Here is a 506,329-nt window from a genome sequence, read left to right as displayed (position 1 = left end):
GTCCCAGGCACTGTACAGGGTTTATTTCCTTAAGTTAAATGACGCTGATCACTTAATCCAGTAAACAAATATGAGAACTCACTGTGTGCCAGGAATTAGTCTAGACTCTGGGGATGTGGCAGAGAATAAGACAACATCCTGTCCTTAGGAAATTTATATCCTAGTGGAGAAGTAGGAAAACAGCACAGGTGAGGGGACTTTGGTGCCCCAAAGCAAGTCATATTTCAAACTAGAGGTTTAAAAGTTCTTTCCATTCCGTTAAAGGAACAAATCGTGAACAGCTTTATGGACATGTTAATCAAGAACATAACCTACAGGAAGAAACCTTTTCCCTTCCCCTTTTAAAAATTGCCAAATTTAACACAAATTTAAGTTAAATGAGATTCACAATCTATGAAAAGCTAACTAAAGGTTTTTGGTTTTTTTTTTAAATCGAAAACTATCCAAGCAAAAAAAAAAAAAGGACTCTTTCAGGAGATCATGCAATAAACAACTTATCAGACCAATGCTGGGAAAGCAACCCAGCCCTTCCACATGAATGCCTAGCCAAATGGCCAGATTCTGAGAGCCACGACCTTCTCCCTGTGTTGCAGCCTGGAAACTCTCTAGGAGGTAAGCTGGGGCAGTTGTTTCCCTTCTCTCAGCGATCAATGTCTTACACTGTCTGTTGACCAATATCTGAAATTCATTTTTTCGTGTGTTTTATCCAGTTTTTTAGCTGTTTGAGGTGTGTTTTCATTTCCTAGGGCTGTTGTAAAAAATTACAAACTGGGTGGCTGAAAACAACAGTAATTTACTTTCTCACAATTCTGGAGGCCAGAAATCTGAAATCAAGGTGTCAAAGGACACTCTTCCTAAGGTTCGAGGGGAGAATCCTCTTCCAGCTTCTGATGGCTGTCCTGGTGTTCCTAGAATGTGGCTGTATCACCTCCTGCTCTGCCTCTGTCTTCACATCACCTTTCCTCTGTGTGTCTGTGTTAACTCCCTTTGTTTCTCTTATAAGGACAGTTGTGACATTTAGGGCCCACCTAGATAATCCAGGTTAATCTCCTCATCTTAAAATCCTCAGTTTATACATCTGCAAATACCTTTTTCCAAGTGAGGTAACATTTACTAGTCTAGGAATTAGGACTTGATATCTTTGGGTGGACATTATTCAACCTATTACAAGATGTAAGAGTAAATTGGGCCCCTGTTATTCCATTTTGGCCAGAAGCAGAAGTCTAGTGGAGAAGTATAGAATGGGATAAGAAAAAGGAGTATAGAGTGAGGAAGAGAGAAATCCCAGGGATGTTGTTCTCTAAATAATTTGTTTGAACATTTTTTACTGAATGCTTAATATGTGATGGGGCATAGGATTAAGCAAAATGCCCTTGCCTTCATGGAGCTAAGAACAGAACAGAATTAAGGTCTAGGAAGTGCAATCGTTGGTGAGAAAGTGTCTGGAATTTAGCCTAAATTAGATTATCAAATCCTCACAAGATGAGTATTTTATGGATTGGGAAACTGACTTTCAAAGAGGTCAAGTGACTCGCCCAATGTCACCGAGTCAGTAAGTTGTAGAGCTGGGAATTGAAGCCCAATCTGGCTAACTCTGGAGCCCAGGTCCTTCCTATGACCCTATAACGCTTCCCCGTCAATTAGTTTAAAGGGTAAGAATCATCGTGTCTTCTGGGCTCAGGACTCACTTCTTTATTTATGAGGTCAAGCTTTCTGTCTCAGGGAAAGGTCTAGACTGGTTTCCACAAAATGGGCAAGGGAAGCCATAACTGGGACTATCGATTTCTTGATAACTATTTCCACTATTTGTCTGAAAACAAAGGATGTTGTATCTCACCACTAGGTTATATGAGATCATGAATGAGCAAAATATGATTAGGATTGATTAGGGAGAGAAACACAGAATGGGAACCCAGCCCATTAGTTAACATTACCACTACTGACATCAGGCCAGAAAACCTTTCAACTTAGGGGCAACACAGCCAATTTAAATAAAGTCTCTCAAACTCTCAGATACCTCCCTACCTCCTCCACCCCTCCACCTCTATCACTGTGCTCTGCCAGATTAGCAAGGCCATTTCTAAGGAAGGAAAAGAATCCTGGTGAATAGGCTGCCTCTTTGTCAACAATGAACCTGCTTATTCTCACTATCCTTTCTTCTTAGGTCCTCTGTAAAAGGTAAAGTTGTTTATCATCTATTGCAATACCTCGGAATCAAATGTCAGTGACATCGATATGGGAGGATAAGAGAGCTCGTTCAAGGTGAAATGGATGATACTGTTTGGTTTGTTTATCACACAGCATGAGGAGAGGAAGGAAGGGAAACAGGGAAGATGGAGCAATGTCCCTCACAAAGGGAGATGGGTGAGCCGTGCCAACAGCTGTCCCTTTCCAGAACACCAAAGAAGCCATTGTTACCAACTCTGTTTTAGCCTCTACAGGAGACACCTGATCTCAGTTTAGAGACTTATTTCCACTGCAGAACTAAGCAGTGCATCCTGACGCAGGGAGCCTGGAGATCACACACGCCCCGGCCAGCCCCTGCTGGGACGTGGGCTCTGGTGAATCCCCGTCACACATGGTAGGGGCTGCCCCTGTCAGGGTGGCCTTCACTGGTTCCTACAACTCTTGGTCTCTACTTCAAAACGGTGGAGTTTGTGATGTGGTAGCTCACTTAGTCTCTTCCTCTGGCTCCATTTTATTTTGTCATTTTTCCAGCATTAAGGCCCCCTCATCAAAATGACTGAAAGGTTGATGACAGGAAGAAGATTTTTTGCTTTGGGTCCTCTGGCAGGTGGGCAGTTGGAAAGGTTCTTGAGGCCGGGTTCCCTGGGGACTGAGCTCCAAACAGATCCTGGCCTTGAAGAAGATTTGTATTCTTTGACTTTCCGCTACTTAGTGTAGGAAATTCAGTTGCAGGAAGTTGGAAATTCAGTTGCAGTTGCAGGAAGGAAAGATAGCAAGCAAGACGAGGTTTGCATTACATGACCCAGTGGCACAAAGCCACAGGGGACAAAAAGTAGTGGGCATGGAGCCATTGACAGGAATTTTAGTGTGCTTGTCTCGTGGGTCTGATCTCTTGATGCCCTGGGGGAAGTGATACACTCACTAGGAACCAGTGCTGACTAATGCCTGGAGATTTCACTTCCAAGCTGATGGTGTCTGGGGTGAATTACTATAACACATGAACAGCACCCCCCACCCCCTTTCTGCCAAAGTTAATTTTCTAAAAAATACCTTCTGGAGAATGAAATGCCCAGATACTCAGTAACTTAAAAAGTAACAATATGAGTGCTAAGCTGACATCTTGGGAAGGAGGCAACTCCATAAGATGAGAAGACATTTAGTGTGGGCGCCAGTCACCCTGGGCCAAATAAACAGGCCTTGAACTTCCTGGCAGCCCCAGCCAAAGCCCTCACCAGTTCTTTTGTTCAATGAAACTGAAGGGTGCAATTAACAATTTCCATGACTTGGGTTTCATTGCCTTCAAGTTACAAGAGGGTAAACAAGTAGGAAAGAAAAGGGAGACGCTGTTTCAGAAATTATGATCTTCAAAAGAGGAGGAATAAGTCCAACCACAGGGAAAGTGGTCAGAAATGTGATATCCTTTTCGCGAGAGCCCAGGGAGACCCCAAATTGCCAAACCACTGTATCCGAGGAGGCACTGCTTGTTCTGAAGCTTCCAGCAACCTTTAAATGGCTCATTTATTTTACCAGGGCTGAAGCTGGTGGGGTAATTGTCAGGAAAAGCTGTGCATCTGATTGATGTTTGGGCAAGCAGGCGTTCATTGTCAGCCAGGAAGCCCTCAGTAATTACTCACCACAATGTGCCTTGCAGACCCATGTGTATGTGTGTGCACATGCTGGAGGTGGGGCATAGGGGTAAGACTGGCCCCTCTGTGCTTCTAAATCCAAGCCAAGAATTTTCTTGGTTTGGTGTTTATATCACAGCGTCATCAGAGAGAGGTGAAGGCATCAAAGTTTTCTATGTACTAAACCCTACACTAAAGATGAATTTCCATTCCTCCTGTAACTCAAGCTTCCCCAGGCCTCCCCACTCTAACAGGATTAGATTAATGGTTAAAAGCCTGAATATCACAAGATTTTCCCCCCAGCTTCATGGCCCAGAAACTGCAGCTCCATTAAAGTCCCATCCAGTTTCGGATACTCCCCAGTGGGGTCTCCCATGACCTCAGGAACAGCCCTTTTATGCTCTTCTGTTCAGGGTTCCCTGGCTGGGGACCGAGAAGCCACCTGAGGGTGGCTGTGCCTCTCCTTACCTCTTCACGGCTCCAGCGTTCTTCTTGACAGTCTAGATGCCCGGGCCAGGAAGGTTTCCCTTTCCTTTCCTCGTGGCCCAAATCAGCAGGATGCTGAAGAGCTGCTGCACTTTCTGGAGTTCTCAGTGGGCGAGGCCACCCATCTCCCCCGTTCTGTCACTTTTACCTCCTAGGTAGCGACGATCAAGCTACCAGGTCACGCATGACCTTGTGAGAACACATCTTTCAGCTTCTGCCTGCAGCCGTCTCTTTCCATGCGGTGCAGATAAGAATTCAGGAGGCTAGGTAGGAGGATCAGCCTTCTCAAATTTTAGCATTTATTAGAGTCACCTGAAGGCTTTGTTAAGCCCTTCTGGGTTTTAAGCCCAGACTTTCTGATTTAGTAAGTCTGGAGTGGGACCCAAGATGTTACATTTCTAATGAATTCTCCCATGATGCTGATGCTGCTGGTCTGATGAACACATTTTGAGAACCACTGTTCTAGATCAGCACTGGGCTGACCCAGGACCCCATCCCAACAACTACCTTGCTGGTAGCTCCTGCCCACCAACAGGACAGACATGCCGAGACATACGTGGATCTTAGCAGAGGGCCCAATTTAGGTTCGAGCTGGCGCCTCCCATACCATCATAGAAGATGAGAAAAAGCTGACCCTTCCATGTTTTGCTTTTAAAGCAGACATTACTTGCCTGCATCCTGGCAATTTAGGATTTGACTTAGGAACTTCAGACTTGCATGTGGCTTATGTATGAGTGGTTGACCAACACCATTCTGGGGGTGGGGTGTTGCTTAAATGTTGACAATGACCATTTGTGTGGCCTTCTCCCTCTGACTACAGAAAGCATTAATCTGGGGGATAGCAATTTTTTTCCCTTGGTGAATTGGTAAAGTTAGTGATGTGTGGTAAGTCTGAACGGTGAAATAAGAAGAGCTGTAAAGCCAGGGAGAGGAAATGGGGGAAAGAGGACTGAATGGATGCCTTCCATGTCCAGCCTTTGAGGAGTACTCTCAGAGCTATAGTTTCATCATGGATTAAATGGGCTTTGAGAAAAGGACTTTCCTGGGAGTCTAAACCATGTCAAATATTTCTGTGTTATGCGAAGACACACTAACTTACCTACCAGCTGGAACTCAACTTGCTGCAAACTAGAGATTCCAGTAAATGTGTTGAAGTTCTTTTGTCAGAGACGAACATTCTTTTGCTCTCATATATTTATCATCTGTCATGCTATGGGGGAAGCACAAATTAAATCTGGCATTTGCTAGGCTCTTGAATTATTGCTGTTATGATTGGGTTTTCCATGTCTTTCCCATGGAATTAAAGAGCTCATCACTATGGCATCTACTGGGCCTGTGATGGATCAAAGCAGAGGTTAGGATGGAGAAGCCAGGCTCCTGGAGACAGCTCATGTAGTGTGAGGTTTGATCTTTTGGTTTGTTCCAACTTTGCAGTTTGGCTTAAGGTGGCTCTTGGCAACAATGGGACAGGAACAGACCTCTGGGAAAGGAAGTGTGTGAAAGCTGAATCTCCCCAATTTCATGAACTCCAGGGATCTTCAAGTTAATCTCATTTAACTCCTTTATTCTACAGATGAGAAACTGAGGCCCAGAGAATCAATAACTACACAGCCTGAGTGTGGCCACCTGGGACTAGTTTGGGGCTCCAGCACTGGAGCTGCCTCAAGCCAGCCTCCTGCAGAGAGTTCAGTGGCCCACCGGTACTTGAGGAAGTTAGCACGTGCTAGGTGAGATCAGTTTAGGAAATGCTAGGTTAATCATTAAACGAATATCTTTTTGGTAGAGTCCTTTTAAGCTTTACTATGAGATATATATTATGAATCTCCAGGAGAGGTTATGGTAGACAGCCTCTTTTTTCTCTCAGAGCATTGTGTAGAAGTAATACTCCATGGAATTCCCTTTGGGAAATGCTGCTTCATGTACATAGTTCTTAAAGACTCACCACTGGATCTATGCCATTTAGAACAGATTTGCCGGACTTCCCTGGTGGCTCAGTGGTTAAGAATCTGCCTACACTAATATGTATAAAATGGATAACTAATAAGAACCTGCTGTATAAAAAAAATAAATAAAATTAAATTAAAAAATTCACACACACACACAAAAAAGAATCTGCCTGCCAATGCAGGGGACACGGGTTTGAGCCCTGGTCCGGGAAGGTCCCACATGCTGTGGAGCATCTAGTCCCGTGCACCACAACTACTGAGCCTGCACTCTGGAGCCTGTGAGCCACAACTGCTGAGCCCTCATGCCACAACTACTGAAGCCCGTGCACCTAGAGCCCATGCTCTGCAACAAGAGAAGCCACCGCAATGAGAAGCCCATGAACCACAAAGAAAAGTAGCCCCAGCTCGCCGCAACTAGAGAAAGCCTGCGCGCAGCAATGAACACCCAACGCAGCCAAAAATAAATAAAGAAAATAAATAAATGTATTAAAACAAATAAACAAACAAACCAAAAAAACAGATTTGCCCAAGATCCTGAGGGGAGCAAGGTGCACTGGGAGTAAGGTTGTTGGATAAAGTACAGGATACCCAGTTAAATTCTATTTTCAGGTGAACAACAAAAAAGTATTTAGTGTAAACATGTCTCATGCAATATTTGGTACATACTTATACTAAAAAAAATTCATCATTATTTGAAATTCAGATTTAACTGGGGAATCCTATATTTTTATTTGCTAATCTGGCATTCCTAACTGGGAGAGCCCTGAGTAGAGCTGCTCTGGAGATGAGAGGAAGGGAGGAGAGTAAGAGCCTTCAATGACAGGCAGGCCAGCTCTCTGCTTCAGGAAGGCAACGAGCATAGGGGAAGGTACTAGCCCCTGAGCTCTCTGTGCCGAGGAAAGAGCCCAGGTGCTCCTAACCTGCTTAGACCAAAGGCTTTCAAATATGAGTGAATACTGCCTCTATTTTGGAAATCTGTGGGGCAGTTTTGGTTGCGGCAATTGGAAGAAATGTCAGATGTCCTGTAATGTGTCAGACAGTCCATAGTTCTCCACGTCACATACTTTTTGAGTGTCCTACCTAATATTCATATGAGTAATTATTCTTACCTCCCTTAAATTCAAGCTTATTCATTATATGCAGGTGTCAGCACTGGACAAGCTTCTTTGTGTCTCCTAGGGTGGTCCTACTCTAGCATTTATGTAATGAAATATGTTATTATATTATGAGTTACTTTCCTTTTATTTATCCTTTTTCTACAGTTAAGGCAATATGTGTGTGTTTAATTATTGACGCCAGAAGGTAATACTCTCTATGCCATTACAGGTGAGTAAAGTAGGTGTTGCAAAATATTCATAATAAAGAGGGACAGTTTGATAGAAATAACTCAGCCACACTGCCTTTCTTGACTATAGTAAAGGTACGGGATCTGCTTGCTTCTTGTTCATTGGTTGTACTAGTTAGAATTAGGTTTGGCTGCCTGTAACAGAAAAATAAAACAAAGCAAAACAGTGGCTTAATGATATGGATCCTTATTTCTGTTTCACACAAAAGATGTTCAGAGGTACGCAGTTTGGGGTTGGGAGGCTTCATCCTTCCAGGTCTCTGCTCTGTCCTTCATGTGGTCCTTGTCTTCATCATCAAGATGGTTGCTGGGAGGCCTTTGACACTCGGACCGCTCCTTTTTGGAAGCCAGCCGCCGTTCTGAGGAGGCCAAGCAGCCATAGGAAGACGTCTACGCGGAGGGAACCAAGGACCCCAGCAAAGCGCCTCAGCGGAGCTGCCGGCCAGCAGCTTCATCTGGTGCCAGCCAGCAAGCGGGGCTATTTTCAGCCAGCACCTTCCAGCACCACAGCCATCACCACGTGAAGCTGAAGAACTGCCTGGTTGATTCACAGAACTGGGATAAATATTAATATGTTGTTGTTTTAAGCCACGAAGTTTTATTCCTTCCACTTGAGGGTAAAGAGAGGTTGTCGTGCAGCAGTTGATAACCTAAACAGCGTTCATCTATTTATTCAGCGGATTCATACGCTAAGCACTATTCTAGGTGCTGAGGTTCCAGGTGTAAAAAGACAGAAAAAGTCCCTGTCCTCACAAATCCTACCTTCTAGCTGCCTCCTTCCCCTAAGCACGTAATTCACATCTTCCTTATTTTCTCCAGGCCACCATCCCCTGTTCTCATTTTACAGAGAAATTGGAAACTACTAGGTATGAATTCTTCCAACCTCATTTTCCCGCAGCTATATATACTCACCCGGATTTACACCCTCTCCTCTGCTTTTCACGGCGCCCTCCTCCACTGCTGCCCACGAGGAACCATCCCATCTCTTGTCCCTGGCAGTCTGTCCACCCGCTCTGGATCCCCGCCTTCCTCTCACTGTGTCTCCAGCTGCTTCTACTGCGTGAGTTCCATTCTTTCATCCTATAAACAGATTCAAGTCTCTTCTATTCTAAAAGTTAATAAGAAATAAAAAGCTCCTCTTTAACCTTATGTTCTCCCTCTAGCTTCTGCCCTCTCTTTTTTTTCCTTCACAATCAAGTTTCTAGAAATTGCAGTTTTCTCACTCTTTCTCCATTTTCTCACTTTCAGTTTACCCCCCAGCTCCTGGAACCAGCTTCTGTGCCACTGAAATTACTCTCAGCCAAGTCACTGTACATTTATTGAGCCCCTACTGTGTGCCAGACACTGACCTAAGCACTGAAGATATAGAGTGAACAAGAGAGGCAGGGCCCTGCTCTCTTCAGCCTGCAGTCTAGTTGGGGGGACAGATTTTAGGCAAATTAACTTAGAAATAGAGATACAATTACAAATTCGGGTAAGTGTTCAAAAGAAAATGGGAGGGGGATATTCTTGAAGAGAATGGTTAAGGATGGTCTCTAGAGCAGGTGACACTTAAACTGATAAGGTAACCTTTTTAAAATTCCTTTCAAAGCATTTGACACTCCTAACTATTCTTTTCTTCTTCAACTAAACTGCACACACTTGTTATGCTGATCTCTTTCTCAATCCATCCAGTCCTTTCCCCTCTTTCTCTGCCCATCCTTTGTTAGGTATTGTTCCGGGTCCCACCCTCAGCCTTCTAGTCTCACTAACATCTTCCCCAGCCAGTTTCACCCACATCCATGTCTTCAACGACTGCCAATGTGCTGAAGCTCCCAAACCTGTCTGTCCAGCCCAGATTGCTGCCCCGAGCCCTTGGCTCATTTATCCAGCTTCCTTCCCAGCAACTCCAGTTGGGTTTTCACCAGGCAGTTCAAATCCAGAGTTGAACCCAGTCTTCTCCTCCTACCACGTCGTGTCTTGGTCAGCACTGCTTCTTGAAGAAGCCTAAAACCAGGCAACCAGCATGGATTTCTCTATCTTCCTTTCTAGTCCTTCACCCACACGCACAGACATTTAAAAAAATTACTAAGTCCTGTTGACTCCATATCCTTACTCTCTGCTGTCTCTATTCTTCCATTGCCGTGCCCATTGTTCCTCTTCTTCTTCAGACACCTGGTCCCCGCTAAATCCCCGTCCCCCCTCTCCCCCTGTCCCCACATGGACAGAAGCCTCACTGGACTCCCTGCCCCCAGGTCTTTCCTCCAATCAACCCTCTTCTCTGCTCTAAGAGAGACTGACATGTCTAACATTTACAATCGATCACATCGTGCTGCTGTTCAGAATTCATCAGTGGCCTCCGCTCTGGGTTCTGCTCCATGCTTTAGTCCAGGCCCATCCCCCCAAGTCCCCCTCCCCAAGGGATGTGCACAACTTGAGCTTGTGCCCTCACCCCACCTCCCACTCTGCCCCCAATCTAGAAATCCAGAACCCTGGGGTTCCTGCTGCACACAGCGCAGAAGGCCCTCGGTTTGTGTCCCTACACAGGCCCAGTAAGTATTCAGGGCAGGCAGTGTACCCCCTCATCCATTCCCCACTGCTCCCCTCATCTCCTAGAGCTGGGCATTCTTTTTCCTCTGCTGGCACTGCCCTCCTTGTCTGCCTGAGACAGTAAAACTCCTACTCCTCACCAGGTTTCAGCAACACGGTCTCGCCGCCGCCCCCAGCAGACCCAGGCTGCTTTCTGCATTCTTGCTCCACAATGACCCACCTCCCCGTGGCCGTCTTCTAACTCCTCTGAAGGCATTGCTGGCAGCTGCTCCTTTTCTTTGTATTTCTAGCCCCTCCTGGGTCTGTAGACACCATGAATAAAGGAAGCTACTTCTAGTAGCCAAGAAATGCATCTTGCTTGCCCAATTCCACCATTGCTTACATTCAATAGCACGAGAATTAGGAAAAAGCACACACCAGCATGGGCACATGGTGTCTTATATTATTAATAATATTAGCTGCCCCGTGTATTGAGTCTTTTCCTGTGTGCTAGGCACTTTGATAAGTGCTTTACATACATGATCATATTTATCTTCACTATAGCCCTGTGAAGCACATATGGTTATTAAACCTGCTTCACAGATACAGAAACAGAAGCTCAGCAACGTAAAATTAAATGTCCCAGGTCACACAGCCAGGAAGGGGAAAGTCAGGTTCCCATCTCTCATGACTCTCATGCACACATTCTGTTGCAGTGCCTCATGCTGTTCTGCACGCCGCGTTAGAGCACCCTGTCAGCGCAAAGTGTGCGGTCGCTCCTCCTCCAACCATTACAAATGCATTTAAACGTATCAAAGTATTCTTAGGGAATAAATTCCTAGATGATCTGCCAGTACTTTTCCTTGAGAAAAGATACAGAGGAACAATAAAAATAAACAATCAACCTGCTAACTTTTAGCTCCAATTTTATTTAGTAAGAGTGTTTGTAATAAGAGACACATTTAAGGTAGTTTTTAAACTTGAGTCCCAATAGAAAACTTGTTCCAAGGAATTATTGTGTGTGTATTTCTTTTTTTTTTTTTTAGATTAAGCAGTTAGACTGCTTCTAGAACAGAAACAGAAAGGGAGCAACAATGCTGTGAATTAAAATTACTTTCCTCTTACCTGAGCCCATGAATCCTCAGTCAAAATACGAATTCATTACTAATATCAATAATTAAGCAGCAGAGAGAAGATTTATCACGGCACTTACGTTGCTCAGTGGCGTCAGAATCATGCGCTAACCTGCGCATCAAGATAAAATTCCCCCGCTGAGGTGCCCGGGAAGGCATGCCATCACCACCTGCAGTAGAGTTAACTCGCTGTGCTTTTAGGAAATGCATGCGCGTTAAGGATAAAGGCAAGAGAACACGTTGGCAATAGGCAGGGGCTAACAGGGAATTTCAGCTTGCTGCTCCATACAACTGACTCAAAACAGCATCTCTGAAGTTAGGAAGTCAGAGCTAGTGGGAAAGCTTACCAAGGCAGAATTCACAGCTCCCCACACTTGCAGGTAGAGGTTCTGTAAAGGTTCTGTGCTGTAGCAGCAGCAGCTGGCTACTGCTGTGTCTTTCTTCCAGCAGGCAAGTGCCTGATGGCTCTCAGGATGCCTGACAAATAACCCCAGCAAACAGGTGCTATTTCCCCAAAGATCAGCAAGAATTGCACAGAATTCGACAGTGTCCAGCTCATGGCTGTTTAACACTCACGGCCTCCCAGTGGCCCTCGTTTTAGGGTAAGCTTTTAAAAGAAAGGGCCCCATTTCCTTCTTCTTCTCTGGCCTTCATCATGCCCATTGGAAGCCTTAACACCTCTTCTGTTTTGGCTAGTTAATTCCCACATAACGAGTAGAAAAAGACCTCAAGTATGGAGACATCATGAAATTGTGCTTTTAAGGGTGAACTAATGATGAGGTAAAAAGCTTTCCTCTGGTAGGTTAACAATAAAAGGTATAAAAATGGCTACATCTATATCTATGTGCTCTATGTGCTAAGTTCTGTATGCCTTACAATCATTTTCGTCTTTACTCCTCACACCAAGCTTGCAAAGCAGGCACTGATCAATCCTGTTTAACAGAGAAGGAAACCAAGGAAAACAATGCTTTTACTTATCTATGTAGAAATAGATGCCCACCCACACTCATTCACTTATGCCCTTTCTTAATCATAATCCTCAAAGCCCACTAAATTCAAATAACTTCTTAGGTGCCTATTAGAGAATGTGATAAACTATATAGTTAGTTTTATACCCCATAACTAAGTCCAGACAGTTTTTTTTTTTTTTTTAAATCTTGGTCATATTTAGTAACAGTCTAAATTTATACTCCTAACACCAGTACTCCATTCTTCTACTTATTCATGTTAATATATTCTAGTTTTGATGTGATCCTACCCATTTAAAATAGGTACCACTCTCTCCTTATAATGGTTTTCGGGCATGTATTCAATTTACTTCTTTCCTCTGTAAGGAAAAATGGCTGTGGATCTCACACAGATGCTACTGAGTAGAATGACCTTCAGCAAGCAGAGATAAACAAGAGCTGCTTTTCATCTCCCAACCATTGATTTTCTGCAAGGCAAACCACAAAGCTGCTTTGAAGTCCAGGAGAGAAGGGAGATAAAACTGAAGGGAAGAGTGGATTTGAAATAAACTTAATCTCTGTCATCTAGGTGTAGATGGCTATTGGCAAAGCTGAAACTGCCAGATTTTATCAAGAGAGAATTTAGATTATTCTTAAAAGAGGGTATTTTAAGTTGGTAAAACTGGGTTAGGGGAAGGGTAGTATAGAAAACAAAGAGAAATCTGAAAGGATCTTGGATAAAACTTAACTTAGCAGAAATGGTTGCTTTTAATCAAACAGTAGCAAGTGTGTAGTGTACAATCTGACCACTGTTCATAGTCTTCCCTTTTGTGTATATTGTATAATAGGACCACATATATGGATTGTAAGAGTAATTATTATTTGTGTCAAAATTTCTTATTTGAAAACAACATGGTAGATAAAAATTTTGGCTTGATAGTTTTACAGAACAGTTAGGACTTTTATAACACTTTTCCTTTTACAAAATGCTTTTCCATGAGCTTCAGCATAAGCCTGGGAGACAGGCTGGATCACTGCTATTATCCGTGTTTCATACATGAGGAACTAGAGCCTTAGAAAGCCTAAGTGAATTGCACAGGGACACACTGAGGGCCACCGGAGAGGCCAGAAGTTTCCAGGTTTTCTTACTCTTGGTCTCCTCTTCTTGTACGCTCCCTCTAATCTGTGGTTTCTTAAGGGAGAGGAAAACTCTCTCTCTTCTCTCTCTTTCTGAAACATACATTGTTTTTCTCTGGGTGGTCTTTTGACAATTTACTCTTCATGTGACAGTGTTGAGATCTTGAGACATATTTCTTATTCTCAAGGTGTCTGGAGGTTAAATTCTGACAGGGGAGATTGGGAGGCCCTGCTCTGAGGACGGCCACAGAGGTTGGAGGTTGAGCTTCCTAAATAGTGCTGCAGGAAGCGGGATTTACCATGATTCTGGTGGGCTTAAGGGTACTTAGTGTTGTGAAAGGAAAGATCCTTGAGAAAGTTCAACCCTTCTCTCAACCATGAGCACTAAACAATTGGCAGCCAACCTGAAAGCCCAGCCCACAGTTCTTCCTCATTCCAGCCTTCCAAGATCTGGTTTAAACAAAAATACACATGCCGCGTGAGGGGCAAGGCATCATAGAGGAGTTAAGGTTTCACCTGCCTTTCACCTCACTGAATCACTCATGTGCTCTCATGGGGCAACAAAAACATGACCCGGAGCCAAGATTTATCAGGTCAAGGGTCTATGTTGGGAATGACAACCTTTACAGCTGCCAGTGGGACCCTTTGGTAATTTTTATACAACTAATTTGTATAAAAATTTAATTTAGCATTTTGTTTAGATCCTAAAAATCATCTTTTTATTCCAGCTGGTAAGTAATAATACCCTAATAAAATTTCAATCAGGCTTTACAATAAATGCCTAGCACCTTTTTAAAAGGCTCAGTTAATGTCCTAGGCAGGACAAGGTAATTAAGAGGGCTAAATAATTGCAACAATTAATTTCCTCATTAATTTATTCTTTTTGATTTAATAGAATTAATTTAGCTGACAATAATGAACTTCAATATGAATTTTTATATTATTTCACTTAATCAAAATGGGCAGTTTTAAATTCACTTGAGTGTCATACAATTAATTATTTATAAGGCACTTAATATAGTCAGCTTCTGGTTGAGCTATTGTCATCTTACGGGATAGTTTCTGTACAAGTATATAAAATCTTGCTTTATGTAAGTTATATAAGTCACCACTGAAATTTTAAAATAGTTGTTATATTGCTGCATAAGATTCATGTTAAAATGACATTTCCAGAATTTATACTGAAATGAGTGGGTTAAGATGTAAATTATTTATTAAAATCATCTCCTGTAAATTATTTCATTCATTTACACATAAACACTTTAAAAAAATATGTGATTTACAAGTAAACATATTTTGGAATATGTGCTTAAATGCCTAATCAGCACATTTCATGCCCAATAAGTTTTGTAAAACATTAATTAACCAGCAGCCAGATAAATATTTATAGGTATATTTATTTCTGAACTAGTTCTTCTGAACCAGTCCTTCTCTATTACCTGGGATGCTATTAGACTTAATCCCGTTAGGATTCATATTAGTTCATTTAATATAAAGTGGGAGGGCTATTTTTAAAAATTACCTTGTTACCAGGGAAACACTCATCTCATGCCTCTTTTTAGGCATCAAATGTTGGCATAAATCAAGAGTACCTGACATCAACAATAAGGCATGTTGATATGAAAAAAATTCTTGTTACAAACTAAACATAGATAAACCACAATTTAGGGGGACTATACGGTCATTGTTGTAGTAGCCCCAAAGTAGGGTTGAAAAACTTTATTTTTTTTTTTTTAACATATTTATTTTTGGCTGCGTCGGGTCTTCGTTGCTGCGCGCGGGCTTTCTCTAGTTGTGGCGAGCAGGGGCTACTCTTCGTTGCAGTGTGCGGGCTTCTCATTGCGGTGGCTTCTCTTGTTGCAGAGCACGGGCTCTAGGCACGTGGGCTTCAGTAGTTGTGGCTCTCGGGCTCTAGAGCGCAGGCTCAGTAGTTGTGGCGCGCGGGCTTAGTTGCTCTGCGGCATGTGGGATCTTCCCGGACCAGGGCTCGAACCCGTGTCCTCTGCATTGGCAGGCGGATTCTTAACCACTGCGTCACCAGGGAAGCCCAAGGGTTGAAAAACTTTTTAACACTGATCAGCCTCTATCAGATTAATTCAAGAAAGTACATAACTCAAACTAACCTCCTAGCTCTGAATCAATATTTTATAACTCCTTTTTTCTACACCGAGGTAAATGGATAGATCAGTGGAAATGGATTCTTCCTGTTTCCACTAGTTGCTCAGGGTGGGCCTTCATGCCAAGGCAAATCTCAGGAAGTCCTCTGCAGAGCAGTTATGCTAGGGCAGATGGACAGGGGTGGATAACACTTCTGGGACAAGAACCTCCTTTGTAAACAGGAATCAGGCTCAGAATAAGGAGTTAAAATGGTCACACTGAGCACTGCATTAGATGCTTTATCCTGTAATCTTGTATACATAATTAATGATGATTTGTGAGTGCAGAGATTGTTTTTAATCCTCATTACCCATTAAAAAAAAGATTCTCTTTCTTGGTTGTGCATTAGTATGCAAATTACCCCCCATGTCATTTGGCCTCAGTCCAGTGGTCATATTCCTCACATGCCTTTCAGGTCCTTAATGACCCTATATGGAGTCCATGGTGATGAATGCAAGGTACATGGGATTATTAATGATCTTAAAGATAATTTTAGAAAAGATATGATATCTGACAAGTAATAAATTATCAGGATTGTTTATCTCAGGCATAAAAGTAATTTTTTTTTAAGTTAGCAAGTGACCTAACTGGCCTCTATTTCTTCTCTTGTATGATTAATAGACCTAGAAACTAGCTAACCACCTCGCCTCCTTGTTAGTCCCCCTCTTCGGCTTTCCACACTTGACTGGGAGGCTGATACAAGGACTTTTTTCCAATTCTTCGAGCCTGGTGCCTGGCAAAGACATAGAAGACAAAGGTTAAAGGCCAACTTTGACCCGGTATACCAAGGACTTGCCTGTAGACAGAAACAATGTGGTTCTCTACCAGAGATGTGTTTTCTGGATAATGCTGTCTTGGAGTTGGAGAGGTAACTTAATACATAGCAAGAGTTCCTGAGAACAGTGGTTCTTCCCTCAGATTGGGGGAATGCAGATACCTAACTGCATTTTTTTTTTTTTTGAAAATCTTTACTTTTGAGTGGGTGAATATGGAAGGGGCAGTAAGAGTGGCATCTGCTAGGAGCTGATACTAAGTGGCATATCTACGAATGTCACAGAGTCAACAGTGAGTTTAATCAACATTATTTTGTGCTTCATTTTTGTATCCTATGCCTAATATAACACAGCCCTGACCTAAATTTGACCTGTAATAGATGTGTAATGGGTTGAAATTGGTGTTCTTTCCCTTCTCTATCTGTATGTGTGGACAGAGAAATGTGTTAAGAATCAGGAAAGCAGAATTGTAATTTTGGATCTGTCTTTTACTAGCTATGTGATTTTTACAAAATCATTTCACTGTTCTTATTGTTTGGACAATGATGCTTGTATTGGATGATCTTTAAATTCCTTTTACCTTCATGATTTATAATCTATAGATAATATAATGACCATAGGATGGTTAAAATCAGTAGTTTTCTGGTAAATATTATTGACTGGCTTTCAAAAAATAAATAAATAAATAAAAAGAAAGCTGTGATTTATGATGTTTGTCTACTGCTAAATACTCCTGCTGTGGCCAATTTTAAGCCACCAAGGTGAGATCACTGAACGTGGAATTGGGAAGAAATGGGCACGTTCAGCTATTCCAAGCCAAGAGGAGCCAGTTCTAGTACACTATAAGCCCCAAAACAGTAAATTATTCTACCCTAAAAGACTGAAAAGTATGCTAATATAGTTGAGAAGAAATTAATGATGGTAAACAAAAAAAAGTTTCCAGCGTTAATGAGAAAATTAATGCATGGATTGTCTCAATTTTTAATACTTTGACTAGTGACCACACTGTAACAGTTTTAAAAAAGAATGGTAGGCCATGTAATGTTTTTCAAAAAGTCACAGATACAGGGTTTCCCTGGTGGCGCAGTGGCTAACAATCTGCCTGTAAATGCAGGGGTCAAGGGTTCGAGCCCTGGTTCGGGAAGATCCCACATGCTGAGGAGCAACTAAGCCCGTGCGCCACAACTACTGAGCCTGCGCTCTAGAGCCCATGAGCCACAACTACTGAGCTTGGGTGCCACAGCTACTGAAGCCCGCATGCCTAGAGCCCGTGCTCTGCAACAAGAAAAACCACTTCAATGAGAAGCCCGTGCACCGCAACGAAGAGAAGCCCCCACTCGCTGCAACTAGAGAAAGCCACGCGCAGCAATGAAGACCCAACGCAGCCAAAAACAAATAAATAAAATAAATTTATAATAAAAAATAAATTTATAAAAAAAAAGTCACAGATACATATAAAGACAGTATTAGTTTCAAAAGTTGAATCTTTTAGTATGGCAGGAAGCAATATTTAGAATCTGATCTAATGCTTTAAGTGCTCTTGCTATAGCTCCAAGATTAGTCTTAAGCCAAGACAGGACAGTGTTTACATCTCCACCACACAAAGGATTAATATATGGTATCAAGGAATGTTGGCAATACTGTACCTTGGTACCCATTCATGCATTGCTTATTGGTCACCATGAGCATTAGAACAGAATGGCATTATTGAAATGCTGCAAACAATGCAAACTAAAAATGAGTCCTCTGAAAGGGATGAGAAAGGATATCAAAGAATGTCTATTAGACCTATTTTTATTATTCTTTTTAAATTTAGCATTTCTATGTTTTGGGAAAGGGATGCAACTAGCTTAGCTTATTCTGTTGTTGGAAGTTATTTGCTCCAATTTCTAGGATTATAGAATTTTAGAGTTGGGTAGAATATTCGAGATCCTTTCTTCACTGCGTGAATTGAGACTTCCATTTATTTATATATCATCAGGTACCAGGTAAGTTTGGCACTTGAAAAATTACCTGGGTTTTTTCTATTCATATAAAATCTCTAAGCTAGAGATTCAATTCAGTTTTACGTTTATCAAGCATCTCCAGTGTACTGGGTTGCTGAAGATAACAAGAGGTATAAATTACGGACCCTGACTTTAAAGGGAGCTCGTATTTTAAAAATAGGGGTTCCAAATGTGAACAGATAATTGCAAAATGATGTAATAAGTCTGTTATTAGAAGTATGAATGGAATGTTTTGATAGACTTGAGGCTCTTAATGCAGTAGGGGGAAGTCAGAGAAGACTGGAGAATATGCTACTGGTGCTGGATTATGAAGCATTTATAAATGTGTGTGTGTGTGTGTGTCTATGGGGCTGGTGGTGGTAGTAAGGGCATTCCAGGCAGAGGGAAGAGACTGCTGATGCCAGAAACAAACAGTGTTGACAGTGACAGTGTAGGAGTCAATAATATATTAAAAAGGACCTCTACAAAGGTTTAATTCAACAAATAGGTGTTGAGGTCAACTTTGTTGAAATCATCTGCCATCGAATAACATGCCCTTCATGTAGACATGGCAGTGATTGTATGCTCTTTCTTATTTTACTGTTGAGAATATTACATATTATTCGTAATTTCAATGTTTAAAAAAACTTTCATTTTTTTCAAAATAAGCCTAAACGTATCAAGTTTTAAGAAAGACCAATTGCAAAATTGTGATGCAGGTTGGCTACTATTATCTGCTCCCACAGCTCTCCTCACAACACTCAGGTCTTCACCTCTCTCACTACCTACCACCCCATTCAGTTCAAATCTCTGCTGCTCCATCCTTCTCTGCTTTCTCAGGAAGGCAAAGTTAAGACTCAGAACCATTCCTTCCAAAAGATCATCAGTGCTGCACTATGATTATGAAGTCAAATAAGTCATCAAAGATTGAAGGAAAGGGCAGGAGGACTTATTTTCCTAACCAGGGTAGATAATGGCCCAAAAATGATGTTAGAGAAATCATGGTAAAATTTTCTTTTCTCATTAATTCTCACATTTTTTTCTTTGTATATTATGTAAAGATCACAGAATTATATAACCACTGATTATGTCAGTGTCTTGTAAGTAGTCGGTATTCAAAATGTATTTGGTGAATGACTGAATATAACTTAATTGAGCAAAACAAACAAAATAACACGGCTGCTGGGATAACTTGATAGCCACATGCAAGAACGAAGTTGGATACTTACCTCACTCCATATACAAAAATTAAATTAAAGACCTTGGGAGGGGTCAATGGGGAATGACTGCTAATAGGTACAGGATTTCTTTTTTGGGTTTTGAAAATGTTCTGAAATTAGATAGTAGTGATGATTGCACAGTTTTGTGAATCTACTAAAAAACATGAATTGTACATTTTAAAAGGGTGAATTTTAAGGTATGTGATTATATCTGAATGAAAGAAATAGATGCCCAAAACACCCAAAACAAACAGCAACAATAAAACCATAGTTAAGAAAGTTTCATTGAGGCTCTCATTGAAATGTTCTACCTAGGTAGTCCTAACATTGACGAAGAATATAAGTTAAAGATGAAAGAACATGTTTTAGTTAAAACAAAATTGAAAATAGTAAACAAGATGTACTGTATTTTAATAATTCTAAGATGCGTATTTTTTTCACATTTCTGAAATGGAAATGAATCTTATAATTGCTGGTGTGTCACAGTTTATTTGGCTGCTTTTTTTCTTTCTTCATGGTACATAAAATTGTGATATATCTTAGCTTCAGTGAAATGCTTAATTTTTTGAATAATGTGACAGAGGCTGCCAGTTGTCCCTCAATGTATTCTCCTCTTCTCACACAGTAATAAAATTTTTTAACTGGGTAAATGGCTGCCCAGCCAAAACTGTATTCCAGATTTTCTTGATAGCTAGTTGTGGCCACATGTGTAAGTTCTGGTGAGTGGTGTGTACGCAGAAGTAATACGTGCACCTTCTGGTTTGTGCCCTTAAAGAGAAGGAGCACGCCCTCCCTTCTCTCCTTCTCTCCTTTCTTTCCTCCCTCCCTACTTTTTCCTTCTCTCTTTTTTATTCCCTCCCTCCTCCTTCATTCCCTTCCTTCTAAATTGTAGATATGATGGTGGGAGCTAACGGCCATCTTGATCTATGAGATAGAAACTAAGTGTTGAGGGTGGTAAAGAATGAGAACAGACACCTGAGATCTTAATGCTAATGAAACCAATACACTAGCCCTAGATTGGCTATGCAGACTTTTATGTGAGAGACAAAGTTCTAGCTTGTCTAAGTCACTCTTATTTTGGGTGTCTCAGCTACAGGAGCTGAAAAATATTCTATATAATATGAATGGTTTCTGACTTTCATTTTTCTGGAAGTAAACTGTTATTACTTTCTCCAAAGGGTTAAATTCTGCGCCCTCTAAACACACACACACACACACACACACACACATATATATCTGGGCCCAAAATGAGTTACCAAATATAGCATTTACTTATAAGGAATGTATTGTGAATAGCTTTTCAGTTTTCATTATCATGGAAGGATGATTTCAGCTCACATTCAGTCTATATTTCTAAAGAATACCTTTGTTAGGACTGTCTGTTCAGTGCAATGGAAGACAGCCTTTTCAGTGTAACTGAGACTTCTTGATAATGCTAAATCTGCCTCATCAGTTGAATTCTTCTGGCTTTGCGTTGGTGTGGTAAAAATACATGATCGGATTTCATTGTTAAGAAAATTCTTTCAGCAATACATGTACAGTCAAGTTTGTTGCCTGGATGGCTGAACATTTCGGTCATGAGATTAAAAAAAAAAATGTCTCATGACAAAACTTGAAATGGAAATGTAACAATCTGGAAGTCTAGCTCTGCCTTAGAGTGGCAAGGCTGTGCTGCTGGGGGTGATGCCACTCTGTCCTTTTGACAGCCAGACTCCTGTTCTTCATATTTGAGGAGATGGGACAGTGAGGAGGCCTGTTGGCTTGAGCTTATTAATGCCACCGTCTAGAATACAGATTCTTGGATATTTCATCTTCACAAGATGAGCCGCAAACTGAAAAAAAAAAAAAGGACAAATTTATAAAGGATACACAAAATTGATATATCTCCAATCCCGTTTTTTTCTCAAGCTGTGATAGACAAATGATAATGATAATGTTATTACTGCTGTCACTGTTCTATCAATGAATCATTAATTTAGTTTTTAATATAAATTAAATCCCTCTTTTCAAACGTATTTATGCTATGGGATAAATGTCTCTCTTTATTTCTCTTGTAAACTTGTTTGAATAGGCAATAAATATACTTGGTAAACAATTCAAACAATATAAAAGGGTATACTGTGAGGCTATGCAGGTAAATTCCTCCTACCTCTGTTCTCAGTCTCCCTCTCCAGAGAACATTAATATTCCTATTTTTCATATATCCTTCCAGTGAGAGTCAAAACATTCTCAAATCTATATTTTGAACAATTTTTACAGTATTTTCAACATATTAGTTATTGCAATTACTTGCACAATATCCCAGAGAAGGCCCATGAACTGGTTCTAACATGTTTTTGGAGCAACTGCAATGAACAGTTTGAGACCATAAATTTGGAATAAATTTGAAGGACTGCTCCAAGAAGTCTTCTAGATGCCTAGCAAAGCAGGGCTTTGAAAAATTATCAAGACATACACATTCCTCTCTGACTTGCCCATGTCTGCCTATCCAGGATCATTGATTATCTTTCTCTACTCCTTGAACTTTACGACGAAGCAGTCCTGGACTGTAATCAATCCCCTGACAGATGGGATCACTTTAGGATTCAGAGTCTTTTTTGGTTGTGCACTGTCTGTTGGAAACATGCTCCATTTCCCACCAACTCCTGGTCCCCGTTTTAGTTTCTCCTCACAAGCAACCTCCCACCCCGACCTGTCTAAATTTCTACTTACTTCCTTACTCAGGCAATTCCTTGTTTAGGAGCTAAGTTTCCATTAGGGGCCCCTCTTTTCAGGCCCCCAGATTTTTTGTGCAAATCTCTACCTTTGGCTTACCACATTTATTTAAATTGCCCATTTAAGAGCCTGCTTCCTCTAGCAAACTGTAAACTCCTCTAGGACAGTGAGAGTGTTGATTCTTTTTTTTTTTTTTAACATCTTTATTGGTGTATAATTGCTTTACAATGTTGTGTTAGTTTCTGCTGTATAACGAAGTGAGTCAGCTATATGCATACGTATATCCCCATATCCTCTCCCTCTTGTGTCTCCCTCACACCCTCCCTATCCTACCCCTCTAGGTGGTCGCAAAGCACTGAGCTGATCGCATAGCACTGTGCTATGTGGCTGCTTCCCACTAGCTACCTATTTTACATTTGGTAGTGTATATATGTCCATGCCACTCTCTCACTTTGTCCCAGCTTACCCTTTCCTCCTCCCTGTGTCCTCAACTCCATTCTCTACGTCTGCATCTTTATTCCTGTCCTGCCCCTAGGTTCATCAGAATCATTTTTTTTCTTTTCTTTTTTTTTTAGGTTCCATATATATGTGTTAGCATACGGTATTTGCTTTTCTCTTTCTGACTTACTTCACTCTGTATGACAGACTCTAGGTCCATCCACCTCACTACAAATAACTCAATTTCATTTCTTTTTATGGCTGAGTAATATTCCATTGTATAAATGTGCCACATCTTCTTTATCCAGTCATCTATCAATGGACACTTAGGTTGCTTCCATGTCCTGGCTATTGTAAATAGTGCTGCAGTGAACATTGTGGTACATGACTCTTTTGAATTATGGTTTTCTCAGGGTATATGCCCAGTAGTGGGATTGCTGGGTCATATGGTAGTTCTATTTTTAGTTTTTTAAGGAACCTCCATAATGTTCTCCATAGTGGCTGTATCAATTTACATTCCCATCAACAGTGCAAGAGGGTTCCATTTTCTCCACACCCTCTCCAGCATTTATTGTTTGTAGATTTTTTGATGATGGCCATTCTGACTGGTGTGAGGTGATACCTCACTGTAGTTTTGATTTGCATTCCTCTAATGATTAGTGATGTTGAGCATCTTTTCATGTGTTTGTTGGCAATCTGTATAACTTCTTTGGAGAAATGTCTATTTAGGTCTTCTGCCCATTTTTGGACTGGGTTGTTTTGGTTTTTTGATATTGAGCTGCACGAGTTGCTTGTATATTTTGGAGATTAATCCTTCGTCAGTTGCTCCGTTTGCAAATATTTTCTCCCATTCTGAGGGTTGTCTTTTCGTCTTGTTCATGGTTTCTTTTGCTGTGCAAAAGCTTTTAAGTTTCATTAGGTCCCATTTGTTTATTTTTGTTTTTATTTCCATTTCTCTAGGAGGTGGATCAAAAAGGATCTTACTGTGATTTATGTCATAGAGTGTTGCGCCTATGTTTTCCTCTAAGAGTTTTATAGTGTCTGGCCTTACATTTAGGTCTTGAATCCATTTTGAGTTTATTTGTGTGTATGGTGTTAGGGAGTGTTCTAATTTCATTCTTTTACATGTAGCTGTCCAGTTTTCCCAGCACCACTTATTGAAGAGGCTGTCTTTTCTCCATTGTATATTCTTGCCTCCTTTATCAAAGATAAGGTGACCATATGTGCGTGGGTTTATCTCTGGGCTTTCTATCCTGTTCCATTGATCTATATTTCTGTTTTTGTGCCAGTACCATACTGTCTTGATTACTGTAGCTCTGTAGTATAGTCTGAAGTCAGGGAGCCTGATTCCTCCAGCTCCATTTTTCTTTCTCAAGATTGCTTTGGCTATTCGGGGTCTTTTGTGTTTCCATACAAATTGTGCAATTTTTTGTTCTAGTTCTGTGAAAAATGCCATTGGTAGTTTGATAGGGATTGCATAGAATCTGTAGATTGCTTTGGGTAGTATAGTCCCTAGTACCCGGCACAGGGCAGGGGCTCAATATATGCCTATTGGTCTCAACTAAACTATGGTAAAGGACAAATACCCAAGGGCAAAAGGGTAAAGAAGTAGAGGTTAAGTAAAGAAAGTTTTCTTTAGCTCTCTGTCTATAGGTGGTGTCCTATTCCTCCCCCTTGGGTGTTTCTGTCCTCACGTTTTTCTCAATTACTTTATCATAACCTGATCTCAGATCCTTCAAGAAAAATGGCTAATACCTGCTCACAGTGCTATTGCCTCTTGGGAGTATTTGAAGCTTAATATTGGTGAAGTCTCAAGCCAGCAGTCTAGACTTTATGGGTTCAAAAGAATCAGCTGAGTGGTTTGGTCAGGATTACTTCAAGGCCTCACTCAGAGATTCTGTTTATTGATCTGCGGCTCAGGAATATGTTTTTTGTTTTTGTTTTTATTTTTCAACAAATACCATTAGATGATTCTAAAGCAGGCCTGTGGACAATATTTTGAAAAATACTATCTTAAGCCCAAGGATAAAGACATCAGTAAGTAGGTGAAATATTGGGTTGGCCAAAAAGTTCATTCGGTCTTTTCCCATAAGATGGCTCTAGTAGCACTTAGTTGCTTTTAATTTCTCTTGAAACAATTTTGTTAGACTGTACTGTGACATCTGTCACTGAAGCGTGCATTTAAAAAATAATTTATCAAAACTGGTGAATTTTTGTGTAGCCATTTTAATATTGAAATGGAAGAAAAAAGCAACATTTTCGGCATATTATGCTTTATTATTTCAAGAAAGGTTAAAAACGCAACTGAAACGCAAAAAAAGATTTGTGCAGTATATGGAGAAGATGCTGTGACTGATTGAACGTGTCAAAAGTGGTTTGCAAAGTTTCGTGCTGGAGATTTCTCACTGGACGATGCTCCACGGTCGTGTAGACCGGTTGAAGTTGACAGCGATCAAATCGAGACATTAATTTAGAACACTGAGCATTATACCACGAGGGAGATAGCCGACATACTCAAAATATCCAAATCAAGAGTTGAAAATCATCTGCACCAGCTTGGTTATGTGAATCGCTTTGATGTTTAGGTTCTACATAAGTGAAAAAAACCTTCTTGACCATATTTCCACATTCGATTCTCTGCTGAAACGTAATGACAATGTTCTGTTTTTAAAACAAATTGTGATGGGTGATGAAAAGTGGATACTGTACAATAATGTGGAAAGGAAGAGATCGTGGGGCAAGCGAAATGAACCACCACCAACCACACCAAAGGTGGGTCTTCATCCAAAGAAGGTGATGTTGTGTATATGGTGGGATTGGAAGGGAGACCTCTATTATGAGCTCCTTCCGGAAAACCAAACGATTAATTCCAAGTACTGCTCCCAATTAGACCAACTGAAAGCAGCACTCACGAAAAGCATCCAGAACTAGTCAACAGAAAACGCATAATCTTCCATCAGGATAATGCAAGACTGCATGTTTCTTTGATGACCATGCAAAACCTGCTGCAGCTTGGATGAGAAGTTCTGATTCATCCACCGTATTCACCAGACATTGCACCTTCGGATTTCCCTTTATTTCGGTCTTCACAAAATTCTCTTAACGGAAAAAATTTTGATTCCCTGGAAGACTGTGAAAGGCACCTGGACCAGTTCTTTGCTCAAAAAGATAAAAAGTTTTGGGACGATGGAATTATAAAGTTGCCTTAAAAATGGCAGAAGGTAGTGGAACAAAACGGTGAATACATTGTTCAATAAAGTTCTTGGTGAAAATGAAAAATGTGTCTTTTATTTTTACTTAAAAACCGAAGGAACTTTTTGGCCAACCCATACATGTTGTTGGACTCAGATCTTAGCAATTTTCAAAACAACTAACAGAAAATGAACTCAGTACTGCTGACCCCACTTAACTTCTCCACCATTCTCTGCAATGCCTTAAGAGAGATTCAAATGCTGTTCATGTTTTAGAGCATAAGCTCTTTTAGAGCCACTGAGGATATCCTTAATAGTAATTAATGTTGAAGAGAAATAGTGTACTGTATTTCAAAAGGTATCAAGTGAGCTAGAGTGCAAAGTGAGCTGATCTTCCTCCTGTGCTTCTTGCTTACTTCTCTTTCAACCAGTCCTTAAGAACAGAGGCACCAGATTCACCTGTCCCAAGTCACATGTGCAGGCAGCACAGTCTCTGGTACTATATGATTACTGAAACATCTTGGCTTCATTCTCCCACATGCAGCAATACAATTACCATTTAGGTTGAAATTCTAAGATAAACATATCATTACTCAAAAGGGCTTGTGGATAAGCAGTCTTAGCGTTCAGTACTTTCAAAACACTACAGAAGTCAGAAAATGACTGTACATTTACCTAATCTCTCTTAAACTATGCTGTACAGCTGGAAAGAGCTCCCACTGTTATTGTAAGGGGGGACATAACAAGTAGGCTGCTACTGAGCTGGAAAATGGTGAAGGCAAAGCAGGCAGAACAGAGCATTTTAGAACCATCAGGCTGCTGCGATGTGGGAGGTCTAAGAAGAAAAGCAGAAATGGAGTACAAGGAGATGGCAAATGTTCAGGTGCCTTGAAATGAAGCAAGCCTGTGCCTAAGCAAAGAAAAAGAGCAAGTGTTGAGTTTTCAGGTTAAGATTACGAGTTCTGCTCCTCCAATCCTCTGCTTGTGGTTCCAATTATCCATGTTACATATTGGCCCCTAACAGTGAAGCCATGACAGCATCTTTCCACTCCTACCATGGAAAGAGCTCTTCTCCATCTATTCATTCATTTTTTCATTCACTTATCAATCAAACATTTCACTGAATTCCTACTAAGTACCAGGCACTGTGTCAGTTTTTGCAGTGCTTACAGTTCAGTGGAGGAGACAGTAGCAAACAATATTAAGCAGTATGGCTATTACAAAAACAAAAGTTCAAGGTACTCCTGAATTTAACAGGGGTTAGGGGGCTGTTGCCCTCTCCCCATTCCTCTTTCATTAGTAACACCTGGAGGGAATGCGAACCCAGAAGTGATGGTCACTGTCGTTACACTGATCAGGTAGCGCTCTCTGAGTCTATAGCTTGACAGGTTAGGGAGGAAAGAAAGGGCTATGAATCCACTGTGTGAAAAAAGCCATGTCACTTATGGAGAAGATGTATGGTGGAACAGAGGAGAACCAGGCACACAGAGTTCAGGGTTTCATCCATCTTTTACTTTCCATCTGGAATTGGCAGCTTTACTGAGTGAATAGACAGGGTACTGGACTCTGGTGATGAAGCGTCTGGTGTAGACTACAACTGCAGCTTTGGGAGAGGCCTGACTTCAAACAGAAATCATAAACCTAGACTTACTGAATGATATCCTTGGTGGAAGGGGCAAGATATCATACTGGACCAGTGTTATGAAGACATCAGAATCATCTAGGTGCTTTCAGTAAAACACTGATACCCAGGCCCACTCCATACCAGTAAGAAGTAGAGTTTCTTGGGATGAAGCTCCAGCAACATTTTTGGTCTTTTTCACCTATAATTCTAGGTGATTCTATTGTGTAGCCAGATTGAGGATTGCTTTATTACATAATGAGATTCATTTGCTGGTCAGGTTTGTCTGGGACTTCAAACTGTAATTTTTGTAAGTATAGTACTGTGTGGAGAGCAAGTCACTTTGCACTAAAAGAGGCTGCCATGTTGTGGGGCTGGAATTTGTAAGGCCAAGTCCTGCCTGGAGACAATGGGGCTCCTCAAACTGCACAACCAGTTGAGATCTAGCAGGCAACATCCTACATGGAGTTGGCAGAATCTGGTATTTGCTGGGATAGAATTTTGGGAATCACAGACTGCAGGGGCAGCTGCATTTCTTGTGGGAAGTACTCCCATTTGGAGAGGGCAAAGCTCTGGCATTTTTATCATTCCTCTGGTTAGTGGGATCTGGTGGTGGTACTCGTTTCTAGGGCTTGGGTAGGCACACCTCAAATCATCACTGTCTGAAAGTGGCAGGCTCTTGTGGGTGCCACTCCATCTTGTTTTCTCTCTTTATCTTGCATCTGAGCTTGGACTAAGAGGCTGGCATGTTTGTCTAGTGGAAGTCAAGTTCTACTGTAGCAGGAGAATGAGTGGAGGAAAGGGATTTTTGAACTGCCACAGAGTAGTGCATGTTAACTAAGGTCAAGAAATTAAAGCTGAGAACAAGTAAGATTTGTGAGGGGCACAGAACAGGATCATGTTGTTTCTCACTGGGTATCCTAGGACACATTTTTGGGTGGAACCTACAGTAGCAGCAGGAAGCTAAGAAAACTGGGCTCCTCAAGATTCTGCAAGGAGCACATTGCAGACAATTAAGCACATTGCAAACAATTAATTGGCCTTGTGAGTTTTAAGTTCATATTGGGGACTGGACAATGGGCATGAAATTGACCAACTCGCTGGTGAAGCTCAAGCTGAGAAGTCTCTCTCTTCCATTTATTTGTCCATTCCTTTCCCCAACAAATAATGCTAAATTTGGGCTAATATTTCAAAAGTGAAATATCACTTTTGGTTGGATATGAAACTGAATAAGGGAACTGGCAATTAACCTGTAATGAGCAACTGTAGCAATTTCATTTTCTTGGTTTTATGGATGTGAAGCTGATGCTGTGCTAGTTTTATGTGTCCTCTTGATCCTCTGGAATGCTGAAAATATGATGCACATTTAATATTTCTGGCACCGTGTGGCTGGAGCTAGGCTGATACTTTATGCATATTATGTACCTATTTCTAAGAGTTTGGCTGGACAACTCAGATAAACATATTTGAGATGAGAAGTAAGATATGGGGTGATTTCTCCATCAGGAGTATAGTGTGGCCTTAAATATAACTCAAGGACTGTCTTGTCCTGATTAGTTAAGAGATTTCTGGAGTCATTAATAAATGTCTTGATCATTTTAACTGCCCAACTCAGTGATCCCAATTAGAAACATAAGAGATGTGACAAGGATTAGCAGGAAAGAGGTAGAAATGATTTAACTAATACTCCACTGATCTCTTCCCTCAATTATACAATAACTTTAAAATGTCATTTTTTGTTTTGTTCCTTATTATGTTCCTCCCACAACTGAGAAAAGTATTCTGTCTCCTGCTAGTTTTCTGTACCCAGATATTTTATAATTAACACACTGACATTTATTTTCTTAAGAGTACTACATACTCTTAAGTACTACATACTCTACATAAACATGTAGTTTATTTTTATAAATAAACTACATAAGAAAACCCTTGAACTTTGTTGGTGGGAATGTAAATTGTTGCAGCCATTATGGAAAACAGTATGGACGTTCCTCCAAAAACTAAAAACAGAATTACCATATGACCCAGAAATCCCACTTCTGGGTATATATCCAAAGGAAATGAAATCTGGATCTTGAAGAGGTATCTGCGTTCCCATGTTCATTGCAGCACTATTTACAATAGCCAAGATATAGAAACAACCTACATGTACCCCTATGTTCATAGCAGCACTATTCACAATAGCCAAGACATGGAAACAACCTAAATGTCCATCAATGGATGAATCGATAAAGAAGATATGGTACATATATACAATGGAATACTACCCAGCCATAAAAAGGAACAAAATAATGCCATTTGAAGCAACATAGAAGCAACTAGAGATTATCATACTAAGTGAAGACAGAAAGAGAAAGAAAAATACCATATGATATCATTTATATGTGGAATCTAAAATATGACACAAATGAACCTATCTATGAAACAGAAACAGAATTATGAACATAGAGAACAGACTGGTGGTTGCCAAGGGGGAGGGGTTTGGGACAGGGATGGACTGGGAAGTTGGAGTTAGTCGATGTAAGCTTTTATATATAGGATGGATAAACAACAAGGTCCTACTGCATAGCATAGAGAACTATACTCAATATCCTATGATAAACCATAATGGAAAAGAATATTAAAAAAAAAGAATGTATATATATGTTTAACTGAATCACTTTGCTGTACAGCAGTAATTAACACAACATTATAAATTAACTATACTTCAATTAAAAAAAAAAGAAACAACCTAAATGTCCATTGACAGATAATGGATCAAGAAAATGTGGTGTATATATACAATGGATTATTAGTCAACCTTAAAAAAGGAAATCCTGCCATTTGTGATACATGGGTGAACCTGGAGGACATATGCTAAGTGAAATAAGCCAGAGACATAAAAACAAATATGTATGATTTCACTTACATGTGGAATCAAAAATAGTCAAGTTCATAGAAGCAGAGGTAGAATGGTGGTTGCCAGGGGTGAGGGGGTCAATGGGAGGACATGGGCAGATGTTGGTCAAAGGGTACAAAGTTTCAGTTGTGCAAGATGAATAAGTTCTGGAGATCTAATGTACAGCATGGTGACTAGTTACTATATATAGCAAGTATAACAATACCTCATTGTATACTTGAAATTTGCTATGAAAAAAAAAGAAAAATAATGGTGAAGTGATGGATATATTAATTAGCTTGATTTTGGTGATCATTTCATAATGTATACATATATCAAAACATCAAGATGTATACTTTTAATATATACAGTTCTTCTGTGTCAATTATACCTCATTAACAGTGAAAAAAAAAGGAATGCTATATAAGGTGTGAAATCAGTTTTCACAGTATTAACATCTAATAACAATTAGGCAGTGGCTACCTTATTTTCTTATTTCACTCACAGAAGTAAAATCAGCTGGAAGGCAAAACCAAGAAGGTGAACACAAGGCCAGTAATCATCTTACACCTTACCAAAGGCACTCGTGACAAGTAAGGAGCAAAACAGGTAATTCCAGGGTATTACTCTAGCATGTTATATACTGGAATATGTTTAATTATGCAGTAAGAAAAAAAATGGGAGAGTTTACAAAAACAGACATTATATGGTCTAAGCGTTCTGGTCCATGTTTATTTGAGAGATAACTATCCTAATGGTGTCTGGGATATTCAGAATCCATGCTATGGTGTATATTAGTTTTCTATTCTTGGAACTAATCTTTGGGGATTAGGAAATGGTATAGTGTAAAGATTTCATCTTAAAAAACATTTTTTATAGTTTGTGTTATATAAGGGGACATACACATAATTGTAGCGCACTAACTCAAAGTGTTTAAAATTTAAAAGACACTTTAAAAAAGTCTTTGAAAGTTATCAATATAAAAAACATTTATACAAAAAAGTAATGATGAAGTTTATAAATATAGAAATAATAAACTTTGTGTGATAATTTTAATATAGAAGGCCACAGAGTAGTCAGATCAGAGACAATGTCCTCAGTCCATTTCCACAGTTAAGGAACTGAAGTAGATGAAGAATATGAAGATAATGCAGTGAAAGTTTCACTTTCTATTCTTGGCCTCCATGCTTATTTTTTAGTAAGTTGCAGTGCTATTCTCTCAATGAGTTCAGTAATTTTTAGTGGTATGTGGGCCACTCAAGGGGTATATGAGAAAAAGAGAAGTTAATATTTTCATGTGCAATTATAAAGTCCTCTTCTTTGTCTCTTCTATTTTACTATCTTATATATAATTCTAACAAAATCCCATGAGGAGTAAAGGAAAGGAAAATAATTTTAATGTTTTAAAGTATACATTTTAAATAGAAACGGCAAGGAAAATAAATATTTCCCAAAGTCACATGATGTCAGCATAAGTCAATGCAACTTTCTGCTCCATTGTTTGCTTTGTTTACATCTCAATAACAGGTATTTTTTTCCTCACATGTCCAAATGATATTTTCCTTTCCTTTCTCTTCCATTTTCCTTTGATCTCTTGTTTTCTTTGTTGATCTCCTCTACCAATCACTGGCACTAAATCAAATTTTTCTTATTTATAAGCTATTTTGTAATGGAGACAATGGATTTTTACAATTTTTTGAAACAAATGTAAGTTGTATCTTTTTTTAATGGTCTTTCGACAATCTCTTGTTCAGGTTATCACCTGGAATTTGTTTCCTTTCCTAAAATAATATATTTATAAGTTTTTAAATTTAGTTATGGTAAAGAAAAACCCTACATCTTTTTTTTAAATTAATTTTTACTGGAGTATAGTTGTTTTACAATGTTGTGTTAGTTTCTGCTGTACAGCAAAGTGAATCAGCGATACGTATAAATATATCCCCTCTTTTTTGGATTTCAAACCCATTTAGGTCCCCACAGAGCACTGAGTAGAGTACCCTGTGCTATGCAGTAGGTTTTCATTAGTTATCTATTTTATACATAGTAGTGTATATATGCCAATTCATATCTCCCAATTCATCCCACCCCCTCCTTCCTCCCTTGGTATCCATACGTTTAAGAAAAACCCTACATCTTTTTGTTCTGTACTGTAGAACATTAACTGTTTATAAGTGGAAGGATTCTATATATACCCATCTAGTTTTAACTCCCCTTTGAATTCCAGTCTGAACCTCTAAATGCTTGACTGACATTTTTTATACTGATGTCCCATTAGCACCTCAAACACAGTATGTCCAAAATTCATTACATTCTCTCCAAATTTACTTTATTTTTCTCTTTCTTATTTCTGTTAAAGGTATCAGCAACCTCCCCCCAAAACCAAAGCTGGAAACTTTAAGGTGATCTTTGAGTTAAAAAAATAAATGTCCTTTGGCTCTATATTATTCAGTTAGGCACAAAGCTGTGTTAGTTCTGTGATTTGTCTTGGATCCACTCCCTCTTTTTCCATTCCTCTGCTCCTACTCCATTTTAGACCCCAATTACTCTTGAATTAGTTCCTAAGTGGTTCTTGCATTTTTAGTTTTTCCCTTTTCCTTTTACCTAGCACTCTGCGGCCTACATGATAACATTATGGAAGACCCTTAGGAAATCCTGAGACTCCAGTAACTGCTGTGTAGAGATATTTTCCTTCCTAGGGCTATTGCTCTTAAGCAAGATGAGTCAAGATCTGTGGATCCCTTACAAGGAGTAGCTTGTTTATCCATAGTCAGTAAGAACAATTTGTAGTACGTACCTAAAAGCTCTTATTCAAAGTTTCATTTTGATAATATTAAGTCTAAAGTTTCTTTGAATTTTGAGAACGACAAAAGAAATTCTTCAATTTAGACTTACACTTGCTTATTCTTTATATAAATACATACATTTATTTATATTTAAGTTAAAGGTTAATGAGAAAGAAGGTTGTCCTTTAGTATCCCAAATAAAGGTAAGAGAAGATAGTGACAGGATGTTACCAGATGCCTTGAATCATATAATAAAAGCAGTGAGGCCATTTCTTGAGTCTCCTTTTGAAAGTTGCAGAGCTTGGCTATCAGTCTCAGATAAACCCCTCGGTGTCGTCTTCTCCCAACAGCCGCATGAGCTTTGCTGACACTGGGGGCTTAGAAACTAGACAGTGGGAGATTGCAAGCTTGAGACAGAAGGTCAACTAAAGGTAAAATCTGGAAAGAATCTGGCACTGAAATAGATTGGGAATATAGGGAGAGTGAAATTCTTTAACTGGTCTCTGGTTCTTGGTGTTTTGAAATTTCGATTTCATTGGGATCAAGGGCAAAAGAGATGGGAGACACTTTAAAAGTAATTTTCCAAATGACTTTCTAAAATACAGCTGATAGTGTCACTTTCCTTCTTTAAAACCTTTAATAGCTCCCCACTCCTAAAATGTAAACTCCCTAGCATAGCATTTAAGGCTCTCTATAACCAAAAGCTCCCCCTATTTTTCCAGCCTTATCTGTAGCTAAAATGCTCTTCAGAGAAGCCCTGTGCTTTCCAATCAGCCTGTGTTACTTCCTTTGCCTGGAATGCTGCCTCCTGACTATGGCCCTCCTCCCAACACTTTTTCTTACTGAAATCCTACCAATAATACAAGGTCTAGGTCCACTATCACCTTCTCCATGAAGCTTTAGGAATCCTTCTGTTAACTGGAAGAAACTTCTTCCTTCTCATTGATTTTCTAGAACTTTAACTATAAATCTCATAGCACATGACACATTCCACTTTGAATTTTAATTGGTTGTATCAATCTTATATTCTTAACTAGATTGCAAGTTTTATAAGGGCAAGGGACCGTCTTTCTCATTTCTGTTTCCTCATAATAGTTTCCATCATGTAGGCACTCAATGTTTGTTGTCTTAAACTAGTAGTTGATATTAGCATTTTTTCTTTTATTTTCTTCTTCTTTTTACCAATTTCTATAAGTGCATTGTCTACTGCAAACTATTATTTTTCAGGTGTTCATTCTTAACTTAGTCATTAATTCAACCATCAAATATTTATTGAATGCTTGTTACTTGAAAGGCACTATGCTAGGGGCTGTGGGTACAATGAATACAATATAATCCCTGTCCTCAGTGAGCTTGGAGTTTAGTAGGAGATGCAGGTAAGTGGATAGGCGATTACAATGCCATTTGATAAATGCTACACAGAGCCATCATTTAAGGTTGTACAAATTGTGCCTTATATGAGCGAACCCAGAAAAGAGGTAAGTGGAGCAAGAAATGTAGCCCCATCCTCTTCTTTCCAAGCTTTGTGCCCTTACATGGTGCCGTGTATCCCTAAACGAAGGATGGGTTTTTCTCTAATGCACACAGAGACTCTGTATATGACAGTGGTCCCAATGCCACTATAAGAGTAAGTAAAAGATTTTCTATGAGCACTTGGGAAGGGTACTTAGTCCCAAACTTGAGGAGTTAAGAATGAGTTCCATGAAGAAATGCTATATAAACAGCTTTTCAAGACAAATGGGAGTTACCCAGGTGAACAGAAATGAGAAGAATGCTTCAAATAGAGACAAATACAAAGAGACAGCATATAAGGAACTACAAGTAGTTAATTATGGCTGGAATCTAAGAGCAGTGAGGGTGAGCTTGGAAAACAAAGCAAAGTCCAGATCATGAAGGGCCTCAAAAACCATGGTGAAGGTTTGAATTTTATTTTGAAGGCAATGGGAAGTCATAGAGGCATTCTGACAATGACCAGATTGACATTTCAAAAACCTCACTGGTTGTAGGGTAGAACTGGGGGAAGGAGGCTGTAGGCAAGGACAGTGGGAAGTTGCAGGAGGTCAGGCACGAGATATTGGTGATCTGAGTGAAGACAGTTGGGAAGTGGAGATGAGAGAATTTCAGACCTACTTAACAGCAAAGACAAATAATAATTTTCCATAAAGTTTGTTCCACCAGTCAAGAAGGTGAGAAAATCCACTATTTCAATCAAACAGGCTGGGTGGTATGGACGAAAGTGTGGGAACTTCGTAGTTAGACAATACAGAGTTTGAATCAGGGTTCTACCACTGGTTAGCCGTGGGATCTTGGGTAAGTCACTTAGCCTCTTTGGCATTAGTTTCTTCACCTGTTAAATCTGTAACAATACACTTGAATAGTACACTTAAAGTATTGTTGGGAGTTTTAAATTAGATATTATATCTGTAAGTGCTTGATTCATAGTAAATACTTACTGTAAAGCTAGTTTCCTCCTTTTCTCCTCTTTCCTTTCCCCAATTGATCCTTTAATAGGAGAGCCATTTACAACACCCTGAAATTGTATAGATGCAAACTTAAAAAAGCAGAGTTGTCCCCAAATGGAATGTAAGGTAGGGCTTTTCAGTGTTAATGGTGAACTCTTTATGGTGAACTCTTTAATGCTTTACAGTGTTAATGGTGAACTCTTTATGTTGGAGCAGTAATTTATACTAGTGACTCTTACAGTCTACTGGGTCATATATACTTTTGGCAATCAGAAGAAAGCTTATGAACCTGTTCTCTAAAAAAATATATATAGCACATATGTACAACACTTTACATATAATTTTAATTAGTTCAAAGACCTTCTAAAACTCGTGATGAACTCGATTAAACATTTTCCTTTATGCTACTTCATTTAATTTTAAAATTTATGATAGTTGATAGTGACCTAGCATTTATGCATATGGCAAATTGGGATATTTCTGTAGATTTACAGTTTAGTGTTTAACAATAGCTTATACTTTCAAATAAGTTCTCTTAAGAATGGCTATGTGGATGCTTTCTGAAAAGTTGACGTTAAAGAAATAGGAGAAAACATTTTAGCTAGGACATAAAAGTTTGTTTTTATGACATAAAAACATACTGGCTCATATTGAGGCAGGAGGTAGATGGGCCCTTAGGGCAAACGGTTTGAGTTCGTTCCCTGTAGACGGATGCTCCGAGATGGGAATAACAGGACAATTGAGAGAGGAGGCTGGGCCCTGCCCAGATAGCAAATAACGAGACCATATTCCTCATTCTCGAAGTCAGGAGGCCTCCCCAACTATACATGTGCAGAAAGCCTCCTTGGAGGTCAAAAGGGGAGTGATGTCAAGTGGCCAAATCTACCCATAGGCCTCTTCGGTAGAATCCATCTTAGCTAAGAGATGTGCACGCACACATGGGAAAATCCTGAGATATACCAAATATGGACTTTGAACCAGGCAAATCAAAATGATTGGCCAAAGGAAACCCGCATAAAAGTGATTCAAACTCCCACGAGGGCGTGACTCTCTCTCTGAGCCCGCCCGTGTGTCTATCCACATGTACTGTACTTCTTTTTTTCCTAATAAATATTTTACTTGTTTCACTACTTTCCATCTTTGTGGGAATTCTTTTTCTGCAAAGCCGTAGGGCCAGGGCCCTGTCACTGACCACTGGTCTAGTGGCTAGGATTCGGTGCGCTCACTGCCGTGACCTGACCTCAATCACTGGCTGGGAACCGAAACCCTGCTTCAAGCCGCTGCAGGCCGAGGCCACCCAAGATCAATATTAGAGGATAAGCCTCTTCTGATAAAATGCCATCATCTAATAGTATCATGTATCAGGAGCTCTAATGAGCCTTGTGGTACATTTTCCTATGATCTGCGATATTTGCGACCAGAATTTCAGCAACAATCATTTATCCACTTCTGTTTACACTAGACAATTGAGAACTGTGTCCAAGCCACTGGTCAAATTACACACAGTATACTGTGCTCTAAAAAGGATGTATACAATAAAAATTCAGATTCAAAACAGGGTTGTGATGGATCACAGCCAAGTCCCAAACTTTGTTAAGTCAAGAGGGAGAGTTACTATGGTTAGTTTCTTATTCAGTCACAAACATTCCTGTGGTAAGGAGTAATGAATTAAATGGTGGGCTGTGGAGGGCAGGATAGGTATACAGAATAACACGTATTAAGACAAATAACTTTTATCCTGTGACAGTTCATGAAAATAGGTGCCAGAGCTCACAAGATTCAGATGATGACTTGGCAGTTTTTCCTGAAAATTGGAAATGAGCTCCCTCTGTCTTTTTAAAAATTGCTTATACACATAATACATCCAGTAAACCTGTTAAAAAACCAAAGCCTGGATTAGGTGTTTTAAGGTTCCCTTTACTACAACTCCTACATTGCTTTTTAATTCACACAACTTTTGAAAGGTTACGAGAATAGGGAATCTACAGGACAGGTTTTAGTTCATGGACCTTTTAAAGTAAGTTATCCTCCATCACTTAACAAATGTAGAGCTACATAGGAGAGTTTTCACTGTTACTTTTAAGCCTCATATGATGTCTACTGTGTTCAAGTTGCATTAATATCTAAAATGTTTCCTTATAATCTGATATAAAACCACAGACCAAAACATTTGCTGACAAGAAGGCAAGGAAAAAGTCAGGAAAAAAGCCAAGTTTAACCATACCCAGTACTTACAGGTCTAACAAGACCAGGAAAGAATTCTTTGCATATTTGGAACTTATAAAGGAGATTCACTTCCTATTCTTTATCAAAATGCTTAAGATACAACTATAAAGAGGCCTAATGTTTTCTGACAGGTAGACGATCTCATACAAAGTAGTTAAAAGTATTATATTAATCTGACAAACTAGGCAGATACTATCTGGAGCTAGAGAAATTTACTATAGGGATAACACATGTGCTGAATTGGTTTAAAGTGTTTTCAGAGTCATTTGGTCCCCTTTGAGCACACACTTGGCGTAGGATAACCTCAGATGCCTGAGGCCAAAAGCTAGGGGAAAAGCTTGAGCAAAAAGAGGAAGAAGACAGCTAGAGAGAGAAAAAGGGACTGGCAAAAGGTAAGGGCTATGAGTGATCATCATAGTATCACAAAACTTGGTTTAGCTTGGTTAAGGGATCCAGGAAATAATGAGGTGGGACTAGAGGGTGGAAGCCTTCTATTACCGCAGTACAAATTAACTTCCAACCTAACATCCGAAAGCCAAATAACCTTGGCCTCCAGGGAAATGTAAATGAACACAAATGGAGTATTATCTTATTTTAAAAAATAGCTGCAATGTTGTGCCTTGCTTATTATAAATCTGATTATTTTCATTTGAAAACAGATGTCATATTTTAAATTTAATCCTTACCTGCCAAGGGTAGAAAGCATCAGCTACTCACAATGTTTAGTCATAGAATTGCCACAAATATCATCTCTTGTGTAGGCTTCTGACTCAAATGTTATTCAGAAGTATTTATGTTTTGCTCTTTTGTTTTGTTTTTTTCAGTTTTGCTTTGTTTTGTTTTAAAGAAAAGAATAATAACACACATGGCTTGTTACTGCCACTGGCTCTTATGTTCTCTGATTTCTTCCGATGACAAAAGAAAAGCACTGATTTCATGACAAGAATATAACATTTTAAGAGTAAGATGTGCTGTTCCTAATATTTTCCAAAGGGTTGTTGACAAGTCAAAGTGAAATGCAAAGATTCCTTCAATTGCTTTCTTAGATCATCTTTTGATGTGATACACTATCAGTGATGAAATCCTTGTGGTCTCATAACCACTAAATATAATCTAGATAGAGAGTAATTATTTTTAAAGTCTCATGTGTTTCAGTGACTAACATAGCATTATGATGTACTGCTGAAAGGACTCACTGAAAGTAAACACCAGTTGGAGTTTCATTTTGCTCTGGTCAATGTTGTTGGCCATTTTCCTGTCTGAGACCCATCACTAGCTCAAGAGTTGGATCCTACTACATTATTTTCCTACAGCGGAGAAAATAGTATAACCCAATAACACTTTAAAGCATGCTGTTGTGCTAAGTCATCATTCTCGCTAAACATAATTTACTTCTAGGAAAGAGGTGGATTCACCATCATGTTTTGTCAAGCCGAGATATATGAAACTTTGATCTTAGGTTGGTAGTAGGGCAGTGTGAGTAATGGTTGCTACGAGTATCAAAACAAATCATACGTTTGCCCATAAATAATATTTGATTAATGCTAAAGATCAAAATTTCCTTTAAATCTGAGTAATCTGCTCAAGGATATAACAATGAACTCTCCTCTGGGTTCATTTAATCCATGATATGGATGGTAGACTACCTCTGCCTCTCCCTATTGATCTGAATAGTTATAACCTTAATTCTTAGATTTATACACTTGCTCTCTGAGATTAATTCAGCATGTTTCCCTTGTATGCCCAGGGAATCTAATTCTAGTTTAGCAATTGAAGATGCAGTTTCTCATGTGAGTTTCAAAAAAAAAAAAAAAAAAAAGATGATTATCTCTGCAAGAAGACAAGAGTGAGACCTTGCCATGTTTTTCATTTAAATGTGACACAAAGCCTGAATTGACTTTATCCTTGTTTTGATGCAGAGGTCTTCCTACTCCCATAAACCCTAGCAACAGATGCAGTCTGTATTTGTTTGGCTTGTCAAACTAAACTTGACTATACAGCAGCAAGGATCAGCACAAAATCTGATCCACCCTTGGAACAACAGTATACATTTCAGAGACTAGGGACTCCACTCACTTGAGACTATCTAAATTTCCTTGATGCTGACATAACTTTGTTCACAAAATATCTGGATATGCTTGATTATATAATGCCTCACTGCTTTATTTAACCTGAAGGGTAAGGTGAATTAAAGATTAACTGACAAGTGAGATTTAGTAGGACTTAAGTCTGGCATGAAGAAGCCTCTACATGGAATCCTAATTAAACTAAAATCTTTGTAGTCCTCCTTTTTCTGCCCTATTCTGGGGGGGGAGCAATGTTTTATCCAGATAAGAAATGGCAGATTCTAAAAGTTTCTGATGTATTTAATGTGGGAGCTAGGCCCAAAACAAAAGCCTTATGAAGTGGTAATTGTAAAGAAGGCATCTCATAGCAAAAAGTTGCTAATCAGTTGTAATTACAGGAAAAATAGTTAATGAATACATAATTAAAAGAGTATCATATATCTTCTGATTATATACAGTTTTTCAGGTACATGAATAAGCAGTATTTCTCAGATTTGTTCTGTCTTCTATGTGATTTTAGATAATACATTCAATACATATGGTCATTGTAGAGTACTTCCTTCATATTTGTATTACAAAAATACTCTAGACCTAATTTGTATCTCAAATGAGTGATTTTAATACTATCATATTCTAGACAAGTGGTTCATTTATTCTCTCGAGCTGTTCAATATTTTGCTACTTGTAAATCCAATATTGAGAGCTTTTCCTTTTATTGAACTATACTTGATTTCATTTAATATTTTCATTTGTTGAATTTTCAGTCTAACTTTATTACTAGGTTTTAACAGACGATGTAAAACTAGAAAAATTACAATCAGTGCCTACCATTTTGCAAACAGAAAATTCCCAAGTCCAAATATGGGTTTGACATAAAAATCATAAAAATTTGTAAAGATGATCTGTAACCATACTGACTAGAATTGGCACCTCTGCTTTCTTCTCACAGTATTCAACTATGGCTTTCTTAATCTTTTCAAAACAGGACTGTGCCAGTTGCCGTGCACTGATTTCAGCTTAGAAGAAAAGCTGCTACTTGCTTGGAAATCACTGTTTTGTTTTTGTTTTTGTTTTTAATACCCACAGAGGAAAAAGATGAGACCTGATCAGAACAGCTCTCATGAAAGATCCTCCACTATTGTTTGACCAAAAATTGTAGGGCTCAGATGAATTAGGGACAGTGGGGTATCCTGAGGACATCAAACCCTAGAACTTAAAAAAAAATCGATATAAAAATTTTTAACATGAAATTTTCCATTTAAACCATTTTTAGGTGTACAATTCAGTGGCATTAAGTATATTCACAATGTTATATAACCATTACCACTGGTCATTTCCAAGTTTCTTTATCATTCCAAACAGAAACTCTGTACCCATTGAGCAAAAACTCCCATTCTCCCATCCCACAGCCAGCCCCTAATAGCACTAATTTACTTTCTGTCTCCATGAATTTGCCTATTTTAGATATTTTATACAAGGGGAATCATAGAATATTTGTCCTTTTGTGTCTGGCTTATTTAAACTGTTTTCAAGGTTCATCCATGTTGTAGCTTGTATCAGAACTTCACTCCTTTTTTACGGCTGAAAAATATTACATTATATGAATATACCACATTTTGTTCATTCATCTGTTGAGGGACACTTGGGTTGTTTCCACCTTTGGCCATTGTAAATAATGCTGCTATGAACACTGGCATACAAGTCTCTGTTTGAGCCCATGTTTTCAATTCTTTTGGGTATTTACCTAGGAGTGGAATTGCTGGTAATATGGTAATTCTATGTTTACATTTTGAAGGAATTGCTAAACTATTAAACTGTTTCCTACATAAGTTGCATCACTTTACATTCCCCCCAGCCATGCACCAGGGTTCCAATTTCTCCACATTCTTGCCAACACTTGGGTGTGAAGTGGTACCTCACTGTGGCTTTGATCTGTGTTTCCCTAATGACTAATGATGTCAGGTATTTTTCATGTGCTTATTGGCCATTTGTATACCTTCTTCAGAGAATGTCTAAAATGTCTAAAAATTTGCCCACTTAAAAATTTGGTTGTCTTTTTGTTGTTGAGTTATAGGAGTTGTTAGTGAATAGAAATATAACCAATGTTTGTGTGTTGATTTTGTATTCTGATAATAATACTTATTAGATATATAATTTACAAATATTTTCTACCATTTTGTGGGTGGTAAGGATTGCTGGCCACCACCAGAAGCTGGAAAAGGCAAAGAAAGATTCCACCCAGAGCCTCAGAAGGAGCATGGCTGACACCTTGATTTCAGACTTCTAGCGTCTAGAACTATGTTGCATTAAGCCACCCAGTTTGTGTTATTTTTAATGGCAGCCCTAGGAAACTAATACATGTTCAATTTTGATACCTTTTATTTCTTTTTCTTGCCTAATTGCTCTGGCTAGAATTAACACCAATCCTTCTCAAACCCTTCCAACAAACTGAAGAGGAGAGAACACTTCTTAAGTCATGCTACAAATCAGCATTATTCTTCTACCAAAGCCAGACCAAGACACTGCAAGAAAAGAAAACTACAAATACCACTGATGAATATTGATGTAAAAACTTCAACAAAATACTAGCAAACTGAATTCAGGAGCCTATTGAAAGGATTATACACCATGACTAAATGGAATTTACACTAGGAATGCAAGGATAGTTAAACATATGAGAAAATCAATCAACATAATATACCACATTCATAGAAGGGAGGGAAAATCATAATTATAATCATCTCCATTGATGCAGAAAAAACATTTAATAAAATTCAACACCATTCCATGATAAAAACACTCAATGAACTAGAAGTAGAAGAGAATTTCCTTAATGTGGCAAAAGCTATATATGAAAAAAATCCAACTAACATCATATTCAACGGTGAAAGATTGAAAGCTTTTCCCCTAAGGTCAGGAAGAAGACAAGGATGCCTGCTTTTGCCACTTCTATTCAACAAAGTACAGATTCTACTTGTTTTCAATGTTTCTGTGGAGGAATGGGAGATCAGAGCTGCCCACTCTGCCATTTTGCTGATGTTACTCCCAAACTCTAGAACTTTTATACTATCATCATACATAAAGCAGTACTTATTAAATTCACATATATGCAAATTATAGTATTGGAAAATAAAATTAATAGGTGAAATCAACTGAGTGCCTATAACTATCAGGCTTTGTTCTGAACCTTATTGCCTAATCTGAAATCTTCACAACAATGCCATGAGGTAAGTATTATTTTCCCCATCTTATAAAGGAATCAGTGGTGACTTGGAGAAGTTAAACAATTTGCACAAATTAACAGCTAGTAAGAAACAGAACACAGCAGTTAATGTAGTCTGACTAAAAAATCATACATTTAAATAGTATCCTTGTAACAGTCAGGGTTCCAACAAGCCCTGAGGATAAATTGAGGGGGTTTTACTTACAACGAGATTAATTACAAGGGTATGGGTGGGATGTAAGAGAACCATAAGGGATGGTGTAGTAAACCTGCAGTACCAAAAGGCAGAGCTGTTGCCACACCTAGAGTTAAAGGGACCGGGGGCTGGAAAGAGAGTGGTGTAGAGAAGGCTTACTGGAGAGCAGTGTTAACCTTTAGTAGAGGAACACAGCAAAACCGAGAAAAATTTGAGGGAAGAATCCAGGGGGATAAATATCCTGACCTCCCTCCTTCCCATAACTTGTCAGAGCTCCCCATTAGCTCAACAGCTGGAAGCCAGAAGACATGGAGGTCAGCCACCTGGGGCAGAGAGCAGGGTGAAGAAGTGGGGAGAATGGATCCATGATGGGAGGTAGGGCAAGTGGAATATATCCAGTACAACCATGGATACACAGTAGAATTCAGTAAATATGCTGTAAGTTGAGATGCTTCCAACTTAGAGGGAGGGTGAGGAGGGGAAGAAGCATTAGTAAAGTCATACAGATCTGTACAGCAGACAAAAAGATGATGGAACAATATAAGCAAATGAATGTCTAAAGTTCTCTTTAGCCCCATGATGAGAAAAATTATTAAAAGTACATCTGTGGGATTTTCCTGGTGGTGCAGTGGTTAAGAATCTGCCTGCCAATGCAGGGGACACGGGTTCAATCCCTGGTCCGGGAAGATCCCACATGCTGTGGAGCAACTAAGCCCGTGCACCACAACTACTGAGCCTGTGCTCTAGAACCCACAAGCCACAACTACTGAGCCACCGTGCCACAACTACTGAAGCCAGAGCGCCTAGAGCCTGTGCTCTGCAACAAGAGAAGCCACTGCAGTGAGAAGCCCGCGCACCCTAACGAAGAGTAGCCCCCCCTTGCCGCAACTAGAGAAAGCCCACCCACAGCAAGGGAGACCCAACGCAGCCAAAAATAAATAAATAAAATTTATATAAAAAAAAATGTACATCTGTGGATAAAGAATGTCACCAGCCATTTCAGTAAACAAAGGATGTTGCAGCCATAAAGCCATTAGCCACTGCAGCAGCCCCTGATGATGCACCCTGAGGGGAATTCAGGATGGAGAAAAACAGGATAGTGGCCCAAGGCAGTTAAGATGCATATCAAAGGAATAATTTCAATAAGCCCAGACTTTTGCATCTTCCCATACACAGAAAAGCACTAAAATCATTAACTTGAGATGTCTGTTTTTGTGATTAGCAATAGTCTTTTGATGTTCAACTACATTTTTTTTTTTTTCTTAGCAAAAAGTCCTATATACCATGGCTCCTCCCTTACCTCTTTGGAACAGTCCCTTAGAGCTATCCGAGAGGCTATATCCCCAGCGTTAAGTCCTCAGTAAGTCCACTGAATAAAACATAATTCTCAAATTTTAGACTGCACATTTTTTTCAGTTGACACATCTCTATACAAATATTTAAAACTGTTTCTCAAAAATGACTTCCTGATGTTGGATTGAAGCATTAATAACTGAGCATACAATTTGTTCAGTCACTTGTCTACAAGCATGAATAATCATGGAGAGTTTGAGGAAGAAGGAACTGTTCAGGATAGCATCTGGTTTCTGACAAGCAACACATTGGCTAATTTATTCAGAATGTGATGGGTCTTTATTTATTACCATTATTTTCAAATACTGTTATTACTTCATCTAAATAGTCTTGCTTCCAGATTTCCTTCATATGTTGAACTTTTAAATTTATTCACACTGTGATAGACTAGCATTTCACAACATGACAAATGGTTTATAATTTATTATTTAATGAAAGAAATGAGTTATCCTTTTATTTGTATATGTGTTTTGACCTTTATGATAAAGTAAAATCAGAATAAACATAAATCTGGAGATTAATACAATGAGTGGGATGTTTGGAAACATTTGACATATTTAAGAAGATTCAGTTATACAGGTCCACTTATTAGATACATCTTCCAAATGGTGAATGCTTTATGAAAGTAGAGCCTTAAGCTTGTTAGCACTTAGAGCATAAACGTTTATTTCAGGTCTTGGGTTCATACCCTGGGAGGAACTATTGTGATCTGCGAAAAATCAGAACAAGTCTATTTTTAAAAAACAGGACAAATGGCAGCATTCAGACTCAAAAGCCTTACTTGCTCACTGAGTTAAGGGTATGGCTTAGAGTCATATAGACTCATGTTGCAATCCTGGCTCTGACATAAGCAAACTAGATAAACTCTGAGTCTCAGTTTTCCTCATACATAAAATATGAGTAAATAATGCCTCCCTCATAGAATTGTTATGAAGAATAAAAAGAGATTACATATGAAAGTACTTATCATGGTGCTTAGCACACAAACACCAGTCAATAATTGGGATTATTATCACTGTAAAGATTTCTTCCTAAGGCTACATATTACGGGGAATCCAGAAATATGTGATTCTCAACAGTATTTCTATGGGTTGAATGTATTGATATGCATTGTAATTGAAAATGGATATTTTTCAGTGGAATGATATGACAATACAGATTAATGTAGCAGCAGCAGTACTGTGGTGGTAGTAAAATAATAATAATGATAATAAACTTACATCAAAATAATTCAGATACCATGGCTTTAGTTCTAAAATGTCCTCATTTACTTATTAAAATTGCATATTACATTTACTATACTGACTTTCTCTGAAACAGGTATATTTAGATTATTCCCTGTAAGACACTAGATACAGTTATGTAAGAGAAGGGTGAGTGATTTAAGATTTATAGCTAATATCCACTCAGATATTCTTTAGTTTGGTCAATTAAGCTTCTTCATCAAGGATGGCTTTAATTTAGTGTCAAAAGCCAATACTACCATTAGCTCTGTACTTCTGAGACAAGGATTATTGGATGCTTAAAATGGTCTAGGACCAAAAGTCTTAAAGTTCTCACTTGACTATATTTCCATTGATCACCAATCTGGATTACTCAGTTTATTTGCATAAGCTATCTGCAGGGAGGAAACTATCTCTGTTATTTTGCCAGGGGCAGATTCTTCCATCCTTTTAGAAAAAGGGCCTGTCCTGGTTTATTAATGTTGCCTACATCTAGATACGTTTTTTTAAAACAGCTTTACTGAGCTATGATCGACATATAACAACATGCATATTCAAAGTGTACATTTTGATAAGTTTGACTGGGGGATTTGTAAACAAGCCCATTTGGCTCTCATACTCCCTATTCTCTAACTTGCCTTTTATAAAAAATAAAGGTGATGTTTTTGACCTCCAAAAGCTACTCTTTGTTTTATTTTTCAAAATGTTTAAGAACATAGCCAGAAGAGAGCGAGGTCATTTTATTGTTTCATACTCCTCATATTTGAAAGTTGATATCCTTCCTGAATTCTCTATCATCATAAAGCTTTGAGCCTATAGTAAACAAAACCCCCAAATACAACAAATTCCATCATGGTCAGCTTTCAGAACCTCTGATCAAGCCCCAGTGTTTTTCTACAATGGAAGGAATTGAAGCTACTTCTTATAATTTCAGGAAGTAGATAAAAACAAAAGCACCAAAACTAAAACAAAACACCTTAGGCTATCATTTGAAGTTTCCTAAGCTTAGTATTGACCCTGATGCTGCACAATGAGGAAAAAAGCTTGAATTCTTTTACTGGGAAAAGGTAGACAATCTCTTTTATGTAAGACTATAAACAGAACTTCAAAGCTCATTTGATATGCAACCAGCTTCTGAAGAAATACACTTTTAGACAATCTGTTGCAGTGGGCAGGTAAATAACTCATCATGATGTCATATGACATTTCTGTGTACACTTACCTCTGCTGTGTGCTTTGCCACATTCCCCACGATGACAACGACCTTCCCTTTGAAGCTCTGGAGCATGGCAGTGTAAGGTCCTTGGGTAAGCTCCCCTTCCGCAGTAAATGCAGTGCTGAATGGAATGTTGATGCTGCCTGAAATGTGACCCCGAATAAAACTGAGAAAAAAAGTTAAGGAAAACATTTATTTGTGTGCAGACTTGAATGTGTGAGAGATGCTCACAGAGGTAATTGATTCTCAGAAGAGAGTACCATTAAAATCAAACACAAATGGAGACCAGACTTGAAAATTCCAAGCAGACGAAACCAGTTTAATCATACAAGCGAAGATTTAGCTTATTTTGCAAGACAAGTGAGGCTAACTTGAGCTTGGTCACTTGTTTATGTCTCTGAAAATCATAAGTGAAACTTATATTGTTCCCCTAAATTGATATGAGATGATCTCTTACCAATTCCCTTTAAGAAAATTCTAATATTGTAACCAATTGCTGAAAAATAGTCACTGCTGCTTTTTAACAATATACCTCTGAGCCTCACTCCATGTTTTGGTTCCACCACTCCTGGTTTGCAAACTGTCTTTTGATGTGTGCACAATAAACTTTTACTAATTATTACTTCAGTTATTCATCAGTTTTACTTTTTTTTTTTTTCCTGAACATTTGACAGTTCTAAACATCTTCCATGCTCACATGAGTATTTTACTTAAACAAAGTAAGGCACCTCTGCAGAAAAAAAAGTTAAATGTGAAAATGCAATGAACAAGTGAAAGGAAGAAGACTAGCCAAACATATTAAGAAGACTTTCCTGATTAAATGAAGTATTGTGAAAGTGATCAGAATGCAACAAATAAATGGCAGTCACATAGCTTGTATAATATTCATGGTTCTCAGTTCATTACTATTATTATGATTATTTTAAAGATCTGAAATATAGCCAAATGGATATTCTCAGATCTAACTTGATAATGCAAAAGCTTATCTACTTTGGGCAAGCAACTGCTAAATGGGACTCTATTTAGAATTGTTAGAGGTCATTAGCACTGGCTGGAAACATTTCTGTTGCTGGTTTATTTCTCAAGTAAACTTAGCTATTTGCATTCTTTCCAATTTTATGTTCTCTAAAGGGGGTGATGTTTTACTATATTTGTACTTTAGAAGGGTTTTAATGATTTCATTGACCATTACTTGTAATTTTGGAATTAAAAGCTTGTGTTAAGCTTAAAATATTTAGAAATATCATAAGATCTTAAAGAAAAAAATATTCCTTCAAAAGTAATTAAAAAGTACAATTTTTAAAAGTGTAATTAAAAAGATGATTCTTCATATAGAGTCTGTAGAGGAAGATTCTGAAATATTATTATTAATCAAATAACTTCTCAAAAAAGCATAAAATAAGAACTGTGAAAACTGCTCTGAAAGAGATGTATATGATGCTTTGATAGGATATATCAATTTGGGGAGGACAGGGAAGGTTTCCACTATGGAACTAAGTGATGGCCAAGGTAAAATTTGAATAATTAATAAAAGTTAATTAGGCAACAGGATGGAATGGAGGTGGTACAGGGTGGTGGAAAGGACAAACATTTTCAGGCAGAAATGTCAGGCATATATTGGGGAGGAACATGACCAATCAGGAGAAAGGAAGGAAGGCCAGTACTGGTGTAGAGAACAAAGACAGCATGAGATAAGATGAGCCTGGAAGTGGATGCAGAGGCCAGATCATACAGGGCCTTGCAGATCATGTTGTTAATATTGGTCTTTATCCTAGAGCAATGAAAATCAGAAAGTATTTTAAGCAGAGAAGTAATGGATCACATTTGCACTTTGGCAACAATGTGGAGAAAGGCTAGAAGGGGAGTGAATGTAAAGATTAGTTTATAACGCGTGTAGGCAGTATCTCATCTCCTCCCTAACAATCACTGATAACGACCATGAAGAGATGTTTGTGCCCAATAGAAGCATTTCCCCCTAAACTTCCACTTTAGATGTGCTCTTTACAAAATGGAAAAGTCGTAGAGTTTTAAAAAGTTATGTCACAAGCAATGAATTTCCCCCCTCCCCCCAAAAAGACTCATGTGTCATTCCTGTAGAAGGGGGAAAATTATAATTATTTATTGACATGACAGTTTCTCAGTTGCCCCAGTTTGTAGGTTCATCTTTAGAATACTACTTCTCTTGTTTCTCTGTCTCTCTTTTTCCCTCATTAATGGAGAGAGGAGAAATTTGAGGCTCCTGCTCTCAAGAATGATGGTGGAGGTTGAACACGTATCTTAAATTTCTAGTCAGCTGTTGCTTCATCCTTTTTTCTTTAAAGAAGGCATCTGGCATTAATAATGAGGGAAAGGACATAAAAAGTTCTGAAAAATGAAATGAGAGGTAGAATAAATATTATCATCCCAGTGTATACTGTTTAATTAGAGTCTTCTAGAATGAACAGAGAATTTATGATCATAAGGAGATCACCCTTGAATTTCATCAGCACTAGTTTTTCAAACATTTATAATTACTCAATACTCAAAATATCAACTGCAGTTTTCATGAACAGAAATGACTTTGTCCTCAACATATAATTACTCCGATAGTACTTTAATCTTCAATAAGGACATACCTTAAAATAAAAATGATTGATTTTTCAGAAACTCTGAACCTAACAACTCAATTATTCTCAGCAAATGTATCTACATCTGCTAGTCTGAATCAACTGGCAGAGAGAGTTTCTGTGTTTATCAAACAGCCAGTATCAACCATGAACATTCTTCCTTTCTAGTGCTTTTTGAATAGCAAAAGCAATACAAATCTATCCTAGTCAAATGCTCTAGCAGACATGTCTGCACTGCCTGCCCACCTCCCACCTTCTTGTTTGAAAGGAGCTCAACTACTGACCCTGATGAAAGGGTGAGCCTAGGCTGTCATGTTTGTATCAGGTGATCCTGCCACGATCAGGAATGACAGGATAGGAGGGAGGCGAAGAGTGAAGGTGGGTATCTGACACAGGATATAAATATAATATATAAATATTTATATATAATAATTTATATTTATATATATTTATATATATTATATATATATATATATATATTTATATATATTTATATATATTTATATATATAATTTATATATAATATATAAATATTTGGTATAAAAAAAAGTACCCATCTGTATCCAAATACCCAATATCTAATACCTGTATCTAAAATCATAGATAAGCATCTAGATGATTTTGTGGGTTCAATATCACCAATTTATTATGTGCTTTTAAAGAAGACTTTAGTATGTCACACAAGTATGTCATAAACTTATCCTAGAATTTTCTTTTGTGCTTTATGGTTTGATGTTTTTTAAAAAACCACTAGATTAAATGTTAAAATGCTTGACAAAGTAAGATTGCAACAGAGTCTTTTGGGTAAGAGAAAAGTTATAATCCAAAATGCAAAACTATTTCAAACATTTTTCAGGCTATTTTAACACTTTGGAAGATAAGACACAAAAGAAAAAAAAGTCTTAAACCACACTTCCCCTATTCTTAGTTTAGTTCAATCAAAAAAATCCTGGAAGACATATAAAAGCACTCATCCAAGAACACTCTTGTCATAAAAATTCTAGTGCAAATAAGATTGGGTAAGCACAAATGCTTGTAGACAGGGTGGTCAAACCTGTAAATAGCTATCCTTAACTGCGAGACTGGCAAATAGCAGAGGAGAATGAGACTGGCCTAGTTATACATTAATATATTTACAATGAACATTTTCTTTTTAAGTAAGTTGGACAATGAAGACAATTTCGGTGATTTAAGGATCTTGTTTCCTTGGTAATTATTTATATTTCACTGCCTACATTAGAAATTCTCATGTGACACAAACATCATATGATGAAGTAGAACTTTTTAAGGCAATTTCTAAACACATGAGAGGCTGTCAGATTATACTGTAAAGGTAGGCAGTTGAATACTATTTTTAACCTTCTGAGTCTTTCATAATCATAATAAAATATTAGGTGTCTGAAAAATGAGCACAGAATAGATTCTGTATATTTTGTGTTAATTGGACAGAATACGTAAAGTAAAACAGAAGTTGATTTCTGACATATAGTGACTCTGATTAATCCTGGGCAAAACATGGCAAGAAGAGCAAAATGATACAGAATACACTGAGATAAGCACTTTCTCCATGTTTTAAGGACGTAAGTTTTACTTCCTTGTACTGCAGTGGAAGACAAGTATGTATAAGTTCTTAATAATAAGGTAGTATTAGAGACGAACATGCAACAATATATATTTTAGGATTACGACTGTTACTTCATTGTTTTCCTCATATTCTAGACAAAAATTTGGACTCTTTGCGTTTACCTTTTGCATTTAGAAAAGCCACTGCTTGTCAGCATAAACACAGGCATGGGGTAAACAATACCCACACTTAAAGAGGTTCTATAGTGAGTGTACTACCCAACAGACAGACACTATACTGTAAACTTAAAAAGCTTCAGCTTCAAAGTACCCAGTTTAGAGAGTATTAAGGCAATAGAAGCCCAAGTATTTATGTGGTAATTAGTCCCAATCATATATACATCTTGACAGTGTACTTATAACAATGTCCACCATAATTTTCAGATTGGTTTTGGCAAAAACCACAATAAAAAACAATGGCACACATAAACACTAGCTTTTTACCTTTCAATGTTTATAAGACATTTTTGCTATTAGGATTTTTGATGATGTCTTTGAAGGAATTAAAAGATACAAGACATGATTGAAGAAGTCAGCAGTAGGGCTTCCCTGGTGGCGCAGTGGTTAAAAATCTGCCTGCCAATGCAGGGGACACGGGTTCGAGCTCTGGTCTGGGAAGATCCCACATGCCGCGGAGCAACTAAGCCCGTGAGCCACAACTACTGAGCCTGCGCGTCTGGAGCCTGTGCTCCGCAATGGGAGAGGCCGCGACAGTGAGAGGCCCGCGCACCGCGATGAAGAGTGGCCCCCGCTCACCGCAACTGCAGAAAGTCCTCGCACAGAAACGAAGACCCAACACAGCCAAAAATAAATAAATAAATAAATAAATTTATAAAACAAAAAGAAGTCAGCAGTAATTACAATGAAATCTCTTCTATGGAATAATAGTAGCTATAAAAACAAAAAAGCATCTAGTTATTATAGCAGTCACCAGGTGAGGTGTTTGTACCTTAAATTTTTTTTGTGATAAAAAGAGTTGGTTTATTAGAACAATATTAACAGGTAAGGATGATATGCATTATCTTGTAGGTTTCTAAGATACGAAGACTTTCCTGCATTCATAAGTCAGTCTATATAAAAGTACTACAAGTAGATGCATCATACTTTAATCAAGCAGATAGAAAAAAATATCAGTTCTAAGAACAACATAGGTACATCATACAGGTAAATTACATAGGTAAATGTTCATATTCCAGAAAAATTCTTCACTTTACTAAAAGATTTTTAAATTCCTTTAAAATATTTAATGGCTCAAAACTCAACACAGAAATAATCTCATGTTTTCTAAATCCTAAAAGAGCACAGCATTTCTCACTTAGTGACATCATACCTCTATACAAAGCATACTAGTATCTTACCAGACCACTTCTGAAGGTATGTGTACTTTTATGTTGGCTTGTCTGTTTGCTATGTTAGCTAATTATAATTAGTGTTAAAGAGCTCAAAGTAAATGTTATACCTTTAATATTAATATATCAAAAGCCAAAAGTTTCCTATTATGTAACTAAATAGCATTAACTGATATAAAAATTATATCTTTAGATATCATTTTTTCTTGCTAAATCTATTGTTGCTTTCCTTGAACAGCACCACCGTCCCCAAGTCAGTCTAAAACCTCATTTTTGTCATCTCAGTAGTGGCAACATTCATCTGTAGTGTACTAATAAATAGCATCCTCCTATCTCTAGTCCCATTTTCACTTGCCTATTTCAGACACTCATTACCTTGAGCTTAGACTATCGCAGTAGCTTTCTGTTTTCTCCAACTCTCATCTTTTCCCTTGGAAATCCATTTTATTCACAATGTTACATTAAAAATTTTGAAACACAGTTCTGATTATCACATCCATGCTGAGAAACCTTCCATGGCTGCCTATAAGACAAAGCCCAAATTTCTCAGTTCAGCCCTTATGAATAGAACCAAACTATTTACTTCAATCCCAGCCAAACTGAATTACATACTGTTTCCAGTATATGTTCTGCCTAGTTCCTGTCTTTTTCTCTGCCTAAATAGCTTTTCTCCATATTTTTGAGTGTTCAAGTATTACCCATGCTTCGAGAGTTTCCTCCATGACAGTTTCCCTTCCCACAGTATCTGTATATCTCTCATGACAGCAATTTGATTTTAAATAAAACATACTAATGTACCTGACTTCCACCAAGACTTTAAATAATTTATAGGAAGGATCTGTATTTATCTCATCTATGAAACTCTTACAATGCTTAATACAGTATCTAGAATACATCTAACATATTTGCTGAGTAAATAGATTTCAGAATTGTGCCAAACCTAGAGTAACTAGTGGCAGCTGCAAATATGCTAAATGCCTCCTGGCCTTCCTAGCTAGTGGCACCACTACCTATCAATACTTGTAAGTGCCATGATATAGAATTCTCTTTTGTCAAAATACAGTATGAGAAAAAAAGAAAGAAACAGCAACAGAAGTCATTTTCCTGGATTTTCTCCAGCACAGATACCAACCCAAAGGGCGTACTGAAACTAGGTTATTTCAGGGTGAAGCTAGAGACCTCACTCTCTGTGACTGCAAAAATGAAGGAATATTTATGCACATCAAATCTTTGGGTGATTCCATCCTTCTAGTCTTGCCTGCACCATTACCTCCATTCTCATCCTTCTTCCCAATGCATTAATCTCTCTAAAACACAAATCTGAGCATGCCACCTACCCGATTAAAATTCTCTAATACTCTCACAGCCTATGGAATAAAACCCAAACTTCTTAGCATGTTATGCAACATTCTCTATAAGCTGCCTTTGACTACTTTAGTCTCACTTCCCACCATCATATATTCCAGCCATGCACATCCTGAGTACTGGTAATTCCCTGAATGTGTCTTCCTCACCTTCTGTGCACCCATACACTATGTTTTTTTTCAGTCTGAAATGTCCTCTTTCTCTTCATTGCTAGGGTGACTTCCACTTGTCTTTCAAGACCCATTTCAGGCATCACCTGGCTTAGGTGACCGACCTTATATCCCCATGGCTTTCTGAGTATGCCTCAGACATAGAACATTTCATACTGTATTGTAATTATCTATCTAACGTGTCTTAGCCACAAGATTGTGAGCTCCTGTTGGGCAGGGGCTCTGATTTAACCTAGCAAAGCAGGTTCTCATGCAGGAATGACTCAGATTTTTTTTTTAATTAATTAATTAATTTGTTTTTTAAATTTTTGGCTGTGTTGGGTCTTCGTTGGTTATGCGCGGGCTTTCTCCAGTTGCAGCGAGTGGGGGCTACTCTTTGTCGCGGTGCACGGGCTTCTCACTGTCGTGGCTTCTCTTGTTGCAGAGCATGGTCTCTAGGCGTGCGGGCTTCAGTAGTTGTGGCACGCGGGTTCTAGAGCACAGGCTCAGTAGTTGTGGCACACGGGCTTAGTTGCTCCACGGCATGTGGGATCTTCCCAGGCCAGGGATGGAACCCGTGTCCCCTGTATTGGCAGGCAGATTCTTAACCACTGTGCCACCAGGGAAGCCCTGACTGGCTGATGGAATGAGACTGATGGCACTCAGGAACTGGGGCAATGGATGGGTGTCATAGCAAATAGGATCTCTTCAACAATTAATGTACTTCTCACAACTAACTATTAATCCAGAGACTGGAGATATTTTTCAGTAGAGGCTATCATATATTCCCACATTATACAAGGGCCATTCAGATATGGGAATACAACTGGATAGAAATTATAATTCAAGTAGCTTAAACCTAGATCCAAATGGGATGAAAAAAAATATTACTAAGCCTCCACATTATCTATCTTGCTCTGAACACAAGTATCTCTATATTACTTTGAAGACTTTTTTAGAAGTTAATTCTTCAGGACACAGAGACAAGAGCAATACTAGCATTTACCAAGGAGGAATAATGTGGAGTAATAATGAAAACAATTGAGTTTATGTGTTTTTCAAATTAAAAAAATTAAGCCTGAGGTGGTCTTTCCTATAGCTTCTGATATTAAAAAAAAAAAAAAAAAAGTAAGCGTTTTACAAATAAAGCTGCAAAAAAAGCCTTGACTTCAAGGAAATGAGAATACATTCTTTCGAAGTATTTATGTTCATAGATAACAGTTGGACCCACATTTACATGGCTAACACCACACTTAATATGAACTCCAGGAAATTTGAAACTCTAAATATTTAGAAATATTAAAGAAAACAATAGTTTAACTTGTGTATTATCTTTAAAGCAATTAATATTAGTACTTATGAAATTTATGTCACTACATGAGAAACATTTTCTATTGCCTCTTTAAAATATTCAATTGATATTATTATTGATATTCAATTATTCAAATATTCAATTATTATTTGCTCTGAAATCTCCATTATGTATTGAAGAACAAACATAACTGACCTGAACCTTTACCTAGATTAACAATTCATGTTTCTTTCTTATAAAAACAAAAATAAAATAGGATTTCAAAAAAACTTAGTTGTTTAGCCTCCTTGATATAAGCTGTTTAGCTCTAATATTAAGAAGTAGACTTGATTATCTCTAGGGTTCCTTCTTATTGTAAAGTTGGGATTATGTCTTTATTGCCAAGTGTGTGAAGTTTATCTTCATGTCCTCCAGCTTTCCCTTTCTGTACTCCTCTTCCCTACTGGTCCCCACTGAGGTTAGGGGTAGTTCCCTCAGATTGTTGACATGCTTCTCCTCACCTACAACCATAAAAACTGATAAAAGATTAAAATATGACCTCTTGCAGGGTATTTTTATTTTAAGTGGGAATATTTATATCACAAGCTAAACGACTAAAGCTTTAACAGAACTTCAGGTGATGGGGTTCAGGACATGCTACCTTAAATTACGGCATCTTGGCATACTGAATATCTTAAGCTGAAGAAATTTGAGAAATGTCATGTGTAGGAAGGACTTTCTGACCTTCCCATGAATCAGGTCATAACACCTTCAACTGAGAGGTGCCCTCCTTATACCCAGAGGATAGGTACATCCTTATCTTCAAGACAGAGGAACACCATGAGGAATCTGAATGGACAGGCCTTGCTAAGTTTTCCTCAGTTTATTACAAAAGTCTACTACACTTAGCTCAAATCCCTTTTGCCCTATCACATTTTCCCGTGACTGTTCACTCTTCATCAGACCTAGCTTAAAAACACTCAGGTTTAACCACTTCTTTAGGTTTTCTTATGAAGGCTCCCATGTCACGTAAAACTTATATTAAATAAATTTGTATACTTTTCTCTTGTGAATTTGTCTTCTGTTACAGGGGCCCAAGCCGAGAACTTAGAAAAGTAGAGAAGAAAAGATATTTTTCTTCCCCTACATGCATAGGAGAGTTCTAGGGAGTGGTAAGGCTGTCCTTTGAATTCGTTGGTAGACAGTAACTTATCTTGCTGAAGGATAATGTTGCCTCCCTCCTTTTCATAAACAATCATTTCAATTATTTTACATAGGTAAAGAAAGATGACGTGAAAGTTAATTTTATACATTTACTCTACTGAAAACACATATGAGGAAAACAAGTTTTCACCCATATGAAGATGTATCACCTGTATGAAGAACTGTATTAGCCAAATTTTCCTGTTTCAATGATCCATAAAAGCAAAATAGAGGATAAAAATTATATAGGGAGACTATAAACAATTTGAAAAACATTGTAAACAACACTTCAAACGTAACTTTCTTTGCAGAAGAAAAAGGTGTTAACAGAGTTTCTTTTTTTTTTTTTTTTTCTCCTCTACTGTATAGAACTATAATTTGTTGGCATGGGAGAAATAAAATTATTTTTAAAATATAGTAGCATTAAATATTTATTCATTTCTTAAACAGATAGGAAAAGTCACATTAATCCCAGAGTTTAACTGCAAAATTAAGAGTTAGTCTACAAAAATGATTCCTTCAAAAAATATGAGGATTTCAACAGGCTTAATTTGTTAGTTTTAAAATATCAGCATCTTAGTGATAGTTTTGGGAAAATTTAATAAAAAATATTTTGAATATACTAAATCATAAATTAAGTTGCTACAGCAGGAAAGAATCTTTCTAACATGCTTCCTCTCTCAAAGCATTCCAAATTTGCTTTCCAATATTTAAAAGAGTTAATTTTTCCTTGAATCTGTGGCTGTGTTAGTATAAAGACAACTATTAGATTTATTTAGTTGGGATTAGGCCCCGTACATACAGAGGCACTGAAAGCAATAGCTGAGTTTGTGTGTAAGATTTGAAGGAATGTGTACTGTGTCTGAACACATAGTTTGGAATCAATACATGCCTCAGTCATTAATTTATATTAACTGATTTCTCTCAGTCTTGTTTATGCTTGCTTAACAGTCCTATGAAGAGACCAAACAGCCACCTGCATAAAGCTTGGAGAATAAAGCTTAGGAACATGAGGTTGGCTCTACCAATTGTCAGTTATATGGCCTTGGGCAAGTTGCTTAAGCCTTTTCAAGCCTCAGTTTCTTCATCAGAAAATAGAGATACTGTTTTATGCCATGCTTGGCACACTGTGAGAGCTTAATGATAGCTATTACTGGAAGTCAATTCACTTGAATCTGTTAAATCTTAATAAATCTATTCATTCTAAGTGCCTCTTGTTTTAAAGTAACAGGTAAAGCATAATACTGCCACCATGTACATTTGCATTTTCAACAGGATAGTGAAAAGTCTTTAACCAACAGCATAAGTCTCTAATGGTAGATTTTTAGGAATCAGTGATTACAGGTATCCAAGCAATTAAGAGCATGTTAGTAACTCTAAAATCACACTGTAGAGATTTCTGACTGTCCCATACCTTCTGGCTTCAGTGACTTTATCTCCTCTGACTTCCTCTCTTACTGTACTGGTATCCTTGCTGGTCCAAAATGGCCAAGCATGTTCATAGATCAGGGTCTTTGCCTTCGCTCTTCCTTCTGCCTAGAATGTTTCTCCCTGCATCATTTATAGCCTGCCTCTTTACATCATTCAGCTGTGCTGAAATATCACCTTTTCTCAGTCTTTTCTTCAGTACATTGTCAAACTCTATCACTCTCTATCCTTCTCCTTGCTTTATTTTTATGTATAGCACTTATTGCTATTTAAGACCATATGATAAATATATTTATCTATTTCTCCAATTAAAATGTAATTTCCATGACTGCAGGGGAATTTGCCATTTTGTTTACCAACAAATCCTCAAAATCTAGTACACTACTGACTAGCACACACTAAGACAACCAGTAAATATTTGTTGAATAAATGAATATGAGATTACATGAATATTTCTAGCTCTAAATTCTGATTCTACTGACTTTTTATGAGTACAGTCTTGCTTCTGGATTTAAAGGAAGAAAGGCCTCAGAAATCACTGGATCACTTACAGAATTCAAAAGGACTTACATATTGCCAACTGTCTCCTTATAACATTGAAGGGAAAATTCAATGGGTATAGGTAAGAGAGTGTGGGACACTGTGCCTGCCATCCTGACTTTTCCCTTTATATATTCTGGGGAATTTCTAGGTGCCAAACCTAGTGCTGGGGCTACAGAAATTAAAAGGACATGAGTCCTATCCATATCTTGCTTCTCTTATTCAGAGATTACTTTCCTGTTGATGCAGTTTTTGTCTGGACCACTCATTTAGTATTTAATACATACTGTCTTTACTGTTAATTTATTTTCCACATGAAATATTTTAATGTTTTATATTCTTCATACCAAAAGCAACCTAGTGAATAAGAACTATACTTTATACCGTCTTCTTAAAAAAATTATCCACAGCACTACAGAGAGTAATATTTATTGGTTGCTATTAATAATAATGACATCTAAAAAAATCAAACATCACATTCTACCATATTAATTGAAGCACTTAATTTATGAATCTCTTCATTACTATGCACACACTTCTTCCTTGCCTTTAATTCCTTGAGCACAGGATTTAAGATTAATAGAGTTAGATGGGACTTCCCTGGTGGTGCAGTGGTTAAGAATCCGCCTGCCAATGCAGGGGACACGGGTTCAAACCCTGGTCCGGGAAGATCCCACATGCCTTGGAGCAACTAAGCCCGTGCACCACAACTACTGAGTCAGCCCTCTAGAGCCTGCGAGCCACAACTACTGAGCCTGCGTGCTGCAACTACTGAAGCCCACGCTCCTAGAGCCTGTGCTCCTCAACAAGAGAAGCCACCACAATGAGAAGCCCACACACAGCAAGGAAGAGTAGCCCCTGCTCACTGCAACTAGAGAAAGCCCGTGAGTGGCAATGAAGAACCAACGCAGCCAAAAATTAAAAAAAAAAAAGATTAATAGAGTTAGAAATGTTACTTATTTCTTCATAATATAATCAAATGGGTATGCATCATAAGACATTTTAAAAGGTCCATGAGTTTTCCGGCCTTGGAAGGCCATATGTAGGTAGTTTGGATGCCTCAACCAAAGGGGATTTTAGAACCCACAGCTCTCCATTCTTCACTGTTTTCTTGATACTAGAAAAGACCTAGTGATAACCAATGACTTTTGGAAGTCATTTAGCTTGTGGTTTCTCTCAAAGCACTATGATGGATATACATGTGCCAACACTTGTTATTTAGAGGTGAGACAGAAGTAGATACATGGCAAAGTAAGAGCATCCTGCAAAAGTTAGGAATGTTGTGAGGATAAATGGCCCAACATTAAGACATCTTGGTTTTTAATCAGGCTTTCAAAAGGGGATTTAGAAATTTTCACATGTTGGGTCCTTTGGGAGGGTCATAAAAGATGAGTGACTTTATTTTCCTTTCTTCATTCCCTTGGACCCACCCTCAGTCTAAAGTGGCACAGAGAAATACTGATTATCTTCATTTGGCTTGTAATTGTAGATAGTACAACAACCAAGCCAGGTCTCTGACTAGTTCCAAACTTTAACCAAGTATTGTGGGATGACATAAAGGTACTCCTACTTTGGGCAACTCAGCTATACTTATCAGAGAACAATGTTCAGGTGAGCTGCTCTGCTTCCTACTGTTCTATTTATATTTATCCTGCAGAAAATAAAGGAGAATATCAATAAAAAATAAAGTCGGTCTACAAGGTTTGGAAAACTCGGATTGAATGTCACTTTCATATTGTGTATATTTTAAAATTTCAAGTAGTTAAGTAGTTTGAAAGGAAATACCAGGAGAGCAGTGTGTACATAAACTGCTTTAATTATTTTAGTAATAGTGCTTAACATTAGAATAGAGCACTATAATGTTATGCTTTTTTTGATGGTTTTATGAGGCTATAACTAAAGGTTCAACCGAAAGAAACAAACTAAAAAGTTAAAAAACTAAAAGTATGGGGCTTCCCTGGTGGCGCAGTGGTTGAGAATCTGCCTGCCAATGCAGGGGACACGGGTTTGAGCCCTGGTCTGGGAAGATCCCACATGCCGCGGAGCAACTGGGCCCGTGAGCCACAATTACTGAGCCTGCGCGTCTGGAGCCTGTGCTCCGCAACAAGAGAGGCCGCGATAGTGAGAGGCCCGTGCACCGCGATGAAGAGTGGCCCCCGCTTGCCACAACTAGAGAAAGCCCTCGCACAGAAACGAAGACCCAACACAGCCATAAATAAAATAAATAAATAAAAAAAAAAAAAAAAAGAAAAAACTAAAAGTATTTTAAACCCTTGAAGTAATAGATAAGAAGAACTTCTACATCAGGGGTCCCTGACCAGTCCACTGTATTGAATGCTTCTTTTGGGAGTCCACTCATCTACTCTGCTAAGGAACTTCTAGTATCCCTGAGGCCATAACATCAGGAACATGAACATTTATATTCTCTCCAAACTCAGGGGTCTCACAGTTTAGGGAAAGTAGAAACTTATCACAAAAAGATGGTGATGTACCATTTGAAATAGCAGGCTTTCAAACTGTATTTTCAGTAACCTAAGATTCTAGGGATTGCTTCAGCAGTTCTGTAAATGTATGGTTTGAATTTCATTTTAAAATTTCACTTCAACAATTATGATTGAAAATATGCACATGAAAACTTACATGCCAATTTTAGCATATAAGAAACCAACAACCTGCTAACCCTCATCTACATATAACCCTCATTTACAGTTAGTAAATGCTACAAATGTTAACTTATGAAGAAAATTAATTGTAAAAAATTTCTTCATTTATATTTTACATATTGAGTTTTTAAGAAAGATTTTATTTTAAAAGGGAGTTACCTGGTGCAAAAAAAAATTGAAAATCATTTACCTAGATTCTAGAGTATAGAGCATCAAGGCATGCTTTACAAAAATCTGACAGATGATGAAAATATAAGGAGAAAGACTGAACTATTACTATTTTGTAACTTTTCATACTTTAATGCCAAGCAAAACCACCAGAAGTTATGGTACATTTAATATTAAAATGTCAGTGGAAAATACTTTAACATGTTCTCTATAAGCCAATATTTTGAAAATTATAATAAATAAAAGTTCAGTGTTTAGATCTGGCTCACTTTCCTCTCTAGGCTATGAGGTAGACAAAGTAAATACTTACTCTTCATCTTTGCTAAAGTTTTATCTATACCAGGAAGGATTCAAATTCCCACAAGAACAGCAATATACAGCAGTGAAACACAAAAACCAAGAAAATAGCCCACTATTCTGGTGTTGTTTGGGAAATATTTTAAGGTTTCTGGTATGTAATGTTATCTTATGAAACATTATGCAAGTCTGTTCTGGCATCCAGTTTGAGAGTTATTTAGCTATCTGAATTCAGAGGAATCCCAGCTATGTTCATTGTTCCTACCACATGCCCTTTAAGTTAAAAGGAAGCAATGTGAATGAAGCAGTACCACCCTTTAAAACCTCATGTGTAAAGGATACTCTTCACTATTCCGGATGTCAACTACCAGGAGCTTTGGCTTACTGGACTTTGTCTTCTTGGTGGGTGTTTTGAAGTGGCCTGTCACTGTAAGCTCACACAAGTCAATCAGGTCCTCTGCTGAAATCCGGGGTGATACTTCTGACTTTAGGTCATTTAATGGAATGGATTCTCTTGACTGAAAAAAAAATGCACAAAGAACACAAACATTGAGAACATTATAGAGAGACAAACTATAGCCAGTACAGAATATCTTCAGGTTTTTTATATCAATCACTATAGCATATGGGAGAACAGGAAACTGTATCTCATTTTAGCAGTGTACTGTGTAACTGTATTCCCTACCACTGATGTTTACTTTTTTATTAGTCACACATATAGGAAAGCATTATTCTTTTGCTTCACTACAAGTTCCTGGCTCAAATGTGATAGAAAGAGATGAGGCAGAACTGACTGATTTAAGAAAGATTTGACCTTGGTGTTGGTTCCAATCAAATGCATCATATGTGAGGTGTTTTTTCAAAGGAAAGACCAATTGCCTTGTGAAATGGTAAGAACAGAAGGAGAGAGGAATCACTGACGAATTCATAACTTTCCGAATTTTTTTGTGTGTATCAGCAAAGAACTTTAATATGTTGCAAGCATGCTCCTCTGCAAATTAACTTTAGAAGATTAGTAAGTTATATTTTGGACAAATTATACTACTTTGCTTTTTAAAAAAAATAACTGTAATATAAAAATACAGAATCTAGCTTTCCTTTTATTACACAGTTTTATATGCAATTTTACTATTCATTATACAATATCCACTTAGGGGCATAAAAGTAGAACTTCCTCTATACAATTTACGTCTTATTTAGTATCACTGACATTGGTATTTTCCTGTGTGACTAGGGTTTCAAATTCATGGAACTTTGTTTATTGACAATGGACAAGAATTTAGAATAACTATAGAACAGCTCTGAAAATGTCTATTATCATTTCTGCCCAAGAACCTGTACATACAATTATATTAAACTTAGATATCCAAACATCAGAAACCAATTGGTATGAGAATGACTTTTTAAAAAAATTAATATTCTATTTTTAACCTAGAGTCAGAATTTATTTAGCAACGTTACTGATAAAAATTATCTTTCAGTAGAGTGGGCTTTCTGAAAGGGCTATCTGGATGTGTTAGTGATAATGCTAACCAAGCAAGCAAAAATCCAAACCTGGTAACAAGACAGGTATTTTACTGTGTTCATTAAACTACTGGAAGAATGACTTTGTTACGGTACCTGGAGTCTGAAATGGTAGACTTTTTTTTGGTATATGGTGTTAGAGAATGTTCTAATTTCATTTTTTTACATGTAGCTGTCCAGTTTTCCCAGCACCACTTATTGAAGAGACTTTTTTGTCCATAGTGTATTCTTGCCTCCTTTGTAGTAGATTTATTGACTATAGGTGTGCGGGTATATTTCTGGGCTCTCTATTCTGTTCCATTGATCTATGTGTCTGTTTTTGTGCAAGTACCAGTTTTGATTACTGTAGCTTTGCAGTATAATCTCAAGTTAGGGAGCATGATTCCTCCAGTTCTGTTTTTCTTTATCAAGATTGCTTTGGCTATTTGGGGTCTTTTGTGTTTTCATACAAATTTAAAAATTATTTATTCTAGCTCTGTGAAAAATGTCATTGGTATTTTGATAGGGATTGCATTGAATCTGTGTATTGCCTTGGGTAATATGATCGTTTAAACAACAGTAATTCTTCCAATCCAAGAACATGGTATATCTTTTCATCTGTTTGTGTCATCTTCAATTTCTTTCATCAGTGTCTTATAGTTTTCCAAGTACAGGTCTTTTACCTCCTTAGGTAGGTTTATTCCTAGGTATTTTATTCTTTTTGATTTGATGGTAAATGGGATTGTTTCCTTAACTTCTCTTTCTGATAGTTCACTGTTAGTATATAGAAATGCAATAATTTTTATATATTAATTTTGTACCCTGCAACTTTACCTAATTCATCATCAGCTCTAGTAGTTTTCTGGTGGTGTCTTTAGGATTTTCTATGTATAGCATCATGTCATCTGCAAACAGTGACAGCTTTACTTCTTCCTTTCTAACTTTGATTCCTTTCATTTCTTTTTGTCTGATTCTGTGACTAGGACTTCCAATACTATGTTGAATAAAAGTGGTGAGAGTGGGCATCCTTGTCTCGTTCCTGGTCTTAGAGGAAATGCTTTTAGCTTTTTACCATTGAGTATGATGTTAGTTGTGGGTTTGTCATATATGGCCTCTATTATGCTGAGGTATTTTCCCTCTATGCCTGCTTTCTGGAGAGTTTTTATCATAAATGGAAACTTTTTTATGCTTCAAAAGCTTTTTCTGCATCTACTGAGATAATTATATGGTTTTTATTCTTTAATTTGTTAATTTGGTATATCACACTGACTGATTTGCGGGTACTTAAAAATCCTTGCATCCCTGGCATGTTAACTATGAGAATACAGAGCCAGTATCTAGAACACTCTTCCCATATTTTCTGTCATGGGTCCTGGCACTAACTTCAATCTAGTTACCCAGGACAGAAATCTGAAAATCATCGTAGATTCTTCATTCTTCCTTATTCCTCTTTCCCATCTAACATATCCCCAAATTCCACCATAATAACTCTTGAATCTGTTGCCTGATTCACTGTTCTATCTCAGGGCTTCCATCATCCCTTACATGGACTGTAGAAGCTGTCTGCCCCTCTTGCTGCCTCCTTTTTTCTCTGCTTTGCTCTTCATTTAAAGTCATCCCTTCTAATCCATATGCCAAATGCCATGAGTTAAAATAAAAATCTCATCATGTAAATTTTATAATTAAATACACCTCCATGGCTTCTAGACATTGATGGAGTGAAATCCAAGTTCCTTGGTATAGAATATAAAGCCTTTTATAAATTGGTCTCTGTCTATAATAGGCAGGAAACCATAGGCTTTGGAGTCAGACTACCAGGACTCAAATCTTGGCCGCCCACTCATCAGTGTGTGACTTTGGACATGATATTTAACCGCTCTGCCCAATTTCTTCATCTATAAAGTGGGATAACAGCATTTATCTGAATCCTCCTAGGCTGCTGTAAGAATTAAATGTTAATCTATATAAAATATTTAGAATAGTGTCTGACACACTGTCAGAGTTCAATAAATGTTTGTTATCTTTCACCTTTTTTTCTCATCCCTCACCACCTTGTACCTTGTACTTTGGCATTAGCAGACTATTTGCCTTTTTATACCACTGTGTCACCTTTGCCCACATTGTTCCCTCTGCTTAGAATGCCACACTTTGTCCATCCCTGCTCACCTTACAAGTATCAGCTCAAATACTACCTTCTCTGTGAAGAAAGTCTTTTGACTCCTGGCAGTCTTACTTAGTTTTTCTTCTGTGTCCGCATAGGTATCAGGTACACATCTTTATTATAATAGGATTATTTACTTCCCACTAGACTGAGAACTCCTCAAGGATAAGGAAAATGACTTTTATGCCTATGTCTTCCCCAGGTCTCAGCAAATTATCTGGCACATAAAAGATATTAGAATATATTTGTTGAATATAAATGAATAAAATGGTTTTTCTAAGTCTTCTATTACTTTTCCTGAGTAACTTTGTGCTATGTATATGTTTCCCAAACAACATGTATATACCTCCATCATAGTAATTATTATACTTGTAATACATTATCTGTTTCTCCTTTTGACTTATAACATCCTTGAATGCAGGTTCTGTGTCTTTTCATATTTGTATCTCCAAAAGATAGCACAAGGTCTGGAACAAAAAAAACTTAATAGATATTTAATGAATGAATGAGTGAATAAAAATATGATTAAATAACATTATAGAGTCTATTGTTATGTCTGGATTACTAGACAGACTCTTCAGGGATGGCAAATCATCAGATTCTCTCTAGCCTCTGGGCACTGTAATGGTTAATCAAGAACACTGAAATCTGTATCTGCCTCAATAATTTCTCACAGCCATCTCTCCTTTCCTCAACTGAAAAATTGAAGATGACAGTTGCTACCATATAAGCTTACAAAATGTACTCTAATTAATTGAAAGAAGTTAGGTGTATCTAAAGAAGGCAAAAAAATAAACACACACAAAAAACTATCCCTAGGAAAGTAGGCAAAATAATTTAGTGATAATAAAAATATGAATGAAAGAAAAAATAGATTAAAAAAAAGAGTTGAAACTTCGGGGAATATCAATAAAACTAGAAAACCTGTATGTGAACTGTGTGCATGATAAGAAATGAGAAAAATATAAACAAACATATTTATATATTTTTTTCTCTACATATTTTCTTTATCTCTCTCTCCCTCCCTCCCTCCCTCCCCCCCCCTCTTTCTTCCTTCCTTCCTAATTATCTATAAATGAGAAAGAATATAAGTATATAAAAATATTTGAAAAAATAAAAAAATTGATTCCAAATATTCCCAAAAGAATATAAAATCTGAATAGACCTAAATATCCATAGGCTTAAGTAGAGCTGAAGAGAACTGATGAATGATATGTGTGTGTGTGTGTGTGTGTGTGTATTCAAAAGTCACAGAAAAACTGAATAGACTTTGTAAATACAGGTAAAATTTTAAAGTTTTTAAATGATTACTTTAAAGGAAGGGGCCAAACACATTTTTTTCCTGAAGCAATTCTATCTCATAACTGTTCCAAGACAAAGAAAACATTGAAAGGTTATTTTATGAAGTGACCATAACCTAATACTTAAATCTAACAAAGATAGCATTAAACACCCCCCCAATATTCCTTAAGAATATAGATTCTTAAAAAAATCTCAAAACTAGAAAACTGAATGCAGTAGCAATTTAAAAGAATGGCATACTATGACAAAGTAGGGCATATTCCAGGAATGAAGGACGGTTCAATATTAGGGCAATTTTAAAAATAATTCATCACCTTTAATTAGTCAAAGGATATGAAGTATGTAATCATCACTGTAGGTGACACAAAGCCATATGTGATAAAACTTCACATTTATTCCCAATTTTAGAAAAAGAAAGACTCATGGTAAACACATATCAGAAGGAAAGTTAATTAGAACGATGAAAGATTTCATTAAGGCAGATGTTCTTTTTCTCAAATATTTGACATGATAATTAATGATGAACCACAGAGGCAGACTTATTAAAATAAAAATGGAGAAATATAATGTAGCTATCAGCATTATTATTTTTATTGTTATGAAAGTTGCTGTGGAGATAATAAGAAAAATAAATACTGAGTGTAAATATTGGAAAAAAAATATATTTCTTAGACAATAGTCTTCTTAGAAAATCTAGAATAATCAGAGGAAAATCCAATAAAACTGGTAAGAATTTGGTACGGTTTTAGTTACAACATACATACAACAAAATCATTAGCTTTTCTCTACAGCAGCAGCAGTCAGTAAGAAAACACAAGGAGCAAAAGCTTTCAATCACAATATCAAAATATTCCTCCAAAGCAAAATACTTAGAAATAAGAGAATCACAGTTAAAGAAAATGAAAGAGTTTTGTGATGGGCATTTGAAAAACCTGAGAGACATCAAATGTTATCTGGAAAGAAAGATTCAATATTACAAGATCTTTATTTTTCCTCAGAACAATGTATTAATATATTACAATTTAATCAAAACTCTAAAAGGATCTTTCTTTTTGATTTTGAAACATAAATTCTAAAGTTCATTTGACTAAATAGGTGAGAATGTCAAGAAAATGTTGAAAAATAATAAAATACATTGTTATATGTTAAAACTGTATAAAATAACACCACATGATATTGCACCAGAATAGACTAGAAGACCAACAGGACATAATGGGATGCACAGAAACAGACTCCAATACATATAAGTATTTGGTAAAAGAATAGGATTCCATATCAAATCACTGGGGGAAAGGGTATATTATTTAGGATATAGTGTTGGCGCCATTTATTACCTAGAATAAAATAAAATCATGTTTCTATCTTATACTACAAAGCAAAATGATATATAAGTGGAACAAAAAATTATGTGTAAAAACTGGAATCACAAAAGAATAAGTATTGATGACTAAAATTATTTTTAAGCATACGGAAAAAGCTGAACTCTTAAAGAAGAGAAATATATGTGAAAAAAATTTAAGATGCCCTTATTATATAAAGAACTCTTTTAATCAATAACACAAACCAATAAGAAAAAAAATCTGCTTAGTTAAAATGAAGGGAGGGGAGATGTATACATATACTTGACAAAATAAATACAAATAGGTAAAGAAAATTTTTTTACCCCAATCATAGAAATATTAAAAAAACGTATATACAATCATAGAAATAGAAAAAGTATGTAAGTGTTCTGGGATATCTTTTGTTTGTCCCTCCAGATTCACTCTCCATTGGCTCCTGCCTCGTTCTCTGCTGGGTGGAAGACTCTATTTGCAACTACAAAAGGGACCCTCAGTCCTCTGGCTTTTAAGGTGGTACAGACAATAGGGAGAGTAAGGTCAGGATATATATTCCCCTGGTTCCCTACTTGAAAAGTCACCTTGGCCTGGCTATGTTTGTTGGCCAAAGGTCACTGTTCCTCTCAAGATGGCTTTCTCTACCTGCTTCTCCTTTTTCATGTTCTGATAACCTCTTCCTCCCTGATCCCTTTTGGCCTTTAGGTTGTAACAGGGCTGTCGCTAATGTTCATAACTTACTGCATTATCTCTTACATTTTCACCAACATTCCACAATTATCTTTGTAACTATTATACCTTTGTAATTATTATAACCATTCTTGAATTATCCTAATTTGAGTGTACAATCTTTTGCTGTTGGTTAAACTCTGACAGTAAGTGTGTAGGGAAGAACTCTAAAATACGCATTTTAAGGCACATGAAAAGATGCTCAACATTGTTAATTATTTGAGAAATGCAAATCAAAACTACGATAAGGCACCACCTCACGCTGGTCAGAATGGCCATCATTAAAAAGTCTACAAATAACAAATGCTGGAGAGGGTGTGGAGAAAAGGGAACCCTTCTACACTGTTGGTGGGAATGTAAGTTGGTACAGCCACTGTGGAAAACGGTATGGAGGTTCCTCAAAAAACTAAAAACAGAGCTACCATATGATCCAGCAATCCCACTCCTGGGCATATATCTGGATAAAACTATAATTCAAAAAGATACATGCACCCCTATGTTCATAGCAGCACTATTCACAATAGCCAAGACATGGAAACAACCTAAATGTCCATCAACAGATGAATGGATAAAGAAGATGTGGTATACATATACAATGGAATACTTCTCAGCCATAAAAAAGAACAAAATAATGCCATTTGCAGCAACATACAAGCAACTAGAGATTATCATACTAAGTGAAGTAAGTCAGAAGGAGAAAGACAAAGACCATATGATATCACTTATATGTGGAATCTAAAATATGACACAAATGAACCTATCGATGAAACAGAAACAGAATCACAGACATAGAGAACAGACTGGTGGTTGCCAAGGGGGAGAGGTTTGGGAGACAGATGGATTGGGAGGTTGGAGTTAGTAGATGTAAGCTTTTATATATAGAATGGATAAACAACAAGGTCCTACTGTATAGCACAGAGAACTATATTCAATATCTTACGATAAACCATAATGGAAAAGAATATTAAAAAAAAAAGAATGTATATATACGTATAACTGAATCAGTTTGCTGTACATAGTAATTAACACAACATTGTAAATCAACTATACTTCAATAAAAATCAATAAGTAAAATAAAATACACATGTTTTAGATGTGTGAATCAACATAAACTTTCTGGAGAAAAAATTGGTAATATGCATTAAAAACTTTCAAATATGCATGCAATAGAAATTTCTTTTTATAAATTTGTTCCATGGACATAATCACAGATTGTACAAAGTAGTATGGAAAAATATTTATCAACACATATTGTTTTTCTTAAATTATGAAAAACTGGAAATAATGTCAACACATGATAAAAGGTGATAGGATAAATAAGTAACAATGAATTCATATAAAGAAATACCATTCATGCATTAAAATCATATTTTAGAAAAATACTACTTAGTAGAGGAAATATTCAGGATATATTATCAAGGGGAAGAAGACCCTATAAAACAATAAATTCACCACGATACCAGTTTGGTGATGTATATCATAGTGACTATGTGAGTGTGTGTGTAAACACATGCATGTGTGTATAAATATATTTTCATATATATAAGAATGATGCATAGAAATGGTAAGAGTGGTAATCTGTGAGTCAGTGGAATTAACATGGTTTTTTTCTTAATGATTTTCTGTTTTTAAATTTTAATAATTAAGCATGACCTGTTTTTGAAAATTTAAACATTTATAAAAATATGAGATTGTTTTCAACCAGCACTATTATATACTTCTCTTAAATACTTCATAACTATGAATCTAATCTGTCTGAAGACAATTCTTTTCAAATATTTATAGAAATATAAAAAGGCTTCACAAATAAGAACTCATGGCCACATTCACCATTGTAGGTAATCAGATCTGGCACTAGAAAACATATAGAGATGTTAAAGAAAAACAATAAAATCACTATTATTCTTAAATTCTGATAAGTTTTAAAATGATAAAAAAAAAGGATCAGCAAGGAGGGCAGGCTTTCATTCATTCAAGTTCAGAAAGGAGACACACAAAAGTTAATATAGACAATTGAATAAAAAATGTTTGAAGTTCACTGGAATGTTTCATTGGTAAGGACTACTCTTTTTTGCATGAAGAAATATTTGAATAAACTGATGTTTATCCACCTCTTCATCAAATGTATGAAGAATTTAGAGAAAAGAGCCTGTTGGCTATGTGGAAGAATATTTAACATACTTTTCCAAACTTCTACCAACACAAATGTAAATTACATTATCATCACTAAATAATTATAAAGTTTTCCTTGTTTAACGTAAGATAGTAGAAATTACTTAGTAGATTACTGCCTAAATGGCTGATATTTTTCTTAGCAAGAATTGTATTTCCTTTAAGAGTAATATATTTAGATCCTGCACTCAGAAACAGCTCTGTATGTCATCATACTCATAATGTATATTAGAAGGTTAAAAACAAAACAACAAACACCCTTCATTATGGAAGGAAGCAACTGTCATATATTATGCTATTTTGTGTGTGTATGTTTGTGAGTGTGAGTGTGTGTGTGTGTTTAGGGGGAGGGTGAGAAGGAGGGATAAAATCTTAATATAAATAATTATCCTCTCTAAGGCCACTTGGAAATTAAGGATTCCAAAAGATATTTATAGTACCTGGGTATAAATGAGGCCAGGAGTGCTGCTTTCAGAAGATACATGATAGATTTGATAGTTTCTTAAAGCTTTTGAGGGATTTTCTCAGGGACAGGATGACCTCAAAATGTCTATAGTACTGGTTCTTTGAGTCTTTTTAAAATCTCTTCACTTTGGAAGCAAAGTAACATTTATTAAATATCTACTTTATAATTCTAGAACCTAAAATAAGGCAGCACAGGAAGTGACACACATTGCATACATTTCCTATAGAGATCTACCTTAATTTCGGGCAAAAACACTTAGAAAGACTATTAAATTTCACCGAATAATTGGAATTGGAACACCACCTGTAACACTAAAGATAATCTTCTAAAAGAAAGGTGGAAATATAAATCAGAAAGCATGAAAAGCAAAAGTAGGCACGTTTACAAGGCAGGAAACATCACAGGGCTAATCATGTATTAAATAATGTATGTTTCAACACGATGAAAATAAACTTTCTTTAGGACAACTTATAAAAGCAAAACTCTACTCAAGGATCTTTTCAAGTGACATATCATGTTTCTAGGAGAGAGACTGGATCAATATAAACATGCTGATGACAACAAAGAGCCAGGTATATCAATAGCTTAAATTTCTTAGATTTCTTTTGTATCTCTCATAGCAAGAGATGAGAGGGTCTGGCCCAGAGAAGGTGCTGAAATGTTTGATAAATAAATGCATGTATGTGTAACAGGATGCTGAATGATGTTGTTCCTAGGTTGAAACAAAGAGGTTCTAATTGCTACCAAATAATAGAAACTGCCAACAAAAGCCACCAATGTCTCCCCCAGGGCTGAGAAGGGACAGAAATTACTCTACTACTTCCAACTATCATCCCAGCATCCCCTTTGTTCAAGATAAAATGCCCTTCCGTTCTCATCCTACAGGGTAGAGAAGTGGGTGTTTCTGGACACTCAAATCACTCCCCCCTCCCTCACGAGGCAAGTGAGGGGGAGTGCCCAAGACAATCATTTGTAGAGATTCGGACATATCTGAAAGAAGGGGTGGTTGACATTCTATTTTGTAGTAGAATGCCTGTTTGCACAGAAGACTTAATAATCTGTCCTATACCTATCTGAGCAGGCAAGAAGTAAGGAGACGTGGCAGTGCTGAGAGAGAGGTTGGTAAGATGCTTACCTTCTCTGACCTTACATTTCTAAGCTGTATTGTGAGAAGGATGACACTTACCTCATGAATTTACTGTGAGGATCAATTGATATAATAAGTGTAAAAATGTTTGGTAGACTGTAGATCTTTATATAAAATAAGTTGTTATTAAAAATCACATCCCAAATGAAGCAGCTTGAATTTCATGGTAAAGTCTTATTACAGTCTAAATTTTTAATAAATCACCAATTAACAAATATTTAATCTACTAGCTTTGTGCTGGCCATCTTGAGAGAGATAAAATATCATTTCCACCTCAAAGAGTCCTTAATCTGGTTGGAAAAAAAAGACTAACATAAAAGCAATAATATATATACGTGTATGTGTGTATGTGGGCCTTTACTTTTCAAAGTATTAAAGTAATAAATGATATCAAATCAAAAAAAAAAGCAATAACAAACTATACAATAATAACAGAAAACATTTATATGGTGCTTACTATGTGCTGGTCACTATGATAAGCACTTGACATATATGAGCTTATTTCAGTGTTGCAACAATTCTATGAGGTAGGTTTTATTATTTTGATCATTTTATAGATGAGGAAATTGGGGCAGAGAAAGGTTAAATAACTTAACAAAGGTTACATAATCAGTAAGTAACAGAGCCAGGATTCAAATTTAGTCTGGCTCTGGAGTCTGAGCTCTTAACCACATCATTACACTGCTTCTCTTATAAGATTCCATGTATGGAATCACAGCTACATACTATAAGAATACAGAATAAACACAATATGGGGAGTAGTTACCAAAATATAGGTGGAGGAAGTAGTACTTCAGTCAGGAAATATCAGTAAGGTTTAGAAAAGTAGAAAGGAGGGGGACTTCCCTGGTGGCGCAGTGGTTAAGAATCCACCTGCCAGTGCAAGGGACACGGGTTCTATCCCTGGTCCAGAAGATCTCACATGCCGCGGAGCAACTAAGCCCATGTGCCACAACTACTGAGCCTGTGCTCTAGAGCCCGTGAGCCACAACTACTGAGCCCGCATGCCACAACTACTGACCCCGCATGCTGCAACTACTGAAGCCCGCGTTCCTAGAGCCTGTGCTCCGCCACAACAGAAGCCACTGCAATGAGAAGCCCGCACACCGCAATGAAGAGTAGCCCCTGCTCGCTGCAACTAGAGAAAGCCCGTGCGCAGCTGAAAACCCAAGACAGCCATAAATAAATAAATAAATTAATTAAAAAAAGAAAAGAGGAAGAAGAGTGTTGCACAAGTAGGTAACTGTAAGAGTTCTGAAGTGTGAATGAGCGTGGAAACAGTCCATAAATAATTACTGAGCACCTACTAGGTACCATGCAATGTGCTTGGGATACATTAATGAACAAAACAAAGATACTTGTTCGTATAGAACTTACAGTCAATGGCTATGAAAAAGACAATGAAGAGACTAGTCTTACTGAGCTGAGCATCATCCTGGGAATTAGAGGGAAACAGTATTGAATAAGTAGGTAGGGGACAGATCATGAGGGCTCTGAAAGACAGAGAAGCTCAAGGATATAAGATTTTTGGAGGAATGTGTCACATGTTAAGAGCAGTATCTTAGGAAGGTTAATTTGGCCATATTTTGAAGGATGAATTAGAGATGGGAAAAATGATAGGCAGAAAGACTTGTTAGAAAGTGAATTTTATGAAGATTTAGATTAAGTGATGACACTGGAAATCGAGAGCTTTGCTCTATTCATTACCTTCTTTTTTCCTTCAGTCATTCCCCTGGCCTACAAATACAGTTTTGTATTGGCCTACAGATTTTTCCGAGGCCTACAAATACATCCAATTCTCTCCCATTCATAGTGAAAGATAAACATAAAGAATGAATACTAAATAATAAAATTACTCTCCAAGGGGCAAGTACTTCCCTAGCTACTATCCCTCTACTTTCTCATCTCCACTTTCTTTTCATTCACTCCAGAACTTACTGCAACTTGGTTTCTGTCATGATACAGAAGGAGTGGTTCATTTGCCAGGAGAAAGTGTACAGTTTGGGAACACTTCTTTAAAAAGGTAACATTTGAGTTGAGATTAAAAGGATGAAGAGGAGTTTGCCAAGTAAAGAAGTGGGGCTTTACATGCATATTCTGTGTGAAGCAACTCTATCAAACACACGGGGAAGGTGTTTTGATTCTACTTCTAGGGCTTCGGTTCTACCTCTAGGAGGTATGCTGAATAAAGCCTTTCTCATTTAAAATCCTTTCCACATTTGTTTCAATTCATCCTGGCATGAACAAGGCAGAAATTTCAGTCAGGTTGCTATTTTCATTTTGAAAGAATTTTTAAAAGTTTAGTTTACAAGTATGTAACCAGAGTGTCTCAGGTTTACAACCCCTGTTCCATACTGATACTGGTCTCTTCCAATAAATATACCATGAGCTCCTTGAAAGCAGGGACTAGGACTTGTTTGTTTTTATACTTCTACTACCTAGCAGAGTGCCTGGAACTCAGTAGTTATTCAGTAAAATTGGGTGTATTGATAAAGGGGAAGAATATATGAGAGGCATTGTAAGAAAATATATGGAAGATAAAGGACAGGGATGAGTAAACGATGGCTTTTATGTTTTGGACATGGGTGATTAAGGGAGAAAAGAAGATAGTAACAGTGACAGACAGTAGATAAGGCGAAGACAAGTTCTGATGTAGATGTATAAAATTGAGGGTGCCTAGGGTCTACCAAGTTGAAGTGTTGAAATGCAGTTGGAGACATAAACTGGTGTTTGGGAGAAGTCATGGCTAGAGAATCATATTTTTGGAATTATCCACATAAAAACTGCAGTTTAAGTCATGAGAAATAATACACAGTTTTTGAAGAAAAAAGGAAAAAATGTTAATTTTGTTAGGCACAGATATACACTGCTGAGAAAATCTTAAACTATGTAAACTATTAACAAGGCTTAGAATACATAAAGTAGAGATTTTTTAGAGCAATATCCATCAATTCTTGTTTTCCCCCATGTCTACAATAGGCTCTGCTTTCTTAGTGCTAGATATTTCTAGCTCATGTATGAGGAGGGACAGGCTTTTGCAAATGGCACAGGCAGACATTAACTACCACTCTCAAAGGAATTTTAACAAAGAAAAACTATCGTCAAAAACTTTATCAATCTGCAAAGCTACTTTTATCCCTATATTTAAAACAATAAATTGTTTAAATGGCATTATAGTATTTTCATTTCTCCTTGTTTTTAGGGAAAATAGGAAAGGTTACTATTTCTAAGATATAGAAATATAGCATCTGAAATGGAGTCTGAAATAAAACTATCATGCTCTGGAAGCTGTGTAATACAGCTGTCATACTAGAGAGAATATTTTTCTCCCTCAAATAAAAGAGATACTGTACATGAATATGAAACACAAAGAAGAATGGAGATAGAATTTTTTCAGTGATTAGGGATTTTATGCTAAAATTTTCATAGACGTGCTCCTGAAAAATTGTGTGTAAGCTAAATTTCTGTAAAGAAAGTAATTTTCTCTTTGATATACAATATTGATACTTTGAGATATTTCACCTCTCTGGGCCTCAGTTTTCTCATGTATAAAATGAAGGGGCAGGATCAGACATCTTATGTTTGTTTTAGCTTTAGAATTCTATGACATATTTTTCTGATTGATTTTCAACTGTTAATAGGTCACAAAACTCTTGCTTACCTCTTAGGACAAAAGTTAGAAACCTACACATAATATTTAATGACACCAAAGGAGTTTCTACTTAAAGAGATTCAGGAATGATTCTAATTGTGAGGCTTAGTAAAGTATTATTCATAAAGCATGACATGCTTATATAAACTTGGATCAATAAGAACTTATGCCTTTCAAAGACAAGTAGCTGGGAAACATTTCATAGTTTAAAGTGGTTTGAAGTGAGGGTGGAAGAAATGGAGGAGGTAAGTGAAGAATTCTCATAGGGATTTAAGGATCAAAAACAGGGTCAACATGGCAATGAGTTGGGGGGAGTGGTGGTTCTGGTATTACTCTATACAATTTTCTAAAAGATTCTGGAAATAATTTTCCATATAAAACCAGAACCTGACAGATTTCCTGGGTTGAGGTAAACAAGATGGAAATGTTAAACATGAGAGTGGCTCCACTCAGCTGAGCTCCCAAAAGGTAGAACTTGTGAAACCTTCCTTCTGGAATGCGACAGAGCTGCTATTCCACATAGAACTTTACGGTCAGCTTTCAATGGCAGCAGAAATGCAGGAAGTAGAGCCAGCTGGTGACTAAGAGGTATTTTAGTCAAACTGATATTCTCATCTCAAACTCTACCTTTCCAAGGTACAGCCTTTACTTGAACTGGGTTACTGACTTCATCACCCTTCTCTCTCACTCTTACTCTTTTCCTTATACATAGAAGGAAATTTTTGTTCATGTGTTCCTTGTCACTTGGGAAATTCCCCCATCACTCCCCTCACTATATAACCAAAGTCAAGTAAACAACCAAAATACTCTCTGGCTGGAAGCTTCAGTAAATCCTCACGGGAGAAAGTCTAGAGATCTACCTCTCTCGTCCTTATTGCTGTACCAAGGACAAGGCTGGTGAGATCTCTAACGTGCTTGTGGTATTAACTGTTATTACCATGACTAATATCTGGTGGAATGATCAGCTAATATCATGTATCAGCCAACCAACTGTTATTTGATATACAATCGAGATACCTTAAGTGAAGGGAAATTCAAAATTCTAGTTGTGAAGAAAGAAGACTTTAAAATTGAAGGATACTTACTTGTCTCTAATCTCTAATCATTTATTTCAACACACAACAAACCATTCCAGACAATTCTTATAAGAATATAGATACAGAAGTTTCAATGTTCATAATGTACTCAGCTGTATTTCAAACTTCTCTCACATAAATCAAGAGATTCTGATTTTAATGAGATCAGAAGGGTTATGTATATGTAACAACCAGGCTAAAGCCAGAGATCATCAAGATGTACTTTAGGTTTATAACACACAATATTACAGAATATGAACTGCTTAATCTAATGGATAATTTCCATGATGTTCAATTGGTTAGTACCCATTTCTTAAAAAATATTTTCTTATTGAAAATGAAAGTATTTCAAGGGCAAACTAATTTTTGAATTCATTTCGGATCTGACTAGAGTTCTAGATTCCAAAACATAAATTGGGCATGAAAAAAATATATAATTTTTATAAGAAAATCTAATTATTTTATTTACAAAAAGTCTGTTTGGGGCTTCCCTGGTGGCGCAGTGGTTGAGAATCTGCCTGCCAATGCAGGGGACACGGGTTTGGGCCCTGGTCTGGGAAGATCCCACGTGCCACGGAGAAACTACGCCCGTGAGCCACAACTACTGAGTCTGTGCGTCTGGAGCCTGTGCTCCACAACAAGAGAGGCCGCGACAGTGAGAGGCCCGCGCACCGTGGTGAAGAGTGGCCCCCGCTTGCCGCAACTAGAGAAAGCCCTCGCACAGAAACGAAGACCCAAAACAGCCAAAAAAATAAATTAAAAAAAAAAAAAAAGTCTGTTAAATGTAACAGCAATTACAACTAACAAATTATCAGCTATAATGTAATGGAAAAATTTCTGCAAAATTTATTCTAGATATATTCTATTTTAAAGTTGTTAAAAAATGTCTTCATATCCTCCTTTTGGCTTAATACAACTTAATATGCAATAAAGAAGTAATCTAAGAAAAGGAAAAATATTTGATAAAAGAGTTACAGGCAATAGTTCTTGTGGTGAAGTAAACCTTTAAAATATTATAGTAACTATAAAATGTACAGATATATTTCAACAATTATATACTGTAATAAAATTTTAAAAATTTTCTTTGCCATTTCTGGCCACATTGACAGACATTTCAATGTATTCAAAAGTATTTTTTATAGAAAAAAATAAAATAGATATTCTGTTGTAAAACCAGATGATAAATTTATTGGTTAGAACACATGAAGCTACTTTAATTGAAATGATAATAATGCTATAAATGGTAAGAATACTATATATAATCAACAATTAACCAACAAATGACTAATAAATTAAAAAGTCAGAAGCTGGTACTAGCCTCTCAGATAAATGATGGTGATAATGATGACAACAGTGAAAACTTAGTGTTTACTATGTGCCGCAGTGTTCTGAATATATTAACTAATTTAATACTCACGATAATCCTATGAAGTATATAATATTATTATCTCTATTTTATGGACAAGGAAACAGGTCACGTAGCTGGTGTGGCAGAGCTGGCGTTCAAAAATTCTAGTCTGTGTTCTTTACCACTATATCAAACTGTTTGTAAAGCCAACAGTCTTTCTGTATATATAACCAGCTGGAAAATATAATGAAATAAAATATCCCAATAATAATGGCAACAGAAAGGTTAAAATAGTAATAATGCTAATAAGAAATACATGAGAAACCTTTAAAATGCCACAGAAGAACTAAAAGACATGGATAAATAGAAAAGCATACCCTGCTTTTGGAAAAAATAAACTCTCCATATTGTATACCAATTTTCTCTACTTATTTATAAATTTAATTTAATCACAATATAAATACCAAAATGGTTTTTTTTTTCAGGGGAGGAAGGAAAAAGACAAGCCAATTCTACAATTCACATAGAAACATAGTGCCAAATGTATGACATAATTATAATTTTAATAACCTCTTGGTACTGGAAAAGAAACTGAAACAGATGAATATAACCGAAAACAGGATTTGGAAATGGATGTAAGTACATGTGGGAATCTAGTTTTCCATAAGAGGGTATATGAATCAGTGGAAACCATTTAGTTTGTTCAAGAAAACATTTTATTAATCTTAAACTAATTCAAATATCTATTTGATAAGCATAAAAGTTTAAAATATATTAATTAAATCAAGCCTGTCAGGACTCTTATCTATTCTTTGCTAGTGTTTGTTTTACTTAACTTCTGTAGAATTTAATAATAATCTATAATTCAGATAGACGTATTTTGAAACAATTCCAGTTTAGTTGCTCATTTTGGCTTTCGCGGGAAATGAAGAAAGAAATAACCTTTAGCAATGATTCTCTAGGAGATGTGAGAATGCTGCAGATAAAAGCTGCCTTTTCTTTTGTCATTATGTACCTTTATTTGTTAAATTCTGTGTTAGCACCTGTACAAATTGGGTTAACAAACTGAATTTTTAGTAGTAGATTTATTTCTCATATAACAAGGCTTGTTTATTTATTTTGCATATTTTATAGGATATCCTGGGTGAATGGCTGACAAAAGCAGGACATTTATATCCTGGGATTGTGAAAATCATTAGACTCACTGAATCCTGTATATAACATCAGTGTCTGTTGTTGCTAGCCCTTCTGTAGAATTGTGCCAGAATCCATTTCTCTTTAAATGCCATGGAATGTCATTGATACCTGAAATGACATCCCTGGACTTTGAGGTTGCATAAGAAAGATCTCAGTGGAAGACCCCAGATATTCATTAGCAGGTTGGAATTGTGCTATCTGTGCCCATTACTCTTCATGATGAAAATATATTCTATAGACTTACCCGTGAAAAAACACTGCTACTGGAGCTGTCTCAAATCAATACTGAACTAAATCAGCCTGCAAAGGAATAAAAACTGTCACCAGCATAACCTTCCTATCGACTGCAATGCAGATATGCTAATGCTGTGTCAAAGCCTCTCCCTGATGTCTTTAGGGAAGTGTGCCGTGTCTCAGATCAGTCCAGCTGCTGGCTTGGGCCAATTCTAAGTAGGATTCTCTACCCTAAATCATGACAATTATTATTTTCACCAAAGATGACAAGAATTCTTATTTATTTTCTTTTTTGTTTTCCATCAAGAACTCCATCCCAATACCCTCCTACCCCAAACTTCTAAACATCTCTCTTTTCCTTCCCAAGATCCAGCCCCTACCTCCGCCCCCCAAAATTGTTCTCAATACAGTACACTCTAGAAATCTAGTGCTCATTCAGTCATTATTTGATTCTTGTCTGGCTCTGGGCATTTTTTCTGCCCTTGTTTCACTTGCTGTATTAAGAGGGCACTGCTCCATTCAGAACAGATGATGCACACTGAAGTATCTACATTCAGAAAAGTGGCATTTACTAATTTGATGATTTAGCATAAGAAGACCCAGGGATTTCTATAACTCAGAGGAAGACAGATCTTTAATATGCAACTGTGAATTTTGATTTCTCATACTTCACAAAAAAAGGATAGTAGTAAATGTTTAAAAATATAACGACAAGATATGTAATATGTAAATGTTTCAAGCTTCAGACTGCTGTAGTGAAACAATTTGATTTTTTAAATGAGAAAAAACATGAAGGGTCAATGAGAAAAAGCAATAAACGCACATCATTAATTTACATATTCTTGACCTGGAAATAAAGAATTACCCTTGACTTATTTTGTTACATTTATTTATTTATACTCTGTTTCATTTAGCAAAGGATTTGAGATTTTGGTTCAGCCTACCCTTCCAAACAATTTTAATACATGTTTTTATCCCTTCCTGATACATTATTTCCATCTGCCAAAACAGTTTTCTGGTGCATTGAATTAAAGTACACCCCCAACTTGGAAATGATAGACTGTAGGAAAGGAAGTTTATATGCTAACTCTGGACTTGAGGGGCTGTGTTTTAAACAACAGTTGAGAATGGAAAATGAACAGCATGGTTGTAATGGGGGCAAGGCTGGGGCACTGTTGATCATCTCTTTCATCTGAACTGAAGATACATTCCCAGCCACCTTGCCTCATGTACCCTCAGTTAGCAAGATACTTTGAAAAGATGCGGTCCATACTACTATGAAATAAGGACTGTAAAAACCTCTCTACAACTGTAAAGCCCTTAACAAATTAAATTATCAAGTGCTTGGCATTTAGTAGGTGCTCAAAACAAATGTTTGCTGAATGAATAAAACAGTCAAAATTCTCTTAAAATGATGAGGAAAAAAGGAAAAGTAAAATTAAATGTTTTTTTTTAAAAATCATTGTCTTCTCTTGATTTTTCCCTAATCCCTACCAATATTTCGCTTCTTTACATTTATTCTCTTGAAGCAAAACTGTTCATATTTTCAAGTTATCAGCAAGGAGAACAGTGTGTCACTTTCAATTTCTGATGCTTTCCATGTTATATGACAATTATGTTTATATCATACCTATTCATATATTAATACCCTGTAATTATTACCTGAATCACTACATAAATTCTGAGTTGATTCAATAGGGTTATTTTTACTGATTTCAAGAGAGAAAACATAAAGTATTAGTAGGAAACATAAGTTTTTTGAGTCCTAGATGAATTTCTCTACTTTATTTCTACATGAAAGGCCTTTGAAATTCCACTGCTGTATGTTAGTACCACTGATTAAAAACTGCTCTCACAAAGCGGAACAAGCAGGGGTGGGATAGCCAGGGAGAGAGAGATTTATAAGAGGGCTGGCCGTTGGCAGTAAAGACAAGAGTAGAGACTCAGAGACTGAGCAGGCTGAGATTGCTGAGTAGTGAAACAGGTGGCGATTTTGGTCCATGAAAGGGAAGTTAACTGGTCAAAAAGGTTAGACATAAATAACTATAAAACAAGTAATTAGTATAAAAAATACAAACAAAAAATAAACGCAGAAAATAAAATAACACTATAACCATAAATATGAAGGTCTTATCATTGTGGTTCCCACCCCTCCCCCATGAAGAAACATTTCTGTTTAGATTCAAAAATGAGTCATGAGAAAACTATATGCACATATCACATTAAGAATCACCCAAGGACTTGAGTAAAAACATAGATTCCAGGCGCCAACCCTTGGAGACTGATTTAGTAGATATGGGATGTCTGTGGAGCCTTTAATATGCATTTTCAACAAGTATTATAGAATACTTTGAAGACCATTTTTTAGATACATTGCCTCATAGGAAATAGAGTAAAACTCTGATTAACTGGAATTAACTTTTTGTTAATTCATTCAAAAATATTTATTGATTACTAGGTGTTATTTATTTATTGATAAGCCAGGCACAGTGATAGGTTTTGGGGATACAGTGGAGAACAAAAGATAAGTATAAAATATATAAGTATATAATTATCAATATAACGTATGCTATGAAGGAAAAGTAGGTAAAGCTAGCATGCCTGATGAATAAAGAGTTGTGGCTTAATGCTTTATTCAACTGAGAGTAAACTAGTAAAACCTTATTTGTGGTAATTACTTCAACTAAATATATATTGAGAGCACACTATTTCTCGGGCATTGAATTAGGCCCTGGGGGTCCTTAACGTACCCACAAACTATCAGAGAAGAATGTATGTTATTATTTTATTTATTAAGAGGCTGCGATGCATCAGGAATTATACTAAGCAACAAGAACACAAAAATCAGTAAGATGCAGTTCTTACTCTTCAGAAATTTAGTTTAATAAAGGAAATGTAGGCAGCTATAGAGATCTTATTATGGAATTATGTAAAGGGTATTCCTAAAACTGGGAGAAATCTAAAGCACAGAAGAATAAGAAGGAAAGATACACTGATAGAAGAAGTTGATAAGGTAGGCAATGGAAAGATTTGTGCAGGGCCTTGTAGACCATGTTTAGAATTTTAAATTTTATTGTAAGGATAATGGGAAGAATCTTGTCAAGATTTTTAGTTAAAAAAGATTATGCTGAGGGTGGGCCCAAATCCAATATGACTGGTGTCCTTATAAAAAGGGGAAATTTGGACATAGAGACAAACATGCACAGAGGGAAGATGATGTGAAGACATATAAAGGGAAGATGGCCATGTGACTGGAATGATGTATTTATAAGCCAAGGAACACTGGATTGTTGGCAAACACCAGAAATTAGAAGAGATAAAGGATTCTCTCCTTCAGCCAACAGAGAGAGCTTGGCCTTGCCAACACCTTGATTTTGGATTTTTAGCTTCTAGAAGTGTGAGACAATAAATTACTGTTGTTTTAAGTTAAAAAAAAAATTAAAAAGATTATGGTAGCTGAAGTCTGAAGAAAGAGGAAGAAGAATGGATGCAGGAAATTGCAGGAAAGCAGATAAGAGATGATGGTAAACTTGACTAAAATGATGGTATCAGAAATAGAAGTGAATAGATTTGTGAACAGGTTTTTCTGATTAACTGAATTCGGAAGGAGAGGCAGGAATCAAAGATGAATCTACATACTGACCTGAACAAGTCAGGGAAGGAAAATGGTGATTACTGATACAGGGAATGCTGGAGGAGGAGCAGCTTTAAGGGGAAAAGAAAATAAATTCAGTCTTAGACATGCTGAATTAGGTTACCTGTGAAACATCCAAGTGGAGTGTTGAGCAGGCATCGGATGTTGGTCGCCTAGAGCTAACAAGAGAAGCTTGAGCAGGAGCTAATACCTGGAAGCCATGGTCACTGTTTGATGGAAGTATACAAGACTGTCTAATATCCATCTTGTGAGGGAACAGAAGGAAGCCCACAAAGATCCCTGAGGAATGCTATATTTAATGACATGCAAGGGCAGGTGAAGACAGTGAAAGATACTGAGTGAAGGTAACAGAGAGGAAAGATGAAAACGAGAAGATTGGGGTGTACCAAAAATCCATGAAAGATTATGTTTGAAAAAAAAGAGAGATCAAGTGAGATCAGGGACTGAAAAGAGTAATTTGTGACTTTTGTCAGGGGAATGGAGAAAGTGGAATACAAAGTGAAGGGAGTGTAAGAAAAAGATAGGTGTCCTAAAGGGTACGTACATTCTGTGTGTGTGTGTGTGTGTGTGTGTGTGTGTGTATGTGTATGTATGTATACATAATAGAATAATACAGTCATGTAAAAACAAGCTATTGTAGATTGGTAATATTCTCTATCTTTAGATCTATATATAATTGAGACAACAATATGATATTGTTGAATTACTTATTCCTTTTCTAAGGATGTGGGGATATTTATCACCAAGAATTTAAGAATTTGTCTAGGAATTTTAATGCAGCTCTCAAGTGTAAATAGCTACCTGATAATAACTGAATAATCTGGCAACCTCATGATCATGCTAAATGGATTAAAATATAGTGACAGGCTATTATAAATGACTAGTAGAAGATAAATTATATATACAGGAAACAATCAGCTATACTATTAAACACAAAAGAATAACAAACAGTATAGATTTCAAAAATAGCAAGCCTTTATCTATTAAACTTCATTTTCCTTAATATGATGTTAATACATACAGCTTTTCCATATAATTTTAACCCAGCCAGTCCTAAGTGTCAGACTCTGACAGACTACTCAATGTGAAATGTTCACTTCCTTAACTTCAGAAACAAGTTCTCATTAGCTCTATCCAACCTGGAGGAGTTCTCTCTTTGACTAACAGAAGTAAAAACCTGACTTAGCTTAGAGACAGATCAAAGATATTCTCCCTCTGAGGATCAGTTCTGCTTAGGAATGACTGTTCATATCAAGATTCCTTTTTTAACATTAGATAGACTTCAGAAATCTTGCTGGAGTAGTTTTTGTCTTCTCAACCAACCACGGCATTTCTTGCCAAAGACTCAGATCTTCCCCTAGCTCCATTCTTCTCAGTATAAGGGCTCAGGATTAATTAAATCAACTTAAATTAGTAGAGTTTAAGGATATGCCTCCCTGGCTTTGCCACTTCTTTTGATGTTCTTTACCATATAATTTCACTCATATGTAGAATACAAACAAACCAAACCAAACCAAACCAAAACAAACATGCAGGTACAGAGAACAGAGTAGTAGTTACCAGAGGAAAGGGATAGGGGAGAGCAAAATGAGTAAAGGGGATCAACTGTATGGTGACAAATGGAAATTAAACTTTTGATGGTGAGCACACTGTAGTATATACAGAAGCTGAAATACAATGTTGTATACATGAAACTTACATAATGTTATAAACCAATGTTATTTTTTTTAAAAAAATGTCTTGGAAGGAATCACATGCACAAAAAATTTAAACCTGTGTTAAAATTTAAAAAAAAAAGTGTTTAAAAGCAAGCAACAAGCTGGAAAAGTATGTACCAAAGGTATCAAAATGTTAGTATTCTACCACTACACTACACATCAATAAAAATGCCTTCCAGTAGAAAAATGGACAAAGAATTATCTGAAGACAATTCACAGAAAAAGTATAACTGGTTAATAAACATAAGAAAAAATTTAAACTTGTTAGTAATAAAAGAAATGCATATGTAAATGAGATTTAAAAAACTTATCAAGTCAGCAAAAGAAGTTTAATTATAATGTCCAGTGTTGTGGAGGATAAAGGGAACTATGCATTTTCATTTACTGTTGTTGGAGGTTTAACTGGTTTAAAATTCTTTTTCTGGAAAACCACCAGCAACACATTAAATACCTTAAAAAAAAAAAGAGGTCACATAACTGCTTTTCCTTCTACCTTATTGTAAAAACATTTCAACTAATTTAAGAGCAGGTATATAGGTGATTGTATGAGTGTATATAAACGTGCACTAGGGAAAGAAAAGAAAATGACAAAAGTGCTCAATGACTATAGAGTAAGATATGTTGTATATTAATATATACATTTCAATGAATAAGAGAGAAAAACACAACACACTACTGATAAAGTTAACTTGCTTTAAGTAATCTTCTGAGTTTCCTCAACTCTAAAATAGGGATAAAAATACTTACTTCAGAGATTTGTTTAGGAACAAATAAAATACTGTACCTGAGTACCTGAAAACTATAAATCATTGTAGTGTTATTTTTAAATTGTTCAAACTATAAAAAACAGTGGTGTTATTATCAAGATGAAACTTTGTAGACTAGTATTTATAACAGACTTTCAGAAGCTACTCCAACTTAAAGAATACAAATGTATTTTTAAGTTTTCATGTACACTAAACTCATATTTAATCTATACTTAAAGCATACCTGTAAATTGAGGATAATTCAATGAATGTTTTGCTTACTTTACGACAATAGTAAATGTAAACAGTTAACATTACATAAACAAAACAAAATTTAATTTACTTAATAAAATCCCAGACTAGTATTTGTGTTTATAAACAAGAATAATAATTCCTGCTTAGTCACAGTGCACATGCAACTAACTTATACCAGTCATCAATAAATTAATATGGTGATTAAAATTTAACAAAGAAATAGGTTAAAAAAAATCCAGTGCTGGCCAGTCTTTCTCTAAAATATATTCAGTTGTCAAAAAACCCATTTTATTCTATTCATCAGTTACATACATTTATATATATATATATATATATATATATATATATATATATATATATATATATATTACCCAGCCCCCCAATTAGCTGTGGTTAGAATCGTCAAGCAGAGTCTTAGCTATTTAAGGAAAAGTAGATGTGAAAGACGATGGCACTAGATAAAATAATTCTTTTGGCAATTTGGGGATCAAAATAGTATTGAAACTAAGAGGTAAAGGTCAAAGTGAAATCTTAAACTGAAATTACTGAGGAAAAAATGCCTGAAAGATTCCTTCTGTGGCAAGCCAGCCTCCCTCTCCCTTACTCCCCTTACTGTTTGTAGTGACTTCTAAATGTAAAGTGATAGTAATAAAGCTAACATAGCTGAGGGGAAATAGTAGAATACCAGAACATCTCTTCTTTTGTACAAATTATTTAGATACAGAAGACTTTCAGAAAATTTTTGCATAGTTTCAAAGTTGAAACATTTAACCTTTAATTACTAAATGTGTGATAATGATTGTTATCATTTGTTTGACTGCTAATATTATTATGTACCAGATACTGAATTAGGTGCTTAACAACCCTGCAAAGTAGGAATTATTATAATTATGCTCACTTTTACAAACAGGAAACTAGAGAGGTTATGTGAATTATTCAAGATTATAAAACCAAAAAGGAACAGGGTTGAAATTTGAAACTAAGTTCATCTAATAGCAAAGCTCATGCTTTTTCTACTACAGTCATCTGCTTCTGGGAATAAATATGATAGGCACATGGATAAATTAAAGTTAAGTATAATTTTCTTCTCAGAGCTGTTTTCAAGCTTTGATTCTACAAGTCACAGAGTGCAGTTTATGTCTAAATTTACAAAAGCCATTTTTTAATCTGTTATAGAATCTAACATAGAATATATAGTATGTAAATCTGAATTGTGATTATCCTAAATTTAATGAATATGCTTTTGTAAGGCATACATACATAATTTTTTGTATCTACTTTCTATTATTCTAACATTTAAATCTGAACAAAGAAGACTTCAAATAAACAATACTAGGATGGAAAAGGGGGAAAAATTTGAGGTAAAATGTTAAAACAGGTAAAAATATTTTATATAAAGAATGGGTATAAAAACTTAGACAAAATAGATACTTTAAAAAGGATTGTAATAAAATCAGCGTAGATAATAGATAATTTTCAAATGTGAACTTATAAAAAGTGACTCAAGAAGAATGGATAATCAAATATCTCCCTGGTTAAAAGGCATCAGACTCAGGTGGTTTTATAGACAAGTTTAACTCAATCTATAAGAAACAGATAATTCCTCTTATACAAACTGATTAGACAGTCAAAAAAGGGAGAGAGAAATAAAATCTTAAGATCAAAGACTGACAAGGAGAGACAGGAAAAGAAAATTATAGATTTATCTCACCTATGAGCATAGATGCAGAAAGTCAATACTAGCAAATAATAGCAAATTGAATATAGTCAGTATTACTTTTTTGTAGAGACCTAGTAGACTTTATTTCAGAAATGCAAGGACCATGCAATATCAAAATTTTTAATAATGTAAACATTATCAGAATAAAGGAGGAAAAAAGATGATCCTAATCAATCCTTATTAATAGAATATGAATTTGATAAAATTCAACACTCACTCAAGGACTCTTAATAATATAGAAGAAGAAGGGAAATTCATTACTCAGAGTATTAATTTAAAAATAGTATCAAACTTAATGGTGAAATTAGAAGGATTTTCATTAAATTCAGGTACAAAGAAATCTACCCGCTCTCATCACTTTTATTTTACTTTACCAGAGGTCCTACGCAATGCAATAAGACACACATACACATAAAATCAGAGATATAATAATAAAAGTAGTAACTAGCAAGAGATAAATGTATTCATATCTATAGTTGATTGAATTAGCCATATAAACATCCAAGAGACTCTACAATCTACTAGATTTAAAAAGAGAATCAATTCCAAAACACTTGGTATTTACCCAAAGGAACTGAAAACTTATGTCCACACAAAAATGACACACAGATGTTAATAGCAGCATTATTTATAATAACTAAAACTTAGAAGCAACCAAGGTGTCCTTCAGTAGGTGAATGGTTAAATAAACTGTGGTACAACCAATGGACTATTATTCAGCACTAAAAAATGAGCTATCACGACATGGAGGAAACAACTATATGACATTCTGGAAAAGGCAAAACTATGGAGATAATAAAAAGATCAGTGTTTGTATCCTAGTGGTTGAGGGCAAAGGGGGATGAATAGGTAGAGCATAGTGGAATTTTAGGGCATTTATACTATAATGATGCATACATGTCATTTATATATTTGTTCAACCCCACAGAATGTACAATACCAAGAGTGAACCCTAATGTAAACCTTGGACTTTGGGTGATGATACTGTGTTAATGTAGGTTCATCAATTGTAACAAATGTTCCACTCTGTGGGGGATATAGATAATGGGGAGGCTATGCATGTGTGGGGCAGGGAGTATACGAGAAATCTCTGCACTTTCCACTCAATTTTGCTATAAACTTAAAACTGCTTTGAAAAATAAAGTCTATTTTAAAAAAATCAAATGAGTTTGCTAACTATAAAATGAATGTAAAATAAACTAAAATCAAGCAGGAATAATCAACCAGAAAACATAACAGCTTAGAAGATATTATTCATAAAACTAACAAAATAATGTATTTATTCTTATGCACATCTAGTAGAAATCTCTAAATCTACGTGTTCAAAACTGAGCACTTGATTTTTACCTTCCAACCTGCTCCTCCTATGGTCTTCCTTACATCAGCAAATGAGAACACCCAAAACACCATCCTTCTAGCCTCAGCCAAAAACTTTGGATTCATCCGCGATTACTCTCTCTTTCGTACCTCACATTCAATGAGTCAGCAAAATCTGTTGGTTCTGTTTTCAAAATATACTTACTACTGTAATAGGGAAGAACAAATCTGACTCCATATTGGATCTGTTTCTTTTACTTTAACCTTTGTATTCTATTGCTTTTGCTGCAAGTTAAGAATGTTGCCTACAGCCTGAAATAAACAGGATAGCCCATTTTCAAGGCTCTGATCTTTAAAGGTATAACACTTTTTCCATTCACATAGAGATAAAAAGTTGCAGAACAGAGAATAACATTTGTCTTGTTGGAGGTTTACAGGAACATCATGACCTGACCTATGTGGACAGCGGTAAGAACAAAGGATTCTGACATCAAGAAGTTTGCAACAACCAACCACATCACCTCCCTTTTTAATATAAAAGAAGCCTGAATTCTAACTTGGGTAAGACGGTTCTTTGGGACATTAGTCCACCATCTTCTTGGTCAGCTGGCTTTCTGCATAAAGTCACTATCCCTTGCTCCAACAACTTGTCTCTCGATTTATTGGCCTGTTGTACAGGAGCAGTATGAGCTTGGACTCGGTAACACTACTTCTCATCACCTCTACTGCTACCCCTTGGTTCTAAGCCATCATAGCTTCATCCTTGGTCTCCTGTTTTACCTTTGCCTCTCCTATTGTCTATTTTATGTATAGTAGCCAAAGTAATCCTTTTACATGTAAGTCTGATCCTGTCACCACTCTGCTTAAAATCTTCCAATGGCTTCTCATCTCATTTGGTATAAAGCCAAAGTATTAAGGTTACACAAGATCTGAACCACTGATCTCTGTAAATTTATGGCTTCCACACTCCTCTTCACTCATTCCATTCTATATATAGTATCCTTACTGTTCCCCTAACATACAAAGCATGTTACTACCTTGCACTTGCAAGATGGAATATTTTTTTCTCAAGAAATGTATATAACTCACTCTCTCACTTCCTTTAGATTCTCTTCTCAAATGTTTCCTTATCAGCTAGATTTTCTTTGAGTCCCCCACATAAAATAGCAACTCTTCTCTAATGCTCTCCAGAATCCTCCTCCTTGGCATTCTCTATTGCCCTTCTTCTTCATCTTCTCCTTTTAAAAACTGAAATATAGCTGGCATACAATATTATATTAGATTTATGTGTACTAGACAGTGATTTGACATTTGCAGACATTATGAAATGATCACCACCATAAGTCTACTAACCATCTATCCCTATACAAAGTGATAACAATATTATTGACCATATTACTTATGCTGTGTATTACATCTCATGGCTTACTTATTTTATAACTGGAGGTATCTTTTAATCTTCTTCACCTATTTCACACACACCCTTCTGCCATCTCCTTGTCCTCAGGCAACCACCTGTTTGTTCTCTGTATTTATGAGTCTGGTTTCATTTTGTTTTGTTATTTGTTTGTTTTGTCTTTTAGATTCAACATACAAGCGAGATCATGTGATATCTGTCTTTCTCTGTCTGGGAAAGACAAATTTCTTTCAAATAAGAAAAATTTCTTATTTCACTTACCAAAATAACCTCAAGCTTCATCCACGTTGCTGCAAATGGAAAGATTTCATTCTTTTTTATGGCTGAATAGTACTCTATGTGTGTGTGTAAGTATATACCACATCGTCTTTATTGATTTATCTATTGATGGACACTTAGGTTGCTTCCATATCTTGGCTATTGTAAATAGTGCTGCTATGAACACTGGTGTGTAGATATGTTTTCAAATGAATTTTGTTTTCTTCGGGTAAATATCCAGAAGTGAAACTGCTAGATCATATGGCAGTTATATTTTTAATTTTTTGAGGAACCTTTATATGGTTTTACATAGTGGCTGCACCAATTTACAATCCCACCAACAGTGTGTGCAGGTCCCCTTTTCTCCACATCCTTGCCAACAATTATCTGTTGTCTTTCTGATGACAGCAATTCTAACAGGTGTGAGTGGGTATTGAATTGTGGTTTTAATTTGCATTTCCCTGATGATTAGTCATGTTGATCATGTATCTGTTGGCCATCTGTATGTCTTCTTTGGAAAAATGTCTATTCAGGTCCCCTGCCCATTTCTTAACTGGGTTGTTTGTTCTTTTGATGTTGAGTTGTATGAGTTCTTTGTATATTTTGGATATTAACCTCTTACTGAATATATGGTTTGCAAATATCTTCTCCCATTCATTAGGTTGTCTTTTCGTCTTATTGATAGTTTTCTTTGCTGTACAAAAGCTTTTAAGTTTGATGTAGTCCCATTTGTTTATCCTTATTCTTCTTTACTTTTCTCCATGGCACCTAAATGCCACTAAATGTCCAACAATACATGAATGGATAAAGAAAGTGTGGTGTATATGTATACAACGGAATATTACTCAGCCATTAAGAAAAAAAGAAATCTTGCCATTTGTGACAACATGGTTGATCCAGAGGATATTATGCTAAGTGAAATAAGTAGGATAGAGAAAGACAAGTACCACATGATCTCACTTATATGTGGAATCTAAAAAACACACTAATTGTTTACCTTTTTTGCTTATTATCTGTATATCCTCCACTAAATGCAAATTCTATGAGGACAGGTACTCTTTTTTCACTGCTTTAGCCCCAGTAACTAGAATGGTATCTGTTTTATAGTATGTATTCAGACATATTGTTGAAAAATAATGCATTGGTTTTTATACTGTTCATTATATTTTTCTTTATGGTTGAAATATATCATAAAAAAATGAAATAAATTCTAAAGAAAAGTGAACTAAAACTTGAATATTATTCAGATAGTAACATTTCATGTAAATAATGTAGTATATTCTTCTCTTCCATTCTTAGTATTGTTGTTCATGGGGATAATATATCTGACTTATGAGTACACAGAAAAGTTAGTTGCTTTCTAAAAATTTTATTTATTTATTTATTTTTTATACAGCAGGTTCTTATTAGTTACCTATTTTATACTTATGAAAAGTTAGTTTTATATCACAAAGTTTTAGCAAATTGACCCAGAACTCTGAGACTTACCATAATTAGGAATATATAAAGCGACTTGGGGTTTAGTGACATTCAAACAAAAATTTAGTGACATTTTAAACAAAAATCTCATTTCAGACGAGGGTGTAAGGGAAAAGATTTAAAACCACTTAAATTTAAAATAAAGAGTGACTTTTCCTAGTAAAATTTTACTTTATCATAAAATGAAAGTCTCACATTACTTGAGTTGTCAATATTCCTTTTTTGAGCTTTTAAAATCAACTCTCTCTCAATCTTTTTGCTTCACTCAGGAGTTAAAATTTAGTGGACAAATAGCATAGAATATGAGTGACATCAGTGAGAATGGCAGAGTAGGGATCTCAGAAAAGCTGCTCCTCCAAAACATAATGAGAATACTGGCAAAGATGATCAAAATGAACTTTTTAGAATTCTGGAAATTAAACAAAGGTCTGCAGCAATCTATGGAGTACAGTCAAAAGAAATACCTCTATTTCAGTAAGAATGTGAGTTCTGTGGTGCTTTAGTTTGCCCTACTCTCATTTCCTTCTCCTCAGCTCCACCTTAAAAACCAACAGTCTCACAAACCAGAAGTCTAGCAACCACTGGACAGGACAGAGTGGTTTTAGAGCTCCCAAAAAGTATCATTTCAGGAAATTATGATTATTTGACCTGTCTTCCAGTTCCCTAGAAACCTCTCCTCACAGTGTTTGCCTTTATTTGACCTGACTCAGAACCCTCTCTGTTCAAAGAGACTTTTCTCTGGAGGTATCTGTCAAAAAGAGTCAGCAGCAATTGTTTAATATTGTAGCTGTCTGAGGTGGCCATAACAGTTGGAGCAAAGAAGAAGCTGACAATAAAAATTAAAAACTAAAATTAAAAGCTGGGGAACGCAATGTCCATAGGGGGATTTGAAAGTGCTAACAGGATCCTGGGAATCTAGAACTCTGTCCATGCCAACATAGGATGTTTGCATGCATAGGAAAGACCTGAGAAGGCCTTAAGCTCTCACCTTTGGTTGACCTCAAGACCTAAAATAGTTGTATGAATACAATCACATATAAGAAGATAGCTATGTTAAAAAGACATAAGTGATAATAGTATATGAACAATACTGATACTTAAGTATACTAATATAACATCCATCTTCTTTTAGAGTTTATGAATTAAATCAGCAATTACTTACCAGATCTGTTTTTGGAGGATCTGGACACTCAGTGGAGAAATAAGGTGTTGAACTTCTGACTCCACTGCTATCAGAAGTTGGCTTTGGAGGTTGAGCATGCTGTCTGTAAGTAGCACTTTTAGGAGTCCAACAAAACAGGTTGATTGATTCTCGCACACAACGTTCAATGTCAATTTCTAAATAGAATAATTAAAAAAAAAAAGCAAACATAGAATTCGGATTGCTCTATTTATGTAAAAACCACAATTTTTCCTAAATACATATATACAAATATGGCTAAGATGATAACTAATTAGAAAAGATGTCAGTAAAAAAGTAATCTAGATATTAATCAGCATATTTATGAGTGGAATGGTAGAGGGTATCTGGTATTATTATGTAGATACATATACACATGTATTTAATTTGTAAATATGTACATACATTTTTATGTGTGGTTTTTGGGTATTATTATCTATATATAGATACACATACATATAGTATATGTGTTTATATATTTCAGTGTATCATCATTTAAACATTTAAATATAACACATCTCCTTATTAGAGAGTCTTAACTTTGATAATATTTTCACTTTCTCAAATTAAAGGTTGGGTAGAAGGAAGGCTGGAATTTGGGAGTGGGCAAACAAAAGATTCAGAAGTTAATACACATACTTTAAGTAAAGTGTAATGAAAGTTTCATTTCCATATATTAAAGATGATATAAAATAATCAAGGCAAAATTAATTAAAATCTCAGTTCAGCATTTCTCCCCCTTTTAAAAAAGAATTTCTTGATTTAACTGCAAAAAAGTATAAGTGAGGTTTCATATAGACAGAAATTAAATGTACTCAATTAAAATAATAAAAAATACTTCCATAGAAGATTTCCCCTTCTTTCTCAGATTTGAAAGAAATTTAAACATCTTTGATACAGAGGTAATATACACAGGAAAGTTATTACAATGCCAAATTATTGTTTGTGTGTTTTGATAGCACTGTAACTCTTTAGGAGGTTAATATTCCTGATGGAGAGTAAGCTGTTACTCTACAGGGAAAGTGGAGCTATCATAGAAAAGCAGTAGAAATTCAAGAAGTTTACTAGGATGAAGGAGTTTATTAGCATGGACTAGCTTTTCCGTTTCTATGTTCGTAATATTAGTAAATGGCAGATATTATCATTTTCTCTGCAGAAGTCCAAGTGTGTCAGTTCAGATAAGCAATGGAGAAAAATATATTACATCCCTTACAAAGGGGTAAGGTCCCTATTTCTCTTTTTGAAATGAAGAGCTTATATATAAGGGGAAAAGGAAATAGACATTTAAGTTGATCCTGTGAATGGTGCATGAATCAGGCACTTATAGAATTATCTGCTTTTATAAGGTGGAAAACCCTTAGAGAAGGGCAGGGAAATGGACACTTAATGAGCATCTATTATGTGACAGGTGTTGTATACTTTCACTTAGCCCATTTAATTCTTACAGTGATTATTATAGACAGGTACTGCACTCCCCTCATTTCTGTTGAAGATGAAGAAACTAAGACATAAAGAAGCTAAGTGACTGAATGTGTTAAGTGTTTTTATTATGAGTAGAATATCTGAAGTTACTAAAGGGTTATAAGGCATCTTTCATTTCCCAATTTATTTAGATTTGGGAAACAATAGCCAGCAGGTCTAGAAAGACCAGTTACTCAATTAAACATTCCTTTATCTGCTATTAGTGATGTTTGCCAACTTCACAGTTGGTTACTTCCATGGCTGCACAAAGAGGTCAGATTTCATCACCCCCATATGTTATTTCTAACATAAAATCTATGAAACAGAGTTAAACATGTTTTGAGGAATGGACCTATTTATTTGAGAAATTGTCAATACAGTGAAATGCATTCTTTTAAAAAGTTCTGTAACATTATCAAATTGATATTCCACAAAGAGAAGAATACAGACACCAATGAGAAGAAAAATAAAAGTTCAAGATACGTTCCTCTACTCCACTTAAGATGGAAGAGATGTGCTCAATTCATTTTAGAACATTTCCAATTAATACGGTTAAGATAAAAATTTGCAGCTAAAGAGAGAAAACTTCGTCATCTTAAAAAAGTTTATCCACTTCACACTGTTTAATCTCCAAAGGAAAAGAATTTTGGAACGTAGATTTTGCATCTGCAGTGCTCAAATCAGTCTGACATATCTGTCACCCATTAAAAGCTTGAAGTCAAGTTAATGATGCAGATCAGAGGTTGTAGTTCAGTCCTTATATCACTGGCAATGGAAAAGTCATTTGTATCTGCTTCCAAAACACCCTACCAATACCATAAAAGGTTTACAGTGAATCTTGAGAATTTACTGGCATCCACCCCGATTTGAGCTTGATTATTACTACTGGCAGATATCCCATTCTCCACTCACTTGACCCATGTCACCTCTCCATCTCAAAATCCTTCCAAAGTATTTTATCATAACCAAAATATTATGAAAAGTACTTTATAAACTTTATAAATATTTACATTAAAATATGTAATTATTCTTTTAAAAATAATCTCTCATCCTAAAGCACTACTACTTTCTATCTTGCATTTTCATTTTGATACAATGTGTCTGTGAAAAAGTATGTACCCTGGATATGGTTTCTCAGGTTTGATTCCAAGCTCCATGAGGTACTTTGTGACTCAGAGAAATAATTTCTCTAAATCTCGTTTTCTTTATCCTCATCCATTACTATTGTTATCTCTCATAAATACTGAACTATTTTCAAAATGATAAAATGCAACTCATGATTCATTTGGGCAAGGGTAGGTAGAAAAGACAGCTCGCCTGAAGCCCTTCATTGTCTTGCTTTAATGACTATGAATTGCTTCCTAGATATAGTGAACAGCTGTTGACATGGCACTTCTCTTTACCATCATCTAATTCCCTTTGGTTCTCCCCTACATTTGATCCCTAATTTGGGGGCTAAGATATTATTTTCTCTCTCTAGATTTACTGCATCATTTTGGTGGAACACATTTTCTAGTAATTTCTAGGAAAGGATGCACAGAAGGCAAATTATTTTGGAACTGTCCATGTCTTTTAATATATTTATTCTGCCTTTGACTGATAGTTAGGCTAGGCATAACATTCTAGGATTGATTTATTTTTCTACAGAGTTATGTAAGGCAAGGGCTCCACTGTCTTTCTTCTGAGAAATTTGATGCAATCTTGATTTGAGATCACTTGTATGTGATTTTCCACCTATCTGTAAACTTTTAGGATCCCTGGTGTTCTGAAATTTCATAATGATACATGTAATTGTGTATCACTTAATTGATGGTTTTTTTGCAATCCTTCAGTTATAGAAAAAGTTTTGTTTGATGTCTGTAATAATTTCTTTCTCACTGTTTTTCCTCTTCTCTTTTCTTTCATTAGAAGAGTCCTGAACATCCTGTATAGATTTCCTAATAATTTTGCCTTTTCCTCTTACTTTCCATCTATATTTTGGTTCTACTCTCTGAGAGATTTCCTAAGCTTTATCGTACACCTCTTTCATATAAAGCTCATTGCATTTCCACATAATTTTTAATTTCCAGTAAATCTTCTTTGTTGTTACTTAAAAATTTCTGATTTTTCATAGTTATCATATCTTCTCATAATTGTTTTTCTGAGGATATTCCTTTATTCAGTTGATGCTGTTCTGTGTTTTTTAGCTGGAGGCTTTCCCTAGAGGTTTGGTGATCTATGACTGCATATTTAAAAGAATAGCACTAAAAATCAGATTGGAAGTTTTGTATATGTGGGTAGGGCTTCACTATAGGTAACTTGGGGACATGGTCATTTGTTAGAGGAGCCCTATAAGTAAGGTATTTCTCTTTTTGGGAACTTTCCATCTCTCCAGAGGATAATTCTTTAATCTGTCTAAACTAATCTTTGCCAGCATTCTGGGAGTTGACCATGGATGAGCCTGGGGATTGTAGCTATAAACATTTCCTCACTCAGGCTCTCTGCTATGCTACTGACTCTGTGTCTCAAGTCTCTATGATTCTACTACTCCAAAAATGTACCTCCAACCTTACTGTATCTATGGTCATGTTTCGTAAAATTTGCAAAGGTAAAAATATCTAAACCACAATCAGTGAAAACTGTTGTCTTTACACCAATTTCCCCTCCATTACACTTCCTCTTGTGTTAGGCAACATAGTGGCTGTGGATACTTTGATATAACTAAGCTAAATTTGAGATGTATTTATTATGGTTTAATGGGTATTCTATTGTTATTTGAAGTCACTTTGGGGTATTGACATAGATTTTTCTCCTTGACCAGAGTCTAGTCAGGCTCCTCTAAGCCTTTTCTTGACTATGCCTCAACCTTGGCCTATAAAGACTTGAACAAAACTCTTAACATAGTTTATAGCAATTCAAGGTCACATCCCTCGGATTACCCTAACGCCCTATAAACGCCTGCCTGAGAAAAAAAAAGGCTGCCAGAAGAATTTAGCATTTGTTCCAGTCAATACCTGAAGATAGGGTCCCTGTCTTCCAGCCTCTGTAGGAAGGTAGGAGCCTAACTTTGGTAAGTGTCAGTTAGCAAACGCAGATATATTTCACATGGACCAATGCCCCCCTTCACACTTTTTATAATTTTTCACTTCCCTGAATCTTCTAGTCTCCTCCCTCTCTATTCCCTCATTCTCCCTTTAAAATGCCCAGGCACCTCTGTACAAATTGAAGTTGAGCTCAATTCATGCTGGACTATTATTGCAACAGTGTATTACTGACTAAAACCTGTGCTTACTACTTTAATGAGTGTCTGGCTTGTTTTTCTTTGACAGTACAGTAAAATTACTGTTAGCTCTGGGAATGACTTCCTGGAATACTCCCACCACCCACTATACAGGAGTAGAGGTCGTAATGCAGTGTGAATGTGTTCTAGCAGTAGAAGTTTATGGGCAGGAGAAACATAGTTGACATGTACATAGCAAAAACCAGACTGAAAAATTCTTCCAAATATTAAACATGTGAAACTGTAAGCAGAGAATTAGGTTCTCATTGATGCCTGATTAAAAGAGAAATAATCTCCTTCTAGAAATATACTTCAATAATGCTATATATAAAATTATAAGTGTACCATTAACTTTTTTTTCTTTTTTTGATAGGAACCTCACAAAAAATAGCATTTCTGTATTTATAGAAAACAAACTTGTAGCACTAAAACAAATAGAAGCGACACCTGTGCTAAGTCATATGTTTTATGCATTACCACTATAAATAACAAAAAACAAATTTCAACCAACCCTACCAGTGAAAAGGCAGATTATCTATTTTTTCTATAGAAAATATTGCATAATTATTGTTATATGAAGAGGTGATCAATGAATATGAAGCAAAAGAGGAGGGAAAATATAGAGGTATGTCAGACATTTAATGAATAAAAATATTATGCTATTTTTCTGTTTTGTAATTTGTTGTGATCTCTTTGCTCATTCTAAATATTCTTTTAATAGCCTAATTTTGTATTGTAATTTATAACCTCTCCTTAAAGAGGGGCATCTCCCCACACTGCATAAGCTTCAGGCCACAAAATCTAGATCTGCCCCTATCTTCCAGTCTTCTGCTAGGTGGCAGAGGAATAGACTCTTGGCTAAGAGGGTGGGAGCAAAGACTTGTAGGGGTGAATGAAATGAAACTATTCCTTATGCATACATACATTCAACTGTTTCTTCTCTGGTTTTCTGCCTCATTTTTTCATTCACTTTCAATTTCTGAGACCTTTTGGTGCTCTGCATCAAGAACTGGCTTGCTTCTTTTTGGTATCCTCCTTTGCAGGAAGGTTTCAGTACTCTCTGATTTATTAAGTGAGTTACTACTGATGTAATTGCTTTCTATCTTCCAAATACTTGTTGACATTTCTTGTCTACTAGTGCTCTTTTTACACTCTCTTTGTTTTTAAAATTACTCTGTCTTCATTCCCTTACTGTCACTTTAGTGATGTTTCAGAAGGTAGCAGAGACAAACATGTATACAGTCTGTCATTCTTAACTGGAAAAGTTTCAAATTTTAAAGGCTCTGGTTCAAAAAGGGTGGGAATGAAGTTAGGAGATGGGCATGGTAAGCTTGATGTTTCACCCCCTTGGTCTAGCTCCAGGCCTGCAAAGTAGCAGTTAAGCTATTTGCTCAGAAAGCAGTATAATAACAATGCCACACTGCTAAGATTAACTCAGGAGGCAGCATGATCTGGGTTTGAATCAATTCAATTATTTACAAGTTGTACATCTTTGGTCAACTCATTTTTCTGCATCTCTTTTTTCAATCATAAAATAGGAATGATAATACTTAATTCCTGGACTGTTATGAGGTATAAATAAGATTATTCCAGCACACAGTAGGGACTTAAGTATTTTATAGACAAATTTTTAGATACATAAAAAACATGAAAAATTTTAGCACTTCAACTAAAATGAAAAAAAGTATAAGCCTTAGATCCCACTAAGTTTGCCTTCTTGTTTTAAACCCAGTTGAAAAATAAGGAAGGGACTTCCCTGGCGGTCCAGTGGTTAGGACTCTGTGCTTCCATTGCAGGGGGCACGGGTTCGATCCCTGGTCAGGGAACTAAGATCCTGTATGCCATGTGGCATGGCCAAAAAAAAAAAGGGAAAGAAAGAAAAATAGGCTAGTTTTCTACTTTGCAACTGGTAGATTTCTCTTTAGAAAGAGACTGCCTTTTAAAAAGTATTCTTTTCTACTTTTCAAAATCCAAAGACTTAGGATATCATTCAGTGTTAAAAAGAAATGAGCTACCAAGCCACAAGCAGACATGGAGGAAAAAGTCTGAATAGGCTGTATCCTCTATGATTCCAATCACATGACATTCTGGAAAAGGCAAAACTTTATAAGGACAGTAAAAAGATCACTGGTTGTCAAGGTTTCGGGGGGTGAGGGGAGCAGGAGAGGAGGAATGAATAGTTGAAGCACAGGGAATTTTTAGGGTGGTGAAACTGTTCTGTATAATACTGCAATGGTGAATACATGACATTATGCATTTATTGAAACCTACAGAACTCTACAACACAACCTTAATGTATACTATAGACTTCGGTTAACAATAATGTAAGATACTAAGGCAAGATGTTAAAAATAGGAGAAATAATGAGCAGGGAAGAGGAGAAATACAGGAACTCTGTACTACCTGCTCAATTTTTCTGTAAACTGCTCTAAAAAAAGTAAAGTCTATTAATCAAAAAAAACAAAAAGCAGGGACACAGGAGTGACATCAGTAAAAATGGCACAGTAGATGTCTCCAAGGGCACTACTTTTTAAATAAGTTTTTTTTTTTTTTAAAGAACTACTGAAAGAAGTTAAAAATCTGTAATCATGTCAACATCCTTGTATTATAGTTGATTTATCTCTTGACTAGGGTAACAAATTATGACTTTTCATTCAAATGCAAAATAAACTTCATTGACAAAAAAATACTATCACTTAAAAAAAAACCCTGTGCATTATACTGGACATTTACCAGACATTCTGGATTTGCAAGAATTAGAGTATTAATAACTTATCCTAATTCTGTAATCACATGACAAAAGGGGTCACTGAAGCCATTTTGGAATAACTTGGCTTACACAAGACATTTAACATATTGGGCAATTTGACAGAAACATTTCCTTCCCCACTCTAAAATTCTTATCTGTACTTAACAATAGTATGATTATTGCTCCATACCACACTTTGTTTGAGATAATAAGCCCATGGTTGTCTTTGTGAGGCAGGTAGGGAATAAGGAGATAGGAGAACTGCTAAGGATAGAAAATAAATGATTTTGTATATCCAAACAACAACCGTAAAACATGGCTTGCTTAAATGAAGGAAAATAAGTTGTAGAGATAATGTTTTACATTTAAAATGGGTTAAAATTTGTTAAAAGTCAAGTTTCTATATGCTGTTCACTGACAAACAACTAACACAGGTAGAAAGAAAAGAAATGGCTACGGAGACCTTCAAGATGGCGGAGGAGTAAGACGTGGAGATCACCTTGCTCCCCACAAATATATCAGAAATACATCTACATGTAGAACAACTCCTACAGAACACCTACTGAACACTGGCAGAAGACCTCAGACTTCCCAAAAGGCAAGAAAATCCCCACATACTGAGGTAGGGCCAAAAACAAAGAAAAAACAGAGACAAAAGAATAGGGACGGGACCTGCACCTCTGGGAGGGAGCTGTGAAGGAGGAAAAGTTTCCACACACTAAGAAGCCCCTTCACAGGCAGAGACATGCGGTGGCGGGGGGGCTTCGGAGCCATGGAGGAGAGCACAGCAACAGGGGCGCGGAGGGAAAAGCAGAGAGATTCCCGCACAGAGGATCAGTGCCGACCAGCACTCACCAGCCCGAGAGGCTTGTCTGCTCACCACAGGGGCAGGCGGGGGCTGGGAGCTGAGGCTCGGGCTTCGGAGGTCAGACCCCAAGGGAGAGGACTGGGGTTGGCTGCATGAACACAGCCTGAAGGGGGCAAGTGCGCCACAGCTAGCAGGGAGGGAGTCCGGGAAAAAGTCTGGACCTGCCTAAGAGGCAAGAGACCATTGTTTCAGGGTGCACGAGGAGAGGGGATTCAGAGTACCGCCTAAACAAGCTCCAGAGACAGGCATGAGCCATGGCTATCAGCACAGACACCAGAGGCCGACATGAAATGCTAAGGCTGCTGTTGCAGCCACCAAGAAGCCTGTGTGCAAGCACAGGTCACTATCCACACCTCCCCTCCTGGGAGCCTATGCAGCCCGCCAATGCCAGGGTCCCGTGATCCAGGGACAACCTCCCCGGGAGAACACATGCCATACCTCAGGCTGTTGAAATGTCATGTGGGCCTCTGCCGCTTCAGGCTCAACCCACATTCCATACCCCTCCCTCCCCCTGGTATGAATGAGCCAGAGACCCCCAATCAGCTGCTCCTTTAACCCTGTCCTGTCTGGGTGGGAACAGACGCCCTCAGGCGACCTACACGTAGAGGCGGGGCCAAATCCAAAGCTGAACCCCAGGAACTGTGCAAACACAGAAGAGAAAGGGAAATCTCTCCCAGCAGCCTCAGGAGCAGCGGATTAAATCTCCACAGTCAACTTGATGTACCCTGCATCTCTGGAATACCTGAGTAGACAACGAATCATCCCAAAATTGAGGTGGTGGACTTTGGGAGCAACTGTAGACTTGGGGTTTGTTGTCTGCAACTGACTTGTTTTTGATTTTTATGTTTATCTTAGTATAGTTTTTAGCGCTTGTTATCATTGTTGGATTTGTTTATTGGTTTCGTTGCTCTCTTCCTCCTTTTGTTTTTAAATATAGATATATCTCTATTTTTCCTTTTTCTCTTTTTGTGAGTGTGTATGTGTATGCTTCTTTGTATGAGTTTGTCTGTATAGCTTTGTTTTTACCATTTATCCTAGGGTTCTGTCTGTCCATTTTTTTTTTTTAAAGTATAGTTTTTAGCGCTCGTTATCATTGGTGGATTTCTATTTTGGTTTGGTCCTCTCTTCTTTCTTTCTTTTTTTTTTTAACTTAAAATTTTTTTTAAATTTTTAATAACTTTTACGTATTTTATATTTTAATTATTTTATTTTACATTATTTTATTTTATTATTTTTGTTCCTTCTTTCTTTTTTCCCCCTTTTTCTTCTAAGCCATGTGGCGGACAGGGTCTTGGTGCTCCAGCTGGGTGTCAGGCCTGTGCCTCTGAGGTAGGAGAACCAAGTATGGGACAGTGCTCCACTAGAGACCTCCTGGCTCCATGTAATATCAAACGGTGAAGGCTCTCGCAGAGATCTCTGTCTCAATGCTAAGACCCAGCTACACTCAAAGACCAGCAAGCTACACTGCTGGACACTCTATGCCAAACAACAGGAACACAACCCCACCCATTAGCAGAGAGGCTGCCTAAAATCATAATAAGGACATAGACACCCCAAAACACACCACCAGACATGGCCCTGCCCACCAGAAAGACAAGATAAAGCCTCATCCACCAGAATACAGGCACTAGTCGCCTCCACCAGGAAGCCTACATAACCCACTGAACCAACCTGAGCACTGGGGGCAGACACCAAAAACAACAGGAACTACGAACCTGCAGCCTGCACAAAGGAGACCCCAAACACAGTAAGTTAAGCAAAATGAGAAGACAGAAAAACACATAGCAGATGAAGGAGCAAGGTAAAAACCCACCAGACCAAACAAATGGAGAAGAAATAGGCAGTCCACCAGAAAAAGAATTCAGAGTAATGATAGTAAACATGATCCAAAATCTTGGAAATAGAAAGGAGAAAATACAAGAAAGAAACGTTTAACAAGGACCTAGAAGAACTAAAGAGCAAACAAACAATGATGAATAACACAATAAATGAAATTTAAAATTCTCTAGAAGGAATCAATAGCAGAATACCTGAGGCAGAAGAATGGAAAAGTGACCTGGAAGATAAAATAGCGGAAATAACTACTGCAGAGCAGAATAAAGAAAAAAGAATGAAAAGAATTGAGGACAGTCTCAGAGACCTCTGGGACAACATTAAACACACCAACATTTGAATTATAGGGGTGCCAGAAGAAGAAGAGAAAAAGAAAGGGACTGAGAAAATATTTGAAGAGATTATAGTAGAAAACTTCCCTAATATGGGAAAGGAAATAGTCAATCAAGTGCAGGAAGCGCAGAGAGTCCCATACAGGATAAATCCAAGGAGAAACACACCAAGACACATATTAATGAAACTATCAAAAATTAAATACAAAGAAAAAATATTAAAAGCAGCAAGGGAAAAACAAATAACATACAAGGGACTCCACGTAAGGTTAACAGCTGATCTTTCAGCAGAAACTCTGCAAGCCAGAAGGGAGTGGCAAGACATATTTAAAGTCATGAAGGGAAAAACCTACAACCAAGATTACTTTACCCAGCAAGGATCTCATTCAGATTTGACAGAGAAATTAAAACCTTTACAGACAAGCAAAAGCTAAGAGAATTCAGCACCACCAAACCAGCTTTACAACAAATGCTAAAAGAACTTCTTTAGGCAGGAAACACAAGAGAAGGAAAAGACCTACAATAACAAACCCAAAACAATTACGAAAATGGTAATAGGAACATACATATCGATAATTATCTTAAATGTAAAGGGATTAAATGCTCCCACCAAAAGACATAGACTGGCTGAATGGATACGAAAACAAGACCAGTACATATGCTGTCTACAACACACCCACTTCAGACCTAGGGACACATACAGACTGAAAGTGAGGGAATGGAAAAAGATATTCCATGCAAATGGAAATCAAAAGAGAGCTGGAGTAGCAAAACTCATATCAGAAAAAATTGACTTTAAAATAAAGACTATTACAAGAGACAAAGAAGGACACTACATAATGATCAAGGGATCAATCCAAGAAAAAGATATAACAATTGTAAATATTTATGCACCCAACATAGGAGCACCTCAATATATAAGGCAAATGCTAACAGCCATAAAAGGGGAATCGACAGTAACACAATCATAGTAGGGGACTTTAACACCCCACTTTCATAAATGGACAGATCATCCAAAACGAAAATAAATAAGGAAACAAAAGCTTTAAATGATACATTAAACAAGATGGACTTAATTGATATTTATAGGACATTCCATCCAAAAACAGCAGATTACACTTTCTTCTCAAGTGCGCATGGAATATTCTCCAGGACAGATCACATCTTGGGTCACAAATAAGTATCGGTAAATTTAAGAAAACTGAAATCATATCAAGCATCTTTTCCAACCACAATGCTATGAGACTAGATATCAATTACAGGAAAAAATCTGTAAAAAATACAAACACATGGAGGCTAAACAATACACTACTTAATAACCAAGAGATCACTGAGGAAATAAAAGAGGAAATTAAAAAAATACGTAGAAACAAACGACAATGAAAACACTACAACTGAAAACCTATGGGATGCAGCAAAAGCAGTTCTAACAGAGAAGTTTATAGCAATACACTCCTACCTCAAGAAACAAGAAACATCTCAAATAAACAACCTAACCTTACACCTAAAGCAATTAGAGAAAGAAGAACCAAAAAACCCCAAAGTTAGCAGAAGGAAATCATAAAGATCAGATCAGTAATAAATGAAAAAGAAATGAAGGAAACAATAGCAAAGATCAATAAAACTAAAGGCTGGTTCTTTGAGAAGATAAACAAAATTGATAAAGCACTAGCCAGACTCATCAAGAAAAAAAGGGAGAAGACTCAACTCAAAAGGATAAGAAATGAAAAAGGAGAAGTAACAACTAATACTGCAGAAATGCAAAGGATCATGAGAGATTACTACAAGCAAGTATATGCCAATAAAATGGACAACCTCGAAGAAATGGACACATTCTTAGAAATGTTCGGAACCTGAACCAGGAAGAAACAGAAAAAATAAACAGACCAATCACAAGCACTGAAATTGAGACTGTGATTAAAAATCTTCCAACAAATAAAACCCCAGGACCAGATGGTTTCACAGGCAAATTCTATCAAACATTTAGAGAAGAGCTAACACCTATCCTTCTCAAAGTCTTCCAAAATATAGCAGAGGCAGGAACACTCCCAAACCCATTCTAAGAGGCAACCATGATCCTGATACCAAAACCAGACAAAGATGTCACAAAGAAAGAAAACTACAGGCCAATATCACTGATGAACATAGATGCAAAAATCCTCAACAAAACACTAGCAAACAGAATCCAACAGCACATTAAAAGGATCATACACCATGATCAAGGGAGGTTTATCCCAGGAATGCAAGGATTCTTCAGTATACGCAAATCAATCAATGTGATAAACCATATTAACTAACTGAAGGAGAAAAACCATATGATCATCTCAATAGATGTAGAAAAAGCTTTCAACAAAATTCAACACCCATTTATGATAAAAAAAACCTCCAGAAAGTAGGCATAGAGGGAACTTACCTCAACATACTAAAGGTCATAAATGACAAACCCACAGCCAATATCGTTCTCTATGGTGAAAAACTGAAACCATTTCCTCTAAGATCAGGAAAAAGACAAGGTTGTCCACTCTCACCACTATTTTTCAACATAGTTTTGGAAGTTTTATCCACAGCAATCAGAGAAGAAAAAGAAATAAAAGGAATCCAAATCTGAAAAGAAGAAGTAATGCTGCCACTGTTTGCAGATGACATGATACTATACATAGAGAATCCTAAAGATGCTACCAGAAAACTACTAGAGCTAATCAATGAATTTGGTAAAGTAGCAAGATACAAAATTAATGCACAGAAATCCCTTGCATTTGTATACACTAATGATGAAAAATCTGAAAGAGAATTTAAGGAAACACTCCCATTTACCACTGCAACAAAAAAGAATAAAATACCTAGGAACAAACCTACCTAAGGAGGCAAAAGACCTGTATGCAGAAAACGATAAGAAAGAAATTAAAGATGATACAAACAGATGGAGAGATATACCATGTTCTTGGATTGGAAGAGTAAACACTGTGAAAATGACTATACAACCCAAAGCAATCTACAGATTCAATGCAACCCCTATCAAACTACCAATGGCATTTTTCACAGAACTAGAACAAAAAATTGCACAATTTGTATGGAAACACAAAAGACCCCGAATAGCCAAAGCAATCTTGAGAAAGAAAAAAGGAGCTGGAGGAATCAGGCTCCTGGACTTCAGAGCATAGTACAAAGCTACAGTAATCAAGACAGGATGGTACTGGCAAAAAAACAGAAATATAGATCAATGGAACAGGATAGAAAGCCCAGGGATAAACACACGCACATATGGTCACCTTATCTTTGACAAAGGAGGCAAGAGTATACAATGGAGATAAGACAGCCTCTTCAATAAGTGGTGCTGGGAAAACTGGACAGCTACATGTAAAAGAATGAAATTAGAACACTCCGTAACAACATACTCAAAATAAACTCAAAATGGATTAGAGACCTAAATGTAAGGCCAGACACTATAAAACTCTTAGAGGAAAACATAGGCAGAACATTCTATGACATAAATCACAGTAAGATCCTTTTTGACCCACCTCCTAGAGAAATGGAAATTAAAATAAAAATAAACAAATGGGACCTAATGAAACTTAAAAGCTTTTGCACAGCAAAGGAAACCATAAACAAGATGAAAAGACAACCCTCAGAATGGGAGAAAATATTTGCGAACGGAGCAACTGACAAAGGATTAATCTCAAAAATTTACAAGCAGCTCAATATCAGAAAAACAAACAACCCAATCGCAAAATGGGCCGAAGACCTAAATAGACATTTCTCCAAAGAAGATATACAGATTGCCAACAAACACATGAAAGGATGCTCAACATCACTAATCATGAGAGAAATGCAAATAAAAACTACAATGAGGTATCACCTCACACCGGTCAGAATGGCCTTCATCAAAAAATCTACAAACAATAAATGCTGGAGAGGGTGTGTAGAAAATGGAACCCTCTTGCACTGTTGCTGGTAATGTAAATTTATACAGTCACTATGGAGAACAGTATTGAGGTTCCTTAAAAAACTAAAAATAGAACTACCATATGACCCAGTCCCACTAATGGGCATATACCCTGAGAAAACCATAATTCAAAAAGAGTCACGTACCACAATGTTCATTGCAGCTCTATTTACAATAGCCAGGACATGTAGGCAACCTAAGTGTCCATTGACAGATGAATGGATAAAGAAGATGTAGCACATATATCCAATGGAATATTACTCAGTCATAAAAGGAAATGAAATTGAGTTATTTGTAGTGAGGTGGATGGACCTAGAGTCTGTCATACAGAGTGAAGTTAGTCAGAAAGAGAAAAACAAATACCGTATGCTAACACACATATATGGAATCTAAAAAAAAAACAAAAAAATAAAATGGTTCTGAAGAACCTAGGGGCAGGACAGGAATAAAGATGCAGACGTAGAGAATGGACTTTAGGACACAGGGAGGGGGAAGGGTAAGCTGGGATGAAGTGAGAGAGTGGCATGGATTTATATACACAACCAAATGTAAAATAGATAGCTAGTGGGAAGCAGCCGCATAGCACAGGGAGATCAGCTCGGTGCTTTGTGACCACCTAGAGGGGTGGGATAGGGAGGGTGGGAGGGAGCCGCAAGAGGGAGGAGATATGGGGATATATGTATACGTATAGCTGATTCACACTGTTATACAGCAGAAAGTAACATAGTATTGTAAAGCAATTATACTCCAATAAAGATGTTAAAAAAAAAATTAAATTGCTAGGGAATTCCCTGGCAGTCCAGTGGTTAGGACTCCATGCTTCCACTGCAGGGGACACGGTTCAATCCCTGGTCAGGGAACTAAGATAGAGCAAGCCACGTGGCCAACAAAAAAAAGCTAGTATTCTACCTGAAGGTTTTATCTAACAGTAAGTATTTTTATTATTGCAAATAAAATGAGCTTCCTAAGATGTCAGAATTGACTTTCTGAAGTTACTAGATTGGACCATTTGAAGCTGCTGATATGGAACAATTTTGACCTACAAAAACCTACTTTTGTAAGCAAATAACATGTTCTCCTGTATAGTAAAAAGTACTGGATTTGGACTCCAAATGCCAGTTGCTAACTTATATAATAATGAGTAATCTATAACCTCACTGTGTTTCAGTTAGTTCAAGAGAATAATGGAGATAAAAACTATTCAATACTGTTGTAATAATTATACAAGGTAAAAAAATTTAAACAGCTTTATAAACTCTAAAAGTGATTCAAAGTTCTTATAACTAGCGATTATCTACATTGCCCAAATTTTCTATTCACAATTTATCTTTTGAAATAAAGCTTACTATATGAGAATTAATGATGTACAAACTTAAGTTCAGGTATAAATATTTCTCCATCCCAATGTGTCCATAAAGGCTACCCTACTGTTTATTTAATTGAACTGAACTAAAATTGAATTCTTAGTGTATTCAAGGTATGGTATTAAGTCCTGAGGGATCATAAAGATGAGTAATTGCTGAGAGATGTTGGAGTTTGGTCCAGTCAGAGTGAGAGTTCCTATTGAGCACCTTGGGTGTTTAGTTAAGGACCTAGACATGGCATATTCTTAGACTAAATAAAACATTAAAAGAGATGTACTTTAAAACAAATACAACCAAATTAATATGAACAAAAGAGCCCACCAGTTATTTAACTGTCTAGCAGAACAAATCTCAGCATTCTTTTAAGGAAGATGATAAAATCCAGACTCCTTACAATGTACCTTTATCAATATCCACTATATAATAAATAACTAGATATGCAAAGCAGAAAAATGTCACCTATTATCAAGAGAAACAGAGTCCATAGAAACAGTCCTACAAGATAATCCAGAATTGGAATTAGCAGACAAGGACTTTAAAATAATTACTATAAATATGTTCAAGTTCTTAAAGGAAAATACAGTCAAAGGGAATGGACAGGGAAATGCAAACAACACAAAAGAGCCAAACTGAAATACTAGAACAGAAAAGTACATTATTTGAAATCTACTGATAGGTCTTAAAATCAAGATAAATACAGAGAGCCCTGCACTGGAGCACAACACAGTCAACCTGCTAAAAACCAAAACTAAAGAGGAAACACAAGTCTAAAGGAAGGAATGAAGAGCAATGATAATGGGAAGTATGGTGGTAAATATTGATATAAAAATCTATCTTTTTGCTTCTCTTAAGATGTTTAAAAGGCAATTAGCTATTTAAATCTCAAATAACAATATTACATTGTGGAGTTTATTACAAATGGAGATGTAAAATACCTAGCAAAAACAGTACAATATATGGCAGGTAAATGGAATAACACTGTTGCAAAGTTCTTACATTTTCCATAAAGTTGTACAATATGAACTCTATGTAAAGTATGATAAGTTAAGACACAGATCATAGACGGTAGAGCAATAACTAAAAGATAATTCAAAAGGCAAATCTAAAAGTCAATAAAGGTATTAAGATGAAATGTTAAAACTATTTAATCAACCCAAAGAAGTCAGAAAAGGAAGAAGAGAAACACAGAGCAGATGCAACAACTAGAAATAAACCCAACCATATGAATAAACATATCAAAAGAAAATGGACTGAATATTCTATTTAAAAGGAAATAAATATCAGACCGAGTAAACAGAGCAAGAAACATTATATGCCTAAATTATGTCTAACATATGTCTAGACAATTATAAGTCTGAACATGATAAATTTTAAATACACAATATTTAAATTTAAAGCCACAGTATATGTGTGTATGTATATATATATACATATATATATAAAGTATTAAAATTATAGGTTGGAAATATAGAAAAGATACCATATAAGGACTAAGCATAAGAAAGCTCATGTGATTATACTAATATCAGAAAAAGCAGAGTCCAAGATGAGGAGTATTACTGAGATAAAGAAGCACATTTCATAATGATAATAGACTCAATTCAAGATGACATAACAATGCTAAGTTTATAGGCATTCCTTAAGAGAGCTTCAAAATATAAAAGCAAAAGCTGATAGCATTAAGGTTGAAATAGACAAATCCACAGTCATAGTTGAGGAGCTTAATACCTCCCTCCTATAATTTACAGGACAAAGAGGGGAAAAGCCCAGTAAGGATAAAGAAGACTGAAACATTACTGTTGACCTATTTGACATTTATACAGCACTACACTTAAAAACTACATTATTTTAATGTGCATGTGGAACATTTAATAAGATAGACAATCAGCTTACATAAAGTAAGTTTCAACAAGTTTTTAAAATGAAAATTTTGACCATAAAAGTCACAAGGGAAATTAGTAAATATTTTTGAAACAATAATACTGAAAATACAGCATAACAAAATTTGTCAAATGTAGCTAAAGAAGTTCTCAGAGGCACTTATATTAGAAAAGATGAAAGTTATAATTCAATGATCTAAGTTTGGTTCTTAAGCAGCAAGAAAAAGAGAGTACACTAAATCCAAAGAGTAGATGAAAGGAAATAAAAGACAAAAAAAAAAAAAAGAAGAGAAAGAAAAACAGAAATATTGGTGAAATTGATAAACCCTAGCAAGAATATCAAGATGAGAAAAAAGCAAATTATCAATATCAGGAAACAAAGGAGATATCACTACAGATGCATCAAACATTAAAAGGATACCAAGCAATATTATGAACAACTCTATGCAAATAAATTTGAAAGTAGATAAAATATACAAACTCCTTGGAAAATGCAATTTACCAGAACCACAATCTGACACAAGAAGAAATAGGCAATCTGTGTAGTCACCTATCTTTGCAGAAATTAATTCTTAATTAAAACATTCCCACAAAGAAAACTCCAGGTCGATATGGTTTCATTGGTAAAATTTATCAAATATTTAAAGAAGAATTTCCAAAAATCTTACACAGATTTATTATGAAGAGAGAAGAAAAGTGAATACTCCCAACTTGTTTTAAGAGTATAACCTTAAATAACCCTCATACAACCCAGTAAAATCCTGATACCAAAATCTGACAAAGATATTATAAGGAAATTCAAAACCAGTATCTCATGCACACAGACATAAAATCCTTAATAAAGTATTAGTTAACTGTGGTAGGCTGAAAAATGCCCCCCCAAAAGACGTAAATATCTTAAGCCTCAAAACCTATGAATGTTACCTCATATGGCAAAAGAACCTTGAAAATGTGATTAAGTTAAGGATCTTGAGATGGGGAGATCATGCTGAATTATCCAGCTGGGCCTGATGTAATTATAAGTAATTGTATAAGAAGGAGCAGCAGTTCAGAGAGAGTAGAAAGAGATGTGACAATACTATGTAGCTGGCTTTAAAGATGGAGGAGGGGCACAGACAAAAGAATGCAGGTGGTCCCTAGAAGTTGGCAAAAAAGGAAATGGATTGTCCCCTCAGAGCCTCTAGAAGGAACCAGCCCTGCTGACACCTTGACTTTAGCCCAGTAAGGATGATTTTGGACTTCTGATCTCCAGAAGTATAAGATAATAATTATATGTCCTGTTTTAAGCCACTTTGTGGTGATTAGTTACAGCAGCAATAGAAAACTAATACACAAAGGTATATCCTAGGGATTAACCCAGAAAGGTAAAATGTTTTTCTATTCACAACACTTCTGACATCAAATGTGTAGGGTGTTTCCTCACACCAAACAACCAATTCTCCAATTCTCTGGATACCAGGTGAGCATCCTACAATTCAATTCAGTTCTGACACCAATTACTTGGAATTAGCACAGACCCTGCAGGTTAAGGGCTCAGTCTCACAAGACTGCCTCCATTTCAGATGCCAGTAACAACTCCAAGGATGTCATCTGTACTTCTGATCAACTGGCTATAAATTGAGAGTTGACAATTCCCTTCTCAGGTTTGATAATTTGCTATGACAACCCACAGAACTCAGGGAAACACTTTACTTAACTTTATGAGTTTATTATAAAGGATACAAATAAACAGCCAGATGAAGAGGTACAGAGGGCAATGTTCAGAAAGAGCCTGAGTGCAGGAGCTTCCAACCTCAGGGATGAGGCGAACCTCGCAGTATATGGATGTGTTCACCAAACCAGAAGCTCTCTAAACCTTTTAGCTTAGTTATTTTTATAGAGGCTTCATCACATACCCAGGAGTAATTATTAACTCAATCTCCAGCCTCTCTCCCCTCCCAGGAGGATAGGGGGTGGAATTGAAAGTTCCAAACTTTGATTTATTACCCATCCTCATACTGAAGCTCTCAGGGAGCCCATCAAGAGTCATCTCATTAGAACAAAAGGTGCTCCTATCACACAGGAAATTCTAAGGGATTTAGGAGATTTGTGTCAGAAACAAGGGCAGAAAACAGATATATAAAACCAGATATAGAAGCCTCTTAGATAGCCTCATCTACCAGAGGGCAGACAGCAGAAGCAAGAAGAACTACAATTCTGCAGCATGTGGAACGAAAACCATATTCACAGAAAGACAGACAAAATGAAAAGGCAGAGGACTATGCACAAGATGAAGGAACAAGATAAAACGCAAGAAAAACAACTAAATGAAGTGGAGATAGGCAACCTTCCAGAAAAAGAATTCAAAATAATGATAGTGAAGATGCTCCAGGACCTCAGAAAAAGAATGGAGGCAAAGATCGAAAAGATGCAAGAAATGTTTACCAAAGACCTAGAAGAATTAAAGAACAAACACCTAGAAGAATTAAAGAACAAAAAAACAGAGATGAACAATACAATAACTGAAATGAAAAATACACTAGAAGGAATCAATAGCAGAATAACTGAGGCAGAAGAACGAATAAGTGACCTGGAAGACAGAATGGTGGAATTCATTCTCACAGAACAGAATAAAGAAAAAAGAATGAAAAGAAATGAAGACAGCCAAAGAGACCTCTGAGACAACATTAAATGCACCAACATTCGCATTATAGGGGTCCCAGAAGGAGAAGAGAGAGAGAAAGAACCCAAGAAAATATTTGAAGACACTATAGTCGAAAACTTCCCTAACATGGGAAACAAAATAGCCACCCAAGTCCAGGAAGCGCAGAGAGTCCCAGGCAGGATAAACTCAAGGAGAAACACGCTGAGACACACGGTAATCAAATTGACAAAAATTAAAGACAAAGAAAAATTATTGAAAGCAACAAGGGAAAAACGACAAATAACATACAAGGGAACTCCCATAAGGTTAACAGCTGATTTCTCAGCAGAAACTCTACAAGCCAGAAGGGAGTGGCATGAGATACCTAAAGTGATTAAGGGAAGAACCTACAACTAAGATTACGTTACCCGGCAAGGATCTAATTCAGATTCGATGGAGAAATCAAAAGCTTTACAGACAAGCAAAAGCTAAGAAAATTCAGCACCAGCAAACCAGCTCTACAACAAATGCTAAAGGAACTTCTCTAAGTGGGAAACACAAGAGAAGAAAAGGACCTACAAAAACAAACCCAAAACAATTAAGAAAATGGTCATAGGAACATACATAGTGATAATTACCTTAAATGGGAATCGATTAAATGCTCCAACCAAAAGACACAGGCTCACTGAATGGATACAAAAACAAGACCCATTTATATGCTGTCTACAAGAGACCCACTTCAGACCTAGGGACACATACAGATGAAAGTGAAGGGATGGAAAAAGATATTCCATGCAAAAGGAAATCAAAAGAAAAGGGGAGTAGCAATACTCGTAACAGATAAAATAGACTTTAAAATGAAGACTGTTACAGAGATAAGGAAGGACACTACATAATGATCAAGGGATCAATCCAAGAGGCTATATCAATTATAAATATATATGCACCCAACATAGGAGCACCACAATACATAAGGCAACTGCTAACAGCTATAAAGGAGGAAATCAACAGTAACACAGTAATAGTGGGGGACTTTCACACCTCACTTACACCAATGGAAAGATCATCCAGACTGAAAAGTAATATGGAAACAGAAGCTTTAAATGACACAATAGACCAAACAGATTTAATTGATATTTATAGGACATTCCATCGAAAAACAGCAGATTACACTTTCTTCTCAAGTGTGCACGGAACATTCTCCAGGATAGATCACATCTTGGGTCACAAATCAAGCCTCGGTAAATTTAAGAAAATTGAAATCATATCAAGCATCTTTTCTGACCACAATGCTATTAGATTAGAAATCAATTTCCGGGAAAAAAACGTGAAAAACACAAACACATGCAGGCTAAACAATACGTTACTAAATAGTCAAGAGATCACTGAAGAAATCAAAGAGAAAATCAAAAAATACCTAGAGACAAATGACAATGAAAACACAATGGTCCAAAACCTATGGGATGCAGCAAAAGCAGTTCTAAGAGGGAAATTTGTAGCAATACAATCCTACCTCAAGAAAAAAAAAAATCAAATAAACAATATAAACTTACACCTAAAGGAACTAGAGAAAGAAGAACAAACAAAACCCAAAGTTAGTAGAAGGAAATAAATCATAGAGATCAGAGCAGAAATAAATGAAATAGAAACAAAGAAAACAACAGCAAAGATCAATAAAACTAAAAGATGGTTCTTTGAGAAGATAAAATTGATAAACCATTAGCCAGACTCATTAAGAAAAAGAGGGAGAGGACTCAAATCAATAAAATTATAAATGAGAAAGGAAAAGTTACAATGGACACTGCAGAAAGACAAAGCATCCTAAGAGACTACTACAAACAACTCTATGACAATAAAATGGACAACCTGGAAGAAATGGACAAATTCTTAGAAAGGTATAACCTTCCAAGACTGAACCAGGAAGAAATAGATAACATGAACAGACCGATCACAAGTAATGAAATTGAAAATGTGATTAAAAATCTTCCAACAAACAAAAGTCCAGGACCAGATGGCTTGACAGGTGAATTCTATCAAACATTTAGAGAAGAGCTAGCACCCATCCTTCTCAAACTCTTCCAAAAAATTGCAGAGTGAGGAACACCCCAAACTCACTCTATGAGGCCACCATCACCCTGATATCAAAACCAGAAAGAGATACAAAAAAGAAAATTACAGACCAATATCACTGATGAATATAGATGCAAAATTCCTCAACAAAATACTAACAAACAGAATCTAACAACACATTAAAAGGATCATACACCATGATCAAGTGGGATTTATCTCAGGGATGCAAGGATTCTTCAATGTACTCAAATCAACCAATGTGGTACACCATACTAACAAATTGAAGAATAAAAACCATATGAGCATCTCAACAGATGCAGAAAAAGTTTTGACAAAATTCAACACCCATTTTTGATGAAAACTCTCCAGAACGTGGGCACAGAGGGAACCTACCTCAACATAATAAAGGCCATATATGACAAACTCACAGCAAACATCATTCTCAATGGTGTAAAACTGAAAGCATTTCCTCTAAGATCAGGAACAAGACAAGGATGTCCACTCTCACCACTATTATTCAACATAGTTTTGGAAGTCCTAGCCATGGCAATCAGAGAAGAAAAAGAAAGAAAAGGAATACAAATTGGAAAAGAAGTAAAACTGTCACTTTTGCAGATGACATGATACTATACATAGACAATCCTAGAGATGCCACCAGAAAACTACTGGAGCTAAGCAATGAATTTGGTAAAGTTGCAGCATACAAAACTAACACACAGAAATCTCTTGCATTCCTATACACTAACAACAAAAGATCAGAAAGAGAAATTAAGCGAACAATCCCATTCACCACTGCAACAAAAAGAATAAAATACCTAGGAATAAACCTACCTAAGGAGGTAAAAAGACCTGTACTCAGAAAACTATAAGACACAGATGAAAGAAATCAAAGATGACACAAACAGATGGCGAGATATATCATGTTCTTGGATTGGAAGAATCAGTATTGTGAAAATGACTATACTACCTAAAGCAATCTACAGATTCAATGGAATCCTTATCAAATTACCAATGGCATTTTTTAGAGAAGTAGAACAAAAAAAATCTTAAAATTTGTATGGAGACACAAAAGACCCTGAATAGCCATAGCAATCTTGAGGGAAAAAATGGAGCTGGAGGAATAAGACTCCTGGACTTCAGACTATACTACAAAGCTATCATAATTCAAGACAATATGGTACTGGAATAAAAACAGAAATACACATCAATGGAACAGGATAGAAAGCCCAGAGGTAAACCCACACACCTATGGTCAACTAATCTATGACAAAGGAGGTAAGGATGTACAATGGAGAAAAGACAGTCTCTTCAATAAGTGGTGCTGGGAAAACTGGACAGCTACATGTACAAGAATGCAATTAGAACACTCCCTAACACCATACACAAAAGTAAACTCAAAATGGATTAAAGACTTAAATGTAAGACCGGACACTATAAAACTCTTATAGGAAAACATAGGAAGAATACTCTTTGACATAAATCACAGCAAGATCTTTTTTGACCCACCTCCTAGAGAAATGGAAATAAAAACAAAAATAAACAAATGGGACCTAATGAAACTTAAAAGCGTTTGCACAGCGAAGGAAACTATAAACAAGACGAAAAGACAACCCTCAGAATGGGAGAAAATATTTGCAAACGAATCAACGGACAAAGGATTGACCTCCAAAATACATAAACAGCTCATGCAGCTCAATATTAATAAAACAAACAACCGAATCAGAAAATGGGCAGAAGATCTAAATAAACATTTCTCCAAAGAAGACATACAGATGGCCAAGAGGCACATGAAAAGATGCTCAACATCACTAATTATTAGAGAAATGCAAATTAAAACTACAACAAGGGATCACCTCACACCGGTTAGAATGGGCATCATCAGAAAATCTACAAACAACAAATGCTGGAGAGGGTGTGGAGAAAATGGAACCCTCTTGCACTGTTGGTGGGAATGTAAATTGATACACCCACTATGGAGAACAGTATGGAGGTTCCTTAAAAAACTAAAAATAGAATTACCATATGATCCAGCAATCCCACTACTGGGCATATACCCAGAGAAAACCATAATTCAAAAAGACACATGCACCCCAATGTTTACTGCAGCACTATTTACAATAGCCAGGTCATGGGAGCAACCTAAATGCCCATCAACAGACGAATGGATAAAGAAGTTGTGGTACATATATACAATGGAATACTATTCAGCCATAAAAAGGAAGGAAATTGGGTCATTTGTAGAGACATGGATGGACCTAGAGACTGTCATACAGACTGAAGCAAGTCAGAAAGAGAAAAGCAAATATCATATATTAACGCATATATGTGGAATGTAGAAATATGGTAGAGGTGAACCGGTTTGCAAGGCAGAAATAGAGACACAGATGTAGAGAACAACGGTACAGACACCAAGGGGGTAAAGTGGGCAGGGGTGGTGGTGGGATGCACTGGGAGATTGGGATTTACATATATACACTAATATGTATAAAATAGATAACTAATAAGAACCTGCTGTATAAAAAAAAAATAAAATTCAAAAATAAAAAAAAAGAATAAAAAACACCCCCAGATATGTAGTTCTTATTATGTCACACCCAGGAATCCAAGGTTGGTTTAACAACTGAATATCAGTTAATGTAATTTTCCAACTTAACATAATTAAGGAGAAACACCATATGATTATCATAATAGATGCTGAAGAAACGTGACATAATTCAATACCCATTCATTATGAACACTCTTAGCAAACAAGGAAAAGAAGTGAACTTCCTCAATCTGATAAGGGTATTATGAAAAATCTACAGCTAACATCAAACTTATTAGTGAAATATCATTTTTTTTTCTCCTAAGAATGGGAGCAAGGTAAGAATGTCTGTTTCCACCAATGTTATTCAACATGTATTGAATGTCCTAGTCAGTGCAATAAAATAAGAAAAATAACAGAAAGGCATAAGAATTAGAAAGGAAGAAATAAAACTGTCTTTATTCTCAGACAATTGGTTGCTTATATTTAGAAAAAAAAAATCTAAGGAATCTACAGAACTATAAGAACTAGTAAGTGAATTTAGCAGATTGAAGGATACAGTGGTAGAAAAATCAATTGAATTTCTATGTACTATTGACAAATAATTGGAAAATAAATTTTAAAATTTGATGTAAAGTAGAATCAAAAGCACAAAATATCTAAGAATAAATTTAACAAAGAATAAGCAAAATATTACACTGAAAACTACAAACATTGCTGAGGGAAATTAAAGAAGACCTAAATAAATGGAGATATACCATGTTCATGGATTGGAAGATTAGATATTGATAAAACTGCAATTCTGCCTAAATCTGATCTATAGTTTGAAGCAATTCCAATCAAACTACCATAAGTTTTGTTGTAGATTTTTTGACAAAAATTAACAGCAGGGCACTTTAATAGGAAAAGGAGAGCCTTATCAACAAAAGGAGCTGAAATAATTGAATAAATAAATGGCACAAAAAATGGAATTCAACCTCAAACTCATACCATATAATGAAATCAATGGTATCATAGACCAAAACATAAAAATTATAATAATAAAGCTTCCAGAAGAGAACATAAGAGAGTATCTTAATGAAATTGAAGTAGGCAAACATATCTTAGAGAGGATACATTATCTGAGGAGTCTGGCTCCTAGACAAAAATCTATACATGATTTTTCAGGCTCAACCAAGGGCAATTTCAAAGCCTTTACCTAGCAGGCCTCATGAGGGAACACTGCCCTCCCCACACCAGACTTGGTACACAGCCAATGCACTGTAGTCTCTAAAAGCTGTTGCTTTTACAGTCAGAACAATGGCTGGTAATGGGGGAGTGGTCATTGACTAGGAGGGTGGTGAGATGAGAGAATTGTCTGGGGCAATGCAAATATTCTATATCTTGATTGAGAGTGTTGGTTACATGGATGTTTATAACTGTCAAAGATGTAGAATTGCTAATTAAGCCCTGTATGTTCATCTGTAAATCTTATTTTAATTAAAAACATGTTTAAATATTGAGAGAAACATACAAAAAAAGAAAGCACAAGGTCTGTGCATCTTCTTTTCCTATAAAGTTGTGTGTGTGTTTGTCTGTGTATGTGAAATTTTCAGTTGGATCAGAATGTAGAGGCTAGATTTGGGTTTATATATTAATTGTTCAATTACACAGAATCATTTATTATACTATTAAAAATTTTAGAACATTTGAATAATTTCTTTAACATCCAAGACAATAAGGGTGATCTGCAACCAGTTAATCTACCTGTCTCAACAATGACTTCTTTTTTTTGACACAAAGAGTTTATTTATAAAAAGAAGGTGAGAAGCATTCTAGGTATTGACGGTCTATGACATGAAAACATGCCAACAATAATACAATAGAATGTTCACTGTTGAAAAGACAGAAAACTATAAGAATGCTTATCTTACTAACAGAAAACAAGGTTAATGGAATAAACTATATACATTATGAAGCATTCTCCAAAAGGTAAATTGTAAGGAGAGTATCCCATGATATCCTCAGGTTGATAGCACCTCTATCACCATTTAACGTACTGAGATGAAGTATATTACAGCCTTCTAAAGAAACACCCAATAATCTTGAATAACTCACTGATCCACATTTTAAGATTATTTGCAATGAGTATCAAATGCAGTTCAAGGAACATACGGATAGAATGTTATTACTAGATAAAGAGGATTCTCAAACAGAAGAAATCTGCAGTGGGAGACCAACTTACTAAGCTTTTACAGGTGCTAAAGAGAGATAGCATCTGAAAGTTCTCTCGGGACTTTGTCATGTAAATTATTTTGGTAAAGATCTAAATTTCAATAGATAACTACTTTACCATATTCTTGAACTTATCCCTGGCCAGCTGCTCTCTTTCCGCTACTTAGAATTATAGCATTTTAGAAGTGTTCAATCCATTTTTCACACTACACCTAGAATCATTTTTTCTAAAATATAAATCTGATGTCATTTTTCTGTTTAACACTTTCTAATTGCATATAGAATAAAATCCAAATTCCTCAGCATGTCATGCAAGGTCCTCAAAATCAGGACTCTGTCTTTTCACCAATTACTATCATCACCATCAGCAGTATTTCCCCAGCCCATCCACTCTAGTTATCTCTCATCCTACCCTCTAGTCACTCTATTAGCATCCTACTTAAATTATGATGGTCATGCAGTCACACACATCTGTGTCATCCTTATGCTGTTTTCTAAGCCTCCAATGCCTTCTTCCCATCCTCCTACAGGGCTGGTACTATGTCTTATCTTTATGGCTCTGGTGCACAGTACTGTGTCTGTCATATAATTGTGTTTATTAAACAAGTGTTGAATGAATAAACTTACCTATCCTAAGGTCTCACAGAAAGTGGTCAAAATTTCCTGACAACCAATTCATCCACTTTAGGTGCTTCTCAGCTCAAAACTACTAAAGCAAAGTTGATGAGTCTCATTGATAAATATTATTGAATGTTTCCCAAAAGTAAGTCTACCCTTGCCTTGACTTTTGTTCTAAATGTGGTATTTTTCATAAGCCCACATATATTGGGGTTTAGCCTTACTGACGCTATTATTAATCTATATAATATTTTTGGATGATGTATCCTTGTTATGTGCTCCTTTTCAAATTCTTAGTTCAATTCATGCTTTAAACATCATGAAGATCACAAAAAATCTCCCTGTGCTTCTGGCAGGGAGCAGGGAAAAGCAGCCATGGAAAATATGCCCAGATAATTTTGTCCTCCTTAAAAGGCCTGCCCTCAGAGGAAACTATTTCACCAGAGCCTAAGTGACCTGGGGGAAGGAAAATACCTAACTCCAGCCCCTCCAGCCTTCCTGACTCACCTAAGGGTCCGTTTCCTCCCCTCTCCCCGGCAAGAGGAAGCACTTGTGAAGGTCACAGCCTGGGGCACAGGCTCAATGAAAGACTGAGACCTAATTAGAGGAATATAGAACACTTCTCCTTCCCTACACATCAATAGGGCCCCTGTATAATAAAAGGGGAACACAACCAAAAGAACTGCATGTCTCAGACCTTATTTAAGGAGTCTTTAGGAAAACCCAAAGATAACAGGGGAGACAAAAAAAAGGATACCAGAGGAAATTTTAGTCTCTGACTAATCTTAAATTATACTTGTCTTTTTGTCACTCAAAATCCCTATCAGTGCCTCAGTTTTTCATCTAGGTGTCCCATAAACATCTTAAGCATACAGCTAGAACGTTACTATCTTTCCTAGTACCAGGCCCACTCACTCATCCCTAACTTGCCCCCACTTCCTACCTCAGTTAAGATGTATGAATACATTCACACACCTAACATTCCACTGGATTCCAAATCCTATTGATTTTACAGAGCAATTCTGAGAGGGAAGTTGAATTTCCTCACTGAAAAATTGAAGAACTAATGCACAAGCTAGTCAGGTGACTTAATGGAACCAGGAGGTAATACTATATGTAATTAATATAATTCAAATTAGATGTGTTAGTCATAGTTACAGGGTACCATTGGATCACCTTTAAATAATTAGGCATGAATGTTCTGGGCCAGTACAGGAATGATAAACCAGTAGTAAGATTAATTATTAATTATACACATACATACGTATACATATTATATATACACACACTTAAATATTTGTTGAATGAATGACTAAATATATTTAAAAACACAATCTTGGTTATGCAGTCTAAGGGGAAAGGATGGTACAATGTTACTGGGCTACTACTTTAATTCACTCAGCCTTTCAAATCCATGATATGTGCATGCACTTACTGGCACATTTTACTAAGCATCTATCATCTCTGATGCTTAGTGCCTACAATGAAGTGACAAAAAGTTGGAAATGCAATCAGCATTACTGATATATGGATACTTAAACTGTTTTCTATTCTTAACATAATTGTCTTTATCATTTAGCAGTTGAATAGGTAGATACTATGATGCAAAACAGCTGGTGTTGATAATGGCACACAGCTCACTTCAGAAAAAAGAACAATGCAGCAGCTTGCAAGATTTAGCACCAGATCAGCAGTAAAAATCATTTTCTCTTTTTCTTTTACACTTAATACTGAATCCAAAACAAAACTGGAAATCTGATTTTTTTTGGCAACAGAACCTTGTGTTCAAGTTCAATAAGCATTTTTCTTATGACTGATACATGCTTGTACTGAAGGATTGAAATGGTTTACATTTTTCAAGGTAATCCAATGTAATTTCTTAAAATAAAAGAAAACTCTAGTTATTTCCTCTATGTTACATAACACTGACTAACTAGCCTATAAACACATTGGTATATTCTCTCTCTTCTTTTTCTCTAATCTAGTTTATTAGCTTGTTTTTTATTTTATTTGTTTTGACTCAGCACACTCACACTTGGAGGAGACATGTAGTAAGAAGTTATTTTCTATTCTGTTGAAGATCACCATTTAAGATAGGCAGCACGTCAGATTACAGCTGACCCCTGAACAACATGGGCTTTGAATTGCACAGGTCCACTTATACATGGATATTTTTCAATAGTAAATATCACAGTACTACACAATCCATGGTTGGTTGAATCTGTGAATGCAGAACCGCAGATACTGAAGCAACAGTGGGTATGGAGGAACCGCAAATACAGAGGAACTGGTATACAGAGGGCTGACTGTAAATTAGACCTGGATTTTCAAATGTGGGGAGGAAAGGCGCCCCTACCCCCACATCGTTCAAGGGTCAACTGTACTTTCACTTTTGTGCAGAGATATAAGGCTAGGTAGAGGAGGGAGAAGGGAAATGGGACCCATGAGTATTATTATATTATTAAAATAAAAATCACATACGGAACAATGCATGTTAAATGTCATTTTAGGTATGACATATATACACATTCTGGTCCTTACATTATTATTTGCATTATCCATCAGCAGTATATACAGGGAAATTTTAAACATAACTTCTAACTTTCCAAGATTTTGAGGTTGATTACTTTTAAGATACTTTGAAAGTGTAAAATGTTCTGTTTATTTTTTTGTCTTGCAAACCTAAGGCACATATAAACACTCAATAATAAAACAAATATAAACAAATTCCATCATTGATATCTTGAAACAAAGTATGTTTAATCACTGATTGAAACTATAAGATAATTTCTGTACTACTCAAAAAAATTCAGAAAGTAGAATCCCTGTCAATCATAAAACAAACCGCTTTCCTATGGAGAAGAGCCTTGAAACCTCCGGACCAGGTTTAAGATGTGTTAGTACTCTAATCTACTGTCAACTTTCAAGGTAAGTAGAAAATTCTGATCAACCCTGACCTTATTTTTCATTATAGTTCCCAACACATGACAGACCTTTAACTTTATAAACTATTTACATACTGCAAAATTAGTGGTATGCTTCAAGAGCAACAACTAGATCAGTGTTAAAAGAATTCGTCTGGCTTCTGAGATTCAGCTCACTATTTGAATCTTTACGACTCATTCTACTGGCTTTGTGTTTTTCATAAACATTTATTTTCGGCTTGGAAGTCATGTATTCTAACATCTGCTTTCAAATTTTCTCCTTTTCCCAAAAATAATGCAGTATTTCCCCCCCAACAAGGTGATAATAACCTAATGAGATTTTTAAAATAAATTTTCATGATTTTTATTTCGCTGATTATACGATCATGTTAATAAAAACACATTAACTACTCTTTCATCTATCCCTGACCAATTTTAAACTCAGAAGAATTTAATATTCCATCTAAATCTTAATGTTAACATGTAATTTGTATGGGTGTGGTGGGAAGAGGAGGACCATAGCTAAAATCTCCATATTTAATTTCCATTATGATTGTCCTTTTGTAATTCCACGAAGATGTGCTTAGAAATATACATGCATTAACATTACGTAGCTATAAGCAGAAAATGTGAATAATTATGATTCTCAGCTTCAAGTAAAATGGTATCAAATCTTAGAGGGCTGACAATACAAAACCTTCACCGAATAACTGGGTACTACCATTGCTCTACTTTTTCACCTCGTCAGCTCTCCACAAGCCAGAAAAAAGGAATTATGGATACCTACTGGGAGCACTTATGTTAAGAATCCTTTGCTTTTTGCTCATCATAGAGCTCCTTGAAAGGAATGTTCAGAGACCAGAATGCTCCACAAATATCAATATGGCATTCGATTTTGGGACCTGATGTTCTTTTCAGGGATACTTTTTCATTCTTTCAAAAACACTGAAAAGAAAGAAAATACTTCTACAAATTTATTTTTAAAATATCCCTAACGTGGCCTATAAGATCCTCCATGACCACTTTGTCCACCTCTCCATTCTCTTTTCTAACCACTTTCCATTTTGCACTAAGTATACCACTCCAATTCCTTTAGTTATTTGGGGGGGTTTCAAGCATTTTCTTCCCTCCATCTAGAAGATTCTCCCCTCTCTCCACTTCTCACTTTCCAATGTCAATTAATTTCAGATATTACTTTTAAGATCACTCTCTTAGAGAAGGTTCTTTACCTCCCTCAGACTTGGTAGTGTCCTGTTATAAATTCCTATTGCTTTCTGTAGCACTTATCACCATTACAACTATTTATTTAATAAAGGAGTCATTAGTAGCCTACTGGCTACAATCAGTTATACTTGGCTCAAGTGTTACAGTTTTTAAAAATCTGGGCCACTGTTTACAATTGGGAGATTACATTATATTATGAAAACCCTATTTAATTTATATTTATCCCTAAATGAAAGCAAGAAACTGTTCATTGAACCCCACCCCCATTCAAAAAAAAGAAAAAAAAGAAAAAGAATGGAAAACAGAAAACCCAGATCACTTCTCATTGACCTTCTTTCCCACTCTCCTACCACAGGGATTGTCAAAAGTACCTTAAAAATCTCTGATTTCATAAACTAAATTGAATTTCCTCCTCACTCTCTCATTCTCATCGATTTCCAGTTCCATCTTGGGGATAAACAGAAAACTAATAAGACATGGCTTTAAAGAGTTTGCATATTTTAGTACTATACTCTAGCTCTTAGTTTTTAATAACTTTAATAACTTTTCTCTCAGTCTCATATATTTGCCTGTTATTTGAAAAAAAATGATTTGTATTTCTTATTATAGATCTTAGGCAATCTGGTACATAACTGTGTGGCTCAAAAAATGTATGGTTTTCATGAAATATTCCATGCTATGCTAAATAATGATAAAGACTGCATTACAAAATTGTTTTAAGTCAGAATAGATAAGTACCCTTTCCTAGCTACTTAAGATATTAATACAATATTTTTGAGGAATTAGTGAAGTGCTACATAATAGATACTACTGGTATTTTTCATGTATGTGTTGAAAATGAATTCTATTGTAAAGTATGTAGGTAATATTGAGATAACACCTTAAAATTTTATTTAAAATGTTTTCTTTTAATTAAGCTTCTGTAATAAAACATACATCACACAACTAAGATGTTTCAGCCAACTGTGGATTTCTTCCTGCAAAATGGATTTACTTTTCATATGCTCAAGTCCCTTCAATATACTCAGTATTTCCTTCAAAAATAGTTTATATGTACGTATTTTTTTCTTTTAACAGTAAAGTAACTATTTTAATCTCTGAGAATAAATTAAGCGTTCTTCCATACAGATTTCCCAATTTCTTTGTATAGGTTCTCTAAAAAAACTTCTTTCCTACTTCGAAAAATTCCTATCTTTGAAGATGTTCAGAGGTATAAAGATATGCATTCTAAGAATTTATTTCAACCATAATAACATAAATATGTTGAATTAATTTTCAACTGTACAAAGAAAATACACCAACAAAACAAAAAAGCATTTAAACATCTCAGCCATTACAAATCCACTCTAAAATTATTACCATTTTGGTTTTATTCAGATTATCATACTCATCTTGAATACTGCTTGGATGTATCATCAAAAAAAATTTTTTTTTTAAGTCAGCCAGATGGGCACTATAGCAGAATAATATCAGAGAGCAGGCTGAAGGCTGACGGACCTCATCCTATAGTTGGGCTTACAGGGTGGTAACCTTGGAAACTGTGGCCAACATCCAGTATTGGATGGCGCTATGAAAAACCCAGTATTTCTTCCAAAATACCCTACCACTATTTTGAGATTGTATGAGAAATGCCAAATAGACTGCTCTCATGGTTATTTCCTTTAGTACTAAAATAACACACATACCAATACATGTCAAGAACTTTCAGCAAAATTTTCTAGCACCACTTGTACTTCCTTGGAATGTGACATCACACTATACCATTTACTAACGGGAACTGAAGTTGGAAGCAGTTTTTGGCAAAAATAATAATGCCTTTCTGCTGTGTTTTCTCTTCAAGAACTAAATGGTTAGTATGACGTTAAGAAAAGGAGGAAGAAAGAGGGAACTTACAAAGATTGAATGTTACACATTCTTTGCATGTTTAAAATATTACATGCTACATGTACTTTAAAAAATAGTTATGCATATTTGGTACCAGGTTTTGTGTCAGGTACATTATGTATATTATCTTTCATGCTCACCCTAACACTAAAGCAGATATTTTTATCTCCATTTTACTGAAACTTTCATAATGTATAGGATTCTCTTTCCAGTGAGGTTAACAACTTGTCCATGTTCACACAGCTACTATATGCCAGAGCTGGGAGGTAAACTCATATCTATTTCACTCTACAGATCACTCTTTTCAGTGGCAGAACCATACTGAAAGTTTCCCAATTCACACAGGTAGTGAGTGGTGCAATTAGGACTCAAACCCATATGTCCTGACTCCAAAGACTGTGCTCTCTATCTACTATACTATGTTGTCTCTGAGCAATGAAAAGAGATATTCTTCTTAGTCGTAATATACATACATATATATACATTGAAGGCTTACTTGACTTCTTAGGTAATTCTCCATTGCTTTTGCTAATAAGGAAATCTATATGATTGATATCTACCTCAGTAATATATAGAAAAAGCCAAATGGGGTGATTGCTTCATTTATTCTACCAATAGGAAAGCAGTCATGATAGAAAGGAAAAAGTGAGGAAAATCATAATAATGATGATGATGGTAATAACATTAATAATAATAATCACTTACATAGCACTTGCTCTTTGCCAGGCACTGCTCTAAGTTGTTTAGTTGTACTGATCTATTTAGCACAACAATCCTATTAGGTAGGTACAATTATCATTTTCATATAAGCAGGGTTAAGGAAACAGATACAAAGAGGTTAAGTCATGTCCCTAAGGTCACACAACTGTAAGGGGTAGAGCTAGGATCTAAAACCCAGGTGATCTGGCTCCACATTCCATGCTCTTAACCACTAGGCTATTGGGACCCTCTTTGTAGAAAGAAACAACTAGAAAGGGACAACTTAAAAAAAAAAAAGCGAGGTTATTTTGTTTACAAGGTTACCAACTGGATGGTGATTCCATCATATTACTGTCAACAGATGTTCTGAACAGTGAATTTGCTAATCTGCTTCAGCAAAGAATTTAGTTAAATTTGTTCTGATTGCTTACTTATGCTTTTAAACTCAGTTAAGTGGGGATTTCAGTAAAGCACAATATATTTAATAAATTCAAATTAATGTTTAATCCTAACCTATCTTTATCTACAAAGTCTATCTCAAGAATTAAGGTGAAATATAGAGTTAGCCTATCTCTTCTCATTTTGTAGACTTAAAAAATGGTTTTTTATTTCTTTCAAACATGTTCCAAGCTTATGTCACATAATATTTTGCTTAGAAAAGGTGCAATCAGTGTGTTTGTGTGTATATTAATCTGGATTCACTTTTTAGGACTTCCCATGACCACTTCCTAGTTCCTTCAAGCATCAAGTACAGTTAGTGGGCTCAACGTGATGAAAAAAGACATCTATTAGATCTAATTAGAAAAGACATCCCAAATAAGTGCACTGTGATTAAAAATAAAAGGAAACACAGGTGTACTTAAAGGCAAAGTTTACATTGAACCCCTCCACCCTTCTTTTTTTTTAAGTCACAATTTTCTTATAAACTTTTTTTCTTCCCCAACTGGAATCATATAGTGACCAAGTAAATGAAGAGCCAGAATAATGGCAGTGAGGATCAATGCAATTCACATCGATAGAAGGCATCCTACTTTCAAAAGTAAGTAGTGTTTACCTTTTCAATGAGTCAGTTCTAACAAACATATACTCTTACTTTCTGATTTCAGAAATAATGACTTTAATGTACAAGCAGAATTACCACTAATCTGCTTATACAATATGAAAACAGATTCCTTCACCAGTGTATAACTGGAATATTTATGCACAAAATTGGAAAGGTATTAAATTTACTTTACTTGAAAATGCACAATCATCATTCCTAACATATATTTTTTAGACCTGACCAGAAAAATTCTTTTAATTCTAATCAATCATCCTCTGCTTACTTTGGCAATTTAGAAACAACAGGAAAATATCTGCACGGTACAGACAGTATTTGTAGTTTGCGAAACTAGCTTTTTTGTAACTGTTCAACACCAATAGGAAAAAAAGAGAGAGAACTTGATTTTCATAAAGAATCTCCCAGAAAAAAAAACATAAGAACTAAACTACTATTTGTTGATACAAGAAATAATTAACTTTAATTAAAGTTTGATAAGTTAGAAAGCTGATGGTGAATACTTTTAATCTGTGGGGAAAGGGGAAGTAGAAGTTTTAAAATAAATCCAATAATTTTTGTTATTATTTTCCCAAAAAGGATGAAGATTTTCAACAACAGGAAGATCATCCACTAAAAATAAAAATTGGGGTAGGCAGCAGGTTTCTTTTCTTTTTTTTTCTTTTTTAGTTTTTCCTCCAGCGTTATTGAGATATAACTGACATAAAGAATTGTATATATTTAAAGTGTACAACAGGATGATTTGATATGCATATACTTTGTGGAATTATTATCACAATCACATTAACTAATACAGCTATCACCTCACATAGTTACTATTTTTGTTTTGTGGTGAGAATGCTTAAGATTTACTATCTTAGCAAATTTCAAGCATACAATACAGTATTATTAACTATTGTCACCATGTTGTCTTTTAGATCCTCAGAACTTATTCATCTTATAACTGAAAGCTTGTATCCCTTTGAAGGTTTATTGTAGTGTAAGTCCTCACAGTTGGCTTTTGTTTTTTTTTGAATTTTTGAATTTTATTTTATTTAGTTTCTATACAGCAGGTTCTTATTAGTTACCTATTTTATACATATCAGTGTATACATGTCAATCCCAATCTCCCAATTCATCCCACCACCACCACCACCTGCCCCGCCACTTTCCCCCCTTGGTGTCCATATGTTTGTTCTCTATATCTGTGTCTCTATTTCTAGGCAGCAGGTTTCTTATTTCTTTTGAGAGTACTTATTAAATATATAGTGTTAAGGTACCTTTCTTTTATTCTTTGATTTTTAGACAAATTTATCTCTTGGATAATTTTAAGTGTGTTTATTTTCAGCAATCACTTGTGGCTGCCTGAAAATATGGAGAACAGCAATAAACACATAGAAGGGTTGGAGCCAATGAAATGCTATTTGAAGAAAGCAGAATTTTTCTACTTGAAAAACATTTTGGTTTCCACAAAAATGTAGTTTAGTTTTTTCTTCCACAGATTGTTATATCCTATGTAACCATATTACTTTCATCTTTTCAGCGACAGCATCAAAGCTTAAACCATAGTTACATATTTCTACACTTAAGCATTCAACTCCCAAATTTACAAGCTCCTCACTTATGAATACAATATATAGCTTGACTTACTATCCTGCATTGTATAACATGGAATTTCCCTGGAGTGTGACTTGCTCTCCCAAGAGGACAGGGTTTCTCCTTTCCTCAAACTGTCAAACTGTTAGCAAGCAGCTATGGATAGGAGAGAGCAAAGTTCCATGTGAATTACATCTCTGTATAAACTTAGATTCTCAAACCCCTTCCCAAGTGGCCTTTATTTACTCTCTATCAGTTGGAGATAAATAGGCCTATCCTAAGCAAGGCAAATGTGTCATCCCGCCCGCCCCCACCGCCCCGTCCTTTACCTTTTTGACGGAATCACTGACATGAAAGTAAATAATAGTGAGCTATTATGACCCAGTTTTATATCTACAAAGCTGGGCCAGCAGAACAGGTACTATACAAGAGAGATAATTCAGAGACGGATGATGAGGCTCAAGCAGAAGAGATTCTGAAGGCTTGTATGATTATTTTTGCAAATTGTTATAAGAATGTCTCATTATCCTATAATTAAATTTCACTTAGTAATTCCATTTATATATATCTATACCTGGTAAATCAGAGAAGAGAAGAATGCACTCATTAAAGCCATTAGACAAAAGCCGGTCACGCAGCTGCTGAAGAATTGCTACTCCGATACAGAATGGGAAGGAGGAATTCCCAAGCAGTAAGGTATCCCACAAGTGGAAAATTTTGTGCAGTGGAAATACATCTGTAAAATGACAAATATAAATAAATTAATTGAAATTAAAAAAAATTAAAACAACAACAAGCTACTTTACTAGACATGGTAATTCCCTTATGGTCAAAACTATTAAAGAACAAATACTGGCAAACTGTTTTTTATAAATTGCGTATTTGGCTTTGTAGATTTATTGCTTCCTAAGGCATCTTAAAAAACTGATAATCAGATTGATCAAATAGATGACATTTTCTAGCCACCATTATCAATCTTGGTATAGCTGTTACATTCATTCTGTTTCTTCCTAGAATTTTCAGGTCATATTATTCTCACAAGTTTATATACTTAGAAGAATTTTAGTACTGTTATAGATTCAGTATCATATTTCTATTATGCACTCTAAAAACTGCTTTTTAAAATTCCCATAAAAATATCTGATTAGCAATTTTTTATTTTCTGAAACTTTCTTTTTTTCATTTATCAATACTCTGAACATCTTCCCAGGCCAGTGCATACCGATCTACTTCAAATATTGTATTCCATTAATCATATGTACATATTTAAGCAGAATAGCCACTGTATTAATATCTGTAACTGATTAAAGTATTACATATTCACATAAACTGTTTATTTCTAGAGGAATTCTAGGATAGGAAATAACAAAAGTATTAGTTATTAGACAATCTCTAAAAATTGAGCCTGATTTGGTTGTAACAGTTGCCTTCCAAAACTTTATGTAAATACTATAGTTAATATTAATTTATTTTTCAATAGAGGGCAGAGATTTTATGAATGTCATGATATGTCAGATAGGTTTTCATCCTATAGAACAACCTTTTTGATATTTAGTAGTCAGAACAATTGAAAAATATTTCTACCCAACTATATTACCTTAGAATTACATAAGGATGCTCATGTAATTAAATCTGCTTAGTATTACTGTAACTATAATATACTGGGGAAGAATGGAGCTGTTCTTTTGCTAATACAATATTGAAAGAAAAGGGAAAATGATACTTACGAGTAAACATGGTGAGAAACCAAGGGATGGCATAGAGCTATGAGTGGAAAAAGATAGGGATGCAGGGGATGGATAAAGAGGAAATAAAAGAGATAATTAGAATGACTTCCAGTAAACTGAATGGTAAAAATAGCTCTATGTTTTGGTCTACTCCATTGATTAAAAACATTCTTTAACACGACATGCAGAAATAAACTCAAAATGGATTAAAGACCTAAATGTAAGGTTGCATACTATAAAACTCCCAGAGGAAAACATAGGCAGAACACTCTTTGACATAAATCACAGAAATATTTTTTTGGATCCACCTCCTAGAGTAATGGAAATAAAAACAAAAATAAACAAATGGGACATAATTAAACTGAAAAGCTTTTGCACAGCAAAGGAAACTATAAACAAAATGAAAAGACAAACTATGGAATGGGAGAAAATATTTGAAAATGATGCGACTGACAAGCGATTAATTTCCAAAATATATAAACAGCTCACACAGCTCTATATAAAAAAAAATCAAAAAATGGGCAGAAGATCTAAATAGATGTTTCTCCAAAGAAGACATACAGATGGCCAAGAGGCACATAAAAAGATGCTCAACATCACTAATTATTAGAGAAATGCAAATCAAAACTACAATGAGGTATCACCCCACACCGGTCAGAATAGCCATTATCAAAAAGTCTACAAATAATAAATGCTGGAGGGGCTGTGGAGAAAAAGGAACCTTTCTACACTGTTGATGGGAATGTAAATTGGTACAGCCACTATGGAGAACAGTATGAAGGTTCCTTAAAAAACTAAAAACAGAGTTACCATATGATCCATCGATCTTACTCCTGGGCATATATCTGAAGAAAACTCTAATTCAAAAAGATACGTGCGCCCCAATGTTCATTGCAGCGCTATTTACAATAGCCAAGACACATGGAAGCAACCTAAGTGTACACTGACAGATGAATGGATGAAGAAGATGTGGTATATACATACAATGGAATATTACTCAGCCATAAAAAAGAAAGAAATAATGCCATTTGCAGCAACATGGATGGGCCTAGAGATGATCATTCTAAGTGAAGTAAGGCAGACAGTAGATGTGGAATCTAAAAAATTGATACAAATGAACTTATTTATAAAACAGAAATAGACTCACAGACATAAAAAACAAACTTACAGTTACCAAAGGGGAAAGGAGGGGGGATAAATTAGGAGTTTGGGATTAACATATACACAATACTGTATATAAAATAGGTAACCAACAAGGACCTACTGTATAGCACAGGGAACTATACTCAACATCTTGTAATAACCTATAATGGAAAAGAATCTAAAAAAGAATATATATATATATATATATATTTATATATGTGTGTATAACTGAATCACTTTGCTATACACTAGAAACTAACACAACATTGTAAATCAATTATACTTCAATAAAAATTTAAAAAAATAAAAGAGAATCTAGATAATTATAATTATTATCACAAATATTCTATTAAATAATGATATCTATTACAAATGCTGCAGATGATCCTTTGGCCAAGGCTTACTCCACGGAGTATTTTCATTTCATCAAAGACTACACTCAAGACAATGCCTAATGCAAACACAATACTAGCATGCTAATTTCAAAGGTCTACTTTTCAAAGGAGAACTTTTGTTCTTAGGAATAAAATATTCCTAAGATTTGAAGAGTCTTCATCAGTGTTGAGTTACCCTTACTGAGTATTTTTTGAGACATGATGAGATGATATTTGAAAAATGTCCAAAATGTCTCATTAAAAAATTTTTATGAAGCTTATGCCTTCTAATACCACTTTCTAAATTAACAGGAAGCTTCATAAGAGACTAAAAGTAATGAGATCTAGGAATGAAATAATTTGGTTCTTTAGATGAGTGACAAATTTATTTTCCTAAGTTTACTCTCTAGAAATGAAACACATACACACATACCAATTAATTTTGTGAGATTTTGAAAGTGAGAAATCATTCTTAATTTCTAAAAGTAGAGTAAAATCTCCTTTGTTAATAACAAGTATCAAAAACCAATAATAATTTATAGAAAAATCTGAAAAAGCTCTACTTTTATGTTTTATGTCAGTGCATGCTCCTATTAGACAAAGATTTTTGTACTACCTATAGGGTTTAAATAAATAGTTTTTCAGCACCTATCAATTGTGAATTTACAAGTAGAGTTGAATATTTCTTTGCATTATACACAATTGAGTATCTATGCTATTAAATGCCAGTCAAGAACCATAAGTACAGTTATAGACTACATTAAAATCTAAGTACTGTATATGAAATAAACCCATTGCTCCCCACAAGATCATCACTTATATACACTGACACAGCCATTACAAATGGGGAAACTGAGGAGTACAGAGGTATGTGACTTCACTATAGAGTACTGGTTGTAGAAAACAAAATATAATAAAATCTGAATCTTTCAGCCTAATTTAAATTTAAACATACAGTCTGTATATGTAAGTTCCATCATTATTATTTAACTTTTCTTTCTTTTAAGGATATAACATAAATTATATTATGCTCTACCCTTCTGATCAAAGCCAATTGTTTGTCATTAGGAATCTTACCTGAGTTACTTCAGCAACAAACTAACAATCTCTTTACCCACATATTGAAGAGAGCATGTGTATGAGGAAGAACACAATGTGGGGAGGAACCACCTGAAAGGATCGGGGGGAAACATGCCAGGCTCACACAAAGCCAGGCATGGTTCATCTTACCACTAGCCAGAATTTTTTTAAAAACCCTGAAATAAACAAGGCATAAGGTAGAGTACTGAAAAGGATATTGCCTTAGTAATGGGGCAAAATTATGCTCCCAAATTATGCTGCCCTGGTCTCACCTAACAAACATTAAAAGCAAGCCTTGAAAAGATCAAACTGTTTCAATGTTACCTAGCTGCATCTCAAAATAAAGCTCAAGAATATTTACAAGAACATAAAGATATCCAATAACCAACAAGGTAAAATTCACAATGACTGAAATTCAGTAAAAAAATCAGTAGTGCAAAGTAGCAGAAAAAAAATGATCATAATGAGGAGAAAAATCATTCAATCAAAATGGACAAAGAACTAACATAAATGTTTGTAATAGCAGGCAAGGATGTCAAAATGCTTTTTATATCTGTATACATATGTTCAAAAATCTAACAAATGATTGAACACGTTAAGTAGAGACATAGTAGATATAAAAAAGAACCAAAAAAACCTTTCTAGAGATGAAAAATACAATGTTTGAGTCAAAAAATACACTGAATAGGACTAAGAGCAGATCAGACATTGCAGAAGAAAAGATAAGTAAGCCTGAAAATACAGCAATAGAAACTACCCAAAATGAAACACGGACAGGGGGAATAAAGAAAAACAAAACATGTCCTATGCATCAGTGAGCAACTTCAACCAGCTGAATATATATGTTATTGGAGACTGCAAAAGACAGAGAGAAGATGAGAGGGGACAGAAAAAATATTTGAAGAAATAATAGCTGAACATTTTCCAAAAGTGATGAAAACTATAATCTGATAGAGTAAATAATCTCAAGAACCTGAAACACGTGAAACATGAAGAAAACTATACCAAGGTACATCATAATCAGATTTCCCAAAAAATCTTACACTATAGCCAGAGAAAAAAGGCACACTATGTAAAAGCATCAGTGAGAGGAATGTTTTCTTGTCAAAAACAGGGCACAAAAAATGACAGTGGAGCAACATTTTTCAAGTAATAAAAAAAAAAAAAACTATCAACTTAGAATTGTATGTCCAGCAAAAATATCTTTCAAAGAGAAAGGTAAAATAAAGACTCTCACACAAACAGAAACTGAAAGAATTCATCAGCAGCAATCCTGCACTATAAGAAATGCTGAAGTCTTCCTTCAGGAAGAAGGAAAATGATACCACATGGAAATCTGGACCTATACAGAAGAATGAAGAGACTCAGGATTATAAAAATGTAGTTAAATATAAAAAACTTTTATTTAAAAAAAAATCTTTAAAAATAAGTGACTCTCAGGAATTCCCTGGCGGTCCAGTGATTAGGACGCCACGCTTTCACTGCCAAGGGCCTGGGTTCAATCCCTGGCCAGGGTACGAAGATCCCACAAGCTGCGTGGCACAGCCAAAAAAAATAAAAGAAAAAAAAAAAAAGTGACTCTCTAAAGCAAAACTAATAATTTATGTGGAGCTTATAATATATGTAGAAATAAAAGGTAGGCCAACAATAATACAAATGCCAGGAGGGGGAAATGGAGGTATATGTTGTAAAGTATTTATACTATATGTGAAGTGGTATAATACTACTTAAAAGCAGATTATAATAAGCTAAAGAATTATAGTATAAACCAGAATTTCTTAACCTCAGAACTATTCACATTTTGCGTTGGACAACTCTTTCGAGGGGGAGGTGTAGTTTGCGTTTTAAGATTTTTGTAGCAACCCAGCCTCTTTACTAGATGCCAGTAGCACTTGCTCAGTTTTGTCAAAAATGTCTCAGACTTTGCCAAAAAATCCCGTGGGAGGCAAAGCTGCCCCTGGTTGAGGACCACTGTGTAAATCTTAAAGAAACCAATAAGAAAACAACAAAGAGTTATAGCTATTGTCTCAACAAAGGAGATAAAATAGAATCACAAAAAATATATCCAACAAATCCGAAGAAGGCAGATAAAAAGGAAAAAGAGAACAAAGAACTGATAGGACAAATAGAATAAAAATAACAAATTGGTAGGTTTAAAGGCAGCCATAGCAATAATCACAACAGAAGTCAATGGTTCTTGTGATGGTTAATTTTATGTGTAAACTTTACTGACACAGATGCCTAGACACTTAGTTAAACATTATTCCGGATGTGTCTTTAAGGGTGTTTCTGGATGAGATCAACATGAAAATCTGTAGACTTCGTAAGGCAGACTGCCCTCCCTAATGTGAGTGGGCCTCATGGAATTTGTTGGAGGTCTGAATAGAACAGAAGGTAGAGTAAGGGAGAATTCACTCTATGCCTGATAGGATAAGCAGTGAAGAAAGCATAGTTCTAGCTTGTAAGGAGCTTACAGTTCATTAAGAGCAGTAGCTATTCATTAGATATTCTCTCAGTCCATTCCAATTAGGTTCTAGCCTTCACCTCACCACCAGAACTGCTCTTCTCTTGGTCATCAAAGGTCTCCATGTTTCTAAATCTAATGGTCAATTCTCATTCTCAGTCTTTACCAATCAGCAGGCTTTGACATAATTTACTATTCTCACCTCCTCTAACCGCCTGCCCCCCACCTTAACTTGGCTTCCAAGAAACCACATTCATCTAGTTTTCTGACTGCTCCTTCTCCATCTCTTTTGTTGGTTCCTATTTATCTCCCTGACTTAAATATTGGCATGCCCTATATTCAGTGCTTAGAATTTTTTTCTCTTCTATTTTCTCCAAATGATGTGAGGACTTATATTTACAGCTCTATCCCAGACCACTCTCCTGAAATCCAAACCGGTATGTACAAATGCCTACTTGACATTTCCACTTGTATATCTGATAGATATGCATATCATGTCCCAAACTAAGCTCCTGACACTGTTTCCAAAATCTGTGCCTCCAAGTATAGTCTTCCAAATCTTCGTTAAGAGCAATCCTATTCTTCCAATTGCTCAGGTAAAAAAAACTGTGGAATCATTCTTTTCTCCTCTTTCTTCCACACTGTACATTTGTCACCAGCAGTCCTGCCAGCTCTACCTTCAAAATATATCCAGAATACGAAAACTTCTCACCACTTCTACTGCTAATTTCCTGATTCAAGCCACCATCATCTCTTGCCTAGATTATTACAATAGCCCATGACTAGTCCTCTAGATTCCATCCTTGCCCCTCCTTGGATTTTTCTTACCACAGCAGGCAGAATGATCTTGTTAAAATGTTTAGATAAGAACATGTAGCTTTCAGTGCCTTTCCACTACCAACAATAAAAGCTAAAGTCCTAACTATGCTCTATAACAGCAGTCCCCAACCCTCTTGGCACCAGGGACCGGTTTCATGGAAGACAATTTTTCCACGGATGGCGGCGGGAGGGGAGGAATGGTTCAGGCGGTAATGTGAGCCGCGATGGGGAGTGGCAGATGCAGCTTCGCTTGCTTGCTTGCCTGCCCCGCCGCTCACCTCCTGCTGTGCGGCCCGGTTCCCAACAGGCCGGGATCGGACAGGTCCGCGGCCAGGGGGTTGGGGACCCCTGATCTATAAGACTGTGTAATCTGGCCCTTCAATTACCTCTTTGACCTTCATCTCCTTGTTCCCTGTGCTCCAGTCACACTGATCTCTTGTCTCCTGGCAATTAGGTTCTAGCCTTCACCTCACCACCAGAACTGCTCTTCTCTTGGTCATCAAAGGTCTCCATGTTTCTATCTCCTCAATTCATTAAGGCATTTATTCAGAAGTCACCTTTTCTGTGAGGCTTTACCTTACTGAAATATTCAATCCCTCCTTCACCTGAGCACTTAACCTCCATGTCCCTGATTTAGCTGTTTTTTGTTTTTTCTTCAGTACTTATCACTACCTAACATACCACAAAGTATATTTATCTTTATCGTCTACCCCCCACTAAAATATAAGTTGAATGAGGGCAGAGATTTCTGTCTTTTTTTTTTTCCATTGATGTAACCAGGGCCTAGGAAAATGTCTGGTACCTAATAGGCACTCAAATATTTGTTGAAAGAATGAAATATATAATAAAGATATTTGAAAGGGACAGATTAAAAGATTAAATAGTCACAAGATTACACAATTTATTGAGAAGTTTTCAATACATATGAAATAAAGAGAAAATCAGTTAATCTTCCTTGGTGTGTGTGTGTGTGTGTGTGTGTGTGTGTGTGTGTATCCTTCATATTAAATAGTAGCAAGTATGGAAAAAACATTAAACTTGAAATGTTGAACTATATACCTATACTTTGACAACAATTATGAAAACAGTTATTAGAAATAAGCAAAATGAAGCATATTCTAATAAATATTTGAAAAGTAATAATTCAAGTTGAATAGATTTCTTTAATATAATATATAACAACTCCTAGGTGCTCACCAGCACCAGTCACTGCTTACCAACTAAAGTCAAGTAAATAAATATGTAATATACTCTGTGAGACTGTAATGCCTGTTATTTATTCCTTCTATTATTTCTCCCTATTAAAATTTTAACTGATATTTTCATCTTAAATAATTTCTTAGCATATTGATATATCTTCATAATACAGTCTGATACAAAAAAGACAGCAAAATAAGATAATTTTGAATACTAGGGTAGTTTAGGTTTTAAGTTAAAAAATAACAAATAATGAAATGTTTTCTTACAAATATGAAAAATATATAAAATTAGTCTTATTAAGTTAGAGATATTATTAGCTACTTCCCGATTTAAAGTTGGAAACAAACCCAGTGAAAAGAAATCATACATTCATACATTCTGTTTTCTCCAGATCATGAAATTATATGTTCTTGAATTAGCCTAGTGCTAGTCTGCTGAAAGAGTCAGCTGAGTAAATACTGCCCCCTAGCAATAATCAAGAAAGTATAGTGTTATTTACCATTTCATGAAGTCTTTCTATACGGTCTGGTAATGTCAAAGTTAGAAACATCAATAGGAAAAACAAAGGCAGGGGCTCATTAACTTGATTTTCAAGAGCAGAAAATTAAGGCTCAACAACTTACAAATGTATAAAAATGAAAAAGATTAAAAAAGGAAATATTTCTTATAATATAAACTCTAGGTGAATGTTTTGTCAAATGGATTTATTTACAAACATATTATGTGTTCTCTCTCTCTAATATACATAGTAATAATAAAACAATACAAAAGGGAGTCCCTTCTAATTGACTTTCTTAATCTATTTTTTTTATGAACATATTTTCTGTTTACCTCAAGTCAAAAGCATTTTTCTATTTAAGTTACTGTAAGCCACCTCTGTAAAATGCATGTTGACCATTAGATGGATGCCTTGCAATGATTCTCTGCCTTAGAAAAATGTACATCTAGCCATTCAAGTAAAGGATGCTTGAAAAACAGCAGGTTTTCAAAGCAGTAGACTATCATATATTTTCTTGAAATTTTGAAACTCTGGTTTTGTCATCTGGTAGCTACATATCTCTTTGAACCTTTAGGATTATTGTGAAGATTAGTTAATGGCTCTAAAACACCTGGCAGATGATGTGGCATATATCAGATATCAGCATAGGAAGTACAATTATCATTCTTAATAACAGCCCAGAAGCTTCTACAATAGGAAAGTATTTCAACAACCCAAAATTCTGAGTTAACCTCATGAAGCCATCTAACAAAAGCTACACACGTTTTGGAACCAGGAGATAGGAGTGGAAGGTAAAGAGAACAGAATCCTGAGCACTGGGAACTGTACATGATGTTTCACAGGTCGAGGTAGACTCAATTAATGCAAGGCACAGACGAAGAAGGCTAAAGTATTTCCAGTCCTGCTGGCTCTCAGAATCAATATTCCTCAATCCCATGTCAACTACTCTGAGTTCACAAAATTTCAAAAATTCTTACATAAAATCTTTTCCCTCAACTTTTCAAATTCTACAAGATCCTTTATTTTGTCTATATCTGACTCTCTATTGCCTTCTTAACCACATATAAAATAACATGACTTGATATGAAGGAAAATTCTTGAAAATCAAGAATATGTCCCATAAAACATTTGTATTGTTCCATTGTGTTACTCATTTTCAAAAGACTGTTAGCTTTTTCAACGATGAACAAAGATGATGGCTTACGTTAAACCAGGATAAATTCGGTGGAATGGGAAAGGGTTTCACATAAATAAAAAAACTACATAATACAGGCAAAAGCGGTAATAAACAGCTCTCCTTACTTAACAGTACTCCTGGTCTCCTATCTTCTTAGAATCTTGGGGAAACATTTGCAAGTACAAAACCTGCCTTCATAACCAGCAACAAGGGGACAAAAGTCAGGAGGTGAGAATTATAAATCTATATGATAACAGTGATTTACACAGCAACTCTTTAGAATATTTTAAATAGAAAAAAATGACATTCTGATATTTTTGTGAACCAGTAACCCAGAAACAAAAGACTATCTGTTTCTAATCTTTATCTTAATAAAGCAGCCAATAAATACTGCATTCTTGTAGATAAAACAAAGTAGTATGGAACACAGTGCCTGGCACATTAATGACTGTATTGAATCTATAAGACGTGCTATGTAACACCTTCTGGGAGATGGAAAAGTACCTTAAAAATCAAGCAATAAAAAAGGTTAAAATTTAAAATGAAGTAGCAATCTCACCAACTCAGACAAACAAGAAAGTCTTTATTGTTGTTAGTATCATATTTCCTCCAGCAAAGTGTTTTGTTAACTAATGCAGCAAAATAATATATCCATTATAGCTGGTAATATAATGCTTTTCTAAATGTAAATCATATTAACATAACCAAAGAAACAGTGCAACATGAACAGATTCTAATAAGTAAAACAAGAACACCGATAATGGTTAACCCCTTAATACTATGTACCTGGAACTGTGTTAAACGGTCTATATGTATTATCTCATTTAATCATCACAATAATCCTAAGAGGTAAGATTTATTATAATCAACATTAAGAGGACTGTGGATAAGAAAAACTAACTTAAGTGTTTAGCTAGTAAGTTGAAGAGTCCGGATGAGAACCCTGCCCCATTTGACACCAATGTCTGAGTGCTTACCCAAATTGTGGTCACAGACTTCTGGGGATCTTCAAGACTCTTCAGGGGCCCCAAACTTCAAAGTTATTTTTATAACAATACTGAGATGTTTTTGCTCTTTTTTACTATGTTAACATTTGTGCTAATGGTGCAAAAACCACTGGTGAATAAAACTGCTGGCACCTCATCACAAATCAAGGTAGTGGAACAAAAGTATAGAAGTCATATTCTTGTGAAGGAGTAAAAATTATTAATTTTGTTAAATATCTTTTAAAATGTTCCATGAGACAAAATGGGAAGCATGCATAAAGTACTTGCACTGTGCACTGAAGTAAAAGATTGTCTTGAGAGGGAGCTTCGAGATGGCGGAAGAGTAAGATGTGGAGATCACCTTCCTCCCCACAAATACATCAGAAATGTATCTACATGTGGAACAACTCCTACAGAACACCTACTGAACGCTGGCAGAAGACCTCAGACCTCCTAAAAGGCAAGAAACTCCCCACGTACCTGGGTAGGGCAAAAGAAAAAAGAAACAACAGAGACAAAAGAATAGGGACGGGACCTACACCTCTGGGAGGGAGCTGTGAAGGAGGAAAGGTTTCCACACACTAGGAAGCCCCTTCGGGGCGGAGACTGCGGGTGGCAGAGGGGGGGAGCTTCAGAGCCACGGAGGAAAGCGCAGCAACAGGGGTGCGGAGGGCAAAGCGGAGAGATTCCCGCACAGAGGATCGGTGCTGACCAGCACTCACCAGCCCGAGATGCTTGTCTGCTCACCCGCCGGGGCGGGCGGGGGCTGGGAGCTGAAGCTCGGGCTTCGGAGGTCGGATCCCAGGGAGAGGACTGGGGTTGGCTGCGTGAACACAGCCTGAAGGGACTGTTGTGCCACAGCTAGCCGGGAGGGAGTCCAGGAAAAAGTCTGCAGCTGCTGAAGAGGCAAGAGACTTTTTCTTCCCTCTTTGTTTCCTGGTGTGCGAGGAGAGGGGATTCAGAGCACCGCTTAAAGGAGCTCCAGAAATGGGCGTGAGCCGCGGCTATCAGCGCGTACCCCAGAGACGGGCATGAGATGCTAAGGCTGCTGCTGCCGCCACCAAGAAGCCTGTGTGCAAGCACAGGTCACTATCCACACTGCCCCTCCCGGGAGCCTGTGCAGCCCGCCACTGCCAGGGTCCTGTGATCCAGGGACAACTTCCCCGGGAAAACGCATGGTGCCTCAGGCTGGTGCAACGTCATGCCGGCCTCTGCCGCCGCAGGCTCACCCCGCACTCCGTACCCCTCCCTACCCGCGGCCTGAGTAAGCCAGAGCCTCCAAAGCAGCTGCTCCTCTAACCCCATCCTGTCTGGGTGGAAACAGATGCCCTCAGGCGACCTACATGCAGAGGCGGGGCCAAATCCAAAACTGAACCCCGGGAGCTGTGCGGACAAACAAGAGAAAGGGAAATCTTCCCCAGCAGCCTCAGGAGCAGCGGATTAAATCTCCACAATCAACTTGATGTACCTGCATCTGTGGAATACCTGAATAGACAATGAATCAATTGAGGAGGTGGACTTTGGGAGCAACAATATATAAATTTTTTTTCCTTTTTCTCTTTTTCTGAGTGTGTATGTGTATGCTTCTCTGTGTGATTTTGTCTGTATAGCTTTGCTTTTACCATTTGTCCTAGGGTTCAGTCTGTCCTTTTTTTATTACTTAAAAATTTTTTTTTAATAATTACTTTTTATTTTAATAACTTTATTTTATTTTATCTTCTTTCTTTCTTTCTTTCTTTTTTTTCTCCCTTTTATGCTGAGCCGTGTGGATGACAGGCTCTTGGTGCTCCAGCCAGGCGTCAGGGCTGTGCCTCTGAGGTGGGAGAGGCAAGTTCAGGACACTGGTCCACAAGAGGCCTCCCAGCTCAACGTAATATCAAACGGCGAAAATCTCCCAGAGATCTCCATCTCAACATCAAGACCCAGCTTCACTCAATGATGAGCAAGGTACAGGGCTGGACACCCTATGCCAAACAACTAGAAAGACAGGAACACAACCCCATCCATTAGCAGAGAGGCTGCCTAAAATCATAATAAGGCCACAGAACCCCAAAACATACCACCAGAAGTGGACCTGCCCACCAGAAAGACAAGATCCAGCCTCATCCACCAGAACACAGGCACTAGTTCCCTCCACCAGGAAGACTACACAACCCACTGAACCAACCTTAGCCACTGGGGACAGACACCAAAAAAAAACGGGAACTACGAACCTGCAGCCTGTGAAAAGGAGACCAAAAACACAGTAAGTTAAGCAAAATGAGAAGACAGAGAAACACACAGCAGATGAAGGAGCAAGGCAAGAAATACCAGACCTAACAAATGAAGAGGAAATAGGCAGTCTACCTGAAAAAGAATTCAGAATAATGATAGTAAAGATGATCCAAAATCTTGGAAATAGAATGGAAAAAATACAAGAAACGTTTAACAAGGACCTAGAAGAACTAAAGAGCAAAGAAACAGTGATGAACAACACAATAAATGAAATTAAAAATTCTCTAGAAGGGATCAATAGCAGAATAACTGAGGCAGAAGAGCGGATAAGTGACCTGGAAGATAAAATAGTGGAAATAACTACTGCAGAGCAGAATAAAGAAAAAAGAATGAAAAGAATTGAGGACAGTCTCAGAAACCACTGGGACAACATTAAACGCACCAACATTCGAATTATAGGGGTCCCAGAAGAAGAAGAGAAAAAGAAAGGGACTGAGAAAATATTTGAAGGGATTATAGTTGAAAACTTCCCTAATATGGGAAAGGAAATAGTTAATCAAGTCCAGGGAGCGCAGAGAATTCCATACAAGATAAATCCAAGGAGAAACACGCCAAGACACATATTAATCAAACTCAAAAATTAAACACAAAAAATATTAAAAGCAGCAAGGGAAAAACAACAAATAACACACAAGGGAATCCCCATAAGGTTAACAGCTTATCTTTCAGCAGAAACTCTGCAAGCCAGAAGGGAGTGGCAGGACATACTTAAAGAGATGAAGGAGAAAAACCTACAACCAAGACTACTCTACCCAGCAAGGATCTCATTCAGATTTGACGGAGAAATTAAAACCTTTACAGACAAGCAAAGGCTAAGAGAATTCAGCACCACCAAAGCAGCTTTACAACAAATGCTAAAGGAACTTCTCTAGGCAGGAAACACAAGAGAAGGAAAAGACCTACAGTAACAAACCCAAAACAATTGAGAAAATGGTAATAGGAACATACATATTGATAATTACCTGAAATGTAAATAGATTAAATGCTCCAACCAAAAGACATAGACTGGCTGAATGGATACATAAACAAGACCCGTGTATATGCTATCTACAAGAGACCACCTCTGACCTAGGGACACATACAGACTGAAAGTGAGGGGATGGAAAAAGATATTCCATGCAAATGGAAATCAAAAGAAACCTAGAGTAGCAATTCTCATATCAGACAAAATAGACTTTAAAACGAAGAGTATTACAAGAGACAAAGAAGGACACTACATAATGATCAAGGGATGAATCCAAGAAGAAGATATAAAAATTGTAAATATTTATGCACCCAACATAGGAGCACCTCAATACATAAGGCAAATACTAACAGTCATAACAGGGGAAATCGACAGTAACACAATCATAGTAGGGGACTTTAACACCCCACTTTCACCAGTGGGCAGATCATTCAAGATGAAAATAAATAAGGAAACACAAGCTTTAAATGATACATTAAACAAGATGGACTTAATTGATATTTGTAGGACATTCCATCCAAAAACAACAGAATACACATTCTTCTCAAGTGCTCATGGAACATTCTCCAGGATACATCATATCTTGGGTCACAAATCAAGCCCTGGTAAATTTAAGAAAATTGAAATTGTATCAAGCATCTTTTCTGACCACAATGCTATGAGACTAGATATCAATTACAGGAAAAAATCTGTAAAAAATACAAACACATGGAGGCTAAACAATACACTACTTAATAACTAAGAGATCACTGAAGAAATCAAAGAGGGAATCAAAAAATACCTAGAAACAAATGACAATGAAAACACGACGACCCAAAACCTATGGGATGCAGCAAAAGCAGTTCTAAGAGGGAAGTTTATAGCAATACAATCCTACCTTAAGAAACAAGAAACATCTCAAGTAAACAACCTAACCTTACACCTAAAGCAATTAGAGAAAGAAGAACAAAAAAACCCCAAAGTTAGCAGAAGGAAAGATATCATAAAGATCAGATCAGTAATAAATGAAAAAGAAAAGAAGGAAACGATAGCAAAGATTAATAAAACTAAAAGCTGGTTCTTTGAGAAGATAAACAAAAGTGATAAACCATTAGCCAGACTCATCAAGCAAAAAAGGGAGAAGACTCAAAGCAATAGAATTAGAATGAAAAAGGAGAAGTAACAACTGACACTGCAGAAATACAAAGGATCATGAGAGATTACTACAAGCAACTATATGCCAATAAAATGGACAACCTGCAAGAAATGGACAAATTCTTAGAAATGCACAACCTTCCAAGACTGAACCAGGAAGAAATAGAAAATATGAACAGACCAATCACAAGCACTGAAATTGAAACTGTGATTAAAAATCCTCCAACAAACAAAAGCCCAGGACAAGATGGCTTCGCAGGTGAATTCTATCAAACATTTAGAGCAGAGCTAACACCTATCCTTCTCAAACTCTTCCAAAATATAGCAGAGGGAGGAACACTCCCAAACACATTCTATGAGGCCACCATCACCCTGATACCAAAACTAGACAAAGATGCCACAAAGAAAGAAAACTACAGGCCAATATCACTGATGAACACAGATGCAAAAATCCTCAACAAAATACTAGCAAACAATTCAACAGCACATTAAAAGGATCATACACCATGATCAAGTGGGGTTTATCTCAGGAATGCAAGTATTCTTCAATATACGCAAATCAATCAATGTGATACACCATGTTAACAAATTGAAGGAGAAATACCATATGATCATCTCAATAGAGGCAGAGAAAGCTTTCGACAACATTCAACACCCATTTATGATAAAAACCCTCCAGAAAGTAGGCATAGAGGGAACTTTCCTCAACATAATAAAGGCCATATATGACACACCCACAGTCAACATCGTCCTCAATGGTGAAAAACTGAAACCATTTCCACTAAGATCAGGAACAAGACAAGGTTGCCCACTCTCACCACTATTATTCAACATAGTTTTGGAAGTTTGAGCCACAGCAATCAGAGAAGAAAAAGAAATAAAAGGAATCCAAATCGGAAAAGAAGAAGTAAAGCTGTCACTGTTTGCAGATGACATGATACTATACATAGAGAATCCTAAAGATGCTACCAGAAAACTACTAGAGCTAATCAATGAATTTGGTAAAGTGGCAGAATACAAAATTAATGCACAGAAATCACTTGCATTCCTATACACTAATGATGAAAAATCTGAAATTGAAATTAGGAAAACACTCCCATTTACCATTGCAACAAAAAGAATAAAATATCTAAGAATAAACCTACCTAAGGAGACAAAAGACCTGTATGCAGAAAATGATAAGACACTGATGAAAGAAATTAAAGATGATACAAATAGATGGAGAGGTATACCATGTTCTTGGATTGGAAGAATCAACATTGTGAAAATGACTATACTACCCAAAGCAATCTACAGATTCAATGCAATCCTTATCAAACTACCACTGGCATTTTTCACAGAACTAGAACAAGAAATTGCACAATTTGTATGGAAACACAAAAGACCCCGAATAGCCAAAGCAATCTTGAGAAAGAAAAACGGAGCTGGAGGAATCAGGCTCCCTGACTTCAGACTATACTACAAAGCTACAGTAATCAAGACAGTATGGTACTGGCACAAAAACAGAAATATAGATCAATGGAACAGGATAGAAAGCCTAGAGATAAACCGACGCACATATGGTCACCTTATCTTTGATAAAGGAGGCAAGAATATACAGTGGAGAAAAGACAGCCTCTTCAATAAGTGGTGCTGGGAAAACTGGACAGCAACATGTAAAAGATTAGAACACTCCCTAACACCATACACAAAAATAAACTCAAAATGGATTAAAGACCTAAATGTTAAGGCCAGACACTATCAAACTCTTAGAGGAAAACACAGGCAGAACACTCTATGACATAAATCACAGCAAGATCCTTTTTGACCCACCTCCTAGAGAAATGGAAAAAAAAACAAAAAAAACTCAAATGGGACCTAATGAAACTTAAAAGCTTTTGCACAGCAAAGGAAACCATAAACAAGACGAAAAGACATCCCTCGGAATGGGAGAAAATTTTTGCAAATGAAGCAACTGACAAAGGATTAATCTCCAAAATTTACAAGCAGCTCATGCAGCTCAATATCAATAAAAGAAACAACCCAATCCAAAAATGGGCAGAAGACCTAAATAGACATTACTCCAAAGAAGATATACAGATTGCCGACAAACACATGAAAGAATGCTCAACATCATTCATCCTTAGAGAAATGCAAATCAAAACTACAATGAGATATCATCTCACACCAGTCAGAATGGCCATCATCATAAAATCTACAAACAGTAAATGCTGGAGAGGGTGTGGAGAAAAGGGAACCCTCCTGCACTATTGGTGGGAATGTAAATTGATACAGCCACTATGGAGAACAGTATGGAGGTTCCTTAAAAAACTAAAAATAGAACCACCATACAATCCATCAATCCCACTACTGGGCATATACCCTGAAAAAACCATAATTCAAAAAGAGTCATGTAACACAATGTTCATTGCAGCTCTATTTACAATAGCCAGGACATGGAAGCAACATAAGTGTCCATCAACAGATGAATGGATAAAGAAGATGTGGCACATATATACAATGGAATATTACTCAGCCATAAAAAGAAACGAAATTGAGTTATTTGTAGTGAGGTGGATGGACCTAGAGTCTGTCATACAGAGTGAAGTTAGTCAAGAGAAAAACAAATGCCGTATGCTAACACATATATATGGAATCTTAAAAACAAACAAAAAAAAGGTCATGAAGAACCTAGGGGCAGGACGGGAATAAAGACACAGACCTACTAGAGAATGGACTTGAGGATACGGGGAGGGGGAAGCGTAAGCTGGGACAAAGTGAGAGAGTGGCAGGGACATACATACACTACTAAACGTAAAAGAGATAGCTAGTGGGAAGCAGCAGCATAGCACAGGGAGATCAGCTCGGTGCTTTGTGACCACCTAGAGGGGTGGGATAGGGAGGGTGCGAGGGAGACGCAAGAGGGAGGGGATATGGGGATATATGTATATGTATAGCTGATTCACTTTGTTATACAGCAGAAACTAACACACCATTGTAAAGCAATTATACTCCAATAAAGATGTTTAAAAAATAAATCTGTTGCTTAGTGTAAAAAAAAAAAAAAGATCGTCTTGAGAAAAAAGCACTTGGGCAATCATTTCAGCTATGAGTGAATGTAGGTGTTTTTTTCAAGAAATGCCATTTTTTACTTGTAAGAATAACATAAAAACAATAATTTTTTTCAGGTGTGGATATTTGGCAGATATTTCTCAAAAATGAAGTGAACCTGTCACTTCAAGAAACAATTCTAGCTGTCAGGTGAAGATTAGAATTTTGGAAAACTTGTATCTACCACTGTTAGCTTGGCAGCTTCTCAATACTTAAGGACTTTTTGGATGAGATCAGTGGTGATATTAACGAATGTGATTTTTTTGATATTGTATAATAAAATGTGTCATAGTTGAAAGATCTGCATAATTCAGCACACCAGTATTTTCTAAATGACCAATGCACAACATTACAAAATCATGTATGGGTAAAAGAGCCATTCAAAGTGCAAGATAGATTGATGAACTTGAATATAAAAGAATCTGAAAAGTTCATTGATATAGTTTTAGACTGTACATTGCAATGAAGCTTTAAGAAACTACCACTGTCTGAAAAGGCCCTTTGCCATAACATGCCCGTGTAGGGCCACCAGATTTTCTTCATGTACTTCAACTAAAACAAGGTATTGCAACCGGATTGAATTTAGAAGCAGGTATGAGAATCTAACTTTCCTCTATTAAGTAGAAATTGCAAAAATATAAAACAGTACCACTCCTCCATTATTTTTTGTTTGTTTTGGAAAACAATTATTTTTCAGAAAAATGTTATTTTGTTAACATGCAACGGTTTCATTATTGTCATTTTTAAATAAATAAATACATAATTTTTTAAATGTCTCAGTAAATACTAAGAGATATAAACCCACATAAAAACTCTTTGGGGGCTTCCCTGGTGGCGCAGTGGTTAAGAGTCTGCCTGCCAATGCAGGGGACACGGGTTCGAGCCCTGGTCTGGGAAGATCCCACGTGCCGCGGAGCAACTAGGCCCGTGAGCCACAACTACTGAGCCTGCGCATCTGGAGCCTGTCCTCCAAAACAAGAGAGGCCGCGATAGTGAGAGGCCCGCGCACCGCGATGAAGAGTGGCCCCCGCTCGCCGCAACTGGAGAAAGCCCTTGCACAGAAACGAAGACCCAACACAGACAAAAATAAATAAATAAATAAATAAATAAATAATTAAAAAAAAAAAAAAAAAAACTCTTTGGGATACTTGATAATTTTTAAAAACGTGAATGGGTCCTAAGACCGATCAAAAACTTTGAGAGCTGCTGCATCATACCATACATCCTTCTTTTTTTTAAAAAAAATTGAAGTATAGATGATTTACAACATTGTGTTAGTTTTAGATGTACAGGACAGTGATTCAGGTTTGTTTTCTTTTGTTTTCTGTAGAGTACATTCCATTATAGGTTATTACAAGATATTGGGTGTAATCCCCTGTTCTATGCAGTAAATTCTGTTGCTTACCTATTTTATGTATAGCAGTTTGTTTCCGTTAATCCCATACCCTTAATTTGTCCCTCCCCTGCTCCCTCTCCCCTTTGGTAACCATAAATCTGTTTTCTATGTCTGTGAGTCTATTTCTGTTCTGTATATAGATTCATTTATATTATTCTTTAGATTCCACATATAAGTGGTATCATATAGTATTTGTCTTTGTCTGACTTATTTCACTAAGCATATACTTCCTTTTACTTGTGTCTCAACCAGTATAAGGATACATTAGATTGAAAACAGAGTGAGGATTTACTAAAGAGGGAAACTTGATGGATACTTAACTTGTATGTATGTGTTCTTGGCAAGAAGATACCAAAATATTACTTTGTCATTGCCTACGGAATTAATAAGTCTTTGGCTTCTGAGATATGAGTCCTTTCTGAAAGGTAATTAAGCTCTATCGTAAGCAAGAGAGGTCAGTAAGCCTTTTGTATTCAAGGGCTTTAAAGAACCCAAGGTCAGTAGAATGGGGTTAGGACTAAAGTCAGGGAAAACAGCAATAGCCAGACAAAGGACACATCCTGGCACTCCACAGATGGATTAGAACAGGTTAGTGGGGACTCTTGTTATGGGAGACTCTAAACAGGGTGCAACTTCCTAATTTACCCTGTAACCACACTTGATAAAAATCTAAAAAGCTCTTTGTCACTAATCTCCTCTTTAGATTAAAACCTAAAATTTCTTTATGTAACAATAACAACATGAAGGCCAGGAATGAATGAAGGAACAAATGAACAAACAAAACAAACAAATAAATACATAAATATTTCTGAGAAATCCTTTCACATTTTTGGTAGTACAAACTCAGCTCAATATAAATTTTGAAAATGACAGTGATAAACTTTTAGGGAGGGAGAAAATCGGTAGTAGTATAAGCATCCATTAAGACTGTAGTTAAATGACAATGGTTTTGCCAGCATACTTGCTTATCACTGAATTTGTTAGCTTTATCTTTAGCAGACAGTAGGTTCAAGAGGCACATATAGTACTGAGATACAGCCCTTATCATTTCTCTTACTGGCCACCGGACAACTTTTCATAATTTGCAGGTTGAATGCTATTTATAGCATTTCAGAAAAATAGTTTCCTTAAGTATGAAGAAGCATACTTTCCTGTTCTCATTTCAAAGGCCTGGTATGTTTTCAGAAGCAGAACATACACCAAGACAGAAATGATAAAAATCACTCTGGCCCCAATTTTGCCAAATACACATTACTCACCCTATTTATATGTAAATCGCATAACTACCATGATATATATAATCTAAGCATCACATCAGTGCACAATATTCCTAACTATTCAAGCTTCAGCAGTACTCAGTATTCAGAGTTCTGTGACCCACGGCAAATGGAAAGGAGCCAGAAATCACAATCTTTCCTGCAATAGGAGTCTGCATTTTAATGATGGAAGATTAATGAGGGCTTACTTTGATAGGATTAGTTATTGAGCAGGAAACTCAGTTTGGGATCTCATTACCAAAGTGTCCACATTTGCCCTTGATGAATCCTAGCCTGTATTGTTGTTGGAGGTGCAGAAAGTCACTTAAGCAATCATCTTTTTTTTTTTTTTTTTTAACGTCTTTATTGGAGTATAATTGCTTTACAATGGTGTGTTAGTTTCTGCTGTATAACATAAGCAATCATCTTAAAGGTAGAACACTGAAGGCAATAATTCGGGAAAAAAAAAAAAAGAAAGCAAGACTGCACATACAAACTAATGACATGTAACTAAAAATATGTGATTATTAATAGAATAAGAAAAATGTTAGAAAAATTCTCCATTTCATCATACCTCTCCCACCACTATTCATTGTCAATAATCTCTACGTTAAAAACATCATATCTGTTTGCAAAATTAAATTTAAAAATAGTCTCAACATTTTAATGTTATCTCCAAACTTGAGAAACAGGCCAACAAAACACACACAAAAAATCAAGTTTTCAAAAAATAAAAAACAATCTTCCTATTAACATTTTAACTGTGTTAAATATCTTTCCTTTTGCCCTTTCTCTGTGACAAAAGAATAGTCATAGAAAAGGGAATTTCCTCCAGGTTAAGATATATTCTCTTTCCCCTAACTTCTCTTTTGTTAATTCTAGGACTCTCAATAGTGATAGAAGTGTTCCCTAGAGGATGTTTGGAAATACATGTAGAGTCATTTTTCAGAAATAACGTGTAGGCATTTTATTGTCACAATGATTAGGGGATTATTATAGACAATCAGTGGCTGGGGGCCAGAGATGCTCAGTACTTGCCACATACTGGACATTCTCAACCCACAAGGAATTGTCTCCCACCCCATGTGACTTATGAATGTCTCATAAAACTAATAACACTATATATATGAATCAATATTACTTTCGCATTACTAGTATTGAAGCTTTTACAAGAAGTTATACAAAAATACCCCAGTAATTATAGGAGAGGGTCATAATGGAGAGGGAAGCTAAATAGAATAAAGATATTGTATCAAAATTATTGAATTATTAAATAATTAACTCACCTTATATAGCAGCACATTTAACAAACACTAAAGTACCCTCCACTAAGATTTAACAAACATTAACTAACATTTTGTCACAAATGCTTTGAAAAATTTTTAAAGCAAAATAGTACATTATAGATTCCAATATAATGGAAAGCCCCTTTCTACCATTCCTCAATTCTAATTCTCTCTTCTTAAATATTATGTTTTGTACTTTCTACAACTTCTGTAAGAATTCCTTCCTAGATGGAAATTATAAATACGACATTCCATATGTATGTCTTCTAGGCAAGCTAGAACTTATTTTTATGTATGGTGTGAGGTTGGCTTTGATTCCCACCTCTCTCCATATAGTTACCCAATTGCATCAGGGCCATTTATTGAATAATCTTTTCAAATTGACTTATAGAGCCATTTGTGTCATATACCAAATTCCATATCTGGATGGGTTTATTTTGTGCTTTCTGTTTTACTAGTTTATATTAATATCACTGCATTAGTTTTCTTTTGGTTAATATTTGCCTCATATTTTTTTAATCTTTTTGACCAATATCCTTAAATTTTTACATTTGTCTCTTATAAATAGCATATAGATGGATTTTTTAAAATATCTAAAAGTTTCCTTTATTAGGTAATCTACTTAGCTTACCCTGTTTCTGTGTTTTCTCTATGTTTTTTAAAGGGGTGGATGACTTTCCTTTGTTCCATACTCCCCCATTCTATTTAAAAGTTATACATTTTCTTTCCATTCTTTTAGTGAGTACCATTAAAATTTTAATATGCATTCCTGTACTTCTACATTTCTTGTGAGCAGAGACACTAACTGTCCTTTGTTCTGCAGTATAGTTTCAACGATGTTTGTATAAAAATAGCCTTGGTAAATAGAGATAGTCTCTTTTTGCAGCGACTGGTTTTCTTATAGCCTCAGAAGAAAAAGATAGCCTCTCTCTCTCTCTCTCTTTCTTTCTTTCTCTCTCCAGAGTAAAGGGAAGATATGTTTACTATCCATTTAAAAAAAAAAAATCAAGTTCCCTAAACTCGGAGTCCCTCTCCTATAACGCAATCCACTGCATTATGCAGGTATCATCTGGACCCTCTGTGTCGTCTCTATGGGATTTGGAAGCAAGGGAAGTCAAGACAAATATGCTAATGCTCATGCTGCTTGCTGTGCTGTGAGTGAGAAAGTCCTTTGTCTCTGACACAGGAGTCTTGGATTTTCTGCCAATACCCATGAAACAGTACCAGGCTCATTTATTAGCTTTTGAGTAGGGTAAAATCAAATCCCAGATCTGAAAGGATACTTGACTTGATGTCTAAATATAAAGAGCATATTTACTTTCCCCTCAAATGATACAAAATCATTAGAACACTTTTAAGTTGAAATCCCACTGACTCTTACCTTTCATGTTATTGTTACCTAGAATTTTACTTCCATCATGCTATTAGCCTTTCCCAAATTGATTTTACATATAAATATTTAATAGTCATTGTTAAATTAGATTGCAAACTTGTGAGGATTAGAGGAGTGCTTAAAGCTTAGTGCACAGTAAGCACTTAATATATGTCCACGTTATTTTTTAACAATGTTTTTTGCTTGTCTCTTCTCATATACCATACACTTTCAGAGTTTAATTTTTCTGATTAAGCAAAGATAAGTTATTTTTCCATATGTGATTTTTTAATACTATCTATGTTCATGAATATGTCTAAAAGGATTTTATCAGACTATCTTTATAATCCCATACATATTTTTCTACATAAATGATTCTTCTCAATCTAAAACTGACTACCATCAGTGTAGTTTTCTGTTTAGTCACTGAGCACAATTAGGTGCTTTCAAGGGAATTTTTTAAAAAGAATTATCCTTTTTTTTTAAGTCTATATCATACTATTTTTTCGCTCAGAAACCTAAAACAATTACCAACTCGGCAATCAGTTCCTTTATAATTTCTTCAACTCTAGCCATAAGATTTAATCTAGTATTGTCTTATGTCATATCTCACATTTATAATGTGAAGCAGGAAAGGTAGGGTTATGTAAAAATGAATACTTAATATGATAATATATATACTGGTTAATTTTTTACAAATTTTTCTATCTCTATACATAATTATAGGGTTTGATCTTATTTTATTTGTTTTATAATATGTATATATATTTTTTGGAGCCCTCATTGAGCAAGCCATGTACTCAAATGAAAGGTATTTCTCCATAGGCCTAGAAGCAAATACCACTGTATATATGAAGGATGGCTACTTTAGGCCTGATGATGACATCACAGAATTACAGCGCAACACACAGAGCAATGAACTAGAATTAGTACACCTATGTTTTAGTCTCTGTTCTCCCACTGGAAGATGAACCAGACTAGGGGCAGACGGCTGTCAAATGACATAAGTTAAAGTTTTATGTTCTGAGACTATTTAGTTTTGTTACCTTCTCAAACACTAAATTTCTTATCTATTAACTGCTGAAATTACTTGCTTCATACACCTTACAGATTTGTCTTGAGAATCAAATGAAATGTTTGTGAAAGTATTTTTAAACTTCAAAGCACCCTGCAAGTATTTATACTGTAAGTGTTACTGTTAACACTTTAAATGCATTAGTATAGTGTCAATATAAACATTTTTCACCCCTAGTCTTACCATCAACATATGGGTTTCTGGATATAAGCCTTAAGAGGAAAGGTATGATCACGAAACAAAGAAGGTTAAGATGGAATAAGGAGATTGTTATCTCAAAAAGGTTCTTTTTTGTTTTGTTTTCTTTTACGAAGTCCTATGATACTGTACTCCAACTGTCTTTTAAAAGAGGTTTGAGTCCGTGTCACATACTACATGTGAGTAATAGGCTAAGCTACACCTTGGCTAACCTTTGACAGTCAACTCTGACTTTCGGTTTGATAAGGAACCCAAGAAGCTAATGAAGTAAGCCAAAATCTGGCAAAGTTTCCAAGGTAATGTATCAAGCAAAACACAGAAGCAGCTACTTAAGAAGTTACTAAGTTCAAATTTCCTACTTTTCAAAAACAGGCCTGAATATCAAAAGATCCAAGTGAAAACTGCTAACATCACAGTTTAATACAACACTCACCCTACCGGGTTTTTAAAAATAATTTGATTGTATCAAGAAAAATAAGATACTTCCCCTTTACTTAAAGTGAGAATATGGAAGGTAACCACACAAACTTTATAACAAAAGACTATAATTAGTAGCAGGAACTTGTTTAGCTACATGGACTTCTTAGGACAACAAAACTTTAAAAACAGTACTTTGTTGTGCTGCCAATTTCTGCTTTATTTTTTTACCTCATTTCTATTAATGCAACAAGTACTTACATCTGGAATAAATCCAATTTCATTGAGATGATTGCTTAGCTCTGGATCATGGAATGCAATCATCTGAGAGAATACAGTCAGATACTCTGAAATGACAATAAAGTTTAAGACAATCATTTTTTTTTTACATAGTACTTCAAATAAAAACATTAAATCCACATAAATTACAGTTTTATTTACATTTTGAATGAGATTTGGTTTCTCCATGAAGAGAACACACTTTATTTTGTTTTGTTACTACTTCAAATATGGCTAATTATTAAACAAACAAAGCTTTTCATTAAAAGCTATGTCACAGCTTATTTTCTACCTCCAGAGCTGTCACTTCATTTCCTGAATCACAAATTATTCACATGATGAATGATTTTTTCCTATTAAATTCAACAAAATCATTTTGTCTAGTGATATTCAGTCTGTCTTGCATTTATTAATTGTTCAGAAAGTGTAACAGATACTTAAATAAGGAACAACACAGTCACAAATAGAATAATTATACCTCAAATTTGTTTACATACACAGATATATGCATTTGTTCCAGTAAAGTGAAGACCCAGGACAGATCCTAAGGCCCAGGGAACTTCTGGGTTTAACTTTTCTTTAACTTCTTTTTTTCTCCTTCCAATTAGCAATGGTATGTTTATAGTCCTAATTTACCTAGAAGCCAGAGGTATGCAACATCAACAATCATAAGCATTCAACTTTATGTTGATGAAACCATATAGTTATTAACTTTAAAAAGCACACTTCATTTTAAACTAGAAAATCATGCCTCAGGCAATTGTCCACAGCTATGCTCCAGTTTATTAAATATCTTTCTTATCTGAGCCTAATAAAAGATAATTACTATGTAGGATTACATGGCTAATTAAGGATCTATTGAAGAAACCTAATCCATCATGAAAACATTTTCCTTGTATTCTGCCAAACACTTATGGTTGGATTTATATGTGTGTTATAACTGCATACATATATATACACACACACATACATATATAAATACACACAAATATATATGTGTATATATATATATAAAATACACACATAAATATGTGTATACACTTATTTTGCATATTATTGTATACCATATATGTAAATATAAATTACAAGGCTGGCAAAAGTTTTGGTTGCTCAGGATAAGCTCTGGAATAAGATACAGTATGGTTTGTTACATTCAGAAAAATTTCTTTAAGGGGGAGATATGACAGAACTGATGATATCAGCACTATGTCAAATTTCAAGTTATTTCAAAAATGAATTTAAAAGTTCCTTAGAGCAAATTAAAAAAAACTGAAATGCATATATCCTTTGATTTATAAACCAACCTGAGAGAATTTAAGAGGAGCTACAGAAAAACAGACTGGTAGTCAAAATAAAACAAAAGATCCCATGGATATTACTGCTGACTCTTTTAAAATATTCATAAAATACTCTAATTGTGATTTATAATAATGAAGATTTGCATCTAGAGCTATAATAACCCCCAAAACAGTATTTTCTAACTGATAGATGACCTATGTAAGGATAAACGCTATTCTTAAAAAAAACCCAAGGTATTTATGAAATTTCCTCTTAAACTTCAAGTGAGGTTTAATGTTGTACTTTTGCACACAATCATGTCTTATATAAATTTCTGTTTTACTGAAACTTTATACTTTTTAATTTTTTGCAATGAGATATAAAATGAAAATAGTCTTTTTCCCTTCTAATCCCACCATATTAAAAATTCTTATTCCTCTCCTATAGAATAGTTTTTTAAATTTATCATATACTTTTAAATGACAATTCTCAAAGAATTCAGTGTAAGGATTTTATACGACACTATCATATTTCTGTGCAGCTGTTTATAAATAAGCTATCTATTTGTTTTCAAAAAATTTTTCATAAAAGAGATACAAAGATGAAATTTTATTAAGTCCCACACATGGATAGCCTTATTTTTTCCTTTTCGACCAGTCTTTCTGCTTTCATTCTCTTAGCAGGGGTAAGGAGAAGATGAAGGATAATGGGCAACAGATTTAAAGCAAAAGGTGTCCTCTGCTCACAAACCAAAAATGGCATTCTCAATTCTGTAACTATTTGTAATTTTCCATCAGGCTGCTAGTTTATCCTGAAGATGGAACTATAGATAAATATGCAGAGAGTCATAAATCTCTTGTCAACTAAAATGTGCACAAACTAAATCATTTGGTGACATTAGACTCACGGCACCCAAAAGAAGTCAAAGTTATTTTACTGCAAATGAACCCAAATTAGATTATTTCCCATTATGAAGTTTGCCAGCTATAAAATTTGGCTTACTGTCTAAAGCCACAAGAATAAGCACCAACCTTTATGTCTAAATGGGAAGAGGGGGTTTCAAAAGAAGAGAAAGGAAAGAGAAAGGTAATTTTTAGGGTTATATTTGTGAATCATTTTATTTTTTGCTCAGATACCCCGCTCTAGTAAAAAAAAATCTACAAGCAGCTTACTTAATAGATCTTGGAATATTTCTAGTAATGGTAGAACATTTTCTGTCTCAGGAAATACCTCCTTAGTCACATGATGCAAGACATTCTTGAAAATGTTCAATGTATTTCCTAATGTCTTTCAATATCCTATCATTAAAGTCATCCATGACAAAGATGTGCATTAAACTGGAAATATGCAATGTACTGTTTTTCCAAATATATAACCTTTAGAGTGAAGTTGCATACTCTCCTTCTCTCTTTGCTAATGTTGGATGAGAAAGGAGATTTATATTATATTCCCATTTGACAACTGGACTTCAGACTTTGATGCCTGTCTTCCTTTCTCCCCCTAAAAGACTTATTGAATGTCTACGTGTAGTGGGACCATACATCCTAGTTTACCTGGGAGAGTCCCAGCTGCCAACGGTAGACTCAGTGTCTGGTGCATTTAGTGCCCCTTCAACCCTCAAAAATATCACTATTTAGTTATATATTCATCCTAGCTATGTGTGACACTACATTAAATGTTAGGGACATTACAGTGAAGAAGATACTTCCCTTGCCCTCAAAGGATTTATAAACATATACAAGTAAACAAAAAATTGGATAAAATTTCCCAGTTTTATTTCCCAAGTTTATATGGTACTTCCCTCTATCTTTCCCTTTCTGACTTCCACATCTTCTAATGGTTCAAGTGTGACTATGCCTTGGTTTTATAAACAGTGTAACAATATGCTGAATGTTGTGGTGAAATTCCAGTGGCCGTTTTGGTGAACACCACACATAGTACAGTGACTTCAAACAACAGTTTAAATGTTTTATAGGCCAGTTTTCTGGGTTGTTTCTTTCTGAAGTGCAAAATGACATTAAGGTATAGTTGGATTTTCCATGAAGGATTAGTTTCCACCCTTAATAACTAAGTGGCTGCTTCTCCTCACCGGCCTGAACCTGCCTTTTTTTCTCTTCAATACCTTAAAGTATGTCTGTCTTGCAAGTTATAACCCTGTTTTCCAATATCACTGAAACTCTAATCAATCTATCCCTTTCAAATCCCTCCATTTTCTTCAATCCAACTGGCACTCTAAGGTTCTAAGAGTAATTTTAATAATCATAGATAATCTTAGGGGGCCAACCTTGAGTTGTTTAATCAGTATATTATTTTTTAAAGTTCCTATGTGTTGGTACTTTATCAACTCGATGGTAAATTTGCTGGGGACAATTTGATAGTGCCAAAAATGATTATGAATATTAATTTCAGCAGAAGTAATTAAATGTATTATCTTCTTAAAAATGTCTGCAGGTAATAAGTTAATAGAACCATGGTTAAAAAACAAAACAGAACAGGACATCTTGACTAAATAGATAATTTTTCTCTCTTCTGTAAGAGGCAAAGCATTGAGTCTTAGAAGCATATAAATACTCTATTTTATGAAAAACTTTAAAATAAAGAAGTTTAAAGTTCTATTAGAGTATAATTATAAAAACACATTTTGGGACTTCCCTGGTGGCGCAGTGGTTAAGAATCCACCTGCCAATGCAGGGGACATGGGCTCGAGCCCTGGTCCGGGAAGATCCCACATGCCGCGGAGCAACTAAGCCCATGTACCACAACTGGTGAGCCTGCGCTCTAGAGACCGCAAGCCACAACTACTGAGCCTGCGTGTCACAACTACTGAAGCCCAAGCGCCTAGAGCCTGCGCTCTGCAACAAGAGAAGCCACCGCAATGAGAAGCCTGCACACCGCATCGAAGAGTAGCCCCTGCTTGCCTCAACTAGAGAAAGCCTGCGGGCAGCAACAAAGACCCAACAGCAAAAAACAAATAATAAATAAATTTATAAAAAATAAAAAATAAAAAAAAATAAAAACACATGTTTTCAAAGAAGATTTAATGTTGCTATTGAATATAGAAACTTTTCATCTCAGTAGAGACAATTAAATGACTAAATGAATATGCAGTATTACAATTAGCTGTTGAATTGATTGGTTTCATATGACACAGGAGTTTTCCAAAACTATGGGAAACAAAGTGTGTACGTGGTATTTATGCTAATCAAAATCAATGTTATTTTGAAGTTTAAAGCTTAAAACACCATAAAACACAGGGGGACAGGAGGACAATCAAAGAGGGAAACCAATAAAATGAGAACTGAGTATTTCTAATTCCAAGCCTAAAATACACATTTTGAAGAAGAATAAATCACTGCTCTTCCATAAACTTTGGCAACCAATAATCACTGTACTGTTTCAGCTCATTCTTTAGCTCTCCATCCCTCTTTCTCTGGCTCCATGGACCAGATTTGACTACTGGCTGTTTTATCAATCCATTTTGCACTTTTTTTTATCTCAGTTCTTTTCATTGTCCTCTGTCTTCAGAATGTCTTTCCCCCTTTCACCAAGCAAATTCCTACTCAAATTTCAAGTTCGTCAATAAGTATCCTGTCTCTTATGAAACCTTTCCAGACATGCCGTTTCTTTCCTTTGCCACCAAAAACAAAGTTAAAAAATCAAAATAACCTCACCTCACTTCTTCCTCTGGGCTAATATAGTAATATGTATACTTATTTCATTGACTTATAATTAGTTATTTTCACATTTATTTCCTATATTTGGCTATGAAATCCCTTGGAAAAAGACTGAATGTTAAAGTACATTACTGATTAATCAAACTAAATATGAGTCTTTCTGGCCTTTCTGACCAATCTCTCCAAATTTGTGCTGTGTACACTGTGGTTTCTCTTGTATTTCCATATATGAAACAAGATATGGTCTTGCTTATTTGTATAATAAGCCTTTTCAAAGTGTATTAAAGAAGTTCATAGTTAAAAAGTATGAAAACTCATCTTTTTCAACATATATCTATTTGAAATATGAAACAATTTGTGGAGAAATGAAACTTTTTAGAGGTTAAAAACAGGAATCTCTACAGAACCAATATAGAAGTTAATGTAATGGAAGCTATCTAATATGGCCCTGTAAGAGCTGGCCATCTAGTGAGGCACCATCCAGCCATCTCATAAATAACATAACCAACTCATTTTATAAGTCCTATTTTAATTGTTTTTCTGAGAATTCTCCAAATATCTTCATCTTTCTTAAAGCACAGGAATCTAGCTAAGCACTATGCTTGTAGAGGCCTGACAAATTTGGAAAAAGATTATTTCCAGGCTTTCATATATGAAAGTTCACTTAACACTATAGGTTCATGTTTGTTTTTCCAAAAAAAAAAAAAAAAAAAGCTAAGACCATTTTATTTATTGTGATCTATATTAAAGGCAATGATTCCATCAGACAAAAAGGGTGCATATATTTTTCCTTTTAAATGTATCTTTTATACATTAGAGCTGTGGCTATGTATCATATAGCATGCTATTACTCTTTATTTCAAAGTAACTTAAGGTGAGACATAGAAAGTGGATTCTGGTAAGATATGCTTAGGAGTGTTTTGCTCAAATGTTTTATTATAGTCAAAATTATTTGAAAAGCACATTGAATATATTACAGACATTTCACTGTAAACATGATCCTTGTAAAAGTTATTTGGAATATTTTATAATGTGGTATATATTATAAATAAACACTATAAACTGTATTATTAAGAAAAATACAAATAAGCCCTATGGCATTTTTTTTAAAAACCAAACTTGAGTTTAAAATTTTGACTGTTCTTTCTATAAAAATTGAAGAATACATTTAATAAAAAGATACAGTATTATTCTAATAATTGTCTTGCTAAAAATGTCTTTTTTATGTATTGTGAGTCTTAAAATTTCTAATGACATTTCATTGACTCCATACATTTAACCTACAAACTACAAATACTAACTCTGAATCACAGCAAATGGGAAGAGAATTTGATTTATTCAATGCTTACGGAGAAAACAGAAGTGCTGTTTAATCCTTTTTTTTTTTTAATTTTTGAATTTTATTTTATTTTTTTATGCAGCAGGTTCTTATTAGTCATCAATTTTACACACATCAGTGTATACATGTTAATCCCAATCGCCCAATTCAGCACACCACCATCCCCACCCCACCGCGGTTTTCCCCCCTTAGTGTCCATACGTTTGTTCCCTACATCTGTATCTCAACTTCTGCCCTGCAAACCGGTTCATCTGTACCATTTTTCTAGGTTCCACATACATGCGTTAATATACGATATTTGTTTTTCTCTTTCTGACTTACTTCACTCTGTATGACAGTTTCTAGATCCATCCATGTCTCAACAAATGACTCAATTTCGTTCCATTTTATGGCTGAGTAATATTCCATTGTATATATGTACCACCTCTTCTTTATCCATTCGTCTGTCGATGGGCATTTAGGTTGCTTCCATGACCTGGCTATTGTAAATAGTGCTGCAATGAACATTCGGGTGCATGTGTCTTTTTGAATTATGGTTTTCTCTGGGGATGTGCTCAGTAGTGGGATTGCTGGATTGTATGGTAATTCTATTTGTAGTTTTTTAAGGAACCTCCATACTGTTCTCCATAGTGGCTGTATCAATTTACATTCCCACCAACAGTGCAAGAGGGTTCCCTTTTCTCCACACCCTCTCCAGCATTTGTTGTTTGTAGATATTCTGATGATGCCCATTCTAACTGGTGTGAGGTGATACCTCATTGTAGTTTTGATTTGCATTTCTCTAATAATTAGTGATGTTGAGCAGCTTTTCATGTGCTTCTTGGCCCTCTGTATGTCTTCTTGGGAGAAATGCCTATTTAGTTCCTCTGTTCATTTTTGGATTGGGTTGTTTGTTTTTTTAATATTGAGCTGCATGAGCTGTTTATATATTTTCAAGATTAATCCTTTGTCTGTTGATTTGTTTGCAAATATTTTCTCCCATTCTGAGGGTTGTCTTTTCGTGTTGTTTATGGTTTCCTTTGCTGTGCAAAAGCTTTGAAGTTTCATTAGGTCCCATTTGTTTATTTTTGTTTTTATTTCCATTATTCTAGGAGGTGGATCAAAAAAGATCTTGCTGTGATTCATCTCAAAGAGTGTTCTTCCAATGTTTTCCTTTAAGAGTTTTATAGTGTCCGGTCTTACATTTAGGTCTCGAATCCATTTTGAGTTTATTTTTGTGTATGGTGTTAGGGAGTGTTCTAAGTTCATTCTTTTACATGTAGCTGTCCAGTTTTCCCAATAAATTACCACTTATTGAAGAGACTGTCTTTTCTCCATTGTATATCCTTGCCTCCTTTATCATAGATTAGTTGACCATAGGTTCGTGGCTTTATCTCTGGGCTTTCTATCTTGTTCCATTGATCTATGTTTCTGTTTTTGTGCCAGTACCATACTGTCTTGATTACTGTAGCTTTGTAGTATGGTCTGAAGTCAGGGAGTCTGATTCCGCCAGCTCCATTTTTTTCCCTTAAGATTGCTTTGGCTATTCGGGGTCTTTTGTGTCTCCATATAAATTTTAAGATTTTTTGTTCTAGTTCAGTAAAAAATGCCATTGGTAATTTGCTAGGGATTGCACTGAATATGTAGATTGCTTTGGGTAGTATAGTCATTTTCACAATATTGATTCTTCCAATCCAAGAACATGGTATATCTCTCCATCTGTTGGTATCATCTTTAATTTCTTTCATCAGTGTCTTATAGTTTCCTGCATACAGGTCTTTTGTCCCCCTAGGTAGGTTTATTCCTAGGTATTTTATTCTTTTTCTTGCAGTGGTAAATGGGAGTGTTTCCTTAATTTCTCTTTCAGATTTTTCATCATTAGTGTATAGGAATGCAAGACATTTCTGTGCATTAATTTTGTATCCTGCAACTTTACCAAATTCATTGATTAGCTCTAGTAGTTTTCTGGTGGCATTTTTAGGATTCTCTATGTATAGTATCATGTCATCTGCAAACAGTGACAGTTTTACTTCTTCTTTTCCAATTTGTATTCCTTTTATTTCTTTTTGTTCTCTGACTGTCGTGGCTAGGACTTCCAAAACTATGTTGAATAATAGTGGTGAGAGTGGACATCCTTGTCTTGTTCCTGATCTTAGAGGAAATGTTTTCAGTTTTTCACCATTGAGAATGATGTTTGCTGTGGGTTTGTCACATATGGCCTTTATTATGTTGAGGTAGGTTCCCTCTATGCCCACTTTCTGGAGAGTTTTTATCATAAATTGGTGTTGAATTCTGTCAAAAGCTTTTTCTGCATCTATTGAGATGATCATATGGTTTTTATTCTTCAATTTGTTAATATGGTGTATCACATTGATTGACTTGCGTATATTGAAGAATCCTTGCATCCCTGGGATAAATCCCACTTGATCATGGTGTATGATCCTTTTAATGTGCTGTTGGATTCTGTTTGCTAGTGTTTTGTTGAGGATTTTTGCATCTATATTCATCAGTGATATTGGCCTGTAATTTTCTTTTTTTGTAATATCTTTGTCTGGTTTTGGTATCAGGGTGATGGTGGCCTCATAGAATGAGTTTGGGAGTGTTCCTTCCTCTGCAATTTTTTGGAAGAGTTTGAGAAGGATGGGTTTTAGCTCTTCTCTAAATGTTTGATAGAATTCACCTATCAAGCCATCTGGTCCTGGACTTTTGTTGGAAGATTTTTAATCACAGTTTCAATTTCATTACTTGTGATTGGTCTGTTCATATTTTCTGTTTCTTCCTGGTTCAGTCTTGGAAGGTGATACCTTTCTAAGAATTTGTCGATTTCTTCTAGGTTGTCCAATTTATTGGCATAGAGTTGCTTGTAGTAGTCTCTTAGGATGCTTTGTATTTCTGCAGTGTCTGTTGTATCTTCTCCTTTTTCATTTCTAATTTTATTGATTTCAGTCCTCTCCCTCTTTTTCTTGATCAGTCTGGCTAATGGTTTATCAATTTTGTTCATCTTCTCAAAGAATTGGCTTTTACTTTTATTGATCTTTGCTATTGTTTTCTTTGTTTCTATTTCATTTATTTCTGCTCTGATCTTTATGATTTCTTTCCTTCTGCTAACTTTGGGTTTTGTTTGTTCTTCTTTCTCTAGTTCCTTTAGGTGTAACGTTAGATTGTTTATTTGAGATTTTTCTTGTTTCTTGAGGTAGGCTTGTATAGCTATAAACTTCCCTCTTAGAACTGCTTTTGCTGCATCCCATAGGTTTGGATCGTCGTGTTTTCATTGTCATTTGTCTCTAGGTATTTTTTGATTTTCTCTTTGATTTCTTCAGTGATCTCTTGGTTATTTAGTAACGTATTGTTTAGCCTCCATGTATTTGTGTTTTTTACATTTTTTTCCCTGTAATTCATTTCTAATCTCATAGCGTTGTGGTCAGAAAAGATGCTTGGCACGATTTCAATTTTCTTAAATTTACCAAGGCTTGATTTGTGACCCAAGATGTGATCTATCATGGAGAATGTTCCGTGTGCACTTGAGAAGAAAGTGTAATCTGCTGTTTTTCGATGGAATGTCCTATAAATATCAATTAAATCTATCTGGTCTATTGTGTCATTTAAACCTTGTGTTTCCTTATTACTTTTCTGTGTTGATGATCTGTCCATTGGTGTAAGTGAGGTGTTAAAGTCCCCCACTATTATTGTCTTACTGTTGATTTTCTCTTTTATAGCTGTTAGCAGTTGCCTTATGTATTGTCGTGCTCCTATGTTGGGTGCATATATATTTATAATTGTCATATCTTCTTCTTGGATTGCTCCCTTGATCATTATGTAGTGTCCTTCGTTATCTCTTGTAACAGTCTTCATTTTAAAGTTTATTTTATCTGTTACGAGTATTGCTACTCCCCCTTTCTTTTGATTTCCTTTTGCATGGAATATCTTTTCCCATCCCTTCACTTTCATCTGTATGTGTCCCTAGGTCTGAAGTGGGTCTCTTGTAGACAGCATATAAATGGGTCTTGTTTTTGTATCCATTCAGTGAGCCTGTGTCTTTTGGTTGGAGCATTTAATCCATTCCCATTTAAGGTAATTATCGCTATGTATGTTTCTATGACCATTTTCTTAATTGTTTTGGGTTTGTTTTTGTAGGTCCTTTTCTTCTCTTGTGTTTCCCACTTAGAGAAGTTCCTTTAGTATTTGTTATAGAGCTGGTTTGGTGGTGGTGAATTCTCTTAGCTTTTGCTAGTCTGTAAAGCTTTTGATTTCTCCATCGAATCTGAATGAGATCCTTGCCAGGTAGAGTAATCTTGGTTGTAGGTTCTTCCCTTTCATCACTTTAGGTATCTCATGCCACTCCCTTCTGGCTTGTAGAGTTTCTGCTGAGAAATCAGCTGTTAACCTTATGGGAGTTCCCTTGTATGTTATTTGTCATTTTTCCCTTGCTGCTTTCAATAATTTTTCTTTGTCTTTAATTTTTGCCAATTTGATTACTAGGTGTCTCGGTGTGTTTCTCCTTGGGGTTTATCCTGCATGGGACTCACTGCGCTTCCTGGACTTGGGTGGCTATTTCCTTTCCCATGTTAGGGAAGTTTTTGACTATAATCTCTTCAAATATTTTCTCGGGTCCTTTCACTCTCTCTTCTCCTTCTGGGACCCCTATAATGCGAATGTTGTTGTGTTAAATGTTGTCCTAGAGGTCTCTTAGGCTGTCTTCATTTCTTTTCATTCTTTTTTCTTTATTCTGTTCCACAGCAGTGAATTCTACCATTCTGTCTTCCAGGTCACTTATCCGTTCTTCTGCCTCAGTTATTCTGCTATTGATTCCTTCTAGTGTAGTTTTCATTTCAGTTATTGTATTGTTCATCTCTGTTTGTTTGATCTTTAATTCTTCTAGGTCTTTGTTAAACATTTCTTGCATCTTCTCGATCTTTGCTTCCATTCTTTTTCCGAGGTCCTGGATCATCCTCACTATCATTATTCTGAATTCTTTTTCTGGAAGGTTGCCTATCTCTGCTACATTTAGTTGTTTTTCTGGGGTTTTATCTTGTTCCTTCATCTGGTACATAGTTCTCTGCCTTTTCATCTTGTCTATCTTTCTGTCAATGTGGTTTTTGTTCCACAGGCTGCAGGATTGTAGTTCTTCTTGCTTCTGCTGTCTGCCCTCTGGTGGATGAGGCTATCTAAGAGGCTTGTGTAAGTTTCCTGATGGGAGGGACTGGCGGTGGGTAGAGCTGACTGTTGCTCTGGTGGGCAGAGCTCAGTAAAATTTTAATCTGCTTGACTGTTGATGGGTGGGGCTGGGTTCCCTCCCTGTTTGTTGTTTGGCCTGAGGCAACCCAACACTGGAGCCTACCTGGGCTCTTTGGTGGGGCTAATGACAGACTCTGGGAGGGCTCACGTCAAGAAGTACTTCCCAGAACTTCTGCTGCCAGTGTCCTTGTCCCCAAGGTGAGCCACAGTCACACCCTGCCTCTGCAGGAGACCCTCCAACACTAGCAGGTAGGTCCGGCTCTGTCTCCCCTTGGGTCACTGCTTGTTCCCCTGGGTCCCGATGCGCACACTACTTTGTGTGTGCCCTTCAAGAGTGGAGTTTCTGTTTCCCTCAGTCCTGTCGAAGTCCTGCAATCAAATCCCACTAGCCTTCAAAGTCTGATTCTCTAGGAATTCCTCCTCCCGTTGCTGGACCCCCAGGTTGGGCAGCCTGACGTGGGGCTCAGAACCTTCACTCCAGTGGGTGGACTTCTGTGGTATAAGTGTTCTCCAGTCTGTGAGTCACCCACCCAGCAGTTATGGGATTTGATTTTACTGTGATTGTGCCCCTCCTACCATCTCATTGTGGCTTCTCCTTTGTCCTTGGATGTGGGGTATCTTTTTTGGTGAGTTCCAGTGTCTTCCTGTCGATGACTGTCCAGCAGCTAGTTGTTATTCTGATGTTCTCACAAGAGGGAGTGAGAGCACGTCTTTCTACTGCACCATCTTGGTTCCTCTCCTCATGTTAGCTTTAAAAATAACAGCATTATACTGCTGACTTATGTTTAACTGAGGATTAAGGAATCACCTTTTGTGTTGCACAAACACTAACTTGACTATTTTCTACCTTTAATCTTGTCAGTTTGTCTTTGGTGACTGTTTGACATATTTTGCACTGAATAGCCCCTGAAATCTCCTGGTATCATCCAAGGTATTATTAAATCTGCTCATTTTGATATTATGGAATCTTAGAGTACACTGTCAACTCTATAATAAACATTACTGATAAAGGATAGTAAGAAAACTATGAATAAGTATGGAACATATCCTTATTAAGATACAAGGTATACACTTACAGAACATCAATTCATAAATTCTTGGAAGATGATATTACATGACTCTTGAAGTTGGATGGCTTTACTAAATTAATGTACAAGCAAAAGGTAAGTTCCTTCCTATAAAATATACTTGTTCTTAATTATAAAAAATCAAAACAAAAAGTTGTTGCCCTCTAAAAAATACATTCTTAAGTTAATCCCAACTATATATAAGTCCACATCCTAGGAATGTACAGGGACTTGGGTATATCCATTTTCGGCCAAATCATTTCAAAATACAAATACAAATCAATAGAAATTACATTTCAAAACTAACATAGAGACAATGGATCATTACTTCAATTTCTAGCACCCATCTATGTGGTAGACACAGAGAACCGTGAATGATCACATGCCTCGATGTGCTTGTAAACACAAACATTAAGTTTTTTAAAAGAATTTTAATATTTTTCTCTATATACCAATGTAAATGATGATGGAAAAATTGTATGTGTTGCGCTATTTATCCATATTCTTTTCCTCTTATTTTCAGTCTCTTCATCTTTTTAATTTACATTTCCCTTTCTGCTTCCTTTCTAATTATTTTTTCATTATATTGACCTCTGGTACTCTAGTTTTATACTCATTTCTAACTAAGTAAAAATGTTGCTAATTGAGACCCCACTTACTCAGAATTTTTGATAAATCAGACACAGCTTGTAGTTTTCCTGCTTTATCTATTCAAATTGAGTGAATTATATGAAACCATAATGACACAGGTATAAATAAACACAGCATCAGCTTTAAGTTGTTTAAAGTTTAACAGACTTAATAAGACATACATATAAGTAAAAAAGTCTAAATGAAGGGGGTATTGGATAAGTTTCATAAAAATTGTAAATGGGGAGGGCTTCCCTGGTGGCGCAGTGGTTGAGAATCTGCCTGCCAATGCAGGGGACACGGGTTCGAGCCCTGGTCTGGGAAGATCCCACATGCCGTGGAGCAACTGGGCCCGTGAGCCACAACTACTGAGCCTGCGCGTCTGGAGCCTGTGCTCCGCAGCAAGAGAGGCCCTGATAGTGAGAGGCCCGCGCACCGCAATGAAGAGTGGCCCCCGCTCGCCACAACTAGAGAAAGCCCTCGCACAGAAACGAAGACCCAACACAGCTAAAAATAAATTAATTAATTAATTAAAAAAAAAAAAAAAAAAGGGAAGGGAGAGAGTAAAAATTTAATTAAAAAAAAAAAATTGTAAATGGGGAGACTGCAACCAGCTTTGTAGTCTGTTCCAAAAGAAATACAAAACTGTAAGAAAATTCCCTGTCCTTAAAACATTAAAATCTTCCTGAAAATATAAGACATAAAATGATATATATTACCATGACAATAATTACATTATCAAAAAATTGTAATAATAAAAATAGTAATAATAGTAAAAATAACAATATAGTAATAATTATTGTTATTGAAATGAATGTTTTTATGTGCTAGATATTTATATATCTTATAATGCTTAACCTTTACAACAATCTTTATTTCAGATGTGAGGAACATTATACCTAGCAAACTTAAGTTATTTGTTTAAGACTCACAATAAGTAATGAAACTTAAATTTGAAACAGTTTGTCTGATTCACAAGTATTTATTATTAAACTTCTGTTACACTACTTTCAAAAATGAGCTCAAAAAATTATATAAAAGTTTGAATGTGGCTGAAGTTGTCCTGAAAGAATTCACAGATGGGTTATGCTACGTCTTGAACTCTGAAGGAGGAGGTATCTTTTAGGAAAGAAAAGAAAGTGGGAGGATATTTTGGGTGATCAAGCATGGTGAATAAGATGAATGAGAAGTGTTTTTAATATTCTATTTACTTACACAATTAAACACTATTTAAGCTTTTTACTAATTCATGATAGGCTTGCTCCATGGTGAAGCTTTTTGTGGGCAATGTTAATAGTGAGAGAAACAAACAGCTGGACTTTTATTTTCTTAAACTGCCTGAATTTGAACCAAACTGAGATTAGATATTAAACAGTCATTAGAAAAATACCATAATTCTTTGTGGACTTGGAGAAGAGACTAAACTTAATGATCTCTTCATGTGTTTTAGTGATAGACTGTCACCATATTTTATTGGGTCAAAATCATAAATTTAACTGAGTATTGGTCACTTTTGACATAAGTGCTTTCCCTATAAAAAGGCAAAGAAACACATTTGCTTACCTTGTATTACATGCGAGTTGTCTTTCAAGAAGAAGTTATACAGGTATTTGGGGATAAAAGCAGACATACAGGCATAAGCCAAGGCTAAGAAAGAGTAAGGCAAATACAACAAATTAGTTAATGAGGTAAAAGATGAGCAGTCATTCACTCACTTAGCACACATTCCTTGAATCTATTTTTAAACAAGAGTTATGTTAATAATTGATGGAAGCACAAAATTAAAGGGGAAAAACCCTGTACCATTTAAAACAGAAAATATTTTGGACAACAGAAGATAACCACCTTAGAAACTTTTCAGTTTCAAACTACTGCAGCAGGAAAAAAAAAAACCCCAAAAAACAAACAAAAAACCCAAAAAACAAAAATAAACAACAAACAAAAAAGCAAATTACCGCAGCAATCATTATCCTACAAGAATAAAAACCTTTATTATCAGAACTTTATGCATTTTTAAAATCTCTAAACATAATCATTATTAATGAGCTATATAAACCTCAAGATCCCTAATTTTTGTTGATGCAAAGAGCCTGAGAACTTTGGATTTAGAAACACTAGCAATAAATTGTTCTTTCAAACACAGATCCCTTACTATTTTTGGATCAGTATGTGTGATAATGAGCTATGCTTAACTAAACACAACAAAACCTAGTCTAAAGACTAATATCAGAGAACAGGCCTTTAAAAAAGTATTCAAATAGTGAAATTTTAGTTCTCTGGGATTATGCTATCGCAACTCAAATTCCAGAAATCTGTGCAAATTCTGATATGAAATAGAATTTGAAGAAATGGAGATTCTGAGATTGAGGCTTCTAAGGATTCACGCTATACATGGTAACACTCTCTATATGTGATATCATTAGGGATATTCACAATAAATATTCAAATATTTATTGAAAAACCTACTATAAAAGGCATTATATGAGGGAACAGAAAACAAAAAAAAAACCTTGTCATTTAAAAAAGCCGCTAACCAAAAACGGGTTACTATATTAGTATATAAATAACTATAATACGAAACATACAGAAGATAAATTTCTGGAAATACAAAGTGCTATATGGATTCAAGAGGGTAAGAAAAGTCTTCATTAAGGAGGTAGTGGGTTAAAAAAAAAGGAGGTAGTGGTTGAAATAAAAGACTCTGGAGGATACAGTATCACTATTGTTTTCTTTACAAATTGTTTAGAAAGTATATATAGACGAAAACTAATCTCTAAAAAAGTCAGAATTTTCTCCAGAGTTTCATAAAAATAGTCACCAAAGTAGATGAATGCATTTAGAATAATCCATCAGGTTTTCCCTAAATCTCTAGTCACAGCTGAAACTCTCCAGTAATAAATTAATCCTTCACATCCTCTAAAATGAGTCTAATAGATTATTTCACAGAAATTTACAATATCTACTAGGAAGAGAGCAAGAACCGTACAATGAAAATAAAAAACTTTCATGTTTGATTAAAATATTTTAAAATAATATGCACAATAATTATTTAAATGATAAATAGGCTTACCTTCATTATTGAAATTTAAATAGAGAAATGGAGCACAAAGTGAGTCAAGACCTGATGGAGAGAGGTTGGGGAAAGAATTCAAGTAAACTTAATCCAACAGAACTGTAGATATATACCTTATTCAGTTCTCTGCATTACTTCTATATAGATTAAGCATTGTACGTATTACCCATTCAGAAATATATTACGTCATGGGTTATTGTGAGGAGTAACTGATGGTGACTGGCACATAGTAAATGTCCAAAATAAACCAATCATTATTATTATCAAGGTTATTATGAGTTGAAGAGAGAAATATAGTAATAGAAAAATGTAAAAATGATAGAAGGCTTGCATATAGTCCCTGACTGTGTGATCTTGGCAATCACTTAACTCCAGACAGGTTTCCTTATCTAGGAGATGAAAATTTTTCTTTCATGTTTCTCTGGGATGATGAAAAAAAATTCTTTAAAAAATTGTGAAGTAAAATACAAATACATGACATATTTCTTTTATTGATAATAATGCTGTTCATACACTGTTATGTTAAAAGAATGTATATAAATTTATCTATAACTGTTAGAACTCTAAAATGAACAGAGCTAGGAAAAATAATAGCTTCATTTTCAGGTTTGGCCAGAAATAGACACAGAATTGAAATATAAGCACTACTACAGCAAATTCAAAAATGAGACTAGGTGGAATGGTTTTCTCATTCATGAATTTATCAATGACCACAAAAATAGTAATGAGGAAAGCTACAAATCAAGGATATGGAGCATTAAAGATATTTTTTAAAAAAGAGAGAAAAAAATGAGAAGTTCAGGGTGATATCCTATTCCCCAATTCCCAATAACCATGACAAGCATAAGTTGTAAATCATTAAATACCAAGAATATAAACTTGCCCCAAATTATTTGTAGTACAAAATTATTTTATTATTTGCATAAGTATTAAAAAAATGTAGTCACAAAGATTACAATAGCACAAAATATTCTTTATACTTTCCTAATCAACATGACAGCAAGTTGTCTCATTCAATGTCTTGCATTTAAATGATATTCATTAGACATTTAGACAAAGTTAAAAAAAAAAGTTCTCATATAAACCTCTCAAAAAATGGAGCATAGCTTTAGTATTGACTTTTCTCAAAGCCAAGGATATTTTGATATTCTGTTTTGATTTTAAAAATTGTCAGTCGTGCAACATGTTCCTAACACTTCAAAAAGTATCTTAGTAATAGGGAAAAAAAGTTACCTTGCCAATACACAAGATCAGGATGAGACACGACCCAGGCTTTTAATACACGCCTAAATTTTGCATGACCTTCTGGTGATGACAGCAGTTCATCATACTGATGACAACGAGGAATATCCACTTCAATCTGTAAAACAGCCAAACAATAAGGAAAACTATAATGGACTGATCGCCAATAGATCCCAAGATAAGGAAAAGGAGAGACTGTAGTACAAAATTCAGAATAGGCAACCTACATAATCCTGGTGTCTGAAGTTTTTGAATTTTATACTAATCCACTGGAAACACCAAAAAGTTGCAAGTATACTTAAACAAGGAAAGCAGACCATTTCTTTTGGAAAGGTATGTATTAATTTAGTTTTAAAAAAACCTTCCTTTACAATCTGGTCTAAATAAAGGACAAATTCTTCAGACAAAAAAGTACATTATTAGGAAAAGTTACTTGGCCTAAACTCCTAAAAGGAACAGTTCTAACTCACTAATGAGTTAGAGTAGATCTTAAAGAGGTAAGAGTTATTCTTCTCTAACACCATATGCATATGATGGCTGCTGAGTATTCATAATGAAAGGAAGAAAATTCCTCATGCCTTTTTAAAATTTAAAGATTGGGCAGACTTATCTTAGGTTGTTTAAGAAAATCTAAATCATACTTGTCTATCTGTAGGAATTGGAGTATCTTTATCAATTGCATCATACTTGGCATGAATAGCCCCCTGCAAAAAATAAGAGAAGATATATTACTTTATCATACCCTTAAAAATTATAAATTTAGGAAAAATCTACTTATAAATATCTATCTTTGAAAACATACCCAATTATAGATAGGCACACTCAAACCCAAAGTATACTCCTTAGAAAAATTTTCTACATCTTTGACAGTCTGTGATGAAAGTCTGAGACAATTTACCATTTTGCTAAGGCAGACATTTGAATTAGACACACTGGAAGACAAATGTGTTGAATGAGTCATGTGGCTAATGACCATGCTTAGCCAATCTCCCAGCCTCCACAGCAACACAAAACACAGCCTTGCTGTTCTCTATTCACTGTTATCTCACGCATAGTAAATTTCATGAAGAAATTTTTTAAAAATTCCGGGGAGGGGAGTAGGGTTCATCCACAAGAAACTTCCCTGTTAAAGTTGGTAATGAAAGCAAAAGTAAAGTGAAACTGTTTAAAGCAGTTGTAGCTGAGCACCAGGAAGCAGAAGTTTGGGATGAATTAAAGAGTGGAATATCATGTAGTTATAAAATCATTAAGGGACTGAAGGGATCATTTACATTTTTCAGTTATACCATTACAGAAATAAAAACTGAATAAACCACTTCAAATGTCTGGTCAGTATCCCAAGCATGGAACACTTCTTATTAGTCTGGTTAACCGTAATGGTAGAGAAACAGCCAGGAATTTGGGGTTCAAACTCTGTGCCGTGCCAACTTCTCTGGCACATCTATTTAATGAAAGATTTGGACAACCTGACCTTGGAAGTCCTCTTGAATTTTAAGCATGATATGGTTCTACAATTCTAACTATTAATGTATGATAGAACAGTAGACATTCTTGTAAAGCAACCAACCAAAGTCAAAGATATTTAGAGACTCTCATCAAGGGAATCAGGAATGAAGAAAGGAAATCTTTCAACAGAGAGTTAAAAGGATTAAAAATATTTGGGGAAATTCACACACACAAAAATAGGTGATGGACATCCATAAGATATCTATAAGAAAATACACGAAGGCAAAATGACAAAAAAATTACAGAAAATGAAATAATCTGGCAGGATTTGGCCCATTATCATGACTGCTGTTCTCTGATACCACTGCAAGTCACCCTACTAATTTTGTGACACCTCTCCTTTCCTCACTGCCACAGATAAGGTGTTGTAGAAGATGAAGTAGCTATTTCTCTTAGCAGCATGCTTCTGGTAAGACAGATGTGCCAAAAGGCACTAAATCATTATGTTAATGATTTCTGACAAGGTTCAGATTAGAGTGGAAGAGTTTTCCAAATTTAGACAGCATTAGTTACAAATAGGCAATCCTATTCCAAGATGAACATACTTTATAAGCAGGACTATAGACTTATAAATGATATACATATATTCTTAAAATATTTTGATTTTAAAATTAATAATCAAGATAATTTCTGTGAGTCCATTAAATACAACATTAAATAGAATAAATCTAACAAACCATCAATTATATTTTTCTATTCTATCTAGTCTATTCTTTTCCTCTATTCCTTTCACTTAAAATTGCCAAATATTCTTAATGTTCATATTTTACTACATAATTTTCTAGCAACTTGAAAAGTACACATTCAGAAAGCACTTTCATTCTTTTTTCCTACCACTATTAATCAGCTTCCAACCTTCTCTTTTCTTTTTTACCTCAACTCCCAGAAGAGCAGCCCAGGTGAAACCTCTCATAAGAGGAGGAATGTCGACTCTTGCTTCTTTCCAGATTTGATTTTTTTTATATGGATAAGCCTACAGATAAAAAAAGATATGAAAAATATCTCAAATTACCAGTGTCATCTTTTTAGTGTAGACAGATCTCAATATACCAGTGAAAAAGCTGAAGGTGAACTGTAATACATTTCTAAGTACCTGAAATTACTTTGATGTTATTAATACATATAAATTAGCAGTGCAATGGTTCCCTATCTTCTATAAATCTCCTATTACACAATCAAAGAGAGGAGCTGATTCTACTGCTTTTTAATCATTCCTCTCTATTTTGTGCTCTGGGAGAATTAAGAAAGACTCATAATGAGAATAATATTACCAGTCTCATATGGGTAAAATAATGTATGTAAGGCACTTTGTAAAATATCTGGTGATATAGAAAGTATTAAACAAATATGTTATTATTACGGTTTCTTCTATATATTTGCATATAAATTTGTCATTTTGTAAATTTGTATGTTAGGAGAGATTTCTATAAGAGAATTACTAGGACAAAGGGTATGGATGTTGTTAACGCTCTTGATACATACTTTCAATTGTTTTACAGAATGTTTCTAACACCTTACATTTACTCTAAAAGAATGAGAGTTCCAGTCTCAATATACCTTTATTCACTTTGCTAATTCAGTATGCAAGAAAAAGTTATTTAAATTTTTTTTCATTCCCAGTAAGGATACACATTTTGAATTGATTTACTGACTAGTTGTATTCCAGTTGTGTTCTTTTCCATTTCTCTGTTTCGATAATAGTGCTTTTTCTTTTCGTTTTTAGGTGTTCATTTACTTATTTGGCTGCATTGGGTCTTAGTTGCGGCACGCTGGATCTTCGTTGCGGCATGCAGGGATTTTTCGTTGTGGCACATGGGCTTCTCTCTAGTTGTGGTGCACGGGCTCTAGAGCACGCGGGCTCAGCAGTTGCAGTGCGTGGGCTCCACAGCGCACAGGCTCAGTAGTTGTGGCACGTGGGCTCTCTAGTTGTGGTGCGCGGGCTCTAGAGCGTGCAGGCTTAGTTGCCCTGCAGCATGTGGGATCTTAGCTCCTTGACCAGGAATTGAACCCATGTCCCCTGCATTGGAAGGCGGATTCTTACCCACTGGACCACCAGGGAACGCCCCTTAGGTGTTCTTTAAATAGTACGGATATTAATATTTTGTCTAATATGATTTTGCATAGATTTCTGCATCTTGTTTACTGTTTAATTTTATGTACTATGAACAGGTATCATTTTTATAATTAAAGTTAATCAGAAAAGATAGGTCACAAGAATTAGTGTTCTCATGACATCAAGATTCCCTAAGAATTACCAATGAAATAAAAAATAAGGATTGTATGTGGGCTCTTTACAACACTTTACACTTTAGAATCTCTACCTTTAGCAGCCTGTCAAAGAGAATGATTCTGTTTAGTTGGTACTCTGTGTCCCTCTCTCGGATGATTAAAGGGAGAGTGGCAGCTGCAGACAGCTCATTATTGCTGTTTGAATGAGGTAAATTAGACTGACTGTAAAAGAGAAACAAAAGCAGAAAAATTGACAAAAGGTATAAAAATTTTAAAAATTAAAAACACCATATTTTTGTGTTATTTTTAGGAAATACTTTTCAAAGAAAATGTACAAGCTTCTTACCAGTATAATATAAACTGAAAGGAAAAATAAGTGTAAAACGAGACGATATACTCACTCATCTTCAAGTAGTGGGTAAAATGCTTCTCCATCAACATCTTTTAGTCTCTGAATTTAGAGAGAAAGTATTTGTGATATTTAGGATCTGAAACAGAAACGCTGATCCATATTTAAAAGGAAAAATAACATTAAAATTATGAATTTATAAAGGTACCAAGAAAAGTATAAGATAGAATCTAAATTACATTCCTAACATAAATATGCAAATATACCATGGCTCCAGTGATTAAATCTGGCTGTGAAGAACCGTTTTTTTGGTTTTTGATTTTTTACCTCCAGGTATCTCTTGTAAAGGTTAGACACCTATAATAATTGTTATCCAAACACAATTCAGAAATACTAAAATTAGTATGAAATTTAATAAATGGATATTTTAAAATTATATGAAGATTATTTTAAAATGTACTTTTGCATACATATCCCTTAAAGTCAGATTTATTTTTGTTTTGACATTAATACAAACTAAGACAAAAGTAAGGTGCTAATAAAAAGGATTCAAAAGAATTCCTCACATCATACTTTGAACGTAGATGATTCAAACAGCGGATAAATCAACTGACAAAATTCAATTCTTTTATTTTTTTCACAAAGTCATTATAATAAATGTTACTCCAAATAATGACATTGCCAGAATTACAGATATTCTCCAAAAACATAAGAAGGTAGGCAGTAGTAAAGTAAAATCTTAGACAAACGCTAAGCAGTGTGATTAAAGTTAATGCCACCACCCTGCCTGCTGCTCTGCTGTTCAGTTCAACTTCCAACTAGAAGGCAGAGTGTCTGCTCTTCTGGGGACCGACACAGAAGATGGAAGTCGGTGTGTAGCAGCATCGACCTTCTGCTGATTAGAGCCACTGTGCGCTCATCCATGTGAGTTATCCCCAGAAGTTTTAAAAGCCAAAGAAAACCCAACACTGAGAATCTGGCAAACACTGGATTTATGCCTAACTTTTCTCTAAAATTTGACATGCATTTATCCCATTTTGCCCTTAAACCTCAAGGTTTTTCTTTCACGTATTAAAATTCTAAGTTGAAAAATAAGATTTTACCCAATCTTTACTGCATTATTAACGTACATATTTTTTTAAAGCTTAGGTTTTACTGCCCTGAAAGTCATAAATATTATTAGTAACTTGTCTGCTTTTTTTTCTAGTTAAAAATTTAGCATATTAAGGGTTTAAAAAAGGCAAAAATACTTATACAGAAAAGTATAAGGTAAAAATTATTATTTGTTTTCCACATTATTTTAAAAATCAACATTAATATTTTTTCTTAATAATTATAGAAAAAAAGTATTTTAAATTTCAAAAGTGGAAATGTAAGGGAACTGAGGAAGTAAATAAAATGGAAGCCTACATTCAACTTGTATTCATATAATTTGGATTATATTTAAATTAAAGAAACAAATTAAGAGTTAAATACAATCAGTTGAAACCATATGTTTTGGATATACTTTATTGTTTACCACCTTGTATTGCTACTTATTTTGTCCACTGTACACATTCTTCCTCTTCAAAGAGATGATAAGTTTAGGGTATCAGGTGTAATCATCATATATTTTAATTTTCTGTTCCTGGCATTATAGCAGATAAGAGATTCTAATATCCCCCTATTGTATAATGTGTAAAATATTAAATGACAGGAAAAGCCTAAAAGAGTAACAAAAATGCAATGACGTAAGACACAAAGCTGGGTTTAGAGAGAAAGGAGGTAAGCTAGCACTAAAGTATACTTACTGATAACTGTGGCCTAGGGTTTTAGAGTACAATGGGACATAGGCTCAGGCACCTGATTAAGGGGCAGCCAAATTGGAGGAGACCCTGCTACGCCCGAGTAAAGACAGAACTGTGTGTATGTGCTGGCGGTGGGGTGGGGAGAGGGCGCTGAACTGCTAGCCTAGAGACAGGCAACAAGGGAAATTATCTATTTTATCTTTGGCTATAGACGATTAACAATAAAAAGGCTAGGAGTTTTCGTTTCCAGTCCAACGCTCAAAAGCTTGGAAGTTATCCCTCCTGCCCTAACAGCAAGAAAAAAAACGGAAGAAACTGAAAATCAACAACTCTTTTCAGAGCCATCAGGATCAGGGCAAAAATGCTCCCTGGAAAACTGGAGAGACAGGCAAATACAGACAATCACAGCTAAGGCGGAGCGGAAGCTACTGCTGGAGCCTGGTAAGAACACTTGAAGGGTAACTGACTAATCGCTGCAGACTTAGCAAGGACTAACCTGAGAGATAAAAACTTCTGGAGGCCCAGCCCTAGGGGAAACTCCACACTTCCTTGAGTTTTACCTCCATAAGTCCCAACAGGTTCTCAGGGTGAAAGTCTAAGAAAAATCCCCTCTTGTCTCTTGCAGGAGGAGGGGCAAAGTAACCACTTTAAACTGCTCCCAGAGTACCCTGTTGTCCTAAGTAAAGGCCTGCCCTCAAGGGAAACTATTTTACCAGAGTCTAAATGACCTGGGTAAGGGAAATACGAGATTCTAGGCCCCTCTAGTCCTTGATGTGGGGAAAAGAAATACCCAATTCCAGCTCTCTCTAGCCTTCCCGTCTCACCTGAAGAAATGGGGAGGGAAGCTGAGAAGCTCAGGCCCAGAGACAAAGGCTCACTAAAATACTGAGACCTAATGATAGGATTATCCCTCCAACCTTATCTCCCTCCCCTATCTTATCTCCATATATAGAGTTCCTGTATAATACAGGGGATTCCAGCTGAAAGAACTGCAAGCCTCAGACCCTATTAAAAGAGTCTCCAGGGAAACCCAAAGGCAGTAAGGAAGATAAGAACAAGGACACTTGAGAAAATTTTACCCTCTGGCAAAAAAGCTACACAACAGCTAGATAAACATGAAATCTTGCACTAAAGGTCTATTTACGATTGTTTTTCTTACTAATATATCATTTTGGGTTTTCAAAAAAAAAATTGTAAGTCCTGCTAAAATGTAAAAGAAAGACATTCAGAACCAGATTCACATATGGTAGACATTTTGGAATTATCAGACCAGGAATTTTATATAAATAACTATGATTAAAAAGGATAAAAATTACATCAGACCAGTCTCCAGAAAGCATGTAAGCAAAAAAGAGAGCGGGGTGAAATGTTTAAAGTATTGAAAGATAAAAACAACCAAACTAGAATTCTGTATCCAGCAAAATTACCCCTCAAAGTAAAGAAGATGGTGGTGCAGGGGTTAAGAATCTGCCTGCCAATGCAGGGGACACAGGTTCGATCCCTGGTCCAGGAAGATCCCACATGCCATGGAGCAACTAAGCCCGTGTGCCACAACTACTGAGCCTGCACTCTAGAGCCTGCAAGCCACAACTACTGAGCCTGTGCACCACAACTACTGAAGCCTGTGTCCCTAGAGCCCATGCTCCGCAATAAGAGAAGCCACCGCAACGAGAAGCCTGCGTACCGCAACAAAGAGTAGCCCCTGCTTGCCGCAACTAGAGAAAGCTTGCGCGCAGCAATGAAGACCCAACGTAGCCAAAAATAAATAAATAAATAAATTTATTTAAAAAAAAAAAGTAAAGAAAGATCCAACTCTACGTTGTCTAAAAGAAACCCACTTTAAATATAAAGACATAGATACATTAAAAGTAAAGGGATAAAGATATACCATGAAAACACTAATTAAAAGAGAGCTGGAATACCTATATTAATTTCCAACAAAACAAACTTCAGAGCAAGAAATATCATATACACACATACACACATCCTATTTACAAGACCAACAATTTAATATCTTAGGAATAAATCTGATAACATATACAGACACTAAAAAGGAAATTTTGATATAAAATAGGACCTAAATAAATGATATACCTACACCATGTTCAAGAAATAGGACTCCATATGTTGAAGATATCAATTCTCTACAAATTCAATGCAATTCTAATCAAAATCCTATACTTTTAAAATGAAATGACAAGATGATTATAAAAATCAAATAGAAGAGCTCCATGTTAGAGAGTTCACGTTAGAGAACAAACTGGGGATCTCCCCTGCTAGGCATCAAGACTTCATATAAAACCATGTATTAATATAGTGTGTTACTGGCTAAGGTTATACCAATAGGTCAAAGATCAGAATAGAAAGCTCAGAAACATATCCACACATACATGAAAGAGCTGACATTACAGATCAAAAAACCAAAGAGTGAATTATTCAATATGTAGTGCTGAGACAAGGAATTATTTCTAATGAATGAGATGTGATTTTGGATACCTACCTCACATCTTACTAAAAAAAAAAAAATTACAGGTGAATTAATGGACAAAATGTGGAAAAAAAGGTCTAAATCTTTTAGAAGAAAATACAGAAGAACTTCATAAAAATATATTTGTAACCTTGGTAAATGTTAACATTAAATTTAAATGTTACAATAAGCAAAATATATCAAAACATATTTGACTATAAAGAAAAGCATTGATAAAATTAAGAACTCTATTCATTAAAAGACACCATCAAAAAGTTAAAGGAAAAGCCACAGATGAGAAGATACACGCACCACATACAGGCATACCTCAAAGATTTTGTGGCCTTGGTTCCAGACGACCATAATAAAGCAAATATCACAATAAAGCGAGTCACACAAATTATTTGGTTTTCCAGTACGTATGAAAGCTATGTTTATACTATACTGTAGTCTATTAGGTGTGCAATAGCATTATGTAGAAAAAAAAAAAAGACCATACACATACCTTAATTAAAAATACTTTATTGCTAAAATAACTGCTAACCGGCACCTGAGCTTTTAGCAAGTCATAACCTTTTTGCTGGGGGGAGTCTTGCCTCGATGCTGAGGGCTGCTGACTGACCAGGCTCGTGGTTGCAGAAGGCTGGGTGGCCCTGGCAACTCCTTAAAATAGGACAACAATGAAGACACCCCATCAATTGACACATCCTCTGATGAATGCTTTCTCTGTAGCAGGCAACGCTGTTTGATAGCATTTTACCCACAGCAGAATTTCTTTCAAAATTGGAGTCAATCCTCTCAAAACCTGCTGCTTGCTTTATCAACTAAGTTTAAGTAATATTCTAAATCCTCTGTTGTCATTTCAACAATCATCACGGCATCATCACCAGGAGTAGATTCCATCTGAAGAAACCACTCTCTTTGCTCATCCATAGCAAGCAAATCCTTACCCGTCATTTAAAGTTTGATCATGAGATTGCAGCAGTTCCATCACATCTTCAGGCTCCACTTCTAATTTCAGTTCTCTTGCAATTTCCAACACATCTGCAGTTCCTTCCTGCCCTGAATTTTTGAACCTCTCAAAATCTTCCATGAGGGTTGGGGAATCAACTTCTTCTAAATTCCTGTTAATGTTGATATTTTGACTTCTTCCCATGAATCATGAATGTTCTTAATGACATCTAGAATGGTGAATCCTTTCCAGAAGGTTTTCAATTGACTTTGCTCAGATCCATCAGGTAAATCGCTATCTATGGCAGCTATAGCCTTACTTATTTCTTAAAGGATAAAACTTGAAAGTCAAAATGACTTGATCTGAGGGCAGCAGAATGGATGTTAGCAGGCATGAAAACAACATTAGTCTTGTTGTACATCTCCATCAGAGCTCTTGGGTGACCTGGTGCATTGTCAGTGAGCAGTAACATTTTGAAAGGAATCATTTTTCTGAGCAGTGGGTCTCAATAGTGGGCTTAAAATATTCAATAAACCATGCTGTAAACAGATGTACTGTCATACAGGCTTTATTGTTCCATTGACAGAGCATAGGCAGAATAGACTGAGCATCATTCTTAAAGGCCTTAAAATTTTCAAAATGGTAAATGAGCACTGGCTTCAACTTAAAGTCACCAGCTGCAGCATTAGCCCCAAACAAGAGACTCGGTCTGTGCTTTGAAGCCAGGCATTGACTTCTCCTCTCTAGCTATGAAAGTCTAGATGGCATCTTCTTCCAACAGAAGGCTGTTTCATCTACATGGAAAATCTGTTGTTTGGTGTAGCCACATTCATTAATTATGTTAGTTACATCTTCTGGATAACTTCCTGCAGCTTCTACATCAGTACTTGCTGACTTCATCTTGCATTTTTATGTTCTAGATATGGCTTCTTTTCTTATAACTCATGAATCAAGTGCTGTTAGCTTCAAATTTTTCTTCTTCAGCTTCCTTACCTCTCTCAGTCTTCACAGAATTGAAGAGAGTCAGGGCCTTGCTCTGGATTAGGCTTTGGCTTAAGGGAATGTTGTGGCTGGTTTCATCTTCTATCAAGACCACTGTTCACTGGAGTAGCACTTTTAATTTCCTTCAAGTACTTTTTCTTTGCATTCACAACTTGGCTGTTTGGCACAAGAGGCCTAGCTTTTGGACTATCTCACATTTTGACACACCTTCATCAATAATAAGCTTAATCATTTCTAGCTTTTGATTTAAAGTGAGAGATGAGAAACTCTTCCTTTCACTTTAACACTTAGAGGCCACTGTAGGGTTATTAACTGGCCTAGTTTCAACATTGTTGTGTCTCAGGGAATAGGGAGGCCGGGGAAGAGGGAGAGAGATGGAACAGTCAGTTGGTGGAATGGTCAGAACATACATTTACAGATTAAGTTCACCATCTTATGTGGGCGTAGCTCGTGGTGCCCCAAAACGATTACAGCAGTAACAAAAAAATCACTAATCACAGATTACCGTAACAAATATAATAATGATGAAGAAGTTTGAAATACTGCAAGAATTACCAAAATGTGACACAGAGACACAAAGTGAGCAAATGCTGTTGGAAAAATGGTGCCAACAGACTTGCTTGATGCATGGGTGCCACAAACCTTCAATTTGCAAAAAATGTAATATCTCTGAAGTGCAATAAAGCTAAGTGTGATAATTGAGGTATGCCTGTATAGCTAACAAAGGTTGTGTAAATGGATACATTTTTTAAAGTCCTCAAATCAGTAAGAAATCACGCAAAAAAACTGGCAAGAAATATGAACTAGTAATGGACAGAGAGGTAAGCAAATGGCAAAAAATATGAAAAGGCTCATAACTGTACTATAATCAGGAAATTGAAAATTAGTATTATAGCAAAATACCATTCTACACCTTTCAGAACAATAATGTTTTTTAATTTGATAAGACCATGTGCTATCACATATGTGGACAAATGAGAACCCTTATCCAATGATGGTAAAAAGATAAAGTGATAAGGCCACTTCTATGAACAGACAATATAACAATATATACTAAGCTGATGATGTACAGATCCTATTTTCCAACAATGCCACTCCTGGGCACATACCTTAAAGAAACTCTCACATATTTTATAGTACCAGGCAGAAATTTAAGGATTCATGTGTATCTGTAAGGTTTTATTTAAAAAAAAAAAAAAAAGGAAGGAAGGAAGGGAGAAAGTTCTGAAGCAAATTTGCCAAAATACCATTCTTACATTTCTTAGCTGGCATAATGACAATGTCACAGTGGTGTCATCTAATAGTGAGCTTCTATCTCGACCCTGTCCAAAGCTTTCACCATCTTCAAAGAGAAAACTGAAAGGAGATTAAAAAAACAATAATTATTTTAATGAGCACAGAAATCTGATTTATTGTTTCTTCTAGAGAACAAAATTTATTCTAAATCATCAATCTCTTCAACAAAAGAAAAAAAGAAATTTTAGACTGAATGGGTTAATAAAAAAGTAACTGTTGGTTGAAATTTCTCCAAAAAATTTTCATTTTTAAATATGCGTTGAGTTGGTATAAATACAGTATATAAATATAAAGCATTTTAGGAATACAAGAGTATGATTTATACTCTTTGCTCATGAAGGTGCAATGATTAAATTACTCTCCTGACAGTATGTAAATGTGTTCCTGAGGAAGTTTATATGAGTAAAAAATGATAAAGGGAACAAGAAAGAAAGATGCTAATGATGATAACTCCTCAGGAGAAAGAATACTGAATAATAAATGCATTTAGAATTTTAGAGAATTACTTTTGAGAATTTTTATATCCTTCAAACCATTTATTCTTATAATTTCCATCATCTTATTTCCTAATTTTCTACTTAATTCATTGTGTGAACAGTATAATTGAAGTAATATTTAAAAATCAGCTTAAGAGGGGAAAAAAGCAGAGAGCTAGTGGTGTATTCAAATAATTAACCTAAAATTTACATGTGAAGAAAAAAATGATCAGCAGATGAATTCTACAGTTACCTACAAAGATCAAATCTAGTTCTAAAATCTAAAATTAAAACTTTAAGGCATTGGTGGAAAGAGATTCAGGTTCTCTTCTTTATGAATAAATATGAAAAGCAATGGAACAGTAACAATTTTGGCCCTTAGGGTTGTACTGTTATTTAACTTCTAGATAATTTACAGGATGGTGTCCAAGACCTTATGTAGTTCTGCAGATTTTTCTCAACAGTGATTTAGCACCATGATGATCTCTAGCACAAGCAATGAGGTCATTGAGTACATTTTAAAATATCATTAGAAATAAAAAAAAATAGTTCTTCATAATGGGCACACTAGCCTAGTTTATTAACTCTCTTAAACATCACTGTTCTTTCTGATTTGTACATTTTTTCTTTTATTGATCACCAACTATTGTGAGATGTTCCATAATAATAACTTTACTTCAAATAGATCATAAAACAAATTATTTATTAAAAAACCATACTTATTAAAATAATAAAAACACTGATGGGAACTCTGCAATTAGGAACTCGGCCAAGAAAACAAGGTATTGACTCCCGATTGCTTTCATAATCACTTAGTTGGAATGTCTACCAAAAGAAAAAAATATCAAATTAAAAAGAAGTTATTACTAGATTTTTCTCATTTCTAAGAGAAGTTTTCTTTCCTTACTTGGGGAGTGTGCAGATAGGTGGTTTGGATCGAATGATTTCCTTGTTCACAAGTTCTTTTTCCAAGTCACCTCCAGCTAAACACCAAAGGTAATACACTTCTTCAATAGATCTTTCTGCCAGGTAATCACTGCTTATATCTATTAATGGAAAATTAAAAAGCTATCACACCTTCTGTTTTTATTAAAAGGCAACAGGCAATAATAGCTGACATTATAAAAAAGTAAAAACTGAAGAACATAATAAGATTCCCTTTAGAATAGTCATACTACACAGAGAGGACTTTGATCAAAGGGGCCTTGCTAGGTTCCTCCCTGTTTACCACACTGAGTTCATATTTTCTGTAATTATCTGTGGGTGATAACTCTTTCCTGGAACAGGTCTTCTATCTTCAATTCTTTTAAACAGTTAGGGGAAAGTTCAAAAGTTCTTTATGAGTCTTTTGGGCCTTGCTTATTTTTAGCTCAAAATAATCTGTGCGCCAGAGTAGCACTTCTTGGGGAGGCCTTCCTGGAACCCCATCATTATGTATTCCTCCTATTGAAGGAGGTCATCAAAAAGACATGAAAGCCAGTTGATGTCAAGCTGGACCCTGGCAAATGGAGGCTCCCATCCCTTCCCCTGTCCTTGGAATGTGTGTTCAGCTTGCCTTCCCCACTCCCAGAAGCTGCTCCAAGAATACAGCCTTGAGATAGACATGTGGTGTTGAGATTGTCTGCACTGAATACACAACTGAACCCAACTAAGGCCTCTATATATAAATTTTTAAGATTCTGGAGGGGAGGTGAGGAAATCTGCTCATATGGTGGCAATTCAAGTCTAGCTTCATAAGCAAATTCTCTTGCTTATTAAAAAAAAAGAATAGTCATACTACAAAATGCAGAGGATTAAATGCAGATATGCATATTGGTTGTGTATTCAGTTTCTTTGAGAAAAAAAGTGTAATTTTTACCCTCTGTATCAGAGACATACGGGATATACGTATCAGATATATCAAGCTCTGCAGGAAAGAAAGAAGGGCAGAAAAAAGCACTTGGGTAGGCAACCAACACACACTGTCCCATCTTTATGTCTTGAGGCAATTTGTGCCTCTTTTGAGAAGTCCTCTCAGGGAGGCTCCGCTTCCACTATACTACGCGCGTACTAACCTACATTTATAACAGTAATTATGTGACTGAATGTCTGTTTGCCTCTCCATTTGGCACAAATGATACTTGCAGATACAGTGTATGGAACATAGTAGAAACTCAATAAATATTTGATTGAACCAATGTTCAGTAAGTATTTCCTGCCACAGCTTATGTCATGATAATTTTTCAGTATAAAGGTAACATACTGGTGTCCCTAAAACACACATTCTGTGAGTTGTAATCTTCAGAGAGGAATTAAAAGAGAAACGGTGATATTCTGTTACAAACATGGAATATAATGATATGGACTTCCTATCAATAATATGATTTTTTGAGATCATTTATAATAAATTTTATGAAATATGATATACAAATATTGTAGTAGTAGAAATTCCATTGGAAATCAGAAGATCTGATTTTAGCATTAAGATTTGAGATGAAAATAAGACCTTGGTTTACATAATAAAAAAATTTTTGTTTGGTGCTACTTCCTTTCCTTGATTCTTAAATTTCTTGCTCCAAAGAAATTAAATTTAAAGGACTAAAATGTTAGGTTATATTTTAATCACTTCCAGAATTACTTCTATCCTTTGTTGTATTTATCATTACCTTTACACAGCTGACTGATGTCCTCAGGCAGAGTTAAATCGGCACATCTCAGAGAAGAAGAAAACAGGCTGGTAGGTTTGGTAAAGGGAGTGTATAAAGGTGACACTTCACTGAACACATTGTCCTGCATTAATTCATCTGGGGTTGGCCTTAAGAAATATTTAAAATACAGAACATGAATGAAAGTCATTAAAATTTTTCTAGAATAATGGCACACTTCAAGGGATAGTTAAAAGTCAAAATTACCTCATTAGCATAGAAAATAATAAAGTTCTCCTTATTAGAGTCTAGATATATACCTTTAAAAAGAGAATCAAGTGACTGTAAATAAATGCTGACCTTTTTACCTTTGTTGTGCTTTTTGTACTTTATGATCTATCAAAAATTATTACGTATGAGCGTCTCCATTTTTTACTTTCAGCTTGACCAACATATACCTGCTTTACTGAATACCTTAATTAAATAATAAAATTGTAAACTGATAATATCTTCTGATTTTCTTCCTACTCTCTTAGTTAATGTGGTATATTTACCCAAAACTATGCTTTTCATACCATTCCTCTCTTTAGGAAATGTTTTCCTGAAGACAAGTTAGAATACATTATTTTCAAATATTATATACTTACTGAGTTTAGGGACAACTGGATGGCTAACAATGACATCATCAAATGAAAATAAATAATAAAACTTCTAAGAAATCCTTTTATATTATCAACAATTATTAACTTACCTCACCATTTATCTAAGTTCTTTTCTATAATACATATTTGCCAATAAACTTTGTTCTCATTTTTCTCATATCATTTGTATCTAGGCATACCTACATTCCACAGTTTAGCTGATTTTCTAATTGGAGGCTAGGAAATGAACTAGTAACTGCTTTTGGTATATGCCAGTTTTCTAACCACGGTTTAATTATTTTTTCTTCTTTTATTACCATACATTAAAGCCATAACTAACAATTATGATACCAATATCATGTATTACTATATATGTTAATATTCTTATTTAACCCATTAGTATTAAAAAATTAACTACTTATATGTTAAGATCTCAGTAATAATCCCAAACTCTTGATATCAACCTTTTAGAAGGGTGGAAGGTGAGGCACTTCTTCAAAAGATCTATCACATTTTCAGGAAGCTCCTGGTAAATAGAGAGAGAAAAGAATTATTTTAAACAATCCATTTAAAAATTTATATTACTTAAATGTTTGCTACTTTACAATGTTTTGACTTTTTTTGAAAGTCTTTATTTGGACTTTAAACAAATTCATACTAGTTTGTCACTCTGTGAAAAAGCAGATATCTAAACAGAAATCAACATAGCTTTAAAATAGTTTGCTATTGAATCCCAAGTATGCAGAATAAATAAATTTTCAATAACAGATTAATGACAAACCTTTATAATGTCCAGACAACCATGCTCTTCAGCCAGAACTATTATAGTGTCATCTATGCAGTCTATAAAACAGAAAAATTATATGAATTAAATCTGCTTTTCTAACTTAGACTAACTGGGAATTGAACTCTAATAAATTTTTTTAAATTGTGTAATGCAGTTTTAGAACTTGGAATATTAAAAAGCTTGAGACTTTTTCAACTTTCCTTACATGCTTTGATAAAAATAAAGACTTCAAACACTAAGTACTGATTGTATCATAGATACTGAAAGATAGCACCTTAAATAGTGAGTTAAAGCAGTAATTCAAGGAGGTAAAGATTCTCTCCTTCTCTCTTCCTCTCTCTCTCTCTCTATATGTATATACACATATTACTATTTAAAAAGGCTTTAGTATATTTTTACGATTATAAGACTAATTTATTTTTATTAAATACAATTTGGAGAATGTACACACGTTTCTCTGGGATTTAAAGTATAAGTTCTACAAACGTATGGACAGGAAGGGGGGAAAGCAGCAGAGGGTGGGGGTGGTGGTGTGATGAACTGGGAGATTGGGATTGACATGTATACACTGATGGGTATAAAATGGATGACTAAAAAGAACCTGCTGTATAAAAAAATAAATAAAATTCAAAAAAAAAAGTATAAGTTCTAGTCTGTAGACAACATTTATAGATCTCTAAGACTCCTTAATAGCTATATTATCAATCTTTGATATTAAAGTGGTAAATATTATATAAAATTTTATGCAATTTTATTTACAATTCATTATTATTTAATATTTACTAATATTATTCTATACAAATCCTTATTTGTAGACCTTATTAACCCGTACACCAATCTGTCACTCTTTTACACAAAGTGCTCTATCACTGTTTTTCTCTCCTTTTTTACCATACGTGCTTAAATTATTCCATTCTAAAGTGGATTACACAAATTTTTATAAATGTGAATGACAAATATTTGGATTATATACATGTAAAATATATGAGCTTGTAATAAGGAAAAATAAACATTCTTCCTCAGTCATTATTCACACACAATTCACCAAGTAGAAAGCTCAAAAGTTACAATACATTGCCTGAAGGTAACTGTGACAGAGAAGTACAATTTTATAATCTCATATTTTGATTTCACAAGTTAGTTTACTTGGCTAGATCATGCTAAGATTATATCCATGTACATTATAATTCCTTAGTGAATGAGGAAAGCTGTCCTATAATACTTCAAAGGCACTTCTTAAACTGTCCTGTTAATGCTTACCACTGATCATTAGAAAATTAAAGAAAGTGAGGATATTTCAGTGTATCCACTATTTTGAAGAACACATTCTCAATATGCATAATTACTGTCACTAAAGATTATATTTATAGTTGAAAGATAATCAATTGTGAGACACTTACCCAGTGTAAGCAAAAATTTTAGTCTTTCAGAAATATCCAAACTCTGAAATAGTTTTCTTCCCTAAATAAAATGAGAAAAGAAATTCTTGTTAACATTTACATCATTCTTCCCCGGGAGGTCTTTTTTTTTCAGCGCTGAAAATGATTTTATCAGTTACCTCTATTTCTCTTGAGAGGTTTTATTAGATTTTTTGAGTTGGCTCCACTAAAGAAAAATCATTGGTGATGTAACATTTTTTAAAATGTTGCATAATATTTAACACTTAAGCATTTCATATATCTAAGGATCATTACATTTTAGTTTGATCTCAAGCATTCTTCATTTTTGAGACTTACATATACCTGGTTGTCTAGAGGAACTCCAGGAGTCTTATTTGATTAAAAGACCAAGATGCCATATTACCCTTTCATCAACCCGATTAATTCTTACTTATATAGCATGATCCAGGTAGTCTGTTATCTCCATTAAGAAACATTCCATGACACTCCTTCCTCTTCCCAAAGTGACTTAAGACAACCATTTTTGTGTTCCCATAGCACCTGGTATATTTCTTTATTTTAAGACACATACATTGTATTTTAGTTGTTTCCTTATTAGTTGGCTTCAGGGGGCTCCTTGGAATGGAGTCTTGAATCAAACACTTACAACTTTAATGATCATGTGTTGAGCAACTACTGAGTGCCAAGTTGGACTTTCCACCACCAATTATATAACTTGGGCAAATTACTTAACCACCTTAAGCCTCACTTTTCTCATTTATAAACTGTAATATTAACTATACATGCCACACAGGGTGCAGTGAAGGTTATATGATGTATAAAAAAGTGCTTAGCATTTTCTGAATAAAGAAAATACTTCATAAATGTTGGCTATTATTATGTTTCTCTTATTATTAACAAATTAAACTTATATGATCATTTAAATAGACTTAGAAGGAAAAGGCTTAAGAAGATAGCTTGGTCTTTATGTAGAGAAAAAGAGGCTCTGATTTTCTGTTTTTTTTGTTTTTTTAATAGAGAGGAAAAAATCTCTTAAAGACTTATGAAATTAGAACTACAGGTGGAGAGATCATTGAAAACAATTTGCCATTCCTCTCTCTCTTCTCAATCCCTTACACTACTATCAACATTAATCTTCTAGACCTAAATGTAAGGCCAGATACTATAAAACTCGTAGAGGAAAACACAGGCAGAACACTCTCTGACATAAATCGAAGCAAGATCCTCTTTTGATCCACCTCCTAGAGTAAGGAAAATAAAAACAAAAATAAACAAATGGGACCTAACTAAACTTAAAAGCTTTTGCACAGCAAAGGAAACCATAAACAAAACAAAAAGACAACCCACAGAATGGGAGAAAATATTTGCAAATGAAGCAACTGACAAGGGATTAATCTCCAAAATATACAAACAGCTCATGCAGCTCAATAACCACAAAAAAAACAACCCAATCAAAATAATGGGCAGAAGATCTAAACAGACATTTCTCCAAAGAAGACATACAGATGGCCAAAAAGCGCATGAAAAGATGTTCAACATCACTAATTATTAGAGAAATACAAATCAAAACTACAATGAGGGAGCACCTCACACGAGTTAGAATGGTCACCATCAAAAAAATCTACAAACAATAAATGCTGGAGAGGGTGTGGAGAAAAAGGAACCCTTCTACACTGTTGGTGGGAATATAAATTGGTACAGCTTCTATGGAGAACAGTATGGGGGTTTCTTAAAAAACTAAACTTAGAGCTACCATATGATCCAGCAATCCTACTTCTGGGCATATACTCTGAGAAAACCATAATTCGAAAAGATACATGCACCCCAATGTTCATTTGCAGCACTATTTACAATAGCCAGGACATGGAAGCAACCTAAATATCCATTGACAGAGGAATGAATAAAGAAGATGTGGTACATATACACAATGGAATATCAGTCAGCCATAAAACAGAACGAAATAATGACATTTGCAGCAACATGGATGGACCTAGAGATTGTCCTACTGAGTGACGTAAGTCAGACAGAGAAGGACAAATATCATATGATATTGCTTATATGTGGAATTTCAACAAATGGTACAAATGAACTTATCTACAAAACAGAAATAGAGTCACAGATGTAGAAAACAATCTTAGGGTTACCAGGGGGAAAGGGATAAATTGGGAGATTGGGATTGACATACACACACTACTATATATAAAATAGATAACTAATAAGGACCTACTGTATAGCACAGGGAACTCTACACAATACTCTGTAATGACCTAAAAAGGGAAAAGAATCTAAAAAAGAGTTGATATATGTATAACTGATTCACTTTGCTGTACATCTGAAACTAACACAACATTGTAAATCAACTATACTCCAATAAAAATTTTTAAAAGAACCACCTTAAAAAATTAATTGATTTCAGTTTACTTAAAAACTTTAAATGGTCCTCCATACCTTACATAACTAAATATAAATCTCTCAATACAGCATTCAAAGTCTCCTAGGATATGGCTCCAATATAACTTTTCAGTTTAAATGCTTACTCTTTATCTATCCTGTGATGAAAACACATACACACACACACACACGAAGCAGTTAAATTTGATTACTTGCAATACAGTGAACACACTCTGCTATTTAGATTCATGTTATTTCTCTACTAGTAATTTTTTCTTCGTGTCTATCAAAATTCTGTATAGTCATCCCTCACTATCCAAGGGGGGCTGGTTCCAGGACCTACTTGGATACCAAAATCCACTGATGCTCAAGTCCTTTATTTGAAGTGGCACAGTATTTGCATATAACCTACACACATCCTCCCTTATACTTTAAATCATTTCTAGATTACTTATAATACCTAATACAATGCAAATGCTATGTAAATAGTTATAAATAAAATGTAAATGCTATGTAAACAGTGCTGTTGCACGGCAAATTTAAGTTTTGCTTTTTGGAACTTTCAGGAATTTTTTTTCAAATATTTTCAATCCATGGTTGGTTGAATCTGTAGATGCAGAATCCACAGATACAGAGGGCCAACTATATCCTTTGTTTAATTCTTACTCCCAAATGTTAGTTTTGTGACTTAAAGAATTCAAAATTCAAAATCCTTTCTCTCAGCACTTTGATGGCACTGTCCCACTGTTGTCTTGCATTCACACTGCTAAGAAGTTTAATGCCAATCTAATTGTTATTCTTTGTAGGTAATATGTCTTTTCTCTGGCACATTTTAAGATTTTCTCAACACTGATAAAGACATCAGAGCTTAGTAAAGGCAGCTTAGCATGTTGGTTAAGGGTACATAAAGCTTTGGACACAGATTGATGGACACAAATCTGCTGAATTAGTTACTACTATGTTGTAGTAACAGGTTGTTTAACCTCTCTGTACCTCAATTTCCTAATCTGTAAAGTAAAGGTAGTAATTAGATAAACTTTATAAGACTGGCAAGAGTACGGATTGAGATAATAGATGTAAATACATTAGAAAAGTACCTGGCTCTTACGAAGCGCTCAATAAATGTTATCCACTATTTCATCATTAGTCATCTCCTAAAAGTTTAGTATAAGATTTCTAGCTATTTGTTGTTGTTGTTGTTGTTTGTATGTTGTGATTTTTTTTCTTTTGCCTTGCAAGGTAATTAGTATGTTCTTTCAAATTGAGAACTTTACTCTCTACTTTTGATACTACTATAAGATATTAGAACATCTGAATCTATCTTCTAGGTCTTTTAAAATTTCATTTATACTTTCAATCTTTTTATCCCTTTTTGTCATATCCTGGGAGATTAACTCAGTGTTCAGTGTGTCCAGTTTCCTATGATCCAGTTTACGTTTTTTTTTTTCTTAAAACTCTTAGCTGGTTCTTGCTTTTTTTCAGTAAATGTTCTTGATTCCTAGTTTCTGTAATTGTTTCATAAATTGAATTGTTTCCTTTGTCTCGTAAAGAACAAGTACATTTATTATAAAGTCCTTTCTATTTGTAACAGAATGTAAACTCTATTCGTTGTTCCTTTTTAATAGTAGAGGCCAACTTTAGATGCTTGTTGTTTCTTAGATATGTACTCATTTTTTAATACAGAATTCTCCTATACACGTTTTGGACTATGGAAACTTCTGGGTGACAGAGCAGCTGTACTGACTTTCTGGTAATATGGCAAGATCTTCCTAGCAAAGTGCTAGAGCTTTTTGTCTATTTCCTTAAAATTTCTGACCTGCCAAAAGTTCCCTTTGTTAATTGTTGGTGTGTTATCAATTTATATCTTAATACTTTGTATCAAATCTAAAGGTTTGATGAGGTAGAAGAAGATTTAATCCATCTTAAAACTGGACGCTAAACTTTAAGCACCACTTAAAATGTCATGAAGCCCCTATCATGGAATTAATATTTCCTTTCTTGGAATTCACACAGCTCTCTGTGTTTATCTTCAAAGTTTATGAATTTGCATTAATTTATAAGCTCTTTGACAATGCACCTTAATCACAGTTTATCCCTACTGCATTGCTATACACACAGTAAAGACTCATCAACATTTGTTGAATCGAATTACTCATATGAGACATACCTAGATCATTAGTAAAGAGTTTAAATATAAATGATGGTAATAAAAAGGAAAAGCTACATACTTCACATTTACACTTATGTATACTTCACATTCCAATAAAATTCTTCATTAAGGCTATGATTTTAAACAAAAATGAGATTTACTATCACTTCATACCAATGAAAAGAAAGATGGTCTAGACAAAGGATAGCAAAGAATCAGAAAATCTGGCATTTTCCCTTAGAAAAAGCAGTGCCAATATGTAAGCTACCATGTTACTGTGAATATTTAAATATTAATAATAAAAGCTACCATTTATGGACTGTTTGCAAAGCAACACCCTATACTAAGTACTTTATATACGTTATTTCATTTAATTTTTCCAACAGCTTTACAATATAGATACTATTATTATTTATGGAAGTAGAACCAAAGCCTTAAGAAGTTAGGTTAGTTACCCTAAGTCATACAACTATATTTTGCTGCATTAGATTTCAAACCCAGTTCTCTCTGACTACAAAATGCTGTCTCTTAACTATTATGCTTTACTACCTCCACTGTTAAATTAGTTCTCAAAACACACAAAATGAAGAAAATAATGTCATCCTAATTCTTAGATATGGTAAAGATCAATGAGTTAATACTTCCAAAATACTTTAAAAATCTCTTGGAAGAGAGAGACCTTCAAGGTAGCAGAGGAGTAAGACGTGGAGATCACCTTCCTCTCCACAAATACATCAGAAATACATCTACATGTGGAACAACTCCTACAGAACATCTACTGAACGCTGGCAGAAGACCTCAGACTTCCCAAAAGGCAAGAAACTCCCCACGTACCTGGGTAGGGCAAAAGAAAAAAGAAAAAACATAGACAAAAGAATAGGGACAGGACCTCCACCTCTGGGAGGGAGCTGTGAAGGAGGAAAAGTTTCCACACACTAGGAAGCCCCTACACTGGCGGAGACAGGGGTGGCAGTGGGGGGAAACTTTGGAGCCACGGAGGAGAGTGCAGCAACAGGGGTGCAGAGGGCAAAGCAGAGAGATTCCCGCACAGAGGATCGGTGCCGACCAGCACTCAGCAGCCTGAGAGGCTTGTCCGCTCACCCGCCGGGACAGGTGGGGGCTGGGAGCTGAGGCTCAGGTTTCGGAGGTCAGACCCCCGGGAAAGGACTGGGGTTAGCTGCGTGAAAACAGCCTGAAGGGGGCTGGTGCGCCACAGCTAGCCGGGAGGGAGTCCAGGAAAAAGTCTGGACCTGCCTAAGAGGCAAGAGACATTGTTTCGGGGTGCGGGAGGAGAGGGGATTCAGAGCACCACCTAAACAAGCTCCAGAGACGGGTGCAAGCCGCAGCTATCAGTGCGAACACCAGAGACAGGCATGAAACGTTAAGCCTGTGTGCGAGCACAGGTCACTAGCCACACCTCCCCTCCCGGGATCCTGTGCAGCCGGCCACTGCCAGGGTCCAGTGATCCATGGACAACTTCCCCACGAGAAGACACAGCGCACCTCAGGCTGTTGCAACATCACGCCAGCCTCTGCCGCCTAAGGCTCGCCCCGCATTCCGTACCCCTCCCTCCCCTGGCCTGAGCGAGCCAGAGCCCCCTAATCAGCCGCTCCTTTAACCCTGTCCTGTCTGAGCGAAGAACAGACGCCCTCAGGCGACCTACACGCAGAGGCGGGGCCAAATCCAAAGCTGAAACCCAGGAGCTGTGAACAAAGAAGAGAAAGGGAAATCTCTCCCAGCAGCCTCAGGAGCAGCAGATTAAATCTCCACAATCAACTTGATGTACCCTGCATCTGTGGAATACCTGAACAGACAACGAATCAACCCAAAATTGAGGCGGTGGACTTTGGGAGCAATGATATAGATATTTTTTTCCTTTTTCTCTTTTTGTGAGTGTGTATGTGTATGCTTCTTTGTGTGATTTTGTCTGCATAGCTTTGCTTTTACCATTTGTCCTACCGTTCTGTCTGTCCGTTTTTGTTGTTGTTGTTGTTGTTGTTTTTAGTATAGTTTTTAACACTTCTTATCACTGGTGGATTTGTATTTTGGTTTGGTTGCTCTCTTCTTTCTTTTTTTTTTCCTTTTTAAAATTACTTATTAATTTTTTTACTTTTAAGAATTTTTTATTTTAATTATTGTATTTTATTTTATTCTTTCTTTCATTCTTTCTTGTTTTCTCCCTTTACTTCTGAGCCGTGTGGCTGACAGGGTCTTGGTGCTCCGGCCGGGTGTCAGGCCTGAGCCTCTGAGGTGGGAGAGCCAAGTGCAGGATACTGATCCACCAGAGACCTACTGGCTCCATGTAATATCAAACAGCAAAAGCTCTCCCAGAGACCTCCATCTCAACGCTAAGACCCAGCTCCACTCAAGGACCAGCAACTACAGTGCTGGACACCCTATGCCAAACAACTAGCAAGACAGAAAAACAACCCCACCCATTATCAGAGAGGCTGCCTAAAATCATAAGGTCATAGACACCCCAAAACACAACACCAGACGTGGTCCTGCCCACAAGAAAGACAAGATCCACCCTCATCCACCAGAACACAGGCACTAGTCCCCTCCACCAAGACGCCTACACAACCCAGTAAACCAACCTTAGCCACTGGGAGCAGACACCAAAAACAATGGGAACTACGAACCTGCAGCCTGCGAAAAGGAGACCAAAAACACAGTAAGTTAAGCAAAATGAGAAGACAGAGAAACACACAGCAGATGAAGGAGCAAGGTAAAAACCCACCACACCAAACAAATGAAGAGGAAATAGGCAGGCTACCTGAAAAAGAATTCAGAGTAATGATAGTAAAGTGGATGCAAATCTTGGAAATAGAATGGAGAAAATACAAGAAACGTTTAACAAGGACTTAGAAGAACTAAAGAGCAAACAAACAATGATGAAGGACACAATAAATGAAATTTAAAATTCTCTAGAAGGAATCAATAGCAGAATAACTGAGGCAGAAGAATGGATAAGTGACCTGGAAGATAAAAGAGTGCAAGTAACTACTGCAGAGGAGAATAAAGAAAAAAGAATGAAAAGAATTGAGGAGAGTCTCAGAGACCTCTGGGACAACATTAAACACACCAATATTAGAATTATAGGGGTCCCAGGAGAAGAAGAGAAAAAGAAAAGGACTGAGAAAATATTTGAAGAGATTATAGTTGAAAACTTCCCTAATATGGGAAAGGAAATAGTTAATCAAGTCCAGGAAGCGCAGAGAGTCCCATACAGGAAAAATCCAAGGAGAAACACGCCAATACACATATCAATCAAACTATCAAAAATTAAATACAAAGAAAAAATATTAAAAGCAGCAAGGGAAAAACAACAAATAACATACAAGGAAATCCCCATTAAGGTTAACAGCTGATCTTTCAGCAGAAACTCTGCAAGCCAGAAGGGAGTGGCCGGACATATTTAAAGTGATGAAAGGGAAAAACCTACAACCAAGATTACTCTACCCAGCAAGGATGTAATTCAGATTCAACGGAGAAATTAAAACCTTTGCAGACAAGCAAAAGCTAAGAGAATCCAGCACCACCAAACCAGCTCTACAACAAATGCTAAAGGAACTTCTCTGGGCAGGAAACACAAGAGAAGGAAAAGACCTACAGTAACAAACCCAAAACAATTAAGAAAATGGTAATAGGAACATACATATCGATAATTACCTCAAATGTAAATGGATTAAATGCTCCAACCAAAAGACACAGACTGGCTGAATGGATACAAAAACAAGACCCGTGCATATGCTGTCTACAAGACACCCACTTCAGACCTAGGGACACATACAGACTGAAAGTGAGGGGATGGAAAGAGATATTCCATGCAAATGGAAATGAAAAGAAAGCTGAAGTAGCAATTCTCGTATCAGACAAAATAGACTTTAAAACAAAGAATGTTACAAGAGACAAAGAAGGACACTACATAATGATCAAGGGATCAACCCAAGAAGAAGATATAACAATTGTAAATATTTATGCACCCAACATAGGAGCACCTCAATACATAAGGCAAATGCTAACAGCCATAAACGGGAAAATTCACAGTAACACAATCATAGTAGGGGACTTTAACACCCCACTTTCACCAGTGGGCAGATCATTCAAAATGAAAATAAATAAGGAAACACAAGCTTTAAATGATACATTAAACAAGATGGACTTAATTGATATTTATAGGACATTCCATCCAAAAACAACAGAATACACTTTCTTCTCAAGTGCTCATGGAACATTCTCCAGGATACATCATATCTTGGGTCACAAATCAAGCCTTGGTAAATTTAAGAAAATTGAAAGCGTCTTTTCTGACCACAACACTATGAGACTAGACATCAATTACAGGAAAAAATCTGTAAAAAATACAAACACATGGAGGCTAAACAATACACTACTAAATGACCAAGAGATCACTGAAGAAATCAAAGAGGAAATCAAAAAATACCTAGAAACAAATGACAATGAAAACACGACGACCCAAAACCTATGGCATGCAACAAAAGCAGTTCTAAGAGGGAAGTTTATAGCAATACAATCCTACCTCAAGAAACATATCATATAAACAACCTAACCTTATACCTAAAGCAATTAGAGAAAGAAGAACAAAAAAACCCCAAAGTTAGCAGAAGGAAAGAAATCATAAAGATCAGATCAGAAATAAATGAAAAAGAAATGAAGGAAATGATAGCAAAGATCAATAAAACTAAAAGCTGGTTCTTTGAGAAGATAAACAAAATTGATAAACCATTAGCCAGACTCATCAAGAAAAAGAGGGAGAAGACTCAAATCAATAGAATTAGAAATGAAAAAGGAGAAGTTACAACGGACACTGCAGAAATACAAAGGATCATGAGAGATTACTACAAGCAACTCTATGCCAATAAAATGGACAACCTCGAAGAAATGGACACATTCTTAGAAAAGCACAACCTTCCGAGACTGAACAAGGAAGAAATAGAAAATATAAACGGACCAATCAGAAGCACTGAAATTGAGAATGTGATTACAAATCTTCCAACGAACAAAAGCCCAGGACCAGATGGCTTCACAGGTGAATTCTATCAAACATTTAGAGAAGAGCTAACACCCATCCTTCTCAAACTCTTCCAAAAAATTGCAGAGGAACACTCCCACACTCATTCTACGAGGCCACCATCACCGTGATACCAAAACCAGACAAAAATGTCACAAAGAAAGAAAACTACAGGCCAATATCACTGATCAACACAGATGCAAAAATCCTCAACAAAATACTAGCAAACAGAATCCAGCAGCAAATTAAAAGGATCATACACCATGACCAAGTGGGGTTTTTCCCAGGAATGCAAGGATTCTTCAATATATGCAAATCAATCAATGTGATATACCATATTAACAAATTGAAGGAGAAAAACCATATGATCAACTCAATAGATGCAGAAAAAGCTTCTGACAAAATTCAACACCCATTTATGATAAAAACCCTCCAGAAAGTAGGCATAGAGGGAACTTTCCTCAACATAATAAAGGCCATATATGACAAACCCACAGCCAACATCATCCTCAATGGTGAAAAACTGAAACCATTTCCTCTAAGATCAGGAACAAGACAAGGTTGCCCACTCTCACCACTATTATTCAACATAGTTTTGGAAGTTTTATCCACAGCAATCAGAGAAGAAAAAGAAATAAAAAGAATCCAAATTGGAAAAGAAGAAGTAAAACTGTCACTGTTTGCAGGTGACATGATACTATACACAGAGAATCCTAAAGACTCTACCAGAAAACTGCTAGAGCTAATCAATGAATTTGGTAAAATTTGATCATTGGTTTTGACCTGTGATGCACAGAAATCTCTTGCATTCCTAGACACTAATGATGAAAAATCTGAAAGAGAAATTAAGGAAACACTCCCATTTACCATTGCAACAAAAGAACAAAATACCTAGGAATAAACCTACCTAAGGAGGCAAAAGACCTGTATGCAGAAAACTATAAGACACTGATGAAAGAAATTAAAGATGATACAAACAGATGGAGAGATATATCATGTTCTTGGATTGGAAGAATCAACATTGTGAAAATGACTGTACTACCCAAAGCAATCTACAGATTCAATGCAATCCCTATGAAACTACCACTGGCATTTTTCACAGAACTAGAACAAAAAATTGCACAATTTGTATGGAAACACAAAAGACCCCGAATAGCCAAAGCAATCTTGAGAAAGAAAAACGGAGCTGGAGGAATCAGGCTCCCTGACTTCAGACCTTACTACAAAGTTACAGTAATCAAGACAGTATGGTACTGGCACAAAAACAGAAATATAGATCAATGGAACAGGATAGAAAGCCCAGAGATAAACCCACGCACATATGGTCATGTTATTTTAGATAAAGCAGGCAAGAATATACAATGGAGAAAAGACAGCCTCTTCAATAAGTGGTGCTGGGAAAACTGGACAGCTACATGTCAAACAATGAAATTAGAACACTCCCTAACACCATACACAAAAATAAACTAAAAATAGATTAAAGACCTAAATGTAAGGCCAGACATTATAAAACTCTTAGAGGAAAACATAGGCGCAACACTCTATGACATAAATCACACACAGCAAGATCCTTTTTGATCCACCTCCTAGAGAAACGGAAATAAAAACAAAGAAAAACAAATGGGACCTAATGAAACTTAAAAGCTTTTGCACAGCAAAGGAAACCATAAACAAGACAAAAAGACAACCCTCAGAATGGGAGAAAATATTTGCAAATGAAGCAACTGACAAAGGATTAAACTCCAAAATTTACAAGCAGCTCATGCAACTCAATATCAAAAAAACAAACAACCCAATCCAAAAACGGGCAGAAGACCTAAATAGACATTTCTCCAAAGAAGATATACAGATTGCCAACAACACATGAAAGGATGCTCAACATCACTAATCATTAGAGAAATGCAAATCAACATTACAATGATGTATCACCTCACACCAGTCAGAATGGCCATCATCAAAAAATCTACAAACAATAAATGCTGGAGAGGGTGTGGAGAAAAGGGAACCCTCTTGTACTGTTGGTGGGAATGTAAATTGATATAGCCACTATGGAGAACAGTATGGAGGTTCGTTAAAAAACTAAAAATAGAACTACCATACAATCCAGCCATCCCACTACTGGGCATATTCCCTGAGAAAACCATAATTCAAAAAGTCATGTAACACAATGTTCACTGCAGCTCTATTTACAATAGCCAGGACATGGAAGCAACCTAAGTGTCCATCGACAGATGAATGGCTAAAGAAGATGTGGCACATATATACAATGGCATATTACTGAGCCATAAAACGAAACGAAATTGAGTTATTTGTAGTGAGGTGGATGGACCTAGAGTCTGTCATACAGAGTGAAGTAAGTCAGAAAGAGAAAAAGAAATACTGTATGCTAACACATACATATGGAATCTGAAAAGAAAAAAAAATGGTTATGAAGAACCTAGGGGCAGGACAGGAACAAAGACGCAGACGTAGAGAATGGACTTGAGGATATGGGGAGGGGGAAGGGTAAGCTGGGACGAAGTGAAGAGTGGACTTATATATACTACCAAATGTAAAACAGATAGCTAGTGGGAAGCAGCCACATAGCTCAGGGAGATCAGCTGGGTGCTTTGTGACCACCTAGAGGGGTGGGATAGGGAGGGTGGGAGGGAGCCACAAGAGGGAGGAGATATGGGGATGTACGTATATGTATAGCTGATTCACTTTGTTATAAAGCAGAAACTAACACACCATTGTAAAGCAATTATACTCCAATAAAGATGTTAAAAAAAAGTCTCTTGGAAGACAGAACAACAGATGAATAATAAAAATGTGTGCCTCTAAAGACCTTATTATCCATGTAGACAAACATGACAAATGCTAAAATAGAAAAGGAGAGAAGAGAGAAGACAGAAACTAACCCTGGCAGGTATTTGGAGGGAGGATCGACAAAATATTAGTTGTCTCTCCAAATCCATCCTGATCTTCTTTCTCAACATTTAGGCATTTCTATTCTGTTGAACCTACATGTGGCCACATGAGTAAAGTGCCACTAGTGAAAAGAACAGAGTTGATATCTGCAACTTTTACATCATCTTTTTAAAGACAGTTACCGTGAATTCACTCCTCTCCTTTCCTTATGGCTAAAAAAGAGGATAAAGAGAGCATCTTTGGAAATCAGGTGGTGAGAATGGTGGCGCCATTTCTGATAGCCTAAGTTTTTGCATGATGTCGTGGAACAGAGCCCACCCTAACTTTCTGTGGACTGTTACATGAGGGAGAAAAACATCTGTGTTCTTTAAGCTACTGCAGTTTTAATTCCTTTGTTTTTAATAGCTGTATAGTCTTTATTACCCTAATAAATATAGAGGATATTTCGGGAAGGCCTCATAAAAAGCCAACTCAGTTACAAAGTGAGTCTTATAGGAGACACAATAAGAGAGGAGAAGGGATTTAAGGAAGAAAGAATACCACAGAAGGGAGAGAGAGCATGAACATACCAAAGAGTGTAAGCAGTTTTAGTGTAAATGTTTCTAAATATGCTTAATTTTTTACACTTAGTACAGTGTAAATTTTTAATACTTCATAAAAGCACCAATATTTCTAGATATACCAAAATAATATACAAATAAATTGTCAAACAGGATTTTTTAAGAAGTCAAATTGAGATTTTTTCCCATTATCTAGTCAATTTGCAAAGCAAAAACATGCTACTGATATTACTAAATAGCCTTCCTATCCAAAAATACTTTTCTAAGAAACACACAATTTATTTTTATGAGTTTACTATTTCTTTATACATACCACACAAAGCTCAAATAAAATGATTCCAAGAGACCAGACATCTGATTTGGGGCCAGAAGGCAATGGTTTCTCACTTGGCACATGATCATTGGTTTTGAAAATTCCTTGTGCAATTACCTCAGGTGCCAAGTATGATGGATACCTAAAATGGTATATTTTAGAAATGAATAATTACTATGAGCTAGAAAGGGGGAAAGAAGTATGCAGTGGTACAATTTTACTATCAGTACAGTACGACCTATGTAAAAGCTCAATGCAATTAAACGAACAACTCTTTCTAGGAAGAATTCTAAACTAACCATAATACAGGCTTTTATGTCTAGGAATCAACAGCAAATACATGAGTCTCAAATAATTTAAAACCTATCATGTCTCTGCAATATTAGTTCCTTTCTTTGCTTTCCTCTGTGTTAACACATTGCCTTCTTGCAGCCTTCCAGGTTTCCAGGCGTTTTTCCTTCTTCCTTACTGCCTATCTTCTCTTTATACTTAACTCTTATTTAAAGCATATATTATCTTTGAAAATAGTATTTATTCTTTTGAATAGTAGCAATGTCAAAATCTGTAAAAATATATAAATTAAAAGGTAAGACTCTCTCCCATCTCTGTACTCCAGTCACCCACACATATGTATGTATAAATAAACTTGATCACCCATCATCATTGCCCCATAGGGAAGCATACTATATGCACTATTCTGTACCCTTTTTCACTCAAAATATATTTTAGAGATCATTCTAAAAAAAAAGTATAGATTTGCCTCATTCTTTTTGAAAACTGCCAATAATTTCATTGTATTGATGCATTTAATTTACTTGATGCAACTCTGAAGAAGGATATGTTGGAAGTTCCACTCTTTTGCTATTACAAACAATGCTGACATGGATATATTACAAATATTCCCTTTCCCATGAATGTGTATGTGTAGATGAAAGACAAATTCCTAGACATGGCACTACAAAGTCATAAGGTAGATGCATTTAAAATTCTGATACATGTTGCCAAGTTGCCCTTTCAGGTTATGGCAATTTATATTCTCATAAGCAATATATGAGTGCCTATTTCCCCTTACCTTCACCAACACAAGTTTTTTGAAAATTGCTTTAGTAAATACAAAAGACAGAATATTAAATGAATAAGGTATAAAGAATAAAGTTTAAAAGAACACCCATGTACCTATCAAGAAGTTTAAGTAAAGAATATGAAATTATCACTAAAGGTCCCTCTCTGCTTCTCCCTAATTATACCTCCCTGGTATCCCCCAAAAGGAACAGACAACTGGAATTTTTGTGTTTACAATCTTCTTCCATTTCTTTATAGCTTTACCATATGTTTGCAACCCTAAAAAGTATATTGTTTAGTCAAGCATATTTCTGAACTTTATAGTATTGGAATTATGCTGATGGTATTCCTTTGTGATTTGCTTTTTTAATCAATGTTATTTAAAAGAGCAATGCATATTGTTGCACGTAGATTTAAATCATTAATTTTTACTTCTATTTTATGAATATATCATAATTTATTCATTCTAATGTCAATGGGCATTTAAGTTATTTCCTGTCTTCTATATTATAAACAATGTTGCTAGAAATACTATGTGTACATCTGCAAAAGTTTCCCCAAGGGTATAAACCTAGGATTGAATTTCTAGGCCATAAGACATGTGCACTTTCAACTTTATAATATCATGCCAAATGTTTTTTGAAAGGGATTGTATCAATTTATACTCCCACGAGCAGTGTACAACAGATCCTATTGCTTACTTCTCCAACACTTGTTAGACAGCAGTGACAGCCTTTCTAACGTCTGGCCATCTGGTGGGTGGGACCTACACACCGTTGCAGTTTTAATTTGTATTTCCTTGATAACTAAAGAGGCTGAGGCACATTTTCATACACATAAATTTGTACTATGACATCATTTTACCCTAAGGTGATCATATTGATCTTCTAAATGAATGTGTGAAATCTCTGGAGACAAGTGAAGTCTAGTAGAAAAGCAATGAACTTAATATTATAATACCTGTATTCTAACTTCAGTCCTATCACATATTCTATATATGATTTGGGTTTCTTAATCTATAAAATAGGAATAATAATGCCTACCTCACAAAACTGTTATAAATATTAGTGAATACATAAAGAAATTTTATAAAAATGAAAAATCTGACACATATGCAATGTTTTAGTTTTGTCCTCATTAGCATGATACATTCAGAAGGTAAACTGTTCATTTTTAATCCTGATTTCCAGCACATCTAACCCCAAAATAACAGCATGGGTAGTGAAAAGTCAAGCAATACTACGGGTAAATTGTTATATCTAAAACTTCTGATTGGTGATCTCTGGAAGTATAGAGGTGACTTTTGCTCCCAAAATTCTAATTTCCTTTCTATCAAGGACTTGTTAATTAATAAAAATAATAAAACTTAAGATTTTTTAATGTAGATTATCTCCTTCAACAAGTGTCTCTTCTTTAGCATAGCATTTTAACACTCTTACTGGAACTCTGCCGTGAGTATGACTGGTGAGATAAATGTAAGTGGCTTTCACCATCTGTCTGATGCTTTAACAAGGTATTAAAGCTACTGGCCAAATAAAATGAATGTCCAATTTCTAACTCTTTACAATATTTTGAAACAGATGTTAACATTTTACTTTGCTGTTCTTTAATATTTGTCTTTTGAATCAACTGCAAGCTTCTTCTGGTGTAAATATTTTCTTTCATGACTTAGCTGTTTGATCACTTTATTTTTCCTGGCTAATGTTTCACATTTTGCTCTTTGATACTTTCTGGTCAGACCTTTTGGGTCAAAGACTTCAAAGTAAGCCAAACCAAATGGCACATGAGACCAATTCTATCCAAGCATTTTAAATTCAAACACAACTCTTCAAAATCCTTGATGTGCTTTAAGAAAAATCACTTCCTTTCTTCTATTCATCATTATAACCTAAAGAACCTTTAAGTAAAAGGCAAAAAATTAAAGTAATTTTTGTTTGTATTGTTTTTGGAGTTCTCTCTCATACAAATTTAGACAAAATGAAGAAGCACATTCACTACAGCTGCCTAAAAGCTATTTTAAAAGGCAATTATTACATATGATGAAGATACCAGAGCTTTATTATGAGCTTAATTTTATTATTTCAAAAGGTTTTTTTTAAAACAAATAGAGCGTAGGCTATTTTTACAAAATATTGTTTTTGTGCTTGTGAAAACAATTGTTTGTTGCCTACAACCACAAGTTTTGGTATGTAAAACTATAAGACTATGAAATTATGCACATTAATAAGTAGGCCATCAAACAGAAAATTTCCCATTAAATAATGAGCTTCTTGAAGAATGGGAACCTATCTTATCCATGTTTGTATATCCAGCAGCCATAAGAAAAGGTATTTGATAAATATTTTCTTAATAAATAAAGGAAGGAATGACTAAACAATTTATTTTAAGATTAATAGCTATGGCCAAGCTAATGAAAATTTTAAGTGACAAAACTATAAGCTAACTTACAAAGATAAAAGGTAATTTATAAATGAGATCTTTTTTAAAAAACATCTAATTAAGTTTTTAGGCAATGTTTTCCTGCAGAAACATACTCCATGACTCCAAACCATAATTCCCAATAATGGAGTGACAGAACTGACTTTAGGGAGCCCAAAGAGCAAAACACAAATGGATACTATTAAACAGAATCTCACAGCAATTAAGAAATATGCTTAAGGTCTCTAGAAAATTGTATTATATCATTTTAATTTGCTGGTTTTGATAATTATTTTGTGGTTATGTAAGAAAATTCCTTACTTTAGGAAATACAAACTGAAGTATTGAGGGGTAAAAGGCCATTATATACACTAATAATTCTTAAATAATTCAGAAAAAAAATTATATTATACACAAATACACATATATGTGTAAGATAAAAGAAAGAGAGAAAACAAATGTAGTGAAATGTTAACATCTGGGGAGTCTGAGTTAAGGCTATACAGGAAATCTTTGTACTATTTTGTAACTTCTATGTATCTAAAATAATGTCAAAATTAAACACTTATAAAAGAATTATATTATTAACATGTTTAAAAAGCAACCAAACAATAAATATAATACAAACATCTATATCAAAGCATTCAATTGAGTCCAGGATGAAATAAACTTTCATTCCTTTTTTGGAGGCTAACATAAATCTAGAATTCCATATCAGAACCTCTCCAAACTTAAACACAGACTTTCAGTTAGAGAATCCACCCCATTACCTCTGATAGCTACAGTGACCCGACTTGAAGCTTAATGTACAATTACATCTTAAAGAACAGGGAATTAAACTTAGAAATATTAGAAGATAATATGAGAGTGATTTTTCTGTCTTTTGAGGAACATACATTATCATTAAGTGAGAATCTTGTCAGCCTTCTTGCCTTAAATTTACCTAATTCTGAATGAAATAAAATTAATTTTAGGAAGCATTATAAGGTGAAGAAAGTCAATAATCTGCTAGCCTCACTACCAATTGAATGAAAGATCAACCTCAGGGACCTTTTGTATGCTGGGAAAAACTCATTGTCTACTCTTAGAAGTATATGCAAAATTAAGATATTTTTAATTTTAAAAAGGTAGTTTTATGTCAAAAATAATAAATTAACAAAATACACACTTCATTAAAGATTAGAAAGTTTAAGACGGAACTCAGAAAAAAAAATTCTTACCCAATTGGGAAATCAACATCATCACCATATGCTGTCATGTGATAAAGTCCAAATTTAGCCAATTTAACATGTCCCTACAATATTAAGGAAGAAAAAAAAATCATTATAAAATATTTTAATATCACTGACAGGGAAAATTATGATTATATATTTTATAAGTAAGGACACTATCATATAGTCAGATACATTAAGAAAATATATTTTAATTTGCCATAATTTTATTAAAAACTATTTGTCAGTGTTTGAAGTCTGCTTTATATTCATTACAAACACATATATACACACACACATATTTTTTATATATATATATCAAAATGACAAATAACATTTAAAAATTTTTGCTGCTTATATTTTCTGGGCTTCTCTAAATAGCAAAAATGTTCTTAGTTGTCTTGAATCCTCAGTTAGAATATATTGTGGTAATTTTCACAGAAGAAAATTTTTTCAGGGAGTTGCAAGTCCATTCACAATGTTATAATTTAAACTTGACATGGACGTTTTTAACTTGAAAAGGTCAGTTCACAAATCAAGATATTAGTGAATCTGCTTGATTCCCAACAATTTTTTATACTGTTTGAGAATAAGCATAATTATCACAAAAGCAAGATTCTTAAAAGGCAAAACAAATTTTATAAGTCCCTTAAGTTTTTCCCCCCTTTAGATGTTTAAGACTTAAAAACAACAGTCAATTTCAAAGTTGTTTTCTTTTTCTCAAGAACTCTATTTCCCAGAATTACAAAACATTTACATTTTAAAACAATTCAGACAGTTAGATACTCTACTACCGTAAGTATGAAATTAATGAGCACCATTTTATCTTTATTTTTAATATCATAGGGTATATACTGAAAGTCTGGAAGAAAGTCAGAGAAAAAGAATAATCCTACTAATACAAAAAATAATATCCCAGAGGGCTTCCCTGGTGGCGCAGTGGTTGAGAGTTTGCCTGCCGATGCAGGGGACACGGGTTCGAGCCCTGGTCTGGGAGGATCCCACATGCCGCGGAGCAACTGGGCCCGTGAGCCACAATTGCTGAGCCTGCGCGTCTGGAGGCTGTGCTCCGCAACAGGAAAGGCCGCGATAGTGAGAGGCCCGAGCTCACCGCGATGAAGAGTGGCCCCCGCTTGCCGCAACTAGAGAAAGCCCTCGCGCAGAAACGAAGACCCAACACAGCCAAAAATAAATAAATAAATAAATAAAAAGAAAGTCTTTCTTCTAAAAAAAAAAATAATACCCCAGAAAAAGTTGCCTCAAAACTATTTTATATGCTTATGAAAAAGAATGAAATTATAATTATTCCTGAAAAAATACCACCTTGCTACCCATAATTCTCTTAGAGGTTGACTAGCTTCTTAGAAATCCCCCATAAGATTTCCAAGTAGAGAATCAGCACTCCAATTAAAAAAAGAAGCTAGGTATGAACAGCTGGTAAACAAAGAAAATAAATGAGGAATAAAGTGAAAAAAGGAAGTAGGAAAGAAGAATACAGTGGAGAAAACACAATTCAGTTGTGCTATGAGAAAAATATTCTATGTAAATAGTCAGAGAATCTTTCTTAAGGTGAAAGCAAATTCAGAGAAGGAGTGGATTGGGAAGCCACAATGAGTATCTTTTAGAAAATGAATGGAAGGAAAAACAAAACATGAAGTTAGAAAATGGGTCTGGGGAAAAAAGAATAATGCATGTGAAAGACACACGGATTCATATAATTTAGAGATACTTTTTTTTTAAACAACCACAAGTATATTACATTCGTATAATCTTTTCATTATGAATACTCTTAAGACATATTCTAATTCTACAGTCCCTCTGATTAACTGAGTGGGCCTGATTTCAGTAGCTTCCAACATGAAATAAAAAGCAAATATTTAATATACTATTTGATGATTACCTTTCGATCCAAAAGGATATTATGAGGAGACAGTGCCCGGTGTACTATACCATGTTTGTTCATATACTGCAAGCCCTGAAGTATCTCAAACGCTATGCACAAAACCTTTGAATATCTACAAAGAAAACAAAAGAGTCACAGATCAATAGGTCAATTACAAAGCAGATATAGAACCTGTTTTAAGAAATAAAATGAGGTTCAGTGATAAAATTCAAAGATATATATATATATATATATATATATATATACTTTTTTTTTTTTTTTTTTTTTTTTTGGCCACGTGCCTTGTGAGATTTTAGTTCCCCGACCAGGGACTGAACCCAGACACTCAGCAGTGAAAGTGCAGAGTCCTAACCACTGGACCACCAGGGAATTCCCCAAAGAGCTACATTTTTATTGTACCTCCTCTATTCAGAGAAAATAAACTCTACACATTTTCTAAACTATCTACTTCGACATATTTTTGATTTTCCACTTACAACAGAATTGATCTGACAAAGAACGTACAGTTTTCTAAAGGCTACTCCAACTGAAGTATTAGTCTTCCACGAAGGTAGTTTAATATTGGTGGTATACAAATGACCTTGACCTTCAGCAGGTTGGGCTTTGCCAAATTATCAGGACACTTTCAGATATATGGCAGAACTAAGTCAATGAAAACCGCCTATCCTGCTCAAGACAAAACACCTATGTCCCTGAAAAATAGCTATATTTTATAGCAGATAGACATGAGCTTACTTTCCAGATCAATCCACAAAGCAACCTCCAGTAATTTATTAAACATTTCTTTCTTATCCTATTCTCTCTTAAGCCAACTTCCACAGGGATGCCCAGTTTCTTTGTCTTGCTCTCTCTTCCTCTCCCTCTCTCTCTCCTTTTTTTTTTTTTTTTTTTTTTAAATAAAACATCATTCATATAGGAAGTTAGGAAGAATATACAGAAAAGTAGGGGAGAATAATTCAAACCCAATCCCCAAACCACTAATATTAACATTTGGGTATAGATCTCTTTTCTTCCCTTTTTTTTTTTTACACTTTAAATCAGACTTTAAAAAACTAAATAAATATGAGGGTAACAACGAAATTAATTTTTTTAAAGGTATAAATAACAAGCTAATAATAGAGATACAATGAAATTATAAAAAAAAAGTCAACCTAAAAGCAGGGCAAATAAAAGGACAAAAGAACAAAGAACAAATGGAACAATTAGAAAACAATTAACAGATTTTAATTCAGATATATCAACCATTACATTAAATGTAACTGCTCCAAACTCACCAATTCAGACTTGATTATATTCAGGTTACAAGGAACCCACATTAAACAAAAAGTGTTAAGTTAAAAGATCACTGATTGTCATGGGCTTGGGTGGAGGGAATGGGTTGATACAAAGGAGTATGAGAAAATTTTACATGATGGAATTGTTCTATTTTTAATTTTGATGATGGTTATAGGACTGAGTTGGTCAAACTGATTTAACTGCACACTAAAAAGGGTAAATTTTAAGGTATGTAAATTAATCACAATAAACCTGACATAAAAAGTAGGCCGAATACAATTTTAAAAAAGAATAATTGCACTATGACTCCCTCCTCTAAATTAAAACCATAAGAAAGAACAAGAGATGAAAAGTTAAAATCTCTCTCTCTCCTCATCCTAGTCTGACTTTCCAGAAGTAACCATCTTTAGCAGTTTGTGTTTTCAACTCTTCTGGTGGTTAGACTTTTACATAATTATAATTAACTCTTCACTATGCAAGATGATATAATTAACATACTTCCCCATTTTCCTTTTCTAACTCCTGATTTTTTTTAATTAATTAGTTTATTTACTTATTTTTGGCTGTGTTGGGTCTTCGTTGCTGTGCGCGGGCTTTCTCTAGTTGTGGTGAGTGGGGGCTACTCTTCGTTGCGGTGCGCAGTCTTCTCATTGCGGTGCCTTCTCTTGTTGCAGAGCACAGGCTCTAGGCGCGTGGGCTTCAGTAGTTGTGGCATGCAGGCTCAGTAGTTGTGGCTCACGGGCTCTAGAGTGCAGGCTCAGTAGTTGTGGTGTATGGGCTTAGTTGCTCCACGGCATGTGGCATCTTCCTGGACCAGGGCTGGAACCCTTGTCCCCTGCATTGGCAGGTGGATTCTTAACCACTGTGCCACCAAGGAAGTCTCTTTTTTATTTTATTGTTTATATTATTTTACATTATCAAATTTTATAAGACAGATAAAAGATATCTTTGCTCCTTTCTCGAAGGCTAAACAAATAAACAAGTAAATATATAACATGATATATAGTGATTAAGTGCTAAGGAGAAAAAGTAGAGAAGAGAAGAGAGACTGTGGGTTGCTATTTTATATATACAGTGTGATCAAGGAAGGCTTCACTGAGGTGACATTTGTGCCGAAATCTAAAGGAAATGAAAAAGACATGCAGCTCCCTGGGAAATGTGTGATTCAGGCAGAGGGCACAGTAAGCAAGTCTTAACTGGAAGAATGCACAGCAGTTCAAAAAGAGAAAAACAAACAAAAAAAACCCGCCAAAAAATGCAATGAAGCTACTGTGTATGCAGCAGAATGAGCAAAGGGTGAGGCTGGGAGGAGATGAGGGCAGAGAGGTAGCAAGTCAGAGGGCTAGATCATGTGAGGCCATTTAGGCCTTGGCTTTTACTCTGAGACAGATGGGAAGTGTTTTGGTACACTGCTGTACTACGTATAGTAAAAATTTACCATGGAACTAAGCAGAGAAAGAAATAAAAACCTAAGCCACTTAACCCCTAGCTCTCCAGAGAAAATATCTCAGTTATCAGAATTTAATGGATACTATAATTTTATAATTATAACTCTATTCATGAAGGTTATCATCAGCTACTATCATTTTTTATACCTCATATGATTCTTTTTGTGTTTCTTTTGTATTTAGCTAGAATATAGTCATGAGAAAATTTTTCATAAGGGTGGCATGAGTAGATATTTTAAAGCATAGCATGTCTTAAAATGTCTTACTGTCTCTAAACTTAGAATTTCTCCATTGTCTTCGAGTGTTCTTTATTAATGGTGAGAAATCCAATATCAGTCTGATTCTAATTTTGTTGTAGATACCATGCTATTCCTCTGTGGAAGCTTTCAGGATTCTTTTATACTTTATTCTTAGACTTATAAAAAATTTAGCCCAATATGTCTAGTGTGTGGGCATTTGAGAATTTGTGCTTGTAAGCATTAGGTGTGCCATTTTAATCTGAAAACTCACATGTTCCATTAACACAAAACATTAACAAGGAAAAGTTGATCTGTTATATCTTTGATTATTTTCTCCCTCTACTGTATCTTTTAGTTGCAACTCTTAGGGGGCAGATGAATATTGGATTTATTCTCTATATCAACTTTATGATTTATTTCCTATGAGCATGGCCTATTATTTAATTTCCAAGATCTCTCTTCTGGTCTCCAGTTGTTCCTTTTCAATACATCCTGTTGTTTGGCTATGGATACATTATTCTTTTGAGTCTCTCTGAGGACAGTTATTAGAAGTCTTTTAATTTAGGGGGAAAAAAAGTATGTTATCTTCATTTCCTCTGGGGTAAGTTTTTTTAATTTTTTTTTCCTCCCTTGACTCTTTCTCTCAAACTATTTCTTCCCTCATATATCTGGTACTTCCTGGTTGTCAGCCATATTTTAAAATAAAGCAATAAGTTGATATTCCCCATGAAGTATATAAAAAAACAACAACAATAAAAGTTACTATTTATAAAGAATTCTTATTAAACTGATCTATAAACTATTCTACTTTATCAAATAGTTTCTCCCATATTAAAGTGCCACAACAGCCAGTATTAAGCAAATAAGATGAGATGAGAACAATTAAGAATTAACAGAGTTTTCATTAACATCTGCAAAAAAATAAACCAACTATGTAAAGGAAAAGATTCCAAACTTTAAAACAACTACAATTACATTGATAACTATGTGCACATGAAAGAATGCAAACCCCTCCCTTCTTAAAAACAAAGAAAAACTTTCCTTGAGATTGATTAACAAATAAAACATAAGAACCTAGTTTTCTGAGGTCATTTGCTGAGTCAACTTTAAGGTAGTAATCTCTCTTGTCCTTGTTCTTCTCTCTGTGTCTCTGTTTCTGTTTCTGTCTCTGTCTCTGTCTCTCTCACACACTCTCACACACACACACACACACTTCACAAAATCTTAAAAGTTGATGCCATATTCAGCTGCAACACTAGAGGACCTCAGCTGCACACTATTTCAATACAGATGTCTTTCTCGTGAAATTAAAACCAAATCTTTAAAGTGACTTTTTCATTAAACCAGTTCTGAAACAGCTGAAAACAGAAGACTGCATCTTCTACTTTCTCGACCTGCTTTTGTTAGCTGATTTTAAGACATAATTGGAAAACACTTGCATGTCAAAAAGCACATTCATGCTATTATTGAGCTGGTGAGCATTTACATTGAAAAAATTTTTTAAAATATGAACGTATAAAGCTGAGCTCATGACACATCTTTTCTTAGCTATTACTTGAGATTATATATGAATTACAGTTAATGAACTCAGTATTCTTCAGTTTAAATTAGACAGGAAATCAGATTTGCTTTTCTGCCCATTTGTGCTCTTGGGATTTAATTTTTAAATTTATTTTAAAATATAGGTATAAAGGAGAAGAAAAAGCTAATGCTATTTTCTATAATGGGAAAAAGAAATCAGTATTTGCGGAATTTTGTATACTTATTTGTTTTTAACTGCTTGGTACTATGTTTTTAGGCCTCTGCATTTTTAGGCTCCATGGAAGAAAAATTGATCTCCACAATCAAAAAGCCTACAGCATAGTTGAAAACACAGATTTATAAACCGACAATTTTAATACAGTTGAATTTAATAGAATTTTGATACAATTATAATTCAATAATTAAGTTAGGAGATGATAATCATGTTTTTTCTCTGTCTTGAGAGTAAAAGAAAACATGAAAATGTATTTATTACATTGGTGAGAACAAAGCAGACCTACAAAAATCATAAATCTTGGAAAGTAATACGATTAATAACTAAAAGAGAAAAAAACATGACTACCACCACCACCACCAAGAACAAATGTCGATAATTTCTAGGCATGACTCAACTTGGCTGTATTTGGATATTAAATATGGCTTAATGAATTTCAAATCTATTAATTTAGTACAATACCAAGTATGTTTTGTTTATCCCTTTCCAGATGTATTTCAAAGGAAATTTATACTGTGTGCTTCTGATTCAATCATCTGTAAATCATCTGCAGCTGTTTAGCTTAGTTGGTTAAAACATACTGAGGCCAAGATCATGGGTTTAATATCTATAAGGATTAGTTAGCTTCCCATGTTCATAGCCACAGATTTTCATCAAACTCCAGCCAATATCCTGAAATACAGATAGTCTGTCATGAGACATTGCTCAACTGCTACTTACTCAAAACATCTTGATTTTCAACTACAATCTCCTATACTTCTCTGTTCCCCATTCCTCAGGACCTGCTCTCTAATCTCATTAAGACCTTGAGACCCCGGTTATCTCAACCAGTCCTTTTTTTTTTTTTGACATCCCTCTTTATTCTAGATCTATTGTCATTTCTGTATATATATATATATATATATTTTTTTTTTTTTTTTTTTTTTTGGCCAGGATCCTTAATGGCTTCTCATCAAATGGCTCTACCCCTGGTAGAATTGTACGTCTCTATTTTCTGACAGTACATAGTTGCAGGGTTTATTAATTCTATGGTAATAATTTCTGTATAGGTTTGTCTCTCTCACTGTGCCTTGAGGCAGTGGTACCTTGAATACCTTGAAGCTTATTCAACTTGGAATCCCTATGCCTACCATAGTACCTATAAGGTAGGTGCTCAATAAATGGGTATCACATAATAGGTGTTCAATAAATGTATACAACCACATCCATGATGGTGCAAGAGGGTGGAGATAACAAGATTAAGTTCATCACTGCTAAGGAAATAACAGCTCAAAAAAAGTATATTAGACTAGACTATATTAGACTAGATCAATGGTGTTAACTTCATTTATAAGAGAGTGTATAATTCTTCAGTAAGTCAAGAAAACATAAATTGCTTAAGTTCACACAATGGCTATCCAAAAAAGAAAGTACTAGTTTGCTGAAAATACACCTCTCCTTCTAGTCTTTTATTTACTGAAAGAATAATGAGCCACTGTATGGTGGGTAATATGATAATCTTGTTAATATCTGGTTAAAACTGCGAATTAGACTAAGTTGTTAAGATAGATTCCTACAATTTTTCTAGCTCAAAAAAAAAAATACTTGTTAGTATTTGGTATCTGAGTTGAGTTCACATTAAATCTGCATATATTAGGGGAGGCTTAACATCTTTATGAATTTGAGTTATTCTATCCAAAAAAAAGGGTATGTTTCTATTTGTTCAAGTCTACTTTTATGCCTTTCAGAGTTTTTATTATTTTTTAAAAACAGGTTTATTGAGCTATAATTGATATACAAAAAACTGCACATATTTAACATATTTGATGGGTTTGGACATATGCATACACTCATGAAACCATCACCACAATCAAGGTAACAGACATATCCATCACCTTCAAAAGTTTCCTTGTGCCCCTTTTCGTGTGTGTATGGTAAGAATAATAAATATACAAAAATATATAAGAAAACACTGGGAAAAAAATCAATGAGGGGGACTAATTCTGTCAGATTTAAAACATACCATAAAGATTCTCTTATACAACCCAAATGTCCATCAATAGATGGTTAAAGAAAATGTGGTATATACATACAATAGAATATTATTCAGTCTTAAAAAAAGAAAGAAAATCCTGCCATTTGAGACAACAATATGGATGAACCTGGAGGACATTATGCTAAGTGAAATAAGCCAGACACAGAAGGACAAATACTGCATGATTCCACTTACATGAGGTATCTAAAATAGTCAAACTTATGGAAGCAGAGAAGAACAGCAGTTACCAGGAGCTAGGGAGACAAGAAAATGGGAGCTGTTCAATTGGTGTAAAGTTTCAGTTATGCAAGATCATTAAGTTCTAGAGACCTGTTGTACAACATTGTGCCTACAGTTAACAATACTGTATTGAACTCTTAAAAATTTGTTAAGCGGGTAGATCTCACGTTAAGTGAGATCACACACAAATAAATAGGACTCAAGGAAACTTTTGGAGGTGATGGATATGTCTATTATGTACCTTGATCGTGGTGATGGTTTCATGGGTACCTGCTTATGTCCAAACTCACCAAATGTATATATTAAATACTTGCAGTTTTCTTGTATATTAATTATACCCCAATAAAAATGTTGAAAAATAAATTAAAATGAGGAGAAATTCCTATCAGCCTCAAACCATCAGTTCTTTTCAGTATCTGCAAAGTTTCCAAGAAGAGATGTTATTCAGATTGCAAGAAATAGAGGCCAAGAAAGAGAATGAGAGGTCAGGATTGCGGAGATAGCTTTGGAAGTCATTCATAGATAGGTGGTAACTAAAGCCACACATGCTATTTCCTCAGACCCATAATCCCATGATATTTAAGGGCCATTCCATAAGCCAAAATACCCATACAGTCAGCAAACCAAAGGAGGAAACACATTTCTGGATTCTATGAGTTCAAGATGTTCTTTCACCTTATAAAACCTGATCATTCCCACAGAAATTTTCCTTTTGGTCTAAAACTTTCTTGACTTGGTATTAGCCTGAGGTAAAATGTTAAGAAAAGAGGAAACAAAGATGAAATATAGTTAGCTACTGTGTGATTTAAGAAATGGAAAGGAAAAATAAAATACTAGTGATTAATGTTCAGATAATAAAACAACTGTATAACCCTGTGTTATCTTTAACCTAAACTGTCCTATAATTTCAAGGCAAAAGAACTAAACTAGTGTAGAACTTTTAATGATTCACTGGTTTATAATTTCAGAATTTGGAAAGGGGTATTTTCAGTGATGAGTTAATGTCTTTGATGCTCTTAATTTGCCTCTTATCACTTACTAAATTTTGACACTTTTTAAAAAATATCACAATACTTAACAGAGCAATTTTCTTCTAAAGGAAAAAGAAAACAAGAAAGATTTTGGAATTGAAAAAGGAAATAACTCATTTTGCTACTGGCACACATGTTTGAGCCTAAAAGGATACCCACCCATACTAAATTTAAAAATTAATTTGCTTCAGGGACTTCCCTGGTGGCACAGTGGTTAAGAATCCGCCTGCCAATGCAGGGGACATGGGTTTGAGCCCTGGTCCAGGAAGACCCCACATGCCACGGAGCAATTAAGCCCATGTGCCACAACTACTGGGCCTGCGCTCTAGAGCCCGCAAGCCACAACTACTGAGGCCATGTGCCACAACTAATGAAGCCCGCGTGCCTAGAGCCTATGCTCTGCAACAAGAGAAGCCACCCCAATGAGAAGCCCAAGCACCGCAGCGAAGAGTAGCCCCTGCTCACCGCAACTAGAGAAAGCCCGTGCACAGCAACAAAGACCCAATGCAGCCAAAAATAAATAAATAAAAATAAATTTATTAAAAACAATTAATTTGCTTCAGATTCAGATGTTTTGAAAAGGAAGTTGCATTGATTAACTGCTTACCGAAAGATTATTTTGTAATAGGTCTAAAAAAAAAACACCAAACAGTCCATCTGTCCATAAGTTGTGAGACTGGGCATATTTTATAATTCAATTCTCACTCCAAAAAAACCAGTTGAAAGCTCTAAGTCTGGAATGTGACTAATTCTCAATGGGATACAATAAATTGGGAAATTAACTTTCCAACTTGAATACTAGATACCTTTCCTTTCTCAGAAGAAAATTAATTTGATAAGATCAAAATACATATGGAAAGCATAGTCTAGTGGTTTGAGGTTCAGACATAAAGCCAGGAGACTCTGTCACTGATTTGCTATGCTTGGAAAGTGTTCCAACTTTATCCTGCCTCAGTTTGCAGTTTTATAAAGTGGAAAATATAACACCAAACAGGGGCTAAACGGAGATCAATGAGCTATTATTGGCCCTACACAGAACGCTGATCATCGTAAAAGCAAAACAAAACAAAAAGTCCAAGTCCCCCTCAAAAAAAACTAGGGTCTTTATAATAAACAATATAATACCATTTTGTTACAACACATCTGTATATATATTTCCATAAATTAACAAAGATTGTAAACTGGGCTCTTTAATTATTTCCATGACACAACTAAATCTGAAGAATGATTTTCTAATTTCTCTGTGAGAATCAAATCACCACTTGATAAGCAGAATTGGAGGATCCCAAGGTGAGCTTGGTATATTTCTGCCTCATCAATGTTTTCTTCTCCCAAGCAGCTTTACTATCCTGGCACAGAAAACTCCAAAACCATTTTTTTTTTTTTTTTCCACCAGAGTTACTGACACTGGCGGTGCAAATGCACTGGGTAATAAGTTCCACCTGCCAAGCCCTGGCAGCATTTGGGATGACATAAAGCTATAACTTTTCTCTAAGACAGAACCTATGATGGTTCATATTTGGTTGAATCTGTACCCTAGTTCATTCCTAAGTTGTTTTTTTTTTAATTAAACTTAAATTTATTTACATATTACTGTGTGAACAAAGAATGAACATATTACTATTACTGCTCAGAATTTTTATTTGAGGCTAATTTACATTCTTTAAGTGGAACAGTTCACATTTTCTAGGCAATCCATCACAACAGTGAACAGGAGAGGGCCTGAATTTTATGCATTTGTTTAATAAAATGTCTGCTGCAAACAAAATTTATCAAACTGAAATGTTCAGTTCAATGCTGTGTTGGTCTGTGTCAAGCAAATTATAAGAAATATGACTGATGAAAATTTCCTATTCTATTTATCAGAAGTTGAGGTGATACAGTAATCATATCTTGATCAAAGAATCCAAAACTAAGGTTCCTATGATCCATAGAGAAGGTAGAACAAGGCAAGATAACAATTTAATAGCCAGGGCTTTGTTCTCAAACCTAATGTAGAACTCGAGGGAGCTTTGTTTACCTACATTTCTCCTTTTTCCTAAGTCAGATCACCTGAATGAATCCGTTTTGTCTATTTTTCCTAACCTTCAACTAGAGTCACAGGTCTTAACACTATGACGCAAGAAAGATCAGACTAATTTCAGCATGCTTTTAGAAGAGAGAGTGAGAAAAAGCTTTTACCCATAGAATCCCATAATGACCCCAGAATACTGTTTAAAAATTGGAGGACAGTTATTTTTTACCAAGTCACAGAAAAGTATTATGTTGATGAATAATAATGTTAGTTGATGTAGCCTAAATGGTGCCCCCTCCCCCAAAATGTGTCTACATCCTAATCACTGGAAACTGTGAATGCTACCTTATTTGGGAAACGGGTCTTTGCATATGAGGAGATCATCATGGACTATCCAGTTGGGAACAAAATCCAATGTCAAGTGCCCTTATAAGAGAGAGACACACAGAGGAGAAGGAGATGTAAAGACGGAGGCAGATACTGGAGTGGTGCGGCCACAAGCCAAAAGGAAGCAAAGGAATACTGACACCAGAAGCTAGAAGAGTCAAGGAAGGATTCTTCCCAGGAACCTCCAAAGGGAGTAGGCACTACCAACACCTTGATTTCTGACTTCTGACCTTCAGAGCTGTGAGATAATAAATTTCTGTTGTTTTAAGCCGCTCAATTTGTGGCAATTTGTAGCAGCAGCCATGGAAACAAGTATAGTTGGCTATAAAGATACACATGACATCAAGGTAACTAGTTTATCTCCATCATGACATGATTATAACAGAGTAATTCTTTCTTTAAATGATCTTTATTTAGATACAAATTATGTACAATGAAATATACTCATTTTAAGTATACCATCAGAAGAGTTTTGACAACTGTACTGCCTCAATCAAGAAACAGAACATTTCCATCATCTCAAAATAAGTTCCCTTATTCCCTTTCCCAGCCAATCCCATATCATACCCCTGGCTCCAAGCAAACACTGAACTGCTTTCTATCACTATAGATTAAATATGTCTTTTCAAGAGTTTCAAATAAATGGAATGATACAGCACTATTTTATGTCTAGCTTTTTTTTTTTCTCAGCATGACGTTCTTAAGATTTATCCATGTTGTTGCCTGTATTACCAGTTCATTTCTTTGTATTTCACTGAATGGATATGCCATAATGTTTATCTATTCATATGCTGAAGGACATTTTCTCTTTCAGACTTTTAACAGCTAAACACAGTATAGTATTTTACCAGAAAAGCTGTAGACACATTTAACATAAAATTTCACAAGAAAATAAAGAACAATACGGAGTCCCAGATTTTTGAGGAGTCTCACATTCTTAAAACTGTCATTATGGGAGAACAAATAAAAATTTGTGGGGAAAAACTAATAAGGAAGACTATCAAAACATGAAAATTACGATCTGGGGTTTGTCTTATACGTATGTGGTAGAACTGGGGATGTTCCATCATTATCATGATGATTTTGAAGTACTTATCTACCTTTGAAACTGAGGTAAATGGTGTAAAAAACAAATGATTTTTTATGGCCTATCACCAAGACAAACAACATTGACAGCTGACAAAATGTCTAGCTAGTGAATAAACTAACATATGAACAGAGAAAGTACAATTAGATACTAATAGCATGCACAGGTCAAATGCAATGACCAGATTGCCTGTAGCAGAGAGCTAACACTTTCATTTATTGAGATGACTAGAGCAGAGAAAAATCAGAATCTTTCTCCTAGGTAATGTGGGAGGAGCTCATAAGTAGGAAATCGCTCATTCTTCATATCACCACCACTTTTTCATCTTAAGTCACTGTCCAAAATAGCACATATTAAGACTCATCATCTTAAACAAGAGTGCCCTCTCCTACCCTCCAAAACTGTTCTAGAAAGGAAAATAGGGAGAGCACTTTAACTGCTTTCTGATGGATGTTTTTAGTACTTAGCTCTCCAAGTTCATTTCCTCCACCTCTCTTCCCACGGACCCTCTGCCTCTACTTTAGTCATATGCTTGCATACCAATGTCTTTTTGCACTTGCTATTTTCTCTGCCCTTCTAGTTGGCCCACTTAGATGATACTTATCCATCCTTTAAAATTCAATACAAGCATTATTTTCTTAGTAAAACTTTTCTGGATTCTCCTGGTTGTGAGGTACTCTGTCTACCAACATAACTTGCATATACCTCTTGTGAGTACATCCCCCCCCCCAAAAATGCAATTTTCTAATTGTTTGTTATAGCTCTGTCTACTCACTAGCTAGCAATTTCTTTAAAGGCTGGGACTTTATATTTTCATCTTCAGACACACTAGCACCTAGCCCAGTATCTGAAACATATATGTACTTGAAGAAGTATGGAATGATCCTTGAGTAGATTAATCATAATTTAAATCATAATTGGTCATCATAGAAAGGCTATAACTGTTGCACAGGCGATGCTTATTGATAATAATATCCAATAATTATTTAGTACACTATAGTAGCTATAATAACAACTCTATTTCCACTACTGCTACTAATAGGAAACAGATAACTTGTACTATATCAAGTGCTGTTATAAGTAATTCACATCTATTACTTCATTAATTCTCCCCACTATCCTAGAAGGTAAAAAAATTGAAGCACAGAGACACTCATGGAAATGAGCTGATTCAAACCCAGCAGGTTGGTCTTAGAGTCCATGTCCTTAACCACTACACTACACTGCTTTTCTGTGTTTAACAGCATGGATGGTGACATCAAAAGAGAAGAGTTTAAGCTCCAGGTAGTGATATAGTAACTGAGGCTTAGAGCAGTTACTTTGTCTTTAAAATGCAGTAGACATTTGTTGTTTCCCTTCCTGGTATCCATGCCCCTTTCTTCCAATGATAACTTACAATTTTCATTTCAGGTTCTACCTCTCTCCTATACTCCTCAGCTCACTTGTCCTGCCTTTAGGAGTGGAAACATGACTCAGGTCTTTGTCAATTGTTTTCTCCTGGCTATAATAATTGTTCTGATTGAAAATCTTAGGTCTTACACAGCATCCAATAAAAATGGCTTGCTCCTTTCTGGAAGACTGAGAGGATATGAAGTTAGAGTTATGACCATTTTGCCATCATTAGGGGAGAACATGGAACTCTTACAACTTATTAGTTGTATGATCAGGGAAAAATTACTTTACTTCTTGGATCCCTCATAAGAGCCTAACTTTCCTCACACATTAAATGGAAGTAATATTAGTAAACCACATCATAGAGCTCCTATAAGAAAAAAATAAGATAACCATTGTAGAGTGCTTAGGACAATGTCTAGAACAAAGTATTGCACAAAATTCTGCAATTATGCTGTTGCTACCATCATCATTATTTTTGTCTAGTCCTTCCCTTTTGAGGTCCTGAATAATTTAGCATAAATAAATCATTTCTAATTTAAACTTTGCATTTGCATAAATAATTGAAATAGGTGGCTGAGGAGGCCAAAATAAAATAAGAACTCATGAACCCCATGTATATTGTTTTGTAGTATATATAGTGTTCATTTCTCCACCCCAACTATCTTACAAGAGAAACCAGTTTGCCATGAGTATACCAATAATTTTTGTCATAAAAAAACAAGTTTTGCTTGCTTCTTTGTCTGACAGAGTGAAAGCACTGGGTTCTCTGGTTTCTAGTTTGATAAAAATGCCAGGAAACAAAGAAATCCCCACAGAGCCATCAAGATAGTCTGATAATTAATGGATAGGACTCATTGAACTTGCAAATTTAAAGCAGCTCATTCTCTCAAACGACTGTGCTGTTTGAACAGGACCTGTCATAAAGGCAGATTCTGGAGTACTGTTGCTCTAAGAAAGGCTACAGTGAGAACAGTCCTTTCAGAGGCACAGTTCACTATTTATGCTACACTGTGACTTTAGTAGATATTTGATATTCTGTAAACCTTAGATCACTCACTAACTAGGAGTAATAACCTTAAAGTTACCTATGAAAAGTATATAGCAAAGTAACTAGAATATAGTATGTGCTCAATAAAAATACTGTCCCTTCCTTTTCTCTATCCCTCTTGTTTATGAATGATGATTAAATGTTTTAAATTTAAAAGTGCTCCACTTAAAGAATGTCCCAAAGCTCTTAAAAGTGCTGCTAACATTAACTTATTTAAGTCCTTATATATATCATTCCCTCAGTATATACCAAGGGTTAGGGTGTAATGTGTAACACATCCTATTAAAAAATGTAGAGAAAGCTCATTTAGATAGCTCCTAAAAATTTTTGCCAATTAATTATTGACATAATTTTTCAAGACTAACATTTAAAAGAGGAAAGGAAAAGTTATAACTACCATTCCACTGACCATCATCTTAATTAGTATCTATTAAAGTCAGTCAGTTTCTGTTGGTAAATCTTTTGATTGATTTTTTCGATATGTCATCTGCTTTTGACACCACAGACAATATTTGCTTATGTGCCAAACTATACAACATAAATATTATCTCAAGGCTTTTTAACATTCCTCAAAAAGCCTATAAGGAAATACTACTAGATTAAGTAGATTAATACTACTAGATTAAGTAAGATTAGAATAAGCAAAAATGGCCCACTCTGTCAGAGCAAAAATCTGTTTTGAAAGAAAAATACAAAGAGCCAGGGATAGTCCTCCCCTCCTTAGCTTGAACAGCTTTTAGGTGAACTAGATGTCTGCCTGCTGACATTGTAGAGAGAGGTCCTTTTGCATAATGATGACGTGACCCTCCATCCAGAAATAGCTTCAAGAAATTTTGGCCAATTATTGCTTAAAAGAATTTCTAACCTTTAATTATGTCAAAACTGAAATCGTTTTGGAGAATATAGTGACATCCAGATGAATAATTTTAAAGAATGCCTTTGGACAAGTTAACTCTTCTAGGTATCTGGGGGTTAGTTTTGCTATATTTTGACAAGTTTACGCTTGCAGACTTGCTCAAATTTTAAAATCTTATGGGGGCTTATTCTATGACAGAAAAGGACATTTGACAACTTCCACTCTCAATTCTGCTTTCAAACAAAGACAATTTCTGCCATGTTTTATTCTGCTGTCCACTGGGGCTAAAATCAAGTATGTGTTCAAGAAATTGATCAGATCCAATCTTGCTCTCTGAGAAAAGTTCTGACCCTGCTAGCAACTATGACTGAAACCCATATCCACACAGAGACAGGATCACCCTCCATTCAGTCAAACACACCTTTTATTAAAAGATTAAAGAAGTATTTATTATCCTCAAAAACAATGGCTATCTCAGTTTTCCAACCATCTCATCTCAGATGATCACTAGACAGAAATTGTCAAGTCACCTTTGCTGTAGCACAAGCGCCCAGTTTGGAGATTTCTGGCACCCTGTCTACCTAAAATAGTTTCATATCTAAGTTCTAGGGACTATGGGCTAGTGAATTTGCTCTAGGCCTTAGTATTATTCAAAGACTACATTAAATAATCACTTTCTACCTCACTGGATTATTTGATCTTCCAAGAGGAAGATTTAATCTAATACACTTAAGAAAAAATTAGATGCTATGCAGTTTGGGCGATTTACTGCTAAGTAAGCAACATATTCTAACAACTTACTGCTGATATTTTTATATTGGCCTTGTCTCCTGTGACCTTACTAAACTCACTTATTAATTCAAAGAATACTTTTTCAGATTCCTTAGGATTTTCCACATAAACAACCATATCATCATTAAATAGAAATATGTTTCCAACTCTTCCTCCCCTTTTTATCCTTTCTCCTCTTCCTTCTTCTTACAATCTATAGGTCTTATGTTTATTTTTGTTGACCTAGTTCATGTTTGTATTTTTATATACTGCATGCCTATGCTGCTTGCATTTCTACATACGAGCCGACAAACAATTGGAAAATAAAACAAATTTATCTATAGTCATATCAAAACATAAGATACTTAGGAATGAATTTAACAAAAGAACAAGAACTCTACACTGTAAACTATCAAATATTGCTGAGATAAAGAAGACTTAAAAATCTGGAGAGAGGGCTTCCCTGGTGGCGCAGTGGTTAAGAATCCACCTGCCAATGCAGGGGACACAGGTTCGAGCCCTGGTCCAGGAAGATCCCAAATGCCATGGAGCAACCAAGCCCATACACCACAAGTACTGAGCCTGAGCTCTAGAGCCTGCGAGCCACAACTACTGAGCCCGCGTGCCACAACTACTGAAGCCCATGCCTAGAGACTGTGCTCCGCAACAAGAGAAGCCACCGCAGTGAGAAGCCCGCATACTGCAACAAAGAGTAGCCCCCACCTGCCAAAACTAGAGAAAGCCCACGCGCAAGAATGAAGACCCAACACAGCCAAAAATAAATTAAATAAATAAATTAAAAAAAAATTTGGAGAGAAACAACATGTTCATTTATTGGAAGACTCAATATTGTTAAGATGTCAGTTGTTCCCAAATTTGTCCATAGATGCAATGCAATCCCAATCAGAATACCAACAGACATTTTTAGAAATTGAGAAGGTTATTATAAAATTTATCTGGAAATGCAAACAACCAAGGATATTTAAAGCAATCTTGAAACAAAAGAACAAAGTTGGGAACCTTATATTTCCTGACTTCAAGATTTACTATAAAGTTAGAGTAATTAAGACAGGCATAAGGATAGAAAAAGAGATAAATGAAACAAAATAAAGGCCAGAAACAGACCTACAATTACATGGCCATTTAATTTTCAATAAAAACACTAAAGCAATCCTATGGGAAAAGAAATATCTTTTAAACAAATAGAGCTGAAACAACTGGATATCCATATGGCAAAAACTGAACTTGAACACCATATACAAATATTAAATTGAGAAAGATCAAAGATCCACCATAAAATCTAAAACTATAATGCTCTAGAAGAAAACATATGAGAATATCTTCATGACTTGGGAGAAGGCAAAGTTTCTCAAAAAGCAATAACCGGGCTTCCCTGGTGGCGCAGTGGTTAAGAATCCGCCTGCCAATGCAGGAGACACGGGTTCGAGCCCTGGTCTGGGAAGATCCCACATGCCATGGAGCAACTAAGCCCGTGTGCCACAACTATGGAGCCTGCCCACGAGTCACAACTACTGAGCCCGTGTGCCAAAACTACTGAAGCCCGTGAGCCTAGAGCCCGTGCTTGGCAAAAAGAGAAGCCACCGCAATGAGAAGCCCACGCACCACAATGAAGAGTAGCCCCCGTTCACCCGCACACAGCAACAAAGACCCAAAGCAGCCAAAAAATAAAATGTAAATAAAATAAATAAATTAAAAAAAAAAACAGCAATAACCAAAAAAGGAAAAATTGGTACACTAGACTTCATTATAAATAATAACTTCCGTTCATCAAGATACACCTTAAGAATAGACAAGCCATACTGGCAGAAAATACTTGCAAAAAATATCTAGCAAAGTCTATGTATGGAGAATATAGAGAATGTACAAAGAATGCCTATAAATCAATAATAAAAAGACAAATAACCCACTTAAAAATGGGATCCCCCAAATTGAACAGGTATGTATGTCATGATATGAATGTCCAATTAGTACACAAAAAGTGCCCAACATCTTTAGTCATCATGGAAATGGAAATTAAATCTACAGTGAGATACCACTTTATACTCACTATGACTAAAAGAATGAAAACATCAACTGCTGGCAAGGATATGGAGGAACTAGAGCTCTCATACATTGTTAGTAGGAATGTAAAAGGTACAACATTTTGGAAAAAGGTCTGGTGGTTTCTAATAGCATTAATCATATACTTATATACTTATAGGTATACATACACAGACACATATGCTTATACATATATAAGCCATCACTTCTACTGCTACATATATACGCAGAGATGTGAAAACATTTGCCCACAGAAAGACTTACGAGGGACTTCCCTGGTGGCACAGTGGTTAAGAATCCGCCTGTCAATGCAGGGGACACGGGTTCAATCCCTGGTCCGGGAAGATCCCACATGCTGCAGAGCAACTAAGCCTGTGCACCACAACTACTGAGCCTGTGCTCTGGAGCGTGCGAGCCACAACTACTGAGCCCGAGTGCCACAACTACTGAAGCCCGTGCGCCTAGAGGCCGTGCTCCGCAACAAGAGAAACCACCGCAATGAGAAGCATACGCACTGCAATGAAGAGTAGCCCCTGCTCTCCACAACTAGAGAAAGCCTGCACGCAGCAACGAAGACCCAACGCAGCCAAAAATAAATAAATAAGTAGATAAAGACTTACGAGAACACTCACAGCAACTTGTTATGACAGCCAAAAACCTGGAAATATCCCAGGAGTTCATAAACAGATAATTGCTAAATAAACCATGGCATATTCATAAAATGTAATACACCTCAACAATAAAGAGGAATGAGTTATAATACACGAAACCACATAGATGACTCTCAGAAACATGAGGGTGAAAGAATCCTTACAGAAAAGGCTATATACTGTATAATTCTAATTATATAAAGTACTAGAATTAGCAAAACTAATCTTAGGCAAAAAAATCAGAAAAGTGGTTGCCTCTAGGAGTTGGGGGTGGGGTGAATGGCAAAGATTTACTGGGAAAAGGCATTAGGAAAATTTCTAGGATGATGGTAGAGACCTAATCTTAATGTGTATTTGGGCTACAGAGATGTATATACATTTTTCAAAATCCATCAAATGATACACAGGCTTTTGTACTTCACTGAATATAAATTTTACCTAAAAAGAAATCATAAGCATACATATTGAATTATACTTAATGATATACATGCTGAAAGATTTAGGGATAAAGTGTACTCATATGTACAACTGACTTTGAAATGCATCAAAGTAATAGAATGAGTTAATGAGCAGGTAGTGGGATGGACAGATATATGATAAAGCAAAAGTTGGCAAAAATGTTAATTGTAGGATATAGGTATATTGTATAATTCCTTCAACTTTGCTATGTTTGAAATTTTTATAATTAAATACTAGCCAAGAAAAAAATAAGTTAGGTAATATAAAGACATTTTCAGATCACCAAAATCTGTAAGAATTTGTCAACATCAGACTTGCACTAAAAGAAATTTTAAAGAAAGTTTTTCAGGCTGAAGGAAAATGAGACCAGATGGAAACCTGGATCAAAACAAAGGAATAAAGAGCTCAGGAAATGGTAAATACGTAGTTAAATGCAAAATAATTTTTTTTCCTCATTTCTCAAGGTCGTTAAAGAAATTGTTTAAAGCAAAAAAATAACAATGTATGGTCAGATTTATAATATATATAAAGTAAATTAAATTGTAAAATGTATGACAACAATACCCAAAGGATGGGAGGACGGTAAATACTGACAGAAGTATATTGTTATAAGATTCCTACATTATATACGAATTGGCATAATATTAATTCATGGAAGACTGTGATAAATTAAGGATGTATATTGTAATCGCTACCACAAGCACTTAAAAAAGTATAGCTAAAAAAAAGACAAAAATAAAACAATAAAAAAACCCTCTGAGCCTCTTACAGACCGATTTCAAGTACTTATTTGTGTTCTTTTACATGTTGACACCTTATAATTTATCAACTCAGAAGTTTCTGCTTTTCAAACATTTCCCAATAGGAAATTGTACTGGTTAATTTCAATTTCATTACTATTTCCTCCTTCTTTTGCCTTTCATGGGTATAGAGAATACCACAGAATAAAATTCAAGGTGTTCCCTTAAAGTCAGTGCAACTCCTAACACAAACCTCCTTAGTTAGTTTACTCAAGTGTCCTCACTCACTGAAGGAATTAATTTGTTTAATAGGAGGCAAAACAATGAGTAAATGAAAAAAATGCTGTGATAGTTGACTACTGAGGCTACACACATGATTTTCTTAAAGTAGAAGTTATCATAGGTGAAAATAATTTCCAACACAGATGGGCCCTATCGTTCTCAGACCATTCTGCTGTTAAAACAAAAACAATCTTTTAATTCCCACCTCACTAGTAAAATTAGAAAATGCAGATATTTCACTTTTTCTCTCCAATGTGTTAAATAAGTGAATGATCCTTAAAAGTTAAAAAACCCAGTACTTTTCATTTCTTCTCCCAATGACCCCATCTGTTTAAATTAGACAAAGCATAGAGTATCTTCCTCTAGCAACAACTTAACTTCTTAAACCAGATATTGCCAATTGGCTGCCCATTGGCCAATTTCGGCCCATTATTTTCTTTTGTTTGGAGCATGGTCTTTTAAAACTTTTTAACTACTTGAAATGTTTAGAAATTCAGAGATTTCACGTAAGAATCCAGATTCTGAGCTCTCTTGAAAATCTGAAAGAGATGGTAACACCGGGACACATTCGTACAAGGCAACAAAGGAGCTGGTGCTGAATATTAGCTGCATCTTCTTGATGTGTTACCTGTTTTCCAGTTTAACCCAGTTTCAGTTCAGTACACTTCACTCAAATTACCTGCCTGCTCAAATGAGTTTATAATCTCTATTACAAATATTCCCCATCCCAAATTTAGTCTCCTTCCTCACTCTAGTCTTTACTCTTGTGCACTCACTCACGCTCTCTTTCTATCAAAATAACATGCATCTATTACTTCACTAAAAATTTCAATTGAGGATGTATTTGGCTTAAAAAAAAGTGTCTCTAATGGAAAATAACAGATAGGTCAGCATTCTATACCAACATATTTACATGGTTTCTGGCCATCCTTTTTGTACATGGACACTGAAGTAGTTCCCTCTCCACAATAAGAATTTTATATTAATAAACAAAGGGTTTACTTTACTCTTGACTATAATTCTGGAAAATAGCATATAATAAAGTTTGAATTTAAACTTTATTAAAGTTTGATATTTTTTTTTTTCTGAAGATAACTGGCAACTCGAGTGACTCAGAAAAATTTCTTTCATCAAAAATACAGAGGTTAAACATGCTTATAATTGTTGAAAGGATTATTGCTTAGTTAATTAATCATTTATCTTTTTTTTTGGCCATGCTGCACGGCTTGTGGGATCTTAGTTCCCCAACCAGGGATCAAAACTAGGCCCACAGCAGTGAAAGCACGGAGTCCTAACCACTGGACCACCAGGGAATTCCCTCATTTAGCTTTTTAGAAATTGAGGTATAATTAATAATATGAAACTTAGATATTAGCGAGGAGGGAAAACTTTGGTAATTATCTGTATAAAGAATGTGGTAGGCAGAATCCTCCCAAGATTCCTGTCACCTGGGTTTTAATTCAATCACTAGTCTAGGTACTACTGTACAGGGACTTTGCAGATGGAATTAGGTTGCTAATCAGCTAATCTTAAAGTAGGGAGAGTACCCCAAATTATCAAGGTGGGCCACCATAATCATGTGAACCCTTAAAGCAGAAGAGCAAAGCAGAAGAGTCAGAGAGAGTGGCAGAAGAGGTCAGAGTTTCAAAGTATCAGAAGGACCAGGCCTGCTGCTACTAGCTTTGAAGATGAAGAAATGGGGTCATGAGCCAGGGAATGGTGGTGACTTCTAGAAGCTAAGAACGACTCCTGGACATCAGCCAGCAAGGAAACAGGGATCTCAGTCCTACAACTGCGTGGAATTAAATTCTACCAGCACCGGGAATAAGCCTAGAAATGGATTCTCCCCTGGGGCCTCCAGGGGAAATGTAGCCCCACCAACACCTTGATTTTGGCTTTGTTAGACCTGAAGCAGAGAAACCACCCAAGCCCAATAGGCTTTTGATTTATAGAACTATGAGATAATAAATTTGTGTTGCTTTAACCTGCTAAATTTGTGGCAATATGTTACAGCAACAATGGAGAGCTAATACTTTGCTGATGAATGAAAAAAAAGGCTTTACACAAACCCTAGCTGAACAAGACCAGCAACCATTAGTCTATAAAGTCACACACATTTCATGAATTACTGACGCAGCTATAAAATCTACTTTGATACCTCCTCAAAAAGGAATCTCACATCAGTTTCAAATCTTGCACATTCTCCCCAAAGCGCCTACTTTCCTGTCTGGCCCTTTGTGGGCTTTGGGGAATTATGCTCTTGGAATGCTCTAACTGATAAGAGCGTTTTGCCCATTTGAAGCCTTGAATCACTCTAGCTTGTCCAGATAGTTTGTGCAAACAATGTGATTTATGTTGAACACCTGCTTCCTTCTGTGTGTGTGGGGGGGTGTGGTCTGGAGCATCATTAACTGCAATCAGTCACACAGGCATTATGTACCTTTGTGACCAACCCCCAACAAAAATTCTCACTCCTAGGCTCAGGCCAGCTTCTCTAATAGGCAATACTTTGTGCATGTTGTCACAATTTTTGTGCTGGAGAAATTAAGGACATCTTCTACAACTCTCCTGGGAGAGAACTCTGGAAAGCTTGTGCCTGGTTACCTCCATATTTCGCCCCGTTGTTTTCTCTTTGTTGGATTTTGCTTTGCACCCTTTTGCTGCAATGAGTATAATGTAACCATGAGTATAATAACATCTGAGTCCTGTGAGTGCTTCTATTGAATCACTGAAGCTGGGAGTGGTCTTGGTGACCCCTGACACATCACAGTTCCCACCATCTCAGCCAAAATGATTTACTAATACGAAAGAGAACACCAAATATGACACTTGCCATAAGACTAAAAAATTTTCCCAAATCTTTACTAACCAAATTGAGGTAGGCAGAATTCTAAGATGGTTCCCCAAATCCCTGTACCCTGATGTACACCTGGCATAATCCCCAAGACTATGAATATGATGGATTTTACCCTCATGATCACATTATATTCTATGGTGCAGCTGACCTTATCACATGAGCCCTTGAAATCTGGATCTAGAGGTTAGAGACAGAGGAAATAAGAGAGATTCCAGGCATGAGCAAGATGTGATACAAGGGATATTATCTATTGCTGGCTTTGGAGATGGAGAAAGCCACATGATAAGGAATGCAGATGGCTTCCAGGAGCTGAGAGCAGCCCCTCATTGATAGTAATCAAGGAAACAGGGACCTCATTCCTACAGTTGCAAGGAACTGAATTCTGCCAACAACCTGAATGAGCTTAGAAGTGGATTCTTCCCCAGAGTCATGAGAAAGGAAATCGACAATTTGTTTCCTCGAATCATTCCATTTTTAAAGAAAATAATAAATCTCGGAAATAAATATATTTCCAAGAAAATAATAAACTAATTACCAAGATACATTTGCATTATACTTTCACCAAAACTCATTTGTTTGGGAAATATAATTATGACATGATTAAAATGAAGATAATAGGGAAATAGAATTCAAACTGCATGACTAAACTAAAAACATAATTAGTTCATTTAATAGTTAATTTATAACACATTAACTATATGCAAACTCTTATGCTAACAATTTCGGGAGACAGAAAAAATAAAAAATACTGTATGCATGTTAAAAATGTATGGTTAATTAAGGGAAAGTAAACCATACCTTCCTTAATTAAATAATTGCAAGGAAAACAATTATAATCTAGGAGGGGAAAGGTACCTTACAACTAGAGAGATACAATGTAATAAAGGAATTTGGAGGCGAAAAATACAATTTGTGCTTTGGTTCAGTGGTATGGTATACAGGCAGACAGAGGTAAGTCAATTACTTGAAGAAGTGTTATGTACACTGTGCTATCTACACTGGGCAAAAAGACAGCTTGGTCTTCAACAAGGTATATTTCAATTCTCTGGCACTCAATTTCTTCAACCATGTATTGGCAACAATGAAAATACTTGAACAATTTAGATACTCTGGAAGTAATTTAGAGAGTTTGAAGTCAGGTCCTATGCCTATAAAATGCATTTTCTTCACACACACACACACACAAATGGAGAACCACAAAATGTTTTTGAGCAGGGAATGGACTCATCTACAACAATATTAATATAGCAGCAGAAAGTAGGAGTAACTGGAGTATGGAAAGACTAAAAGCAGGAAGACCAGTTAGGAGAATGCTGCAATGCAATAGTCAAGCTCTTTGTTAATGAAGCCTGAATTAAACAATGTAGAGGACAGCAGAGACAAGAGAAGTATCACTGAGGTGGTATTAACAATACTTGACTGGCAAATAGGATAAAGGATACAAGAGAGGGAGAAAGCAAAAGATCGCTGCAAGATTCCATGCCTGGTGAAAAGCATCTTTTTTTGGTATTATTTTCTGTCTTTAAACAAGACAAGTAAAACTGGAAGAAAAATATACATCAGTTATATAAATCTTTAAGTTACTTGACTATACTGTGGTAATTTCAAATGCATTTTGAAACTAGGGCCATTGAAGGCAAAAAATGTATGAGAGCCTTAACTTCTACCACCAGGTTATATTCTAAAATAAGAGTATCTACTATCTATTTCTGATGACTATGACCCGTGGCTCATTATCCATCTGTGGAGCATATTCTAGAATGTGTTCAAAATTCTTTGGAGTATCTAATTCAGTGAGTAGGCAATCATTTAATAAGGGCAAATAAAACTTACTCATCCGAGTAAGTCAGATCATGTTTTCCATCAAGCTAGTGAACAGCTGCAGACATAGCCTGCTTCCCATCAAAGTCTCATGTATAACCTCTGCAATGTTGATGGTTCTCTGGTAAATTTTCAAAACCATAACCCTAAAAACATATGACAAACTACATTTTATTAAAGAAACTTGCCTGCACTACTCACCCTGCCTTCACTTGCAAATGTAAGGACAATGCAGGAGCTTTACTGCAAGTGCCAAAACTCTGCTGAATATCTGTCTATGAACTATACTTGCTGGCACTTTTATAGATTAAGAAAAAGTACATGCTCTGAATAACACAAACGGGAAATGCTTTCCAAATAGCACCTAGACTTAAAAGACAAACCATTTCCCTCATGCTTGTTTTAATAGGAGTGACAAAAGGTATATCTCTTTTTTAACATTTTCTGGAAAATATTTTAGAAATGAGATGAAATTTAAATTTCTCCACTTTTCAGTACCTTGAATCTGGCTTTAGGGTAGCAATTAAATAGATTCACAGGCACCAAATATGAGATGATTTCAAACAAATCTTTCAAACGCTGTACTTTTTTTCTTGAAATGTACTGGTTGTAAGAGTTTAATTGAATTCCATGCTTCTATGTTTCCAGCAAATAATTTTGATCATTTAACTGAAACTGGAGAGGATACTGGCAAGAGAGAACTCTGGCACAAGTAACATATAAAAGAGAGAAGCTTTCTCCAAAATTAATTCCTCATATTCAAGCTTGAATAGACTCTAAAGAAAATGAGTTTTCTCTTTCAAACCAGGTTAGCAAACTACCCTCACAAAATAACATTATTTCATAAAAGACTGATTCAATTATAAGCTCCAGGTCATAGCACAAAATTATTATTTTTGGTTTGGATAACATGAATTCTCAAAAGGGTTTTATGGCTATTAAAATTATAACAAGAAAGAACACTTAATTTTCTAGTGAGATCTGAAACCTCAAGACAGTCTTAAGTTACAATACATTTGTAATACGAATTACTACCATAATGTTTTAGTACAATATTGCTTAATTAAGTGATACTAAATTTATCATGAAAAAAGTTAGGGAGTAAATTGATACAAGACTGTTCTCTAAGTTTCTAGTTTTCATTCCTCTATCCCCCATCCCACAAATTTTACAGAAGACGTAAAATTTTCTTCAAAATATAAATCCAGTAAGATATATGCCTTAAATGATGCTTAAGTTTGGACAATGAACTGCAAATAACTACCAGACAACTGGCAGCTTACAGTTTTGCAACAGTTAGAGACAGATGTACAAGTAAAAATCATGGATCTCAAATAGCAATCCCATCTAAATAGATTTCCTGTTTACTTTGCATCAGCCTTTCTTACAGGTGCAGGGTGCTTACTTTTGGCAGTAGGGGAAAGAACTGATTTATAAGCCATAAGAACATCTTCTCACTTTTCCATAAATAGGTTATAGAATTAATTAAAACTGTAACACATCAATTCTGCACATGAAACCTGCTCTGGTATTGGAGACTAATGTAATCCAAATATGTGGAAAGTCAAATAGTTTTCAACAAAGCTAATTTAGATGGATGGATCAGATAACAACTTGGAACTGAACCTGACAGAATCATTTCTACTCAAAGGCAGTAAGTGCTGAATGTTATATCCCAAAATGAACAAGGAAAATATTGAATTTTAATCTATTACCAGAATGATTAAAAACAATACATACTTTACAAAAATGTTTAAAAATATCTCACTTGAAGAAATTACAAAGACCCATAAGACTACTATATGTTCTATTTTAAATAAATGAAAAAGACTACGTAAATGTCATGAAAGACAGTATGAAATCTGCATTTAATCCTATTGATGTTCTGCTACCTACTCAAAGAATATGCTTCCATCTATAACATTTTATCCTCATGAAGACATATACAAGGGCATTGAAGAAAGGTGGCTTCTTTATACCTTTACACTGTTGAGGCTACTGGTATCCATTGCTATGAGATTTATTATCTCTAAAACAATGATAAATGATGACAAGCACAGAAAAGTAAAACTTTTCATGAGCTAATGGATTTAATCTTATTGACAAAGCAATGGCAATTATATCCTTATATAGTACAATCAAAAGTAAATAAAGTAAAAGGGTAGAGTGAGGTAAAATTATGAAAATGGAAATTTGTCTTCTGAGTCACCAGCTTCTCTCTCCTTTAGTTCTTTTCAGTAAGTAAAGGAAGGACAGATATGGGCAAAGAGGGAAATGTGGAGATCAGAAGGAACATCCTACAGTTACTACCATCCTGATGACAAGACCTACTCTACTTGTGGCTTGTAGAGTCCTCTGGAATGGCTGGGAGCACAAGACCATGGGTAACGTCAACTTACATGATGTAGAGCAATTCTAATCATAGCATAGCTAAGTCCTCTGGTACTTCTGGGTATTCCCTTAATAATCTGTCCTCTTTTCATAGTGTAAACTTCTTCCTTTTTTCTGTCCCAAGTACCCTAATGAGTATTGAATAATTTTAGGAACTTTATTTTCCAGTTAGTGTTAATGTTGATTTAGTATTTCATTCCTACCTTTTCCCTTTTTTTTTTTTTTTTTTTTTAGTACTTGTATGATCTCCAAGACTTCTGTGACAGCCAGACTCCAAGATGCTCCAATGCCCCCTGACTCCTGGAATTTACATTCTTGTGTCGCCCTCTCCCACACTGAATAGAATTAATGGCTGACCTCTGTATCCAATGAGCTATAGCAATGTGTGGCTCCTCAGGAGAGGTCATAAAAGGCATTGCTGCTTCCACCTTGCTTTCTCTCATCTCTTAGATTGCTCACTCACTCACTCTGAGAGAAGCCAACCACTATATTGTGAGAATAGCCAAGAGGTCTATGGAAAGGCCCTCAAGGTAGGGAGGAAATAAACCTCCTGTCAACAACTGGCACCAAATGAGTGAGCTAACTTAGAAACAGTTGACTGAATCCCCAGTCAAGCTTTCAGATGACTACAGCCCCAGCTGATATACTGCAATGTCATGAGATCCTGAGCTAAAACCACCCAGCTAAATGTTCTTGAATACCTGACCCAGGGAAATTGTATAAATTGATAAATGTTTATTATTGTTTTAAGCTGCTAATTGTTGAGGTAATTTGTTAAGCAGCAATAACTAATTCATGCTATTTCTTCTTATAGAAACAAAGAAATACAAACAAGTATGCCACTGGATGAAGCATCTTCATTAACAACATAACACTGTTGCTATATGAGAGACTCACAACTCAAGCCAAGTAAATAACTCAACAGGCTTTTAAAAAATTTTTGAGGTATAACTTACATAGGCAAAATGCACAGTCTTAAATGTATACATCAGTGAATTTTGACAAGTTTTGCAAGAACATGCACCATGTAAATAATATCCTAATCAAGATGTAAAAATTTCCATTCCCCAGAGAGTTCAGTCAAGGCTATTTTGAATCAGTACTTGTACTGCCCTCTTCCCAACCAGAGTTAAGCACTATTTTTACATCTATCACCGTAGTTGAGTTTTGATTGTTCTAGAACTTCATATAAATGGAAGAATATGATTTTTGTGTCTGGCTTCTTTTGCTCAGCATAATATTTCTAAGGTTCATCATGTTGTTGTATCAGTAGTTTATTCCATTTTATTGTTGTTTAATATACCACAATCTGCTTACCCATTCTCCCACTGATGGACATTTGAGTTCTTCCCAGTTTGGGGCTACTATGAATAATGTTTCTGGGAACATACTTGTGCAAATATTTTGGTGGGCATGCATTTTTCCTTTCTCTTGATTAAATGCCAAAGCAGGGCTGGAACTACAGGGAGGCAAATGATGTACCTCTTGGGCACAAATTTAAGGAGATCCTCTACCTAGGAGGAGGATTGCTGGATCATAAAATAGATGTTTCTAAAACAACTTGCCTTTTATATTATAGCACTGAATTTTACACTTAGACTTGTCATGGGTTCTTCTGTCAAAAAAATCTACCATTTAAGTAATGGGGAATAGTAGGTTAATATACTAGTATAATATATTAGTATAAGAAAACATATGCTTATAAAGGCAATTGATTAATATATTATCACATGTAATTCATAGTAAATACAATATAAAGTTGACAATAACTTCCTCTAGAATGATCCCTAGTTCAAGTAAAACTCCTTGTTCTACAGATATGGAAAATGATTAAGAGACCGGTCCAAGGCTGCCTAGCTAGTTAGTGGTTTTTTCATCATACATATTGCATTGTAAATCTTTATACAAATTTAACCCAAACTCAGTTAAAATTCCTAAAGACATGACTACAATTGGTTTTCAATTTTAATGTCAACTAGCTTTCACAGAGAACTTTTTTTTTTTTTGTATTAGTGGCCTATAAATTAAAGTGTAAATTTAAACTGGTGGGCAAAGAGTAATATGTTCTTAAAAAAATACAATTAAAGATTTGTGACATGCAAAAATTATACCTATAAAAACATATTTACTAAGTTAGGTTAAATATATAGAAAAGTCACTTTTATCACCATGGTCAGATTAGACTTTTCTAAAAAAGCAAGTGAGGCAACTGGATACTTGATATCTGCATCTTCCATTCCAGCGACCACTTAAAACCAAACCATTTAAAGTAGCAAGGAAAGTACTTTTATTCAATTTATTTGTTTTGCTGCTATTGAATTACTACCATTTAGTAAGATACACATTTTTCCTCCCTTGCAAAAGATTTATCTTCATCTATAATACAGCAATGATTAAAGAGTATTGACCAAGAATAAGAGTATTTCTTTAATCTAGGATGGATAATTACAATCCTATAAAGGCTCATGGCAAATATTTTTCATTGGTTTAGTATAACTTAATTCATTAAAGAAACATTTTTCATAATTTTAAGATAATTTCAGAAAATCTGTGAAGAAGCTCATTTAATAGTATATTTGTAAGAAAGTTTAGACCACTTTTCTTGCCAAAAATGCCTTAGAAAGTAAATTTCATGTGTCATTGAAATAACTGAATTTAAACTGTATGATTATATTCCACCCAAGCCATGATTATTATTTCTCTCTATTCTTCAATCTAGCCTTCTACACAGTTCACTATGTCCCTAAGAATACCAGTGTCCTGTGAGAAGCTACCATGTACTTCTCTCAGGAAATACTCTTAAACTCAGCTAGAGAAATGCTTGGTACTAAACGATTTCAAATTTTCCTGTATATCCTCTTTAGTAATTTTTTGTCAAGTACCTTGCAGAATGCTTACCTCACAAAAGCTGAACACTGGATAATGTCAATGTTGAATTTCTATGAGGCCTGTGAATTAAATTTCCTAAAATGAAAATTTACACCTGGATTTTATCATTAAACAAGTAACAGAAGAAACTAAAATCCTGCAGTTTCTAGTTAAAATGCCTTTTGTTTGCCAATTTCTGCTTTTCATGTAATTGTCCTGATATTATACAGTACCTCACGGGTTTCCCTTCTCGAAGCAAGTCTTCTAGACTCTGTTCACAGTGTTCAGCCACCACCACCAGTCTCTCTGAGTAAAAAAAAACACCAACTCTACTTTATATTTGATTAACACTATGTTTTAATAACAAAATAATATACCCCACTAAAGTTATTAACATATAGTACAAATGATATTTTAAAAGAGCTTTTCAAAGTCTACATTAACTACATAAAAATCAAATATGTAGAATAACAGGATAAATGTGTAATAAAACAACACATTAAATAACAATTTCTTTTCATCTTGTGTTTTTCTCTAGAATTTCTCCCATGTGCATCAGGAAGAACAGCTGGAAAAGTTTACCTTTGGCAAAAAGAAGCAATCCTTCTTCTGACACAGACTAGGAGAAGAAAAAGCTTGGATGAAGATATAAAGAAATTTTGAAGTGAAGGGGAAATTGGGAGCTAGGGACAAATTGTCTTGACGGTCTGGTTCAAACATAAGGTCTTTGAAACTGAGTTCAGAAATTTGAGAAAAGTAGAAATGTTCTGAATCATGACTATGGAGAAAGAACAGAAAATCAACTTGGGGTTATTTGTAGCATCATGGGGCCTGCTGAGATTAGTAATAATATAAAATTTTGGTGGGCACAATCTATATCATGATGTAATTTTTATTTTCCAACAGATCAACTGTTTAAGAATAAGACAGCACAGTTTTGAAGGTCTATACATTTTTAATGTAATCATCAGTTACCTAAGTGACTAACACGTTGTCTGACACAGTAGCAGATCAACAAACTCTTTTCCTTTTTAGATGAAAGAATGTAAGAGGAGTGAGAGAAAAGCACAACTGGGCTCACAAGTGGCTGGAGATTTGATAAGGTTATTTCAGGAGAAAGAAATTGGGGTACTATGAATATCTATGCAAAATGAGTTCTAAGATAAGGAAGAAGGTAAACACATAATACAGATGGCAAGCTAAGACAAGATAAAGAAGTAAAGGTGAAAAGGGACCAGAAATAGTGATAACTGCAAGGAGGTTTGGTGAAAATGAAAAACGGCAAAGGTAGAAAAATGAGAGAAGATGGGAAGGACTGATTCAAGGTACGGTCTTGCCTGCTGGGAGTAGAGATGAAGGACAATGGTACACAGGCAATCATGTGAGGTGTGAGGGCAGGATATTGTATGGGTCACATCTTGGAAGCTCAAACTGAGGTGGTGGCATTATACAGAATGATCTGAAACACAAAATTTTAAAACTATAAATGAAAACTATCATTTTCAGAAAAAAACTCCAAGTGATCTAAACAGGAACTTAAAGAAAATTAAATTTGAAAGAACATTTAATGAGGGGAAAAAAAGGAAAAAAAATAGGAAAGAAAGTTGAGATAAAAGTTCTAGTTCTTCAATTCAATAAAGAAAAGAGCATGCAAAGTTGGATTCCAAGCAATTTAGCATAACTGTGAAGTTCTAGAAGGAAAAAGCAAATAATATTGTCAGAAAACCAAAATGGGAAGCAGCATTCCTTTGTTTTCCCTCTTACCACATTTTGTCAGTTTTCCTTACACCTATCTGGCTACCCCTCCTCAGTCTCCTCTGTAGACTGGTACCTCTTCTACCCAAACTTAAATGCTTCTAGTGCCTCCACCTTTGATTCTGGGTCTTCAGACTGTGTTTTCTCCTTATTTACTTCCAAGGTTGAAAGACTCTTAAATTTTATCTCAAGCCCAGAACTCTCTTCTGAACTCCAGGCTTTTATAGCCAGTTTCTCACTTTAATATAAAAGTTACCTCAAACACAACAGAACTCAAACTGAATTTATATTTTGCTCCTTAAGCCTTTCCCTTTAGTACTGTTTCAGTAAATGGTACCACTATCCTGCCAGCTGCTCCAGCTACAAATTTAGGAGTAATCTCCCTTTCTCAAATCCAAAGAAAAAGCCCTGCTATTTCTATTTCCCAAATGTTTCCAGAATCTGTAAAGTTTGCTCCATCTGCCACAATCTGGGTCCAATCCAACATCATCCCTCATTAGATTACTACAACAATCTCTTAACTAATCTTCTCATATTAATTCTTATTCCCCCTCCAACATATTTTCATACTAAAATCTAAGTGATAATATAATAATAAATCTGAATACGTAACTCCCTCTCTAGCTTTATTTTTTGTTATTTTGTCTGTCACTCACCAACTTCCAGTTACACTGGTCTTCCTTCCCCTTTCCTACCTTAAAATACTAGCACATGGATTACCATTGCCTAAAATGATCTTCCTTGTTCCTTCTCCCAGTTAACTCCTATCATGAAACATAGTGGTTAAGAGCACAGACTATTCTGTCTGGGCTCAAATTTTAGGTTTAATACTCATTAGTTATGTGACCTTGGGGGAGTTTGCTAACCTCTCTATGCCAAGGTTTCCTCTTCCGTAAAACAACAGTACCTACCTCATAGAGCTGTTGTGAGATTGAAATGAGTTAATACATAATAAGAACCTGGCACATAAGAAGCCCTAAGAGTTAGCTATTATTATTCATTACTCAGTTAAATGTGATTTCCTCCAGAAACACTTTCCTGGTCCCCCCAAATCAATTTGCTCCTCCTATCATATAATCTATTCCACAATGTACTTTTCTTTTGTAGCACTTATTTCAACTCCTAAAGATTTGTATACATTTTAATCTAATGCCTTTGTTCTCTACTAGATAATGCATTTCATGATGGCAGGAAGGATATTGGTCTTGTTCAAAATGCATCCCCAGTGTCTAGAATCATACCTCAAACATATAAGCATCTAATTTAAAAATACTTGTTAAATGAGTTAACTTGAGCAAAGGCTCAATGTAGCCATTAGAAATGAATGAGTCTCACATAATGACAGTCATTGTCTAAACAGAAGTATGTCCTGCGTAGGAAAGTATATGCCTATGTTGTAAACTAGGCATAATAACACCACAATAGCACTGATTTTAATGTAAAACAAAACCATCAGAATATGTTAAAATGTGCATACCCCATTAATGAATAATTTTAAATTATATATTCATAAGTCTCCATATCTATGAAGGATTTTCAAAGTGTTTGGCATTAGCCTAAAATTTGTCAGGCTTAAAATGATTTAGGAAAAAAAAATTATCAGGCTTCTTCAGGAAACGCCTTCAAAATATCATAAGCCAGAGTTTGCCAAAGCTTTAGGATATTATGGACCTTTAAAGTATTACTGTAAGACAGCAGAACCATAATCCCTGGCAGAATATCAAAGATTCTCCCAGAGGTAATAGAGTGTATACCAAAACAATGTTTCCAATATGAACCAGTTTTTTCAAAAAATCGTTAGTCTTCATTCTGAAACTCAGGACCACTGTTTGAAAATAACTTCTGTTTGTTATAAAATAATAGAGTTTCACAGAATAAAATATGACAGAAATATTTGAGAATCATAATGTGCCAAATATAAGTCAGCAATGTAGTGGCATTATTTATAAAAAACAAATGTGACACCAAGATGAACTTTAAAGAGTAGAACATACAAGAACCGTGAAATAATCTTTCTTCTAACAGTTGATGAATGCCAAGTATAGCTGTAGTGTACATACAGTTTGAACTGTATGTTTTAAGTCAGTCAATGCTAAGAAATGGAAGAGAGTACAGTATTAAGCAAGACAGATAATAAAGTAGTTGAATAAAAAGAGGGACTAAAACAGATTGAAAGATTAAAAGAAACTTTTTTAACTTAAAGAAAGAGGTAAATTGTAAATGCGTTAAAACATGAAAGGTTATTAGAATATAGTTACTGCATCATTCTTTTGTTATTCACATTAAAAACTGAGACTAGCTCATTACTTTTTAAAGAGAATCTCTAAATAAATATTTATACAGTAAAACTGATAAAGAAAAATTCTGTGCTTAAAAAACAGTATTGTTACTAGGTTACTGTGACTGTCAGTTTTATGAGTCAACATGGCTAGGCTATAGTCTCCAGTTATTCAAACACTAATCTAGGTGTTACTGTGAAGGCATTTAATAAATGAAATCTACAATTAGTTTACTTTAAGTAAGGAAGATTATCCTAGATAATCTGGGTGATCCTGATTCAATCAGTTGTAAAGGCCTTAAGAGCAGAATCGACTCTTCTCTGGAGAAGAAACTCCACACTTGGACTGTGACTTCAGCTGTTGTCTAAAACTTCAGCTTGTCCTTGATGACCTGCCCGATGGATTTCAGATGAGCCTACCCAACTCCAAAATCACATAAACCAATTCCAAGCAATTAATCTATATCTGTGTAGCTATCTAGCTATCTATCTCCTACTGGTTTTGTTTCTTTGATGGAACTCTAAACTGATATAGACACTTAGGTTGAAATAATATATGCAGCTAGAGATATAGAATACAATATTTTACAGGTTCTTAACAATTCTATTATTCTCTACCTAAATTTCAAATCTATTAGTTAAAATAATTTTGTTCTTGATTTTCCTAGCAATAAACAAAAGATTTCTGGATAACCAATACCAAATAAAATTGAATGTATTACCATTTATAATCCTTATTCTGCTTCTAAAACTGCTGAGATTTCAAGTTCAAAAGAAAAAGATTAAGTTTGTTAACTTAAGTATTTTCATGCTTTATTGGCTTTTTTCTTTTAAAGATATTTTACTCAACTTCTCTTTAATAAATCAAGGGCACAAATTCTAATGTACACTATTCTTGAGTTTAAATACATCATTCTGCTGAGTTAGCAAGAAACTAACATCATCTTGAATCAATTTTGAATGATCCATAGGAAACAGTGAAAGCCTGACTTCTGAGCTAACCTAACATGTAAAAACATAATGTTAGTAAAACAGACCACATGTCACACATTACTCCAAGTAAAAAGGGAAAGGTGGGGAGGTGGGAGACCAACAATGACAAACTGTGAGATATCTGTATAGTAAGAACAGAATAAAGGGGGGAAAGGAACCAAAATCAAAATTCTTTGAGGAGACAATTAAGTGGAGCCCAAACCAAAATCACGTGGTATTAAGTCATCGAGAAATATGTGTTGTTCACTAAGGAGACTGTTGAGTAGAGCCTTTTCAAACTTTTCAAATTAAATTCAACTGAAATGACTGGGATGTTTTGGAACAAAAAGACCTTCACATCTACACTTATTCTAATTTATTTACACCTTACGATGCATACAACTTTTCAGGACAATGAACATTGCCAGTAGTAAAAAAATAATCAAATTCCCTAACCTTTTGACAATCATTGATATTTTCATTCCAGGCAGCCAAACTTAAAATATATGAATTTTACACACATCCATGACCTGTGTGTCCCTAGAAGAAAGGGCTGCTGAGATCCAGGAACAGGGAAAGCAGGGGAAACAGAGTAACCAGCAATATGGTGGATGGGCCTGAAGAGACTACCTAGATGTTGAGCTGGGTTCTACATTAAGAGAGTCTAACAGTGTCTAAGGAGATTAGTTCCTATCTCACATTTATAACTAAATAGAAGGTTCCTGGGCAGTTAGCAGTAGTGTTCCCCAAAGGGATTATGTCATAAGGTTTTTCCTAGTTCAGTGTTTACAGGGCCTCATTTAGATAGAGGGATGAAAAGAAGGAGCTCAAGAAGTATCTAGGACTACTGAGTCAATTATCCCATGAAAAGAAAGCCTAGGGAAAACTGGACAGAGGCAAGACCCCAGTCATATGAAGTGATGCTCCAAACAGGCTTCCAGACACAGTGGGAAGAAATAAAGGGCACTTCAGGATACAAGAATGAAGAAGTCCTAAGAACTGAGTAAAGTGGTAAGACTTTGGGAAGGCAGGCATACTACAAATTTGCAGATGTAAAACAGCAATACTAATTATGGTTACTCGCTACAGATGATAATGAGGATCCACTATATTGCTAAGTTTGGAGTGATTCTGGAACTAGGTCAACCCCACAAGCGGAAATTCTTTAGAATTTGTAATTGGATTGGGGGGGTGGTGTTTGAGGCATTCAGGGATTGACAATATCTATCAAGTATTCGATTATATAAAAAGCCCCAAATGAGTTCTATAATTTAGTTAATGTCATTGAAGCCATTTATCAAATAAAAACGTTAGCAAAAGGTTTTTTGTTTGCTTGTTTTTAAACAACAAACTTGCCAGAAGTTACTTAATTACTTTGTGCCTCAATTTCCTTATCTGTTTCTACCTGATGGTAAGGTTGTAAGCATTAAGTTAATTAAAATATGTAAAGCTTAGGATACTTAGAATACTGCCTAATATATAATAAACACTCAATAAATATTAGCCATCAATAATATTTATTACAAAAAACATTTTCTACTCAGTCTAGAAAACTTTCAGAGCAACTATTTTTTAAGAGGCATAACCTTGAAAGTATCATTTAGCCTGTTTTTCAGCAAAACAATAAAGGAAATACAGTTTGCATTTTTTGAGCGTCTTTAATGTTAGGTTGAAACACCTGAAAATGCCATTTTGTAGGAATAAAAACAGGACAATATCAGCAAGTATAGAGGGTTAACTTTCATAAATCATTTTTTTAGAAAAATTAAATATATTTCAGTGAGATGCATTTAAAATAATTCTAAGAAATGGAACCTCAGCATGCAATTAAGCTTTCAAAAATAATTTTAAAATAATTAAAATATTGCTAACATAAGCACCTTCAAGGGGTGCTACAGATTGAACATTTGTGTCCCCCCCACCCAAATCCATATGTTGACACCTAATCCTCAGTGTGATGGTGTTTGGGGGTGGGGCTTTGGGAGGTTATTAGGTCATGAGGGTGGAGCCCTCCTGAACAGGATCAGTGATCTTACAAAAGAGGCCTGAGAGAACTCCCTTCCCACTCCCACCATGTGAGGTTACAGTGAGAAGATGGCTGTCAATGAAGAGGGGGGCCTCACCAGACGTGGAATCTGCTGGTGCCTTAATCTCCAGAACTGTTAGAAATAAACCTTTCTTGTTTATAAGCCACTCGGTTTATGGTGTCTTATTTTAGCAGCCAGAATGGACTAAGATACAGGCTACGGAAGAAAAAAAGGCAGTAAACATCTTCCTGGTGAAACATTGACTTTTTAACCAATACAGTTCAACTTTTCCAAATGAAATCCTATATGAAAAGACTAATGCAGCTCCAAAGAGGTAAAAAAATTAGTGACTCTCTTTTCATTTGAAGAAACTTAACCCAAATTATTACTTTCAATCATAAAATACACTCTAATAGACAATTCTAAAGTTTCTAACTTTAGAACTTTCACTTCCTTCTTAGAGAGGTGAAGAAATGCTTGAGGATAGGTGGCTTCCCTGAAAGAGGAAATCAAAAATCTTGATTCTCAGATCTAAGAAATATGAATCATTCAAATGTAGTAAGGAAAACTCAAATGATGCAGTTTGGCTAGAGTGAAAGGTGAAGGCACTTGTACACACACATACTGATTACTTTATATGTTTACAATGTATATTATAACCTAACCAGGGGAACAGGGTAGAGAACACAAAATAGGAGACAACAACAGCAACTTACCATGCTTTCCCCGAGAAATATCCACATACTGGCACAGTCTGGGGTGGGTGATGGTCTTAAGGATTTGAAAGCGCCCTAAAATTTTGATGGAATTTGGTGTGAGAGGAAGCCCGTTGCTTCCACAAACATCATGTGGCAGAGCAGAGGCAAAGAAGGTAAAGGCACCCATTTCGGCATCCTTCAAGGGAAACATTTTCGGAGTCCTAGATTTTCCAAGATAACCTAGAAAAGGAGAGAAGTTTTTGATAGATCAAAACATGATAACTAATATAACTTGGAGGAAAATGCCAATCTGTACACTTTACAGTTAAAAAAAAAAAGTTAAAAAATTTCAAGACAATATCAAAGAGGAAAAACCACCCAATCATGAATTTATATTGCAGCTCTAAATCAAAATCAAAGATTTTCAATGGCATATAAAGACAGAACATTCCCTCTACAAGGATGTCTGACAGTTCTAAGAGTTTAGAGGAAGTTTGCTATTGCATATTCATATCAGTAAGGCTCTTCTCTTTACCTAAAGCTTGAATAACCCACAGAGTTTCCTTTTTCAGAGTGAGGGGAGTCAGGAAAGAGGAAATAAGGATACCAACCAGAAACTTTAAATAATCAAGGACTCTATTAATAGTATAAAAATTAAACTAGATAATAGACAGCACTATAATGTTACTTAACTAATCAATTTTTGTTTCTGTGCTAGGTGCTTTACAAGTGATGTTTTAATCCCCTCAATGATCTTGACAGATGTTATTGCCTCTAGGTTAGAAATAGATGTTCTATGTGTAGATCCTGAGGGGTCCTAGCAGCATAGATTCCAAAGCAAATGGTGCCCCAGAGTTTTATCATGGAGCAGCCTGAAGATTAAAAAACTTGCTCCAAAATCTGAATCACACTATGGCAACCACAACAAAAAAGGTCCTCCAACAAAAAATATCTCTCTCACCCAGGTGTCTCATGAAAAAGACATTCCATTGGTCAAGCACTGCATTCTTCTCTTCTCAGCTTTTACCATAAAAATCTGGAATTCTAAATCAAGTTAACAGACTGCTTTTCATATGTCTGCCCAGAAACCTCATTAAAACATTAAAAAGAACTGTTTTAAAATGTATAAACTCATAACAAGGAAGAGGACAGAAAAAGGCCTTGAGCTGATGAAAGACTTGAAGAAACTCCTGTAAAGCATTTTGCATATGGAAGAGTATTGTCACAAGAAACAGAAAGAAGGAAGCTACAACCTATAATACAGTTAAGAAGTTTTGCTCAGCCTCTTCAGTTCAGAGGCTTCAGATTCATAGAAGGCAGGAACAATGGTGAACAGCAGCAGTCAGAAGAAGGTTTGAAATGAGAAAGATAATTTGAAATGAGAAAGATAATTTGAAAGGCTGAAGAACGGAAAAGTCAACTCGCTACCAGCCCCCCAGTACTGGCCAGTTATTTATCCTCTAAGCAAAAGAAAAACAAAAAACAAAATGGTTCATCCCTAAAGAAATAAAATAAACTGTGTGAGAATTACAATAAATAGTTGGTATGAGCACTGTGGACAAAAGCAAACTCCTCTTAATTCTGGAATTTGTACGACCCCAGTTAAGATCTGGCTATCTACCAAGCCATCCTAAAACAGGGTATTCCAGTCAATAAGCCTATCCACATACAAAATGCTCCCAGACAGTCTTCCTTAACTCTTAAATGATGAACTGTCCAGGAATCATCAGATAGTTGAGGAAAGACTATAGCATAAAAGGCAAAAAATAAAATAAACCAAAAAAAAAAAAATCTGCCCTGGATGCAACCAAAATAATTTATGGAAAAAACCCCAAACCAAAACTAACTCTAATATATTTAGAAAGTTTTGAGAAAATTTTGAGAAGATATTACACCAATTATATACAAAAGGAGGTATGGAAAAACATATTTCATAAAAGAATGAAAAGGAATTGCCAACATATATGAGAAGATAAACAACCTCATTAATATTCAAGAAATTGTTCATTAAAATCACATGAGAATTTATACCTGTGAGACAGTAAAAATTAAGAAATCTGATAATATACAATGTTAGATTATGGAGAAACAGAGTGTAAATTGGTACAATGACTCTGGAAGACAGTTTGACACTATTTTGTTCCTGCAGAAACTCCTACATACATACACAAGCAGAAACATACAAGAAAGATCAGGGTGGTATTGTTTCTATTATCTCTAAACTGGAAACAACTTAAATGTCCACACACAGGTGAATGGCTAAATAAACCGTGGTACATTCATCTGATGGAAGAACACACAGGATGGAAAACAAGCGAACTATAGCAACATTTAATAATATAGATGAATCCTAGAAATATAATGTTGAGCAGGAAAAAAAGTCACACAAAACTTATGCCAATATTCATAAAATTTAAAAACCACAAAAGCTAAATAATAAATAATTCAGGAATACTTACATATGAGGTAAGAATATATTCAAAAATTAAAGGAATTAAAAAAAAAAAACCTGAGGCTAAGGTTACCACTGTATGAAAAACAGTCATAAGATTAGGGAATAACCCATAAGAAGCTTCAAAAATTTTGAATAATATTCTTATTCTTAATTGGTGGGTTAAGGGTGTTCATATTATTATTATGCTCCATAATTCCCATATTCTATATCTCTATTTATATATATATGTGCTATATACAATATATTTCATAAAAATTGAAAAAAATTTTTAAATTTTAAAATGAAAAACATTTTTAAATACAATGAATTGATTTTCAACAAAGGCCAATGAATCCAATACGAAAAGGATAGTCTTTTTAACGAATGGTGCTAAAACAAGACATCCACATGGAAAAAAATTAACCTCAACTCCTACTGCTACATCCACAAAAATTTGATATGGATTATAGACCTAAATGTAAAAGCTAAAACTGTAAGTCTTCTACAAAAAAAAAACACCAAAAAAAACACAGAATATTTTTGCAACCTTAGGATAGGCAAAGATTTCTCAAGCAGAATAAAAAAAAGTCATAAAAGATTAACTTTATAAAGTGGGCTTCATCAAAATTAAAAACACTGCACATCAAAAGTCACATTTGAGAAAATAAATATCCAAGCCAAAGTTAAGAAAAATATTATTTATATCTATATATGACATTTTTATCAAATAGATGTATATGTATCATATGTATGTTTGTATATATGATAATAGACTTAGAATATATAAAGAATGCCTACAACTCAATAATAAATAGAAAAACAAAAATAGATAAAAGTCTGAAACATGTATTTTTCACAAAGGAGGAATACAAATAGACAATAAGCACATGAAAAAGTTCTCAATATAATTAATCAGCAGGGAAGTACAAATTAAAAGCACAACAACATACCATTTCACACCTACCAGAATGGCTAAAATTGGAATGACTGGCAATACCAAGTGTTGAGAAAAACGTGGAACTGGAGCTGATACTCTGCTGCTGATGGTAGTGTTAAAATGACACAAGAACTTTGAAAAACTGTTTGGAAAACTGTCCTAAAGTTAAAAATACCCCTTATGATTCAGAAATTCCACTCCTACTCGGTACTTACCCAAGAAAACTTAAAATATTTGTCCATAAAAATACTTGTACAAGAATGTTCACAGAAGTTTTACTCATAACAGCCCCAAACTGGAAGTAATGTAAACATCATACAAGTGAATTGATAAACAAGTTGTAGCATATTCATCCAATGAAATGCTTTCAAAAGCAACAAAAAAGGAACAACCATGCCAAAATATGGATGTATCTCAAAAATATTATGTTGATGAAAGCAGTAGACACATAAGAGTTCATATCCTATGGCTCCATTTAAATGTAGTTCTAGAACTACAGTTCTAAACTATAGTGATAAAAAAGAGAATTGTAGTGCTTTGGCTGGGTGGGGGGGGGGTTGGGGACAGGACTGGAGAGGGAAACATAGGAACTTTCTGGAGTAGTCCAAATGTTTCACATCTTGATTAGGGTGGTGTTTGTCACATTTGTTCACATGTATCAAAACTCATCAAACTGATCACTTAAAATCAGTGTACTCTAATATATGTAAATTTCATCTCATTTAAAAAAAGAAAAATGAAACAAAATTAAGAGATTATGAGAAAATAATAATTGTAAAACTTAGTGCTTGGAACTTAAATATATGATTACCAAACTAGATAGAAGTGTTGGAAAATAAAGTTGAGACAATTACTCAGAACATGAAGCAAATGGGCAAATAGATAAAAAAAGCATAACAGAAAAGATAACACACATAGTGAATCAACCCAAGAATTCAACAACCACCTTATAGGCATTTCAAAAAAGGGAACAGGGAAAAATAAAGGAGCATAAATTACGAAAGATGGGAGAAAATTCCCCACAATTGAAGGGAAATATGTACCTTCAAATTAAAAAGGTTTCTAATTTCAAGGAGAATAAATGAAAAATCACCCAAATGGAGACATTTATCCTAGCTCCATTGAATGAGTTAACTGCAAGGAGAATAAACTCAGACTAAGACATGCCATGACAAATTTTCAAAGCATCAAGCATAACTAAAAATTTTAATCATTTCAGAGAGAAAACAAATAGTTCAGGCATCAACAAATCAAGATCAGACACTCATTCTCATGAGCAACAACAGAAGTTAGAAGATGGTGAAGCCTTGAAAAGTTGGAAGAAACATAATTTTGTTTCTTTACCCAGCCAAACTAGCATTCATAATAGCAAAATAATAATTTACAACCATGCAAACATTAAAAAATAAAATCACCATCCACATACCTTCATGAATAAGTTTCTTTAGGATGTATTCTAACAAAACAGAGGAGAAAACCAAATAATAAAAGACGTGGAGTTAAGAAACAATGTATCTTACTCAAGAATTCAATGAATATAATCCAGTATAGAAGCTGCACCAAAGGACTAGAAAGTAATCTGTTCCAATTAAACAGAAGGTAATTGGGCTCCAAGGGGAATGTCTTCAAGCAGAGTAAGGGAGGTTCTCATACAAAGAATGAGAGGATGTGGTGAATAAAGCACATGCATCTTTTCCCTCAAAGCAAGTGCAAAGTACTCCGTGAAAGTGAGGAGAGCCAAAAGCTACATAAGAAGTATATAATCCAAAAAATTAAGCACATTTAACTATGGCATAATTTTTGTTATTGGAGAGGAAGAAAGAGTAATCAGTTGGACGTTAATATTACAAATCTTCTTGTTAGTGTGGTACAAAGGTCATGAAATTAAAACATTGGGAAGGAAATGTATAATAGCATACTTCTTGGCTCAGCACTGAAGATTATTTACAAAGCCATAATATTGTAACATTTTACTAGTTTTTAAACACATAAAGCAAAAAACAATTGCAGTTAAGAAATACACTGTAACTATTAATAACCTTGACAATGTACAAGTAAAGGTCCACCTAAGGGAAGGTGAGAATGGATGTGGTTTCTGTGGCGGTAAAGGAAGGTAGTCTCTACTTCCCTCATTTTACCAAATAAGGAGCCAAATATATGTATTTTCGAAAGTTCATATGAAAAAAATTAAGTTTAAATATATTATTTAGAATTGTAAAATTAACCAATATGAAAACTAAAAATTGTGATAACGATTCAAAAATTTGTAAAAGAGGGCTTCCCTGGTGGTGCAGTGGTTAAGAATCCACCTGCCAATGCAGGGGACATGGGTTGGAGCCCTGGTTCGGGAAGATCCCACATGCCGCGGAGCAACTAAGCCTGTGCGCCACAACGACTGAGCCTGCGCTCTAGAGCCCGCGTGCCACAACTACTGAGCCCACGCGCCTAGAGCCCATGCTCCCCAACAAGAGAAGCCACGGCAATGAGAAGCCCATGCACAGCAACGAAGACCCAATGCAGCCAAAAAACAAAAAAAAAACCCCACAACACTGTAAATCAACTGTATTTCAATAAAAAATTATTAAAAAACAAATTGTAGTAGAGAGGTTGTGGATGGTGTGGCCTATCTTAAGAAGTCAATTTAAAAAAAAAAAGAATTAGCAGTTTAACTTGTTCAACATACAGACCTAAAATTAGAAAAGGTTAAAAATGATTATCTCTTAAGGAACAGAACTGAGGGTAGGAAGGAAGAGCCTGAGCTGTTGCATTTTATTAGGCAGTCCTTTTATACTATGCTGTTTGATCTTCCATTAGATACCTGTCACTTAGACAACTAAAAATCAAATAACCAAATAAAGAAAATGCAAGTAATTCAAAATGATAAAACAGTAGTTGGCATTAAACATTTCACGTGTTCTGCTTCAACTACCTCTTAGATGGGTGCACATAAAAAGGCTCACACATAACAAATACACACACATAGATTTTTTTCTGCTTGGTGAGTGGAAGAAAGCCAGTGGAAAAGACAGCTGAGGTGAGAGATTAGTTGAGGAAAAAAAACAACATAAGGAGTTGGGTTTGAAAATTCATTCATTCAACAAATATCCTGAAGCTCCTATTTTAAGTCAGGTGTTTTTCCAGCTTCGGGGCCACCAGTGAACAGGACACAATATCCGCCCTCAAAGAACTTTAAGTGGAAATGCATCACAAAGGGAAAAAGGTAAAAAATAGGGCAAAAGATGCATACTTCATTACGAATAAAACAGTTTACACATTTCTTCAATGGGTTTCATTTATTTTATATACTTTCCCGCAAAAAGTTGTCTTTCTGTCCCAAATAAAAACAGGGACAAGAGGCCTTGAAAAGCAACCACTAACACTTCTAAACAAACTTCCACTCGTTCACATTCTTCCACTGCACAAGGGAATGCCACATCTCGACAACTGACTAAACCTTTGAAAACAAGAAACAAACCAAAGCAAGAGTTCGAATCTATGTTGAGCAACGGGAGAGCCGATTCCAAATTCTCTGAAACAGTCAGGTAGTAGATCCTTTCGAAGAGCCGCCTGCAGTCCTCAAAGGACTCAGGTGTGTAGGGGGAAGGCGGGCTGTAGGTAGGGATGGAGACGGTACTCAGCAGCCAGCAGCTGCACCGGTGGTCTCTATCACTCACGGCGGAAATGCGGGGCCGCTCGCTGCACCTGACCTTCCTCTACCTCCCACCAGCCCCGACCACTACGACACAGAAAACTGGGAAACCCAAATACCTGCCTCTGGGTCTGGGGACGCAGGCGGACACAAAGACAAGGGGATGGAGCTCCTACACAGGGCCCCAGAGCTGTCGCTGGAGCTGGTGTTGTCGCTATTGCTTAGTGCACCAGACCCTGCATTTCAGATGCTTCTACAAAAGAGGCTGCTCCTGGAGCGCCGGGAGCTCAGAGATTGCCCTCTGCCCGCCAGCTTAAGTCAGCCGGAGTTGCCAGCTCCGCATCCGGCCGAAAGAGCGAACCCGACGCTCTCCGCTGACAACTCCCAGCTCTCCAACCCCCACCCTCGCTCGGCCTTTTCCTCTGACCTCACAGCCTCCGCGACGGAACTCTAAAGAAAGACCCCGACGTCCGGCGTCTTGCCCCTCGCCCAACCTGGAGACAAAATATAGAGACCGAGGAAGAGGTGCAGAATGGTTGGCGTTATTGGCTGAGGAAATGGACGACAGGGAGTGTGGTGTGGCTGCGCACGGGAAGGGGGCCATTGAATTTGGAGAAGAATCTGTGGACCGCTCAGGCGTTTAGCGAGGACACCTCATTGGGTCCTTTCTCGCTGCCTTCGTGAGCGGGAGGCTATCCTTACCGGCTCCGGGCCGAGACGGCCGAGGTTCCGCTTGTTCACCGATACATGTGAGTGTCGTCCGCAGAGGGTCCCGGGGTACGGGGATTGCGAACATAAGAGTCCCCTGTCCCTTAGTGGCCTTCGGATGATAGGACCTGGCCTGCGGGGAAGTCGGCCCACAGCAGCGCCAATCTTGGCATGAGGAAGTAGGGAAGAGCTTGGGACCTTTTGAAGGAGCCAAGTTTGAGAAATGGGATGCGGGGCCGAGGGGAAGGATGTTACGGGAAAAGATATACGCACAAACATGTTTATTTTTGCGTGTGTGTGAGAGAGAACCGGGAGGCGGTGACAGGAATTCGTTTATTCCGCAAGTAGTTATTCAGCGCCCACCATGTTCCAAACACCGTTTTAGGCATCGGTAAAAAGCTATGAACAAAACAGACAAAAATTCCTGTCTCCCTGTAGTTCACATTTTATTGAACATACATACATACATACTAAACAAAGTTAAGAAAAACATACCGTATCTTAGGTCGTAATGAGTGCTGAAAACAAAAGTAGTAAAGCCGGGAAGGAGGATATAGGTTGAAATTTTAGTGTGGCCAGGGAAGGTCTCACTGAAAAGATCACTCTTCAGTAAAGAGCGAACAGAAGCAAGAGAGAGTTAATCGTTAGGCTGTTTTGGGGAGGTGCAGTCAGGCAGACGGACCAGACATTGCAAAAGCCATCAGGCAGGAACTCTCCTGAACAGCAAGGAAGCCTGTAGGTCAGAGTTGAGTGAAGGGACTAAAGCTGGAGAAAGAATCAGAGATCAGGAACAGGTCATGAAGGATCTTGAGGGCATCTAAGCCATTGGAGGGTTTTGAGCGGTGGAGTACTGACTTCCTTTTTAAAAGGATCTCTCTGGCTGCTCTCAAGAATAGACTGGAGGGAATAGGGTGGAAGAAACACCAGTTAGGAGGCTTTTACATAAATCCAGAGGAGATATGATAGTGACTTGACTAGGGGTGGTAAGAAATGACCATTCAGATTCTTAGTGCTCTTAATTTAGGTATGCAAGAATTTTAATGGATGATGAGTTAATTTTCTTTAATTAGGTTTTGGAAACACTTTTAAAATGACTTGTAGTGTGAGGTTAGGAGTAACGAACACGAGTTAAAATCATGGCTTTACCATTTAATATTTGAATGGATTTAGACAAGTCACATAATTTCTCTGAGTTTATCTGTAACCTTATTGTCTCACAAGGTTGTAAAGATTAAATGAGAATGTATGTAATGTGCCAGGCCCATTAAAATGGTGGCTACTGTTATTAACTGTGTTCTTGGTTAAGAAATGGAAGAAAGATAATGGTGAGTACATCTGTGAGTGGAAAGGTTTGGTTAAATCCTATTGGGGAAAATCTGAGCCATCTAAAAGATGACCTTGTTTGGTAAGTGGGCCATGGGAGACCTAGACATAGACCTTTTAAAATTTTATGCATATGTCACTGGACAAAAAGGTTTTCTGTGTTAATGGCCATAGTATCTGAAACACATGGACTGTCTTCTCTTAGCCATACCCTCATAGCCATCCCTTAAGCCCTCCAGGATCCCCAGTGTCCTCATTAGTAAACGGGAGGAAGGCTCTCTGGTGAGTAGAGAAAAACAATCAAAAATAAATACAAATTTCCAGTTATAAAATGAATAAGTCATGGAGATATAATGTACAGCATGGTGACTATAGTTAATAATACTGTTTTGCAAATTAGAAAATAGCTAGGAGACTGGATCTTGATGGTTCTCATCACAAGAAAAAAATTGTAACTACGTATGGTAAAGGATGTTAACTGGACTATTGTAGTGTTCATCTTGCAACCCAATCAAAAAATGGGCAGAAGATCTAAATAGACATTTCTCCAAAGAAGACATACAGATGGCCAAGAGACACATGAAAAGATGCTCAACGTCGCTACTTATTAGAGAAATGCAAATTCTCTATTGTGAGGTATCACCTCACAATAGTCCGAATGGCCATCATCAAAAAGTCTACAAATAATAAATGCTGGAGAGGGTGTGGAGGAAAGGGAACCCTCTTGCACTGTTGGTGGGAATATAAATTGGTGCAGCCACTATGGAGAACAGTATGGAGGTTCCTTAAAAAACTAAAAATAGAGCTACAGTATGATCCTGCAGTTTTACTTCTGGGAATATATGTGGAGAAAACTATAATTAAAAAAGGTACATGCGCCCCAGTGTTCACTGAAGCATTATTTACAATAGGCAAGACATGGAAGCAACTTAAATATCCATCAAGAGATGAATGGATAAAGAAAATGTGGTGTATATATATACATACATACACACACACACACACACACACAATGGAATATTACTCAGCTATAAAAAGAATGAAATAATGCCATTTGCAGCAACATGGATGGACCTAGAGATTATGATATGAAATGAAGTCAGAGAAAGACAAGTATCATATGATATCACTTATATGTGGAATCTAAAAATGAACTTATTTACAAAACAGAAACAGACTCGGACATAGAAAACAAACTTATGGTTACCAAAGGGGAAAAGTGGGGGGGGGGGGTAAATTAGGAATTTGGGAGTAACTTATACACACTACTATATATAAAACAGATAAATAACAAGGGCCTACTGTATAGCATGGGGAACTATACTCAATATTTTGTAACAACCTATATGGGAAAAGAATCTGGAAAAGAATGTATGTATATCGGAATTACTTTGCTGCACACCTGAAACTAACACATTGTAAATTAACTATACTTCAATAATTAAAAAAAGAAAGTCACACAGCTAATGAGTGGCAGAGCTGGCATTTGAGTTCATTCCCTGATCCTTTTGCTGGCATTTGAGTTCATTCCCTGATTCCTTTTGCTTAGAAGAAAAACAAAAAGAATAAAATGAACTTTCACAAAAAGCATAGTTTTAGATCTATGTTTTGACAAAGGTTACTAAAAGACCCCTGGAATTATTGCTGGTTGCCACTGCTATATATTTTGAGTGTCTCTGGAATGTATCGTTCTCAAAATATTTAATTTTTTTATTTACCTGTTTAAAAATTCTGACTTTTGACATGTTTTAAATCCTAGCAGGAGTTTTAACCTAGAGCTGCATTGTGTAGAACTGTAATAAAAGTGTTCTTAGAGTGGGGTAACTTGGCAATTAGATTACAAAACAAATGGAGGAAAGAAGTTTGGAAGGTAAGAATAGGGATGATGGTAGAAGAGAGAAAAAGTGATTAAAATTACTGTAGTTCACTAGTTCTGATAGGCACATTTTCCTCATATTTATAGCTCTGAAATAGTGGGGTATTCAATGTTTTAAACTCATTATAGACTAAATAGCAGCTGTGACATGGTTGTCACTGCCCAACTTATGCAAACTTGGTTATAACTGATAATATTGTCATTAGTTCAGTTGAGTTGTGTGTACTGTTGGTACATAGTTGTTGAGTTTAATCTCTTAAGTATCCTTTAAAAGATCATTTAGCACTTAAATAAAAAGTTATTGTGTTTGCAGAAATACATGGAAGAAATAAATTAGGAGTTTGGGATTAACATATATACACTACTATAAATCAAATATGTAAATAAGAACCTACTATATAGCACAGGGAAATATACTCAGTGTCTTGTAATAACCTGTAATGTAAAGACTCTGAAAAAGGAAATATATATATATATATATATATACACACACATATATATAAAACTATCACTTTGCTATATACTTGAAACTAACACAACATTGTAAATTAACTATACTTCAGTTTTCAAAAAAGAAATTCATGGAAACACAAGAGTGATATAAGATAAAAATAGGGCTAAATTCAAAACAGGTATTTCAGTACATAATACAGGATGTGACTAAGTGTAAGAGAGCATTAGGTCAGTTAAATCAGCCATGGTTTTTTTCCTTAATGGTACCCAAAATAATGCAGCATCTTATGATTAGAGTCATTTTACAATTGATGGCATCTTATATATGATGAAATACAATACTTAGAGTGTCTAAGGAGAATATAAATTTTTACCTAATTGCAATTCTGAAACAGTGAAATCAGATATTTTGAGAAATAGAGAATCACTTCCAAATTTTTGTGGAGTTCTCTATAGTATAAAGTAAAAATGAAAGTCTGCACTTAAAACTTTCATTTCAAAGCAATAGTTTATGTTTGGTTCCTAATGTTGAGAGCCCGGGGTAGGGAATTTGTTAATTTTTAAAAAGTACTGGCAATTTCAAAATCAGAGTGGGGAAGACTACTGTAGAGACTGCTGAGGTAAAGGGAAGTCATTTAGAAATGATAGGAATCTCTGAAGTAATCTTTTATGTGTGTGTTTTAATGATTCAGGTGTAGTCTAAATTCATGTATTTGCTAAAACCAGCTTCACCTGATTTTATGATTAGTGGCATCTTACAGTAGCTTTTTAGGTTTGATGAAATATGGTGATTATGTTGAGAAGAACAGAATTAATGTGAAAGGGCAGAATAATTTAGATAATACTTTTCAAAAGCTTTTTATCATAAAAAATGTTTATTTTTTTAAATTTAGTGTAGGAAAAAGAAAAAAAAGTCTTGACTCTTACTATCCAAATACAGTTAACATACTCAGTGTACTGTTTTCCTCTCTGTCAATGTTTTAGATTTGTAATTACTGTGCGTGCAATTAAGTATTATATCTATTTTAATCGCGTAATCTTTTTTTTTTAATTTTGGCGCAGACTAAGCCAGCATTCCCAAACTGTTTTAGAAAATACTAGTTCAAATAAATGTTAATTAGGTGTTCCTTGCTTAGTATTCCATGGCTAAATACTTTGGGAAATGCTTCGTAAGTACATCCTTTACAGAAATTATAGCTTGGGCATTAAAAGAAGTAACTCCAGAATCAGACAGACCTAAGTTTCAATCCTCATTTACTAACTAGCCACATGACGTGAGGCAAATTAATTTTAAGTCAAGTTTTCCTCTCTGTATAATGGAGATAATTACTGTACTTGTAGATGATCTGTGTAAAGCATTTAGCCAGCCCACAATAAATGCTCTTCAAATGTTACCTATCATTATTAACTTTATCATCTGTGAGAAACCCTTTACGTATTGGCATATTAAAAGCTCAGAGGAGACTAAGGAAACTTCTGAAGTTTTAAAATCCAGCAGGTACTCAATGTAAAATTGAAAATCACTGGAGCAGTTGGCACAGAGTAGTGAAATGAGCGCTGGGTTGAATGGCAAAACATTTGTCTGAGCTTTAAGCAATGATGTTGTTAAGCTAACAGTGTTGCCCTAAACATAACCTCTTTTAAAAAATTTTCTCCAGTTTTCTGTGTCTGTCCCATTTGTCTAAAGTGCAGTGAGTACAAGGAACATGTTTAATCTTGCTTCCTACTATAACTCTCGCGCATGCTCAAAATCAGGGACCATAAGTAAAATTTGGGTCATGAATGTGTTATTTATAGGGACCTGGCAGGTAACATAAATGGCAAACAGGGAATGGCGGGTGAAGTCTGTTTTGCCTTGCTTAAAGGCATTCACATTCAGTTGTTTCAAATACTGATCTGTTTGGTGACCATTTATAATCCCTAGAAGAGACTAGAGATCAGGATCAAACCCTTGAGAACATCAGCATTAAAGGGATAAGAAAAAGGAGATGCTAAGGAAGTAGGTGAAATCAGGTGCAAGTATCCTCATTTTATAAATTAAGAAAATGAAGCAAAGAGAAGTTAAGTGCCTTTACCAAGTTTGTCACACAGCCGGTAGTATTTGACTCAACCAAGATTTGTTGGCTGTAAATGCTTTTTTTAAAAAAACTATGCTCACCTACCTGTGGTAGCAATCATTATCTGCATACTACTAGAAAACATTGACATAAACTTATGCATCCTACTTGTATTTCTGAAAAGTTTAAATGACAGTTAATCAACAAGTACTAGGAAACCTGTTTCCAGAGCTTCTAATTCTAAAATCAATAAATAGTTCTTAATATTTGAGAAAAGTTTTGTCAACATATAGACCTGATTAGAAATTAATCCAGAGGCAGAGTCAAGATGGCCATGTGGGAAGACACAGAGTTAGCATCTCCCCACAACTAGGGTGCCTGCCGGCCACTGGTGGGGAACTCTGACGCCCAAGAAGATGGGAGGAATCCCAAAGTGAACTGGTAGGATGTAAGGGGACTGAGAGGGGAGGAGAACTGGAAGCCAGACAGAATCGGCGCCCCTGAGGCTGGAGAGATCAGGAGAGGCAGGTGGGAGGGGCCCTCCGGGAGGAGTGGAGGGCGATTGCCCCATCCACTCGGACACGGGGAGCCTGCTGAGCTCCCAGGCCAATCCCCTGCCCTCCAAACCCCCATCCAGGCCGCGTGGGTCCTTGGGGGCATAGGAGGGAGGCCAGGGAGATCAGGAGAGGCAGGTGGGAGGGGCCCTCCCAGACTGGAGGAGCAGGAAAGGAGAGGAGCGCATTTTCCCTGCTCACTCGAGCCCAGGAAGCCTGCTGGGCTCCCAGGTAAGGTCCCCTGCCCTCTTGAGACCAGGAGTGGGGGGCACCCTGGGCCCCTTCTGTTCCTTGAGCCTAAGCCCCACCCCCACAGCCCCCAGAGCCTTTTCCAGCCCTGTGGGTCCTGAGCATTGGCCTCGCCTACCACCCAAACCTCACCGTTGCATAGGCCTCACCGTCCACAGCCAAGGCCTTTGCCCCCTGTATTTCTTTTTTTTCTTTTCCCTCCTCCTCTTTTTTACTATTGTGATACTGATATACCTTCCAGTTGTTGATTCACCTATATTTTTATTTTTATATTCTTCCTAACGTATCTGTTAGTTTCCTAGTCTAATTTTATTTTTTACTTTGTTATTGTTGTGTTTTTTGTTCGTTTGTTTCTTTCTGCCACCCCAGGCGGCTTGCAGGATCTTGGTTCATGAGCCCGGGGTTGGGCTGAAGCTCCTGAGGTGGGAGCTCCGAGTCCGAACCACTGGACTAACAGAGAACCTCAGACCCCAGGGAATATTCGTTGGAGTGAGGTCTCACAGAATTCCTCATCTCAGCACCAAGACCCACCTCTGCCCAATAACCTAAAAACCCCACTATTAGAAGTCTCAGGCCAAACAACCAGTAAGACAGGAACACAATCCCACTTATTAAACGACAACAAAAAAGATGAGATGACAAAAAATATCTCACAGATGAAGGAGCAAGGTAAAAACCTACAGAAGACCAAATAAATGAAGAGGAAACAGGCAATCTACCTGAAAAAGAATTCAGAGTAATGATAATAAAGAAGATCCAGAATCTTGGAAATAGAATGGAGGCATGGATTGAGAAAACAAAAGAAATGTTTAGCAAAGATCTAGAAGAAATAAGGAGCAAACAGAGAGAACGAACACAATAACTGAAATGAAAAATACACCAGAAGGAATCAATATCAGAATAACTGAGGCAGAATAACGAATAAGTGAGCTGGAAGAAAAAATGGTGGAAATAACTGCTGAGGAGCAGAATAAACAAAAAAGAATGAAAAGAATTGAAGATAATCTCAGAGACCTCTGGGACAACAGTAAACGTACCACATTCGAATTACAGGGGTTCCAGCAGAAGAGAAAAAGAAAGGGTCTGAGAAAATATTTGAAGAGATTATAGTTGAAAACTTCCCTAACATGGGAAAGGAAATAGTCACCCAAGTCCAGGAAGCACAGAGCGTCCCATACAGGATAAACCCTAGGAAAAACACACCAAGACACATATTAATCAAACTAACAAAAATTAAATTCAAAGAAAAAATATTAAAAGCAGCAAGGGAAAAACAACAAATAATATACAAGGGAAACGCCATAATGTTAACAGCTGATCTTTCAGCAGAAACTCTGCAAGCCAGAAGGGAGTGGCAGGACATACTTAAAGAGATGAAGGAGAAAAACCTACAACCAAGACTACTCTACCAGCAAGGATCTCATTCAGATTTGATGGAGAAATTTAAACCTTTACAGACAAGCGAAGGCTAAGAGAATTCAGCACCACCAAACCAGCTTTACAACAAATGCTAAAGGAACTTCTCTAGGCAGGAAACACAAGAGAAGGAAAAGACCTACAGTAACAAACCCAAAACAATTAAGAAAATGGTAATAGGAACATACATATCGATAATAACCTTGAATGTAAATGGATTAGATGCCCCAACCAAAAGACACAGACTGGCTGAATGGATACAAAAACAAGACCCATATATGTGCTGTCTACAAGAGACCCACTTCAGACCTAGGGACACATACAGACAAAGTGAAGGGATGGAAAAAGATATTCGATGCAAATGGAAATCAAAAGAAAGCTGGAGTAGCAATACTCATATCAGGTAAAATAGACTTTGATATAAAGACTGTTACAAGCAATAAGGAGGGACACTACATAATGATCAAAGGATCAATCCAAGAAGAAGATAAAACAATTATAAATGTTTATGCACCCAACATATGAACACCTCAATACATAAGGCAAATGCTAACAACCATGAAAACAGAAATCAACAGTAACACAATAATAGTAGAGGACTTTTAACACCCCACTTACACCAATGGATAGATCATCCAAACAAAATAAATAAGGAAACACAAGCTTTAAATGACATAATAGACCAGATAGGTCTAATTGATATTTGTAGAACATTCCACCCAAAAGTGGCAGATTACACTTTCTTCTCAAGTGCAACTGGAATATTCTCCAGGAAAGATCATATCTTGGGTCACAAATGAAGCCTTGGAAAATTTAAGAAAATTGAAATCGTATCAAGCATCTTTACTGACCACAACGCTGTGAGATTGGAAATCAATTACAGGAAAAAAACTGTAAAAAACATAAATGTATGGAGGTTAAACAGTGGGCTACTAAATAACCAAGAGGTCACTGAAGGAATCAAAGAAGAAATAAAAAACTGCATAGAAACAAATGACAATGAAACACGATGACCCAAAACCTATGAGGCGCAGCAAAAGCAGTTCTAAGAGGGAAGTTTATAGCAGTACAGTCTCACCTCAAGAAACAAGAAAAATCTCAAATAAACAATCTAACACTACACTTAAAACAACTAGAGAAAGAAAAACAAAGAAAACCCAAAGTCAGTAGAAGGAAAGGAATCATAAAGATCAGAGCAGAAACAAATGAAGTAGAAATGAAGAAAACAATACCAAAGATCAATAAAACTAAAAGCTGGTTCTTTGGGAAGATAAACTAAATTGATAAACCACTCGCCAGACACATCAAGAAAAAAAGAAGATGCAAGTCAATAAACTTAGAAATGAAGAAGGAGAAATCACAACTAACACTGCAGAAATACAAAAGATTGTAAGAGACTACTACAAACAACTATATGCCAATAAAATGGACAACCACGAAGAAATGGAAAAATTCTTGAAAGGTACAATTTTCCAAGACAGAACCAGGAGGAATAGGAAAATATAAACAGACCTATCAGGAGTAATGAAATTGAAACCGTAATTAAGAATCTTCCAACAAACAAAAGTCCAGGAACAGAGATGGCTTCCCAGGTGAATTCTATCAATCATTTAGAGAAGCGCTAACACCGATCCTTCTCAAATTCTTCCCAAAAATTGCAGATGGAGAAACACTCCCAAATTCATTCTACGAAGCCACCATCACCCTGATACCAAAACCAGAAAAAGATATCACAAAAAAAGAAAATTATAGACCAATATCACTGATGAATATAGATCCAAAAATCCTGAACAAAATACTAGCAGACAGAATCCAACAGCACAGTAAAAGGATCATACACCATGATCAAGTGGGATTTATCCCAGTGATGCAAGTATTCTTCAATATATGCAAATCAATAAGATACACCACATTAATAAATTAAGGAATAAAAACCATATGACCATCTCAATAAATGCAGAAAAAGCGTTTGACAAAATTCAACACCCAGTTATGATAAAAACTCTCCAGAGAGTGGGCATAGAGGGAACTTGTCTCAACATAATAAAGGCCATATATGACAAACCCACAGCAAGCATCATACTCAATGGTGAAAAACTGAAAGCATTTCCACTAAGATCAGGAACAAGACAAGGGTGTCCACTCTCACCAGTATTATTCAACATAGTTTTGGCAGTCCTAGCCACAGCAATCAGAGAAGAAAAAGAAAGAAAAGGAATACAAATTGGAAAAGAATAAGTAAAACTATTGCTGTTTGCAGATGACATGATACTATACATAGAGAATCCTAAAGATGCTACCAGAAAACTACTAGAACTAATCAATGAATTTGGTAAAGTTGCAGGATACAAAATTAATGCACAGAAATCTCTTGCATTCCTATACACTAATGATGAAATATCTGAATGAGAAATTAAGGAAACACTCCCATTTACCATTGCAACAAAAAGAATAAAATACCTCGGAATAAACCTACCTAGGGAGACAAAAGACCTGTATGCAGAAAACTATAAGACACTGATGAAAGAAATTAAAGATGATGCCAACAGGTGGAGAGATATACCATGTTCTTGGATTGGAAGAGTCAATATTGTGAAAATGACTATACTACCCAAAGCAATCTACAGAATCAATGCAATCCCTGTCAAATTACCAGTGGCATTTTTTACGGAACTAGAACAAAAAATCTTAAAATTTGTATGGAGACACAAAAGACCCCGAATAGCCAAAGCAGTCTTGAGGGAAAAAAACGGAGCTGGAGGAATCAGGCTCCCTGACTTCAGACTATACTACAAAGCTACAGTAATCAAGACAATATGGTACTGGCACAAAAACAGAAACATAGATCAATGGAACAAGATAGAAAGCCCAGAGATAAACCCACACACCAATGGTCAAGTAATCTATGACAAAGGAGGCAAGGATATACAATGGAGAAAAGACAGTCTCTTCAATACGTGGTGCTGGGAAAACTGGACAACCACATGTAAAAGAATGAAATTAGAACACTCCCTAACACCATACACAAAAATAAACTCAAAATGGATTCGAGATCTAAATGTAAGACCGGACACTATAAAACTCTTAGAGGAAAACATAGGAAGAACACTCTTTGACATAAATCACAGCAAGATCTTTTTTGATCCACCTCCTAAAGAAATGGAAATAAAAATAAACAAATGGGACCTAATGAAACTTAAAAGCTTTTGCACAGCAAAGGAAACCATAAACAAGACGAAAAGACAACCCTCAGAAAATATTTGCAAACGAATCAACGGACAAAGGATTAATCTCCAAAATATATAAACAGCTCATGCAGCTTAATATTAAAAAAACAAACAACCCAATCCAAAAATGGGCAGAAGACTTAAATAGACATTTCTCCAAAGAAGACATACAGATGGCCAAGAAGCACATGAAAAGCTGCTCAACATCACTAATTATTAGAGAAATGCAAATCAAAACTACAATGAGGTATCACCTCACACCAGTTAGAATGGGCATCATCAGAAAATCTACAAATAACAAATGCTGGAGAGGGTGTGGAGAAAAGGGAACCCTCTTGCACTGTTGGTGGAATGTAGATTGATACAGCCACTGTGGAGAACAATATGGAGGTTCCTTAAAAAAGTAAAAATGGTTGCGTAGGATCCTTCTCTATTCTCTATTTTAAGAGTTCATGGCTTACATATGTGGATGTGTTTTCCACTAACATTTCTCTGTTACTAACATTGTTTTCTCTAAGATTCTGGCTTTGCAGACATTTGAGGAACAACAGGGTATTCTGTATTCACTTTTGGTAAAAATTGGCAGAATTTAAAAGGTTATATCTTCATCTTCATTTTTGTAACGTTTTTCCTCTGCATTTTCTAAACTATTAAATAATAGTCCCTGGAGGAGTTTACTGTGACTTTTCCAGCTTAACCACCACCCCCCCATTTATATTTTCTTCATTAGTAGCAATTTTATTTTTATAGGGTTTTTAAAATTGCTTCCATATCATAAATTGTCAACTTTAGCATAAAGTTTTTTGGGGTTGGTTTACTTTTTTTATAAAAAGTAAACATCTCAGAATGTTCTTTATATAGGATGGTTATTGCCTAATAATTTGAAATTTTAAAGCAATCTTGTCCACTACTAGCCAATTATTTTATCAAAAAATTTCACCATTTATTGAGTGTGCATCATTTGTTTAAAATTAGAATTACTTCAGCAATGCTTGTGGCATACTTTGGATTATAAATTGATGTTAAATTAGGGACCAAGAGCAGTTCATAGTATTGTTAATGATTAACCCTCTCTTTTCTGAGTGTGACTATTTGTCTTAACATTTGGCAGTTAGAACTTTAACATGATGAATTAATCTCAGAATTTTGCTGATATATGCATTTTTCTGCATATTGATATCATGTTTTCTAATTTCTGTGCATTATTATACAGTTAAAATTCCAATTCAATTTTTTTTTACAAAGGATACAGTATATATATACTGATACTATTTCTGAGTAGGTATATGTTTAATATTGGTGTTTTCCTAATTGTCGATCTTTTTCTTTTAATATTTGCCTTTTCTAGTTTACATGTTCTTCCTTACACATAAGTTTGTACATAATTAAATAAACAGTAGAAATATCCAATATACGAAAGAAACATATAAAGAAGGAATTCAGCAATTGTCTTTACTTTGGAACTCAGGTGTGATACTCAGTTATCCCTTAGTTAAGGTTGTTGTTAGTCTGTCCCTTAGTGTTTCTATCTTATGTCATAGTATTCTGCAGTATTTTAAAGCTTTCTTTAAAACTTTCCAACCTAAAATATGATTAAATAGCATGTTTTCATGCTTTTAGGGAAAAATTGATTTTCTTTTCCAAACAGAATGAGGAATTAATCCATTAATATTTTTGCCTCTTGTTTGGTTTGTTGCTTTTCAGAGGAAAAGTATTTTTCTAACATTTTTCTGTTACAGTAGAAAATGTTTTTCGTCTCAGACTGCTTGTGCATGGTGTCCTGTACAATAAATTTATTCATTCTACAGTATAATGTATCACTTTCATTTTTTCACTTAGGATTTTCTGCTGGTTCTTTGCAAAAATGGCAGCCAGTGATGCTGTTCTCAAGAGACTGGAACAGAAGGGTGCTGAGGCAGATCAAATAATTGAATATCTTAAGCAGCAGGTTGCTCTTCTTAAGGAGAAAGCAAGTAAGAAAATTTGAAAATTTAAATTTTCTAGGGAGATAACTTAAAATGAATTCATATATTGACAGAGCAAAAAAAAAAAATGTTTACCACATATATTATTATTTCACAAACTTGATGATGACTTCTATATTCCTTTAATGTTACAATTATGAGTGAAATAATGTAGAATTAAGATAAGTTAGAATCGGTGTATAGTGAATATGTGATATTTAGAGAAAACAACGTATTATTTCAAGACTGATAAAATACTTAAGTTGGTATAGAATTAGAGAGTAAAAATGAAGAAAATTGAGTGGAGTCAAATATGAACTCAAATATCTCCTCTAACCTTGTATAGAAGAAAATGTATACTTTCACATTACTCTCTGCTAGGGTATTTTCTGAAACGATTTTTACATTTTTTACAGTGCTTAAGTTTTACCTGGAAATTGCTATGATGCATACAAAAAATATCAAATCTGAATTTTTGCTTTTAAAATTTAGGTTGTTTTCTGTTTTGTTTGTTTAAGTATATTTTATTTCTCAATAGCCAATGTTAATGTTATGAAAATTCCAGAATCTTTACCATCACTTATAGAAATAAATGCTTTTCTTTGCTACATAAAACTGAATGGCTTATAGAATCCTACATTCATTCTCTAAAAATTTCCCATTATCAATTTTTTTCTTAATTTTAAATACTGTTTTAATTATTTTTATAATGTTTTATAAACATTGTTATTGTTTTTCTTAGAATTTTAAAAGGATTTTTCTTATTTTTAAACATTCTTAATATTTCTTTTCATTAGTAAGATGAAGAGATTAGAGATATATGTAATATAGAGGAGAATTAAAAAGGAAGTAATTTGTGAATAGTAGTAATAATAAAAATGTGTATTTCAGGAAGTAAATACTTAGGCAGGACTATACTGCCTGACATATGAGAGGGTCACATGCTACATGGTTCACATATGTGGTATCACCAAAAATGCAACAGGTATAATATAGATTGATAACAGTAGTGTGCCTTGGTATAGACAACTCAGATACCAAAAGCAGTTTTCAGTCATGTTTTTGATTTACTCAGAATGATGAATGATTCTTTATGTAAAGCTCTTGAACAAAACAAAGCACAGTCTACTCTTGATTTACATGGTACTTGATTCCTAGAAAATTCAGAGTATAATGAAAATGTTTAAGAATGTTTATATATAAAAAGTAATTAGGATCTAGGCTCAAATAATTAACAGGATTTTCACTTATACAAATGTACAGTGGGTCACTGCAAAATCCTGCAGAACGTAAGACGGTTCTTCATTTTACAGGAATATCTGGCATATTGCAGGACATCTGGCATCCCTGACCCCTGCCTAACAAATGCCAGTAATGACTCCCATTATTTGTGACAACAAAAAATACTTCCACAGATTTTCAAAATCCCACCTAGGGAGCAGTACCAACCCCACCGAGAATCACTGTTTTTCTTTTATATTTTTGTATACCCTATTGCTGACCTTGAACACACATATTATGTGTTGAGCAAATCTTTGAAGTTATTTCATTCATTAAATGTTTGACCAGCTTAACTTTTGAGACATTAGGAGTAAAAGATTATTCAGTTCCTTTTACAAGGTAATCACTAAAAAGGAAGAAAGAATTTTTTTTTATTGTTTGGTATCATTATTAGATCTTAGACTTTTTTAAAAGTTTAATATGTCTAATATTTGTCTCTCTTTCTTACAGTTAACCTGTTACTGACACTCTGAGCCAGGTTCATAAGAATTTTTATAAAAGCTAGGAAAATGATTGATAAACAAAACCTTTTATGTTGTTATTACTTCACAGATTTATTTCCCTTTTTCTCTCTCTCTTTTAAATATCATGTTATTTTAATAAATACTAAACTGATATAAAGAAACTGGCCAAACATTTGGTTACTGGCTTTGTTTATACTGGCTATGCTTTTTTTAAGTAGTATCCATAAGAAACCTTTTAGAAAACATAGCTATATCTTAACTGGTTGTTCTTGATCCCAGTTTTGCAGGCAACTTTGAGAGAAGAGAAGAAACTTCGAGTTGAAAATGCTAAATTGAAGAAAGAAATTGAAGAATTGAAACAAGAGCTAATTAAGGCAGAAATTCAAAATGGAGGTGATTAATTACAGAAATAATAGGTTGTTTTTATTCATAATAATAATTATTATATTGTTTATTAAGTTAGGTTTTATGCTTGGTTACTCAAGCATTCATGCATTTATCCTCTTATATTGAAGAGAAAATATAGACTTAGAAAATGCAAGTAAATGGTCTTGCCTACGATCATGCAAAAAGTGTCAAAGCTGGAGTTCAGAAAGCTGTACTTCTAATCTCTGTACTGTGATCATCACTATTCCCTATTAAACTTGATCATCACTATTCCCTTGATCATCATCAACTATGTCACTATATAGTTGTTGAAAATAAGCCATAATAATATTTAGTTAACATTTACTAAGTTTTGCTTTATGCCAGGCACTACGTGCCAAGTGCTTCATATACATTATATATTTTATCCTTAAAATTACATGTATACAAATTATCCTTGTTTTACACATTGAAGCTTAGAGATGTATAGTCATTTGCCTGAAACCAAATACTATTTTTAAGTTACCCAAGCCAGCATATAATTATCATTCCAACAATTATGTTGAAAAAAAAAATGAAAATTTTTATTGAATTATTTTAAAGGTTTCTAGATAAATTCACATTATAATAAAATGACATTAATAGTAAGAATAGTTCTGTTATAATTTCAAAGTACCACATGGAAAAACATTTGATTATATTGTAGAAAATCCTTCCTGGGTGAATTAAGGAGGCCCGGGTGTAGTGAATCCCTGTCTTACTACTCCCTTTTGACATTTATTCTGTCACTAAGTTATTCTGAATGCTCTAGTATGCATTCTACCCTAGCTAAATAAAAGTAAGAGGAAAAAACCAATAATGTATGCTTAAAACTATCAACTGGAGAGAATATTATTTGTCACTGGAAAATAGTTGATGTTTTCCAAGATTAGGAGATTTGGAATACAGGTGCAGAATTAAATAAACAGCTAAAATATTAGCAGTGTAAAACTGCTTTTCATTTCTCCTAGTTCTAGAAGATTGCCCTGTAAACATTAAACTTTTAAACTGTGATCGTAATAAAATGCTAAAACAAACAGTTTGAATTAAAGTACTGAATTCTGTCTTGGTGAAACATAAAATAGGGGTAGATGGAGCTTCATATTACTAAAAGAAGGCTTCAAAGAACTTTAAAAATACCTCTGAAAAGTGGTTTGAATATTGGCTGGAATATAAGCCACATCAGAATCCCTCACAAGATTATATTCTTCCATGTTCACTAGGCAGTGAGTATGTTTTTAACATTGCTGGAGCAATTTTCTTTACTTCTTTAAAATGTTTTTTGAAACAGAATTATGGGCAAATAATGCTGCTGTCTCTCCATTACTTCTGATGTAAAAATGATTGTTACTAAAACATCTTTTCAGTTGATTGTTCTATTTAAGAGAAAACCTGAGTGAAAAACATGCCATCTTGCCAAACCATGAGGGGGTGTAATCTCTGGAGACAGACAACCTGGGTATAAATTCTTATTTCCCTTTCTCACTATGTGTGTGATGGGCCAGTTTCTTAACTTCTGTATGGCTCGGGTTGATCATCTGTAAATGTGGATATGAATAAAACTTACTGCTTAGGGTATTTATGAGAATTACAAGAGTTAATTCAGATAAAGCATTTTGAAAAGTGTCTGGGACATAGTAAGTTTATAATAAATATTAGCTTACATTGTTGTTATCTAAAATTTTCTCAGTTTAAGCATTAGTGATTGAAGGAGAATAATGCATTTATTCTTTTATGGTTAAAATAAACTTAATTTCTTGGCAGCCTTTCTACAGTCTCAGATAGTCAAGACTTGATAATCATACACACTGAATTTCCTTTTTAAAAAGAGTTCATGTTCTACCATATGACCCAGCAGTTCCACTCCTAGTTATATATCCAAAAAACCAAAAACACTAATTCAAAAAGATACATGCACCCCAATGTTCATAGCAGCGTTGTTTATGATTGCCAAGATATGGAAGCAACTTAAATGTCCATCAACAGATAAATGGATAAAGATGTAGTATATACATACAAACACAGTGGAGTACTACTCAGCCATAAAAAAAGCATGAAATTTTGCCATTTGAAGCAACATGGGTGGACTCAGAGGGTATTATGCTGAGTGAAATAATTCAGACAGAAAAAGGCAAATAGTGTATCACTTATAGGAGGAATCTAAAAGTTATAACAAGCTAGTGAATATAACAAAAAAGCTGACACAGAGAACAAACCAGTGGTTACCACTGAAGAGAGGGGAAGGGGGAGGGGCAATATAGTAGTTGGGGATTAAGAGGTACAAACTATTGTGTATAAAATAAGCTACAAGGATATATTATACATCATGGGGAGTATAGGCAGTATTTTATAATAACTATAAATGGAGTATAACGTTTAAAAATTGTGAATCACTATATTGTACACCTGTAACATAATATTGTACAACTATATTTCAATTAAAAAAAATAGAGTTCATATTTGTTATTCACAGTTTTCCATTTGTTTGTTGTTTAATATAAATGACATTATTTTCATTTTCTCTCTCAGTAAAACAGATACCATTCCCATCTGGTATTCCACTGCAAGCTGATTCTGCGGCTTCTGAAAATGTGATACAGTCTATACCAATAACAGCCATATCTTCTGGTGCCAAAGAGCAGATAAAAGGAGGAGGAGGAGAAGAAGAAAAGAAGATGAAAGAGAAAATTGAAAAGAAAGGTATTTTTGAACAGTTGAAGTTATTTGGCACTTGACTGGTTTATCAGATGTCAGCATTTTTGATAATAATAATGGTGTCAAGAAGAAAGTTCAGACTTTTATGAACTAAAGTCAGGAACAAGAGGATAATGGAACATAGAATCTGGGCCCTAAAGGATGACAGGATAAGAGTGTGGCATTTGAGGGAGAGGGACCAGCATAACTAAAAATAAAGAGATTAAGTATAGAGGCCCATGTGTAGTTTGGTATGACTGAATTTAGGTGTATATACAGGGGATAGTTCCAGAGAAATCACAGGTAGAAAGTTAGCTTAGAACCAGTTGTGAAGATAGGAAAGGGATATTCCAGTCAAAGCAGAATTTCTGAACTAGCATGGGGGTGTTGAAGTTTTAGGAGCCCATTAAGATCTGAAGTGCAAAGTATATCACAGTCCACTTAGGCAACTAGACTAGAAATCTTAGAGTCACCCTTAACTTGTCCCTGTCCCTCAATTTCATATTTAATTGGCTACCAAAGCCTATACAGGCATACCTCGGAGATATTGCAGGTTCAGTTCCAGGCCCCTGCAATAAAGCAAATATCACAAAACAAGTCACAAGAATTTTTTGGTTTCCTAGTACATATGAAAGTTATGTTTATACTGTAGTCTGTTAAATGTTCAATAGCAGTGTGTCTAAAAAAAATAATGTATATAACTTAATTAAAAATACTTCATTGCTAAAACATGCTAACCATCATCTGAACCTTCAGCAAGTCATCATCTTTTTGCTTGGGGAGAGTCTTTTCTCAATGTTGAGTGCTGCTGACTGCTGACTGATCAGGCTCATGATTACTGAAGGGTGGGGTGCTGTGGCAGTTTCTTAAAATAAGACAACAATGAAGTTTGCTGTACTGATTGAATCTTCCTCTCACAAACTATTTCTCTGTAGCACACATGCTGTTTGATAGCATTTTACCCACAGTAGAATTTCTTTCCAAATTGGAGTCAGTCTGCTCAAACCCTGTCATTGCTTTATCAACTAAGTTTATGTAATATTCTAAATCCTTTGTTATCCTCAACAGTCTTCACAGCATCTTCACCAGGAGTTGATTCCATATCAAGAAACCACTTTCTTTGCTCATGCATTAGAAGCAACTCCTTATCCATTAAAATTTTATCATGAGATTGCAGCAATTTAGTCACATCTTCAGGCTCCACTTCTAATTCTAATTCTCTTGCTATTTCCACCACATCTGCAGTTCCTTCCTCCACTGAAATCTTGAACCCCGCAAGTTATACATGAGGATTGGAATCAGCTTCTTCCAAACTCCTGCTACTGTTGATATTTGACCTCTTTCCATGAATCACAAATGTTCTTAATGGCATCTAGAATGGTGAATCCTTTCCAGAAAGTTTTCAATTTAGTTTGCTTAAATCCATCAGAGGAATCACTATGTATGGCAGCTATAGCTTTAAAAAATATAATTCTTAAAGAATAAGACTTGAAAGTCAAACTTCTTGATCCGTGGGCTATAGCATGGATGTTGTGTTAACAGGCGTGAAAACAACCTTAATCTCATTGTACATCTTTATGAGAGCTCTTGAGTGACCAGGTGCATTGTCAGTGAGCAGTAACATTTTGAAAGGAATCATTCTTGTGAGCTGAAAGTCTCAACAGTGGGCTTAAAATATTTTGTAAACCATGTTGTAAACAGACATACTGTCATCCAGGCTTTGTTGTTCCATTTATAGAGCACAAACAAAATAGATTTAGCATCATTCTTAAAGGCCCTAGGATTTTCAGAATGGTAAATGAGCATTGGCTTCAACTTCAAGTCACCAGCTACATTGGCCCCTAACAAGAGAGTCAGCTTGTCCTTTGAAGCCAGGCATTGACTTCTTCTCTCTTGCTATGAAAGTCCTAGATGGCATCTTCCTCCAGTAGAAGGCTGTTTCATCTGCATTGAAAATTTGTTGTCTAGTGTAGCCACTTCATTAATTGTCTTAGCTAGATCTTCTGGATAACTTGCTGTAGCTTCTACATCAGCACTTGCTGCTTCACCTTGAATTTTTATGTTATGGAGATAACTTCTCTCCTTAAAGCTCATGAACCAAGCACTGCTAGCTTTAAACTTTTCTTTTTGCAGATTTCTCATCTCTCTCAGCCTTTACAGAATTGAAGAGAGGGCTGTGCTCTGGGTTAGGCTTTGGCTTAAGGGAATGTTATGGCTGGTGTGCTCTTCTATCCAGGCCACTAAAACTTTCTCCATATTAGCAATAAGGCTGTTTTGCTTTCTTATCATTCATGTCTTCACTGGAGTAGCACTTTTAGTTTTCTTCAACTTGTTTGCATTCACAACTTGGCTGTTTGGCAGAAGAGATCCAGCTTTTGGCCTATCTTGGGTTTCGACATGCCTTCCTCACTAAGCTTAATCATTTCCAGCTTTTGAACGTGAAGAATGTGTGACTCTTCCTTTCACTTGTACACTTAGAGGCCATTGTAGGGTAATTAATTGGCTTAATTTCAATATTGTGTCTCAGGGAATAAGGAGGCCCGAGGAGAGGGAGAGAGATGGGTTGGCTGGTTGGTGGACAGTCAGAACACACACAACATTTATTAAGTTCAGCATTTTATATGGACATAGCTTGTGGTACCCCCAAACAATTACAGTAGTGACATCAAAGATCACAGCCACAGATCACCATAACAAATATAATAATAATGAAAAAGTTTGAAATACTGTGAGGATTACCAAAATGTGACACAAAGACACGAAGTGAGCAAATGCTGTTGGAAGAATGGTGCCAAGAGACGCTTGATGCAGGGTTGCCACAAACCTTCAATTTGTAAATAATGCAATATCTGCAAAGTGCAATTAAGGGAAGCACAATAAAGTCAGGTATGCCTGTAATTCCTACCACCGCAACGTATCTGGAGCGCAGCTCTGTTCCTCCGTTTTGTTAGGTGCTACCAGGTAGTTCAGGCTCTCATGAGCTCATCTAAATTAATGTTCAAGCCTCATTTTTTCTAGTCTGTCCTTCCATTGCTGCTAAAGCTATTTTTCTAATCATCAATATGACTCCTTTTTTATTTAACTTTATTCCTTTCTGGACTTCATTTCCCCAGACATGTCTAAAAATGTGCTTTTATAATTCATTATACATGCCTCTCATAGTATTTAAACTCAGTTAAAATTTTTTTGGAAAATATAAAATGGCTCAGGGATCTGTGAGCTAACCTAAGCCATTTTAGCACTTCTCAGTTCCTTTTGGTAAGCATCAGTAGCCTCTGTTAGAAGTCGTTAGGGGCTGTACATCCTCTCCTACATAACTTCACCACTAGGTGGTATGGTTACAAAGAAAGCAGTTCAGACTAATTCTTTCACTTTATGAATTTTATTAAGTAGGCACAAAACAGTCATGCAGCCTGTTCTTATAAGTTTTGTGAAGTCCATCCTCAAAGAGGATGCGCTACTGTGGCTGCAGGGTCAGTCAGCCTTCTAGTCAAATGAGACAACAAAGTCTTCCTTTGGAGGAGGAGGGAGCACACAAAACCAAATGGAGATCTAGGTCTAGAATGCCTCTGTTCAATAGAACTTCCTGTTCTGTATAGCTGCATCATCCAACACAGTAGACAATAGCCACATGCAGCTCTTAAACATTTGAAATGTGTCTAGTATGACTAAAGAACTAAATTTTTAATTATTTTAAATTTAAATGTAAATAGCTCTATGGGGTTGGCAGCTACTGTATTGGACAGTGCTGGATTAGAAGGCTGTTCCATTGGTGTTTGGCTGCTAAGATTGCCAGATTCCAACATTCTGCTTACACAAGGGTTGTGGCACCCACACAGCCTTTCTATACTGTCACTTATAAGCATCACTCATTTGTTAATGAAACATTTCTAAAATCCCTTATGATGACTAACAAAGTTCTTGGTATAGATTTTGATATTTGCAGTCACCTCTGGAATGTGGATTCCTGATAAAGGTATTTCAAATGCCTAGAGAGTAAAGTTTAAAAATGTATATGAAAATAGCTATATTGTGCTGTTATAGTAGTATGTATGTAGTATTTTAAAATAAATACATAGTTTATCACTCAAAGATAACTACTAAGATTTTTGTAGTAATTTTATATATATATTTCTATATCATTTGGGCTTTTACTCTTTAAAAAAATCTTTGCTAATATGTTACATGGAAAATGGTATTTTTAAAAAATTTGCTAATGAAAGTAAAAATTGTCCATTATTTTAAACTAGCTCTGCCTCCTCTTTTATAAACTATCTTTGTGTAAACTGTGAATGTTTTTTACACAAAATCATCTATTCCTACTCCAGGCAGAATTATTCTTCTCTGTGCTTCTATATTTCTTTGTGTATGTAATATTTATCACATGTTCACTGTATACATCTGACTTTCTTAAAAGAGATTTTTAGTGCTTGGCTAGCATGGGCCACTCATCTTACTTTTTTCAGTGCCTTAGATCTGAGTAAATATTTGTTCAAAGATGAAACAAAGAAATAATTAAGAAACAATGTTTTCAAGCCATAATAACTTATCTCTACAGATTGGGAGGTAAATAAGTTTTTGTTTTGTTTTACATTTTTTTTTCTGCCAGAGAGGCTAAATGTAAACTTTAGGAATATGAACTCTATACAGGTTGCATTTTGACTCAATGGCTAAAGTAATCTTACGCTAATAAGAGTTATATTATCAGCATTTAAATAAAAGTAGAATTTTATAAACATGATCAGAATAAAATGTGACTCTCTAGTGTCACAGTAAATCAAATCTTAAAGGGTTTTCTACACTTCTGTTTCAGGGAAAGGCAAATTTTCTCTTTAAAAGGTTATTTGCTGGCCATAAAGTCTCTGTTACAACTACTCCACTCTGCTGTAGTACCAAAGTATCCATAGACAACATGTAAATTAATGAACATGATTTTGTTCTAATAAAACTTTTTGACAGGCAGTGGGCTGGATTTGCCCTTGAGCTATAGATTACCAATACCTACTCTATGTCTTTAATTAGAGATATAGACAGTTAATTCAACAGGGAAATAGCTTAAAAAGGGTTCAAATATTGTGACATGAATAATTCTTTCCTTTGTTATTTAAATGAAGATAGGAGATAAACACTTTTTTTTTTTTCTTTTAAGCTCATCAGCATCAATGCTATAGAGATTTTCATAGTGTATTTTTACTTCTGATGTTTATCCATTTATAAATATTTTTAGGAGAGAAAAAGGAGAAAAAACAACAGCCAGCAGGAGGAAGTGCTGACTCTAAGCCTATTGATGTATCCTGTCTGGATCTTCGAATTGGTTGTATCATCACTGCCAGAAAACACCCTGATGCAGATTCTTTGTATGTAGAAGAGGTAGATGTTGGAGAAACAGTCTTAAGAACAGTTGTCAGTGGCCTGGTGAATCATGTTCCTCTTGAACAGGTAATCTGTGTAGCTAAAATTATTTCTACATATACATTTCACCTTCATTCCCTCTTTCTTAATGTTTTTTCATGTAATTTTGTATCATACTGCACAACATGAGCCAGTATTGATTAATTCAGTTGATTGGTTTGAATGTAATGAATTCCACCAAAAAGTGCATAAAACTACCAAAAACTTGCAAAAGATCTGTAAATTAAGATCAAATTCATGAACATAGAAAGAATAAATGATATGTTATTTTTTTCTCAATTTTTAAAAATGTTTTTAGTTTGGTATTTAACATCATTGTTCCATCATGGAATTTTATTCCTTGATTTTTAAAATCATTGTTATATAACTCAGAAAGCACCAATCTAAAATTAAGAAAGCAAGTTTTATTTCTTTATAACTCAAGAAATATTTTCATACCTGAAGAGGAAAGAGGAGAGGGGATCATGAAGATTGAATGTGCAATTTTTAATGGTATTCCTTTATTCATTAAAAATTTGATGTTTTGTATTTTATTATTTAGATATTTAAATGTATCTATATTTCCAATGACCGTGGAACGAATCAAAGACAGTAATAGTTTTTAATTTGCTGTTTCTAGACATCTTCTTTAGTAATTTGCATCATTTACCTATTTCCTCTGCCCCATAGTGCTTGAGACATTGCAGAGACCATAGACTTCAACATTAAAATAGTTCTCCCTCTCAGTCCTTTGCCAACTTTGTTGCTTATTGGCTTTGTGAACTTGCATAAATTCCTACATTTATTCATTCCTATTTCTAGATGCTAATATTTATTGAGTAACTACACTGTGCCAGGAACTATTCTAGGCAAGTGAATTAAAATAGAAAGATAGATAGATAGATAGATTTGCTTAAAAAAACCAAAAGCCCTGCCTTTGTGAAGCTCATATCCCTATGAGGGAGTCAGAAAATCATAATATATAGTGTGTTAAATAGTGATAGATATCAGGAGAAAAATAAAGTAGGGAAAGAATCTAGGAAGTATTGAGGCTAGGAAGATGTTGTCATTTATATAAAGTGGCCATGGAAGACCAAAGAAAGTGATATTTAAGTAAAGGTCTAAGAAAATGAAGAAAGCAAGTCATTCTGTCTGGTGGGAGAGCATTTTCAGGCAGCCCTGAATCAGAAGTATACCTGGGATGTTCAAAGAACAGCAGGAGGCCAGTGTCACTGTAGCAGACTAAATAAGGGGAAATGTCATGGGAGATGAAATCAGAGATAAAGATGCCAAATGATATAGGGTGTTAGAGATCATTGTAAAAACTTGGGCTTTTATTCTGAGTGAGATGAAAGCCATTGGAGGATTTTTGAGCTAAGGGGTAAAATGCTCTGTCTCACATAGTAGTAGTATCATCCGGTTGCTTTGTGGAGGGGAGAAAGATTGAATTAAGGAGATCAGTGAAGAAATTTCTCTTATCTGTGAAAAAAAGATAGACTTGGCACATGTGTGTGCTTTTTCTTTTTAACATTCGTTTTGTATAGGACCAGGGCTCCTTTATAACTACTTAGGAAGTTAGGTTCATAAGGAGCCCTGGAGAAAAGAACCAACTGATCTTGAGCCAGCTCAAATTGGAAAAACTCCTCCTCATTGGAGCTTTAACTTTTTTGTTCTCATAAGTTAGACTTTTTCTTCTCTTCCAAAAGCTATCATTCACAGCCATAACCAAAGCTATTTATATACACATCTGTATCTAACCCAACAAGTCAGTACTAGTAAGCAGTCTATAAAGTAATAGCACTTAGCTCCCCAAAACTGCGTACCAAATTTTATACATTTGTTTATTTTTCTACGGTAAAGGTCCACAGCTCTCATCTGATTCTTAACAGATTGCATCTAGCTAACCCTGTTGTTTTTCTTATACATATTTGCTATAACTTGTTTTTTGAATTTCCCATATATGTGGCATTTTACAGTTATTTGTTTGAAGAGAATAAGAATTCATGAAGACCTCCAAAAAGGGGGCCTTTTAAATTTGAGCCTTAGGCTAATTTTTTTTTAATCATAGAATTTGGGAGTAAATTTGAAGTTTAAAGAAATTTTTATGTACTTCTTTAACAAATTATAGAACTAGCCATAATTGTTCATTGTAGTGTGCATAATGCTTGAATTGTTAAATGATCAGTATTTTTTAATTTAGGAAATGAACCTTGCATAGTATTGGAAATGATCAAACATATAGGAGAAAAAATGTGCATTTATTTTAGTGCTAATGCTAAGCTAAATGCTTTATATACATGTTTTGATTTAATCCTTGTGACAAGTCTTTAATATCATTTCCCTCCTTTTGTGAAGAAACAGGGAGATCAACTTTATACAGCCTCATTGCTAGTACATGGCAGATTAAATTCAAAACCAAATCTGTTTCTCTCAGCCATTTCTTTATTTATATTTAAGTGACATATTATTGCCTTTGCTGTTTGATCTCTAATGCATTGTCAATTTGTAGAATTTTTTTTCATGTTGATATAAGACTTCTTAATAACATAAAAGATTTTAGACACAGATAAGGATAAAAACAGCCACAAAAATAGGACATTTGATATTTAGCATATTAGATGTACCTTAATATATTCTAGATAAGATTATTCTAAATCTCTAGACATCTTTAATCATCAATTTATATTTCACACAGATGCAAAATCGGATGGTGATTTTACTTTGTAACCTGAAACCTGCAAAGATGAGGGGAGTAGTATCTCAGGCAATGGTGATGTGTGCTAGTTCACCAGAGAAAGTTGAAATCTTGGCACCTCCTAATGGGTCTGTTCCTGGAGACAGAATTACCTTTGATGCTTTCCCTGGTAAGTATTTATTAGTCATTATTTAAAATAGTTTGGGAATCATTGTTCTCAAAGCTATGCTTGGAATGTTTAAATTTAAAGTCAATCCTGTAAATGACTTGTAAGACTTTACATTAAATGATCATTATTAGTGATATAATTGAGTTTATTGAGATTGACTCAAGATGGCACAACTGTCTAACTATTCCATCCCCATGAACACTCAAATTTCATAAAACACCAGAGAGATTTTACCCTAAGTGAAATACTAATTTTGATACCTCCATAGCAGAAGAGTGTCATAAGGATAGAGAACCAATTAATGTGCTACAAAATCATTTAAGCTGTAGATTATCTCAGAATGCAACACAGAAAGATGAAGAGATGAAAAGGGAGGGGGGAAATATATAATTCTCAAAGTCGGTCTAGTAATATACTTGCACATGCTTTTACTAGACTTGAGGATTTAGAGGAAATCTCTAAGTAGAAATTCATATTTATTTTAATAATCTAACAGGAAAGTTCATTTCATATTGCTTCTTTTCTGTAGTAAAATGCTCCTGAGACGGATGAAACTTCATAATGCATGAGAACATTTCTTCAAATAGGTCTGTGAAGCAGTAAAGAAAGGATGCTTGGCAGATGTAGAATAAATATTTCTTTCATAAAAGTTGAAGACCCCATAAGAGTAAAAACAGTTAGAAATTAAAAGACTATTTACAGAGGATGTTCATTTGACTAGAGTAAGGAAAAGCAGAAATAAATTAGGGTAACAAGTAGGATTAGGTTTAAAAGTCAAAATTTATTTGGAGATGTATTTGTAAAAACAAATGAGTTTTAATGGAATAGCAAGGCTGATATGATTATATAGTCGTGTTTTTTTAATCCTATGTTAACTGTGTTTGATGAAATATTAAGACATGAAGAATTTTAGCATTGGAATAATAAGATTTTAAAAACTGGATGAAAGCATGGGTAACTTCCATGAAACTCAGCTCCCACCTCCTAATAAAAAGTATACTAATCTAAAAAACATGGGGTTGTTTAACAAGTATCTGTGACTTTGAATCCATGTGTATGTCTTGAACCTTGGTAGATTGGAGATCATGATGGTCTGTGCTCTGAGAACCTTTTTTGGTAAAACAGGTTTTGGGAAAATCCCAGTCTCAATCATTTCTCAAAGCAGCATGATAGCTTTTGGTTCTAGGAGCACACGATCACCACTCTACTTACTAGGATATGAAAACACTTTGCCAAACCTCATGCTTTTGGGTAGGCCGTCATGTGTGTACCTGACAAACCTGAAATTCTATTTCACTAAGTTGGAATGGAATGAAAATAAAAGCAAACTTTTTCTTTTAAGATTCAGCACACATTGAAGAAAAAAAACAAAAATCTTGGTTTACCCTTTCAGATTAAAATTTGCCTTCCTTTTTATTTAAATATTTAAGATGAGTACATTTTAAGTTTTATTTTTTGATATAAATTGTAGAGTCAGATGTTTAGAACTGGAAGAAATCATCTACTTTAACCCACTATTTTACAAATTTGGAAACTGAGACCCAATAGTACTTAAGTTACTTGGTTAAGGTTATACAGAGTTTGTAGAAGGATCGAACAGTAGATGTGCCTGAATCTCTAATACTATCAGCATTTTTGTTTGTTGATTGTTGCTTGGTGTGAATTCATATGGGCTATCATTAGAGAAGGCTTATAGATCTTTTATTTCTATGACAGCTTTCATTCCCTTATCTTATAGAATTAACAGATAACTATTTCAGCATTTGAATCAGTTGTTATTATCTGGATGTTACTGTTACGTATATTGAAATTTTTTTTTTTTTTTTTTTTTTTTTAGTTACTCAGTGATTTAGCATTAGAGATGCTAATAGCCCAGTGTGGATTTCTTGCCTTTACTATATTTTTGAATCTTCCAATCTGTTTGGCTGTTTGTGTGTTTATGTTTACATCATTCCAAAGTCTAATATTTCTTTCATATTCATAGTTTCTCCTTGTGCCTTACCACATGAATATGTAGATAACATATTAAAAAATCTGTAAAGTGAAAGGGAAAAACCTAACATAAAAGTAGCCTATGAGGTTGTTTGAATTATTCTCTTATAACTTATAAAGTGCTTAACCAAGCTGAACAGCATCGAATAATTGATAAACTTGGGGACATGAGGTCTGTTAGTACTCATCCTACTTATGCTTCCACATAGGTTACTGCTTCTGTAGCAGTAAATCTAAAAGGAAATAACAGTTAATACTATGTATGCAACAGACCATTAGTCTTATTGTTTGGTTTTTTTCCTTTTCCCAGAGAGAGCCATGATTTATCAGTACTGTATTGTTCAGCATATGTTTTACATTTTAAAGCTTAAGGTGTCTGCTGGTACATTTTGATGTTCACTTGATATGCTCAGTGTCTAGAGATTTACATTTTATGTTATGTATATTAAGTGTGGTATAGAAATTGCAACTGGGGCTCAAACCTTTGAATTGCTATTTGGCCTTGAATAACTATTTTCTCCAACTACAAAACCATCACTTCCATAGAGTTTAGAAGATGCCAAATCATATTTTTATAACAATGGCTAAAAACTCTCCCCACTACTTTTTAAAATCTTAAATGTGTGAAGCCATAAATTTTAGTATTTAAATATGGTAACTGGTCCCTAAAGCATCAAGCAACCGAAAACAGTATTACAGGAGACAAAGGCATTGATACCTTTTTTTTTTTTTTTGAGAATGCACTGGTTTTGGTCTAATAATAAATGAGAATTCGCATTCAGACTTCTGACTTCTAAGAGCATGCTTATTTCTGTTGATATTGAGTCTTATTAGTAAATATGAGTTTATGGTTAATCTCAAAGCATGTATGATATGTGAAGGTCTTTAGCTTCTGGACCCACTTATTCTTTAAAAATAAACAGGGGTTTTTTTTTTTTGGTATTGACTGATTTGAGTTTTTTATATATTTTGGATATCAGCCCCTTATCAGCAAGTTTGCAAACATCTTCTCTCATTCAGTTGGTTGCCTTTTTGTTTTGTTGATGGTTTACTTTGCTCTGCAAAAACTTTTTAGTTTGATGTAGTCCCATTTGTTTGTTTTTGCTTTTGTTGCCCCTGCCTGAGGACAGACATTCAAAAAAACTATTGCTAAGACTGACCTCAAAGAGTTTACTGCCTGTGTTTTCTTCTAGGCATTTTATGGTTTCAGGACTTACATTTAAGTCTTTAATCCATTTTGAGTTTATTATTGCATATAGTGCAAGAAAGTGGTCAAGTTTGATTCTTTTGCATGTAGCTGTCCAGTTTTCCCAACACCATTTATAGAAGAGACTATCTCTTCCCCATTGTATATTCTTGCCTCCTTTGTTATAGATTAATTGATGCTATGAGTGTCAGTTTATTTCTGGGCTCTCAATTCTGTTCTATTCATCTATGTGTCTGTTTTTGTGGCAGTACCATCCTGTTTTGATTACTACAGCTTTGTAGTATAGTTTCAAGTTCAGTGTAGTTTCAGTTGTGACCCCTGTTTGTTCTTCTTTCTCAAAATAGCTTTGGCTATTCGAGGGCTTTTGTGTTTCCATACACATTTTAGGATTATTTGTTCTACTTCTATGAAAAATGCTGCGGGTATTTTGATAGAGATTGAATTGAATCCATAGATTGCTTAGGGTAGTATGGACCTTTTAGCAATATTGATTCTTCCAATCTGTGAGCACAGTATAACTTTCCATTTATTTGTGTCATCTTCAGTTTCTTTCCTCAGTGACAAAGAGTTTTCAGAGTCAGGCGTTTCTACTCCTTGGTTAAATTTAGTCCTAGATATTTTATTCTTTTTGATGCAGTTGTAAATGGGGCAAGGATGTGGAGAAAAGGGAACCTTTCTACACTGTTGGTAGGAATGTAAATTGTTGCAGCCACTATGGAAAACAGTATGGAGGTTCCTCAAAAAACTAAAGGTAGAATTACCATGTGGTCCAGAAATTTCACTTCTGGTTATTTATCTGAAGAAAATAAAAACACTAACTCGGAAAACACACCTGTGTTCATTGTAGCAGTATTTACAATAACCAAGATATGGAAGCAGCCCAAGTGTCCATTGATAGATAAATGGATAAAGAAGATGTGGTGTCTGTGTGTGGTGTGTGTGTGTGCACGTGCGCGTATGCACGCACACACATACACAATGGAATATTACTCAACCATTAAAAAGAATGAAATCTTTGTGGACCTTGAGGGTATTATGCTTATTAGTGAAATAAGTCAGAGAAAGACAAATACCATATGATTTCACTTTGTGGAATCTGAAAACCACAGCAAACAAAACAAAACAGAGATTCATAGATACAGAGAACAAACTGTAGTTTGATAGTTTGATAGTTGCTAGAGGGGAGGAGGATGGGGGGACGGACGAAGTAGGTGAAGGAGTTTAAGAGGTACAAACTTCTGGCTATAAAAGAAGTAAGTCATGGGGATGTAATGTATACATAGGGAGTACAGTCAATAATATTGTAACAACTTTGTATGGTGACGGACAGTAAATGATCTTATTGCAGTGGTCAGTTCATAATGTATAAAAATATCTAATCACTGTGTTGTACACCTGAAACTAATATAATTTTTTTTAATTAAAAAAAAAAAGCCTGTCTATATTTGATTCTCTTCCTTAAGACCTATTTCAATCAGGCTTCTCTCTCCACTGTTCCACCAGAATTGCTCTGGTCAAGATCACCAATTTACTCCCTGTAGCTAAATCCATGGCTAGTTAGTTCTCAGTCCTTTTCTTAATTAACTTTGACTTGGCTTCTGACACCACACTTGCATGGTGGTCCTCATGCTTCATTGGCTGCTCTGCTCATCTCCTTTGCTGATTCTTCCTCACCTCCCTGACCTCTTAATTGGAATACCTCAGACCTTGATCCTTGACCTCTTCTCTTTTTCCATGCTTGGCCTTTTTTTCTTTCCATGTTCAATCCTTTGGCTATTTTATTCAGTCACTTGTCCAGCTACCTACGAGACTTCTTCACTAACATGTCCCAGGGGAGAAGAATGTATATCCCAGTCTTCTCCCTAGATTTCCCTTTTCCATACATCTTCTTCAGAAAATCCTAGTGGCTGTACCTTCTGAACATATCTGGAGTGATTCTCATCATCTCTACCTCCACCACTTTGGTCCTGACACCAACATCTCTTATCCGGGTAATTGCAAAAGGTTTCTAACTGATCGCTCTGCTTTTGCCCTTGCCCTTCTTCCGTCTGTTTTCAGTTATAGCCTACAGAGTGATGTAGGTCAGATATGTTAGTCCTCTGCAAAAAACTATTAAAAAGCTTTCCATTTGAGCCAGAATACAGATACAGGTCCTTACAATGGCCTCTCATTATTTCATTAACCTCATGTACTTCAGCTCCTCCTCAATCACCCTAGTTGAGCCACTGTCTCTTTCCCCAGGTAGCTACATGGCTTGGTCCCTCATCTTATTCAAATCTTTCAGAGGTCTCCTTATTTGTTTTATTTTTCTCCAAAACACTTATCATCATCAGATATACTGTACATTATTTATTTTCTGCCCACATGGAAATGTAAGCATCATGAAATCAAGATTTTTGTTGTTATTATTCACTACTATATTCCAACCATCCAGAAAAATGTCAGGCATAGAGTAGGAGGTCAGTAAGTTGGTTACTGAATAAACAGAAAGAAACATACTAGTAAAACATGTTTTAAAGAACCCCCCCAAACCCTCCAGTATTTGAAGAACAGACCTGAGGATCCATCTTCATTATTTCCAAGATCATTCCTATCAAATCAACAAACCACTTTTCTCTGTTGATTAGCTCTGTAAAATTAATTGATCCCTATTTGCAAAGTTATACTTTAGTTTTTACATCACAAAAGGTGATAGTTACAATTATTATAGTTCAAAAACTCAATTAATGAAACATAAAATAATTAAGTTGGTGCTAAGCTTTTCATGGTCTTGACATATCAGGGAAGCTGATGACTCTGGAATTTATGTTTATTGCTTTTTGTAGTTTTTAAACGCTGAGGTGGTAGTCACAGCTTTTTACATCTGTACAAACTCCTCTCTGAACTAGTTCCTGTTGCCTGTGTGTTTTGTTTAGATTGAGTTATTTTAAAGTAATCTCTGAATGATTAGTTCTCTTACAATACGTGTAACCATTTCCACATGGTGATTATTGGCATGTGTTTAGCAATTACAGAGACTACAGTTTTCAGCTTTAAGAACTTTTGTTGATATCATCACTTTGTTTGGATAGCCATGCCAGAAAAAGAAAGGGGGGGGGGTGGAAAATTAGGAAAATAAGATTTAGAAGAAGATTATAACACATAGGGATGATGAGAGAAAGGAAAGGAGGGAGGGAGGGTGAGAAAATTAGGAAAATAAGATTTAGAAGAAGGATATAACACAGAGGAATGATGAAAGGCTTCTCTGGAAATAGAGTTCATTTTTAAAAATTGTTTGAAATATTAGGTATGCTTTTTTGTGGGAGGTGATTTAAACTTTCATTTTAAACTTGCTTTATACCTTACCAAATAGTGTATTATTGAGAAACATGAATAAACCACAAGGTTAACACTCCATCCAAGACTTTTCAACTCTGATTTATATTCAGTGATCATAATTTGGCAAGTTTTAATTACAATCTCAAAATTTTAGTGGTCTGAATCATTATTTCATTTACTGACTCGTTAAAGTCTTGCAGCCACATTCGGAATGTTCAGGTATTGAGCCTGTTGTGTTAAAAGCAACAATCAAGAGTGGGAGGTTCTTCTCATAGTTTCTAGTTCATTTTTAGTTAAAATCTTTATCCCTTGAAAATTATTACAGTCTTATGTAAGAAGTTTAAAACCTTCAGATCTTGTTCCACAAGTGCTGGGTGACCTAGGAACCTTTCTGAGCCCAGCTTTTTCATCTGTAAGAAAAGCTTTTTAATGGTATGTATTTCTTGTGAGTTTTGTGAGGTTTAACTTTTGAAACACTTAGCTACCTGCCTGGTGTTTTAAGCTCTTAGCTATTACTTTTGTGCCTCTATTTCCTCATCTGTAAAGCAGGGGTAATTAATAGTATTTATTTAGTATACTGAGAGGATTAAGTGAGTAAATATATGTAAAGCACATAGTGCAGTGACTGGCACATAGTAAGCACTATGTAAGTGTAGTGTTATGTATTATAATGATTATTATTTTCTATACATATCAGTGTCTTCCTAGATCTGACAAGCTTAAGTTTGTGCTGCACCACAGCTTGTTGTACTTGGGGCTTATGTCTGCATTCAGCAAAAATTTACCCACACAATCTGTGGTCTTGATAAGAAGCTTTTACACAAACCTGAGACAATCTGCTTCTTGAATTCATTATCAGTTTGGGAATATCTTTTTTTGGGTTCGAGGTGGGGGGATCCAGAGTTAGTACTCAGGCCCCCCTGAACAGTGTGTCTGGTCTCAGCTTTTACAGAATTCTGGAATGCCCACTTCCCCACATGATCTGTGTATAAACAAAGTAGGATTATGCTCTTAGACTAACCAATGGCTTGGTGAAAAAAAATAAAAATTTTATAGATACTTTATATATTGGAATTTTTTCTATTCTGTTTATTAATTAGTTTCTCTGTTGTCCAATCAAATAATCAAATGCTCTTAAAGGAGTAAGAAAAATCCTTATCTTTTATACTAGACAGTCTCTTCAGTTTTAGTTTCACTGCCTATTCTTCTACTGTAGATACATTATTCAATTAACCGTTCTGTCATCTCTGAAAACCTACATATCAGGACAGTTTTGTATATTTTTGCCAGTTTCAGGGTAGTTTCTGAAGAGCTAATAAAAAGATCTAGAAAGTTATATTTCTATTATTACTTAGTTATACTTAAGCAGTATTTTTGTTGTTACCTCCAGGGAAATCATTTTCCATTTGAAACTAACACTTAAGGGATTCGTTACTTCTCTTCATTGTTTCTTAAACTGATTGTTCATTTCAAAAGTTATTGAACATCCTCAGCTACTAAAATCATGTTACATTCAACTTTACTCTCTTCTTCCTCATCATTCATTAAATAGAGGGATTGCTTGGTATATTGGTAGTTTTTAAGCCTAGACCAGATATGTTCTACAATGTGTTTGTCTTTTATTGATTGTAAACTTTATAATGTGAGTTATGGTAAAGAGAGGGGATAGGATATTATCCACTTGTAAAAGTGTTGTTTGTTTCTTTTCAGAAGATAATTTATTAGGAGGCAAGGTGCTGTACTAACAGAGTAAGGGCTTTGGTGTCAAATCTCACTCTACTTGTTGATTGTGTGACTTTGAGCAGCTTATCTTCTCTGAGCCCCAGTTTCTTTATATTTAAAACTAGAGTCAGTGTTGTTCTGTGAATTGCACGCAGCAACATATATTCCTGGTGCTTAGAAAATGCTAGTCCTGTCTCCTTATTCTTCCTTTCTCTTTCCATCTCACCAAGTGGAATGGGCAGCAGATGAAACCCAGAGTAGTTATTATATTTAGCTAGATAACCCCAACATTTAAGCCATTCTCCAGTATTGTAAGAAATCTTTAAGTACTCTAGCAGCGATCTAGTCATTTATTTTTTATGTTGAAACAAATAGTAAAGCATAAGCTGCTTCTGCCATGTGTAAAAATATAACACATCAAATTATGCTCTCATCTGTTCAAAATCTTTATATGTAGTGATAAAATGAGTATCTTGTATTTTCATTCTAATCATTTGTATTTTCGTTCTAATCATTTCATTCTAATCTAATTAGAATGAATCATTCCAATTCATTGAGCTATATTACCTGTAAAACTGTTTATTATAAGAGTAAAAAATAATATCTTTAACGTTTGTAAGGAAATGACAAAATATTTTATTTTACCAATCAAGAATATAAATTGCCGACATCGTAAAAATAAAATAAGTGTTAAAAGTAAACCTGATCCGGTCTAAAGATCAGAAATTGTATCCAAGACAATTCACTAGAAATCTCTATGGACAGTTTATTAATATGTTAGCTATGTATTTTTTTTCCTCCCCCAACAGGAGAGCCTGACAAGGAGCTGAATCCTAAGAAGAAGATTTGGGAGCAGATCCAGCCTGATCTTTACACTAATGACGAGTGTGTGGCTACATACAAAGGAGCTCCCTTTGAGGTGAAAGGGAAGGGAGTCTGTAGGGCTCAAACTATGGCCAACAGTGGAATAAAATAAAATCAAACACTTCAGTTACTGAAATACATTAGAGAAAACTTAACAATAAAAAGAAATATATTTGTCACTTGTACCTAAACTATAACTGGCTCATTTTTGTGTTATTTCTCTTCTAGACTTGAGTAGTCTTTTACCTGGTATATATTGTTTTCAATTAATTAGAGAAACACTACATTTTTACTGATGGTTTTTGATCCTTTATGATACAGGGAGGAATTTGCCTGTGTTTCATGATGATTTATGTTTTAGTGAGGATGTTGGCTAGCACATTGCTTTTTCTTTATACATTTAGGTAACTTGAACTAGATTAACATTTAGTTTCTTATTTGTAGGCACATGTTGCATGCAATTTGAAGCCCTTGTATTTTTAGTATCTGTATTATAAACGCCCTCTCCTCTTTAAAAAGAAAAGTTAGAATTTTTGTCAGGCTTATTAACTAGTCTATATTGTAATGGTATTGAAAATGACCAACTGTTGATTCTAGAGAGCCGAACAACGTGAACGCTAGGAGACATGGCATTTGAACATTATTGCTGTTGCTTACCAAAGTAACCCAGACTTATATACTTAAGGTGACTTTTTTAAAAGACTGAAACTTCCAACTGTGTAGTGAACTTATTCTTTCCATTTAACAAAATAATTAGTAATAAATTTTGACTAATTCTAAAGAATAAACACATTGCAAAGTGTTGCCAATGTAGTTCCCAATACATTGACCATAAACATGGTCCACTTTTTTATTCTAGGTGACTTCAAAGATTCTTTGGATACCTAATAAAAGATTATTTATAGCTTTTATCTTTAGAAGAGCATTTAAGGTTGATATCTTTTATTTTTTCATGTACCGTCATACTGTCAATATATAAAAGAAATTGTAGCCAGAAATTTAACATACATATGTATAAAGTTGTCAAATGCGTATTTTCACTCATCTTACAGATATTGTAGGAACAGTGAAAATTAACTTAGGCACTATGAGCTTCAAGTTCACCAGCCTTGAGATGACGACGGAGATACCAAAAAAGAAATGCATCTATGGAGGTAGGAATATCTATTCTAAAAGAAAAATGACACATACCAATATTCTAGCACTGTTGCTGTTTATAGCCTACAATAAGAAGGAGAGGCAAAACAAAAACTTTTAAAACAACCCTACATGCTAAGTTATAAAAAGTATCATTTATTTAAGTCCGTGGAGTTCTCTGGTAGGCCAAGATGTGGTACCATCATAGAAATTTTATCTTCTTTATGAAAAACTGAATATTAACAGAGCATCATTAACATCTATCTGTTGATAACTAAATACAAATGACTTTCCGAAGTTTTGTACTTGAGATATGTTATTCTTCCGGGAATAAAGACTTTTTGTGAGTCTGTATTTTCTGATTTTTCCCAATTATATTACATTTCTATAAATAATTCTAATATAATTTAAAGAATGTTTCAACTGTTTAGATAGTTGAACTATTTATTCCCAATTTTTCAAGTTACATAAAAGCATTACTCAATCAAGTTATCCACTTAGCTCCATTCAGTCGTTATTTTTACAGAAAACTTAATTCTGTTTTATTTGTATTGCTGGGATGAGAGAACTCTTACAGAATCAACAAAAAATGATGACATTGTTAGTGAACTGGACATAATCCTTCTGGCTTCTGACTGGTATTCAGCCCGTTAAGAATTTCAACAGTAGGAGATGGTGTTAGGTCACAGACTAAACAGCTAGTGCCTCTTGACATCTATTTATGTATTGCAAAGTAAACCAGAAAAAAAGCTGACCTTCGCCCAAGATAATTTCTCGTGCAGTGTTGACCCACTATCTTATAGTGACTATTGACAGTACTAACTTTTCATATATATAGAAATTCCATGTGTATTATTCTTATGAGATGAATCATTTTCAGGACATGTTAATTTTAATATATAATTGGCAATTTTTTCTGCCTTCTATGAAGAACATTAAGTATTCTACGCATACAAGAATATTAAGTGCCCACCAAACAGATAATTTGTTGTTGCTTTTTTAAAAATATGTAAATTCTCATTTACACTATTTACAAAATATTCAGAGTAACTCACTGAAGTTTAATAAGCACATCAGCAAGACAGAGGGTGTGTATAGGGCCTCAGAGAATGTTAGTTTAATGAGGTTCCAAAATCTGGGTCTTTGCAGGTCCAAAAACCTGCATTTGTGCATGACTGTTATAGATGCTAAGTAGTCTGTAGAGCTTAGTAATATTGGTTTTGAATCCAGATTACCTAGTTTTGATTCCAGCTATACAACTTAAACGCCTGTGTGATCTTGGGCAACTGTTTAGCCTCCATATACCTTACTTTCCTCATCTGTAAGATGGGTATAATAATAGTACTTACCTCATTGAGTTGTGAGGGTATATATTATGTTACACATAATAGAGGTATATAATGTTAATATCAGTTTATGATAAGAATGTTCCTTTCCTGAAACTAGTGTTCCTGTCTCTCTATCCCCTTTCGTGGTATCACATTTCCTGAGAAGTTGAATTTTTGTTCAGAAGATTACTTGGTGTATATGAAATGAACAGAGTTTCTTAAGGAATATTTCATACAGGCCCTGTCTTTCAACAGACCTGATTGTTCCGCTATACCAGATGTAGTATCTCTCCCCTCGCTAGAGATGTATTTTACTGAAACTTTCTCTTCCCGCCCTGCACTCCCACTGAAATCCATGTTTTAGATATTTAGACGCTGGTCAGCCCTGTTCATTGATGCCCTTTCACTGGTTTAATATTATTGATAAAGTTTCAAATAGTTTTGCAATTTTCTTAGACTAGAAGGACAATACTTGTAACTATTGTGTGTTAATGTAACAAATAAAAGCAATTGTATTTTTAAGTTCTTGGTGGGTGGAGGATCACCTCACTATTGCTTATGAGAAGGACATTAAAGGGGCATGAGTATACTTAATTTTCTAGGGAAATTATATGTTGTACCTTTAAAAATGTAAAAATATCAAAGTGTGCAGTGTTAGCTGTGTACTTTGGCTACATAAACTGTGACGCAGTCCTGGTTCTAAGTGCTGTGCAATGGTGTGTAGACTAAAACTTTATCGCCAAGATACAAAATAAAAACTAGTGAAGCAAATTAATGTAACACACCTAAAAATAATATTGCAAATTGCTGTCTTGTGGAGAGAGCTTTGCCTTCCAAGTGAGGGGGATATATTAATAATATCTGTCTAATGTCATGGATTTTATTGTAGAATTATTAGTAAGATATTTAATGCTTTATAGCTAGCTAAGTAGTTTCAACACATCTTGTCAATTTAACTCCCTAGAGGTAAGCCAGCTATTTTACCCCAAAGAATCAACAGAAAATTTACATAAATGCTGGTGCTAAGGTATAACTAGCCAAAACCTAGATTTTACTAATATTCTGCTTTTCTCCATTATAATATGCTTTCTTTCTCAAATAGTCATGTGGTTTCTTATATTTGAATGAGAAGTTTAACTTCTCTTTTGTCTAAACTGTAGGGAAAGATAATAATAAGTTAAAAAAAACCCTAAACTTCAGTAGTTCATGTAAGGAGATTAAGGCAGCTCCTTTAGTGGAGTACTTAAGCGATTTTAAAGGGAGAGAAGAGGTCACTAAACACTCCTATGGAGTGGTTACAAAGAGAATTTATCAAGTTTTTTCTTTTTGCTGAGGAAATTCTTAGGAAGAATCACTTGGCAAAACTAGACTGCCGCTGCTGGCAGCTGTTGGCTTCTAAAGAACCGTGTATGTGCCTTGATTCTTTGAGTACACTCTTGTCGAGGGCACTGATCCTGTAATGACAGTCTATCCCAGAAGTCTACTTATGAAGGATGTCACTAAGTTCTAGATAGATAGATAGATAGATAGAAAAAGTATGTGTTTAAACCAGGAACACCTCTATAGTTGTACACATTTGCAGTGCTTTTTGGGTGATAACCCAAAGTTTTACAATAATAATGAAAACAAAGATAGTTGCTAATGGCTAATATGCCTCTATACAAAACTGGATCTTCTTCAGATACCAACTTTTTGGAATGGAAAAGAATTAGTAATTTATGTATACATTGTTGCTTATCGTACTTCTTATAGCTACGGTTCTAACTTTGGATGAGTTTTGGCAGAGATAATTCATAGGAGTATAACTGTAAAAAAAATTAGAGAAAGGACCCAGAACAATGAAATAATTGTTAGTTTGAAAGTGAGCCATCTGGAATTTCAGAGAATGAATTAATTATTGTACATTATATTTTTTCACCCTTATGTATTCCCTTGTTTGGTTTTTTCCCTTCCCCTTCGTTACTCCCACCCCCTTCCTAACATACCCTATTCCCAGTTCTCTGGCTTTTTGAGTAAAATATGCGTGTAAGTGTTATTTTATGTCTTCATCAACATCATTTCCTATCTGGCAGGCTATTGTCCTTAGCAACAGCAGCAGAAACAAACCTGGGGCTCGATAATTGCAAGAAAAAAGAATAATCCTTTTAAATGAAAAGGCTAACTACTCTTCTTGACTATCCTATTGCTACATAATGCATATAGAATTGTTCAAATAGCAGTTATTAATGTCTGCTCATTTCTTCAGTGGCATTCACGTGATGAGCCTTCACATCAAGGCTGCTCTGACAAAGTTTTACATTTGTTTTTGTAAATGGCCTCGTTAGAATATCATACATCCCAGTAGAGAAATGCTCTCAATATATGCATCCACTTAACTTTTCAGCCCTAAGATATTTGGCTGATACTTGTTAATTTAAAACCCCACTCAGCTTTTCACACCTGGGGAATTTGGATAAAACAGTGCAGGAGTCATCCAAAATCAACACCACAATTTGATTTCTCTTTGAAAAAGATTAATGAAAAATGCAAATTGAAAGTCACTTTTAATAAGTTTAGCAAAAGAGAATGATTTTGGTAGAAATAACTTTTTCCGTAACTTTCAGTATTCATGTGAAAGGATATCATTTTCTCTTAAAGCATATGAATTGGCAATAAAAACTTCTGATGCTTGTGAAAAGAAACATTTTTTAAATAAAGTTTGAGTGAGAATATGGGAAATAGCAATGCCACTTAAAAATAGCCTTTTGTAAAAGAATTGTGATATGCTTGAAAATCAATAGAAGAGAAAACCTAAGCAAATTCTTATTTAAAAAGGCAGAGTGTAGATAAACATAACTACAAAAAGAAAGCCTGAAATTGCTGATTGAGGTAATGTTATCTAGATGAACCAACCTAGTAAGGGTCAGAACTAGTTAGTATTAGAGATGAATTACTAATTTCCCAAGATAGTATGTACTAATGAGGCTCCAACCCCAGCTGCACAAAAGTATCATGTATACTATCTTCCAATCATCTAAAATGTTCAAAGCGTTTTCAAATACAAAGTTTAGTAGAGATTTTTGTCTTCCAGGTGAGAATAGCATACAGAAGGGCACCTGGAGGGATGTGAGGAAAGAGTGCAAATGATAGAGTCTAATAGGAAAGGTGGCAGGATGCCAAAGATGAACTTTCTGGACATCATTTATTTTACCTACAGCTAATTCTGATCACATGGTTGTTTTGTTGCAAGTTGTAATTATCTCTAGTAATGGTGAGTTTATTCAATTTGATATACATGTGATGTCATCCAGAAAAAGCCGAACAACCAGCTTCAGGTAGATGTTCGCTTCAGTGCCTTGCTATTCTTACGGTTTAACTACCCCATTACCAACTAACAAATTATTTCCCTACATCCACTATGCTGATTATTATGAGGAGCTAGAATTGCTATTGCATAGTGGTTCATGGAAAACCACGTCTGGAATTAATGCCTCTGGGGTACTACACTAGAATGCAGAGTGTATTAGGAAAATGCACTAACTAGAAAGATGGGGGAAGATAAGAGAAAAGAAAACAATGGTGAGGAATGGACTTTCTAATATTTGTGTATTAAGTAAAAGAGATAATGATAAACTACCAGGAATGCTCAATGTAAATGATAAGAAGGGACTTTTGAAACATAAGGGTTGATCTGTAAGGGGAAATAATTAACTCTCTTAGCAAAATCTAGTAATAAGGAGAAAGGGAAAACATTCCAAAGACTTCTTCCATAGGGAAGATGGGGTAAGGAGAAAAGGATAGGGAGGAAATGAAAGTGTTCTAAAGGTCTTATTTAAATAGTTGAGGGGATAATGCAGTGGGGAAAGAGTTCTTGGTTAGGGAAATAGTTCTACTTTGTTATCAAACAATGGTAGAGAAGTATGTGCTTCATTCTGAATTCGGGGACAAAGAAATAATTCTTAATGGGTATTAATTAGAGTAGAATGTCCAAATTATCAAGAAGAAAAACTGAATAGCAACTTTATCAAATTGGCAAAACTAAGGAAAAGAAAAATGTAAGAAATACAGTAATATAAAAAATAATAAACATAAGATGGAGAAACATCCTGTATGCTTGCATGGGAGGATTTTAATATTACAAAATGTCCTTTGTCATAAAGTCAAAAGAATTTTCTTTTGAAATTAGACAAAATTAGATCTGAAATAATGTATATAAATGAATGACTGGGAGTAGCCAGAAAATATGTTGAGAAAAGAAGACTAAGGGAAGCTTGCCGTCCTACATATCAAGGAAGGATATAAAACCATCCAAATTAAATCATTATGGTATTAATAGTGATATAAATCAGATAGATAATGGAAAAGAATTAAGAATCCAGAATAGATCCAGAAATAAAGAAGATATATATTTATATACCTATCTACCTATCTCAGTAGGAAAGTTATTAATTATTTAATAAGTAGAGCAGATATAATTGGTTACCCATCTAAAAGGAAATGAAACTAAATCCCAATTTTGTACATTGTACATAAAAATATATAACTGTAAGAAAATTCACATTTATTTTGGCAAAAGTTACCATAACCAAAACTGAAGGACAAATAACAGAATTGAAAAAAAATTGCAATCTGAAAGGCAGAGGACTAATATTTGTAATGTATGTAGAGCTCTTCAGATTTAGCAAGCAGGAAGTGTTAAAGAAAAAATACTCAGTGACACTTGTTAAAGATGATAAGGCAGACTTTATTCAGGACCATCAAGATAGGTAGAGGGACCACTCAAATGGGAATTTACTGTGAGGGAGAAAGATTGGGCTCAACTCTGAATACAGCATGGGCAAGTGAGAATTTATAGCCAAGGAGCAGGGTGGGGATCATTGGATGGAAAATTACCAAGAGGGAACTACAAGGAAGGGTCAGAGGGAGTCTGGGTAAACCCGCCTAACAGGATCTTTGCTGGAGAGAGGCCAGGGTGGTTAGACAAGGAACCTGATCAGATATTGAAGGTAAAGGGTTCTGGTAAACTGACTTAGCTGGGTTCCTGCCAAAACTAAATTAAGCACACATGGGCCTAGGAGAAGGTTCAGGAGCCTGACTAAAGTTTTTGTCAAGCAAAGAAACTGTGTGTGAAGCGATCCAATAGTAAATGACAAAAAAAGATAAATAATGTGAAGAGGCAGTTCATAGAAGAGTAAATCTAAATGACCAACATGCTTATAAAAAAGCTCCAGTTAGGGAGTAGTCTGGGAAATTCAAATTAAGGTAAACAGTAAGTAAGGTACAGTTTTACATTTAGCAAACTGGTGTTAGCAACAGGTGTGTAAGATGATAACACTGATGACAAGAATATAGGAAAAGGGTTCTCAAACATTGTTGAAAATTAAGTTTGTTGCAACACATATGAAAAGAAATTGAGTAAGATATATTAAAATTAAAATGTATATATACTTCAACCGAGAAATCCCACTCTTGGGAATATAACTTACAGAAAAAAAAACAATATTATATTAAAAAATATGTACAAGAATAGTTGGCAGAAAACTGGAATGCATATCAATAGAGGAATAGTTACATAAATTGTTACTGAAAAAAGCAAAATATAAGATGACTAAAGAAAAGTCAAATATGTAATATCACATTCAGAGATTTATGTAAAATATATATATACAAATTTAAAAATAAATAATTCAGGGAAAAACATCACAGAAGTCTTCCTCTTTGAAACTAGAAGCACCTTTGCTCTGTTAATCATTAACACTAGGCCAGCCTCAGAGATCTTGACTCCTTAATGATTCTGCGCAACATATCTTTCCTTTAGCTAACCAGTATTTGTGTTCTGTAAAGAGTTAGCTGACATCACATGAATGAAGAGCTCAGAACATGAATTTTCCACTATTCACTAGTCACTGCAGTTTCAACTTCTCAACTTCACCTTTCTGTCACCAAGCCACTAACCCCTGGGGAAGGGTCAGTTTTTACTTAACTTCCAAAACTCAGCCCAATTGTTGAGGCTCCCACTTTACAATCCTGGACGCACAATGATAGACGGGGACCATACAGAGAAATAGAGATGTTGTTTCAGGGTGGAATTTGTATTATGCTTTCCCTTAGAAATACTTTATAAATTTGTGCTAGAAGTTCAGGTAATATTAAACATTAAGTACACTTTTGAGGATTAGTCTGGGAGAACAACTGTGAGCTGTAATCCTGTTTTTAATGGAAAATAAAGTATAATGCACACTAAAAAAGCAATTTACAAATTAACTTTATGAAAATAAGCTGTTTGTAAATTGGGGACTACCTTAGGAAAGAATCTTATAAATGATAATGCTCATGTGCAGATGTTAAACCTGAGGGTGATCTGATACTGACTTGTTGATGGACTTGGCTGTTACGATTGACTAGAATTATTTTCCTTCGATCCTCACTGCTGCCTTTGAGTTTATCCTGGATCTCTCTACTAATCCAAATTGACCGACCTTCCAAGGTAGACTGGAAGCCTCTTTTTCAGTCAAAGCTTTATTCATATTTGGTTATTACAATTGTTAACAGTTATTTCTGCTGCAGGGTTCGGCTCTGAGCTTTTACCTATATTTCCAAGCCTTAATAGGAACCAGGGGTTATATGAAAGTGGAAGAGGAAGTTAACATTTACTGAGCGTCTAATATGTGCTAAGTTGTTTCATCATTACAGTAAATATGAAGTAGTTATCTCACATGAGGAACAGGCCTTCACAAGTTTAATTTTTTAGAATCAAGTAAGCCGTGGAACAAGTTTTGAAAATATGGATAATAATTTATTCATTTTTAACTTTTATTTAAGTATAACATCTATAGTAAACAGTTTGTAAGTCAGAAGTGTCTACTGTCGAATTTTCCCAATGGGAACACACTCTGTGAAACCAACTTCCAGATCAAGAAATAGAACATTACTGGAATCTGAGAAGCCGCCCCAGTGTGTGCTTTCACTCACTATCCCCCCAACTCCACCAAGGGTAACTTGACTTCCAACACTTCTCACGTCAAAATAGTTAAAATTACATTAGTTTTGACTGTTTTTGAAATTTATACAAATGAAATCATAGAGTATGTATTCTTTTATGTCTGGCTTTTTTCTTTCAACATTATGTTTGGGTAATTCATCAATCTTGTTACATGCAGTTGTAGTTTGCTCATTCTCATTACTGTATAATATTTCATTGTTTAAATATACCACAATTTGCTTATCCGTTTTACTCTTAGTAGGCATTTGAATAATTTCCAGTTTTTAGCTATTATGAATAGTACTGCTATGAACATTCTTGTACATACGTGTCTTTTAGTGCACAAATGTATACATTTCTGTTGGATATATACTTCAGAGTGTAATTATTGTGTCATAGGATTTGCCTTAGAAATCTTATTTTTAATTGCCAAACAGTTTTCCAAAGTGGTTATACCAATGTACACTCTCGCTGGCAGCACATGGAAATTCTCATGGTCCACATTCATGCTAACAAAGGCACTTTTGAAACCAGGTTGCTGGCTCTAAAACCCAAAGCCCTTTTCCTTTCACCTAAATCTCATTTAAAGGTAAGAACTTGGTAACAATTTTCTTTTATAAATTCTATGATCCTTTCTAAGATTTTTAGTCTTTGTTCATTAAGCGAGCTTCCTTTTTTATACTGGAAAATATATCTGCGCTGAATAGAATTTAGTAGGGTTAGCAGTGTATCAGAGGCCTCATGTAAGTATTCATCTTCATTGAACCCAGCCTCTTCGATTTTTTCTGCATGGGTGAAAAGAATGGCAGTGTAATTCTTCCAAGCATGTCCCAGAAGTTCCTGAAAGAGAGAAGTTAAATGGCTATTAGCCTTGGACTATATTTCTCAAAGAAGAGCTGAGGAGTTACTATGGTTTAACACAGTCAGTAGATCTGTACCTCATTATGTTTCTAAAAGCTGAAATATATAATGGAAATGACGATGGGGTCAAGTAATGTAAGCAAATGGACAGAGATGGGTGGGCTTTCTTTAAGAAAAGGCTTTAGTTCTCCATTTTATTTTGTTGTTATAATTTATGTATATACAACCTCAAAACTGCATATTATCAGTGCTGCATATGATTTAATTACATTCAGCAGTCATTTATACTTGCCTGTCAACCTGAATCTTTTAGAACCACTGAATTCCTTTGTCAGAGCACCTTGCCCAAGGGAATTGTCATATCTTTCTGTAGGAATGTTGCATTATCATCGCTGAAAGCATTTTCTAAGGATTTATAATTACATAATCTGGTTACAATCTATCAATTAATCAGATGACATGTAATGGAAATGCTAAGATCAAAATACATTTGGTAATTGGGAACAACTACAAAATATTACTGTGACTCGCATCCTCTTCACATACCTGGAATCAAATCCAATTTATCGGGTGACTTCCTCTAATGTGGGTGAAAAACACTGCAGACTGGTATTCCTTTGTTTAGTAATATGTAGAAGTTGGTTATGTAATAAATTCTTGTCTGATTAGTGAAAATGAGCTGATATAAAGCAGAAGTAATAGCACATGGCAGATTGTTCACGCAATATGAAAGGCATATAGAAATAACCATTTAACTTTTTTGAATATTTCCAAAGTTATATGAAATCATGACAGTGTGACAGTAAAATTCCTTCCATTTCAAACACTCCCATAACAAAAATATTTCCAAAGCTGCTACCAGTTTATAATAGCAAGAGAAGTATTAAATGCTAAGGAATAAACATACGAAGAAATATCCAACGTATAATAATTAAAAGAAAAAAAGACGGGAGAACAACTAACATTTAGTGCCGGATATTATGCTAAGCGCTTTACATACTTTTGAAGCTCAACATGGTGATTTGTGGGAGATACCATTATGATATGGAGAAACTGATGTATAAAGAGGTTGAGTACAAACAGAGGCATTAGCACAAACTCTAGTTTATAAAAATCTTGAAAAAATTGGATGGCAGTTTGGGAAACTGTTTTGAATGAATATAAGATTCATATTTATAATATTGAACAACTGAAAAAAGATGAAAGGGAGAAGACGGAAAGAGTGGGAAAGAAAGAAAAAGGAAGGCAGGAAGAAAGGAAGGGAAGGAGGGAGGAAGGAAGAATCAGGACGTGTAAATCTAATATGAAAATACAGGAACTGTGGGACAATATATTTAAATTAGAAACATCTCAAGACTGTGGTTACCAATTATAACTCCTAACACAGTCTGACTTTTATCAGAGCTATTCATTTTCACATTTATTTCTATAAGTTGGCCATGACCTCTTTGAAGGTAAAGTCTATGTCTTTCTGTATCAATCAAAGCCTCTAATACATTGTAAACTCTTAATAAATATGTTGTATTAATTTGGAATTTAGACCCTCACCATCATCTCAAATAGAAGGTTTAGGGTTTTATTTATTTATTTTGAGTCCTCAATTTTGAAATTTAATTGTTGGGACACAAAATTGTACTTTCCTGTAAAACTTTTCTACTCTAGTTCATTATCACAAATTCGCCTGTAATCTGCACTTTCTATTTTGTATTCAGAGGGACTCTTTCAAGGTATAGGTCCAAAATTTTTCCTCATATCTGTTTGAAATGTGTCTGTTTATACCATAGAGTAATTGTATATTTCTAGTTCTCCTGAAATGCCCTGCTTCAAGAAAATCCTAAGACATTTCCAGATCAGTTCATTAGGGAATAATTATTTAAACAGAAAGATTCTGAACTTTACAAAAGAATTTTTCAAAGAAGTAGTTTAATTGGCATATGCTTATGTGCCTTTAAAACGCAAATTAGCAAAACTTTAACCCAACCTTTAAAGAACATAGCTCTTTTATAAATCAAAGTATATGTGCAATGTCAACATCACATTTTAGCTAATAGTGACATAGCAAAATTACCAGACCTCTTCAGAGTTTGTCGTATATTCTATATACTCTAACACGTCTCTTGTGAGAGAGAAGTCAGAGAATTGCAAAATAAATAAACCATGTTGTAGGTTGAATTGTAACCCCTTTCTCCAAATTGATATGTTGAAGTCGTAACCTCCAGTACCTCAGAAGTGTCTTTATTTGGACATAGGGTTATTGCAGATGCAATTAATTAAGATCATTAGGGTGGGACTCTAATCCAATATGTCCTTATAAAACAAATTTGGACAAAGACATGAATACAGAGAGAACACCAGGTGAGCATAAAGACAGCCATCCATAAGCCAAGGAGAGAATCCTTGGACAGATCCTTCACTCACAGCCCTCAGAAGGAACTAACACTGCCAACACCTGTTTCAGACTTCCAGCGTCCAGAACTGAGAGACAATAAATTTCTGTTTCTTAAGCCAGCCAGTTAATTATACTTTTTATCACAGCCCCAGCAAATTAATCCAAATGGTTGAAAAATTAATGAAGTGCTAAATATATCAGATTTAGGTTCTGGGAATAGAGATTTCTGGGCCATTTACATCAGAATCACCTGGGATGCTTGCTAAAAATGCATCAAAATCTTTAGGGGTGGAGCTTGGGAATGTGAATTTTAAAAAGCACTCTAGGGGATTTATTCCTTCTGCAAATACTTATTGAGGGTCTACTTTGTTTTGGGGACAAGGAGTGGTACAAGACAGGTACATTTCCTGCTTATATCTAGTGGAGATTCTTGTTTACTAACTAAAGTTAGGTCTAAGGAAGAGGGACAGACAGGAAAAAAATACTTCCAGTTTGTTGTAATCGCAAGTGTTATGATAGAAAATATATTGGCACTATAGAGGCAAACATTTAGCCTAGTTTTGGATGGGAGAGGTGGAAAGGGGGGTAAAGGGAGGGGTCAGAAAAAGTTTCTGGCATGTGATGATGCCTCGAGCATAGGAATTAACAAAGGAGTTCTCAGGCAGTAAAGACATACCAAGTAAAGAAAGTGATTGAGCATTATTGGGAATTGTATAGTATTGGGATTTTATTTCTATACAACTATTGATCATCAGTCTTGTCTCTAGAAGTTTCTCAAATTTAGAGCCAGACCTGGTATTCACTCAGCACATTATTGATGCATTCATGTTGATTGTCAGGATATTGAAATGTTTAATACAAGTTAATAAATAGCCACGGTCCTTAACCCCTTGAGTGTTACCCCCAGACCTATTCCCTGGATATTGGTTGATGCAGGGGCTATATTTATTATTAAATATTTTTACAACATCACCATAATAAAAATTCATGCTAAATAAACTGTTTGGCTCAAGTGGTTCTCTCCTGAGTTATATATTATAACATAGAATTCTCTTGCTAGGTTAGTACTTATTGCATTAAAGGGTATGACATTCACAGTGTGTTTTTAGTTCCTGACTTTCTGTATTGTAACATTAACATGTTGCCTGTTTGTCTCCACCAGACATCTTCTATACTTTAAACCATAATATCATTCGGGAAAAATGAGTTAAAGCGCCTAAGGATAATAGATTTGTAAGCTTGACACCACTTACAAGTCCATGTGTTCAGCCACTGCAGATTTTTTACCTGTTGATAATTATTTATGAAAGGATGCTCATGTCCTAAACTGTGAGAGAAATTGCACTTTTGAATTACTGCCAAAAATAGAAGAGAATGGTTGATTTAGCTTATATTCTTTAGATTGATTTTTGGCCAGCAAATAGTTGAATATTTGAAAGTAGTATCACTTGGTGTATAGTTATCATGTTAGTGGCCAAACATTCTTTATGGATCCAGAGAAAGAATAATCACATTTGATTGATACCTCACATAAAAAATCCAAGAAAAAGATAAGTTAATGTAAGTTATCTGGTGTTAATAATTTAAATATAGTACTAAGCTAGATGGAAATTTTACAATCAGTCATGAGTTGTTTGGTTTCAAAGTGCTAATGGGTATGAGTCCATCTAGTCCTTTTGGGACAACTAGTTAGGATATAAACTTTGTTTTCCAGGAATTACGTTCATTTTCCCAGGACCTCACCAGCCCTGCCCCACTTGTTTGTGGTTGATGAAATCATAGCATCTGGACATTTTAGGGGGAAACTTTAAAAAAAGCCAACTATTACATCAACTGAGAAAAACATTATCATGGATCAGGAGGACAGTAAGGTCCATTCTTTCTATTTTATGCTTTTCCCTTACTCTCCTCCCACTCGGAGCACCACATTCTCCTTCTTAGAGAGCCAAAGCTGAATGATACGCCTCCTTAGATCAGATTTAGAGAACAGTCAACCTTAGAGATCATCTGTCAAAATGGCCTTATTTTACAGATGAGGGTATTAAGGCCTTGTGATGTTAAATGGCTTGGCCAAAGCCACATAGCTGATTATTGGCAGACTTGGGCCTGTAACAGAGGTTCCTTGACTGGCAGGGGACCCCTGTCCTTCACACTAAATTGGGGCTTTTTTTTTTTTTTTTAAATGTTTGTGGGTTGGCACTCCTGGGAGGGCTCCTCGAGGCCATATTTTTTATTTATTTATTTTTGGCTGTGTTGGGTCTTCGTTTCTGTGCGAGGGCTTTCTCTAGTTGCGGCAAGCGGGGGCCACTCTTCATCGCGGTGCGCGGGCCTCTCACTATCGCGGCCTCTCTTGTTGCGGAGCACAGGCTCCAGACGCGCAGGCTCAGTAGTTGTGGCTCACGGGCCTAGTTGCTCCGCGGCATGTGGGATCTTCCCAGACCAGGGCTCGAACCCGTGTCCCCTGCATTGGCAGGCAGATTCTCAACCACTGCGCCACCAGGGAAGCCCGGGGCTTCTTAGTTTAACATTACTAAGCCAGTGAACTTTTTTCCCAGATTTTTTTCTAAATTAATAAGGAAGTTCCTGTAAATCAGGGCTGTGTAAGTTTTATTTCACTCTTACTTTCTTCTGAAGCCTATCAAAATAATCCCAAAGAAGGCTACATATAATATGTCCCAATTTTAGGGTAAAACAAATACTAACAATAAAGTCACAGTGATCATAGGTAGCATTTATTATGCACTTGCCATGTGCCAGTGTCTGAGTTAATTTACTATTATCTTAATATGACATTAATTCCAAAAGTAACCCAGTAAACTATTATCTTCCCCAATAAACTATTATCTTTCCCAATTTACCAATGAAAAGATTGAAGTTTGGAGAAGTTACCTGCCCAGGGTTACAAAGCGAGTAGCTAAGTAGGAACTTGAACACAGATATAACTTACTCCACCCATGCTCTTAACATCTATAATATGTTGCTTATATCTAGTAGTTCATTTGAATAAGTACTCATCACAATCTAGGTAGTGCTGATGGCAATAAAAACAATAATAGTAATGGCAATTTTCTGCAAACCTACTATGAACCTGCTGTAATTCAGGCACAATGCCAAGCACATTACATTTATTAAATATAGCCCTCAGAACTCTTCAATTAGGTAAATTATCCCCATTTTATAAGTGAGGAACTGAAACCAAGAAAGTCTTAGTAACATTTATAGTCATATACCTAGAACTGTAACAGGCTTATTTTTCAACTGAATTCTATAGAACACCTACGCCCATGATCTTTGTTTAGTCTGTTCAGGCCTTACATTGGCCTTTCTGAACCTTTCCTGTGTACACCCATCTGTAACATCAGCAGTTGAGTTGTTCATTCGAAATTAAAATACATGCTTGAAGCCTGAATATATACAGTGATAATATGTACATGATACCATGATCATGGAAAGAATTTAGTCAATTCCTGGATTCAATTCCTGGTGCAGTTTGGCTGTATGCTAGCACTTTCCCTAAGGTGACTTTATTATGTATGCTCTGCTCTATTATTGGGGGATTTTTTAAAAAATTAAAATGATAGATAACATTCAGATGAATCATTCCCTTTATTTCCCAATTTTGGGGAGATGACTCACTGACATCTCTACCATTTTACTGTAAATTAGTGAAGGCCTAACATAAAGAAAAAGGGATCATTTGAGGGACTGTTTCAGTTGTCACAGTTGGCAGCTTATAACCCCTCTGTAAAATATTAGAGCACAAATTGAGAGATATTTAAAGAGACAACAGAGAGGTACAGGAAAGAAGAGGTCACTTCTCTGGCACTGGCCTTGCAGACTACTTCCATGGAAGGCATCAGTGCTCCCAGAAAGGGGGAAAGGAAAAGGGGAAGGCAGATGTTCTATTCCCCATTTTGCATGAGCCAGGAAGAAGGAGAAATCCAGGGTGTGTCTGAAACCAGAGGACCTTAGCAACTCCTTGCTCCTTCCTAACAGCTGTTGGTCCTGTTGAATATTCAGACATTCTGCAGCTGCTCCCAATCTGTGAGCATATCCAGACGGTTGCCACTAGTATCTGAGGCACCTTCAGGAAGAAGGTCATAAATAGCCAGCCTGTGCTTAGGCAATCTTCAACCAAAGATCAAGGTGGTAAGCCCAGAATAGGACTGCAGTGCCTCTTAGGGGTCGAGGCCCCTCTGAGGATTACTAAATCTTGGCTGCTGAGTTCTCCCGGGAGACAGAAGTTATTTATTCTCGAAAAAAACATTCTGGATCTGAGTTTTTCCCTAGCCCATCTCCTCTGTGCCTTCAGCTCCTGAATTGGCCACTGACGTCAGGAAGGTAGCCATAAGAGGAGAAGGCTATATGCCAAATACCATTTAAAAGGATCAGAGACATGTATGAATCAAATTCACTTGCATAAAAAACAATTAGGGAATTACAATATTGTTCTATATCCTAAAACTGGAAAAATCTATTTTCAAAATGTATGTCTCTTAAAATATCCTGTCTGGACCAGCAGAAAGAAAAATCTGGAGACATATGGAGAGGGTCAGGTTAGTTTTTGAGAACTATTTATGCATTTACTGAATTTAGTGGGTTACGTCCATCTATAGCTTAAGCTAAATGTCTATTTAATAGCAACTTTAAATGAATTTTTAAAACTGTTTAAAAGTTACACTGACTGTATGGCTGCAGGTCCCCCCTACCCCCTGCCCCACTTGATTTCTACCAGAAATATTGTTTGAAATGCAGGCTTTAATTGGTTGGGGGGTGGTTTATGGGCTTTCTTTGATTCCACATTGTTTCTTAATTGCAATCATCTTCTTTTCTTCTTCTTTGCTTTTGTACAGAATGTCCTTGATTTTTCAGGAGTTAGATGATGAGGATTATTTTTATACTCTTGTCACCCTAATTTTTTCCGCTAGTTTCTTGTGATTACACATATGGCTTTTTTTTTTTTTTTTAGAAACATGCACAGTTACTGAAAAACAAAACGTGTGTCTGTCATTTAGAACAATCTTATGCCTTTACTAGTTAAAGGAAATATCTTTCTTTAAAGCAAAGTATACTGTTTTTCTAAGTGTAACAGATTCTACATGGGCATAATCAGAGATGGGACCAAAAGAAGAATAGCATTTATACAAATTCATTTTGAATTAAAAATGTCTACTCTCTATTCTTCATGTAGTTTACTTGTGAAGCTTCTAGGAGAGATGTGTTCTCTGAGCTCAGTGACTTAATGAGGCTACTGAATAATACTAGTCAAGTCCAGCAGTTAAATTTCAGTGGCCCCAGACTGGAGAATCAAGAAATTGAATAAATGAACAAACAGGGATGAACCACTAGTCAAAAGTGGCATATGTTATTTTTGTTCACCCTGAGGTCCCTGTGATCTTCTCATGGCTAGCATGGAGCAGTTACTCACCCTACAGATGATGAAACAAGCAAAGCTTCTGAAATTCCTGATTTCTTTCCTGTTAATAAAGTATAAATCTCCCCTGAATATTTACCGTGGTGTAGGTCTCAGTGATGCCTCCTTCACTGAGGAGTTATACATTGCCCTACTTCGGCACTTAATGCATTGTCTTATACTTGTTTATCTATTTGTCTCTTCTAGACTGTGAGCTTTTTTTTTTTTTATTTTTTATTTATGGCTGTGTTGGGTCCTTGCCTCTGTGCGAGGGCACTCTCCAGTCGTGGCAAGCGGGGGCCACTCTTCGTCGCGGTGCGCGGGTCTCTCACCACCGCGGCCTCTCCCGTTGCGGAGCACGGGCTCTAGACGCGCAGGCTCAGTAACTGTGGCTCACAGGCCCAGCCGCTCTGCGGCATGTGGTATCTTACCAGACCAGGGCTCGAACCCGTGTCCCCTGCATTAGCAGGCAGACTCTCAACCACTGCGCCACCAGGGAAGCCCCGACTGTGAGCTTTCTGAGACCAGGGCTCATACATTACTCACCAATCATTAAGCTCTGTGCTGGTGCTCAATACAGTGTTCAGTGACTGAATTAGACAGTAACGCCCCATTTATGGTGAACTGTAAGAGGTTGTCCCTTGATGTTGAATGGATGCAAGTAAGTATTTTAGTTCAGTGATTCTAAAACTTCACTGTTTTAGAGAATTATATGGGAAGTTTATGCAAATACAGATAGGCAAGCTCTACTCCTGACATTCTGTTTCAGTAGGGCTTGGATGAATCTGCATTTTTAACAAACAGCTCAGTTGATTCTGATGCAGATAGTCTGAGACCACACTGACAATCAATCAGGTTCACAGTTCTTACGGGTTTGAGACTTAGTTAACCTCTGAAGTTCAGTATCTCATTTTTTGTTCTGTTTTGTTTTGTTTTCTATGACCCAGTTACAAAATGACTGAATTCCTCTAAAGGAAATTGTAAAAATGACTCTTGGTGGGAAAATCAAGTAATTTTTACCAATTATTTCTATGTGACCAGCACTTGTTTTAAACTACTTGCTTTAAAACTACTCTTTTAACCAGTTTTTCATAGTTCTTTCCTATTAAGATAATGTCCTTCAAATGGGAATAATGTCATCAGTGTAATTGCCTCTTTTTTATTACCTGGATCATCTGCACTGGGGAAGATTCTTCCTGTTCACATAGAGGCACATCCACCCTCTGGACCAGCAGTGCAAGGTGCAGACCCTCTTGCCCGAAGTGATGTGCCAGGGCCTCCCTGACCTCCTGCTTCACATGCTTCTTGCTCAGCCTGCTGTGCGGATAACCTGGAGTGTCCAGCACCTGGACCTGCAGGGTTACCTCTTGCCCGCCTCGACGCATGAAGCTGTGGAAGTGACAGCTGCGGCCCAGACTGCAATCTGTGGTCACAGAACATGGAGCAAAGCTACTGTGGAAGTCAGTGCTTCCCAGAAGAATGTTCCCAGCAGAACTTTTTCCACTTTGAGTCATGCCAAAGAGGACCACGTTGATGGTCATCTTATTGGAGTCCATCATGGCTGTGGGTAAACAAAGGCTCAGCATAAGCAGTCAGGCTTCTACACTCCCCCAATGTAAGGCTTCTTACCTGGCCTAGAGCACTCCCAAGTATTGACTTTGATTTTCTTTCCCCTTATTCTTAGTGTCTGAAGCATGGAAGAGCTCTCCACTGAAGTGGGGACCCCTCAGTGACAAAGGGAAAATGGAAATAATACTAGTAGTTTGCAGTGGGAGAGGAGAGAGAAATCAAATACAGATAAGGAAGGGAGGAGGAAACAATAATTGCAGGAAAATTAGAAAAAAAATTACATGAAGATGGTGTAAACCATGTTTAGGAGGAATATGTTAACTTATCAATGTGACAGGTGAGTTGGTTTAGGAATGGGGTCCTGAGGTCTCTCAGTTCAGGAACAAAGGTAGCAGCAATATTTGAAAATTATTCACTCTTGGAGGAGAAGAAGGAACAGTACAGTGGAAGAAATAGCCCTTCTTGCATTTTAAACAACGTTCCGCACCTCCCCACTCCCTACCTCCCCACCCCTTGAATATACAAGTGGCATCTGCAAAAAATTATCTTTCCGGACTTCCTGAATGCTTCGGTCCTATGAAACATGAATAATACTAAAGGAAGACTTCTGTTCCTGTTTACTAATTTTTTAACAACTAGGCAACATTCTGATGAAAATGAGAACTACTTGTAATATCTGTTATGAAATAATTAAACATCTCCATGGTTCATCATAGTTAAGTATTGGCTCTTCAGTGAAGAAAGGAAAGGCCAACACATTGTGCAGTTCAGTTAGGAGGGAGGAGAACCTGGGGAGAATCTATTTCATTTACAGCACCCCTAAAATGTAGTTATTTTTTGTGCAGAACATAGGCCCCTTATAGCATTTTAAGGTCATCCATCATTTTCATTAGATTGATAAGGCAGAGCTACTGGCCAATTGCCAAATGTACTCAATCTGCTGATTCAGAAATAAAGACATTTAATATTGCATATTTATTATTTTTGCTTATAACTTGTACTTCAACTATAAAGTTTTATGTACCGCTGGCCTTTCTTGTCCTCTGATGCCCCTCACCCTACTCACTCCAGACCCTAATATGAACATGTTGAAGGAACCTCACACCCTCATACAAAAGACACTCACCTTAGGGGTCCCTGAAGGTGACCCCAACTCACCAGCTCATTCAGCTGTGTCAGCTGCACCATAGACACTCAGATTTCTTTTTACTCCTGAATTAGATGTGTGATTTTTTTTTCAAGAATTAATTATGGAATCACAACCGATTCGCTCTATGTCACTTACCTTTTCCAATCTTAAAAATGTTTTCTCCACAGACTTCCCTCAAGCTGGTACAGTTATGAACTTCAACCTTCTGACAGTGTCACTGTACCACTCTGAGACTGATACTGTATGCATTTTATTTAGTTAATCTATTACCAGAATCCTTTCTATAAATGATTAGTTGTCTTCCTCTAATCAGCACTGAGTTTTTTATGTCACCTGACAGATGTGTAACTGCAATAGGTACTTCCTGAAACTTCTATTTCCAGGATTAACTTCTTTGTTTAAGAGAATTGCTAATAGGTAACAATTTATCTTACAGCCTAAAGAAATGCAAGATTGGCAAGTGTTAAATAGAAAGTAGACATTGAAAAGCAGTGGTCACAATTTTTTCCATTGTAATTGACATATTACTACTTAAGAAAAAGTTTCAACAAATAGATATGTAATATACATGCGAGAGATATTGACTTCATAACAGTATTTAGTTCATAAATTCAAAAGTTCTCTAAGAAAACTCTCTTGGCTATTTCCATGCAATTGAAATTTATTATTTGATGTGATCACTAGCATGATTATATCAACACATACAGTTTCCATATCAATTAATGATAACATATTTCAGAAAAGGAGTACTTAACTATAACTTAAGGCCAAATAAATTTTGCTTAAAAATTGGGGTTTTATTTTGTTATTAAAAGATTAAATTTGATTTTTCCACTTTTTAGTATATAACCCATATTTTCCAACATACTTTCTTAGTTTATAAGTTGTAGAAACCTTCATATCATTATATTCTGGTTCGTCTTCTCCTGTACCTCTCAAAAAGTCTGTGAAGTATGTATTTCTGTGTGAAGGAATTTTGGAGACATCTGGAATGCTTTATGACTTCATGGGCAGAAAGTTTAAAAGTCTTCTTCCTGTGTGGATATGACAAAGAAAACACAAAAGGGATTTATTCCTCTGACAAGCACATTTGGCTTTCTTGAATGAAGCAGAAAGAACCTCCCCCAGGTGGCAGTAGCAGCCTGTTTCCTAAGAAGTGATTTCGAACCAGAATTTATTTTCATTTTCTTCCGCAAACCATAAACTGACATTCTTCAATTAGGCAATTTATATCAACACATATTAATTGTGTGGAAAATCTTTTGAACAAAGGCAAAACTAAGCCTTCTTTCCTATGTCCCTTATAGAAAGTGACTAGTATAGAAAGTCTTTAGTTTTCAAAGTGCCCTCTTTGAAATCATAGTTTAAATCATTTGCTGAGTGCAACAGTTGATGGCTTAAAAAATAAAGTTCAGAGTTCGTATGTGTAGTGAAAAGTTCTAATGAGACTGCAGAATTTAAAAATAATTTTCAACAGATTTAATGGAGGTTTTAGATCTGTGTCAATTTAGAGATCATATAGAAGGGTAATGTATTGGTATTTGATGATGTTTAATGATTGATGTTCATTCTTTTTGAATCAGGGTGAAAAAACAACTTGAAATATTACCTTCACTCTTTTCAGTAACTTGGCTAAACATAATATAGCAGGGGTAACTTTAACAGCTGGCTCCAGGACTTCTCTGAGGAAGGGAACTGTCTTTGTTTGAGAAAATAGTTTGATTAGCTACTTGAGGTAGAAAAGGGGATCCTGAGAGCATGAGCCGAATTCACTAACAATGATGGCCAAACTGCTGGGGATGAGGGAAGAGCCAAAAAACAAAAACAAAAAAGAGTAGAGATGGTCAAGGTATATATAGAGGAGGGGAGAGGAAGGAAGGGAGGGAGGGAGGGAGGGAGAGAGGAAAGGTAAGAGGGAGAGATAGAAGAGAAATGAGAAGGAGGAGGAGAGATAGCTAATGTTCAATTTTAACTTTTTACATTTCTGGGATGTAAAGTCAGCCGTGTTCACAATTCCCATGTTCACAATTACCTTTTTATTTTTGTTCTGTTTTAGGTTGTTCTTAACCTTTTACCTTATTTTATTTTGATGGAAATTAATAGAAAGGCCTGAGGCCCATCTTAGGTTAGCACAGGACAAGGACCACAAACGCTGGAGACTGTAAAATGACATCTGAACTGAATCAGGAGAGGAAGGAGGTTGAAGCTAGGACACTAATCCCTAGGCGCTTGCAGGCATCTATGGGAGGACCTTGAACTTTCCACAATCTATGAAATGAGATATTATGTAGTAAGGGTGACTCTAGATGACATAGTAACAATTATATTTTAAGTTACACACACGCATGCACACGTACACACGTGCGCACACACGCACACGTGCATACACACATGCATACACGTGCGCACACATGCACACACACACTGTATTAGTTTGCTAGGGCTGCCATAACAAAGTGCCATAGACTGAGTGGTTTAAACAACAGAAATTAATTTTCTCATAGTTCTGAAAGCTGGAAGTCTGAGATCCAGGTGTCAATGGGATTGGTTTCTTCGGAGGCCTTGCTCCTTGGCTTGTTAATGGCCATCTTCTCCCTATGTCTTCACGTGGTCTTTCCTCAGTGTGTCTGTGTCCAAGTTTCCTCTTTTTATAAGGACACCAGTCATACTGGATTAGGGCCCACCATAATGACTTCATTTTAACATAATTACCTCTTTAAAGGCCTTATCTCCAAATACAGTCACATTTTGAGGTACTGGGTGTTAGGACTTTAACATAGGAATTTGGTGGTAGGGGAACATAATTCAATCTGTAATATGCACACTCACATTAATATCAAATGTTAATTAATATGTGTGTGTATGTGTGTGTATGTATATATACACACATATTTATATAATTATGTCTCACATACACACATGTATTAACGTGTGTGTATATATGTATACGTTATAATTGTGTATATTATATGTCTCTATACTCAGTAAAATTGTGTCTCTATGCTCCATAAAATTGATTTAGTATAAGTAGTTCTTGACTTCTGGCAATTTGGTTTAAAGGTACTCTCACAATTTTAGACAAATTCCAGTTTGCGTTGACTTGAACTGTGAACCCCTTGCTCGTATGTTATGTCTTTTCGTAGTAAAGAAGACCCTTAGAGTGATTATCAGAATCTGTATTTATGATGTCTAAATGATCTTAACCTTGGCCAACACTGCTCCAAGTCAAAGGGAACACTGACAAGCTGGCTGAAGTTGGTGGTGACTTGATTGATTCAGTCTGAGCTGGTCTTAGAGTAAGACGTCAGAGTTCACCTTTCAAAAAATTTCAGAGAACACTGGTCAGCAGTTTAAATTTTCCAAACGGTCCTAATTTGAATACAGTTGAAAGTTCTTGGAACAATGAAGAATGCCCATATCTGGACAGAAATATTTCTGGGAATAGGAGAAGGTTTCAGTCCAGATTTGGTTGGCTTCACATTTTAAAGACTCTACCAGTCTCATCTCCACATGGGAATGTTTATGATATTTGGGGTTTTCTTTGATGTTGTTGCTATTGTTTTTTGTTTGTTTGCTTCTTGTTTTCCGTCTGAGTAATTCTGATGAATTTTTTAGGATTATAAATGAAATATGTATATTTTTAAGCAGCTAAGAAATTTGTAAAAGAACACAGAGAAAAATAGGATCATTTAAAAATCTTTATTTCCTGGTGCCCATGGGCCAGTTGCTTCTCTTGGAGAATGACACAGTAAATACATTTCTTTTTCCAAACTACTCATGTTCTCCCCGTATTTACTCCCTTCTTTAAGATCCACTACTGTAATGAGAGGCATTAATAATGGGATTATGTTTAGCATGTTAAGTGTATGGAGGCAAGAGTAATTGTTGGCAATTACTTAATCAGGATATGGTATTTTTTTTGCTATTTACTGCATTCATTTTTCTAATATTTACAGTTTTAGCAACTTTATTAATAGTGAGATTGGTTTATAGCTTTCCATTTTTATCTTATACTTGTCAGGTTTTCAGATCAGGAATGTGCTAAACTCTTAAAATGAATTAGGAAAATTTCTTTATTTTATGGTACTCTGCAATAATTTGGATACCTTGGCAATTACATATCCCTTGAAGGTTCGAAGAAACTTTCACAAAAACAGCTAGGCCCAGCAACTTTCTTGAGGTCATTCCAGAACAACTTAAAAAATTGCTGTCATAGTAATTTGACTCTTCTTATGTCAATTTTGGTGATTTATTATATAATAAACACATATTTTACCCATATTTTCATTTTTTTAATGTATAATTATCTCCATTTCTAGCGTTAGATCCCTTTTCTTGTTCTGTGACGGCTTTTTGTTGGGTTTGGCTTTATATACTTAATAAATATTTGCACATATGTGCATGTATGTGTGCACATATGAGTATGCATTTGACTTTTGTACTTTTATTGTTTGAAGTGGATTTCCATGAACATAAATAAAATTTATAATCTGATGCCTCTAGGATATAATGAATGATTTGGCCTACAATAACTAAACTTTGATCACCAGCTCCAAGCCAGTTATTTGAAAATTGAGAATCACAAGTACACTCATTTTCAATTACAATATAGTGAGTCATTATACAAATATATGTCATTATTGAAGAAACGAATACAACTTCGAAAGCAAGAGAAAAACCAGTAGAGTTTGAATTCAAATCATTTCAAAGCTCACAAGCCTATTCTTGAAAAATTTCTGCTAAATTCTTTACCCTAATTTAGATCCTCTTTGCTAAAAGACTTTTCTTATTCATTCTTGAGAAATAAGATATAGTATAATATAGAGTGTCATTGAAAATATATTCATATGAAAATAATTGTATATGTCAAAGATTTTATATGCTTTATTCTTCCTACCTAGGAAATAACATGCACTCACGTATATAGATAAAGATATTTTATTAGCCAAATGCACAGAAGCAGAGGGTCTTATAATAATTAATAAAGGTTTTAACCTCTTAGCCCTTGAGATAAGACACTAAGCTAGCTACAACTTCTTAGAGACTCTATTATTATTATTCAATTTCAAACATTTATGTGTTATAAATGCTTCTAGTAATGTCCTGGGAAACACTATAAATGTCCCTTATCATGATAAAAAGCATCATGAATGCCATGGATAGTAATTACAAATAAAGTTATAACCATGGATATCAGATGCCACACTTGATTTTTCCTAGGTTTATGCTACAAAATCTCCCATTTTATAGGAAATGCTTTTTTCTTTTCTTTTTTTTTTTTAACAAAATAATTGAGAACCTGAAGTCAAGAAAAATAGCCCTGCATAGTAATAACTGTAACTTATCTAATATATTTATAATCTTCCTAGGATACCTAATTTTTCCTTTCCAAGAAAAATGTCATTTTTTTTTTCTTCCTAGCAATAGCTGTGGTATGGAGCTAACTTCCCAGATACTGTCACTAAAATTTGCTGATATCAAAATGTCTGAAACACTGGGACCAGTGAAAGATACTGCTAATTACTGTAGAAAGGTCAGAAAATCCTGTAACTAACTCCCTTAGTATCTTTCCATCCCAAATTGAGGTTAGGTAAGGTGTGGGTGTTTTGTGCTTGCCCAATGATGGACTATAATCATCAACTAAGCTACGCAAAAGACATCATTCATGACAACAGGACATTTTTATCACGCTTCTATCAAAGAGTGTCAGCTACATGAGCGGTATAGTGGTACAGTTATTAGCATTAACTTCAGGTCTTGAGTGTCTTCAGGAGGTAACATATTGGATGGCAAAGCTTTACTATATGGTAGTCCTTCATTTAACCTTAAAAGATAAAACAACAGTAGAGCACTAACTCTTCTTTTGTGGCCTAAAATAGGAAATTGGGATCCCCAGATTCCTAACAATACTGAGGAGCGACTGAGATGCTGAGAAGGGAATCCAACGAGTGTCATCTTTTGTAGATTTCCATGCAGTGCAGATTACCTAAGGACACAGTGTAGAAAGAAAGGTCGTTAGTAGTGATGCAGAAAAGGAAATGTCAGTTCCACATTTGTGTGTATGTGTACATGACGTGCTGTATACGAGTTCAGCCTTAATGGAAAGCTAAGACCTGTGCAGCACATGTGCCAGGCACTGTTCTAGACACTTTAATATATTAACTCACACAACCCTCCCTCTGAAGTGTTTAGTTTTTATTAACCACATTTTAAAGGGCATTCAGGCACAGAGAGGTTAAATAATTTGTTTATGATTTTACAGTTTATAAGTGGCAGAGTTGGGATTATGCTTTTTTTTTTTTTCAGAGTATAGTTGATACACATCTGCTCAACTAGTTACTATTTTCATATCAGCTGCAGCACTTGGCCAGAATGGTAGGGTTGTATGCCAGAGTGTAGAGAAAGGGAAAATGTGCACTGGAAGAAGGCAGAGGGACATGGGGATATATATAAACTGGTATTTTATTTTTATGCTTCTTTTCCCAAAAATGGTTTGGGAAAACATTTAAAACATAAAAATCAAGAAATGATGGATTTTCTAAGGGAAAAGTTAAAGTTGTCCAAAGTTAGTTGAAATTTGGTTAATGTGCTTTGCTTCTGTTTTAGGCCCCATCTTATTGATACAGGCCATTTTAATCATAAAGATGCCCCCCAAAACTCCAACTAATAACAGCAAAAATAGTAATAATGATAACAACTGTACTTTATGGGCAGTTGCTGTAAGGCAGGCATGTACTAAGTGTTTATGAGAATTTTTTCATGTAATTTCCATAACAAGTCTGTGTTGTAGGCACAATTATTGTCACTTTCCTGATGAGAACACTGAGGCTCAGAAGAAGAATCCTCCCAAGGTCATACAGCTTAGAAGTAGCAGAAGGGGAACTCCAACCAAGGTCTACCTGAGTCCAGAGACCATATGCTTATTCATTATGCCATGACATGGATATAAATACAAAAGCAAAATGTTAAGTGCTCCACACAAGTCTTTTGCTTATGTTCACTTAATACTGGTCAGATGCTATAATTATCATGAATAACCACGTTGTTAAAATCTTATACTGACCTGTATTGTACCTCTGTGATCGTGGCCCTGCACAGTACATCACATCCTGCTTGTCCGCCAAGTCTGCACAGAAATTAAGAAGCGTGATTTAAAAGGCAGAGGCTGAGCAGGCAAGAGAGTGGGTGGTAAGTTTTAAGAATGGTTTTCAGGTGCTCACCACATGAGCTAAGTGCAAAAAAGACAAATGCTAAGGTCGATATGTTGTGTGGTCTATGAGAGATGAGGTCAGTAATGTAACACTGTAGTGGTAAATTTTGAAGAGACATGATATTTACATAATTCCTAAAAGGTGAAATTAAATAGCTCTGGATAAGAGCCACTATCTGTGCCAAGCATGATTATATGAAATTGAAGTCACTGCTTTATAGTATTGCTATAAAATTGCTGGGCTAAAAAACAAACTGTAGGCCCACAGTATTTGGAGACATTTATCTGAAACATATTGTTATAAGCTTAGATGTGGTGGAAGAGTTGAATTTGGTCTTCTGGCCAGTTTGGGAAGGTATACAGGATATTACAAACAGAATAAAGATCATGTTTACATAGTCCAATAGTAAGCTTAATCTGGCAAAAGAAATGGCAAGAAGTAGTTTGCATACATAAGTGGCAAAACAAGTTTATGACCCAAGGTGGTCCTTTGTGTGATACTAATTTTATTTTCAGTCCTGTTATATAATACTTGCTTTTAAGGGATAAGTCAGATACTCTTTGAACAATTTCTAAACTCTGTGGTGTGCACTAATTTACATTATAATCAAAGGGCCAAAGATAACATTTAGAGAAGATGTTATGCAAAATAAACTCATAGATGGCATCACAACCTGGTGTGACAATAAAGTATCATCACACCATAGTATAAAACATGGTATGAAAATATATATTTCATCCTATGCTTGTTTCTCCTGTGCATTAAAGATAAGTGAAATAAATGTCACTATTTTTTAGGATAAAGATAATTATTTTTGAAAGAATTTTATTTTTAAAAGTAAAATATCATGGAAATGTGCTTATTAAAATTTATGCCAGCACTGTCGATATTGAGGAAGATCTGAAAGCTTATGCAAATTGAACCCAAAGATAGCTAATTAATTAGTAAATTCAAAACATATTATTGGGAGGTGCTCAAAGACTCAAAAGTAAAACCTTTTCAGAGCCTGAACACACCTAGGCTCCAGATCATTTTTATAAAATCAGAAGGCTCAATTGCCTTGTTTCTACCCTCTGTTAACACCTGAAAGAACAGATATAATTATCCAAATATATGATTGTTGAATGAATATCTTTATGTGAATGCCAAAGAATAGAAACTAAATAAAATATAAAGAACTGGGTTTAAAAGCAAGAAAGTCTTTAAGAGTAGGTCACGTCTTTACAAAACAAAAAATGACCTACTTTAGTGGGTTATTGTAGGGTTTAAGACAGATAATCTATACAAATGTGTTCCACAAAATGTCTCACTGTAGTAGATGTTTAATAAATAGCAGTTGAATTTGAATTTGTCTTTATAATAAGGCAGATTTTAAATACAATTCTCTTCCAGTCTGCACCTCATTACAAACTATTTTTGTGTGTCTTTAAAAATATGACAGTGGAGGAAATTGAAGGTAATTAGTTGTAGGCAGTAAAGAATGGGTTATATTTCCTGTTTTGTGCTTACACAGTTTATAGTGGCCTTCTAGGATGAAATATAGTTATGAAAGTTACCTTAAATGGTAAAGGTATTTATAAACTATAGATCTGAGTTTAAATATCTGCTCCACTACTAACTAGCTATATGAAATGGATAAGTTTTGTATCTTCCCTCAGACGAGTTTTCTCTTCTATAAAATGGAAGCAATAAAACCTCATGGGGCTAGTGATATAATGCTGTTGATCTGAAACAAATAGACGGCCAGATATTTCTCCAGCAAAGATGATTTTATTCCAGATCAGCAGAGAATTGCAATTTGGGGTCTGCAACCATGGCAAACCACGTGCAAGTCACTGCACAGCCAGGGAAAGAGAATGCTTTTATATAGAGAAAGGAGGTGAGGAGGTCTATAGTAAACAAACAGTCCTTGCCTTTCATTGGTTGAGTTGTTGCCAGGAAAAAAGAGGAGTTTTTCTTCTTCCTGTTGGGCTCCGCTATGTGGCAGGATATGAGAGCGCCCCCTTTTAGTCTCTCAGCTCTATTTAATTGAGGTTTTTGTTTATCAGTTTTTTACAATGCATATAAATTAAATGAAATACTACATGGAAAACAACTAGTGTAGTGCCTGACACATGTCCCAAATGGAAATGATTGTATTTGTGTTAACCCTGTCCTCCTCTTGTGTCCTCTAGCACTCTTCTGTAGAAATCTGGAAGTCATGAATAATTTTTCCCTTATCTCAACCTAACTCTTCCAAGAGTTAGTGAAGAAATATCACTGATTTTTCCCTATAAACATCTGTCCAATGCATCCATCCCTCTTCTCTGCCCCCATTGTACTGTCTTACTTCAGGCCCTTCTGATTGATTGCTTGGACATAATGAGATAATTTATAAAATGATGTCTCTGCCTTTCTGTCAGTCTTCCAGTTTATTCTGCCTATTGCTGCTAGAAAGACCTTCCCAGAGTCAAATGTAATCATGTGTAGAAGGCTTCACAAGCTCCACGTTTCTGTATGGTAAAAACCAAACTCCTTAGTCCTAGATCTTACCTTTCTCTCCACCCCTACTCTGATCCACAGCTATTAATGCTTTAGCCAAAGCCCACTCCTTGTTCTCCACCAATGTGGTCATGGTGTTCCCCCTCCACATGTCTACTCATGCCATTATCTGTCTGGAATGCCCTCTGTCCCCTCACTCCAACCTTACTCAAAACTTTGTCTGGCTGGCAAATACCTATTTATCGTTCAAGACTCAAAAAATATTTCTGGCATAAGGATAAACATGCAAAAATATGGAATAGAATCGAGAGTCCAGAAATAAATCCTTACATTTATGGTAAAGTGATTCTCAACAAAGTGCTAAGACAATTCAAAGGGGAAAGAATAGAGTTTTCAACAAATGATGCTCAGATGACTGGATATCCACATGTAGAAAATTAAAATGGATCCCTATCTCATATCATATACAAGAATTAACTCAGTGGATCATAGACAAAATAAAATGATTAAAGTTCTACAACTCTTAGAAGAAAACACAGGAGTAAATCTTTATGACTTTGGCTTAGGCAATGTTTTTTTTTTAGATATGACATCAAAGCATAAGAGACAAGGAAAAAATAGATGAGTTTAACATCATAAAATTAAAAACTTCAGCGCTTCGCATAACATCATCAAGAAAGTGGAAAGACAACCCACAGAATGGGAGAAAACATTTGCAGCTCATATATCAGATATGGGACTTCAATCCGGAATATATTAAAAAACGCTTACAACTCAATAATAAAAGGACAACCCAAATGAACAATGGGCAAAGGATTTGAATAAACGTTTCTCCAAAGGAGATATGCCAATGCCAATAAACACATGAAAAGATGCTTGGCATCGTATAGTCATTAAGAAGATGCAAGCCAAATCCAAAAATGAGATACCACTTCACACCCACTAGGATGGCTAAAATAGAAAGATAGACAATAACAAGTGTTATTGAGGATGTGGAAAAATTAGAACCCTCTTACATTGCTGGTGATGCAGCCACTTTGGCAGTTTTTCAAAATGTTAAACATATAGAGTTACCATATAAACCAGAAATTCCACTTGTTGGGAGTTTAAGGTAATCCATGGTATTACTCCCTTGGCATCCACTTAGTTTGGCCCAAGTGGCCTGCAGGGACCTTAAACTGACACTAGCCCCTCATGCACGTATGTGTACTTGATAACAGCCCACAGAGTCACAAGCAATTGTAAGTACCTGCTATGACTTCCCCAATAGTCCTTGTGTCTCCCCTGCCTCCCAGTGCCTTCTCCTTGGGCATCCTTAGATAAGACCCCTGTGGGACTTGCCAAAACCCCACTCTTTTGGTTTGAATTGGCAAATCTGGCCTTAACCTAAGAACCGCGAAACATTACATCCGCAGACCCTAATAAAAGCATGCGCTCCAGGTCCTATCTCTCTCTGCCCTGACCCTTCCGTGTGGCCTTTCGAGTACTTTTTTCAGAAACTGTAACTAACAAACCTCTCTTTCATTTTCTTTTATGATCTGTTGTTGAACCGTGAGTCACCATCCGGCACCTTGTGTTCCACTAGATAAAGTGTTCATTTGACAGGTTCATAACACCACTCCTAGATACATACTCAAGAGGAATAAAAACATATGTCCATACAAAAATAACCTGTGTTCTTTGGAATCCTAACTCTATTAATATAGTTGCTGTATTGTAACTAAACCTGCTGTCTTGTTTTCTGCTGGCAGGTTGATATCCTACTACTGCTCTCATCAGTGGTATTTCCAATGCTATTTTTCTTAAGTGGCATGTTGAAGCAGAAACACGGGGTCAAGGTTCCCTGGTGTAATGCCTTTGGGCAAAGGTTTGGCCAGATCTTTGTTCTGGGCTCTAGGTGACTGGGGAATGTAGGCAAGATCCCTTCCAACAACCAATCAGCAATTCCGTTGTCTGGGTTGGTTAAAAAATATTTTTGGAAATATTCTGAACCCATCGGAAACCTGGAACAAATAAAATATTATATTTGAAAATAAAAACTTACATGGCTATCTATAGTAATATTATTCATAATAGCCAAAAAATGTAAACAACCCAAATGTCCATCAACTAATTAATGGATGGATAAAATGTGGTAGATTCATACAATGGAATACTATTTGGCAATAAAAACACATGAAGTACTGATACATGCTACAGCATGGATGAGCTTTTAAAACATCATGCAAAGTGAAAGAAACCACATATTGTATGATTCCCTTTACATGACATGTCCAAAATAAGCAAATCCACAGAGACAGAAAGTAGATTAGTAATTTCCAGGACGTGGGGTGAATGGGCAATGGGGAGTGACTACTAATGGGTATAGAGTTTCTTTTGGCATGATGAAAATATTCTGAAATTAGATAGTGGTGATGTTGCACAATTCTGTGAATATACTAACCTGGTATAACTCCTCAGGCTCCTTGTTTTGTTCCCTTATTTGCTTGTCTATTTATTTCAAGTTTCACCCAAGAATGATGCCAGGAGCTGAATATACAATTCATTGTTCAGCCACTCAAAAAACACGCCCCAATTCTTAGCTGCTGTAGGATGTCAGAGATAATTCTAAAAACGTGGACTCTTGTCCGTTACACTTTAAACAACTCACTGTCTAGTTTGGAACTTTCATGTTCCTGGAATGATTAAAAACAAAGATGTCTGAGGAAGGGGAGAGGAAAAGCCTTCTTAGAAGGATTTTTTGAGGAGGATTCTGAGATCACATCAGAGCTGAGTGAGGACAAGTGCATTAATCAGTTACTGATGTTTGCAGTGGCTGGGGTGAAGAGAGGGCAAAAGTACTTGAGCCATTTCTTTATTTTCCATCTTAAGCAGTAGGCCTTAGTTCTTCTATATAAAATTGGTGCCTTTGGAATCTTATTCTATAATTCACGGAAGAGATGGAGTGGAGGAGTTGGGAAAGGAATTTGCATTTATTAAGCATCTTTTATGTACCAGGCACTGTTAAGACACTTCAGGCTAATCCTCACAATAACCCCTTGGAGTAGGTGTTCTTGTCCCACTTACAAAAGTTTAGCACTCTTTCATAACTTGGTGTCAGTTTAGTTAATACATTTGTATTTGTACCCTTGGTTTACTTGCAAAATCCCATGCTCTTTCTACTTAATAAAGCCAGAATGGCAGCAGGAAACAGATGACAAACAGAAATGGGGTAACTGAAGAGAATTAACAAGGGGACTATATATAAAGGGGTGGGCACTGATAAAAGAAACCAACAAAGATGGAATGGTACCCTGGGGTGAGGGTAAATGTGAGGCTACTCCCTAGAGGGGTTAAGGAAGGAAGTGGCCTTTACCTGACACAAACTGTGGCCTCCAGCAGAAGGATGAAGAAAATGCTAACCCACAATGACCCGCAAGGAAAAGAGAGGAGGAAGGAAGTACCCATCCTCACCCTCTTCCCACCCTCTTCTCTCTTACTGGTGACTCCCATTGGCTGAGGGGGTCCACTGAGGAAATTCGTAAAGGTCAGCCTTTTGGCAAACAAAGAAGCATAGAGTAGAAGGGTCAGAAGATCTAGAGGGCAAACACTGTTTAGCACTGTATCCCATTGTTCATAAGATAGTGTTAGGTGATGGCACTAAGTGCTTTCTTTGGACTCTCTTTTCTTTTTTTTTTTTTTTTCCCACACTATTTTAAATATTTATTTATTTATTTATTTTTGGCTGTGTTGGGTCTTCGTTTCTGTGCGAGGGCTTTCTCTAGTTGCGGCAAGCGGGGGGCCACTCTTCATTGCGGTGCACGGGCCTCTCATTATCGCGGCCTCTCTTGTTGCGGAGCACAGGCTCCAGACGCGCAGGCTCAGTAGTTATGGCTCATGGGCCTAGTTGCTCCGCGGCATGTGCGATCTTCCCAGACCAGGGCTCGAACCCGTGTCCCCTGCATTGGCAGGCAGATTCTCAACCACTGCGCCACCAGGGAAGCCCCTGGACTCTCATACTGGTAAAATAACTGACCCACAAAGCCTACTGTGATTCATTTTTTAAAAAAAGATGTGAATAAGAGGAGACTCAACTAACAGTGGCTTAAGCATTGAAGACATTTAAGTATCTTTTATTTGAAGAAGTCTGGATGTCAGCAGTCCAGGGCTGATTCAGCAGCTCAGTGATGTCATAAAGGACAGCATCTCTATTTCCATCTTTTTTCTCTGCAGATCCCACTGTGTTGGTTCTTCCTATTTGTGGTTTATCATTGTTTGGTTATAGTGTGTCCACCACAGCCCAGGTCACAGAAAAGTTTGTATAGGAAGTTGGGAGCAAAAAGGCAAAGGTTTTCTCTTTACAAAGCTTTGTCTTCTTATGCATGAAGCAAAATCCTGCCCAGGACCCCCAGGAAGGCTTATCCTTACATCTTATTGGTCAGAATTAGGTCATATTCACACCCCTACTGCAGTGGTATTTGAGAAAGCAAGCATATGACAAAGGGGAATTGGAGCCTTTATTATCAGCCTTGGGCCTCAGCAGCTCAAGGATAATAGCAAAAAACCTACTTATCATTCTCTCACACATTGCATAAATAAAAAATCCGAGGCTCAGAGATGTGAAGCAACTGATCCAGAGTTACATGACTAGTAATTGAATGAACTAGGGTGTCAATATTCTGTCTGACTCAAAAGCCTATGTCTGAACCACAATATTATATTGGCATTCCAAGGAGATAGTTCTCCCAGTGAAAATACAAAGAAGATAGAGCAGAGGACTGAGGGCTGTGTTATATCCCATACATGCTCAATATTCGTTCTCTTCGCTCTATCCTGCTCCATCTATTCATTAAGGTTACCTTGATCTCAAGACACTGAAAAGTATGGGCCACTGAGAGTTAAAGAGTGAAGTGAAGCAGCTCATAAACTTTTCACAGGAATTCCTTTTAAAAATGTTCAGTCATTCACTCTCCAAAAAATCTGAGATGTGCATGGGAAGTTTCCATTTTCCAACAGGAGAAGCTGAGACATTGAGTAATGCTGAGATTGGCAACACAGAACAGAAGTCACAGTGCCCTGGAAGAAATGAACTTCTTTAAAAATTCCTAAAGCTAGGCTCCCTAGAGCCCCTTATTACATTTCTAATGCATTGCCTCTAGGCATTCTACATATATCTATCAATTTTATCTATCTTCAGAAGCCCACTTTTCTCTAAAATCAGTGAGGAGTCTAGTATCTAAAGTCGTTTAGCTATTTTCTCTAACTTTAAAAATATAGTACTTAATAGTACTTCTTTCTCTTGAGAAAAAAATATCATTCTATTTGCTTTTAGACCTACCCACATGTCTTTCTGGAAACCATGTTTTGTATGTCCTAATTTGAAGAATTCATAAAGAAGAAAAGCTATGAGTGACTGATTACAGTCAATTTCTCATAATTTGTAATGTCTCAATTTTTAATCCCTCTGTAGAAGGAAACAGTACTTTCTGTTTCAAATTTAGATAATTGAATAGTGACTTAATGTGCAAATTGACAGGGATTGTCAGAAAAATTTCCATCGTGATGATAAGTAAAGTAATATAATCTCTCTTTTGCAAACTCTGCCAATCATGCTAGTTTTTTCTAATTCCCCTAGAAGTAGGTGGGAAAGCTTTTGCTACCCATTTCTCTGTTGTTTGTTTTAAGTAAAGTAAATCTTCATTATGGCAAGAGTTCTTAGAGGATTTTTTTTAAAGCTTTGTTTGGTGCCCTAAAGTCATTTGAATCATGATTAATGTTTGTGTATGCTTATCATTCCTGCTATTTTAGTTACATCACTACTTAATAACTGGTATTCTAAGCCTTGTTCTTGAATTAATTATCCAAAGCCAAAGGGTTCATTTTCATCAATTTTATAGAGTAACAGATGCCAGAAGTCCTGGATTCTAGCCCTGGTGTTGCTACTAACATGCTCTGTAAACTAAGGCGAATCAGCTGACTTTTCTGGATTTGACTTACCCCAGTAGGGAACTTGAGAAAGATGGACTAGATATTTTGAGATTATTTCAAGCTTTAGAATTACGATTCCAATATTATATATAAAAAGAGCGTGATCATCCAAATTGAGGCTCAGAAATTACCAGAGTTTGGCTGGTTTTTAAATTGCACTGTCTAAGATTAATGAGCATGCATGTAGAGTCGGTATATGGAGGAAATCCTGATTCCCACAAGGATGTAACTTACAATTCACTGACTTTAAATTGCTACCAATGCCTATTAAATAAAAGAGGAAAGGGAGATGTCTTTCTCCATATTGGAAAATTATGGAGAGGAAAGGACCTATAAACTATTTCTTGGATTCCCCCCCACCGACTCCTCCATTTGGCCTCCTGTTTCCTACCCACCTCCCTCAGCACCATGCTGTCAGCAGCTGGGAGTTAGCAGCAGGACTGGGGTTTTGCAGATGACCTCATCTTGTTTTGAATTTCTGTTTCCCATCTGCTTTTGGCAAACATTGCTGCATTTTTAATAAGTCAATCTATTTGTGATATAATTGATGAGCATTCCATTTTTTTTTCCGGTGCTATACTGAGATTGTTTTATATTGAGGAACAAGGAAGCCTGGTTTCCTCCCCATAAGGTCTCACTGGCTCCTGCTGCCATTCATAAAAAGAACTCTGTAATTTACTTGCTCCTTCATCCCCACTTAGGCAGCATAAACCTTTTCCTGTGGCCCCTTTTTCTGGTTTGCAAAATATCTTTCTTTCTCTTTTCTCCCCTCTATTTCTGGCCTTTGCTGTAGAATCAAAGATGTTTGTGGGCCACGGAGCCCTTTCCAGTTCTCTTCTAGAGGACGCATTGTACAGGGGGCTGGCATAGGCCAATGTAGTCAGCCCTTCCACTTGAGGGTCTGCCTGGCCCCTCTGCTCTTCCCTCCAGTTAGGAGAGAGAACCAGCTTCAGTCATTATCTCAGGGATTCTCCCCATTTGCTTTGTGACCTTTAATTCCCACGTTACTTTCTCTTCCTTTTCTTTAAAGATTTTTCAGCTAGTGAGTACAATTCTGGTTGTCTGTGGGTGCTTGGAGTATTGTTTGAGAAGTGAATTTGGGCTTAGCAGGGAAAAATGCTGTGATCTCTTTAGATTAACTGTGGGAGGGGAGGGGGATGGACCCTGAATGAACAACTTTATTAGTCCTTACTTCATACCCGGATAAAATTGGTCCCATCTTCCCTTGTATACTCTTTACTCTAAGAATTCTGACACACAACGTGTTATTGCTAAAGGATTCTGGGACCCAATTTCAGCGTTGCGGGAGGAGGGTCCCCACAGCACCAAGCAAGTCTCTGGCACCACCTAAGTATCCTACAATTCAACTCAATTCTGACACAGTCTACCTGGAAAAGTGTCAGATCCTGCAGTTTAAGGGCTCAGTCCTGCACGACTGCTACGCCCTCTTCAGACGCCAATCTTGGGCTTCTGACCGACCAGCTATAGATCTGAGGTTCCATACTACTCCCTTCTTGGATTTGATTAATTTGCTAGAGCAACTCACAAAACTCAGAGAAACACTTTACTTACCAGATTCCTGGTTTGTTATAAAAGGATGTAACATGGGAACAGCCAGATGGAAGAGATGCATAGGGCAAAGCATGGGGAAAGGGCACGGAGCTTCCACGGTCTCTCCAAGCATGCCACTCTCCTTGAATCTCAACATGTTCACCAACCTGGAAGCTCTCCGAAGCCTGTCCTTTTGGGTTTTTATGGAGGCTTCATTACATAGGCATGATTGATTAAGTCCTTGGTCATTGGTGAGTGATTCAACCTCCAGCCTCTCTCCCCTCCCTCGAGGTCAGGGCGTGGGACAGAAAGTTCCAATCCTCTAATCACTTGGTTGGCTCCAGTAGCAACCATCCCCCATCCTTAGGTGAGGTCCAAAGTTTATCTCATTAACATAACAAAAATTACCCGGTTATCTCTCTCATCACTTAGGAAATTACAAGGGTTTTAGGAGCTCTGTGCCAGAAACAGAACGAAGACCAAATATATATTTCTTATTATAAATCACAATATGGCAATTGCACTTGCTTTTAGAAAGTCTTCCTGTACTCCCTCCCCATAGACCCTACGCTAACTCAACTTGAAGTTTTTAAGGACAACGACCATATATTTTTCATATTTGTATTTTCCTTAGGGCCTACCTAATATTTGGCCTGTAGATAGTGAGTGCTAATGAAGTTACACATATGTGGAAAATGAGGTTGCTTTGTTTCTCTTTATCTGGCCTTCTTCCCCCTCATCTCCCACATCTGATTAACAGGTGCTGTTTTACCTTCTAATATCTCTCAGATCTGTCCATGCTTCTTCCTGCAGCCTGAAAGCCTTCCTTTCTCTTCTCTGTCTGATAAAACCACTTATCCTTCAAGTAATCTCTACTGAGAATAGTTTTCTTGTGCCTTTTTGCCCTTACTCCAAGCCACATTAAATTCCTCTCCTATGTGCTCCTGCCAAACTCTGGGAATAGACCCCTCAAAGCACTTACTACTTTGTGCCACTACTATTGGTTTTCTTTCCACCTCTCTCCCAAATCCTGAGCTTCTTGAAGGCAGAAGTGTAGCACTTGGCAGTAACAGAGGCACTCAGTAAATGGCTTTTGAATGAATGAATAAAATGATTTGGAGGTGAAAGAGTGAAAAACTCAGATATTTTGTTACCCAAAGTGTATCCAACACAAAATTCTGTGTTACATTATGACCCTGACAGTTCATTAGCTAATGTTTTAACTTAAATAATGAAATGTTTCCCTAGAAAAATGCACTGCCATGAGTTTGATTACTTCACATTCGATTTTCATTATCACTCTTGTCTTCATTGGGAAAGATCATTCCTTTCTTTCTCCAGAGAGGATGCAATGAGTAACTTTATGCTGTTCTGATAAACTTACGCAGTTTACAGGAAGACAGTTCTAGTTAGAAATTCAAGAAGCCATAACCAAGAATTTCATAACCCACAGGGATAAAATTTCTCAGACAGAATATGGTAGATTTCTGTGTACTCATTGATTTTCCCACTCCAAAGAAAACTGTTTGCTCTGAGTGGTAATCATTTTCTGTAAAATCATTTGCATAAAAATGGAATGGAAAAAGCATAAGAATAGCACAGAAGACCCAGAAACATTGTCTTCTCTCTATATTTTAATCACTGTCCCCATGAAAGTTTTGCTTCACAAATGATTTTATTTTGAGTCTATGTTAGAAATTACTTAGTTGAGTGAAGTGAATATTTAAAGGCAAAACATATGCTGAAGAAATATAAAAACAATTTTCTGTATGTGTTCTCACTTTTAGTTTTAGTTTTGTTCTTGTTGTTGTCATTTGTTTGTTTTGTTTCAGATTTTACTAGGGTTCATGGGGTGTTCTCATTTTTGTTTTTTCTTGACTGGGCTCAGATTTGAAACAAATTGCACTTCCAAAGTCCAACCAAAACACACACAAAATCACTTACATGTGCTTACACTTTTTCTTAGTTCCCCATGTTTTCTCTAAAGGAAGTAAAAATAATGAGATTGCTAATTTATATTTTGCATTCTATAAGTATGTGACTTTTAACCTCAAGCATGATCTAATGTGAAATTATTTTAAATGACTCTTTAAATTTCCTTTTACTACACCCTCATATGAAAACTTAATGATATAGGCTTTATTTCTTGTTTGTTTTTTTAACATCTTTATTGGAGTATAATTGCTTTACAATGGTGTGTTAGTTTCTGCTGTGTAACAAAGTGAATCAGCTATACATATACATATATCCCCATATCCCCTCCCTCTTGTGTCTCCCTCCCACCCTCCCTATCCCACCCCTCTAGGTGGTCACAAAGCACCAAGCTGATCTCCCTGTGCTATGTGGCTGCTTCCCACTAGCTATCTATTTTACATTTGGAACTGTATATAAGTCCATGCCACTCTCTCACTTCGTCCTAGCTTACCCTTCCCCCTCCCCATGTCCTCAAGTCCATTCTCTACATCTGTGTCTTTATTCCTGTCCTGCCCCTAGGTTCTTCATAGCCATTTTTTTTTTTTTAGATTCCATATATATGTGTTAGCATATGGTATTTGTTTTTCTCTTTCTGACTTACTTCACTCTGTATGACAGACTCTAGGTCCATCCACCTCACTACAAGTAACTCAATTTCGTTTCTTTTTATGACTGAGTACTATTCCATTGTATATATGTGCCACATCTTCTTTATCCATTCATCTGTCAATGGACACTTAGGTTGCTTCCATGTCCTGGCTATTGTAAATAGAGCTGCAATGAACATTGTGGCACATGACTCTTTTTGAATTATGGTTTTCTCAGGGTATATGCCCAGTAGTGGGATTGCTGGATCATATGGTAGTTCTATTTTTAGTAAAACTAAGTGATATAGGCTTTATTGTGGTTTGAGTTTTATTCCTGCTTAAATTCAGAGGCTAATTAATCATAGAAAGGCTTTTAGAAAAATTCATGGTGTTCAAAATCCTTGAGGAAAAATTTTTCTTTAATTTTTTTATTATAGTAAAATACACATAAAATTTACTATCTTAACCATTTTTAAGTGTAAGTTTCAGTGATATTAAGTATATTCGTATTGTTGTGTAACAATCACCACCATCTATCATCAATATTCTTTTCATCTTGTAAAACTGAAACTCTACACCCATTAAAAAATAACACCCCATTCTCTCTTTCCCAGCCCTGGTAACTACCATTCTATTTACTTTCTGTCTCTATGATTTTGACTACTCTAGGTACCTCATATAAGTGGAATCATACAGTATTTGTCTTTTCGTGGTTGGCTTATTTCACTTACCATAATGTTCTCAAGATTCATCCATGTTGTAGCGATGTCAGAATTTCCTTCTTTTTTAAGGATGAATAATATTTCATTGTATATTTATATACCACACTTTGCTTATCCATTCAGCTGTCAATGGACACTTGAGTTGCTTCCACATCTTAGCTATTGTTAATAATGCTGCCGTGAACATGAGTGTACAGTATACATCTTTGAGACCCACTTTCCTTTCGTTTTTGTATTTAGTTTATTGTGGGGGCTGAAATGTTTTAATTCTCTTTTCATTTCCTTTTGTTTATACTCTGTATCTGTTTTCTTTGGAATTACCTTGGGGATTACATCCTAAAGTTACAACATTCTAGTTTGAATTTATACCAGCTTAACTTCATTAATATATAAAAGCTCTACCATTTGCAGCTCTTTCTTCACCACTTTCAGTTACTGATGTCACAAAATTATATCTTTGTACTTTGTGTGTCCAAAAATATAAACTAATAATTTTTAATGCATTAGTCTCTTAAGTTATGTAGAAAATAATATATGGAGTTACAAACCAAAGTTATAATAATACTAGCTTTTAAACTAATTTTTTACTGTATTAGTCTCAAATCACATAGAAAACAGAAAGTGGCATTACAAACCATTATTACAATAATACAAGTTTTATAATTGTCCACATATTTACCTTTCCTGAGATCTTTAATTTTTCATATGGTTTCTAGTGTTCTTCCATTTCAACCTGCAGAACTCTCTTTAGGATTTCTTGCAGAGCAGGTCTAGTTGTAACAAATTCCCTCAGCTTTTGTTTATCTGGGAATATCTTAATTTCTACCTCACTTTTGAAGAAGAGTTTTGGTGGATAGAGAATTCTTGGTTGACAGTTTTTTTCTTTTGGCATTTTAAATATATCAACTTAAAGCCTTCTGGCCTCCAAACTTGCTGATGAGAAGTCTGCTAATTATCTTGTTAATGATCGCTTATGTGTGATGAGTTACTTCTTTCTTGTTGTTTTCACAATTCACTTTCTGTCTTTGTCTTTTGGAAGTTTAATTATGTGTCTTGGTGTGGGAGTGTTTGAGTTCATTCTATTTGAAATTTGTTGAGATTTTTGCATGTTTATATTCATGTCTTTCACCAAATTTGGTAAGTTTTGAGGCTTTATTTCTTCAACTCATCTCTCTACCCCTTTCTCTTTTCTCCTCTGGTTCTTCCACAATGCACATGTTGATTGGTGGTGTCCCATAGATCTCTTAGACTCTTCACTTTTCTTCAATCTTTTATTTCTTCAGACTTGATCATTTCAACTGTCCAGTCTTCATTTGCTGATTCTTTCTTCTGCCTGCTCAAATCTGCCTTTGAATCCCTAGTGAAATTTTTATTTCAATTATTGTACTTCTCAATTCTAGAATCTTTTTTTTTTAGGTCATAGCTCTTCATTGCTATTTCCATTTTGTTCATGTAGTGTTTTATTGACTTTCTCATGTCTTCCTTTAGTTCTCTGAGCATTTTTTTCTTGATGGTCTTTTTTTTTTTTTTTTTGAATAAACTTGCTTTACAATGTTGGGTTACTTTCTGCTGTACAATGAAGTGAATCACCTATAGGTATACCTATATCCCCTCCCTCTTGGACCTCCCTCCCAACCTCCCATCCCAACCATCTAGGTCATCACAGAGCAACAAACTGAGCACCCTGAGCTGTACAGCAGGTTCCCTCGAGCTATCTATTTTACACATGGTGAAATAGATTTATGTCAAACCTAATCTCCCAATTCGTCCCACCCTCTTCTTCCTCCCCCCATGTCCACATGTCCTTTCTTTACATCTACGTCTCTATTCCTGCCCTAAAAATAGGTTCATCTGTACCATTTTTCTAGATTTGACATATATGCATTAATATACAATATTTGTTTTTCTCTTTCTGGCTTACTTCACTCTGCATGACAGACTCTAGGTCCATCTACATCTCTACAAATGATCCAGTTTCGTTCCTTTTTATGGCTGAGTAATATTCCTTTGTATATATGTACCACATCTTCTTCATCAATTAATCTATTGTTGGACGTTTGGGTTGTTTCCATGTCCTGGCGATTGTAAATAGTGCTGCAAAGAACACTGGGGTACATGTGTCCTTTTGAATTATAGTTTTCTCAGGGTTTATGCCCAGTAATGGGATTGCTGGGTCATATGGTAGTTCTATTTTTAGTTTCTTAAGTAACCTCCATACTGTTCTCCATAGTGGCTGTATTAATTTACGTTCCCACAAACATTGCAGAAGGGTTCCCTTTTCTCCACACTCTCTCCACCATTTATTGTTTGTACATTTTTTTGATGATGGCCGTTCTGACCAGTGTGAGGTGATACCTCATTGTAGTTTTGATTTGCATTTCTCTAATAATTAGTGATGTTGAGCAGCTTTTCATGTGCCTCTTGGCCATCTGTATGTCTTCTTGGGAGAAACATCTATTTAGGTCTTCTGCCCATTTTTTAGCTGGGTTGTTTGTTTTTTTGATATTGAGCTCCATGAGATATTTGTCTATTTTGGAGATTACTCCTTTGTCCGTTGATTCATTTGCAAATACTTTCTCCCATTCTGAGGGTTGTCTTTTCGTCTTGTTTATGGTTTCCTTTGCTGTGCAAAAGCTTTAAGTTTCGTTAGGTCCCATTTCTTTATTTTTGTTTTTATTTTCATTACTCTAGGGGGTGGGTCAAAAAGATCTTGCTGTGGTTTATGTCAAAGATGTTTTTCCTATGTTTTCCTCTAAGAGTTTTATAGTGTCTGGTCTTACATTTAGGTCTTTAATCCATTTGGAGTTTATTTTTGTGTATGGTGTTAGGGAGTGTTCTAATTTCATTCTTTTACATGTAGCTGTTCAGTTTTCCCAGCACCACTTATTGAAGAGGATGTATTTTCTCCATTGTATGTTCTTGCCTCCTTTGTCGTAAATTAGGTGACCATATGTGTGTGGGTTTATCGCTGGGCTTTCTATCCTTTGATACCATTGATCTATATTTCTATTTTTGTGCCAGTACTATACTGTCGTGATTACTGTAGCTTTGTAGTATAGTTTGAAGTTGGGGAGCCTGATTCCTCCAGCTCTGTTTTTCTTTCTCAAGATTGCTTTGGCTATTCAGGGTCTTTTGTGTTTCCACACAAATTGTAAAAATTTTTGTTGTAGTTCTGTGAAGAATGCCGTTGGTAGTTTGATAGGGATTTCATTAAATCTGTAGATTGCTTTGGGTAGTATAGTCATTTTCACAATATTTATTCTTCCAATCCAAGAACTTGGTATATTTCTCCACATGTTTGTGTAGTCTTTGATTTCTTTCATCAGTGTTTTATAGTTTTCTGAGTACAAGTCTTTTGCCTCCTTAGGTAGGTTTATTCCTAGGTATTTTTTTCTTTTTTAACACCTTTATTGGAGTATAATTGATTTACAATGGTGTGTGAGTTTCTGCTTTATAACAAAGTGAATCAGCTATACATATACACATATCCCCATATCTCCTCCCTCTTGTGTCTCCCTCTCACCCTCCCTAGTTGGAAACAAAACACCGAGCTGATGTCCCTGTGCTATGTGGCTGCTTCCCACTAGCTATCTATTTTACATTTTATTCTGAGGTATTTTATTCTTTTTGTTGTGATGGTAAATGGGATTATTTTCTTGATTTCCCTTTCTGATCTTTCGTTGTTAGTGTATAGGAATGCAAGAGGTTTCTGTGCATTAATTTTGTATCCTGCAACATTACCAAATACATTGATTAGTTCTAGTAGTTTTCTGGTGGCATCTCTAGGATTTTCTATGTATAGTATCATGTCATCTGCAAACAGTGACAGTTTTACTTCTTCTTTTCCAATTTGTATTCCTTTTATTTCTTTGTCTTCTGTGATGGCCATAGCTAGGACTTCCAAAACTATGTTGAATAAGAGTGGCGAGAGTGGACATCCTTATCTTGTTCCTGATCTTAGTGGAAATGCTTTCAGTTTTTCACCATTGAGTATGATGCTTGCTGTGGGTTTATCATATATGACTTTTATTATGTTGAGGTAGGTTCCCTCTTTGTCCGTTTTCTAGAGAGTTTTTATCATAAATCAGTGTTGAATTTTATCAAAACTTTTTTTGCATCTATTGAGATGATCGTATGCTTTTTACTCCTTAATTTGTTAATATGGTGTATCACATTGATTGATTTGCATATACTGAAGAATCCTTGCATCCTTGGGATAAATCCCACTTGATCATGGTGTATGAACCTTTTAATGTGCTGTTGGATTCTGTTTGCTAGTATTTTTTTCAGGATTTTTTTTTCAAGTTGAATCTGAAATTTAAATCTTTTTACAAAAATGAAGCTTCCTGATGCGAAGCCTGAGTATTTATTTATTTATTTTTAAAATCTTTATTGGAGTATAAGTGCTTTACAATGGTGTGTTAGTCTCTGCTTTATAACAAAGTGAATCAGCTATACATATACATATATCCCCATATCTCCTCCCTCTTGCATCTCCCTCCCACCCTCCCTATCCCACCCCTCTAGGTGGTCACAGAGCACCGAGCTGATCTCCCTGTTCTATGTGGCTGCCTCCCACTAACTATCTATTTTACATTTGGTAGTATATATAAGTCCATGACACTCTCTCACTTCATCCCAGCTTACCCTTCCCCCTCCCCATGTGCTCAAGTCCATTCTCTACGTCTGCATCTTTATTCCTGTCCTGCCCCTAGGTTCTTCAGAACCTTTTTTTTTTTTTTTTTTTTTTTTTTAGATTCCATATATATGTGTTAGCATACGGTATTTGTTTTTCTCTTTCTGACTTACTTCACTCTATATGACAGTCTCTAGGTCCATCCACCTCACTACAGATAATGCAATTTCGTTTCATTTTATGGCTGAGTAATATTCCACTGTATATATGTGCCACATCTTCTTTATCCATTCATCTGTTGATGGACACGTAGGATGCTTCCATGTCCTGGCTATTGTAAATAGTGCTTCAATGAGCATTGTGGTACATAACTCTTTTTGAATTAAGGTTTTCTCAGGGTATATGCCCAGTAGTGGGATTGCTGTGTTGTATGGTAGTTCTATTTTTACGTTTTTTAAGGAACCTCCATACTGTTTTCCAGAGTGGCTGTACATTCCCACCAATAGTGCAAGAGGGTTCCCTTTTCTCCACACCCTCTCCAGCATTTATTGTTTGTAGATTTTTTGATGATGGCCATTCTGCCCAGTGTGTGGTGATACCTCATTGTAGTTTTGATTTGCATTTCTTTAATGATTAGTGATGTTGAGCATCCTTTCATGTGTTTGATGGCGATCTGTATATCTTCTTGGGAGAAATGTGTATTTACGTCTTCTGCCCATTTTCAGATTGGGTTGTTTGCTTTTTTGATATTGAGCTGCATGAGCTACTTCTTTATTTTGGAGATTAATCCTTTGTCAGTTGCTTCGTTTGCAAATATTTTCTCGCATTCTGAGGGCTTTCTTTTATTCTGGTTTATGGTTTCCTTTGCTGTGCAAAAGCTTTTAAGTTTCATTAGGTCCCATTTGTTTATTTTTGTTTTTATTTCCATTTCTCTAGAAGGAAGGTCAAAAAGGATCTTGTTGTGATTTATGTCATGGAGTGTTCGGCCTATGTCTTCCTCTAAGAGTTTTATAGTGTCTGGCCTTACATTTAGCTCTTTAATCCATTTTGAGTTTACTTTTGTATATGGTATTAGGGAGTATTCGGATTTCATTCTTTTACATGTCGCAGTCCAGTTTTCCTAGCACCAGTTATTGAAGAGGCTATCTTTCTCCATTGTATATTCTTGCCTCCTTTATCAAAGATAAGGTGACCATATGTCTGTGGGTTTATCTCTGGGCTTTCTATCGTGTTCCATTGATCGATATTTCTGTTTTTGTGCCAGTACCATACTGTCTTGATTACTGTAGCTTTGTAGTATAGTCTGAAGTCAGGGAGCCTGATTCCTCCAGCTCTGTATTTCTTTCTCAAGATTGCTTTGGCCATTCGGGGTCTTTTGCGTTTCCAAACAAATTGTGAAACTTTTTGTTCTACTTCTGTGAAAAATGCCCTTGGTAGTTTCATAGGGATTGCATTGAATCTGTAGATTGCTTTGGGTAGTATAGTCAATTTCACAATGTTGATTCTTCCAGTCCACGAACATGGTATATCTCTTCGTCTGTTTGTGTCATCTTTGATTTCTTTCATCAGTGTCTTACAGTTTTCTGCGTACAGGTCTTTTGTCTCCTTAGGTAGGTTTATACCTAGGTATTTTATTCTTTTTTTTGCAGTGGTAAATGGGAGTGATTCCTTAACTTCTCTTTCAGATTTTTCATCATTATTGTATAGGAATGCAAGAGATTTCTGTGCATTAATTTTGTATCCTGCTACTTTACCAAATTCCTTGATTAGCTCTAGTAGTTTTCTGGTAGCATCTTTAGGATTTTCTAGGTATATTATCATGTCATCTGCAAACAGTGACAGTTTTACTTCTTCTTTTCCGATTTGGATTCCTTTTATTTTTTTTTTCTTCTCTGATTGCTGTGGCTAAAACTTCCAAAACTATGTTGAATAATAGTGGTGAGAGTGGGCAACCTTGTCTTGTTCCTGATCTTAGTGGAAATGGTTTCAGTTTTTCACCATTGAGAAAGTTGTTGGCTGTGGGTTTGTCATATATGGCCTTTATTATGTTGAGGTAGGTTCCCTCTATGCCTACTTTCCGGAGAGTTTTTATCATAAATCGGTGTTGAATTTTGTCAAAAGCTTTTTCTGCATCTCTTGAGATGATCATATGGTTTTTCTCCTTCAATTTGTTACTATGGTTTATCACATTGATTGATTTGTATATATTGAAGAATCCTTGCATTCCTGGGATAAACCCCACTTGATCATGGTGTATGATCCTTTTAATGTGCTGTTGGATTCTGTTTGCTAGTATTGTGTTGAGGATTTTTGCATCTATGTTCACCAGTGATGTTGGCCTGTAGCTTTCTTTTTTTGTGGCATCCTTGTCTGGTTTTGGTATCAGGGTGATGGTGGCCTCATAGAATGAGTTTGAGAGTGTTCCTCCCTCTGATACATTTTGGAAGAGTTTGAAAAGGATAGGTGTTAGCTGTTCTCTAAATGATTGATAGAATTCACCTGTGAAGCCATCTGTTCCTGGGCTTTTCTTTGTTGGAAGATTTTTAATCACAGTTTCAATTTCAGTGCTTGTGATTGGTCTGTTTATATTTTCTCTTTCTTCCTGGTTCAGTCTCAGAAGGTTGTGCTTTTCTAAGAATTGTCCTTTTCTTCCAGGTTGTCCATTTAATTGGCATATAGTTGCTTGTAGTAATCTCTTACGATCCTTTGTATTTCTGCAGTGTCAGTTGTTACTTCTCCTTTTTCATTTCTAATTCTATTGATTTGAGTCTTCTCCCTTTTTTTCTTGATGAGTCTGGCTAATTATTTATCAATTCTTTTTACCTTCTCAAGAAGCAGGTTTTAGTTTTGTTGATCTTTGCTATCATTTCCTTCATTTCTTTTTCATTTATTTCGGATCTGATCTTTATGATTTCTTTCCTTCTGCTAACTTTGGGGTTTTTTTGTTCTTCTTTCTCTAATTGCTTTAGATGTAAGGTTACGGTGTTTATTTGAGATGTTTTTTGTTTCTTGAGGTAGGATTCTATTGCTGTAAACTTCCCTTTTAGAACCCTTTTTGCTGCATCCCATAGGTTTTGGGTCATCCTGTTTTCATTGTCATTTGTTTCTAGGTATTTTTTGATTTCCTCTTTGAGTTCTTCAGTGATCTCTTGGTTATTTAGTAGTGTATTGTTTAGCCTCCATGTTTTTTTATTTTTTACAGATTTTTTCCTGTAATTGATATCTAGTCTCATAGCACTGTAGTCGGAAAAGTTACTTGATAGTATTTCAATTTTCTTAAATTTACCAAGGCTTGATTTGTGACCCAAGATATGATCTATCCTGGAAAATGTTCCATGAGCACTTGAGAAGAAAGTAATCTCCTGTTTTTGGATGGAATGTCCTATCAATATGAATTAAGTCCATCTTTTTTAATGTATCATTTAAAGCTTGTTTTTCCTTTTTAATTTTCTGTTTGGATGATCTGTCCATTGGTGAAAGTGGGTGTTAAAGTCCCCTACTATTGTTCTGTTACTTTAAATTTCCCCTTTTATCACTGTTAGCATTTGTGTTATGTATTGAGGTGCTTCTATGTTGAATGCATAAATGTTTACAATTGTTATATCTTCTTTTTGGATTGATCCCTTGATCATTATGTAGTGTCCTACTTTGTCTCTTGTAATAGTCTTTATTTTATAGTCTATTTTTTCTGATATGAGAATTACTACTCCAGCTTTCTTTTGATTTCCATTTGCATGGAATATCTTTTTGCATCCCCTCACTTTCAGTCTGTATGTGTCCATAGGTCTGAGGTGGATCTCTTGTAGACAGCATATGTACGGGTCTTGTGTTTGTATCCATTCAGCCAGTCTATGTCTTTTGGTTGGAGCATTTCATCCATTTACATTTAAGGTAATTATCTATATGTATGTTCCTATTACCATTTTCTTAATTACTTTGGGTTTCTTATTATAGGTCTTTTCCTCCTCTTGTGTTTCCTGCCTAGAGAAGTTCCTTTAGCATTTGTTATAGAGCTGGTTTGGTGGTGCTGAATTCTCTTAGTTTTTGCTTGTCTGTAAAGGTTTTAATTTCTCCATCAAATCTGAATGAGATCCTTGATGGGTAAAGTAATCTTGGTTGTAGGTTTTTCCCTTTCATCACTTTAAATATGTCCTGCCACTCCCTTCTGGCTTACTGAGATTCTGCTGAAAGATCAGCTGTTAACCTTATGAGGATTCCCTTGTATGTTTTTTGTTGTTTTTCCCTTGCTGCTTTTAATATTTTTTCTTTGTATTTAATTTTTGATTGTTTGATTAATATGTGTCTTGGCATGTTTCTCCTTGGATTTATCCTTGTGGGACTCTCTGTGCTTCCTGGACTTAATTGGTTATTTCCTTAAACATATTTGAGAAGTTTTCAACTGTAATTTCTTCAAATATTTTCTTAGTCCCTTTTTTTTCTCTTCTTCTTCTGGGACCCGATACTTCGAATGTTGGTGCATTTAATGTTTCCCAGAGGTCTCTGAGATTGTCCGCAATTCTTTTTGTTCTTTTTCATTATTCTGCTCTGTGGTAGTTATTTCCACTATTTTATCTTCCAGGTCACTTATCCGTTCTTCTGCCTCAGTTAGTCTATTGATTCCTTCTAGAGAATTTTTAATTTCATTTATTGTGTTGTTCATTGTTGTTTGTTTGCTCTTTAGTTCTTCTAGGTCCTAGTTAAATGTCTATTGTATTTTCTCCATTCTATTTCCAAGATTTTGGATCATCTTTACTATCATTAGTCTGAATTCTTTTTCAGGTAAACTGCCTATTTCCTCTTCATTTTCTTGGTCTGGTGGGTTTTTACCTTGCTCCTTCATCTGCTGTGTATTTCTCTGTCTTCTCATTTTGCTTAACTTACTGTGTTTGGGGTTTCTTTCTCAGACTGCAGGTTCATAGTTCCCATTGTTTTTGGTGTCTCCCCCTAGTGGGTAAGGTTGGTTCAGTGGTTGTGTAGGCTTCATGTTTGAGGGGATTGGTGCCTGTGTTCTGGTGGATGAAGCTGGATCTTGTCTTTCTGGTGTGCAGGACCACGTCCGGTGGTGTGTTTTGGGGTGTGTCTGACCTTAATATGACTTTAGGTAGCCTCTCTGCTAATGGGTGGACTTGTGTTCCTGTCTTGCTAGTTGTTTGGCATAGGGTGTCCAGCACTGTAGCTTGCTGGTCTTTGAGTGGAGCTAGGTGTTAGCATTGAGATGGGGATCTCTGGGAGAGCTTTCACCGTTTGATATTATGTGGGGCTGAGAGGTGTCTGGTGGACCAATGTCTTGAACTCGGTTCTCCCATCTCCAAGGCTCAGGCCTGATACCCGGCCAGATCACCAAGACCCTGTCAACCACTCGGCTCAGAAGAAAAGGGAAAAAAAAAAAGAAAGAACTAAAGAAAAAAATAACTAAATAAAATAAAATAAACGTATTAAAATAGAAAACAATTATTAAAAACAAATGACAAAAAAGTAATAAAAGAAAGAAAGAAGAGAGCAACGAAACCAAAAAACAAATCCACCAGTGATAACAAGCGCTAAAAACTATACTAAAGAAACAAAAACAATAACAAAAAATGGTCAGTCAGAACCGTAGGACAAATGGCAAAAGCAAAGCTATACCGACAAAATCACACAAGGAAGCATACACATACACACTCACAAAAAGAGAAAAAGGAAAAAAAAAAAATATATATATATATATAAAAATAAAAAATGGAAGAGAGCAACCAAATGAATAAACAAATCTATCAATGATAATAAGCTCTAAATACTAAACTAAGATAAACATAAAACCAGAAACAAATTAGGTGCAGAAAGCAAACCCCAAGTCTACAGTTACTCCCAAAGTCCACCGCCTCAATTTTGGGATGATTCGTTGTCTATTCAGGTATTCCACAGATTCAGGGTACATCAAGTTGATTTTGGAGATTTAATCCGCTGCTCCTGAGGCTGCTGGGAGAGATTTCCCTTTCTCTTCTTTGTTCACAGCTCCTGGGGTTCAGCTTTGGTTTTGGCCCCACCTCTGTGTGTAGGTCGCCTGAGAGCATCTGTTCCCCATCCAGACAGGACGGGGTTAATGGAGCAGCTGATTAGGGGGCTCTGGCTCCCTCAGGACAGGGGGAAGGAGGGATATGGAATGTGGGGTGAGCCTGTGGTGGCAGAGGGCAGTGTGACATTGAAACAGCCTGAGGTGCGCCGTGTGTTCTCCCTGGGGCATTGTCCCTGGATCAAGGGACTCTGGCAGTGGCAGGCTACACAGGTTCCCAGGAATGGTGGTGTGGATAGTGACCTGTGCTTGCACACAGGCTTCTTGGTGGCTGTAACAGCAGCCTTAGCATTTCATGCCTGTCTCTGGGGTCCACGCTGATAGCTGCAGCTCGCGCCTGTCTGTGGAGCTCGTTAAGGGGGTGCTCTGAATCCCCTCTCCTCGCACACCCTGAAACAATGGTCTCTTGCCTCTTAGGCAGTTCCAGACTTTTTCCCGGACCCCCTCCCGGTTAGCTGTGGTGCACTAGCCCCCTTCAGGCTGTGTTCATGCAGCCCACCCCGGTCCTCTCCCTGGGGTCTGAACTCCGAAGCCTGAGCCTCAGCTCCCAGGCCCCTCCAGCCCCATCGGGTGAGCAGACAAGCCTCTCAGGCTGGTGGGTGCTGGTCGGCACCGATCCTCTGTGCGCAAATCTCTCCACTTTGCCCTCTGCACCCCTGTTGCCGCACTCTCCTCCGTGGCTCCGAAGCTTCCCCGCCGCTACCCCCCATCTCCACCAGTGAAGGGGCTTCCTAGTATGTGGAAACATTTCCTCCTTCACAGCTCCCTCCCCAAGGTGCAGGTCCCATCCCTATTGTTTTGTCTCTGTTTTTCCTCTTTTCTTTTGCCCTACCCAGGTATGTGGGGAGTTTCATGCCTTTTGGGAAGTCTGAGGTCTTCTGTCAGCATTCATTAGGTGTTCTGTAGGAGTTGTTCCACATGTAGATGTAGTTTTGATGTATTTGTGGCTAGGAAGGTGATCGCCACGTCTTACTTCTCCACCATCTTTAAGGCGCCCGTCTGTATTTGTGTTTTTTACATTTTTTCCCTGTAACTGATTTCCAATCTCATAGCGTTGTGGTCAGAAAGATGCTTGAGGACTTCCCTGTTAGTGCAGTCGTTAAGAATCCGCCTGCCAATGCAGGAGACATGGGTTCGATCCCTGGTCCAGGAAGATCCCACATGCCACAGAGCAGCAAAGCCCGTGCGCCGCAACTACTGAGCCTGCGCTCTAGAGCCCGTGAGCCACAATTACTGAGCCTGTGTGCCACAATTGCTGAAGCCTGTGCGCCTAGAGCCCATGCTCCGCAACAAGAGAAGCCACTACAATGAGAAGCCTGCTCACCACAACGAAGAGTATCCCCCGCTCGCCGCAACTAGAGAAAGCCCGTGTGCAGCAATGAAGACCCAATGTAGCCAGAAATTAATTAATTAATTAATTAATTAATTAATTTTAAAAAATTTTTTAAAATTTCAAAATAAATTTTAAAAAAAGAAAGATGCTAGATTCTATTTCAATTTTCTTAAATTTTCCGAGGCTTGACTTGTGACCCAAATGTGATCTATCCTGGAGCATGTTCCATGTGCACTTGAGAAGAAAGTGTATTCTACCACTTTCAGGTGGAATGTCCTATAAATATCAATTAAATCTATCTGGTCTATTGTGTCATTTAAAGCTTGTGTTTCCTTATTTATTTTCTGTTTGGATGATCTGTCCATTGGTGTAAGTGGGGTGTTAAAGTCCCCTTCTATGATTGTGTTACTGTTGATTTCCCCTTTTATGGCTGTTAGCATTTACCTTATGTATTGAGGTGCTCCTGTGTTGTGTGCATAAATATATATAATTGTTATATCTTCTTCTTGGATTGATCCCTTGATCATTATGTAGTGTCCTTCCTTATCTCTTGTAACAGTCTTCATTTTAAAGTCTATTTTATCTGATATGAGAATTGCTACTCCAGCTTTCTTTTGATTTCCATTTGCATGGAATATATTTTTCCACCCCCCCACTTTCATCTGTATGTGTCCCTAGGTCTGAAGTGGGTCTCTTGTAGACAGAATATATATTGGTCTTGTTTTTGTATCCATTCAGCCAGTCTATGTCTTTTCGTTGAGGCATTTAGTCCATTTACATTCAAGTTTATTATCGATATGTATGTTCCTATTACCATTTTCTTAATTGTTTTGGGTTTGTTTTTGTCGGTCTTTTTCTCCTCCTGTGTTGCTCACCTAGAGAAGTTCCTTTAGCATTTGTTGTAAAGCTGGTTTGGTTGTGCTGAATTCTTTTAGCTTTTGCTTGTCTAAAAAGCTTTTGATTTTTCCTTCGAATCTGAATGAGATCTTTGCTGGGTACTCTTGATTGTATGTTTTTCTCTTTCATCACTTTAAGTATATCCTGCCACTTTCTTCTGGCCTGCAGAGTTTCTGCTGAAAAATCAGCTGATAACCTTATGGGGATTCCTTTGTATGTCATTTTTTGCTTTTCCCTTGCTACTTTTAATATTTTTTCCTTTGAATTTAATTTTTGTTAGTTTGATTAATATGTGTCTTGGTGTGTTTCACCTAAGGTTTATCCTGTATGGGTCTCTCTGTGCTTCCTGGACTTGGGTGACTATTTCCTGTCCCATGTTAGGGAAGTTTTCTACTATAATCTCTTCAAATATTTTCTCAGACTCTTTCTTGTGTCTTACAATGTTACAGAATTAAATAAAACATGAAGCATTTCTGAAATAAAAAAATGCAATAATAATTTCAGCCCTAGCCAATAACATTTTAAGCAGAGGCATCAAATCATGGTTGTACCCACGTTTATTAAGACAAAGCATTACTTAATACCAATTTATTTTTTTATTCATTTATCCTTACATTTAGCAAAGTGATTTTATGCTTATTATCTGATAGGTATTATACAGGGCACTGTAAGTGAGTGTGTGGTGGGGGATAAAACTGAGTACAAGTGAACCTTTCTTTCCCATATTAAACTTTTGAAAAACCTACGCTTTTCTAACTTGTTCATTGATATTCCCAAAACATCATTTCAAAACAAATTTGGATTTGGATGTATAAACTGATAAACTAATCCTACAAAACATGCAAATCAGTATTCAACATTCTCACATTTAAGTTCTGATATTTACATGTATGAATACATATGAAAGTAGGGGACTGACTCTAAAACAGAGTCTTACAACCATTGTCATTGTTTATGATCTATATACGAGAATGAATTTATATTCTAAGTGTTGAAGTGCAAAAAATGTGTAAAGAGGGCAATGTAGGTTCAGTAATGATAATAGTAACAGCTAACACTAATATAATGTATACCATGTGGCAGATACCCTTTAAGCACTTATCCATCTTAAACTATTAAGTCCTTAAAACAATCCTATGAGGCAGGTGCTATTACTACTCCCATTTTACATGTGAGAAAATTAAAGAACACAGAGGTAAAGTAACTTGTCCAAAATTATATAGCTAGGATATTGTGGGTTTGGGATTCAAAATCATGCAGTCTAGTGCAACTCACTTTCGGCCAGGGTGACCAGAGAGAACTTCATAAAATTGGATGAATCTAAACAAGGAAATAAAAACAGGTTTCACTTAAAAATTTAAATTTTTGTATTTTGAAATAATTTTATGACTAACAGAAAAGTTGCAAAAATGTACAGAGAATTCCTCTATACCCTTCATTCAGTTTCTCCTAATGTTAACATTTTATATAACCATAGCACAGTTACCAAAGCAAGAAAATGAACATTGGTACAATACTACTAACTATTGCATATACGTACATATTATATATATATATAATTTTTATAGATAGAGCCCTGACTTAAATTTTATGAATTGTCCCAATAACATCATTTTCTGGTCCAGAATCCAATCCAGGCTCCCACTCTCCATTTAATTGTAATATTTATTTAGTCTCTTCCAAACGGTGAAAGTTCCTCTGTGTTTGTCTTTTGTGACCTTGGCACTTTTTATGAGTAATTTAAGTTAGTTATTTTGTAGAATGTTTTTCAATTTAGGTTTGTCTGATGTTTTCTCAGTATTAGTTCTTTTTAAATTTTTAAAAATTTTATACAATTTTTAAAGGTTACTTTCCATTTACAATTATTACAAAACACTGGCTATATTTCCCATGTTGTACAATATATCCTTGAGCCTATCTTACACCGAAGAATTTGTACCTCCCACTCCCCCACCCCTATATTGTCTCTCCCCACCTCCCACCTGGTAACCATTAGTTTGTTCCCTATATCTGTGAGTGTGCTTCTTTTATGTTATATTCAGTAGTTTGTTGTATTTTTTAGATTCCACATATAAGTGATATCATACAGTATTTGTCTCTCTCTCTGACTTATTTCACTTAGCATAATGCCTTCTAAGTCCATCCATGCTACTGCAAAGGGAAGAATTTCATTCCTTTTTTTATGGCTGAGTAGTATTCCATTGTATATATGTACCACAACTTCTTTACCCATTCGTCTGTTGATGGAGACTTAGGTTGTTCCCATATCTTGGCAATTGTACATAATGTTGCTATAAACATTTTTCAGATATATACCCAGGAGTAGAATTGCTGGATCATATGGTAGTTCTGGTTTTAGTTTTTTGAGAAAGACCATACTGTTTTCCTCAGTGGCTGCACCAGTTTTCATCCCCACAAGAGTATATTTTCTCCACATCCTCACTAATACTTGTTATTTGTGATCTTTTTGATGATAACCATTCATTTTTTTATTAGAATGAGACAGAGTTCAGCATCAAATCTTTTTTTAAATTTTATTTAGTTTTGGCTGCGTTGGGTCTTTGTTGCTGCATGTGGGCTTTCTCTAGTTGTGGCAAGCGGGGGCTATTCTTCATTGCAGTGCGCGGGCTTCTCATTGTGGTGGCTTCTCTTGTTGTGGAGCATTGGTTCTAGGTGCGTGGGCTTCAGTAGTTGTGTCATGCGGGCTCAGTAGTTGTGACTCGCAGGCTCTAGAGCGCAGGCTCAGTAGTTGTGGCGCACGGGCTTATTTGCTCCGCAGCATGTGGGATCTTCCCAGACCAGGCATTGAACCCATGTTCCCTGCACTGGCAGGTGGATTCTTAACCACTGTGCCACCAGGGAAATCCCAGTGATGACCATTCTTAAAGGTATGAGGTGATGTCTCATTGTGGTTTTGATTTGCGTTTCCCTGATGATTAGTGATGTTGAGCATCTTTTCATGTGCCTGTTGGCCATCTGCATTTCCTCTTTGGAAAAATATCTATTCAGTTCTTCTGCCCATTTTTTAATCGAGTTGTTTGTTTTTGTTTTTGATGTTGAGTTGTATGAGCTGTTTATATATTTTGGATATTAATCCTTTATTGGTCATATCATTTGCAAATATTTTCTCCCATTCAGTAGGTTTTTTCATTTTGTTGTTGATTTCCTTTGCTGTACAAAAGCTTTTATGTTTAATTAGGTCCCATTTGTTTATTTTTGCTTCATCTCTCTCCTTTCCATTTCCTGCATTTTGTATCTCACCCTTTGTCTTTACTGGTCTCTCAATGAGCAGTTTCTCCAGAACGTTCTTTCTCAGGTAGGGTGGTAAATTTTTTGAGACCCTATATACCTTAAAATCATCTAGTTGTCTAGTAGCCTGGAGGTAGGCAGATGATCTAGGGATGTAACTGCTTCTCAAACAACTTGACTCCAGATTTACATTTAGGTCTTGAATCCATTTTGAGTTTATTTTTTCATGTGGTGTTAGAGCATGTTCTATATCTTCTTACTGATTGATGTCAATCTTGAGCACTTGTTAAAGATAGTGTCTGCCAGTTTTTTTCAATGTGAAATTTCTTTTTTTTCCCTCTCAAAAGGTACTTTCTAATGGAGACACACTTTGAGACTGCAAGTATCCTGGTTTTCACTATAATTTTGCTCACTAATTTTGGCATTCATTTATTGTCTGCCTGAAACCATTATTTTATTTGTTTGTTTGTTTGTTTACTGAATATATCAATAGTTGATGTGAAAGATTAGTTAGTTTCAGGTGTACTACCTAGTGATTTGACATTTGCATATATTATGAATGTGATCACCACAATAAGTTTAGTAACCATCTGTCCCCATACAAGGTTATTACGATATTACTGACTATATTCCTTATGCTGTGTAGTATATCCCCATGGCTTATTTAACTAATAACTGGAGGTTTGTACTTCTTAATCCCTTACACCTACTTCACCTGTCCCCCAACTCCCTCCCCTCTGGCAACCACTCATTTTTTCTCTGTACCTATGAGGCTATTTTCATTTTGTTTTGTTTGTTTCTTGTTTTTTAGATTCCACATAAAAGTGAGATCATATGGTATTTATCTTTCTCTGTCTGACTTATTTCACTTAGCACAAATCTTTCTAGATCCATCCCTGCTGCTGCAAGTGACAAGATTTCACTTATTTTTTATGACTGAATAATATTCAATTGCATATATATACCACATCTTCTTTTTCCGTTCCTCTATCATTGGTCACTTAGGTTGTTTCCATATCTTAGCTATTGTAAATAGCTACAATGAACATTGATGTGCATATATCTTTTAAAATTAGTGTTATTGTTTTCTTCGGGTAAATATCCAGAAGTGAAATTGCTGAATCACATGGCAGTTTTATTTTTAATTTCTGAGGAACCTCCATAGTCTTTTCCATAGTGGCTTCACCAATCTACAGTCCCACTAACAATGCACAAGAGTTCCTGCTTCTCGACATCCTTGCCAACTCTTGTTATTTGTGTCTTTTAGCCACTCTGAGAGGTGTGAGGTGGTATCTCATTGTGGTTTTGCTTTGCATTTCCCTGATGATTAGTAATATTGAGCATCTTTTTCTGTGTCTGTTGGCCATTTGTATGTCTCCTTTGGAAAAATTGTCTGTTTAGGTCCTCTGCACTTTTTAAAATTAGATTGATGTTTTTTGATGTTGAGTTGTATGAGTTCTTTGTATATTTTTGATATTAACCCTTATCAGATATATCATTTGCAAATAGCTTTTCTCATTCAATTGGTTGCCTTTTCATTTTGTTGATGGTTTCAATCACTGTGCAAAACCTTTTAGTTTGTTATAGTCTTGTTGCTGATATTTGCTTTTGTTTCCCTTGCCTGAAGAGACAGATCAAAAAACGTATTGCTAAGACCAGCATCAAAGAGTGTACTGCCTATGTGTTCTTCTAGAAGCTTTATTGTTTCAGGTCTTACATTTAAGTGTTTAATCCATTTGGAGTTGATTTTTGTATATGGCATGAGAAAGGAGTCCAGTTTGATACTTTTGCATGTACTGTCCAGTTTTCCCAACTCCATCTATTGAAGGCACTGTGTTTTCCCCACCCATTGTATATTCTTACCTCCTTTGTCATAAATCACTTGACTCATAAGTGTGGGTTCATTTCTGGGCTCTCTATTCTGTTCCATTGGTCTATATGTCAGTTTCTTTTTTTTTCCCATTTTTTATTTCTTATGTACCCAGTATCTAGTGTAGTGTTTAGCACATACAAGATGCTTAATAAATTCTGAACTGGAATGATTACAATAAGCTTCAGGTATAAGTATAGGAGAGATTACAGGAATATAGGAACTATATATAGAAATATATTGATTTGATTTTTGTGTATTTAATAGCTTTAATAGCACTGATTACAAACTCAGTGCTGCATACTTTTTGGTATTAATTGAATCCAGCCAAATCAGAGGCATTTTGATTCACAACTTAGCTTTACGTCCCATTCTTCTGTCTCAAAAAGTTGAAATTGTGAAAGTTGTAACCAACCTCAAAAGCCTATTCGACTTAATATTCAGTCATTCATTAACCCCTTTCATTCATAGACACTTATTGAGTGTCCACGCTCGTCCAAGCACTGAGGATACGAGGACAGACATGGCTCTACTCTCAGTGTGCCACACTATTTTGATTACTGTAGCTTTGTAGTATAGTTTGAAATCAGGGAGCATGATACCTCCAGTTTTGATCTTTTTTCTGAAGGTTGTTTTTTCTATTTGGGATCTTCTGTGTTTCCATACAGATTTTAGAATTATTTATTCTAGTGTTGTGAAAATGCCAAGGATGTTTTGATAAGGATTGCTTTGAATCTGTAAATTGCCTTGGGTAGTATGGTCGTTTTAGCAGTATTAATTCTTCTAATCCACATGAATGGTATATCTTTCCATTTGCTTGTATCATGTGCAATTTCTTTCATCAGTGTCTTATAGTTTTCAATGTTTTCCTTGGTTAAATTTCTAGATATTTTATTCTTTTTGATTCAATTGTAATGGGATTGTTTTCTTGATTTCTCTCTGATAGTTCATTATTAATGGATAAATTTACAACAGATTATAGCCATTAATTTCGTACCCTGCAACCTTACTGAGTTATTAGTTGTGATAGTTTTTTTGGTGGCATGCTTCGGATTTTCTATGTATAGTATTATGTCAACTGAAACAGTGACAGTTTTACTTCTTCCTTTCCAATTTGGATTCCTTTTATTTATTTATTTTCTTGTTGATTGTTGTGGCTAGGGCTTCAAATACTATATTGAATAAAAGTGGCAAGAGTGGACATCCTTGTGTTATTCCTGATCTTAGACGAAATCTTTTCAGATTTTCACTGTTGAATATGTTGTTGACGGTTGGTTTGTTATATATGGTCTTATTGACTTTTTTTGATCATAAATGGATTTTTATCAAATGCTTTTTCTACATCTATTGAGATGGTCATATGATTTTGTTAATGTGATGTATCACATTGATTGATTTGCAGATATTGAAACATCCTTGCACCTCTGGGATAAATCCCACTTGATCATGGTGTATGATCCTTTTAACGTATTGTTGAGTTCAGTTTGCCAACATTTTGCTGAGGAATTTTGGATCTATGTTCATCATGGATGTTGGCCTGTAATTTTGTGTGTGTGGTGTGTCTTTTTATGGTTTTGGTATCAGGGTGATCTTGGAATCATAGAATGAGTTTGGAAGCATTTCTTCCTCTGCAATTTTTTGGAATAGTTTGAGAAGGGTAGGTGTTAACTCTTCTTTAAAGGTTTGGTAGAATTCACCTGTGAAGCCGTCTGGTCTTGGACTTTTGTTTACTGAGAGTTTTTAAGTTACTGATTCAATTTCATTACTAGTAATCTGTCTGTTAGTATATTCTGTTTCTTCCTGATTTAGTCTTGGGAGATTGTACATTTCTAATAATTTATCCATTTCTAGGTTGTTCACTTTATTGGCTATAGTTGTTTATAGTAATCTCTTATGATTCTTTGTACTTCTGAGGTATCACTTGCAACTTCTCTTTCATTTATGATTTTATTGATTTGAGCACTCTCTCTTTTTTTCTTGATCAGACTGTCTAAATGTTTATCAACATTTTTTTCAATGAATCAACTCAGTTTTATTGATTTTTTTTCTTTTTTTGTCTCTATTTTATTTATTTCTGCTCTGATCTTTATTATTTCTTTTCTTCTACTAACTTTGGGTTTTGTTTGTTCATTTCCTGGTTCCTTTAAGTCTAAGTTTAGATTGTTTATTTGATATTTTTCTTGTTTCCTAAGGTAGGCTTGTATCACTATAAATTTTCCTCTTAGAAATGTTCTGTTTTGTCTCATAGATTTTGGATAATTTTGTTTCCATTCTAAATTGTCCCCAGGTATTTTTTTATTTCTTTGACCTGTTGGTTGTTTAGTAGCATGTTGTTTAGACTCCATGTGTTTGTGTTTTTTGCAGTTTTTTTCATGAAATTGATTTCGAGTGTCATACTGTTGTGGTCAGAAAAAGATGCTTGATATGATTTCAATTTTCTTAAATTTATTGAGATGTGTTTTGTGGCCTAGCATGTGATCTATCCTGGAGAATGTTCCATGTGCCCTTGAAAAGAATGATTTTCTGCTGTTTTTGAATAAAATGTTCTGTAAATATCTATTAATCTCATCTAATCTAAAGTGCCATTTAAAGTCAGTGTTTTCTTATTGACTTTCTGTCTGGATGATCTGTTAATTGATGGAAGTGTGGTATTAAACTTCCCTATTTTTATTGTATTATCATCAACTTTTCCCTTTATCCTTGTTAATATTTGCTTTATGCATTTAGGTGTTCTTATGGTGGGTTCATATATATTAACAATTGCTATATCTTTTTGTTGGATTTATTGCTTTGTCATTATGTAATGTCCTCCTTTGTCTCTTGTTACACCCTTTGTTTTAAAGTCTATTTTTTCTGATATGAGTATTCCTATCCCCATCTTTATTTTCATTTCCATCTGCATGGGATGCCTTTTTTTCATCCCCTCAATTTCAGTCTGTGTGTCTTTAGATCTGAAGAGTCTTGTGTAAGCAGCATATATATGGGTCTTGTTTTTTTTTTTTTTTTTTAATCTATTCAGCCACTGTATGTCTTTTGATAGGAGGATTTAGTCCATTTACATTTAAAATAATTATTGATAAGTATGTTTTCTGGTTGTTTTTGTAGTTGTTTTTTTTCTTTCTTTCTTTTTCTTTTTTCTCTTTTTTTGTGATTTGATGACTTTCTCAATGTTATGTTTGGATTCCTTTTTCTTTTTTGTCTGTGTATCTGTTTTAAGCTTGCAGTTTGTAGTTACAATGAGGTTTTATATATAAAAACCTATACACTCTTAAGTTCAAATGCATTCCAACATCCCAATATTTTTACCCCACACATACATTTAATGTTTTTGATATCATAATTTGCATCTTTTTGTTTATTGTATTCCTTAACTACTTACTGTGGATATAGATGATTTTACTACTTTGTCTTTTTACCTTCTTACTAGTTTTATAAGTGATTGTTCTACCACCTTTACTGTATGTTTGTCTTTACCAGTGACCTTTTTCCTTTAATAATTTTCATATTTCTAGTTGTGGCCTTTTCTTTTTCACTTAGATAAGTCCCTTTATTTCTTATAAGGCTAGTTTAGTGATGCTGAACTTCTTAAGCTTTTGCTTGTCTGTAAAACTCTTTATCTCTCCTTAAAATCTGAATGATAACCTTGCTGGGTAGAGTATTCTTGGTTGTAGCTTTTTTCCTTTCATCACTTTGAATATATTGTGCCACTCCCTTCTGGCCTGCAAAATTTCTCTCGAAAGTTTGCTGAGAGTCTTATGGGAATTCCCTTGTATGTAACTACTGGTTTTTCTCTTGCTGCTTTTAAGGGTCTCTCTTTCTCTTTAATTTTTGCCATTTAAATTGTAATGTGTCTTCTTGTAGACCTCTTTGGGTTCATTTTGTTTGGGATTATCTGTGCTACCTGGATCTTGATGTCTGTTTCCTTCCCCAGGTTAAGAGAAGATTTTTGCTATTATTTCTTCAAATAAGTTCTCTGCTTCTTTCTCTTTTCTCCTTCTGGAACCCCTGTAATACAGGTATTAGTATGCTTAATGTTGTCTCTGATGCCTCTTAAACTATCCTGATTTCTTTTCATTCATTTTTCTTTTTTCTGTTCAGTTTGAATCATTTCCACTACTTTATCTTCCAGATCACTGATTCATTCCTCTGTCCCATCTAATCTACTGTTGATTTCTTCTAGTAAAATTTTTATTTCAGTTATTGTATTCTTCAGCTCTGTTTAGTTCTTCTTTATATTTTCTAACTTGTGGTGGAAATTCTCACTGTGTTCATCCATTCTTCTCCCAAGTTCATTGAGCATCTGTATGATCATTACCTTAACTCTTTATTGGATAGATTGCCTATCTCCTCTTCGTTTGGTTCTTTTTCTAAGATTTTGTCTTGTTCCTTCATTTGTAATACATTCCTCTGTCTTCCCACTTTTTCCAATGCTCTGTGTTTATTTCAGTGTATTAGGTAGGTCAGCTATGTTTCCCAGTCTTAGAGAAGCGGCCTTATGTAGGAGATGTCATATAGGGTCCAGCAGCATGCTCCCCTCTTGTCATCAGAGCTATGTGCTCTAGGGATACCCTCTATGCGGGCTGCATGCCCCCTTCTATTATGGCTGGGCATGCTGTGGGTATGCTGGTAGGTGTGGCTGGTTTCTGGCCTGGCTGGCTACAAGTTCCTGTCTCATGGGGTGACTGTAGGCCCACTGGAGGGTGGGGTATTTTCCTGAGCAGTTGGCTGTGTGGCCGAGAGGAGTGTGGGACTGTTGCCTACTGCTGGTATGCAGGGCCGTGTTCCCCTGAGGCTGGCTGCATAGCCCAGGGCATGTGGGACTACTGCCAGCCTGCTGATGGGCCAAGTCCCTACACAGCTGGCTACCTGCAACAATTATTCATGTGGTGTTTACTTTATAGTGAATAGTAAGGACTAGCTATTTCTTTTGCTCTTTTAAAAATTTATTTAATTATTCATATTAATATGCATTATAATCTAATACTATTAGTATTTGCTCTGTTGCTCCAATTGTTCCAGCTTTGGCTATTGGTAGTTCCTGTGTATTTTTACATGTCTTCATCATTTTTTTTAGCTCTTCAGTCTTCTGATAGAAGGAAATCAAAGCAGTAATTTAATAAGATCAGCCTGGAATATAACAGTTAAGAAAATTCTTTTTATATTTTTAATCTTTGCATAGCAAATAAAACTTAAAAAATAGTTTTCTCACAAATAACAATACGAATAAAATTGTTATTTTTCAGTTATAATTAAATATTTTTCATACCTCAATGCTGATTTGTATCTTACCTAACTCCAAGATTTACTTATGCCCCAGACTAATACTGGGTTGGCTAGTACTCCCTAAATGGGGGAAAATAAGTCATAGAAAAATTTCCGACTTATAGATACATTGTGTGCTGCTTTCTTGCCTTAATCCAGCTATTCCACTGAAGCTCAATATGTATCACCAAAATTCAGTTTATGTAAATTATAGGCCATAACAGGGAGCACCTTCAGCCACATCAAGCCATAAGTCGGAAATTTAAAATTTAGTTAGCAAACATTTACTGAGTGCTTCTGAGTACTAAGCATTGTGCCAGGCACTATTCATTAATAAAGGATATATTTGAAAGAAGTTAGTTAGGAAATAATATTTGCGTTTTAAAAAAAGGAGTCATAAACAATGGATCTATGGGAAAATGAAAAATAAATAACTACTGTATATTTCTTCTGTTAAGGGGCTCATAAACATAGAGAAAAAAGTGCATGATATAATATATTATTAAAAATACATCGTACCGTATACATATTTGAAATGACATGATGTAGTACAAATATTGACAAAGAGCTGTGAAAATCACAGAAGAGGGAGCAATTAATTCTACCTGTGTAGAAGATAAGTGGTGTGAGAGAAAGCTTTGGGGTTCAAGAGACATTTTGTTTTGCCGAAAGCCTGCTTTCGGTTTTGTGGTTTGTTGGATTCGCTGACAAAATAACCACTCATTTCACACAAATAAACAGCTTTAATCAACTCTTTAATGAAAGGTGATTTAACTTAATTTTAATATGCAGTCATTAGAAGGAAAGGAATAAGAATATTAGAGGAAAATAACAGGGTATACATCACTGAATTGCGCCGACATCTACTTCCAGATCCAAGCAGCAGGTGGGAAGTCCCAAGTGACAGTAATCTGGAGCCCCAATTGGGAAGGGGCCCGGGTGGTGCATCCACCCCACAGGTAAGACTTCAGATTGGGGTTCTGGGGGCTTCCATTTATAATTCCAGGCCGCAAATTGATATCATCAGTTTGTGTGCAAAAATGCAGCTGTGGATTCACTTTAACAGTGCTGCTGATTTCACCATGTGAGTCACAAGATTTTCCAGACCCTGGGGGACTGGCAGGTCCCCAGGGCTCAAGAAATTCCAAGACCCACTCCCTTTCTTATCGTAGGTGCCGCTTGACTTGCTAGCAGCAGTTGTTAGGTGTGCAAGCAAGTGCACAGTCCAGGCAGGATCACAGGCCGGGCAGAGGCCTGCTTCTGCCTCTGAAGCCTGAACAAGACTACTTTACTAGTATTTCCAAAATTCGGCCTCTAAGATTGTTCAGGCTGAAGAGCATAAGAATAAGGCAATATAATGTGAGAAGTTTTTCGAACAAGACTACTTTACTAGTATTTCCAAAATTCGCCTCTAAGATTGTTCAGGCTGAAGAGAATAAGAATAAGGCAATATAACGTGAGAAGTTTTTCGAACATGGTAAGACAGGTAACAATTTGAAACAGTCGGTAAAAAGAGTGCAATCCATAGTACAGGCAACGGAAAAAGATTGGAGATTGGTCCAAGATGGTGGAGTAGAAGGACAGGCTCTCACTCCTGCTTGCGAGAGCACCGGAATCACAACTAACTGCTGAACAATCATTGACAGGAAGACACTGGAAATCACCAAAAAAGATACCCCACATCCAAACACAAAGGAGAAGCCACAGTGAGACAGTAAGAGGGGCACAATCACAATAAAATCAAATCCCATAACTGCTTGGTGGGTGACTCACGAACTGGAGAACACTTACACCACAAAAGTCCACCCACTGGAGTGAAGGTTCTGAGCCCCACATCAAGCTTCCCAACCTGGGGGTCCGGCAACGGGAGGAGGAATTCCTAGAGAATCAGACTTTGAAGGCTAGCGGGATTTCACTGCAGGACTTTGACAGGACTGGGGGAAACAGAGACTCCACTCTTGGAGGGCACACACAAAGTAGTGTGCGCATTGGGACCCAGGGGAAGGAGCAGTGACCCCATAGCAGACTGAACCAGACCTACCTGCTAGTGTTGCAGGGTCTCCTGCAGAGGCAGGGGGTGGGTGTGGCTCACCATGAGGACAAGGACACTGGCATCGGAAGTTCTGAGAAGTACTCCTTGGCGTGAGCCCTCCCAGAGTCAGCCATTAGCCCCACCGAAGAGCTTGGGTAGGCTCCAGTGTTCAGTCACCTCAGGGCAAACAACCAACCTGGAGGGAGCCCAGCCCCACCCATCAGCAGACAAGCGGATTAAAGTTTTACTGAGCTCTGCCCACCAGAGCAACAGCCAGCTCTACCCACCACCAGTCCTTCCCATCAGGAAACTTATACAAGCCTCTTAGATAGCCTCATCCACCAGAGGGCAGATAGCAGAAGCAAGGAGAACTACAATCCTGCAGCCTGTGGAACAAAAACCACATTCACAGAAAGATAGACAAGATGAATGGCAGCGGGCTATGTACCAGATGAAGGAACAAGATAAAACCCCAGAAAAACAACTAAATGAAGTGGAGATAGGCAACCTTCCAGAAAAAGAATTCAGAATAATGATAGTGAAGATGATCTAGGACCTCAGAAAAAGAATGGAGGCAAAGATCAAGAAGATGCAAGAAATGTTTAACAAAGATCTAGAGGAATTAAAGAACAAACAAACAGAGATGAACAATACAATAACTGAAATGAAAACTACACTAGAAGGAATCAATAGCAGAATAACTGAGGCAGAAGAACGGATAAGTGACCTGGAAGACAGAATGGTGGAATTCACTGCTGCAGAACAGAATAAAGAAAAAAGAATGAAAAGAAATGAAGACAGCCTAAGAGACCTCTGGGACAACATTAAACGCAACAACATTCGCATTATAGGGGTCCCAGAAAGAGAAGAGAGAGAGAAAGGACCCGAGAAAATATTTGAAGAGATTACAGATATAGTCGAAAACGTCCATAACATGGGAAAGGAAACAGCCACCCAAGTCCCGGAAGCGCAGTGAGTCCCATACAGGATAAACCCAAGGAGAAACAGAACAAGACACATAGTAATCAAATTGGCAAAAATTAAAGACAAAGAAAAATTATTGAAAGCAGCAAGGGAAAAACGACAAATAATATACAAGGGAACTCCCATAAGGTTAACAGCTGATTTTCAGCAGAAACTCTACAAGCCAGAAGGGAGTGGCATGAGATACTTAAAGTGATGAAAGGGAAGAACCTACAACCAAGATTACCCTACCCGGCAAAGATCTCATTCAGATTTGATGGAGAAATCAAAAGCTTTACAGACAAGCAAAAGCTAAGAGAATTCAGCACCACCAAACCAGCTCTACAACAAATACTAAAGGAATTTCTCTAAGTGGGAAACACAAGAGAAGAAAAGGACCTAGAAAAACAAACCCAAAACAATTAAGAAAATGGTAATAGGAACATACATATCAATAATTACCTTAAAGTGAATGGATTAAATGGTCCAACCAAAAGACACAGGCTCGCTGAATGGATACAAAAACAAGACTCATCTATATGCTGTCTACAAGAGACCCACTTCAGACCTAGGGACACATACAGACTGAAAGTGAGGAGATGGAATAAGATATTCCATGCAAATGGAAATCAAAAGAAAGCTGGAGTAGCAATACTCATATCAGATAAAATAGACTTTAAAATAAAGAATGTTACAAGAGACAAGGAAGGACACTACATAATGATCAAGGGATCAATCCAGGAAGAAGATATAACAATTGTAAATATATATGCACCCAACATAGGAGCACCTCAATACCTAAGGCAACTGCTAACAGCTATAAAAGAGGAAATTGACAGTAACACAATAATAGTGGGGGACTTTAACACCTCACTTACACCAATGGACAGATATCCAAACAGAAAATTAATAAGGAAACACAAGCTTTAAAGGACACAATAGACCAGATAGATTTAACTGATATTTATAGGACATTCCATCCAAAAACAGCAGATTACACTTTCTTCTCAAGTGTGCCTGGAACATTCTCCAGGATAGATCACATCTAGGGTCACAAATCAAGCCTCAATAAATTTAAGAAAATTGAAATCATATCGAGCATCTTTTCTGACCACAACGCTATGAGATTAGAAATCAATTACAGGGATAAAAACATAAAAAACACAAACACATGGAGGCTAAACAATATGTTACTAAATAACCAAGAGATCAGTGAAGAAATCAAAGAGGAAATCAAAAAATACCTAGAGACAAATGACAATGAAAACACGATGATCCAAAACCTATGGGATGCAGTAAAAGCTGTTCTAAGAGGGAAGTTTATAGCAATACAAGCCTACCTCATGAAACAAGAAGAATCTCAAATAAACAATCTAACCTTACACCTAAAGGAACTAGAGAAAGAAGAACAAACAAAACCCAAAGTTAGCAGAAGGAAAGAAATCATAAAGATCAGAGCAGAAATAAATGAAATAGAAATAAAGAAAACAGTAGCAAAGATCAATAAAACTAAAAGCTGGTTCTTTGAGAAGATAAACAAAATTGATAAACCATTAGCCAGACTCATCAAGAAAAAGAGGGAGAGGACTTAAATCAATAAAATTAGCAATGAAAAAGGAGAAGTTACAACAGACACTGCAGAAATACAAAGCATCCCAAAAGACTACTACAAGGAACTCTATGCCAGTAAAATGAAAAACCTGGAAGAAATGGATGAATTCTTAGAAAGGTATGACCTTCCATGTCTGAACCAGGAAGAAATAGAAAATATGAACAGACCAATCACAAGTAATGAAATTGAAACTGTGATTAAAAATCTTCCAACAAACAAAAGTCCAGGACCAGATGGCTTCACAGGTGAAGTCTATCAATCATTTAGAGAAGAGCTAACACCCATCCTTCTCAAACTCTTCCAAAAAATTGCAGAGGAAAGAACACTCCCAAACTCATTCTATGAGGCCACCATCACCCTGATACCAAAACCAGACAAAGGTACTACAAAAAAAGAAAATTACAGACCAATATCACTGATGAATATAGATGCAAAAATCCTCAACAAAATACTAACAAACAGAATCCATCAACACATTAAAAGGATCATACACCATGATCAAGTGGGATTTATCCCAGGGATGCAAGGATTCTTCAATATACACAAATCAATCAATGTGATACACCATATTAACAAACTGAAGAAGAAAAACCATATGATCCTCTCAATAGATGCAGAAAAAGCTTTTGACAAAATTCAACACTGATTTATAATAAAAACTCTCCAGAAAGTGGGCATAGAGGGAACCTACCTCAGCATAATAAAGGCCATATACAACAAACCCACAGCAAACATCATTCTCAACAGTGAAATACTGAAAGCATTTCCTCTAAGATCAGGAACGAGACAAGGATGTCCACTCTCACCACTATTATTCAACATAGTCTTGGAAGTCCTAGCCATGGCAATCAGAGAAGGAAAAGAAATAAAAGGAATACAAACTGGAAAAGAAGAAGTAAAACTGTCACTGTTTGCAGATGACATGATACTAAGAGAATCCTAAAGATGCCACCAGAAAACTACTAGATCTAATCAATGAATTTGGTAAAGTTGCAGGATACAAAATCAATGCACAGAAATCCCTTGCATTCCTATACACTAATGATGAAAAATCTGAAAGAGAAATTAAGGAAACACTCCCATTTACCATTGCAACAAAAAGAATAAAATACCTAGGAATAAACCTACCTAGGGAGACAAAAGACCTGTATGCAGAAAACTATAAGACACTGATGAAAGAAATTAAAGATGATACCAACAGATGGAGAGATATACCATGTTCTTGGATTGGAAGAATCAATATTGTGAAAATGACTATACTACCCAAAGCAATCTACAGAATCAATGAAATCTCTATCAAATTACCAATGGTATTTTTTACAGAACTAGAACAAAAAATCTTAAAATTTGTATGGAGACACAAAAGACCCCGAATAGGCAAAGCAGTCTTAAGGGAAAAAAGCGGAGCTGGAGGAATCAGACTCCCTGACTTCAGACTATACTACAAAGCTACAGTAATCAAGACAATATGGTAGTGGCACATAAACAGAAATATAGATCAATGGAACAAGATAGAAAGCCCAGAGATAAACCCATGCACCCGTGGTCAACTAATCTATGACAAAGGAGGCAAGGGTATACAATAGAGAAAAGACAGTCTCTTCAATAAATGGTGCTGGGAAAACTGGACAGCTACATGTAAAAGAATGAAATTAGAACACTCCCTAACACCATACACAAAAATAAACTCTAAATGGGTTAGAGACCTAAATGTAAGACCGGACACTATAAAATTCTTAGAGGAAAACATAGGAAGAATACTCTTTGACATAAATCACAGCAAGATCTTTTTTGATCCACCTCCTAGAGTAGCGGAAATAAAAATAAACAAATGGGACCTAATGAAACTTAAAAGGTTTTGCAAAGCAAAGGAAACCATACACAAGACGAAAAGACAACCCTCAGAATGGGAAAAAATATTTGCAAATGAATCAACGGACGAAGGATTAATCTCCCAAATATATAAACAGCTCATGCAGCTCAATATTAAAAAAACAAACAACCCAATCCAAAAATAGGCAGAAGACCTAAGTAGACATTTCTCCAAAGAAGACATACAGATGGCCAAGAAGCACATGAAAAGCTGCTCAACATCACTAATTATTAGAGAAATGCAAATCAAGACTACAATGAGGTATCACCTCACACCAGTTAGAATGGGCATCATCCAAAAGTGTACAAACAACAAATGCTGGAGAGGGTGTGGAGAAAAGGGAACCCTCTTGCACTGTTGGTGGGAATGTAAATTGATACAGCCACTATGGGGAACAGTATGGAGGTTCCTTAAAAAACTAAAAATAGAATTACCATATGACCCAGCAATCCCGCTACTGGGCATATCCCCAGAGAAAACCATAATTCAAAAAGACACATGCACCCGAATGTTCATTGCAGCACTGTTTACAATAGCCAGGTCATGGAAGCAATCTTAATGCCCATCGACAGATGAATGGATAAAGAAGATGTGGTACATATGTACAATGGAATATTACTCAGTCTTTAAAAGGAACGAAATTGGTTCATTTATAGAGTCGTGGATGGATCTAGAGACTGTCATACAGAGTGAAGTAAGTCAGAAAAAGAAAAACAAATATAGTATATTAACGCATATATGTAGAACATAGAAAAATGGTACAGATGAAACGGTTTGCAGGGCAGAAACTGAGACACAGATGTAGAGAACAAACATATGGACACCAAGGGAGGAAAGCATCGGTGGGTGGGTGGTGGTGGTGTGATGAATTGGGAGATTGGGATTGACATGTATACACTGTTGTGTATAAAATGGATGACTAATAAGAACCTGCTGTATAAAAAGTAAAATAAAATTCAAAAATTAAAAATAAAAATAGTACAGGCAATGGATTAAACAAGGCAGAGAACAATTGTTTAGCTTGGGGGTGACTGAGTAAAGAAAAAGTCCCACCAAGAACGAGCAGTATGCTTCTGTACGTTAACTCCCACATCCATTAATTTGTTAGCTGCAATAGTAGTAACAATAGAGTGTTCTAACGAAGTACAATTACGTGTATCTATAAATTTTTGTAGTAACTTTGATTTTTGTAATACCCATTTCAAAGGTTTAAGTGACAGGTAATATCAGGAGCAGGTAAAGTAGGAAGTAATGTTTGCCTCCACAACAATTGTGTATGTATAGGGGGGAAGAAATACATTGCCCCTTTCTAATCTAAATGGTCTGCATGTGCTAAACAGCCTGAAAAAGGGTTCCTTGGCTGATAAATAGAAGTTGTATTAATGTCATCTGTTACAATACATATAAACTGGAGAGCAACTTCAAAAAACATGCTATAGGATCGAGGAAATATGTTCCATTCACAATAGTTAATGGAATTTTCTAATAAGCAGGGTTCCCAAATGCAGGAAGTCTGACAAAGCAATTCTTGAGTAGCCTTTTCACAGTTTGTCAATAGGTGGGTGGGATTATTAAAATCTAAGTAATTTCCAGCAAAATGAGGCAACCAATATTCATTTCCAAAAACAATAGGCAACACATGAAATTGACACATAGAACTTGTGTTAGCAACCTTATAATGATATAAAGTCCCTGAGCACCAGATGTCTTTGCATTTAGTAATGCCCTCTGGAATAAGTATCCAATGGTTTTTAGGTATCCATTCATTAAATAATTGTCTCCATGTATATTCATTAGTAGACATTAATATATCCTGGGCTTAATTCGACTGCAAGAGAGGAGGAATTAGGAGATCGAATAAAACCTATAGCCCACGGGTTATCAGGGTTTACCCCGGACCAGATAGATAGGTTTTGTCCATAGAAAGTCATAATTAGAAAAGGACAGGCCTTGTTTGCAGGGCAGGTGAAGATACCTTGGGTTCGGGTCTGGCTCACATTTTTCCAGCGGAAGATTCCCCGGTGTTTTCCTTCATCTTTTTTTTAACCATAGCAGATATCCTGGAGTTGAGCATGGGAGTTCGGTTCTCTGTTTGACTGCAGCATAGATCCTGGGGTTAAGGCATGGGTGATGATCCACATCACAGTCAAGACTCCAAAAACAATCTGTATGTGGCTTTTTCTCCCAGATGACCGCATTTTTGGTGTGCTCAAAGTGCCAAACCTTTGAGTTCATTGGAGTTTGGATTGACTTCCACCATCTGGATCCAAGTTTGTTTGTCTGCAATTGAGTTATACCATCGTTCCGTGGAATTGGGAATACTATGAGCATCTATGTGAAAAACTGAAACATTAGTTTTCTGCACAATTTCCCAAATATCTGCCCATAATTCTTTTCCCCACAACTCTTTTGAATGAATTTGCCAATTATTTCTAACTCACATTGGAAGCCAGGTTGCTAATCCATTGGCCACAGATCAGGAATCAGTGTAAATATGACATTCTGTTAAGTTTTCTTGTTTCAAAACTTGATATACTGCTTATAATTCAGCAAATTGGCTGCTTTTTCCCTCTCCAGTAGTAGTTAACAGTTTAGTTGTGACTGGATTGTAGGCTACTGCTTTCCAGTAACGAACAGATCCTATATATTTTGCCAAGCCATCTGTAAACCAGGCATGTTTCTTTTCTTTCTCAGTTAAAGAGTCAAAGGGCTTTCCCTATTTTACAGGCGACTTGGTTATCTTGAGTTTAATCGTGACTTCGTGCTCAGGGTTTTCAATTGAAATTCAGAAATTTTTTTTTTTTAACATCTTTATTGGAGTATAATTGCTTTACAATGGGGTGTTAGTTTCTGCTTTATAACATAGTGAATCAGCTATACATTTACATATATCCCCATATCTCCTCCCTCTTGCGTCTCCCTCCCACCCTCCCTATCCCACCCATCTAGGTGGTCACAAAGCACAGAGCTGATCTCCCTGTGCTATGCGGCTGCTTCCCACTAGCTATCTATTTTACATTAGGTAGTATGTAAAACAGCGACACCCTGTGGGCCCGGTTTGGCCCAGTCCTGTATATACCATTTCCATTTAATTATACTAGACTCCTGGGCATGCCCAATTCTACTGGTCTTTGGTGAGCTTAAAATCCATTGCATAATTGGCGCTTGAGGCCTTAATGTAACAGTATGACCCACAGTTATTTGTTCAGTATCAATTAAAGCCCAATAAGAAGCCAACAACTGTTTTTCAGAGGTAGTATAATTTTTCCCAGCTTCTGGAAATTTTCTACTCCAGAAGCCCAAAGGTACTCTTTTGCCCTGTTGCTTCTGCCATAAGCTCCAGTTAGTATACAGTTCATTGATTGACACGTGTAATTCTATGTCGCCTTGTTGGTTGGTCACGGGGCATCTGATCTCCATCCAAAGATAGATGGACTACTGAGATAAGCTTTAGAATAATTAAATTAAACTTTTTAGCAATAAAACATAACATCAAGGAACTATCTGGGAAGTGAATCTTGGTAAACAGAGACCTCAATTAACAAAACTAGAATTGAATATTCAGTGAAACATAATTTTTTTTTTTCATTGTGAAGGCATTAACCCTGCAGCCAGGGAAGGCTTTATCCCATCAAAAAAAAAAAAAGAAAACAGAATGAGGTTTGCCAAGGACCCGGGAAAAGCCAAGCAGATGTCTTGGATTTCCCCTAGCCCTGACCGTTTGATTTACAGCTATTGTTTACCCATTTAAAATGTTCTGACTTGACAGCCATAAATAAATAAATAAATAAATAAAATGTTCTGACTTAGGAGTAGACTGTTGCCATGTTACGAGGACAACAGGATAGCAGAAGTCTGACAATGAGGGGTTAATGTTTTGTAGAAGCAGAATGAGCTTTATCTACGTGTGCCATAATCTTCATAGATCATTGTGAAATAATATTTACTTTACCAAAGTAACAATACAAGATTTCAAAGGCAAATATAGAACAGAGCACTTAAGAGGTAAAGAAACTTAAAATCTGTTATCAAAGGCAGTTCAACATCTCAAGAAAACCTGTACCATGCATAAAACTCTTTTCTCAGGGTCCACTTTCTACAAACCTTTTTCTTTTTTTTTTTTATCACTTTCTGTATCCATCATTTTATTTTCCCATTCAGAAACAGCCACCTGTAAGTCAGACCTACTTCCTTTTTCTTTAATAAAATGTAATTCCAGTCCTCATACCTTTTTTTACTAAAAACACATGTCCTCCTTTCCTTAAGCAACCATGAACGGTCCTTTGTATCAGCAGTCTGTAGATTGGTAAACATAAATCACCCAAAGCTCTTATCTCATTTGCATTTTCTTTCCTTAAAAGTTTCTTCACATTAAGTTACTTTCCTTGCTGACGAATTTGCAACAGATATAATAAGATCTTATTTAGCTTATATTAAGCCTAGGCACAATAAAAGTATTACACTTAATGTTGATGACTTCTAAGACATGTCTATATTAATTAGATTAACAAACATTAATACCAGGTATCAGTTTAATATTGAATATTTCCCAGTTCGCATGAGCCTGAAATTCATTTAGCTTAATTTCTCTTGTATTTAGAATTGTTTGATTTGTAAACACTTACTTTTCTTTAAGCATTAGAGCTCATTTATAAATTAACCTCAGCAATGTTATCCAAAGATAAAGCATACTGAGACATACACATATACCCAGACAGACAGAGATCTCATAGTTTCCGCTTGAGATTTAAAATGTCTCTTGGTCCCGTTCCTTTTTTTTTTTTAAATATATTTCCCATAATTTCTTTGTAGTTATTCCATTAATCTTTTCTCTTGTCATTCCGCTCTTAAGGAGGGCTAAGAACATTTCTTTCCGGGACACTCTCTGCTCGCCTCACTTTCCCTTTCTCTTCTTTCTTTTCAAAGTTCCATTCTTCCAAGTCTCCTAATTGTTGTACTTTATGAAGGACTTCAGAGATGGGATTCCCTGTCTCATTTAGCAGGAGGGTCAAAATTACATGTTTGTAACATAGAAGAGCAGTCTTAAAAACTTTATTTCTTATTTGAATAGTCAGGGAAATGTCAGTCACGTTATCTGGATGTCCAATAAAAATAGCACATTTCATAGCCTCTTCCTTTAGTCTCTGGACACAGTCCTTAATAGTGTACCAGGGAAGGTCACTTCCAGGCCAAGCAGACTCTATAGGGTATTTCTTAAGGCACCCTTCAGCGACTATTTCCAGGAGATTGGAGTCACCTGGGTGATTGGCTTTGTCTCTGAAAGCCTGTTGCTCAAGAGTCATTACTAATGGTGCCGAATTTATGAGCATCTCCATCATCAATCAATATTCCGGTGGCCCCGGCATCATAAACACGAACCACCCAAGTAACTAAAGGTTCTCCTGATCTTTGAGTTAAAAGCCCTAAAATATCATTAATTTCATATTGAGTATAATCCTCCTGGATACCCTTTCTTATTACATTTCCCTGAGCATCAGTTTCCATTTTTCGCCACCAAGCAGTCTGTGCCTTAAAGTTAGGTGGTTTAAGTTCTTCCTTCGACTGAGGTGGGGCTGACTTCCAACCCAAATCATCATTTTCATCAGATTCTGATTGTGAGCTATCATCCCAGATATCTGCATCCCAGGTATCCTGGGTCCCAGTCTACCCCAGCTTTAGCTATAGCCAGATGTACTCTCCTTTTGTTTACTTTGCCCCGCCACTTTCGATATTTGGCTTGGGCAACTTTAACAGCGGCTTTTTCGGCTATGTACTGGAAAGTGGAGACCTGATCAGCTAGAATATAATTTTGACATTGAAGCATGGGCGATCATCCTTGTAAGTCACATAAATCTTTTTCCAATTGAACTTTCTCTTCAGCCAACTTCTGCTTAGTCTCATGTACCTTACAGTAGGCAGAAAGGAGGATCCAGCCTCTCCATCTCAGTGCGGTACATTCTTGCCCTTTCTCTATCTGCGTGAGCTGTAAACAATTACATCCAAAGGTTTGGCTTGCTTTAATTTAGATTCCCAGTTCTCACACAGTCCAGTCGATGTGCCCCACTCTGCCGCTAATGAGCTGTAAGGGAGCTGGTCCCATCCTGGAATAAAAACGTGATTAACTTTAACTTCCTTCCTTTTATTTTTTATTTTATTTATTTATTTATTTTTAAAGATTTGTCTAATGACTGGGACCTCCAGAGCTGCACTGGGGTTTTTTTGTTTTTTTAATTTATTTATTTTTATAGCTGTGTTGGGTCTTCGTTTCTGTGCGAGGGCTTTCTCTAGTTGTGGCAAGCAGGGGCCACTCTTCATCGCGGTGCGCGGGCCTCTCACTATCGCGGCCTCTCTTGTTGCGGAGCACAGGCTCCAGACGCGCAGGCTCAGTAATTGTGGCTCACGGGCTCCGCGGCATGTAGGATCTTCCCAGACTCGGGCTCAAACCCATGTCCCCTGCATTGGCAGGCAGATTCTCAACCACTGCGCCACGAGGGAAGCCCCCTTCCTTCGTTTTAAAGAGAGGCATTTTGCTCTGTTAATCCTGCTCACAGCGCCAATTAATGTTTTGCCCAAACCCTGCTTTCGGTTTTAAGGTTCGTTGGATTCACTGACAAAATAACCACTCATTTCACACAAACCGCTTTAATCAACTCTTTAATGAAAGGTGATTTAACTTAATTTTAATATACAGTCATTAGAAGGAAAGGAATAAGAATATTAGAGGAAAATAACAAGGTATACATCACCGAATTGGGCCGACACCTACTTCCAGATCCAAACAGTAGCTGGGAAGTACCGAGTGACAGCAATCTGGAGCCCCAGTTGGGAAGGGTCCCGGGCGGTGCGTCCACCCCACAGGTGAGACTTCAGATTGGAGTTCTGTGGGCTTCCGTTTATAATTCCAAGCTTCAAACTGATATCATCAGTTTGCATGCAAAAATGCAAATCTGGATTCACTTTAACAATGCTGTTGATTTCACCATGTGAGTCACAAGATTTTCCAGACCCCAGGGCTCAAGAAATTCCAAGACCCACTCCCTTTCTTATCCTAGGTGCTGCTTGACTTGCTAGCAGCAGTTGTTAGGTGTGCAAGCAAGTGCACAGTCCAGGCAGGGCCACAGGTCGGGCAGAGGCCTGCTTCTGCCTCTGAAGCCTGAACAAGACTACTTTACTAGTTTGTCCAACACATGTTAAACATAAGAATTCACTTGGTGAGAAGGAATTAGGAAGGACTTTACAGTTGAAGCAAAGCTTGATCAGGACACATGTATAAAGGAGAACAATAGGATTAGGCAACCACTGGGAGACTAAAACTCAAGTTGCAGAGGAATGGAAACAATGGAAGTGGTAGGTGGGAGCCAGAATATGATGTGACTTGTAGACCGTGGTAAGGAGTTCGGCTTTGTCTTGGTCACTGAGAATTATTAAGTAGTTACATTAGGACATTTTTGTGCTAGAAAGATAGCCAGAGCAAAATGAAAGATGGAGTCATTCTGTGTTATTATCCCAAACAGGGGGTTGAATCAAACATGTAGATCTCATTTCTGGCTCTATTTATCTTGACTTTCTCATATTATCCTCTAGTATTCCTTTCCAGGAGAGAGATCTTGAGAAAGATGGAAAATTAAATTAGATTGAATGTAAAAAAAAAGACAGCATTCTCTACATTTAATATTAGAACCACATTGCCCATAAATCACAATATTTTTGTCATGTAAAGGGAATGCACCTGATCTTTGGTATCCTGATTTATGTATATATCTGGAAAACTAAAGGTGGTATGCACCTAACCAAATGAGGAATTGACTAATTTTGGAATTTCCTTTTCAATTAAATATAATCTTAATTTCCTAATCAATATCTTTTCAAAGATGGCATAGCTTATATTCTTTGTATGTACTAAATACAGAACAAGTTAACCTTTTGTAAACTAAAATATCTAAAAGTACTCTAAGTTTGTTTAAACTATTTTAAGAAATTCTTTTGTAAGAAAAATACTTTCCTGGGACTTCCCTGGTAGTCCAGTGGTTAAGAATACACCTTCCAGTGCAGGGAATGAGGGTTCAATCCCTGGTCGGGGAACTAAGATCCCACGTGCCTTGGGGCAAATAAGCCCACGCACCGCAACTACTGAGCCCGCGTGCTCTAGAGCCCATGTGCTGCAACTAGAGAGAAGCCCCCACTCCACAATGAAGAGTCCGCACGCTGCAGCAAGAGATCTTGCATGCCACAATGAAGATCCCGCATGCCGCAACTAAGACCTGACGCAGCCAAGTATATAAATAAAGAAATAAATATTAAAAAAAAGAAAGAAAAATACTTTCCTTTTCATGTTAGAGCTAGAATATCCAAGTGTGACTATAAGGTGTTTTTGAACAAAGAACCCTCATTTTTCCATAAGAGCATTTAATGAGTGGCTTTACTTTTACATGTGGTTTGCCAAAATGATATAGAACTGATAGAAATACTTAAAATCATCAAATAATTTGAAATAGGCCATCTCATCAATGACTGAGACATCAGAATAATAATGTTTCTATTGTCTTGGAGCTTGTAGTGGAATCTTTGGGGAATAACTTTGCAAACAAGAAGTATAAATTTCTTATTCTTTACAGAAAATGAATAAATCCATGAACTGAACATATAAATGAAAATTCAGTGTACATTACTAAATTTTATTTTATAAAATTTAAACTAGGCCAAACTCTAATGTGTAGAAAATAAAGCAAGACATTATGTCTGGAAGAATTTCTAATTAAAGTTTGTATCCAAAGTTATATTTTGGGAATAATACGTGAAATTCTGAAGATAATAATTCTTTGAATTAAGACAATCAGTTTAATAATGTTGATGATTTATGCCATTTGGGATGATATCTATGAATATATATATATATGTATATATATATATGTATCCACAAGTTTTGGTATTCTTAGGACTGAAACCTAAAACTGAAAATGTTCACAGGCTGCTGCTTTGATGCTTTTTGGAATTTTGAAAGGCAGATTAGTATTAGATCAACACCTTTCCCCCGGGCTCTGAATTCATTTATTTGACCAATGTCTCTAAATTAAAGGAAAATTTTTAATAATCAGTTGTGAAAAATTATATTACTAGAGTGTATTAAATCAGTAAAGCCATGCTGTGGTGGAGGGAATGCTAATGCATAGCATCCTGAACAATTTACGCAAATTATAGCATATTTTGGGAAACCATGGATAGATTCATAAAAGGATGAGTAAATTTTCTGGGGTTCAGAGTCATAGATGCTCACTAAGTGTAGGAGAGACAATAAAAATGTTAAAAATTTTGATTTATAGGTTCCTAAAGCCCCTTAGAGTAAACTTAGTTGGATTATCCACTTGGTCAGTAATCACTTTGACAATATTCTTTAAAAGAGTATTGATAGCTCTGTTTTTCTTACACTGATTTAAAATCGGCTTCTATGTAATTTTCACTGATATAGAACTTTGTAAGTTTGGAAAAGTTTGAAATAAACATTAATTATTTTCCTCATGGTATAAACCATGTAAAATCAACATCTGAAATCTATATTTACCTTCTTCCAAAATGAGAAATGATGAGGCACAATAAGCTGTTGTACCATGGAGCTCTAGTGCCTGCCCAGGTTAACCCATTGACACAGGAGAAATCGTTCTTTGAGACCTGGGATTGTGCTGGGAGAATAATTCACATACAAGTGCCTGTCATGAGATGGGGAGGGGAGATATAACAGAAGGTCATAGTGTGTTTTGCACCCCCTCATGATCCCAACCCTTGCCTGTCATCTTGTGTTCCACTGTTAATGGGCATGCTATAGGCTAATCAACCTAATCCAGTCTCATTTTTACTCTCCATTTAAAAAGTCTCTCATATTACTATCTTATATTACTCCTATTGTAATTTAAGGACATTTTAAACCAATTGCCTTTTGATTGGTTCTCAACAGAGAAGAATAGCTAATTAACAGTGTCTGTGCAACAAGTGATTAGCTGTCCTTTTCCATGGTAAATAATAGAGCATGACTTTGTTTTCATTCATGTCTTGAGCAACAGGAATTTCCTGCCTATTTCATAAGGATGTTGAAAGGATTCATCAGTTAGTGTACATAAGATTCTTTAAGCTCCACAGAAGAAAGTTGTTACACATAAACATAAAATTTCCACTAGGAAGAGAAATTATGAAGAGAATGCCTCAATGTCTCTTTTTACCATACTTACACTGTCAATTTTATTTTTTCAATTTTTACTTATTTATTTATTTATTGGCCACGCCACGTGGCTTGTGGGATCTTAGTTCCCCTACCAGGGATGAAACCCGGGCCCCTTGCAGTGGAAGCTTGGAGTCCTAACCACTGGACCATAAGGGAGTTCCCTACACTGTCAATTTTAGTTATCAAAGTGTGGACTCTGTTTTTATTTTTCGGATTAGGGCTCTCTAGGAAGTGAAAATAGAGGATTAAGTAAGAGTGAAATAAGGTCTATAGTTCCCTGTGCCCTCAGTGGGTAACTTTCATATTGATATCAATGATATTTTAAACAATACACAGATTTTTTTTCCTCTCAGGCACAATACAGTTTTATTTCTTGAATTTTATAAGAAATGTTATCTCAAATACGCAAAATCAGAAACATGTGCTTTAGGGCTAATAGTATTGCTGTTCTATAAGGTCAGCTCCAAAGACTACATAAAGCTTGGCTAATTTAAAATGAAATAGAAGGGACTTCCCTGGTGGTGCAGTGGTTAAGAATCTGCCTGCCAATGCAGGGGACACGGGTTTGAGCTCTGGTCCAGGAAGATCCCACATGCCACGGAGCAACTAAGCCCGTGTGCCACAACTACTGAAGCCTGTGCGCCTAGAGCCCTTGCTCCACAACAAGAGAAGCCACCACAAGGAGAAGCCTGCACACCACAACGAAGAGTAGCCCTTGCTCGCTGCAACTAGAGAAAGCCCGCACGCAGCAACGAAGACCCAAAGTAGCCAAAAGTAAATAAATAAACAAATAAATAAATAAATAAAATGAAATAGAAGCAGCTGTTCTAAGGAATGCAGTATATAAGCTCTCATTTAAGGTTATGTTGTATTTCTATTATTAATTTTAACTGTGTGTTTTGAGAGAAAGAATTTATTAAAGAAATAAAACCTGGTTTTGCAAATGTTCTGTAACCATACTAAAGTAGACAGTGCATGAAATCATAAAACTCAATTGTAGTCTTTTCTCTCCCTTTTACAAAAAGGAGCATGGATTGTTTTTTCTGCAGTAGAGGTTATTATAAAATTATTTTTTTCTTCAAGCTAAATTACAAAATGAACTAAATACTGAGAATTATATTTCAGACCATATGACTTCAAGATTGCTTTGACAAACTGAAAAGAGGTACTTTGTTTTTTAAAGAGGTTTAACATGCTCTTTCCTACTACATGCAGCTCTGACCTTAATTACAAACACAATAAAGGTATGGACTAGTGGCAAATTATCTAGACAACTCGTCAACCAGATCTTAAAAGTGGATTGGTACTGGCATTTTCTTGATTTGAAGTTAAGAGCTATCTTGGGTCCTTCCCTTTTTCTTTTTTTTTTTGGTCTTTATTATTATTATTTTTCTAATTTCTCTTGATGTACTGCTGATGTGTGACTCTGGTGTACTGTGAAACCTGGATATCCGTCTCAAAATTTTTTTAGAGTTTTTACACCAGCATATATTTCTTTTATTATTAGAAAAAGTAAAGGTTAATATAATTGCCATATTGATATAGAAAAGTTTTTCATTTTTAAATGTTTTTTGTGTCTATTATTTAATTATTATGAGGAACCCTAAAAATTGAACTAGCTACATACACCATTGATTTTAATATTTTGAAGAATATTTTCTGGGATATGAGTGGTGATATAATTCACAGCACTATTACTATATTCTACATATGTTGCACTATTGAGTATCTATGATATACTTATATTAATAACTGATTCTTTCTAGGATAACATTTTGAAGATTAAAATGTTAAATAAATGAATCAACAACAAATAGAGAATGAATACTTTATCATTCTATTTAACATACTCTCATCTGCAGTTTGTCCTAGATTGTTCAAATGCTTATGAGATGACAGTGTATTCCAATCCAGAAGTAAATAGCAAAGACAATGAGTTAGAATACATTACAATGATTATGTAGAGTAAATAGTTATGCCCTGAGTCAAATCAAGGCATGTGGACAGATAGGTTTACTCAATAATATTCTAAAAGGGCCATGATGGATTGTCATATTCAATTATGGAAGCTACAACTAAGCAGGTTAGTTTCCATGATCTTATTCCGTTTTGCAATTTATACACACACATTCCTAGGGTAACGAACTGGGTGTGGTTAGGAGAGCAATAGTAGGTACAATCTCTCCTCATTCACCTTTTCCCAATATTGGGAGCAACATTACCATTCACTCTGCCTTTGATTATTTGGGTGCTTATAATTAGTTCATCTTGAGTGCTCTTTTGGTTTTTAGAGTTGTAGTAAACTTTCTCCAAAAAAATGGCATCAAACTGAGACGCTGAACATGGGTTAAGCTTATTTGGCAAGAGTTTGGACTTCAGTGGTGTTTGGATTGATTTTCTTTTCTCTTTTTTAAAAATTTATTTATTTATTTATTTATTTTTGTCTGCATTGGGTCTTCGTTGCCACATGCTGGCTTTCTCTAGTTGCAGCAAGCTGGGGCTACTCTTTGTTGTGGTGCGCAGGCTTCTCATTGCGGTGGCTTCTCCTGTTGCAGAGCACGGGCTGTAGGCACACGAGCTTCAGTAGTTGTGGCATGCAGGCTTCAGTAGTTGTGGCTTGTGGGCTCTAGAGCGCAGGCTCAGTAGTTGTGGCACACAGGCTTAGTTGATCCGCGTCATGTGGGATCTTCCCGGACCAGGGCTCAAACCCGTGTCCCCTACATTGGCAGGCAGATTCTTAACCACTGCACCACCAGGGAATTCCCTGGATTGATTTTCTGAAATAAGATTGTTAACTTCAGTTTCATATCTTTATAAGAAAAATGTATTTCAAATATTTTATTTTAAATCACTAAAATATAAGCATTAGTACTTATCATTTGTCATGCACTGTTCTGGGTACTTGGGAATTTAATAGTGCACAAAATTGCCAAAAATCTCTGCCCTAGTAGAGCTTGCACACTAGTGGGCGATAAATGATCCTGGAGTTTAGGTCAATAAACAAGACATTTAATACAGAAATATGTAAAGAGGATAATGTTAAAGGTTGGCGGAGAAGGTTGCAATTTTAAATAGGGTATTAGGATGAGCCCCATTGAAAAGTTGACATTTGAGCAAAGACTTGAAGAAAGTGATTTATTTGGTTATTTGCGGGAACTGCTTTCCAAGGCCCTAAGTCAGGAGCTTGTTTATAATGTCGGAGAAATAGCAAGAAGACCAGTGGAATAAAAGAGGGGGAGAGTAGGAGATAAGGTCAGAGAGCTAATAGAGAAGGAAGAGGAAGATTACATAGAGCTATAGGGCCTTTGCATCATATTCATATAGAATAAAATGGTCTTATGTTATATCTAGGCCACTTCCAGCACACTGTTTTTTATAGCTTAGGGAAATGTGGAATCATTGAACAATTTTGAGCCGAGAAGTGACAAGATTTGGCCTACATTTAAAAAAGATCATTGTGGGGCTTCCCTGGTGGCGCAGTGGTTGAGAATCTGCCTGCCACTGCAGGGGACACGGGTTCGAGCCCTGGTCTGGGAGGATCCCACATGCCGCGGAGCAACTGGGCCCGTGAGCCACAATTACTGAGCCTGCGCGTCTGGAGCCTGTGCTCCGCAATAAGAGAGGCTGCGACAGTGAGAGACCCGCGCACCGCGATGAAGAGTGGCCCCCGCTTGCCGCAACTAGAGAAAGCCCTTGCACAGAAACGAAGACCCAACACAGCCAAAAATAAATAAATAAATTAAAAAAAAAAAAAAGATCATTGTGTTTAGAAAAGGCATAGCAGTGAGCAAGGGTGGAAAAAGGGAAATTATTTGAAATGTTATCAACTAATCTAGGAGATAGATTATGGTGACTCAGACCAGAGTTGTAGCAAAAGTGATAAGAAATCACCAGATTCTGAATATATTTTGAAGGCAGAAACAACAGCATCTCCTGAGAGATTGTTTGTTCATTATGAAATGGTAAGGCTAGGGGTGGAGTGGGTTGGTGAGGAAATAGCTGGAGTTCAGTTATGAACATGTTAATTTTGAGAATATCTTTTAGATAGCTAAGTAGAAACATTAAATACTGAGCTGTGTGTATGAATCTAGAGTTCCAGAGCAAAGTTTGGATTGGAAAATTAAATTGGGGAGTTATTGGCATATAGATGGCTTTTATAGTTATGAACCTAGGTGAAATCACCAAAGGCGAGGTATAGATACAGAAGAGAAAGGGATCATAGAGTAACCCAAATCCACTCCAACATTTAGAAGTCCAGAGGGGTTGAATAGGAGAGATAAATAATGTAGGAGGACAATCAAGAGAATGGTATTTTGGAATTGAAGTGAAGAAAGTATATTAAAGAAGAGGTATAATCAACTAAGTTAAATGCTGCTGAGAAAAAAAAGAGGATGAGCACTGACCACTGGATGTAGAATCATGGAGGTTGTCAGGATTCTCCAGACGAGCAGAACCAATAGGATGTATCCCTATCTATCTATCTATCTATCTATCTAACTATCTATCTATCATCTATCTATCTATCTATCTATCTATCTATCTATCTATCATCTATCTATCATCTATCTATCTATCATCTATCTATCTATCTATCTATCTATCATCTATCTATCTAACTATCTATCTATCTATCTAACTATCTATCTATCATCTATCTATCTATCTAACTATATCTAACTGAGAGATTTATTTTAGGAAATTGGCCTCCTCAGTTGTGGGAACTTGTAAGTCTGAAATCTGCCAGGTAGGCCAACAAGCTAGAGACCCAGGAAAGAGTTGATGTTGCAGTGTTGAGTCCACAGGCAGTGTAGTGGCAGAATTCCTTCCTCAGGGGAACTCAGTCTTTTCTCTTAAGACCTTCAATTGATTGGGTGGGTGAGGCCCACCCACATTATGGAGGTTAATCTGCTTTACTCAAAATCTACTGATGTAAACTTAATCACGTTTTAAAATTATTTTCACAGCAATATCTTCACAGCAAATATCTTCATAAAAACTGTTGTTTACCAAGCAACTGAATACCAAACCTAGCCAAGTTGACAATTAAATTAAACATCACAGAGGTAATTGATAGCATTGAGAAGTTTTTATGGAGTATTATGCACTACTATACCCCAAAGTCTCCTAATAGTATTTAGCTTGATAAATATTAAATAAAAGGATTTTCTACTTTTTTTCCCCTTGAATATGATATCCTCACTCAAACCAAATTAAAACTTGCCAAAAGGAAAAAATAATTTTAAGAACTATCTTTTTATTTTGGTTTGTAAAAACACATAGAGGTTGAGGAGTCAGAGACATTATTTAAAAATTGGTTAATCAGAAACCAAGGAGATAATTCTATAGTCAAGTATAACTGAAAAATATATAATACAAATCATCAAATAATTCAAAAATGTTTTTAAAAAAAACAAATGTTATATTTTCTGGTTGCTTTACTGTACCAATAATTAGGGTTTTAGTGCAGCTTTTTATATATCTTCTACCAGAAAAGCTTGAAAATAAAGATGATAACTACCGATATATTCCCAAATACTGGAGAAATGGCTCTGAGTGAAATTCATAGATAATTAAATATTTTCATTGGTGGCATGGAGGAGATTTAATTTTGTTTCCTATTAAGTTTTTTGCTAGAATTGTCATGGTGACAAATGGAGAAATTTCACTCTTTTTTTTTCCCCTCTGAGTAATCACTGTCTGGTAACATCTGAACTCCCAAAGTTATTCTTCTCATTGAGTGACTCTCTTCCTAATACCATTTCACTTTTTACATTCCAAAAGCTGGAATTTCCACAACTTTCATATTTTTAAAAGGTCTTAAATATTGATATTACTCTGCTTATTTCCTTTCAATCTAATTATGCTTGGTTGAGTTGCTTGGTTTATTGGTACAACATTGATTATTTTACCATATCCTAGATAAAAAGAGTGTTTATGGATTACCATTAAAGTTCCTAAATTAGCTAGACTGAAGGTATGTGGTGTGGTAAAAATAGAGCACTTCAAACATTCCAGCTCTCATTACAGTTTCATTTCATGATATAATTTGTCAGACTATGTTAGCAAGATGGTTTTTCTCTATGCAACATTGCTACAAATTATAATAGTTGTTTCTACTAAAACAGTGATTTTATGTACTTTGGGAATGCTTAGTTGTTTCCTCTATTCAAAAATGGTTCAAAATAAAATCTTATTCAAAATTCATTAATTCAAAAGAAAATTAGAGTTCATCAATTAGTCATTTCTGAGAAATAATAACTGGCTCTATGTTATTTATGTTAGGTTAACCATTCTTTGTATTGAAATAATACATACATTCTTTTGAAATTTTAGCTTGTTGCTTAATGTCCATTGGTGATATAATTTTAAGAATTTAAACAGAACAAAATAAAAAATTTCTTCTGCCTTATATCTGTCTTCTGAAAAAAAAATCAGTGATTTCTTTTTACACAGTTGTCTTTGTCAAGATCTTCAAGACCTGAGACTGTCTTGCTGAACAGTGTTAGCACGTATTAGCCATGAAATAGATGGTTATTGATTGAATGCATGAGTAAATGAATGAATGACTACATTAATGAGTGATTTCATTAAGCATTAAAATTGTCTCTGAACTTCTTTATAGTCAAGACAAAAAGGAAACATGGTAGGCTGTAAAATTTTCAGTGCCTAATAGAAGGAAGTACATCAAGTGAAATTTCCTTTATATTTCTCCCTAGCCACGTTTTGTTTCCATTTGCTTAATATTTTCCCCTCCCAAGTCATTAGAACATGAGAATCTCCTCCTATGCAAAAGTTATTCTACTAGAGATTTAGACTATGTAACCTCATATTTTTGCTATGCTAAATAGCAAAACCTAACTGATCTCCTTGCTTTCACTCTTGCTCTCCTATGGTGCATTTTCAACATAGCAGAGATTAAGTTAAAACATAAACTACATTACAGCATCCCTCTGGTCAAAATTTTTAAATGGTTTTCTCCTCACCCAGAAAACAAAAACAAAACCAAAACAACTTAGACCTTACAATGGTTTACAATTCCTTACCCTGTCCCCCATGTGTCCTCTCTTTACCTTATTTCTTTATTTCTTTCCATTCTATGCTAGCTCATTCTGCTCAATCACATAGGCCTTCTTCCTCAAACATACTAAGCCAATCATTTCATCAGTTATGCTTTTTTTTTTACAGCTATCCAAATACTTATTTCCCCACTCCTTTCGTTTCTGCTTAAATGGTATCTTAATTGTGAGTTTCTTTAATGACAACTTTATATAATATAGCAGCCTCCTACCTTGTCAATCTCTATTCCACTTACCTTCTTTATTTTTCCCACATCAGTTACCTCCATGCACTGAATGAAAGAATGAATGAGTTTCTACATTTCAGACACTTGACCCTCTCCATCTGTATCTTTAATTTATTTCTCTTTCCATAAGTTTATAAAAACACTAAGATCTTTCCCGTTTCTCCCTGTGTACTTTATAAACTCATTCAAGTAGTAGCACGATTGTAGCTATTTTACCAGAAGAGAATAATATGTTGCTAGAAAAGATTAGTAAGCCTTCAAGTACATGGTATATGGCCATTGATTTGGCACATGCATTGTTTTCCATTTTGACTGGAATACAGAATCAAAAGAGTTTAGAATTTGTGTGGAATTGACAAAATATTTATTTACAGTTTCCTTTAAAAAAAAGTCATAAAATACTCCAAAGAGATCTGGATCACCCTGATATCTCACAGAACACTGATTTATTACATTGATGATATCATGCTGATTTGATAGGACAAGCAAGAGGTAGATAGTATGTTAGAGGTTTTGGAAAGATATACATATTCCAAAGGGTGAGTGGACCTGCCACTTCAGTGAAGATTTTAGGTGTCCAATGGTCAAGACCATATCAATTTCCTCTCCAAATTAAAAGACAAATTGCTGCATCCTGCATCTCCTACAACAAGGAGAAAAAAGTCTAGTGGACCTCTTTGCATTCTGGAGGCAGCATATTTCACACATATAACGATTGTTTGGACCATTTATCAGGTAACATAGAAGGTTGCCAGCTTTGAGTGGGACCAGGAACAATACAGTAATCTGCAGTAGCCTAGGCTATGATCCAGTCAGTCCTGTTGCCTGGGACATGTGATCTGATGGACTCTATGATGTTGGAAGTGTTAATGCTATAAACAGAGGCAGTGTGGAGTTTATGGCAAGCCTAAGTTGGAGAATCACAATGCAGATATCTGGGATTCTGGAGCAAAGCCATGTCATAGACACACACACACACACACACACACACACACACACAAATGCCTTTTGAAAAATAGCTCTGGCATGTTACTTGGCCCTGGTAGAGATAGAATGCTTGACCATGAAGTGCGAAGTGACCTTGTGTCCAGAGCTATCCATTAAGAGCTGGGTCGTATTAAATCTACAGTCATAAAGTTGAGTGTGTCCAGCAGCATTCTACTGTAAGATGGAAATGGCACATCTGGGATAAAGCCAAGGTAGGACCAGAGGTCAAGCACACTGCATGAGCAGGGGGCCCAGATCCCAAACACTCTTATATCAATAAACTTATTATAGTTGCTCCAGTGCTCCTCCTTCAGATCATGTCCATTTAGACCAACTGAAGGAAGAGGAAAAAGCCTGAGCTTTGTTAATGAGTCAGCTCAATGTATGGGGGCCAGCTGAAAATGAGTAATGGCTGCATTACAGCCACATTCATGGGGGCAGAGAGGGTGGGGGGAAGGTAGCCCTGAAAGACAGTGGGGAGAAATCTTCCTGATTTTGTGAGACTGTAAGTGGTACGTGGGGTCATTCACTTTGTGTGAAAGGGGTAGTGTCCTGACGTCTTTGGCTAATGGCCTGGCCAGCTGGCCAAGAACTTAGAAGGAAAATGACAGGAGATTGGAGTTATGAAGAGGAAGGCAGATGGACATATGGAGTAGTCATGGGATCTCTATATGTTTTTTCACCAATAAGAATACACGAATCTGAGAACCAAAGCAGTGGAAACAGAGTGACCCCATAATTATCATTCCCCATGAGCCAGTGGGGTACTCTGTGCTTTCCATCTCTGCAACTCTGGGAAGAATGTCCTGGTCCCCAAAGGGGTTGCATTCTTATATAACACAGCTTGAGTCTCTTTGAATTATAAGCTATGGCTCCCACCAGGGTACTTTGGATTCCTTATATTCAGAGATTAAAAAGCAGGAAGAGGAGTTACCATCTTGCCAGGGGTAACTGACCCTGGTCAGCAAAGCAACACTTGGATCCCTTCAGTATCTAACTTTACTTTCCCTCTTAGCTATAACTAGGATTAAGTCATAACTATTGTGCTAGGCATATTAAGGGATGTTCTGGGCCTGATAAAGGAAGGAAAGGGTTACATGCTGGATGAGATGCAGGCCAAGCCAACAAGTATTGGCAAGAGAAATGAAGAGTGGTACTAGATTTAGGACAACAGATATACTATATAGTAAATATATGGTACTAGATCCTGAAGATGTTGGATCAAGGGGTGTGGAACATAAGGTTGAGTATAAGGGAGAGTTTATTGATATGGGAGTACTCTCACACAATGAAATATTTATCACCCTGGCTAGGGTCCCAGGAGATTGTGTTAACATGCAGTGAGAATGGTTCTTAGAAAAAATGATGGCCTACCCTAAGTGAAGCAGAAATAGAATGCCATGGTAGACGACAGAAAGGATTAAGAGTCTCAGAAAAGTGAACATTTTGGAGTGGATGTAGTACTTAAGACTGGAGAATCCACCACCCCGTCTATTTTCTGTGAGAGAGCCCAGAAGACACTCCATATAGCAAAGTGGCAAGGATTGTGCTGGTGAGGTGGTAGCTGTCCTCTGTAGGCCACGGCTAATGGTAGGAGATGCTGTGACAGAACTGGGCTCCCAGACACCCAAGGTGTGATAGGGTCCTAAAATAAGAGAGGCCATGTGACAGCATTTAACTGCTAGAAGCAATGTATGGACGATTATAAAAGGTGGGCACATCCAGTGAACCTGGTCCACAGAGAGCTGTGAAGATGGTTTCTAGAATAATAACATCTATCTAGGGGCAAGATCGATGGGCAGCCAACAAGGGTATTTCTCAATATATACAGTCAAATGAAGTTGAGGATGGATAAGGCTAGGAGAGCCACTCAAAATCACAATCCCTTGCTTGTTTCTTGGCCTCAGCCAAGTATCATAATTCACCCACTGACTGAAGAGAACATTCATTCCATTAGGAAGAATCACATAACATCGGGATAAGTGAGTATGGTAGTCATTCCTAAGTCCGTCCCAAAAGAGATGTACAGTCATTTTACTGGGGAAAGTACTGTTGACACAGAGCACAAGTTTACATTGATACCTGGAGAACTGGAAGACCCAAAAGGAGATATACAAGGCAGGATCCACTTTTTTCTTCTTGTTGTTTGAAAGATTTCTTTTCTCTTTATATTTGTTTTTTAGACATTTTTTTCTATAATGCACCTAGTTCTGATTTTGTATGTGTGTGTTTATTCTGCTTCAGAAGACCAGTTTTACCGACATTTTATAATCCATTTATCAGTTTTGGATAATTCCTGACAATTATCTTTCAAATATTAATTCTATCCCATTCTTTATCTCCCTTCCTGAAACTTCAATTAAATATATACATTAGGCTTAAAATTTTTCCATATATCTCTTTGTGTTCTGTATTTTCCATCCTTTTGTTTTCTAGTGCTTCAGTATAGATATCTCCTGTTCTTTCAGTTTAGTTGACAAAATACTCCATTTATAATTATTTTAAAACTTGTACATAGTAGGAACTGTATTGAATGAATGAAAAAAGAAAAGTTTTGAGTAGCATAAATCTATTTTTCCCTCATGTGATTGTGGTGTTATTTGCCGTTACTATTGCATTTTTATCTTTTAAAAAAATCCTATTTCAAATTGTGCTACAAATCCCATCTTTCAGAATTCTTTACCAGAAGCTTTCATTGCTATGCCCTAGCAATTTTAACTCTCTAATTTTATTTTTTTATGATCATCATCATTTTCATTTTGAATGTTGTTATTGCTGTCATGTAACAAATGTAGCTCACTGTAGAAAATTCAGAAATTCAGGAAAATAGAAATCAGAAATCCCCTTTTTTCAGCACTTGAAGTAGATCACTTTAAAATTTTGATTATAACCTTTCAGCCTTTTTATACAAGAATATACTTACAAAATTGAAATTTATCGTATATGTGCAGTTTTGGCATCTTATTTTTTTCATTACTATTATACTGTGATTATTGCACTACAGCATTAAATGTTCTTCAAAATTATTTAAATGATTGCATGATTTTCCTTAAATTCATGCTTTATAATTGAACCATTCATTCATCTATCTATTAATGATCATTTTCAAGTTATCACTATAATTGTCAGCACTGAACAAACACGTAAAATCATTGCCTGAATTTCTTCTACCTGAGAAGTTCTTGAATCAAAATGTATGAACATTACAGGATCCTCACACAATTTGTGCCAAATTAATTTTCAAAGAAATTTTATACTAATTTACACAGCTTCAAACAAAATAATATATTGCTTACTACATCACCCCTTTTTAGCACTGAATATTTTATTTTTGAATATTTCAAATTTGATGAAGAAATTGAATTTCAATGTTAATTTTTAATTGTCTTACTAGCAAAATAGAACTCTCTAATTTTAAATGAAAAATCCTGGGATACAAAACCTGAGTCTGAATATAATTTTAATTTAACCAATATAAGACTCCCCCTATAAAAGCTTAGACTGATAATTGAAAAGTAACTTTAGGGCATCATGAATAAACCACTACTAAGGGTAAAAAGTAAGCCTGTGGAAAATAAAGCAGATTATGGGATATCTCTGTTAATAGCTCAGATTTTCCCTGATAGGCAGAACACCAGATAGTCTTGGTTAGCTGACAAAACTTTTGCCTTTACCTGGCTTGCTGCCTTGCACATATTTGTGCACTAACCAAAGCCAGGTTTAAGGTTTGGGGTATCGAACAGTTTGACATAGCTGTTCCAGAAATATGGTTAAGGTAAGCACAGAAACATTCTTTTACAAAGGTAAAAACAGAATGAAATACAAAAAGCATATTCTTGTAGTTGGCTATCCTATGGGAAAGGGAAGTTTGGTAGGCTGAATAGTGTCTCCTAAAGATATCCAGGTTCTAATCTCTGGAACCTGTGAATGGTAGCTTCTAATGCAAAAGAGACTTTGCAGTTGTGATTTAATTAAGGATTTTGAGATGAGGAGAGATTATCCTGGATTATCTAAATGCAATCACAAGTGTCCTTATAAGAGAGAAGCAAAGGAAAATGTGACACAGTAAAGAAGAAGATCGTGTGACAGAAACTAAGGGAGGTAGAGCCAGAGAGAAATACACTATAATGCTGGCTATGAAGATGGAGGAAGGGGCCATGAGCCAAGGAACGCAAAGAATGCAGTCTAGGGAAGGAGAGAAAAAGATGGCAGAGTAGAAGACCCTGAGCTCACCTCCCCACATGAACACACCAGAACTACACCTACAGGTAGAACTACTATAGAAAAACTCTCTCTGAGAACAACCTGAGTACTAGCAAAACAGCTCTTCTACAACCAAGGATATAAAGAAAAATACTGCACCAAGATGGGTAGGAGGGGAAGAGAAATGATCTAGTCAGTACCACACCCCCAGTGGGAGATCTAAAGAGGAAGAGGATATCACAAACCCGGCGGTCCTCCCTAAGACGCCAGGGGTTCAAGCCCCACCTTGGGCACCCCAGCCCTGGAGTCTGGCACCGGGAAGATGAACCTGTTAACAGGTTTTGAAAACTAGTGGGGTTTATGACCAGGAGAGCCAGAAGGCTGTAGGAAAAGGAGACTCCACTTTTAAAGGGCACATGCACAAACTTACTTACTCCAGTCCCCGTCCCGCTCTAAGTCAGTCACTCTGCCAGCGCAGAGGCAGCAGACTGAGAAGTGCCTGGTGCCCTATCTAGCCTGCCAAGGCTGCTCCAGCAGGCCATCCAGCCTTCGCTAGGGTGATATCCTAAAGTAATCTCTGCTGTGTGTAATATATATTTTCATAACATCTTAAGTATTTAATAATATATGTCTTTAATAATACTCATTAAATAATATCATATCTCTAACTTAGTTGGCTACTCTTAGCTCCTTCTCTGTGTTCTTCTGATATTTTCCAATGTTGCTCTTGTAGTTTTAATCTTCCCACAAATTCTATCGTCTTTATATTTATTAATTTCATGGTGGGTGATAGAGTCTTTTTGATAAGTTACAGATAAAAGTAAATGTCTCTCTCTTTCATACACACACACACACACACGCGTGAATTCCTGAATTATTTAACCAAGAATATAATATCTTATCCACACAAGGTAGTTACTCAGGACAAGAAATATAATTTTGGAAGTCATTTGTACGTGAATTTGGAGCTATAAGACTGAAAGAAATCACCTAGGAAGGATGTATAAAAGACAACAAGAAGGTGTCTGATGAGTGCTGGGTCACAGCAGTATGTGGCTATTGTGCAGAAGAAGAGTCAGCAAAGAAGACTGAGCAGTTGTGAGCCCTGAGATAGGAGAGCTAGTGAAGTATGGTGTTACAGAAGCCAAGAAATGAGTGCGATGAGATGTGTTTGGTCACTGTCTTGAATTCTGCTGAGAGTTCAAGTATTATAAACGTACTTGGCCACCTGGAAGCACTAATTGTGGCAGAAACTGCTTTGTTATTTCCTCCCAGACACACAAGTATACTTCGTTTCCCACCTTCCCTTTTAGTTATATATGGCCATGTAGATAAGTTCTGTCCAATGGAACTCTCCCACATATGATTCTACTTCCCCATCTTCCAAATGAGTGAAGAGAGCTCTAAGAATCTATAGAAGTGTCCTGGGTCCTTGGGCGCCTCTGGAGGAGAGAGATTCAGGACTTCTGGCCAGTAATGCCTGCTCTGAGTTGTGGCATAAGCAAGCAACTTCCATTGTGCTAAACTGCTAGGATGTTGGGTCTGTTGGGTATCGCAGAACCTACATTAACTATACAATAATCTTTACAGTAGTAAACTGGTAGGAGTGGTGGATTCTGAAGTCAGATTATAGAGAGAGGTGTAGAGCATCCAAAGGCAATTTTGGACTCAGTTCTGATTGTTTACCAGGTGTCTGTGGCAACTTATAGTTAGCCATTTTGAATGCTTTAATTTTTCCATTGCTTGAGATAATGCAACTCTGTGAGTGGTCTAAGCAGATGTCAGCTAGACTAAATCTACCTAGTTGCTTTCTCATATTTTCTCTTCCTCTTGACTAGTTTAAATGGTAAATCTTAAAAGTTAGAATGTCAAACAGTTGGCCAGATAGTATAATAGCAAGCAATCTGCTTGGCAGTAAGCACTCTAGCAAAGATCATCTCCCCAAATGGCCTGCTAGTCTACCAGGAGCAAAAGGCTCCCTGACACCAGCCAGCATTTACAAACAAATTCCATTCAGGACGACATCAAGAGAGTTTCTGCTGTCTCTTCTTCTACTTTGAAGAACATCGTTAAATTCCCTCTTTTGTTTTCCAAGTTTCAAAATATTCCAAGCCTCACAAGAAGGGATGGGAGAGGAGAAGAAAAAAGTTTCTCAAGACATTTTCAATGCAATAGAACTCAAAAGAAAGAGATAAAACCTACTGTATTTCATTCATTCTAAGATGCCTGTTTTTCACATTGTAACATAACAAACTGAGATGCCTCTTATATATTCAATGTAGTTAGAAAGCATTACGTCATAATTCACTTGGCACCAATTTTTCGTTTTTACTTGTACTTAAAATAATGGTCTTACAAATAACAGTGTTTGTTTTTTTCTTTCTTAGTCGTACTTAAAATAATGGTTTGTCTTACAATTGACAATGTCTTTGATTTGATGAAATATAGTCATCACTGCATATTTTGTGGATCCACAACCTGTCATTTAAATTTGCATATTGAACAAAATTTGCTGAGCTATTTTTTAATTTTTCTAATTTGTACAAGCCACATTTTTGACATTATGTGTTGTTTCAACATGGAACAGACTTCTACATATTTGAAGTTCTAGTGTCTTTCCTACAATAGTGCAACCACTCCCGCGATTATTAAAATAGTATCATTAGTATGGAGGGTGGCCTTTTGGCTTCCAAATCTGTCATATTTATTCAAAAAATGTCTCACTGAAGTCCTCACCCAGATCATTTCATTCTTTTCTCCAAAAAGAAACAGATTTCCTGTTGTTGTTTCCCAGAAAACTTATTTTGGTGTTTGACAATGTGATGATGTGACAAAAAGGGATAGCAGTCTTCTCAATGAGTTTGAAACATTTGAAATTACTCAGACAGATTTAAAACCAAAATTTCAGGGACTTTGCCAGTGGTCCAGTGGTAAAGAATCTGCCTTCCAATGCAGGGGACACGGGTTCGATTCCTGGTCGGGGAACTAAGATTCCACATGCTGTGGGGCAACTAAGCCCTCGTGCCACAACTACTGAGCTCAGGCGCCTCAACTAGAGAGCCCGAGTGCCACAAACTACACAGCCCATGTGCCCTGGAGCCGCACCACAACTAGAGAGAGAAAACCTGCATGTCACAACTGAAGAGAAGCCCACGCACCTCAATGAGGATCCCACGTGCCACAAATAAGAACCAACGCAGCCTAAATAAATAAATAAATAAAACCAATATTTCAAGCTTTATGGTAAAGCAGGGTGGGATATTCCCCTTTTTCTACATTCTAACTGAATTCCATTATGACTACTGGGTCCATATGTGGTTTGACTAAGTGTGGGGAAAGGTGTTTTATTCCAGACCAACTCTTTCATGCTTCAGCATTAAGAACTGAGATTGAAGATGAATCATACCAACCTGTATTGAGGGTACATTCACAGTTCAGTTATAATAAATGGTGGGATAAATACTTTTTTGGACACCTGTATCATCTCTATTTTGAACATGAGATGATAAATCATTTCATTGAAAGATGAATTAGATTTTCCAAAGTTATACAACAAATCAGGGACAAAACAGTAACCCATCATTTTTTTTACTTCCTCCCGGCTCATCAATCAAACTTACAAATCAGGGTCTCCTTTACATCTAAGGTAGAACTCATATGATCACCTACAATGCTCACTATTAGCTCTAATCTTTTAGAAAGATCAAACAAAATGGTTACAGAGGAACAAAAGTGAAAATTCAAATATATCAAGAAATCTCAGATGGGATGACATTTAACTAGTGTCTCTGACCTAAAAGATGAAAATGACACCATGGGAGGATGCTTTAAAATACTTATTGGAGAGAGGAAGTATTAACCCAAATTATTCAAATTTAGTAAAAGTGGACTCATTTTGACTCAGTTTCAGCCTATGTCTTGGCTGGAGAAAAAACACCTACATGTTTTATGTTAGTTATGGTTTCCTTAAAATGTTTCAGAATTTTGGCAGATTTATGTTTTTAAAAGTTCACGAGTTTGCAAAATTTAGTAAAACCAGTAACTGGGAGGGGTAAAGAGAGTAGAGACAGGAAAAAGAGGAGACAGGGTAGAAGAACTGAAACACATGTCTGAGCTGTAAGCTTTAGAGGCTAGCAGACATCATAATGAGGACAGGACACCAAAAAAGGAAACTGCTTTGTACCAAAAGTTTGCGAGTTTAGTTCCAGATTAAAGAATCTAAATGTGTATTGACCTGAAAATTGAAGTTTGCATGAGAGGGACAATGTACCACTGACTGAAAGGCAAACATAATCTTTCTTTTTCTGAAATATTTGGAGTGATTCTTAAAGAACTTCATCACTCTGTAATGGAACAGAATGGAACAACTATTTTCATGCTGCTTAGTGAATTATTTCTCATTGCTGCTTAGTCAAACACATTTCCCCCTTTCAATAGACAAGATGGAAGTGAACATATTTAAGGCATGTGCTAGAGCAGGGTTTTCAACCTTGACACTGCGGACACTTTGGGCCAGATAACCCTTTGTTGTAGGGGGCTGTCCTGTGCCACGTAGATGTTTAGCACCATCCCTGGTTTCTACCCACTAGACACCAGCAGCAGCCTGCTACAACTGTGACAACCAAAATGTCTCCACACACTGCCTGCTGGGGTGGGAGAAAATCACCCACCCCTGGATGAGACGCACTGGGCTAAGAGGCAAGTCTTACAAAATTAGTGTATTACCTTTTAAAAATTTTCTATCATCTCCACTTTTACACATTTTCCTCTGGAACTGGAAACATATAAGAGGCCTATGAAAGTCTGATTATTTTGTAGTTGCCCACACATGGGATCTAAGTACCCTAAGTTCATGCAGAAGTGAATTGGAGAGTCCTTAAAACGGCTACTCATGGTAGGGACTGAAGAGGCGAAGTGGGAGTTGAGGGGTAGAGCATAGGAAGAAAAGGGTAAAAGGATGGATGAGACTTGCAAAAGGGAAAGAAAAGAGGAAAGGGGTCTACATTAGTTTCTCAGGGCTACTGTAACAAAGTGCTTCAAAGGTGGATGGCTTAAAAGAACAGAAATTTATTGTCTCAATTCAGGAGGCCAGAAGTCTGAAATTAAGATGTTGTTGGGGTCATGCTCTTTCTGAAGGCTCTAGGGGAGAAGCTGTTCCATGCAGTTTCTTAGCTTCTGGTGTTGCTGGCACTCCTTGGCACTCCTTGGCTTGACGCACCACCCATTCTCTGCCTGCATTGTCACAGTATTGTCCCTGTGTCTGTCTCTCTCTCATCCTCTTCTTATAAGGGTAACAGTCATATTGGATTAGAATCCACTCTAATTGAATATGACCTCATCTTAACTTGATTGTGTCTGCAAAGATTCTATTTCCATAAAAGGTCACATTCGCAGGTACTGGGGGTTAAGACTTCAACATCTTTTGAGGGGACACATTTCAACTTACAGCAGGGTCCAAAGGGGAAAGGTTTGTTCTCAAATGGTTCCAAGACAAATAATCACTGGGGAGCCTTCAAAAGCATTAGTCAAAGACCCAGGCCCATTGAGGAATGGGTAATAAATAAAGAAGGCAATGCTGAAGCCTCATCTCGTGGGATCTCTTGGGGTTGAAAGCTACAACTCCAATCTGAAATAAAGAACTCTTCTGTACTTGGTGACTTTCATGTATGTGTGACCAGCTAACAGGGAAGTTGTTTAATGATGGACAGTACCTTCTTCCTGTTCAATATTGGGGATGGCAGATTGAGGATACATAGGTACTAACAGATGAACATTTAAGTTAAGATAATTTGAGTAGACGTTTTAAAAAAGACTGTCCCAAAGGGTGTGGGAAGAGTGTACGGAAACCAAAAGGATGGTATGGTAGTCTGGAACTAGTAAGTAAATAGGGCTTTGTTACCGTCACCTGTAGACCTGATAGGGGAAGTGGTTATTGGAACAGAGAGAGAGAAAGGGAGAGGGAGAGAAGTAGAGGAAGAGGGGGAGAGAGAAAGAGAGAGAAACACTGTTGAATTGGAAGCCTGACAGGAGACTGTGGTCAGGGGATACAGGCATCCCATTGATACCCTGCATGGAGGCAGCCTGAGCTAATCAGTATCCTGATCTCTTCCCTCGCTCCTTCCTGCCAGTGCTATCCAATTGGTCAAACCCAACCAAAAGCCAGAGGGCAATCTGTTGATACAGTGTATATAGATCAAGCCTCTGCCACTAGCTCTACCTCCCACCTCCATCAGACCAGTGCATAAGCAAGTTTAAGAAGGGTGAAGAGTGGATCTGAAAGTCCAAATGAAATATATCTAGCATACATAAGAAATTTTTAAAAATATTTTTTATTCTCTACATTATTTTGTCTATTAAAAAGTAAAATTCAATTTTTATTAATCTGCCGTATTTTGACCATTTTATTTGAAGGGGATCTCCTGCTTAATTTACTTATTAATCTCTGCATAAAAATGACCAAAAAAATTCCACAGTGCATCAGACCGGTAGTCAGTACATAACAATGTCTGTCTCTGAGTTTGGAAACATGGGATATTTTGTAAAAAAACATTGTGGCATTTCACGATGGTACTGCAATATTTGGGGGCTGCATCCCAAATAATGACAAGAGTCAGGAGTCAGGAGACCTTGGTTCTAGTCCTAGCCCTACAGATAACTTGAGGAGTGATGTTCACGGAGGCCACTTAATTTGTTTTCAACTGTAAAATTAAGGAGTTAGGCATCTCTTATAGATAGACAATTTTTATAGACTTTAACTTCCCTTATTTTGGGTTTATTTTTCATGATCATATCACATTCATTAATACATTCCCCTTGATTATATGTTTTCTAAAAAAAAGCCTTATCAATTTGTGAGACTGTAAAGAATTAGAAATGTAGCCCTATGCCCAATTATTTTCACAAATAATTTGGATGATTCAAGACAAGGAGACAAATATATTTGAAAATCTCAACTGTTTAAGTGACTTAAGCTTTTTCTGACCTTAGAATCTTGCCACATGCTATTTTCTTTTCTGGAAAGTTTCCTAGCCTGGCTTACTCCTACTATTCCCTCAGGTCACAGTTCAGCTGTCAATCAGAGAAGACTTCCTTGTCCCTTCTCAACCCTTTCCCACCTTTTAACTAAGATCCCTTCAGTTGTGTTCATTCTTAGAATCTATTTCTTTTCATTTATTGCTTTATTGTAGTTTGTAGTTACATATTTAATTGTGATCTTTGTTTGTTTACCTTTTTTAAACTTTGACTGTAAATCGGTGGTAGAGATCATATCTGGGTTTATTTTAAATCTGTCTCCCAGAACTTATCACAGTGACTTGCCCAAGGTAATTACCATTTTTTCAAAAGGTTGAATGCATAAATTGATCTATGCTGTCACTGGACTTGTAATTACTATATCTGGAGGTGGAATTTGGGCTTGTGAATCTTTGTATAACTTAATATAGCATGTTATATTTATTGTCCAGGGGTTCATCAAAGGAACAGATATTAGGCACTGGATGGCCAAAGAGCAGAAGGTGGCCAACTTCCCTTGCTTAAGGCGTGAAGTATCGTCATAGATGTGCCCAGGAGATAAAATGTGTAAAAAACATTTATAGAAAAGGCATGTGAAAAATAATTTAAAATATGGAAATAAAACGATGATACAATCATAAGATAAATAAGACCACTCTAAAAAGTTTATCATTCTAAACCAGGTTTTCTCAACCTCCACATTATTGGCATTATTTTGGACAGGATAATTCTTTGTTGTGGTAGAATGCCCTGTGCATTGTAGGACATTTAGCAGCATCCTTGGCTTCTACCCAGTCAGTTCCAGTAATGCCCTGCAGTTATGACAACCAGAACTGTCTCCAGACATTGCCAAATGTCCCTTGGGAATCAAAACTGCCTCAGTTGAGAACCACTGTGCCTCAGAATTAATAAACAAAAAAATCAAACAAAACAAAAACAAAAAGCAATTACCCTTACACTACACATTATTTCATTGTCCCAAAAACCTTAAAACTCTCATAAAGCAGATAGTGTCATCTCCATTTCATATATAAAGAAAGAGAAAGAGAACAATTTAAGTGATAACTTTAATGCCATGTAGTAAGAGGCAGAGTGAGGAAATGAATCTAGGTCTTTTAATTCCAAAGCTTGTGCTGTTTCCACAAATCTATTTTGCTACCTTAGTAAAAACATCCACTGGAAGGGTTCCAGAGTAGAACTGAGCACCAGCCCCTGGAGACAGCGAAGGCCCCAGGAGGTGAGTGGGCTGCAGCTACGCCACACACTATCACCCCCAGGGCTGAGTGTCACCGCTAGGGAGTCCAGGGGTTGAGGCCTAATTTGGGATCCTTGGTAGCCATCATCTGAGCCCTCCTAACAACACATTCCCAAGCCTGAGAAGAGAATTTCCAGGTCTTCCCTGATCCCTTCTTTTATGGGAGACACCTAGAAGAAAGCAATTCTATCTATTTAATTTTTCAATAAACATTTGTATTCACGCTTTTTTTTTAAACATCTTTATTGGAGTATAATTGCTTTACATTATTGTGTTAGTTTCTGCTGTATAACAAAGTGAATCGGCTATACGTATACATATATCCCCATATCCCCTCCCTCTTGCTTCTCCCTCCCACCCTCCCTATCCCACTGCTCTAGGTGGTCACAAAGCACCGAGCTGATCTCCCTGTGCTATGCGGCTGCTTTCCACTAGCTATCTATTTTACATTTGGTAGTATATATATGTCCATGCCACTCTCTCACTTCTTCCCAGCTTACCCTTCCCCTCCCTGTGTCCTCAAGTTCATTCTCTACATCTGCATCTTTATTCCTGTCCTGCCCCTAGGTTCTTCAGAAGCATTTTCTTTTTTCAGATTCCATGTATATGTGTTAGCATATGGTATTTGTTTTTCACTTTCTGACTTACTTTACTCTGTATGACAAACTCTAGGTCCATCCACCTCACTACAAATAACTCAATTTCGTTTCTTTTTATGGCTGAGTAATATTCCACTGTATATAAGTGCCCCATGTTCTTTATCCATTAACTGTCGATGGACACTTAGGTTGCTTCCATGTCCTGGCTATTGTAAATAGTGCTGCAATGAACATTGTGGTACATGACTCTTTTTAAATTATGGTTTTCTCAGGGTATATGCCCAGGAGTGGGATTGCTGGGTCATATGGTAGTTCTATTTTTAGTTTTTTAAGGAACCTCCTGTGTACTGTTCTCCATAGTGGCTGTATCAATTTACATTCCCACCAACAGTACAAGAGGGTTCCCTTTTCTCCACACCCACTCCAGCATTTATTGTTTGTAGGTTTTTTGGTGATGGCCATTCTGACCGTGTGAGGTGATACCTCATTGCAGTTTTGATTTGCATTTCTCTAATGATTAGTGATGTTGAGCATCCTTTCATGTGTTTGTTGGCAATCTGTAAATCTTCTTTGGAGAAATGTCTATTTAGGTCTTCTGCCCATTTTTGGATTGGATTTTTTGTTTTTTTGATATTGAGCTGCATGTGCTGCTTGTATGTTTTGGAGATTAATCCTTTGTCAGTTGCTTCGTTTGCAGATATTTTCTCCCATTCTGAGGGTTGTCTTTTCAGCTTGTTTATGATTTCCTTTGCTGTGCGAAAGCTTTTAAGTTTCATTAGGTCCCATTTGTTTATTTTTGTTTTAATTTCCATTTCCCTAGGAGGTGGGTCAAAAAGGATCTTGCTGTGATTTATGTTATAGTGTGTTCTGCTTTGTTTTCCTCTAAGAGTTTTATAGTGTCTGGCCTTACATTTAGGTCTTTAATCCATTTTGAGTTTATTTTTGTCTATGGTGTTAGGGAGTGTTCTAATTTCATTTTTTTACATGTAGCTGTCCAGTTTTCCCAGCACCACTTATTGAAGAGGCTGTCTTTTCTCCATTGCATATCCTTGCCTTATTTATCAAAGATAAGGTGACCGTATGTGTGTGGGTTTATCTCTGGGCTTTCTATCCTATTCCATTGATCTATATTTCTGTTTTTGTGCCAGTACAATACTGTCTTGATTACTGTAGCTTTGTAGTATAGTCTGAAGTCAGGGAGCCTGATTCCTCCAGCTCCGTATTTCTTTCTCAAGATCGCTTTGGCTATTCAGGGTCTTTTGTGTTTCCAAACAAATTGTGAAACTTTTTGTTCTACTTCTGTGAAAAATGCCATTGGTAGTTTGATAGGGATTGCATTGAATCTGTAGATTGCTTTGGGTAGTATAGTCATTTTCACAATGTTGATTCTTCCAATCCAAGAACATGGTATATCTCTCCTTCTGTTGGTGTCATCTTTAATTTCTTTCCTCAGTGTCTTATAGTTTTCTGCATACAGGTCTTTTGTCTCCTTAGGTAGGTTATTCCTTGGTATTTTATTCTTTTTGTTGCAATGGTAAATGGGAGTGTTTCCTTAATTGCTCTCTCAGATTTTTCATCATCAGTGTATAGGAATGCAAGAGATTTCTGTGCATTAATTTTGTATCCTGCAACTTTACCAAATTCACTGATTAGCTCTAGTAATTTTCTCATAGCATCTTTAGGATTCTCTATGTATAGTATCATGTCATCTGCAAACAGTGACAGTTTTACTTCTTTTCCAATGTAGATTCCCTTTATTTCCTTTTCGTCTCTGACTGCTGTGGCTAAAACTTGCAAAACTATGTTGAATGATAGTGGTGAGAGTGGGCAACCTTGTCTTCTTCCTGATCTTAGTGGAAATGGTTTCAGTTTTTCACCATTGAGAATGATGTTGGCTGTGGGTTTGTCATATATGGCCTTTATTATGTTGAAGTAAGTTCCCCCTATGCCTACTTTCTGGAGAGTTTTTATCATAAATGGTGTTGAATTTTGTCAAAAGCTTTTTCTGCTATTGAAATGATCATATGGTTTTTGTCCTTCAATTTGTTAATATGATGTATCACATTGATTGAATTGCATATATTGAAGAATTCTTGCATTCCTGGGATAAACCCCATTTGATCATGCTGTATGATCCTTTTAATGTGCTTTTGGTTTCTGTTTGCTAGTATTTTGTTGAGGATTTTTGCGTCTATGTTCATCAGTGATATTGGCCCATAGTTTTCTTTTTTGGGGGCATCTTTGTCTGGTTTTGATATCAGGGTGATGGCGGCCTTGTAGAATGAGTTTGAGAGTGTTCATCCCTCTGCTATATTTTGGAAGAGCTTGAGAAGGATAGGTATTACCTCTTCTCTAAATGTTTGATAGAATTCACCTGTGAAGCCATCTGGTCCTGGGCTTTTTTTTTGTTGGAAGATTTTTAATCACAGTTTCAAATTCAGTGCTTGTGATTGGTCTGTTTATATTTTCTGTTTCTTCCTGGTTCAGTCTTAGAAGGTTGTGCTTTTCTAAGAATTTCTCCATTTCTTCCTGGTTGTCCATTTTATTGGCATATAGTTGCTTGTAGTAATCTCTCATGATCCTTTGTATTTCTGCAGTGTCAGTTGTTACTTCTCCTTTTTCATTTCTAATTCTGTTGATTTGAGTCTTCTCCCTTTTTTTCTTGATGAGTCTGGCTAGTGGTTTATCAATTTTGTTTATCTTCTCAAAGAACCAGCTTTAAGTTTTACTGATCTTTGCTGTTGTTTCCTTCATTTCTTTTTCATTTATTTCTGATCTGATGTGATCTTTATGATTTCTTTCCTTCTGCCAACTTTGGGGTTTTTTTGTTCTTCTTTGTCTAATTGCTTTAGGTGTACCGTTAGGTTGTTTATTTGAGATTTCTTGTTTCTTGAGGTAGGATTGTATTGCTATAACCTTCCCTCTTAGAACTGCTTTTGCTGCATCCCATACATTTTGGGCCGTCGTGTAGTCATTGTCTTTTTTTCTCTAGGTATTTTTTGATTTCCTCAGTGATCTCTTGGTTATTTAGTAGCATATTGTTTAGGCTCCATGTGTTTGTATTTTTTACAGATTTTTTCCTGTAATTGGCATGTGGTCTTATAGTGTTGTGGTCAGAAAAGATACTTGATATGATTTCAATTTTCTTAAATTTACCAAGGCTTGATTTGTGACCCAAGATTTGATCTATCCTGGAGAATGTTCCATGAGCACTTAAGAAGAAAGTGTATTCTGTTTTTTTGGATGGAACGTCCTATAAATGTCAATTAAGTCCATCTTGTTTAATGTGTCATTTAAAGCTTGTGTTTCCTTATTCATTTTCATTTGGTTGATCTGTGAAAGCGGGGTGTTAAAGTCCCCTACTATTATGGTGTTACTGTCAATTTTCCCTTATATGGCTGTTAGGATTTGCCTTATGTATTGAGGTGCTGCTATGTTGAATGCATAAATATTTACAATTGTTATATCTTCCTCTTGGATTGATCCCTTGGTCATTATTGTAGTGTCCTTCTTTGTCTCTTGTAATAGTCTTTATTTTAAAGTCTATTTTGCCTGATATGAGAATTGCTACTCCAGCTTTCTTTTGATTTCCATTTGCATGGAATATATTTTTCTATTCCCTCACTTTCAGTCTGTATGTGTCCCTAGGTCTCAAGTGGGTCTCTTGTAGACAGCATATATGCAGGTCTTGTTTTTGTATCTATTCAGCCAGTCTATGTCTTTTGGTTGGAGCATTTAATTCATTTACATTTAAGGTAATTATGGATATGTATGTTCCTATTACCATTTTCGTAATTGTTTTGGGTTTGTTATTGCAGGTCTTTTCCTTCCCTTGTGTTTCCTGCCTAGAGAAGTTCCTTTAGCATTTGTTGTAGAGCTGGTTTGGTGGTGCTGAATTCTCTTAGCTTTTGCTTGTCTGTAAAGGTTTTAATTTCTCCATCAAATCTGAATGAGATCCTTGCTGGGTAGAGTAATATTGATTGTAGGTTCTTCCCTTTCATCACTTTAAATATGTCCTGCCACTCCCTTCTGGCTTGCAGAGTTTCTGCTGAAAGATCAGCTGTTAACCTTATGGAGATTCCCTTGTATGTTATTTGTTGCTTTTCCCTTGCTGCTTTTAATACTTTTTCTTTGTATTTAATTTTTGATAGTTTGATTAATATGTGTCTTGGTGTGTTTCTCCTTGGATTTATCCTGTATGAGACTCTCTGTGCTTCCTAGACTTGATTGGCTATTTCCTTTCCCATATTAGGGAAGTTTTCAACTATAATCTCTTCAAATATTTTCTCAGTCCCTTTCTTTTTCTCTTCTTCTTCTGGGACCCCTATAATTCGAATATTGGTGTGTTTAATGTTGTCCCAGAAGTCTCTGAGAATGTCCTCAATTCTTTTCATTCTTTTTTCATTATTCTGCTCTGCGATAGTTATTTCCACTATTTTATCTTCCAGGTCACTTATCCGTTCTTCTGCCTCAGTTATTCTGCTATTGATTCCTTCTAGAGAATTTTAAATTTCATTTAGTGTGTTGTTCATCATTGTTTGTTTGCTCTTTCTTTCTTCTAGGTCCATGTTAAACGTTTCTTGTATTTTCTCTATTCTATTTCCAAGATTTTGGATCATCTTTACTATCATTACTCTGAATTATTTTTCAGGTAGACTGCCTATTTCCTCTTCATTTTCTTGGTCTGGTAGGTTTTTACCTTGCTTTTTCATCTGCTGTGTATTTCTCTGTCTTCTCATTTTGCTTAACTTACTGTTTTGGGGGTCTCCTTTTTGCAGGCTGTAGGTTCGTGGTTCCCATTGTTTTTGGTGTCTGCCCCCAGTGGGTAAGGTTGGTTCAGTGGGTTGTGTAGGCTTCCTGGTGGAGGTGACTGGTGCCTGTGTTCTGGTGGTTGAAGCTGGATCCTGTCTTTCTGGTGGGCAGGACCATGCCTGGTGGTATGGTTTTCGGTGTCTGTGAACTGATCATGATTTTAGGTAGCCTCTCTGCTAATGGGTTGGGTTGTGTTCCTGTCTTGCTAGTTGTTTGGCATGGGGTGTCCAGCACTGGAGCTTGCTGGTCGTTGAGTGGAGCTGGGTCTTAGCCTTGAGACAGAGCTCTCTGGGGAGCTGTCACCTATTGATATTACATGGGGCCCGGAGGTCTCTGGTGGTCCAATGTCCTGAACTCGGCTCTCCCACCTCTGAGTTTCAGGCGTGACACCCGGCCAGAGCACCAAGACTCATTTGTGAAGCTCTGAGGTCCTAGTGTTACTGAACAAGCTTGGTTTTGTCTGACGGGCAGCAACCAAAACACTGAGATGCCAAGGTTTGCAGCAAACAGAGGGCTTATTCACAAGGCAGCCAAGTGACAGGAGAACCAGTCTCAGATTTGCCTCCCTGAAGACAAGGGGCTCAAGGTATTTGGGGAACAAAGAATAAAAAAGCACAGCAGTCTGAGGTACAGTGAGTGTGAGGCACATGGGGAATGGAAAATGGTGACACTAATTTTTAAGAGAAGAATTGGTAGTAATATCAGTGGCAGATATGTTTTTAGAAACATTAAATTTGTTTTATTTTCTACTTGATCAGAAGTGGTTTGGGGAAGAAGCAGGGAGGGAGAAATAGAAACACAGAAAGAGAAACACACATAGTCACAGACCGAGAGAGGTGGAAGGAAAGTCAGAAAGAGACAGAGAGACAGAGAAAGACAGACAAAAAGTGACACACTTAGACAAACACATGGAACCATAGAGAGAAACAGACAGAAAAAAGCACATACAGAATCAGAGAGAGACAGACACACACACTATATGAGTCAGAAGGGAAATGAGAGATGGGGGCTTGTGGAGGGGGAGGCTGAGGGAGGGGAAAGGGTCCTGGGATGTAGGGCTTGTGAAGGAGTTGTGAAAGGCGGGGAGAAGTCTGATTAATCTCCTCTCTGGGGACTTGACCACGTAACAGACCTGATTTCAGAAATGCTTCAGATATTGTTGTTAAGTATATTGAGGATCATTTCTCTAATCCTGAGAAATACAGTGAGTCTGTACAATGAAGGAACTTTCAGACTTATTCAGGTGATAGCCCCTTGAGGATACAGGACATAAAGACCTCCCTTTCCTTCTCTCTTACTTTTCTGTCCCCTTCTCTATTTCCCTCTGGCTCCACAAATATAAGAGCAGCTGACTTAAATATATGCCAGGAAAGGTTCAGCACAGATTAGGCAGGCTGCAAGCAGCTGTGTGCAGCCTTGGTGGGGGTGGGGGTCGCTGTGAGCTCTATGTTTGGGAGGGCCTCAAAAGTTTGCTCCCCCTGGACCATTCAACCCATTCTAGACTTCTAGATTGAGGCACATAGCACTGAGGCAGCTACTATCCAGTTTATAGCATCGCCATTACAGCAGAAATCTGACTATGCTGGGAAGGGCTTTAGTCCCTGATCCACATAATATTTGATACCTCCCTCCGGATCAGAAAGCCCCAAAGTCAACGTCCAGGATCCAAATATTTTCTAAACAGCTTCTCGGCTGACAGCCGGAGCCAGCCATCAGAGGTTTGACCAGACTGTGTGCAGCTGACAGTTAGACCATAGAACAGTTAACTTTCAGGTGAGAAATTGAGTTGACATTGAATGTGGAGGAAGTAGTTATCATAGTGTATGATAAAAATAATTTCTGAGTCTATGGCTCTAGTGTTCATCCCAAGTGATCTGTGCCTCCTCCCAGTCAGTGAATGCTGAAGTGAAAATATTGTGTGGGAATTGTCAGGAGCATAACCGCCTTTGGAGACAGAGATTTCAGATTACATTTTGACAGTGCACTATTCTGTGGAGAACCCACAAGTCCTAGAACCAGAAAGACCTTAGTGGTGTTCTAGTCCAACTGCTTGCTTTACTCAGGAGGACGCACAAGACCACAGAGGTTAAGGGACTCGTTTAAGATCATGCAAGATTTGGTGACAGAACTGTGACTAGAACCCAGGATCCATACTCTTCATCCTGCTTTATTTCCACGTAGGGTACATAAATAAAGAGTATTATTTTAAATAGAAATTGATGGTCTTTTTGAAAATTTCCAATTAATAGTCAAAGGGACATCGGTGCATAGAGTGCGTGTGTAATAAACAGTGAGAATCAGAGGGAGAACTAAGAAGAAGTATCCAGCATTTAGCCTAATCTGTGTGCAGTAAATATCTGTTGAATGAAATGAATGGGATTAAATTATTAGCATTTTTCTCAGGAGGTTCCTGTTGTATGAAACAGCCACAAAATGATTTACCTTAGTGAAGGATACAGAGCTGACAACTCAAAAGGGTGCCATTTTGGAAAGATGTTTTTCTTATATAATTAAAGCTAAAGGAAATTTCACTAAGCAAAGAAATGCTGAAGATATAAGGTGCTCAGGAGATGAACAGATGCAAGCAATATGTAACTACTTAAGAAAGTACACTCTCAGCACGTATGAAGCTCCTTTGTTGTCCCTGCAGAGTGAAGTGAGTCCTATTTCCCAAGTCTCTTTATTTTGGATTTTCTCCCAATGTAAAAAAAAAAATCCTTCCCTGTAAAATTCAACAGCATAGACTACAAAGCCAGGATTTCATAGAAGTGGTAGGTGATTTGTAGAGAGTTAGCCCCCCAACTCTCACACATCACTCTTAAATAGAATATTTCATCAAATATTGCCACCAGCAAAATGGGACAGGGGGCAGTGTTCCTCCTGGAAATTGAAATAGCATTGAAAGGTTGAGTGAACCAGATTATATGTCACATTTTTCAGATAACTAGATTCTCTGGGGACTAAAGAGTGATAAAAGGTTTAAGAGGATCTCAATGAATCTCTCTGGTCTCCTTGTATTTCATTGTATTCTTAACATGAATCATGTAAAAGTTCATCAGATCAACTCATTTCTCAGCTGTGTTTGCGTCTTAAGGCCTTCACTCTTGTTTGGCAAATCCTTGTGTGATGATCTGTCTGTGGTTCCAGGTCACCTGAGCATTGAGACTGCTGTTCTGTTTATAGCTCCCAAAATGTCTTATTTTTCCCAGAGGCTACATCATCCTGGCCTTTTGACATATTGGAAGGACAGAGATATTACAAAACAGCTCTTTGAGCATCTCCACTTAGGGCAATAAATTGCTAAGTGAACATAGAAGGACAAGGATTCTCTTTACAATTGCTCCTTGTATTAGCCCAAGCCAAAATAATGCTTACCAGGGTCATTTTTGGCTAGTCTTAAGAATGACAATTTCAATCCAATAAACTTAATATGTAAAATATAAAGTTTCAGAAGAATCTAAGTGCCACTGTATTAGAGAGTAACAATTTTAATTTACTGATAAAAAATTAAAGATTCCTCACAGAATATTGTATATCTTGGCAATATATACTTCAAAGATTCTTATGTTAAATGCTTCTACAAGGACACATTTTAAAGCATATGAATATTCTACATTTTAAAAGCCATATCTTTTGTTCATATACCACACAAACTAAACTTTACCATGCATTAGTCCATCAAAGCTCATAATCTTTTGAGAAAGGCATGATTACATGCATATTAAAAATAAAGAATATATTTCAGAAAGATCAAGGGACTTGTCTCAAGACACACAGCTAGGAAGAAACAAGGTAAGACAAATATTCTCATGCAAGAACTCAAGATATTTAAACTATTTAAAAAAATATATTCCAGCATATATTCTCTTAAATGCTTGATCCCTCAACAACCATCTAATGCTTTTTGGGTTCCCTTCAGAAGGAAAAGACCTGTTTATCAAATTATATAGGGCTGGGAAATATATATTTTTATGAAAATTGTATTTATGAAATCAAAGACTGAGATCAAAAGATAAAATTGAAAGTAATGTATCTTTGCCATTCAATTGGATTGCTTGTAAGCCATCCCAGAAGATAAGAATTGATTTAAGATCTCCAAAAAGAAAAAAAAAATAGATGATGCACCTAATTTGTGTCAACCATAACAATTCCATTGCTTAACAACTCTACTCAACTAAAATTCTTTGTTATAATTTAGAACTATTCACCTGTGGAGAACGATTATTGATTACTAAACCAGAATCTGTTAAGAACAAAAATCCTCATCGAATCTTCTTCACGCTGACCTTCAGGTTACTTGATCTTTATTTTGTTTCTAATACTTGATATCTATTTAGATATAGTTCTTAAAAAGTAAAACGTCGGGCTTCCCTGGTGGCGCAGTGGTTGAGAATCTGCCTGCCAATGCAGGGGACACGGGTTCGAGCCCTGGTCTGGGAAGATCCCACATGCCGCGGAGCAACTAAGCCCGTGAGCCACAACTACTGAGCCTGCGCGTCTGGAGCCTGTGCTCCACAACAAGAGAGGCCGCGACAGTGAGAGGCCCGCACACCGCGATGAAGAGTGGCCCCCACTTGCCACAACTAGAGAAAGCCCTTGCACAGAAACGAAGACCCAACACAGCCAAAAATAAATAAATAAATTTATTAAAAAAAAAAAAAAACTAAAATGTCATGTTTCTCCTTAATTCCAAAACTTTAGACCTTATTCAATATTAAAGTAGAAGTTCAAAAAATACTGAATGCAATACGAGCATTGTTTTACAGATCAAGCTGGATACATACTTAAGGATTGCAATTTTAAAATATTATTTTGTTAGTCCACTGTCTGCAGCTGTCGTCTACACTGTGCCAAATTTTGGCTATTGCCGTTTTCTCAAATCTTTGCCATCTAACAGGCATTTTGGTTCCTAGTTACCCCTTCTCTGCAATTGTCCTCAGTCCACAGCAGTGGTCCTCAAATTTTAGCAAGTTTCAGAATCATCTAGAGGGCTTGATAAAACTCAGGTTGCTTGGCTCCACCTCTAGTTTCTAATTCAGTAGGTCTGGAAGAGTCCCAAGAATTTGCATTTGGAGCTGGTTCCCTGGTAATGCTGTTGCTGCAGATCCAGGGCCCACATTTTGTGATCATGTATTCTGTATTTCTGGTGATTTCCATTTCTTCAGTTTGCCTTTTGGTACACTGGAAAGACAACTTTCATAAAACAACTCTTTTCTCTCATTTTCAATTATCCAGGGTAACAGAGTTTTCTTTCATCCTTTTGCCCCCAAGCAACATCATGATCTAGTAGAGCTGTAATAGCTATTCACAGAGGAAAGAGATTCTGCATCAGGCCATTTACAATATAAACTTCCTTTTACCAAAGCTTGTGCCCTGCCTTCTGGGACCCAGAAAAACATGGAAGAACAGCTCTTCCTTCTTTAAAGAACAGTTCCGAAACAAAATCTGGTGAGACAGTCAGAAATGTAGAGGATCTTTGGTGCCCCGTGTGACTTTTACCCTTGTACATCCTGAGATACATGATAAACCACTTCTTGTTTCCACTATGGCCAGACAAGGTGTTATGCAGGCAGAAAAGTGTTGAAATTATTGGAGTGATTCCTCCTGGTGTGCACACTCATAGTAATTTAGCCTTAGGATAATTTCAAGCCTTAGGCTGCCCATTAAAGTAATGAAAGAAATGCATAAAACAAATCAGGCTTGGACTGATGTTGGTGGGACTAGAGTTAGTAATGCCCAAAAACCTAGCTGCTTTTTCTTTGGTTATAGCAAGCCTTATTGATTTTTGTATTGAAAAGACCCTTGGCTTCTGATTTTAACATGCTTTCTCTTGAATTGTGTAAAAGCAGAGTTTCTATAAAGAGTATTTTATTTGATTCTACTAACTGAGCATCAATCATCTGCCAGGTAATAGAGTCAATGTTTAAAAGACACGACTCCTGCCTTTGGGAACTTACACAAAATGTAGACATGGCAGGGCAACATTAGACATTTTTCTGCATGATTAGAACTACCTAGGGAAAGTGTATTTCATCACACACTCTATAGAAGATTCTTTGGCTGAGGCCCTTTCATAAGGGATTAACCTTCAGATGCATTCTCCTTCCTCCCACCAGATGTGCATTTCTCTTACAAACTCTCCCAAATAATTCAATACTTTATGTAGTGAAATAACTGCAATGGAGTAGAGAATCCTTTCTCCGTCCCAAGGATTGATTTTTTTCTATGAAACACCTAGTCACAGGAGGTCAATATCTGTGTGTTTCTGTGGATGGCCAGAGTACTGTGAAAGAGGTAAGCAGGGACCATAATGCAGGACAAGCAGCTGTCCTACTTAAAATAAATAAATAAAAATGTAGAGAAAATAATTTCTTCTTCCAGCCCTTGCATTTGCTAAACCCTCAGCTGTATTTGCCGTATACCGGTCTTAGGTTCATTACTCTTTAAACACATTAATGATCACTGCTTTAACTAACTCCTTGAGAATTTACATATTGTAAACAGTTCTGGTATTCTTTGCAAACATACTGTGAAGGACCCGTTGGGTTCTGGTGCATCGTTTTTCCTTACCAAACATTTGTTCTTTTGCAAACCATGAATATGACCATTTTCCTTATACCACTGTCCTGAGTATGACAACAATGAAGGTACATACCCATGGGGAAAATAAATTGAGTCTTCCCTCCATTCAACATCGTTACACTGTAATAGGTAAACTATGAGCCTCTTCTGTGTACTATCAAGAGAGCCTTACTATCTCTGTGGAAGGGAACCACTTTGGGCCTATTTATTGCCCTAATTAATATTGCATCTGCAAGGCATATGTCTACTTTTTCCCACCATTGCAACCACTTTAGTCCTCAGCGTATTAAAATCCAACTCTACCATGTCTGAGCACATTGAGGAGATTTCTTCCATCTCCAGCTCACGATGTGTACTTACGGGCAAGCAGCCTGAGAGGAGAGGTGTGGAGGATGCTAACATGGTCCGTATTTGTTAACAGGAACCTCCTTCTGGTGAATGAGGGAAGCTTAATCCCATGGAAGTATGGTTTCAATTTTTCATTGAAATTACAATCAAACAAGTTGCCAGCACACATTTTTCTTTGTCAGATGTTTCCCTTATGGTAGATTTGGAGTACTCTTGGGCCGGCTTATAAACCTTGTCCTCTGCCAGTGTTGCTACAGACTCTTCTCTTTGTTTTCAAATTAATTTCATCTTTTTCTCCAAGAGGTGGATACATTTGATATACAGTAGTACCTGACAGGAAAATGTCTCTTCAACACAGACTTTTTGCAGGACTCTGATGGAAAGGATGACACATTACTGGCTCTTCTTCAGCTCTCTGTAGGGAACTCGGTATGATAAAAATCACAAGAGCCAAGGGCCTGCAATTTCCTGATTTTCTAGCACTTATTAAAATCGTATTTATCAAGGTTGACTTTTGGCTGCTGGTTGAACTGGAAGGAACGGCTTTTAGAGCTCTGCTTTGGGAACTGGGGATCCTATGAACACTATAGGACAAAGTAGTCTTGGGAATGACTGTACTGTTTTCCAACTCATGAAACCGCAAACTTCTCAGGAGAGCTGAACCCAAGTTGGAAATCATTCACCTCCTTTTCTTTGAGCAAGCAGTGTCAGAGGGAACAAGCAAAGGATAATAAAGACTAGTTGTTTTGATCTCTGGTCCCAGAACTATGTCCCTAATGAGTGAGAATCTACATCAAAGAAACTATAATGACATTGGGAATTGACCATGTTTTTTGTTTTCAGCCCATCTCCAAGCAAAGGTGTGATGGAATTGATTTGTCCTAAAGCTCTGGTCATGTGAATCTTTTGGCAACTGCCAAACATTACCATCTGGACCAAATCATTTCTGTCTATATCTTCACAGGTGTTATTTTCTAAGGTGACTGACTGTGCTTTAACTGGAGAGGAGGTAGGGTCCTAAAAACAGAAATAGTATAACTACGATTAATTCTGTGGCTTACTGGAGGAGGATTGTTCTAGTAAGTACTTAATACAATGTATAAAAAAGACCCATAAGAAGAGAAAGAAATGAGGAATAAGTTAACATGATTTTGTGAAGGAGAACTGGAAAGGGAATAACAAGGCCTGGGCACAGTCTGGGCTTTGCTCTTGAAATCATGTGTGACTGAAATAAGACATCTTTGGCTGTCAGTATTCCTTCTCACATATAATTATACCTCATTAGTATCGTAGCACCACTGAGTCTTAGGAATGGAAGGGATCTTGGGGTACTAATATCTCTACCTGTTTCAGTGTTATTTTGTGGATCAAATGGTTATTAAAGCTATCTTTTAAATTTGATTTTCCTCCACTATTGCAAAGAACCAACTGTAGAAAACATTGGGAAATAGTCAGCAAATAACTAAGATAAAAAAGATATAAACCCATTCCTTCTAAGAAATCCACCATCTTATAGGAAAGATTCATTCTTTCTTTCATGTAGGTATTCAGCAAACATTTATTTCACACCCTGTGCTAGTGGTTGGGATTACAGAGATGAAAAGGGATCATTTTTGCCTGTCTTCAAGGATATTTTTTATTTACTGGCGAGATAGATAAGTAAATAGTTTAAAACTGTGATAAATACTTGGTGAGTGGAACGTCCCGGGAACTATGGTGGGGTTGGTGTCAGGGGAGGTTTTTCAGAGGAAATGACATTTGGTTTGAGTTCTCTACATAAATAATGAAAGGGGTGAAGGAAAGTGTGGAATGTGTGGATTGAGGGTTGGGAGGGAGGGGCAGATGCCAGATGGCATTCAGGAAGAAATGACTTTAAAAGACCTGAGGCACACTTCTGGGCATGATATTACTTAAATATAAATGGAAGACTTTTTCCTGGTATTAATTGATTATTCATTTTCTTTTGTATATTCATAGAGAAGAGTTGTCAGAGGCTTGTTCAAAGTTCCCCCTCTTAAGCAGACTCACGGATATAGAGAACAAACTAGTGGTTACCACTGGGGAGAGGGAAGGGGGAGGGGCAATAAAGGAGTAGGGGAGTGGGAGGTACAAATTATTAGGTATAAAATAAGTTACCAGGATATATTGTACAACATGGGGAATGTAGCCAATATTTTATAATAACTATAAATGGAATATAACTTTTAGAAATTGTGAATCACTATATTGTACACCTGTAACATATAATATTGTATAGCAACTATACTTCAATAAAAATAAATAATAAATAAAAGTATGTATCCTAGAAATATCGTCATATATGAACACATTTAGCTACCACATAGCTGATATTTAAATATAAATTAAAATACTGAATTTCGACTTCAAAAAAAAAGTCACCCCTCTTAGTCTTGGGCTGAGTCTCTAAAATACTAACCAGAAAGAGTACTACTACCATCACTACTACTACTGTTACGATCACCACTAAAACAACCACAAATACCATTGCTACTATCACCACCACCACCACCACCACCACCGTTGACTGTAAATACCACCAGCATCACTATTACTATCATCATCTAAAACAACCACTAAAACCATTACCAACACTACCACCATCACTATTACTATGACTACCACTGTCACTGAAACCACTGCCACTACCATATTATAACTGCCACCAGCAACAACCAGTAACACTGTCACCACTACTGCCATCACCACCATCACTGCTGTAACCTCAACCACCAGTAACATCACCACTACTACCACCATCAGCCCTGCTTCTACTTCTAGCACTACCACCACCATCGTTACTACCAACACTCGCATTCTCATTCCTGAAATAATTTTTCTAGATCTTTTGAGACATCATAATGGCTATATATGCCTTGGGTCAGAGTTCTTGCATGCAGTAAGTGGGTGATATTGGTAGCTATATTTAATGTCAACTAATGGGGCACTTAATAAAAACCTTTTTCACAATGGCTAAAGAGAATTCTCCAGGCTCACACAGAAAAACTGAATTTTAAATAAATCCTTCCCCAAAGGAACAAACAACAATAACACACACTGCTATCCTTTATTTAAGGTATATTACCACATGAATCCTCAACATGTAGAGAGCTAATTTATTCTCTGGAGGCATAGAGAAGATAGGATGGCATATTATTCACCTGTGATGATGATCTCATATGACTCCAATACTTAATTTTACCCTAGAAGCCTGTTCTTTCTAAAGACTTTGCAGTTGAGTCTGAGAACTAGAATATGTCTCCTTATGAGAAGGTAGGAGTTCCGTGGTTAAAAGTGTCTCATTGTGTCTGTCACTTTTTATATATTAAAAGGTTACAGAAGCAGTTCAAGTCAGAAAAAAGTGCCCAGGACAGAGTTGATGATGGAGGCAAAATAAAATAAAAGGCGGTCGTGGTTTTCAAAACATGTTTTTGTGGTTCAATTCCAGGAAATTGTGTTTTAAATTAAATTTGGAGAAATTTTTCTCCAAGCAAAAGATGTGGGAAATAATTATACAATTTGTATGCAATACAAGAATCACAATCAGTCTTCTATGGAGGGAAAAGCTATTGAACTAGCATAATAATTCTTTTGAACTTTTTCTTTACAATTTGTCTGCAATTTCTTCATTTTTTTCTTTGTAATCTGTTGGTACTCTTTTATGTCACTCAGTAAAGATCTCTTAAAGACCATGATGTCAAACTACTGAATGAATGCTAGCTCTTGAGCTCACGAGGGAGACTGTGCCTCAATATCTGCCTTGGAGTTTGTCAACAATTGAAAACAATAGTAAGCAGGTACTGACGTTACAGAAGGATCGTGCCGCAATAGATATATGCACCTGGTCCAATGAAAGCACCTGAGACAGATATCCAAATCAAGCTTGGCGTCATAAAGGGTATGGTCAGAAAAGGAAGCTGGGATTAAATATCACATAGTCTGCTATTTGAAGGATCGGAAGAATTTTGCTAGAACAAGAAACATGGGAAGATAAGGAAGGAGGAAGGGATATTTTAGGCAAAGAGAATAATGTGTTCAAAGACAAAGGAGTATTTTAATAAGTATGGTTTGCTCTAGGAACTGCTAAAGAGATCAACATGGTGGGAATATAACAGTAAATAAGTCAAGAGCGTGAAATTTCAAAAGTCCCTACCTGGGATCTTGCTAGTAGGGTTCTAATAGCATTTCTTTTTCAAAAGAATGATTCCATAGGGTTAAGAAAAAACACTAGCCATTATTCCTAACCTGATTCAGAGGGTACAGAATGCAAACACTGAAGGAGTAATTTTTCTGCATGTAGAATTTGATCATAAGGAATTCTTAAGTCATATTCAACTCCCGAAAGAATGAGAAAATTTTTTTGTTTATTCTTTCTAATTAAAACCATACTTTTTAAGTTTTTTTTAAGAACAGGAAATTTGGAAAGTGATTAATTCATACCATGGTCCAATTATTTTAAGGTATGTGGAAGGAAGCTGTAGAAAAAAGAGAAGGTACGACATTACAGTTTTTGTCACAGGATGTGGTAGGGGAGGGATGGGAAGAGTCCAGTTTGTTTATTCTGCTGTGTCCAGCTATGGGCCGTCCTATGCGATGCATATTGGAAAATGCGCCCTGAGGTCCACGGAAACTAATCTTATCTGTGATGGCAGCTGCAAGAGAGGATTTAATAACAATCATTACATCTAGAGGTAGATGTGAAGAAAACTTTATGAAGAAAATTTCACTCAGCTAAATATTCAAGCAAATATTTGTCAAGTAGATAAGGCAGAGAACTTAATCACTGAGTCTCCAAGAGTGGCTGTGGAGTGAGAACCTCAACATGGGAAGGGGTGGCTGGGTCTCACTGTTTTGGCCCCAGGATTCACCTTTAAATTGGGCAATTGTTCAACACTGGCTTGAGGAGAACACTTTTCTCTTTTTAACCCTCAGACCCAGGTGTGGGCACACCAACTAACTCTTAATTCCTCACATCCCTGCAGACATCAGACAGCAGTAATTAAGGCTTTCCTAAAGATGTGGTGATAGTGGCTTTTCAAATAAGGGCATAACCAACAATTAAAAATGAAACAGTCTGTCTCATCAGACACCTCCCTCTTTGGAGACCACTCAGCCTGTCCTATCCTTATGTATTCCAGGGAGAGAGCATGTGCAGAGTCTCATTCTTTTGATTCTAAGTTTCAATTAAGTCTTCCTTAATATTTCTTAGTCTTGTGTCCACCTCTCTTAGAGGACTAAAGAAAGTGTGCTGTGTTCAAGTTTGTAGGAGAGCAGTTTTCTCTGAGCCTAAGAAGCAGGAGGACTCATTATTCCTAATATGGAGTTACAACACAATGTTTCTTTTGCTAAATGTGATGCTGCTAGGGTGACCAACTTGCTTCAGTTTGACTGGGACTGTCTCAGTTTTATTTTAATTGTGGTAGAAAATACATAACATAAAATTTACCATCTTAACCATTCTTAAGTTTACAGTTCAGTAGTATTTAGCGTATTCACATTGTTGTGAAGTAGATCTCCAGAACTTTTTCATCTCACAAATCTGAAACTCTATATCCATTAAACAACACCCCTTCTCCCCCTCTCCTCAACCCCTAGTAGGCATCATTCTACTTTCTGTTTCTATGAATCTGACTAGTTTGGATACCTCATATAAGTGGAATCATGCAGTATTTGTCTTACTGTAATTGGTTTATTTCACTTAGCATAATATACTCAAGGTTCACCCACATTGTATCATGAGACAGGATTTCTTTCCTATTTATGGCTAAATAATATTCCATTGTATGTATATACTAAATTTTGTTTAATCCATTTATCCCTCAGTGGACATTTGGGTTGCTTCTACCTCTTCACTATTGTGAATAGTGCTATGAACATGGATGTGCAAATATTTCTTTATGATTTTGCTTTTAATTCTTTTGGATATATACTCAAAAGTGAGATTGCTGGCCCATATGGTTCTATTTTTAATTTTTGAGGACCTCCATACTGCTTTCCATTGCAGTTGCACTGTTTTATAATTCCACCAACAGTGTATAAGTGTTTTAATTTCTCCTCATCCTCATCTTGTTATTGTTTGCTTTTTTGAATGTAGTCACCCCATTCGGTACAAAGTGATATCTCATTGTAGTTTCCATTTCTCTGATGTTTTGTGATGTTAAACATCTTTTCATATGTTTATTGGTCATTCATATATAATCTTTGAAGAAATGCCAAGTTCTTTTCCAATTTTTAATTGGGTTATTGATTTTTTATTGTTGAGTTGTAGGAGTTCTTTCAATATTCTTGATATTAACCCCTTATCAGCTATGTATGATTTGTAAATATTTTCTCCTATTAATTACATAGGTTGTCTTTTTACTCTGTTAATTTTGTCCTTTGATGCACAAAAGTTTTAAAGTTTGATGTAGTCCCATTTATCTATTTTTGCTTTTGTTGCCATATCCAAGAAATAATTGCCAAGTCCAATGTCATAAAGATTTTCCCTTATTTTTTTTCTATTTCTGCAAAAAATGCCTTTGGAATTTTGAAAGAGATTGTGTTAAATCTGTAAATTACTTTGAGTAGAATGGGTGTCTTAATAGTATTGTCTTCCAATTCATTAACACTGAATTCTTTCCACTTATTTGTGTCTTATTTAATATCTTTCAGCAATATTTTGTAGTTTTTAGTGTAAAAGTCTTTTACTTTCTTGGTAGGATTTATTCCTGAGTATATTATTATTTTGATGCTATTGTAAATGGAATTGTTTTCTTAATTTCCTTCTTGGATAGTACATTGTTAGTGTATAGAAATGCAACTGATTTTTATATAATGATTTTATATCCTGCAACTTTGCTGAATTTGCTTATTAATTCTTTAGGGTTTGTCTTGTTTTGTTTTGGAATCTTTAGGGTTTTCTACATAGGGACTGTCTGAGTTTTAATACAGAAAGCACTGTATCCTGGGAAATTTCTCAGTACCGGGCAAACTGGAACGGGTGGTCACTCTAGGTGTTGCTGGTGATGGTGGTGGAGGAACAGTAACTATTGGTAGCAAGACTGTGGTTTTTTTAAATTGAAATTTTACTGAAAAATTTGTAGATTTACATGTAGTTATATGAAATAATACAGAACAATCCCATGTACCCTTTACCCAGTGGTAACATCTTGCAAAATTATATCACAATCTGGATGTTGATATTGACACAATCCATTGATTCAGATTTTGCTAGTTTTACTTGTACTTGGTGTGTATGTGTATGTGTGTTTGTGTGTGTGTGTGTTTCTATGTCTGTATTTAGTTCTATATGAATTAATGTATGTGTAGGTTTTGTATCCCATACCATAGTCAAGATACAGAACTGTTCCATCACTACTAGGATACCTCTGGTTTGTTGCCCTTTAATAACCACACCCACCTCCCTTCTATCCTTTCCACCTTCAGCCTATATCCCATCCTGTCCCTAATCCCTAGAAGCCACTAATATGGTCCCCTTTTCTAAAATTTTATCATTTCAAAAAACATATATATGCATACATATATATGTATGTGTATGTTTGTGTGTGTGTGTGTGTGTGTGTGTGTGTATTTTGAATCATACAGTAAGTAATTTGGGGGCATTAATTTTTTTCACTCAGCATAAACTCTGAGGATTCATTCAAATTGTTATCAGCTTTAGTAGTTTTTCTTTTTTCTTGCTGAGTAGTTTTACATGGTACATGTATTACATGGTACATGTGGTACATAGTACCACAATTTGTTTAACCATTCATTGTATAGAATGATATCAAAGTTTTTTTCATACTTTCTGGCTATTATGAATAAAGCTGCTGTAAACATGGTATATAGGTTTTCTATGTGAACATAAGTTTTCATTTCCATGGGATAAATGTTCTAGAGTGGAATTGCTGGGTCATACAGTAATTGCATGTTTCACTTTATAAGAAATAGCCTGACTTTTTTTAGAGTAATTGGATCACTTACATTCCCACCAACAATGTACGAGTGATCCAGTTTCTCTGCATCCTTGTTATCATTTGATATCACTATTTTTTTTTTTTTTTACTTTAGCCATTCTGATAGGTATGTAGTGATAATTCAGTGCGGTTTTGATTTGAATTGCCCTAATGGCTAATGATGTTGGTCATTTTCATGTGCTTATTTATCATTTATTTATCTTCTTTGGTGAAATAACTGTTCATATCTCTTGCCCATTTTCCAATTGGATTATTCATTGTTTTAAATAATTGTGTTTTCAGAGCTCTTTATATATTCTAGACACTACTCCTTTGTCAGATACGTGGTTTGCAAGTGTTTTTTCCCACTCTGTAGTTTCTCTTTTCATCCTCTTTATGTGGTCTTTTACAAGGCAAACATTTTTAGTTTTGATAAGTTCTGATTTATCAATTTTTCCTCTTTTTTATGCTTTTGGCATAAAGGCTAAGAACTCTTTGCCTGTCTCTAGATCCTGAAGATTTTCTCATGTTTTTCTAAAGTTTTATTGTTTTACATTTTAAATATAAAACCATGACCCATTTTGAATTAATTTTTGTGTTAGGTGTGAGGTTTAGGTTGAGATTCATCTTTCTGCCTATCGATGGTCAATTGCACCAGCATCATTTGCTGACAAGACTATCCTTCCTCCATTGAATTGCTTTTGCTCTTTTGAAAAAAAAAAAAAAGAATAGAAAAGAAAAGAAAATATTTGTGTGGGATTATTTCTGAGTTATCTGTTCTGTTTCATTGATTTACATGTGTTTATGCCTCTGCCAATACCACACTGTCATGTCATTCTTCATCAAAATTGTTTTAGCTGTTCTAGGGCCTGTGCCTTTTCATATAAATTTTAGAATAAGCTTGACTACATCTATGAAAAACTTTTCTGAGATTTTGATGGGAATTGCATTAAACCTGTAGATCAATTTGTGCAGAATTGACATTTTTTTTGAAACTTATTTTATATTGGAGTACAGTTGATTAACAATGTTGTGTTAGTTTCAGGTGTACAGCAAAGCGATTCAGTTACACATATATACATGTATCTATTTTTTTTCAAATTCTTTTCCCATTTAGGTTGTTACATAATATTGAGCAGAGTTCCCTGTGCTATACAGTAGGTCCTTGTTGGTTATCCATTTTAAATATAGCAGTGTGTACATGTCAATCCCAAACTCCCTAACTATCCCTCCCCCTGAGAATTGACATCTTTACTGTTGAGTCTTTCAGTTTGGTATGTCTCTCCATTTATTTCAGTTTCTTTACTTCTTTTATCAGTATTTTATCATTTTCAGCATATAGTTCCTATATGTGTTTGTTAAGTATATACCTAATATTTCATTTTCTTTAGAATGATTGTAAATGGTGTTCTGTTTTTAATTTTTATTTCTTCATGCTCATTGTTAGTATAAAAAATGTGAATGATTTTTGTGTGTTGGTCTTGTACCTGCAGCCTTGCTAATGAGTTTTTTCTGTGTGTGTGTGTGTGTGTGTGTGTGTGTGTGTGTGGCATTTTTGGAATTTCCTATGTAGACAATCATGCCACATGCAGATAGGGATATTTCATCTCTTCCTTTTCAGTCTATGTTTCTTTTATTTATTTTCTTGCCTAACTTCAGTGGCTAAAATTTGCAATATTATGTTGAATAAAAGTGGTGAAACAGACATCCTCACTATCTTCCTGATTTTAGGGGAAAGCATTCAGTCTTTCACCATTAAGTACTTTGTAGGTTTTTAAGATGCTCTTTGTCAGTTGAAGGAGTTCTCCTTTATTACTGATTTGCTGGGAGTTGTTGTGATGAGTGGATTTGAGGTTTTGTCAAATGCTCTTTCAGCATCAGTTTATCAATTGATATGATGATATGACTTTTTTATTTAGCTAGTTGTAATGGTGAATTTCATTGATTAATTTTTGATTGTTGAACCAGCCTTGAATACCTGGAATAAATCCCATGGTATATAATTCTTTCTATACATTATTGGATGCAGTTTTCTAATGTTTTGTTGAAAATGTTTATGTCTAAATTCATAAGATGTTGGTATATTGGTCAATAACTTTTGTTTTGTTTTGTTTTGCTTCTGGCATCATGGTAATACTGTCCTCATAAAACAAGTTGGAAAGTGTTCTTTCTTCTTCTGTTTTCTAGAAGAGACTGTGTGAAATTCGTGTAATTGTTTTTGAAATGTTTGATAGAATTTTCCAGTGAGACCATCTGGGCTGGAGATTACTTTCTTCAGAGGTTTTAAATTAAAAATTAAGTATATTTATCTACTGGTTGCAGAACTATTCAGATTATATATTTCATCTTGGATGAGTTTTGGTAGTATGTGGTTTTCAAGGGATTGATCTAATTCTTCTAAGTTGTCAAATTTACGAGCACAATGTATTTCATAGTATTCCCTTATTATCCTTTTGATAACTGCAGGCTTTGTTGTGATATTCCCTATTTCATTTTTGATGTCGGTAATTTATGTCTTCTCTCATTTTGTCAGTTTTGCTAGAGGTTTAGCAATTTTCTTGATTAAAAAAAGGCAGTGTTTTGTTTTATTGAAGATTTCTATTGCTTAACTTATTTTCAATTTCACTGATCTCTGTTCTTTAATATTTTCTTCCTTCTGCTTGTTTCAGCTTTATTTTGCTCTCTCTTTTCTAGTTTTTTGAGTTAGGAACTTAGATTATTGACGTGCAACCTTTGCTTATTTCTAATGTAAGTGTTTAGTGCTAGAAATATCTTTCCTGGTGCTGCAGCTTTAGCTACAGCCCAAATAATTTTATATGTTGTATTTTTATTTTCATTCAGTTCTATGAATTTAATTTTTTTTCCTTTGACACTTTCTCTTTGACCCATGGATTATTTAGATGTGTTGCTTGATTTCCACATGTTTAGAGATTTTCCTGTTGGTCTTCAGTTACTGATTTCTAGTTTGATTCTTTAACAGTCAGAGAACAGATTGTCTATTATTTAAATTATTTTAAAATTTGTTGTGGTTGGTTTTATTGCCCAGGATATGGTCTATCTTGGTGACAGATGGCCTGGACTTGAGTCCTGGTGTCATATCCTGAAGTTGCATCCTAACTGGATGCTAGGTACATGGTCACAACCTGGTTGAGGAGACCTGTCCTGGATGAGGCTGAACCATTCAAGGAGCAGAGAGAGTAGATGATGGAGCGCCATGGAGGAGTTTCATATCAACCAGTGATTTGAAACAGTAAGTTAGAGCAAGAAAACATAATTACATAGTAGAGTTATGTTGCTATAATTCAGAACTAGAAAGTTGCACTAGAGAAAGGCTGAATAAGAAGAGATAAGCTTAGGTCAAAAAGGCAAAAGGGGATGTGTTAGGGGAGTGTTTTGGGGTGGGGGTGGTGAGAAGGCTAAGCATGTTTCAGAAAAGGGAATCACAGAATCAAAGATGTTCCACACAATTAAGTGAAAGTGACACACTCAAAATCAATGACTAGCAAGTGGCTGAGAATAAAAGGCAGGCTTTCTGATTCTACATGCATTGTTTCTTTCTCACTAGTTTTCCAAATATATGAAAAATAAATAAACAAGATATGGAGCCTCATGAAAAAGAAAAAAAAAACCAAAATACTCTCACAAAATTTAAAATAAATTTAACCAAATTTAGCAAAGCCTCTGTTTGGTTGCAGAAATTCTATGTCCTCCTTCAATAATTAAAATAGTGCTAGATGCTATAAGCAGAAGGAACCTGAAATCTTGGTAATGTATAACAGTTATTTCTTTTTTGTTCATGTAAAGTCCAATCAGAGGTGTGTAGTAGAGCGTGGCCACTGCTCCATGCAGTTATTCAGGAACCCAGACTGAGCAAGACTCATTTTCAATCTATGGCTTCCAAGTCTTTCTAGGCATCAATTCCTGTTGGTGAATTGGGGAGAAGAGAGAGAGTATATAACCACATAGAAGGTGTCTATGAGCCAAGCCTGGAAGTTATGTACGTTATTTCATCCACATCTCACTAGTTAGGTATTAGTCAGATGATAGCATTCAAAACTAAAGGAGACCAGAAAATGTACCTTAGTTTGTAGACTAGAAGAAAAGTGAAATAATTTGGTGAACAGCTACCCAATCTGTGTTACACGTTATTTATCCATCAGGACCTCTTTATATAGTGCACCTATATTACCAGTGGTCATCTAATCAACAATTATTGCCATATTCCTTGATTTTGTCAGTTGTTTTGGCAAAAGACTTTGTCAACACTCCTAAAGGCTATGAGTGGGATTATTAGTTTACTGATACAACTAAAAGTTTTAAAAGAAGTCATTGGCTGTGTTGGCAACATTAAGTGATGTCCAGCTCATACTTAATAGGGCAAGTTCTCATTTCAGGATACAACAGTTTCCTTAGTTATATGTATACTTTCCTTCTGTGACAATATATCCAGTTAGAGCAAATGAGAAAGGATGCTGAAAGGCTTCTTCAGTGACAAGGATTTGGAACTATTGAATAAGAGCAAGATTTCACAAAATGTTCTTGTAAAACACTAGTATTTGGATATACTCCAAAGGGGGAAAAATGGTTCTTTACTCATAAAAGTTTAGAAAATGATGAAACTCAAATCTGTCTCGAGTATTCACGATGCATATGAACATATTAATGATTCTAAATAATCCTGCCATAAAGACATCTTTGGTTTTTATCTTAGCTTTCCTAACACTTGTCATGGATCACTGCGTTTTAGTGCCATATACTACTGTGATACATCTGTGGGCAAATCCCATTTGACTCCCGCTGCAATCAAACGTCCTAGTTTTGAATGCCACTTTCTATGCTGAAAGATATTTTGTATTTATTAGTAAGAAAGCACTTTTCATATTAGTAATATTGTTTTGTAGCATTTTAAAAATAGGTAGAATAAAATAGATCTAGCCATATTTTCACTTTTTATTCTTACTCCCTTCTTCATTTACTAGCAACCCTAGTACCAGTAGGGTAAACATTAATTTATACAGTTTTTCTTTCTTCTCCCTTAAAAAGACCTTGCATTATGTACACTTTTACTTTCTCCTTAGGCTGCCAACTTCACTTGATGAATTCTGAAATTCTTTTTCTACTACCAATATTTCTTTATTTTGCATAGAAATCTTTTTCACTCTGGTGTTTACTTCTCTTCCGGTAAATAATCTCGGGCCCTTTCCTCTACATCCACTTCTTCAATTTTGTTTTTATTTTTCTTTTGTACATTCTGAAACTGAACCAGAGACCAAGTCAGAAAGAGTGCCTGAGATTGAAGTGACAGCATTTCTAACAGGGACTAAGAAGCCTTTTTTGGAAGGTGGGGACAATTTTCACTATCATCTAGGAATGGTAGATGCCACCACAAGATGGCACTCATTTGTTTTTAGTTTCTAATAATGAAAAATTTGTGATTTTATACTGGGATAGAAAACAAAAACAGAGCTTTCACTGTATTTCAAAAATGACCTTGCTTACTTTATATGCTATCATTTTTTATTATGTTTTATACATGCACAAAAATAAGTTCTACTGGATTTGGGGGATAGAATATTATGAAAATATGTATGCTAAACATTATAGTACTTGAAGTAAGTTAAAATTTATTATTTATTTCATTAGGTACCTTTTTTAGGAAAACTATTGTGCTTGCTTTTTCCCTTCTCTCTTTTCCAGCGTAGTTACCAGTAAACTCTAAAAACCTGTGAACCGATATTAAACATTGAGGTTCACTGATTTTGCGCCAGTCTATGCCAGTTCTTCCTTTTCTTGAGGGCTATCAGTCAGCACCACTTGTGCAGATGAGCTACTACCAATCTCCAGACAGTAGGTTATGTTTTAAATGACTCAAGAAAAACAAACAGTCCATTCAGTGGTGTTGGAGTATTATTTATTCTGGTTAAACCTCCTAAGTTTGGATTAAGACCACAAGAAATCAAGACATTTCGGGGACTATATGGTGGTATTGGTTTGGCCCTCAGGAAATCAAAAGGAAACTCTAGTGTTCCAGGGGCTATTTAATCTATGAATTTACTGTAATTTGCTTTAACAAAGTAAGTCTTAAATTATCTGGAACTGTGCTTCCAGTGTATAGCTACTAGCCACATGTGGCTATTTAAAATAAGATTAATTAAAACTAAACAAAATTAAATACTTCTTTAGTCACACTAGCCACATTTCAAGAGCCCAATAGACACATGTTAATAGTGGCTACTGAATTGGACAGAACAGATTATAGACTTCATTACAGCTGAAAGTTATCATGGACAGTGCTAATCTAGAGACTATTATTATTTCTAGTTCATATATGAATGACAAAAAGCTATAACTGCATCCTTGATTATTAGCTTCAATTTTTTTAAATCAGTCTTAGTTGCTTGGATATCAAATGCTTTTCTGAGCAGCTGTGTAGTCTATTGGAAAGACTATTGCATAGGGAGCTGGAATAATTGGAGTTTGGCCCAACTAGACACTCATGGTTATGAGAAAATAATTTGACTTCTTTAAGTTATTTTTATTTGTGGAAAATCTATCTGTGACATATGTGTAGAAAACAGCAAGCTTGACTGCTATCATTAGTAAGGCCTGCTTAGAAGCTTGGCCTGGGACTGGCATCTGGGAACTTGGTTTTCAGGACAGTTCCCACCATTCCCTCATCAGAGTGGCTCACTGGACCAAAAATGCTTGTACAAATAATATGGTTTATGCTGAACACCTGCTTTCTTTCTGGGAGTCTGGAATTTGTGTACATGCCAGGCAAAAGGTGCCTACAGGACTAGTCCCAAATAGAAACCCTGGTGCTGAGCCTAGCAAGCTTTCCTGGTGGACGAAATTTTGTTGTCATAACTCATTTTTTATCATAACTCATATCTGGGGAAACTAGGCATATCAGCAGATGACTCTGGAAGCTTGTGCCTGGTTTCCCCTGGACTTCACCCCATATGCCCTTTCCTTTTGCTGATTCTTCTTTGTATCCTTTTATTGTAATAAATCATAAGCATGAGTAAGACTATATGCTGAGTTCTGTGAGCCCTTCTAGTAAACCCTGGGGTTGATCTTGGGGACCTCATAATTACTTTGAAGTATGAAGTAAAAAGCTTAGAAATAAGTTTGAATTCCAAATAAGTTTCCAAATACTTGTATATTATTGCTAGTAATCTGGCCAAGAAGAAAAAAAAAATCAGACAGAAAAATATTTATTCAAAAAATATAAAAAATAAAATTGTTTAAAATGAAACTAAAAAGCTACGGACTCCTGAATAAATTATGTCTAAAAATGTTTAAGAGAAAATTGTTGTGATTTTGCTGATAATAATTGAGGAACACTTTGAATCCCAACTATATGTTGGGATTAGGGAAGATATAACCTGGTAAAAACAAAGGACCCCATGCCCTTCTTGGACTTTTGAGTATCCTCAGAAAAACCTCCAAAGCTGCCTGGAAATGTGAGCTGGAATGGCTAAGATAAGGATTTCAGTGAAACAGATAGCAGCCATCTCTCTTTGGATCAAGTTTAAAGAAACCGAAGAGTTCTCTTAACATAAGTCCCTGGTTGTGAATCTGTCTTTTTACACAGGTTGAAGTGACTGAAGATCTCAGACCTGCTACATTTGGGTGGATCTTGGCAGTGGCTTAGATATATAGTCTTGGCTTCCAGTGCTGGGAGTAGGATCTGAGCTCTCTCTCCTTTATTTTATTTTATTTTTCATATTTTCTCTGCATTTTTATTTTCTCCTTTATTTTAAAAGTGACTTTTATAAGCATCTTCTTGCAGCGAATGCTCTCTTAGCTCAAATATCAGTCTTTACATAAACATGAAAATTTATCTTTCTCTTTGTTTTACAATTCAGTCATCTCTAAGTTCCAAATGTCAACTCATCCTCTCTTCTCATTTCCATTTTTTACAGCATGGTCCCAGGAGAATAAATGCTTGGTTTCCTACAGAGGTAACTGATGATAGTACTTAGGCCTTCCTTCTTCCTTCTCCCTTTTTTCCATTCTCCAGAGTCCTTATTCAGACAACCAATTCCAGAAAGTTTGGATCAAAACACCCCAGGGTATCAAAGAATTTAAGAGCCTTAAGTTCATATGTGAATTGTTTCTAGGGAAGGCCCAAAGGTTGTCCTCATGACCACAGGGTCATTTAAAAGTGTAACAAAAGGGGAAAAGGAAAACAAGTATCAAACTTTATGGAGTCTACAATAGCATAGAGGGTAGGACCATAGATGTATGGAACCAGACTGCTTGGGTTCAAATTCCATCCTCTCGAAGTATTTCTGTTGTCCTTGGGCAATTTTCTTAATGACTCTATGCTGTGATTTCCTCATCTATAAGATGGGATAACAACAGCACCTACCTTATTGAGATGTTATGAAAATTAAATGAGTTAATATATGTAAATTTCATAGAGCACCTAGTAAGTATTATATAAATATAGTGACCATCTAATTGAGCACCCAAAGTGGAATGCATTTGAAGCTGAAAGGGGGAATTATAAATAATTATTCTAGGACAACAGGTGTAATATAAATTTAAGTGTTTGGTATTATTATTTTTAAATTTTACTTGAAAGCAAATTTAGGTTTTCAAGAAACCAGGTCTTCTACAGGTGGCATATTCATTGATATAAACTTGCTTCCTTATAAAAGTTCAGAATATGATTTAAAAATAAATAAAATTACACCCTTGTGTGATAGGACTGCAGAGAGATGAATTCAGTTGGGTCACAGGAGCACACATTGAATTGTCAATCTTCATCTGAGATCTGAGAGACAATGCTTATTGAGGACAGGAAAATCTCTTCACACTTTATATAGGTACATGTTCCAATGTGTGGAGGATGAGGGCCTAGAGAACTTTATTTGAAGGTGAAGTTAAATTAGATTTATAATGGACCAGCCAGTTATCAAAGCCACTAATGACAGCAAAGCAGCTGTGAGACAAACAATTTACCAAGCATTTTGGCCTTGCTGTCTTTTATGTGGATGGTTATGCTTTCTCCTAAATTATTTTATAACTATCAAGTACTAATGATGACTCAAACAATCTGACCTTTCACTTGATAAATATTGTTTCCTTCCAGAGTAGTCCAACCTTAGATGTCATTTATGCATGCTTCATTCTGATAATTATTTCACAGCCACAACAAATATGTCTCCTTTCTCTCTAGCTGTCTCATCTAACTACAGGCCCTTTCTTGGCACTTGACAGAAGAGGGAAAGAACCTTTTCTTAGGTGGCATAATTCCTCAAAATGTGTTCACTCTCAGGAGCAAGGATGGTAGATAACAATGAGACAGGCAGGGAATCAACAGTCCCAGAACTGAATGAAGAATTGGCAAGTGTATCAAGGATGCGTAATCAAAACATGCCATTCTCTGCTAAGTAAAGTCTAGCTGAACAGAGCCAAACTGCATGCCTATTCTTCTAGATTTTCTTCTTTTTAAAATTTTCTTTCTAATATAAGAGATGACCTACAGAAGAAGAAACAAACAAAACTGATGACAAAGGAGGGTCTTAAATGTTCCTAATGTTAGATGAGAAAATGCCTAATGGGGAGATTGAGTCCCAGAAAATAGTAGAGAAAAAATAACTTTATGAGATTTTGAAAACCAGAGATTAACAAAAATGTTAATTCCAAAAAATAGAAATTTTAATGGGCATTCCTTAATATTTCTTAAATTACAAATTTTGATATTAATTGGATAATCTAGGCCATTTGTGACCATAAACTAAAACTCATTATAGCATAGATTCAGTTGTATGGCAGGTCAAATCATGCTCCATTGTTGGCAAACAAACTAAAAATTGGAAGTGTGATATAGCACAGTTTATAACATTAGTCTTGTATTATAACTTGTTGATTGAGCACTTACTATAGGCAAGGTATATGATAGATGCTTTTCCATGTGGTTTACATGTATTTTTTGCATTTGATCCTTACAGCAGCCTATGGAATAGGTATCATTATTGTCTCTAAGATACAGGGAAGTTAAATCATTTGCCCAGGGTCTCACAGCTGGTAAGTGGAGGAGTAGAGGTTCATACTCCAGAGCTCATGTCCACGATTTTTGTTTAATTCTGACCTCAGCATCATTACCAGAAAGAGGTTCAACTCTGAACACATATCTTAGATTAATGCTAAATACTTTTAACACATAGCACAACAAAAACGTCTGAAGGCAGGATGCCACAAAATCCTGCTTTTGTTGAACTGAATTACAGGTCTGATGTGGATTTAAAATAATTTTTGCGTTTATGGCTGTTTATATATTGTTTGTGTCGGCCAGAAATAGAATCAAGTATTAAGTATCAGGACCAAAGCCAAGTAAATTGAAGATGCCAGAAATAACTAAAAGCTCAGAATGAATTACACCAGTTCTTTAGGGCACTCTGGGGTATTTATAGAGGATGTTTCCAGTCCAGCTCTTAAGGCACTAAACTCTATCTAAGGCATCAAATAAATAAATGTAGCACTCCATAATCTTTATTCAGTGTTGTCTGAGAAACGGTTTTCTTTCAGAGAGGCCAGCCTTTTACATTTGACCTCAGAGTGTAGTCTATTGCTTTACAACTCACTTGTACTCTATAGGCTTAGAATAAAATGTGTGCAGTTAGATAAGTAGACATTTTAGCTGATTAGATGCCCTGAAACAGTGGATTTAGAACCATTACTTTAATGCAATCTTATTCCTCCACCCAATGTCACAGATAAAAGCAGAGCTGCTCTGGAGGAAGAAAGGAAGGGGTGGGGGCCTGGAGCTCCAGGAGTGGAGTCTCCTTTTGACCTGTGCACTCAGATAGACCCAAGGGTACCTATGTTACATGGCTAGGGCTCTCCACAACACAGTTTGAAAGTAGAACCCATGAAAATGTATGGAAACAAAATCAAACTTCAACTAAGAAGATTATAAATTTTAAGGAGATAAAATTTTAACTGACTTTATTTAAGGCTCTATTTCACTGGATTTCTGCAAGTTCCCAAATTGAAGCTCTCTATTGCTGGGGTGGGGGGCAGGGGTGTTATTTTAACTTCTCTTTGAAGCAATGATATTACTATATCACTTGATAAACTTTATTTAAGCTAATTTTCAATATCACTGAGGTGTCAGATCTCCATCTGCATTTTATGGAAGATCAGACAAGGAGCTTAGCTAGGAATCCTGTGAAGTACAATTCCGCCTCTGACTCTCCATGAGACTTTGAACTGTGGGACTTTTACAGTCTCCTAGGACTTCGTTTCCTAATATAAACATATAAGATCATATATACTGTTCATTTAAAAGTTAATAAGGGGACTTCCCTGGTGGTCCAGTGGTTAAGACTCTGCACTCCCAATGCAGGGGGCCCGGGTTCGATCCCTGGTCAGGGAATTATATCTGCAGGGTGCAACGAAGATCTCGCAGGCAGCAACAAAGATCCCACGTGCCGCAACTAAGACCCGGCACAGCCAAATAAATAAATTAATTACAAAAAAAGCTACTAAGAGTTCTTAGGTTTTTCAAAGAAAGCAATGATTTAAGATGAATTTGAATCAACTAGCATATCAAGTTTTAAAAAGGCTTAAAAGTGAATTTAATTGTGACCGCTTTTAATATCGGAGCATGTGGAGATGGTGCAGATTTAAGGCGAAAGAAAGTTTTTATCTTTCGCTACAATGACTTACAGTGAAGACCACAACTATGATAAGATCAACGTAAATCAAAATACATACCAGGGTTGTGTCAGGAACCCAAAGGGGTGCCCTGTTGTCTCAGAATTATGGTTAAGCATCTGCAGTTGAGAACAACAGACTAATATTCCACATTTTTCCGTTCAGAGAAACTCAAAAGTGCTGCCACTTGCCAGCAGCGTGCTTGAGCAAACTAACTTCTGCTTAGCTTTCTTACCTTATTGTGAGGATTAAATGAGTTAGAGCAGTAAAGTGCTGAGAACAGTACTTGTTCTCAGCTCAAAAAGCTCAATAAAAGCTCAATAAGAGCTCAATACAATGTAGTCATTATTATTATTGTTGATGTTATTTTTCCTGAGGTTATTTTGGCTTGTTGAGAAGACAAACTTGGTCATAGCAGGGACTTATGTGATATTTTCTATATTCTCCCTAGTAATTAATACCATGCTTTTAAGATGTTTTTCTAGCAAACTAAATAATTTTGGTATTTAATAATCTGAGTTTTAAGATATAACTATATTCTTAAAATGTTTCATAAAACTGAACAGTTACAAGTATTATGGAGCAGCCCAAATAATAAGCTTGGTGATACATATATATGAGTATCTATGATATATGTTCATATATACTCAAGGATATATATATACACAGAGATTATACACACATATAATCACACAACTAGTGAATCCATCAGCTAGATGGTGGGGATAAGATTTATATATAAAATCCATAGTATTCATATATGATAGGAATAAACTCTTTGAAAATATTATATCTTTTAAAAGCATTTACAATATAACAAAACAATAAGATAACTAGAAATAAATTGCAAACAGATATTCTAGTTTTACATGGATAAAATTATAAAATAGTTTTGAAGCATTTAAAGGGGAACTTGATTAAATGGAAATGTGTACTATGTTCATAGCTATGAAGATTCAGCATCATAAAGATTTCAACTCACCCAAATTTATCTATAAATTCCATGTGACTTCAATTAAAATTTCAGCAGTGTTTTTCACAGGATTTGAGAAATTTATTCCAAAATTAATATGAAAGGGTATAAGTCCAAAAACAACTGAATTAATTCTGAAGAGAAAGAAGGAGGAAGACACTCTTCTCATACTAGTTACCAAGACTTATTTATATACTTACAGGATGTAAACCACTATGGTGTTGGCTCAGGAAAGGGCAACTACATCAAAAGGACAAAAGAGAAAGCAGAAATGAACAAACAAACAAAAAAATCACTCAGACCTTGCATATATGGCATAGCAGTTCATGAGAGGAGTGTCATTACAATATGTCAAACTATGATAAATGCAAACTGCATATCCAAATGTGAAAAAAAGATATGCATATATTCAATTCCATTTGATTAAAGACCGTATCACTTTCTGAAAAATATAAAGAATATCTTCATTGCATTGGGGCAGAGAAACTATCTTAAACAAGTCACACAAAAAAGAATAAACCATAAAGGAATATATTGATACATTTAACTATATTGAAATTATAAATTTCCAAACAACAAAAGATGCAATAAGCAAGAATGAGAGAAGATGTTTATGACATAGAGAGCAAAGGATTAATATCTAGAATATACATAGACATTTTATAAATAAATACAGAAAAGGCAACCTAATACAAAAAGAGAATTGTGAATGGGTACCTGCTTACTTTGTTGGATTGAATGCAATTGATCAAGCTCATGTATTACTGTGAACAAGTAAATGTTTTACCTTGCTTTAAAAATATGGGTATAGAAGCTATTAATAGAAGATGTGGAAAGGATATTGCATATCTAAAATAGCCTTTTTTCATCCCAGTCTCAGGATTCTACAAATCTATGTTTTTGGAAGAGTCAGAAAAGTCACCTTGAAGGAAATTTAAATGACATTATTCTGGACTGTACAGCAACCTTTATATCTTCTCCGGGTGTGTGAAGCACAGGTGATGCTAAGCAAAGTTACAAGAAGCATTCTATCACATTTAGCCTAAAAACATGCATGTTAGAATTTAACAGGTACATCTGAGCATGATTAACTTATTTATAACAACCAATCACTGCCATTTGGTCCATAGTCCCAGCCTGTTCTCCACATCTCAACCCCATAACAATGGGCAAAGGATATGAAGATTCAGTTTAGGAAAAAGGAAACTCAAATGACTAGTCAACTTTGAAAAGTTTAGTAGTAAATAAGATGCCATTTAATATAATAATGAAATATAATTTCATAGCCATTGATTAGCAACAATTTCAAAATCTGAAAATTCTACATTTTTAAAGTTTGAAAATAACAAGTAAGGACTTCAAAAAATAGTATTTTCAGGGCTTCCGTGGTGGCGCAGTGGTTGAGAATCTGCCTGCCAATGCAGGGGACACGGGTTCGAGCCCTGGTCCAGGAAGATCCCACATGCAGCGGAGCAACTGGGCCCGTGAACCACAATTACTGAGCCTGTGCTCCGCAATAAGAGAGGCCGCGATAGTGAGAGGCTCGCGCACCACGATGAAGAGTGGCCCCCGCTTGCCGCAACTAGAGAAAGCCCTCGCACAGAAACGAAGACCCAACACCGCCAAAAATAAATAAATAAATAATTTTTTTAAAAAAATAGTATTTTCATACAGTGATGGTAGGAGTGTAAATTTTGGAAAGCGTTTTGACAACAGTATTATTAAAAATGCACTTACCTGAAAATCTAGCAGTTCCCCTTCTTGGTATATATCCCAGAGAAACTCTTGGCATATGTGCACACGGAGACACAGAGACATTTACAAGGAACATTAATTTTAATAGTGAAGACTGGAAACAATCTAAATACAATCAATAGAGGGGTAAATAAACTGTAGTATATTTAGCTAATGAAATAGATTATTGTAATTAAAAGAGCTATATCTACATGTATTGACACTGACAGAGCAAAAAAAAACCAAAGCCAATGAGCAAACAGTAAGAAGAACATATATACTATGATAAAATAGCCTATATATTGGACCTGGTTATCTCTCTCTCGATCATCTCTATTTCCATAGAGAGAAGGAATAAAAACATGAACAGGAAGGTGTAAACCAAACATAAGATAGAGATTTCTTGTGGGGAAAGAGGGAAGGAAACATGACAAGGTAAGTGTACAACGGCAATGTCAACTTTATCAATAATGGGTTATTTCCCAGTAAGAAACAAATGAACAATAAACAAAAAGACCTGTGTTAACAGAGCTGAAGTAAACGTATTCAAATGTTAACATTTGTTAACTGTATGTGGTAGATACATGGGTGTTTGTTATATTTTTATCTGTAGTTTTCCATTTTAAGAGCAATAAAAAATATATAGTATAAGGAATCAACCTATGTCTATAAGTGAACTGTGGAGTGGAGAGCTCTCCTTGGCCTGAGAACTATCAGCACACTTTTATAGAATATACTGTAGGCAGCCAAAATGTTTTCCTCCCCTGATATCTTTCTTAGGAAGAAAATTACTTACTGTCGTCGGTCAGTTTAGGACAAAGAATGAAGATGCTGTTCCCAGGGTAGTGGTTTATTTAACTCATCATCACCATATGATTTTTCACATTTAATTATTAAACAAAAAGCATTTTTGTGGCAGGGTTAAACTGTGAAGATAATTATATGACCTCATTGTAATGAGTAAACTTGTTTCCAATAGAATTATGAAGGAAGAAAACATTAACCCAAATATTTTGATATTTATAGATACAGAATCCTTAAAGATCGTGACTAAATATGGGGGCCAATTGTCATTACTGAATATTTTTAGAGTACCTTAAGATGCAGGGTGCCCAGGCTCGATCCTTGGTCAGGGAACTAGATCCTGCGTGCATGCTGCAACTAAGGAGTCCACATGCCGCAACTAAGGAGTCCACATGCCGCAACTAAGAAGCCTGCATGCTGCAATGAAGATCCCGCATGCCACAACTAAGACCTGGCACAGCCTAAATAAATAAATATTTTTTTAAAAAGATGTTAAATTTTCTATACTATGTTATTCTCTTAACATTATGCATGATTCCTATACTTGATACGTTGGTATCATTAGACATTAAAATGAAGTGTCTAAATCTAATAAATCAATACGATTAAATTAATACAAAAGTTTTCCCATCTCTCTACTTAGTTTTTCAGGTCTAAGTAAAATCCAGAATAAGATATTTGAAACATATGGTGTCTTAGAGTGAGTCTTGACAGCAGGACAATTGTCAGTTTATTTTAAAAGAAATCAGAAGGAACTGAAACAAAAATCAATTTGCAATGCATTAAGGATCTTATGATTAAATTGTCCCATTTTTCAAGGGGGGGGGGAAACAAACCCAAACATTTGTTGTACTGAGTAATCTGTTGCATAATAGAAAGTACTTTCCAAATATCACATTTTTTTAATTAAGGGTTTTTGTGCTCTTTCCTTTACACATTAGAGAAAATTTTAATTCCTCTCATTCTCTCTTAGACAAGGCTCTGTTGTGTTTTGAATACGGTTACTTTCTGTAGTACTGAGAGTAACTTACTTTGATGAGCCAAAAATCTCAAAAGCTGAGTCCTTGAGAGTTGTCTTCAAAATGAGGATTTTTAACATTGAATGATGGCCAACAATCAGCTTTGGAGAGCTGCTCATAGGATTTCCCTAACACTTGTTGCCGCATCACTGACAGGGCATTGATCCTCTTGGGAGTGCCCAGCTGTGTATTCTGCGCTGATCCACGTGAGGGGCACTTGCACCTTTAATTTCCCAGTCTTAAAGGATGACCTTATGATATCAGAGGCTAACTTGAAGCCCAGAGGTGATGACCTTCCTCTGCTAAAAATTTAATGTGTCTCCTGCTATTTCCTAACTGTTCAGCTTTTATCTTACTTCAGTGGTCATTGTTGGGGATTGGAGGCTTGAATCTTCACAGAGTTAGTGATTTACTGTTCTCTGAGGGACTTGGCCAAACATCCCTGGCCAAAAGGTGAAGAGAGGCAAAGGATAAGGATGGCTGCCAAGAGAATGACACTGGATTGTAAATAAACAGGGCAACCTTCAAGTTGTTATTCTAAAGATTTAGATAGTGCTAAGGGCTACAGGGAGGCTTGCCCTATCTTAGTAATATGCTGTGAGCTGCTATATTCTGTGGGGTGTTCCTTGTATCTCAACTCCTTCTGCCAATGTCACATTGTTTCTTCTTATGCAGGATGAACTAGTTCACCGACTCATCTCAATCCTCCAGAAAACAAGTGTAACAATTTCTTTTTAGTATTTCTTAGATTCTGATGTGGGGTGAAATGAGAAGGAAGCACTGCTAATAAAAAATGTCTGTTTTATCATTATGAATATTTGCTACCTCTAAGAAAGAGATACAGACAAGAAGGGAGTTAAGTGTACAAAGAAAGAGACAAAGATTGAACTAGAGAAACATGAGAGATGAGAAGGAGAGAGAAGTGGAAGGAAGAGAAGGAGAAAAAAGGAAAAGGGGAGGGGAGGAGGGAAGAGAGAATGAGAACCTGAGCGACACTTTGTGTGCTTGTGAACACATGCGAACACATCTAAAAGATTGCACAACTTTGTTTGGTTTCCAGTTAAATTGGATGTTTTAGTCTTCATCTTGGTTTGTCAGGCATTTTAAATCCAAGTAGTCAGACCACTTCAGTTGTTTTAACACCCCAAATCCAAATGATTGGACAGTTAAAACTACACAGTTGGGTCAACCATTTAGCAATCCCAGGGACTGAACGAGTGATTGATGTGGTATATGAGGCAGACTCAAACTGTAATTTGTTACTTCAGAGAAAGAAGGCTAACAGATTCCTTTGGGAAACCCAAGAGGGATTGGATAAACTTGTGTTAAATGATAGGATACTAATATTACATTACTGGGTGGTTAGTCCTAAGAACAGTCTTCTACACATGGAAGGAAAATAAGACTGCAACTGTTAGTCTGCCTGAATATATTCCCAGCTCTGTGTTTCTGAAAGAGACAAACAGCCTCCATATGTTGGGCTTGAGAGAATTAATCAGATCCTTTGCTCCTCAAAATGGCAGCTGATTGAGAACTAGGCAGAGGAATCCGAAAATTATATTGTCAACTTTTTTGTAGGTAAATCTAGATTGGCAAATGAAGATTGAATGTGGCCTATTTGACTTCCTAATATTCTTTTCCAGATTTATATTTGGATTTACTTGAACAGTAAGGCCTCCAGAGCAATAACGTATCCTCATCATGTTGAGCCAGGAAGCCCAGGTCAGGGGCACAAGAGGGAGGCCTCCTATGTGTGTGCAGTGACTTACCATGTTAACCCTGACCACTGGAGAAATGTGGATCAATGAATATCAGACTCTTCAGCACGTCAAACAGATAAATCACTGTTCTCCCGCAGAGAGGAATAAATGGGATCTAGAAGAAGGATGGATGCTTCTAACCAACACATCTGAGAGAGCAGAAGCTCTTATTTTATGGACCTCTAGGAAGAGTGAAGGAGAGAAAATGGCTTCCTCCAAACCACACATGGAAAGTACTCTCATTTTACTCACTGTCTTGGTAAAACAATGTGTATGAATATGAGAAACTTTGGCTCAGCATGTGCGGGCACTGATAAGAGGTTCTGAGTTTTCTTACAGAGAATGTGAAGCAATGGAGCGAGGGCAATAAAGTGGGAATTTACATTTGTGGAGCATCTACTGTGTCAAAAACCATTCTAGGCTCTTAATACCAGCAAGTTTGAGGTTATTCCCTGCCAGATAGCTCAGAAAAAAGAGAGGTAAGGTTTAAGTCCAAGTCATTTTGGTGTCAAATCTGATGGTCTTTCCACTATGCCACTCTGTTACTGTAAATGTCACTGCCATCTCTGGACAAAGCCTCTAAGAGGATAGCATCTGACTACCATTGCAAGGATGGGAGCCCAGCTAGAATTATTCACAATAGCCAAGTACTGGAAACAGCTCAAATGATCATCCATTGATAAATGGATAAACAAAATATGGCATATCAATACAATAGAATACCATTAAACAACTTAAATGAATGAACTTCTGATACATACTGCAACATGGATGAACCTCTAAAACATTGTTATAAGGGAAAGAAGCCAGACACAAAAGACCACATATTATTTGATTCCATTTATATAAAATGCCCCCAGAGGCAAATCTATTGAGGCAGAAAGTGGTGGATTAGTGGTTGCCTGGGACTGGGTACAGTGGAAGGAATTGACTGCAAATGGGCATGAGGGAACCTTGTAGGATGATGGAAATGTTTTAAAATTGGACTGTGGTGATGGTTGTAAAGCTCTGTAAATTTACCAAAAATAATTGAATCGTACACTTAAAATGAGTAAATTTTATGGTATATAAATTGTAACTCAATAAAGTTGTTTAGAAATTTATTTTTAGCAAAGGGGGGATGAATTGTGGGTGCCCCTATTACCTCTGCTCAATGAATAGTTCTACTAAAGGCTGCTTGAGAATTTTTGATACCTACTTTTTTATATTACTAAGCATGGCATCTAAGATTGTATGTGAACGGAAATACTTCTTTAAAATTTACTGCTCTCACATCAGTGTTAGTATTCTGTTTTAATAAATGTTGAGGAAGCTAAGTGGAAAGGGTCTGGGTTTCTACTCACAGAAGGAGATAACTGGGGAACTCTTCTAAGACCAGCTCTCCTCCAACCAAACAGGCAGAAAGCACTCTGAATTGGATGGTAGGAGAAACACCTGTGGGTGTGGCTCTCTCCTTCCCCTGTGCATTCCTGAGTGAGTAACAGCCAGGTATTTTAGCAGGGCTTCGGGTAAGTGCTTCCCAACTGTTGTCTCATCCAATGCCCTCAGTAGTTCCCTGATGGAGACTGATAGTAGTGAAGTCTGATCAGCTGCTTACCAAACCCATTTCTTTTTTCTGGGCACACAGTGAGAACAGGTATCCCAGAGTCCTTGTAGTTAGGAGTGACTGTGAGACCAAATGCTGAGTTCACTGGTCAGTGAAATGCGGGCAGAAACTATTGTATTGCTTCCAGGCTCAGCCCATTAAAATTTTTCCACAAATGAGACTTCTGTTTCTGTCCCATCTGCTGGATGGAAATCCATGCCCGGGGAGAACTCAGAAGGCAAAAGTTGAAAAATGGCAGAGCCATAAGATGGAAGCAGCGTGGGCCTCTGAATCACTTTTTATGGGAGAGACCCCACTGATCAGAAATACCTTCATGAGACTTTACATCAATTAGAAATAAATTTCTGTCCTGTTAGAGCAATTTCCCAGCTTTGGATCTGTTAGAATATCTAGCGTTAGTAACTAATGCACTCCTCCTATCTCCCTTATAACAGAAGAATATGTTGAGATTTAGGGAGGACAATTAACTTGTATAAATTCAAGCATTAAGGAGATGTCAGAGTCACGAGCTATACCCAAATCATCTGATGTTAGAGGTTGTGCTCTTATCCACCGTGTTACATTGCTTCTCTTTTTTATGAGAGTTGAGCAGTATGTCAATAAACATTGATTATCCAGAATCCAAACATTTCCTAACACCATATATTACCACCCTCGTCCAAGGTCCATCATCTGTTTCCTGGATTATTGCACTGTCCTTCTCCTGACCTTGATCTCTTACAGTCTATTATTACTCAGCAGCCAGTGTGATCCTATTAAACATATGGCCGATCAAGTCACTTCTTTGCTCAAAACCTTCTGAGGGGCTCTCATCTCCCTCAGAGTAAGAGCTATGGTCTTTACCACCATGGTCCATACCATCCTGTGACCTGGCCCCCTCTTAGCTCTCTGACTACCTCTCCTATCTCCACCTCCAACCCCCCTACAACCTTGCTCACTTGGCCATGTCAGCCTTTTTGCTACTCCTTTACTTTTACCTGTGCTCCTGATACTCACATGATTTGCTTCCTTATTTCCTTCAAATCTTTCCTTAAATTTCCACGCCTTAGTGAGAGTTTCTGTAACCATCCTGTTAAAATTATAATCCTTTACTTGATTCATTTTCTGTCCGTACATCCTGTTACATTTTTCTCAGTAGCATTTAATACATTGAGCATATTATGTAATTCACTTCAAATTATTTTGTTTATTGTCTGATTCTTCTACTAGAATGTGAATTACAGGAGAGCAGGGATTTTTAATTCTTAAAACACTTTTTTGACTATTTTATCTCCAGTATCTAGAAAGGTGCCTGGAACATAATATCCTCTGCTTCGTAAGTACATGTGGAATGAATTAATGAATGTGCATCCTCCAAACTATAGGAAGAGGATGGCGTTATTAAGTCTCTGTGTACTATACTGAAGGCCTTCCAAACCAGGGGGAAGTCCAGTCACCAGGACAAACCTATGAGCTGCTAAAACATCAATGGAAATATACCAGTGTGGAGAATGTTACATATAAGTCCTTTCAGAGATTGTACTGTAAGAGAGTGAGATGAAAATGTTGATAAGCCACTGAGGTGGTGAAGAAAGTGAGACCCCTCCATGGCTCAATAGCACCAAACCATCTTGTAAGGAGGGTGGGCCGAGTTAACCACAATGCTGCAGATTGCCAAGGAGGGCATTGCTTAATTACTCAGACAGCAGGGTGGAGGCCACAGCTGCCATAACTGCCTTCTTCCTTTGATCTTATCACATGCAATGCTCAGTCTCTCTTATAATTAAATATGTATCTACTGACTAACCAAATATCTATTTAGCACCTATCTTGGCAGATTCTGAGTGCTGGGAATATAGTTGCAGATGAGAAAAAGTCCTTGTTTTTGTGGAGCTTATATTCTGGTGGAGAGAGGCAGATTATAAGTAAAACAAAATAAATGATATTTAAGATATTGATATGTGCTATGAAATAGAGTGATGATGTGCTACAAAATTGGGTGATGGGGTAGAGAGAGGCTGGGAGAGAGGAGAGGGGAGGACAGGAACAGGGTGGAGCCTTTAGCCACAGAGCGTTCGCAGGGGCTTCTCTGAAGATATCTCATCAGAGCAAAGGCCTAAGGGATATGAAGGAGGGAGCCACGTGAGGATCTGAAGGAAGAACCTTCCAGGGCGAGGGAGGATAAGTTCAGTGACTCTGACACAGGAGTGAGCAGAGCCTAAGAACAGGAAGAAGGCACAAGTGACTAGAGAGTAGAGGGAAAAGGAGAGGTGGGTTTGGAGATGCTTCCAGGGCCCTGAAGGTGCAATGTCTTCAGGCGTTGCAGGGAGATTATATTTCATTCTCATGGCGACAGGGAGTCTTTGGAGAGTTTGAATGTAGCATAATTGCAGAACATCATTTTTAAGGGATGCCACAACAGCCTATCGAAAGCTGCCGCATGTCCCAGTCTAGCACTCTCTGCAGATTCCCACACTTGACTCACAGGAGACAGGTTGCCGGAATCTAGCCCAGGCCTTAATAAACTCTTATCACAGCTTTGAACTATGGCAGGGTGACTGTAAAATCTGGGATCAAATTTTTCTAAGGGAAGTTTCAACTAATTGTTTGAATGCTGTTAGGAATAAATGCCCAGTTTTTAAAAAGAATTTTTTTTAAATAGCCCACCAAATAAACCCAAATGGCTCAGTTGGCATTCAACACTTTTCATTAAATGGGTAAACAATTTCCTTTTAAAATGAAACACTTTAATGAGCCACAGAAAGCAATCAAATACACTTAACATCCAAAAGAAGATAGTCTTTGGTTAGGGAGGCAAGTCCAAATGGCACAATGTGATAGAGAAATGAACTATGAGTTATCTGTCAAAAAGGCTTGGTCTTATAAAACCCAAGGTAATGCAAACTAGGGAGGAACATTAATGAAATAGCAATGCAAGTTTCCAGTTAATCAAATGTCACTTGACTTTGAGGAGCTGGAAGGATGATCAGCCTTTGTGAGGACAGAATACCAACAGGAATTTATAAACAGCTCAATCTCTTAGTCTCTGAGGAAGCAGTGTTGTCTGGGATAAACACGTTTGATGGACCTTGTATGAGCAGCTTATTATCAAGTCTAGAAAAGTTACTTTGCAAGCCTCCAAGATTGAGATGTTTTTGTATTTCTTCCCCAAGGAATGGTACTATGGGAGTGGAGTGTGGGAACGTCTAAAGGATAAGTAAAAGTAAGACCCAAGTGTTGCACACAAAAATTCAGTCCAGCGAAGTATAGGGATGTGGCAGTCCCAAATTAGGATGGATGTGGGGATTATGTTAGAAATATAACTGAGTTATCATCTGAGCTAATGGTAGCTCAAATCTAAACAGCTTTGTTCTATACATTTTTGGGGACGGGTTTTGCTCTTCTGTAAAGCTATATTTATAGAACAGTTAGTCATCTAGTATTTATTAAGCCCTGTGGGTATATGTCTCTTTTTTCCATCCTGTACGTGTTATACTCTGATATATATCCATTGTCTGGCATGTGGTAGGAATTCAATAATTATTCATTGAAATAAGTATTAAAATAAGGTAAAATATGAGTCTGTTCCTTGCCTTAAAAATTCAGAAATAATAGGGTCATAATGCAGAAAAAAGTACACAAGCCAGGTTAACTTTAGTCACTGCATTTGTTGTGTTGGTGCTTGAGGGAAATTGTGCAGGCAGTTGGCAAATGCATGGAACGGAGAGACTGTGAAATGGATGGTTAGTTCCGGCTGATCCTCTACTTGAAGAAGACAGAAGGCAGGGACGGTACAGGAGAGGACAAAAGCATGTGCAAAGGTACAATGTTGGGAAAACTTGTGATGTATTTTGGGAAATAGTAGAGTCCAGTTTAGTTGAAGAATAGAGTGTCATGGTGGAGAGAGGTTGGTATAGTGGGAAGAACAAGAACACGTGAATCACATAAAATCCTAGCCCTGCTGTCACTTTGGAAGTGGGAGTTCAGTCTGGAAAGGAAACTTGAGCCAAACTGCAGAGGGGCCTTACTATTAGTACTTTATTCAGCCAACAACTTGTGGTCTTTGAAGGTTTTGGAGCTGGGAATTGACATGTTTATAGCTGTGATTTCCCTTTACAAACAATCAAGTCCTGTGGGTTGGAATTTTTTCTCATTGCTTCGTCAACTTTTTCGGAGATTAAATTTTCTTTCTTTGAGAGATTAAATTTTCAATGCAAGTTGCAAATTTATCAAACATTCTTCTTTTAAAGAAATGAAACATCCCTCGGATGACTAGAGGGTCTCAGTAACATCTTTTAGATATGCTCATTAACTTGTCTAGTCCCTTTATTCACAGTGATATAGACAGCTGAGCCAAAAGTATTATTCCTGACTGTCTTTCATGCTATTTTGCCCTGAGAAATATTGGGACACCCTTCACTATCTGTTGCCCACCTCAATCAGTTGAACAGTTTTACTTTTTCCCCTTCCTTACTATCAAATATCAACTTAAAACTGCCTTAACAGCTCTGCTATTTTTCTAGATGGTACCAACTAGCACTTATTTTTTATTGCTAGATGAATTTTAGTCTTATTTACCAAACAGAGACCACTGGATGGACATTTCAAAATCTCTCAAAATCTCTCCCAATCTCTTATTTATTTATTTATTTATTTTTGGCTGTGTTGGGTCTTCGTTTCTGTGCGAGGGCTTTCTGTAGTTGTGGCAAGCGGGAGCCACTCTTCATCGCGGTGCGCGGGCCTCTCACTATCGCGGCCTCTCTTGTTGCGGAGCACAGGCTCCAGTCGCGCAAGCTCAGTAGTTGTGGCTCACGGGCCTAGTTGCTCCGCGGCATGTGGGATCTTCCCAGACCAGGGCTCGAACCCGTGTCCCCTGCATTGGCAGGCAGATTCTCAACCACTGCGCCACCAGGGAAGCCCCCCTCTCCCAATCTCTTTTATTTCAGCCTTTTATCATTGCTGTGTGTACAAACCACTGAATAAAATTTATAATAATAAAGCAAAATAAATACCATCACTTCAAGCTAAACCTCTTCATAAACCTAAGGTAGATTCAAGGCTAGAATACTTGTAGACTCTCAAACTTTTTTTTTTTTTTTTAAATATACCTCTTAAAGGATTTGTTTATTCTAATTATTAATTGTAGTGTTTAATTCAAAGATTATACACTCAAGATTAAAATTTAAAAATATATTTCACAAGGCTGATGAAAATTTATGAATAAGTTTTTTAGCAGTCTAAAGCAGAAGGATAGGAATCATGGTTTGGTGTTTGCAGATAGAATATCCCTTTCACTACATTGTAGAATACACCCAATATAGTAAGATCGTTTGAAGGCAGTTTCGTATTCCTCGTGATCCTTGCTCCTACAGACAGACTCAGGTCCCTACTCAAAAGAAATACATAGCCACCACGGGTAACACATGTGTTCTCAGATGCCGTGAGTCTAAACCTAGTGGCAATGAATGGCCACATGATCTAAGATTTTCTTTCAATCCACACAAACTGGAAGCAATGAGATTTAATGGAAAACATTGAACTCTTCATGCCCAGAGTCTGTTTGCTTTTTTATTGTTTCACTCTATTGTAAGCTCCATGAAAGCATAGACTGTTTCTGAATCTGTGGCCCCTAACACTGTGCCTGGCACATAAAAGGCATGCGTCCTAATATGTGGTTGTTTTTGGAATGACTTTGAGTTGGATCAGTATTTTAGTTCAATGCTTCTCAAACTATCTGTGAGGAAGAACTAGTTTGTTTTTTGACTTTCCAAACTGTCTCATATTGATTCTTTTCTCCTAAAAATATGAGTACCATATAAATGTTGCAATACTGTGACATAATAAGAAATATATATTGAGTCTTCATCCCTGGTTCTTGGCACAGAACTTCTAAAACTCTTGGAATTTCCTGAGTGGTAGGGGTGAAAGGAGCATCCTTTATTATTCATAAGAAGACCTGAGTTTATGCTAACGAAGTGACCCTTCTAGGGGGCTGCTGGCTGCCAAAGGAACCAACCATGTGATTAGAGGATTGGAACTTACATTCAGGCGCATCCCAAACGTCCAGAGAGGGGAATGAGGCTGGGGATTAGGTTAATCACCAATAGCCAATGATTTAATGAATCATGCCTAAGTAATGGAATGTCCATAAAAAACTCTTAAGAGCTTCCAGGTTGGTGAATGCATCCATGTGCCGGGAGAGTGGTATACCCCAAACACCACAGGAACTGAAGCTCTTGCATTCAGGACCCTTCAAGACCTTGCCATATGTACCTCTTCAACAAACTGTTCATTTGTATCCTTTATAATATTCTTTATAATAAACCAGTAATGGAAAGTAAAGTATTTCCCTAAGTTCTGTGAGCCATTATAGCAAATTGTAGAAACTAAGGTGGAGGGGTTATGGGAACCCCAAATTTGTAGCCAAGCCAGAGAGAAGTATGAGTAATCTGGAGACCCACTACTTGTGATCGGCATCTGAGGTGGGGGGACAGTCTGGTGGGACTGAGTCCTTAACCTGTGGGGTCTATGCTGACTCTGGGTAGTTAGTTTCAGAATGAATTAAATTGTAGGACACCCAGTTGGTGTCCACAGAGAACTGGAGAAGTTCTCGTGGAAAACACACACATTTGGTGTCAGAAGTGTTCTGGGTAGAGAGACAGTTTTCCTTTAAAGGTAAAGAACATGACTGATCTGGGTTCCAACCCAAGTGCCCACACATGCCAACTGGTGACCTTGGACAAGTTACTCAAGCTCCCTGAGCCTTGAGTTAATTAATTAATCAATAAACCAATTAACTAAATTCTGACTCCTTTGTAGGATCAATGTGAAGATTAAATTAAAAGTTTAAATTAAAAAAGGATGTACTTAGCAGGTGCTCAATAGATTTGAGCACTACAGAACTAAGAAAAGGAAGGAAGGGAGGGAGGAAGGAAAAAAGGAAGGAAGAGAGGGAACTAAAAGGAAAGAAAAGGTAAGAAGGAAGGTTAAAATATTGTATGTATATTTGTGCTATTTCCTGTGGACAAAAAAATACTATCAGATTTCATAGAACAAGGAAATCACTTATATTTTAACTTATAAAACTCTATAGGGACATAAGAATATTAAATTTTCTGGTGGCTACAGTAATTTTTCTTTTAAACAGACATAGGGGCAGGGGCTACAAACCAGAAAAGATGCTAAAGCATCACCTTCTATAAAATCTGTGCTTCACTGGCTCACAGCACAGATCTGATTTTCAACCGGGTTCTGAAGACACTGCACTCTTATCTTCTGTCAGTGCAGTAGCTAGTTTACAGAAATACCAAGCTCCAAAACAAACCACATGCTAGTGAGTAAAAAAAAAGCTTTAAGGCAATTGATGTTATACTCAATGTTAATCATTAATTAGAGGCTTAAGGGAAACCTGACACTCACAGGGCTCTCAAATATCTCTGTAAAGCAGTGCCCCAGACAAGTTGGCCATTCATCAGTTCAGGAAGCTGGACCAAAACCAGAGGAGAACCACGACACGGATCATACCCATTGGACTGTACTTGCCATCTTCAGAATATCACTCTTTTTTTCTTTCTTAATATCTAATTGGTCAGAGTTTTGTCTCCCCATCCCTACTCCTAAAATATTTTGGGATATATCATAAAAGTACAATTTTGTACCTATCTTTTTTAAAGTAATAGTTATATTTTTCTGTTTATAAAGTAATACATTCTTATGGTAAAAAAAATTAGAAAATATGAAACAGTAAAGGTACACATAATCTTATTCCCATAAGAAACCTCTCTCCATATTCTGGTGTAATTTTCTAATATCTGTGTCCTACGAATATATATGTATATGTGTGTTTGTGAATGTATCATAATCATATTATATATAGTTGTGTATCCTGTATTCCTCATTTAAATATTCTGTACATTTTCCCATATTATTAAAAAATCCTCCAAAACTTGAAAAAAAATTCTATGTATATATATTTATTCTTTAACTTGATTAATGAAATATCATTCTCCCAATTCATATGGTTAAAAATCTGTCAAATTCTGCTTCTTTCTTTTCCACATCTTTCACATCTAGTCAATAGCTAACATCTGTTGATCTGCCTCTAAAATGTGTCCCTAATACATATACTCTTTTCTATGCTGACTGCTTTGCTTCTGAATTTTATTGCTCTTCAGCTGGATAAGACACCTTGTCTAATTTTCTCTTATTTTTCTTCCTTCCCTCCTTCTCCCATTATTCCAATTCCCGCCCCTAAACTTTCCTTCATACTGCTCATATCTTTTTTATACTCTTAGTATCTGACCATATCGGTTAAAATTTTTCCATGGCTCTTCATTCCATCGAATATCAACTAGCATTTATTTCCACCCTATTTTATCCAAATTTTTTTCCATGAAAGCTCCCAAAAGCATCCTACGCTCTAGCTATAAAAGATTTATCGTTCACAAACCCACGATGAAGAAGTGGGCAACCACTCTGCCCACTTTTACTCACATCACCCCCTGAATCTCCTTCCCTATATTCACCAACCAAAATTCTACCCACTTTTCTAATATGACAATGATTATTCATCCCAACTCTATGCAACTCTGTGTTGCTCCCCATGTGCTGAATTGACTGAGAATAGATACAGCAATCAGATAAATGTTTAGTCAAATAGACATTGTCATTGTCAAAATATTGGTTTTATTAGATCATGTGGCCATTCATTGCCACTAGTTTTAGATTCACAGCATGTGAGAACAAACGTGTTACCCATGGTGGCTATGTATTTCTTTTGAGTAGGGACCTGAGTCTGTCTGTAGGAGCAAGGATCACGAGGAATACGAAACTGCCTTCAAACAATCTTACTATATTGGGTGTATTCTACCATGTAGTGAAAGGGATATTCTATCTGCAAACACCAAACCATGATTCCTATCCTTCTGCTTTAGACTGCCAAAAAATTTATTCATAAATTTTCATCAGCCTTGTGAAATATATTTTTAAATTTTAATCTTAAGTTTATAAATTATAAATCTCATTGCCTCCAGTTTGTGTAGATTGAAACAAAATCTTAGATATGGCTCTCGGGCCCTAAACCAGGGGCACTTCCCTGTGAAGGAGCCTAGGGGGGAAAAAAAAAAAAGCAAAGCACACTTCCTCAAAGCAGACAGATCTCAAAGAGGGGAGGGAGAGGTGTACCTAAGCCAAGGAAGTGCAATGACCATCTTCTTAATTTCACCTATCAATTAAGTCAGTCTTCTTGGGGGAAGGAGAGGGAGATAAGCAAATGGAAGAAAAGGTCAAGCTTCACTTTTCATTAGTTACAGAAGGATCAAAGTTTCTACTTCTTAAGTGTGTGCAGGCAGGAACATTGGAAGAGGGAAAATGGGGTCCCATCTGTGCCCTGCCTTTCAATGTTTAACTTAAAAGCTTCAAATGGGCATAAAAAGCCAAATTGTCCTTTTGTGGAAAAGTTGAAGTTATAGCTAAACATAAAAACTGTATATTAATGCTGAAATGAAACAATCAGGAGACAGAAGGAAAAAAACCTGAAAAAGTTGACTGGCCAATATGGAAACAAGAAAGAACAAAAAACATATGGAAACTTTTTTTTTTAATTATTAAGGCACACATGGCCAAAAAAATTAAATACAAAAGTTTATGTATGTTTAAATATATTTGAATTCCTTTTTCTCTGTAGTGGGTAACATCATAAGGCAGATTTGTGTTTTATTTAGTTGCACTGTTTGAATTTCCTGAAAGGAAAAGTAAAGACTGCTTGATATAAAGAAAAAGATTTTGTGCCTTTTCCCAACATACTAAAATGTGGGATTAGAAAATTTGGTTTTAATTGCTGACAGTACTACAGTTTCATGGTATAATTGTGGTTAAGAAAGAATTTGAATAAGTATATGAAAACAGGTACTTGAGTTTTTCTCATTAAAAATTTTTTTAAAATATATGAATATATATAAACACACATGTACGTATACATATCTCCGTAGGCCTGAAACTTCTCATGCTCATTTTTTAGTTCAAAGGTAAATTTTTTTTTTTTAGAAAATATGAAATGATTCCACTCAACCATTTGTGATTTATATTAATAATTTAAAACCATGCTTTCTACATTAAAAATAGATGTGTGTTTTTTGTTGTACTCAGATGAATCCAAACTATGCTTTTGAAAGAGAACTTTGAATTTAACACACATTAAAAGCCTTTTTGATATATTAGGGGAAAAATACACCTGGAATTATAAATAGCCAAGTTGAAAAACTTCAGAGGTGTTTTTAAATTACCTCAAATATTGAATTTTCCACTAAAACTATAGTAAAACTCAAGGAAAATGAAGTATTCCAAATTCTTAAAATAGTGAACATGCAAGAGTCATCACATTAAATCACTAAGAGACAATATAAATGAATTGAGATTCACTTATTTATTATTCAAAAAATATTTACTTGCTGTCTGTCATGGGTCCAGCACAGTTTTAGGTGTTTTCTTCACACTAACAAGCAAAAAAGTGGTTAAAATTTCAGCTCTGACTGTGCTTACATTTAAGGAAAGGGAGACAGATTATAAATAAGATAAGCAAAATGCATAGTTTGCTATTGCTAAGTGCTATGAAGAAAATATAAAGCAGAAAAGGGAATATCAAATATTTTAGGGGAGGGGAGATAACTACTATGCTAAAAATGTTTATCAGTTTTCAAAGATCAGTCCAGCGAATGGTCAGTCTCATGGTTCCAGAACAGAGGCTTTACGGATCTACCTCAGATTAGGAGATGGTGAAAGGGAGCCCTGAGCCTGACATCAGTTCACACTATGAGGTGCCTGAAACACTGCAGGAAACCCAGCAGACAGTTGGAAATGTAGGTTTGGGTCCTTAGGAGGAGATACAGATTTGGGAGCCACCTGTGGAAAGGTGAGAATAAAACTATGGGAATGGATGAAGTCAAGAGAATGTGTGCAAAGTGAGATGAGAGTACAGCTGATGAGAGGACCTTGGGGAATGTCTACATGGAAGGGCCAGGTGGACCATTCACAATTCCTTAGGGAATTTCTAGTGATTTAGTCTACGAGTCACTGAATCAATTATACTGAATATTGTAGACGATTTTAAAAAAGGTTTTTTCAATCCCAGAAAAAATTTACTTGGGATTTAAAAATTATTAGAGATGAATTTATAGTAAATAAACCTTTACGTCTGTAGAATTACTAGAAGCACATTTATTTATAAAATCACATCATGACTTCTGGCATGGTGGGATGATCCAATTTGAAAATTGCCACGTCAGTGACAAGTTCATTTATTTAATTTAACATTTCATTGGTTGGTTCATGACTTTTTAACTTACCAACTATTTACTGATTTCATACCCTGCTCAAGACAAGAAATGTATATATTGATGAAAAGTAATATTTCAAAAGTGCTATTAATAAAAACTCTTGCATATTTTTAAAGTGTAATATTCCTCAAGATATACCTAACCAAATGTTTGCCTGGCCACAATTCCTAGGATGGAGTCTGTGTGACTTTAATACAAAGACGTTAAATTATGGGTTATGGGCTGAATTGTGCCCCTACCCCTAATTCATATGTTAAAATCCCTAAAGCCCAGTACCTAAGAATCTAACTGTATTTGGAGATAAGGTCTTTAAAGAAGTGATTAAGTTAAAATGAGGCCCTAAGGGTGAGACCCAAATTCAAATATGACTAGTGTCCTTGCAAGAAGAAAAAGAGAAACCAGGGACTGGTGCACAGAGGGACGACCACATGATGAGTACAAGCTAAGAAGGCCTCGAAAGAAATCAACACTGCTGGCATCTTGATCTTGGACTTTCAGCCTCCAGAACTGTGAGAAAATTGATTTCTTTGTTTAAGCCACCTGATCTGTGGTATTTTGTTATGGCGTCCCTAGCAAACTAATATACTGTGAGACTAGGAACTTACCTTCAAAGAAGGTAAAACTCATCCTCATATTAGGAGGGAGGATTTCTAGATTAAAAGTGTGAACAAATATTATTTAGATTCTGACAAAATAGATCAGCCTCTTGAAAAAGTTGAACTAAAATTTAATGTGATTTATTGGGCTGGGGAGATGGGCTGTACCAGGTCTCTGAACAATTACATGAGTTTTGATTATTGAAGCAGTGGTCAGAGCCCATATTAATATTTAATTATGAAATATCTTGCCTTTGGTGCATAGAGGAAAAAAAGGCCATTTAGAAAGACTTTGGGGGCTTCCCTGGTGGCGCAATGGTTGAGAATCTGCCTGCCAATGCGGGGGACGCGGGTTCGAGCCCTGGTCTGGGAAGATCCCACGTGCCGCGGAGCAACTAGGCACGTGAGCCACAATTACTGAGCCTGCGCGTCTGGAGCCTGTGCTCCGCAACAAGAGAGGCCGCGATAGTGAGAGGCCCGCGCACCGCGATGAAGAGTGGCCCCCACTTGCCACAACTAGAGAAAGCCCTCGCACAGAAACGAAGACCCAACACAGCCATAAATAAATAAATTAATTAAATAAACCCAAAGTTTAAGAATTACTTCAGGCCCCTGCCCTTGCCCTCCAGATTTAAAAAAAAAAAAAAAAAAAATAGACTTTGGCTTTTCTCTTCTGATTTTATAACCATAGGCAAGGCTATGGTGATAGGCAAGGCTATTTTGAAAAATAATGAACATATAAAATGCAAACCAGCCACACTTATCCTTTCACAAGAACTTGTAAAGATGCCTGAAAAGCACACAAAAATGCTGCTTTTAATGTTTTTAGGAGAATAGCTTAAGGTTGTTTTCAAAGTTTCAAGACCCAAATGCAAAAGACTCCACTTCTTTACAAGTGGTTTAATCCCATGGGTAGTGTGGTTATAATCCAGATGACTCTCTTGAGGGGCAGGGAGAAGCAATGCCAATATTTTTTGTGTGTTGAAAGGACCATAAAGGAGAAGCAGATCATACTTTGTGGGTTGATAAATAGCTCAACACGCACAGCCAGAAGAATGAACATTATGCACATTGCACAGCTTTTCTTTTTTTTTGAAGGCAGAAATGGGAGAGAGGAGTTGTGGTTTTTGTTATTTCTCTGTTCTGATCCCTCGCTCGGTGACATGGCAGGGCTAAAAAGGCTATGTCAGAATTTAAAATGTGACCCTGAATGAAAAAGTTTAGAATATGGTAAAGATCTAAGCATGGAACTTTATTTTTTTCAATTTCCATTTTAAAACGAAAAATTGAAAGTGGCTTCAGAAACTATTAGAAGCAAAACATTGGTGGTCTCGTTTAGATAACATGTGAAAAGAAAATTGAAGTGGGAAGAAAAGCTGAGAAAAAGTTTGCTTTGCTTGGGCTGATATTATACTTGATAGATGACTTGGGGAAGGATCTATTTGCAGAAGAGCTCACTCTAATAGTGAATAGGAGTGCATGAGAGGGGGATTTGTAAATAATAAAAGTATACCAGATGCATGTGAAAGCCTCAGTTACGAATACTATGGGGAGTTCAAGAGTATTCACACACAGACCCTCCCCTCCCTTCTTCACCTCTCCTCTCTTTTTCTTTTGTTGTATGAGGCATCCATTAATAGTAAGGGGCACAAGCTCACTTCTTATCATAGACATACATGATCTTTGTAACCCTGGGAAAATTTCACTGGTGATATTTTCTTCCTTCCTATCCTCCAGAATTGTCTGTTCTAGATTGGGCTAAATGAAATTTTTATTTTCTCATGTAAGTGAAAACACCATTTCTTAAACACATCAAAGCCCATTTGAATTTGGGTCACATCATAATTTAGTTTATCAAACAGATTTTAATTTTTTCCAGATTTAAAAATTTCCAGATTACTCCAAATTTTGTGTGCCAAATTCTGCCCTCAATTATGCACATGCAGCTAATTGCATACACATAACTGAGGGTAGGGTTTGGCTTTTGGAGGTGAAAATCTCTGGGGCTCCCTTTTTTTTTTTTTTTCTTGGAAAAGCCCAGACTTTATTTATTAAAAAAAATAAATCTTCAAAACAATTTACATCACTTTTCCGAAGTTGCTTTCAGGCACTGATTAGTTAATCCACCACACCCTGGTGTAATCACTCTATCTTTTTTGCGATGAGACAGTAGTCATACAGATGTCCTTTTTATTTGCTTGAAGACACATAAGCAAGAGAGTGATAGAATTAAGGTTAAAATTGAGCATTCTGTGTTCTGTGATGATAGCTGGAACTGTTTATTAACATTACATAATTGTGTGCTGAATCTGTTATTTTCTTGATTGTTGCATCTTTTATTATTCACAATAATAATGGCTTTATTATACTTTTTTCCTAATTATAAAAATCATAGTAATAATTTAAGCAATATAGAAAAGTATAGGAAGGAGGGGCAAGATGGCGGAAGAGTAAGACGTGGAGATCACCTTCCTCCCCACAGATACATGAGAAATACATCTACACGTGGAACTGCTCCTACAGAACACCCACTGAACGCTGGCAGAAGACGTCAGACCTCCCAAAAGGCAAGAAAATCCCCACGTACTTGGGTAGGGCAAAAGAAAAAAGAAATAACAGAGACAAAAGAATAGGGACGGGACCTGCACCAGTGGGAGGGAGCTGTGAAGGAGGAAAGGTTTCCACACACTAGGAAGCCCCTTCGTGGGCAGAGACTGCGGGTAGCAGAGGGGGGAAGCTTCGGAGCCACGGAGGAGAGCGCAGCCACATTGGTGCGGAGGGCAAAGCGGAGATTCCCGCACAGAGGAGCGGTGCCGACCAGCACTCACCAGCCCGAGAGGCTTGTCTGCTCAGCCGCCGGGGCGGGCGGGGCCTGGGAGCTGGGGCTCGGGCTTCGGTGCTAGCCGGGAGGGAGTCTGGGAAAAAGACTGCAGCTGCCAAAGAGGCAAGAGAATTTTTCTTGCCTCTTTGTTTCGCGGCGCGCAAGGAGAGGGGATTCAGAGCGCCGCCTAAACGAGCTCCAGAGACGGGCGCGAGCCGCGGCTATCAGCGCGGATCCCACAGCAACAGGGACGCAGAGGGAAAAACGGAGAGATTCCCGCACAGAGGCTCGGCGCCGAGCAGCACTCACCAGCCCGAGAGGCTTGTCTGCTCACCCGCCGGGGCGGGCGGGGGCTGGGAGCTGAGGCGCGGGCTTCGGTCGGATCGCAGGGAGAGGACTGGGGTTGGCTGCGTGAACACAGCCTGAAGGGTCTAGCGCACCACAACTAGCCGGGAGGGTGCACGAGAAAAAGTCTGCAGCTGCCGAAGAGGCAGGAGACTTTTTCTTGCCTCTTTGTTTCGCGGCGTGCAAGGAGAGGGGATTCAGAGCGCCACTTAAACGAACTCCAGAGACGGGCGCGAGCCGCGGCTATCAGCGCGGACCCCAGAGACGGACATGGGACGCTAGGGCTGCTGCTGCCGCCACCAAAGGGCCCGTGGGCGAGCACAGGTCACTCTCCACACCGCCCCTCCCGGGAGCCTGTGCAGCCCGCCACGGCCAGGCTCCCGTAATCCGGGGACAACTTCCCCGGGAGAGCGCACGGCGCGCCTCAGGCTGCTGCAACGTCACGCCGGCTTCTGCCGCCGCAGGCTCGCCCCGCCTCCTCCGTACCGCTCCCTCCCCCCGGCCTGACTGAGCCAGAGCCCCCGAATCAGCTGCTCCTTTAACCCCGTTCTGTCTGGGCGGGGAACAGACGCCCTCAGGGGACCTACATGCAGAGGCGGGTCCAAATCCAAAGCTGAACCCCGGGAGCTGTACGAACAAAGAAGAGAAAGGGAAATCTCTCCCAGCAGCCTCAGAAGCAGCGGATTAAAGCTCCACAAACAACTTGATGTGCCTGCATCTGTTGAATACCTGAATAGACAACGAATCATCCCAAATTTAGGAGATGGACTTTGGGAGCAGGATATATTAACTTTTCCCCTTTTCCTTTTTTTTGTGAGTGTAGATGTGTATGCTTCTGGGTGAGATTTTGTCTGTATAGCTTTGCTGTCACCGTTAGTCCTAGGGTTAGGTCCGTCCGTGTTTTTTTTTTTTTTTTTTTTTTTTTTGGCTTAAAAAAATTTTTTTTCCCTAATAAATGTTTTCTTAATAATTTTTTCCTTATTTTCTATTTTTAAAAAAATTTTTAATAAGTTTTTTCATATTTTTTATTTTAAAAAATTAAAAAATTTTTTTTCTTAATAAATTTTTTCTAAATAATTTTTTTCTTATTTTTAGTATAAAAAATTAATAAATCTATTTTTAAAAATTAAAAAAAATTTTTTTTTCTTAATAAATTTACTCTTAATAATTTTTTTTCTTATTTTTTATTATAATTGCTTTATTTTATTTTATTTTATCCTCTTTTTTTCTTTCTTTCCATTTTTTCTCCCTTTTATTCTGAGCCGTGTGGATGAAAGGCTCTTGGTGCTCCAGCCAGGCATCAGGGCTGTGCCTCTGAGGTGGGAGAGCCAACTTCAGGACACTGGTCCACAAGAGACCTCCCAGCTCCACGTAATACCAAACGGCGAAAATCTCTCACAGATCTCCATCTCAACATCAAGACCCAGCTTCACTCAACGACCAGCAAGCTACAGTGCTGGACACCCTATGCCAAACAACTAGCAAGAGAGGAACACAGCCCCATCCATTAACAGAGAGGCTGCCTAAAATCATAATAAGGCCACAGACACCCCAAAACACACCACCAGACGTGGACGAACCCACCAGAAAGACAACATCCAGCCTCATCCACCAGAACACAGGCACTAGCTCCCTCCACCAGGAAACCTACACAACCCACTGAACCAACCTTAGCCACTGGGGACAGATACCAAAAACAACGGGAACTACGAACCTGCAGCCTGTGAAAAGGAGACCCCAAACACAGTAAGATAAGCAAAATGAGAAGACAGAAAAACACACAGCAGATGAAGGAGCAGGGTCAAAACACACCAGACCTAACAAATGAAGAGGAAATAGGTAGTCTACCTGAAAAAGAATTCAGAATAATGATAGTAAGGATGATCCAAAGTCTTGGAAATAGAATAGACAAAATGCAAGAAACATTTAACAAGGACGTAGAAGAACTAAAGAGGAACCAAGAAACAATGACAAGCACAATAAATGAAATTAAAAATACTCTAGATGGGATCAATAGCAGAATAACTGAGGCAGAAGAACGGATAAGTGACCTGGAAGATAAAATGGTGGAAATAACTACTGCAGACCAGAATAAAGAAAAAAGAATGAAAAGAACTGAGGACAGTCTCAGAGACCTCTGGGACAACATTAAACGCACCAACATTCGAATTATAGGGGTCCCAGAAGAAGAAGAGAAAAAGAAAGGGACTGAGAAAATATTTGAAGAGATTATAGTTGAAAACTTCCCTAATATGGGAAAGGAAATAGTTAATCAAGTCCTGGAAGCACAGAGAGTCCCATACAGGATAAATCCAAGGAGAAACACACCAAGACACATATTAATCAAACTATCAAAAATTAAATATAAAGAAAACATATTAAAAGCAGCAAGGGAAAAACAACAGATAACACACAAGGGCATCCCCATAAGGTTAACAGCTGATCTTTCAGCAGAAACTCTGCAAGCCAGAAGGGAGTGGCAGGATATACTTAAAGTGATGAAGGAGAAAAACCTACAACCTAGATTAATCTACCCAGCAAGGATCTCATTCAGATTTGATGGAGAAATTAAAACCTTTACAGACAAGCAAAAGCTGAGAGAGTTCAGCACCACCAAACCAGCTTTACAACAAATGCTAAAGGAACTTCTCTAGGCAAGAAACACAAGAGAAGGAAAACACCTACAATAACAAACCCAAAACATTTAAGAAAATGGGAATAGGAACATACATATCGATAATTACCTTAAATGTAAATGGATTCAATGCTCCCACCAAAAGACACAGACTGGCTGAATGGATACAAAAACAAGACCCATATATATGCTGTCTACAAGAGACCCACTTCAGACCTAGAGACACATACAGACTGAAAGTGAGGGGATGGAAGAAGATATTCCATGCAAATGGAAATCAAAAGAAAGCTGGAGTAGCAATTCTCATATCAGACAAAATAGACTTTAAAATAAAGACAATTACAAGAGACAAAGACGGACACTATATAATGATCAAGGGATCGATCCAAGAGGAAGGTATAACAATTGTAAATATTTATGCACCCAACATAGGAGCACCTCAATACATAAGGCAAATACTAACAGCCATAAAAGGGGAAATCGACAGTAACACAATCATAGTAGGGGACTTTAACACCCCACTTTCACCAATGGACAGATCATCCAAAATGAAAATAAATAAGGAAACACAAGCTTTAAATGATACATTAAACAAGATGGACTTAATTGATATTTATAGGACATTCCACCCAAAAACAACAGAATACACATTTTTCTCAAGTGCTCATGGAACATTCTCCAGGATAGATCATATCTTGGGTCACAAATCAAGCCTTGGTAAATTTTAAAAAATTGAAATCGTATCAAGTATCTTTTCCGACCACAACGCTATGAGACTAGATATCAATTACAGGGAAAGATCTGTAAAAAATACAAACACATGGAGGCTACACAATACACTACTTAATAACGAAGTGATCACTGAAGAAATCAAAGGGGAAATCAAAAAATACCTAGAAACAAATGACAATGGAGACACGACGATCCAAAACCTATGGGATGCAGCAAAAGCAGTTCTAAGAGGGAAGTTTATAGCAATACAAGCCTACATCAAGAAACAGGAAACATCTCGAATAAACAACCTAACCTTGCACCTAAAGCAATTAGAGAAAGAAGAACAAAAAAACCCCAAAGCTAGCAGAAGGAAAGAAATCATAAAGATCAGATCAGAAATAAATGAAAAAGAAATGAAGGAAACAATAGCAAAAATCAATGAAACTAAAAGCTGGTTCTTTGAGAAGATAAACAAAATTGATAAACCATTAGCCAGACTCATCAAGAGAAAAAAGGAGAAGACTCAAATTAATAGAATTAGAAATGAAAAAGGAGAAGTAACCACTGACACTGCAGAAATACAAACGATCATAAGAGATTACTACAAGCAACTCTATGCTAATAAAATGGACAACCTGGAAGAAATGGACAGATTCTTAGAAATGCACAACCTGCCGAGACTGAACCAGGAAGAAATAGAAAATATGAACAGACCAATCACAAGCACTGAAATTGAAACTGTGATTAAAAATCTTCCAACACACAAAAGCCCAGGACCAGATGGCTTCACAGGCGAATTCTATCAAACATTTAGAGAAGAGCTAACACCTATCCTTCTCAAACTCTTCCAAAATATTGCAGAGGGAGGAACACTCCCCAACTCATTCTACGAGGCCACCATCACCCTGATACCAAAACCAGGCAAAGATGTCACAAAGAAAGAAAACTACAGGCCAATATCACTGATGAACATAGATGCAAAAATCCTCAACAAAATACTAGCAAACAGAATCCAACAGCACATTAAAAGGATTATACACCATGATCAAGTGGGGTTTATTCCAGGAATGCAAGGATTCTTCAATATACGCAAATCAATCAACGTGATACATCATATTAACAAATTGAAGGAGAAAAACCATATGATCATCTCAATAGATGCAGAGAAAGCTTTCGACAAAATTCAACACCCATTTATGATAAAAGTCCTGCAGAAAGTAGGCATAGAGGGAACTTTCCTCAACATAATAAAGGCCGTATATGACAAACCCACAGCCAACATTGTCCTCAATGGTGAAAAACTGAAACCATTTCCACTAAGATCAGGAACAAGACAAGGTTGCCCACTCTCACCACTATTATTCAACATAGTTTTGGAAGTGTTAGCCACAGCAATCAGAGACGAAAAAGAAATAAAAGGAATCCAAATCGGAAAAGAAGAAGTAAAGCTGTCACTGTTTGCAGATGACATGATACTATACATAGAGAATCCAAAAGATGCTACCAGAAAACTACTAGAGCTAATCAATGAATTTGGTAAAGTAGCAGGATACAAAATTAATGCACAGAAATCTCTTGCATTCCTGTATACTAATGATGAAAAATCTGAAAGTGAAATTAAGAAAACACTCCCGTTTACCATTGCAACAAAAAGAATAAAATACCTAGGAATAAACCTACCTAAGGAGACAAAAGACCTGTATGCAGAAAATTATAGGACACTGATGAAAGAAATTAAAGATGATACAAATAGATGGAGAGATATACCATGTTCTTGGATTGGAAGAATAAACATTGTGAAAATGACTCTGCTACCCAAAGCAATCTACAGATTCAATGCAATCCCTATCAAACTACCACTGGCATTTTTCACAGAACTAGAACAAAAAATTTCACAATTTGTATGGAAACACAAAAGACCCCGAATAGCCAAAGCAATCTTGAGAACGAAAAATGGAGCTGGAGGAATCAGGCTCCCTGACTTCAGACTATATTACAAAGCTACAGTAATCAAGACAGTTTGGTACTGGCACAAAAACAGAAATATAGATCAATGGAACAGGATAGAAAGCCCAGAGATAAGCCCACGCACATATGGTCACCTTATCTTTGATAAAGGAGGCAAGCATATACAGTGGAGAAAAGACAGCCTCTTCAATAAGTGGTGCTGGGAAAATTGGACAGGTACATGTAAAAGTATGAAATTAGAACACTCCCTAACACCATACACAAAAATAAACTCAAAATGGATTAAAGACCTAAGTGTAAGGCCAGACACTATCAAACTCTTAGAGGAAAACATAGGCAGAACACTGTATGACATAAGTCACAGCAAGATCCTTTTTGACCCAGGTCCTAGAGAAATGGAAATAAAAACACAAATAAACAAATGGGACCTAATGAAACTTAAAAGCTTTTGCACAGCAAAGGAAACCATAAACAAGACCAAAAGACAACCCTCAGAATGGGAGAAAATATTTGCAAATGAAGCAACGGACAAAGGATTAATCTCCAAGATTTACAAGCAGCTCATGCAGCTCAATAACAAAAAAACAAACAACCCAATCCAAAAATGGGCAGAAGACCTAAATAGACATTTCTCCAAAGAAGAGATACAGATTGCCAACAGACACATGAAAGAATGCTCAACATCATTAATCATTAGAGAAATGCAAATCAAAACTACAATGAGGTATCACCTCACACCGGTCAGAATGGCCATCATCAAAAAATCTAGAAACAATAAATGCTGGAGAGGGTGTGGAGAAAAGGGAACACTCTTGCAGTGTTGGTGGGAATGTAAATTGATACAGCCACTATGGAGAACAGTATGGAGGTTCCTTAAAAAACTAAAAATAGAACTACCATATGACCCAGCAATCCCACTACTGGGCATATACCCTGAGAAAACCATAATTCAGAAAGAGTCATGTACCAAAATATTCATTGCAGCTCTGTTTACAATAGCCAGGACATGGAAGCAACCTAGGTGTCCATCATCGGATGAATGGATAAAGAAGATGTGGCACATATATACAATGGAATATTACTCAGCCATAAAAAGAAATGAAATGGAGGTGTTTGTAATGAGGTGGATGGAGTTAGAGTCTGTCATACAGAGTGAAGTAAGTCAGAAAGAGAAAAACAAATACAGTATGCTAACACATATATATGGAATCTAAGGGAAAAAAAAAAAAAAAGAGGTCATGAAGAACCTAGTGGCAAGATGGGAATAAAGACACAGACCTACTAGAGAATGGACTTGAGGATATGGGGAGGGGGAGGGGTGAGATGTGACAGGGTGAGAGAGTGTCATGGACATATATACACTACCAAATGTAAAATAGATAACTAGTGGGAAGCAGCCGCATAGCACAGGGAGATCAGCTCGGTGCTTTGTGACCACCTAGAGGGGTGGGATAGGGAGGGTGGGAGGGAGGGAGATGCAAGAGGGAAGAGATATGGCAACATATGTATATGTGTAACTGATTCACTTTGTTGTAAAGCAGAAGCTAGCACACCATTGTAAAGCAATTATACTTCAATAAAGATGTTTAAAAAAAAAAAAAAAAAGAAAAGTATATAGAATAAGAGAATCACTTGAATTCTCACCACTACAAGGGGGCCATTTATATTTTGTTGAGTATTCTTCTAGGAATGTCATCTGATGACTTTTTCTCTAATTTTATGTTGATATAATATCAGACATGTTATTTTAACCAGCATTTTTCACCAGGGAAATATTGGAAACGTTTTCACCTCAGGTAATACAGATACACCTCTTTTAAGGCCCACATACTATTTCATTGGACCAGCAAGTCTTCAGCCAATCAGTTATTTTCACAAGAAGAAATGTGCTTCCTTACTGTAAACTCTGTCATGAGAGACACATTTGTTTATTGTAATTAATAACTGGAACTCTCTTCTCCTTTAGTTATGCCCCAAATCTCAGATTTCCACCAAATCTATTTGTTCTACTTTAAAACTATAATTTTGAGTTGCACATCAATAGGATTATACTCAGACATGAAACTTGAAAATGTCATGGCAATGGAAAATGTGAATAATGTATGTGAAGTCCTCAGAAAATTCTTAAATGTATTTTATAAATAACCTTTTATCATTACCCAACTTTAATCTGAAGCTCTGCTAAAAATGTCCAAATTTTGAATTTTATCTCCATTTCTTTTCCTTACCAGTCCTTAGGAGATTAGGGTAAGCAATGAAGTGGAAAGTCTTGGCTAATCTATACTTTGGACAATCAATTGCCAAACATTAAATTTGGAGTGAAATATTTATATTTACATAAATAGTGCTTGAAAAATTATGAGAAACTCCATATAGGCTCTGCACATTACCATTTTATTTTTTGTTCCTCCCACTCCTCACCTCCTAAGATCCTTCTACACTACTGCCCTTATAAAAACTCATATCCATTATCACCTTGTATTCTTCACTTTCTGATCTTCTTCTATGTAGCCTACTGAAGGACATTGTTCTTGCAGTATTCCTTTTTCCCTCTCTCATCATCAAATTTTCCCTCTCTACTGAATTATTCTCACAAATACATAAATATGCAATTTTTCTTTTATCTTGAAAATATTTCTCCTTACCCATTTTCTACTCTACCTACCACTGCATTTCTTAGCTCCTTTTTGGAGCAAAAGAATTATCTTTAGTCCCTGATTTCAATTCTTCTTCCTTTCTCTTTTAATGCAATTTAATCAGGCTTTCTCCCTCACAAGTCTTCTTGAGGTCACCAGTGACCTTCATGATCTTAAATATGGTGGTCAATTCTCAATCCTCATCTTACTTGACCTGTCAGTATCATTTGACACATTTGATCACTCTCTCTTCCTTGATAAATGTTCTTCACTTTGTTTCCAGAATGCCATTCTCTCTTAGCTTTCTTCCCATCTTGCTGGTTGCTCCTTCTCGGTCTCCTTGGCTGGATTCTCTTCTTCTTCCTGATGTCTTAATTTGGAATATTAGATTATTTTCTCTTTTTTCCTCCTTTTCATCTACATTCATGGCCTTAAAAACATCTATATGATAACTACTCTCATATTCACACCTCTAGGGCCATCTGTCTTCCAGACTTAACATTCATATATCCAGCGATATTTCCACTCAGTGTTCAGTACCACTCAAACTCAACATGTTCAGCAATGAACTCCTGCTCTTCCTCACCCATCCACAATCCTGCTTCATTAATCTCAGTTCTGGCAACTCTAACCCTATTGTTGCTTATGACAACTAGAAAGCCATCTTTGACTACTTTTGTTCTTTCACATCCCTCATCTAATCTTTCAGGAAACCTTGTTATCTCTAATTTCAAAATATACTCAGAATCTGCTAATTTCTTTTTTTTTTAATCTTAATTCTTTGGCTTGAGTTTTTTTTAATTTATTTATTTTTATTATTTATTTTTGGCTGTGTTGGGTCTTCATTTCTGTGCGAGGGCTTTCTCTAGTTGCGGCAAGTGGGGGCCACTATTCATCGCGGTGCGCGGACCTCTCACTGTCGCGGCCTCTCCCGTTGCGGAGCACGAGCTCCAGACGCGCAGGCTCAGTAGCTGTGGCTCACGGGCTTAGTTGCTCCGCGGCATGTGGGATCCTCCCAGACCAGGGCTCGAACCCGTGTCCGCTGCATCGGCAGGCAGACTCTCAACCACTGCACCACCAGGGAAGCCCCTCTGCTCATTTCTCACCCCTTCCACTGAGTCACTAGGATCCCTAATCAGGTTTCCCACTATTCTCATCTTCTCAGAGTCTATTGTCAACAAATAAGCCGGAGTGAGTTTTTTAAAACTTGAATCATACAGTGGTACTTCTCTTCTTTAAATCCTGAAATAGCCCCCTGTTGTACTCAAAGTAAAAACTATAATCCATGTGATGGCTACAAGGCTAGGACCTTCCATTTCCTCTCTGACTTTTTCTACTACTCTCTCCCTTGTTCAGTCTCCTGCAATCACAGCAGGCTCTTTGCTATTCCTCACATATGCCAGGAACTCTCCCACCTTGAGATCTTTCCTTTGGATATTCCTTCTACCTGGAATGTTCTTCTCCAAGATATCTGCAGGGACAACACTTTTGTCTCCTTCAAGTCTTTGACTAAATCTCATTTTCTAAATGAAGCCTACCATGACCACCTTATTTAATACTACAGCCTATCTCTCCCATCTTTGGCATTTCCTATCTATGGTATCCTACTCTGCTTTGTGTTGTGTGTGTGTATGTGTTTCATAGTATTTATCATCTTTGAACATACCATATTTACTTAAAAAATAAATTTTTGTTTAGTTTCTCTGCTCCCACTAGAGTATAATCCTTGAATATATCCTTGAGGACCGGGATCTTTGTTTGTTGTGAGTGGTAGAATTATGGGTATTTATCCCATTATTAAAATTATAAATAGAATAACTAATAAAAGCAAATCGTGAATACACCAATGATGAGAATATGTCACAAACAAGACTGTGGTTAATCCAATTCTATGCATATGAGATTCAGAAAAGTAAAGAAGAAGAACCAGGGTGAAAAGGAAGACTATTGAGGTAAGAGGAAACAGTGCAAACTTAGTGTTTTTAGTTTATAAATTTTCCTACTCTTTAAAAGATTTTGGGAGAGGAGTGAAGAGGCTACAAATGTTGCTGTTTGAATCTTGATTTCAGATTGGTTAAGGGTTATGCTAATTTTAGGATAAAAAGGGAGAATTTTTGGCTTTGAAATATAAATGATATGTCATTAGCCCATCCATTAATGCTGCTGAAATTTCCCTTCAGCTGTAGCTGATTAGCAACTAAAAATGTCAGAGTTTATTTTGAGAATATTGAAGACTGCTCTAGGGCCTTGAAATAATTAGTTGCTCAAGTCCTCATTAAGAAATAGAGCATATACAAAGCTATAAGACTTGGCTAGTCAAGAAAGCAAAATGCTTTTGAGCATTTTATTCAGTGAGGTAAATGAGCATGCTTTGTTCCATTTGGTTAACCAAATGTTGAAAGTATGGTACACTACTTTCAGAAGGAATGAAAGTTTCCCCAGTTGGGGGCCGGGGGGGTGGGGGGGTGGGGGGGAGGGGGGGAGGGGCGGGTGGCAGTGAGACGATGTCAGGCCCACATAAAATTACTTTGTTGCAAAGACTAGTTGCTTATATCCACTGATTTTGCTGCCAATTATTTGTAGTAAAAAGGAATAGTCTTTGAGGGCTTATTTTTTAAAATGGTACTTAATTTCAGCATTTGATGAAGCAGCTAATGATTGAAAGTAAGAAATCTTAAATATTAGTTTTAAAAAAAGAATAATAGTTTAAATGTTGGCTGTAAAACAAGAGAGATATTTAGGTATGAAAAAAATGAGGGAAATTTCTTGTTCTTTTTATTAAGCTTTAAAAAGTAAGGCAGTTTGTATTCTATTTGTTAGGGTTTGGGGGACCCTAAATAAAATACTATCTTCTCCTTTATAAGGGTAGACTAAGGTATCAGATAGATGGAGATCAAAAATGCCAGCTTTATTACTAATCAAAATCTGGTCTGAAGAAAGCACTTAGATATGCAGCCACAATAGCCTTCCTAACACTTTGCCACTATTACATACACTTACTCATCTGGCATAAGCAATGCTTGATAACGGCAGACCTCCCTCATGGATCAGGATGTTTACCACATGATATGGAGCAGACCTGAAGGCAGGGCTCTTGCATAGATGGCTCCGGAAGGAGAAAGAGAAAAAGCCTGAGTAAACTTACTCAGAGACTTCTTCCACATCCACCAGTTAGACCAACTGATTCTCCTCCCATAAGGAGGAATAAGTCAGGGTGGAAAGAAAGGCTGAAGGGTTTGTTTATAGCTAAAGTCTCTCCAGCTGGGAACAGGCGGAATGGAGGATATATCCACCCCCTACCCCAGCGCACTTTACTCATCACATATGTGTGATCTATTATGTTAATAGCAATTATCCCATGTTTCAAAATGTGTGTTAGTGGGAAGAGAGGAAGGGAGATTATTAAATTTCAAAATTTCCACCTCCATTTTTCAGGTAATTACACAGAGACTGGCAAATCAGGGACTCATATGTTGTTGGCATGCACACTGCTGTGAATTAATGTTCATGAGTTGATGGCTCAGCCATGGATGCAGGAGAAAGAGGGAAATGCAGCAGTGCTTTTATTAACGAGTGGAGGCCCAAATGTTGAGAAAATCCTCTGCCTCCGCTAAAGGCAGCACTGCTGCCATCTGCTGGACTGGGAGTAGGAAAGCCCCATGCTTATCGGAGTCAGTACAATTCCTTATCTCCCTCCCACTTAGGAGGCATTATGCTAGGCACCAGGTTGGGGGTCTGTAAAGACAGTAGACTACGTTCTCCACCCTCAGAAAGCCGGGAATTTAACAAGGGACAGAGACGTCACTTAGGAGGCTGTGATAAGTCTCGCCCTAATGGGAAAGCCAGGAGATGGTGGGATCCACTGCCATGAGGAGTATCGGGAAAAGATTTGCAGAAAAGGTGACCAGAGTTTTTGTTGGAGGCAAAGGTAGGGGGTTCAACAGGGAGAGATGTGGAAAATGGAATTCTGAGTGGACACTGCTCCAAACAGCTTAATTCCACTGGCTCATGAAGAGTCTCATGAAAGTTCCTCCAGTTTTTTGAAATAATCTCTTTTATTTCTCTCTTGTGATCAGCCTTTCCTTAGTTTATAATTGTTCTCATCCATTGATCAGACTTTTTACTAATATTAATAATAACGGTGGAAGTTATGGGTATTGTATAACTAGCCTGACATGTCCCTCCCTCACAATGCCCCAGTTGCGTATCTCCTTTGCTCTGCCCTGAAAAACATGAGGAGACTTTATTTCAGTGAATTTCTTTGGTCTGTGGTTTACCATAGCATAAGTTTATGAGGTTGAGTTCTACAAATTCAATTTTAATCAGATATTATTTTTGTCCTAAGCAAACTCTAAATGCCGCAAATAAAGCTTTCACCACTTTAGAAGCCATCTATAACTCATAAGTGTAATTAGGTTTAAATGATGCTGAGATTTCATATGATCCCTGCTCAACACTTGTGATTTTATATTCTATGCCTCTAGTTCCTGAACAGTGGGTCAGCTAGATATTTCCCTGTTATAAGCTGTGGTATGTTAAGGACCCAGCAAGTTAAAAAGTATAACTTTTGATTTGGCAACAGCAGAATAAAATGAAACCATTACCAACATTAAGTTTGACGTATGACAGATGGTACTTTCAGGTTACAGATATGAATGTACAATGGAGCTATTCTGCCTGAATTTCATTTGACTTTCCTATGGTCGTCAAAATGGGTGTCTTTCAATCTTTGTGTCAGTGGAGGTTGGTCTGTGTGGGACTTGAGTGATAAACCTGTCAAATACAACGAAGTTTGTGATTCCACTGGGCCCTATCGTAAAAATCAGTTTTGAAACCTGCCAAACCTGCCAAATTGGCTGATTCTGGGGTAGGGCTTACTGCATAAATTTGGATAATGCCCACACATATGTTTAAAATAACCTCTTGTTTCAAATATGCTTGTGTTTAAGACTCCTTCAGTAAAGGATTTGTAACAGTAAATAAATACAATGGAAAACTAGTTTAAACAAACGTTTTAAATTTATTTATCCATTTAGTGTTTGAAATACTCTATTCTCCACCCAAAGCTACATTTCCTTCCACCACCATCTCTTCTTTTTAAATCCGAATGTTCTTAACATTAATTTAGAAGATGTGTAAAGCCAGGCCAAGGAAGATGAGACAAAACTATAAAACCCAGTTAGAAAGTATAAGGAAATGAGCCAGATTGGAAGCAGTGCCAGTACCCAGGGCGATGTGGAAATACTGGACAAAGACACTGCTTTGGAGATGTAACAGAGTGAAAGTGATGACATCTTGTTGAGCCACAAAGAGGCACAATATTATCCTGGCCTTGGGTAGCTTACAGTTTATTTGAAGAGATATACCCTGTTCGGATGAAAATAAATGGGAATACAAAATAGCAGGTGCTGGGCCAGTGAGCAGGGTAGATAGCAGGTGTACAACATCAAGGGCTAATGTGGTTGGGAACTGATTATGGGGAGGGTATAGTTTAATTTAGGTCGTCCTCTCTCTCAATTTTTATTTTTAAATTAGGAAATATAAAGGTGAGAATTGAAGTGTATATAGTGCTTAAGCAGAACAGATACTAATTATCTCACAGTAACTACCATTTGTTAAATACTATGTGTCAGGCATTGTGGTCAGGTGCTTTATATGCATAATTTTACTAAATCTTTGCAATTTTCTATGACTTAAATACTATTTTTTCCCCAAATTACAAATGGCAACTTCAGGTACCCAAAGTCACATTAGCTACTCCAGGACAGAGTCCACACTTAAAGCAAAAACCTGCCTGATTTCAAAGCCCAAACTCTAACCCATGCTGTTAGTGTCAGCGTATAGCTAATGAACAATTATTTACATATCGTAATAAGACAGTCAAGGTTATGGTACAGAGAATGGTATTCCTAACATGAAGCATATGTTAGTTTGGAAAGAAATTCCCCAAGTGGTAATTGTGAAAACTATTTAACAAACATAGAAGAATTTTTATCAAATAATGTCAAATGTAAATAGAATAATATAATAAAAGTATACATGGTGTTTACAGTTATGTCAAAACTATGTATGCATAAAGACAAAACCCTGGTAGAGAAGTTTAAAAGGAAAACAGTTTTCTTGGAATGATAAGAGTCATAGTTAATTTTTTACTTAAAAATTTTTTACAGTGTTGAAATTTTGTCATTAAGATTTTTATAAATTAAATTAGAAAGGTTAAAGCTATTAAACTAATCCAATAAGAGAAACTTAAAGCTTGGTGCTGGAAAGGAATCATTCTCAAATGAAAATTACAGCTTGTTTTAAAACATGAAATCAGTTTGGGAGGTCAGGACATAATTGAAGGTCTCTAGCAGACGAAGTTTAGTTTATGAGGGTGAATTTTCAATTGTTTTACTAGAAACTGTTTACTTTTCCTCTTCAGAAATGTGAGTTCAAGTTGCTATTTCGGAAGACAAGAACATTTATGGAAAAGGATCTCATCCTCCTCCCTCCTGCTTTACACACCTCCCTCTGTGTCCCACCCCACAACATTTGGACAAATAGGCACCTTCCATTCTTGGTGAGTTCTCCTCCACCACACCTTTTATCTGAGAAACTCTACTTGACTTCTCGGGCTCACAAAGGAACAAGAGCTTTTTCCAAGGGAAGAGGGAAATGGTGTGAGTTTATTTTTTTTCAAGCCTTAACAGTTTCTTGAGTATGAGAACTGCTTGATGGTTCTACTTGCTTGAAGGAGATATAGTTCAAAGATCTCAATGAAGCTAGAATTTGAATGTGTAGGTAGAAATACAATTTTCTGTTTTGTTTTGATTTGTTTTTCTGTAGGGATGGTGAAAAATTGCAAATCCTCTTATTCTCCTCTTTTGAACTGACCCACCTAATTAAGAGTTGCTCTCTCTTCCCTCTGCAAATATACTGCCTTACACCTACTCCACCAAGAAGGTCCAAGCACCAGGTAGAGTCCAGTACACCCCCCTCACTTCTTTCTCATTCATCAACAGCCAAACCTGTATGTGCAAATAGTACTTATTATTGGGATTGTGTATTTTTATAGAATATTACATACACTCATGAAATATATGTGCAAAATAAATGAAAGTTTTAGAAAACTTTCATTGAAGTTGAATAGTAGTTTGAGAAGCATACAGGTAAGCAGATAAAAGGAATGATAATGAATTCATTGTAGAAGAGATAGGTTTCTAAAGAAACTTTAGAAGGATTATGTGCTCAGATTGAATTGAAAACTTCTTTAAGTTTTTGCTTTATTTTAAAGAAACTCAAACTGGAGATGTTAGAAATAGTGCAAGAAAACCATGATTTGCCATACATTCAAAGAATGGCCCGGACTCTACATAAAAAGATTGGCCTATGAATGTACATTTATGTTTTAAGCTAAAATACAATCTTTAAGATATGTAATTTTTATTATGATTCCCAATGTAACTGACTTTTTTTTTAAAGAAATCTCCATTTTAATTTTTTTTTTTAATTAATTAATTAATTTATTTATTTATGGCTGTGTTGGGTCTTCGTTTCTGTGTGAGGGCTTTCTCTAGTTGTGGCAAGTGGCAGCCACTCTTCATCGCGGTGCGCGGGCCTCTCACTATCGCGGGCTCTCTTGTTGCGGAGCACAGGCTCCAGATGCGCAGGCTCAGCAGTTGTGGCTCACGGGCCCAGCCGCTCCGCGGCATGTGGGATCTTCCCAGACCAGGGCTCGAACCCGTGTCCCCTGCATTGGCAGGCGGACTCCCAACCACTGCGCCACCAGGGAAGCCCCGTAACTGACTTTTAAGAAAATTATTAACTGACCAGTTGCCAGTTTCATACATGAGAGATGAAAGAGCTTTGATTGTATCAACTTGTACTCAGTTGTAAAGGCGTAGCACATTCAGGGGCAAAATTAGAGGTAAATAGTTTGATATTTTGAACCTCTTTGAGAGCTATATTCATTTACTTTTGCTTCTATTCCATTTAATGCTAAAAATACTAAACCTGCTTTATTCCTTTCTTTTTCATTAATTCAAACCTCCCTTCTCTTTCTGTGGTGGAGACTAGCTGTTGAACAAATACACATTCTCCCTATTCTTTTTCAAACTGACCCAAAGTTTTCAGCTGCACATACCGCCTCATAGTTAGAAGAAAGACCATATTTCCCAACCTTTATTGCTGCTGGGTGTGACCAGGTATATTAGTTTTCTATGGCTGCTGTAACAAATTAGCACAAATTCAGTAGCTTAGAATAACACAGATTTTGTCATATCATGGTTCTGCAGTTCAGAAGTCTGGGTTAGTTTGGCTGGTTTCTCTACTCTGGGTTTTACAAAGCAAAAATCAAGGTGTCAGCGACTGTGTTCTCATTGGAAGGCTCTAGGGAAGAATTCACATCCAAACTCACTCAGGTTGTTGGCAGAAACTAGTTCCTTGAATTTGTAGGACCAGAACCCTGTTTCCTTGCTAGCTGTCAGCTTCAGGCTGCCCTTAGCACCTCGAGGCTTCTCACTGGTCATTGCATGTGGGTTCCTACATCTCAGGGCCAACAGAGGTGTGGTGAGTTGAATCGTGCTGGGAATGTCTCTGATTTCCCCTTATGCCATGGCTTCCTTCTGCCTCCAGCTGGAGAAAGTTCTCTGCTTTTAAGGGCTCATAGGATTAAATTGGCCCCACCTGAATAATCTCCCTCTTTTAAGGTCTGTAACCTTATTTACGTCGGCCAAGTCCCACTTGCCATATAATTTAACATATTCACAAATTCCAGGGATTGGGGGCGGACACTTTTGGGGAGCCATTTCGTCTACCACAATTGGTGATGACAGAGTTCTGGCTAATGAATGGAACTGGAGATGTTGTGTAGGACTCATGGAAGTTCCCTTAAAGGAGAGGAGAGATGCCTTTTTCATTCTGTGCTCATCCTACTGCCTAGGGAGCAGGAGCAGCCTCCTTGAAACCTGAGGCAAGGACCACACCCCAGGGATGGGAAAGGGGAAAGCTGGAAGGAGCTAAATTCTTTTGAAGTCATTTCATTAGACCTAGTTTGACTCTCTCTCTGGTTTTCTTTCATATGAGAGGGAAATAACTTCTCATTAAACCCCTGTTATTCAAATATTTCTGTTATATGCAGTTGAACCTACGACTGAAAAATATGCCGTCCAAACTTTGTAACGTTTTCTTAACTCATAACAATATCTGTAGCACAGATTGACAAAACTAAATATGTTTGGCTTCCCAATTCATTATATTTAATATGAGTAATAACTATTATCCAAAGTTTTGAAATGATATATTCACATATAGTGATAACAATATTTATTGCTTGTGAAATAAATTCACTTTTCTTAGTAATATCTGATTCTTCTTCTTCCTGTGTTCAAAATGTCATTCCGTGCATTTCAGTTTAGTTATTTTTCCACTAGCGCAAAAAATAGAAGAAAGTTTGACTCTAGGTCTGAAGCTGAAATAGACAGGAAGTGCCCCATTTTGGTCTTAGGGGATACATTCAAAGTTTAAGAAAGGAATACTAAGACTTAATGAAATACACATTATCATAAATCTTATTCATTTAATCAGCTCCTTTCCATACTGTCCTAAAACATTTTCTTAAAGGTAAACATTAGAAGAATGTGAATTATCCCCAATTAAACAATACATACTATACATTTATTTGCCTTGTTTATTTTGGAAACTTAGACAGCTCTCAGAAATTCAAACATTCTTTAAAATGAATTATGTAGGACATTTCTGATGATATTTCCATAGGCTTATATGGATATACATTTGTAAATTATAGATAAGAAAAAAGAACCGTTTCTTAAATTTGGACCTCATTAAAATGACCCTGATGACAAAGAACTTTTTAAAAAATTGCTGCACTACTTAGCCATTTCAATTAAATGTTATTTTAAACATTAGCCATACACAGTATTTTAAGAATATTTTCTGGGACTAAAACTTCCTTGAGAATCTGATGAATGCTACAGCTCATCTTCCCAGGAAAATGCCCATATATTCTCACATGAACACTTTTTAGTCAATTTAATGAAATGTTCATAGATCCTGTGAAATCTAACCATAAAACCTGCGTTAAGAACTCTTGGTATAAAGGTGTGTTGACTGTGAAAGAGTCTTACACAGAAATTTATAAAACATATGAGCTTTTTCTAACATAGGAGATTACTAAGCAATTAACCATTAATACATGGATTTTTAGTAGTGCTACTGTAATATTCTTCAGCATTCTGAGCTACCAAAAATGTTATAGGTGGTAGAACCAATTAAACAAGATAGACATTTATGCATATACAACTTGTGTCTGCCTTCTCTCTTTCTAAGATTCTGTTCCTCTGCCCCACCAACAAAGAAAGAGGATGACACACTCCATAGCAGCACCTTTCTGCAACAATGGAAAGGGAGCAGTAGATAAATATATTTTCCTGTGGCCCAAAATAAGCCCACTGGCCATAGAAATCATTGTTTTTAATTGTAAAAATAATATCGGAAACATTTTTCTTTGTCTCCATTTACCTTTAGACCATCTCCAGGCAAAGTACTTATAATTTTTATTTTTCTGAAATGATTATGAATATTTGATATTGAATTTAGAATTTCTAACTAATAGCTCTAGTTTTGTATAGCTTTTTGGATTCATCTTTGGCCATAATGGCACCTCTTTATAGATTTTATATAATTTTGTGTGCTCATCAGAGATCACCGTGTTTAGGCAAAGAAGTTTGTTTAGATCAGTGCTTCTCAAACTTCTTCATCTCAGGACCCCTTTACACTCTTAACATTATTGAAGATGGCTAAGACTTTTAGTGTATTAGAAATTAAAACAGAAATTTAAAAATACTATTGCAAAACAGGACTATAACATTCACCAACTTTTTGTGTTTACAAGTAGGCAAAAGCAAAACTCTGAGATTTCAAAATAATGACTTAGAGATGATAATAAGGTTACAGAGATTATAGCAGAAATAAAGTGAAGAAAGCTAGTAAGGGCACAGAAGTACCGAGAGCAAACTGAACTAATATCTGAAAATGCGCATGTTTATACTTGAAAGCCACCGTCTTAGAAAATTTTTAAAAAATGAATGCACATTCTTTTCATTCATTTCATTAGCTAGCACAGCGATGATATTGTTACACGTTTAGTTTCTCAAAATGACATTGTACACATTATGAGCAAATAAAAAATAAAACAAATAATGTTTAGTGTTATTAGGAAAAATAGTTTTGATTTTGCAGCTACATGAAAGGAATTTAGGGGCCCCTCAGTGTTCTGGACCACGCTTTGAGAACCACTGGTTTAGATGTTGTCTCTCTATTCCTAAATGTAATTATATGAGAATGTAGAGACAGATTATTAGTTTTAGGAATCTCCCATCTTTTTTGAGCAATATTCTCTTTGAAAATCTATAGCCATGAGATCCTATTTTTTTCCCTTCCCCTTACCTGTTCTAAATCAACTTTCATGAAGTTTAGAATAGAAAATAATCATAGACTGTTAGAGTTGGTGAGAATCTTACTCAATTAAAAGAAATTTTAACATGCTCCACAGCATTCCTAATAGATTGTCACCCAGAATTTCTGCTTGAATATCTCCGTGCCTGTGTATCACCACCTGAGGATTCATATCCCTTATTATTGTGAGTATGATGACTTTTTCATCACCTTCTTAATTATGTAAACTAAGCTATACAGTGATGGGGGTAGGAGGCAATGGAAATAACCTGTGCATCTTTGCTGCTAACATAGAGTTCTTCTCATTTTTAGCTTAAATTAACTGCTATTTTATAGTTAATGTTTAGGATTGTATATTAAGGTAAAATGCAAAAAAAAATACTTCATAGGTTTTCTAAAGATCAGTGTTTTTTGGGGTTTTTTTTAAGATTTTGGATTACAATAAATACACAGAAGCTATTTTTGGAAAATGTGTTGGGAATATATAACACAGGTCTTCCCACCTGCCATCATGAGTAAGTGGCCGCTCCAAAACTTCTTAGGAAAAGACTGCTTTACCTTACTAGGCACCGTCAGACGGCCTGGGTTCAGGAAGTGGTTAGCCAATTTATCAAGTAATTCAGTGTTTGCAAGAGAAAAGAATGCCATTCCATTGTGAAAATTCACATAAACAATTTAAAAATATACCTTTTCCTGGGGAAGGTGGTGAGGCAGGGGTAGCAGTGGCCAGGGAAATCCTGAAGGGAAACTGAGTATCTTAATCATATTTAATCAAATAGATGTCTTTAAACACATTGCACAGGTCACTGGGTTATTGCAATTGTGCTTAAACTAAAACCTCAAAGTAAGGTGAGACTTTGTGAAAATGATAAACTTTAGGAATAACCTATATGGCACCTATATCCAGGGCCACTAGTGGACTAATAACCTTGCCCTTCTAACTGGGGAGAATTCCTCGTAGAAGCTGATTGTGTACAAACTTACCACCAATTAGCTTCCAGGAGGTTTTCTTCTGCCTCTGCCATTTCCAGTTTCAAACATGCATAGCTGTCATGATATTCCTTCTTGAAGACTCTTTCCCAGCTTGGTTTCTGAGCCAATCCTGAGCAGTAAAGGAAGTATCACGTTGTTCTAGTGGTGGATTGAATGGGAGTTAATAGAAAGTTAAACCTGAGATACAGAAGCCTAGTACTTAACTGTCAACCTTGTCATTCCTCAGGTCCACTTCTCACTGCCTGTGAGTACTTCAGTGATGTAGGCTTTGATCTGTCTTCTGAGTTCTTCTTTCACCACATAATCAAGTTGCCCTGTTACTCTTATGAATTCTGTCTCTCTTTCTGACTCTACTTTCCTAGGATCCTGTTCCTGAATCTTGACTTATTATTTGGGTCCTCTCCCAGTTTCTACAGATTACACTTATGTACTTATTTTACTATGCAGTGCCTAGCTCACATCTCACTATCATTGTTTCTGCTCAGTTTGTGAGATCTTTGATATCTTAGACTTTTCAATATCAATAATTTAATCTCGACTGAGACTGATGGACCCTTAGACACTATTACTTGTTTGCCCAGCTGCATTGCCAAGTCCAGCTCTACAGACATGGTCAATGGCTCCAGTACCTCTTTTGCTGTTGAGTTTGATTAGTATTATCTGTGCCCTCTCTGCCTATTCGTCCTGGCTGACTCAGAATAAACTGGCTTCCGTCTTTGAGCATATATGTGCTGTCATTTACCAAAGAGTGGTAATCTAGATTCAGTTTGGAATTAGTGTTGCCTTTAGAATGCTTTATGTTTAACATTAAGTTCATATTTGAATGAAAGTCAGGAGAAAGAAGGCAGAATAAACAAACCACAGTCAGGATGGGTGGGAGTTGGACAGATAAGGTTCATTGAGAATCCTAGCTAAAGTTTCCTTCCCATGGTGTGAAGTATTACTAAAGGGTGAGAGGTGGGGAGATGGAAAGAGCTGCTGGATGAATGGATGAATGAAATAGCGGATGTGAATTATAGGGGTTGACTCTTTCTGATGGGCTGTGCATTTTTTTAATGATTTTTGTTTTTTTATTCTTATTTACAGTGTTTACAACATTTCTATATGATTTGCTTTATCTGATTTTATATTACTTTGTTCTTAATATGCATATATCTTATTTTTCATTGAACTAGCAAATACTGTTAAGATTTTCAATATTATATTTAGTTTCTGAAATCTTATTCTCAAAATTTTGGGAGGGAGAGTTTTCTACTGTGTCTTATCTAAGTGAGATAAGGAATTCAGAGCATTCTGTCATCTCCCTGTCACAATCCTTACCACAATTAATACTCTGTTAATAATTCTGGAATCTTATATTTATAGAAATATTATTACATTATTGCTTCATGTTATTGCTCTGCTTTTATAAATAATTTACGTTTCATTGAGTTTCATAACCATATTATTCTAAGACATTTATATTGATTAATCTTAGTGCTCAATGTCACTAATAATTTTGAGAGGAATATTATATCTTTACATTTTATTAGACTTTTAATTTTGATATAATTGTAGATTTGCAAACAGTTCTAAGAAATTATACAGAGAAGTCCTGTATACCCTTAATCCAGTCTCTTAAGTGGTAGCATCTTGAGAAATTATAATCCAATATCACAACTAAGATATTGATATTGGTGGAGTTACAATACAGAAATTCTGATGGGCTCTTCATTGAATTGGGGGAATATTCCCCCACAAGAGTGGAATGCATCGACCAAATGTAAAGAATTCTGGTACATGGTGTTTAGCTAAATCTCCGAAGAGACAGTGGAGCCCACATCATCCAACAAAGGTTGTTAGTAGCCTCAGTAAAGTTTCCCCCCTTCTCCTTCTCCTATTTCCTTGCCACTTTGTTGTATAGAGCACAATCAGGCTTGAAATAAGCTGGAAAGAGAATCAAAGGGAAAATGTTAATGCTTTTTCAGAGGAAATAGAAGGCTTGGTTATAACTGCCTGACTTAAGCACAGTGAGATAAAAAGAAATGGCAGATATGAAAACACACTATTACCAGAAATGAAATAAAGAAGTATAATATAAAAAAGGAAAGAAGAACCCAGGTTTGAAAAACATGAGATAGAAAAACATTTCCTATAAGTATTTTGTTTTTACCAAAGGATGTAATAACACAGATTCAATAAAACAAAACCTTAAAGATAAACACACGGACTGGGATAAAAATGGAGATTGTCAAAAGATGGGGAAAAATTAGCACTCAAAATAATACTGTTATATAATTAAGAAACACAGAAATAGATGACACAGCTGACTCTTAAAATAGTTACATAGAAGAAAATTTCAATATAGTCACAGGAAATGTAGATGAAAAAGAAATTAAAACAACTAGAAAAAGATAAAAAAAGAGAAATAGGACAAAAACTGTTCAACATTAGGAAAATTGGTGTACCTGATTAGGTAATTCAATAAAATGGACAGAAGTATTTAAAGATACAATTGAAGATAATTTCTCTAAGGCAAAGAAAAAAATAAATCTACGGGTGTAAGGATACATCATGTTCCAGGGAAAAATTATTGACGTATCTTATATAAATTATTGAGTCCTAAGGCTAAGGAATGATTTCTTAGTTATTGTGACATTTAAAGGCTGGGTTTAAATTTCTCCACAGCAATAGTCAATACAAAAAGACCAAAAGAAAATAAAGTCCTATCTATCAAGTGTTGCAGGAAGGTATTTCTTTTTTTTTTTTAATTTTTATTGGAGTATAGTTGATTTACAATGTTGTGTCAGTGTCTGCTGTACAGCAAAGTGGATCAGTTATACATATACACATATCCACTCTTTTAAAAATTCTTTTCCCATATAGGTCATTACAGAGTATTGAGTAGAGTTCCCTGTGCTATACAGTAGGTCCTTATTAGTTATCTATTTTATATATAGTGTATGTAAATGTCAGTCCCAATTTCCTAATTTATCCCTCCCCTCCCCTTTCCCCCCTGGTAATGATAAATTTGCTTTCTACATCTGTGACTCTATTTCTGTTTTGTAAGTAAGTTCATTTGTATCATTTTTTTAGATTCCACATTAAGCAATATCATATGGTATTTGTCTTTCTCTGTTTGACTTAATTCACTTAGTATGATAATCTCTAGGACCATCCATGTTGCTGCAAATGGCATTATTTCATTCTTTTTTTATGGCTGAGTAATATTCCATTGTATATATGTACCACATCTTCTTTATCCACTCATCTGTCAGTGGACATTTAAGTTGCTTTCATGTCTTGGCTATTGTAAATAGTGCTGCTATGAACACTGGGGTTCATGTATCTTTTTGAATTAGAGTTTTCTCTGGATATATGCCCGGGAGTGGGATTGCTGGATCATATGGTAGTTCTATTTGTAGAACCTCCATGCTGTTCTCCATAATTGTTGTACCAATTTACATTCCCACCAACAGTGTAGAAGGGTTCCCTTTTCTCCACACCCTCTCCAGCATTTATTGTTTGTAGACTTTTTGATGATGGCCATTCTGACCGGGGTGAGGTGATACCTCATTGTAGTTTTAATTTGCATTTCTCTAATAATTAGTGATGTTGAGCATCTTTTCATGTGCTTTTTGGCCAACTGTATGTCTTCTTTGGAGAAATGTCTATTTAGATCTTCTGCCCATTTTTTGATTGGGTTGTTTGTTTTTTTGACATAGAGCTGCATGAGCTGTTTGTATATTTTGGAGATTAATCCCTTGTCGGTTGCTTCATTTGCAAATATTTTCTCCCATTCTGTAGGTTGTCTTTTCATTTTGTTTATGGTTCCCTTTGCTGTGCAGAAGCTTTTAAGTTTAGTTAGAGCCCATCTGTTTATATTTGTTTTTCTTTTCCTTACCCTAGGAGATGGATCCAAAAAGATATTGCTGCTATTTATGTCAAAGAGTGTTCTGCCTATGTTTTCCTCTATGAGTTTTATAGTGTCTGGCCTTACATTTAGGTCTTTGATCCATTTTGAGTTTATTTTTATGTATGATGTTAGAGACTGTTCTAATTTCATATTTTTACATGTAGTTGTCCAGTTTCCCCATAACCAGTTATTGAAGAGACCGTCTTTTTTCCATTGTATATTCTTGACTCCTTTGTTGTAGATTATTTGACCATAGGTGCATGAATTTATTTCTGGGCTTTCTATCCTGTTCCATTGATCTATATTACTGTTTTTGTGCCAGTACCATACTGTTTTGATGACTGTAACTTTGTAGTATAGTCTGAAGTCAGGGAGTCTGATTCCTCCAGCTCCATTTTATTTTCTCAGTATTTCTTTGGCTATTTGGGGTCTTTTGTGTTTCCATATAAATTTTAGAATTTTTTGTTCTAGTTCTGTGGAAAATGCCATTGGTAATTTGATAGGGATTGCAATGAATCTGTAGATTGCCTTGGGTAGTATATTCATTTTGACAATATTGATTCTTCCAATCCAAGAACATAGTATATCTTTCCATTTGTTTGTGTCATCTCCAATTTCTTTCATCAGTGTCTTATAAAACTTTCATTAGTTTTCTGAGTATAGGTCAGTGTATCACACTGATTGATTTGCAGGTATTAAAGAATGCTTGCATCCCTGGGATAAATCCCACTTGATCATGGTGGATGATCCTTTTAATGTATTGATGGATTCGGTTTGCTAGTATTTTGCTGAGGATTTTTGTGTCTATATTCATCAGAGATATTGGCCTGTAATTTTCTTTTTTTTGTGATATCTTTGTTTTTGGTATAGAGTGATGGTGACCTCATAGAATGAGCTTGGGAGTGTTCCTTCTGCAATTTTTTGGAAGAGTTTCAGAAGGATAGGTGTTAACTCTTCTGTAAATGTTTGATAGAATTCGCCTGTGAAGCCATCTGGTCCTGGACTTTTGTTTGTTGGAAGTTTTTTAATCACTGTTTCAATTTCAGTACTGATAATTGGTCTGTTCGTATTTTCTGTTTCTTCCCAGTGCAGTCATGAGAGATTGGACCTTTCTAAGAATTTGTCCATTTCTTCTAAGTTGTCCATTTTATTGGCATATAGTTGCTCGTAGTAGTCTCTTATGATCCTTTGTATTTCTGTGGTGTCCATTGTAACTTCTTTTTCATTTCTAATTTTATTGATTTGAGCCCTCTCCCTTTTTTTCTTGATGAGGCCACCTAAAGGTTTATCTGTTTTGTTTATTCCTCTTAAAGAGCCAACTTTTAGTTTCATTGATCTTTACTGTTTTTTCTTCATCTCTCTTTCATTTATTTCTGCTCTGATCTTTATGATTTCTTTCCTTCTACTAACTTTGGGTTTTGTTTGTTCTTCTTTCTCTAGTTGCTTTAGGTGTAAGGTTAGGTTGTTTATTTGATATTTTTCTTGTTTCCTGAAGTAAGATTTTATAGCTATATAGTTCCCTCTTAGAACTGCTTTTGCTGTGTCCCAAAGGTTTTGGACCATTTTGTTTTCATTGTCATTTGTCTCTAGGTTTTTTGTTTGTTTGTTTGTTTATTCAAACAGAAAGTCACAAAAATTATAATCATTCTCATCAGTTCACTCTCTAGGTATTTTTTGATTTCCTCTTTGATTTCTTCAGTGATCCATTGGTTGTTTAGTAACATTGTTTAGCCTGCATGTTTGTGTTTTTTAGTTTTTTTCCTATAATTGATTTCTAATCCCATGGTGTTGTGGTCAGAAAAGATTCTTGATATGATTTCAATTTTCTTAAATTTACCATGTCTTGATTTCTGGCCCAAGATGTGATCTATCCTGGAGAATGTTCCATGTGCACTGGAGAAGAAAGTGTATTCGGCTGCTTTTGGATGGAATGTTCTATAAATATCAATTAAGTCCATCTGGTCTAGTGTGTCATTTAAGGCCTGTCTTTCGTTATTGATTTTCTGTCTGGATGATCTGTCCATTGATGAAAGTGGGTTATTAAAGTCCCCCACTATTATTGTGTTACTGTTATTTCTCCTTTTATGGCTGTTAGCATTTGCCTTATATATTGAGGTGCTCCTATGTTGGGTGCATATATATTTACAATTGTTACATGGGAAAGTATTTCTAAAGACTATTATATACACGGTCCAAGTTGTCAGGCAAGTGTAAAAGTAATTGGCAGATATTCCTAAACAGGAAAAGCTCAAGGAGCAGAGTGTTTAGAAACCTTCTTGAAAACAGACATACTGATAAAATCCAGGCAACCAGGGTGAATGGAAGAAGTCATGGTTTGACTAGTGCAAACTCAATGCTAGATGACAGTGAAACAATGGTGTGATGGGAGAATGTGAACCAGCCCCAAGAATTTTTTACCAAGCCAAGTTGTCTTCTGAAGATAAAGACAAAAGACAAACATCTCAGGCAGGCACAAAGATAGCACATTTGAGCTCTTCTTGAAAAAATCACTTGATGAAATCCAGACAATCATGAAGTGAATTGAAACAAAGAACCACACTTAAAGAAGCAGTGGTTTAAAACAGAAGTCCAAATAACAATAACAACAAAAATAACAAACCAAAACAAAAAATAGCACCAAAGTGGTGAAAGACTTGAGTTCTTTTAAATACAGAACACGTTTTTGTTTAGAAAATGGAGAATTATAGTTTAAGATCAGAATATAAGTTATAAACCTTGAAAATATAAAATAAATGGTATATATTTCAAAAAGGAATGGAAGAGGGATGATGGAACAAGTTATGGATTTATTTTTTCTCTTTTAAAACATGGAGACAGTTGATAATATCACAAAGCAAAAAAAAAAGTTATAAAAAACCTAATGACTTCAGTCTCTTAATGGTTTTTAATTTTGTTTCTTATCTCAGACGTCTCTTTCAAGAACTAGCTATTGGTTAGAGAAGATTTGATGTTCAGTAATCCCCTTATTTTCCCTTCAGTTCTTAGTTCTGTTACATTTACAGTTAAATTTGATATTTTTATTTTAGAATAGAAAATAAAGTGTTAATTTTCAAAGATTGTTTTGGTGGTCTATGTATTTTTTGTATGCATGTAGTCTGCTATCTGTATGCATGTGTAGAGAGATACCAAAATAATGTTCAGTTATTATTAGGATGATTATTTATGTAAGGTGGATTTGGTGTGATTTTTGACTTTTTTTGAACTCTTCTGCATTATATGACTATATTGCCACTAACACTACTAAATAATAATAAAAACAATAACCAGATTTTTTTGAGCAATTGACAAATGCCCAGTGCTTTTTTTAGTAGTACACAATTAACTCTATCAGTCATCAGAATAACTGTTATTACCTCTATTTATGAATGAGGAAACTGAGGAACAAAGAAGTGAGGTAATTTTCTCAGAGTCCCACAGTTAATTAGTAGTAGAGCCAGGATGACCAGATATCATTAAAATGAACATTTATAATATTTTACTAAAACAACTAAATAATTATTCTACAGAAAGAAGTAGATGAATTTATGTAGAGCTGTATAGAACTCTTATAACGTTGAATGCATTGAATATGTGAAGTTAAAACTTACAGTATAACTTCTTTATGTTATTGAAACTCTGCTTATGTTATCTTTACCTCCGAAGAGTAGGTTCCTAAAAATACTGAACTACCTGCACCAAGAATAAAATAGTACTTTTCACAAGTCATCCTATTCTTTTTCTTCCTTTCTCAAAATGTAACTATTACCAACTTCCACCATCCTTTACTGGTAAATGTTGTTCTGAGGCATTAGAATTATCTACATTACATATCTGCAGAAAAGTCAAGTAGTAACTGACTTCAGAGTCCAAGTGAGTACATTTTCTTGTAGTTGTGCTGACCTATACAATGCCACAGGCACTTAGGCCCCAACTGTTGGACACTCAAGTGCAACATCTTGGAACTCGGTACAAAATGAGGTTGAAACATCTGTTATTTTTCTGTGAGTCAAGAATTCTTCCAGCATGCCTCTAGGGCTAAAATTTCCAATTTCTACTAGCCATAAACCTCTTTTAAAAATTCAGGATGATACCACAACTCTGTGTTACCTGGTATGCAACACTGGAATCTATTATCCAGAGCCGTGACTCAAGACTGAACAACAAGACTGGAAGGCCAATATCTAATTTTGATATTGCTCAAAGTTATCTGCCACTTCATGCCTCAGATTGTGATGTGACACCTCTATACAGATATTTCTGATGTCAAAAGACCTCTCTCATCCATGTCTGCTTAAAATCCAACAATAAGAACTTAAGGGATTCAAGAAAGGAAACTTGATGCCACATGACACTCAAGCAAATCTAATGAAGAAAAGTTGGTGAGAACCATGGTGACATCTCCTAGGTGCTGCTTCAGATTCTGTTTACCTGTCTCTGAGCCCTTGATCCTTTACTCTGCTCTGGCTGCTGCTGAGGAGACCCTCCATATGCACTCTGGGCAGTTCCACTATCTGACCTGTCAGATGCAAACCGGAATCCCCACTGGCAAACACTGACCAATGGAAGATGGTGGAAGCAGACAGATAAAGTCCCTCTCCATTTCCCTTCTTTGTCCATTTTGGGGCATGGTGTTTCTTTATAGCCTGATTGTTGATGTTGTAAGTAACAGAGGGAAGGTTTGTATCTCTTCATGAAGCAAGGACCTCTGGGTAATTCACACCTCTTCATTTCTTTTTCTTCTTTGCCTTATATCCCTTTTTGCTACTGTGGCATTGCCCAGCAAAACATCAGTACTCAAGCTGTGCCTCAGGCTCTATTTTCTAGGCAACCTGGGCTAAGGGGATGCTCCAAAGTAGATTTTTAGAGCTGAAAGATTAGTAAGATTTGTGTTTTTCTTATTTTCTCAACATGTCTTTTGTGTTCAGTAACAGAGAAGAGAAGGAAGACAAGAGAGAACCAGTGTTTAGCCAGTACTGACTCTGGGTTAGTTACTCTGCTAGTTGCTTTATATACGTATTTTGTATACTCACAACAGTCTTACAGTTTAGATAATTTTATCCCTATTTTACAAATGAGGAAACTGATGCCCAAAAAGTTTTATGCAATGTGTTTAAGTCATACAGGTATTAAGTGAAAGCATTGGAATTGAAAGCAACTTATTTGCCTCCAAAAACATATGTTCTTCTCTTTAACCAATCTGTTTAAATTAGTAATAGACTATGATGTGCAAGAAATGATTTTAAATGGCCTATAAACATAAATAATATATGATCAAAATAATATATCTTATCTATCAAGAGTCATGGAGACTATACAAGGCAAACATGGTTATCTTCTGGATGCCACTCTGCTTGAACTTAATGCTACTCTCTGTCTTTATAAAAGAGTTAGTTTTTGCTTAGTGTTGTAGAGTTTAACTAATATGAACTCAGGTTGCTATAACTGATGCACAAAACCTGTGTCTTTATGATTCAATGTGTAGCTTTGCCAACACTGTCTTGGCATTTGCCACAAAGGTATTTTTTTCCAAGATGACAACAGCAGTACCTATAGGCTTATTTGTCATTTGTTGGTGTTGTTGTTTTGGTGTTATCTCCAAAGCAGAAAATAAAGAAAATTCTAGTATTCTTCCCTGGGGAGGAATCACCTTATATTATATTACGTGTTATTTTAATACTGATTAATCCTGGGTGAAAGATATCTCTTGATGTGTAAAAGATTATATGCACTGAGTGAAATGAATATTAAGCATCACAGGGATTCCCTAGTTCAGTGTTTGTATATATAGCTTCCTTTGACTTCCTGTTTGGTCATTTGGGGTCTCCTGTCTTTTCACTGTAGCATTTTAAGAGGGCGTTGTATAGAACTGATTAAACAACTCTTGCTCTACTCATCATTTACGCTTTTCATTTCTGAAGTCAGTAAGAACACAAGGATTAATCTAAGTAATGCATAATGCCCTATAATTTTTCCTGCAGTAAATTGTCTTACTTATGAACTTACCTTCAAAAGAATAAAAGCGCCTAGAAGAATTTCTTCCCAGTAGCCTTTGTGGAAGGTGCAAAGTCATAAATTAACAATAAGCATGCTCTAGAGAAATACTATAGTCAGGCAGAAGATTTCCATGTTATATTATCTGTCCTTCCTTGGCCAACTCTTGCAAAATTTGTCTTTGTGAGAAAGATTAACAGATGTATTTGAATGAATCCTCCTTTCGGAATAGTGTAGGATCAGGATAAGCCCTTTCATTTAGAATGTTCTGCGTGACATTTTCTTTCTCTCTTTGGGAAGTGAAATAACTTATATTGAGCTCACACTCACAATGATTCATTATCCTCTTATAGTGTTATGGAAGTTAGAAGTGGTGAATTATTGAGAAAGCTTAGAAAAGGGCACCAAACATTGTGAATATATGATATCAGTAGTTCACATTCTTTACAAAAAGGAGATTTTAGGGAGTAATATGATTTAAGATGTTTTAACCACTCAAAAACATTGCTGAATTTCAGCATTTAATGGACCTTTATGATATCTCACATTCCTCATTAGATTTTAACCTAGTCCTCCAATGCCAGTGTTTGAAGTGGAAAGTCAAAAAACAACTTTCATGTGTACCCTGAGACCTAAACTCTCACTTTGAGAGTAAGGAGATTACATGTGGAATATGTAAAACGTGTGTGTGTGTGTGTGTGTGTGTGTGTGTGTGTGTGTGTGTTCTGCCTTCTAATGCATGCAGCTATACTTGTCTCCTTAACTACCCCCCTGTGATACAGGTGTCAAATCACATTCTATACTAGCTGCTCCTGGACCTAATCCTTAAAAGTTTGCTCGTTTCCTGTCCAAACACTCTGCTTGTAACCCCTCACTTGACTCTACAGCCACCTGTAAAACATAAGCCATGTAATTATTTTAAGAGACGTTTCTCCCTTTGTCTTATAAGAAAATATGTTAAAGCAAGTATGGTGGGATATGATTATTTGAAGTTTTATCAAATGTACTTGCAGTTTTCTGTACTTATATTTTCTTCCACCTCTCAGCATTTCATATACTCAGAAGTGGTCATCTAAGGTGAGAAACACGGAACAGAAAAACAGAAAAAAAAAAAAAGACCTTTTAATCTCCCCAATCTAAAGCTTTGAATTGTGAAACTAGATCTAAAAAACCTTAGGGAATATAAAATCCATGATGCTATAAAAGAAAGTCTTCTTTTTTATCTACACTGAGAAACATTCCCAGGACAAGGGGGAGTGATGGGAGAACTAGGGAGAATAAATCATTTTCTGCTGACAGATCCCATAGAAACGATTCTGCTATTTCCAGGAGGAGGAAAAAGGTATCACAAATCCTCAGATAAGTTCAAGTACCTGAGAGCAGAAGAGTCCTATGTGATCACCTTCCCCAAAGCATTTCAAGTAGAGCCTGGGAGAGTGGAAATCCTCTGGAGGGTGTCTGGGCAGATTTTTCTGAATTAGCCTCACAGTTTCCTAAGGCTCAGAGCTGATGGGAGCAGTAGAATAGTTCCCATGTGGCAAAGATGTCCAGCAGTGACACGAATAAATCAGTTATGGGAAAAAAAGATGGGAATGTGTATTCCTTAACAGATGAGATGTCAGTATGAGTATTTGATATCACCACTGATCAGCCATATAACCCTTCCAATCCACATTGTGATACCAAGGACTCAAATTTAGGTCTAACTCCAGGGGGAGGGGAGGGAAGACTGAAATTAAGTCTTCAGAATTTTGTGGACTAGGTCTCAAAAGAAAAAACAAATTCAGTTATAGGGGAAAATGTAAATTTCTTCATTTATTTCCCACTAGTATCTATGAAGTGAAATTTGTATCCATTTCCCCATCCTCCTCAACCCACCCCACCCTAAATTCTACCTCTTAGAACACTGGGCATCCTGGCCTCCTGATATCCTCTCCTCACTCCAGGTCCTCTTGGCTGAGTATTTTCTGAGTCTCAGGCTCCCTGTGTGCTCCTCTATATGAGGAAAAGTTCAGACAGACCCCTTGGCCTGATATGGCAGGATGCTCAGCCATCCCATGATGTTTATGGTCAGTTTAAAATAAACTGGCATTTAATATATGAAAAAAAAATTCAGAGGAAGAGACTAGTCAGTAGGTTATTGTCAATATTATGCTAGTGTTAAGTACCTCTAACTGTTTAACAAATAGTTCTCCAAAAAAACAAACCCCAAAGTTCATAATTTTAGCATATGCCAATATCCATGGGGTGATTTCAAGCTAGCAGTTTAGGATGTCGGTGGTGGACGTAGATGTAGATGGATGTACATATGGGCAGTTGAATGGATGGATGGATGGTAGGTGGGTGAGTAAATGCATAAGTGAATAGATGGATGTACAGATGGGTACCCAAATGCATGGATGAGTGGAAAGGATGATGTATGGAAAGAAAGATGGGCAGATGGATGGATGGTTGGACAGTTGGATGATTGAAGTAAGACCCCCTGGACACTGTTCTTAAAGAACCAGTGAGCTGGCTGATTTTAAGCTACTACTGTCACTGAATGTGAAAATGGGAAGGAGATGCACAAAATCATCTCTCACAAGTTGGTACCTGCCAGTTCCAGCCAATCACTGGCAATTGTCAATATGTACATGAAAAGATACCTTCCTTTCCCAGTGATTTACAGGTCCAATTGTGGAATTTCTGCTGGTTTCACTTATGGGTGTAGACTGTTTCTGAAGCAAAGGAAGAGTCTAATCTAAAAGGTTACTTTTAACAGGAAAAATATCCTTGCAAGTAGTTGTATTTCAGGCAGGGTCTCCCTCATCTGGAGGATGACGATGTATTTTATTTCCCTTCACCCTCGTTGCTTAGAAACCACGTTCACTAATAGCATTTTATTGGCAGATTTCAGGAAGAACGGGTGAAGCACATTCTTTTAGACAGGGTTTGTACTCAGGATCAACGTAACGGGAACATGCACAGAAATCACAAAGATCAGGACAAAAGTACAGAAAATGAGAGCAGCTCAAGATGAAGATGTTGCTATATATCCAGTACTTAAGGGGGAAATGATATAGATTCTATTCTAAGATACTAAAGGTCCAAGCTTACCTAGAGTTTATATTTATTAGGATGTTTAATTATAACCTAGAGACAATACAATATACTTTTTAGCATTTATTTTAATATGTTTATTGTATACTTTTTGCCACTTTTCTAAGTGTATTACATGTATTATGTAAGCAATTATCAGGACAATATGAGATAGGTACTATTATTACCGCCTCCATGTTTTAGATGAAAAACTAAGGCTTAGAGAGGTTAAGAAACTTGTACAAGGATCGCATCTTCCTGCCTTCCGTTGAATGACAGGAAAAACTCACTGATAGAAACAATGGAATTTGTCCAATTTTCTTTGGAGGATAGTTTCATAGAATGATTTCCTGCTCATCAATTTACTCTGTCTTTCCCTGGTGCATACTGAGTTGATCGATAAATACTTGTTGGGTGAGTGAATTAATCCTTTGCTTTATTTATTCTGGCTTTGCCCATTTTGATTATTTGAAATGATTGTTATAGTTTATCATCCTTCTATTATTTTACTTTTTGGTCCATTGAACAGTAATAGTTTTATCAATATTTACAAAAAATCACAATGAAATTGTATCTTCAGCACTTGCACAGTAAGTTTAAAATAAAAACAAATGAAAAAAAATTTATTTTAAACTTTTCCCATCATAATTGGATTCTATAGATTACCTATAGAAATGTGGTTTTTAATTCATACAGTTTGAGGGTGGGATTATTTGATGAGAGCAGGAAGCAGCTTGAAAGAAGATGATAAAATTGAATGAAGTGAGAAAAGGCAAATGGAATCTTTATGCTTAGTGGTCCCAAAATATAGAATTAAAATATACATTTTAACATTCTGAATTTCTATGACTTCTGTAAAGTCACAGCATTGAAGAATTATTTTTGTTCCCTATGAGGTTAATGCCATTAGAGAGAACACTAAATTCTATAGGAGAAAAAATTTTATTTCATACCATCTAAAAATGGATAATGCATGGGTTAAACAGAGAGAAGTGACTCCCATGCCCAATTCATAGTGATCCATTCGTGTTGACCACATGTATCATAGTCAGCTCATGCAGTCTACCACGAAGAGCTTGATGGACACTGATTTTAGAATATGGACATGGCAAGTCAGAATAGGAATCATGCTGCAGTATCCAAATTGTGTCCTAAAGTCTGTGTCACCATGTCTCCCTTTTCTCATACATTGATGCAACACCAGTCAACAGGATTTACTCCTTTATTTCTTTTCTAACTGTTCTCCTAAAATAAAGTCTATCATAAATTTAAAGCTAGGTTCAAACAGTATCTTAAAAAGATAAAATGGGGTCAAAAGGTGAATAATCTCAAAACAGTTTCTAGTTACTGCTTTTCACATTACTTCATAGTGCTCTGTCCCTGACCGAACAGCACTCTCCTTCCTCTGCTATCCCACCCTTTTCCCTTTCCACTATGCAACTGAAGATTAGGAAAGGATACTTTATGTAATGATACATTATTTCAGTCTTTGCCTGGAACTTTCTGTGATCTTTGCCAGTGAGCTCATTCCTGTTAACAAACCATCTTCTCTCTATTTCATACATCCAGAATAGAAGTTGTGGATTCAGCATATGATTAACTACTGGATGCTATTTGCAGAAATTTTATATTTGTGCTGACATGCCTTGTCATTTGTGTGAAAGTCATTGCTATCCTAATGACCAAATTGTTGGGGAAATAAATTATAAAAGACTAATCAAACAGTAAAATAAATGGTTCTTTAATTATTTTCAAATGGGAAAAAAAGCCATCAGATGTTTAATGGTTCAAATTAAACCATCCATGATTTATTTCATGGTGTGACTGATGCCAAGGTGACTGCATCATGCACCTTTAATTTCTTCACCTTGTCTTTCATGGAGTCATGTCAACATAGCATCATTTATGTCAGTTATGCAAAACGCTTTCATAAGTCATCCTGGCAGTAAAGTAACAGACTGTTGAGTCTATAATCTTATGGTAAATAGTTATTTTTCAAGTTGGCTTGAAAGGTTGACTATCTCTTCAAATTTGAATTTATATAGGGAAGGAAAACCATTCATCTCAGGCCCTGAAGCCACTTTTTAAGGGGAATATAGGAGTTATCCTCAGTAAGAAATAAAAATTCATGAACCTACTAATGGAAGGAAATTAGAAAGACCCAAAATAGGAATGCACACTCTTCTGTTTCCCCTACTAATCAGATAACAATACCTTTTGTATGTGTATGCATGGTACTTTGTTGTTTAAAAACCACTTTACGTGCACATTTCCTCATTAAATATGCACAATGAGTTATGATATGATATCATTCCCATTTCTTAGGGCAGAAAAAACTGAAACTTACAAACACTGTGATTTTTTTTCAACGTCACAAAATTAGAAAACCAGAAGGATCAGAACACAACTTTGTATTCTCTGACTCAAAGTTTAAATTTCTTCCTACTGTCTTTGGCTTCTTTAATAACTGTATGGTCACATATACTAGGAGCTTAGTGGAGAGATCAATCATTTGGGCTGTCTAGCTGATATATATGGATAATTATCTGATCTAATTACATACCAGAACTGACTTCAATCACAAAATAGTAAACGTAAATACTTAAAAAAAAAAAAGATTACCTAGTTTTCTTGACATGGTCACTGCTAGTATTGAGATATAGATTATATTGGATATTTATTTTCTGATAGTATGGTGATACATGAGGTACTGAGAAGTATTAGGGAGATCTATGAGGGGAAGGTTGTGGTTCATTGTCCTCTCCTGGACCAAAGCGAATTTGAAGTCTGAGAGTTTATTTGAGTGAAAATGAAACTAATATAGGCCAAATGAATAACTTAATCCAAGATTGAAAATTGGCCCAATTATAATTGGAAATTTTGTCTTTTATTTCTTTTTCAATATCCCATTCTCTATTCAAAGGAGTTAGTGTAAATATTTTCTTTCCATTTGTTACATTTGCTGAATTGGTTGTGGAGAGCCACCTTTGGTATAATTGGTATTTGGGTCTGTCAGTGTTATGTATCCAGGAAACATTCCATAAAAGAAATAAAGTTCATGCTCTGCTTTTAAAACCCATGTGTATATTAAGGAAAACAGAACCTCTATATTTTCTTTATTATATATATTTTTATATATAATATTATATATACTCATATATAGTCTTTATATTTTTATATTTTAGTATATATGTATTTATATACACACAAATATAAATATTGATCAAAATATTCTTTTGTGAGAAATACTTAATATACCAGAAGTTTTAAAAGCTTTATGATGTCTGTGTTAGTACTGTGGTTTTATCTCGCCAGACTTGAGATTATATTTAAGTTCAGAACACTGAAATATTACATATAGGTTGATCTTATACTCACCATACACTCTCATTCTGTTTACTCTTGCTGCTGGTAAATAGTGGTGCCTCTTTTTCATGTGAGTTCTGTTTTGAAAGACAGTCAAAATGAAAAGAGCTGAAAAAATGGTTTAAAGTGTCTGTACAGCCCTCAGAATGGGAGAAAATATTTGCAAAGAAGCAACTGACAAAGGATTAATCTCCAAAATTTACAAGCAGCTCATGCAGCTCAATATCAAAAAAACAAACAACCCAATCCAAAAATGGGCAGAAGACCTAAGTAGACATTTCTCCAAAGAAGATATACAGATTGCCAACACACACATGAAAGGATGCTCAACATCACTAATCATTAGAGAAATGCAAATCAACATTACAATGATGTATCACCTCACACCAGTCAGAATGGCCATCATCAAAATATCTACAAACAATAAATGCTGGAGAGGGTGTGGAGAAAAGGGAACCCTCTTGCACTGTTGGTGGGAATATAAATTGATACAGCCACTATGGAGAACAGTATGGAGGTTCCTTAAAAAACTACAAATAGAACTACCATACGACCCAGCAATCCCACTACTGGGCCTATACCCTGAGAAAACCATAATTCAAAAAGAGTCATGTACCACAATGTTCATTGCAGCACTATTTACAATAGCCAGGACATGGAAGCAACCTAAGTGTCCATCAACAGATGAATGGATAAAGAAGATGTGGCACATATATACAATGGAATATTACTCAGCCATAAAAAGAAATGAAATTGAGTTATTTGTAGTGAGGTGGATGGAACTAGAGTCTGTCATACAGAGTGAAGTAAGTCAGAAAGAGAAAAACAAATACCGTATGCTAACACATATATATGGAATCTAAAAAAAAAAAAAAAGGTCATGAAGAACCTAGTGGCAAGAGGGCAATAAAGACACAGACCTACTAGAGAATGGACTTGAGGATACTGGGAGGGGGAAGAGTAAGCTGAGACAAAGTGAGAGAGTGGCATGGACATATATACACTACCAGATAATGTAAAATAGATAGCTAGTGGGAAGCAGTCACACAGCACAGGGAGATCAGCTCGGTGCTTTGTGAACACTTAAAGAGGTGGGACAGGGAGGGTGGGAGGGAGGGAGATGCAAGAGGCAAGAGATATGGGGATATATGTATATGTATAACTGATTCACTTTGTTATAAAGCAGAAACTAACACACCGTTGTAAAGCAATTATACTTCAATAAAGATGTAAAAAAAAAAGTGTATATGTAAAAATATTTTTAACAGCTTTATTGAAGTCCAGTTGGCATACAATAAATTGCACATATTTAAAGTATACACATGATAAATTTTCACAACTGTATGAACTCATAAAACCACCACTGCAATCACGATAATGAATATATCTGTCGTCCTGAAAAGTTTCTTTGTGCCCCTTTGCATTCCCTGCCTCCTGCTCCTTTGTGCCCCACTCACATCTGCTGGCAATCACTGATCTGATGTCCATCACTGCAGAGCAGTTAGCATTCTTTCAAAGTAGATATGAATGGAATCATGAAACATGCACAATCCTTTGTCTTGCTTTTTTCGCTCACCTCAGATTGGAGACACTCATCTATTTTGTATGCATCAACAGTTCATTTGTTAATAAGTGAGTTTAGCAAGGTTACAGGATACAAGATCAATATGCAAAGAACAATTTCATATTCAGACAATACTGCAAAGCTACAGTAATCAAAACATCATGGTATTGGCACAAAAACAGACATATGGATCAATGGAACAGAATAGAGAGCCCAGAAGTAAACCCATCCACCTATGGTCAATTAATCGTCAACAAAGGGGGCAAGAATATACAATGGAGAAAAGACAGTCTCTTCAGCAAGTGGTGTTGGGAAAGTTGGACAGCTGCATGTAAATCAATGAAGTTAGAATACACCCTAACACCATACACAAAAATCAATTCAAAAATGGCTTAAAGGCTTAAATATAAGACATGGCACCATAAAACTCCTAGAAGAGAACATTGGCAAAACATTCTCTGACATAAATCATACCAATGTTTTCTTAGGTCAGTCTCTCAAGGCAATAGAAGTAAAAGCAAAAATAAACAAATGGCACCTAATCAAACTTACAAGCTTTTGCACAGCAAAGGAAACCATAAACAAAATGAAAAGATGACCTAGGGACTGGAAGAAAATATTTGCAAATGATGTGACCCACAAGGGCTTAATTTCCAAAACATACAAACAGCTCATACAACTGAATAACAAAAAAACAATCAAAAAATGGGCAGAAGACCTAAATAGACATTTCTCCAAAGAAGATATACAGATGGCCAGTAGGCGCATGAAAAGATGCTCAACATCGCTAATTATTAGAGAAATGCAAATCAAAACTACAATGAGGTACCGCCTCACATTGGTCAGAATGGCCATCATTAAAAAGTCTAGAAATAAGAGATTCTGGAGAGAGTATGGAGAAAAGGGAACCCTCCAACACTGTTGGTGAGAATGTAAATTGGTGCAGCCGTATGGAGGTTCCTTAAAAAACTAAAAATAGAGTTACCATATGATCCAGCAATCCCACTCCAGGGCATGTATTCAGACAAAGCTATAACTGAAAAAGATACATGCTCCCTTATGTTTATAGAAGCACTACTCACAATAGCCAAGACATGGAAATAACCTAAATGTCCACTGACAGATGAATGGGTAAAGAAGATGTGGTACATATATATAATGGAATATTACTCACCCATAAAGAAGAATGAAATAATGTCATTTGCAGCAACATGAATGGACCTAGAGATTGTCATACTGAGTGAAGTAAGTCAGACAGAGAAAGACAAATATCGTATAATAGCACTTATATGTGGAATCTAAAAAAAAAAAATGGTACAAATGAACTTATTTACAAAACAGAAATAGAGTCACAGATGTAGAAAACAATCTTATGGTTACCAGGGGGGAAAAGGGAGAGGGATAAATTGGGAGACTGGAGTTGACGTATACACACTATTATATATAAAATAGATAACTAATAAAGACCAACTGTATAGCACAGGGAACTCTGTTCAATACTCTGTAATGACCTATGTGGAAAAGAATCTAAAAAAGAGTGGGTATATGTATATGTATAACTGATTCACTTTGCTGTATAGCAGAAAGTAATACAACCTTGTAAATCAACTATACTCTAATAAAAATTTTAAAAAATAAATAAAACAAGGAAAAATACATTGAAAAACAGTAATGAGAATATGATATATCAAAAATTGTGGAATGCAGTTAAGTATTCAGTGGAACTTATAGACTTAAATGTATATCTTAGAAAAGAAAAACACTGAAAAGTCAGTTATATAAGCCTATATGTCAGTATGAAAAAGAAAAGCAAATTAAAGCCAAAGAAAGAAGAATAAAGAAAACAAGAAGGATGAAGTCAGAAATTCATGAAATAGAAAACAAATACAGAGAGATGGAAAGCGATTCATGGGGGACTCTAGCTGTTCATGGCTTCAATTGTTTGTGTCCTTCCAGCTCAGGCACCAGACATGGAGTGAAGAAGCCTTCAAGGAACTGACCTTTGCTGCAGCCACTGTTTGACTGTAACTTCATGAGAACTCTGGCTGAGCCCATTCTATTCCCAGATTCATAAGGAAAAGAAATGATTGTTATTGTTTTAAGTCACTGATTTGGGGTGATTTGTACATAGCAATACAGAGGAGATTGGAAGAGTTAATACTGTGTAAATGTCAATTTTCCCCAAACAGATTAATATATTCAGTACCATCTCAATAAAATTCCAGCAAGGTGTTTTGAGAGAAATCAAAAAGGTGATTCTACTGTCATTTTTTTTTCCCTTTGGCCATGCCACTTGGCATGAGGGATCTCAGTTCCCGACCAGGGATTGAACCCGCACCCCCTGCAGTGGAAGTACAGAGCCTTTCCCACTGGACCGCCAGGGAAGTCCCTCAAAAAAGGGATTCTGAAACTTACGTGGAAGTGCAAAACGTCAACAATAGCCAAAACAATCTTGAAAATGAAGAATAAAAGTTGAAAATTTGAATGACTAGATATCAAGACATTTTAAAGCTGTGGCAATTAGGACAGTGTGGTATTGGGACAATAATAATTATAAAGAGCAATGGAACAGAGAGAATGACAGCGTGATTTATGACTAAGGTGCTATTGCAATGTGTGAGTGATAAGTTTTTTTAAAAATAAAAGATACTGAATTATTTGTATATGCATAAAATAAAACAATCACATGCCTCACAGCATACATCAAAATATGAAAGGTAAAACAATAGAGCTTCTAGTAGCTAATATAGAATATCATCATAACTTTAAGAGTAGGCAGGGACTTCTTACATAGTACATAAACAGTGTATGTTTAAACAATGAAGGAAAGAGTAATCCATTGGACTTTATCAAAATTACCGCTTTTGTTCATCAAAAGATACCAATAAGAGCAAAAAACAGCAAGTCATGGAGTTGAGAAGATATGTGAATATATTTAACAAAAGACTTATTTCCTTTATGTATATCAATTCTACAAATCAATAACAAAATAACAGATAAAGTAAATGAGCCTAAAATCTGAATAGAAACCTCACCAAAAAATCCATATATAAAACATATATGTGAAAAGAGGTTCAACATCATTATTTATCAGGAAAAAGAAAAATTTAAAAACCCTATGAGATACCACTACAAGCCCAGCAGAATGGTAAAAATTTATATATATATATATATATATATATATATATATATATATATATTCCAAGTGTTGGCAATAATGTGGAGAATCTGGATATTTCAAACACTGCTTTAAAAGTCATTTGTGAAAAAATGTCTGGCAGCATCTGGTAAATATATCCTATGAGTCACCATTTCCACTCCTAGATGTATATCCAATAGAAAGGAATACGTATTTGCACCAACTTTCAAGAACATTTATGACAGCATGATTTAAACTGGTCTGAACTAGAAATGACTCAATGTCCTTCAAAATTACAGTTGATAACTAAACTGTGGTGTATTCATACAGTGGAATACAATATGGCATGGGAAAATAATGAATTTCTAGACATGGAACAAGAAGGATAAACCTCACAAATAATGTTCAATGATAAAATTTGGACACTCAAGTTCTTGCCTTAGGTGGTGGTGGTGACCACTGAGGGGATGAGGGTTCTGATAATGATATATTTTGATCTGGATGGTGGTTACAAGTGATCATTATAAAAATTTGTACACTTAAGATCTGTGCACTTTAGAGTATGAATGTATGTTATGCTTCAACAAAAAAAGTAAAATTTTGAAAATATAGTTCTGAGTCTTGCCAAAGAAGTACTTTTGGAAGTACATTTTACATTTTTAAAGCAGGACAGTGAAAAAATGTTCCATATCTAGTTCTTACATAGAAGAATCCTTCTGTATACTCTGTTTATGTTTTTGCTACTTGAGACCATTTTGAGAAATCATGGTTATTTATAATTTAGCAGATCATTAATCACATAAATAAATCTATTTTAGTTTTATAGTGGCAAAATAAATCAAACCCCTTATTTAAGAAAGTCAGGAGACATTTCAAGGGGAATAGAAACTACTAAATGGTGGCTTCACTAATTAATACATTTTCCTAAACATGTCCTTATAACTAAGGGAAAAATTACTCACCCTGAATTTTTCTTTAAATCTCACTACTGTAATTGAATTGTAATTTAAAGGCCCATTGTTTTTTCAATCCTTCTTAAAACACTTTCTGGAAATAAATCTGTATGAAAATAGCAGCCAAGTATCCATAGTGTTATGATTGCATTCATTTTAAGTGTTACAGAGTTCCATCCAGAAAGAATTTACCAAGATATCTCAGATTTAAATTACAAAAGGGAGAAACCACTGTCTTAAATTTAGACTCCAACAGAAAATTATGAACTATAAATTAAGAACAAAAATCTTTCAAGCTTCTCATTCTGTATGGCTATCACGGAGTTCCAGCTCTGAAATGCTGCATTAAAAGAAATTTATCCCCCAAATTACTTAGAATAACTCTTGATGTTTGTTTTAACAGAAGCTTCTATTTACCCAGAGAAATGTGCAAAATCAAATTTCCTTTGAAAAACAATGACTTAAAATGAAAGGAAAAGTTTTCACTGCTGTCAAAGGTGACGGGAAAAGGTGTTGGAAGTTTTATGAAATGTAACACCTCTAAAGTAATTCCATTCTTGGTCCAAATTGCAGGTACAACTTGTTGTAATCAGAGTGTATTTGAATTTAATTTGATTCAGAGTGATTTAATTTGGAAGTGCACAGTCACTTTCATATTGGAGTTCCCACAATTTTAAATAATGATAATATCTGAGGAAGGTGATTTAAGTATGCTGTCTTTGGTGGGGGGATAGTTTCCTGTTAATTCTTAATTTAAAATGAGATTCTGATTAAATTTATCCAGTTTCTAAATCACAGGTTTTCTATAATCCCCATGTTATCTCCCAAGGATTACTTCAAGCTACATTTTTCCTGGTAATCAAGGAAAAGAAAGTTATTTCTCATAGGAAATTATAAATGGGAACAGTAGATAGAAAATGATTTTTAAGCTCAATACAATGATTCCTTTATGGATAATAAGCAAGAGGCAGAAATAATTTTCCTTAATAAGACAGTTAATTGATGAAAACTACAAAATCCATTGGGGTCAACTAAAAAAATCTTTTAACTACCATATAGGAATTTCTTTATGATATAACATGAAATTTCAAGATGTGATCATTTAAAATACTGATATTATGATCTGATTGTTTCACTTCAGATGCCAATTTTAGAAATAAATTATATGAAAGATGTACTTTTAGTATGTGCATCTTTGATTTCCAAAGATAAAGGAATATACTTAAAGTTATTATTTACTCACTAAATATGCTTTTTTCTAAAGTTGTGTAAGTATTGTGTGTATGCGTATATATGGGTACATGTATAACTTGGGAGGAAATGGGAGGGAAGAGGAACTGGGTACTTATACTACAACTGCTTTTTCCCCAGATGGGGCAAAAACTCTTCACTAAGCAGAAGCATAGTGCTGCAAATTTCTCCTGTGTGCACGTGGTCTCCTAGTTTTTCTGCTAGTTGTTTTGTTTCGTTGTTTTGTTTTAAGGGATACTTCTCTTTCTTGTTGCTTAAATGCAATAAATGTCAATTACTTAACAGCAGGAATATTTGACCAAAGACACTCAATTTTCATAGAAGCATGTTGTTAGTTTGTTGTCATGAATCCAAATGTCTTCACTAATATTTGATGTCCAACATAGAATTTCTCCAGATTAACATGGAAATTTTTGCTTCTCTTTAACGGCACTAGTTCATTTATTTTAAATCATAATTATTTATTTACTTGTCTTATTTTCTCTCACATACTAGAAACTCTAAGAAGATAGTATTTATATTAGAAACAATACTAAAACCCCCTTGAAGTCAGTATCTCTGCTTAATTCATCTTAGTACACTTCAGTACCCAGCCCAGAGCCCAGCACATACTAATGAACACACATCTATCTATTTAGACATTCTCAGTTCACAAGGAAGTGGTGTTTCAAATGTTCATTTGTAAATTGGTTTTTAGAAATCTGTTTTTTAGAAATATTTTTAGAAATATTTCCAGGCTGGCCTATAGAAGTCTGCTTTACCCATTGTCTTAAATACTTCTGATTATAAAGAAAAAAGTAAAAACAATACCAATGCACAAACAATGATGAAAGCATAGAAAAACAAAATTGAATAAGAAACTGTGCATAATCTGGAGCAGTTGTATTTAAGAAATTTTAAGTTTAATCTGTGAAAAATGAAAGCTGAAGGAGACTTTTGAAATTTCTCAGTGACCCTTTACTGTGTCTAATTCAACTTAAAAGTTTGAGTTTTCCTTTGTTTTATGTAGTGAATTATTATTGTTCTGTTCTCCAGCTCTGATAATTTTTAGCTGTGTGACCTTGGACATGTTACTAAACCTCTCTATGCCTCAGTGTGCTCTTTGAAATAAATGGGGATAATAGTAACTATTTTAGTGGGTTATTGCAAGGATTAAATGAATTAACAGATATAAAGCACCTAGAATAGCATTTGGCATGTATTAAGTGCTTCTTAAATGTTGGATATTATTGTTGTTATTACATGTCTCTTTCTGAATGCTCATGTTCTAGGTACCTCTTTAATTTACTTATCACATTCCATCTTGTTTTCTAGTTATTTATGTAATATCCCCTTTGCCTTACAAGATTTTTATCTCCTTGCAGGCAGAGGATAGTTTCTATTACACAAAGCATAAGGCACGATATAGCATCCATACTCAATAAATGTGTATTCAATAACTTTTTTGTTGTCATTTCGAAGTATTATAAAACAAAGAATAGAAGAGGACAGATATAGTTTTCTTAGGGAATTATGGAAGGGTGGTGAGGTGGTTAATGTTATGTATCCACTTTCCTGGGCTAAGCGATGCCAAGATAACTGGTAAAACATTATTTCTGTTGTGTCTGTGAGGGTGTTTCCTGAAGAGATGAGCTTTTGAATCAGTAGACTGAGTAGAGAAGACCGCCCTCACTAATGTTAGTGGGCATCGTCTAACCTATTGAGGGCCTGAATAGAACAAAAAGGCAAAGGAAGAATGAATTTACTCTCTGTTCTTGAGCTGGGACATCATTCTTCTATCCTCAGACATCAGCACCCCTGATTCCTGGGCTTTCAGACTCAGACTGGGACTCTATACCATTGGCCCCCTGATTCTCACACCTTCAGGCTGGGACTGAATTACACCACTGGCTCCCATGTTCTCCAGAGGGCAGATTATGGGACTTCCCAGCTTCCATAGCCATGTGAGCCAAGTCCTGTAATAAATTTCTTCTTATATATATCTATATGTCTCACATTGGGTTCTGTTTCTCTGGAGGACCCTGACTAATACACATGGGTACCTCTGAGTGAAGGTCTGTCTGTGGAAGAATTTGCTGCTGTGAAAAATAAAAGAAGACCTAGGGGTTGATATCACAGATGAGCTAACATTTACCTGCAGTCACTGATAGTCAGAGAAGGTGTTTTCAGGAAGAAAAGTAGTGTGCATCTGATGTAGAAACGTATGTGAATACTTGTGCATACATGGATGCAACTTTCTAAGTTGTGCTTGTGAGTATAATCTAAAAGCTCCAGGTATTTCCACCCTGTGAGCATAAATGAGGTCTCGTGGATGCCAGCTTTGCTCCCATGGGAATGTGGGTCCTTTCTAAAGCCTCCTCTGTGTCTTTGGCAGGACTCTTCCAGCTTCTAAGTCCTCATTAATGACCCAGTGTCATCCTCATTCCTACCACCTCTGCCTGCTCTCTGTAAGATCTTTCCCTACAATTAGGCTCTGTCAGGGGCCCCTAGCATGGAGGGTCTGTAGTTTTGAAGGTAGTAGGCTCAAGGAGGCAGGCACTGGCCTTTCCCTAACTCTGTGCTGCATATATTCCCTGAACCCTCAGGCCCTACTGTGTCTTCTCAGTTTCATGGTTGTTCATTCATACCATTCCTTCAGCTGCTGGCTCTGAAACTCTTAAAAAGGCTCAAAACCTGCCTGTCAGGCTGGTTAGGAGGTAAGAGAATGAAAGTCAACTCTTCCGTTTCATTATCCTCATTTCTGTTCCCTGCAGGGTTCCTGCCCCCAAATTTTCTCTCTTCTTCCAGGCAAAAACAAAACCCCATGAGTATTGGCTTACTTCCTCCTGCCCGCAGCATCCAGACCATAGCTCCTGCCTACAAGCCAAGGTGCTCTGCTACAAATATTATACTATAATTTGAATAGCACAACAATAACACTAATTTTTAAAGCAGTGTAATTAAGTGTTTCTATCACACAAAGTGTTCTTTATTCATTGCTTCATTTCCCCTATTCTCTTGTGATCATTTAAAATGCAACATGAGAAATAGTAATGATATCTTACTCTTAAAATACCTATGGGACATATATGGATTGGATTGAAAGAGATTGGCTATAATCCAAATGGGCTGCCTGTTTGCTCGTTATGGAATATGTTACTGAAAATACTCTAATTTTAACAAGGAACATGTTTCTACTAATCCATTGCTAGCATATTCTTTAAAAACAAAACAAATAGATAAAATAAACATTTTCCTATAAAACTGTGTTTGAAGAGATCACTTTTGCACTAGGTGTTAGAGATTTAGGCTACTTTGTGACAAATATCAGGGGAAACTCCTTCCTTTTTGACAGCCTTCTATTAATTAATAGGTTACATTATAATTATATTTTATTAGAGACAGATGACCATATTCATTTTCAATGAAATGCTTTTATTGTCTACTTAAGCTAACTTAAAATAATAATAACATTATCAGCACTGGTTCTCTGCCCCTTCCCAGGTGAGGGTGAGGTGTCTCCTTGAACTATTTCAAAGGTGCTAGAATAATTGGAGGTCAAACTCAATACCATCCTATCTTAAGTGGAGTAGACCTCTGTCTATCATCAAGCTCTTGTTGACCGTCAAGCTCTATGAACAGGACCTGGTTACTGTTTTGTCAATTGTGAGATAACTTATTTTAGACCCAAGATGATGATAAAATTTTAAACTATTTTTTTTCTCATTTGGAGAACTGAGAAGTAGGCTTCCTCTTTGGTATTTCCTTGGAGTTCTAAAAAGAAAGGATTTAAAAGAAAGGAGTCATTTATATAAGAAGTGTTTTAAGGCAGGCATAACATATTGGCACTTGGTTTGACTATTGGACTTTTCAGATTTTCCAGGGAACATCTATTCCAGGTGACAATTGAGGAATTCCAGTAAAAGTATTACATATGGTTTCAGTTTAAATGTAAAATGGAAGCTAATTGGAGTCTCTAGTTAAAAAGATGGCTAATATATTTAAATGAACTTTTATAAAAACATTTTGTAATTTTGGTTCTGGAATGATGGTGTAAAAAAGCAATATTTAATTGAAGTCCCCCAAATGTGACATGTTACAAGTAATTCCACACCCTAGGGCTGCTTTAGACCTGCCTTAACAAAGCATAGAACCAAATCTTGACAGGTTCCTGGTGAGTCATCAGTAAATTAACTGCCTGCAGGACAAAACTGAACACTCTTTAAAGGTTGACCGCATAATCCAGATTCACTACAATGTAACATTGCAGTGCCCAATGATCAATACTGAATCCTGGACATTGTGAATAACACATTGTAGAGGTTAGAGATTCTGTTACATTCCTCAAAGTATTGATTTCTTTTTGCTTTATCAGACAGGTAGCATAAATGGACTCAAACATCATACTGTGACTCCCCCGCAATGGCCAACAGCTAAAATCTTTGCTTTTTAGCTGATCTGTTTGAGTTTATCCAGTGCATGGATAATTTAGGAATTTCAAGAATTTATACACAGAACTTCAGGCACCCAGTACCAAGTTCATATTCCTTTCCTCATTTCACAGCTGTCTCGATCCCTCTGAATTCTGTCTTCTAATTCTTCATACAAGTAAGACTATGAGTTTTTACTCAAATTTTAGTCACCTCAGGTGGTGCTTACTGCAGCACTTCAGGCTAAAAGTAAATTTAGTAACTCATGGAATGCATGATCAACATATGAAAATCAATTTTATTTATGTAAACTAGTAACAAACAACAACAAGAAAATTAAATTTTAACATGTTATTTGCAATAACATTGTAAAATATAAGATGAGGAATAAGTTAAAAAAATATATGGAAGATTTCTATAACGAAGAGTATAAAACATTGTCGAAAGAAATGAAATGATATAAAAATAAATGTAGAAGTATATGCCATATTAATGGATTGTTAAGATGTCAGTTCTCCTCAGAATTATCTATAGATTTATTCTTATACCAACAAAAACCCAAGCTAGATTTTTTTGTGTGTGTGAAAATAGATAAATTGATTCTAAAATTTATGTGTAGATGCAAAGAACATAGAATGGCCAAAACAATCTTGAAAAAGAAGAACAAAGTTCCAGAGGACTGGCATTGTCTGATTTTAAGACTTAGAGCTATGGCAATCAAGATATTATGGCAAAGGCAAATAGCTCAATGGAACAGAATAGGGTCCAGGAATAGCCTACATATATATGGTTAACTGATTATCAGTAAAGGTATCAAAGCAACTCAGTTGGGAAAGGAAAATGCTTTTGGTGCTATATCAACTGGATCTCCATCCAGATTACAAAAAAAATCAGTGTTGACAAGTATTTTATAATATACACAAAAAATAATCTGTGATTAATCATAGACCTAAATGTAAAGTTAAAACCATAAAGCTTCTGGTATGAAACAAGAAAATGTATTTGCAACTTTTGGATAGTCAAAGGTTTCTTAATTAGAACGTGAAAGAAAACCAATGATTAAATGAACTTCACCAACATTAAAGCTCATCAAAACTTGCCCTTACAAGAGACTGTCATACAGAGTGAAGTAAGTCAGAAAGAGAAAAACAAATACCATATGCTAACACAGTATATGGAATCTAAAAAAAAAAAAGTGGTTCTGAAGAATCTAGGGGCAGGATGGGAATAAAGACGCAGACGTAGAGAATGGACTTGAGGACACGGGGAGGGGGAAGGGTAAACTGGGATGAAGTGAGAGAGTGCCATGGACATATATACACTACCAAATGTAAAATACATAGCTAGTGGGAAGCAGCCACATACCACAGGGAGATCAGCTCGGTGCATTGTGTCCATCTAGAGGGATGGGATAGAGAGGGTGGGAGGGAGATGCAAGAGGGAGGAGATATGGGGATATATGTATATGTATAGCTGATTCACTTTGTTATACAGCAGAAACTAGCACACCATTGTAAAGCAATTATACTCCAATAAAGATGTTAAAAAAAAAAAACAGCTTGCCCTTACAAAAATGAGTAGACAAGTTACAGACTAGGAGAAAATATTTTAAATGCATACATCTAAAAAATTGTAATCAGAATATGTGAAGAATTTATATTACACAATGATAGATAATAAAAACCACCCTATTAAAAAGTGGGCAGACTGAAATACACAGTAATTCAGTAAGAATGATACACAAAGGATGATTTAAAAAAAAGTTCAACCTCATTATTTATCAGTGAAATGAAAACTAAATCCTCAAATAGATACCTTTTCACAACCACAGAATGCTAAAAGTAAAAAATATTGAGAATAGCAAATATTGGCAAGGAGAGCAACTGGTACTCATACATTGCTAATTAGAGTGCAAAATGGTGGAACTACTTTGTGCAGCTATATGGCAGTTGCTCATAGATTAAATACATTCAGCAATTTCTGTAATCCAGCAATTCTACTCTCAGGCATTTACCCAAGAGAAATGAAAGCATACATCTACAAAAGGATAGCTTTATCCTAATATCCAAAACCTAGACACAACAAAAATGTCTATCAATAGGAGACTAGATTAACAAAGAGCAATATATTCATGCAATTAAATATTACAGAGCAATAAAATGAATGAACAAACAAAAATGAATGAATAGGCAAACAATGTGAATAAATCTCATAAATGTTATGCTGAGGAAAGGAATCCAGGCACAGAAAGAGTACATACATTTACTACATTCTCTGTAGTGATAGAAATCAAAACAGCGGTCGCCCCTAAGATTGATAGGCAAAAGGCCTAAGGGAACTGTCTGGGGTGAAGCAAAAAAATTGTTTTAATCTTGTTTGAGGTTAATCTTATTTAATCGTTTGTAGGTTAATAGACCTGTTTATCTCTCAGAACTCATGGAACTATACTTAGGATTGCACATTTCACTAGATAAATGACATCTCAATTAAAAACAACAAAAACAGTGGCTAAAATTTCTAAACAATAACTAAAATTGAAAGCAATATACATACATTTAAACTATATTTAGAAAATTGACATTTAACCTAATAAATTTAAAAATTTATTTCTTCACTGATGTTTGTTTCCTTATCTTCAAAGAAGGCATGTAGACAGGAAGGAAATGTTTTTTCTAAGAACCTACCTAGCGTAGGTTATCTCTCAAGTTGCAAATATATGTATGACTCATTTATATCTAAGTTTAATTTGTCAGCTAGTATTAATTAAAAAGAATCAAATTTGCAGTAAATCCAGAACTGTTACACAGCTTTTAATATTTTAGAATTTTCAGTAAATTTTTAATTAGGCCAATATGTATTTAAATAGGCATAGTTATTGTAAACAATATATTTCAGTAATTTAAAGAGCTTTTTTCTTAAGTGGTGTGTATGAAAAAATCTTTCCTTCATTGTATTTTTGGGGAATTTGGGTTTTTTTAATATTATTCTGTAATTTTAATGAGTTTTCTCATTATGGGGCTAATTCTTGATAGAGGTATTTTTGGTTATCTGTGAGCAAATTTAGGAATAATGTATGTTATTTATTTTCTGCTTATGAGTGGTTGAAAGAGTACATATTTCCTTGGGATAGCTGGCAGATAGAACTGTAACTGCTGCCAATGTTTACCTAGAATTGATATATATATATATTTTTGATAGAGAAAACATCACATACATTTTATGTAGCTAGTTATTCTTTGCATAGCTTTTGCCAGCTCCACAGATGTGATTGAGTTGATGACAATTTTCCCAGGCTAAGTTCCTGGGATGCAGGTGAAAGCCAATGAAAATTAGGTCATGTTTCTGAGGTATGCTGTAGTTTATTTAGAACCCAACGTTCATGTTATTAATGGAATTTAAGATCAGCTTATAAAAAGGAACTTACGGGAGAACTAAACAATTTCCAGGTTTGGTAACTGATGATGCTAAATTGTTCATTCTTTCAAGTTTCATTCAATAAATATGAAAATATGGATAACACATGATATATTCACTTGACATTTGTAGTCTAGTGGGGAGACATTTTTTAAGAGGAGAGCATTTATTGATTGGCCATTATGTGCCAGGCACTGAGAATACACAGACATAACAGTAGCAAATGATATATTTTCTGTTTTCAATGGGCTCACAACTTGGATGGAGAGACACTAACCTGATATAGAGTACAGAGTGATGTGAAGGAAATAAGCACAAGGGTGCATAAAGGCAAGGAATGCAACCTAGATTTTGAGCATGGGTTTTATGGGGTTTCTGGGGAGGTGTAACATCTTAAATGAATTTTGAAAAAAAGCAAATGCATAGGAGTTCAGGACATACAAAAGAAGGCAGAAACATTTCAGGCAGAGCAAAAAGTCACTGTATAATCATGAAGACATGAAAGAAGACTGGAGCATAGTCACAAAGTGGTAAGGAGTTTCATTGTGGCTGGAATATAGGGTACTTGGAAAACATGTAAAAGGATTTAACCCAGCTGCTAGGTAGGGACATGAAGCACGTTGCGTGTTGTGCTACAAGCTTTGATTTATCCCTTAAGAAGCATAGAGCCAGTCGAAGTCTTCAAACAGAAAAGGGATATAATTAAATAAGTTTTTTTGAATGATAGTGTGGAAAATGAGCTTAAGTAGAAAAAGACTGATGGTAGGAATCCATGGTGACAGTCCAAGTAAGAGATGAAGAGGTCCTGGTTAAAGGTAACAGCAGGAGTAATGGAGAGGAGGGGGTCAATTCAGAATTACTAGTAGGTAGAATCAATGTAACATCATTAATTTGCAATAGTTGGTAAGGGAGCTGGAAAAGTCAAAGATCTCTCCTGTCAATTTTGGGTGTCTGGATGCATAACGATACCACTAAAAAAGACAAGGGGATATGAGAAGGAAAATAGATCTGACAGAAGAAATTTATTTTCTTACGTTTGAGGTACCAGGAATATTCTGCAGATGATTATACAATTTTTTTTTATTAATAAACTGACACCGTTGGCATCTAATATTTATTTTTCCTATCCCTACCAACCTAAAGACTTTAAATCCATTGTTATTAGAAGGCTAAAGGGGCCCAAGAGAAGATTGCAGAATCTCCTAGATAAGTGCAAAGATTATGGGAAAAACATGTAACTATATGAACATTTAGAAAAGTTACTCTTTTGCAGGCAACCTCTATGAATTCCAGTTCCTCCCAGACCCTTTTATTGAACTTTTAATCTCTTCTGCTGCTTTTCTCTCATTCCTCTCCAAGTTTCCTTAGCCTTCTTTAGTTTCTGGACCTCAAACTGGATATAGTACTCTAATAAGTGCCTGACAAATGCCCAGTGGGACAATTGCTTCAGGGTTCTTGCATGTTTTGTTCTTAGTGCATTCCTCTATCTTGCTGGTTTTTAAAATAATAGCCGTGTGCTGCTGACTCACGTTCAGTTAAAGATTCACAATGGCATTTAGCCTCTGTGGCAAACCCTTTCTTCCTCAACCTGAATTCACATGATGTATTTGTTTTTCTCTCTTCACTACCTTCTTGCCAAGTATTTGCTTTTATTTTGATTTGTAAGGATCATTTTGGGTTTCAATTAGGGCTTCAGAAGAACCGGGTATCTTTCTCACTTTTGTGTGTTAATTCAATTCCAAATTGTAATAGGTATTATTTCACAGCCATTCAAAGTCACTGATAAACAGATGGGGTACACATGCCTGTGACTAGGGCAAGATTTTTTTTTTTTAATTTTTATTTAATATTGGAGCATAGTTGATTTACAATATTGTGTTAGTTTCAGGTGTACAGCAAAGTGATTCAGTTATACATATAATGTATCCATTCATTTTCAGATTCTTTTCCCATATAGGTTATTACATAATATTGAGTAGAGTTCCCTGTGCTATACAGTAGGTCCTCGTTGGTTATCTATTTTATATACAGCAGTGTGTATGTTAGTCCCCAACTTCTAATTTATCCCTCCCCCCCACATCTTTCCCCCCTGGTAACCATAAGTCTGCAGGGCAAGATTCTTAACATCTGAGTACATCATTTTCCGGAGTCACCTTGGGGAGGTGACTTTATCCATTGTTCTTTTGGCATATACCAAAGAATGAGAAAAAGGAATCACATACAATCAAGTACTGTAAAAGCAGAATAATGCTTGCCACATTAAAGTGGTCAAAAACCTTAGTTTCCTTCCATTTTTACTCTCTGAATAAATAAGCAAATGTTATTTAATCCTCACTAAGGAGAAATAGATGTTCTTATAAGTCAGAAGTTAAAGTACCTTGAATAACTGAATTTATAGATTATAGAATAAAATTAATTTTGATTTATAAATTTATACCACTGCAAAAGAGACTGTGCTTCTCATTCTGTAGCTTAGCCAACAATCAGAAAAATTATGATTTGGCCAAAGTCATAGAAATATTGTATGACATCACATTAGAGTGTATGTTCTTCTTTAAAAAATAAGCATATCTTAACTATTTCAAGCATTTCTAAATGGCCTTCAAAATTATAACTCTAAATAGATATATAATATTTCCATCAGGTAGATACATAATCATTTCCATAATTGACCATTATCCAATTTTTGGATATTTGGCTGATTTCTGATTTCCCACAATTATAAAAAATTGTGCAGTAAGCATTTTTGAAAGAGCTAACGTTTATAATTCCAATGGATAAGTTATTTTATTGAACAAAAGATATTTATCCTATTTAATAACAAATTTTCTAGTCATGCTTTTGTGTACATAAGAATCAAAATATACACTGATATATCTCAGATGAAAATTTTATAATTGAATACAATCTTTTCCACAAAATCTTCCACAAGCAGATAAAAAGATCATTCATTCAACAAGTATTTCTTGAGTACCTACTATGTCCTAGGCACTGTACAAATTGTCAAGGACACAAATTTGCATAAGAAATAGTCATCAACTTTGAGGTGCGCACAGTCTTGTGGGATGATGCACATATGTTCACAGACATTGAAATAAAATATGATGACTATTACAACAGAGAAGTGTGCAAGGAACATCTCTTTGAAAGTTTCTCTTCCTGCTTGCCTTATAAAAGCCCATCCGAGGTACAGTTTACACCTGTCACTGCCCTGAGTACCCAAACATAAATGTAGTGAATGGTACTTTTTAAGTTCTAAGCTTTTGGTTGTCTTCCCTCCCTTCTCCCCACTTCTCCTCCCTCTCTCCCTTTTATCTTCTAAATTTAATTATTAAAACTATGGTCAGGCACTGTGTATGGTATTCAGAATATCAAAAGGAAAAAGACAGGCATAGTTTCTGCCTTCATGAAGTTATGATGGTGTGGGAGGATAAAACAAGTAGATAATTATGTGATATTTTTACTAGGTGGGAGGAAGCCAAACCCGGAAGCACAGGCCCATGGTCTTGCTTCCTTAGACCAGTTCTATTTTTATCTGCTTAAAAGATAAAAATTTGACATTTGTTTAAGATTTCATTAAAAAGCATATGTATACACACATTGCTCTCTTGCTTAAATATGTTTGAGATCTAGTATATTGAAATATATAATTTGTTTACAAAGACAAATATATGATACTTAAAGTTGAATTTAAATATGATTAAAGCCTGAATCTATGTTTCAGTGTGGGCAGAGATCCCAATCTATTCAATTAAAATGTTGAACAAATTTGCTAATGGTATATTTTGAGTTTTATTTTCCTGTTACTTTCACATTCAAATTTCAGTCATTCAAAGAAAGCAAACCTTGTTAAAATAGTTGCTGTATGGTTTCCATATGATGGTACTGCATTGACAGTTATGCCTGAACAGAGGTCTCAGTAACTCAACTATAGATGCAATCTTAGCAGTACTCTAAAATTTGTCTCTGTATCATCTCTTTGGTATGGTACAGAGGGCAGTGACAACTTTATGGGTCTACCCTAAATCCCATTTTCAGATTTTTAAGCTTCTCTTTATACTGGGCTAGTTTCAGGGCTCAGAAACATAAGACAGAATTTCATTATGTAATCACCCATCAAAAATATTATGCAATTAATTTCCTGAAGTTTTCTTGTTTTCTTTAATTTCATATAAAGAGGATCCAAACATTTAAATTCAGACTTTAAATGAACACTATTAATTTGGTTTGAATCAAAGATTCCATGTAGAAGTATTCTGAGATGAAGATGATTTATACTACTGCACTATTTCTAGGAAAAAGTATCCCCATATCACTCTCAGGTAAATCCATAATATAGTTAATTAGCTAATTAACTTCTTAATAGATTTTTTTTTAGAAAATCTTTCTTCTCTTCATTTTATAATTTCTACCTGTCTAATTCCCCCATTTAAAGCTGGTAATTTCTTTGTATAAAGGATGAAATTATTCAACTTCCTTTTCAGAAGCTATTTATTGACTTTTGTCAATTTATTTTGAAACGTGATTAAAATAAAGCAATGGAAGCTCTGCTCTTGGTCCTACCTCAGCTGCTGGGAGCAGTTTGCAGAGCTGGAATTATTCCTGCAGGCTGCAGTCAGGAAAGGGCTGGCTGGGAAGGGCATCTTCTTGTGAATCATTATTCCAAACTCATAAAACTCTCATTGATAGAAAGCTTTGTTATAACTCCAAAATACTATGCAACTGTTAATTGGTTAATCACCTCTTCAGCCTCAAGGACTCAGTAATTTAAAGCTTTGTTTTTCCCTTGTAGTTTGCGGTATTCATCATAGCACCATTTATTTTTAGCTCCTGATCTTGGTTTTATTTGCATATGTTTCTCTTGGATGTGTTTCTAGTTATTTTTCTTTTTCCTAATTTTGCTAGGATGCCCAAGGGGCTTGGGACATGGCTGCCTATAAATTAATATAAAAATGAACTACATTTGTATTTTTTGTCATCTTCCAGACTGCCATTTGGAATCTTCTGTTGGAATATGAATCTCCCAAATACTCACCACAGTGGAATTCAGGTGCAAAGTAAACACAGCAGTTCTAGTATCAGCATCCTTTTAGCTGGAGGGATGTGGGAGATGTTTATGCCTATTATTATTGCAAACAGATTGTTCATTGTATGCTATTTGAAACAGAGGAGGAGTGAGTGATTTAAGAATCTGTATTTTAAGTAATCAGGTAATTTGCACACCCACAGTTTGCCTTCTTCCAGGTTGTGTAACCACAGCCAAAACAGAAATGAAAACTTTGCAATGCCAAAAAGCAATTCAAGTGGCAATAGGTGGTTTTC

The 506,329-nt window shown here is 36.1% G+C and overlaps 3 protein-coding genes and 1 non-coding gene across 5 annotated transcripts; 2 read left to right on the top strand and 2 right to left on the bottom strand.

Annotated features, from left to right (window-relative positions):
• Positions 1-20,720: 20,720 nt before the first annotated feature.
• TBCK (TBC1 domain containing kinase) lies at positions 20,721-256,928 on the bottom strand. Of its 2 annotated transcripts, none has more exons than XM_061191187.1 (26): positions 256,644-256,928; positions 249,523-249,744; positions 242,008-242,080; positions 212,082-212,196; positions 210,191-210,264; positions 205,491-205,632; positions 192,133-192,193; positions 190,727-190,788; positions 190,410-190,471; positions 189,326-189,474; positions 187,588-187,726; positions 186,165-186,264; positions 178,753-178,802; positions 178,444-178,573; positions 176,997-177,095; positions 175,258-175,320; positions 174,608-174,734; positions 173,372-173,422; positions 171,865-171,948; positions 157,082-157,167; positions 132,617-132,653; positions 131,464-131,625; positions 93,771-93,946; positions 62,065-62,240; positions 47,047-47,206; positions 20,721-21,281 (listed from the first exon to the last, which is right to left on the bottom strand). In XM_061191187.1, the coding sequence occupies exons 2-26, from the start codon at positions 249,713-249,715 to the stop codon at positions 21,171-21,173; spliced, it is 2,682 nt and encodes an 893-aa protein (XP_061047170.1). In that variant the 5' UTR covers positions 249,716-249,744; positions 256,644-256,928; the 3' UTR covers positions 20,721-21,170. The 2 variants fall into 2 exon arrangements, with proteins under 2 accessions (XP_061047170.1, XP_061047169.1); XM_061191186.1 differs by having other exon boundaries at positions 256,648-256,928.
• Positions 256,929-257,179: 251 nt separating this feature from the next.
• On the top strand, positions 257,180-292,750 carry AIMP1 (aminoacyl tRNA synthetase complex interacting multifunctional protein 1). The gene is made up of 7 exons (XM_061191185.1): positions 257,180-257,273; positions 270,227-270,360; positions 272,376-272,489; positions 275,031-275,201; positions 280,423-280,634; positions 283,282-283,450; positions 292,499-292,750. Coding segments are annotated over exons 1-7 (969 nt in total). The 5' UTR covers positions 257,180-257,271; the 3' UTR covers positions 292,666-292,750.
• Positions 292,751-302,558: 9,808 nt separating this feature from the next.
• GIMD1 (GIMAP family P-loop NTPase domain containing 1) lies at positions 302,559-312,201 on the bottom strand. Its single transcript, XM_061191184.1, has 2 exons — positions 311,809-312,201; positions 302,559-302,819 (listed from the first exon to the last, which is right to left on the bottom strand). Exons 1-2 carry the CDS (start codon positions 312,199-312,201, stop codon positions 302,559-302,561), a joined length of 654 nt encoding a protein of 217 aa, XP_061047167.1.
• Positions 312,202-426,220: 114,019 nt separating this feature from the next.
• TRNAG-CCC (transfer RNA glycine (anticodon CCC)) lies at positions 426,221-426,293 on the top strand. Its single transcript has one exon. It is a non-coding gene; the product is annotated as a tRNA-Gly (tRNA).
• The last annotated feature ends 80,036 nt before the right edge of the window (positions 426,294-506,329 follow it).

The sequence above is a fragment of the Eubalaena glacialis genome, chromosome 5 (assembly GCF_028564815.1).
Source record: "Eubalaena glacialis isolate mEubGla1 chromosome 5, mEubGla1.1.hap2.+ XY, whole genome shotgun sequence".
Classification (NCBI taxonomy): Eukaryota; Metazoa; Chordata; class Mammalia; order Artiodactyla; family Balaenidae; genus Eubalaena; species Eubalaena glacialis.
The sequence above is the reverse complement of the archived record's forward strand: the minus strand, read 5'-3'. Positions and strand labels throughout refer to the sequence as shown.

Excerpts from the sequence above, each read along its gene's own strand:
- AIMP1 (XM_061191185.1), top strand. Across the intron at positions 270,361-272,375 it reads TCTTCTTAAGGAGAAAGCAA|TTTTGCAGGCAACTTTGAGA; the intron begins GTAAGAAAATTT and ends TCTTGATCCCAG. Across the intron at positions 272,490-275,030 it reads GGCAGAAATTCAAAATGGAG|TAAAACAGATACCATTCCCA; the intron begins GTGATTAATTAC and ends TTTCTCTCTCAG.
- GIMD1 (XM_061191184.1), bottom strand. The coding sequence starts at position 312,201 with ATGATGGACTCCAATAAGATGACCATCAACGTGGTCCTCTTTGGCATG. Across the intron at positions 302,820-311,808 it reads CCCCAGTGCAGATGATCCAG|GAACTTCTGGGACATGCTTG; the intron begins GTAATAAAAAAG and ends TCTCTCTTTCAG.
- TBCK (XM_061191187.1), bottom strand. The coding sequence starts at position 249,715 with ATGTTTCCCTTGAAGGATGCCGAAATGGGTGCCTTTACCTTCTTTGCC. Across the intron at positions 189,475-190,409 it reads ACCTTCCACCCTTCTAAAAG|GCCAACCCCAGATGAATTAA; the intron begins GTTGATATCAAG and ends ATATTTCTTAAG. Across the intron at positions 171,949-173,371 it reads TTTAAATTTCAATAATGAAG|CCTTGGCTTATGCCTGTATG; the intron begins GTAAGCCTATTT and ends ACTCTTTCTTAG.